Below are 576,716 nucleotides of genomic sequence, written 5' to 3'. Positions count from 1 at the left end.
CACTTGAGCCAAAGCAACACTTCCTGTTCTCTAGTGGTCTATCATCAAGTCACACAAACTATTCTGCCCAAGCTGACTTGTAACCAAGGTTCTCACATCTCAGCCTTCTGAGTACCTAGGATGAGAGTTGTGAGACACGCGTGGCTTCCTGCTTCAGCCACCTTCATATACACAGAGGAAACCCATGTCGTCAGGCCACAAACTTTTTGCAAACCTTCACTTCAGATTTTGATACCCAGCATCCAAATCTATCCTTCAATGTAGAAAATAAAGACACAACAATCTCACACCTGCACACCTTCACCCACTCCCTGCTTGTCACAGGACACGTCCTCTTGAAGCTGTGGCTTCAAACTGGAGCAAATTTGGGGAGTTCTTACAAATATCTGTACAGTGAGGCCAGCACTTGGTCTCCCAAACACAGCACCCTCCCCACACCCCCACACCTCCACCATCATTTGCAGGCAAAGATGTCTTACTTTCTTTCTTTTTTATGTTGTGGGGCTTGAACTCTGGGCCTGGGTGCTGTCGCTGAGCTTTTCAGCTTAAGGCAAGCACTCAATTGCTTGAGCCACAGCACAGCTTCTGGTTTTCTGGCAATTACTTTTAGGTAAGAGACACAGGGTCTTTCCTGACCAGGCTAGCTTTGACCCGTGATCCTCAGATCTCACCTCCTGAGTACCTAGGACAAATGCCATGAGCTACTGGCTCCCAGCCAAACAAACTTTTCAATTCCTGTCATCCTCTCCCCTCAGGAGACTGAAATCTGAGGACTGCAGTTGGATGCCCCTTAGCAGCAAAGCCCGTGAGAAGTCTTTATCTCCAATTAAACACCCCAAAAAGCTGGAAGTGGAGCTGTGATTCAAATGGTAGTGTGGTGTCTTGGAGCATAAAAGACAAGATCCACGCCCTAGTTTCAAGGTTTTTCTAGCATAGACCCACCCACAAAACGGAAGCAAGTGGGCACAAGGGAGCTCAAAGCTACACATAATATTCAGGACTCCCAGAACAGACCCCATCCAGCTTTGATTCTCTAGTCTGCCCTACATCATGGCAGACTTAGATGGGACTGAACATGCACCAAGTTGGGACATTCAAGTACAATCTCATACTGAAGAACCCCTGACCTTATCAAAGACTCAGGATCTCTCGCTGTCCTGCCTGAACACTGGGCACTGAGGTAAGGTCTAGTTATCCAACCACATGATATGGGAACCAAAGGGATTCCTGGTCAAGGGACTGAGACTGGGGGGATCTAGGCCCCTCTTGGGGAGGTGAAAAGGGCTGCTCTATCCCAGAAATGTTCCTATGTTGTGAGTATTATCAAAGAAACAACCATTCTCAGACCACAGTGCCCCTGATTTTCCCACCAGCCTCTACCCAGCTCTGCCCCACCTTCATCCTGCCCTTTCTGAATCCCAGATCTGCCACGTATACTAAAGAGTGAGCCAGCCAAGAGACACACTTCCTGCCCTCATTTCCAGGCTGTCCTTTGGCAGTGACATGCGTACCTCAGTCTTTGGAGAAGGAATGAACACCAGGAGTGGTATTGTCAGACTGAGCCCTGGAAAGTCCTAGATCCCAAGGATGTACTGCACAGGATTCCTGCAGTGAACCTCAGCCAGGTTGTCAATTAGGAATCCAAGGCACCAGGACTTATATTTGCAGTGTGGCTGGATCAAAGGCTGTTAGTCTATGTTGTCAGGCGAGGTCATGTCTCCAATATCTTGACACACGTGACCTAGGATCATTCTCCCTCTTCAAATTCCTATTTATACTTTGACCCCCCCCCCCCATGAAACTCTCTCACTCCAATACCTCCCTAGACCTTGGAAACTTTCTTCTTATCTGACTAGAAAATAAACTCGATGAGGCTGGGCATAATTGAAACCTGGTGACCCACTCTGAGCCCTAGGTTCTACCCGAGGCTGGTTCCCTCTGTAGTCGGTGACCACACAACTCCTGGATGGCATGAAGTTTCTGAGGGGTCAGTGGCTTGGTCCTACACACTAGCTTTAGGCTCTGAAACTGTCCTCACAGAGATTGTGAATAATTGGCTCCCTTTATCCTTGGACTCCAAACCAAGGCTTGCATGTTCTCCCTTTTTACTTCCTTCCTCTTTTTCTCCCTCTGTCCTTCTCTCCTCTCTCACTTTACTTTCTTTGCGTCAGTTCTGGGCCTTGTACTAGGCGCCTAGGTTCTGTCCCTAAGCCTTTTCACTCAAGGCTAGCAGTCTATGTCTTGAGCCACACATCCACTTCAGGTGGTATTTTTATTTTTTTTTTGGTCGTTAATTGAAGGCAAGAGTCTTACAGGCTTTCCTGCCCGGGCCAAAAGCCTCAATCCTCTCATCTCAGCCTCCTAAGTAACTAGGATGACAGGCTTGAAGCACTGGCATCCAGATCAATCCAAGGTTTCTTCATGGGCTGTGGAACCAGTCCTGGAACTTTTCGTTGTCTAGGACCCCCAAGAGCCTGGTGCACACTGTATTGGTTTGTTGGTTAAATAAATGACCATCTGTCTATGACAATACTACAGAAAATTCCCATCTGATCCAGGTAAGAATCCTCTGTGGGGGAGTGGGGACAAAGCCTGATGTAGCTCTCCAACAGTTCTCCCTCCTCCCTCTTACCCACTCCTGGTGCCACAACACTTAACTGTTTTGGCTCTGAGGGTGTGAGCCACTATGTACTCGCTACATTCCAGGGCCTCTGGGATGCCTATCTTCTCAAAGATCTCTGTCCAGCATTTGACCAGCTCTGTGGCACTCAATTCCCCATGGAGGTGTGAATGAGTTTGCTGTGAGCTGAATGCCTGACCCAAGGGGCCTCCTCTCCTCCCCCTGGGGCCAGCCAGGATCATCCACCACATCTGGCCCCAAAATTTCATGTTGGAGAGGAAGGATTCTTGAGGCAGCCTGGGTTCTCTGAATCTCCCAGAGTCCAGTACAGGTGCTGGGAATCATCTCTGGTTTTTGCTGGCATGCTGGGGATGACAAGGTCACAATCTCCTCGCCACAATGTCCTCGAGTGGGGTCATCACCCTAGAGAGATTCAACAGCTGCCAGGGAAAGGCAGTCAAGGCACAACGTTCAAAGCAGGAGACAATCTGGCTTGGGAACTCTGCCTGTGCCGCTTTGAACATCATTGTTTGATGGCTGAAATCATCCATCTACTTTGATCCATAATCCCAGGCATTAGTGGAAATTGCCAGCTTAAATTTAAAAAAACCTGGAAAATGTGGTATTTAATTTGTCCCAATCAAACTTAAAGGTTTCCAAAGTCAGTGGTCCCCTTTTCCTTCCACACAGCCTATAGCAGGTTACAGAAACTGGCATTCAGCGAGCCCTAGGTAACTGCCATCTCTTGATACTGAGCGGGCTCTAGCAGAGGGAATGGACTTGCCTACCACTGCCCAGCTGGAAACAGCCCAGGCGGGAACACAGATTGGATTCTGCAGGACTCCAGGGAGAACTGACACTGGCACTACCCCAGGAGGGTATCCTCACCACCAGTGAGGGCCTGCATCCCTGTGCCAGGATGCCCACAGAGACCGTTAATGCCCTAGATATGGTTCCCCTCATCCACTGTCATGGTGAACCATCTGCCATGTCACACCATACGCCAGTCCCCAAAACCTCATTGCCTCACAGCCACTGCCTTATCATTTCCCTCATCTCGTTCCCTAATTATGTTGGGCAAACACATTCGCAACCCTTGAATTACCTCCAACTAAACACACAAGAGCAGAGTGTCTGGCTGGAAGAATGTGGCTGTGATCTCATTCGCCTCACCAAACTTCTGGCAGGGGATAGAAGGACAGGCTTCCACTCAAGTCCAGGGTTCACACAGTTCTTCTAGGGGAGGCCCACTCAGGCTCAGCAGCTACTGTGGGCTACAGGAAAGGGCGAAGAGAGAGGTGAAACGGGGAGGAAAGTAATGTCTACTGAAATCTTCCATAAAGGAGCCATGGAACTGTGAAGGAGAAGACAAAAATTGTGGCTGGGCTTGTACTTGGTATTGATGAAGAAAAACAACAACAAATGCACACACACACACAGAGAGAAATAAAATGCTTTTGCTGTTTTTAGACATGGTGACTTATATATATTTTCATTGTTCTCATCTCCCTGCTCTCTCAACACACACACACACAGACACACACACACACAGACACACACACACACACACACACACACACCTCCAGAATGGTGACAGATGACTCTTCCATGTAGCACCTACAATTTGCCAACTCATCACTCACCTGAGGACAGTCAGACTGTACAAGGAGAAAGATTCTCTCTCTCTCTTTCTCTCTCTCTCTCTCTCTCTCTCTCACACACACACACACACACACACACAGAGTCATCACGCGTGGCTCCTGTCTGTCATCCTAGTTATTCAGGAGGTTGAAATCTGAGGATCAGTGTTCAAAGCCAGCCACTCAGGAAAGTTTGTGAGGCTCCTATCTACACTGAACCACCAAATAACCACAGGTGGAGCTGTGGCTCAAGTGTCAGAGCTCTAGCTTTGAGCAAGATATCTCAGGGACAGCATTTAGGCCTTGAGTTCAAGGCCCAGTTCTTCTACTTCCAAACACACACATATAAAGACACAGGCACACACACACACACACACACACACACACACACACACACACACACGGATAGCCCAAGGATTCAGCAGTCCCTGAGAACAGAAACATGAACTCCCTCAATTAGGATCACATCCCACCCCTGAGAAGGTGGCAGTACCAACATCAAACCCACGGTAGACAAAACATTGAGCCTCTCACATATCTGGAATGACTCATAGACCAGTATGGCATTTCCTACCATACACACTGCTATGCGGAAAACTTAATCACCTCTTTTTTTTGTTGTTGTTGGTTAAGGGGCTTGAACTCTGGGCTTTGGTGCTTGCCCTGAGCTCTTTAGCTTAATCAAGCACTCAATTGCTTGAGCCACAGAATTGCTTCTGGTTTTCTGGCAATTCCTCGGAGATAAGAGTCTCAAGGTCTTTCATAACCAGGCTGGCTTTGACCCATGATCCTCAGATCTCACCTACTGAGTACCTAGGATAAAAGCCATGAGGTACTGGCTCCCAGCCAAACAAACTTTTCCATTCCAGTCATCCTCTCCCCTCAGGAGACTGAAATCTGAGGACTGCAGTTGGATGCCACTTAGCAGCAAAGCCCGTGAGAACTCTTTATCTCCAATTAAACACCCCAAAACGCTGGAAGTGGAGCTGTGATTCAAATGGTAGAGTGCTATCTTGGAGCATAAAAGACAAGATCCACGCCCTAGTTTCAAGCTTTTTCTAGCATAGACCCAACCAAGAAAGGGAAGCAGGTTGTCATATGGGAGCTCAAAGTTAACACATAATACTCAGGACTCCCAGAACAGACCCCATCCAGCTCTGATTCTCTAGATTCTATGTCCTACATCATGGCAGACTTAGATGGGACTGACCATGCACCAAGTTGGGACATTCAAGTACAATCTCATACTGAAGATCCCCTGACCTTATCAAAGACTCAGGATCTCTCACTGTCCTGCCTGAACACTTGGCAGTGAGGTAAGGTCTAGTTATCCAACCACATGATATGGGAACTAAATGGATTCCTGGTCAAGGGATGGAGACTGGGGAGATCTAGGTCTCTCTTGGGGAGGTGAAAAGGGCTGCTCTATCCCAGAAATGTTCCTATGTTGTGAGTATGATCAAAGAAACCGCCCTGCTCAGTGCCCAGTGCCTCTGGTTTTCCCACCAGCCTCTACCCAGCTCTGCCCCACCTTCAGCCTGCCCTCTCTGAATCCCAGATCTGCCATCTAGACTAAAGACTGAGCCAGTCAAGAGATCCATTTCCTGCCCTCATTCCCAGGCTGTCCTGTGGCAGTGGCATGTTTACCTCAGTCTTTGGTGGAGGAATGAACACCGGGGGTGGTATCATCAGTTTGAGACCTGGACAGTCCTAGTCCCCAAGGATGTATTGCAGAGGCATCCTGCAGTGAACGACAGCCAGGTTGTCAATGATGAGACCAAGGTGCCAGGACATTTAATAGAAGCGTGTCTGGATCAAATGCTGGTAGTCTATGTTGTCAGGTGAGGTCATGGCTCCAATTCCCTGACACACCTGACCTGGGTCCATTCTCCCTCTTGAAATTCCTGCTTATCCTTGCCCCCCCACCCACGTTGAAACTCTCACCACCCTAGCCCTTGGAAACTTTCTTCTTATCTGACTAGAAAATAAACTCGATGAGGCTGGGCATAATTGAAACCTGGTGACCCACTCTGAGCCCTAGGTTCTACCCGAGGCTGGTTCCCTCAGTAGTTGGTGACCACACAGATCCTGGATGGCATGAAGGTGCTGAGGGGTCAGTGGCTTGGTCCTACAGTTCTGAAACTGTCCCCACAGAGATTGTGAATAGTTGGATCCCTTGACCCAGCGACTCCAAACCAAGGCTTGCATGTTCTCCCTTCTTCCTTTCTTTCCTCTTTTTCTCCTTGTCCTTCCCTCCTCTCTCTCTCTACTTTCTTTGTGTTAGTCCTGGGCCTTGTACTGGGAGCATATGTGCTGTCCCTAAGCCTTTTTATTCAAGACTAGCAGTGTACGGCTTGAGCCACACATCCACTTCTGACGTTTTGTTTTTGGTCATTAATTGAAGACAAGAGTCTTACAGGCTTTCCTGCCCGGGCCAAAAGCCTCAATCCTCTCATCTCAGCCTCCTAAATAGGATGACAGGCTTGAAGCGCTGGCATCCAGATCAATCCAAGGTTTCTTCATGGTCTGTGGAACCAGTCCTGGAACTTTTCATTGTCTGTGACCCCCCAGAGCCTGGTGCACACTGTAATGGTTTGTTGGATAAATAAATGAGCATCTGTCTATTACAATACTACAGAACAGTCCCATCTGATCCAGGTAAGAATCCTCTGTGGGGGAGTGGGGACAAAGCCTGATGTAACTCTCCAACAGTTCTCCCTCCTCCCTCTTACCCCCTCCTGGTTCCACCACACTTAACTGTTTTGGCTCTGAAGATGTGAGCCACCATGTATGTACTCACTACATTCCAGGGCCTCTGGGATGCCTATCTTCTCAAAGATCTCTGTCCAGCAGCTGACCAGCTCTGTGGCACTCAATTCCCCATGGAGGTGTGAATGAGGTTGCTGTTAGCTGAATGCCTGACCCAAGGGGCCTCCTCTCCTCCCCCTGGGGCCAGTCAGGATTACCACATCTGGCCCCCAAGTTTCATGTTACAGAGAAAATCTCCTCGAGGTATCCCGGGTTTCTGAATCTCCCAGAGTCCAGTGCAGGTGCTGGGAATCGTCTCTGCTCACAGCTGGCAGGCTAAGGATGGTGAGGTCACAATCTCTGCTCCCCACGACATTTTTGGCTGTGGTGGTCACCCTAGAGAGAGCTGGAGGAGAATCAACAACTGCCGAAGAACGTCTGTCAAGGCATGACATTCATTACAGGAGACCATCTGGCTTGGGAACTCTTCCTGTGCTGCTTTGAACGTCATTTTTTGGAGGCTGAAATCGTCTGTCTAATTTGACCCATCATCCCAGGCGTTAGTGGAAATTGCCAGCTTCAAGAAAAAAAACCTGGAAAACATTGCATTTCAGTTGTCCCAATCAAACTTGAAGGGTTCTAAATTCAGTGGTCTGCTTTTTCCTCTAGACAGCCTACAGCAGGTTATAGAAAGTGGCATTCATCAAATACAAGATCATGTCATCTGCAAACAGGGAGAGTTTTATTTCTTCTTTCCCTATTTGGATCCCCTTTATGTCTGCATCTTGTCTTATTGCTGTAGCTAGGCATTCTAATACTAGGTTGAAGAGAAGTGGGGAGAGTGGACATCGCCATGGTTTCCCTTATTTGCAATATCTAGTATATATATGAGTCAACCAGAAAAGGTCAGATAAGGTGATGTTAGGAAAATGAACCCTAAGATATGTATTTAAATGTTTTTTTTTCATTCATGCATTTGTTTCTAAAGCATTTATAAGATTATTTCTTTGTTGCTTTGTATGTCCCTCCCTCACAGTATAATCCCTGCTTTCACTATATTTGATGTCGGTATAATTTGTGGAGGGTAAGGGGAAAAACAAGTCGTTTAAATAAGGATATAGGTGGACCCGTTGCAACAATGAGAAGTACAAGTGGTCATGTTGAAAACGAACTTTACAACTTTGGTGGGGGGAGAGGATTAGGTGGGGGGGGGCGGGGGAGGCTGGGAAGGGATGCGAAGGGTAAACAAAGGAGGAGGCTACAATGCTTGATAAGAAATGTACTCGCTATCTTGCCAATGTAATTGTAACCCCTCTGTACAGTATTTTCACAATAAAAAAAAAAGAAAGTGGCATTCAGAGAGCCCAAGCTAACTGCCAGAGCAGTTAGCAAGCAGGCTCCAGCAGGGGGAGCACACTTGCTTACCACTGCCCAGCTGGAAATGGCCCAAGCCAGACACAGACTGGAGTCTGCAGGACTCCAAGGAGGACTGCCCACCAGTACATTGCCCCTGGAGGGAATCCATGCCACCAGAGGGGGCCTAGAATACCCTGCCCAGATGCCAATTGACCCAGTCAATGCCCTGGGTAAGTTTCCCTCTCAGTCTCAGTCGTGGTGAACCATCTAACATTTCACAACATTCACCACTTCCCATACCCTCCTAGCCTCACAGCCCCTGCCTTATTCTCCCCTCCCCCCAATCTGTTCCCTAATTACGTTTGGCAGACACATTTCCAACCCTTGAATTAGCTCCAACTATACACACTAGAGCAGACTGTCTGGCTGGAAGAGTACGGCTGTGGTCACAGTTGCCTCATGAGCCTTCTGGCTGAAGACAGAAGAACAGGTGTCCACTCTGGTCTGTAGTTCACACAGGCCTCCTAGGGAAGACCCATACAGGCCCAGCAGCTACTGTGGGCTACAGGAAAGGGAGAAGAAAGAAGTGAAAAAGAATGTGTACTGAAACCTTCCCCAAAGGAGCCATGAAACGGTGAAAGAGAAATCAAATTATCGCTAGACTCTTACTTGGCATTGATGAAAAAAGAACAACACACACACACACATACACACAAATAAAAGGCTTTTGCTCTTTGTAGACATGGTGCCTTAAATATATTTTCATTGTACTCATCTCCCTGTTCTCCCAACACACACACAGAAACACACACACACACACACACACACATACACACAAATAAAAGGCTTTTGCTCTTTGTAGACATGGTGCCTTAAATATATTTTCATTGTTCTCATCTCCCTGTTCTCCCAACACACACACAGAAACACACACACACACACACACACACACACACACACACAAATCCAGAACTGTGACAGAAGATTAGTCCATGCAGCACCTGTAATTTGCAAACAGATCACTCACCTGAGCACAGTCAGGCTGTATAAGGAGAAAGATGATCTGTCTGTCTGTCTGTCTGTCTGTCTGACTGTCTCTCTACCTCCCCCATCTCTCTCTCTCTCATGCTCCTTCTCTCTCTGTCATGCACACACACACTCACACACACAGACTCAGAGCAGTGACTCTCCTGAGTTTGTTGGTTCCTCCTTTTGGACAAGGTACAAGCTTGAGCACGGGGGTTGCCTGGTCAGAACAGGGGATCCAACCAAAGGGAGCACCACTCTAATAATGCAGAAAAACCCTGCCTATCCCTTTCTCCAGGGCCAGACACTTTCCCTTGGGAACAACCAGCCTTGACTCCCCATTCACAAAAACCCTAGGCCAGGACACTTGGTGAAGGTGTCCAGAGATAGGTGGCCTCTCAGAGCCTGGGGTGAAAACAAGCAGAGGGTCATGGTGCCCCAGATGGTTGTCTGACCTGTGTTTGGGACAGTGTTGGGGAAACGGATGGGGTCTTAAAGGATACATACATGGATGGACTCCCTACTTCCAGCCTAGATGCTTCTGGGTGACTTGGTGGATTCTTGGGGGAGACGAGGAGACCAGATGGAAAGGGAGCACCAGCAGATGCTGGGAGAGCTGGGAAATGTGATCACACTGTGAGTACTGTTGACAGCTGGGATGGGGGGTAGGGCAGACAGGCAGGGTGTATGTGAGTCGGAGTGGGTATATCCCTCTCAGATATTCATCTTCTGTATGACTCCAAGTGTCCTCACATACCTAGTGGGCTCTTCTGGGACCCTCTTCAGGTGAAAGGGTGACCGAGCACAGAAGACAAGGGCTCACACAGCAAGGAGGGCCTATCTTCTGCATCCAACACCCACCACCCCCAGAAAAAAGAAAAAGACTCAAAAAGGCAGGTGTGGAGATGCTATTCCCCACCTCTGATTAAAGCCACCAGGTTCCCACCAGAGAGAGGAAGGATGTAGATGTGTGGCTGTGTGGCTCCCACTGCTCCAGGCCAGGTGCTCTGTGGCACCCCTCCTCATCCATTCCTGCATCTCCCTGTTTCCTGGGACATGGCCACTAGGGATGGGGGTGGGATCCCCAGGTCAACACACACCCCTACTCCTGACCCCTGGGGCACGTTTGTGAGAAGGCCATGGCAGACTGTGGGGTGGGGGAGGGTGGACTCGAGGAGGAGGTGCAGGTCCGGGTCAGTGGTTGGTTGGCCGGAGTGTTTCCAGGCTGTGGGCCCTCAGAGCCACCACACATGTATACTAATGGGAGAAGCTGTAGGCGGTTGCTCCGGGTGCACATGGGCCCAGAGTCTTAGGACCAGGGGTGGCGACCAATTCAGGGACGCAAGCCGGCCATGGGTGTGTCATCTCCTCTGGGCGACTGTGAGAGGCAGCTGGTCGGAGTCGAAAGTGCCATGTTTAAAATGCAATGCTGCTGGGAGGGGGGAGGAGCATCTGCGGGCGCATGGCAGGACTGCATGTGGCCTCTGCTCCTCTTCTTCAGCCTACACCACACCCACCTCAGCCGCTCCTGTGCCCCCCTTGCGGGGATCTCAGTCTCAGGGCCACCATGGCCACCGTGCCTCCGCATGGCTGCCCGTGGCGATATGCCTGCTGCGCCAGCTCCATGTGCTCTGTGCTCCCCACCAGAACCTGCAATATGATCAGCGAGGCTGCCAGCTGATGAAGCCACTTGCCCTTGTGTATACTCGCTCTTCTCTCTGCTCTCTCTCTGCTCCCACTCCTCTCCTGGGCTGTGTTGCCCCCGCCAGGCATGCCCACTGAAAGATTAAAAATTAGAGATACATTTTACAATTGCTCACTGCTGATTTTGCTTTTGTAAACTTGCTCGCCCTAGCACTAAACCCCCTCCCTTCTGGAAATAAGGAATTGAGTAAACAGTCTTGGAGAACAGATGCCGGCCCCTGGACAAGATCTGTGGTCATAAATAAAGAACAAACAAGTAAATTCCCCAAGTGGTCAAATGGGACCTAAGAATGGGACCCAAGATAAGGACCCAAGATAAGGGCCCAAGATAAGGACCACCTGGCAAGTCCAGCAAACTAGGCCAAATGTTAATCAATCACAAGCCTGTAACTATGTAAACTCCCCCCCCCCAGGATGACCGCTCCCCCTAGACTTGCCCTGAGCCAACTGTTTTAAACTTCCCCACATAGTAAAAATGATTGCTGGAGTACATAGTGACTTTTAAACGGGCCAATCCTGGGGACACCTGGTGTTATATGCTAATCTTGTGGATTTTGCCTTTAAGAATGCCTGTAACCGCTTCTCCGGGCTCTCTCCTGTGCCGAGGCAGAGAGACATTTGCGCAAACACTGAATAAACTCATGCTTGTTGCATCTACTGGTTTGGAGTCTTGGTTTCTGGGGCGCCCTCCCATTGAAGAAAATATCCCAGGAGTCTGGGGTCTTTCATTTGGTGCATTGGCCAGGAAGCCGGTGCCCCCAGACCCCAAATTCCAGGACCGGTAGGAGGTAAGATAGAGCTTTTACGTTTTGCATCTTCTGTGTTTGTTATCTCTGTTCTGTATTCTGCACTCTGGGATCCAAAGAAAAGTGCCTATACAGGGTCTGTATTGAGGTCAGTGGGGGAGGCAGACGTGCCCTGAAACCCCTGGCCCGGCTCGGGCAAACATGCCCTTGAGGTTTGCTCGGGCAGACGTGCCCTTGAGGTTTGCTTGGGCCTACAGGCCCTTGAGGTTTGCTTGGGCCTACGGGCCCTTGAGATTTGCTCGGGCCTACGTGCCCTTGAGGTTTGGGGGGGAAGAGGGAACGTGGAGTCTCTCTCCTTCCTGTGTAGAAGGAGGGGACGTGGAGTCTCTCTCCTTCCCGTGAACTGGAGGAAGGGGGGAACGTGGAATCTCTCTCCTTCCTGGGGAGTTTAGCCGTGGTGGGCCACTCCCATCTGAAGTTGCTTTCTCTGTTTGCAGTCGTTCGACTGCCGCGTAGCACCTGTCTGGTTTCCTCTGTTTCTGTTTAGTGTTAATTGTCTCTGTTGTCTGTTTTGTTGTCCTTAAAGGGATGTGGCAGCAACTAACAATCCCCTTAAGTCTGACTTTAGGTCACTGGAAGGAAGTTACAGCCCAATCCCAGATTGTCAGGTTTTAGGAACTTGCTTGTTTGTCAATTATGAAATTGCCACTGACCACCTGCTAGTGGCCCCAGTTAGATCTCAGCCTCGGGCCTTGGCTTGGGGGGTCTGAGCATGGGGGAGAACCTGTCAGTCTGAGGGGACGGCCGCTGGGGACTTCTTTCCCTTGCCCCAAGATGGCTGGCAATTCTCCTCCACCTTGGAAGGCCCCTGGGTCAACGCTTGCAGGAATCTAAAAAAAAAGAAAGAAAGAAAGAAAAGAAAAAAATCCTCCGGAGGTGAGTAGGGGTGTTGAGTCCCCTGCTAAGTAAATGGTGGTGAGATGTCGTCCCATTCACTGAGACCTGATTTTGTCTTTGTGGCCACTTGTCTGTCTTGTTTACTTTGGTGTGTTTGTTTTATGTTTTCTGGGGTAGGGAAGTTCTGGGTGAGTGTGGCAGGCTCACTCAGCAGACTCTGGATTCAGCTTGCTGAGTGGGAGCAGCACAGAGTTCCGGTAGGGATAAACTGGGGCCCATTAGTCCAACTCAGCCTTCAGTTCTTGTCTAGTTCTGTTTTAGAATTGGTACCAGTTTAAATGTGGATCCTTGGTTTTTGTGTTTATCTGTGTTTTTGTTATTTATTTATTTTAACATGTCTGGGGGAATAAAAGTTCCAGCTGGGTTCAGTCACAGACCTGCTATGCCCACCCTCCCTGTGAGGCATGGAAGGTTACTGGGCTAGTTTGGTTCCCTTCAAGCCTCAGGCTGCATTTTCTCCTTGTGCAGGCTGCCAGCAGGGAGGGTGTAAAAGGCTGTGTGCCTGGTTTGGACTTTTTCAGCTAGTCCTGACAATGTAACAATTTGTAAAGTGCTCTTGTCTAAAATTGGATTAAAAAAATTCTGGCCAGTTTAGTTTTAGGTGACCCCCTCCCCCAGCCCTCCTCCAACAGAAAGGATTCAAAAGACTAATTAGTGACTTGCCTTGCTAGATAAGCAAGCTCTGGGAAAATAAAGCCCAACCTAGGTACCTATTTTAAAAAAAACACTATCTTAAATTTTTGTTTAAAAACTTTAGAAGGTGTACGTACGACTGATTTTGATTTTTGCGTGCTTTAAGATCTGTGTGAGTGTTTTGTGTGTGTCTGTGAACGTGTTCAAAGATAAGAATTGTCAGCATGCTGTAACAATTGGGTGAGTTTTAATTTAAAAATTCAAAAGGTTATGAGGTTTGGACATTACCAAAAATTTTAAAGAATCTTCACATTGTTTTAAATGGCTTTTTAAAGATTCTTTAACTTGCAAATTACAAAATCTGGTATTTTAAAATGCATAAGACTGTTTATACTGTAATCAAGTTATCTGGCTTAGCAAAAATGCATTGGCAGTTTGGGATTTAGTTCCCTTGGCTAAAATTTGGGGATAAATATTAGAAATTTAAATGTAAAGGTTAGTTTAACACTGTCAAAGACAGTACCTGTTTTGCTTAAAACTGTGTATTTCATTCAAGAACCAAGAGAAGAGATGGAGAAAAACTTAGAAGCCAAAAGAAGACCTATCTTTAGGGGTACGGGGTGAACAAGTCGAAGTGCAGTTCAGCTGGTCATGCATGGTGGGACAGGCCCTAGGAGGAATCCACGCATGGTGAAAGAGGGCAAGCTGGCACAAATGCAGTTCATCTAACCCTAGAGTCGGATTGGGTGTGTCCCCATTCCATAGAAGGGGCTGAGTGGCCCATCTTTGTTCTCTCTTTTCCCTGCAGACAGACACTGAAAACATGATGGTTAAAATGAGTGATGTGATGATCTGATTAGTATTGCTAAAACTTCCCCTTGGATGTGTTAACATTAAAATTAGAAAGGCCTTAAAAAGAGAGTTAAAAGGTTATTTGTATAATGTGACTTGTTTTTAATGTTTTACAATTAAGATGTTTTTAAAAGTCATAAAGATGCTAAGTCTAGCTTTTTGATTCAGTTATGATGATTGTTATTTGTGTGTCTGTTTTAAAACAAGCAGTCAAGAGGCAATGAGTGACACTTGGCCTCAAGATTTCAAGGGATCTTTTCAAAATGAAAATAAAAACTAAAGTATACAATATTAAAAAAAAGATTAATAGGAGACTAAAAAAATAGGGAATGGATTTTTGGATATAAAATTTAAAAGTAAAGTTGTTTTTAACATTGGCTTCAATGTGCACAGAGGAAAAATTAGGATTACCAAAATAATTGCTATTCCAGTTTGCTCTTATAGCTTGTTTCTTAAGTTTCCAGCAAGCCCAGAGCAAAGCACAGAGGATTCTTACAAGTTTGTCAGATGTAACTTTAATAAGTTTCAGGTAAGAGCATGCTTAAAAGCTACTTCTATGTTGACCACCTTGTTGCTTTTAATTGGAGTAAAATGGCCTTTTATAAGATTCATTGATCTGGAACTGGTTCAAAGCCAGCCCGGGCACAAAAAGGTCCCTGTGAGATTGTCACCTCTATTCAGCCAGCAGGGTACTAGCCCTGGACTAAAGAGTCAGGGGACAGTACTCAAGCCCCAAGCTCGAGACTCACAGTGGCAGAGTACTAGCCCTGGACTGAAGAGTTAGGGGACAGCATTCAAGCCCCGAGTCTGGGACTCAAAGTGGCAGAGTGCTAGCCTTGAGCTATAGAGCTGAGGGACAGTGCTCAGGCCCCGAGTTCAAGTCCAGCAACCAGCTAAAGGGAAATGCCAATGAGGCATTTATCCCAATGTGAAGAAGACACTCCTGGGACAAAAGCAATGGAGGAGCATCCAGAGGCAGTAAGCCACTGCTTGGATGGCAGAAATGTCAGATCCTAGAGTCATTTGTGTATGGCCCTTCAAAACTGGTCAGAGCCGGGAGGTCATAAAAAGAGTTTGTAAGCATGCCTAATGTCCATGACTATCTACCTTGTGAGGGACAGGAACTTGCCAGTCCTCTGTGATAGTAAAAAGCTAATGTTATAAAACGTGGGGGATAGTTTAAATCTCAACCCCTTTTTGTGCCAAAAGCTCTAATTGGCAGCTCTAATTGAGCTGACACTAGTTACATGAATTTCACCTGCTCAGGAAAAATACAGAGAATGTGTTTCTATTGATATCTGTCTCAGGCATTGTTGGGATCATTAGAGATCACATTCCTAAGCCATCTAGGAAGATGCTTTTGCAAACCAGAGTGAAAAACAAGCTATAATGCTGTAGCCGGAGAAAAGGTCTGTGCAGTTGTCAAAAGTTAAATATTGTTCTTAATGACATCTAACCCTGATGGCCTCTTTGTAAAATAGGCTAAGGTTATAGGTTCCTGGCTAGGTAGGATTAACGTCCCTGAAGTCAGCTTGAAAAAGTTACAGAAGATGGACTTTCGCCCTTCTACCCCCAATTTAAGATCAAGGGTCCAGAGTCAGTTTTGGAGAAATGAGGCAAAATAGATAAAATAATTTTAAAAAAAGGCATAAAGAATAGCGTTAACTGTTGTAGGTGTTCAAGGTGTGGAGACTGCATCTGTCAGAGATGGCTACAAGACTAAGCCTTCTGAGCCTTCTGTGTCTATTTACAAAATATCTGGTTAGTAAAAAGTTGTGATTTTGGTAAATTGTCCTGGGCTATTGTTTAAAGATCTTAAAAACCAGCAGGATCAAAGCCTGCCAAGCCTATGCAATGTATCCTTAACCAGTCTGTGTAGGAATTTACAGCCCAGCATGAGGTGACAGTCCCTTGGAGCCACTGAGAAACCCTGCTGCTGCTGCTGCTGCTGCTGCATTCAACTACGGCCTGAAAGCCACCTGGAGGAACTCCTGCCTGATTCCATCACCTGAGTCTGCTTCCTGGTTGACTGCTGCTAAATCTAAGATCTTGTGGGACATTCTTTTGGGTGATATCCAGAAACCCTCTCTTCCCACAGTGGATGTTGGGGACAAGGATACCGCTGGCTTGCTTGCCTTAGGTACTTCAGTGCATAGTGACTAGAAATCCTCTCCATGGTCACAGCCTAGTTTGGCTCTGGTATGGTAATAACCTGAGTGTGTTATCAATGGAGGTAATACTCTTAGCCTTAAAATCTAGCAAGCTTCTGCATCACAGTGGTGCCTTAAGGCTGTTCTAAGATAAAGGTTCCACAAGCCAAAGGAAAATTGGGCAGTTTTAAACTCCAGCCACAAAGATGCTCAAGGAATTTTCAAAAAAAAAGGGTAGTAAAGAAAGCCTTGGAAAAGGAATTGGGGAAATTTGAAAAGTAAGAATTGTCTTTAAGACAAACCTCAGAAAGTTTAAGTACGTAGCAGATGGTATGAGTATGTCTTAAAATTGGAGATTACAAGTAAAGCTAGTATAAAATTAAGTTAACTGTGATACACGGAGTCAGGACTGGTGGGAAAAAAAATGTAAGTGGCCCTGGTACTGTTAATTTTGTTACAATCGGACCTTGTATACTCAACAGACTGGTGTCTTTTGTAAAAGAAAAAGATCAGCGCAGTCCATTTATTAGTTCTGAGATCCAAATATCAAGCATTGAGAACAACTGACACCCCACAAGATAATATAGAGACACCCTAAATTTTAAGATTAAAGTTATCCCAAAGAAAAAGGAGGGAATGAAAGATTAAAAATTAGAGATACATTTTACAATTGCTCACTGCTGATTTTGCTTTTGTAAACGTGCTCGCCCTAGCACAAACCCCCCTCTCTTCTGGAAATAAGGAATTGAGTAAAGAGTCTTGGAGCCCAGATGCCTCTAACTGCTCCTCCGGGCTCTCTCCTGTGCCGAGGCAGAGAGACCGTTTGCGCAAATGCTGAATAAACTCTTTTTGCTTATTGCATCTACTGGTTTGGAGTCTTGGTTTCTGGGGCGCCCTCCCTTTGAAGAAAATATCCCAGGAGTCTGGGGTCTTTCACCCACCCTGTTGCCCTACCCTGAGCCATGCCCTTGGCCACTGCTGCCATGGGAGTGTGCCTTGGGCCCGGCTCCCTCCTCCTCGTGCCCCCTCCCCCTCTTCCCCTCAGGCCTGGCCCTCACCCCTGGCTGCAAGCCAAGCCCTGACTGGGACCAAAGGCTTCCAGGCCATGGAAATTATAGCCTCACCTCAGCTCATCACTCCCTCTCAACCCCAGTACCTGCCCAGGGTATCAAATCTCCCCTTAGCCCCACGGCTGGAGGAGACTCTCTTCCATGCCCCTCCAATCCACACACCAAAAAGGTGGTGCACGGTGACCCTTGTGTGTATGTTTGTGTATGTATGTTTGTTAGTGGTTATGTTTGTGTGTGTATGTTTGTTTGCGTGTGTTTGCATGTGTGTGATTATTGGGGATAACTACCTCTCAATGACTCAGAACATAGTACCCTTTTAGATGAGTCAGCACACAGTACACTTCAAAAAACAGCACAAAGCACCCTGTGTAAAGGACTCAGCACACAGCTCCCTTTGAAGGACTTAGCATATAGTAAGTACCCTGTGTAGAGTACTCAGCAAACAGCATCCTTTGAAGGAGGGAGTCCATAGCCCACAAGGTAATGGATTAAGTGCATGGCATGCTTTGAAAAACTCAACGCTACCATTCTTTCCCAGGGACTCAGTGCATAGCACCCTGTGTTGAGATCACACACAGCCCCCTTTGAAGGGCTGAGATGTAGCACACTGTGTAAAATAGTACACAGCACCCTTCAAAAAACTCAGCACATAGCACAATTTTGAAGGACTCAGCACATACTACCCTGTGGAAGGACTCAGCACATAGCACCATTTGAAGGACAGTACAGAGCACCCTGTGTAAAGGACTCGGCACAGAGCACTTGAAAAATTCACCTTATCCATCTCTTCTCAAGGGCTCAGCACACAGCAGTCCCCTTTGGGATGAATTAGTACACTGGATCTTTTGAAGGACTCAGCATACAGTAGCTGTGTAATGGACACAGCGCACAGCACCCTTTGAAAAAACCACCAGGGCCCACTCTTCTCAGGGATTCAGCACATAACACACTTTGGGATGACTCAGCAAACAGGACTTTTTGAGGACTCACACAAAACCCCCATGTGGAAGGACCCAGCAAACAGACCTTGTGAAGGACTCAGCACATAGCTGTATGTCACAAGTTCAGCTTTCATTAGGATTAGGATGCTTTCTTCAGTATCACCATTCTTCAGAAACACTTGACAAATCCTACTAGTTCATATTTAGCTAAACTGGGGGAGGGTCAGCTGAGGGTCTTGAACTAAAAGCTTGGGGGTCCTGTCCCTGAGCTCTTTGGTTCAATGCTAGAGCTCTAGCACTTGTAGGCACAGCTACAATTTTTTTTGTTTATTCTTTGACAGTTCTTACGGTGATTAGGAAGGCCAACTTGGGGTATCCGTGAAAAAAGGCTCTTAGCTCAGCCTGGAGCTGACCTCTCCCTTCCTTGTGCCTCTGGGAGCCGGGCCTCCTGGAGCTCTCTTGGCCTAGGGTGGAACATACCTGCTCTGGCATCAGCACTCAGGGTGAGCAAAAGTCAGCTTGGCCCTGGTCACTTCCCCCAATTGAATTCTAGAGGACGATGACACGGGGCTGCATGTCCCGCGTCTGGCCACGAGGAGGCAGGAGTCACCCACCATAGGGATTGTACCTGTGAGTTATGTTTACTCTTACTGCCCTGGGGCCCCCGTCGTGCTATGAAACCATCCTGGACAGGAAAATCCTTGAGACTCTTATATAAAATTAACCATCAAAAATCAAGTGGGGTTGTGACTCAAGTGGCAGAACACTAGATTGAGCAAGAAAACTCAGGGATAGAGCCTAGGCCCTGAGTTCACACACACACACACACACACACACACACACACACACACACACACACACACACACACACACACCACATGCATGCAAAATCAGAGATTTCTACAGTGCAATCTTTGGGTATTCTCCATGTTTTCCCCACTAAGCCTCACGGGGGTTGACCTAGGTGTTGGATGCATACAAAACCACCTGGCATATTTAATTTTGGGAAACAGTATGGCTAGAAGGTCAGCCTTCCCCATCCCAGCTACTTGATTGGGTTGTGGTCTATCCAGGCCCTTTGGGGCTCCTTATACAGACTCGCCAAGATTCCTTCAAAAGGCATCACATGCTGGGCACTCGTGGCTCATACCTGTCATCCTAGATACTCAGGAAGCTGAGATCTGGAGGATTATGGTGCCAAGCGAGCCTGGACAGGAAGGTGTGTGAGACTCTTATCCTCTATGAATTATCAGAAAAAAAGAAGTGTCGCTGTGGCTCAATTGGCAGAGTTCCAGCCTTGAGACAAATAGCTCAGGGACAGTGCTCACAACCAACAACAACAAGGAGAGGCATTGCATGTTGGCTTTGGGATTGATATGGGTCAAATATAATTGCAATTTTCAAGTGCTCCAAGACAAAGCAGTACCTCCTTTAGTCCTGTGTTACTCTATCTCATCTCACACTCTGGCCTTGGCCATGCTCTGGTTAGCATGACTCTGGCTTGACAGGAGGGCTCCAAGGAGGAAGATCTCAGAGCAATCATCCCCACCACATCCTTCGGTCCTGCTCGCTCTGTTGCTTCTGCTCTTTGCTACAGAGCATCTTCTTGGAATCCATACATGAGGTCATGGCCACCAACATTATGGTGAGTGTGAGTCTGGCCTAACTCAGAGCAGTCAGAGATGGAAGTTGGTCTGGGACTAGGAGCTTCTACCCTGTGTGTGGGCTGAGGCCAGGGCCTACATTTATTCATCCTGAGCATTGAAGAGGTGATGAGAAAGTGTAGAATCCACATTGAGTCAGTTAAGTTTGGAATCTAGAGGATCACTTGTGTGAGGTAGACTGTGGTGTCAGGGGGCCACTGTTCTTGGTACTCCTCTCTCGAGACTCCCCCGTCCCTCTCTCATCCCTCAATGGTAGAAGAGAAACTTCAACTAAGTGTGTCCAAGAGGGGGCAGGGGAGTATTTCTGTGTGAACCAGACTGTGCTTCATATTCATCCTAGCCCCTACTTCCTATTTATCTGAGGAATGGCCATATGGGTTTGGGAGGGGGGGGAGGAATTATCCTAACTGAGAATGTGGCTCACTGCTAGATGGTCGCCTAGCATGACTGACACCCTGAGTTCAATTCCATATAGAAAAAGCTGGAAGGGGAGGTGGGGTTCAACTGGTAGAGTGCCAGCCTTGACCAAAAGAGATCAGGGACAGTGGCTAGGCCCTGAGCTCAAGCCCCAGGACTGGAACAACAAATCTTTGTTGGAGGCTTTTCTTCCCTTTGAAAACAATTTATTCTTTGTGATAAGCATAACATGGGCCTCTTCTCTGGCCACCAATGGGCCATTAGATGTCCCTTGAATTTGGACCGCTTCCTGGCAGCCTCTGCCCTACCTGGCCCATAGTTTACCCCCATCTTGTGGCAGATGGAGGCCTGAGAGAAGGCCACCTGCCACCTAATTCTGGTGGCTGCCGAGGCTTTTGAGAGTCAGCATGTCACATAGAGAGTTATCATCCACATCAGTCTACAGAAGAAAGGGAAGGAGTGCTCCTTGCCTGAGACCTCAAGCTGTAGGCGGCTCTGGATGTGAGGCATCTGCCACAGGATGTGCTCCATGGGGGAGTCATCTATGGGGTTGGAACCCCGACCTCTCCTCTGGCAGTTTCCAAGCTGACTTGAAGTTGCAATTCTTCAAAACCTTTCTGCTCCTCCCTCATTTCGCCCACCCCAGAGCCTGAGGCATCTGAAGCAGTGGTGGTAGGGGCAGGAGCTCAGCCTGTGCTTGCTCCTGGAGCCGCTGTCCGTGCCTTCCCCTGCGAGGACCCACAGCAGTTCCTGCAGCTCTCTCTTCTTCTCCATCTTCTCCTGGGAGAGCCAGCACACATACTCGGCTTTCTCCTGACACAGCTCATCCAGGACGAACATCTGCTCTTTACATGCCATGAAGGACTCCTCGATGGTGCGGATGTGTGCCGACAGCTGGCTACATTGATGGTGGAGCTCATCCACTGGACTCTGGAAGTCCACCTCATCAGACAGGTCCTGGATGAAGCAGATTTTCTTCTCAGATGCACGTGTCCCACTTGCCATCCCCACGCCAGCTGTGATGGCAGCTCACAGTGCAGGGGGCCTGTGGCTCCAGCTCTGTCTGGCACTGAGCTGCAGGTGGGCTGGACACCTGCAGTAAGGCCACTGCCCCTGCAGCAGAAGATTTCCCCTGTGGATCTCAGCCTCTGAGAGGGCTCGCAGATCCATGTCCCTCTAGGTCTGGGGCATGTCTCAATCCTCTGGGATGGTCATGTCGGGGGGAGTAACCTCCTCTCCTTTTCTTCCCCAGGACTCACACTTTCCACTTCCCCAGGGAAAGCCAGGAAGCTCAGCTGGACTTGGAGGCGCTCCTCCTATGGTCTGGTCACTTCCAGGCACTTGAGAGTGTACCGCCACTTTGGGGGCACCACCTGGCCCCTCCAGTTGTTCGGGCCCTACACTTGCTTCAGCAGCTCCAGCAGCTGGGTCTGCCTCTGCAGGTGCTGCTTCAGGGCCTCCTTCTCAGAGTTCAGCCGCTCATTGGAGGCAATGTGCTGCTCACAGGTGTCTCTGAGCACCTGCAGCTGGGCCAGGGACTGCTCCTGCTGCTCCTGCAGCTCCCATGATGCTTGGCCCTGTCTCTCTCTCTCTCTCTCTCTCTCTCTCTCCCTCTTTCTCCCTCTCTCTCTCTCTCTCTCTCTCTCTCTCTCTCTCTCTCTCTCTCTCTCTCTCTCTTCTCTCTCCCTCTCTCAGCCACCTCTTTCCATTCCTCTATCTTCTCCTCTGAATGGTCTAGGTTTCCCACAGTTCTTTCTTCACCTGTTGCTCTGAGTCCAGGATGCTGGTGAGCGCCTCCTTCTCACCGCTCGCCTTGTGGAGAGTGTTCCACAGCAGGGCCAGCTCTTCCTCTGTCTATGGGTCACACACAAACACATGCACCTTGTGGGGTCTAGGGTATCTCCTGCAGATCCTTGGCCTTATCCTCCAGTCTCTGCAGTTGCTCCTGCTGCTCTGTGTTCTGGAGACAGAGCTTCTGGTTTTCCTGGACTTGGATGTGAAGTTGTTGCTCCAGTTTTTTCAACTCCATCTAGGCCTGGAACTGCAGCTCCACCTGAGATGGTCCTGCGGGGGGCCATGGCTCTGTCAGCTTCGTTCTCAGTTCCCCCAGCTCATTATCCAGCACCTGCCTCGTCCTTCTCTCCTCCTCTATCATTTGGTTCACCTGCTCGTTCAGCCACTGAATCGCCTCTTTCCATGCGGACCTCTCAATGCTCAGGTCCTCTGTGAACGTGTCTCTCACCAGAATTGCTGAGGTCACCATCCAGCTCAGGTTGTCCAGTAGTCTCTTCAGTAACTCATGCGCCACCAGCACTAGTTGGGACTTGCAGATTCTGTTCTTCTGGTGCTGTTCTCTGTCCAGAGCACTTCCAGCTTCTCCTGCAACTCTGTGTTCACTTGCTGCAGGTCATCGAAACTTCTGGTCTTTTCCTCAAGCTGAAGGGTCACATCATTCAGCTGTTCAAAGAACATTTCAGTCTCCTTCTATGCAGCAGTGTCCGTAGAAGCCACCATATGCAGCTCTGCTACACACCACTCTGCAGCCTGCAGGTGGCTGGTAAGAGCTTCGTGCTCCCATTATCTATCATTGGCCACCTGCTTCACTTGGGCTGGTGCAGATTGTAAATCTCTTTCTGGTGAAACCAACCTCTGTATGGGTGACTTGTGGATCTCTAGCTCTGTTTGTGGTGCTTTATGTAACTAGGCTATCTTCTCCCTTTCTTTCTCTAGTCGATCCTGCAGGTCTGTCTTCTCCTGCTTCAGTGGTGGAATCTTGGCACTGAGTGCCTGGTTTCTTCTTTTGCTGCAGTCCAGGGTGAGCACCACCCTATGTGTCACTATCACATCTGCAGATCCTTGATGGTATCAGGACCCTTGAAACTATGGCCCCTGGTGGCTGTGCCTGTGTCCAAAGGCAGGGGAGGCCCACGGTGTGCATCACCTTTGGCCAGACCCTCTGTTGAATCACGCTCCCCAGTGGTGTTTGTCTTGGGGATCCCTCCCTTTTCTGTGTTCTTTTTTTTCTCGAATGTTGCAGGTCTGATGGGAGGATTCCTTTGCTGCTGCTCTGGAAGTAGTTTGTTGCCTGTAGCTCTTTCATGGAGTCCTGTTGTTTCAGACATCTGACCACTGGGATGGGAAAGATGGGCTGGCCATGTTCCCAGGCTCTGGGAAATCCTCTATTCTCCCACTCACTGATTAGGATGTCAATTTTCTATTCTCCTCCAAAGTCTCCTCGAGTCTCCTGCTCACCACTCAGCCACCTCTACCTTCCTCAACTGCTGGTGGTAGTGTCAAACACCAAAGGGAATCCTGGTGCTGAGCATCATGGAATGTGGGTGTGGCTACCATTCTTGTATCCCATTGGACAGAAAGAAACGTGAAAGAATGGGGGTGTGGCCAGAATCCTGTGATGCAGGCAGCATGGATGGATTCAAGATGACAGCGGCTCCCCCAGCCCCTTTCCAAGGGAACTTTGTCCAATCCAATTGGGGACAAGAGGGTGACCTGTTTTAGCTGGATGGCTGCACATATTGTTTTGTATGTCTGTTTGTTGCCAGTCCTGAACCTGAATTCAGGATCTGGGCACAGTCCATGAGCTGCTTTTGCTTAAGGCTAGCCCTCTACCACTGTAGCCATATGGCTCTACTTCTGGCTTTGCTGGCACTGAAGGTGGAAAGGAGTCTCAAGGACTTTCCTGCCTAGGGTGACTTTGACTATGATCCTCCTATCACAGCCTTGTAAGTATCAAGGAGGACTGCTGAGAGACACTGGTGACTGCCTAATCACTGGTCTTGCTGATGTTCTTGGACAGACAGGTGAGTTCCCTATCCTCAGGTTTAAGTGGTGGGAGATGGAGCCTATAGTTCGAATCCTGGTCCTGCCATCTCCAAATGGGAGAAGATCCTAAATAACTCATTTGTATCCATATGAATACCAGTGGAATGTGATGTATGTCATGATTGAATGGGCCGTTCTTGAATGATTCTAGGATATAATTATACACAATTATATTATAAGACACTGATCAATTTTAATTAATACTTCATGAATCATTTAAACAATCACATTCATTAAATGGAGGCATAATGAAATACCTAAGAATTGGGCATCACATAGTATAGAAATGCCATTTTTCTGCCAAGACATTCTTTAGTTAATTGGTATATACCATTTTCTGAATGTAGTTTGGTATATGAAACTAGGATATATTATACCTGACCTGATAATCAATTATTCAGTTTTTATCAGAAATGCTTATATCCAAATGTAGAGGGTAATCCAAATTATGTATATTTGAAGACAATGCTTGGTTAGTCCTCTTCTCACATTACCCATTCCCTTCTTGAGAAAAATACACATTGTAAGGAAATGCTTAGAATGATTGGGAGAAATTGGTTGACTTCAAACCAGTGAGTTACTCTATGCTGAATTTTGTTTACTTTATATCCAGAAAAGCTGAATTCTTGCTTTATCATCTTCCTTAGGCTTTATACTCAGATTTAATCTCTGATAGGTGACAAATAAAGATATAAATATTTTTTAACAGTAGCAAAATTCAAGCTGAGGAATCTAGGTACAATGATACTCATGCAGATAGGCCTCATCAGTCATGAGACCATGATATCAAAATGTTAAACAATGCTTACTGGTGTCATGCTTATGAAATTTTGTGTATTATAAACAGTGGTTATTAGAATTTTTTGTAATCAACATCATTTCATGGGATAGGAACTGAAGTGAGACAATATACTCAGAACAAAATTTAACGAGGCATCCAAAATTAGTTACTAAGATATACATCATGTAACACAATGTTTTAAAAATGCAAGCTAAAGGAAATAATTAATGAAAAAAATAAACATTTACAATAAGTACAGAATCAGTAAGACTGATTTTACTTTTACCCCAGTTGCAATATGGCTTACATGATGATTTTTCTGGTTATATGTTTAGTTAGGTCTTGATATTTAGTTGGAGAAGTTCTTTCATATATTTATATGTCAGATCGAAGAGGAAATGAATTCCTTGCCAGAGTTAAAACCCATAATAATTTTACAGATGTAAACTGATACTTTGCCAAAGTTTCAAATCCGCACGAGTAACTTGGGATCTTTTTTGGATCTAAATAAATAGATATGCAATTTTGTCAGTACTAGAAAGATTTTGACCAACATTTATTAAACTACTATTTTCCAGAAACTACTTCTCTCTTTTCATGAGATTTTTAATTTCATTCATATCATGAGTTGATGTTTTCCTTTAGATAAGCTACATTCAGTCTTCTACAAAGTGTAATTTGGAGTAGTTTAAAATTATGTACACTCATGTAAAATACTCAGATTCTACTACTTGCATATTTTTTCTTGTTAAATTAGTAGAAATTAGTTCTCAATACGGATACTTTTGGAGTTATTCATTACATCTCTGAATTTTTTAAGTATGTCATGATTTTGTTATTTTATTCTTTTAAATATGTGCAGATCTCACTCTGCATACAGTCACAATTGTTTTATACAATTTGATCCATTCAAGGGATTTGCTATATTAAGTTCATCTAGATGAATTCAATTACAAATTAACACAACCGTATTTCTGAGACACAGTTATCTTTATGGCTCTACGCCATGTTAACATGTGTTTGAAGTTTTTGTGCTTAAAAAAAAAAAACTGGGCACAACATGCTTTTGTTCCTGGGGGAGTTCTACTTTGTTAGTTGTTTTTCCAGTTGTGACTTCAACATATGTGTGCATTTTATTTCAATTGTTTTGTGTCTATATTTTGTTTCGTATAGCAGAAAGTACAAAAAGAATCAATGATTTAGAACTTTTCCAAATAGAATTCTAAGATAGACACTTGAAATTTTGTGACAACTGAGAATAGGCAGGTCTTCATACAGAGACATTGTTTGACATGATTTGAATTCTTCGTCCTTGCCGGGCACTGGTGGCTCACGCCTGTAATCCTAGCTACTCAGGAAGATCAAGGAGATCTGAGGATCACGGTTCAAAGCCAGCTCAGGCAGCAAAATCTGTGAGGCGCTTATCTCCAAAAAACCACTAGAAAACCAAAAGTAGAGCTGGGGCTCAAGCGGTAGAGCACTCACCTTGAGCTGAAAAGCACAGGGACAGGGCTCTAGCCCAGAATTCAAGCCTCATGACTGACAAAAAAAATGATTGAATTCTTCCTCTTCTTGCCTCACTATTTCCAATAGTATTACTACAAAGTCATAAGTGGAAAGAAAATAATTTTCTCTGTATGAATTCAGAATTTTTGTTTCAATTGGGACACACTACACATTCATACTTCATTTTAACTTGAAAATCTTTCCTTCGTTTAAAATCACAGATGTGAATTTATAATGCTAAAATAGCACCTACTAATTTATCTGAAATGATCCAAGCTATTTTAACTTCATATTATATGTAATATAGAGTGTAATAATAATAGTAAGTAATGTAGTATGTAATAATTGACGTTGGGGAAAGTCAATAACTGTGGATTTTTGTGAGATACTGAGTAATAGTAAAATTATGTATGATTTGATTAAAAAATTCACAGTTTCATCTAAAAATAAATCATACTTATAAACTAATGCTGAAAAGGTAAGATTGTTTATTGGAAAAAGAGAGAAGTTTCAATAAGCTTACTTTTTAAAAATTTTCTTAGATCTGGACTTTGTTGGCTCGTGCCTGTAATCTCAGCTACCCAAAAGTCTGATATCTGGGGATAGTGGTTCAAATTCAGCCTGGGCAGAAAAGTCTGTGAGACTCTTATCTCCAATATATCTCTTGAAAACTAGAAACGGCACTGTAGCTGAAGAGATACAGTGGTATCTTTCAGCCGAAGAGAGGAGGGACAGTGCCCAGGCCCAGAGTTAGAGTCCTACGACTGACAAAACAAGATTGACATGAATTTTACTTTATTAGTTTATGATTTTTTATTGTGAAAATACAAACAGGGGGTTTACAATTACATGAACAAGGTAATGAGTACATTTCTTTTCAAGCATTTTTGCCTCCTTGTTTCTCCTTCCCATTCCTTCATATCTCCCCTTCTACCACCCCACCAACCCCTCCGCACCAAAATTGTAAAGTTCATTTTCTACATAATATCTTGTACATGTCATTGTGGTAATTAGTCCACCGGTATAACAATTTGTTTTCCCCTTGCCATCCCCAAATTATACCAACATCAAAAACAGTGAAAACAGGGATTATACCATGGGGGAGGGACATAAAAATCAACAAATAAATCATGTCATAAATATGGCAGAAACAATAGCAAGAACAGAAAACAATTTGAGTCCTTATCTTAGGGTTCATTTCTCCTAACATCAACTTCTCTGACAGTTTCTGTTTGTCTCAGACATATACTAGTTATTGCAAATAAGGGAAACCATGGCACTTATGTTTCTTTGGGCCTGGATTACTTCACTTAATATAATTTTTTCCAAGACTTTCCATTTCCTAACAAATGGGGCAATGTCATTCTTTCCGATGGACTCATAGAATTCCATTGTGTATATAAACCACATTTTCTTGGTCCATTCATCTACTGAGGAGCATCTGGGTAGGGACTGTATCTGAGCTATGGTAAATAATGCTGCAATAAACATAGTTTTGTTGGTAGCTTTAGTATGGTATTGTTTGTAATCATTTGGTTAAATGCCCAAAAGTGTGAGTGCTGGGTCATCGGGGAGCTCTATGTAGTCTTTTGAGGAAGCTCCATATTGCTTTCCAAAGTGGTTGAACAAGTATACAGTCCCACCAATATTCCCACCAGCTTCTGTTGTTATTAGAGTTCTTGATTATAGCCATTCTAACTAGGGTGAGGTGGTATCTCAATGCTGTTTTGATCTGCATTTCTTTTATGGCTAGGGAGTTTGAGCATTTCTTCGTGTGTCTATTCCTTATCCTTATTTCCTCTTCATGGAAGTTTCCCTGTAAGTCATTAGCCCACTTATTTATTGGGGAGTTCTTTCTTTGAGGATTTGTTGTTGGGGGATATAATTTTTTGAGTTCCAGGTATATTTTAGATATAAGACCCTTGTCTGTTGTATGGCTAGTGAAGATCCTCTCCGAATCTGTGGGCTTTCTATTGATCTTGCTAGCTTTATCCTTTGCCAGGCAGAAGCTCTGCAATTTCATGAAATCCCATTTGTCCAACCTTTCTTTGATTTTTGGTGTTTCTGGGTCTCTATTAAGAAAATTTCAGTCTGTGCCAAGGAGACCTAGGGTTTCTCATATTCCATCCTGTAATGTTTTCAGGGTGTCTGCTTTGACTCGAGGTCTTTGATCCATTTGGAGTTGATTCTGGTGCAGGGTGATATATAAGGATCTAGCTTTAGTATTCTACAAGTGATTAACCAATTTTGCCAGCACCATTTACTGAACAGGCTGTCTTTCTTCCATGCTGTTTGTTTTTTAGTTACCTTATCGAAGATTAGGTGGCTATAGGTCTGTAGGTTCATTTCTGTGTTTTCAATTCTATTTCATTGGTTCTGAGGTCTGTTCTTGTGCCAATACCAAGCTGTTTTGATTACTATGGCTTTGTAGTAGAGTTTGGAATTTGGTAGTGATATTCCTCCAGCACTGTTCTTTCTGTTAAGGATCATTTTTGCTATTCAGGGTCTTCTATTGTTCTGTATGAATTTTTGTATTGCCTCTTCTGTTTTCTTGAAGAATGAGTTTGGAATATTGATAGGTATCACATTGAATTGGTAGATAGCATTGGGAAGTATTGCAATTAGCACGATGTTGATGCTTCCAATCCAGGAGCATGGGAGGTTTTTCCACTTTTTAAGTTCCGTTTTGACTTCCTTTTTCAGGTTTTTAAAGTTTTCATCATAAAGGTCCTTCACTCCTTTGATTAAGTTAATTCCTAGGTATTTCATTTTTTGTGGGGCTATTATGAATGGAGTTGCTTTCCTGATTTCATCTACACTTCTCACTGTTGGCCTGCAGAAAAGCCATTGATTTTTGAGAGTTAATTTTATACTATGCTTCTTTGCCAAAGTTTTGAATCAGCATGAGTAATTTGGGAGTGGAGCCTCTGGGATTTTTTAAATACAAGACCATGTCTTCTGCAAAGAGGGAGTCTTTTACATCATCTTTCTGTATTTGGATCCCTTTTATGTTTGTATCGTGTCTTATTACTGTAGGTAGGCATTCTAATACTAAATTGAAGAGAAGTGGGGAGAGTGGACACCCTTGTCTCGTTCCTGAGTTAAGAGGAAATAGCTTTCGTTTTTCACCATTATAATGCTGGAAGTAGGTTTGTCATATACAGCCTTTATTGTATTGAGGTGTGTTCTCTGGGTTCATAGTTTTTCCAGAGTCTTCATCATAAAGGGGTGTTGGATCTTGTGAAATTCTTTTTCTGTATCTATTGATATATCCATGGGGTTCTCATCATTGCTCTTGATGATGTGATGAATTATATTAACTGATTTGCATATATTGAACCAGCTTTGCATCCTGTTTGATCATGGTGTGTGATTTTTTGAATGAATTGTTGAAGGCCAAAATTTTGTTGAGAAGATTTGCATCAATGTTAATCAAAGAAATGGGTCTATAGTTCTCTTTCTTTGATGAGTCCCTGCCTGGTTTGGGGTAACGGTTATGTTGGCATCATAGAATGAATTTGGTAGTGAACTTACTCTTTCAATTTTTTTGAATAGTTGGAGGAGGATTGGTGTGAGCCCTGCTTTGAATGCCTTGTACAATTCCACTGTAAATCCACCTGGTCCTGGGCTTTTCTTAGTTGCTGTTTCCATTTCTATGCTTGATATGGACATGTTAAGTTGATTTAAATCATTTTGGTTGAGTTTCAGCATGTCCATTTCTGCCAGGTCTCAAACTTATTAGCATAAAGTTTTGAGAAGTATTCCATTATAATGTTCTGATGGTGATGTTCCCATTCTCATCTCTGAGTTTGTTAATGTGGGTGTGTTCACTTCTTTTTCTGATAAGATTTGCTAAGGGTCTGTCAATTTTGCTAATTTTTTCGAAGAACCAACTCTTTGTTTTGTTGATTATTTTTATGGTGTTTTTGGATGATAATTTAGTTAATTCTAATTTAATTTTAATTATTTATTTCTGTCTACTGGATTGGGGTTTATTTTGCTGATCTTTCTGAAGGAGGTTCAGATGTCTTATTAAATTGTTGGTTTCAGATCTCTCTAACTTGTTGATGTAAGAATTCAGAGCTATAAACTTGCCTCGGAGTACTGCCTTTGCTGTGTCCCAGAGGAGCTGGTAATTTGTGTGTTCATTTTTGTTGAATATCATTAACATTTGCATTTCCTTTCTAATCTCTTCCATGACCCACTGGTGATTCAGCAGTGTGTTGTTCAGCTTCCATGTGTTACAGGACTGTCTTTGGGCGCTTTTCATGTTGAGTTCTAATTTTATTCGCTTAGATGCCATTTCTTGGCCATTGTCTTGTTAGTTTTCTATGTGTAGGATATCTTTAAGTACCTTTGTAGGTCTGGTTTTGTGGAGATATATTGTTCAATTTTTCTTTGCTATGAACAATTTTTATTTGATCTTCAGTTATGAAGGAGAGTTTAGCTGGGTACACTGTTCTTTGTTGTGGTTTTTCTTTAGGGCATGCCATACATCATTCCAGGCTCTTCTTGCTTTCATCATATCTGCTGAGAAATCTGAGGATATTCTAATTGGTTTCCCTGTATAGGTGATTGGTCTTTTCTCCTTGACAGCTTTAAGGATCCTTTCCTTGGTCTGAATTGATCTTGTGTGGATTATAATATGATGATGACATGTCCTATTCTGTTCTGGTCTATTTGGGCTTCTGAAAGCATCTTTTATCTGAATAGGCCATAGGCCTATCTTTTTGCATGTTTGGGAAGTTCTCTGCTAGGATTCTGTTAAATAAATTTTCTAGACCATTAACTTCTGTCTCTAGGTGCTCCTCTATATCCATTATCCTCAGATTAGGCCTTCTGATGGTGTCTTCCAAATATAGAATAGATCTATCATATTTCTTGGATTTATCTTGGATATTTGTATGTTATTTCTCTATAATATCTAGGCTGTCTTCAATCTCCGAGATTTGATCTTCTGCCTGGTCTAACCTACTGTCAAGACTTTCTATTTGTTTTTAATTTCTTTTCCTTCTACTTGGTCGGCTTTGATGGCTTCAAATTCTTTGTTGGAGCTTTGGTTTAGATCTTGTATGAGCTTTACTTCCTTAATTTGGTGTTCAGTGTTTATTCTCAGATCACTTAGCTGATTGGTTATGGTTTCCTTGGAGTCCCATTCCTTCTAGCAGGTTCTATTCTACATTCCCTTTATGGTCTCCCTGAATTGTTTCAGCTGTCTCTTTTCTCCTTATGGATTTTTTGAATGCCTCTATTTCTCTCTGTCTATTCTGATCACTCTCTCACAATTCCTGTATTACTCTTTGATTAGTTTCCTCAAATTAAAGCAATTCCTGTAATTCTCTATGACGGTTCTCAGCCTGCTTATGCAATTCTTGTATTAATCTTTAAGTAGCTTCCTAATGCTCACAGGATTCCTGTAATACTATTTGGATTGCCTCCTCTTGGTCCCTATCACGCTCACACTGAGACCTTTGCAAATTTTCAATCATTTCATTCACCATGTTTACCAGTAGTGTTTGTAGAGCTGTTGGCGGAACTATTAATTATTATTACTATCATTAACTATTATTATTATTATCATTAACTATTCTCTCACATGATTATCATTAGTGGAAGTTCAGATACCTGGACTTGCCATTTTTCTTGTGTTTTTCCAGCTTGTTCTGCCCATTTGGTATGAAAGTAACAGCAATTTTGTGCTTGAACACTATTTTAAGGTAAGCATCAGCTAGAGTCCTTCAGTTGCACAACCAAAATGGCTGCAGATACAATCTAGTTCAACAGATACAATCTATTCTAAATCAAACAACCATGGATTAATGAGTTAAGAACAACGAGGAAGGATTTGGCAAACCAGAAATTATTAGCTTCAGGGAGAAATGTGGGGAAAAATAGGACTAGAGGGATGTGAATAGGTAAAATGAGACTAAATGTAACCAATTCCTAATCTCTGAGAGGGAAATGGATTGGACAGAATCATAGGAGAGAAATTTTTTAAAAAAAGAAAAAAATGGAAAAATTAAATTTAAATTTAGGAAATGAAACACTTAAAAATTATGTAAGTTTAAAGAAATGATATTGAGAGAAGAAAAGGATAGAATGAGAGGAGGGGAGGGATAGAAATGAAACGTGAAAACTATAAAATAAAAATTTTAAAATTAGTTACTTGAAAATTATGTAGGTATAAAGAGATAATACTGCTATTATAGAAGTTACGCCTAACAGGTTGTGAACTGAATAATAAATTTCTGGCTTAAGTATGTACATAATGGGGGAGAAGGTCTACCAATTGATGACAGGTATGTATCTGGAGTTGAGCAGAACAGCAATTAAGTCATGCAAAAAATAAAGAAAGAGAAAAAATGAAAATAATAAAAAAGGACCAAAAGGTCAAAGAGATTAAACACACACACACACACACACACATACACACACACACACACACACACACATACACCAAAAATAAAAATGATGAGAAAATAAAGATCAACAGAAAACACTTAAAAAATAAAAATTTAAAAAATGTTTAAAAAAGAGTTCTTTGGTTTTGGGTGTTTTTTTTGGAGGGGGAATGGGAAGAGCCTGTATCTCCCCTGTATCTATAACCAGTGTCTTGGTGGAGTCTCTGGTCTGCTTGTGGTGTTTGGTTTTCCTATGGCTTGATTGGCTTCTTAAGTCAGTTTGGTCAGGCAGAAAATGCCCTGTGTTAGGCAGGATTTTGTGATCCTCCTCCCAGGCTAGTTCAGTGAGAGGGAGATCTTTGAGTATCACAAAAGTGGGAGATAGCTGTTTCCTCTAGTTTGGAGATGCAGTGATGAGGCTAGGTTCTGGGTAGGGTTGAAGCCTTTCATCAAACAGTAGCTTTTCCCTAAGGGGCTAGCTCCTGAGACACTCACAGAACCCAGCTTGGAGCCATTCTCAGGGTTTATGTTTACTTAATTTCAATTGTTGTCTAGGCATCTGTATGGTGGGGCAGCCTCTGGCTCTGTCTACCCAGTGAAGAAAGTCTCTTCTCCGAGGACAAATTTCACTCTGCCTGGGCAGAGTGACTTTCCCCTGGTGGAACTGAGCCTGGCAGGACACTTCTAGTTCCTGTGACCTGCAAAATGACTCTCTTGTTTTTCTCCAAGGCCTGAGTCGGAGTTATCTGCTCAACCGGACCTTTGTCACTATTAAAGATGGAGACCTCCAGTGGTGGTGAGGGGAGGGGCGGCCTTCCCACATCTGCTCCTTGAGAAGGAGTGAGGAAGTCAGGGTTCTACTCACACCAGATTCTTGGTTCCTGGACCCTCTCTGGTCTGAAAACTGCAGGACGAAGATATCTGTTCCTTCTCAGTTCTTGCTGGTGTTGAGTAGTATCTGCTAGTCTACTGTGTCTGGCTCCTTTGTCCTGGACTCTCTGTTGTAGGTATGGTGGCTATGGCCACCGCCACTGCCACCCCAGCCCTTGCAGCCATGGCTACTGGCAAGTGCTCAGATCTCTTTCCTTGCCTGGATTTTCCCTCTCTGGCCATCCTCTTTGTACGGTGATGGCACACTTTTGTGTGATTCTCTAGCCTAGGACTGTTCACAGGAACACTAAAACTGCTTTCTATGCGAGCACTTATTTTGAATCCAACCTCTCCTCAGCAATCTTCTTCTGAAATCCCTTAACACATTATTATGACATGATATTGTGACATAACATTGACATTGTGATATCACTGTGCCATTCTGTTTTCACAAACCTATTATGACATCAACATGTTAGAAAAGTCATGGGTTTTAGGACTTCTAGCTCCTTCCTTGAATTCTTGTCCTCATTGTAAACTAGTAGCAATTGAAATCAGACATGTGATTGTAATATTACAAACTAGTAGTGACATCACTATTCCATGGGTGACCTCATTACCAACGTGATATCACAAAGCTATTGCAGCATCACATTGCCATTGTGACATCACAATCACATTGTGACATTTCAATCGGTTATGACCTCTTAGCACTTTTGAAAAAGCATATGGCCTTTGTGACATCAAAGTTAAGTTGTTTACCCATATAATCATTGTGGTCTAACAATTAAGATCAATTATACCATTATATTACAAACCCTTGGAGGCAGGATCACCAGTGTGACATCATTAACCAGTCCTTTCCTCATAACTTTGACACGATGCCCTTGTGATACATAGGCCTTTGTGATCTCATAATGTTTTTGACTTCATATTTCAGGTATGATGTGTGATATTAGAAATGCACTCTACCATGAAAATTATGTCATCACTGTCAGATATCATGAGCATTGTGTTACATTGTGATATCACATACCTGTTGGGAGTTCATCACATTTGGGCCAATGCATGACTTTGTAGATCTCACATTCCCATTCTGAATTCATATTCTCATTGGGAGTTAATGAAAATTGAAGTCCAGCATGCCATTGTGACATCAACAACCCAATTGTGACATCATAAACCTATTATGACCTCATCACCATTATGGAATCACCAACTAATTATTACATCAAAATATTATTATGACTTGATATTGTGACATCATATTGCCATCACTGTCCCATTCAGATTTGCAAACTGATTATGAACTCATAAATTTTACAAATTTCATGGCCTTTGAGATTACTAACGTGAACTAGTATACGTATGATGCATAAAACACAAGACAATCCAATGAGGCACATTGAAAATAACTTTATTTACACTCGAAATGTGCCTTCATTTACCTTGTCCTGGGCTGTACACTCAGTGACAAGCCAACCCAAACACCAAATCTCAGACCTCCAATGGGCAGTCACTCATAGTTAATTGGTCTGCAAAGCACCAACTCCCCAAATTATCATCTCCAAAGTTCCAAACTTCAATAGGAAAGGCTTTGTCCTTTTGCCTTACTCCCTCCTTCTTTATAGACATTCCTTCATTTCCCTTTTTCCCTTGCATCACTTCCTTTTGCTCTTTAGGCCTCTCCACTATCCACAGGCCTACACTCCTCTGGCCTGGTGTCCAATTGGCATACTTTCCCTCCTATTCTCCCTTAAATTCCTCTTCTCCCAAATCTTTCCCCTCCTACTGTCTCACCACTTCCTTCTCTTGATTTTCTCCAATTCCATTTCTCTGACCATGCAGCGTATACATAGGTTGAACCCCTCCATCACTCCAGTGGGTCTCCTAACAGTATTCAACCATCACTTCACAAACTGCCCGTTCCCCAATCACTTCTTCACAGCTAATCATGTGAAGATGACATCCTACCCCTTCCAACAAGATACTCTGGCCCTTTGGTAGTATGTCCCATGCACTCCAGTGGGCCAGGATATGGGGCCTCATTGTGCTGCTGACTATTAGGGCCCCGCTGCTTTACACACCCCCCACTGGTTTTCATGTCCAATCAAATCCTTGATTCCTTCTTACCAGATCCTAAAAATTCCCTTCTCTCCACCCAATGAACAGGCTTAAAATGTAAATTTAATAGAAAACAAGTAAATTATAGAAACACACTAGTTAGTAGTAGTTAACAGTAAGTCTTATCCTTAAGGGATCATCTGGGTGTCTCTGAACAGTTCATCTTGCAGCCTTCTCTGTATATTGGTCCTAGCACGACCAAGTATGGTCCTTGCCACTTTGGTCCTAACTCAGGAGCATGATAAATTTTTACCCAACCAGCTGTCCAGGCAAGAAAGAGTGGGTGAAGTTTTTTTTTTTTTTTTTTTTTTTTTTTTGTATCTCCATTTCTTAGTTTACTTCACTTACTTGAGGTCTAGCTTTTGGAATTATTGCTGAAGGAGACTTGCTATAGAATAAACTACATTACTCTCGCCAAAGAAATTTGCCTTCCAATTGGATTTAATTTCTTATTTTATATTTGAACTTATCAGTTGCCATCCCTGTTTATTTTTTAAATTCCTTGTATTATTATTTTTAAGTAGTTGTAGAAAGAAGTTCCCATTCTACAAAACAGTATATGAATACAAGGTGTCTGACAACATTGTCACCCATCCCTCATAACCCTTCTCTTCTCACACTTTTTTGTCAAAATTGAAATAGGTGATTACATATATTTCACAATATTGTGGAATTGTGATACTTAAAGTCACAAAAACATTTTAACCTTGACAAGGCAAATTATCGTTATCATGGTCTAAAATTTGTTAATCCTATGAGCTTTGACAATCCAAATTATTTTTCCCAACTCAGGTGATGTTTACATTTTTTCCCTTTTGCTTAGTGTAAGCTATTCCCTCTTTCCCTCTCATTCCTCCCTTCCCATCATTGTGTTTGGGTTACTTAGATATTTTTCTTCTATGTCCAGTGCAGCTGATGGACTACTTTGTTGTATGTTGTTCCATTGCCCACTTTTTCTGTTCCTCCTCCTGGCTTCCCTCCATTGCGTGCATATTTCTACCATCTACATAATCAAGAACATGGAGTCATTAATGGTGATACAACAAAAAGAGTGTCTGTCCTTTGTTTCTCGATCCTGTTTACTTTGTCATACCTTTTTGCATTTTGGCTTTAGAATCCACATTTCAGGTAGATCCTGTGCCATTTGTCTCTTTGTTCTTGGCTTACCTCACTCAAATAAATTGGCCTAGTCCCATCCATTTCCCTACAAATGCCATCATTTTGTCCTGTCTAATGGCTGCATAGTATTCCATTGTATATAGGTACCACAATTTTTTGATCCACTTATCAGTAGTGACTCATCTGGGTTGTTTCCAAATTTTGGCTATTGTGAACAGTGCTGCAATAATCATAAAGGAGTGTGTGTCTTTGTATACTGGTTCCTGTTGTTCTGAGTAGATGCCTAGGAGTGGTAAGGCCAGTTCATAGGACAAGTCGATATTTAGCTTTCTGAGGTACCTCCATACTTCTTTCCAAGTGGTTGTATTAGTATACATTCCTACCAGCAATGCAGTAATGCTTCTCTTTCTTTGCATTCCTTCCAGCATTTGTCATTGGCTGAATTTAGGATGTGGGCCATTCTGACTGGGGTAAGGTGATATCTCAGAGTTGTTTTTATTTGCATTTCCTTTACAGCCAGGTATGATGGACATTTCCTCATGTGTTTCTTTGCCGTTTTTACCTCTTCTTCTGAGAAGTCTCTCTTTAGCTCCCTTGACCATTTAAAAATTGGTTTGTTAGGTTTGTAAAGGGTTAGTTTCTCGAGTTTACCGTATATAATTGATATTAGAGCCTTGTCTGATATATTGCTGGTAAATATTTTTCCCAATTATTTGGCTTTCTTTCTAGATTGGTTGCTACTATTTATTTGTGCAGAAACTTTATTTTAAGGTAGTCCCATTTATCGAGTCATTCTCCAATTTGTTGTGACCCTGGGAATCTGTTCTGGAAGTTCCTGCATTTGCCTATAGTTCCAAGTCTCTCTCATACTCGGTCCTGCAATAGTTTCAGAGTTTCAGGCTTGATGTTAAGATCTTTAATCCATTTTGAGTTTATGTTAGTGTATGGTGATAGGCTAGGGTCCACTTTTAGTTTTCTGCATGTGGCCAGTTTTCCCAGCACCAGTAGTTGAAGAGGTTATGATTCTTCCACCGTATGTCTTTGTCTCCTTTGTCAAATATCAACTAACTGTACCTATGTGGCTATATTTCTGGGTCCTCTAACCTGTCTCACTGATTTTTGGGTCTCTTTTTGTGCCGGTACCAAGCTGTCTGTGTGATTATGGCTCTATAATAGAGCTTGAAGTCCTGTATCATGATCCCTCCTGCATCCTTTCTTTTGCCTATAATTGTTTTGGCTGTGCTAGGTCTTTTGTTGTTTCATATGAACTTTTGGAATATTTTCTCTATTTCAGTAAATCAAGTCATTGGAATTTTAATGGGAATTGCATTGAATATGTTTATTAATTTTGGCAGTATGGCCATTTTCACCACATTAATTCTGCCTATCCAGGAACATGAGAAGTCTTTCCATTTCCTGGTATCCTCTAAGATTCCTTTTTTTAGGCTTTTATAGTTTTCATGAAATAGACCCTTTACATCTTTGGTTAGGTTACTTCCTAAATACTTTTTTTTGAGGTTATTGTGAATGAGGTTGTTCCCTTGATATACATTTCTATTTGTACTTTGTTGGTTTACAGAAAGCCGACTGATTTTTGTGGGTTAATTTTGAATCCTGGTATTTGCCAATTTGGTTTATAAGCTCTAAGTGTTTGGGGATGGAGCTTTAGGGATCGTTAACTTATAAAATAATGCCATCTGCAAAAAGAGAGAGTTTATATTCTTCATCTCCTATGTGGATCCCTTCAATGCATTTTTCTTGCCTTATTACTTTGGCTAAAAATTCCAGAACTATATTGAAGAGGAGTGGAGAGAGTGGGCATCCTTGCCTTGTTCCTGTTTTTAAGGGAATTGGTTGTAGTTTTTCCCTATAAAGCATAATATTGGCTTTTGATATGCCATGTAACGCTTTTATTGTCTTATGAAATGCTCCTTTTATTCCTATTTTTTCCAGAAATTTTAACATGAATGAGTGCTGAATTTTATCAAAATCCTTTTCCAAATCAATGGAGATAATCATGTGATTCTTGACCTTGGATCAATTTTACATTTTACAATGTAATCCAATTGATTGGATCAATTGGATTGATCTAAACCAATGGATTGATCAATATTACATTTATTGACTTACATATGTTAAATCATCCCTGCATCTCTGGGATGAAGCCTACTTGGTCATAATGTATGATTTTTTTTATATGTTTCTGGATTCTGTTGGCTGCAATTTTATTGAGGAGATTTGCATCTGTCTTAATAAAAGAGATTGGTGTGTAGTTCTTTCTTTGTTGGGTCTTTGCCTGGTTTGGGGATGAATGTGATATTGGCTTCATAAAATGAGTTTGGGATTATTTCCTCTGTTTCTATTTCTCTGAAGAGCTTGAGGAGTATGGGTATTAGCTCCTCTTTAAAGGCCTTATAGAATTCTGTAGTGAATCCATCAGGTCCTGGGCTTTTCCTGTTGGAAGATTTCTTATTACTTCTTCTATCTCATTGTAGGTTATTGACATTTGTAATTGATTTATTTCTTCTTGGTTCTGTTTGGACAATTTGCATTTCTTTTTTTTCAGGCAGTAAAAGAAGTTCATTTACCAAAAGGTTGTCCCCACCATGCATGGTGGAGAAGCATGACTGAAAAGGAAGGGTTGTTGACCCACCTCTGATCCAGGACTTATCTAGGTCAGGGACAGGAAGAGGTGTGGCCAGGTGCTGGAAAATTGTGGCCACACTGGATCTGGATGTGACCTCAGGGTCTAGAACCCTCCGAAGGTCAGATGGGAGGCTTGTGACCAGAGGTGGCCTAGGATGTGTCCTAGCATCAGAAGCAGAAGGTGATTGCTTCCCCGTCTGCCAGTTACCTATGTAACAGTTATTGGGTGGAAACTTAGCCAAGAGGGAGTGAGGTGTCCCTGTTCAGAACTTACATTCCAGCCATTTGATAATTATGAAAAAAGGTGAAGATTCTCTCTGGCTACTTCCTGTTTGCAAGCAGCATTGACATTAAGGGTAAAAGGCTGATATGTGGTCCCATCTGGGAGAAGGCAGAAGGCAACAGCTGTCACTTGGGCATTGAGTCCTTAGATAAAGTCTGGAGGAGGCAAGTCTCTTGGACGAAGTCTGGAGAAGTTTCATGACGCATTGAGGGACTGAAAAAAAATACTAGAGAGTAAATAAATGGCAAGAGGTAGGACATGGGGCTGAAAATGTTGGTAGAAATGTCCCTACCTTCTTCTGACACCTGGAGACTAGATAGAGAAGAAGTCAAATAACAAGTACAAGAATATGAATTCCTGTCCAGTTGAAAGGTAGACAGGTATGGACATTAGATGGGCAGTGTTCTTACTTCTATTGACCTCCCAGCTCTGGTTAATTTTGATAGGGCAGGCACAAAGTGGATGATGTGATATCATCTCCTCTTATTCTTCTCCATGTTCCTTTCTTCCCCAGACTGGTTGAGTCTAGGTGCTCGTTGCTGGGATGGTTAGTCCCAGTTTGCATTCAAGGAGGCTTGAACTCAAGGCCTGAGCACTGTCCCTGAGCACTTCTGCTCTACCACTTTGAATGATGGTACCACATATAGTGCTTGCTGGTTAGACATAAGAGGCTCAAGCCATGTTTCCAGCCTGGCTCTTTGCAGGTTAGTTGGGAGATGAAGTTTGATGGATTTTTCAGCCCAGGCTGGCTTGCACTACAATCTTTTCCACAAAAGCTCTTTGTTATTTCCAATTAAAGCAACAAGGAGATCAACTATAATGAGGAGAGCTTACCTGGTCCTTATCAAGAATTGACCAAATATTCTGCAATGACAAAACTCATTAGATGTGAGAATCTTAGCACATATATGCCCAATATGTTAGAATCACATAGTCAGTACTAGAGTACATAACACAAAACAAAAAAGGCAAAACTCAAAACTTAAAATTTTTGACAACAATATTTAGACATCTTTGCTAACAAAGCACATCAGATGGTTGGGCCTCAGTTACCAGGGTCTGTGAAAAGAACAACTTGTTAGCAATGCATATTAGAATAGATGGATGGAGGAGTAACAAGCTTCGTGGAAGTGTACGGGTTGGATGGGGCCAAACTCTTAACCCACCATGTGGCCAAAATGGTGAACTCAAGTTGGCGAATTTCTGAAAAAAATGCAAAGAAAGCCTGAACAAAAAATCAAGCCTAGTTTGGCTGGCCTTTTTGAGGGAACCTAGAGAGGTTCCCTGGGAACCAGCCCATGTTGCACTCTTCAGGGCACAATCCAAAAAGTTGTAGAGATATAGAAAGTTGGACATGAATAACAGAGAGCAAAGACAGCCTGATAGTAAAGAGACTTCTGAACATGTACCATTGCAGAGGCATAAATTGTCTAAATCTGTGAACAACAAAAAATATTAGGTCATCTGGCTATCCAAAGAGCACAGGAGGCATGTCAGCGGGGTTTCACAGCTCGGACATGACTCGCAGGACCCCATTAAATGTGTTAGAGAGTCAGTTTGGTGAGTGAAGGAGAGCTGACCAGGAAGAAGTGGTGTTCAGGCTTGACCCAGACCCCTATAGAGAGAAATGGCTAAGCCCCCCAAACCAGGCATTCTCGGCTTCAGAGATGACCATCCTTTCTGCTAAAGGCCGTAGGAGCTCTCTGGAATGGTGCCACATCTGAGCAGAGATTGAGTAACAGAGAGTCGTGGAGAGTAGTTTCATTCACCAGAGTAGAGAAGTGGTGTGGACGGTGGAGGTGTGAAGGCCAGCAATGGTATTAGTGAAAAGTCTCACGTGGTGTCTCAAGGCAGTTTGGTTTGCAGAAAAGGGGTGGTTAGAAAATTCTAGCATTTCCAATTCAAAAACCTCATCCCAGTCATGGCACCATTTGTAAGGTATATTAAATAGGTAGGTTTCATTAAGTAGCCCATGAAGAGAACAACACACACTATTCAGGCATGAAAAGAAGTTTATTTACTGAACTGCTGCCCCCACCATACATGGTAGAGAAGAATGGCTGAAAAGGAAAGGGGGGATAGCAATTTGTATTTCTGTAGAAATTCATCCCTCTCTACTAGGTTTTCCTTCCTTTGTGTTGGAATCTGGAATTATTTCTTTATGATTGTTTTGATGTCTTGGATGTTTGTTGTAATTTTTCCTGTGGTATCTCTGATATTATTGATTTGGGTCTCCTCTCTTATTTTGTTAGTTACTCTTGCCAGTGGTCCTTCAGTTTTAGTGACTTTTTTTAAGTAGCTTTTAAAAATTAATTTTATTTATAATTTTCATAATCTCTGTCTCTTAAATTTCAGCTCTTATTTCGGTTCTCTATCTAGCAACTTTAGGTTCAATTTTTTCTTGTTTCTCTAGCAGTTTTAGTTGCATCATAAGATCGTTTACTTGTTCTATGTTTTCTTGATGTGTGCACTGAGAGCAATGAATCTGTCCCTCAGGACTGCTTTCGCTGTATCCCATTGGTTTCTTTGTGATGTATCTTCATTTTCACTGAATTGTAGGAACTTTTTAATTTCTTCTGTGATCCATGTATTGTTCAACAGAGTGCTGTTTAATTTCCATGTTTTTTTCTACTTTATACCTTGTTATTGAGAACTAGTTAGATTCCACTATGCTCACATAGAATACAGAGTATTATGTTGATCCTCTTGTAGTTGCTTAAATTCCATGTATGAACTAAGAAATTATCTATTTTAGAAAAAGTTAGGGGGGTTGCAAGAGGAAGACCCTACTGGGGTGAATACCTTTAATTCTAGCTACTCAGGAGGCTCAGATCTGTGTATTCAGGTTCAAAGCCAGCCCAAGGAGTCTTTTCTGGGGTTGCTCAGCACCACACCCTGCCTCAAGTCTAGGGTTGTTCACCACATTTGCCACCATGGGCTGCTTATGCAAACCAGTATGGAGAGGTGCCACACCCCACTACGGGTCCAGAGTTGTTTGCTGCCGCTGTTGATGCCACTGCTGCTGCCACAGCTGCTGTCACTGCCACAGCTGCTGCCACTGCCCCAGGATCACCTGGGCCACTTATGCAAGCCAGGCACCCCACCACAAGTCAGGTGTTAACCACTGCTGCTGTCTCAGGATAGGCTGGGCCACTTATGGAGGCCAGTATGGAGAGGCACAAACTGCCATGGGTGTGGACTTGTTCACTGCAGCTGTCCCCACCTCAGCCACCGCTGCCGCCCCAGGCTGGTCTGGGCAAGTGCCAAGAGGCATTGTGCCCCAATTCTGGGCGGTTTGCCACCATTGCCAGCTGCTGCTGCTGCTGCTGCGGTTCCAGGTTAGGCTAGGCTATTTGCACCAGCAGGACAGAGGGGCCACCCTGAGAGACTAGGGTCGTTTGCCACTGTTGACAGCTGCTACTGCTCCTGACTGGACTGGACTACTTTTACCAGCCAGGCAAAGGCGCTGTTCCAGGGAGGGTGAGGGGAGTCTTTGTTCTAGCTCTGCCTTCTGAGATTTCTGTTTGTATATTCTGGGTTGGCCCAGCTCTTGGGAGTCTCCTGGGAGACTTGGGATGCTTGTGGATGTGTGGTCCTCAGAGGGTCCAGACCCGGGGCACTTAATCAGCTTGGCACAAAACCCCATCACTTAAGCTGCGCAACGTGGAGCCCCATCACCAACAAAGGGTGGGGGAAGGGTCTTCCCACTTTACTGTCTGTGTAGGTTTTTCCCTTTTCCTTTTGCACTTCCTTTATCTCTCTGAGTAATTGCCTTTTTTTGTGGGTCACTTGGAGAAACAGAGCATTGAAATCCAAACACTGTATTTGGTTGGAGAGAGCTGTGGTGTTTCCCTGCTGTTTCATCACCTTCTTGGTCCCTCCCCTTCAGGTGGAGTTTTTCTTATCCTCAGGTGGAGTTTTTCTTATCCGGCCGTTGGGCCTTGGTTAACAAAGGATAGGTACGTAAAAGAATATATTGTAAAGCCTGCAGATTGTAGTTAGAAATTTCTGTTAATATAGCCTTCCTAATTTTAGGAACCCAAGGGAGTGTTCTACACTAAAGTTTTTCAAGGCATTGAATCCTTTAGCATAAGGGCTACATCTTGCTCAAAGGAGAGTGAAGTGGAAGAGGCTTACCTAGCCATGGCTAGTCTCTGTATTTAATTTAGTTAAAGTTTCCTTTAAGGTCATATTCAATCTTTCTAGTGCTTGAACTCTGAGGCTTATAAATGGATTGTAACTTCCAATTTATTCCTCGGGCAATAGTTAATAATTGAGAATTTGGGCCATGAATGCAGGGCCATCTTTGGACCCTACAGCTAGGAGGAAACCAAATCAAGGTATTATTACATGCCTCAGCTCAGCCTGAAAAAATGTCCACTATTACTAACAGATACCAATAGCCATACTTTCCAGGCTTTGCCTCTGTGGAGTCCACTTTCCCAAATTCACCATCTGAGGTTCCTCACATATGAATTCTTTCCATGTGTTCCAGAGTTTCAGCATTTACCTGTTGGAAATTACCTACACACATTACAAAGTATTGTCAGGCTAAGGCTCCACCGGTTTTCAGAACAGTTTTAGGCAGTGTCCTTGGGCAATTTACCAGGTTGCAAATATCTACATGTAAACTCACAGAAAGCTTGAGCCTGTACGTATTTTTCAAAAGTTTAGTGTCAACATTTGCACACTTATTACCACTGTTTTTGCTTCTTCCTTTAACACTGATGACTAGGAGCTCTAGATAACCAACTTGTTTTAGACTGGTCTCCCAAACTACCTGATCAGCTCAGATGTTTCCCTGTTTCTTATGGTCTCTAGTTCCTTTAAATCCTGCAGAGTACTCTGAACCTTGAAGACTTCTTCCATTTTATTCTCCTGTTCTCTCAAGCTTGCTTTCATGATCCCACTCTCCTTCTCAATGTGCTCCTTAGCCTGCAAGTGCTTTGGCAGGGTCACATGAGAGTTCCCTTGACTGGGCAACTGCTGCTCCTTCTCACAACAACCTTGCTTGCTCTTCAGCTCCTCCCTTAAGTTCACAAAGGTGCTATTGAGAGGTATTTTTTCCCACCTCCACCTGTTCCACTGGGACACGATGCTTCTGCATTACATTCATGGTGAAGATCTCAGCAGTCTTTTGGGGCTTTTACTCTAGTAGTTTCTCTTTCTAGTTTTCAACTTCTGTGTATTTTTGTGACAGATCTTTCAACTGTTTGTTTAGCTCTTCTGTTTTTATTCCTAATGTTCTTTCTCTATCCATGGCATTCTCTATCAAAGCAAGTGGTCCTTTGACACTTTCTGAAGAGAAACAATCTTTTTCTTGAGCCTGATATTTTCCTGTTCTCTTTTCTTGGCCTCATCTTCTATGACACAGCGCTTCCCTGTCTTCTCTGCTAACTACTCTCCTTCCTTCTCTGTTGCTTTGAATTTCTGGTGACACTTTTCAAAGCTTATAATTGACATGTACTTCAACCTAATATATTCTTATATAAGATGCAGCTCCTTTTTCTTTTTCTTTCCTTTTTATTTTGGGTCCGGTCGTGGGACCTGAACTCTGGCCTGGACACTGTCCCTCAGCTCTTCAGCTCAAGGCTAGCGCTCTACCACTTGAGCCACATTGCCAATTCTGGCTTTTTTCTTTTTGCTTATGTGGTACTGAGGATTCAAACCCAGGGCCTCATGCATGCAAGGCAAGCACTCTACCACTGAGCCACCTTCCCAGCCCCCCAGCTCCTTTTTCATAGCCATAATTTCTTAATGGAATTCAGAGGTCCTTTGCATGTTTCTCCAAAGCTATGAACACACTTTCCATGTGGTTAATATGATTACTTAACCTGTCATTTACATTTTCCAGGTGGTTAATGTGCTTACTTAACCTGTCATTTTCTATCATTCTCCACCTTGGACATTCCTTTTCCTAATGTCCATTGTGCTTGCATTAAGCTCACTGATCTAGTCCTAAAGGTTCCCTACTGCCATTTTCAAATGAATTGTGCTGTCTTTGCCAAAGGTTTCTTGATCCTTTTTCTGGTGCTCCTACCAAAACTCAAACTCTCTTCTTAGACTCGTTTTTTTTTTTTTCAGAGTGTCTCTCTTATCCAACACCAACTGGGCAACCACTTTACCTCAAAACCTTCTAACTTTTCAAGCTTTCTTCTAATATCTGTGGCTGACTGCATAACAAAGGCCTTATTTAGGGCTCTTTGATTCTCCAGGACTTAAAGATCTATAGCCTGCTTTACAATGTTGGTGTGTGGGGGGAAGGATTGGGCGGGGGGGGAGGGGGAAGGCTGGGAAGGGAGGTGAAGGGCAAACAAAGGAGGAGGCTGCAATGCTTGGTAAGAAATGTATGCATTATCCTGCCCATGTAATTGTAACCCCTCTGTACAGTATGTTCTCAAATAAAATAAAATTAAATTTAAAAAAAAAGATCTATAGCCTATAGGTCCTATAGGCTTCTGGGAGAAGTTCAAGAAAAAGCATTAGGGTACTCACTGGGGAACAGTACCATCTCACTCACCTTAGATTGAAGACTTGGCTTTCTAGGCACTGCGATATCCCTGCTAGCTGAACCTGGAAATAATTGGTAAGCACCACCATACCTCAACTGCTGTTAGTCTCAGTTTGAGTAAGTCTCGGGAAAGACTTGCTCCAAATAATCTGGTTCAGTTGAGGGGCTACTGTCTGGTCCAAAGACCACCATCAAGTCACCAACAGTATTCACTCCCTTTTCTACCAGGTGAAAAGCACCTGTAAAATTTGCTGACAGTCATCCCAGATGTGCTTGTCTGTGAAAATTACTGTCTCTAATGAGGTAAGAGCCCCTGTTTTTTTCTGAAAAGGATGGATTTTTCTGTTTCCAGATATACAGGTTACTACTTGTGAAGGGAACATATATTAGAAATGGGTCCTGCCCACCATCTCCTCCATGTTCCTCTCTCAAGGGTAATAAGGGTAACATACCACATTGTACCACATCAGTCTGGTACAAGTAACCACTTTCGGTGTGGGAGGTCTTATTAGAGTTGCTGATGACAAAGAATAGGAGAGAGAGTACATCAATGCATCTTCCTCTGAGGGATTCTTTAAACCTGGGGGAGAATATTTTTTGGATATGACAACCTAAGGCCTTGTTCTACCATCCTAAGAAAAGGAGTAAACAGGTGCATACAGGACACAGATAGAACTATCAGCATACATACAAAGACCAAGATCCACAGACACTTAACCCACATGTCCCATACCTCTCAATGTTGACCTCTACAGGAGGTCCCAGATGACAGAGAGAACGTCCCAGATTGCCTCTTGAGGAGGCCACAGATGACCTTTGGAGGATGTCACATATGTCCTCCCTAGGAGGCCCTAGATGACCTCTCATGGAGGTTCCAAATGGATTCCCAAAGGAGTTTCCAGATGTCTTTTCAATGAGGCTGACATTACCTCTCAAGTAGCTCCCAGATGGCCACTCAAGGAGGCCACATATGAACTCCAGAGGAAGTTCCAGATAATCCTCTTGAGAAAGCAACAGATGACCTCCAGAGAAGGTCCTATATAGCTTCTCAAGGAAGTCCCAGATGATGTCCAAAGACGGTCATAGATTTCTCATCATGGTAGCCTGAGAACTCCCAGAGAAGCTCCAGATGACCTCAGGAGGTGGTTCTAGATTGCCTCTTAAGAAAGCCCCAATGATTACTTTTGAAGAAGTCTCAGGTGGCCTCCTGAGGAAGCCCCAGTTGACCTCTCGAGAAAGTCCAAGATGGCCCCTGGAGAAGGCCTCAGATGACCTCCAGCGTAGGTCTCAGATGGCTTCTCAAGGAAGTCGCAGATTTACTCTTGATGAGGTTCCAGATGCCTTCTCATGGAAGCCCTACATTATCTCTCAAGTAGGGTTCCAGATGGTGTCCCAAGGAAGCCACAAATAGATTCCAGAGAGTTCAAAACAAGCTGGCACCTCTAGAGGTACATAAATGACTTTTGTCCATGTTGGACTTCCAGAGACAAACACTCGAGATAGACTCTCAACCCTGAAGGCTGACACTCTCACCTATGGGGATTTTTCCCTGGGGCCAAGGCCTGATGCAATCCAAATGGATTATCTCGATGGAGTCTTCAAAAATAAGGACCTCTATAATTCAAGAAAATCCATCGAGACACATTTTATATAATAAATGTTCTTGGATTACATTTATTGGATTGATCGATGGATTGATCAATTGGATTGATCCAACCAATTACATTTTACAATGTAATCCAAACCACCAACCCCCAAAATTACAATATCCAAAGTTCCAAACATCAAAGGGAAAGCCTCTTTTCCTCTTCTCTTTATCTCTCCTTCGCTACACACCTATACTTCTTTTGAGGTCTTTTCCTTTTTCCCATCTACTAGTTCCTTTTTCTCTTTAGGACTCTCCACTCTCCACAGACCTGAACTGCTTTGCAAGGCTTGTCAGTTGCCATCCTTCACCTTCTGCCCTCCCTCAACTTCCTCTCCACCCAGGTCTTTCCCCTTAGGCTATCACACCACTTCTTCCTTCCAAGACTTTTTCCTTTTTCTCTCACCTTCTATTGCTCTGAACAAGCAGCCTATATAAAGTCTGTACCCCTTCTCTACCTCAACTGCCTGTTTTCAACTATCACATCCCAAACTTCCCACAGCCCAATCACTTCTTAACAGCTCAACACATGATGATTAATGCACCAGTCCCGCCCACAGGATGCCTCACCTTCTTTGGTGGCATTCTTTGTCCTCTCCAGCTGGCCAGGAGATGGGCCCATGCTGATGATCAGACCCTATAGATTATCGGGCCCTGCTGATTATTACAGTATCCTCCTTGTGAACTAGTAGCAATTGAAATTGTAAATTTGATTGTGATACCTCAAACCCATTTTGACATCATCACCGCCACGACATCACAAAGCCATTGTGACAACATTGTCATTGTTACATCATGATTCCATTGTGACATCTCATATCTATTATGACCACTTAGCTCTTTTGAAAATCACATGCCCTTTTCAACATCACAGTCCCTTTGTGTATCCATATCCTTGTTGTTAAGTAATGACAATTGAGATCAGACATGCCATTATAACATCAAAAAGTGTTTGTGACATCCTCAACAGTGTGACATCACATTTTCATTATGAGAACATCAGCTCATTGTGACATCACCAAACTCAATGACAGAATCGCATTATGACAATTCTCGTTTTGACATCATAGACACATTGTGAATGCCTATTCTGTGATTTCATTGTATTTCAAATGTGGCATGAGAGTTGATATCAGAAATACAATTTTGTACCTACAAAACATTTTGACATCATAATCACTTTGTGACATCACAGTACCATTGTGATATCACTAACACAATGTGACATCACAAAGCTCTCCTGTCCTCATAACTTTTGTGACTTGCTGACATTGTGATATCTTAGACCTTTTTGCCCTCATAATTTTTTCAATCTCATATTGCATGTATGACTTGAGATAACAGAAATCAACTGTGACATCATGACCATTGTGACATCACACTGACAGATATCATGATCATCATGTCACATTGTGACATCACAAAAGGTTTTGATGTCACAATTAATTGGTGATGCCATACGGTAAGGGGTCTATGATGTCACAATTGATTAGTGATATCCAAATGGCATAACATATCTCATTTGTCATGAAATCACAGAGAATATGAGTTCACAACAGACTGTGGTATCTCCAACGTCATGTTTTCACAAATGTTATGAAGTCCTAGGAGGATTGTGATGTCACAGTGTGACACAATGATGTCTGTCAGTGTGATGTCACAATGGTCATGTTGTCACAGTGGATTTCTGGTATCATATATCAAAACTGTAATATTATAAGGTTGAAAACAGATTACGAGCTGTAAAGGGCCTAAGACATCACAACTGCTGCACATCACAAGACATGAGGACAGGGCAGGTTTGTGATATCACAGTGTGTTAGTGATATCACCATGGCACAGTGTTGTCACAAAGTGATTGTGATGCCATATATTTATGAGATCACAATATATTTCTGACATCAACCCACATGCCACATTTGAAATAGAATGAAATAAGAGAATAGGCATTTACAATGTGTCTATGACATCACAATGACAATAAATGTCATAATGCTATGAGGTCATTGTAAATTGGTGATGTTGCAAGGAGGTAATTGTGTAATAATGAATATGTGTTGTCCCACTGGTGATGGGGTCACAAAGTGTTTGTGATGTTACTATGGCATATATAAATTCAATCGTCATGTATTCACAATGAGGATATGGGTACACAAAAGGACTATGATGTCACATACGCATGTGTGTTTTCAAAGGTACTTAGGGGTCATAATAGCTTTATGATACACAGTTGTGATGAGGTCACAATGGGTTTTTGATGTCACAATGATTTTGTAATATCTCAAACACAATTCCATTTTCAATTGTTACTATTTCACAATGTGCATACATGTTCACAGAATGAGCTGGAAGTACTAATGGACATGAATTTTTAAAAATGTTAGGAGGTCATTTTAGTTTTGTGAATGAACAATGGGACAGTGATATCACCATGACAATGTCAACTCATCACATCATGTCAAAATATTTTTTTGTTGTCACAATTGGTTGATGATTCCACATTGGTGGTGAGGTCACAAAATATTGGTGATGTGTTGGGCATGTCACAATGACATGATGACTATCATTTGTCCTAACTTACAATGAGTATATGAGTTCCCAAAGGGACTGTGGTTTCTCCAAAAGTATGTGTTGTCACACATATATTGAAATCCTAAAAGGTTTGTGATGTCAGAATTTGACACAATGGTTATGACATCTGGCAGTATGATGCCACCATGGTCATGATGTCAGTGGGAATTTGTGATATCAAATGTCATATGTGAAATCTAATGAGGTCAACAACAGATTATGAGGACAATAAGGCCTAAGGTATCAGAATTGCAGCATGTCACAAAAGTTATCATGAGGGGATAGGTTTGTGATATCATGGCAGGTTAGTAATATCACAATGGCAACATGATATACAAAGGGATTGTGATGTCACAATGATTATGAGTTCCTGATTTGTTTATGATATCAACTTACATGCCACATTTGAAATAGAATGAAATCACAGAAAAGGCATTCATAATGTGTCTATGATGTCACCATGACAATGTGAAGTTATAATTCTATCATATCATTTTAGTTTTGTGATTTCACAATGAGTAGATGGTATAAAAATGATAATGTGATGTCACAATTATGATGATCTCACAAACTGTTTTGGATGTCAAAATGTCATGTCTGATTCTCAATTGTCAATATTTCACAGTGGGGCTTTGGGTTCACAAAGAGACTCTGATATCACAAAGCTATGTGTTTTTTAAATGTTATAAGAGGTTATAATAGATTTGAAATGTCACAATGTGATCTTGGTATCAAAAACAACAATGTGAAGTCACAATAAGTTTGTGATGGCACAGTGGTGATGAGGTCACAATGGGTTAGGTCTGTCACTAGTTTGTAATATCACAATTGTTTGTCCAATTTCAATAACTACTAGTTGACCATGAGGACACTGTAATAAACAGCAGTGCCCCTATAATCCACGGGAACAGATAGTCATCATGGCCTCCTAGTCTGGACCAATTGAATGGGGGAGTGCATGACACTGGAGGGGGCAGGACATGCTGCTGAAGGAGATAGGATGTCAAGCCCTACGTGGTCAGCTGCCAAGAAGTGATTGGACATGGACATTTTGTAAGTGATCATTGAAAACTGGAAGGCAAGAAATTATTGCTGTTGGGGAAGGGTACAGCCTATATATAAACTGCATTTTCAGAGCAAGAGAAGGGGAGAGAAAAAGGTGAAAGGCCTGGATGGAAAGAAGTGATGAGACTGCTGGAGGGCAAAGACCTGGGAGGACCTGGGAGGAGAGGAAATTGAGAGAGAGCAGGAGGTGAAGGACGGCAACTGGCCACCTGGACAAGTCAGGGCAGTCCTGTCAAGAGCAGAGCAGCCTGAAAAGAATAATGGAATGGTGGAAGGAAAAAAATGAAAAGACCTGAAAGGTAGGACAGATCTGTAGAGAAGGAGAATGAAGAGAAAGGAAAAAGCCTTGTCTTTTGAAGTGTGGAGCTTTGGAGATCATTATTTTGGCGGTTGGTTGTTTGCAGACCAGTTAACAAATGGCTGAACTGCTCTTTGGAGGTCTGAGGGTTCATGGTTGAGACTGAATTTATCTCTCCGCATCCAGCCCAGCCAAGGTAGTCGCTTGTTACAAAATTTATGAGGACAAGACAGTTTTGTGATGTTACATTGCATTAATGATATCACAATGTCAATATGAGGTCAAAAAGGGATTGTAATGTCACAATGATGGTGTGGTCAAAATGGGTTTCTGAAATCAAGCTATATGCCATATTTGTGATACAATGAAATCACAGAATAGGCAATCGCATTGTCTCTAGGAATTCACAATGAAAATGTGATGTCATAATGCCATGATGTCATTGTCATTTTGGGATGTAACAATGGGCTGATGGTATTATAACAACAATGTGATCTCACTCTGGAGATGATGTCACAAAGCGTTTATCATGGTACACTGGCATGTCTGATGTCAGTTGTCTTTGTTCATAATGACAACATTGTTACCCAAAGGGACCATGATATCGCAAACACCACGTGCTTTTTCAAAGTTGCTAAGCGATCACAAGAGTTTTGGGATGTCACACGGTGATCATGATATCACTGTGGCAATATGATGTCACAATGGGTTTGTTATGTCAAGTGGTGATAAGGGCACACTTGGATAGTGATGTCACAATGAACGTGTAATATTACCATTACAGGTCCAATTTTATTCTACTAGCTCACAATGAAGATATGAGTTCACATAAGGAGGTAGAAGTCAGAAAGGCCATGAATTTTGTAAAATATCATGAGGACATAATAGGCTGGTGAAAATGCAATGAGACAGAGATATCCCATTGGCAATGTGATGCTACCATTACATGAGATAGTATTGTTTTCAAGTTACAAATGGTGATGCCATACAGGTGATGAGGTCACATAGGTTGGTGATTTCACAATGGGATGGTGATGTCACAATCTCATGCCAGATCTCTAATTGACAATGAATATATAAGTTCACAAGGGAAAATGATGTGTCCAAAGGCATATGTTGGCACAAGTGTAATGAGTCTTAACATGTTTGTGTTGTCCTCATGTGACTCAATGGTCAAGAAATCTGGCAGTGTGATGTCACAGTGGTCATGATACCACAGTGGATTTTTGATATCACATGTCATGCCTGAAGTATTATGAGTTAAACAATTTATGATCTCAGAGAGGCCAAAGAGATCACACTGGCAGCATGTCAAAAAATTTATGAGGATGTCTGTTTTGTGATGTCACAGTGCGTTAGTGATATCATAATGGCAATGTGGTGTCATCAAGGTATTGTGATATTATAATGCTTATGTGGTTACAATGTATTTCTGATATCAACCCACCAGCAATATTTGAAATAGAATGAGATAACAGAATAAGCATTCCAATGTATCTGTGACATCACAATTACATGTGATTTGAGATCATTGTTGTTTTATGATGTCATGATAGGCTGATGTTATCATAATGACAATGTGATGCTACACTGGTGATGATGTCACAAAGGTTTTGCGATGTTAAAATGGCATGTCTGATCTCAATTGTCATTAGCTCAACATGAGGATATTAGTACACAAAAAGCCTGTCATGTCACAAAGGCCATGCTTTCTTTCAAAACTTCTGAGTTCATAATAGTTTTTGGATTTCACAATGTGATCATGTTGGTACAATGGCAATGTGATAACACAATGAGTTTGTGATGTCTCTGAGGTGATGAAGTCACAAAGAGTTAAAGATGTCTCATCAAGTTTGTAATATAACAGTGACATATACAATTTCAATTTCTTCTAATTCACTATGAGGATACTACAGTAACCAGTGGGGCCAGAATTATCTGTGGGAGCCGATATTCATTGTAAATTCTTGGCTGGGCCCTCCGGAGAGTGTGGGGAATGCCGCCAAAGGTGGAGGTGTCAAGCCTCACATAGTGAGCTGTCAAGAAGTGATTGAGCATTGGGCAGTTTTGGAAGTGATGGCTGAAAACTGTTAAGCTTGAGATCCATTGGAGGGAGGACGGGTACAACCTAAATATAAGTTGCATTTTCAAGGCTTTGTAAGGCGAGATAAAAATGGGAGTTACCTGGATGGAAGAAAGTTGTGAGACAGCAGGAAAGTAAAAACCTGAGAAGGGAGGAAGCTGAGGGAGAGCAGAAGTTTGGCAATTGGTCACTGGGGCCAAGTAGGGCAGGCCTGTGGAGAGTAGAGAGGTTTGAAGAGAAGAAGGAAGTGGTGGAAGGGAAAAAGGGAAAGACCAGGAAGGAATGACAGGTCTGTAGAGAAGGAGGGAAGAATGGAAAAGTAAAAATCCTTGCCCATTGAGGTTTGGAGCTTTGGAAATCATAATTTTGTGGTTTGTGGTTTGCAGAACAATTAAGAAAGGGTGGGGTTGCCCATTGGAGGTCTGAGGTTTGGTGGTCAAGGCTGCTCTTGAACCTGGGTATCCAGTCCAGGATAAGTTAATCACAGTCCCCTTTCTAGTGAAAAATGGTTTATTATATTAAATGTGACTCGATGGTTTGTCTCCTTGCCTTAGAGGTCATATATACATGAGTACAGAGAAAGAGCTTGAAGTCTCAAAGTCCATGAATTTTCTAAGATCTGATGAGGCCATAACAGGTTTGTGAAAACACAATGGGAGAGTGATATCACAACAGCAATACCACAATATCATGTCAAAATAGTGATTTGATATAACAATTAGTTGTTGATGCCATTCTCGTGATGAGGTCACAATAAGTTTGTGATGTCACAATGGGTTCATGATGTCAGAGTGGCATGGGAGATCTCAACTCTCATTAATTGGCAATGAATATATGAGTTCAAAAAGGGACTGTAATGTCTCCAAAGGCATGTTTTGTTAGAAATGTGAGATCACAATGTGACAAAATGGTCATGACATCTGGCAGTTTGTTGTCAATGGGGATTTCTGATATCACCTGTCATACCAGAAATATCAGATTGAAAACAGATTATGAGCTCACAAAGGGCCTAATATATGGCAATGGCAGTATGTCACAAAACTTATAAGGACAGGACTGGTTTGTGATGGCACAGCAGGTTAATGATATCACAATGGCAATGTGATGTTACAAAGGGTTGTGATATCACAATTGTTATATGGTCAAAATGGGTTTCTGATATAGAATGAAATCACAGAATAGGCCTTCACACTGTTAAGTCTATGAATGTAACAATGTCACTGTGATTTATAATGCTATGATGCCATTGTCGTTTGGTTATGTCAAAATGAGCTGATGGTGTCATAATGACAATTTGATGTCATTGCTGATTTATGATGTTACAATGGTTATGAGGTCACATTATGTTTCAGATATTAACAGGCAGGTCAAATTTGAAATAGAATAAAAAAGCTGGGCGCCGGTGCCTCACACCTGTAATCCTTGCTACTCCAGAGGCTGAGATCTGAGGATCGCGGTTCAAAGCCAGCTCAGGCTGGAAAGTCTATGAGAATTTTATTCCCAATAAAAACCATTAGAAAACCGGAAGTGGCTCTGACTCAAGCGATAGAGCACTCGCCTAGAGCTGAAGAGCAGGGATACCACCCAAGCCCAGAGTTCAAGCCCCACAACTGACAAAAAAAATGTTAAAAACAGGCATTCACAATATAACATCACAATGACAATGTGATCTCATAATGCTATCTTGTCATTGTAGTTTTGTCATGTCAAAAGTAGTTGATGCTGTCATAATGACAATGTTATGACACTCTGGTGATGTCACAAAGGGTTCATGATGTTAAATTGGCATGTCTGATATCAATTGTCAGTTCATAATAAGGGTATAGTTCCACAAAGGGACTGTGTGTCACAAAGGGCATGTGTTTTTTCAGTGGTGATAAGAGGTCCTAATAGGTTTGCGATATCACAATGTGATAGTGATGTCAAATGGCAATGAAAGCACACAATGGTTTTGTGATGACACATTGGTGATAATATCAAATAGTTTTGTGAAGTCACATCTCATAATCGCATGTCCAATTTCACATGTCCAATGAGGATATGAGTTCACAGAAAAAGACAAGTATAAATGGCCATGAATTTTCGAAAATGCTATGAAGATATACTAGGTTTTTGAAAACACAATGGGACAGTGATATCACGATGGCAATGTGATGATGCAATATGATGACAATAATGTTTTGATATCATAATTTGTGATCCCACACTGATGAGTTCACAAGAAGTGTGTGATGTCACAATGGGTTGGTTATATCAAAATGACACATGTGATTTCAATTTTCATTAACTCACAATGAGTACATGAGCTCACAAAGGGACTCTGATGTATCCAAAGGCATGTATTTTCACAAAAGTGATGAAGTCCTAATGTGTTGTCAGAATGTGACAAAATGCTCATAACATCTATCAGTGTGATGTCACCATGATCTAGATGTCAAATTGGATTCGAGTATCACATTTCATACCTGGATTTGGTTTGAGAGGATTGGAATTTCACAGTGGGTTAGTGTTATCACTATGGAAATGTGGGGTCACAAAGGGATTGTGCTATCACAATGGCTATTAGATCACAATGTGTTTCTACTATAATAGGTTTGTGCTGTCACAATTGGTTGGAAATGTCACAATGGCATGCCAGATCTCAAATGTCATTAATTCACAATGAAGATATGAGTTCACAAAGGGACTGTGTTGTTTCTAAAATCATGTGTTTCACAAATATGATGAAGTCTTAACAGATGTTAGTTCATAATGTGCCACCACCGTCTTGATGTCTGTCAATGTGATGTCACAATGGTCATGATGTCACAATGTTCATGATGTCAGAGTCAATTTCTGACATCATATGTCCTACCTGAATTATGAGTTTCAGAACAGATTATAAGCTTACTAAAAGCCTAAAATATCCTAATGGCAGCATATCACAGAAGTTATCACTAAGTTATGACCTCCTCATCAGTATGGCATCACCAATTGTGACATCAGAACATTATTATAACATGATGTTGAGACACCACATCATCATTGTGAAATCACTGTCCTATTGGGTTTTCACATAGTATGACCTCACACTATGAAGCTTCTTCTATCAATTCGTAACCTCATAATGAATTATGAGTAATTGAAATTGGATATATCATTCTGATATTACAAACAAACTGTGACATCACAAAGCCATTGTGACCTCATCACCACTGTGACATCAAAAACCCAAAGGTATATCTCATTCCATTGTGACATTATGGATCATATTGTGCCAGTCCAAAACTATTATAACTTATAACCACTTTTGAAAACACACATGGCCTCTATGACATCACAGAACCTTTTTTGTATCCATAACCTCATGGGGAACTAATGACAACTGACATCAGACATACTAAGGAAACATAACAAATCCTTTCTGACATCATAATTGTGACATCATGTTGCCATTATGACACCATCAGCTCATTTTGACATGTAAAACTACAATGACATAATAGCATTGCAACATCACATTTTTATTCTGATGTCATAGACATTGCGTTTGCCTATTATGTTATTGATTCTATTTCTAATGAGGCATGTCGGTTGATATCAGAAACCCATTGTGTGTTCATGACCATTTTGATATCATGATGCCTTAGTTCCATCCCATTGCCATTGTGATGTCACATTGCCAAATTGATGTCACAAAGGGATTTTGATGTGACAATGGTTGTGAAATCAAAATGAGTTTCTGATATCAACACACATGCCACATTTCAAATGCAATGAAATCACAGATTAGGCATTCATAATGTGACTATGATATCACAATGACATAATGGCAAATATTATAATGTCAGTGCCATTTTGTGTTGACACCATAAGCTAAAGATGTCATAACAACAATGTGATGTTACACCAGTTATGACGTCACACAGGGTTTATAATGTTACAATGGTTATGAGGTCACAATGTGTTTCTGATATCAACTGACATGCCACATTTTAAATAGAATGAAATCACAGTATATACATTAACAATGTGTCTAACACCACAAAATGGCAATGCGATGTCATAATGCTATGAGGTCACTGTAGCTTGTTGATGTCATAATGTGCTGATGGTGTCATAATGATTGATATCACACTGGTGATGATGGCACAAATGGTTTGTGATGTCACAATGGTGTGTCAGATCTTAATTGCTATTAGTTTACAGTGAGGACATGAGAATGAATTCACCATGACCTATACAAATGAACTGTGATGACACAAACGCCATGTTTTTTGTAAAAAGTGCTTAAGTTCCTAACAGGTTTTGGTTGTCAAAATGTTAATGATATAAAAATGGGTTAATGATGTCAAAACTATTGCTACAAGTTCATGATGATACAAATTCACAGAAGGAGATTGATGTCCCAAAGGCCATGCATTTTCTAAGATGTGATTAGGTCATAATAGGTTTGTGAAAGCACGATGGTACAGTAATATCACAATTGCAATATGATGTCAAATTCTAATTAATTGGTGATGCCATAATAGTGACGAGTTCAAAATTGTTTTGTGATGTTGCAGTAGATTGATGATGTGACAATGGCATTCCAGACCTCAATTATCATTAACTCACAATGAGTATATAAATTTAGAATGGGCTTGTGAGGATTCCAAAGCATTTGTTGGCACAAATGTGATGAAGTCAGAACAGGTTTGTGATGTGACAATATGACACAATGGTCATTACATCTAGCAGTGTGATGTCACTATGCTCATGATGTCAATGTATATTTCTAATATTTCATGTCATTCCTGAAATAATATGAGGTCGAAAATAGATTGAGCTATCAATGGGCCTAACATAACACAGTGGCAACATGTCACAAAACTTTTGAGGACAGGACATGTTTGAGTTGTCACAGTTGTTTAGAGATATCACAATTTCAATGTTGCATCACAAACGGATTGTGATGTCACAATGGTTATGATCAAAATGTGTTTTTGATATGAACCCACATGCCACATTTGAAATGTAATGAAATCTCATAATAGTCATTCAGACTGTATATATGATGTCACAATGACTATGTGATGTCATAGTGGTATGATGTCATTACAGATTTGTGATGTCACAATGAGCTGATGTTGTCACAATGACATTGTGATGTCACACCCATGATTATATTGTAGATACTTTGTGATATTTCTTTGGCATATCTGATCTCAATTGACATTTCACAATCACAAAGGTCATGTGTTTTTTCAAAGGTGCTAAAGCTGTCATGGGAGGTCTCAAGGTGATTGTAATGTCACAACAGCAATGTGATATCACAATGGCTTTGTGATGTCACCTTGGTGCTGAGGTCAAAATGGACAGGACCAGTTTGTGATGACACAACAGGTTACTATCACAATGGCACTGTGATGTCACAAAGTGCTTTTCATGTCACAATGGCTTTGAGGTCACAATGGATTTCTGATATCCACCAATTTTGCTCACTTAAAATAGAATGAAATCACAGAATAGGCATTCACAATATGTCTATAATGTCACTATGACATATGATGTCATAATACTATGATATGTAAGTTTAGTGATGTTAAAATGGCATGTCTTATCTTATTAGTCATTAGATTACCATGAGGATCCCAAAGGTTGCTATGTGCTGAGTCCTTCAAAAGGCTCATTGTGCTGAGTCCATTACACAGGGTTCTTTGTACTAATTTTTTAAATTGTTCTGAGTCCTTGCGAGGTAGGTATCCCCAACAATCACACAAACACACATACACACACACACATACACACACGTAGAGGGACATCGTGCACCTGCTTGGTGTGTGGGGTGGATGGAGAATAGTCCCCCAGCATTTGGGCTGAGGGGAGATTCGATCCCCCCCCCGGGCAGCTGCTGGGGTTGGAGAGAAGCCCGGACCTGAGGTGAGGCTGCTTCTGCCATAGCCTGGTAGCCTTAGGGCAGAGTCAGGACAGCACAAAGCCAGGGATGGGGGCGTGGCTGAGGGAGGGAGGAGGCGTGACCCAGTGGAGGACAGGGTGTGGCTGAGGGGGTACATATCTGCTGCAGCCAGGGGCACATAGGGGCTAGAGCACTTGTGCAGCTGAGGCAGGGCAGCCCTGGAGAGAAGTCGGGGCAGAGAGAGCAGAGAGAAGAGCAGGCCGATGCACCAGGGATGGCGACCTCAAAGACTCTGCTGCTGTAGGAGCATTGGTCTGGGCCAGGAGCACAGAGCACAGAAAGCCAGCACATCAGGCACATCCCTCGCACCATTGCTGAACGCTGCACACAGAACCACAGCCTACAGATTCTACCAGAAGCACAAGTTAGTGGCTGCCCACAGGTCAACACCTTGCGACCTCCCCCTATCACTCCTGTGGAGAGCTGCAGGGGCCACAACCAAAGATGGCGCTGGCTTCCACCGTCCGCCTTCCCAATGGTGAGTGCTTTCTGTGAAAAACAACTCCTTATATGGCTATGGCTTGGCTACTGGCTTGCTTCCATGTTTGCGATCCTATTAGTATATGGACCCTATTAGTATAATGGTCCATTATATGGATGACATTTTGATAGCTCATAAGGAAGAGGCTGGGTTACAAAAGGCCTATGCAGAATTGGTTTTTGCCTTAAGGGAACAGGGTCTTTATCCGGCGCCAGAAAAAATACAAACAGGCAGAGTGGTGGAGTATCTGGGAGCCAAGATACATCCCAGGTCGATCATGCCCCAAAAATTGACCCTGAGAAAAGATAACTTAAAGACTTTAAATGATTTTCAAAAATTGTTGGGGGATATTAATTGGATAAGGGGGTATTTAAAATTGCCAAATTATGAATTAAAACCCTTATTTGATATGCTAAAAGGAGATATAGATTTAAACTCCCCACGAGACCTGACTGAGAGTGCCCGATTTGCTCTCAAAAGGGTGGAGGAGGCTTTAAGTGCCGCCTGTTTAAACAGGCTACAAGATGGGGAACCCTTTGATTTATGCATTCTTCCCACTGAGACCCAACCAACTGGGGTACTTTGGCAAAAGGGGCCGTTGATGTGGTTACATTCTCATGTTTCCCCCGGAAAGACGCTGGAGTATTACCCTGAGGCGGTAGCGGACTTAGCTCTGCAAGGAGTTCAACACAGTTTACAATTTTTTGGAGTTTATCCGCACTCCATCATTGTTCCCTACAGTGCCTACCAAGTTCAGACTTTATGTGCCACTATTGATAATTGGTCCATTTTGAGATGCATGTTTCCAGGAGATATTGTTAATCATTTGTCCAAAGACCCCCTACTAAGATTTGTAAAGGAACATCCAGTGATTTTCCAAAGGTAACTGCCCGAAAGCCTATTAGAGAGGCTATAAATATTTTTACGGATGGCTCCAAAACGGGATGCGGGGTATACGTTGCAGGTAACCAAGACCCCGTGCAGCATCAATTTGTCCCCGGTAACCCACAGATTGTTGAGTTGATGATTGTAATTGAAGTATTTAAAGCTTTCTCCTGTCCCTTTAATTTAATATCAGATTCAGCCTATGTAATAAATGCTTTAAAAATATTGGAAGCAGTTGGTACAATAAAGGCTACCAGTTCTGTTCTAGCTCGCTTTACCCTGCTACAGTCCCTTATATGGCAACGCAAGGAACTCTTTTTTCCAATGCATATTCGAGCACATATGGGCCTCCCAGGACCACTGACAAAGGGTAATGCCCTAGCTGATGCACACACTCGTGCTGAGTGGGCGCTCCATGCTTCTTCTGTTGACTTAGCAAAAGATTTTCATGCCAAATTTCATGTAAACGCCAGGACTTTACAAAGTCGCTTTATCACGTCAAGTGATAAAGGAGTGTCCCCGATGTATTATTTACCATAAGCCCCCTACGTTTGGAGTTAATCCACGAGGTTTAAGACCCTTACAAGTATGGCAGATGGATGTAACTCATGTACCTGAATTTGGCTTAAAATATCTACATGTTTCTGTTGACACCTTTTCGGGTGTTGTACTTGCCACCCCCCTGCCAGGGGAAAAGGTTACAGATGTAATATCTCACTGCTTGGAAGCGTGGGCGGCCTGGGGAATGCCAAAACAGCTAAAAACTGATAATGGTCCGGCCTATACTGGGCAGCGCTTTGTTTCCTTTTGCACTCAAATGGGTATTACCCTGGTGCATGGACTGCCCTATAACCCTCAAGGACAAGGAATTGTGGAAAGAGCTCATCGCACTATCAAGGAAATGTTACAAAAACAAAAAGTGGGAGCTGGACCCCTGATGGCTACAGCAAGACAAAGAATAGCCATGACACTTTTCACCCTAAATTTTTTGAATTTGGATAACGCTGGTCGCTCAGCGGCGGATAGGCATAACAGTTCCACTCCTTCGGCCTTAGGATCGGCTTTGTGGAAGGATGTGCTCACGGGGCTCTGGAACGGGCCTGACCCCGTGCTGGTATGGGCACGAGGATCTGTTTTTGTTTTTCCTCAGAATCGTTCGGATCCAGTGTGGGTGCCCGAACGACTTGTGCAGCGAGTCCAAGATGAACGGAACCTGGAAGAAACAAAAGATTGCGTTGCTGATCATACAGCTCCTGATGATCCAACAGGGGCAGCCGGTAGCGAGATGGGGAATACTGTCTGCATTCCCGAGGCCCATGCCTGTGAGACATGACGCCTCTCTTTTCCCTAGATTTTTCACCACAAATAAGACTCTTAACCTTCCCTTTTACCCAGAGGATAAAATAATGGCAGGGGTTGTTGAAGCTAGAAATATTAGCTTGATGGGCACGCTATGCTTTTGCTTAAGTGATGTGACCCTTAATGGTAGTTGCATAACCTTGACTCGTTCCCCGGCCGCTTATTTTAGATATTGGTATGGGAATCCGGGATCAACTGAGGTTTGGGCAAATGCTACTGGATTTGTTGGTACTGTTTTAGGCAGAGATTATGAAAGCTTAAAGTTAAGCATCGGCCCGTGGAGTGTAAAACAACCTAAATGGGCCCCTTTTTGCTTGCCTGACCATATGGGGAGGCTTGGCCTTGGACAGGTTGCCAATCACGACAAGTTGTTTCGGCTGATGAGTCTAAGCGTTTTTCTTTCTCCCCTAGTGTTTTGTCCAATGCTAGTTTACTATTTAGGGCTGGAATTAATCCCTTTAATAATTGGCTGTTATGTGGTCTTAATGGAAGTTGCTTGCAGGCCGAACCTATAGTTATGCTGCAAGGGGGTCACTTTTTTTATAGCAAACATGACTTGCAATTTGACTAGTACTGCCCGTACTGTGGGTGCCAATTGTCATTTTAGTAAAAATTATATGGTATTTAGCTTTCAGCCTACCCCCGTGTGTGTGGTTTCCCCTTTTGTGTTTTTGGTAATTAACAACACCTCTGTATGTTCAGATGATGTGTGTGCTTGTACTAATGAAACCTGCTATTATGCTACCTGCTGGAGTTCTCAGTATCCGTTAGCTATAGTTGCACGCACTCCGCGTTGGGTGCCTGTGCCAGTAGATGCTTCTCAAGCTGCAACCTTGTTTAGGCATAAGAGAGATTTTGGCATCACTGCGGCCATTGTAACTGCTATAGCTATGGCTGCCGCGGGTGCGACGGCTGCCGCTGTTGCCATTTCACATACTGTGCAGTCGGCTCAGACTTTAAATAACCTGTCGGCTACTACAGCCAGAGCTCTAGATTTACAACAAGTGACCAATGCACAATTAAAAGGAGGACTGATGCTGTTAAATCAAAGGATTGACCTTGTGCAGTAGCAGGTTGATATCCTGTGACAGTTGGCTCAGCTGGGATGTGTTAAAAAATATGAAGGGCTTTGTATTACCGCTGTTCAATATTATAACTATACCCAGGCAGCAAATTTGTCTAAACAACTGTCAAGTTATCTTTTAGGCAACTGGATGGGGGAATTCGACCAATTGATGTTACAGCTATGATTGGCCATTGTCGCAGTAAACTCCACCCAGATGGATGATGCCCTGTTACAAGATGTTTCCTCCTGGATTTTGACAGCTGTGGATCATTTGAAGGAGTGGGCGGGAATGGGCTCCCTTATCGGTATCCTGGCATTGGTGATCTTGCTGTGCCTGTGGTGCATATGCCGGATTAGGAGCTCACAGCACAGGAGTATGGCTATGGTGGTCCAGGCCTTCACTGCCATTGAGGCCGGACAGTCCCCCTACGCATGGCTTGCCACGTTAAAGGAATAGCACAGGGTGTAAGGCAAACGCACTGCACTTGGGAATCACTTCCCGGCATGAGCCCAAGAAGAGCATGTTGGGTTGCAAGTGGGTTGATGCCCAAGATCCCACCTCTGCAAAAAAGGCATCGGACAGGCCTGGTCGTCACTGGGGAAGGCGCCCCTCAGGCGAAGACCAGTGCAGGGTCTTCTCATTAATGTTTTAGACAGAGGCCCAACCTCTACTCTTACCTGTCGCGTAATAAATCAAAAAGGGGGAGTTGTGGAGAGCTGCAGGGGCCGCGACCAAAGATGGCGCTGGCTTCCGCCTTCCGCCTTCCGGATGGCGAGTGCTCTCTGTGAAAAACAGCTCCTTATATGGCTATGGCTTGGCTACTGGCTTACTTCCGTGTTTGCGACCCTATTAGTATATGCCGCGTGGCACCTCGGGATTGGCCATCCAGGAGGCTTATAACCGGAGCGCGGGTGCGGGGCGGGGAGAAGCTTGCAGACAAGGTTCCTGAATAAACTGCTTTGAGAAGAATCCCGGGTCTTGTCTTCCTTGCTGGTCAAGGTGGTCGCGACACACTCCCATTCCCCGCCCCTGCAAATCCCGCCTTCCTTCTTGTGTCCCAACCACGCCTCCCCAGCACCAGGCAGGCCACCCCTGACTCTTCCACAAATGCACCCCAGGAGTGGGGGGTTGGGGAGTCGGTGTTACTCTGGGAACTCACCCCCATCCGTAGTGGCCAGTATCCCTGGAAATGGGGAGATGCAGGAATGGGTGAGAAGGGGTCACCACTGAGCCCCTGGCTGGAGCAGTGGGAGTCACACAGTCTCACATCTGCACCCTTCCTCTCCCTGGTCGGACCTGGTGGCTTTAGTCAGAGGTGGGGAACATCACCTCTGCACCTGCCTTATTGGGTCTTTTCCTTTTTTTCTTGGAGTGGCGGATGTTGGAGGCAAAAGATAGGCCTCCTTTGCTGTGTGAGCCCTTGTCCTCTGTGCGCAGTCACCCTTTCATCTGAGGAGCATCCCAGAAAAGCCCACTAGGGAGGTGAGGGCACTGGGGGTCAGATAGTAGGTGAATATATGGGAGGAACACATGCCCTCAGACACACATATACCCGGCCTATCCCCCACCCCAGGTGTCAACAGTACTCACATGGTGATCACATTTCCCAGCTCTGCCAGCATCTGCGGGTGCTCCCTGTCCATCTGGACTCCTTGTCCTCCCCAAGAATCTTCCCAATTGCCCAGAAGCATCTAGGCTGAAAGTAGGAGTCTGTCCATGTATGTAGCCTTTAGGTCTCCATCCATTTCCTCAACACCGCCCCCACCTTGGGTCAGAAACCCCCCTTGGGAACCCATGACCCACTGCTTGTTTCAGTCCTGCTCTGAGGAGCCACCTGTCTGGGGATTCCTTCACCCAGCGTTCTGGCCTAGGGTTTTGGTGAATGGGGAGTTAAGGCTGGTTGTTCACAAGGGGAAGGGTCTGGCCCTGGAGAAGGGGAAAGGCAGGGTCGTGCTGTGTCATTAGAGTGGTGCTCCCCTTGTGTGGGAGCCCTTGGTTTGGACAAGGGAACGGAGAATGGGAACCCGTGTGCTCTGATGAGGAACCAACAAACTTAAGAGAGGTATTACTCTGAGTCTGTATGTGTGTGTGTGTGTGTGTGAGAGAGAGAGAGACAGAGAGAGAGACAGAGAGAGAGAGAGAGAGAGAGAATCTTTCTCCTTCTACAGCCTGACTATCCTCAGGTGAGTGATCAGGTGGCAAATTGCAGGTGCTGCATGGAAGAGTCATCTGTCACCATTCTGGAGGTGTGTGTGTGTGTGTGTGTGTGTGTGTGTGTGTGTGTGTGTGTGTGTGTTGGTAGAGCAGGGAGATGAGAACAATGAAAATATATTTAAGTCACCATGTCTAAAAACAGCAAAAGCATTATATTTCTCTGTCTCTCCGTGTGTGTGTGTGTATTTGTTGTTGTTTTTCTTCATCAATACCAAGCACAAGCCCACCCACAATTTTTGTTTTCTCCTTCAAAGGTCCATGTCTCCTTTATGGAAGATTTCAGTAGACATTACTTTCCACCTCTTTCTTCCCCCTTTCCTGTAGCCCACAGTAGCTGCTGGGCCTGAGTGGGCCTCCCCTAGAAGAACTGTGTGAACCCTGGACTGGAGTGGACGACCGTCCTTCTATTCCCAGCCAGAAGTTTGGTGAGGCGAATGAGATCACAGCCACATTCTTCCAGCCAGACACTCTGCTCTTGTGTGTTTAGTTGGAGGTAATTCAAGGGTTTCGAATGTGTTTGCCCAACATAATTAGGGAACGAGATGAGGGAAATGATAAGGCAGGGGCTGTGAAGCAATGAGGTTTTGGGGACTGGCGTATGGTGTGACATGGCAGATGGTTCATGATGACAATGGATGAGAGGGAAACCATATATAGGGCATTAATGGTCTCTGTGGGCATCCTGGCACAGGGCTGTAGGCCCCAACTGGTGGTGAGGATACCCTCCTGGGGTAGTGCCAGTGTCAGTCCTCCCTTGAGTCCTGCAGAATCCAATCTGTGTCCCACCTGGGCTGTTTCCAGCTGGGCAGTGGTAGGCAAGTCAATTCCCTCTGCTGGAGCCTGCTCGGTATCAGGGGGTGGCAGTTAGCTAGGGCTCGTTGAATGCCAGATTCTGTAACCTGCTATAGGCTGTGTGGAAGGAAAAGGGGACCACTGACTTTGGAAACCTTTAAGTTTGATTGGGACAAATTAAATACCACATTTTCCAGGTTCTTTTTAATTCAAACTGGCAATTTCCACTAATGCCTGGGATTATGGATCAAATTAGATGGATGATTTCAGCCATCAAACAATGATGTCCAAAGCGGCACAGGCAGAGTTCCCAAGCCAGATTGTCTCCTGCTTTGAACGTTGTGCCTTGACTGCCTTTCTTTGGCAGCTATTGCATCTCTCTAGGGTGACGACCCCACTCGAGGACATTGTGGGGAGCCATGATTGTGGCCTCCCATCCCCAGCATGCCAGCATTGAGCAGAGATGATTCCCAGCACCTGTACTGGACTCTGGGAGATTCAGAGAACCCAGGCTGCCTCAAGAATCCTTCCTCTCCAACATGAAATTTAGGGGCCAGATGTGGTGGACGATCCCGGCTGGCCCCAGAGGGAGGACAGCAGTCCTCTTGAGCCAGGCATTCAGCTCACAGCAAACTCATTCACACCTCCATGGGGAATTGAGTGCCACAGAGCTGGTCAAATGCTGGACAGAGATCTTTGAGAAGATAGGCATCCCAGAGGCCCTGGAATGTAGCGAGTACATAGTGGCTAACACCCTCAGAGCCAAAACAGTTAAGTGTTGTGGCACCAGGAGTGGGTAAGAGGGAGGAGGGAGAACTGTTGGAGAGCTACATCAGGCTTTGTCCCCACTCCTCGACAGAGGATTCTTACCTGAATCAGATGGGAATTTTCTGTAGTGTTGTCATAGACAGATGCTTATTTATTTAACCAACTAAACAATACAGTGTGCACCAGGCTCTTGGGGGTCCTAGACAACGAAAAGTTCCAGGACTGGTTCCACAGCCCATGAGGAAACCTTGGATTGATCTGGATGCCAGTGCTTCAAGCCTGTCATCCTACTTACTTAGGAGGCTGAGATCAGAGGATTGAGGCTTTGGCCTGGGCAGGAAAGCTTGTAAGACACTTGTCTTCAATTAACGACCAAAAAAAAAAAAACCACCAGAAGAGGATGTGTGGCTCAAGACATAGACTGCTAGCCTTGAGTGAAAAGGCTTAGGGACGGCACCTAGGCTTGCAGTACAAGGCCCAGAACTGACACAAAGAAAGTAAAGAGAGAAAGGAGGGAAGGACAGAGGGAGAACAAGAGGAAAGGAAAGAAGAAGGGAGAACATGCAAGCCTTGGTTTGGAGTCCCTGGATAAAGGGAGCCAATTATTCACAATCTCTGTGGGGACAGTTTCAGAGCCTAAAGCCAGTATGTAGGACCAAGCCACTGACCACTCAGTAACTTTATGCCATCCAGGAGCTGTGTGGTCACCAACTACAGAGGGAACCAGCCTCGGGTAGATCCTAAGGCTCAGAGTGGGTTACCAGGTTTCAATTATGCCCAGCCTCATCGAGTTTATTTTCTGATCCGATAAGAAGAAAGTTTCCAAGGGATAGGGAGGTATTGGAGTGAGAGAGTTTCAAGGGAGGGGGGGGTTCAAATATAAGTAGGAATTTGAAGAGAGAGAATGATCCTAGGTCACATGTGTCAAGACATTGGAGCCATGACCTCGCCTGACAACATAGACTAACAGCCTTTGATCCAGCCACACTGCTATTAAAAGTCCTGCCACCTTGGATTCATCATTGACAACCTGGCTGCCATTCACTGCAGGATGCCTGTGCAGTACATCCTTAGGGACTAGGACTTTCCAGGGCTCAATCTGACGATACCACTCCCGGTGTTCATTCCTTCACCAAAGACTGAGGTAAGCATGCCACTGCCACAGGACAGCCTGGGAATGAGGGCAAGAAGTGGGTCTCTTGGCTGGCTCACTCTTTATTATAGATGGCAGATCTGGGATTCAGAGAGGGCAGGCTGAAGGTGGGGGAGAGCTGGGTAGAGGCTGGTGGGAAAATCAGAGGCACTGTGGGCTGAGCAGGGTTGTTTCTTTGATAATACTCACAACATAGGAAAATTTCTGGGATAGAGCAGCCCTTTTCCCCTACCCAAGATGGAACTATATCCTCCCAGTCTCAGTCCCTTGACCAGGAATCCCTTTGGTTCCCATATCATGTGGTGGAAAACTAGACCTTACCTCACTGCCCAGTGTTCAGGCAGGACAACGAGAGACCTGAGTCTTTGATAAGGACAGGGGATCTTCAGTATGAGATTGTACTTCAATGTCCCAACTTGGTGCATGGTCAGTCCCATCTAAGTCTGCCATGATGTAGGACATAGAATCTAGATAATCAGAGCTGGATGGGGTCTGTTCTGGGAGTCCTGAGTATTATGTGTTAGCTTTGAGCTCCCGTGTGCCCACTTGCTTCCCTGTCTTCGTTGGGTCTATGCTAGAAAAACGTTGAAACTAGGACGTGGATCTTGTCTTTTATGCTCCAAGATAGCACTCTACCATTTGAATCACAGCTCCACTTCCAGCTTTTTGGGGTGTTTAATTGGAGATAAAGAGTTCTCACGAGCTTTGCTGCTAAGGGGCATCCAACTGCAGTCCTCAGATTTCCATCTCCTGAGGGGAGAGGATGACAGGAATGGAAAAGTTTGTTTGGCTGGGTGCCAGTAACTCATGGTATTTATCCTAGGTACTCAGGAGGTGAGATCTGAGGATCACGGGTCAAAGCTAGCCTGGTCAGGAAAGACCCTGTGTCTCTTACCTAAAAGTAATTGCCAGAAAACCAGAAGCTGTGCTGTTGCTCAAGCAATTGAGTGCTTGCCTTAAGCTGAAAAGCTCAGTGACAGCACCCAGGCACAGAGTTCAAGCCCCACAACATAAAAAAGAAAGAAAGTAAAACATCTTTGCCTGCAAATGATGGTGGAGGTGTGGGGGTGTAGGGAGGGTACTGTGTTTGGGAGACCAAGTGGTGGCCTCACTGTACAGATATTTGTAAGAACTCCCCAAATTTGCTCCAGTTTGAAGCCACAGCTTTAAGAGGAAGTGTCCTGTGACAAGCAGGGAGTGGGCGACGGGGTGCAGGTGTGATTGTTGTGTCTTTATTTTCTCCATTGAAGGATAGATTTGGATGCTGGGTATCAAAATCTGAAGTGAAGGTTTGCAAAAAGTTTGTGGCCTGACGACATGGGTTTCCTCTGTGTATATGAAGGTGGCTGAAGCAGGAAGCTACGCGTGGCTCACAACTCTCATCCTAGGTACTCAGAAGGCTGAGATGTGAGGACCATGGTTACAAGTCAGCTTGGGCAGAATAGTCTGTGAGATTTGATGATAGACCCCTTGAGAACAGGTAGTGTTGCTTTGGCTCAAGTGGGAGAGTGAACAACTTCAGCTGAATTGCTGTGGGACAGCACCTTGACCCTGAGTTCAAACCCCTTGAACAACAACAAAAAAAGAGTTGACTAAGTTTTCCACATAGCAGTGCGTATGATAGGAAATGCCATTATGGTCTATGAGACATTCCAGATATGTGTGATGCTCAATGTTTTGTCTACCGTGGGTCTGATGTCGGTACTGCCACCTTCTAGGGCGTGGAATCTGATCCTAATAGAGGGAGTTCATGTTTCTGTTCTCAAGGACTGCTGAATCCTTGGGCCATCATTTGTGTGTGTGTGTGTGTGTGTGTGTGTGTGTGTGTGACTGTATGTTAGTCGGACTGTCTGTGTCTGTGTCTGTGTGTGTTTGGAGGTAGAAGAACTGGGACTTGAACTCAAGGCCTAGGTGCTGTCCCTGAGATATCTTGCTCAAAGCTAGAGCTCTGACACTTGAACCATAGCTCCAACTGTGGCTATTTGGTGGTTCAGTGTAGATAGGAGCCTCACAAACTTTCCTGAGTGGCTGGCTTTGAACAATGATCCTCAGATCTCAGCCTCCTGAGTAACTAGGATGACAGACAGGAGCCACCCATGATGGCTCTGTGTGTGTGTGTGTGTGTGTGGGTGTGGGTGTGGGTGTGTGTGTGCGTGTGTATAGAAGTTGGTTGTTACAAGGAGTGCTGGACCCTTTGGTAACTTCTAAACACTGTCTTGGGGGGTGCATGGACTTTGTGTCTGAGGTCTGGGGGCTTGGAAGGGTGAGACGTTTGAAGGGGACTCAGCACCTTTAAATTATGAGAGCAAGGGATCTTTGTATACCCGGAACTGTCTACTAACTTGGACCTGGTTGGTGGCAGAGGGAGCACGGGAAGACCTGGGGGTGGGGCCCGAAGGAGTTGGCTCCCCAGGGGACAGAGAGTGTGGTCAGCACTTATTAAGGCTGTGGGCCCTGTTAATATGGACCTTATTGGCATGGGTCAGACTCTGGGTCATCTCATCATGACGTCTGATGGGCAAGGCCAACCCTACTTTAAATCTTGACCTGTGATCTTCAGATCTCAGCCTCCTGAGTAGGTAGGGTTATAGGCATGAGCCTCTGGCACCGGGCCTCAGATTCTTTTTGGTATATTAGGGTTTGAAATCAAGAGCTTAGACTTTCCAATCAGGTCTTCTTCCATGGGAGCCAAGCTTTTCTGTCTTGGGCATTTCTGAGATAGAGACTCCATATATGCTCAGGCTTGGCAGGATCATGGTCCTCCTGTGACAGCCAGGTGTCACCATGCCTGGTCCTCTGTAGTTGGGATCATAGATATGTAGCACCATGTTCAGTCATCAGTTTAGATTACTGTTCCAAACTCTTAGTCCACAGCAGCCGATTTTTGACCACAGTTGAAGCTCGGGGTTCGGCCTGGAACCATTGGTCCTCAGTCTCCTCACAGGACAGTTGTGAGGAAACAAGGGATCAATACAAGGGGAACTCTGGGGCAGAGCCAGGCATAGAGGCAACGATCATCAGATAAGTCTCTTGTCAATTCTGTGAGCATATAACAAGAAGATACCTGGAAAGGACTTAGAAGGGGCCTGTTATTTATCATGCCACAGGTATGGGATTATGAAACAAAACATGGTTCTCTTTCATCCTTACCCTATCCCCATGAGGAAGGGGATCCTTCACTGTTCAGCTTTGCAGCTGGGGAAAACGAAGCACGGAAAAGCTGGGTGACCTACTCATGATCCCCAGGTGACTGGAAGCTTGGCCTGACTTCTCGGCCATGCTCCCTAGGACAATGGGTGCTATTCAGTCCATTTCTTGTGGTAGGAAGTCCACTTATTGTCAGTCATGGGGCTTGAACTCTGGGCCTGGGCACTGTCCACAAGCTGCTCAGATCAAGTTTACAGCTCAACCAATTGAGCCATAACACCACTTCTGGTTTTCTGGTGGTTCTTTGGAGATAATCGTCTTACAGACATTCCTGCCTGGGCCAGCTATGAACCATGATCCTCATATCTCAATGCGTAGTTACCATTGTAGGCCTGTGCCACTGGAAGCCTGCTTAAGTGTAATTCTCTCTGTCACTCTCTCTGTCTCTCTCTCTCTGTCTCTCTCTCTGTCTCTGTCTCTGTCTCTATCTCAGTAACTTGTTGAATTTGTTGTGGAGGAGTTGGCTCAGTGTCCCCATGTGGCTGGGACCCAATGCAACCCTCTCATTCTGGAGGTAGGCTGTGTGTCAGGATCATTCTCGCTTGGACTGTGGAACTAGCTCCCTTTGGTAAGCCCGTCTGTGTCTGGGGTAGACCGTGATGGTTACTCATTGTCAGTCTGTCCGGTGAGTCCTTCCCCACTACCCTCTGCTAAGATAGTTAAAGGAAATTGGATGAGCAGGCATCTCATTGCCCAACTGCACAGCACTATCCCGAGCCTCTGATCCTCACTGCCACCTATCTGGCCAGACCCTAATTAGAAGAAACTGAATTCACTCTATGTCTACTTCATTATGCTGTAGTGTGTCGTTTTGGGGAATAGACTCAGTGTGCAGAGGAAAGACCCCAGGTCCAGGACCTCTTTGGGGTCATTTGTTCTGTGACAGCGCAAAGTCATTGCTCTGAATAAGGAGGAAGCCGGCATCAGACTGAGCCAAAACAATGCTCAAAGGTAGGTAGTCTGTTGAAGTACCAAACACACCCAGGTCTGCTTCCCACTCACAACAAGGAGGGTGCAATGCAGGTAGCCCAGCACTGGCCCTAGGGAGCTATCAATGGATGGTGATGGTCAGGTGCCAGTGGCTCTCACTTGTCATCCTGGCTAATTGGGAGGCTGAGTTCTGATGGTCGTAACTCAGAGCCAGCCCAAGTGGTAGAGTCTGTAAGATAATTTTTTTTTTGGTCCAGTCATGGGTCCTGAACTCTGGGCCTGGGCACTGTCCCTCAGCTCTTCAGCTCAAGGCTAGCACTGAGCCACAGCGCCACTTCTGGCTTTTTTTCTTTTTCCTTATGTGATGCTGAGGAATCGAACCTAGGGCCTCAGGCATTCAAGGCAAGCACTCTGCCACTGAGCTACCTTCCCAGCCACAAGTCTGAGATTCATATCTGCCATAAGCTAACTCCCACCCCCCCGAATAATGCAAGTTTTGCTGCTGTGGCTCAAGTGATAGAGCCTCAGCCTTGAGTAAAAGAAGCCCAGGGATGACACCGAGTCCCTGAATCCAAGACCTGGGACTCACAAAAAATAAAATAAATGAATAGTGGGCACTTGTTATCTTACTATCAAAAAGGATGGATACATTCTTCTTTCTGGTACTTGTAGCCAAAGGTAAGGGGCTTCCCTTGATGTTTCTCTCAAGCTCTCCTTCTCTCTATTATCACCCTGTCTTCAGTTGCAGGATAGAATTCAGATTATCCCACTTGCTGTACCCTCCTCTCCCAGCATTTTTTGGGGTGGGGATCCTGGATGTACTCACCACTGGGTGAAAGAAGCACCAGAGAGTTGGAGGTAGGTATCCCTGAAACTTATACTCACACACACACACACACACACACACACACACACACACACACACACACTCTCACCTAGGTCTACTCTGACTAGCGTTTTCCAAAGATATTTTATCTCCTTGGATTAACTGACCTAGGAGAGGAACTTGATCCCCTATAAATTACTATTTTAACTAGGGCTTGCTAGTTGGCACGAGATAAACAGAAGCTCAAAGGAAAGGTTCTGGAGCCTGTCTGGCTCAGGCTCACACTTGAAATCCTGGCTCCTCGGTAGGCAGAGATCTGAGGATCAAAGATCGAAGCCAGCCATAAGCTGGAAGGCTGATAAGACTCTTCTCTGCATGGAACCACCAAAAATCCAGACGTGGAGCTGTGGCTCAAATGGTAGAGTAGCAGCCTTGAGCATGAAAGAAAGACAGCTCCCAGATGATCAGTTCAATCCCACACAAGAACTATCACCATTTGTTGCCCCCAGACTGCCTGGCCTAAAGTGCCCTCTCACAGAGTGTGATAATGCACTGGTTCCTGGGTAGTGTATCAGAGCCTTCAGAAATTGGGTGGTGAAAGCCAGGCCTTCGTCTTTGTGCACTCTCAACCCACACCAGCTGGAAGGCAGAGCATGACAAGGCCAACATTCTGCAGATTAGAGAAGATCCGCCTCTGCCAGGGTGATTGGAGCGGGCTTCTTAGAGGCAGCAGTTGAAAGGAGATCTTGCTTAACAAGGAGGATATGACAGGAAGCATAAAGAGAAGAGATCCCATAGATAAAGGACAACATAGCGAAGCGTGTTCTTTTCTGGCCAGGGCTGCTGGTTAGAAACTCAGTAAAGCTGGGCAAGACTGTCCGAGACAGGCCCCAGGAGTCACAGAAGAACAGCTATCCAATGTTAGGATTTTGACTTAGCAGGAGTGGGCTCACCTAGCACACAGGAAACCCTGGGTTTGAGTCCTAGGTCCAACATACACAGAAAAAGCCAGAAGTGTTACTGTGGCTTGTGTGGAAGAGTGCTCACATCAAGCAAAAGAAGCTGAGGGATAGTGCCTGGATACCAAGTTCAAGCCCCAGCATTGTCAACGTAAAACTGCACTCCAAGGGACCTGGGTGACAGGTGGATGGCTGTGCCCTGTAGCTCTTAGTAGATCCATCCACGCTTTGTGTCTCCTTCTTTGACAAAGTGAATCTGGACACTCCTTCTGCCCTAGGCACCCCTGGTCCCAGTTATCAGCAACCTTCCAAGGTCTTCCACTGGGACATGGAGCAGCTTGCCCCAGAAATTCTCAGGTACCAGTTGGATGTGGTGGGGGATACAGCGCAGGCCTAAGAAGTCCTAGTGGGTCTGATATGCTCCAGACAACCAGGCCATCCAGAGGAAGCAGATGGGAGCTTAGAAAGGGGTAGTGATGTGAAGGGGGCCCTTTAATGCCCATGGCCCTCCCCTGATTCTGAGCCTCCCTTTGCTGTCCCTGAGGGAGGTAGAGGAGGGTCTAGGTGGTAGTGTCTAGAGGAAGACTAGTTGGAAATTGTAAAGAATGAGACACCATAGGCCATGCGCTGATGGCTCACGCCTGTCATCCTGGCTACTCGGGAGGCTCAAATCCAGAGGGTCTTGTTTCCCAGCACATCCAGGGGATTGTAGGTCTCTCCTGCCTCTGGTGGCGAGGGTGACTCATGCTCTGTCCTATCTTTTTCTCAGCTAGGACCCTGGCTGCATTACCCAGCATGCTGGTAGTGGTGTGGGGGAAGCGTGGTTGCCAGTGGCTCTGGCCAACTCGACCTTGATAGCTGACTGAAGGCTCCCCATAAAAGGATAATCTGGGACTACATGAGAGGTGAGTCCATGGTGGCTTGGATGTATTGTTCGGTGTCTAGGAAATGTCAACATACCTTATCGTAGGCAAATCTAACTTCTGGAAACAGCTGGGCCTCTCAGGTCCTTCTAGTCAATTCTGGATTCCCAGAATACAGAGGCATATACTTTAGATTCCAGACCCAGGGAACTGGGGGATGAGAGACTGGTATAGTACCTCAATGTTCTGGAGCAGTACTTTTGACCTGGATGAGCTGAGCTACAACTGGGGGGCAGTTCTGAGTCATAGTCAAAGTAAACTCTCAAGCCAGATCAAGTGGTTTCTCCCTAATTCCTTCTTGGGCTGAGGGGTTTGGGCCATGTCAGTAAGTTCCATGGAACCTGTCCCTCGATCTCAACATGGGGCTACAGGATCAAGGGAAGGACACTAGGGTTCCTCCTTGGTTGTCGGCCCATGATTGCAGACCTTCATCTGCCCCCCTTCCCCAAGCACTGGTGAGGAAAGCAGGGCACCAAGTCCTCGGACTCCTGGGATAGTGACTGCTACAAGCAGCAGCCAGTTGGCTGTGGATTCCTGAGCCTACAAAATTTTCATGAGCCCAACTCAACACCTGCCCAAGGTCTGACTGAAAATTTTGCACTCTTGTGATACTCGTGTGACTGGGCATTATCTGGTATGACATCTTACAGCTCCTGCCCCTCCTGGCCCAGAACTGTGGTCTGAGACAGTGACTTACTGCTCTGATCCACATTGCACCCATGACAGATGCCATTCTGATGAACTTCATGCCCCACTGCTTGATACTTCTCTGAATCTGTGGCCTGCTCTGTAGGCAATGGCCTCCAAACAGGCTTCTATCAAGACTTGTAGGACACCTAGACTTTAGGGGACCTTCAGGGGCCCACTGCAAAGAACTCTGCCTAGAGCTACAGAGTAAGGTCTAAGCAGGCCAGGTGTTGGTCATGGGGCTTGAACTCTGGGCCTGGGCTCTGTCCCCCAGCTCTTCACCTTACCACTTGAGCCACAGAGCTACTTCCGGTTTTCTGTAGGTTCCTTGGAGATCTGAGTCTCCCAGACTTTCCTGCCTTGGCTGGCTTTGAATAGTAATCCTCACATCTCAGCCTCCTGAGGAGCTAGGAGGACAGGCTGAGCCACCTGTGCCTCGATGATCTGGCCTTACACCACAGTGGACTAGGAGCTCCTGAAATCTTTTCTTTAATTTTCCTGTGCTAGTATTGGGGCTTGAACTCAGGGTCTGGGCTCTGGTCTCTAAACTTTTTCCTTCAAGGTTACCACTTTACCACTTGAGCCACAGCTCCATTTCTGGATTTTGGTAGTTAATTGGCAAGAAAAGTCTCATTAACTTTCCTCTCCTGAGCTGGCTTGACCCTCGATCTATATCTGAGTCTCCTTAGTAGCTAGGATTTACAGGGGTTGAGCCACTGGTGGCAGAGGGTCGGGAGTTGTGAAAACAGGTTTCAAGCCACAGGAAATGGCTTTGGGTCCCTGGCGAAAAGAAAAGCTAATCTTCCCCCTGGGCGCTATTCTGGGACCCCACCCTCTACCCTGTGACTCAAGTCAATGCTGACCCAGCCTTGAATATCCTGCCAGACTTTTCTGAAGCCATAAAACCTTCATACCATTCACACCACCTGCACTACAGCACACCTCAGGACCTTTGCCCATGCTATACTTTCTTCCAGAGGCTCTCTGTCTTGTACCCACATATGCGAACTACTGTGGAATTTTGGCACTGGGTATATCACTTCCTGGAGAAAGTCTTTCCTTCCCTTCTCCATCTTTATTTTTTTTTTTTTAATATTGAGTTGCTAGAAATGGAATTTGTGTAGGCTGACTGGCAAACGCTCTATATTGGTGTGTGTGTGTGTGTGTGTGTGTGTGTGTGTGTGCGTGCGCGCGAGTGTGTGTGTGTGTGTGTGTGTGTGTGTGTGTGCGCGCGCGAGTGTGTGTGTGTTTGCGTGTGTGTGTGTGTGTGTGTGTGTGTGTGTGTGTGCCAATCCTGGGGTTTGAATTCAGGGCATGGATGCTATCCTATCCCTGAGGTTTTGTGCTGCAGGCTAGCACTGTACTACTTGAACCACAGCTATTCTTCTGGCTTTTTGTGTGTTTAATTGGAGAAAAGTTTCTTAAATTGACTTTTCTGCTTGCAATTAGGAACCTTAGATCTCTTCCTCCTGAGTAGCTTACAGGGGTGAGCCACTAGCACTGCCCTCTACCCTATCTCTTACCTATAACCTTGGCACTCCTCTGAGTCCCAGAAGAATATGTCTCACCAGGCTCAATTTTTTTTGCCAGTCTTGGTGCTTGAACTCAAAGCTCATACTTGGGAGAGACTCTAAACATGTGAAGACTGTGACAAATGTTTCCATTTAATTATGTATCATGTTTCAACACTTAATATAATGTTAATGAAAAATGAGTCAATGTCCTAAATTATTGTGTATAATTTTATAATAGATGTGCAAAATATAATATTATGTGTATAATAATACTAAATACAATAATCAATAAATGAATCAAAGAAAAATAAAATACAAAATCAATAATAAAATTTATAATATGAAATCAACATACATATATAAGTATATATCATGTATTACACATTTTTAGAAATATTTCTTCAATTGCAGGGCCATCATTGAGGGCCTGGGCACTCTATCCTTAATTTCTTTTTTTTTTTTTAATTTAGTTTTATTTTTTTTTGTGAACATACTCTACAGAGGGGTTACAATTACATGGGCAGGATAATGCGTACATTTCTTATCAAGCATTGCAGCCTCCTCCTTTGTTTACACTTCACATCTCTTCCCAGCCTCCCCCCAGCCCCCCACCAATCCTCCCCCTTCCCCCCACCCCTCACCAACGTTGTAAAGCTCGTTTTCGACATGACAAATATGGAACCAACCCAGATGCCCCTCAGTAGATGAATGGATCAAGAAAATGTGGTGTATATACACAATGGAATTCTATGCCTCCATCAGAAAGAATGACATTACCCCATTTGTTAGGAATTTGAAAAACTTGGAAAAAATTATATTAAGTGAAGTAAGCCAGGCCCATAGAAACATAGGTCCCATGGTTTCCCTTATTTGCAATATCTAGTATATTTATAAGTCAAGTGAAAAATTCAGATAATGTGATGTTAGGAAAATGAACCCTTAGATATCTATTTTAATGCTTTTTTCTTTCATGCATTTGTTTCTAACGCATTTATAAGATTATCTCTTTGTTGCTTTGTATGTCCCTCCCCCACAGTATAACCCCTACTTTCAGTATATTTGATGTCAATATAAGTTGTGGAGGAGATGGGGAAAAACAAGTCCTTTAAGGATACAGGTGGATCTATCCTGAATTTCTTTTCCTCAAGGACAATGGTCTTCGCTTTCACCCATGGTACAAAAGAGTTACCTGGACGGTGAGCTCAAAAACTAGCAATGGCAGAAATACTGGCCCCAGTTCCTAGAAAGTGACTTAATTTTTTTGATGGAAGCAGTTATGATTATTCAGTTCTATACTGAACATTAAAAAAAGCAGTGTAGAATTTTGTACAGCTATTCAAACATCCTTCCCTTACTTCCAAAGTGCTTCTCTGAGAACCGCATTGTTTCTCTCTTTTTTTGTATGTTTTTTATTGTAAAAATGTTCTACAGAGGGGTTACAGTTCCAGGAGCAACGTAATGAGTACATTTCCTATTGAGCATTGTTTACTCCTCCTGTGTTTTCCCCCTACCATCCCTTCCCTCTCGTCTCCACAACTACCTCCCCCTGCTGAGGTCAGTGACATAGTTTTTCATTTTTGGTTGGCACGGGGTTTGAACTCAAGTAATGGCAACACTTCGCTCACATTGCTACAGATTTACCAAGACCCTGAGTTCAAATCCTAGGCTAGAAACGAAAACTTGCAGAAATTCCAAACCAGTGAGCTTTATTTTTTTTTTAATTTAGTTAAATAATTATACATTTATATATATATATTGATTTTGGCCAAGCATGGGGCTTGAACACAGGTCGTGGAAATTCTAATTCAGCTTGAATCTCCCTTTGCTGGGGTGTAGTCTCTGGACCCATAGCCGATCCTGGGATCCTGGGCCAAGAGGGCTTTAAGGAAGAAAAAACCGTTGGAAAGCACAAAAAGTGGTAAGCTGCAGAGAGCTGGGGTTTTACGATTTTTTCCTTTGGACAGTGACCATCCTGGGTCTGAATGACAAAGCTGCAATGTGGACCTGACCTGCCATTGCTGGTGGCTGGTGGGCTATCAGTGAAGCCATAGGCCAACCTGTCAACATAGGCCCGGGGTTGAAATCGCAGTTCGGACAGCAATCCCAGGAGATCAAAAGAGCCTCATTCCTATGCATAGGAATACTGATTGAAAGAGTAGTTTATACATGGGTCTACTCTAAAGTTGGATGCAGTAATCCTATAATGCTGATTGAGCTTAATGAATAGTTTATTAAGCATGAAAAGAACAATATTCCCTCAATGGCGGTTTAATAAATACCTAAGAGTTGGTAGGAACATAGTGGGTGTCATTCTGTCATCCATAGACGGCTATGGAATTCTTGTTTTTTTGTTTTTTTTGGTCCGGTCGTGGGGCCTGAGCTCTGGGCCTGGGCGCTGTCCCTCAGCTCTTCAGCTCAAGGCTAGCGCTCTACCACTTAAGCCACAGTGCCACTTCTGGCTTTTTTCTTCTTGTTTATGTGGTGTTGAGGAATCGAACCCAGGGCCTCATGCATGCAAGGCCAGCGCTCTACCACTGAGCCACCTTCCCAGCTCGGCTATGGAATTCTTTACAAATATGTATATTTATTTGTATACCTCCGTATGCCTATCCATGTATCGCTGTTTTGGCCACACCTGGGGGTCGATCTCAGAGCCTGGGAACCACCTGACATCTTCATTGGCTAGAGGCTGCCATGCTCAAACTTACCCAATCATGAATTGGGCCTGCTAGGCACTAAGTTCAGATTCTGGCACTGCCAGGCATTATGGAGAAGACATCTAATATCTAGATGTTATGTGACCGGATGTAAACAATGTAATAAATGGTATAGGTGTCATCAGAGTCAATAAAATAAATTTTAAATAAATGAATGACACAAGAAATAAAATAAATAATCACACCAAACACAATATGGACTGAACATCTGTAAGGAAGTAAAAATTCTATCTTTAAAATATATATAAGGAGGGCTGGGAAGGTGGCTCAGTGGTAGAGCTCTTGCCTTGCATGCATGAGGCCCTAAGCTCGATTCCTCAGTACCACATAAGCAGAAAAAAAAGCTGGCAGTGGCGCTGTGGCTCAAGTGGTAGAGCACTAACCTTGAGATGATGAGCTGAGGGCACCCAGGCCCATAGTTTAGGCCCACATGTGGACCCCCCCAAAAATAATATGAGAAGTATCTTTTCCAGGCCTGAGGCTTGAATTCAGTCCCCCTATGCAGAGGGAATGGTAGGAGATCCTGAGGTACTCTTTTCTGCCCTGGGAAGAGTCATGGAATGTTATTGATCTCATCCTTGAATGAGTAGTTTGTGCATGATGCAAGTAGGAAATGATAGGCAAGACTCATGGGTTATCGATTATTTGTAAAGAAGTTGATGAACCATGAAAATAATCATAACAGTCATGAAATGCAGGCATTAGGAAAGATCCAAGAATCAGTAGTAACGCAGATTGGATTCCACCACAGGTTTCCATATATCCTACTCTATACAAATGTGTACTTATTTGCATACTACCTTCAGCTTATGAATGGATGACTGTTGTGCTCCCCGCTCTCCCCCGAGGGGCAGGCCCAATAGCAGGTTCCAAAGGCTGGTGTGCTCATGTGGACCCATTCGCCACTTGTTCCTGCTAGGTCCTGAGTTCAGATTCCCCACCCTGCCAAAAGATTCATCTTGATGTCAGAAGTCAATTATTGCACCTGTTTTTTTTCCTGTGCAAGTCCTGGATCTCAGCTAGGATGGACAATGCTTGGTCCACCCTGTGGCCATGGGAATAAGTTGTTATCCATGTTATACCTGTCATCATATACTCAAGAAAATACACAATACATCCATGAATAGCATACAAAATAAAGAGAGTAACTACACTCAATGCACGATGCAGTCCACATACGGATGTGAATATACATCCCATGTTTCCATGATCATTGAGGACTATTTTGGCCTACCTGGGGCTCGATCTCAGTTCCTGGGAATGGCCCAGCTCCTTTAGTGGCTCACAGTCTGGTGTGATCACGTGGACCCATTGGGCAGTTGGGCCTCCTAGGCCCAAAGTTCGAATCCCAGCATTGCCAAAAATTCACCCTGATGTAAGAAGGCAGTCGTTGCACCCGTTTTCCTGTACTGTGCAAGTTCTGGGGCTCAGCTAGGAAGGAGAATGTATACGCAACTCTATACTCATGGGAATAGGTTGTCATCCAGTTCACCACAGTTATATCTCAAGGAAATACACAATACATCAATTAATAAAACACAAAACTAAGAGAATGACTACACCAAACGCAAGATGCCTCTCAGCCATGTTCGGAAATATATATCCACTGTTCACTTATGTATTTATGACTACATTGGCCCCCACCAGGGCTCCATCTCAGGTCCCAGGAATGGCCTTGTTCCTTAGTGCTCACCATTACCCATTCACCAATTGGGCCTGCTAGGCTTTGAATTCAAATTCCTGCACTACCAAAAGATTCATTCTGATGTGAGAAGCCTATGGTGACACAGGTTTTCCTGTCCTGCGAATGTCCTGGGTCTCATTGAGGATGGAGAATGCTATATAGGCAACTCTTAGCCATGGGAATAGGTTGCCATCCATGTCAGCAGTTATATCTGTCACCCCATATGCAATAAAATACACAATACATCCATGAATAAGACACAATATAGAACGAATAACTACACTGAATGCAAGATGCATACCACACCTGTAGGTAAAGAGAAATTCTATGTTTTAAAAAGGTGGTCTTGTTATTTTGTCCAGTGCTGGGGCTTCAAATCAGGCCCTGCACCAGTCCTGACATTCTACTCTTCAAAGATGGTGAGTTTCCCCTTTTCCCACAATGCAACAGAATTACCCAGACCTGAGCTAAAATCCCAACACTGACGAAAGATTCATCCTGATGTCAGAAGCCAGTCGTTGTACCTTTTATCCTCTCCTGTGAAAGTCCTGGGTCACAAATATGATGGAGAATGCATAGACAACACTGTAACCTTGGGAAATGGTTGTCATCCATGTCAGCACTGTTATACCTGTCACCATGCTTTTTAAAGTACACAATACCTCCATGAATTAGAGACAAAATAAGGAGAATAATTGCACTGAACACAAGATGCTGACCACACATGTATGTCAATATAGATCCTATGTATAAATTATGAATTTCTGACTATAGTTGACCACCCTGGGGATCAATGTCAGATTCTGGGATTGGCCACACTCCTTAGTTGTTCACAGGTTCGTATGATCACCTTGACTGATTGGCCAATTGGTTTTGCTCTGTCCTGAGTTCAGATCCCAACACTACCAACAAGTGGATTGTGGAGTAAGGAGAGTGTGAAACTTTTTTTCCTTTTCTCTGAGAATCCTGGGGGCCAGGCATCATGGAGAACATTTCTACAAATCTAGATGTTCTCTGATAGGTTGTCATCAATGTAATAAACAGAATGTGCAAATAAATGAATAAAACAAAAGATACAAGGAACAACCACACCAAACATGTATGGACTGAACATCTTTAGGTAAGTATAAATTCTATCTTTACAATATATAGATATAGTATGTTTTCCAGGGCTGGGTCTTGAATTCAGGACTAGTGAACAAGCCTGACTTTTTTTTATCTTCATGAAAGGTGAGCTTCCCCTTTATCCACATTGCTGCAGATTTACCCAGATCCTGAGTTCAAATCCAAAGCCTGTAAGAATAAACTGTGTGAATTGCAAGACAGGGAGCTAATGTTTTTCTCATCATGGGGCTTGAACTCAGGTCGTGGCAACTCTGCCTCAGCTTCGATCACCCTAGGATGGGGTGCAGCCACTGGACACACTGGTGCTTCTGGGATCCTAGACTCCCACGTGTTGCAGGGAAAACATGCACAGAAAAATTGTGGGCTTTTAGGTTTTCTTCCTTTGCATAGTGACCCTTCTGGGTCTGAATGACACTGTTGCAAAGGGTATTTCACCTTGCATTGCTGAAGGCTGGTAGACTATCAGGGAAGCCATAGGTCCACGTGGCAACATAGGCCCTCATTTTGAATCCCCATACTGACACCAACCAATGGCCGGAGGTACTAAGAAACTGGTTCCCATCCAAAGGAATAACACTGGAATTTTGTCAATGTCCCAGTTGAATGAGTTGATCATGAATGATGAGCCTATAAAATTAAACAGCAGCATTTCAGAAGGCTGATTGATTTTATTTAATATTTATGAAGCATTAAAAGAATATTATTACTTACAGGAACACAATAATTTCAGGACACTGAGTTCTTTCATTAATATTTTAAGGATGAAAACAATAACATTAATTACATGGACGCATAATAAATACCCAGGAATTGGTAGGAATATAGTCTAAATAACTGAATAATGTATAGACATTGCTGGCACTCTATAAACATATATATATATATATATATATATATATTAGCATACTGCCATCTGCATGTCAATCTGTTCTTCGGTTAAGTGCTGGGGCTCGTTCTCAGGTCCTGGGAACAACCTGTCACATCAATTTGCCCCAGGAAGGCATGTTTGCACTCATCCATTCATGAATTTGGCCTTGTAGGGCATGAGTTCAGATGTCAGTGCTCCCAAACAATGAATCGTGGAGTAAGAAGCTGATGGTGACACATGGTTTCCTTTACTGTGAATCTTCTGTGTGTCAGGTATGAAGAGGAATACATATGTAGACCTATATCCTATGTAGTTAATGTTCTATGTGCTATAATGGTCAATACAATAAATGGTCAATATATGAATAAAACAAAAAATAAAATAACTACACTGAACGCAATATGGAGTCAACGTATGTATAAAAATATAAAACATATATGTAAATTGTACATGAATAGGGTGTTTTCTAGTGCTGGTGATCGATTTCAGGCCTAAGGAACAGACTTGAATTTCTTGACTTTAAGGAGGCAAGCTTCCTCTTCCCACAGTGCAACAGAGTTACCCAGACTATGAGTTCCAATCCCAGTCCTGGTAGAAAAAAACGTCACCTTTATAGTAATTGAGGCCCAATTCTTAGGTATTTCATCATGCCTCCATTTGATGAATGCGATTGCTTAAATGCTTAATGAAATATTAACTAAAATTGATCAGTGTGGTGTAATATAATTGTGTATAATTTTATCCTAGAATCATTCAAGAACTGTTCATTCAATCATGACTTACATCACATTACATTTGTAATCATATGGATAGGAACAAGTTTCTTAGGATCTCCTACCATTTGGAGGTGGCACGACCAGGATTCGAATTGTGGGCTCCAGCTCCCACCACCTCAACCCGAGGATTGGGAACTCACCAGTCTGTCCAAGAACGTCAACAAGACCAATGATTAGGCAGGCACCAGTGGCTTTCTGCAGTCCTCCTTGATACTTACAAGGCTGTGATAGTAGGATCATGGTCAAAGTCACCCTAAGCAGGAAAATCCTTGAGACCCTTGTCAAACTTCAATGCCAACAAAGCCAAAAGCCTTGTGGCTCTAGTGTAGAGGACCAGCCTTGAGCAAAAGCAGCTCATGAACTGTGCCCAGACCCTGAGTTCAACGTCTGGGACTGGCAACATACAGAACTGCAAAACAATCTGGGTAGCCATCCAGTTAAAGCAGGTCACCCTCTTGTCTCCAACTGAATTGGAGAGAATTCCCTGGGAAAAGGGCTTGGAGAACTGCTGTCATCTTGACTCCGCCCATGCTGCTTGCTTCACAGGATTCTGGCCACAACCCTATTTTTTCATGCTTCTTTCTGACCAATGGGATACAAGAATGGTGGCCATGCCCACATTCCATGCTGCCAGGTAGCACTGGGATTCCCTCTGTTAGTTTACACCACTACCAGCAGTTGAGGAAGTTAGGGGTGGCTGAGAGGTGAGGAAGAGACTCAAGGTGACTTTGGAGTATAGTAGAAAATTGATGCTCCCACCCCCACCCGGCCACTCCCTTCCCTTCACACAGTGCCAGCTTTCAAACCTCAAGCAATGTCATGCTGCCAGCCCGGCCAAAAACCCTGACCTGGTCCCTGCCCCTATTCTTCTGCTCTGGGCCCACTTGTCCACAATGCTGCTTCCATCGTTGCTGCCCCAATTGGAGCATCTGCCAACAGCTTCTCCCAGCAGCACAGGTGAGTTTCCACCCCAACAACAACCTACCCTGGGTCAAACACCCGTCTGGGGGCAACAGGACCCCCCTGTTTGTTTCCTCTCCCTGGCTTTGATGAGCCAACTTTCTTTCTTGAGGATTTCTGAGATAGAAACTAAAAATATTCTCAGGCTGGGCTGGATCGCTGTCCTCCTGTGAAAGGTATGCTCCTCCAGGCCTGGTCCTCTGTGGTTGGGATGGTAGACATGTGGTGTCATGCTCAGTCATCAGTTAAGATGGATTATCCCAAACTCAGTCCATAGCAGCGGATTCTTGACCACACCTGAAGCTCTTGGTAGGGCTTCAACCATTGCACCTCAGTCTCCTCACAGGACAGTTGTGAGGAAACAAGGGATTTATTCAGACCGATCTCTGGAAAATGGCTAGACAGAGAGGGAGTGGCCTTCAGATAAGGTGTTGGCAATTCTGTGAGCATATGACAGGAAGATACAAGAAAGGGATCAGGTGGGGCCTGTTATTAATCATGCAACAGGTGTGGGATTATGAACCGAAACATGGCTCTCTTTCATTATTACCCTATCCCAATGAGGACGGAGATCCTTCACTTTGTTCAGTTTTGCAGCTGGGGAAACCGAGGGACAGATAAGCCAGGTGACCTACTTATGACCTCAAGTTCACAGGAAGCTCGGCCTGACTTCTCTACCATGCTCCCTAGGACAATGGGTGCTATTCAGTCCACTTCTTGTGGTGGGAAGTCCACTTCTTTCAGTCGTGGTTCTTGAATTCTAGGATCGGGCACTGCTCCTGAGCTCCTCAGCTCAAGGCTACCGCTTTATCACTTGAGCCCACAGTGCCCCTTCCACTTTTCTGGTGGTTCTTTGGAGATAAGATTCTCACAGTTATTCCTGCCTGGGCTGTCTATGAACCATGATCCTCATATCTCAGCCTCCAGTGTAGTTAGGATTAGAGTATTATGCCACTGGCACCCGATTTACGTGTAATTCTGATTCTCTGTCTCTGTCTCTGTCTCTGTCTCTCTCTCTCTCTCTCTCTCTCTCTCTCTCTCACTGTCGTTCTCAGGAACTGGTAGAATGGGTGCTGTAGGAGGGGGGCCAACGTCCCCAGGTGGCTGGAACCCAAGATGGCGCACTCATTCTGGAGGTGGGCTGTGGGTCAGGAGCTGTCTCATTCATCGTGTTGATACATCTCCATGAGGTAAGCCCTCTGTGCCCTTGCAAGACTGTGAGGGTTGTTCATTTTCCATCTAGTCTTACTGGATTTATTATATTGTATTCTTTTCTACATTATTTTCTAGCACCTGGCCAATATTATGGTACATATTTGCTGAATGAAAATGTAATGTCAACTTAAGAAAGTCATTTAGGGATCTGGGAATGTGGCTTCATGATATGGTGATTGCCTAGCATGCATGAAACACTGAATTCAATTCCTCAGTACCACATAAACATAAAAACACTGGAAATGGTGCTGTGCCTCAAGTGGTACAGTGATAGCCTTGAGAAAAACTCAAAAAAAAAAAACCCAAACCAAAACAAAACCAAAAAACATTTAGTTTGTAAATGCAAAATAAAGAACCCATACTTGGAATATATAATTGCTCCTGCCATACTGACACCTAACAATAGTCCCTAATTCATGTCCCTAATATATTTGGGTATTGTGTTGAAAAAAAGTTTTATTCTTTAGGTCACAGCAATTAATGTGTTGCATGTGCTTAGATGTCAGGTGAAGATTAATTCTGGAAATTCAAAGATTCCAGGTTTTTGAACGGTCTCTGCTAATCACAATGAGAAGTGTAGTCTAAGTGAGATTTGGAAATCTTTTTGGTTATTCATTGCACCAAAACGGCAGAGGCAAATTAACAGTTGTGACAGAAGAGAAGGAATAACTCCAGAGTTAAGTAATAAATGATAGTAACTAAGGTATACCAGAAACAGTTTTAGAGAACCATTTTTGGTTATTGAACAAATAGTTATCAACTAGTCTTATTCCTCATTACCTTTAACATTCTCAATCTTTTAGGCTACTTCTTAATCTCTGCATAATAAATGTATCTCCTTCTGTGCTGCTTTTTCTTACTTTAACTTCTTTCCTTTCTAAAAATCTCAGTCTTTCTATATTTCTCTATGAACATTTCCTGATACTAAATACACCTACACAGATGGCAGAGAATGCTAATGTAAGGGTCCCCTAGCTCATGAGTCATTAATGAAACAATGTGGAAAAGGAGGACATATTTATTGTTACTTCAAATTTTCTGAAAAGCTGCAATGCCATCATTTGATTCAAATTTCCATTATTTGTCTACATAGTGTCATTCAGTGCACATAAACGAAAATATGAGCTGGGTGCTGGTGGATCAGGAGACCAGAGGATTGTGGTTCAAAGCCAGCCTGGTCAGGAATGTCCATGAGACCCTTATCTTCAGTTAACCGCCAGAAACCCGGAAGTGATATTGTAGCTTAAGCGGTAGAGCTCTCGACTTGAGCTGAAGAGCTAAGGGAGTGTGCCCAGGATCAGAGTTCAATCCCCACAACCAACAAAAAGTGCAAATATTACCTTAAGTTTCCCCAAAAGGAAGGACAAGATCAATAATCTTCCCAAGCAGAAAAAATAATTTCAAAATGATTCAGTGCACCTACTTTTGCTGAGTTATTTAAGTTATGGCTTCTTTGCTAGACATATTCTCTTCCTTTATAAATTGTCAAATACTAGCTTTACAATAAACTTCATCTAATATTTTTTGTTTCAAAAGAGAAGTCTACACAGTTGATGTCACTTAGCTTTCTTACTATCTTAATTCAAAGCCAAATCAGGCAGGAGAGTCTGTCAAACTCTTATCGCAAATTGAACACCAAAAAACCAGAAGTGGAGTTTTGGCTCAAGCAGTAGAGTACTAGCTTTGGGGGCAGGTGGGCAGCAAAGACAACTGTTCAGGGACAGGATCCAGCCTCTGGGTTCAAGACCCAGAACCAGCACCAACTAAACAAACAAGCAAAGAAAAATCCCAGATATTTCTTTGGGACCTTCCTTAAAGGTGTACTGATCAGAGAAGAGGCTTCTTTTGCTGATCATATTGACTGGATCCTGATTTTTGGAATCCTTATTGCTCTGGAGATCTCAGGACCAGACCACAGGAATGGATAACTGACTCCTGCATCAAGAGAATCATCTCAGGGGTGAAATATCCACCCATAAGACACTTTAAAACCTCAATGTCTTTGTTCCTTTGCAGGAGAACACTTTTAAAACAACGTTATTTCCTTTTGTTCTATGCCGGCCTTCAAATGGTACATTATTTCTTTTTGTAACACTATGAACTAGAAATTTAGAGAAAAAATTTATATGAGTAAAGAACACACTCAAAAAAGCCAGGGATAGAGTTTCCTTCAAGGTTTGGGATACTTTTCTTGTACAGTAAAAAGGAAAGCACAAGATAACTTGGACTTTGTTTTTCCTCTATGTTCCATTCCTCTCCTGGGGTCAGTTTCTACATCCAGTAACAGTTACTTCCAGTAACAAACGATGGTGCTGTTTGAGGTGTAATGAATGTTTTCTGGCTTCATTGCAATAACACTATAACACCTATGGACCTGAGGTAACACGTGTTTCAGAGACATCTTATTAAAGAGAACATATGAAATTTATATTGCTTATAAATACATTATACACGAGTACATTGAGCTCAAACTTTATAAGTTCTCTGTAAATTAAGGCGAATTTTAAATGGGAATAAGGTTCTCAGAACATTCATTTTGTGAGTGTACGTGCTGTTCATTATTTCCCAAGTATACATGGGCTAACAGTAAGGGAAACAATAGCAATAATAGGAGAAAGAGAAGTTCTGTGTTAGAGTCTAAAGGTTCAATACAATATAGAAGACTACAAATTAGGCAACATTGAAACATTAAAGCCAAGTCCAGTATGTGGATTTATGGGAGTGACATATAGAAAGCAAGACTCCTACGTGGAACATGAAGTATGAGGCCACTCCCATTCTAAATCATGCTTGCTAATCATGCAACTTTGTAGAAAGTAGAATGGAAGAATAATTCTGTTTCCAATGCAAGTCAGATATAAGAGCATGGATTTAACTAGAAAAATGTCCATCTTGTGAGAGCAGGGATTGTGCTAGAAATGAACTGGAGGCTAAGATCACATTTCTTTTTTTTCTTTACACACACCCACACATACACACAGACACACACACACACAGACACACACCCACACACACACACACACACACACACACACACACATACACACACACACACACACACACACACACACACACATATATATATATATATATATATATATATATATATATATATATATATATTTGTTGGCGGTGGTCTTGGCACTTGATCTCTGGACCTGTGAGCTGTCTCTCTGCTATTCAGCTCAAGCTAATGCTCTACCACTTGATCCACAGTGCCATTTCCAATTTACTTTTAGTTAATTCGAGAAAAGAGTCTCTGGGCCTTTCCTACCTGGGCTGGCTTTGAACCTCAATCCTAATATATCACCATGACCCAGCTTATCATCACATTCCTAACAGTGTACACTCAAAATATGTAATGTGTGTGTTCATCTATCTTTATAAGAATTCTTTAGTGAGGGGCTGGGGAGGTGGCTCAGTGGTAGAGCGCTTGCTTTGCATGCATGAGGCCTTTGGTTCGATTCCTCAGCACCACTTAAGCAAAAATGAAAAAAGCCGAAATTGGCGCTGTGACTCAAGTGGTAGAGTGCTAGCCTTGAGCTGAAGACCTGAGGGACAGAGCCCAGGCCCAGAGTTCAGGCGCCATGACTGGACCCCCCACCAAAAAAAAAAAAGAAAGAATTCTTGAGTTAAAAATCTGGGAGACAGCTTAGACATTACCCTCAAAAAATGTTTGTAATTTAAAAGTTGATACTCCTGGAGAAACAAAACCTAAGAATGTAAAGGAGTATGGGAAGTTCAATTTGCATCCAGCCTGGGCAGAACAGTCGTTGCAACAGTATATAAAATTAAGCAGTCAAAATCTGGATTGGAACAATGACTCAAGTGATGGAATACCAGTCATGAGCAAGATTGCTGAATAAAAGCTTGATGCTTTTGCCTATATACATACAAACATATACATACACCCAGAGGCACTTATATGTGCACACACAAATATACAAATGAAACAACTCTCAGAATGTATAGAAAAGTTAGAAAACAATAAATATAGTGCTGAATAAGACTAGAATCAAGTGATAATCTTTAATATTAGAAAGTCCTCAAATGAACTTCTTTCAAATAAGTTTGAGAATATTACATTGGTAGGGATCAGAAATAGTAAGAGAGTCAATAATCATTATTAAAGGGATGGGATCCACGGAGGAATGAATCAGAGATCCGGCAGGTGCATCTGAAAACGTTCATATCCTGTATCAAATGTTAGAACATCTTTGAAAATAGTAGATATAGTCTAAGCAGTCACTCTGGTGTATAATATTACTGAAGAAGTTCAGAATTGGTAGTCTGTATCTAGATTAAATAAAACAAGAAACTATGACAGGGCAATGTCATACAAGCCTATAATTCTAGCACTGAGATTAAGACAGGAGATTAGAGAATGGAATTACATAGTGATACCTTCCCTGGACCAAGGTGTATAATTTTGTCTTAATAAAACAAAACAAACAAGAAAGGAATTTTGTCATTATGTTTTGAGAAGTCAAATTTCCTGTTGAAATACAACTCATACTTAATCCTTACTTGTGTTTTAAATTCTCTCCTCATTAAAGAACGCTCCTAGATGCAAAATGACTCATGATTCCCATCCAAAATTTGAAAAAGTAAGTTATCATCATTCTGTTGTATCCCAAAGAAATGATGAAGAATTACAAAAGCTTAAGCCAGGAAAAATAGCAAAGTTCGTCTAATGTAAGGTTTTGAAGATCTTGCTAAATTAGAATTTAGATTTAAAATAAATATTTTGGTTTTGTTTGTAATTTTATAGGTTTCTACAAAATTCTTTTTAAATGGAGGGTTTAATTGACATTCACAAACGATTTTGCATTCTATGTGCCTAGAATATTCTTTCAAGAGAGTTATAATTAGAACTTAGCTAATAGATAATTCCAACAGTTCATGTATAAAATGATAATGTGAATGCTGTAGACAGCTGCCAACAAATTGATGATATGAATTCATAAATTTAGAATAAGAGCAATTTTTGGAGTCTTTGGTATAAAATGGTATGAAGAGAATAATCGTGTGACATCTTTTTTCTTCTACATGTATGTAACACAGGAAGCAATTTCCTTAATTATTTGCTACTGTATACACTGAGAAAAATGTTAGGTTTGGGGTTTGTTTTTATTTTTGTTTTATTGGTTTATCCTAGGGCTTTTACTCTGGGCCTGGACACTGTCTCTGAGCCTGTTTATGCTCAAGGCTTTTGCCCTAACATTTCAACCTCAGTGCCACTTGCATCTGGCTTTTGCTGAGAAGTTTATTGGAGATAAGAATCTCGGGAATCTTCTTGCCTGGGTGGGCTTTCAACTGTAATCTTCTGATCTTAGCATCCAGAATTTATATGATAGCTAAAAAATTATAAATATAAATAATATTTGCAAGTGTTCCGATCTCAAGAATACCAGTGGGGAGGAAATGATGCAACCCAGTTTGTTGTGGTGTTCTTATCAGAACATGTATGGTATCACATTAGCAGAGTTGTATTTTTTCATGATAGAGATAAGCTATTCATGATATAAATTAAGGGAAGTTTGAGGTGCACCCTAAAAGTTGGAAAATTTTGTGCTAGGATGACTCTATATCATAAATATTGGTATTGGTGGTCATAAAAATAATAGCTTATTGTGATAAACAATTGCTTACTCTTGAAGAATTAATTATTACCGATGCTGCATAGTTTTATCCTCTACCAAAATGTGGTTATTTTTCTGTTGACTCTCAATCTGTAACACCCCATTGGAAAATGCATCTATTGCAGAATTAAATAACATGCAAGCCTGTATTGTTTTGAATCTCTCAGGTATGCAATCTTCCGCATTTGAAAATGAGTAGTTACTAGTCATTGGAATGTTGACGAACACATATATTCTGTCTTCTTAACAATTTTTTTACTTTTACAAGTTATTGGTTTCCATAGAATTAAACTGTTTTCGCTTTTAGTATGAGAAAGTACTATATTTATTCTTTTTTCAAAATATTGGTAACTATATTTTGAAAATATTGTCTAGTTGTATAGCATTCAAGTTGACGGTCCTCTGATTAAAAAGGGGTAATTAATTCAAATTAGACACCAAACAGTACGGATTTTTAAAAAGTTACTACATAAAGAATAATATGTACTATACCAATACAGTGAAATTGTATTTCATGCAGCTTATTTTTTAAATTTAATTTTATTGTCAAAGTGATGTACAGTGGGGTTACAGTAATTTTAAGGTAGAGAATACATAACTTTTCAAACTTGTTACCCCCTCCCTCATTTTCTTCACAGTTTTCCTTCACCCCAATATCCCTCACAAGTTGTAATGTACATTTCCAACATATTGTCTTGTGAGTATTGCTATTGCATTGGTTTGCCTTTGTCCTTTGTCCCACCATTTTGTTGTTCCTCTTCCCTTCCCTAATTAAGGTAAATATATACACAATACACATGTTATCAAAATCAAATACAGCAGGGAATAAAGCTTAGGGGAACACCCCAAAAGAAAATAGAAATCACATAATACATTTAAAAACAACAACTGCAAATAATACTCTCTATTTCCATATCTTGGAGTTCATTTTGCTTAGCATCAGCTTATAAGGTTATATATATGTACAACAAAGCCACTGGAAAATAATAGTTTCATGGACACTATATCATGAAAACAACATGTTAACTGTTTTTGATGACAAAGGTGGAGTTAGGATTGATGAATTCACGGTTCTAATAAAGGAATTTCAAAAGAGTTTTAAAATTATGACAGGTAGGGCTAGGAAGGTGGCTCAGTGGTCGAGCGCTTGCCTTGCATGCCTGAGGCCCTGGGTTCGATTCCTCAGCACCACATAAGCAAAAAGAAAAAAAAGCCGGAAGTGGCTCTGTGGCTCAGGTGGTAGAGCGCTAGCCTTGAGCTGAAGAGCTGAGGGACAGCACCCAGGCCCAGAGTTCAAGCCCCACGACTGGACCCCCCAAAAAATTATGACAGGTAAATTTTAATTTGTTCAAACTTTTTTTTAACAACTTAGCCTATTAAGAAAATTTAAAATTGCTTAGGAAAATAGGCTTTCATGCAAAGCAATCAATGGAGACTTAGCCGAGAGGGAGCAAAATGGGTGAAGATGGCTCATTTTCACACTAAACAAACAAACCTCAGAAACCTTGCTATAAATCCTGTAGGTTCCCTTGAGAATTGTCCTTACCCAGGAAATCTACTCACTATGTGAAACAAGGTTGTAGTGGAATGTAAATTCAACCTTCTTAAAAAAAGACAGCAAAATTTGTGAATTGATTTAAATTACCAAACAGTAATTCTCTGAAAAAGATAATTTGGGTCAAAATACTTAGGGAGAAAGTGCCCTCAACAATGAAAGTAGGTATTAGGTTTACACTTTTCTGTTTGTAATACTTTCTACAATGTCTTTGCATGTGAAGCACTGAACTACACAGATAAACCTGACTGGATACTTGAAACCAATGATTTCACATTTCTTAGTAGCTCAAAAATATAATATCCTTATTAACATGAGATAGTGAAGACTTCTCTTATTACATAAGCCAAAAAGTTTTGGGATCAGAAACGAATTGAGCAAATTGAAAAGGCAAGAAAACGCGTTCTTAGAAGCCCTAGCTAAGCCTATTGGCTTCAGCAGTGAAGGGAGGCCAAATTTTTTGATATATTGCCTTAATATTTTTGCTACCTAAAGTGATTTTTCTGAGCCTATTTAGCTCACTACAATTTAGAACGGATTGAATGAAGACATGAAAATAAATTCCACATTCAAATAAAAGAGTTTTTAAAAGGGAAACCATGAAGATGTAGCAGTGGGGAAGGACTTATAGTCCTTCACCTTCACTAGACTTGAAGCCAAGAATCTGTGATTAGTTGGAAATCAGGCAAGAGCTAAGAGGAGGACAGAGAAATAGGACATAGGAGCATTGTCCTTTTGTAAAAGACACTGTCATCCAAGGTATGGATGATTTAGCTCTATTCTTTTCCATACATCTTTCTGAACAAATGCAAGACCAAGAGAAAGATAATCTATTGAAATAATTTTGGAAAGAATAACTTCACTGATCCTGATATGGTATCTAAAGAGAGTCTTAAGAGAGAAGATAAAAGTGAAGTATTCTTCGGTTTCCTCTAAGCATCTTGTTAGCAAAGTATATCTTTGAGATTAGAAGTGATGGAACCAAAAAGTGGTGGAGTACCCATTTTTGAGGGCACTTTAGAGACAAGAAGACTTTCAAGGTAAAAGAAAAAAGAAAAAAAGTAAAGCTAAATATTTGTGATCACAGCTTCTTGGACTGGTATTTTGGAGACAAAGTTTTACATTAAAGATTGTCCTCATTAACATTGATGCTGGGTTTCCGTGGCAACCAAATGAAAGGGGGAAGTTTAATGGACTCACTTGGACAAGTAAACAGCATGATAGAAAAAAATGGCAAATAATATTTAGTAAATTACTTTGAACAATTACTTTGCCAGAACAAAGAAGGAAAAAATATAATTCAAAATCACTTGACTTAAAATTATGAATAAAAGTAGTCAAGAGAAATGAGAGAAAACATAGAGGACTGTTTTCTCTCCAGTGGAGTAATGGGTTCTTGATCTTGTTTCTTCCTTTTTATCTTCACAAGCTATCAAGTGTGGCTCAGGACTGGAGTATCCAGTTCAGGCCAAGAGAATTCGCAGAAGAAAATATTTGCAGCAGATGTAGGTGATTTATAACCTTAGACAATCTATTTAAATCTGTTAAAAATCCTCCTCTACCCTACACTGCTTACTTTAAACAGCTTTGTATGCTTTTCCCAAGATTGTCCTTCATTAACTATTTAAAATTTTCAGAGGTCATAATTATACTCTATAAAGTTTGCTGTGTGGTTGTGCTTTTTGTGTGTTTTTTTTGTTGTGTTTTTTTTTCACTGAATTTCAAAAGGTTGTGCAAATGTGTTACAATTAAATATGTCCTTCTAATTGTCCAATGATCCTTGATCAGAGTCACTCCTTCTATCATTCACAACCAACCCCTTCTACAAGATTTATTTCCGATTTACCACGTTCTTTGTCACATGTGTACATTGAGTATTCTAGCTGTATTTGCTTCTTGTTCCATTTTCATTAATTCTATGTCTTTACTATTATTCCTTTCTGGTTTCAACTTCCTGATAGTCATTCTGATAAACTTGTCTGCTTGTACTTTGAAAGGTTTATATACATTCCATGGAGTTTATATCCTGCATATACTTGAACTGATGTCAGCTTATATTTCCATAATTTATTTATCTGAAGTAACGATTTGTAAGAGTGGAGACATGAAGCACCTAGACATGGTTTTATTCCCCTCCATTTGGAAGATTAATCTGTAGTCAACAAGAAAGTTTAAAAATGGCTTAGAATGTATTCCTAACTACCAGTTTTATAAATGGTATTGTACAATGGTTTTTGATTATTTTATTTTACATGGGATAATATTTTCTATTACCTATAAGTTTTGGGAAAAGAAGAAAACTAAAATTTACTACTGTAGAGGAATATGATAGAAATAGAAGACAGATTTTATGTTTGTCAAATCTCTGATGAGTACCCATATTCAAGACTTAAAGTCATATTTCTTACTATGTTAGACAGATAGCGAAAACATAAAACACCATATGATAAGGCAACAATTCATGACTTTTTTAAATGTACTTATTATGTGATGAAATTTACTTTATTAGCTAATGTTTTGGTTTGAAATATGGGAGGCTGATCTATTTAACAAATTTTAGAAGGCACCTACTGAAAAACACAAATGGTGGGGGGTACTATTTCTACACTTTAATGAATGGTTGAACCTGTTTGGCATTAGTGCTGGGTAAATAAATCAACCCTATTGTAACTTGCTCCCTACACTTGAAAAACTTGTAACGTCACTAAATATTATCTACTTGTAAAGTGTTATTTTGTCAAATGTGGTTTTAAAAAGTTTATTTGAAAAAGAATACACTTTCAGGAGATTAAATGTAGGTTATCATTTGTTTGAGAATGACAACATTTTTATACTACAGAACCAAGGTTTACTGAAGTACCAGTGTTTTGAAGCACTAAGGATCTTCTCAATTAATGTTTTTCTGAATTATATTTGACCTCTATGTCAAGTTTTCCTAGCCTTGGTAGACCAATTATGGATCTATCGTTCCAGGAACTAGTTTTTGGCCTGATGATGCTGGACTGAAATCATTCATTAATCATTAGGAGAGGGGTATTACAAATAATCTTGTGACATTTGTGGTCTTGTTCACTTATATGGGATGGTCATCTGAAAATTGAAAGTTTGAATTACTGTACTTTCACATTTTGGGATTTCATCTTGCATTTTAAGTTGCCTTGCATTTCCCAATTGCTTACTGCTAATTCCTGCATTTCAAGGAATTGGGGCCCTGAAATATAGGAAATGATAAATTAAGATGGGTCTTCAATTACTTTCTGTTGGCATGTTGCATGGGCCCAGGTAAGAAATCTTGCCCTAGTTATCTGATGATGCAGATAACTGGGACCTGGGATCCTAGGACCCGTAGATCCTGTAGAAGAATAATACCTTTTAGATATCATATCAGCAATATTTGTGTATAATCAGTAGGAATGCTTCAGAAATATGGAGAAAAACAGTTTGGGATCAGTGAGTTAAAACAATGAACAGAGCAGCACAGTAAAATCCCTTATATATTAGAGGAAAACAACATTGTTTTATTTACCATGTGAATTCAGAAACCAAGAACACTTAGAAGGTATCACAGGTTTATACCGAAAACATTGTATTGATACTTTTTATATTTTAATATATATTCTAATCCTGATTGTTTATACTCCAATCTATTTATTGGAATAAATATCAAGTAATTTGTCAAATTATCAATTAATTCCAATAAGATTAACTGTGTGAAATATAAAATCAGCACATATAAATATAAAATATATAAGTATATATAATATAAGAAAATGTTTTACATTGTTCTGTTGTGTTTAGGGTAACAAAGGCAACTGTTTTAAAATATTATTCCATTACTTCTACCTCAATGTTTGGTAGAATTAGACCTAAAGCTTTACCATTCGGAGATGTACAGCCTAGAAGCAAGAGGAAACACTGTGATTAAAACATTACCAATTTAAGGCCTAATAACGAGGAGAAACATATGGACTTCTCCTGGAGCTATGGAATATATTTGGTGATAGAAAATCAGTGGTGTAAATTTCTGCCTGGTTGGATTGTAGACAGGCCAGGACAGTAGGTAATCATGCATATGAACAACTTTCACCTTTTTGGCTTTAGCTACTTTTGACATGGTAGGGATAATAAATAATTATATTTTGAAAAAATACGTTGTAGTCTGAACAGTTCTGTCTGAACTGTTCATCTCTCTATGATCCATTGTAACTAAGATTAGTTTTGCTCCAGTAAGACAAGCTATGCTATCAGGGTAAGATATTCTGGTTGGTCTGTTCCTACATAGAGCAAGGGTAATGGGTCAGGCAGACATTTGTGCCAGTAAGACCTCATTTGGGACATTTTGAGCTGGAGAAGTTTAGAAGTAGCTCTTAAGCAAGGCTTACTTTGAATCCACTAGCTCCACAAAGCTAAATCAGTTGATAAATAAGTACTTGAAAAGGCATCACCTTTGGACCTAGCTATAAAGGCTTCAAAGTATGATAAAATTTCAAATGAAAAAGACTTAAAATAGCTATTGACAAAAATTGTAAATGTGAGCAATTGAACAAACAATATGAGTTTTTTTCCACAAAAACAGAATTTTTACAGAAATAAGATGAATAGCAATTTAGGTAACAATAAGGTTTCCTTGTTACAAATAGGCAACCAAGGATATATGCCTGTCTTAAGATTGCATCATTAGGGGCTGGGAAGGTGGCTCAGTGATAGAGCGCTTGCCTTGCATGCATGAGGCCCTGGGTTCGATTCCTCAGCACCACATAAGCAAAAAGAAAAAAGCCGGAAGTGGCGCTGTGGCTCAAGTGGTAGAGTGCTAACCTTGAGCTGAAGAGCTGAGGGACAGCTCCCAGGCCCAGAGTTCAGGCCCCACGACCGGACCCAAAAAGAAAAAAAAAAAAGATTGCATCATTAATTATTTAAATTACAGGATAATACATGCTTCAGCAGCACGTCTACCCGAATTACAAGAGCTATGTTAATGATATGAAAATTTGTGAAGCATCCCATATTTTTCATTCTTCAGATGCAAGAAATGAAAAACAGTTATTAAAAAGTTGATTACAAATATACAAGTGTAATAATACATGTATTTCATAGAGAAAAAGTTAGTTTGACATCAGTGTATTCAATCTTCACCTTTTCAGAAAGGCCTTTACATAGTATAACCTTTATAAAACTTTTGAAATAAGATAACATTGTCATTTTATCCCAAAGAAATAAAATTCTATAAGAACCTAGGAATTAAAGGAATCTTAAACTGTTTCTATATGGAATGTTAGCTGAAAGGACATATTTATTAATGAACCTATATATTATAAAACAATGTCGAATTCAAAGTACTATATCTAGGGGAGAATGAAATAGATTATGGATATTATACAAACAGAATACTAAATATTTTAAAATATACTTTTTCTCAGACAAGCATCAGAAATATCTTTAGTTTCTGTACTACTCATTTCACCAGATAAGTTAAAATTATTTCTTATTAAAAAATCACAAACTCTACAGAAATCATTAGTATACAAATAACTTGAATATATTTTGACATCAAAGTCAGGCAATTCACTTGGAAGAATACCATGCAATCCATGAATTTTTAAAGTAAGATATTGCTGTTGCTTTGTATTGTGAAAATATTTTGTATGGACACATAGGATGGACTGGCAATTTTGAAATTTAAAAAACTTAACCAAACCATTAGGATTTTGGAGAACAATTTGTACAGCCTTCCACAACTTCAAAGAGGTAGTGATACATACTTATTCTTTTGGCAATATCAAATGCAGTTTCTTCCAAGTTGTGCTTCAGACCAGGTTTGATATAATGGTTCAACAGAAGGAGATCTAGCATAACTTTGCTATTTCCATTCCCAGCAGCAAGATGCAAGGGGGTCAAGAGGCCTTTAGTTTGGCCATTGATATCTGCATCATGATGAAATAAAGAAGCCACTCTGGTATTATTCCATGTATAAGTACTGTACAGGGGTGTCCAGCCATTCACAATTATTACATGAATATCTACCTGGAGCCACCAAGTCATGGACAATGTCTAAGTATCCACTGTAGGCTTCTCGATGAAGGGTATACACATTGTTATCCTTAGTATTCACATGAGTGGCCTTTTTGCAAAGTAGTCTCTGCACTGTAGTAAGGCAATTATTTTGGGCAGAACAAAGAAGAAATTTTCTTGAATGCTTCTCCATTTTTCTTGCAATTGATATCATTTCTCACTTTTTCATCTTGTTCCTCATCTTCATCAGAATTGTGTAGCCAGAGACTTTGAGTGCCTTTGAGAATGAGGTGTCCATGTATTTCCCCAATAGGTCACATTGGATGAACTGGTCAGAAAAATCCGGTGAATGTTCTGCATCTGTTTTTTTCACTATTATTTATTTTCTCTTTTATCATTTTTACTATTCTAAATTATTCTAACTGGAGAGTTAGGAATTGGCAGAGACCAGAGGAAAAATTTTCCTCCTTATTCAAAGGCACAGACTGAAAATGAGGACCAGTGGTGTCTTCATGTGCAGCTTACTCTAGGAATGAGAAAATAGGAAATAATACCTTCTATGTAAATCAGTTGGGAAATGGCAGAGCAGAAAGTGAAATCATGCAACCAAAAATATAAAAGCAAAATAAATTAGGATAATTATGGAGCAATCATATTACCTATGAGAACCATGAAAGGGAAAGAAGAAGAGAGAGACAGATGTGCAATGATCTAGCTAGCCACAAAATCCATCTCTCTGATCAATTTATAGAGCAAAAAATTTTATTTTTTAAAAGAGATGGAAATAGAATTTAAGATCAGTTGTCTCCATTGTTTTAATTATATTTTTATTATCATAAATACTTGGACAATGGAATTTCCATTCATCAAATCAGTTTTTTTAAGTATAATGGATCTTTATATAACTTTTCCACACCCTTCCAAAGCTCGCCCCACTTTAATTTTTCCTAGTTTCATACTATCTACATTGAATATTATACTTTCACTCTCTTCCTCCATAACTCTCTTTATTCCTTCCTTTTGACTTCCCCTCACATCTTCCAAGTGATAGTTTCCTGATATATATTTTGTTGGATTAAAAGTTCACTTTTATAAGAAATTACACCTTTGAAATACTCCTCCGCAAATAGCATGCTTTGGTTAATATTTTTGTGTAAACTTGTAATAAAGTTCTAGCTTCCAAATATGAGACAGAACATGGGTCCTTTGTGTGTCTGGCTCTGACTTAGTTCACTTAATATAGTTTTAGATCTATCCATTTCATTGCAAATAATGTAACAGTCCTCATAATGGATGGATGCAATCCAATTTTGTATATGTGCCACACTTTCTCCAACCATCTCTCCGCCAAAGGACATCTGGGCTAATTCCATAACTTGGCTACGGTGAATAGTGCAGCAGTGAACATGGTTATGAAAGTGATTTTACTGTAACTTTTTGGAAGAATTCATCACTACCTTTATGAGAGTAATCCTCTTGCCAGTTTTCCAGAATAAGCACATCCTTCCCTTCATTTCATGACAATGTATTGGAAGTCTTCAGAAACACAATTCCTCCTACAGGTCTCAATAAGCTAAAACCACACTGTGCCCATATTCTTTCAATACATTATTTCATAAATGTACATATAATTTAGTGAGAACCTTCTATATACTTTCCTAGTGTGGAAATGAGGGACATGATAGAGTAAAAGTAAGAAGTATGTAATTTAATTAGGTATTATCACATTTAAAATCATTTTCAGCTCTAATTCATAGCCTCACATAATATTATTTTAATCTTTATTTGATTACTTCAAATAACCCGTAAATTATAACAAGTGAGTTAAAAGCAAAGGCAAAAAGTGTGGTTTGATTTTGACACTCATGTGTGAGGTTGTACAATATGGGCAAATAGTTGGAATGGAAATAACACCTCGTATCCATTTTGTTAACGTAGAGATGGTTTGCCCAAACTGATTCTCACAATTCGTATTCCATTCAACAACAAGAAACGTGATAATTTCTGCTCCTTATTAACTTTTGTTTCCATTTTATTTTATAATGGATGATTTCATAAATCTACTGTAGATACAAAAATATGTTAAAATATTTCTATCCATATGCATTGATATATACATACATGCATATATTACACAGGTTATTATGATAATGAATAACTTCAGTAACTGTACAATTTACTAAATTATTAAAACTATCGGCGGCTATTGCCTGGCATCCTGGTTGCTCGGGAGACTGAGATCTGACAATCATGGTTTGAAGCCATCCTGGGCAGGAATGTCATGAGCCTCTTATCACCAAACAACCAAAGAAAATCAGAATTGGAACTGTGGCTCAAAGTAGTAGAGTGGTAGCCTTGAGAGAAAAATTTCAGGGACATCATCCAGGCTCTTAATTCAAGAAATACAACCTACCCAAATAAAATCTATGTAATTTACACCTGTGTAAGTAAAGTATTTCCATCACTCAAATGCACAACCATGCTCATTTGCAAGGTAACTCTGTTTTGTCTGAAGTACCACAAAACATTTTCGCTTAAGTTGAAAGCATTGCACCATGGGTTCATTCTATCTCTCTCATGCATTTTTCCACTCACATACTCAAATGTTACAATCATTCCAATTATTTAAAATCATAGCTTTTTACTTTAATACCCATAATATTAGAGTTTGAATTGAGTGTCTTGTGCCCCCTTAATGGGTGTTCTTACCACTTTGTAATGTCTCCAGCCCTAAATTATCCTGATTATTTTTCAGATACTTGTGTATGATCTTTGGCTCATTCCATGTTATGTTATTAGTCCTGGAATTTAGAATAACAGATGCATGGCATTGTGTACATATCTTTCTGTCCAGTCTGGGCTTTAACCTCTATCCTCACAAGAGTAGACTCCCATGTAGTCAGGATTGTCATAAGCTTGTCATAGCTGATGTTTTTTTAAGTCTTTGCATTTCCTGCAGGTTCTTGAGTACTGAATAAATTTGTTTTCTTGGGTTGTTTTGTTTCATTTGAATGTATGTGTTGAGTTGTTCCTCACTTTTCCTTTTGTTTCTTTCAATCAAGTTCTTACCTAAAGTTCTGAGAAACCAATTCTTATTTTTCATGATAGTCAATGTGAACACGATTCATTCCATAGCAATTTCAGTAGTATTTAAATACCTTCATATCTATGAATGGTATATAAATGATAAGTGCTGCAAAGGTTCTTTTTATTTTCACAGCAGTCTTTGTCATACACAGACAGATCATGAAATATATGAAGAAATAAAACTACAGATGCTAGCAAGGAGAAGAAAAACCTATTATTAATTGTTTGACAGAGGCTTCCCTTCTAGTGAAAGAAATACGTTGCTTGATGCAGGATTTCACAAAATTATATTGCTTGGAGGAAGCTAAACAATCATCTAATTCTACAGAATTGAGGGACACGAATCGACCTTCTGAATAATTTACATTTGGGTCAAATAAAAGCGTGCTTCCAAAAAGAGAGTTGACTTTAGAGAAACAAGATGAGTTGTATGTAAATAGGTGCTTAGCTGATTTTGTTAATTTGTAAACTAATACAGGGAAATAGATTACAGCAAGGTAAAAAAAGAACTTTGCATTGAAATACTCATTGGCGTGTGTGTGAGAGAGAGAGTGTGTAGAGAATGTGTGTGTGTGTGGGTGCGTGTGTACACATGCACGCATATATACACATGGGCATGTGCAAGTGCTCATTCATTCATTCATCATTCCTGAAGCTTGATAGTGCCTGGGGACTCTCCCGAAGCTTCTGTGACCAAGGATAGTGGTTTAACACTTGAGCCATTGTTCCACTTCTGTTTTTTTGGAGATAATCGCATTTATTTTCATGATTGGACTGGCTTTGGATAGTGGTCTTCATATCTCAGCCTCCTGAGTTGCTAGCTAAGCTTCTTCAGCCTCTAAGTAGCTAGTTAAAATTGGGCCTGTCCTCTGTGATTCACTGCTCTTTTATTCTTGTCCTGAGTTGTTCACATGCCTAAGTCATATATATGTCTAGTTTCTTTAAACAATACTCTTACTGCTTGGCACTAGGGGCTTCCATCTGAACTCTTTAACTATTGAGGAGGCTTGAGAACAGAACCCAGGCCAAAAGTTTAGTGGACTTCCTTCTCAATCTATACCTGGGTGCATTGTATTATTTCCACCATCCTGCACTATTTACAGGTTAAGATTGGAAGGGCTGCAGAATACAGGCCGGCCAAGGTAGGAATCTAGACAAGTTGGTGTGCAACTCTTATGCCGTCAGTAATGAGGTTAAAAAGACAGATCAGGTGCTTGTTCTTGTGGAAAGGGAACCCCTATCCTAAAATTAACCAGTCTAACAAAAACAATACCCCAAATTGAACACAATTTCCCACAACAAAAATAAGTATATACATTAACATACAGAACTTAGTACAATCTGCTCTTTTTTCTAATATCAGCTTCATCTGATTATCTTATGATGTGACAGAATAGTTTCTTCATTAAACTTATTATATATTTAAAACGACCTAGAAAATTCTTTCTCACTTATTAAGTGCAAACAAATGGCAAATTGCCTCATTTCTTATATATTTGACTACCACTATAAATTCATCTTGTGATTATTATTAATAGTAATATATTCTGATTTATTACTTTACTTTGTAACAGTTTTTAAACTTTTCACTTCTCTGCTGAAGTTGAAGTATATAAATAGTATCATCAAATTATATTACTTGGGTACTTAGGGCAGTTTTCTAAAAAGTTTTTAACCAATGGCTTCTAGTAATTCTGTTTTTTTTTGGGGGGGGGGTTCTGGTCCTGGAACCTGAACTCTGGGCCTGGGCGCTGTCCCTCAAGGCTAGCTCAAGGCTAGCACTCTACCACTTGAGCCACAGCGCCACTTCTGGCTTTTTTTTTCTGTTTATATGATGCTGAGGAATCGGACCCAGGGCCTCAAGCATGCAAAGCAAGCACTCTACCACTGAGCCACCTTCCTAGCTCTCTACAAATTCTTAATTGGTATATTATTTAGTTTACTTTTAATTTCAATTTAATTTTATGGTAAAGGTAATGTACAGAGGGGATACAGTTACTTAAATAAGGTAATGAGTACATTTATTATGGAAGGAACATTGTTATCTGTTCCATTGATTTTTTTGAACACAAAAAACCTACTGATGTTTTTCCTGTTGTTATTGACCAATGGGTATTTTCTTTCTTTGTTCATGCATTTTTTATTATAAAATTGATATACAGAGAGTTTACAATTCCTTAAGTCAACTAAAGAGTACACTTTATTATCTAAATTTCAAATTTTGAACTTATTTTGTTTTGTTTCTTTAGGGTAATTCTTTTTTCAGAGTTGTAGGATTAGTTAAGTTAGTTTTGCATAATTTTAACACATGTAAATTATTCAGACATATATTTTGCTTTCAAAATAGTTAACATGTGAATATGTAAAAAATTATTTTCTTAAATTTTATATGGTTGTGAATTTAAATAAATTTATTTTGTTATAGTCCTAAACATATTTGTCCATGTAACAAATACTGATTTTCAAGAAACACATACTTTATTTAAAAAGGATTTATTACCTGGTCACTTTTTAGAAATATTTGTACTTGAATTAAAAAAAAATGTTTGAGCTGGGCATAGTAACTTGTGGTTTCCATTTTCTAACAATGGTGAGAAGTGTAAATAGGGTTTGTAATTCGGGAGAAATGGAGAAATTATGAGACCTTATCATAAAATTTCCAGAGTGAAATGATTAGATATATAGCATCCCTAGCAAGATATAGAGCACTTGGTTATCATCTTCTAAATCTTGAGTTAAAACACCAGTAACATCAATCTTTTGTCAAACTAAAAGGACACTTGTTTCAAAATGTGTATTATTTAAAACTTGTTTGTAAAATTCTCATGTCTTTTATTTCTTAATTTTCAATTTACTCAATCTATAAGAATCCAAGTATCTTGTGACTATTTTATTTCTACTAAACTTTTAAATAGTATGAGCAATATTATGATTTCATATATTAAAATACTTTTACTATTTGTGATAATTTCCTCTGTTTAATATGATAATAACAATATTCCAAATGTGTGTATGTGGTATGTGTGTGTGTCCTTATGTGGGTTTTGTGTGTGTGTGCTTTGTGTTTACTTTGCAATGCTTGGGAGATCACACAATTGCTTCACATATGTTAGGCCAATGTTTTACCACTGAGCTATACTGTCTAGTTATAATATAAATTGTATTTTAAATTATGACTTTTAAATTTTCATTCCTAGTGTATTTTTTCAAAATTATATATGATAAAATGTGATCCATCTTCTATCCACGTTAGCAATTATTATTTTTATTCTTTCTCTTATTTCTTTGGAAATAAATTATATTCCTATTACAATATCTTAACATTGTAACAGCTCTATACAATGCTTTATTTTCTATTTTATTTTTCCCATGTTATCTGACTTTCAGTCCAAACTATCAGGTGGATTAAAAAGAAACTAGATTCAGGACACTTTATTTTTCTCCTTGTCTTCTCTGAAGTCTTTCTGTTTTTTAAAACAATACCAATGACATACAGCTCCTATGTGGTCCACCATTCTTCCTCCTCTCACTCTCTTCTGCAGTACAGCTCAAGTCATTATCATTCAGCTTCATTATGCTGTAACCTTATCTAAATCTTATCTTATTCCTAAATTAATTTTAGTTACATTGAGCAGTCTCTAAAGACATTTTCTATATATAATATCAGGGGTTTGTATTTTCACAAGGTGTGAAATATGAGTGACTATGAAATATTTAGATATCTCTGTAGAGTATTGGTCCACCTGCTCAATAATCTCGTATGTAAATTCAAGGAATACAGGTCAGTCAGAGCAATCTTGTAAAATGGTGTAGCTTGAGCCTTCATACAAATTTGAATAGTATTACCATGGTTAGTAGTGAAGACAACATAGTTCAACTATAAGAACAGACACATAGAATAAGGTAACAGATTTGTCAAAAATAAATTCTTAGTTTTATGGTCCACAGATTTTGAAAAGGATGCTATAATTTTATGAAATAAAAACAGAATCTTAAATGGTTGTATTGGCACTATTGCCTCACTAGATTTAAAGAATGATCTTAGACTACTGCCTCAATCTTTTGTTTGTTTGTTTGTATGTCTGCCATGGGGTTTGAACTCTTGGCTTTTGCGCTATCCATGTGCTCTTCAGCTCAAGGTGAGCACTCTACCGCTTGAGCAACAGCAAAACTTCCGGTTTTGTAGTGGTTTATTGGAGATAAGTGTCTCATGGACTTTCCTGCCCGGGCTGCCTTTAAACCACGATCCTCAGATCTCAGCCTCCTGAGTAGCTGGGATTAAAGGCATGAGCCACCGGCACCTGGCCTATCTCAAACCTTATAAAGAATGATTATCAAATTAAATGTGAGATGTAAAAATCTATAAAACATAAATGTAAAAATTCATGACATTGATCAGTAAAGGTTTCTAAAAATTTGACATGGAAAACATTACTGGCTAAAGAAAAGCAAGAACTGGATTATATCAGTGATAACCTTTCAAAATTCAAGGGACACTATAACAGAAATGAAAACATATCTAATAGAGGGCACACATTTGTTACTGCTCTAATGTTAATGCTACAATGATTCTGAAACTTAAGTATTTTTATATCTTCTAATTCTATATAAATTTTTTCCTGAATAGGATATTTCTTTAAATAACATATGTAAATTAATAGTTTATAGGAGGAGCATATGAAATAAGCTCCTCTTTAATGTCTAAGAAATAATAAAAAGAAAACTCACTAGTATGACCATAATATAAAAAGAGGACGCAAAATATAGTAATGCATTTGTGGAGAAATTGATATACTTCTCATAGAGATCAATTTGTAAAATACTGCAATCATTTTAGCAAACAAGTTTTAAAGTCTTCAAAAGGTGAAAGAGAATTGTATAGGATCCAGGCATTACACTTCTATGAATGTATTAAACAGAAGTAAAAAACTTCTTTGGACAGAGAATGTAGTTAATTGACAGTGAACTTGAATAGTATGTGTGAGACCGTGGAAATGATCCACAAAAACAAATTTTGAAAAGACACACTATAGAGGATATATGCTGGGCAAATTCCGGTAACTGAATTTTATATCTATTTAAATGTCTGTTCTAAAATTTACAGCATTTCTATTTGAAGAAATGCAAGTTTGTGAAAATTAGGCTTTGAAAACCTATGAAGTTACAATTCACTTCGAAAGCACTAAAATGTATACAATAAAAGGTGATAATATAGAGTTCCAGGAAGATGGCAGAGGAAAAGCTGGAATCTGAAGAAGCTCTCGCATAGAAAGTAGTTTTAGAGTTCCAGTGAACAGTCCTAAGCCAGAGAATCACACCAAGTGTGCAATCACAGGACAGAGAGTTAGGCCAGAGAGGGAAAACCCAGTCAAGGAGACACATCTGAGCACTTGCCAGCAGCCGCGTCAGCGGGGGCAGCGGGGGCGACGGAGACCACAGGGCAGCATACGTGAGCCACAGAGATCACGAGACAAAGGAGCCAGATGCAGCTGGCGAGCAGACTCTAATCAACACCAGCAAGGACCAATAGGGAGCAGACATCTTCATCCTGCAGTTCACAGACCAGAGACGACCCAGGAACCAAGACTCGGTGTGAGTAGAAGCTTGATGGCCTCGATCCTTCTCAGGGAGCAGAGGAGGGAAGGCCAACCCCCCCCCCCAGTCCGGAGATCTCCATCTTGGATACCGACAAAGCTCAATGGAGTTGCTAGCTCCAACTCAGGCCTTGGAATAAAACGAGTCATTTAGCAGGTCACAAGAACTTAACGGCAGCGTGACCTACCAGACTCAGCTCCACCCAGGGAAAAGTCACCCAGCTCAGGCACCAGCCCTAGGAGTGGCTTTCTTCACTGGGTAATCAGAGCGAGAGGCTGCCCCTCCCTCTAGCAGCATCAACAATAAATTGAAATTCAGTAAACAGAAACCCTGAGAATGGCTCCAGGCTGGGCTCTGTGAGTTTTTCACAAACTAGACCCAGGGAAAAGCTACTGCTTGTTGAAATGCCTCAACTCTACCCAGAACCTAGCCTCATCACTGCATCCCCCTCTTTTGTGATTCTCAAAGCAGATCAGCCTCCCATTAAACTAACCTGGAAGGAGGATCTCAAAATCCTGGGTAAAGCAGAGCATTTTTCTGCCTGTTCAAACAAACTGACTTAAGAAACCAATTAAGCCACAGGACCACAAGCAGACCAGAGACTCCAACAAGAGGCTGGTTACAGACACAAGGGAGATACAGGATTTTTCCCACCCCTCCCAAAAAAAATCAAAGAACATTTTTTTTTCTTCTTCTTCTTCTTCTACTTCTTCTTTTTCTTTTGGTACCATATATAAAAAAATTTTCTTTTCTTTTCTAAAACTTTTTATAGTCTTTAATTTTTGACTTTTTTGAAAAAATATTGTTTTCCAGTAACTTTTTTTTCCTCTTATAATTTTTATTTTAGGGATACGTGAATGTGCGTTTTTCTTTCTTTTTTTTTGTCTTCTTTCTCTTGTTTTTTCTTTTTTAATTATCTTTTTGTTTTTTGATTAGCTCTGCTGAACTTCTGATCTTCTTTTCTTCCTTTCTTATCCTTTTCACCTTTTCGTCTCTTTTGTTCTTCTTTATGTGACTTAACTCTTGTCGTGCACATCCTCAGATGAACCCGTAATTAATTAGTAGACCCTATACCCCATTGTGTGCACACTTAATCCACAAATTTATTACTCAATTCAAAACCTCTGAGACTTAAATTCCTTAATAGCAGTACTACTTCCTTATACCTATATAATATTATAAGCATTTTTATTTTTAAGTTTTCCACATCTCCTCTATGTCCCTCCTCTTCTCTCAATATTTTCACTTTACTCTCTAAATAGATTGTTATCGATTCTACATAATATTATTAATTTTTACTTTTCTATTTTTTCTCGTCTCTTTTCTTTTCCCATTCCCTTTCTTCTTTTTTTCTCTCTCTCTAATTTCATCCTACCCAACCTATTTCCTGCATTGAAATTAGGACTTAGTTAACTCTCCCTATGCCTCCCCACACCAATCTATTCCTATTTTTTACCCACATCTCTCCCTAACCCTAATAATTTCTGGTTTTCCAAATTCTTTGCTGTTCGAGGCCCTTTAATATATAGTTGTTAGATGTTGTATAGATGTACCTGTTGAACAAGATTGTATCTGTAGACTATTGACTGTACAAATTCAGACTTTGGTTGATGGTTGCCTTAAGAGAGTGTTTGAGCACAAATCTGTTGCTATTTACATCTCAAATGGGCAGAATAAGCCAGAAAAACACAAAAAAATGGCAAATCCGGGTATATCAACTCCCAAACTTGATAATTAGGGGACAGAACAGATAATGAATAATCCAGAGGAGAGTTCCCAAATAGCTCTACAAACACTGCTGGCAAACATGATAAATGAAAAGATGGAAAGCATACAAAGGACTCTTTATGAGCGTGATAGGGAGAGAGAGGAGGCAATACAAAAGTTTATACAGGAATATCATAAGTGTGAGGATGCTACTCAAAAACTGATACAGGATTTGTGTGAGCAGCTTGAGAATACTCAAAGAGAAAGGCAGGAATGGCGTGAGCAGGCTGAGAACACTCAAAGAGAACTGCAGGAATCCCACGAACAGGAGGAAGCTAATCAAAGAGTAATGCAGGAATCAAAAGAGCAGGAAGAGAATACACAAAGATCACTAAAGGCATTCATGGAATCCATTAACAAAGAGCTGAAGGAAGTCAGGGAGACCACAAAGGGAATGTTGAACCCATCAGAAGGAATGGGAGTCCAAGGAAACCATAATCAATCAACTAAGTGATTTGAGAATAAACAATGAACACCAAATTATGGAAGTAAAGTAATTCATACAAGAACTAAAACAGAGCTTCAACAAAGAATTTGAAGTCATCAAAGCTGACCAATTAGAAGGAAAAGAGATCAAAAACAATGTAGAAAGTCTTGACAGCAGGTTAGACCATGCAGAAGATCGAATCTCAGGGATTGAAGAGAGCCTAGATATAATAGAGCAAGAACATACAACCATCCAAGACAAGTCCAAGAAATATGATAGATCTATCCAAGACTTAGAAGACACCATCAGAAGGCCTAATCTAAGGATAATGGGTGTAGAGGAGCCCCTAGAAACAGAAATTAATGGCCTAGGAAATTTGTATAACAGGTCCTAGCAGAGAACTTCCCAAACATAAAAAAGATAGGCCTATTCAGATACAAGAAGCTTTTAGAACCCCAAATAGACCAGACCAGAATAGGACATCCCACTGTCACATTATAATCCCCACAGGATCAACTCAGACCAAGGGAACGATCCTTAAAGCTGTCAAGGAGAAAAGATTAATCACCTATAAAGGAAAACCAATTAGAATCACCTCAAATTTCTCAGCAGAGACAATCAAAGCAAGAAGAGCCTGCAGTGATGTATGCCATGCCCTAAAACAAACAACTATCAAAACCAAGAATACTGTACCCAGCTAAACTCTCCTTCATAACTGAATGCCAAATAAAACCTTCCATAGCAAAGAAAAATTGAAACAATACATCTCCACCAAACCAGTCCTACAAAAGAATCTTAAAGATGTCCTAAACATAGAAAACCAACAAGACTACAATAAAGGTCAAGAAACTGCACCCAAACTGAGAATACAAGAAACATAGGAAGAAGCCAGTTTGCGCAGCCACCACGAAGGTGGATGACATGGCAGGAACTCCCAAATACCTCTCAGTCCTTTCTCTTAACGTTAACGGAATGAACTCTCCAATTAAGCGACATAGACTGTCTAGTTGGATTAAAAAACAAGACCCTTCTATCTGCTGCCTTCAGGAGTCTCATCTTGCCCATAAAAACAAACACATTTTCAATGTTAAACTTGGATGAAAATCTACCAAGCAAACGGCCCCCATAAACAGGCGGGAGTTGCAATCCTAATACCAGATAAAATAGACTTCAAATTAAAAGTAGTGAGAAAACATAAAGAAGGTTGCCACATACTCATTAAGGGATCTATCCTTCAGGAGGATATTACAATTCTAAATATTTATTCACCAAACAATGGAGCACCCAAATTTATCCAAGAAACACTAATTTCCCTCAAATCCCATATAACTCCAAAGACATTAATTGTTGGGGATTTTAACACACCACTCTCCCCACTAGATAGATCAACTGGGCAAAAACCCAACAGAGAACCGCAGATCAAAACAGCTGTATAGATCAACTAGACTTAACAGACATCTACCGAACATTTCACCCAGCAGCATCAGAATACACATTTTCCTCAGGAGCACATGGAACATTTTCTAAAATAGACCACATTTTAGGCCACAAAGCAAACTTGTCCAAACATTGAAGTTATATCTTGCATTCTCTCTGACCACAAGGGAATAAAATTAGAACTCAACACCAAAAGCCACCCAAGAAAGTCCGGTTTCACATGGAGGCTGAACAACACACTGCTGAATCATGAATGGGTCATGGAAGAGATTAGAAAGGAAATTCAAATGTTCATGCTATTCAACAATAATGAACACACAAATAACCAGCTCCTCTGGGACACAGCAAAGGAAGTACTCAGAGGCAAGTTTATATCTCTGAACTCCTACATCAACATATTGGAGAGATCTGAAACCAACAATTTAATGACACATCTAAACCTCCTTGAAAAAGAGCAGCAAGATAAACCCCAATCCAATAGCCAGAAAGAAATAATTAAAATTAAATCAGATTTAAAGGAATTAGAATCCAAAAAAACTATAGAAAGAATAAACAAAACAAAGAGTTGGTTCTTCGAAAAAATTAACCAAATTGACAGACCATTAGCAAATCTTATCAGAAAAACAAGAGAACACACCCAAATTAATTAACTCAGAGATGAGAATGGAAACATCACCACGGAAACAACCAAGATTCAGAACATTGTAAGGGAATACTTCTCAAAACTTTATGCTAATAAGTTTGAGAACATGACAGAAATGGACCTTTTCCTGGCAAATATTGACCTGCCAATACTAAACCAAGATGAGTTAATCCATCTTAACAGGCCCATATCAAGCAATGAAATAGAAACAGCAATAAGAGATCTCCCAGCTAAGAAAAGCCCAGGACCAGATACAGCTGAATTTTACAAGGCCTTCAAAGCAGAGCTCACACCAATTCTCCTCCAACTCTTCAATGAAATTGAAAAAGAAAGTTCACTCCCGAACACATTCTATGAAGCCACCATAACCCTCATCCCAAAACCAGGAAGGTACTCAACAAAGAAAGAGAACTATAGACCCATTTCTTTGATGAACAGTGATGCAAAACTTCTCAAGAAAATTTTGGCCAATCGACTTCAACAATTCATCCAAAAAATCATACACCACGATCAAATAGGATTCATTTCAGTGATGCAATCTGGTAAAATATACGCAAATCAATTAATATTATCCATCATATCAACAGGAGCAAGAATAAGAACCACATGGTTATCTCAATAGATGGAGAAAAAGCATTCGACAAGATCCAACACCCCTTTAAGATGAAGGTTTTAGAAAAATTAGGAATCCATGGAACATTCCTCAATACAATAAAGGCTGTATATGACAAACCTACAGCCAGCATTATACTTAATGGTGAAAAACTAAAGCCATTTCCTCTTAACTCAGGAACAAGTCAAGGATGTTCACTCTCTCCACTTCTCTTCAACCTACTATTAGAATGCCTAGCTACAGCAAAAAGACACGATGCAGACATAAAGGGGATCCAAATAGGGAATGAAGAAATAAAACTCTCCCTCCTTGCAGACGACATGATCTTGTATTTAAAGAATCCCATAGACTCCACTCCCAAATTACTCAAGCTGATTCAAAACATTGGCAAAGTAGCAGGTTATAAAATTAACCCTCAAAAAGCAATGGCTTTTCTGTATGCCAACAATGAGAAAAGTGTGGCTGAAATTAGGAAAGCAACTCCATTTTTAATAGTCCCACAAAAAATAAAATACTTACGAATTAACTTAACAAAGGAGTGAAGGACCTCTATGATGAAAAGTTTAAAATCTTGAAAAAGGAAATCAACACAGAACTTAGAAAATGGCAAAACCTCCCATGATCCTAGATTGGAAAGATTAAAATCATGAAAATGGAAATACTTCCCCAGGCTATCTACAAATTCAAGATACCTATCAAAAATCCAACCTCATTCTTCAAGGAAATAGAAGAGGCAATCCAAAAATTCATATGGAACAATAAAAGACCCCGAATAGCAAAAACGCTCCTCAACGAAAAGAACACTGCTGGAGGAATATCAATACCAAATTTCAAACTTTACTATAAAGCCATAGTAATCAAAACAGCTTCGTATTGGCATAAGAACAGACCTCAGGAACAATGGAATAGAATTGAAAACACAGAAATGTACCTACAGACCTATAGCCATCTAATCCTCGATAAAGTAGCTAAAACAATAGAATGGAACAAAGACAGCCTCTTCAGTAGATGGTGCTGGCAAAATTGGTTAACTACTTGTAGAAAACTAAAGGTAGATCCTTATATACCACACTGCACCAGAATCAACTCCAAATGGATCAAAGACCTCGAAGTCAAAACAGATACTCTGAAAACATTACAGCATGGAATAGGAGAAACCCTAGGTCTCCTTGGCTCAGGCCCGAAATTTTCTGAAAAGAGACCCGGAAACAAACCATATCAAAGAAACCTTGGACAAATGTGATTGCATAGAGTTGCAGAGCCTCTGCATGGCAAAGGACATAGCTAGCAAGATCAATAGAAAGCCCACGGATTGGGAGAAGATCTTTACTAGCCATACAACGGACAAGGGTCTCATATCTAAAATATATTTGGAACTCAAAAAATTAAATCCCCCAACAACAAATCCTCAAAGAAACAACTGCCCAATAAATAAGTGGGCTAAAGACTTAAAGAGAAACTTCTCTGAAGAAGAAAGAAGGATTGCCTATAGACACATGAAGAAATGCTCAACATCCCTATCCATAAAAAAATGCAAATCAAAACAACATTGAGATACCACCTCACTCCAGTTAGAATGGCAAAAATCATGAACTCTAACAACAACAGATGATCGAGGGGATGTGGACAGAAGGGAACCTTACTTCATTGTTGGTGGGAATGTAAAGTTCAACCACTTTGGAAAGCAGTTTGGAGGTTCCTCAAAAGACTTCACATATAGGTTCCCTATGACCCAGCTATCCCACTTTTGGGCATTTACCCAAATGTTTAAAAACAAGACCACACTACAGCTACCAGCACAACTATGTTTATTGCAGCATTATTTACCATAGCTAAGATATGGAACCAACCCAGATGCCCTTCCGTAGATGAATGGATCAAGAAAATGTGGTATATATACACAATGGAATTCTATGCCTCCATCAGAAAGAATGACATTGCCCCATTTGTTAGGAAATGGAAAGACTTGGAAAAATTTATATTAAGTGAAGTAAGCCAGGCCCAAAGAAACACAGGTTCCATGGTTTCCCTTATTTGCAATATCTAGTATGTGTATGAGTCAAGCAGAAAAGGTCAGATAATGTGATGTTAGGAAAATGAACCCTTAGATATGTATTTTAATGTTTTTTTCTTTCATGCAAGTGTTTCTAACCCATTTATAAGATTATTTCTTTGTTGCTTAGTATGTCCCTCCCCCACAGTTTAACCCCCACTTTCAGTATATTTGATGCCAGTATAACTTGTGGAGGGGATGGGGAAAAACAAGTCGTTTAAGGATTCTGGTGGACCTGTGGCAACAATGAGAAGTACAAATTATGTCAAAAACGAGCTTAGCAATGGCGGTTGGGGGGAGAGGGAGGAAGCATTGGGTGGGGGGAAGGGGGAGGCTGGGAAGGGAGGTGAAGGGTAAACAAAGGAGGAGGCTGCAATGTTTGCTAAGAAATGTATTCATTATCCTGCCAATGTAATTGCAACCCCTCTTTACAGTAATTCACAAATAAAATAAAATAAAATAAAAAGCAGTAAAGGTCAGATAATGTGATATTAGGAAAATGAACCCTTAGATATGTATTTTAATGTTTTTTTCTTTCATGCATGTGTTTCTAACGCATTTATAATATTATTTCTTTGTTGCTTTGTATGTCTCTCCCCCAGAGTATAACTCCCACTTTCACTATATTTGATGTCAGTATAACTTGTGGAGGAGATGGGGAAAAATAAGTCGTTTAAGGATACAGGTGGACCTGTTGCAACAATGAGAAGTACAAGTTGTTATGTCCAAAACGAGCTTTACAAAGGCGGTGCGTGGCGGGGGGGTGGGAGGATTGGGGGGGGGGAGGGTGGAGGCTGGGAAGGGATGTGAATGGTAAACAAAGGAGGAGGCTGCAATGCTTGGTAAGAATTGTATGCATTATTCTGGTCATGTAATTGTAACCCCTCTGTACAGTATGTTCACAAATAAAACAAAATAAAATTAAATTTAAAAAAATAAAATAAAAAAAGGTGATAATATATGTAAGTGAATTGCATGTCAGGAAAAAAACACTATTGTTAAAACTTCTTCACACAAAATGCAGAATAGCTAAAAAGATGTTTTTGGTGTTGGCTAAAAATTCTTTGTAAACTACGGCTTTTAAAACAAAGATGTGGGACTGGTAAGGTTTCTCAGTGGTATAGCGCTTGCCTTGCATGCTCAAGGCCCTGGGTTCGATTCCTCAGTACCACATAAGCAAAAAGTAAAAAGCTGGAATTGGTGCTGTGGCTCAAGTGGTAGATCGCTAGCCTTGAGTAGAAGAGCTGAGGGACAGTGCCCAGGCCCAGAGTTCAGGCCCCAAGACCAGAACCCTCCATAAATAAAGAAAACAAAAACAAAAAACAAAGATGTGATTTCTGTTTATTTTGAGGGTATTTTGTCCATTTGAGTTTATGCAGAGAAAACTTAATCCAAAAGTATATGTGATAACTGGAATACCTATACCTAGGGATTATGCATCTCTTCTAAGTAATTTTTTATTATTTTTATTTTTTTATTGAGAAAATACTGTACAGAGGGGTTACAATTACATGGGCAAGATAATGAGTATATTTCTTATCAAGCATTGTAGTGTCTTCCTTTGCTTCCCCTTCCCATCCCTTCCCATCCTCCCCTGCCGCCCCACACAATCCTCCTCCCTACACCCCCTCACACCAAAGTTGTAAAGTTCATTTTTCGACATAAGGACTTGTACATCCTCATTGTTGCAATGGGTCCACCTGTATCCCTATTTCTTTCCCATGGTTTCCCTTATTTGCAATATCTAGTATATGTTTGAGTCAAGCAGAAAATTTCAGATAAGGTGATGTTAAGGAAATGAACCCTAAGATATATATTCAAATGTTTTTTTTTTCTTTCATGCGATTGTTTCTAACACATTTATAAGATTATTTCTTTGTTGCTTTGTATGTCCCTCCCCACAGTATAACCGCTGCTTTCACTGTATTTGATGTTGGTATAATTTGTGGAGGGAAAGGAGAAAAACTTCTAAGTAATTGAGAAACTTTTCTGGAAGAAACTTTTAGGAAATGACAGAAGACACAAATCTATGCATCTGCATTTTATGTGAGTCATATGTAACTTGCTCAATCCAATTGCTTATCTCTACCTTGCTAGGAAAAACGTATTCTCAAGATAAGAGCCAAAAGCAGTGAAAAGAACAAAATACACAATCATCTTGATTTATTTGTGAAAGTAACAATTGAAATAAAACAATTCCTCTTAAGGGACTCCTATATTAGTGTATGTGAAGATGTTCCTGAATGCCAATATCCATTACATTTTTGGAATTTTAATTTCTACTAACATGTGAAAACTAGAACAAGAAAACGTACATAGACTTAGAGTGAACCAGCCTTCAAATCATTTTCTTAATTGTTTTGAAATTACAAAAGAATTGATACTCCTTTGCTTTGGAAATAATTTAAAAATATTTATCACATGATAATTCAAATACCAAGCAAGAGTAATTTTATATAATCATTATAAGTATCATTTTATTACTATTGTAAAATAGAAGAAAAAAAAACCAGTCCCAATATATGACCTACCTATCATTATTCTTAACTTCTAATCATTACCTAAATATCTTAATCTAAATAGTCATGTCTTTAACATAGACGTAAATATTCTATACTTGTTTACTTAAAATTTTCCAGGGGTATGTATTCATGTTTCTAAGAACTGTTCAAAGCAGTTAAAAGATGCTTTTGTGAAATTAATGTGATACAACTTGTTGTTGTGGGTGTTGTTTGCAAGGCCTGGGCATTGTCCCTAAGCCTTTTTATTCTCAAAGAAAGCACTCTATAACTTGAGGAAAAGAGCTAATTCCTGTTTTTAGTGGTCAATTGGAGATAAGAATCTAACAAGTACTGTTCGGTCTGGGCTTGTTTTGAAAACAATTCTAAGATCTCAGCACCCAGAATAGCTTGTATTATAAGGGTGAGTTACCAGCACTTGGTTTCATGAAGTTTTTTTTTAATTTTAATTATGTTTTAAGATGTTTGTTTCACTATGATATATATCATGTATATATTTCTGATGACAAATAATCTCTAAAAATGTACCATTCTATACATAACATATATATATATATATATATATATATATATATATATACAGACTCCCTCTAAAAATTTTATGTTACTATTTTTACCTTTTTCATTTCAAAGATATACAGTCTATTTTTCTAAAAGTTTCCTAGAATAAAATAACTCATATTTCAATAGAAAGTAGAGTTTATTACTTTCAAGGGAATTTTAGATATACACATGATATTGTAGTAACATTTACAGTATATTACTTGAAAAGGTTCTGCCGAAACTCTTAAATATTTGTTTGTAGTTAAGGAGAGAGAGGAAGTTAATTAATACTGATTAGGAATTTGCAATGCTTCAAAAAATCTATTCCATAATTTGTTATAAGCACATAGTCAAGCTACCTGATATGGTTTAGTTTCTTTGTTTATTTGTTCAAAATTTCAATATGGATGCATGCACACTGGTAACATTAAAATTATTAATCAAAAGACAAATGATAGTAAAATCATAGACACATATCCGACGTTCAATAATTAGCACTTATGATGCTAATAATAATTTGGATGGAGAGGATGATGACCACAGTGTAGCCTGACAATGACGATGTTGTGATTGAAAAGGAAAAAAAAACAAACTTTAATTATCTTTGAAGCCATAGTTATAAACAGCGGCGGATTACATACAATAACAATAATAAGAGGAAGGCTGGGAAGGTGGCTCAGTGGCAGAGTGTTGGCCTTGCCTACATGAGGCTCTGGGTTTGATTCCTCAGCACCACATATGCAGAAAAAGCGGGAAGTGGCACTGTGGCTCAAGTGGTAGAGTGCATTGAGCTGAAGAGCTGAGGGACAGTGCCAGGCCCAGAGTCCAGGCCCCATGACGAACCAAAAAAAAAAAAAAAAAACAGAATAAAAAGAGGAGAGTTTCAATATCAAGAAATACAATCACAGAAACAGGTAGAGACAGTAAAAACCCTAATGTTATTCCAGCAGTCTTTCTAATGTATACTCACTGTTCTTGGTGATATTATTTTCTTATAAATAAAATCTTTTATTTCCGTATTTTGATCGACTAAGATGTAGGTTTCAACTTAGTGTGATTAGTTCAAATGACATTGTCATATAGATACTACTCAATAACCAATGTTTTCCAATGATATATTAAGAGCATGTTCTTGATTACAGCTGTAAATACATGACACAATTTACATAATACCACTTACTTATCTGCAGTTACCATAAAATGACACAAGCTGCAGGGCCAGGAGTTAAAATTTATTTTTATTTCTGCATGAAACTATTTCTGACTTTATACCAACAAACTGAATTTGACTCTTTCCTTATTTTTAAGCTAAGGTAGAAAATTTAAGGACTGTTTACTTTCTTTTTCCTTGCTCTAGAAGTCAACATTTATATTCTTCAATATTTCTAGTAGATTACATCCATTTACAGATGAGAAATGTAAGACCAACAGTCAATGTTGTGAGTAAATAATGGTACTAGAATTTTTGTCTGAGTTCTTCACTCTGTGTGCTTACAAGGAGAGCCATTTAGTGTTGGAGAGGACCAATATGAAAAGAGTATGGGGAAAAATGCATACTTTGTAAACAGTTGTTTTAGGACTGAGTGACTGGTGATGAGTATTTGCAATAGGCTGGTGTCAGGGGCATAAAAAGGAGTATATAGAAATTACATTAGTGACAGAAACTGAGAAAATCTTGGTCATTCATTTATCTAATGGATGGGGGTAGGGTAAGAGGAAATCTAAAGTGTTTCCACATCTCTGTCTCCTAACTATGTTAGTTACATTCTTGGTGATAAGGACTACATGTGGAGAAGATGGATTTAGAGGAAAAAACTCTCTGATAGTTCTAAGGTTTATGTAAACAGATGCAAAGATAGGTCTGTTTGAACATCATCAAAATATCCACCAACATGAATATGAAAAATAATAATAAAATCAGGGACATTATTAAAGGGAAAAGAAAAAATAATAATAAAATCAGGGACATTATTAAAGGGAAAAGGAAAAGGAAAGTTCTGACGAAAGTGAACAATGTGAGTATGAGTGTGGATAAGATTGGAGGAAAGATAAATAAGGAAACAAAAAAGTAATAAACACAGATTTACAGAAGAAAAGGAAGGAAAGAATTTTCAGGAAGATATTGAAGGAAATCTACCATTTGGATTTGAAAAGTAAAAGGACATAGACAAGTTCAATAAGAACAGTGTTTTGGTGAAAGTCATATTGATAAAATGTTGAGATATGAATGTGAAGACATAAAATTCTGGATCCATAAATTCAACATGTCCTGTTGATTCTAAATGTTGGGAACAAATGCTTTAATTCTGACCTTAGAAATACAGATATAACTCATGAACTTTTTTAGAGGTATTCTCTGAACATTTTTGAAAACTTTATTTAGTCAGGAGGTTATAGATTGAACTACAGCACAAACAAGCCTAATTTGTCCTACAGTTCCAATTAGTGACCCATCTATCCATATCAGTTTGGGATTTTATTGAAATATATTTAGATATGTTTGGATATCTTATCAGCCTACTCATTATAAATGTAGGAGAAGTAACACCAAGTATTAGGTTGAACATACAGCTTTACTGATGTGACTGAAGACTACTCGAATTGATTCTTGTTTAAAATAGAAAATAGAGACCAGTAATGATGTGTCAATGGCTATTGGACTCAACATCATTTTGCTCAACATCATTTTATGTGGTCATTTATACATAGCTATTGGGCCATTCTGTTCATCTGCTAGGACTATCCTAGATATTTCCTAGTTATTACAAATGAGGGAAAACATAGAATCTGTCTTTGTGTCTTGCTTATTTTTCTTAGTAGGATTTTTCCTCAATAGCCATTGACACATCATAACTGGACTCTCTTTAACTTGGAAATTATAGATTATGTCTTTTTATACTCTAACTTGGGACAATGATCTGCTCTCAGTTATTACCTTCTTTTACCCTTCTTTTGCCCTTCCACTTACATAATTATTCTTTAAAGAGACATAATTGAGCTTGCATTTCTAAATTCTTCAAAATTATCTGAAATACTTCATACTTCTGGTAGCCTCCTATATCTTTCTCAAGGGAAATATTTTGTCACTACCATTTTTATCCTATATGATAATGGATATCTTCCTGCCTAATTCAGTGCAAGATATACATTAGACTCATCCAGATATCTCAACACTTGTACCACCATAAAATACTATCTTACTTGGAAATCATGATATTAGTATATCTCTTGAGGTGGCATCTGTCATTTTTGAATGGCTTTAAGTGATACTTACATGCAATCATGTTTTAAACCAATATGCCACTCAGTAGATGAACGAATTGACAAAATGTGGTTTATATACGTACAGAGGAATTCTATGCTTCCAATTCATAAGGAAATGGAAAGACTTGGAAAAATCCTACTAAGAAAAATAAGCAAGACACAAAGACAGATTCTATGGTTTCCCTCATTTGTAATAACTAGGAAATATCTAGGATAGTCCTAGCAGATGAACAGAATGGCTCAATAGCTATGTATAAATGACCACATAAAATGATGTTGAGCAAAATAAACTCCTAGATATGGAAAGAGAGGTTTTTGTTTGTGGTGGTTGTTTTTAATGTACTATGTGATTTCTTTTGTCTTTTGTGTTTTCCTCTATGGTGTGTCCACTGTTGTATTTGATTTCAGCATCCTGTGTATTGTATATACATTTTTCTTCATTTGACAAGGGAAGAGGAACAATAAAATGTCGAGACAAAGGACAAAAGGCAAACCAATGCAATACACACAAGACAACATGTTAGAAATTTACATTATGATTTGTGAGGAGTATTGGGGTGAAGGAAAAGTGTGAGAAAAATGAGGGAGGGGTAAAAATTTTGACATGTTATGTATCCACTAACTTACAATTACTGCAACCCTTCTATATATCACCTTGACAATAAAATTAAGTTAAAAGTGAGCTGCATAAAATATAATTTCACTGTATTGTTATAGTAAATATTATTCTATGTGTATTACCTTTTAAAAATTGAATATTTTGGCGGCGAATTTGAATTACCTCTTTCTTTATCAGAGGGACATCAACGTGAATGTTATCAAACTTATTTTCAGAATATGCTTTTCATTATTTTGAAAAAAAACATTATTTTAGTATTATCTAATACTAAAACAGAAAACAGTCCAATTCTATGGAAACTCCTAAATTGAAAACTGACTAATTGTTAAGAGGACAGAATATATGTGTTCCTCAATATTCCTATGACTACTAACTACTCATTTTCAAATTCTGAGCATGCCATACCAGAGACAGGCTTGGCTTACTTCTCTTAATATAATTTTTTCCAAGTCTTTCCATTTCCTAACAAATGGGGAAATGTCATTCTTTCTGATGGAGGCATAGAATTCCATTTTGTACATATACCACATTTTCTTGATCCATTCATATACTGAGGGGCATCTGGGTTGGTTCCATATCTTAACTATAGTAAATAATGCTGCAATAAACATAGTTGTGTTGGTAGCTTTAGTGTGGTATTGTTTGTAAACATTTGGGTAAATGTCCAAAAGTGGGATTGCTGGGTCATATGTCAGCTCTATGTGGAGGCTTTTGAGGAACAACCATATTGCTTTCCAAAACGGTTGAACAAGTTCACACTGCCACCAACAGTGCAGTAAGGTTCTCTTCTGTCCACATCCCCTCCAGCATCTGTTGTTATTAGAGTTCTTGATTATAGCCATTCTAACTGGGGTAAGGTGGTATTTCAATGCTGTTTTGATTTTCATTTCTTTCATGGCTAGACAGGTTGAGCATTTCTTCATGTGTTTACTGGCCATCCTATCTTTCCTCTTCAGAGAAATTTCTCTTTAAGCCTTTAGCACACTTATTTATTGGGCAGTTGATTCTTTGAAGATTTTTGTTGAGGGATTTAATTTTTTGAGTTCCAGGTATATTTTAGATAAGAGACCCTTGTCTCTTCTCCCAATCCAATCCGTGAGCTTTCTAGTGATCTTGCTAGCTATGTCCTTTGCCATGCAGAAGCTCTGCAATTGCATGCAATCCTATTTGTCCAACCTTTTTTTAATTAATTTTTTTGTGTTTCTGGGTCTCTATTAAGAAAATTTCGTCCTGTGCCAAAGAGACCTAGGGTTTCTCCTATTACATCCTGCAGTATTTTCAGTGTCTGCTTTGACTCCGAGGTCTTTAATCCATTTGGAATTGATTCTGGTGCAGGGTGATAAATAAGGATCTAGCTTTAGTTTTCTACAAGTAGTTAATGAATTTTGCCAGCACCATTTACTGAAGAGGTTGTCTTTCTTCCATGCAATTTTTTAGCTCCCTTATTGAAAATTAGATGGCTATGGGACTGTAGGTTCATTTCTGTATTTTCAATTCTATTCCGTTGGTCATCTTTTATGTTTTACTTCATCTTTCCCTATTTGGAGTCCCTTTAAATTTGCATCTTGTCTTATTGTCCCAGCTAGCATTCTAATACTAAGTTGAAGAGGAGTGGAGAAAGCAGACATCCTTATCTCTTTCCTGAATTAATAAGAAATGGCTTTAACTTTTCACATTAAGTATAATGCTTGCTTTAGGTTCGTCAATTCTTAGTAGAAAGAAGAGCACTGGAGCAATATCAGTTCCAAATTTCAAACTATACTAAAAAGCTACATTAATAAGAACAGATTGGTACTGGCACAAGGACAGTTCTGAGGACCAATGGAATTGGACTGAAGACTCAGAAATAAACCCATTGACTTATAGCCACCTAATCTTTGACAAGGGAGCTAAAAACATAGAATGAAAGAAAGATAGCCTTTTCAGTAAATGGTGCTGGTAAAATTGGTTAAACACCTGTAGAAAACTAAAGCTAGATCCATATATATATATATATATATATATATATATATATATATATCTCATGCAGGGTGATATATATATATAGATATATATATCTTAAACAAACAAATCAAACAAAACAAATCAAAGAGAGGTTAGACAAATGGGATTGCATGAAACAACAGAGCTTCTGCAAGGTAAAGTTCATAGATAGCAAGATCAATAAAAAGCCCACTTACTGGGAGAAGTTCTTCATGAGTCATAAAACAGACAAAGTCTTATATCTAAAATATACTTAGGACTCAAAATCAAATCTCCGAACAACAAATCTTCAAAGGAATAACTGTCCAATATCTAAGTTGGCTGAAGACTTAAAGAGAGACTTCTTTGAAGAGGAAATAAAAAATGTCTATTAGACACATGAAGAATATATATATATATATATATATATATATATAATTTTGGGAGTGGAAGGGATATAGCAGAATGCTTAAATGGGGATTCAGGTTGACCATTGTGACAATGAGATGTACAGGGCACTGTGTCGAAAATGAATTTAAAATCTCATGCAGGGGTCAAGGAGGGAGGAGTTGGAGATGTGGGGAAGGAAAGGATGGTAGGGGAAAAACAAAGGAGGAGGTAACAATGCTGTATAGGAAATGTACTCATTACCTAGTCCTGTAATTCTGAGCCCTCTGTACAGTATTTTTACAATAAAAATATATTAAAAAAATCTCTGCCTCCTGTAGATTTCCAGTGCTGCTCTCGGAATTGCATTTTCTGCGTATTCTGGCTGTGGTTAGGTCCACCTTTCCAATGGATCAGTATTCTCAAAGCATCTTGGTCCTGCAGTGGGACTTGGATTATACAGTGGTGGTTGGAACCAGGCCAAGGACAGGACAAAACCACTTCCAGGACATGGCTTTGTCATTGCCCATGCAACTAGGATTGTAAGCAGAATTTCTCTGAATTTGGTTTCAGAAAACAGTGAACCAAAAGGCAAGTCCATCAAACACCTCACTCCTCCCCCCCATTTTCTCTTTTCTCCCTCCCTGGGAAAGTATAAAATAATTTTGCAGGTTTTGACATACACACAAAATGCCCACCATCTCCCCTGGTAAACTTGGTTTCAAGTCACTAAGTCCTGTCAAAGGATAATGCTGCATTCATTATTCTGGACAACATCTTCAGGTTCTTTGATGCTTTAATTTTTTGTTGTTGTTGTTGGTAGGGGGGGGGCTGAACTCTGGGTCTGGGTGCTGTCCCTGAGCTGTTCAGCTCAAGGCTAGCTCACTACCACTTTAGCCACAGTGCCACTTCCAGTTTTTTCTGCTTATGTGGTGCTGAGGAATTGAACCCAGGACCTCATGCATGCAAGACAGGCACTCTACCACTGAGTCTTCTTCTAGCCCTAATGATTTAATTCTTTAAAATTTCTTTTTGTCAGTCATGGGTCTTGAACTCAGGGCTTGGGTATTAACATATCCCAGAGTTCTTCAGCTCAAGGGGATCCCTCTCCCAATTGAGCCACAGTGCCACTTCCTGTTTGGAGATAAGTGACTCACAGACTTTCATGCCAGGATTTGCTTTGAACAGATGAATTTTTAAATTATATTTCTCCTAGGTATTTATTGGAACATTACAGTTTTTCTGGAATTTAAAGTTTTCTGTAAACCTTTGTCTTCAAGTAATCCATTTCGAAGCTATCCTTTAGCACATCCATTTTGAAATTATTATCTTAAAATGAAATTCTAATTCTTTGTAGAAACAACCCATTAAAGTCCAAATGGGAAATATGCTAATTTCAGCAGCCTTGACAATCCTTCCTCTTTTTTTTCTCTCCAGTATCTTTTCTTGTTTTGGAACAAGTGTCATGGATTGTCCAACCATTCAAAAGGAAGATTATTCCATTAATTTAATAGAAAAGGAATCCAGCCTACCTGCATCTCAAGGCAACTTTGAGTATAATGTTAATATAATAATTCATGTCAGTGGATTTTCAGTCATTTCGATAATTTTTTATTTAACCACTCATTAAAGAGGTTCCAAAAGGCAAGAATCAAAAATCATGTTCTGCTTTCTAAAAATGTTTAAAAAGCTAGTAATTCAACAAAGATTCCGTAGTGAAGAATTTCTCTTTTATCATAGCCCTTACCACTGATCCCTTCCCTTCAAACTTGTAGCTTTGTTCAGTTTTCTTGTTCCAGCTTTCATTTTGGTATTCGCCTCAGTAATATCCTTGTAGTATTTGACAATGAAATTCCATTTATTGTTAGAGAGCTCAATTCATATTGCCAAAGGCAGACTCATTATCATTTCATAAAACATAAACTATTAAGTATCATTAACATGGTCATATGCAAATATTCCATAAATTAATATAAGTACCACACAAATGTGCATCTTCATATACTTTTAAAAATGCAAAGTAGTTACATATCTATGTCATAAAATAATTCAGACCACTGGTAGAAGAGATTAAGCTAAAATTTTTATTTATATCATCCCCAATATTTTGTCAAATTTTCTTTTCTCATTAACTTTCACCTTAGGGCCTGCTTTTCCTAGCAACAAGTTATAACTTGATATCCTTGGATGTTAGTCCCCTCTGAGTAACCTCTTTTCTTTCCACCACTAGTTAGTCCCTTTTGTTAAATACCTGTGGAATAACGTCCCATTGTGCCTGCAAGAGAAGTACCCAAGTCGACTGTCTGTGACTACTCTTGCTTTGCTTTGTTTGGGAATGTGGTAGCTGAGACAGGGGTGGCAGGGATCAGGTGGCTGGAACCATGGTGTTAAGAATTATGGGTAGCAAAATGAGTAGCAGAGAATAGGATACCAGGGAAAGAGTAATTGTGACTGTAATTGCTGAGTTGCACTTGCAGGAAATTGGGTAGCAGCAACAGCTTTGCAGGGGTTGGGGTAGCTAATACAGGTATCCAGAACAATTTAGCAGTGACAAGGAAGCACAGACAAAGTGAAAGATAAAAGTTGTGAGACATTGTGGGAATTCTTTGACTACCCATTCTGAAAACATGAAGGAGGGTAATTTTAAACTAAAACTACAAAAGAAAATTTAAGTCTTGGTGCTAACAAATCTGTCCAGGTGTTATTACATTAAATAGAGAATTCAAAATGGTTTTTCTTCATGAATACAGAGATCAAAGATATTAAAATTCTTATTTCAAAATGCAAATTAAAGGGGAAAATTAGTCAGGAGGTAAAATTCATATTGAATGTTAATATTTAAGAGAAAAAGGAGATCCTAGATGGCAGACTACAGAAAAAGCAATATCAGAGCATTATATGTTCAATAATAATTAAGAAATTTTAATTGAAAAATTGAGCTAGAATGTTCACATCAGGCAAAGGCAAGCAATCAGAGTCTAACACCAACAAAGAAACACCATAATGTATATCTCAGAAAAAGGAACCAAGTTCCTTATCCTTGATTTCAATGATACACATAACCACCTTTACAAACACACACACACACACACACACACACACACACACACAAACACACACACACACACACACGAATTATGGAACAGCTCAAGCTACTCACATCCAATCAACATGAATCAAAGATCTTCTTGTAATACTTAAAACTTTAAATTTTGAAGTCTTACTCTGAAAACATTACAGGACAGAATAGGAGAAACCCGAGGTCTCCTTGGCACAGGCCGAAATTTTCTTAATAGAGATCCAGAAATACAAAAAATCAAAGACAAATGGAACAAATGGGATTTCATGAAATTGCAGAGCTTCTGCATGGCAAAGGACATAGCTAGCAAGATCATTAGAAAGCCCATTGATTGGGAGAACGTCTGCACTAGCCATACAACGGACAAGGGTCTCATATCTAAAATATACCTGGAACTCAAAAAATTAAATCCCTTAACAACAAATCTTCAAAGAAACAACTGCCCATTAAATAAGTAGGCTAAAGGCTTAAGGAGAAACTTGTCTGAAGAGGAAAGAAGGATGGCCAATAAACACAACCTCTCTAGCCATAAAAGAATTGCAAATAAAAACAACATTGAGGTACTACCTCACCCGAATTAGAATGGCTATAATCAAGTACTCTAATAAGAACAGATGCTGGAGGGGATGCGGACAGAAGGGAACCTTACTACATTGTTGGTGGGAGTGTAAACTTGTTCAACCACTTTGAAAAACGGTATGAAAGTTCATCAAAAGACTCCACATAGAGCTCCCCTATGACCCAGCAATCCCACTTTTGGGCATTTACCCACATGATCACAAACAAGACCATACTAAAGCTACCAGCACACCTATGTTTATTGTAGAATTATTTACCATAGCTATGATATGGAACCAAACCAGATGCCCCTCAGTTTATGAATGGATCAAGAAAATGTGGTATATATACACAATGGAATTCTATGCCTCCATCAGAAAGAATGACATTGCCCCATTTGTTAGGAAATAGAAAGTCTTGGAAAAATTATATTAAGTGAAGTAAGCCAGACCCAAAGAAACATAGGTCCCATGGCTTCACTTATTTGCAATAAATAGTATATGTGTGAGGCAAGCAGAAAAGTTCAGATAAATTGATGCTAGGGAAATGAACCCCAAGATAAGTATTCAATTTTTTTTCTTTCATGCATTTGTTTCTAACATATTTATAAGATGATTTCTATATTGCTTTTTATGTCTCTCCCCCTGCTTTCACTGTATTTGATGTTGGTACAAATTTGTGGAGGGGAAGGGCATAAACAAATAGTTTAACTAGGGGTACAGGTGGACACATTGCAATAATGAGATATACAAGTCATTATGTCGAAAAATGAACTTTACAATTTTGGCGGGGGGGAGGAAGTGTTTGGCCATCTATTTTCCAGCTGATCTATAGGTGTAGAAGCAAAACGTAATACAAAGCAATACAAACCAGTTCTTACTATAAATAATTTTTCTCTGAACATCTTAAAAATCAATTCTGACAACATGTAATAAAAAATCCCTAAGTTTAAAACATTCTTCTAGACAAGTTAAAGAAATACCGAGAACAAGTATTTTAAGAATAATTGCAGAGAGCTTGTACTCAGGGCCTGGGTTCTGTCTCTGAGATTTATTACTAAATACTAGTGATACTACATTGAGGCACAATGCCACAGTAAAGACTCACCAATTTTCCTCTCCATACTGGCTTTGAACTAGGATCTAGATGTTTCAACTCTCTGAGTAGCTAGGATTATAGTAATGAGCCCTTGCACCTGGGTAGAATAATTGCAGAGGCCAGTTAGTATTACATGTCAATCATGTTTAACTTTGTAACATAAAGTTAACTGAAATGCCTTCCAATAGAAATAAGGAATTAAATGTGTAGATGGGTTACAAAGTTCTTACCAAAAGCTACATATTTTCCTTTTTTTTTTCTTCCAAAATTGTTTGCTTTCCAGAATCATATCTTATCTATCCGTGCTGGTTTCTTTAGTTTATTTCATACATGCCCACAGCTCCTTCAACTATCAATTCTTTTGTGAAGACCTTGCAAATATCTATTTTCAGTCCAAACTCGTTTTATGCACCTCTCATCCATATATTCAACGGACATAATCACTTGTGAAACAGTAATCATCTCTTATCATTACTGGATATAAAGTATAAGTAAAATTTAAGAAAATAAAGAATAACATAAATAATTATAACATGATTTTAATAGTAATGCTAAACATAAATACAACATCGATTATTTTCTGGAGCAATTTAATAAAAAACTCAAGGAAAAGAAATCAACTTTTTTGAGTGCTGATATTATAGTTTAATCTTAAGACCTTACCTTGTCACTTAGGCTTTTTCCCTCAAGGGTGGTGCTCTGTATTTGAACGACAGCTCCCCTTCCAACTTTATTTGGGGGATTATATAGAGATAAGAATCTCATGGAATAAAAATTATTTGTGTCCCTATCATGGGGTTCATTTCACATAACATCCTCTTATATGGTACCATGTACAAGTTACTCCAAGTAAGATTAACCATGGGACCTGTGGTTATTTGAGCCTGGCTTATTCACTTAATATAATTGTTTCTGCGTCTTTCTATTTCCTAGCAAATGGGACGATGTCATTCTCTCTGATTGGAGGCATAGAATTCCATTGTGTGTGTGTGTGTGTGTGTGTGTGTGTGTGTGTATCACATTTTCTTGATCCATTCATCTACTGAGGGGTCTCTGGGTTGGTTCCATATTTTAGCTATGGTAAATAATGCTGCAATAAACATAGTTGTACCGGTAGCTTAGTATGGTCTTGTTTGTGATCATTTGAGTAAATGCCCAAAAATGGGGACTGCTGGATCATAGGGGAGCTCTAAGTGAGGTCTTAGAAAAAGTGAAGTAAGGCAAAACCAAAGAAACATTGGTCCTATGCTTTCCCTTATTTGCAATAACTATTATATGTCTGGGACAAGCATAAAAGTTCATAAGCTATGTCCATATGACCACATAACATGCTGCTAAGCGAAATGAACCCCAAGATAGGATTTATAATCTACCATGTGTTTTTTTTTTCTTTTTATGTTCCTTCCCCCCTTGTTTAACCCTTGTTTTTACTGTATTTAGTGTCGGTGCCCTGCATTTGTATACACCCTTCTCTAGCTTGGGGAGGGGAAGGGACAAAACAAAATAGATAAATAGTGATACAGGCTGACCCATTGTAACAATGAGATGCACAAGACACTATGTTGAAAAAGTATCATTACAATTTAGCGGGGAAGAGGATAAGGGAGTAGAGGGGAGTGTAGTTGTGGAGGTGGGAGGGAAGGGGAGGGGAAACACAAAGGAGGAGGTAACAATGCTTGATAGAAAATGTACTCATTAACTTGCTCATGTAACTATAACCCCTCTACAGAGCATTTTTACAATGAAAACCTCTTTTAAAAAATAGAAGGTGTGCCGGGCATCGGTGGCTCACGCTTGTAATCCTAGCTACTCAGGATGCTGAGATGTGAGGATAACAGTTCAAAGACAGCCCAAGAAAAAAATCCGTGACACTCTTATCTCCAATAAAACCACTAGAAAATCGATGCTGGTGCTGTGTCTCAAGCGGTAGAGCACTCCCCTTGAACTGAAGAGTGTAGGGACAATGCCCAAACCCAGAGTTCAAGCCCCAAGACAGACACACACACAAAAAAAAACAGAAGGTGTCATGTACACCAAGTATAGTAACCCATCTGTAATCCCAGCTGATTGGGAAGCAGAAATGACAAGGATCTTGGTCTCAGGCCAGGCCAAAGAAATAACTGCCCAGACAGCCATCTCAACAAATAAGCTGGCCATAGTGGTTCACATCTGTAATCCTAGATAATTGTGTGGGAGACATAAGAAGCAATCTAAGATCATTCAGTCAATCTAAGATTAGACCCGGGCAAAAAGTTCAAGACCTCAAGTAAATAAAATTGACCAGAAGTATGGCAAAAGTAATTGAGCTGCTTGTTGCTATACAACTAAAGTCCTATCTAGCAAGCAGAGAACACCTGAATAGAACCCTAGTAATACTCCTTTCTTCCACCAAAAAGCCTAAATAACTTTGTCCTATTTGAACATCTAATTTCAAGGCCACTGACAGATCAGAGATGGTGATATTATCTTAAAAATTAGATATTCAAAAGAGACAAAGTTCTTTGTGTTTTGAAAAAGTTGAAAAGGTAGGAAAATGCATGTGATTTTTGTTAGCTCCATAATTCTTGAAAACATAAAATGAACTCAAGTATTAAATATATATCCATATGTGTGCATATATCCATGTATGTATATATATGTGTGTATGTATATAATCATATATATATATATATATACATACATATATATGTATGGTTCATCTCTTTTCTGTGTAGCAAATGGTTCAAGTGAATCTGTACAATCAATACTCAAAGGCATGAATAGACAAAGAGAGTGAGCAGAGAACTTGTACTCCGGAATCTATGGTTAGCCCATAACCCCGAAAATCTTTTACATCAGTTTGCATGTGTCAGTTACTGCACTACAGGGACAATACGATGGCAATGAGATACCAGGCAGATGAAATGAGAAATGAGAGATACAACTGGTACAATATTCTTTCTGATGGGTAGAATTTCCAGTGTGTGTGTGTGTGTGTGTGTGTGTGTGTGTGTGTGTGTGTGTGTGTGTGTGTGTGTGTATTACATTTACTTGATTCATTTCTCTCTTGAGGGCTGATTCAGTAGACATGGTTGTGCTGAAACCATTACTATATCTTGGTTTGTAATCTTTCGGGTAAATGCCCAGGAGTAGAGTTGCTGGATCATATGGAAGTGGGTAGTCAAAAGAGGAGTGAAGTGGGAAAAGGTAGAAGATTGAATAGGAGAAAAGGGGGAAAATGCAGAGAAGAATCCAGTAAATATCCTACAAAATTAAGAAGAGTGAAGGAAGAGGTGTATAGGGGAGGGATGGATGAGAATGTTGAAAGGGTTGGCATTGATCAAGGTATATTGTACGCATAAACTGCTTTGTTTAATGATAACTGCTTTGCTATTTAAAATAATAATAATAAAAATCATGTCCCTAAATTGTTATGCAATTAAAAGCAAAGCATGAGAATCTGCTCAGATAATCTCTAGGGTCAATAAATCTTTTTTGATTAGGATAAGTTTTAGAACAACACTAATGATACATATCATCTGAAGAAAATTTAATGATTTCCAGCTATTTAAAATAATCATTTTTGAAGATATGGCTCAAGTGGCAGAGTGCTACTTAGTGAGCAAATCTGTCAGATAATGAATTCAAGTCTCAATCTCGAACAAAAGTAAAAACAATCAGTATAATTCAGGCACTTTCCTGGGCACTAGTAGCTCATGCATTAATCCTACCTTAAATGAGAAGGCAGAGATCTGGGGATCTCAGTTCAAAGTCAGCTTAGATAGGAAAGTCTGTGAGACTCTCATCTCCAATTCACTGTCAAAGAAAGCTAGAAGTGGACTCATGGCTCAAGTGGTAGAATGCTAGCCTACAGCAAAAAGCTCAGGGGCAGAACCCAAGCCTTGAGTTCAAGCCTTAGAATAGTGCATATACATACACAAAGAAAGTAAGTCACTAAATTTCTCAACCTTCCATTTCCCAAATCCTAACTCTAACAGAACCCTAAGAGTAATCTTGATGATAATAGTAACCCAATTCTAAAATTAATGGAAAATACTCGAGTTTAGACACATTCTAACAGATACTCATTGTCTTTGAAATGATTTGCAGTTTGTTCCAAATCCTACAGATTCCCTGACTTGGACTCTGAAATTGTTCCCTATTATGAATCATTAACCTCAAATCTTCATATCATGAAAACTATCACAGTTTCCACTGATCTTAACGTTTACTGAACTCCTATATCTCCAAAAAGAAGTTGCAGGTTTATTTAAAATATACTTTAGTATCTAACCCTAACTATATATAAATCTTACTAGAAACCTAACTCTTAATTTAATCCTATTCAACCTGGAAGAGGAAACTTAGTAAAACTCTGTAGTTTTTGTTAAATCTCAAACTTATTTTACTTGAAAATATTAGCAGAAAACTCATTTTTACCGTAAAGCTTACCCTTCCTTAAGCCTAAGTCTAACTTGAACTAGAACAGTAACCCTAACCCTAGAACTAATAGCCTTTGGATTCTAAAAGCCAGACAAATACATTAGTTTTTATTCATCCTAACTTTGATTCAACTCATCTTTCTAAAAATAGTTTGTAGTTTTATTCAGTATCTTGCCATTTTGTAACCCGAACCCTAACTGGAATATTGAGGTTAACCCTCACACTAATCATACCCTAATCTTAATATTATTAGCAGTTTCTTATTTCACATTCATCCTAATTCTAACTAGACTTGTTATTCGAAGATTTACTTTCAGTTTGACCCTAAACTTTCCATTTCCCTAAGGCTAGATCTAACTCCAGCTGGAACTAAAACCTAACTTTCACTCTGATAGTCCAATTCTAATGTTTAAGAAAAAGACTCTAGTTTTTAATCATTCTAATGGATACTCCAGTTTGCACTCTGAAAATGCATTTCAATTTGCCCTAATTCCCACAAATTTTCTGACTCTACCTCTGAAGTTATCTTGTTCCTTAACATGAAGTATTATATTATTTGTCCTCAAATTCTCTTATCAGGAAAAATATTGTAGTTTCCAATGATCCTTTGTTTTCCTGAACCCCTGTGCCCTAAAGCAATTTTAGATTTACTTACCATCTAATCCATTACTTAACACTAACTCTCAAGCTAAACCTGGCTGGAAAACTCTCATTAATCATTACAAGAATGATCACTGAGAAATAAATATAATGATAATGCTCTAGTTACTATTCAATCTCTCATTTTTGTTCCTACTTGTTAGTGAAAACTGAATATTTTTTGGTCAGGCATGGGGCTTGAACTCTGGGCTTGGGCACTATCCCTCAGCTCTTCAGCTCAATGCGAGCCCTCTACTGCTTGAGCCACACCTCCACTTCCAGGTTTTTTGGATGTTTAATTAGAGATAAAGAGTTCTCATGCACTATGCTTCCAAGGGTGGCATCCAACTGCAGTCCTCAGATCTCAGTCTCCTGAGAGGATAGGATGACAGGCATTGAAAAATATGTTCTGATGGGTGCCAGTAGCTCATGGCTGTCATCCTAAGTACTCAGGAGGTGAGATTTGAGGATCACGGTTCAAAGCCAGACTGGGCAGGAAGGACCCTGAGACCCTTATCTCCAACAAACCAGTGCTTGCTTTGAGCTGAAGAGCTCAGGGACAGCAACCAGGTCCAGTGTTCAAGCCCACAATCGAAAAAAAGAAAGAAAGTAAAACATCTTCGCTGCAAAGATGTAGAGGTGTGTGTGGGAGGGTGCTGTGATTGAGAGACCAGGTGCTGGCCTCACTTTACAGACATTTCTAAGAACTCCCCAAGTTTGCACCACTTTGAAGCCACAGTAGAATGCATGGTGCCTTACCAAGAACTCAAGTGGTCGAAGCCTATGGCAGGCAGGGAGTGGGCAAATGGGTGCATGGGTGGGATTGTTGTGTCAGTATTCTCCCTAATGAAGGATGGATTTGGATGCTCCATGTCAAAGTCTGAAGTAAAGAGTTGCAAGAAGTTTGTGGCCTGATGAATTTGGTTTCCTCTGGGTATATGAAGATGGATGAAGTCTGGCGCCTCTTGTGGCTCACAACTGTCATCCTAGCTACATATAAAGCTAAGATGTAAAGACCACGGTTCAAAGCCAGCTTGGGCAGGAAAGTCTGTGGGTCTTGATATCCAATGAGCCACCAGAGAGAGGCTCAATGCTATCTCTACAGTTAGTCTGAGTATGATAGTGCCATCTTCTCAAGGGGTTGGATGTGATCCTAATAGAGGGAGTTCATGATTTTGTTCTCAGGAACTGCTAAGGGCTTGGAATATCTGTGTGTGTTTGTGTGTGTGTGCGCACGCACTTGTGTGTGTAATCTTCCCTCGTCTTTTTCTGTCCCCTTCCTGGTTGCTGGTCTGCCTCTTTCTGGCCTCAGATGGTGCCCCTCCTTCACACCAACCTTGCCTTTAGCCCCCTATCAGGGTCTACAATGAGTCCTAAATTGCCACAGGCCTGTGTTCCAACTTTTCTCTGGGGCACAAGTCTGGCTGTCCCAATATTTGGCCGCCTCCAGGGGATTCTGGGTCAGCTGTAATAGGGTTTCCTCTGCATGAGAGGCAGAGCCTCAGTCATGCGATGTCCTATCTTTTTCCTCAGCTGGGCCTCGGACTGCACATCCTTCTCAGCAGGCTCGCAGTGGAGAGGGGAATGGGGGATTGCTGGTGGCTCTGGCCAAGTGGAGCTTGAGAGCTGCCTGAAGGCTGCCCAAGCAAGGAGGATCTAGGGCTACATGGGTTGTGAGGCCAAGGTGGCTTGGAAGTATAGGTCAGTGTCTAGGAAATGTAAATGTACTTTATCATAGGACAGTCTATCTTCTGGCCCCAACTGGGCCTCTCAGGTCCTTCTAGAAAATTCCAGATGCTCAGAATACAGAGGCACAGACTTTAGATTCCAGGACCAGGGAACTGGGGGATGAGAGACTGGTATGGCCAATACCTCATTGTTTTGGGGTATTAGTGTTGACCTGGCTATGCACATCCTTATGTACTTTCACTTCTTAACCCAGTGTTGGCCACACACCAGCCACTTGTGGCAGTACTGTGGAAGTGGCAGGAGTGGATGTGAGGTTTAGGATGACCAAAATTTATGGCCTTTGCGGTGGCAAAGGATGTCTTTAAAAAAAAAAAATCTTAGAGCTGGGACTCAGGGCCTAGGCAATGTCCCCGAGCTTCTTTTGCTCAAAGCTAACATTCTACCACTTGAACCAGAGCTCACCTTTCATCTTTTTTTAGTAGTTTAGTGGAGATAAGAGTCTTAGGGACTTTCCTGCCTGTTCTGGCTTCAAGCTGCCATCCTAAGATATCAGCCTATTGAGTTGCTAGGATTGCTGGTATAAGCCACTAGCACCTGTTAAGGATATTAGTGTGTGTGTGTGTGTGTGTGTGTGTGTGTGCGTGTGTGTGTGTGTGTGAGAGAGAGAGAGAGAGAGAGAGAGAGAGAGAGAGAGAGAGAGTGTGTGTGTGTGTGTGTGTGTTTACCGGGACTTGAACTCAAAGCCTAGGTGCTATCCTTTAGCTTATTTTCACAAGGTTGGTGCTGTACCACTTGAACTACAGTAGCTCTGCTTCCCAGCTTTTTGGTGATTCATTGGACATAAGAGTCTGCCCAGGATAGCTTTTAATTTTGACTGAGCCTCAGGTCTCAGGCTTGAGTACCTAGGATGACAGGCATGAGCCACCGGCACCCAGCTGATAATGGCCTTTCAACATAGTGGACTGGGATCTCCTGAAAACATTCTATTTTTTCTGTGCCAGTACCGGGGCTTGAACTCAGGGTCTGGGCTCTTGTCTCTTAAATTTTTCCCTCAAGGCTGGTACTCTACCACTTAAGCCACAGCTTGATTTCCAGATTTTGGTAGTTCATTGGCCAGAAGAGTATCACTAACTTTCCTCCACTAAGCTAGCTTTGACCAACGATCTCTGATCTCAGACTTCTTTTTTATTTCAGTTTTTTAAATTTTATTTATTTATATAATTTGTAATAGGTACAGCAAAAGGTTTTTTAAAAATGTATTATGAAGGTGATATGTAGAGAAGTTGCAGTTATGTAAGTCAGGTAATGAGTATATTTCTTTTACAACAGGGGTTTAATTCAGCATGTCAATTGATAAGTAAGAAGAATCTTGATCAATTTCACCCCTTCCATCATTCAACCCCAAACTATATATGCAGAATTAACTTGATAATAATGTTACTTCTTTCTGTATGATATTGCCTCCAAGAGACTTTACTTTTTTTTTATTTTATTTTATTGGTGAACATACTGTACAGAGGGGTTACAATTACATGGGCAGGATAATGCGTACATTTCTAACCAAACATTGCAGCCTCCTCCTTTGTTTACTCTTCACATCCCTTCCCAGCTTCCCCCCTCCACTCCCAGTCCCAATCCTTCTCCCCCCCACCCCCGCACCGACGTTGTAAAGCTCGTTTTGGACATGACAACTTCTACTCCTCATTGTTGCAACAGGTCCGCCTGTATCCTTAAACGACTTACTTTTGTCCATCTCCTACACAAGTTATACTGACATCAAATATAGTGAAAGCGGGAGTTATACTGTGGGGGAGAGACATACAAAGCAACAAAGAAATAATCTTATAAATGCGTAAGAAACACATGCATGAAAGAAAAAAAGCATTAAAATGCATATCTAAGGGTTCATTTTCCTAATATCACATTATCTGACCATTTCCGCTTGACTCATACATGTACTAGATATTGAAAATAAGGGAAACCATGGGGCCTATGTTTCTTTGGGCCTGGCTTACTTCACTTAATATAATTTTTTCCAAGTCTTTCCATTTCCTAACAAATGGGGCAATGTCATTCTTTCTGATGGAGGCATAGAATTCCATTGTGTATATAAACCACATTTTCTTAATCCATTCATCTACTGAGGGGTATCTGGGTTGGTTCCAGATCTTAGCTATGGTAAATAATGCTGCAATAAACATAGTTGTGTGGTCTTGTTTGTAAACATTTGGGTAAATGCCCAAAAGTGGGATTGCTGGGTCATAGGGGAGTTCTATGTGAAGTCTTTTGAGGAACCTCCATACTGCTTTCCAAAGTGGTTGAACAAGTTTACATTCCCACCAACAATGAAGTAAGGTTCCCTTCTGTCCACATCCTCTCCAGCATCTGTTGTTGTTAGAGTTCTTGATTTTTGCCATTCTAACTGGAGTGAGGTGGTATCGCAATGTTGTTTTGATTTGCATTTCTTTTATGGCTAGGGATGTTGAACATTTATTCATGTGTCTATTGGCCATCCTTCTTTCTTCTTAAGAGAAGTTTCTCTCTAAGTCTTTCGCCCACTTTTTTATTGGGCAGTTGTTTCTTTGAGGATTTGTTGTTGGGTGGTTTAATTTTTTGAGTTCCAAGTATATTTTAGATAGAGACCCTTGTCCATTGTATGGCTAGTAAAGATCTTCTCCCAATCCGTGGGCTTTCTATTGATCTTGGTAGCTATGTCCTTTGCCATGCAGAAGCTCTCCAACTTTATGCAATCCCATTTGTCCAACCTTTCTTTGATTTTTCGTGTTTCCGGGTCTCTATTCAGAAAATTTCGGCCTGAGCCAAGGAGACCTAGGGTTTCTCCTATTCCATTCTGTAAGGTTTTCAGAGTGTCTGCTTGACTCCGAGGTCTCCGAGGTGATTCTGGTGCAGGGTGATATATACGGATCTAGCTTTAGTTTTCTACAAGTAGTTAATGAATTTTGCTAGCACCATTTACTGAAGAGGCTGTCTTTGTTCCATTCTATTGTTTTAGCTTCCTTATCGAGGATTAGATGGCTATAGGTCTGTAGGTTCATTTCTGGGATTTCAATTCTATTCCATTGGTCCTGAGGTCTGTTCTTATACCAATACCAAGCTGTTTTGATTACTATGGCTTTATAGTAAAGTTTGAAATTTGGTATTGATATTCCTCCAGTTGTGTTCTTTCCGTTAAGGAGCGTTTTTGCTATTCCGGGTCCTTTATTGTTCCATATGAATTTTTGGATTGCCTCTTCTATTTCCTTGAAGAATGAGGTTGGAATTTTGATAGGTATCTTGAATTTGTAGATAGCCTTGGGAATTATTGCCATTTTCACAATGTTAATCTTTCCAATCCAGGAGCATGGGAGGTTTTGCCATTTTCTAAGTTCTGTGTTGATTTCCTTTTTCAAGATTTAAAAGTTTTCATCATAGAGGTCTTTCACTTCTTTGGTTAAATTAATTCCTAAGTATTTTATTTTTTGTGGGGCTATTACAAATGGAGTTGCTTTCCTAATTTCAGCCACACTTTTCTCATTGTTGGCATACAGAAAAGCCATTGATTTTGGGGGGTTAAGTTAATACCCTGCTCCTTTGTCAAAGTTTTGAATCAGCTTGAGTAATTTGGCAGTGGAGTCTATGGGATTCTTTAAATACAAGATCATGTCGTCTGCAAAGAGGGAGAGTTTTATTTCTTCTTTCCCTATTTGGATCCCCTTTATGTCTGCATCTTGTCTTATTACTGTAGCTAGAAATTCTAATACTAGGTTGAAGAGAACTGGAGAGAGTGGACATCCTTGTCTTGTTCCTGAGTTAAGAGGAAATGGCTTTAGTTTTTCACCATTAAGTATAATGCTGGCTGTAGGTTTGTCATATACAGCCTTTATTGTATTGAGGAATGTTCTATGGATTCCTAATTTTTCCAAATCCTTCATCATAAAGGGGTGTTAGATCAGGTCGAATGCTTTTTCTGCATCTATTCAGATAAATATGTGGTTCTTATTCTTGCTGCTGTTGATGTGATGAATAATATTAATTGATTTGCATATATTTAACCAGCTTTGCATCCCTGAAATGAATCCTGTTTGATCGTGGTGTATGATTTTCTGGATGAATTGTTGAAGTCGGTTGGCCAATATTTTGTTGAGATGTTTTGCATCAATGTTCATCAAAGAAATGGGTCTATAGTTCTCTTTCTTTGATGAGTCCCTGCCTGGTTTTGGGATGAGGGTTATGATGGCTTCATAGAATGTGTTCTGTGGTGAGCTTTCTCTTTAAATTTCATTGAAGAGTTGGAGTAGTATTGGTGTGAGCTCTGCTTTGAAGGCCTTATAGAATTCCGTTGTAAAACCCTCTGGTCCTGGACTTTTCTTAGCTAGAAAGTCTCTTATTGCTTTTTCTATTTCAATGCTTGATATGGGCCTGTTAAGCTGGTTTAACTCATCTTGGTTTTGTTTCGGCATGTCAATATTTGCTAGGAAGAGGTGCATTTCTGTCAAGTTCTCAAACTTATTAGCATAAAGTTTTGAGAAGTATTCCCTTATAATGTTCTGAATCTTGGTTGTTTCCCTGGTGATGTTTCCATTCTCATCTCTGAGTTTATTTATTTGGGTGTGTTCTCTTCTTTTTCTGATAAGATTTTCTAAGGGTCTGGAAATTTTGTTAATTTTTTCGAAGAACCAACTCTTTGTTTTGTTGATTCTTTCTATAGTTTTTTTGGATTCTAATTCATTTAATTCTGATATAATTTAAATTAGTTCTTTCCGTCTACTGGATTAGGGTTTATCTTGCTGGTCTTTTTTAAGGAGGTTTAGATGTGTCATTAAATTTTTGGTTTCAGATCTCTCCAATTTGTTGATGTAGGAGCTCAGAGCTATAAACTTGCCTCTGAGTACTGCTTTTGCTGTGACTCAGAGGAGCTGGTTATTTGTGTGTTCATTTTTGTTGAATAGCATGAACATTTGAATTTCCTTTCTAATCTCTTCCATGACCCACTCGTGATTCAGCAGTGTGTTTTTAAGCCTCCATGTGATACCGGATTTTCTTTGGTGGCTTTTGGTGTTGAGTTCTAATTTTATTCCCTTGTGGTCAGAGAGAATGCAAGATATAACTTCAATGTTTCTGAATTTACACAAGTTTACTTTCTGTCCTAAAATGTGGTCTATTTTAGAAAGTGTTCCATATGCTGCTGAGAAAAACGTGTATTTTGATGCTGCTGGGTGAAATGTTCAGTAGATATCTGTTAAATCTTGTTGATCTATGCAGCTGTTTAGATCTGCAGTTTCTCTGTTGAGTTTTTGCCCAGTTGATCTATCTAGTGGGGAGAGTGGTGTGTTAAAATCCCCAACAATTAATGTCTTTGGAGTTATATGGGATTTGAGGGAAAGTAGTGTTTCTTGGATAAATTTGGGTGCTCCATTGTTTGGCGAGTAGATATTTAGAATTGTAATATCCTCCTGAGGGAGAGATCCCTTAATTAGTATGTAGCGACCTTCTTTATCTCTTCTCACGAATTTTAATTTGAAGTCTATTTAATCCCGCCTGTTTATGGGGGCCGTTTGCTTGGTAGATTTTCTTCCAACTTTAACATTGAAAATGTGTTTGTTTTTACGGGCAAGATGTGACTCCTGAAGGCAGCAGATAGAAGGGTCTTGTTTTTTAATCCAACTAGACAGTCTATGTCGCTTAATTGGAGAGTTCATTCCGTTAACGTTAAGAGAAAGGACTGAGAGGTATTTGGGAGTTCCTGCCATGTCATCCACCTTCATGGTGGCTGCGCAAACTGGCTTCTTCCTATGTTTCTTGGATTCTCAGTTTGGGTGCAGTTTCTTGGCCTTTATTGCGGTCTTGTTGGTTTTCTATGTGTAGGACATCTTTAAGATTCTTTTGTAGGACTGGTTTGGTGGAGATGTATTGTTTCAATTTTTCTTTGCTATGGAAGGTTTTTATTTGGCCTTCAGTTGTGAAGGAGAGTTTAGCTGGGTACAGTATTCTTGGTTGATAGTTGTTTGTTTTTAGGGCATGGCATACATCATTGCAGGCTCTTCTTGCTTTGATTGTCTCTGCTGAGAAATTTGAGGTGATTCTAATTGGTTTCCCTTTATAGGTGATTAATCTTTTCTCCCTGACAGCTTTAAGGATCGTTTCCTTGGTCTGAGTTGATCCTGTGTGGATTATAATGTGACAGTGGGATGTCCTATTCTGGTCTGGTCTGTTTGGAGTTCTAAATGCTTCTTGTATCTGAATAGGCCTATCTTTTTGCATGTTTGGGAAGTTCTCTGCTAGGATCCTGTTAAACAAATTTCCTAGGCCATTAACTTCTGTTTCTAGGGGCTCCTCTACACCCATTATCCTTAGATTAGGCCTTCTGATGGTGTCTTCCAAGTGTTGGATAGATCTATCATATTTCTTGGACTTGTCTTGGATGGATGTATGTTCTTTATCTATAATATCTAGGCTGTCTTCAATCACTGAGATTCAATCTTCTGCATGGTCTAACATGCTGTCAAGACTTTCTACTTTGTTTTTGATCTCTTTTCCTTCTAATTGGTCAGCTTTGATGGCTTCAAGTTCTTTGTTGAAGCTTTGTTTTAGATTTTGTATGAACTTCTTTACTTCCTTAATTTGATGGTCAGTGTTTAGTCTCAGATCACTTAGTTGATTTGTTATGGTTTCCTTGGGCTCCCATTCCTTCTGTTGGGTTCCATTCAGCATTCCCTTTGTGGTCTCCCTGACTTCCTTCAGCTCTTTGTTAATGGATTCCATGAATGCCTTTAGTGATCTTTGTGTATTCTCCTCCTGCTCTCTCAATTCCTGTATTACTCTTTTTGCTTCCTCCCGTTCGTAGGATTCCTGTAGTTTTCTTTGAGTGTTCTCTGCCTGTTCACGCCATTCCTGCCTTTCTCTTTGAGTATTCTCAAACTGCTCATGCAAATCCTGTATCAGCTTTTGAGTAGCTTCCTCATGATTATGATATTCCTGTATAAACTTTTGGAATGCCTCCTCTCTCTCCCTATCATGCTCATACAGAGACCTTTGTATGCTTTCAATCTTTTGATTTATCATGTTTGCCAGCAGTGTTTGTAGAGCTATTTGGGAATTCTCCTCTGGATTATTCATGATCTGTTCTGTCCCCTGATATTGGGATTGAGAATTGAGATACCCGGATTTGCCATTTTTCTTGTGTTTTTCCGGCTGACTCTGCTCATTTGAGATGAAAATAGCACCAGTTTTGTGCTACAACACTCTCTTAAGGCAAGCATCAACCCAAGTCTGAATTTGCACAGTCAATAGTCTACAGATATGATCTAGTTCAACAGATACATCTATTCAACATCAAACAACTATACGTTAATTGGCTAAGAACAGCAAAGTATAATTTGAAAGACCAGTAATTATTAGGGTTAGGGAGAGATGTGGGTAAAAAAATAGGAATAGATTGATGTGGGCTGGCTTAGGGAGAGTTAACTAAGTCTTAATCTCAATACAGGAAATAGGTTGGGTAGGATGAAAGTAGAGAGAGAAAGAAAAAAAAAAGAAAGGGAACAGGAAATAAAAGAGACCAGAAAAAATAGAAAGGTAGAAATTAATAAAATTAACAATCTATTTAGATAAGAACGTGAATTTACTGAGAGAAGGGGAGGGATATGAAGGAGATGTGAAAAACTTAAAAATAAAAATGCTTAAAATATTATATCGGTATAAAGAGGTAGTACTGCTATTAAGGAATTTAAGTCTCAGCGGTTTTGACTTGAGTAATAAATTCGTGGATTAAGTGTGTACACAATGTGGGATAGGGTCTAATAGTCAACTACGGGTTTATCTGAGGATGTGCACGACAAGAATTAAGTCATATAAAGAAGAATGAAAGAGAGGAGAAAGGAAGAAGAAAAAGATGAGAAGTTCAGTAGAGGTAAACAAAAAACAAAAAGATAATTTAAAAAGAAAAAAAAAGAGAAAGAAAACCAAAAAAGAAAGCAAAAACGCACACTTCCGTATCCCCAAAATAAAAATTATAAGAGGAAAAAAAAGTTTCTGGAAAACAATTTTTTTATCAAAAAAGGTAAAGATTAAAGATTGAAAAAAGTTTTAGAAAAGAAAAATAAATTTTTATATAAGGTAGCAAAAATAAAAACTAAAAAAAAAAGAAGATGAAGATGAAGAGAAAAAAGAAAAAAACAAAACAACAAGAAAACTTCTTTGAATTTTTTTGGGAGGAGTGGGAAAAATCCTGTATCTCCCTTGTGTCCGTAACCAGCCTCTTGTTGGAGTCGCTGGTCTGCTTGTGGTCCTGTGACTTGGTTGGTTTCTTAAGCCAGTTTGTTCGAACAGACGTAAAATGCTCTGCTTTACCCAGGATTTGGTGATCCTCCTCTCAGGCTAGTTCACTGGGAGACAGATCTGCTTTGAGTATCACAAAAGAGGGGGATGCAGTGATGAGGCTAGGTTCTGGTAGCTTTTCCGGGCTGGTTTGTGAAAACCTCACAGAGCCCAGCCTGGAGCCATTCTCAGGGTTTCTGTTTACTGATTTTCAATTGCTTGGCGAGGCTGCTAGAGGGAGGGGCAGCCTCTGGCTCTGATTACCCAGTGAAGAAACCCACTCCTTGGGCTGGCTCCCGAGCTGGGTGACTTTTCCCTGGGTGGAGCTGAGTCTGGCAGGTCACGCCGCCGTTAAGTTCTTGTGACCTGCTAAATGACTCATTTTATTCCAAAGCCTGAGCTGGAGCTAGCAGCTCCTCTGAGCTTTGTCGGTATCCAAGATGGAGATCACTGGTGCTGGGGGTGGGGAGGGGTGGCCTTCCCTCCTGTGCTCCCTGAGAAGGAGTTAGGACGTCAGGCTTCTACTCACAACGAGTCTTATTTCCTGGGTCGTCTCTGGTCTGCGAACTGCAGGATGAAGATGTCTGCTCCTTGTTGGTTCTTGCTGGTGTTGAGTAGAATCCGCTCGCCTGCTGAGTCTGGCTCCTTCGTCCCGGACTCTCTGTTGCTCAGGTGTGGCGCCTGTGCTCTCCGCCACTGCCACAGCTGCCGCCGCCACCGCAGCTGCTGGCAAGGGCTCAGAAGTGTCTCCTTGCCTGGGTTTCCTTCTCTGGCCTAACTCTCTGTCCTGTGATGGTACACTTGGTATAATTCTCTGACTTAGGACTGTTCACTGGAACTCTAAAACTGCTTTCTATGTGAAAGCTTACTTAGACTCCAGCTTCTCCTCCGCCATCTTCCCAGACTCTCTGATCTCAGACTTCTTAATAGCTAGGATTTACAGGGGTTGAGCCACTGGAGGCATTGGGAAGAAGCTATTCTTGAGCAAGAGTTCTTCCCTGCATTTTCCCTGACTCCTCCATGCAAAGGGGGCCTGAAGGTCAGGAGCTGTGAAAAATAGTCTTCCAGAGACAAAATTGGCTGGGGTCTTTGGTAAAAAGTCAAGCTAATCTTCCTCTGAGCCCCATTCTGTGACGCCACCCTCTGCCCTACCTGTGACTCCAGTACAAACCTTGACCCAGCCTTCAGTGTTCTGCCAGACTTGTCTGAGGCCACAGAACCTTCATTACACCCACACCACCTGCTCTAGAACACCCCTCAGGCCCTTTACGCATGCTCTGCACCTTCTGCCCTAGGCCCTCTGTCCTGTTCCACATCTTAGAACTCATGTGGTATTTTGGCACTGGTTGTATCACCTTCTGGAGCAAGTCTTTCCTTCCTTTCTCTCACTTTTTTTTAATACTGAGTTGCTAGAGATCGAACTAGTGCAGGCTGACTGTCAAATGCTCTATCTTGGTGTGTGTGTGTGTATGTGTGTGTGTGTGTGTGTGCCAGTCCTGGGGTTTGAATTTATGGCCTGGATGTTATCCCTGAGTTTTTATGCTCAAGGCTAGCATTCTACTACTTGTACAACAGCTCTGGTTTTTGGTGCTTAATTGGAGAAAAGAGTCTCATATAGACTTTCCTGCCTGCACAGGCTTGCAGTTATAATCTTCAGATCTCAACTTCCTGAGTGCTATTGTTACAGGGGTGAGCCACCAGCACCTGCCCTCTACCTCTTACCTTCCTCGGCTTTCCTCTGAGTCTCAGAATTGTATGTCTCACCAAGCTCACATTTTTTTGCCAGTGTTGTGGCTTGAACTCAGGGTCAAGGCATGTGCCTGAGCTGCTTTTGCTCAAGGCTACATTCTATCACTTAAGCCACAGTGACACTTTTGGTTGATTCTGTTTATGTGATACTGAGGTATCCGACCCCGGGCTTCATGCTTGCATGTTAAGCACTCTACTACTTAGCCACATTCACAGCCCAAGGCTCACTTCTAACAGGAACTATGAGGGTGGGATTTATTGGCATACTCTTTTCAGCACAGAAATCACTGGGCATTTCAAATCTTTGCAGGATTTGGGACCAGAGTGAAACTCGGCAAGGAGGAATGATGAATGAGTGATAGCCACCAGGCCCCAGAGATCTAGGCTCACGTCCTATACAGGGATAGGGAATATTGAGCCAGAACCTTCCACAATACCTATAGCCTAGGAAAAGTGGTCTCCCTGGAGGCAGTGGCTGGCTGCTAGATGTCCCAATGGGACACCTCAGCCAGAACATAATGAACCCGTTGCATACACCAGCCAAGGCAATCCTTCTGGGCTTCAGTTATTAAATGGCAGAGAAGGATGCTTTGTTCAAGCTACTGGGTCAGACTTAGTACTCTCTGAGTGCTTTTCCCAGCTTTCACATGTTGGGGGTCTGGTCATGGGCAACCTGATGAATGCCCTTCATCCATACATCATCCGTAAATACACAGAGACATGGAGTTACTGCCTTCTTTTTTCTTTGGCAGGTCTCAGGTTGAAATATGAGCCTAGGCCCTATCCTTGATCTCCTCTTTCTCAAGACTAGAACTCTGCCCTTGAGCCACAGCCCCAACCCTTGGGGATATTTTCCTGTGATCTCTTAGAAATAAGAGTGTTGCAGACTTTCCTGCCCTGGCTGAATTCAAATTGGCATTCTCTACATCTCAGCCTCCTGAGGAGCTAGGATTACAAACAGGAGCCACTGACACCTGGCTTTCTTTGCTTCTTCTTGTTACTTTTTAATCATGACAATCTGAAATCTTCAGTGTCATTCCAATGGTTTGCATTCGAAGTAAACTTCCCAGGTCTGGAGTTCGAACCCCAGGACTGCCACACACAAATGGAGGCAGATCCTGACAAACTCATTCCTATTTACATGAATGCTAATGGAATGTTATAAAAGTATTTAAATTTGCAGTTAATTCATGATTCTATTTTAGAAAGCCACACATAAATCATTGGATTTATATCTTCCATTCTAGCACCATGTTATGATTTCCCTAATGGAAGGATATTGATTCATTTTTAATTAATGCTTTTATAAGTATTAAACCTTGATACTTCATTAAATGGAGACATAATTTAATAACTAATTGTTGGTAACTATATATCATTATATGGAGACCTAACTTACTAACTAATTATTGATAACTATATAAAATTTCATAATATCCTCACATTCTCTCTCTACATATATATATATATGTATATATATATATATATATATATAAAGCAATCTACACACAAACATATATATATATATATATATATATATATATATATATATATTATATGGCACTAGTGTGGCTTGATAACAGGTAACAGGTCGTCAGAACTTCCTGGCAGCTCAGTTTGCCAGAGGTTGGTGTGCTAAGACTTTGACGCCATTTATGGATTGGACATTGTAGGCCGTGAGTTGAAATCCCAGCATTGCCAAAAATTTATTCATGTAGTAAGAAGCCACTTTTGACACATTTTTTTTCCTGAAAAAAAGTCCTGGGGCTCAGTATGATGTATAATTCATATGCAAATGTATCCTGTATGATAGGATGTAATAAATGAAATGTTATATGTGTAATAATACTAAATGAATAAGGGTAATAAACATCATACTCACTAAACTCATGTGTGTATTTTTTCCAGTGCTGGGGCATCAATTCAGGCCCTGGGTACTGGTCTGAATTTCTTGTCTTCAAGTACGGTGAGCTTCCCCTTCACCCACAGTGCCACAGAGAAACCCAGATGCTGAGTTCAAATCCCAGGCCTGCCAGAAAAATGGTGCAAATTCCAAGACAGGGCCTTATTTTATTTTATTATTTTTTTTGCCAAGCATGGGGCTTGAACTCAGGTCTTGGCATCTCTGCCACAGCTAGCCCTGGGATTCTAGGATCCAAGTTCAAATCTTGGGGTTGGCAAGAAATAAAAAGGAAAAGGATAAAATGGAGAAATTCAAGAAGGTGGTTTTACATTTTTTCCCTTTGCATTGTGACCATCCTGCGTGTAAATGACAAAGCCCTGAAAGTGTACATGACATTGCATGCTGATGTTTGGCTGGCTATTAGGGAAGCCATAACCCAAAGCATAACTTAGGCTTGGAGGTTGAATCCCAGGGCTGCCACTAAGTATTGGCGAGAGATTCCAAGAAACCCATTTCCATGTACATCCATATGAATAGAATTTTATAAAAGTAACAAATTAGTAGTTAGTGTATGAGTATATTATAAAATTATACAACAATTTTATTACATTGATTAATTTTCAATTAATAATTTATTATGTATTCAACCATGACACTTAAAAGTGGAAAGAATAATTTGAATGTCAATAATGGGTAGTAATATACTATATGTAATTTCATAATATACAGACACATTTCTCTTGTCTTATACATATGTATATTGTCTTATATATATATACATATATATATACATATGTATATGCATATACATATATGCCTATCTACATATTTATCTGTTCATACGCTTGTCACTCCTGGGGCTCAGTGGTATAATGATAGCTAGTACATACAAAGCCCTGGATTCGATTCCTCACTACCACATGCACATAAAAATCCAGAAGTTGTGCTCTCGCTCAAGCAGTTGAGCATTAGCTTTGAGCATAAAAGCCTAGGGACTGTGTCTAGACTCTTACTCAGGTCCAGGATGGGCATGAAAAAATATTGAATGTTGTGACTGTAACTCTATAAGGATAGGACTTCAAATACCTCATCACAGAGCAAGCCGGGAGTCTGGTGCTGACAGCTCTCATCTAACCTGACTTAGTCAGAGGTATACGACTGCAACTCAGCCCCACAGAACCAGATGCTCCTGGCTTGCTCACTCCTGTCATCCAAGCTACTAGGAGGTTGAGATCTGACACTGGTGGATTTAAAACCCAGTCCTGGAGGGATGTCTGTGAAACTCTGAGCTGTGGATCAAAGTGATAGATCTCCAACCTTGAGCAAAAGATCTCAGGACAGTACACCCCAACATTTTAGTGCAATCCCTGTGGCTGACTCCCCCCCAAAAAATGCTCCTCTGAATCATTAGATGTGAACTTTGTGCAGTTTGTGATGTGTTTCTGAAAGAATGGTGATATTGATGAAAGCACCCTAATACTAATTAATGACAGCTTGTGGGATGCATCTATGTGATGATTCTTTCCTGGAGTTAGGGCCCTCACGGGGTGCTGTGTGCTGAGTCCTGCACAGGATGCTATGTGCTGAGTCCTTCACAGAGTGCAGTGTGCTGAGTCCTGCATTGGGTGCTGGGTGCTGATTCTTTCACAGGATGCTGTGTGCTGAGTCCTGTAAAGAGGGTTATTTGCGGCCAGGCACCAGTGGCTCACGCCTCTAATCCTAACTACTCTGGAGGCTGAGATTTGCGAATAGTGGTTCAAAGCCAGCCCAGGCAGGAAAGTCGCTGAAACTCTGATCTCCAATAAACCACCAGACAACTGGAAGTGTCACTGTAGCTCAAGTGGTAGAGCACTAGTCTTGAGCTGAAGAGCTGAAGGACAGTGTTCAGGCCCAGATTTCAAGCCCCATGACCGACAAAAAAAAAGTGTTATGTATTTTGTCCTTCAAAGGGTGCATACTTTCATCTTGTCCCTGTAAGTACTCCAACTGACATGACTATGCAGAAAAGAATATTGAGGCTCAGATGTGTCCCCATGGCAGGGACAAAATTATGTATTACTGAAGACTAGTGAGTTGTCTACAGTACACAATTGTTTTGTATTGTTTTTTCTAAGTCATGAACCTTGAACTCAGGGCTTAGGCACTGACCCATACCTCTTGGGCTCATGGCTAGCACTCACCACACAGAGCCAAGGACCTCCTTGCAGCAGGTGCCATGGCTTAGGGTTCTATAACCGAGGTCTGTCATCCTGCCTTCTCAAGAAGCTGAGATCTGGGTTCCAAACTATCCCTGACACAAAAGGTACCATGAGACTATTATATCCTATTCACCACTAAGAAACCTGAAGTGGAAGCTAGGTGCTTGCGTCTCATGCCGGTCATCCTAGCTACTCAGGAGGATGAGATCTGAGGATCATGGTTCAAAGCTAGCATGGACAGGAAAGTCCTTGAGACACTTAGATCCAATGAACCACCAGAAAACCGGTAGTGGCTCTGTGGCTCAAGTGGTAGAGCACAAGATTTGAGCTAAAGAGCTCAGAGACAGCACCCAGGCCCAGATTTCAACTCCTACAATGACAACAACAACAAAAAAGTCAGAAACATACTAACAAACTTGAAGTAGAGGGGTGGGAATGTGCCTTAGGAGTAGAGTGCTTTGCATATATGAAACCCTGAGCTTGATTTCTCAGAAACACATCACTAGGAAAAAGCTTGAAGGGGCTCTGTGGTTCAAGTGGGAGAGGGCAACCATTGTACAAGAGAAACTAGGTACGGTGCTCATGTCTTGAGTTCAAGCTCCAGGAATAGTGTATGCACACACACATGCATGTACACACACTCACACACAGAGAGAAAGCAGAAGTGAAGCTGTGACAAAGTAAAGTAAAGCAGTAGACTTCGGCTCTGAGCTCATGGTCAGCACCCAGGCCCTATGTTTAACCCCCAAACCTAGCCAGCCAGGGCCTAACTAGGAGAGGTCAAAGGTTTCAAAACCTGATGAGCTTCACCAGTCCTAGATGACAGGAAGCTTTGTGATATCCAACATGTGCTTGGATTTTCCAAGCTCCTGGAAACCTAGGAGAGGCAATATAGGCCCATCATTGCCGGCAATGAAACGTTTCATTATGTTGAGTGCCCTAGTTGTCTGCCTGAAGGATTCCTGAATTATATTGAGCACTGTATCTGAACACTGGAATGTAGTCTCATAAAGGCAGGATAAGAGCACAGAACTTGGCCTGCAATGGGAGTTGGCAAAAATGAAGGTCTCCTGTTAAAACAGAGCACTGGGAAGAGAGATAGCTAAGGTAAAAACAGACCTTCTTCTCCTGACCTTCAGAGCCTGCCCACACATCCTCACTAATTGGCCCAGATGGAGTTATTTGGTACACAGCTGTACAGGAGTGAGGTCTTTTGTGTTCCTGTCGAGACAATGAGGGAGACTTCCTCCAGCAGGCCTGGGATGAAGAGAAAACCTCAGGCTACATTGGGAGCAGTGAAGGGAGCCCTGGAACATGTAATACCATAAAAACAGTCTCTGTGTTATGAACTCATTGTATTGAATACAATTTTCTTGCTTGGTGCCATTCATCATAGCTACTCACGAGTTTCACCTAGAGGAATACATCCATACATACACAAAGAAATTGAGGTACAGGTTTTTTTTTTGAGGGGGCAGTCCTGGTGTTGAACTATGAGCCTAGGCCTGGCCCAAGAGCTCCTTTTGCTCAAGGGTACTGCATTAAGCTTGAGTCACAACCCCACTTCTGGGTTTTTCTGTGATCTCTTAGAAATAACATTGTCAAGGACTTTCTTACACTGGCTGGTCAAACTCAAATTCTCTACATCTCAGCCTCCTGAGGAGGTGGGATTACAGTCAGCAGACACTTTCACCTTCTTTCTTTTCTTCTTTGTTTTATAATCTGGACTGACTTCTTAATAAGGTCATCCCTATGGTTGGGACTTATAAGTAAACTACCCAATGTTTTTTTATAGCTGCTTTCTCTGAGAGTATTTTCTCTCTTCATCTTACCCTCTGGTCACAAGGTTGAAGCCAAAAGTGAGAAATGAGTGTTACAGGATTTAGGAGCAAAGGTCCACAGGACATGCCAGTTCTGTCACTTAGCATTGAGCTGCAGTGAATTTACTGTCTCAGGATATGAGGACCGAAAGCTGGAGTGATCCTCACACTATCTGCATTGCTCCTTTTGCCTATAAAATGATATAATGATTATGAGTGTTTTGTATCTCCAACCTTAATTATCTAGGACACACTAGAAGCATGTCCCTGTTTCCGTTTTTCTCTAGTACTTCTCGAGATTTAGACTAAAGGTTTGGGTAGAGCAGCTCCTAGGAGAATCCCTGAGGAAATCCACTTGAAGCTTCCTCAGGAGATCTCCATTCAAAGCCAGCCCTAGAAGGAAAGGTTTATTGTCTCCAATAAACCACCAGAAATCCAGAAGTGGAGCAGTGTCCTAGAGGGTAGAGCTCCAGCTTTGAGAGAGAACGCGACAAGCAGGCGATACAGGCCAGACCAGGCAGGAAAGCCTGGGAGGTGTTTATGTCCATTGAAAAACCAGATGGCTGGAAGTGGAGCTGTGGCAGTGGTAGAACCTCAGCCTTGTGAAAAACAGCTGAGGAATTCAGCGCATCCTCAGTTTAAGCCATGGGGTGGCCACAAAAGAAAATTCAAAAAGAGAAGGCCAAGTTTATGTATATTACTTCCCTAAGTGCAAAGAGGCTGTATGCAAAACTTCTGCTTTTATTTACAGATTTATGTTTTAGATATGCTCATTGTACATACTGCATCATTCTCTTCATTTCAGCCCCATTGATTTTCTCTTCCAGTATTCTAGGCCTGTTTCCTTATATGGTGCACACCGAAGCTCTCAACAGCCTTTATTTACATTTTATTATGAGGCCAATGCAGGAGCAGTCACAAATCAGGCAGGGGAAGAGAAGATCAGAGTTCATAGAAATAAGCAGTATTCAGAAAATTATACTTGGGGACGCAAAATGGTAGCATATATATGTAAAAACTACAATTAAGAAAAAGATGAGGGGGCTGGTAATGTGGATTAGTGGGAGAGTGCTTGCCTAGCATTCAAGAGGCCCTGGATTCGATTCCTCAGTAACACATACACAGAAAAATACAGAATTGGTGCTGTGGCTCAAGTAGCAGAGTGCTAGAGACAGTGCCCAGGCCTTGAGTTGAGCCCAAGAAATGTCAAAGAGATAACTAAGTATGTAGTTAGGTGGTTAGGTAGTTAGGTAGGTAAGTAGATAGGTAGGTAGGCAGGTAGGTAGGTTGGTACATACATAGATAGATAAAAAAGAAATAAAGGAAGAAAGGAAGGAAGGAAGAAAGAAAGAAAGAAAGAAAGAAAGAAAGAAAGAAAGAAAGAAAGAAAGAAAGAAAGAAAGAAAGAAAGAAAGAAAGAAAGAAAGAAAGAAAGAAAGAAAGAAAGAAAAGGTCAATAGATAGACAGACAAATAGATAGACAGACAGACAGACAGACAGACAGACAGACAGACAGACAGACAGACAGATAGACAGATAGACAGATAGACAGATAGACAGATAGACAGATAGACAGATAGATAGATAGATAGATAGATAGATAGATAGATAGATAGATAGATAGATAGATAGATAGATAGATAGATAGATAGATAGATAGATAGATAGATAGAAAAATGATAGCTGAATCTGGTCTTGGACTTCAGGAGGAAAGAAGGGAACAATTCCCAGTCATGAGGCTTCTGCAGTGTGCCAGGACACCAGCATCACCTTCACACAACCACAGAGCAGGAAAAATGTCTCTTTCCCACTTCTCAGGCAGCCGAATGCCCCAGAGTAAAGAGGGCAGAGCCAGGTTCTAACTCAGCTTCTTGGAGACAAAGAGAAATGACCCTGCCTCACCTTGGACTGGGGATTAGCATTAATGATGTGGAGAATGAAGGAAGGAGAAAAGACTGGCAGAGGTAGAAGAAGGGCCTTCAAATCTGATAGATGGAGAGTAAAAAACCCACTCCCTAAGACCAGTGAGCAGGGCTTTTCTACTTTGTTCCTCCCCTCTCCCTCACTAAACTGGCTCTCTATTGGTAACCTAAAGATAGCTTGAGGATCTCTTCACCTGAGGGAGGAAGGTTAGTCATTTTTTGTGGAAGCTGTGAAAAGCCTGACCCTGGTGTAACTCTAACAAATGTTTCAGGTTTCCCCCCATTGCTGGCTGTCCCTGGAATGAATGAAGTGGTTTTGCAGCTCACTTCCCTTTTGAGTGTGTATATTCTGCCTCCTTGTTCTCTTCACCTAGCCTGGCTTTTGAAACTGTTTTCTGTCCTTCAAATACAGTGTTACACTGGAGTTATTCCTGCTAACTCTGCCAGGGCTTGGATCCTGAGAACTTCATTTGAACCCAGGATGGGTCAATGGGTCAAGAACACTAAGAACATTTAGAGTAACTTCTCATCACCAAGGGAAAAACAAGAAGCTCTTCAACATCTGACCTTTCAGACGTGGAAGTCAGAGTGTCATAGACTTTCCTGCCCTGGCTGGCTTCAGTGTGATCCTGAGACCTCAGCCTCCTGAGCTAGAGTGATGGGCAAGAGCTACTGGTGCTCTGCTAGGTTCAGATGAGTAATGACATTGACAATACAAGTCAACTGCTTATCACAAAGGGTTTGGGGAGCATATTAAGCCTTTCAACATTGGACTTTTCAGAACCCTGTGGACACAAGGTTACAATGCTAGAGTCTGTGAGGTTGGGAATGTGTAGCTGCTACACTTAAGCATGGAGGTCTGACTCCAATTCTGGTGTATATCAGCGTTGATTTTCCAGAGAATGTTCTCGTAATTAGCAAATAGGAAAAGTACTTTGATTAACCCTCAATTTTTTCCAGTTGTGTGTCTTGTATCAACCCTGGGCACTGTCCCTGAGCAATTCAGTCAAGTCTAACTCTCTACCACTTGAGCCACAGCTCCACATGGGATTTTTTAGTGGTTCATTGGAGATAAGAGTCTAACAGGCTTTTCTTGCCTAGGCTGTCTTTGAACAGCCTCATGAGAAGGTAGTTTTCCAGGTGTGAGCCACCAGCATCTGGCCTATTGTTTTTGACAGTCCTGGGGATTGTTCTTCTCAAGGATAGCACTCTACCACTTGAGCCACTCCACTGTGTCTGGCTTTTTCTAAGTATGTGGCAATGAGGATTCAAACCCTGGTATTCATGCATGTTGAGTGAGCTCTTTAGCACAAAGCCACATTTCTAGCCTCTCCCTTACAATTTTATCCCACAACTTGCCTGTCCTCAGGAAAAGGCTTCTCAGTATAAATCATCTAAAAACATCCCTATAGGAAGGTGTCCAAAGATAAATAAGACAAAGCTCATTCTTGGGAGAGACTGTGACAAATGCCTCCATTTAATTATGTATCATGTTTCAACACAAAAAGTTTTAATGATAAATGAGTCAATGTCCTAAATTATTGTGTATAATTTTATAATAGATGTGCAAAATATATATGGGAATGAAAATATAAATAAAATAAACAATAAAAAATAAAACAAATACAAAATCAATCATGAAAATCATAACATGTAATAAACATACTTATGTAAGTATATATCATATATTACACATGTATAGAAATATTTTTTCCATTGCAGGGCCTTCATTCAGGCCATGGGAACTCTAGCCTGAATTTCTTTTCTTCAAGGACAGTAAATTTTTCCTTCACCCATGGTACAAAAGAGTTTACCTGGACAGTGAGATCAAATCCCAACAATTGTAGAAATACTGGCCCCAATTCCATTAATCTTTTAATGGAAGCAGTTAGGTTTATTCAGTTCCATACTGAACATTAAATAAAAAGCAGTGTAGAATTTTGTACATCTATTCAGACATCCTCCCCTACCCCCAAAGTGCTTCTCGGAATGCTACATGGTTTCTTGTTTGTATGTTTTTTATTGTAAAAATGTTGTACAGAATGGTCACAGTTACATGAGCAAGGTCATGAGTATATTTCCTATTGAGCATTGTTACCTTCTTCTTTGTTTTCCCCCTACCATCCTTTACCTCTCATATCCACAACTACTCCCCCTACCAAGCTCAGTGACTTAATTTTTTAGTTTTGGCTTGCCACGGGTTTGAACTCAAGTAGTAGCAAATCTGCACTTTCCCTCACATTGTTACAAGTTCCTGAGTTCAAATCCCAGTATAGGAAAGAAAACTGGCAGAAATTCCAAACCAGAGAGCTTTATTTTTTTTAATTTAGTTAAATAATCAATTTTTTTTCTTTTTTATGGCTTTTTTAAGGCTTGAACTCAGGTCGTGGCAACTCTGCCTCAGCTTCAATCACCCCAGGCTAGGTGCAGCCTCAGGACCCATATCCAATCCTGGAATCCTATGCCCAGAGGGCTTGCAGAAAGAAAAAAATGAGTGGGATAGCACAAAAAGTGGCAAGCTGCAGAGGGATGGAGGTTTATTTATTCTTTTTATCTTTGCACGGTGACCATCCTGGGTCTGAATGCCATGGGTGCAAAGTACACCTGACCTGCCATTGCTGAGGGCTGGCGGGCAAGCAGGGAAGCCATAGCCCAACCTATCAACATAGGCCCTGGGTTCAAATCCAGGTCCTGACAACTACCAATGGCAGGAGATCACAAGACACTCATTCCTATGCATAGGAATATCACTTGAAAGAGAAGTTTGTGCATTGGTCAAGCCTAAAATTGGATGCAATAACCCTAGGACACTGATTGATCTTAATTTCATGCTTTATCAAGCATGAAAAGAATAGCATTCCTTTAATTGTGGTATAATAAATATCTAAGAGTTAGTAGGAATGTAGTAATGTCATTCAATCATAGATAGGCGTCTATGGTGCTTTTTACCAATATATATTTATTTGTATACTATTGTCTGCCTATCCTTGTACCGCTGTTTTGGCCAATCCTGGGGTCACGATCTCAGCACCTAGGAACAACCTCACAGCTTCATTGGCTAGAGGCTGTTGTGCTCACACTCACCTATTCATGAATTGTACCTGCTAGGCCCTGAGTTCAGATCCCAGCAGTGCCAAAAATTTAATCTTGGAGTAAGAAGCCAAGTGCGAAACCGGTTTTCCTTTTCTGGGAGAGTTCTGGGAGTCAGGCATGATCGAGAACACATCTACAAATCTAGATGGTATGTGATAGGATGTAAACAATGTAATACATAGTTAGGATGCATCACAGTCAATAAAATAAATGGTAAATAAATGAAAAAAATAAAAAATATAATGTATAACCACACCAAACATAATATAGACTGAACATCTGTATGGAAGTTCAATCCTATATTTAAAATGTATATAAAGGAGTACGTTTTCCAGGTCTGGGGCTTGAATTCAGGCCTAGGGAATAGGCCTGACTTACTGGTCTTGAAGCAGGACGAGCTTCCCCTTCCCCGACAGTGCAATAGAGTTACCCAGACCCCGGGTTCAAATTCCAGGACTTGCAGACAAAAAATGGCACACATTCCAAGCCAGGGAGCTTCATTAGCATTTTTAATATTTTTAAGTTCACTTCACCTTTATTTGATACATATTGATTTTATAACATGAGAGTTTTTCAAAAAAGGGGTCTAAACTTTTACATTTCAGCATAGCACATTGGTGTTTCTATTTTGACCATCTGCCATGAAGAGTGAGAATGAAAATAAGGACATCATTTCTCCCTAGAAGGTCGGGACAGTTGAATTTATTTCTATTTAGAGTTATTTCTACAATTATAAACTCTCTGCATTTGCGTCCTATGAGTTTTCCTCAGTGCCTACCACGAAATACACTAGTGGAGGCCTCATAGCACAAAAGGTAGGGTTTCTGAATAAAACCTCATTTCTGTGAGGACAGTAGGTACTTCTAAGCATTTTGGGAATAAACTGGATTGTAAAATGAGAAACGAAAATAATGGGTCTGTGATGTACTCAGTAGTGGAGTACTTTCCTAATGAGCATAAGACCCTGGCAGAAAAGTTTCCTAAAGCTCAGAATGTTAGAATTTTACGATCTGCATGAACAAACTTCTTTTCTTTGGGGGGGGAGGTCCTGCGGCTTGAACTCAGGGGTTATCCCTGTGCTCTTCAGCTCAAGGTGAGCGATCTACTGCTTGAGTCACAGTGCCACTTCGGTTTTCTAGTGGTTTATTGGAGATAAGAGTCTCACGGACTTTTCTGCCTGGGCTGACTTTGAACCACCAAACTCAGATCACAGCCTCCTGAGTAGCTAGGATTATAGGCATGAGTCACTGGTGCCAGGCACATGAAAAAATTTCTTAAAGATTGATTCTGAGAAAAGAAACTTGGAAAACACTTTTAGTATAAATAATTTATAATGCCATGGTTAAGGCACTAATTCATTGGCTGGTTTCTTAGTTTATTTAAATATATATGCATTATTAATATATATGTATATATATTATTAACAACATAGCTCTGAAGTGTACCTAAGAGCATATGTGCTCATGTAAAGTTATACAAATGAAAAAGCTTCATTTTTCTTTTCATTTTGGTTGGTACCAAAAATTAGGTGGGATTTGTGTATTGTTTTGTTCTCTGTTTCCCCTACCTCCTCTCCTCACATTTGAACTCAGCTTGCTCTTACTTGGCTTCGTTGTTCATAGCTGATTTTCTACCACTTCAGCTATATCTGTAGCCTGGCATTTTGCCAGTTAATTGGAGATGATGTCTCTCAGGCTTTGCTGCTTTCATTGGCTTTGAAATTTCATCTTCCAGTTCTCAGCCTCCTGAGTAGCTAGGATTAAAGATGTGAGCCACTGGGGTGCCTAGGGATGCAGAAGATAGACCCCCCCCTGCTGTGTGAAACCTTGTCTTCTGTGCTTGGTCACCCTTTTCAACTGAAGAGGGTCCCAGAAAACCCAGTATGGAGGTGAGGATGCTGGGGGTCAGAATAGAAGGTGAATATCTGGGAAGACCCCCCCCCCATACACACACATACAATCGGCCTATCCCCCGCCCCCAACTGTCTATAGTTCTCACAAGTTGATCACATTTCCCAGCTCTACCAGCTTCTGCTGGTGCTCCCGGTCCATCTGGTCTCCAACAAACTCAGGAGATACACAGCTGTGTGTGTGTGTGTGTGTGTGTGTGTGTGTGTGTGAGAGAGAGAGAGAGAGAGAGAGAGAGAGAGAGAGAGACAGACAGACAGACAGACAGACAGAGACAGAGAGACAGAGACAGAGACAGAGAGACAGAGGCAGGGAGAAACAAAGAGAGACAGAGAGATCAGAGAGACAGAGAGACATACATAGAGAGACAGAGAGGGACAAGGAGAGGTCATCTTTCTCTTTGTACAGCCTGACTGTACTAAGGTGAGTGATCTGTTGGCCAATTGCAGGTGCTGCAAGGAAGAGTGTTCTGTCATCAGTCTGAATGTGTGTGTGTGTGTGTGTGTGTGTGTGTGTGTGTGTGTGTGTGTGTGTGTATGTAGAAGTAGGTTGTAACAAGGAGGCTGGATGCTTTTGGTAACTTCTACCTGCTATCTTTGGGGGTGCATGGGCTTCACAGCTGAGGTCTGGGGGCCTGGAAGGGTGAGAGGCTTGAAGGGGACTCAACATTGTTAAATTACAAGAACAAGGCATCTCTGTTCCCTGGAGCTGTGTACTCTCTTGGGCCTGGTTGGTGGCAGTGGGAGCTTGGGAGGACCTGGGAGTGTGGCTTCCCAGGGGGAAAGAGAGCATGGCCAACACTTAGTAAGGATATGAGCCCTGCTAGTATGGAGTACAACAGCAAAGCTCAGACTCCAGGTCTTCTCATCATGATGTCTGAAGGGTGAGGCCAACCCTACTTTATATCTTGAGCTGTGATCTTCAGATCTCAGCCTCCTCAGTAGCTAGGATTATAGGCATGAGCCTCAGGCACTGGGCCTCTGGTTATTTTTTGTATATTAGGGTTTGACCTCAAGGCCTTAGGCTTGCCAGTCAGGTCTTCTAATATTCGAGCCAAGTTTTATGTCTTGGGGATTTCTGAGATGGAGACTTAATATATGCTCAGGCTGGGCTGGATCATGATCCTCCTATCTGTAACAGGCATGCGCCACCAGGCCTTGTCCTCTGTAATTGGAATTGTAGACATGTGGTGCCATGCTCCGTCATTGGTTTGTCCCAAACTCAGTCCATGGCAGCCAATTCTTGACCACAGGTGAAGCTCTGGGTTGGGCCTCGACCATTGGACTTCAATTTCCTCATGTGACAGTTGTTAGGAAACAAGGGATTAATACAGAGGGATCTCTGGAGCAGAGCCAGGCACAAAGGGAGGGGCCTTAAGATATAGTTCTCAGCAATTCTGTGAGCATATGACAGGAAGATACCCAGAAAGAGATCAGATGGTGTGTGTTATTAATGGTGCGACAGGCATGGGATTATTAAACAAAACATGGCTTTCTTTCATTATTACCCTATCCCCATGAGGAAGGGGATCCTTCACTTTGTTCACTTTTGCAGCTGGGGAAAATGAGGCACAGAGTAGCCGAGTGACCTATTCATGACTCCCAGCTGAGAGGAAGCTCTGCCTGACTTCTCTGCCATGCTCCCTAGGACAATGGTTGCTATTCAGTCCACTTCTTGTGGTGGGAAGTCCACTTCTTGTCAGTCATGGGGCTTGAAGTCTGGGCCTGGGCACTGTCTCAGAGCTCCTCAGCTCAAGGCTAGGGCTCTACCACGTGAGTCACAGCACCACTTCCAGTTTTGTAGTGGTTCTTTGGAGATAACAGTCTCACAGTCATTCCTGCCCGGGTTTGCTATGAGCCATCATCTCATATTTCAGCCTCTTGTGTACTTAAGACTATGGGTATGAGCCACCTGCACCAGGTTTAAGTGTAATTCTGACATTCTTTCAATCTCTCTCTCTCACAGGAACTTGTTGAATGGGTGTTGGAGGAGGTGGCCCAGCATCCCCATGTGGCTGGAACCAAGGTGGCCCTCTCATCCTGGAGGTGTACTGGGTTCAGGAGATGTCTTGCTCAGTCTGTTGTACCACCTCCATGAGGTAAGCCCTTCTGTGCCTGGCTAGACCAAGATGGTTATTCATTGTCCATCTAGCCTTACTGGACTCAGTATTGTGTTCAATGTCCTTTTCTAGCAAAAAAATTCTGGCCAAAATTGATACATAGTTAAAGAATAAAAATGTAATGCCATCTTAAGAAAGTCATTTAGGGCTATGGGAAAGTGGTTTCATGGTATGGTGATTGCCTAGCATGCATGAAACCCTGGGTTCAATATCTCAGAACCACATAAACAGAAAAAGAAACACTGGAAATGGTGCTGTGCCTCAAGTGGTAGAGGATTGGCCTTGAGGGAAAAAAAAGCTGAGGAATAATTCCCTATCCCTGAGTTTATGCCCCAGGACTGGAAAAACAACAACAACAACAAACATTTAGTAAATGAAAATAAAGAACCCATACTAGGAATATATAATTGCTCATTCCATACTAATACCTGACAATAGTCCGTAATTCATGCACTTTAGCTATATTAGGATACTGAGTTGAAAAAAAAATGTTTTCTTCATAAGGTCATGGCAATTAATGCCAGGAATGTGCTTAGATGTCAGGTGAAGATTAATTCAGGAAATTCAAAGATTCCAGGCTTTTGAGTGTTCACTGCTAATCACAATGAGACGGGTAGTCTAAATGAGATGTGGAAACCTTTTTGGCCAGTCATGTCACCAAAATGGCAGAGGCTAATTAACAGTTGTGACAGAAGAGAAGAAATGACTCCAGATGGAAGGAATAAATGATAGTAACTAAGGTATAGCAGAAACCATTCTAGGGAAGCATTTTTGGTTATTGAAGAACTAGTTATCAAGTAGGCATATTCCTCATTGCCTTTAACATTCTAAATCTCTTAGGCTAGTTCTTAATCTCTGTGTGATAAATATATCTCTTTCTATGCTGTTCTTGCATACCTGGTCTCCTTTGCTTTCTTTTTTTTATTATTTTTTAATTGTGAAAATACAGTGCTTTCTAAACATATGTCTTTCTCTATTTCTCTATGAATATTTCCTGATAATAAATATACCTACACAGATTGAAGAGGCTGCTAATGTAAGGGTCCCATAACTCCTGAGTCATTAATGTAACAAAATGGCAAAGGAAGACATATTTATTGCTACCTCAATTATTCTAAAAACTGCAGTGTCACATCATTTGATTCAGATTTCCATTCTTATCTACTTAGTGTCATTAACTGCACTAAATACAAATAGTAGCCGGGTGCTGGTGGCTCATGCGTGTAATCCTACCTAGTCAAGAGGTTGAGACCAGAGGATTCTGGTTCAAAGCCAGCCTGGTCAGAGAAGTCCATGAAGCACTTATCTTCAATTAACCACCAGAAATCCGGAAGTGGTGCTGTAGCTAAAGTAGTAGAGCACTCGACTTCAGCTGAAGAGCTGAGGGACAGTGCCCAGGATCAAAGTTCAAGCCAAACGACCAACAGAAAAAGTGCAAAAATGACTTTAAGTTTCCCCAAAAGGAAAGACAAAGTCAATAGTAATCTTCCTAAGCAGAGAAAATAATTCCAAAATGATTCAGTGCACCTACTTTTGCTGAGTTACTTAAGTTATGGATTCTTTGCTGAACATATTCTCTTCTTTTAAAAATTGTCAAATATTAGCTTTATTATAAACTTCATCTAATATTTCTTGGTTCAAAAGAGAAGTCCAGAAGTTGACGTCACTTGGATTTATTACTATCTCAGTTCAAAGCCAACCCAGGCAACAGTGTTGATCAAACTCTTATCTGTAATTAAACACCATAAAAGGCAAAAGTGGAGTATTGGCTCAGTCAGTAGAGTACTAGCTTTGGGGGCAGGTGGGCAGGAAAGACAACTGTACAGGGACAGGGTCCAAACTCTGAGTTCAAGCCCCAGAACCAGCACAAACTAAACAAACAAGCAAACAAAAGAAACCTAGGGTATTTCTTTGGGACCCTCTTATAGGAGTACTGGTCTGAGAAGACTCTCCTTTTACTGATCATGCTCACTGGATTCTGCTCTTTTGAAATCCTTATTGCTATGGAAAACTCAGGACCAGACTAAAGGAATTCATAACTGACACCTGCAAAAGAGAATCATCTCAGGAGTGAAACATCCATCCATAAGACACTTTAAAACCTCCATGCCTTTCTTCCTTTGCAAGAGACCACTTTTAAAACGAAGTTATTTCCTTTGTCCTATGCTGGCCTTCAAATGGAATATTCTTTCCTTTTGTAATACCCTTAACTAGACTAGAAGTTTATAGACAAATTTTATATGAGTAAAGGACACAATCAAAAAATCAGGGGCAGAGTTTCTTTCAAGCCTTGGATTCTTTTCTTGTATTGTAAAAAGGAAAACAAAAAAAAAGTCCATTAGATTCTGATTTGCAAGAAACCAAAAAGCTATAACTGGAGCTGTGGTACAAGCAGTAAAATGATATCCTTGAGAAAACTAAAACAAAACAATAAATTCTGGGACAGAGACAGGCACCTGAGTTCAAGCCTTAGTATTAGCACCAAACAAATGATTGAACTAATTAGTTAATTAAGTAATTAAATATAAATTAAGTGGTCACATGTGGGTAGGGAGGTAAAATGTAACATCTGTGGTGACTGGATTGTGTATTATTTTGTAGTAAGGCAAATTATCATTTGTACTAATCATTAATTTTTTATTTGAACTTTTTTTGTACAATAAACCCTGAATTTAGCATGCATGTATCGGTGTGTGTACATGTGTGCATATGTGTGTATGAGTATATGTGTGCATGTGCTGTTGTAATGTTGCTTGCCAATGTGGACAGGGTGAGGCTGAAAAGAGCTAACTTTGTTGCAATGTTTTTATTTATCAGTATTCTGTCATGTTATTTCAGTTGGACCACCCTTTTGTACATTTTATTTGTCAAATAATATCATCAGAATAAAAGGATTTACAATATTAAGTTAGATAAAAGAGACTGCTTTCAGCTCTTATTATATGTTAGGTGAGAAGATTCAGACATATTTAGGTAGTAAATTAGTGCTGTAAGATGACTGTCGGTACAAAATATGTATTTGACCTCTTAAATTTGTTATACTTTTAACATACACTCATGGAGTGAGTTTGACCAACTGGACCAAATAGGTATTGCTCTCTAGTTATTCCCATGAAACACAAAGTGGATAAACTCTTTCTGGCTTTCTGTTGAAAATAACTTTCTTTGTAAGATCATATCTATTCACACTAAGAGGTAATCAACCAAATATTTATCAAGTTTGAACATCCCATCATATTGACTGAAAATCAGTATTGTTGATATGCTTGTTAGCTATTCCTTTCAAAAACAAACAAACAAAAAGCATGTGTCATCTCTAGATAGTGGATGTATCTGAAGTTGTTTTGTACATGCAAAGGCCTAATGGACCTTTTGTGGGAGTAACTGTCGCAACTTAACAAATAAGGCTTTTCGAATACCTTTTCCAATATAAATAACATCCCAGAGCAAGTCTTGCAATTTCTGAAAACCCTTTGAATATTTTAGTATTATTTCAGTTCATTGACTATAGAGCTAAAGACATTTCTGAAATAAATATTGTTAAGATCAGAAAATGTAAGTGGGTATCATAGGCTTTTGTGCATCATCTTATGAAAATCCAGTTTTTATGAAACTAAATGAAATAGAATAAAAGAATGTAAGTGAATTTGGTAAGCTAATTATTAGTTTAACTTTGTTTTCTATTAACATAGTCATTTGAATGTAGATGATGCAGTTAAATTACTTCCTTTGTGTTTCTGTACTTCAGTTATTTTTCGTATCATCGTAGTTATGGGAGTGAATTTGTAGTATAAATAAAGGTCCTTTAAAATGATTAGGATTAATCTTGTGCTTTGTGTCCTACTCCCAAGAAAATGAGTTATTTTCAAGTGTTAATAGTTTATAATTGAATCTTCATAAGAAAATTTTAAAAATGCAGTAGCATTGATGACTTTTTCAACCAATTGTATTGACAAGTTGGAGAGTCTTTAATTCATGCTTCGGTCTTGGTGTCTATGATTTTTAACCTCTTGTTCCTAACATTAATGATAGTTCAGATGGCATTTTGGGGTATATGACAGGTAAAATATTTATCTGGGGTCAAAGGTGATTTTTATATCAGTCTTGCTTTAATAACATTTTAAAGCAGTATATTTCTCTCAGAATGTTGGGTATAAAAAGCAATCAAAATACTTCTAATGGTAAACAACCTAGGTGAGCTACAATGTGGAAATGATTGGTCCATAACACCTGCAGTCTGTTTCCATAAGCAATTGGGCAGGACACTCTTTCGTTATGACTGTGTTAAACAGAAATGGGGTCCCCAGGCAGTACAGTGTTGAGTGTAGGAATAGAATATGATTTCTACTATTTGGAGCTAGAAATCAAGAATGTTATACATTAGCAGTTCCTTTCACCAGGGATGTATAAATTGATTATGAACTTGGAGTTTTCATATTACAGCTACCTATTTTCTAACAAAGATAAAGTCAAATATAATTAGAGTGTACACAATAATTCTGGGAAATTTTCATAGAATTAGTAGACTAAGTGCTGGTATTTTAGTCATAAAATAAAATGAGGTTATTTGATACAGTGGGAGATGGTCCTCAGGCTAGCACTTACCATGTGTGCAATGCTGTACTAGTAATTCCAATTCTGAAGATGTCAATAACATCATCTGAGAATTAAAAATGGAAGTAGTTCCACTTTATGGGATTATTGTGAGGATTAAGTTAGATACCATAGGTAAAGTACTTGGAAAAACTATCATTCAGCATTTGATACTTTCTATCTGTTATTTTATCATGTGATAAATTCTAACAATTTTACTGTGATTTTTATATTGTGTCTATTTACAATCTGCAATGTGATATATTGATATTTATTGCATTGGTCAGTTTTTTGACATTATGATGAAAATACCTGCAAAGAAAATTTCTGAGGAGGAAACTATTATATTGATTCATGGTTTAAGAGAATGCAGTTTACGATCAGATGTCTCCATTGTTTTTAATTATATTTTTATTAAATAGTTGTTCAAAAGAATTTCCATTCCCAAATCAGTTTATAAGTACAATGAATCTTTAATAACTTTCTTATACCCTTCCAAACCTCACCCCACTTTCATGTTTTCTAGTTTCATACTATCTGCATTGAATATCATGCCTTCACTCTCTTCCTCCACAACTCCCTTTATTCCTTCCCTTTGACTTCCGCTCACATCTTCCAAGTGATAAATTCCTGGTATTCATTTAGTTGGATTAAAATTCAATTTTATAAGAAATTACACCTTTTATATACTCCTCTGCAAATAGCATGCTTTGCTTAATACTGTCGTGTAATTGTAACCCCTCTGTATGGTATTTTTCACAATAAAACATCTCAGTTTTGTGGTCAATAGATTTTGAAAAGGATGCCATGACTTTATGAAATAAAAATAGAATCTTAAATGGGTGTAGTGGCACTATTGCCTCCCTCGATTTAAAAAAAATTTCTTAGACTACTACCTCAATCCTTATACAAAAATTTAAAATTTTTAAATCAAAGATGATTATCAAACTAAATGTGAGATGTAAAAACATATAAAACATAAACATAAAAATTCATGGTATTGGATCAGTAAATGTTTCTAACATATGACATGGAAAGCATTTAGTGGGTAAAGAAAAGCAAGAATAAACTGGATAATATCAACTTATAATCTTTCATAATTCAAAGGACAATATAACAGAAGTGAAAACATATCTAACAGATAGAAGACACATATTTGTTAATGATACAATGTTAATGCTGCAATGATTCTCAGTCTAAGTATTTTTATATCTTCTAATTCTATGTAACTTTTCCCAAAATAGGATATTTCTTTAAAGAACATATGTAAATATTAGGAGCATATGAAATAGGTTCCTCGTTAGTATACAAGAATGGAATGAAGGCAGTTTGGGCAGGAATGGTTAAGGAAATGGAATCTTCTCTTATTTAAGGGAATGGAATTATTGGAAGATACATAATAGTTCCAATTCCTTAACTTTTGGAATTCTATCTTACAAAAATGTGAAAAGAAGTTCACATATATTGTTTAAAATCCATTAATTGTGTGATTGTTATTCAACAATTTAAAATAATTTAGTTTTCAATAATAAAAATTTAGTATTGTGTAAACAATGCAAAAAGAACAGCCTAAACATAAAAGAAGAAAAAAATTAAACAGAATGATTTCTTATTTGACAAGTCTTAATTCAAGAAACCCTGCAAAGCTAGGTTAAAATTTCACGTTTTCTCCATTGATTTTTCTTTCTCAAGCAATAGCTCGTTTGACTACTGCCAGTAGATTATTTGGGACATGTTTACAATGTGAATTTCCAGGATATCCTTTTCTGAAATGATATTTGCTTTGCTACTATACCAGTGCTGCTTGGGATAAAAGAAATGTACAACCTTCTCTTTGTCATGAACATATGCTTTGGTCTACTTAGGAGGGATATGAAACAAAAACGAGGAATATCAAAGCCTATCAAATCTATCCAATTACTATCTAGTCAGCTCAAATAATGGGCTGTAGATACAAAAAGATGTAACTTTGAGATCAGCCAACAGCAGACCAAGCACTTCAGTTTATCCTAGATTAAGTCCCCAACCCACAGAACTTGGCATAAACCTGTTGTAACCAGTAATAATCAATCCTTGAAATTTGTACATATCAGTGATACACTAATATAAATATATTGCTATGGAAAACAGATTCTTTCATTAGAGATTTTAATACCTAGCATCCTAATGTGACTCCCAAGGCCAGTGTATTTGTTAACATGTACCACAAATTAGAACTGGAAATGCAAGTCAATATAAAGCAGAGATAACATTAGTATGGTAACGTTAGTATGGTAAGGCTCTGAGATATCAGCATCATTCCTTACAAACACATTATTCCATCTTTATGTTTAAACATACCCATACCAATTAGAACATCATTTGTTACAGAAGTAATATGATAAGATCAGCCAAAATTATTGCCAGCATATCTTACTATTTGTCAGGTATAATTATATAGGTTTCCTTCAGATACTTTTTTTAAAACTGTTTTCAAATGCGATGTGCATCAAGGCTATATTCACTTTCAAAATTGAAACACTAAAGCTCAAGTGGATTAAACAAAATTTTTCATGGCCAATGTTGCTGGGTAAAAATATTTATTACCAATTCACCTAATTTTTCTCAGAAAACAAAAGTAAATGGACATGTAAAACTGAGTTGGCTTCCAGTGTCTTTTATATCTGGTCATTACTATCATCATAATTTTTCAAATTATTATTGTAGCATTAATGTACTTACGTAAAGCCATGTTTCTTTCTCTCAACTTCTGGACGTCTCATGGAGCCATTGTGGTTTCTATTCAGTGAGCTGAGACACATTCATCTGTCAAATGCATGCATTTAGATTCTAACCTTAGTGTGTGAACTTACTTGGAAATACAGTCATTGTAAATTTTTTTAAGATACTACTGGGCACTTGTGATGCATGCCTGTAATCCTAATTTATCAAGAGTCTGAAATCTGAGAATCATGGTTTCACAGCAGGTTGGGCAGGAAAACCTGTCAGAGTCTTATCCCAATTAATTACTAAAGTCCAAGAAAATGCAGCTGTAGCTCAAGTGGTACAGCACTAAGAAAGGGACAATGACCTGACTCTTGAGTTAAAGTACTAGTAAGTTCAAACATAAAATAAATAAAATTATAGAATTTATCACTAAGTTTTAGGTCAAAGTGAAAAATGCCTTGTGAAAATAGAAAGGTTTGGATAGATTTGTCTATTTTTCATGGAAGGCAAAGGATTGCCTACCTTTTCAAACGAAGAAAGATGGGCCAGAGATTCTCATTGAAAGCCTCCAGATGTAAGCAACTTTACTAACACATTGGTTGCAGTCTCCCAGGCTTTACAATTATGAGAAGATAATAATTATTTGTTGTTGTAGTCTGCTCATCTTGTGGTATTTTGTTATAGGAGCTCAAGGGAACTAGAATGATTAACTTTGACCTAAAATTTACCTTGATCATTTATCAAAAACAAAAATAATGACATAAAATACTTTGACTAATCCTTGCATTTAGCCATATTGTTGGAAGTTTTTTTTTTTAATGCTTGAAACTTATCTAAGCCCTTCAATCATATCCTTCAATTTATGAGATTTAAAAGCTGTTTAATCCTCATAAATATTTTAATCTGGAAAGTCTCTTGCATACTTATTCTAATTCTCATATCTGGGTATGTATGTAACCGCTCAGCTTCCCGAGTTCATCTCTTCTTTATCATATTTTATCAGATTTACCCACTAGTAATTAACATGGTCTATGAAATATTTTTCTATATTGTTTTTCCCCAAAAAATTTAGGTCTGAATGGTCTTAAAGAGATATCATGCCTCCAAACTTATCAGACATCTTAGGTGTATGACTCTGCTAATTAAAAATGTTGAAAATGTTGTGCTTGGCACCTCATGCCTATAATTCTAGTTTCTTGGGAGACTGAGATGAGGAGGATGTTGGTTCAAAGGCAGCACAAGCAGAAAACTTCCTAAAACCCTTCGTTATCTAATAGCTGGGCACTATGGTGTATACATGTCAGGCGAAGCTCCCTCCTATCTGAGAATCTGAGATTGGGAGGATTCAGATCCTAGTCTTTCATGGCAGGAACGTTTGTGACAGTCATTCTCAACCTATTTCTGTATATGGTGACTTACATAAGTCATTGCAGCAATTGCTGGGAAGCCCAAAGTATAGCGATTATACTTTAGGAATGAGATTATGCATGAGCTCAGGCAGAAAGCAAGTCCTTCTCTCGAAAATAACCAAGGAAGAAGTGGAGCTGGTAATGTAATTCAAGAGGTAGAGTGTCAGCATGATAAATGTAAAGGCACTCAAGTTAAATCCCACTACCATCAAAGCAAAACAAAATGCTGAATAGTAAACATTTGCTTAGGCTTGGGATTAAGAAAAAGGAGAAAGTATTACAGGTAGCAAGTAATATATATTTTCATTTAAGTATGAACTTACATACACATCTGAATGACAAATATCCTATAAAAATTAAAAGACAAGAAAATTCACATCCCACCCAAAAACTCAATGAAACATTTACCTCTTACAAATCAGCACAAGATAAATTTATTTTGTGAAACAATGATGAGGTTCAAATTTAGTTTTTCTAAATAGTGTCCATTTTACTTTGAATGTTTGTTATAAGGATTCTACTTTCTTTTATGACAATATGACTTTCACAGCCAATAAGAAAAAAACACTGAGAATCTAATACTTTTTTTAAAATTTTAATTTTATTTTATTTGTGAACATAATGTACAGAGGGGTTACAATTACATGGGCAGGATAATGCGTACATTTCTTACCAAGCATTGCAGCCTCCTCCTTTGGTTTACCCTTCACATCCCTTCCCAGCCTCCCCCCTCCCCCCCAATCCCAATCCTTCTCCTCCCCTCCCCCCTACCCCCCTTCCCGCACCAACATTGTAAAGCTCCTTTTGGACATGTCAACTTGTACTTCTCATTGTTGCAACAGGTCCACCTGTATCCTTAAACAACTGGCTTTTTCCCATCTCCTCCACAAGTTATACTGACATCAAATATAGTGAAAGCAGGGGTTATACTGTGGGGGAGGGACATACAAAGCAACAAAGAGATAATCTTATAAATGCATTAGAAACACATGCATGAAAGAAAAAAACATTAAAATACATATCTAAGGGTTCATTTTCCTGACATCACATTATCTGACCTTTTCCGCTTGAATCATACATATACTAGATATTGCAAATAAGGGAAACCATGGGACCTATGTTTCTTTGGGCCTGGCTTACTTCACTTAATATAATTTTTTCCAAGTTTTTCCATTTCCTAACAAATGGGGCCATGTCATTCTTTCTGATGGAGGCATAGAATTCCATTGTGTATATATACCACATTTTCTTGATCCATTCATCTACTGAGGGGCATCTGGGTTGGTTCCATATCTTAGCTATGGTAAATAATGCTGCAATAAACATTGTTGTGCTGGTAGCTTTAGTGTGGTCTTGTTTGTAAACATTTGGGTAAATGCCCAAAAGTGGGATTGCTGGGTCATAGGGGAGTTCTATGTGAAGTCTTTTGAGGAACCTCCATACTGCTTTCCAAAGGTGTTGAACAAGTTTACATTCCCACCAACAATGAAGTAAGGTTCCTTTCTGTCCACATCCCCTCCAGCATCTGTTGTTGTTAGAGTTCTTGATTTTTGCCGTTCTAACTGGGGTGAGGTGATACCTCAATGTTGTTTTGATTTGCATTTCTTTTATGGCTAGGGATGTTGAACATTTCTTCATGTCTCTATTGGCCATCCTTCTTTCTTCTTCAGAGAAGTTTCTCTTTTGGCCTTTCACCCACTTATTTATTGGGCAGTTGTTTCTTTGAGGATTTGTTGTTGGGGGTTTAATTTTTTGAGTTCCAATTATATTTTAGATATGAGACCCTAGTCCGTTGTATGGCTAGTAAAGATCTTCTCCCAATCCGTGGGCTTTCTATTGATCTTGCTAGCTATGTCATTTGCCCTGCAGAAGCTCTGCAACTTTATGCAATCCCATTTGTCCAGCCTTTCTTTGATTTGTTGTGTTTCCGGGTCTCTATTCAAAAAATTTCGGGCTGAGCAAAGGAGACCTAGGGTTTCTCCTATTCCATCCTGTAATGTTTTCAGAGTGTCTGTTTTGACTTCAATGTCTTTGATCCATTTGGAATTGATTCTGGTGCAGGGTGATATATAAGGATCTAGCCTTAGTTTTCTACATGTAGTTAACCAATTTTGCCAGCACCATTTACTGAAGAGGCTGTCTGTCTTCCACTCTATTGTTTTAGCTCCCTTATCGAAGATTAGATGGCTATAGGTCTGTAGGTTCATTTCTGGGTTTTCAATTCTATTCCATTGGTCCTGAGGTCTGTTCTTATGCCAATACCAAGCTGTTTTGATTACTCTGGCTTTATAGTAGAGTTTGAAAATTGGTATTGATATTCCTCCAGCAGTGTTCTTTCCGTTGAGGAGCGTTTTTGCTATTCGGGCACTTTTATTGTTCCATTTGAATTTTTGGATTTCCTCTTCTATTTCCTTGAAGAATGAGGTTGGAATTTTGCTAGGTATTGCGTTGAATTTGTAGATAGCCTTGGGAAGTATTGCCGTTTTCACAATGTTAATCTTTCCAATCCAGGAGCATGGGAGGCTTTGCCATTTTTTTAGTTCTGTGTTGATTTCCTTTTTCAAGATTTTAAATTTTCATCATAGAGGTCCTTCACTTCTTTAGTTAAGTTAATTCCTAGGTATTTTATTTTTTGTGGGGCTATTACAAATGGAGTTGCTTTCCTAATTTCAGCCACACTTTTCTCATTGTTGGCATACAGAAAAGCCATTGATTTTTGGGGGTTAATTTTATAACCTGCTACCTTGCCAAAGTTTTGAATCAGCTTGAATAATTTGGGAGTGGAGTCTATGGGATTCTTTAAATACAAGATCATGTCATCTGCAAAGAGGGAGAGTTTTATTTCTTCTTTCCCTATTTGGATCCCCTTTATGTCTGCATCTTCTCTTATTGCTGTAGCTAGGCATTGTAATACTAGATTGAAGAGAAGTGGAGAGAGTGGGCATCCTTGTCTTGTTCCTGAGTTAAGAGGAAATGGCTTCAGTTTTTCACCATTGAGTATAATGCTGGCTGTAGGTTTGTCATATACAGCCTTTATTGTATTGAGGAATGTTCCATGGATTCCTAATTTTTCCAAAACCTTCATCATGAAGGGTTGTTGGATCATGTCGAATGCTTTTTCTGCATCTATTGAGATAACCATGTGGTTCTTATTCTTGCTCCTGTTGATGTGATGAATAATATTAATTGATTTCCATATATTGGACCAGCTTTGCATCCCTGAAATGAATCCTGTTTGATCGTGGTGTATGATTTTTTGGATGAATTGTTGAAGTCGATTGGCCAAAATTTTGTTGAGAAGTTTTGCATCAATATTCATCAAAGAAATAGGTCTATAGTTCTCTTTCTTTGATGAGTCCCTGTCTGGTTTTGGGATGAGGGTTATGATAGCGTCATAGAATGTGTTCGGTAGTGAGCTTTCTCTTTCAATTTCATTGAAGAGTTGGAGGAGTATTGGTGTGAGCTCAGCTTTGAAGGCCTTGTAAAATTCCGCTGTAAAACCATGTGGTCCTAGACTTTTCTTAGCTGGGAGGTCTCTTATTGCTGTTTCTATTTCAGTGCTTGATATGGGCCTGTTAAGATTGTTTAACTCATCTTGGTTTAGTTTTGGCATGTCAATATTTGCTAGGAAAAGGTCCATTTCTGTCAAGTTCTCAAACTTATTAGCATAAAGTTTTGAGAAGTATTCCCTTATAATGTTCTGAATCTTGGTTGTTTCTGTGGTGATGTTTCCATTCTCACCTCTGAGTTTATTAATTTGGGTGTGTTCTTTTCTTTTTCTGATAAGATTTGCTAAGGGTCTGTCAATTTTGTTAAGTTTTTCGAAGAACCAACTCTTTGTTTTGTTGATTCTTTCTATATTTTTTCTGGATTCTAATTCACTTAATTCTGATTTAATTTTGATGATTTCTTTCTGTCTACTGGAATGGGGTTTATCTTGCTGCTCTTTTTTAGGGAGGTTTAGATATGTCATTAAATTGTTAGTTTCAGATCTCTCCAATTTGTTGATGTAGGAGCTCAGAGCTATAAACTTGCCTCTGAGTACTGCCTTTACTGTGTCCCAGAAGAGCTTTTAATTTGTGTGTTCATTTTTGTTGAATAGCATGAACATTTGAATTTCCTTTCTAATCTCTTCCTTGATCCACTCCTGATTCAGCAGTGTGTTGTTCAGCCTCCATGTGATACTGGACTATCTTTGGTGTCTTTTGGTGTTGAGTTCTAATTTTATTCCCTTGTGGTCCGAGAGAATGCAAGGTATAACTTCAATGTTTCTGAATTTAGACAAGTTTTCTTTGCGGCCTAAAATGTGGTCTATTTCAGAAAATGTTCCATGTGCTGCTGAGAAAAACGTGTATTCTGATGCTGCTGGGTGAAATGTTCGGTACATGTCTGTTATGTCTAGATGATCTATGTAGCTGTTTAGATCTGCCGTTTCTCTGTTGAGTTTTTGCCGAGTTGATCTATCTAGTGGGGAGAGTGTTGTGTTAAAATCCCCAATAATTAATGTCTTTGGATCTATATGGGATTTGAAGGAAATTAGTGTTTCTTTGATAAATTTGGGTGCTCCATTGTTTGGCGAATAGATATTTAGAATTGTAATATCCTCCTGAAGGAGAGATCCTTTAATTAGTATGTAGCGACCTTCTTTATCTCTTCTCACGAATTTTAATTTGAAGTCTATTTTATCTGATATTAGGATTGCAACTCCCGCCTGTTTATGGGGGCCGTTTGGTTGGTAGATTTTGTTCCAGCCTTTAACATTGAAAATGTGTTTGTTTTTATGGGCAAGATGTGACTCCTGCAGGCAGCAGATAGAAGGGTCTGTTTTTTAATCCAACTAGACAGTCTATGTCGCTTAATTGGAGAGTTCAGTCCGTTAACTTTAAGAGATAGGACTGAGAGGTATTTGGGGGTTCCTGCCATGATATCCACCTTCTTGGGGGCTGTGAAAACTGTGTTCTTCCTATGGTTCATGGATTCTCAGTTTGGTTGCCATTTCTTGGCCTTTATTGTGGTCTTGTTGGTTTACTATGTGTAGGACATCTTTAAGAATCTTTTGTAGGGCTGGTTTGGTGAAGATGTATTGTTTCAATTTTTCTTTGCTATGGAAGGTTTTTATTTGGCCTTCAGTTGTGAAGGAGAGTTTAGCTGGGTACAGTATTCTTGGTTGATAGTTGTTTGTTTTTAGGGCATGGCATACATCATTCCAGGCTCTTCTTGCTTTGATTGTCTCTGCTGAGAAATCTGAGGTGATTCTAATTGGTTTCCCTTTATAGGTGATTACCCTTTTCTCCTTGACAGCTTTAAGGATCTTTTCCTTGTTCTGAGTTGATCCTGTGTGGATTATAATGTGACAGTGGGATGTCCTATTCTGGTCTGGTCTATTTGGGGTTCTAAAAGCTTCTTGTATCGAATAGGCCTATCTTTTTGCATGTTTGGGAAGTTCTCTGCTAGGATCCTATTAAACAAATTTCCTAGACCACTAACTTCTGTTTCTAGGTGGTCCTCTACACCCATTATCCTTAGATTAGGTCTTCTGATGGTGTCTTCCAGGTGTTGGATAGATCTATCATATTTCTTGGACTTATCTTGGATGGTTGTATGTTCTTTCTCTATAATATCTAGGCTGTCTTCAATTCCTGAGATTCGGTCTTCTGCATGGTCTAACCTGCTGTCAAGACTCTCTACTTTGTTTTTTATCTCTTTTCCTTCTAATTGGTCAGCTTTGATGGCTTCAAGTTCTTTGTTGAAGCTCTGTTTTAGGTCTTGTATGAATTTCTTTACTTCCTTAATTTGGTGTTCAGTGTTTGTTCTCAAATCACTTAGTTGATTGGTTATGGTTTCTGTGGACTCCCATTCCTTCTGTTGGGTTCCATTCAGCATTCCCTTTGTGGTCTCCCTGACTTCCTTCAGTTCTTTGTTAATGGATTCCATGAATGCCTTTAGTGATCTTTGTGTATTCTCTACCTGGTCTCTCAATTCCTGTATTACTCTTTGATTATCTTCTTCCTGCTCATGGGATTCCTGTAGTTCTGTTTCCTCTCGTTCGTGGGATTCCTGCAGTTCTCTTTGAGTGTTCTCAGCCTGCTCATGCCATTCCTCCCTTTCTCTTTGAGTATTCTCAAGTTGTTCATGCAAATCCTGTATCAGTTTTTGAGTAGCTTCCTCAGGCTTATGATATTCCTGTATAAGCTTCTGTGATGCCTCCTCTCTCTCCCTTTCACGCTCATACAGAGTCCTTTGTAATTTGTCAAACTTCTCATTTATCATGTTTGCCAGCAGTGTTTGTAGAGCTATTTGGGAACTCTCCTCTGGATTATTCATTATCTGTTCTGACCCCTAATTTTCAAGATTGGGAATTGAGATATCCGGATTTGCCGTTTTTCTTGTATTTTTCCTGCTTACTCTGCACATTTGAGATGAAAATAGCACCAGTTTTGTGCTAGAACACTATCTTAAGGCAACCATCAATCAAAGTTTGCATTTGCACAGTCAATAGTCTACAGATACAATCTAGTTCAACAGATACATCTGAGAATCTAATACTTAAGTTTTTAGATATGTGCAAATGTTTTGACAAAATTTATTGAATTTATATTATGTGTGTTTCCTTCATATATATGTAAATATTTATACAAACAGAAGAAGAAAAAGGGAAGGGTAAAGCGTTGAGAAAGAGAAAGGGAGAAAAAAGTCAGACAGAGTCAGAGGATGTACTTTATCCTAGCTCTGTGTGTGTGTGTGTGTGTGTGTGTGTATGTGTGTGTGTGTGTGCACATGCACACAAGTACATATTTATTGTATGCTTCTCAATGTGTTGGAAAAACTGGAGAATATAATCATTTATTTAGGAGAAAGATTAAGCATGCAAATTCAAGCACCTATATTCGCAGATATCTTGTCCCAAGGGCAGTTGGAACTGACTGCAGCACATGAGGATCACAGCTACGCATTTCATGCAGCATTTATGCGGAGTTATATTTATGAAGAGCAGATTGAACTATTGACTCAACATATTGAGTAAAAATCCACTAATTTCCCACATCTGCTCAAAGAAATTTGCATTGAGGTCACAGGCTGAAGCCAGCAGTCATCTTCCCATATTGTAATCATTTTCTGCTAGAATTTCTCCAACATCCGCAACCAAACCAAGCCATCCTCCTTCCGGCTCCTTCCACCCTTGCAGAAAATTCTACCTCTGCTCTCATTGCTGGGAATCTTGTAAGTGGCTTGCAAGAAAGTGACCAAGCCAAGCATTCACAAATGAAGCCAAAGCCAAAGAATGAGACTGACTCAGGCTTGGTGCCAGTGGCTTGCATCTGTAATTCTAGCTCTTTGAGATTCTGAGACCTCAACGATTTTGGTTTCGCAGGAGCTTGGCTAAAAATGCCTGTGAAACTCCATCTGAAATTATCCAGCAAAATGCTGAATTGGAGGTGGGGCTCAAGTGGTAGAGTAACAGCCATAAGTGAGCAAGCCCAGGTCCTGAGTTTAACTTACAGTACCTAGAGAAGGGGGGAGGGCAAAGGAGAGTGGGGGAAGGGAAAAAGGGAGAGAAAGAGAGAGGGAGAGGTGAGAGAGGAGAGAAAGAGACTTACATATGAGAAGTTTCCATAAGTTTTAGTAAAATTTTAAAAATATATATTAAATATGTGCTCTAAATACATATAATTCAATGAAAGCATTTAAAGGACTAGAACTCTATTGATTGAAGTGCAAGAATATGGAAAATTAGGTTTGTGCTGAATTTGATGTCACATTTAGTATAACAATAATACAAAACAGTAATGTCAGTTTTCCAGGACAGTTTTCCAGGATTATACTGAAATCACAGCTTATATCTAACTGAAAGCAAATAAAGACATTATTAAATATGTATAAATAAAAAATCTCAGTTTCAGATATTACTCATGTTGTCTGCTTGTATATTTACATATACCTCCTTGAAAGTAGGATGCTTTAAACAATGCATAACACTTTATTTCTATAATTAACATGTATGTGCTACATTTAACTATGGAATGAAGACATCATTAAATGAAAATTAGAACATTTATCTCATTTGACTCAGTAAATATTTCATAAGTTATACAATTACCTTGATACTTTGCTGAGGAAAGTTTATTTAAGGGCAATGGGTATAGTAAGAAATGACAGAGTTTGCAGATTTGGTATAGAATTATGCAACTGCATTATTAAAGATGGACTTTTTGTGTATATACACCACCACATTTTCTTGATCCATTCATCTACTGAGGGGCATCTGGGTTGGTTCCATATCTTAGCTATGGTAAATAATGCTGCAATACATATAGTTGTGCTGGTAGATTTAGTATGATCTTTTTTGTGATCATTTGGGTAAATGCCCAAAAGTGGGATTGCTGGGTTATAGGGAGCTCTATGTGGATTCTTTATGCACAATGGAATTCTATGCCTCCATCAGAAAGAATGGCATTGCCCCATTTGATAGGAAATGGAAAGACTTGGAAAAAATTATATTAAGTGGAGTAAGCCAGGCCCAAAGTAACATAGGTGCCATGGTTTCCCTTATTTGCAATAACTAGTATATGTCTGAGATGAGCAGAAACGGTCAGATAAGTTGATGTAAGGCGAAATGAACCCCAAGATAACGACTCAAATGTTTTTTTCTTGCTTGCTATTGTTTCTAACATATTTATAAGATGATTTCCTTGTTGCTTTGTATGTCCCTCCCCCACGGTATAACCCCTGTTTTCACTGTATTTGGTGTTGGTATAATTTGTGGAGCCGAATGGAAAAAACAAATTGTTTAAATATGGATACAGGTGGACCCATTGAAACAATGAGATGTACAAAATGTTATGTTGAAAACGAACTTTACAACTTTGGCGCCACGGGGTGGGGGTTGGGGGTTTTGTGGGGGGGAGATAGGAAGGGATGATAAGGGGAAACAAAGGAGGAGGCAACAATGCTTGATGAGAAATGTACTCATTACCTTGCTCATGTAATTGTAACCACTCTGGATGGCATTTTCACAATAAAAAAACAAATAAAAAAGATGGACTTTTTAAATTAGAAAGACAGATTAGTACCCAGTGGTGGGTATAGTAAGATGCTTTATATCTATAGTTGAAACATATTGTAATATCATCCTAATGAGAAATACTAAGTTGTGCGTTCTTGAGAGTTTTTGGAGGAATGGGTTGAGTAATCAAAGGAATTGGAAGGTCTGTGTTGAGGGTACGCCTGATTGAAGGAAGACCATTGGCAAAAGAAGAAAAAATGCCAAACACTTCAATGAAACTAACCTCTAAAAGAAAAGATGTTACATCAGAGAAAAAAATAAGATTTTGACTCAAATAATTTAATTTTAGACATTTCAAATAAAAATTAAACTGGGCCAAAATATCAATAAGCAATACTATAGATGTATTCCTTACTTTCTAGTTCTGAGATCTAAATGTCTGACACTAGCTTTTATACACAGATGAACTTGTTATGATAATTGATATATATATATATATATATATATATATATATATATATACATATATATATTGTTTAACCAGAGGGGAACATCAAGTGGTCAGAAATTTCGAGGTACAGTATCAACTTTTGAAACTTTAAGTGCTAAGCATGTTTTTCTAAGGCCATTACTTAGTCAGCTACTATTAAACATTTTTTAAATTAATGATTGGGGTGATGAACCGAAGTGTATCTTTATTAAATTTGCTGATGACACCAATTTGGTAGGACAATTAGCACATTTAAAAGCTGGATTGAAATTCAAAATGACCTTGATGAGTTGGAGAGGCGCCTGAATATAAACAAGATGAAACTGATTAAGTTCATGTGCTGTAATCATTCAGTCTATTTCTCATTCACAGTAGCCAAACCACTATGCAACTCTGATGTGAACTTTTAATGACAATGCTTTGAACCATCTGTTTTCATTGTACTGCAGTCACAGCAAAAGTGAAGTCAAGATTTTGGGGCATCCAACTGGCTTTAAACCAAAGTTGTTAGACTAATCGAAGTGATTTCACTGCTAAGCATCTGAAAGACTCCAGCACTCAGGTTTAAGATGGTAATATCCAGCCAAAATCGTATGGGTCAGGCCATTCTTTTTCCCCACCCTGGACTGGAAATATCAACCAAAAAATCTGTATGTTGAAGAAGCAAATGTCATGTCACTAGCCACTCATGTACAAAAAAGCAACAGGAAATAGGATTGAGGTTCAGCTCAGTGGGAGAGCCAATTGTCTAAGCCTTGGAAACTCATGGATTGGACCCTCAGCACCATCTAAATCTAAAAAAAAATAGTAACTCACAAAGAAATATTTAATTACAAAGTGACATTATGCTACATTAGAAACAGATTTGAGGGTTTTTTTTATAGTTGACTTATGGCTGACTTATTGCGCCAGTGTTTCACACCTACTAATTCTAGCTACTGAGATCTGAGGATCATGATTTAAAGCTGGCCCAGGCTGCATGGGGCATGAGACTCTCAACTCAAATTAACCACTCAAAAACTGGAAGTGGCTCTGTTCCTTAAAGTGATAGAGTGCTAGCCTTAGGCTCAAAGACATCTCCCAGGCCCTAAGTTCAAGCCTCACAACCTACAACAACAACAACAACAGAAGTAGCCATGAATAAAAGAAAATAAAAATTTACTGCAAAAGTAACAATGATGTTGACACTTTGTTATTTAAATTTTAAGGTCATGGTATATAATAAACATCTTACATAAAATTTAAATTATGAAGACATAAAATTTTAACAAATTTTCAGAAGTGTGTCAGTAGTCTGATACTCATCCATCTTTTATTTCTTCTAGCCAATTTATTTAAAGTTAAGAAGAAAAAAAATCTAAGAAAGGTAGGGTTGAGGGTGAGGGTCAGGGGTAAAACATGTATGAACTACAGGAAGAATGCAGGCTGGGTAATCAAGATCTGAGACTAAGCCCAGGGAAAATGTGTAAAATCCTATGGTAAAATAATTTCAAGACCAAGTGAGATGAAGGTGTCCTCAACTGGTAGAGTGTCTGCCTACTAAATACAAGGCCCAGAGTTCAAATGCAAGTACAATCCTCCTCTCCCAAATGTATGTGTGTGTGTGAGAGAGAGAGAGGGGGGAGAGGGGAAGAGAGAGAGAGAGAGAGAGAGAGAGAGAGAGAGAGAGAGAGAGAGAGAGAGAGAATGCTTTGTATAAAGAATACATACTGAATGAATTGTTGTTAATATATGTGTCTGCCTGTGGGGATGTCTGTGTGTGTGTTACTGGGGCTTAAACCCGTACCTTGCATATTCATGTAGTTTTTTTGAGGCACATCTCAACTTCTGGCTTTTATCTGGTTAATTGGATCCTCACTTCTCATATCCTAGCCTTCCTAGAGAGTAAGGATTATAGGTGTGAACCAAGGTCCCAAACGAATATTTTTTGGTTCATCAAATTATATGTTGAAAACAAAGTAACATGTTGAGGGGAAATCATGCGAAAACAAATCCAGAGGGGGGGAAATGGTTAATTAATAGTTAATTAAAATAGGCCCTACACAACTCTATTTTAAGTTTTCTGAAATATGCCCATTGTCACTATTTCTTTCCTATGTACTTGGCATGCAGGAAAACCTATGTTTGCATGCTAAAATATATCTGTATACATCCAGAAAAATCATAGCTTCCTCAGCCGCCATGTGTTAAATGTGTACAAATAAAGTACTTTTAACAATAAAACAATTAAGTTGATCAGATTTTGAGAAGTTATATGAACGTGGGGATGTGTTTTACAATGTCTGCCTTTCAGAAATGATACATTATTTGGGTAGTTTTGCTCCTCATAATTGCATCAAATGTTTAATTATATTATTTATACTTTCCTAAATCTAAAAGTATTAAAATGTACTGGGATACAATTTTTGAGCTATAAAAAATCTTCTAAAAGCCTAATGTACATTACTATAAATGATTTCTATCTTTTCTATCTTGTTTTACTGAGATTATAAATGATCTTCTTTCTCTTATTTTTCTCTCTTAATAATTGAAGATAGACAACATAATAAACTAGCACAGCTAGGAAAACAACAACAACTAAAAACAATAAATCAATGTGGGATGATATTACTAAAGTGTAACTCCTAAGTGTATAGAGTAAACATCACTGTTTTTAACACTATGAAAACAGGCAGTCATGTTTCCTTATCTCCTAATAATAAGTTTCATCAACATCCTGAAAGGGACATATTTTTTTTCTGCTTTGAGAAAGTTATTTTGTAATACTGTCATAAAAATCAAATTTCCTTCACAGTATCAGACTTTGTCACAAAATTTGAAGCACCATTTCCCATGAGACTAATGGAAATCCACTGTCAGGTTCTGTGTGTTTTCCTCCCGAGCTTTCTGTGATGCACTGACCCCAGGGAAATAGATCCACTTCACTCAAAAGATTTACTCTAAACTAATAAATACCATCCTAGAATGGTCAAACGGAAAGCGTTCTTTTATCCTTTTCCTGTTATTTTGTTTTTTCTCTCTACCTGATTCATAAAATCTATGATATACTTGATCATATTGGAATGATTTTAAAAAAACATTTTAAGATGAAATTGTGGGTTTCAAAAATGCAAATGTCTTACAATATCAGCTAAGATTATTTAAGTGATTAAAAGTTAGAATTTTATACAGATTTATCATTAAACCAAATTATTTTACTCCATATGAACCCAAAGTTTGCGTCAAATAGTTACTCATTTTGGAAATCTTTTCATAAAACATAATTTTACATCCACAAGTACTCCTTTGCTACAAAGTCCAAACTTCATTTTAATATCAAAGCTGAGATATTTGCTATGTACTTGCTCTTACATTTCATCTCCAGCATCATTCTTCTTCCCATTTAATGAGCTGCGAGCTCCAGGAATCAATGACAATCCTCCAAGCAACAAACAGGCTGTATCAAACCGGTGTTGCTTGGTTTGGAAGGCTTTTGATAGTACCTTCACCAAGCTGTCAATAACTTCAGATCGCTTCAGGATGATAGAGATATGTAAGTAGCCAATTTATGTAAGAATTATGCAAGCTGGGCACTGGTGGCTCACAACTGTAATTCTAGCTATTCAGGAGGCTCATGGTGTGAAGCCATCCGGGGCAGGAATGTCCATGAAACTCTTAGCTCCGGAAGTGGAGATGTGGCTCAAATGATAGAGCTCAGAAAGATTAAAAAAAAGAAGAAGAAGGAAGGAAAGAAGGAAGGGAGGGAGGGATGGAAGGAGGGAGAGAGAGAGAGGAAGGAAGGAAGGAAGGAAGGAAGGAAGGAAGGAAGGAAGGAAGGAAGGAAGGAAGGAAGGAAGGAAGGAAGGAAGGAAGGAAGGAAGGAAAGAAGGAAGGAAGGAAAGTAGATAGGTTAGAATTCAAATAATTTATAATTCTAAACATGTTTGTAATATACAGCTAGTACTTCAAAGCTTTCCTATTTACATTATGCAGGTCAATATGTTGTTAGAATATTCACATAATTTTTACTGTATCAACAAAAAGTAAACGTCAGACATTTTTATTGACCCCCCCCCAAAGAATTTCTTCTTGGAAATTTTTATCTGGAATGAATTACAATTCATTATTTTACATTAGTATATTCTGCAACCTTGTAGAACTTCCTGCTTTTAATGGATTGTTAATGACTCCCTTAAGTAACTTTATTAATAAGAACATGGTATTTGAAGGTAGAGATTATTTTACTTCTCCTTTCATTGGTGATGAGGTTACTTTGATGTTAAATTATCAACAGAAGCAATCAGCATGTGTAATTTTTCTTTATTTCTTTTTTTGCATGTTTCTTCATTTTTAAAATTTTTATTCATTTATTCATTTATTTTTATTTTTTAATTGGGAAAATATGGTACAGAGGGGTTACAATCACATGGGCAAGGTAATGAGTGCTTTTTTGTTTGTTTGTTTGTTTGTTTTTGTGAACATACTGTACAGAGGGGTTACAATTACATGGGCAAGATAATGAGTACATTTCTTATCAAGCATTGCAGCCTCTTCCTTTGTTTACCCTTCACATCCCTTAATGAGTGCATTTCTTATCAAGCTTTGTTGCCTCCTCCTTTGTTTCCCCTTGCCATCCCTTCCCTTCTCCTCCCTCTCCCCCAGCACCGCCTCCTGGCCAAAGTTGTATGTTAGGCCAAATGAACCCCAAGATAATGATTCAAATGTTTTTTTTTTTTTCTTTCTTGCAATTGTTTCTAATATATTTGTAAGATTATTCTTTTGTTCCTTTGTATGCCCCTCCCCCATGATATAACCCCTGTTTTGTTTTTTTTTTTTGTCAGTCGTGGGGCTTGAACTCTGGGCCTGGGCGCTGTCCCTCAGCTCTTCAACTCAAGGCGAGCCTCTACCACTTGAGCTACAGCGCCACTTCTGGTTTTCTGGTGGTTTATTGGAGATAGGAGTCTCAAGGTCTCTCCTGCCTGGGCTGGCTTTGAACCGCGATCCTCAGATCTCACCCTCCTGAGTAGCTAGGACTACAGTGGTGAGCCACCAGTGCCCAACTTATAACCCCTGTTTTCACTTTATTTGATGTTGGTATAATTTGTGGAGGGGAAGGGAAAAAAACAAATTGTTTACAATTTTTCTTTATTTCTAATTTTCAGGGAAAGTATTTGGTCTTTCAACATCAAGTATAATTTGTGTGTGTGTATGTGTGCATTTTCATTCTCTTCTAAAATTGCATCTCATCAACTGAGTTATATTGAATTTAAACCTATGAAATTTTTATCATAAAGGATTTTTAGATTTTTCCCAAATATTTTTTATTGAAAGAATAATGAATTGAATCCCTTTATTTTGTTGAAATAGTACATTACTGGTTAAATATCTAAAAATGTTTAACCAACTTCGCATTGCTACCATGAAGCATATTCCTGTAGGGCTGTATAACCTTTTATTTATAGATCAAGAGACATTTGTATGTTTATATCATTCAAGGGCCATACAAAATAATCAATAAATACAGACATAGTAGGTCATTAAGAAGAAGCATAGAAGAAACAAACATATTTTTATTAACAATTAAAGTGAACCACCTCAACATTTGTATAAAATAACTACTTTTCAGACTGTCCCTACTCTGCCAGTATCAGAATTCTGTTTCTTCACAGTCAATGTACACACATTCTTATGGAACAGTATTTGCACTCATGTGGTAGAAAGTACTTTGGGAATATATTTTTGGCCTCCATCAAAATGATGTGACATGTTTTACAGCTCCCTTTAAGTAAGAAATTTGACTGCTAGAAGAAATCCTGATTTTTAAATTTTGGTTACCTGTGTAAGTCCTACTCAGTCTACAAGTCATTTTGATTATCTATACATAACAAAGAACAAGTTAATAAGTCACATTAAAATTTTTAAGACTAAAATAATTAGATATATTTTAAATTATCTCACATTGGCTCAGATGGATGCTGGAAAATCTGTTTAATTATTTATATGTCATAAAGTATAAGTCTGTGAAGTTTACTTGCTTTTACAAATAGATCTTTTTCAGAAACTATTAAGTAGGTTGTTTGTCAGAGTAATATGGTAAACAAAATACTTAAGCATATATGAAACCAGTTGATTTTGTTTGGTAATTCTTTGAAATAAACATGACATAGGACAATGTACAACTTTTTGTAAAATAAATATCAAAACTTTCAATCATTCATGCCTTTTTGTATTGAAATAAAAAAAACAGAAGCCATTGCTTAGCTAGAGGATATTCTAATGTTTAACATGTGTTTTTGTCAGAAATGAAGGCAATTCACTAGACAATCAAACAGAGTACATTAACAAAGCAATTTTTATCATGATTGCATTAAAATTGAATTTTTATTACTTCATTTGTATAACAGGTCACAATCAGCCAGATTATTTGCTGAGTCATAACGCAGCTCATATTTCCAAGAATGCTATTATTTTTTAATCTTAAGCATTTTATACAATTAATCCTGAGGACAATATAGTTCACATTATGTTCCTCTTTTTCTTGCATTAAAAGTGGTTGAAGTGTTGATCCTCTTCATCTTCTGCAGGCAAATGCTATTTCATAAAGACATGATTAGCTGGTTCTAGGTGTCCAATTCCCACATATTGAACTTTGCCCACTGATTACTTCCCTGATTGCCTGAAACATAGGTCACAGGAAATGATTTCCAAGCTTTCATTCTAGCTTTTATTGACTCCAATGAAAAACTGCTCAGAACATGAAGTTGTCACAATACATTTCATTCTTACCATTCTGTTTGGTTAAAAAATTCTTGGAATCCTCAAATATATGTGTGTGTGTGGGGTGGATGTGGGTGTGTGTATAATGTGTATGTATATATTATGTATATATAATATGTCTATGTATATATACATGCACATACAAACAAATCACACACTATTTACTGTAAGAGATGGATAAGCTGAGACTTTAATTTCTAATAATAACTTTAATATACTCACAAATATTATCTATGCTGAAAATTGTATTTTAAATCACAACCATGCTACTTGTTTAAATGGTTGAAAACACATACTGTTAGTAAAACAAGGCTGTTACATGGAGGTTGAACTCCACTGATTTTAATAAGGAATATCACCTCATGGTTTTCAATAGATTCACATTCCTTGAGCTTCCTCTGCTCTTATAAGAAGTGGGTAAAATATTAACTAAGAAGGAAAACCCTCCAATCCATTGTACTCCTTAATATGACAAAGAAAAGAAAGCTTTAACAGGTATGTTCATGGACTACTGTCAGGGGTACTTGCTAAGAAATAGAAGAGTAATGCTTTATAGACTTTAGAAAGATAAAAGACTGGTGAATTACATATGGTGAGTTTGGGAATACATCTATAAAGTTAGTCTCAAAGTGAACTATGCAAAATTTGTAAAGTTACCACAAAATCATTTATTCTAAATGATTGTACAATTATTAACTTAAAGTTATTCATCATAATCTCAGCAAGAACGCCATGTGTTCAAACAGTTCCAAATCAACCTTAGCATCTGCTTTCATTTGTGATGTTGGCTTAGTTATTCATGAATTCTTTCACTCACTGAGATATGTGATTTAGGTAAAATAACTGTAAAGCATTTTACCGGTGAAGTGTTTGTACCAAACAAGGTAAAATTCCATCCAGCCTTTCTGACTTTCCAATCTAATTAGAAAAACCCACGAACTGATAATTGTTTAGATATATCAGGCAAACATTTTTTTTTTAATCTAACAACATAAAATGACTCTGGACATAGTCTAAGACAATGTTGTGTGAAGTAGAGAAAGTAGCATTAAAACCAGACTCAATTCAAAGTGCCCTTGACTACAAGAAAATGCATAAAGACTAACAAGGAATGGAAACTAGAGGGAGTATAAGAATATACCAGAATGACAGGAGTCTTTCTCAAAATTCTCAGAACAGAAAAAAAAATGGAGAAGTAGATATGAGCCAGTTAAGTCCTTATAGAACTAAGTAATTATTTTAGGCATGAACTTTGAAGCACAGTAAATTGCCTCAGGATTTTATAAGTGACATAAACTGTCAGACTTTTTTAAAGAACATTTTAAGTCTGTGTAGAAATTTAAGTGGTTTATCGTGTTATAATTATGCAAAACCCAGCTAGAAGAATAGAATAGCTACACCAACAAGAACTTTTACTGTCTTAGAAAAGTTGTCATTAAAGGAATATGCAACATGCAGTAAGGACAGGCTTCCTAGATGTTTAGATGTACCATTAAATGATAATTTAACAGTTGTAAGTGCTAAGTATTGGCATGGTAGATTTTCTGGTTGGTTGTAACACAGAATGCATGGAAACTACAGGATCATTCATTTAAGCAACTGAAAATGTGGCTATTAATTTGCTCAATATTGTAATCAGATGTTTGGTAAGTATTCTTATAGACTTATTTTTTGTTAATTCTTCTTGAGGCTAACTGATTATCTGATGCCTCTTGCAATAACCAATCTTTTTCTCCCACTGGATTTATTGGGTCTCCTTCATCCATAATCCAGCTTTCCCAATGGTAGATTTGAAACAAAAAGCAAAGCAAAAGACAAGATATATATGTGTGTGTGTGTGTGTGTGTGTGTGTGTGTGTGTGTGTGTTTGAATATTCAAATTTTGTAAGCTCAACTATTATGAATTGAAGGTAATCTATGAAAATGCAAGTAAGACTAGAAATAAATTCTCATATTATCTGGGCATCTTTGACTATCATGTACTGAAGCTCTCTATTTCAGTCAATGATTTGAATATTATATTTGCATACATATAGAAGCCATTTTAATAGCCTTTTGTTTTTATTTATTGTTAAAGATAAAATAGATTTTTAAATTGTTATTGTTATTATATTATAATATAATAAGTTTATATATTAGATATTCCAGTTACATAAGTCAAGTTCCTAATGCTCTCCCATTTTTTCTCTCCAATCCCCATCCAGAAGTTGTATAGTTCATTTCCAATGCAGGGTCTAGTGAGTACCCTTACTACATTTATTTACCATTGTCACTCCATTTCTGTGCCTCCTCTTACATTCCCAAAGACACATAAATGAACAATCTGAAAAAAAGAAAAGAAATCAAAAACAAAAGAGAAAAACTCATTTTGACATATTAATTCTTATCAATGAAGTGTAATTTCTTTAATCAATTGCTGGCAGTTTCATAATAGCACTTTTTTATATTCCTTCTCTATACTAAGTGGTGCATTAAAGTTAAAAGATACTGTTTTATACTTGTTATATAGCATCATCCTTGATATTGGCAAATCAATACTATTATAATGTAGTAAAAATATGTTGCACTTTAGCCTAGAATCTTGAAGTAATGATAAGAAGAAAAGGAACTGAAATTGCTCCTGTGAATGCAAAGTAGAGCATTCGTGGTGACAGGTCAGCATCTACCAGGATCTGGGTTGAATTCTTAACAGTCACACAGAGTCATTTCAAAAAATATGATGACATGCTCTTTCTTCTAAAGGACAAATAATGACAAAAATGAATAAGTGAATGATTGATACATCCCAATATTCAAATTAATGCATACTCCTTAAAATAGTAAAAAAAAAAAGTACTTATGATTTGTGGAGTTTATTTGCATGCTCCTAGGTAAGTTTATGCAAATATATGTATGAATATGTGTAATTGTGTTTAAACTACGCATTCCATATTTCTCTCAGATGACTCCATTTATTTTCTTTCAATTAAAATCACACCCATAAGAAGATAAAAATTTGATCTGTAACCACCAGCATTTGAGGTTGTAGAAACAGTATGGAGGCAATCCACAGTGCAACTGCTTTTACTTGTAGGAGAAAAGAATTCATCTGCCACTTCATTTATTTCCTCATAACTCATGGGTAATTAATTGGTCTGGAAGAACTCCTATTATACTTCTTTTGGTCATAAAAGAAATGATATTGATCTTGCTAGCTATGTCATTTGCCCTGCAGAAGCTCTGCAACCTTATACAATCCCATTTGTCCAGCCTTTCTTTGATTTGTTGTGTTTCCGGGTCTCTATTCAGAAAATTTCGGCCTGAGCCAAGGAGACCCAGGGTTTCTCCTATTCCATCCTGTAATGTTTTCAGAGTGTCTGCTTTGACTTCAAGGTCTTTGATCCATTTGGAGTTGATTCTGGTGCAGGGTGATATATAAGGATCTAGCTTTAGTTTTCTACATGTAGTTAACCAGTTTTGCCAGCACCATTTACTGAAGAGGCTGTCTGTCTTCCATTCTATTGTTTTAGCTCCCTTATCGAAGATTAGATGGCTATAGGTCTGTAGGTTCATTTCTGGGTTTTCAATTCTATTCCATTGGTCCTGAGGTCTGTTCTTATGCCAATACCAAGCTGTTTTGATTACTATGGCTTTATAGTAGAGTTTGAAATTTGGTATTGATATTCCTCCAGCAGTGTTCTTTCCATTCAGGAGCGTTTTTGCTATTCGGGGTCTTTTATTGTTCCATATGAATTTTTGGATTGCCTCTTCTATTTCCTTGAAGAATGAGGGTGGAATTTTGATAGGTATTGCGTTGAATTTGTAGATAGCCTTGGGAAGTATTGCCATTTTCACGATGTTAATCTTTCCAATCCAGGAGCATGGGAGGTTTTGCCATTTTTTAAGTTCTGTGTTGATTTCCTTTTTCAAGATTTTAAAGTTTTCATCATAGAGGTCCTTCACTTCTTTAGTTAAGTTAATTCCTAGGTATTTTATTTTTTGTGGGGCTATTACAAATGGAGTTGCTTTCCTAACTTCAGCCACACTTTTCTCATTGTTGGCATACAGAAAAGCCATTGATTTTTGGGGGTTAATTTTATAACCTGCTACTTTGCCAAAGTTTTGAATCAGCTTGAGTAATTTGGGAGTGGAGTCTATGGGATTCTTTAAATACAAGATCATGTCATCTGCAAAGAGGGAGAGTTTTATTTCTTCTTTCCCTATTTGGATCCCCTTTATGTCTGCATCTTGTCTTATTGCTGTAGCTAGGCATTCTAATACTAGATTGAAGAGAAGTGGAGAGAGTGGGCATCCTTGTCTTGTCCCTGAGTTAAGAGGAAATGGCTTTAGTTTTTCACCATTGAGTATAATGCTGGCTGTAGGTTTGTCATATACAGCCTTTATTGTATTGAGGAATGTTCCATGGATTCCTAATTTTTCCAAAACCTTCATCATAAAGGGGTGTTGGATCTTGTCGAATGCTTTTTCTGCGTCTATTGAGATAACCATGTGGTTCTTATTCTTGCTCCTGTTGATGTGATGAATAATATTAATTGATTTGCGTATATTGAACCAGCTTTGCATCCCTGAAATGAATCCTGTTTGATCGTGGTGTATGATTTTTTGGATGAATTGTTGAAGTCGGTTGGCCAAAATTTTGTTGAGAAGTTTTGCATCAATGTTCATCAAAGAAATGGGTCTATAGTTCTCTTTCTTTGATGAGTCCCTGCCTGGTTTTGGGATGAGGGTTATGCTGGCTTCATAGAATGTGTTCGGTAGTGAGCTTTCTCTTTCAATTTCATTGAAGAGTTGGAAGAGAATTGGTGTGAGCTCTACTTTGAAGGCCTTGTAAAATTCCGCTGTGAAACCATCTGGTCCTGGACTTTTCTTAGCTGGGAGGTCTCTTATTGCTGTTTCTATTTCAATGCTTGATATGGGCCTGTTAAGATAGTTTGCCTCATCTTGGTTTAGTTTTGGCATGTCAATATTTGCTAGGAAGAGGTCCATTTCTGTCAAGTTCTCAAACTTATTAGCATAAAGTTTTGAGAAGTATTCCCTTATAATGTTCTGAATCTTGCTTGTTTCCGTGGTGATGTTTCCATTCTCATCTCTGAGTTTATTAATTTGGGTGTGTTCTCTTCTTTTTCTGATAAGATTTGCTAAGGGTCTGTCAATTTTGTTAAGTTTTTCGAAGAACCAACTCTTTGTTTTGTTGATTCTTTCTATAGTTTTTTTGGATTCTAATTCATTTAATTCTGATTTAATTTTGATTATTTCTTTCCGTCTACTGGATTGGGGTTTATCTTGCTGCTCTTTTTCAAGGAGGTTTAGATGTGTCATTAAATTGTTAGTTTCAGATCTCTCCAATTTGTTGATGTAGGGAGAAGATCTTTACTAGCCATACAACGGACAAGGGTCTCATATCTAAAATATACTTGGAACTCAAAAAATTAAACCACCCAACAACAAATCCTCAAAGAAACAACTGCCCAATAAGTAAGTGGGCGAAAGACTTAAAGAGAAGCTTCTCTGAAGAAGAAAGAAGGATGGCCAATAGACACATGAAGAAATGTTCAACATCCCTAGCCATAAAAGAAATGCAAATCAAAACAACATTGAGATATCACCTCACTCCAGTTAGAACAGCAAAAATCAAGAACTCTAACAACAACAGATGCTGGAGGGGATGTGGACAGAAAGGAACCTTACTTCATTGTTGGTGGGAATGTAAACTTGTTCAACCACTTTGGAAAGCAGTATGGAGGTTCCTCAAAAGACTCCACATAGAGCTCCCCAATGACCCAGCAATCCCACTTTTGGGCATTTACCCAAATGATCACAAACAAGGCCACACTAAAGCTACCAGCACAACTATGTTTATTGCAGCATTATTTACCATAGCTAAGACATGGAACCAACCCAGATGCCCCTCAGTAGATGAATGGATCAAGAAGATGTGGTATATATACACAATGGAATTCTATGCCTCCATCAGAAAGAATGACATTTCCCCATGTGTTAGGAAATGGAAAGGCTTGGAAAAAATTATATTAAGTGAAGTAAGCCAGGCCCAAAGAAACATAGGTCCCATGGTTTCCCTTATTTGCAATATCTAGTATAGGTATGAGTCAAGCGGAAAAAGTCAGATAATGTGATGTTAGGAAAACGAAACCTCAAATATGTATTTTAATGTTTTTGCTTCTTTCATGCATGTATCTCTAACGCATTTATAAGATTATTTCTTTGTTGCTTTGTATGTCCCTCCCCCACAGTGTAACCCCCGCTTTCACTATATTTGATGTCAGTATAACATGTGGAGGAGATGGGGACAAACAAGTCGTTTAAGGATTCAGGTGGACCTGTTGCAACAATGAGAAGTACAAAATGTCATGTCAAAACCAGCTTTACAATGTCGGTGAGGGGGGGGGGTGGGGGGGTATGATTGGGTGGGAGGGAGGGGGGAGGCTGGGAAGGGAGGTGAAGGGTAAACAAAGGAGGAGGCTGCAATGCTTGGTAAGAAATGTATGCATTATCCTGCCCATGTAATTGTAACCCCTCTGTACAGTATGTTCTCAAATAAAATAAAATAAAATTAAAAAAAAAAAAAAAAAGAAATGATATTTCAAATCTTTCATTTCATATTGATCAGCTTTTTTCATAAAACAATATGGCCTCCTCAACACAATTGATCTAACCTTTAAAATGGATTTTGCATCTCCTTGTTTGATTCAAAATGTTTTGGTATTCCTTGTGAAAAGAACAAGTAAATAGGATATTCCAATCCTTCAAAATATTTTCTCAAATATTGTCCATATCTCTCCAAAATAGCTTTAGTTATTTTTAAAAAGAATATTTCTAGTTTGTTGAAGGCAAAATAAAATGTTTTGACACATTTTCTTCTCTCCTTAATGAGATAATCAAATCAATATTTGCAATGCACAATAAAATCAGTCTGCATATATTACAAAAGAGTAGTGTAATTATAATTTGGTTTTGTGAAAAGATAGCTAATTTTAGCTACAGCTCTCATCTCCACATCAATATAACACTTAGCTAGCCTGTAATTCAAGTAAGAACAAAGTAATTTCAGATGAACTTTTTCCAGTTTAAGGGATAAATTAAAATAGAAATGGCAAACATGAATAACTACCAGTAGTTTCTGATTATTACAAACAACACTATGTATTAGATATTATAACCAACTACAGAGGCAGCAAGGTAAATCTCGAAAGAAAGTGAGGAGAGTCCCAGTGTGTTCCTTTGTGGTCCTCTCTTCAGGAGTAAAGTTTTAGAAATTGATCAAAACTCACAGTAACAACAATCATAATGGGTTCAGTAAATTTGCAGTAATATATGTGTGTGTGTATGTGTGCGTGTGTGTGTGTGTGTGTGTGTGTGTGTGTTTGTGTCTGGTATTTTATTTCAATGATGTACAGTTTACATTTGATGTTTATTGTATGTCTCTCATAGATCATCAAACAAATCTGCTCGTGAAAACACTCAGGGTTGAGAGTTTTCACTCTGCACCGGAAGAATCTCTAATCTTCACTACGAACAATAAATGTGGAAAAATCACCAACTGCATTTCAAGAATTCGGTCCTTAAGGAAGTCATGTCATTGCTGATCATACCTAGTCAGTCAAAATGAGTCCAGAAAAATTCAGCCAAAGAAATTAAATGTATATAAATATTTGGGCAGTAATAGAGTTTGAACTCAGAACTTTACATCTTTTTGTTATTGTTATTGTGGTTTACTATTTAAGAGTTCTTGGCTATTTCAGAGTTTTTGTTTTATTTAGACTCATGGTTAGCTAGGGTTTATTGTTAGGATGGACAACTGTTCTACCTGCAGCCATCTACATTGTTGAGAGTCTGTAGGAGCAAATCACAAAGCACACTCACAGAGGTTCAGTCTTTTAAACTTACTGAAGCTGGCCTGGAACCATGATTGTCTAGATTTTTTTTACCTCCTGCACATATGGTTTGAAGAAATAAATGGCTTTGCTCTAGGTCAACATTTCTTCAAAAACTCCATTAAATTGTAACCATGTTGCTACTTTTTACAAAGGAAAATAAACAGACATCATAAAGATGATGCATCCAAATATAAAGAACTCAATCTATGGTTGCTGAAATTCAAATACCTATAAATCAAAAGGTAGAGTTCCTCACACAGCAAGTACAAGCTGATGAAACAGGAAGATTATACCTCCATGGAAAAAGAAGAGTACTGATGTCCCAGAGATTTTGGTTCACAGCAGTTTCATAAGGGAATGGTAATCACAGAGGTATTCACTCTCTGGTGGTGAGCAGGATACATTTTTGTTCAGAGGCCCAAAAGATCTGTTTGGAAGAGAGGTCTAAATCTACGACACTTTACTGTCAAAAATTCTACGTTTCCAATGTACCCATTGTCACAGATGAATTGGAAAGTGTTTACTTTCAACAAGTGAGCAATATTTGTACCTCACAACATCACTTGAAGGGTCATCTCCATTCTATGTATGGACAACTGCATTTTTATAGCTATAGAAACATAGTTGCTGTGTACCCAGATCCCCTGTTCTCCTGGTGGTTTACTTCTGTATATGCATGGCAAGATTTGTACTTTTTTTTCTTTTTAGGTATATGGAACTATAGTCTCATGGAACTTTTTTTTTCTTTTGTCGATCGTAGGACTTGAACTCTGGGCCCGGGCGCTTTCCCTACACTGTTCAGTTCAAGGTGAGCACTCTACTGCTTGAGCCATAGCACCACTTCTGAGTTTCTAGTGGTTTATTGGAGGTAAGAGCCTCACCGAGTTTCCTGCCTGGGCTGGCTTTGAACCATGATCCTCAGACCTCAGCCTCCTGAGTAGCTGGGATTACTGGCCTGAGCCACCAGCACCTGGTTGGCACAAATTTCTTGATGTGGTTGTTTGCACATTGTTTTTGTTTTTGCCCAAATGTTTCAATGGAGAATGTAAAAATAAAACCTCCTTTAATATCAAACCTTAACCAATTTTTTCAACCAATAAGTTTATTTGTGGACATTTATTTTTAAAAAGTTTGAGTTAAATAATTCCTAGTTATCAAAAGTATCTCTTCATTTTGTAGTTGAAAATAACTAATTCTCTGAATATTTAGACTTCGTTTATTAGTTAAAGTATGTTTGCTTCAAATTTCATCTATTTTTTTAATTTAGCAATCAACAAGGTAGTGACTTAAACAAATAGTATAAGAAAAGATGGCCTAGGACTGTGTGACTGAGTATAAACTGAAATCAAATCAGTTTTCCAAGTGGTCAACACTAAAGAAATGACAAATAACATGTGGGTGAATAAATACATGCACACAAACATATACATGCATGCACTATAAAAGTATGTCATTCATAGGAAAACATAGAACTAAGATCATTAGATTTTCAGTGATTTCCTGAAGCTCAAAAGCCAAGTTTCATGTATTTTTACTATTTATGAAATCTCTACCTAATCTAATAATGATAATGTTTATGATAATGCCATATAAGCATAAAAGATGTTTGTTTGTCGAGGGTGAATAACAATGAAGTATATTTTAGGCATGTGCATATACACATATTTATATGAACTCATATTTATTTGTAAATATATATACCTAAATATATAATTTATGTGTGTATAAATATGTATAGGAATAAATATTTATATATTCACATATATATGTATATAATATATGAAGTCAGAAAAATAAAATCCACCTAAACTCTGTTGGAGAAAGTAAATTGAAGAAGACAAGGGATATAATAGAAAAGGTAAGTTATTTCAAACCAGCTTGTGCACATTTATAAAATTATAACAATAGAACCCTTCATTAATACATGCTAATTCAAAATTGAATTTAAATATAAAAATAAACTACAAAAATCTAAAATCACTGAGAACAGATAATTGTAGGGTTATATGTTCAGTAAATTACAAGAAAAATGAAGACATTCTGCCTCTCTACATGATAGCAGTTATACTCAGAAGGGATGGATAGAAAAGCAATATTTAAAAAATTCAGAATTTAAATGCCATGAACTTGTGTAGAATAGGACTAACACCTGAGCTACTTGTTCTAGGAGTTCATAATTATGGTAATATACTAAGAACTGTAGAGCTGCAACTTTCTGCAAGCGTACACGTGTTTGTGTGCCAGTACCAAGGGCTGAACTCAGCCTCACATTCTTACTTATCGTTTTTTCTGCTATATTTAGAGTGGTTATTTTTATTGTTATTGTAAATATGTAACGTACAGAGGGAGGACAATCACATAGGCCAGTAATGAGTATATTTATTTTTGAACAGTGTCACTTCTTTCCTCATTTTCTCAGTTTTTTTTCTTAATTTACAACTCTACCATTTGCGCACTTTACTTTGGTTTTTGATTGGAATAAGGGTCTCTAGGATTTGTCTTCTCTATGCTGGCTTTCAATTGGGATCTTCAGATCAAAAACTCCAGTACATCTAGAACTGGTCATAAACGACCCCTGCCCAGGAACTGTACATTTTTATGTATCTCCCTTGATTAAAATTATCATCTAAGTACAGCAGACACAGAAAATAACTTTAAGTACACTGATTTGCAAAATAATTTACCTGCAGTGCTGAAAAAAATGTCTCAGTGGTAGAGTGCTTGCTTCGCATGCATGAGGCCCTGGGTTCAATTCCTCAGCACCACATAAGCAGAAAAAGCCAGAAGTGACACTGTGGCTCAAGTGGTAGAGCATTAGCCTTGAGCTGAAGGATTGAGGGACAACATCCTGGACCAGAGTTCAGGCCCCACTTGACAAAAACAAACAAATAAACCAAAAAGCCTGCTAAACCTATTCAGGTTGCTGAAAAACTATACTATTACAGAAAGGAGAAAACATAAATTTGTAGTGAGCCCTCAGGAATTTGGCTGAGTTTCCCAGCAATAGTATATAATACCTGGTTGAACTTGGCCAAGTTCAAAATCTATTTTGTCTTCCCAGTTGCACAAATAATTAGGGAATAATTTGAATTATACCAATTGTTTGATTGTTATGAAGAATCAATAATTAGAGATACAAAAATTTCCTTGATCTATGACTTAATATTGTAATTCAGATTATGTAGTTAATTAATACCTGAATTGTATGCTCTTGAGCTTTTTTCCCCTTTAAAATGCAACCACCATTTCTCTAATACAAACTCCTGTCAGCTTCCTCAAGGGCTTTGTGAAATTTAGTTATATTCTCAAAATCATAAATCATCTCTGTCAAGATTAGCATGTCTAGGCAAAAAATCTATTAAAAGAGATTAAATTTTAATTTTTAGGAGAATAAATACTATCCAAGAGGAAGAATGCCCTTGTTAAATGAAAATCCATCTATACATAGGCACTTATAACTGCATTTAGGACAAGATTTTACTTTTGAATGTAAAAAGATAAAGTGCCAAACAACAGAGATATGTTCAGTATTTTACAGAGGTATGTTCAGTATTTTCTTTGTATAGTGTCAATGTTTATGTTTATATGTAACTCTTACTATTTAATGAAAATAAAGTTTTAATTGCTTGACATCAGGAAATATTATGCTTTGCTCTAACTTAGGTTAAAAGTATCTTAAATGAAGGCAAATTATTATCAATTGGTTGTCTGTTTCTGAAGTTTTATGGCCTTATTATTCAGAGTATTAAACACATTGTGACACAATTGAATGCATAAAGCAATCAGAAACATATATCTGTTTAATTAAAATATATTTTATTTTATATTAAATTTCAGTCTATTAATTTAACATATTTTCTTCTGTGTAATCAGATGCTTACCAACATGCATATAACAACATAAACAAGCTAGTGTTTGGGGATAATGTAGTTAAAACTTAAAATGGCCAGCAGATGGCGATGCATCCCCTTACATGAGCTTACTAGACTTATTACAGTTTATCTCTTGAACAATACAAAATTAATTTTGATAGGGTGAATCATATTTGTTATTGAATATGTCAGCAGATAAAGGTTTTCGTCATTATTTTATTCTTTAAATGTCTCAATGCCCAATAAATATTTCAAAATATATTTTTATTAAATGCTTCAAAATATTTTCAAAAGTCAGGAAGCACTCATTTTATAATTTCTTTAGGAAAATGTACCTTTCAAAATATTAGTTATACATATAAAGGTCAGTTGAGGAAATTCGATTTAAATAGGAACAGTTCAGATAGTTTTAAAAGGTGCTTAATTCCCAAGAGCTCACACTACAGTGGAAAAAAGAAAAGAACATATTTATAATATAATTTGATAAGACATTGGAGCAGAGAGCTTTGAGCAGAGAACAAAAGTGTAGATGGATTGCAAAAAAACTGATAGAAAAATATCTTCATAGAAAATGTATTGGTTTAGTTGCATTAGAAATAAAGTCAATATTTTCCCAATTGTGAGATGGAGAAATGTTACTTAAGGGAAATCAGTGTAAGGAAAAATAAGTAAGGAATGTAAAAAATATTCTTGGATTTTAGGAAACTGATTATCTGCATGACCACAGTGTAAGAGTAACATCAGAGTGAAGAGAGAAAAAAGTGAAGCACATAGGTTTTGATTCATAAAGCCATGAGAATACAGACTTTTCTGAAGTTATTATAAGGTAAAATGAGAACTAGTGAATATTATAAAGCAATGAGAAATTAATTAGGACCAGGTGGAAATGGCTTGTGTTTATATTTCTAGCTACTCAAGAGGCTGAGAATCACAGGTCAAAACAGTGAGTAGTTGAATCCATGCACCTCTTATCTCCATGAAACCAGAAAAAGGATGTTAAGGGAAGTGTGGCTTAAATGATCCACCAAGTGAAGTAAGAGTGTGAGGTCCTGAGTTCAAGCCACAGTATTAACATTCAAAATATGGTTTACTAAACAGCTGTGCAATCAGAGGTCATTTCGGGAGCCTGGAAAACATCAATGAAAGCCTCAATCAAACTATAGGAGGGGTGCTGAAATGAAAGGAAGAGACAGAAACATATGTGCATGAATCCTTACCTCAGTGTGTTGTACTTTGAAGTATGAATGGAGATCAGACCTCCATATGTTCATATTTTTTTCAAATTAGTTCTAAAAAACTATGTGTCTTATTACACAGGAGCAACAAGAGCATTTCCTTTGTGGAGTACACAGAATCCTTGCTGACTATATGAACAACAACCACATGATTTAAATAAGAGAGAAGAATAAAGTATTTCTTTTTTTCAATTCAAGGTTTTCTGTTTTATTTTTTAATTAGTTTTTTATTGTAGAAATACTGTACAGAGGGGTTACAGTTGCATGAGCAAAGTCATGAGTACATTTCTTATCAAGCATTGTTGCCCCCTCTTTTGTTTTTCCCCTACCATCCCTTCCCTCTCACCTCCACAACTACACTTCCCCCACACATCTAAATTGTAAAGTTCGTTTTCAACCTAGTGTCTTGTACATCTCATTGTTACAATGGTTCAACCTGTATACCTATTTAAACATTTTGTTTTTTCCATTCCCCTCCCCAAATTATACCAACATCAAATACAGTGAAAACAGGATATACCATGAGGGAGGGACATACAAAGCAACAAAAAAAAATTCACATGGTACCTTATAAATACATTAGAAACAATAGCAAGCAAGCAAGAAACAAACAAAAACACTTGTGTCCCCGTCTTGGGGTTCATTTTGCTTAACTTCATCTCATATGTACATAGCTATTGACTTTTTCTACTTCTGAGACCTTTATATTTGATAGACTCAAAGCGCCTGTTACCCATGTACAGGTAAGACACTGAGACCTAAATAGGAGGTGAATAATTTTAAGTTGGATAAAGGGAGTAAATATACTTATTTGAGATTTGATGTAGTTACCTTCTGAAGGAGTGTTACATTTCCATAGGTACCTGAAGTCATGTGTACCAGACTGAAACTTAAAGATATGTAAGGTACAGAAAAGATTTGACACTCAAATTAAAAAGAAAAAAAGTAACTTTTTAGAATGAAATAAAAAGAGCCATAAAGAAAAAGAGCCATAAAGGAAGAAAATGTGTACATATACAGACATTCTTACACAGAATAATACAATATTACCAATAGCTAATATGTAGTAAGGGCTTATCTGGTATCAAATATTTGGTTAGATGCTTTGAATTCATTAGTTTTCTTTACTTTCCCAAACAATTTTAGAAAGCAGAACTAGAATGGGTGCCGGTGGCACACGCCTGTATTCCTAGCTACTCAGGAGGCTGAGATCTGAGGATGGCAGTTCAAAGCCAGCCTGGGCAGTTAAGTCCATGAGACTCTTATCTCCAATTAACCACCAGAAATCCGGAAGTGGCACTATGGCTCAAGTGGTAGAGCATTCTCCTTGAGCAGAAAAGCTGAAGGACAGTGCCCAGGACCAGAGTTCAAGACCCATGACCCGGAAAAAAAAGCATAACTGGGATGATCCCAATTTTATTTTATTTTTTAGTAAAATACACATAAACAAGTGACCAACTTAGTCATCCTTTAGTAATTGCCCAACCTTAGGAAGATGGGACAATGTCCAATCCTAAACTTGAATCATATGTATCTATTATTGGTTCTTTTCTTTCCCAGATTTTACTGTCTTGTAACATGGATGTCAAGATCTCCTTGAACTTGAGATTCTCCTGTCTCAGCCTCAGGAGAACTGGGTTATAGAAAATTATCAGTGCTCACATTTTTAATGTACATAGTTCAACACAGTAAACACTGGGAAAGGCAATCATAGTTCAACCACAATATTCTGTGTTTGGTCGTTGAAGTTATTCCAGGATGAGAGTCTCTTTATTCTGGGTTTAAATTAAAGCAAGAACTAATTAGTGGTGAGGGGTTGTCACTACATGTTGGGCAGGACCCCAGGACAATTTAGATATAGGAAGAAGCTTTGGAAAGCATAACAGGACCCTGATCTTGACCCTGGGCATCTTTCCACAACAAAATTAAGTTTTTAAAAATGAAAACTTTCAGCCAAAAAAGAGAAAATGTTGATGTATCTGGGCACTCCTCTATGTCACTCATTCAGGAAAAAAATATGTGAAGTAAATAACAGATGATGAGTGCTTCTCATGGAACGTGTAAAACAGTCTTCTTGAAACGCTAAGCTCTGCTTCTCAAGCTTTATGTAGCAAAGTTGTCACTAAAGGCAAAAAATACGCCAAATTTGGGATTGGAAAAAATGTCCTAGTCATGTCATTATCTTCTTGTATTTGGAAACCAAATAGTAATTGAACACATACATGAAACTTAAGGTCAGTATGTATATACTTAGTGACCAGGGAACAGCAAAGAAAATAAGGTGTACTTTATTTAAATGAATATGCCTAAAATACTCAGTTTTTTAAATTATTAACAATTTTTATTAAGAGTAAAGATGGCGACCAGTGATTATGGGTTAATCTTGCCTATGCACTTCAATACTGTGGCATCTAAGTATGTACTAATTAAATTTAAATTCACCTCTATTAACTACATTTAAACAAATTAAATGCACATTAGTTCAGACACAACAGTCACATCTCAAGGGTCCAAGGAAGGTAACAATTGCTGTACTTCCTACTTTAGTAAGAGAATCTCTTCCTTAACCTAGGCTGGCCTTACATTCTTCTCACCTCGATTAAACTTAAGACAGTTTTCTCCTCCTCTTTCTTTCCTTTAGGCTCTTCCTCTGCTTTATTAGAACATTAAAAAAATGTAATTGTAATTTTTTCCTCTTCCCCTTTGAGATATATGTAAATGTATTCCAGAACTTCTAGCCAGTTTTATAACCCAACAATGACTTCTTCAGTAAGCTTGGAGCCATCTTTTTGAAATGTAAATATTAAGAAAAATAGTCTTCTGTTCATACCTTTATAATTCTGTGGTAGGAGGTAGAAGCCTAACTTCATTGTGTACCTCCTTCCTATTACTGTAAAAATATAGGAAAGTTCCACTTTATAATTACGATGTACAATTATACATGTAATTATAAGTATAATGGTACTAATATAATCATGTATCATATAATATGTATATAATATACAATTATATATTTTTATATATGGGAAAAACAGGTTACTTAATATTTGACTGAAAATTTTAATTATTGCATAATAATTTTACACATTTATAAGGTACAGTGTGATATTTCACAAAATAATTTGAAGCTGGAAATGTTATTTACACTGCTTTGGTCAAAATTTATATGCATGTCTTGAACTGTCTGTGCTCTTCTTAAAACTTGATATTCAGACACTGACATTGACTTCCATTTTTTAAGCTCTGATATGTTGTTCATTTAATATCATTTCTAGAATTTGAAAGAGAATATAAAATATTTCTACATTCAGTCACTGATGTGTGAAAATATTTTGGAAAAAAAATTGTCTGTATGTAGTAGGTACAGACTTTTATTTATCATCATCCTCTGATTCATACAGTAGAGCAACTACCAAGATAGTTGTTGTTTGTGATATTATACATGAAATAAGCAATCTAGAAATTTATACTTTATTGCATTAGATAAAGAGATTATTAGATTACAGATATATGGCAATATCCATAAATATCTATAAATCTATCTATAGTTAGATATATGAAAATTATCTACTCATCTATAGAAGAGACTTGAGCATCCATGTGTTTTGGCTTTGGTGGAATCCAGAACCCATTGCTTGAAGGTGTCAAGGCAACACTATGTTTCATGACCAAGGTGAGATAATATTCATTAAAAAGAAGAAAGTTTAAACAAAGTTTAACTAAGGTTGGAAGGGTAGTGATGTGACTATAATTGTATGAGAGAGAATATTTCTCACATTTACTTTAAAGTAGACAATGCATCTTTCTCATGGTAAGTCATATTCCAGCAATTTTCCTATGATTTGTGTTGTCTACTAAAGCAATGTAGAAATTTGGACTGAACATCTAAATCACTGACCAGAGAAGTAAATGTTCCCTTACATTTTGTTTGGTGTCCTACAAATGAAACATACGCAAGCATAGACAAACATGTCAATATGACCAGGGAACTGTGTTTCCTTAGGCCAATGTAAAGTACATTTAAAGATTCTTGGTGTGAATCACACTCTAATTAAATGGTATTATGAGATAAACATCATGTAGATGTAAACAACTCTGCCATCTTTGCTGTTATATGAAAGGCATTTATCTCTGAAAGACAAGGATATGTTTATTGTGAGAAACAAATACAATGAAATGAATTGAGTATAATAAAATTACAATATGTCCAAATACTGTAATTCTTCAGGCATATATAATAATACAGATTTACTCTGATAAAAGGTTTCAAGCCATACTCTTTATTGTGATTGGATTTGAAGTGATTTTCTTTTTTTCTTATTTTTTTTAATGTTTTTTATTGTGAGAATACTATACAGAGGAGGGGTTACAGGTACACGAGCAAGGTAATGATTACATTTCTTATCAAGCTTTGTTGTCCCCTTCTTTTTTTTCCCTACCATCCCTTTCTTCCCATCTCCAACTCTACATTCCCCCTCCCTTCCCCCGCCCCCTACCTAAATTGTAAAGTTCGTTTTTTGACTTAGCATCGTGTATATCTCATTGTTGCAATGGGTCAACCTGTATCCTTGTTTAAACAATTTGTTTTTTCCTTTCCCTTCCCCAAATTATACCACCATCTAATACAGTGAAAACAGGGGTTATACTGTGGGAGAGGAACATACAAAGCAACAAAAAAAACTCAGGTGGTACCTTATAAATATGTTAGGAGCAATAGCAAGACAGAAAAAAATCACTGTGTCTTTATCTTGGGCCATTTCTTAGGAAATGGAAAGACTTGGAAAAAATTAAATTCAGTGAAGTAAGCCAGGCACAAAGAAACACAGGTCCCATGGTTTCTCTCATTTGCAATAACTAGTATATGTTTGAGACAAGCAGAAAAGGTCGGATAAGATGATGTTAAGCACAATAAACCCCAAGATAATGACACAAATGTTTGTTTTTGTTGTTTTGTTTTGTTTTAGTAGGCCTTGAACACTGGCCCTGGTCATTATTCCTGAGCTCTTCAGCCCAGGGTATGTGCTCTACCACTTGAACCACAGTATCACTTGGGGTTTTCTGGTGGTTAATTGAAGATAAGAGTCTCATGGACTTTCCTGCCCGGGCTGCCTTTGAACTGTGATCCTCAGACTCTTGCATAGCTAGGATTACAGGAGTGAGCCACTGGTGACCTGCTGAAGTGACTTTTTAACAACATAATTTTCAAATCCTTCAAGAATATAACAGTATTATTAATTCAGATAATGGTTTAAGAAAAGTATAAATGAATCCAAAATATTAGGCAAAATATATCTTGATGAAATCAACAAAGTAATTCAGAGCTACATCAAGAAGAAACTAGTAATTTTAATGTTCAATATGGACTTAAATGATTAAAATGAAATTGACTTAGGCACTAAGATTGAGTACAAAACCAGGCAACCAAGCTATCTTTAGAAAACCTATCTAGAAAACCTTCAGTTTTAGGAAGTAAAAACAATTTAAATGTGTGTAATTCATTTTGTTTGCAAACATAATTTTCTAGAATTCCACCAGAAGATATGTAAAAAGTATGCTAAGACTATAGCATTGACAATCTCTGTTTAGTGCACTAAGGTTTCAATTGAAAGGTAGTCCTAATTTGAATCAACATCTAAATACCTCATTTAATTACTCTGTGCCAGCGTAATTGATTTTCTAATTAGAAACTGAAAACTGCCTAAAATGGGGGAAAAACATAAAGTAATTTTAGTCTACCAAATTAGGAGTTTGGCAAAGACTTCATTTAAATTTGTAGGATATATCAAGTTACATATATACTATTAGAACTATTATTTCAGCATCACATTACAAGGTCATCTGAACACAAGTATAGTGAGATTTAGTCAAAGATGCTCATGGTGCTGACACAAATCCTGCAATAGAGAAGTATCCTGGTAGAAGCACACATAATATTTAGATGGTGATTTGTTTAAAAACATAAACTAGCCAGGCACTGATGGCTCACACCTGTAATCCTAGCTACTCAGGAGGCTGAGATCTGAGGACTGAGGTTCAAAGCTAGCCCAGGTAGGAAAGTCTGTGTGACTCTTATCTCCAATAAACCACTCAGAAAAGGGGGAAGTGATGTTATAGCTCAAGTGGTAGCTGAAGAGCTGAATGACAGCTCCCAGGCTCAAAGTTCAAGTCCCATGACCAACAAAAAATAAGAATAAAAATAAAAGCATAAACCACCATTACTAGAGAAACCGTTCATAATGAATTACATGGTGTATCTTTTCAGCAGAGTGAATTTTCAGCACAGACATATGTAATATGACCATAAAGAGACATGGAGGTAGTTGCATCTATTTTTTCTGCAATTAATCAAATTAGAATATACTCTCTTGTAATTCTTGGTTGTCTGCAGGTATCAACTACTTATCTGCTCAAATAAAAATTAATTCTTGCCAACCTCAACCCATGCTCAAATACTTTATATTAGCAGAGGATCATTTTGCTAGATTCCTTTGCTTCCCACAAATTCTCATGACATGGGCAAAGCCTCGTCTGTGCCATATTTTAAGGATACAACTTTCTCCTGTTAAAACTTGGAAACATGGTCAGGCATTGGTGGCTCATTCTTGTAATCTTAGCTATTCAGAACACTGAGATCTGTGAACTGTGGTTCAAAGACATCCTGGGTAGGTTAATCCTTGAAAATTATCTCCAATTAACTGCTAAGAATCAGAAAGTGGATTTGGGACTTAAATTGTTAAATGCGCGAACCTGGAGAGAAAAAAAATTTCCAGAGACTGTAACTAGAACCTAAATTCAAGTCCTGTTACTGGCAAAATAAATAAATAAATAAATAAATACTACTACTACTAAAACAAACAAAAAATCTTGGAATCATGAAGCATGAATTTCATGAATCTACAAAGTGAAGGCCAGTGTGAAAATATCCTTAGTTGCTAACATCAGGCTTCTTCTACACTATAATAAAAGAACATTATTTTTAAAAGAAAAATGGTTAAATTTGTTGTTGTTAAAATATTCCATCATGTTTAGAAAGTATACATTTATCCCCATCCTCTTACATGCATGCTTGTAGAGTAATTGGCAAAGGTGCATTGGTCCACATTTTATTTCCTTTGAATGAATGGCTTCAAGAAAATGTCATCTTTGACTCCTTAATATGTCAACAGCAAAAACAAAAAGCAAGCAAACAAACAAACATAAGGATAGGAGTTGTCATTCCTTACTGACTGGGCAGTGCTATATAGTACATATTCTCAACAGACTGATTAAATTTTGATCTACATTTTACCACTGTTAATTTGTTCATTAAAAATATATCTAAACACCATAAATTTTGTTCTGCAAAAACATTTTCAATGTTTTAAATAAAAATATATCTAGATTACCAAAAGATACAATTTAGTTGCAAAATTTTGTAATTTTTAGAAAGTGGCAAGGAGATAGTCATTACACACTGCACATTAAAAGCACCTTTATATAATAATATTTATATTTATATTATTAATCATATTCTAAAACTATAGTTATGTACTGATATTAGTTTGTTTCATTTTTGTGAATGCATTATAAGCATATCGTATTATACCATAGTTGTGAATACTGTGTACTGTTTTATTATTTGGCTAGATCATGGTTCTTGTGACTAATCTATTGGAAAATCAAACTAGATTCAAAGTTTGTTATCATTACTATTATTATTTGCAAGTAATCTTTTATAGGATGGCTAAAAACTCATCTATGATTTATGCATTTAATTCAATATTTTCTAAAATATAATTTGAATATACATATAAATCACACTTTTCAGTTCCATAATTATGTTCATTCAGCTTTATTCCTTGCTCTGGTTCATCTTCTGCCCTTTCTATATTTAAAACATCTGGCTGAAACATCTGGACTGACATTGAGTCAGCTGCACAATCAGTTATACACTCAGCCTTTTTCTAACGATTCACTATAAATGGGACCCAGCCTTTCCTGAATAACAATCCTGTAAAAACTTCTTTATAAATGATCATTCTTATGCTTAAGTATTTTTACAAAGTAGTTGCTAATCAGCAAAGCACTTTGTTGGTAAATATTGCCTATTTCAACATTCTCATCAATTCCTCCTGTACCCATCTTTTCATGCAAAAATTCCTCTTACCATTGGTGCTGCAGATGTCAGTATGTTTTCTCCTTACTTCTTTCTAACTGTTCTCTTTTCTTTTCCTTGGATGTTCCCTTCCTGTGGCAGTGGTCTCCCAATCCTTATTGCTCTGTTTTACTTTAGCTGGTGATATACTGCAATTATCACCCATACCCCTGGCAGAGTTCTTGCTCCTTTCTACAGCAATATAGATGGTATTTTCAATTATCTTTGCATTTAGGTCATTAACATTTGCCTTTCCAGTGTGCAGTCATTTGTGAAGAACTCAGAATGTAGAGTCTGATTTTCTGGTTCCAAAACCTATCTGCAACACAAGCATTGAATGTCTCTGTGGGTTATTTACCATCCCCTTGCCTCAATTCCCTTCTCTGTAGTATTGACAGATATTATATAGTACAGTTCTGAGGACTGCTTGAATTTTTATGTGTATAATTATATGTATGCATTTATTAGATTACCGTCTTTATGAAGTAGGCTTAGTGAAAGTGTTTAATTCCATTGTTAAGTTCAATTTTTTTTTATTTTTTAGTCCAGCTCAAAATAGATGTCATTCTTTGTTGCTAGTGGCAGTATTTTCAGGATCCTTAATCTCAGTTCCAATAATCTCATTCTTAATTTCTACAAACTTCTTTTCTTACTTTTTGCCTCAAGTGCCAAGTCCAGGATTTGTTGTCTACATGGATTTGCACATATTTGCTTCTACCTTATTGTTCGGCCATTCATTACATTCCCTGTCCTGCCTTCTCTGTCTACTTACTTGAAGTCCCTGGAGCATGCATTACAATCACACCAGTATGCATTGCCTCTTTTTCTATTGCTCTCTTACCTTCACAATTCGTGGTGCAATTCAAGCCATTATAAATACAATCTTCATTTTTTTTTACTTGTACATAGCTGAATATGAATTGGAAAAGCAAACAACCAAATATGATAGGCTTCATTTCAACTTCATGATTATTAACCTCATAGTGTTTTCTCTTTGTTGGTTACCACACTTTACCTATTTCTTTAGAAAACTCTCATTTTCTATCTTGTTTCAAACTTTCTCATCTTAAATACTTGCATCTCCATTCTGTTCTTACTGATTATTTCTAATATTTCTAATTTTGCATGACGTATTAGTAAAATGTAGAAAATCTTCACAGGATTATGATATTTCTACACAGGAACACTTACTTGCATCTCTCCTTAGACCAATTTTAATTCCTTCCTAACACCAGATAAAACTTTGTGTCTTTGGCTACCTGATGTAGGTGTTTATTATTTCATTCCAGCTCTCCTATTACTGGATCTTCTTTCAGTTATCTTCCTTCTTCTCTTGTTTCAAAGGTGCCCTCTCATTGAGTAGCCAAACATGTTCTTTTGTATCTTATTAACCTTCAGTAACAAATATTGTTCGAATGTGTAACTCAATGGCAGAGCCCTTTCCTAGCAAGGCCAAAGCCCTCCATTTGATCCCCAGTATGACAAAACTATTCTTGGATTAACATTTTTGATTAATGAACTTTCTGTGCTCCTCTGTCAAGAATGAAAAATCATTATTAATAGCAGCGATAATTCTGTCTTGATTCAGGGGTGAGCCAACAATGATCATAGACTCTGAATCTCTCATTCTCAAGATTTAGATAATAGCTTCCCAAAATACACTCCTGCAGAGCAAGGTGTCCATGTTAACTTGTAATTTCTTAGAATCTTAAGAATCACTAAAAAGGTTTTCAGAAGCAGACATCACTGTTCCTTTGTCATTTGGTGCTCAAAACCCATCTGGTCCTCAAGCTTAGTCACTAGTTGAAAGATCAAAGTTTCTCACACAGCTTCACAACACAGCCAGAGTCTGGTGTATTACAAATTTCTCCTCAATATAGTAGCTCCATTTTCTTTACTCAATATATACAATTCACAGCCTTGGCATCTGTTATAGTAGCATAGTTCCCATCAAAATGGTTGACTTCCCATCTGCCACATGAGACCAAGCACATTCTTCCTCCTGTTGAAGATGCCTCCCCTCCCCATTTCTTCAGAGTGCAACATGAAAATGAAGCCATTGGTTGATCATTTTATGGCAATTCTTCACCAACCCCAATTGGTATTATTTTCACATTTCTACTTTATTAAATTTTATTGTTATTACTATGATGAAATACAAAGGAGTTACAGTCTTTTTGGTCATGTCACCTTCCATTGCTCTTGCTTGATCCCTCTTTTTCCTCTCCCATCCCATTCATTTTACTTTCAACATAGTAAATACCACTGCTGCATTTGTTCCCTCTTTGTCTCTGCCTTGTGTTCCCCTTACTCTCCCAAAGACATATGAAGTGAGAAACAAGACAAAATAAAACAAAAAACAATAATAACAATCTCTTTTTTCTATTTTCTGGAGTATATTTTAATAAATATATTATATGATTTTATAAGGCATATAGACATTGAGAGTTTGTATTCATCCACTAAGAATATCCTCCTTTGATCTCACTGTGTGTTATTTTCACATTTTTTAACTTTTATACCATATGCTCAATATTTGACTATCTGTCTTGAATTGTAAAGGCCTCCTCCCAAATCCTAGGCAGCATCTATTCTAGCTGCAAGGCCTGGTTGGTCGCCACAAAAAAATATGTACCTTTAATGAAGGCTCTCTGACTCCGAGGTGAGATGGGAGACTTCAGAGGTAGAGCTGTGATGGGAGAGGAAAGACTCACACTTGTTCCAGCCATGTGAAAGTTAGCCATGCCCTCCCCAGCTGCCTGGCACCTTGATGAATCTCAGAAATGTTGCTCTGGGCATCCAGGATGAGATTTACTTCTGTTCTTTCCTGGTCCAGCTTAGAAAACTTTCCTGACAGAGGACTTCTAGGAGTACAGTCAGCAGAATCCTGTGTGACCTGATGCTCATTCATGCTGGAGGACATGGTGAGTGGGGCAGGGACAGCGCTGTGGGCATTAGTGACCATGAAGATGTAAGATTTGTCATGAGCACCACTGACTCATGAGGTGAGGTGGTTAAGTCTCCCATGAGTGGGGCTAATGAGGGCCAGCACATCATGGGGATACTGTGTTATCCCCCACTCTGGTTTCAGCTAGGGTTGGCACTGACCTGGGTGAAACTGGGTGTCACCCATCACAGGGAGAAAGCTGCGTCCAGTTGTGATGGCAGCCACAGAGTATAATCTGCCGTTATTCCTGAGAAGAGCTTTCTGTGAAACGCAGTCTCTTTGAGGAATTTCTGCCTCACCTGGCTTCTGGGACAGGCATGTGTGAGCTACAGCTGAGCTCCTTGTATCAGCCACTGCTATGGCCTCATGATTCTCATCCCAAATAAACATTCCAGGGACACCTTGGGCTGGAATACCTAGATTGTCTGGTGAGACATTATCAATATTCAGATACAGGGCATATCTGTGTGCCCGGAACTTGTGATCACCTGAATGTAGGTCTCAGGGCCTGTGTGGCTGGACTTGGACTTTCCTGGGTCAGTCAGGCTCTGCAGGGCATGACTCCTGTTTTCTTAGAATTCTTCAGTACACCAGTGTGGCTTAAGAGTCCACAGGATTGTTGGGTCACGGCAAAACATTGTCTACTGTCCTAGATAAAGCTCTGCACTGACTTGGTACTTCTCACGAGGACATGGATCCTAGCAGAAAGAAGATAAAGGCAGCATCTAAGGTACCCACTTAGTTACCCACTTATGGCTGTGACAAAATATCTGATATCAACCAAGCAGGAAAGGTTTCATTTGGATCATGATATTAGGGCTTTCCATGCTAGAAGGTTGTTCCAGAGCAAAGCCTCACACAATGGGAGATTTGCCTCAGGGCAGTCTGTACAGCCATCCTCTTGTTTATACACAGGCTTTTAATCAATAGAGATGAAGTCCCATAATCTTTATGCCCATCTTCAATCACAGATGTCCAAATCTGCACCTCCTGAGTAGAATTACAGGTGCAAGTGACCATGCCTGTGATAGCTGTAGTTGCTATTCACTGTCAAATAGAAGAGTGGAGACATACCCATGTGTTTCGCAAAGCATGTCTCTTTTTGTGTCTAAGAGGATCTCAAGACAGCATTAGTTCAGAAAAGGATCAAGACCTGTCCTGAATGTGTATAGTACCCTTCTATAGACTATAAGCCTGAGTGAAAGAAAAATGAAAGCAGGAGAAAGCAGGGACACACAGGTCCCTTTCATTCCCCCCCTACCTTTGTGAGTTCCACAATTTGAGCTGTTCCCCCTCTGTTAAATTCTCCCCACCATGATGGACTGAAATAGTCAGGCAAAATAACCTTTCTTTTTCAGTTGTCTGTGTCAGATACTTTGTGACAGCAACACACATCTGACCTGTGGAGTTGATGGTGGGAGATATTTGGAAATGTTTGGGACAGAGGATAGAGAAGGTCCCTGATGCTGTAAGCAGAGGTGAATGGGTAATTACTGTTTGGGCTTAAAAATGCCAGAATTATGTTTTGATTAGACAAGGCTTCTGCCTGTCGTGTATGGTCTTTGGCCTCCATCCCTGAAAGTTGTCTGGACGGTCCTTGGGTCTCTAAGGTCAGTGTGTGAAGCTGCACAGAATTTTGGCTTTACAGGAGTGGTTTTGTGCTCTTGTGTACCAAGGCTGGGACTCCATGTCCCAGCTCTTTTCCCTTTTGCTATTTTCTGAATGGAGACTCTGTGGATGCCTGGGTAATGGCTGGATGGGATGGCAGGTCTCTTCACAGTTTTCGCCTATCTGGGATGTCGGGTGTATACCAATGGTCCAAGCTTTTTATTATTGAGATGGTGTCTTGTCAACATCCCTTAGGCTCTCCTTGACTCCTTTCAGTCTCTTCCTGCCAAGTGCCTACGTAGGATTATAAGTGTGTGTCATCATGCTTGGCCCCTTTCCCCAATTCCTGACAAAAGAAAGTTCATCTGAAACCCTACTCTCACTGGCAAATAGATAGCTGTGATGACACATAGGAAAAAATCCTGTTCTGGAAAATGCTTCTTATTTTTATCTCTTGCATTCAAGCATCTAAAACAGAGGCTCAGAAACCACAGGCCAGGTTTGTGGTTGCCATAAAGCTCTGGACTAGCTTCTACTAGATGTGTGGCTCTGCCACTGCCCCGATTCTCACCTCCCCCAAAGACAGCCGAGATGGCTGTATTCTCAACCAACCCCTTCAAAGGAACACTGAAGAAACTCTACAAGAGCTATAACGTATTGATATTTTCTCTAAATACTACTCTCTTTAATTTGAGCATGATCCCATGGTCCCTTCTTGAAAGGTTATCTTCAGGCTGAGCTCAATATGTAGACACAAGGTCACTCCTGATATTGCCTTTTACTTTATCTGAGACTTTTTTAAACTAGAATATGTGAAGAATGAAAAGGGAGAAGAAGAAAAGAAGAAGCTAGAGGTTGAAAGATGATTTGAAGAAAAAAAAGGAAAGGTGAGTGGGCATGGTGGTGTGTGTCTGCAGTCCCAGCATTTGGCAAGCTGAGGCAGAAAGATCAGATGAACCTAGGACTTCAGGGGAAGCTTGGACAACACAGGGAAAACCATCTGTGAAACATTTCCTACAAAAACAAGACAATTTACTACAAAAATGTCCAACTGAAAGCAACGGAAAAAAGAAAAAAAGAACGTGTTCATGGGTCCAGAGGTCAACATTCAAATGAAAGGAAAAAGATAAAAAAAATGAAGTATGTGCTGATGGTCTTTCAACATCAAAGCAAGACCTTCCTGTGATGGGTAAAGGAGAAGTGAAGATGGAGAATGACAGAGGGCTGACATGGAGGTGACTAAAGCCTCAAAGATACTTTACAACATCCTTTGCATCAGCACTCACATTTTGTGGTTTCCTATCTGACCAGAGTTAGAGGCATGAGTCCCTCTGGACAGCCCTTCTTCTCCTTTGATGCTATTTTATTTTATTTTTGCCAGTCCTAGGGCTTGAACTCTGGGCCTGGGAGCTGTCACTGAGCTACTTTTGCTCAAGGCAAGCACTTGACCACTTGAGCCACAGCACCACTTCTGGCTTTTTTATGTAGCTTATTGCACATAAGAGTCTCCTAGAGTTTCCTGCCTGGGCTGGCTTCAAACTTTGATCCTCAAATCTCAGCCTCATGAGTAGCTAGGATGACAGGCATGAGCCACCGATGCCCTGCTCTTCATTCCTTTTACCCTTTGCTCTCCCCACCACAGCTATGGTGTCTACTTACCTGTGTTCTCCACCTTCCCCAACCCGTATATCTGACAGATGCTCTCCACCCACTTATTCATGTCCTCCTCTGTCCTGGCCAACAGGTAAAAAGTGTGCTTGTTGTTCTGAATGGCAAACACAAAGCCATCTGGCTACCTCTCATTCTAGAAGGTCACACCAGAATTTACAGTTTCACAGAGGCACAGGTCAAAACACCTCTGGGGCTTCTTAGAGAGGTCATTCTTGTAGTATACCACAGCACCTTCATCATTGCTTGTCTGGCCACTCCACAGGATAAACCAGCATTTCCTGCAGACCTAGATACCACCGGGCAAACATACAAGGGGAGTATAATAGGTGAAAGATGGTAGGTGTTGGGGCTGCAGCAGGCTGCATTGGAGCCTGTCTCATTTTTAGGATTTCTACACTGTGAGAAATGGAATAGAGATTTAGAATCTGCATTTGTGAAGCAACAATCTCTGGCAAAATTTCTTATCATATGTGGCACTGCATACTTCCAGCTAAGACATGGGATGATGACCCAACACCACAGAAAATGCATCCACCCAGACCTAACATCAGGGCAAGGACCCTGTACTTTCAGGTAGGATCCATCCTTTGAGGCCATGAGATCTCAGTCTGCAAACAGGGAGTCCCTTCCCATGAGGCATGGTGAGTGGAGCCACAATAAATCCTGGTTAAGCAGTAGATAAGGTTTCCCATCTTCAGTAGACTATGTTTTGAAACTGTGCATAGCTAACATTTGAGGTTTGCCAGTTTGAACTCAGCCCAGATAGGAAAGTTAATGAAACTCTCATTTCCAATTAACTACCAAGCAAAAGCCAAAGGTAAAGGTGAAGCTCAAGAGAGTTAGAGAGCCATCCAGTAGAGCAATCACTATGGGACAGAGCACTTGCACACACATCCCTAAAGAGTGAGTGGATACAACCTACAGCATCCACTCTATCGAGCCATTAAAACAATAAGGTGATTCAACCTCTTTACACTGGCAGTGGGCTACCACCTGAAGAGGCAGGCATTGGGAAAGACTCCTCTCCCTCCCTGCCTGTGCCCCAGCATGAGGGCAACATCTGGGTGACAACATCTCCCTTCCCTCCAAAACAACACTCCCCCCCCCTTTGGGATCCATGCTCTCTTGTTCTGACACCTGCGGTGGGAACCTCACTCTGAGGTGTCTGTGGTGAGTCACCCAACACTTGAGCACATGAAGCAGCCTGTGCCATAACCCCCACTTCCCCAGTCCCCCCAACATTCACATCCAGACCCCTCCCACAACCTCTTGTTCTGGGGAACCCTCCTGCCCCTTCCTGAACTCACACATAGTCCAGACTTTTTCTCCTAGGATGACTTCTTCAGCCAGCCAGAGCACACAATGTGCCCATGGTCCATGGCCAGTGCAGGGAACTGAGCCATAGGCCAAGCTCCTGATGCTGCGGTCCAGCACCAGCCATGGGGCCCACGTCCCCCCTATGCACACATGCACTCCCCAGCCCATGGATTTGCCCTCCCCAGCCCCACTGGGAACCCCAGCCGGCTTCAATTGATCTGGCTCTCGACCCCCTGGGCTGAGGTTGGGGATGGAGAAGGCCTTAGAACTCCAACAACAGGGGTTTCCCCAGAGCCAGGGAGAAGGCAGGGTAGTTCCAACTAAGATGTGGGAGAGCACTTCCACACACCATCCTTCCCTGATGGAAACAATGAAGAAACATCTGTGTAAGAATCAGGAGAAGAAGGTAGGACCCACACACGTTGCACCCAGCAAAGCTCCCATTGATGGAGAAGGATGGCACACAGACATTTTTTAAAACAAGAAGGAATTTAGGAAAGAAGCTAGAACTCTTTCAGGAAGAATGATCCAACTAATCGATGATAAAATACATGAATTGGTGACTAGAACCCTTTGTTTTCAGATGAGAGACAGTCTACAAAATCCAAGGACTAGAGAATGAAATCGAGGGAGGCTGAGGATCCAGACACGGGCATGGAGGTGGTTGACTGCGTAGGGTGGGGAGGGGCAAAGCCATGGGCTGGGAGGCACACAGGGCAAGAGCTGGGCCACTGCTTCTGGAGTTTGCCCTGTCGGTCGGGTGTCTGTGCTCACCATGGATGGTGTGCACATTGTGTGTTCTGGCTGGCTGAAGAAAGCTCCCAGGGAAGACAAGTGTGGACCCTTTGTGAGTATGAGAAGGGGTAGGCCCAAAGTTGCTGGGAGGGACATGGAGGGGGGCTGGTAAGGGTGAGGTAGGGACAGTGAGGGGAAGTTGGGGTAAAGGCACAGGCCAGGTGGCTCTGTAGGTGGGATGGGTGCCCCCTCCCCCTAAGCCTCCTACCTCCATGCAGACATGGCAGGGTGAGTGAGGTTCACACTGCATGTGTTACAGCATGAGAGTGCAGATCCACAAAAGGGGGGCCATCACCCCAATGCTGCCTGCTGGGGCACAGGTAGGGAGGGGCTCTTCCCCTGTGCCTGCCTCTCCATATGGCAGCCCACAGCCGGTGTAATCTGCTTGAATCACATTATTGTTTTTATGGCTAGATAGTGTGCATGCTGTAGAGTTTAACCATTCACTTATTAGTGTTGGGGGGTGTGGTGGGGTACATGTGTGTGCAGGTACTGGGGTTTCAACTCGGGGCCTGGGTGCTAGCCCAGAGCTTTTTTTACACAGGGCTAATAGACCTAGAGAGCTTGATCCACAGCTATGCTTCTGGCTATTTTCAACAGCTCGTTCCAGAGTCTGACAGACTTTTCTGCCCTTGCTGACTTTGAACCGCTATCCTCACATCTCAGCCTCCTGAGTAGCTAAAGACAGGCATGAGTCACTGGGACTGCAGAATGTTTTAAATTTTTGTTCTGCAATATTTAAGAGTTTTCTTGTTGTAGGATTGCTGTTGAAAAGGAAATATTCTTTGGAATTTCATATGGAAACAGAATCTCATTTGCAAATAAGAAAAGTGTAGCCAGGGGCCGGTGGCTCACACCTGTAATCCTAGCTACTCAGGAGGCTGAGATCTGAGGATCACAGTTCAAACCAGCCTGGGCAGAAAAGTCCATGAGACTTATCTCCAACAAACCACTAGGAAACCAGAAGTGTCACTGTGGCTCAAGCTGTGGAGTGCTCGCCTTGAGCTGAAGAGCTGAGGGACAGTGCCCAAATGCAGAGTTCAAGCCCCACGACTAACAAAAAAAAGAAAAAGAAAAAGAAAAGAAAAAAGTTTGTTTTTTTAAAAAAAAATATCGTTACCTTACTGCATTGTTGGTGGGAGTGTAAACTTGTTCAACCACTTTGGAAAGTAGTATGGAGGTTCCTCAAAAGACTCCACATAGAGCTCTCCTATGACCCAGCAATCCCACTCTTGGGCATTTACCCAAATGTTTACAAACAAGACCACACTATAGCTACCAGCACCACTATGTTTATTGCAGCATTATTTACTATAGCTAAGATATGGAACCAACCCAGATGCCCCTCAGTAGAAGAATGGATCAAGAAAATGTGGTATATATACACAATGGAATTCTATGCCTCCATCAGAAAGAATGACATTATCGCATTTGTTAGGAAATGGAAAGACTTGAAAAAAATTATATTAAGTTAAGTAAGCCAGGCTCAAAGAAACATAGGTCCCATTGTTTCCCTTATTTGCAATATCTAGTATATGTCAGAGTCAAGCAGAAAAGGTCAGATAAGGTGATGTTAGGGAAATGAACCCTAAGATATGTATTCAAATGTTTTTTTTTCTTTCATGCAATTGTTTCTAACACATTTATAAGATTATTTCTTTGTTGCTTTGTATGTCCCTCCCCCACAGTATAACCCTTGCTTTCACTGTATTTGATGTTGGTATAATTTGTGGAGAGAAAGGGGAAAAACAAATCGTTTAAATAGGGATACAGGTGGACCCATTTCAACCATGAGATGTACAAGTTGTTATGTCGAAACAAATTTCACAACCTTGGTGTGGGGGGGGGCGGGGAGCATTGGGTGAGAAGGTGGGGAGAGGATGGGGAGGAATGGGAAGGGGAAACAAAGGAGGAGGCTACAATGCTTGATAAGAAGTGTACTCATGGGCTGGGAAGGTGACTCAGTGGTAGAGCGCTTGCCTTACATGCCTGAGGCCCTGGGTTCGATTCCTCAACACCTCATAAGCAAAAAGAAAAAAGTCGGAAGGTGCACTGTGGCTCAACTGGTAGAGTACTAGCCTTGAGCTGAAGAGCTGAGGGACAGCGCCCAGACCCAGAGTTCAGGCCCCTAGTGAATATCATGGTTGCATTACTTGAGCTCTGCTTTTTCTTTGATTCCCTTTCCCTTCCATGGATCAGATAAACTCATATACAAGATAAAGGATACAGAAAACTGAAACAGAAAAAAATAGAAATTGTCTTTGTGTTCTGTTTCCTTTTCCCACCTCATAACCCTGTCTAGATGTTCCAGTATTTACTCATGTGAATTCCAAATTCATATCCTGTGGCTGACAATGGCAAAAACCAAAAGGGACTGCTTGGGACATGCAGGCCCAATACCTATCATGCTCATATTCAAAGCTTTGATATAAGTCGTGTGAATTCTACCTCCTCTGTGTTTCCTAGTGGTCTGAAAGAAACACTAGGTTGTCCTGTGGAGCAGCAAGGTATGGTGACCCAGATGTGTGAAATACTATAAGAACAACTGTAAAAGCCTGGCATTGGTGGCACACCTTTAATCCTAGCTACTCAGGAGTCTGAGATCTGAGGATCATGGTTCAAAGCCAGCCCGGACAGGAAAGCCCATGAGACTCTTATCTCCAATAAACCACTCAGAAAACTGGAAGTGGCACTGTAGCTCAAGTGGTAGAGAGCTAGCCTTGAGCTGAAGAGCTGAGGGACAACACCCAGGCCCAGAGTTCAAGCCCCATGACTGACAAAAAAAAAACAAACAATCATACCAAGAAGCCCCTGAGGAACATCGATTTGAGCTTCTGCCAGTGGGTAGGTACAGAGGCGAACTTCCACACCATGAGGCAGCCGAATGGCTTTGTGTTATTCATTGATACCACTGAGAGCCCTTTCTACTTGTTGGCTAAGATAGAGGAGGACATGACTAAGAGGGTGGACAGTATCTGTTGGATCTGTGGCTTTGTGGAGATCAACCAGAGAATAGATAGGTAGATGTTGTGATTCTGTAGTGAGGAGAACCATGGTATCACTGAGCCTTTCTCCTCGCCAGGGAAAATAGCCAAGGAGAAGAAGAGGCTGGCTGACTATCAAAGGGACTCCAGTCCCTGATGACTGGTGGATTGGCAATCAAGAAAAGTGGGTTGTGATGAAGCAAAAACATCTTGTAAAGTGTCTTTGTGGCTCTAGACACTGCTTCCTTGGCCATCTGCCATTCTTTTCTTCATTTTTCTTGTACACCAACCACTTGCTGGCCTAAAAAGCACCTAAAAGTACCTAAAAAGCATCAAGTCTTGGCTTCTGATCCCAGTTCTTAAAACAAACAAGTTCAAGATTAAGTGTTGCAGAGCAACAACATACATACATATTGAGCAACTAGTACAGTTTTCATTTTGCAAGTGCCTATTTGGCAAACAGACCTATTTTTTCTATCATGTGTATATTCTCTTCCATTACATTGAAATATAAAGCAAGAGGAAAGCTGGGCACAAGTGGCCCAGGACTGATATTTTACCTACTCAGGCCGCTGAGGTATGAGGATCACATTTAGAGGTCAGCCTAGGCAGGAAAGTCCAAGTAGGCCCCAGTCTCCCTTCAGAGCCCATGTTTCGGTGGTTAAGGCACAGGTGGCTATCCTAGAGGTGAGTACCTCTGCTCAGGGCAGAGTGAGGTTCCAATGGTGAGGGGAAGGAGGGGAAGAGGGGATCCTACCTGTAGGCAACCCCTCTGGATCACAGCCCACAGCCCTTGCAAAGAGGCTGAATCACATTATTTTTTTTATGGCTTGTTTGGATGCCATAGTATTTAAGCACTCACTAATTAGTGTTGGGAGTGAGAGGTGGGATGAGCTAGTGTTCACTCAGGTACTGGTACTGGGGTTGAAACTCAGGCCTGGGGACTATTTAGAGCTTTTTTGCTCAAGGTTGTTAGTCCTAGACCACTTGGGCCACAGCTCTGCTTCTGGCTTTTTTTTTTTTTTTTGCAGCTCATTGCAGGTAAGAGTCTCACAGACTTTCCTGTCTGGGCTGACTTGAACTGTGATTCTCATATTTCAGCTTCCTGAGTAGCTAGGATGAGAGGTGTGAGCAGACACTGGAATTGTGTATCTATTTTTTTTAAACTTGCTTCGGTAATATTCAAGAATTTGCTTGTTGTATGTGTGCTTTTGAAAGGGGAATATTTTTTGGAATTTTCAATGGAAACAGAATCTCATCTGCAAATAGGCAAAGTTTTATTTATTTATTTGTCTTTTCTCTTTTGGCACTGACATTGAACACAGGAATTTGTATTTTCTAGGCAAATGCTTTGCCACTGAGCTACATCCCAGCCCCAAGTTTTTTGTTTTGTTGTTGTTGTTGATCATGATGTTATTTTGCCAGTACTGGGGCTTGAACTGTTCTTGAACTCCATTTTACTCAAGGCCAGTACTTTCCCACTTGAGCCACTGTACCACTTACGTATTTTTCTGTTTATGTGGTACTGAGGAATTTATTGTTTTTGTGGGGGGGTCCGGTTGTGGGGCCTGAACTCTGAGTCTCGGCACTGTCCCTCAGCTCTTCAGTTCAAGACTATCACTCTACCACTTGAGCCACAGCGCCACTTCTGGCGTTTTTCGTTTTTCTTATGTGGTGCTGAAGAATCAAACCCAGGGCCTCATGCATGCAAGGCAAGCGCTCTACCACTGAGCCAACCTTCCCAGCCCCAGTACTGAGGAATTGAACCCAGGGCTTCTTGCATGTTAGGTAAGCACTCTACCACTGAGCCACATTCCCAGCCCTTGTTTGATTATTAATTAATTTGCCATTCTTGGGGCTTGAACTCAGACTTGGGCACTGTCCTTGAGCTTCTTTTTGCTCAAGACTGGCACTCTACCGCTTGAGCCACAGTGCCACTTCCAGCCTTTTCTATTTAATGTGGTACTGATGAGTTAAACTTGGTAGGCAATACTGTACCACTAAGACACATTCTCAGCCCTTCTCCTTACTTTATTTATTTATTTACTCATTTATTTATTTATTGGTTGGTTGTGGTGCTTGAACTCTGGGACTGGTGCTGACCCTCAGCTCTTCAGCTCAAGGATAGCACTCTACCACTTGAGCCACAGCGCCACTTCCAGGTTTCTGGTGGTTAATTGGAGATAAGCATCTCACAGACTTTCCTGCCCCAGCTGGCTTGCAACTTTGATCTTCAGATCTTTGCCTCCTGATTACCTAATATTACAGAAGTGAGCCACAAGTGCCCGGATTCTGCTTAATTTTTGACATATCATAGAGAAAAAAAGTCACTCACAGATCTGGGAGAAAAATCTGTCCGGATCTCCTAATCCCATTTTAGATTCTGTTCCATCTGCTCTCACAGGTGAGATGACTGGAGAGGGGGTGAGGAGAAAGTGGAAGGCCCTTGCTCTGGTTTTCCCATGCCGCCACCATTCATGTGTGGACTGGAAGGCTCAGCATGACAAAGCTGAAGGTACTGGCCTATGTTGCCCTGTGGGATGTGTCCCCTAGTTCCTGCTCTCATACCGGGAAGGCTACTGGGGAGGAATCCAAATGGCAAGGCTAACCTGGAGCAGCCCCTTACCAGATGCTCACTTATGCTGGGTGCTGACCTTGCCCCGTGGCCTATCTCAAGTTATGATGTGGGGGCCTCAGCCTGATTGGAGGGAGGCAGGGAGAGAGAGCTCACTGGATTCTCCCACAGAAGCAGCACCCTCCCCTATGCCTCCTCCCAGGACCTGGACCCCTGGCCAGGCCTGCTCATGGCATCCACAGCAGTTTGGATAATACCCCTGCTCTCCTCCTCCTCTCTTTCATCCTCACCGGGGTGGACTCAGGGTCACTGGGAGCCGTGAGGGATGGGGAGTGAGGGGGCCTCATGTTTACAAGGTCTTCATGTCACTATCTCATGTCCCACAACCACACAGCAGAGCGACTCCTCTGAGGTCCCAGGAGGTGATAGTCTGGGCAAAGATAGCACTGCCCCAGGTGGTGTGCAGCTGACATGGAGAGCTGCACCCATCTCCAGTGGAGGCCTCTTCTCGGGGAGCGAAACAGCTCATGACACTAAATGAATGGAAGGTCATATGTAGGGGGCTCACACCCTTCATCCTACCTCCTAAACGAGGCTGAGATGGGGAGGATTATGGTTCCCAGAGCTAGCCTTCGTGGCTGGAGCAGGCCTTGGAGTGCCCTCGGTGGTGGCTTGTAGGGAGGGGGAGACAGGTGGTTGGGCGGAGCATGATCAGAGATTGGCCAGGAGAATCAGTGATCAGTCCCTCCAAGGGGCAGGACCTGTCACCTGGCCTGAGAGAAAGGGGGACCCTGGAGCCTGTCATGATGGGGAGCAGGGTGCTGGCATAAGTGAACTGGGGGTATCTCAGTACTGGGTGCCAAGGATGGGCCCAGCAGGGGTCGCACCTGTTCCATCTCGGTGGTGACTGGTGAGGCCACTTGGGTGGTAAGTGGGGTGAATCAGTGTCCACACTACGGGGCCACATCCAGGATGCCATTCAGGGAAGGCCACAGTGCAGACAGAGGGATGGACATCCAAAAATGCCGAACTCATCTCCTGGGCCTGGAGCTGTCAGGGGCAGTGGGCATTTTGCTCTGAAAATCACTGGATTGCCTGGAGATAGAGGTTTTCTTCTGGGCATTTGTGGTGACTGAAGGTAGTGATGGGTGACTAAGCAAGGAGGTTTGAATGGGTGGTCTGCAAATTCCTCACAGGATGTGTCCTCACTTGACCCTAGAGACCCAGGGTAAGGTCATCCCCATGAGGAAAGGAGCTGGGCCCATTGCTAGCCAAACCCATGTCCACAGAGAATCTCTGCAGCTCTCTCACCTTGAGAATTCTCACCAGCAAATGGTGTTTCAGAATGTGTCTATTGTTTACTTGTGATCATCTCAGGCCAATGAATGTAACTCCTTAGCATCTTCCATCTGGGGATTGAGGTTCAAAGCCAGCCCCACAGACTGACTGAACACTACATTTTTTTTCTTTGAAGGAAATTTTATTTTTACTTGATAAATAATTGAATATATGTGTGTTATATAAAGTGCCACACACATTCTAGAATAATTCAGGTTAACTTGTATATCAGCTTAAACAGTTATCATCTCTTTGTGAATACAACATTTAAAATCATCTACCTATTTTGAAATAGATAAAATATTACTATTCACAATATCACCTTGCTTTAGTATTTCAGTCATGTTCACCCTTCATCACATTCTCCTTTTGCTCTCCCTCATTCTCCATTTCTGACACAATTATTTATATATTCATGGTGTGTGTGTGTGTGTGTGTGTGTGTGTGTGTGTTTGTAACTGCGCTGTATTAGAAACATTCCAAATATTCACAGTCAAATAAATGTGGTTGTTGACTAAAATTGTGCTATGTCTAACAATGGATTGCCACTCATCGATGAGAAAGGGAGGAACTGATATAGTTAAATTAAACATTTATATTAAGTTAAAGAAAAACCAGGGGAATAGAACTAGCACTGTGTTAGGTGCTGGCAGATCATCCTATAATGACATCTGCTCAGGAGACAATTGACAACTTGGTGATAGTGCTTTAAAGGCAACACAGGAAGAAAATCCTGAGATGCCCTATCTTCAGATAACTGGCAAAAATTGGAGGTGTGGATCAAGGGGTAGAGCACTGCCACAGAGTTAGAAAGCTGAAAAAGAGCACAAAGTCCTGAGTTCAACACTGTATGATTTCATCTATATGAAACTTTAGAGACAGGCACCAGTTGTTACTATTGCTAGCTATTGAGGAATTTGTGATCTAGAGGAAGCTGTGATTTGAAGCCAGTCAGCCCAGCTAAGAGAGTCTAAGACTCTTCTTTTTTTCATTTTCATTCTTATTATAAAAGTGGTGTACAGAGGAGTTACAGTCACATTAGTCAGATATCCAGCCCATTAATTTTTAAAACAATGTCCCCCTTTCCCTCACCCTCTACCAGATTTTCCCTGTCCCCGCCTACAAGTTGTATAGTTCATTTCCCATGTAGTGTTCAGTCAGTACACTGCTGCATCTGTTCACCCTGGGTTTTTGTTTTTTCTTTTATTTTTGAGATTGTATTTTTTCTGGCAACCTTCTTCCCCTGGAAGTGGCAAGTATTAGGCATATATAAGAAGAGAATTCTTTTCTGATTGATCATTTTCTGTGTATGTGTGCCAATATGGGGACTTGAACTTAGGTCCTGGGTGCTAAACTTTAATGTTTTTTTTTTCTCCTATTACTTGTGGGCCTTGAACTCAGGGCACTGTTCCCCAGTCCCGCCCTCCTTTCTCAGAAACAATCACCATCAGGGCGGGGAATGTGGCTTAGTGGTAGAATGCTTGCCTTGTATGCATGAAGCATGTACTGCATGAAAAGGAAAAGTCAGAAATGGCGCTGTGGCTCAACTGGTAGTACACTAGCCTTGACCAAAAGAAGCTGAGGCACAGTGCCCAGCCCCTAAGTTCAAGGCCTAGGATTGACAAGAAAGAAAAGAAAGGAAAAGAAAGAGAGACACACAGAGAGACAGACAGACACAGAGAGAGAGACAGAGAGAGAGAGAGACAGAGAGAGAAACAGAGAGAGAGAGTACACAAGAGCGAGAGCGAGAACCGGCACCATTTAAGCCACATTTAACCACTGATGGTGAACTCCATGTCCTCTATTATCTGCTCTGAGCCTTGCTTTCCTCAGAGGTTCCTGAGATATCCAGCTGCCTTCCCAGCACTTTGGGTTTGGTCTGGTTTCACTGGGCACCCACAGGTTGCAGCCCTGGCCTGCACGTCCACCAAGTGGGCGGAGAGAGCCCTTTGGTGGCTATGGTAGGTATGGCAAGAGTGCATTCTTAGTCCAGGGCAGAGAGGAGAGTGGAGCCTAGGCCAAGCCCAGGCTGCCTGTGCCTCACCAGGAGGAGGAGGCCTGGACCTTAGGGGCCGCCTGCGGATCACGAGGAGGAGATGCCAGCACCACAGCCATTAGACTTCTACCCTCTTCGGAAAATATGCTGGAATTGGCACATTCCACCCTCCCATCCATTCCCATTTCACTCACCTGTTTGGGAAGAATAGACACAGGATCTGGCAAGTGCATTTGCCATGTCTATTCTTTTGGTCTGAATATTTTTGTCTTCCTCATTTTTCATAATTCTCCATAAAATTATGGAGACCACCACCAATGTTGACCACGAATGTCTTTGATATTGCATCAATGTATCATGAACGAATAGTTATTTAGTGCAAGTATAAATAATAAAATAAAATAAAAAATATCATTTTAGTACAAGTATACATCATAACCCTAAATATTATTTTCTATTCATCAGAAATATACAGATGAAAGATAGATAATACCTATATTATGTACAATATACACAAATACCTGAAAAATCAGGTGGAGGGGTTGGCAATTAGAGCCAGTAAGGCTGCTGCATTTCATTCTGTGAGTTTATGTGAACATTGTGAGATTTGCTGGCATTGTGTTCTTAAACACATGATCTGTGAGCGGCGACGTGGTTGGTTCTTCATTCTCCATTCTTAGATCTCTCCTCTGTACCTCACTTGACTCTTCTAGCTGGTGTGCCAGTCCAAGGTATGCTTGCAGGTAAGGCGAGAGACACCACCGGTCACAAAAGGATCTTTTTCAATATCTCAGTAGAAAACACGACACTTACTTGTAGGGTTCCCTGGAGATTTTTGCACCCAATTTTTTTTTGCCATTTCATGTTCAAGCACCATGACTGACCAAAAAAAAAAAAAAAAAAAAGAGTCTCACAGACTTTCCTGCTCTGGCTAGCTTTGAGCTGGGATCCTCAGATCTCAGCCTCCCCAGTAGCTAGGTTTACAGGCATGAGCCACCAGTGGATCAGCTGTTGTCAATAATTTGTTTCCTCACTAGTTTATAGAACTCAGTCCTTAACAATGACTGTGTTTAATAAATTGGCTTTCAAGGGCCAACTATGTATTCCACAGGGGAGATGTGGCAGCATCAGGGATGAGTTCCACTCTCAGGAGTGTCTGGATTCCAAGCAATAGGGTTTTTAAAGTCTGGCTGAGCCTCTTCCCAATCTTCTAGAGTCTAGCTCTGGCCTAGGGAAGAAAGCTTCAGGGGGGCTGCAACCTTCACTGTGCCCTGGGACTTAAGATATGCAAATGAACTTCTGTGGAAGACATCAAAGGGACAGAGGTAGCCTGAGAGTTAGCAAGACATACCTGGAAGACATAGAAAGCAGACAAAAATGGAGCAAACCTAAATCAATTCACTACTCTTCAGAGGCATTCATAGACTCCCCAGCCTAGTCTACACAGAAGCCTGCAGTAGAACTTCCTGAGCAGCCTGTGGCCATTTCTGAGCCCAGTGGACCTGGAGATGCCCCAACCCATGTGCAACTTAACCTAGGACAGAGTGATGTAACAGGTGAACCTTCCTGAGACAGACATATGATGAAGTTGAAATAGGATTGTGTTAGGTGAGTGAAGTCTGACACCTAATGGATAGTAATGGAATAGGAATGCTAGAGGACATAAATACCTCCACTCACCCACATGATTATTGTGCTCCTTACACACACTAGCCATGTTGGTGGTCTCTTTTAAATCATGATGGGTTTATTTTGATCTAACCACATAATGAATGTAGGAACGTCAATATTCTATAATAGACGTTCTATATTCTATAATAAACGTTAAGGATCTGATTTCCGTGAGCAAAACTTTTCCCAGGGAAGTGACTTTCCTTCATAACTGTTAATAATCAATAATACTCTTTTTTGTTTTTTGGCAGGTGCTGGACTTGAATTCAGGGCCTGGCCACTGTCCTTGACTTTTTTAGCTGGAGGTGAGTGCCCTGCCACTTGAGCCACAGCTCTACTTCTGGCTTTTTGGTGATTCAATGGAAATAAGATTCTTATGGACTTTCCTTCCTGGGCTGGCTTTGAACTGTGATCTTCAGAATTAGCCTTTTGAGTAGGTGGGATTGCAGGCATAAGCCTCCAGTACTTTCACATTTTCATGTTTTTGACATATTGAATATTCTTGAATATTCTTGAATTCTTCCCTCCCCTCCCTTCCTTTTCCCTTCCCCTACCCCTCCCCTTCCTCTCTACTCCCTTCTCTTCTCCTCCCCTTCTTCTCCCTCTCCCTCTTGGTAATGGCCCTTGAATTCAGAGCCTGAACACTATCTCAGTTGTTTTTTGTTGTTGTTGTTGTTCAAGGCTGGCATTCAACCACTTGAGCCCCAGCTCTACGCTTAGCTTTTAGTGATTAATTAGCTACTCTTCTGAACATTTTTTGTTTTGCCCAAGGCTGGCTTTGAACTTTTACCTTCATACTCAGCCTCCTGAGTACCTAGCATTAGAGGACTAAGCTTCCAGTTCCCCAGCTTTGCTTTCTTAAATGAGTCCTAGAATCTCAGCCTAAGCAGAAAAGGCTAGCCTGAAAACAAGCCTAGGCAAGAAAGTCTGTGAGACTCATATCTCCAATTAACCATCAGGAAGCTGGAAAAAAATGGAGCTGTGGCTCAACTAGTAGAGTGTTATCCTTGAGCCAAAAAGCTCAGGGACATCACCCATGCCCTGAGTTCTAGCTCAAATACTATCATACAAGGCAACCAACCACAAAACTTGTATGGAGAAGGGAGAGTTATAGAGAAGATGAGATTTGAATACATTATAATCATGTGGAAATTTTAACAATGAAAAATTTCACTGTTTTATATAAGCTAATAATGCATAAAAATCTACATTACAGTCATCTCTGGATATAGTTAGCAGATCACTTCTCAAGCTATGTACCAGCCATTTGATGAGGTCTTATTGAACCTTGGTTTCCCCATCTGTCAGTGGGGCTCATGCTTCCTGCCTTGGGCTATTGTTATGAGCAAAGAAGTGAAATGATGAGTAGACAAAACGTTGCTCTATTGGAAACTCCCATAGAACCTGAAGAAATTGCTATTTCATTCATAGTGATCTTGGATAAAGGCATCCTTACTACTGATTTTTTTTTCCTAAATTACTCTATGAAAAATCCAGCTTACCACAGGCTCTAAAGAGAGCTGCAAAGTAATTTAAATGATGCTCCAGAAATCTACAGACTTGATATACATTTCTCTGTAATCCAGTAATTTGAAATGAAGTGTAGGAAGTGAGAATGGAGAAAACACTTGATACTTAAGAAAAAGGTATTTTTCAAAGAGCTGGTTTTCCAGACAGTTGTACCAGAATTACTAGAAAGCTAGGCTAATTAGCCAAGACACAGCAGTGACACATTAAAAAGATGAATAAACTTGTTTGGATGGCACATGCCCATAATTCCATGCTCAGGATGCTGAGGAAGGAGAATTGTTAATTTGATCAAATTTAACCTACATAATGAGTTCCAGGTCAGCCATGGGTACATAGTAAGACCCTATCTCAAGATAATAATAATAATGATAATGATAATGATAATGATAATAATAATAATAATAATTGTTGAGTGCTAAATGCATGCCAGGCATTTTGCATTGAATTCCCTCCTTAATCTTCACAGTGAAGTTTTTATTCTGATTAATATGCAAAGGGAAAAACGTGAGACAGAGAATGCTAAAGGCAGGCTGAAGATCAAGATCAACAGGGCTTGCTTGTTCCACTGCGCCCAGTTGAATCCCTCCCTCCCCCCCCTGCACTGCCTTTCTGCAGCCTGTCTCTGAGTACACATTCAGATCTTCTCTTCCTGCTTGTTGCCCTAGTGCTCCTGGTGAAGTCTGTCCCAGGCACTTGTTGCAGTGTCTTTCAGGGAAGCAGTACAAGTGATGCATGGCTGGCTGAACTGGAGTAGCCATTGCGATAGCTTCACCTCTTTGCTTGCACCTTCCCAGCCTGCCAAAGCATTCATGATCAGCTCACCTTACTTGTGGATTTTTTACATGCATTTTGACCAAGTGTGGCAAAAATAAAGAAATCAATCAAAAGAAATTTCAGAAATAAAAATGTTTTCCCAAGTTGGTTGGTGAAGCTCTCAAGGCATCCTGTGTTTTTGTCATTTGTGCTTAAATTAGGCAATCTCCTGAGTGTTTCCTTGCCCTTTACTTTGTGAAAATCAGCTTACCTCCACCCAAAAAGCCAATGGCAACCCCCCAAAAAGGTAAAAATTTAATATGCTTAATTTAAAGGACAGAGTAAACAAAATGAGATTCATTGAAAGATGTGACTATTGCAGTGGTAGGGGTGTGCTTGGTAGTGGTAGGGGAAAAATGAATCAAGAATCTGCAAGACTGCACTGAATTTTATGTATCCTGAGCATGCATTTTCCCCCTCAATATCTGTCTCCTTTTAACCATTTTCCTGTGGATACCTTGTCTCCCTGCAAAGTCACCAAGGTGTTGTTAGGTTCACCAGACACAGAGGGCAGGGTGATTTTAAGCAGCTGTTGTGTTGCCATCTGGTTCTATAATCTCTGATTCTCAATCTCTGTGGAACAAAAGCTCACATGTCCACTGCACAGTGTTTCCATGGTGATTAGAGAAGGACAAGATCTGTAAAGGACAAGATAGGACCAAAGTTAGATAAATGGTAGTTTCCTTCCCCGTCTTTCACTTCCTCGAGCAAGATCTAGAAATATATCCTGTAACCAAGTATAGCCATTCCTCTTTGTGGAAAACTCAGTCACATTTTCATGCTTCCTTCTCTCTCCATTCACAGGGTTCCCACATATACCAGTGTGGCAAACAACACTGACTTGGCTCTTTGTCTCTAGACAATGGAGAACAAGGCAGACTGCATGCCATGATCAGTGCTGAGAGATGGGACCAGGTATACCAAGAAATGGATTTAGCATCTAAGTAGGTGACAGCTCCCTGAATTGCTCTCTGCTTGATATCCTGCACCCAAAGTGAGTGGAACATCATCTCTTTTGGTAGCTAAAGAGTTTGCCAATGGCTCTGATTTGAGAATGAATGATTGAAACATGAAGTTCTGCTGGACAGACTCCCTCACACCCACCCCATTTCACAGAGATGTGTGTGATCAGATCCCCTTGGAATTTGGAGTTGATGTGGCAAACACACTGTAATGGCCCCAGAAAAGCCACTCTCCTTCCTATTTTCAGAGCACCACATGACCTGTGCATTTCATCTTTTTCTCTGGCCCCTATGGAAGTTCATGGCTCAATTTAAAGAACAGTTGTAGGCACCCTTGCAATCCTCACACTCCTTTTTCTATTCATGATAACTTTTTAAATCTATTACTTTAAATTTTTTAAATTATCTTTAAGCAGTTGTGCAAAGGAGTTCCCATTTAACAAAACAGTTTATAAATATATCTTAATCAGTGTCACCCCTTTCAACATTCTCACCCATCCCTCCTCTACTCAACTCTTCTTTCACACTTCTTCATTTTGTAGGATATACATTGGATTCTTGTCTGCATTTCCCCCTTTTTCTCTTCATTTGTCTATACCTTTCCTCTTGGCCCCCTCATCCCTTTCAAGTACTTGCTTCCTGGTGTTTTATTTTGCTGGACTTTGATTGGCTTTCTAAAGAATTACATTTTTGAGATCTCCCTTAAATAAATCTACTGTATTTTAGTTAATGCATTTGTATAACTTGCATACTACTCAATATATGTATTATGTGTTTCTAAGATGAATATAGATTCTACATATTAGGTAAACATGGCTCCTTTGTCTCTCTGGGCAGGTATTGCTTTTGTTGTAAACTTAGATCATACTGAGAGAAGAGACACATAAGAATTATCAAGATGACAAGGGAAGTAGATGCTCTTTGAACAGATAGTATGTGCCAGGCAATTTATATGCATCATCTGATTATCAATGAGGAAATTCCTAGAATGGTGACCATTTTACAGATGAGGAAATTGAGGCTTAAATTAGTGTCCTAATACCTCAAGTCAGAATGGATGTCATTTAGAAAACAAATGACAATAAATGTGAAGATGCAAAGGGAAAAGGAACTCTTATTCACTGATGGTAGTAACATAAATTAGAACAGCTAGTGTTGGAAGCAAGTATGTGATCAAGTTATAACACTTCTGGGTATATATGATAAAAGATTCAAGTCAGCTTGCTATAGAGATACATGGGTGCCAGTGTTTATTGTAGCACTATTCACAGGCAAATTATGGAATCAATCTAGGGTTGCATTGGTAGATGAACTGATAAAGAGAACATGGCATGCATATACAATGGAATATTTTTCAGCTATCAAGCATAATGAAATTATGTCATTTGAATGAAAATGGATAAAAAACAGAATTTGTTATTTCAAGTGAAATAAGTCCGTCCCACAAAGAGAAGCATTGTATGCATATTTTCTTTCATTTGTAAAACAAAGCATCCAAGGTCAGGACTACTAGGAATGTAGAAAAGGAAGGTAAATTAAGGAGGTCAAGAAGGGGGACAAGAAATACAGTGGCAGAGGCAAATTTGACAAAAATACATTATATGCACATATAGAAATACCATTATGAAACATTTTCTAATGTACAATTTAATACATAGTGATTTTAAAAAGTGTCATAATTCAGTTAAGACAAGATAACTGAGAAGCCGAGCAAGACTTTAAATCTAATTTAACCAGAACTGCGCCCTAGACCTCTTTGTGTGCTTTTGAAAGGCTTACTGTGGTGCTGATGGAGACTTTCTAGGAGAACAGTTCTGAAAATGATGCACAGCTCGAATTGCCTGCAGATTTCTAGAATGCAGGGAATTGAGTCTTATCCATAAAGTTCTACTTTCAGAAGGCCATTGTAGGGGCCCAAGAACTTGCATTTAAGCCAGCTCTGATGTAATGCTGGTGCTGCTAGCTCTTATCACTACCAGTAGGAGATTTCAAAACTGGTATTTCATGAAGGCAGTACTGAACAATGTTGGAAACGTCTTGTGATGCTCAAGTATTATGTAGAAATAAAGATACCAACTTGGCTTGACAAGGCAAAGTTTCCTTCTGCATGTTACTGATAGGGAGCCAAGTAAGCAAAAGCTCCAGGTGGGCATTTTGTCCAAACTTATTCCAAGCAAATTACTGCCATTGTTCTAATTGGTCAGAACTTTAGGTTCACAACTTGTAGAGTTGACTAGTTTGAAAGGGGTTAAAAGTTTATCTGAGAAATCAACCAAAACAGGACACCTGTGGCAAAAGCTGGAAAACAAGTCTTACTCATCTAGCATTCTACCACATTCTGAGTTATGACTGTAGCGACTAGAATGATAATTCTTACAACAGCTTAACTAAAATAGCTTCTTGTAAGATGGCAGTATTTATGTCAGGCAACCAGTTTTACAGCAAACATCCTGACTCCTAAATAGCACTGAAACATAAGTGATTTTGTTCAGGGACTAATAAAATAAGAACCAGGGAAAGATTACAGATCACATTCATTAGATATTTACTGAATTCCAGCCATTGTTCCTTCAGCAAATTTGTTAGAATTGTTGAGATTAACTGGACCACACATGCTGGGGAGAGGTTCAGCAACTAGTGCTTCTGCTTTTGTTACTTTGCCCATTCTAGGGCTTGAGCTCAGTGTTAGAGCGCTTGCCTTGCATGCCTGAGGCCCTGGGTTCGATTCCTCAGCACCACATAAGCAAAAAGAAAAAAGCCGAAGTGGCACTGTGGCTCAAGTGGTAGAGCACTAGCCTTGAGCTGAACAGCTGAGGGACAGCACCCAAGCCCAGCGTTCAGGCCCCACGACCGGACCCCCCCCCCAAATAAAAGGTGGCACAGATGGAAAGAGAGGATCAAGAATTTGAAACCAAGGACTCAGACTCTAAAATCCATGTTCTTACGCACTGGTTGGTGAAAGTCCACACCTGTTGGAGCTCAGTGACCACAATGCAGGAGTACAGACTTTCTCTTTGGTGATTTACAAAATGATTTTTCCCTGTTGCCTCTTTATTTTATGCAGTAATACTTCAGTTGACATTATTAATTTCATCTCCAGACTGGAGAGGAGAAAACCACACTGCTGGAGAAGCTCACCTCAAAGATGGCTGTCACCTAGGGCTTGGAACCTACACCCTCAGATCTCTTGTCCACAGGGGGGCAGGATAAGGATCTTGAGGTAAAGGTGTGTTTCATCATCTTCATTATTAAGCCCTCATTTTTCCCCATCTAAGTCTGAGAGTACAGTTCAACTATTACTGAAGTTTCTGGATTTAGGAAGTCATTCTATGTGTTTAGCTCCCTTCAGAGTACAAAAATAACACTGAATACAACTTTTGGAACTGGGGAAAGTTCATTTGAGAGCTTGATGCTTTAACCTCAGCTTCTTTTCTTGGGATACTGTAGTTCTAAAATTCAGGTGTGTGTGTGTGTGTGTGTGTGTGTGTGTGTGTGTGTGTGTGTGTGTGTGTGTGTGTGTGCATGTGCGCACATGCCCGTGCATGCATGTGCACACTCATGTGTGAGCTTGCTGTTCTGTAAGGTTTCATCTATCTCAGGGTCTGGATGCTAACCTTGAGCTATTTTACTCAAAACTAGCAGTCTACTACTTGAACTACTGCTCCATTTTGAGCAATTTTCGTGGTTCATTGCAGATAAAGGACATTGGATATTCCTGTCCAAGCTGTCTTTGAACTTCAATCCTCATATACTAGCCTCTTGAATAGCTTGGATTACAGACGTGAGCAGTGGTTCCCAGCTCCCTTCAGTTTTGAATATGGGCAACAGAGTGCCTATGATGTTGTCACTCAAAGAACCATCATTTTGGACCTGTTGCAACAATGAGAAGTACAAGTTGTCATGTCCAAAAGGAGCTTTACAACGTTGGTGCGGGGGGGGGGGGGGGGGGGGAAGGAGAAGGATTGGGATTAGGGGGGGAGGGGGGAGGCTGGGAAGGGATGTGAAGGATAAACAAAGGAGGAGGCTGCAATGCTTGGTAAGAAATGTACGCATTATCCTGCCCATGTAACTGTAACTCCTCTGTACAGTATGTTCACAAATTAAATTAAATTAAATTAAAAAAAAAAGAAAAAAAAAAAAAAAAGAAACATCACTTTATAGACCTTTCAAAAAAAACACTTGTATTTGCCATTACTTTGAAAGGATGAAGTTTTAAAACTACCAGTAGATTTTTATTAATCATGTATTAACAAATGAGCATATTTATTATTATTTTTCTCATTTTTATTTTGTTAAATACTACTGGTTATCAACTACAAGAGCTCTTGTTGACTCACCTCTATAAACCTAGCTACTCAGGCAGCTGAAATACAAGAATTGTGGTTCAAAGCCAGCCCTGGAAGAAAAGTCTGTGAGACATTTTATCTCCAGTTAACCAGAAACAAAAGATGGGAGGGACCTATTGCCCAAGTTGTAGAGCACCCAACTTGACAAGATAGTTAAGGGACAGTTTTCAGGTCCCGAGTTCAAGCCCTAGTACCAGAACAGGAAAAAAAAAAACCAAAAACAAAAACAAAGAATCTTTGTTTCCTTGTGTATGTTATTTTGGTTTTAAAGATATTTTATTATACAATGTATTTCTCTGTAAATGTTGGAAAAGATAAAAAGTAACATACTATAGTGTTCTTATATGTAAAGTGGTATAATATCATTTGAGTTTAGATTATGTTATTAAAATATATGTTCTAGCTAGGTACTAATGAATTATACCTGTAATCCTAACTTTCAGGAGACAGAGATCTAAGGATCTTGGTTTGAAGCCAGCTGAGGAGACTATGAGAATCTTATATTCAATAAATTATAAGAAAAGCCAGAAGTGGAGCTGTGACTCAAGTAGTAGTACAGTTATCTTAAGTTTAAAAGAAGCGCAGGGATAGTGCCAAGGCACTGAGTTCAAGCATCAGACTGGCACTGCCCCCCCACCCCACCCCATATATGAAAGTGTTATAAACTCCAAAGCAAACACTGGAAAAACTAAGAGTAGTGAGCTAATGAAGAAGATCAAAGGAAACATGAAAAAATGCACAATCCAAAGGAAGACAAGAAGAGGAAAGGGGAACAAAGATGACAATTGGAAGATAAAAAGCAAATAGACAAAGATAATGACATTAATTATATCAAAATTCACATTGAATGTAAGTGCTCTAATCTTTTTAGTTCGTAGTCTAGATTGACTGTTTAAGAAAGCAGGGTCCAACTCCATGCTGCCTGCAAGCAACCCAGTTTAAATATAAAAACACAAAGTAAAAAGTATAAAATATATGATAACACTAGTCAAAAAAACATGTCAGTGGCAACATTAATAGCAATCAAGGTAGATTTAAAAGCAGAGAATGATTATGCATACAGAAAGACATTTCATAAGAAAAATTCACTTCTGAAGAGATTACAACATTTTTTTCCTGTCATGGGGCCTGAACTCTGGGCCTGGGCACTGTCATCAGCTCAAGGTTAGTAGTGCTCTACCACTTGAGCCACGGCACTACTTTGGGCTTTTTCTGATTGTGTGGTACTGAGGAATCAAACTCAGAACCTCATGTATGCAAGGCAAGCACTCTACCATTGAGCCCATTTCCCAATCCTAATTACAACATTCTTAAATGTCTGCATACCTTGTGAGAGAGTTCCAAACAACGTGAAGCAAAACAGTATAGAAATGTGAGGAGAAATAGAACCACAATTAGTAGAGTACAAAATCTCTTTCTCAACCATTGATAGGACACACAGAGAATCAGCACAGAGATGGTAGACTTGAATGTCACTATTAACCAAAATATCCTAATTGATATTTATAGGACACTATCCAGTAACAGTTGAATGTGCATTATTTTTTAGTAAATATGGACTATTTACCAACGTAGAGAAAATATTAGGCCAGAATCAATTCTCCATCCATTTAAAGTTGTTGTTTTGTCTGGGCACCAGTGGTTCACACACTGAAAAATCTCAGCCACTTGAGATTGGCAGCCTGTATATACACATGATACCTCATCTCAACCAATAGCTGAACATGGGGGATACATGCTTGCTTTCTCATCTATGTGATAGGCTAAGATTGAGAGGATCATGGTTCCAGGACAGCCAAAACAGAAACATCCAAGAGACTCCCTTTCAGTGATGAAACTGAGTATGATTACAGACATTTCTCATAAGATAGAAAAGTTATAATAGGAATTTTGAGATTTGAGATTCAGCTCAGTGCAATAGCACTCGACTGTCAAGTGCAAAAGCCTTCAGTTCAGTTCTCATCTCTGCAAAATATAAAAATAATTATAAAAAATAGGAAGTTCACAGCTCAGGATTATGCCTTGATGGAAAGTGAGAATTTTCCTTAAGAAAAGAAAAGAAAACCCAAAAAGGAAAAAGAACTAGATGGATATCAGTGAAGAAGTGCCTGCCTATTAAAAGTGAATCCCTGAGTTCAAATCCAAGTATTGCCAGAAAAAGAATTGACCACATGTAGAAACTCAGCACCACCAGCTTGTCCCTGAGGCTGAGTAGAAGAAATAGCCAGGCAGCTGTCAGCATTGTTTGGCATCTGCTATCCTGGCTGTGACCTCCCAGCTCCCCCAGAACAAGGGAACATGGCACATGGCCCCCCTCAACTCATAGCAGCCCACATCCTAAGCATGACATGCTGCCCAGATGTTCACCAGATGACCAGGGACAAAACATTTATCTTAAAAAAAAAACATTTATCTCCCTCCAAGTCTGAGCCACAGGAAGACTCCAGGAATCCAAGATGGATACTGACCTTCCAGGCAAGGTCATCATCATTGGGGGATACTGCAAAGGGTGTCAGACATGACAGCCAGCAGGACTTCATGCTCACCCTAGGACCTTGATGCCCTAGGCCCTGTGCCCTAGGCAGACACCATTTCTGCAATTTAATGTTCCATTTCATTCATCCAACTCATCATTTATGCCTAAGGGCAATTTCTCCATCTGAAGTTTCAAGAACAAAATTATTTCCATTTAAAAGTTAACGAGATGAATCTAGACATTACTAAAGAGGTCTGGTCAGGTCACCCACACAAAGCATTCCATCATTCAAACTTATATTACATGACTTCTCTCCACCCACAGCCACTAACGAATGATAAAAATTTTTCATGTAAACTAGCAAGTGGTAGACACTCTGAAAAATAAATTAATATTTCTCTCTTCAGAAAGATCTCACTGAAGTAAGACATAGATTCAGTGATCCCAGAGGTAAAATACGATAGTGTTAATAAAAATGATTGAGTTGAAAGACATGTTAGACAAATCTAAGCTGATGAACACGTACCTGGTGAAGTATTTCTTGAATGGCTGGGAGCTGGGTTACCAGCATTATCCACTTCTCTTCAAACTGTGCTAAGAAAGCCCAAAGTGTGGCCATGTCTGCTGCTTTCAGGTAAAGATCTTGGTTTCCAGAACTCAGAGCTGCAGATTTCCAAGGAGAACTGTTGGTCCACGTCCTTGGAAAATTCCTAAAGAAAGGTTTCCAGGATCAGAGACTTATCAAATTTAAGTATAGTCAGAATAACTATGTAGAGTACTAAAAAATAAATAGAGCAACATTTTAATACAGGTACAAGGTACATTTACACACAACATACACACACATTTTTTATAAGTGTTAGGATTATTCCAGGTACCTAGTAGACACTAGAGAACAAGAAATTTGTTACCAGGTAGATTTCACTTTTGAAAAATATATAAGGCATTTCAATTTCCTCCTTTGTTTTGGTCCAAGACTAGGACTCAAAGCCAGTACCTGACACTTTTGCTCATTGGCTAGTACTCTATCAATTGAGCCATTCCTCTAACGCAGCCATTTCAATTTCAAATTTTATAAGGAAATATAAAACCCAACACAATTAACATAAAATTTTACTATAGTCTATTTCAGTCCTACAATAATTTATTACTAGAATAATTATATTATCAAAAGCATATTATCTTTTATTTTTTTCTTAATGGTATAGGTGATGATCCATTACATAAATAGGGAAATAGGTACATTACTTTTTAGACACTGTTAGCCGCTCCCGCATTTTCTCCTGCTTACCACTCCCCACTCTCCTCCCCGCCAGTTTGTAAAGTTCATTTCCAACATAGTGTCTAGTTAGTATCATTGTTGCATTAGTTCATCCTTTGTCCTCCTGCAATCTAAAATACTTAAGATAGGTTTTTCAAAACCTTATTAGAGTATAATATTTTATATTATGACTAAATCTGTACCATCACCACCACCACCACCACAATGGCTTTTCAAGCTCTTCTATTGTCCCTGAATATTCTGTTTTTAATTTACTAATTTACAATTTTTCTTTTAAAAAGTATGTTGCCGGATGCTGGTAGCTCACACCTGTAAACCTAGCTACTCAGGAGGCTGAGATCTGAAGATCGCGGTTTAAAGCCAGCCCAGGCAGGAAAGCCCATGAAACTCTTCTCTCCAATAAACCACCAGAAAACCAGAAGTGGCGCTGTGGCTCAAGTGGTAGCCTTGAGCCAAAGAGCTGAGGGACAGCATCTAGGCCCAGAGTTCAAGCCCCATGACCAACAAAAAAATATATATCATGTTATTAAAAATGTTTATTTAACATATTTGAAATTTTCCTGTGTGTAAATTTTTTCAGCTATATTTAAAAATTTAAATTTATTATCAAAGTGAGTTTCCATAGTTACAAACCATGAAAAATAAGAAACAAAAAACTAAGGGAGAAAGACCAAAAAAAGATTTCATACCTACATTTGTGTGTTTATTTCCTTAGGTGCATCATAGATAAAAACCAGGACTTCATGGATGGTAGGCAAACACTCAAACACTGAGTGCAGTCCCAAATTCCAAGTTCATTTTATACTACAAAAAGTATCTTTTTTTCTTTACTCTTTATTATTCATTCATTATTATTATTATTTTGTTTTTTGTAGTGGGGCTTGAACTTGAGCTCTTTTTGCTCCTAACATTCTACCACTATGAGCCATAGCTCCACTTTCCTGTTTTCTGGTGGTTAACTGGAGACAGAGTCTCACGGGCTGAGTAGTTAGGATTACAGGTGTAAAGGATCATTCTTTATTGTTATTATAAAGGTGATTTATACTGGTGTGGGCTGGCTGGCATGGAGGATGCTGCCTCCCTCCCACCCTACCTCCCTGCATCCCTGGCACTGGACTGCCTAGCCATGGTCGTTCATGGGTTCAGGGCCCTGCTTGCAGGCCATGAGGGAAGGAGGTACCAGGGGCAGGGAGACCCATGAGGTGCCACTGGCCCCTACGTGAGGTGCAGGGGCAGTGCTTGTGGCCTGGCCACAGCAACAAGGGCAGCAAGGGAATGGAGCGCTTTGCCATGGGCCTGGCAGGGCTGCAGGAGAAGGTGTTTGCTGGGCAGTCAAATATCTATTCCTACATGAGCCCCAACAAATGCTCTGGAATGTGTTCCCCTTCAGGAAGAGACCTCACACATCACAAAATCAAGTGCCAGGGAAAACCATTAGCTGGAATCTACAAAATGCAAGAAGAAAATAGCAATGCTGGAAACATGACAAGAAGCTGGCTTCCTGGCTACATGGAGATGGGGGAGGAGCTGCTGTACAACTACTGTGACCACAGCAAACCTCCATCGAGGCCTACCTGTGGCTCAAGCAATAACCACACTGCCCTCCTGCGCAAGACTATGTGCCTTCAAAAGGAAAAGATTATCTTTTACACATTTAATCTTAGAAGATTACTTCAGAATTTTTGAAGTATATTAAGATGTCTTCTTACTGTAATATTTAATATCTGTTACAGGTTCCTGAGCAGGCTTGAGCAGATGGCCTTATATTACCAAAACTTTTATATAGTACTTGCTTTTTACTTTTTTGCATACAAATGGAATATTTGTGCTTCCCATCCATGCAGTCCAGGACTCTACACAGTTTTAGAAAGAAGAGTCAGGCATGAACTAGGAAGCTGGCAAGTGTGCCCTACAGCTGTTGTGGAACATGCAAGGGTGCAATGTACCAACCTGGCCTGGACAGACGTCTCCAAGCTTTGACAGGCCCACATTGAAGTATGAATATGTTTTTTAAAAGATTTCCAGTAAGTTAGTCTACACTTCTGCTTTCTCAAGCTTAACGACCTGCACCAGCCAGCTTGCATGTAGGGACCCAGGTGCACTTCCCCAGAGGCAGCTGGTCCAGGCACCTCAAATTGGAACATGAGGTGGAGACCCCCTGGGGGAAAGGCACTGCTCCACATGCCTGGGAGGGCTTTCCTGAAATGGAGTTCCTTATAGAAATGTGAACACTGAGCTAATAATAATAATAATAATAATAAAATTTAAAAACTAAACTTTCAAAAACAAACAGAAAACAACTTACATGCATATAGGTCTGGCAAAGTATGCAGTTTTTGGTTTCATTTGGGGTTTGTTTTTTGTTTTGTTTTTGTAGAGGAGAATGAGGTGGTACTCTACTCTAATCAAAAATAAAGTTTTGTAGAGGACCAGAAATTACTTACCCAATGCCCCACCCACCAAGTTGTGCTGGGTTAGAGTTCCCAGCATGCTGTGGAGAACTTCTGCTTGTCAGAGCACAGCCTCAAGCTGAAGCAGGGTCCAAGGAGCCCTGCCCCAGTCACCACAGCTATCCATAGCCCTGGGTTAACAGTAAGTTCATTGAGTGTGATAGCAGAGGCAGAAGATGCCTCCTCCCTCGTCATTAGGGACCAGTTTTCTCAATGCTCATATCCAGGCCCCATCTCCTGCAAGCCCTGCACCCGGGTAAGTGTGAATAGAGACAGGTATGAGAAATGGCCTTTGTCCTCAATCCTCCACTCTGGACCTTACCATGGTGCTACCTAAGAAAGACTTCCCCCACAAGCCGCTAGCATGGTCAGTAGTCATCAGACTGGAGGAGGTTCTGACAAGGGTGTGTAAATGTGAGATGAAATGACTTAGTTGTAACTGTTTGTAGCTTTGTACTTAAGCAAACAAAAAAGGAAATAAAACTTGACACATTTATAAGATTATTTCTTTGTTGCTTTGTATGTACCTCCCCCACAGTATAACCCCTGCTTTCACTGTATTTGATGTCGGTATAATTTGTGGAGGGGAAGGGGAAAAACAAATCGTTTAAATAGGGATACAGGTGGACCCATTGCAACAATGAGATGTACAAGTCTTTATGTCAAAAACGAAATTCACAACTTTGGGGGGGTGAGGGGGGGAACGGGGAGGATTGGGTGGGGGTTCAGAGTGAGGATGGAAAGGGATGGGAAGGGGAAACAAAGGAGGAGGCTACAATGCTTGATAAGAAATGTACTCATTATCTTGCCCATGTAATTGTAACTCCTCTGTACAGTATTTTCACAATTAAAAAAAAACTTGAAAATTATTTATCATAAAAATGAGAAAAATTAAATTCTTTATTCTAGGACAAAAAAAGGTTATATATACAGGGGTTACAGTTACATAACTCAAGTAATGAGTACATTTCTTTTTAGACAATGTCACACCTTTCCCTCACTCACTCTCAGTTTTACTCTTTTTTTCCATGACAAGAAAATATTTTATTGTTTTTTGTTGATATATGTTAAATTTCCACTTACTTTCAATCATAAAATAAAATAACTTAATCATAAAAATTTGTTGTATACATTACTTTGTGGTGATCAAAAAATTCTTGATACTTTTCCCTTGATGGTTATTCCTGGCCAGTAATTATCTAACCATGTTCTATTGCAACTTATAAAAAAGAAACTTGTCTATGTTGCTCCTGATTGTACCCATGTCTAGAGATGCATTGAGGGACTGTTAGTTCCAGTAATTCAAAATCTGCTGAGTAGATTCCAAACACTTAGTTAATTCATCTGAATCTCTGATATAATTCACAGGAGCAAAGTGGGAATGAAATTAAATGAGAAGTGCACTCTGCTAATGGCAGATATACCAGCATCTCTCCTTCTGCTGTTCGTGTACATTTTGCTATCACAAATCAAGTATAGTGACAACAGGGGATATACCATAGAGGGAAGAACATACAAAGGAAACAAAAAAAATCACATAGTATATTCAAAACAATGACAACAAAGAAAAATTTCTTGTGTTCATATTTTGGGGTTCATTTCACTTAGCATTATCTTATATGGTCATATGTACATAATTTTTGAGCTTTTCCACTCATCTCATAAAATTATCCTAGATGTACACTAATTATTGCAAATGAGGGAAGCGATATTTATTTTGGTCTGGCTTACTTCACTTAATATTATTTTTTCCAAATTTTTCCATTTCCTAACAAATGTGGTAGTGACATTCTTTCTGATGGAAGCACAGAATTCCATTTTGTGTGTGTGTGTGTGTGTGTGTGTGTGTGTGTGTGTGTGTGTGTGTATCTCACATTTCCTTGATCCATCATCTATTGAGGGGCATCTGGATCAGGGTTGGTTCAATATCTTTGCTATGATGAATAATTCTGCAATAAACATAGTTGTGCTGGTTGCTTTAGTATGGCCTTGTTTGTGATCATTTGAGTAAATGCCCAACAACTTCGAAGTGGGAGTGATGGAGGTGGGGGAGGGAAGGGATAGTGGGAGAACAACCAGGGAAGGGGTAACAATGCTCAACAAGAAATGGACTCCAGGATTTGAACCAGAGGAATGTTCACAAGGACCAACAAACATGAAAGCAAAACTGCAAACTCAACTGCTGCTGGTAGAGAGGTGGCATTTCCTACCGAGTTTCTACTCCAAATATACCTGGTCTGCACATTAATGTCCACAGCACTACTTGAAAACTAAAGACAGATGAAAACTAAGCACTTACAGACATTTCTTTTAATACACACGTTAATATTTCATATCATGCAAGCCATTGGTCATTTTTCTAGTTATTCATTGTGTTTGAGAATTGAATAATACTGTAGGATAGTTGAATAAATAAGAAGGGAAGAGAAATAAATGTGTTAATTACCAATATGTTTGAAAAAATGGTGGAAAATATTTTCAAAGTGATCAAATACTCCTTTCTGCCTTTAATTCTGCTCTAGACCCCAATAATATAATTCACATGCAGCCCTCTGATGATTTGGCTTCACAGCTTTTGCACAGTAATCATGGGTGTGCTAAGGCACAGATCCAGCTGCTGACTTGACCTCACTTTGAGTGCATTATGACTCAATATCTTAGTCAGGCTATGTGGAGAGATCTTGACCTCTTACTTCAGCTGGGACCAATGGTCAAATTTCATCTCTATCTAAGAAAGCTCCTGTAGATTTAGAAAGGGTTTCCCGCATGCTGAGCTCTACAGCCCCTCACACACTCATTCCAATGCTGTAACATGTTTATCTGTGATGCTGTTTAGGGGTCTTACTAAGAATTAAGAGGCAGTGGAACAGTGAAATGTAGCAAAGCAACAAGCTTATATAAAGCTAAATTAGAGAGGAGTCTAAAAGCCTGGAATATATGAAATTCCTCAGGGAAGTGCTTCATTTATTCTTCTTTTCCCCTGGCACTTATTAAGTGAGTCAGCACCCCCTGTGAATTTGGGAGTTCCTCAATGGTGTCTGCCACTTGCAAGGGTAGTGGTAGTAAGTTGATTTGTCATGCCTAGTCATGCAGCAGGCACTATGTATCCACACATTTAGAGAATTGTAAGAACAAAAACATTTCAGTAGGAAGTTAAAGAAGCATTAGATTGGAAATCCAAATTGTTATGAGAAGCCTTGGTATGAGAACACACAACAATCCTCAAAAAATGGAGATGTGGCTCATGAGCTAGATCATGCCTTTTTTTTTGCCAGTCCTGGGGCTTGAACTCAGCTTCTTTTGCTCAAGGCTAATACTCTATACCACTTGAACTACAGTGCCACTTCCAGCTTTTTCTGTTTATGTGGTACTGAGGAATTGAACCCAAGGCTTCATGAATGCTAGGCAAGCATACTATCAGTAAGCCACATTCCCAGCTCATAGATCACCAGCTTTGAGAGAATACCACCAGGAATGGGTATGGAGCCCTGAATTCTAATCTCACTACTGGAGACCACACAAAAAAGTGAAAAGAAGGATAGTAGGAAATGAAGGAAAGAAAGAAGCAAAGTTTCAAAATATGGAAGGGAAGGGAAGGAAGGGGAGGGAGGAGGAAAGGGCTTAGTTGCACTAACAGTTTTTCTTTTCCTCAAGGTGACTTCACAGTCTGGGCATCTGCTAATGCTCACCAGGTCACTGTCAGTAGATGGCAATTGTCTAGGTGGGATGGTTGCCAACCTTACTCCTCTATAGTGGCTGGACTCTCAGAGCCAGATTTTCCATGCATAACAATGGAAACAAGGAAGAAATCTGTATCCAGGCAGGCAGAGGGATTCTGGCTGTTGGTCCCTCTACAGGAAAGATCAAAGATCATAGTATGCCCTACCTCCATCAGACTAACCTCCCCATGGCTACCGCTTCCACTCCCATCCTGAGGTGTCCAGTCAGCTCCACACCTCTAGTGTTGGCAGCACAGAGGATCCAAGGGATTCCTGGGCCATGTCTAGAAAGCCACCCCTGAAAATGAGCAGAGCATTGAAACACCTCCAAGTCTTCCTGGTATCATAGCTATCAAATATGCAGATTGGGGTTCTTTCCTGTAAGTCTGGGTCTTTTAGCAGATATTGTATGGGAAGAGCCAAAGTAGGCATGACTACTGATCCCTCATCCAATTCCTCATCCCCATGCAGAGAGGCCAGGTGAGTCTCTCGATTATACACTGTTGCAAACCTGTTCCCATAATCACTTCAAAGACTGGAGATGCTCACTCAGGGGAGAAGATAGAGTGTGGATGGAGTGTGCTAGGTGGTGGCAGAAAAGAGGGTACAGGGTAGCAGTACTGGAAGAGAAACCTCCTATCATCTTTCACGATTCTGGTTATAGCAAAGAGACTAGTTGGAAAGCATGTGTGTGCCAAGGCCATTTGCTCATGCCTGTAATCCTAATCAGGAAGCTAAGATGTGAGGATCAATGTTCAAAGATAGCTAAGCCATAAAAGTCTGAGAAACTCTTTCATTTAACCAGCACAGAGACAAACTGAAATAGGTATACACACACACACACACACACACACACACACACACACACACACACACACATTATGAAAATGTGTTATGTATGTGAATGCATTTTGTGTACAAGTGGAAGTTTGTTATAAATGTAGATCCTGTTGAAGATTTTATTTAGAATTTCCAATTCGTTCTAATGCCCAGAGTCTGATTTTTCTTACATTCATGGCTTTGTTTTACAGTGGTATTATTGAAATGACATACTTCGGAGAACAGCCAGAACCCAACTAGGCAGAATGTGATTCTCCCTGGCCTTTTATAGGCTCAGTTGAAAAATGCCATGTAGATGGGGTCTTGCACAGGAATGGATGTAGCAGTAACTGAAAGTTTTGTTGTATGGAGTTGTTGGGTATCAGCTATATTCTCAGGAAGTTTGTAAAATTACAACTTTTTCAGTCATGTTTTTAGTAATAGGTTTGAACACTTTCACGAGAATATTGTTATTTTATTTATTTTTGTGCCAGTACTATGCTCTTGCTCAGTTTCTAACTTCCCCATAGTTGGCATTGTACCTCTTGAGCCAAACCTCCACTTCTGGCTTGTTCCTTGTTAATTGAAGAAGAGTTTCATGGACTTTTCTAATTAAAATGTCTTCCAACTGCGAGTCTCAGAATCTGGTCTTCTAAGTACCTAAGTACCTTCGAAGCCTGAGAAAGGCATCCAGATATAAAGTTTTTAAGTGTAACACAACCACAATTTCAGTGATATTGTTTTACCTGATCTTCAAATACAATATTATATTCACTAACTTACACAAGTCTCTCTTGAGTTTTGGGTATCATCTATCTGAAATGTGATATTTGAAAAAAAAAGGACCACAAGAAGAAATTTTGGTATTATTTTTATTTTTGTTTTTCATTGTGTTGGTAAGTATTCAAGGCCAACAAAACACTTTTGGAAGCACTAAATATAATAGCTTAATGATTTCCTACATAATTTCTGAATTGTATTGCTCTGTCAAATAATAAGTATCATATTTTAATGTTATTCCTAAGGATATCCTTTTCAGTGATAGTCTTATACATTTTGGTCATCAAATTTATATTACTAATAGTTTCAAAGTTATTGATATTTGATCTGTTGGAATATGTGAAGCCTTGTCATTGACATTGAGTGAAAACTGGGTCACAAGGACTTGGATGTGTGTATATATTTGATTTCTACAAGTGTATGATAAAGTCATGGTCTGAGTTTTGGTGGTATTTTCAGCCTCATTGATGTTAAGTTTTTTGTATGATATTGCAGCATTGAGTGGCATTGGAAAGAAAGACAGTGAGAAGCAAAGGGAGGCTCACCATCAGCATGGTCTTTGTGTACCTCCTCAGGTTCCTTTCCCTAAAGGAGGTCTTGTTGTGTTCACAGCTTATATTTGTTCTCTCCTCTGTTCCTGGACTACCACCAGGGAAATTCCTCTTCAATAAGATTTTCAGCTTTGGAAGATTTTTTTTGGCAACAGTTTTCTCCATTTTGTTCCTTGTGATAGAATGAAAAGGTAGGTGCCACATTGTCAGGACCTCTGCAATCACTTGATATCCTTGTTTCCAACAACTTTCAGAACTCTTTCTACTCCCTAAAACTGCTAGTTGTGGTGTAAGGCAGAAGAGTGGACCATAAGGGAGTACTTGAAAGCAGGTAATTTAGGTTTAACCTAAAGGCTACATTTTATTGTTAGGTTAGATAGAGGTACACAAGAAAAGAAAAGCCTCCCCTACACTGTTTCCAATCCAAGGCAATGCATGAGGTCACGATGGATTTATATGCAAGGTATTCTAACAGTACCTGGCTGAACCATGTGGAATTGAGGACGAATGGGGAAAATTCTTGTGGGGTTGTGCACAGATTGATGGGACACCAGTGAAGACCTCCACCTCCCAAGTTAGTTCCTGAACAAAGTGACAGGTCACTCCAATGCAGATGCCCTAGATCTTCATGTGCTGATACCCCAGAAACCTTAGCCATACTTCAGGCCTGAGAACAAAGGTGAAGAGGAAGATGGCCAATAGTTCATTATATTCTAAAGATGTGCTGATGATCTCTTAATTGCTTACATACAATAAATTTCCTTTCTCTTCCTTCTCTGTGTGTCTTTATTTGATAAAAGGGGAAAGTGGCCAGATTGAAGTTGCCACTTCAAATCAATAAAAACCCACCCATAACAGCTCTAAAGTGTTGAAAGAATGAACTTGTTGCAAGGATTGCCTTGGAAAGACAGTCTTGCTGCTCTGTTTAGCCCAGGAGCCTGGGAAATGGTAGGGCTGAAATTCCTTTCTCATCTGGAATTTTGAAGGCTCGCAGAGGCTATTATAGCCACGGTTCAAACAGGAAGAGGCTTTAGTGTGAGGGCTAGTTGTGATAATGCCCTCATCAAGGGAAGTTGGCACACTGTTTCCTTTCATGTGTCCCTAAATATGTGTTATGAAAGAGCAGGCTGGAACAGTGATGTCCAAAGCAGTCACAATCAGTAAGTGTCATATGTAATTTCTAAATTCCTAATGCCTTACTTCAGTAACTTAAACAGAACCAGGAGATATTTATTTAAAATTGTTTTATTAAAACAAAATTATCCAACTTATATCATTGAACATGTGTCAATTCAAAAGACTATGGAATTTTATATCTTAATTGTGTATCACATTGTTATTTTTGGATTTAACTGAATATACTTGGTGTGTATTTTATCACTCTATTAAATCTTCATTTCACTACTTCATTCTATGTTTTTTTACATTTTCTGATTTAATAGTATGTTTTTGTAATAATTTTATTGTATTTTTATATGTTTGCTCATTATGGCATTAAATATACAAAGAATAAAATTTATTCTTACTAGGATAGGACTCAGTGTCTTCTGGAAAATACAGACTTAAGGATGTAAATCATGAAGTGTGCAACGATGTGAATCACTTTAAAATCACTTTCTAAAACAATTATTCAACAAAACTCTTTCTATCTTTCCCAGATTCCATTGCAAAAAACTTTTGCTTTTGTTGTAGCCCTTATCATGGACCCCTCCTTTCAATTGTGCAGCTTTAATCAATTTGCCATTGTTTAGCTTTTATTTTGGTATTCAATAAGGAATCTCACTGTATAATTTGAACACAAAGGGAAATTCCAGTTTTTGATAAAGAGTTCAATTTTCTGTGACAAAGGGAGACCCATGAGTAAACTGCCATAAAATACTCAATAATATTCATATAAAATATAAACTTATCCAACAAGTTTATATAATTACCACATAAATGTACTTCATAATATTTTTAAACCGCAATACAATTACATATCTATGTCATAAAATAATTTAGATCACAAGTATAGGATACTAATCTAAATCTATTGCATCATCCTCAATATATCCTTATAAAAATTTTTGTTTTTTCATTACCCTTCACCTTGGGCCCCTTTTTTCTCTTGCAAATAATGGTCTGGTGATGTCCCTAGAGTTTGGCCACCTCTCAATAGCCTCTTCCCTTTTCTGCCTCTAGGTAGTCACTCACTTATAAGACCTGAAGGAATGTTCTCAGTTGACTTGTCCCAATGTGTCTGTCCCAATGCCTCAATTTGACTGACTGTGCCCACTCTTGCTTCGGCTGGTTGGGGTCTGTGGTAATAGCAAAAAGGGTGACAGGGACAGGCTAGAACTGCGGTATTATGAATTAATGGTAGCAGAAGAGAGTAATTGAAACTAGACTACCAGGGAAAGGATATAGGTGACTGAGACACAGGATTGGAGGGGCATGGAATTGGGTGGCAGAATTATGTGCGCAGGGATTGGGGTAGCAAATAGAGGCATCTGGAGCAGTTTATCAAAGAAAGGGTAGCAGAGACAGAGTGGCAGAGAATAAGTTGTCAGGGATTAAGGTAGCACAATCAGGGTAGCAAGGACATGGGTGTGGGATCAGTGTAGCCAGTATTAGGGTACCAGTGATTGGCATGGCAGTGAATAGTGTGGTGCAGAGCTCTGGGCTTGCTCTCTAGTATTGGATGTTAGAACTTTTGAGACCTCCAACAGCTCATCATCAGCTCTTTGGAAGTGAGCATGTGCCATTTATCAATGCACATGCTAGGTGTTTCAGGTTCTTGGGAACCAGCTGTAGGATCTTGCCCTTATGTCCTTGAGAATCCAAACCCCACAATGCTGCAAAACAGGCTCCACATAGTGAGCTCTAATCACCTCTTGCAAGCCAATTATCATGGTTGCACTATGTGCCCTAAGATGTGCTCAGGGCACATAGTGCTCTGGGCAGCTACCAGCTTCTCACCCAAACATTCTGGGGCTCCCTGGCAAAGGACAACAACAGATCCTGCTACTTCTCCATTCTCTCACTGTGGTCCTGGACAAGCAGTCTGTGCTACTTTGATCTCCATATCCTCTTCAAGCCTCAGACCTTGCTCTGTATTCTCTCTTTCGGCACTCATTTGTTCAAACTGCCCCTCCTTTTCCTTCCAGGTGGTGCCCTCCATGTTCCCATCTTTGTTTTCGTCTTGCAATCTACCTGTGGCTTTTGCACCAAATCCTTGAAGTTCCTCAGCTCCCTCTCCAGTTGTGACTGATGCATGAAAAGCTTCATCTCCCTTTTATGTCTGTTTGTCAAGGTTTGTTCTGGAATCCAAGGCAGTACTAGGTAACTAAGAATGTGGGTGGAGCCTAAATACTCCCCTACTATTGGTTGTAGAGAAAGATGCAAATGAGGTATCATCAGTCTCACATACTCAACCCCTAGGTCAGCAGAATAAAGTGATGTCACAATGGAGACACCACCCAGCAGCTATAACAGTATGTGACCCAACCATAGATAATTTAGTTAGTAGAGAGTAGCCAAATCTAGTGGAGTACATGCACAGATTTATAGAACACTACTAAGGGCATCCATAAATCAAGTTAGTTTATAGGCAAAGTGGCAGGCCAATCTTAGGCTTTGCTCTACACCTTCCTGTTTGGCAGGACCCCTAGACACACCTCAGACCTAACGACATGGGTGAATAGAAAAGGAGGTGATATTGCTTAGTATTCTGAAGGTATGCTGAGGTGCTGTCTTGTCATGGCTGCCATCTAATAAATGTCCTTTCTCTGACCTGCATGATGTCGCTTTATTTGGCATAAGAGGAAAACTGGAAGATCTAACAAGAATACCTAGAATTTGGGCCAGGGGTTGTATACTACATTTTGAGATCATGATAATCCCACCACTTACTGAGCCAGGAAGTTGGGTTAGGAATTCACAAGCTGATAATTGACTCCAATTTCCCTACCTAAAAACATCCCTCATCACCCCTCATAATCCCACTTCCCAAATGTGTGGACAGCCTTAAACTCTGTTCTCCTGGAGAAGGATTTGAGTATGGGATATCATCAACTTCTCATGTGTGGCTGCCTTATAAATGCAGAGTTTCTCAGGCTCAAAACAACTTCAGTGGTGGGGATACTCTGTAACAGGTTATACAGAACTTGGTCAATGGTTCACACCCCTAGGTAGAACTGTCAAGTGCTAAGGACTACTGAGGGCTCACTTGCTGTCCATGGTATTGCACCAAGGACCTCACTGTCAATTTTGCCCACAGTGCCTAGGCCAATGCCTCTCAAAGACTCCAAGCCCACCCTGCCATGGCTGAGTCTGTGTGAGTTAATTATCATTGAACAACTATGTTTCACAGTCTGTGAGCCACTCACTTCTATAGGCATATGCATTTTAGGGCCTAAGTATAACTCTTTAGAACTCCTTTTACTTCCTCCTGTGTTCTGAGAGCAACAGTTAGTAGAGTGCATCTGTCTCCTAGGGGCTGTTTTTCTCTTCACAAATTTCTTAGAATAAACAATAGGTGGAAGCTGCCATTAAAGCAAACAAGTATGAAATAGCACACAATGCTTCCCCTGCATTCTTGGACCTAAGAAGTTCCCAATTCTGAGCACAAACTGTTCAGGTTTGAGTTCTAAAAACTTCACTGATTGGTGAACTTAAAAAACTTTTCACAAGGCAGGTATCATCCAGTACAATAGTTGCCACCTATAATCCTAGTTAGAATGGCTGAGATCTACTAGATCAATCAACTTACAGACAATGCAACACGGAAAATTCTAAGATGTTAGTCCCAAAAGAAGAAACTGAGACAAGGAGAGACAAGTGGAAATGGGGGAAGCCTTAACTAGGAGAATGTTTCTCTGAGCAGAGACATGGGAAGTTATTCCAACAAAGTTCTAGAGTTGTAGCTCATCAGTAGAGACTATAAGGTCAAGCCTGATTAAAGCCAATAATAAAACATATAAAAATAGAAACTTAGCTGGGTGCTCACACCTGTAATCCTAGATAATCAGGAGGCTGAGATCTGAGGATAACGCTATGACATCCTCTTTTAACACACTATGTGCTTTATCTAAGACTTAGTTAAGGTTCCTGTGTGCAAATCTCACTCTCACAAGTAAATGTTTGTCTGTCAAAAATAACAAAGTCTACAAAATCTACCTAATGTATCATCAGTAAGTTTACAATAAATATTTGTTAAGTGTGAGTGTTCAGGCATTAGACTAATTCTTTAAAAAATGATGTTGTCCTTCTTTCCACTTCAACAATTGAGTAGAAAATAGAGGCATCTCTGGATTCCTTTGGTTCTTTCTAAGTCTATATTTTCCAGATTGTTTTTCCATTGATGCAGAAAACTCCAAAACTGTTGTTACTATTATGTATTGTATTGCTAATATGTAGAGTAATTTTAAGCATTGAAAATGGATCAAAAGGATTTCAAACTTCATTTGTGTGAAAAACTTCCATTCATTATCTAAATTCAAAAAACAACAATTACTAAAGGAACTATTGCTTTGGTAAAAAGAAGAACATGCTAGTCAGAGATGGTCTCTTCCATGTAGGAATCTTGGAGGAGTTGAGTTTATAGTGTGCTGACTTTGAGAAGGAGGTTGCCATGATGTGTCTTTTTTAACACTTACTTTTTGTTTGGCAGTAGAGGCCTGGTGGAATAAACACATTTGTCTCTGATTGATTCTCTTTCAGAAAATCCATGGCTAAAATTGATTGCATAAGATAATAATTGTCCTCCTACCATTTCCTTCTTAGTAATTGTACTTATATTTGTGATTTTGGAACTTTTACCTGCTTATATGTAAGAGTCTTCTGTGGAGCGATTTAAAAAGATAAATGTCAGTATCTCTGTTATAAGGTAGTGATATAAGTGTTTCTTATACTTTACAATATAATGTCAGTAACAATGATTATTTTAACAAATCTAGTTTAATTATGTAATCATTATGGTCTGGGAAGGGGGCTCAGTGGTAGAGCACTTGCCTTGCATGCATGAGGCCCTGGGTTCAATTCCACAGCACCACATAAGCAAAAAAGAAAAAAGCCAGAAGTGGCGCTGAGGCTCAAGTGGTAGAGCTCTAGCCTTGAGCTGAAGAGCTGAAGGACAGCACCCAGGCCCAGAGTTCAGGCCCCACGACCTGACCCCCCCAAAAAATTATGTAATCATTAGACATTATGTTAATAGTGTCTGAGAAAATTCAAGGTCACTTTATTTTCAAGAGAAAGTCAAAGTAATCAGAATATTGATATTTTTGAAATGTATACAATGAGGCATGTATATTTCCAAAGGCAATGTTACCCACAAGACATTTCCAGAGTTTCTTATTTTGTCAGGTATCTCATATAATTTTACTTCTTGTCTAAATTAAAACTTACTATATATTTTTTCTGCTATTCATTTGTAATTATCATTAAATTGTATGCAAAGAAGTTTCAATTCAATGAGTTTGGTTATTAGTACAATAAATCTTGATTATTGTTGACTCTTCCATTGTTTTTCCCATCTTTCCCACTACTACCCATCCTCTCAAGTTATCTGCTTCCATTTTACATATGTACCATCAATGTAACGATTGTATTTGATATCCAGTCTTTTCATTAATCTGTCTCCTTTTTTCTTAAACGTCTTCCCCAGCCAAATATGATTTCCCTTTGTGCTATTTATTTTCTTCCACTCTTCATTTTTTGTTATTCAAAGAACGGCCATCACTGAAATACTCTCATGAGTATACCAAGTTTTGTGTTTTTTTAAATTTTGTATTTATTTCAACTTGTACACAGGAGCTGACATTCAATACATTAGTGCATGAGTATAGTGGATTTTGATCATTGTCATCTCTTTCATAATTTCCCCAACCTTCTCAATCCCACCTTTTCCTCAAGTTTCTTCATTTGGTAGAATATGCATTAAGTCATATAACTGCATTTTCTACCACTTTATTGCTTCATTTATCATTTTCTCCCCATCGTGATCCCAGCCCTACCTCTGAGTACCTGGTTCCTTGTGTTTATTTTGTTGGAATAGGAGTTAGCTTTTCTAAGGAATTATATCATTTGAATTCCTCCCCAAATCTACCACATTTCAGTCCATATCTATAGTATACTTGAAATCCACCCAAGTGTGTATGTTGTATCATTATAGATTATATCTAACTTCCTGGGCTTGACTTTCTTCTCTTAGTTCACTTAACATGATTTTTCCCCAGGTCCTTCCCTTTCTTTGCAAATGATAGAATATCATTCTAATGGATGAGTAAAATTCAACTGTGTGTATATATATAGATATGCATTTATATGCATATAGCTATCACATTTTCCTGATCTACCTGCCACTTGAGAGGAATAATCCATGTCTAAATGTGATTTCTTATAGTTACTGATGTAAAACAGTTGTTCACTGCAGCATTTAACTTTGTGCAGTTCTTGTCTCTTCTTACTTATAGCCATGTGTTTTATGTTTTGGTTTTGTTTTTATTTTAGTTGCCATTTGTGGGACTTAAATTTAGGGCCCTGTACTCTTGCTTGACTTTTATTCAATCAAGGCCAGCATTGTACCCCATGGACCACAGGTTGATTTCTAGAGTTTTGCTAATTAGTTGGAGATAAGTGTCTTATGAACTTTCTCTTCTTTTTTTTTCTTTGTGACAGTCGTGGGGCTTGAACCTTGGGCCTGGGTATTGTCCTTCAGCTCTTCAGCTCAAAGCTAGCACTCTACCACTTGAGCCACAGCACTGCTTCCTGTTTTCTGGTGGTTTATTGGAGATAAGAGTCTCATGGATTTTCCTGAGTGGGCTGGCTTTGAACTCTGATCCTCACATCTCAGCCTCTCCAGTAGCTAGGATTATAGGAATGAGCCACCAGTGCCCAGCCTTATGAACTTTCTGCTAGGCTGGAGTTGTACCTGGATCCTCACATGTCAACATCCAAAAATACCTTGGATTAGACACAAGTGCAACCAATACTTGACTACTTCTCATTATTTTATGCTTTTGTTTTCAATGTTTTAGGAACTAACAATATCATTTGTATAATCTTGTGGATACAGTCTATTTTCTAACAAAAATCATTCATTTTGTAGTCTGATACTTTACATTTTTATATATGTCGACTCCTATAAATCAAATAGTTTCATAATTGTATATGAATCTGTTTCTAACAGAAAGACTAAACATGTGCTTATATATATATATATTACACTTTGTAATATTTTAATATATAACTATATACATATATATACATATATAATTTATGTATAATATACTAAATATATATCTTTATACATTTATGTACCTATATATGTGTATATATGGTATATATGTGCTAGTATTAGGACTTAAACTCAGCGCCTATGTGCTTTTGCTTTTCTTTTTTGTTCAAGGCTGGCACTATTCCAATTGAGCCACAGTTCCACTTTTAGCTTTTTGGTTCTTAGTTTGAGATAAGAGCCTTATGGTCTATTCTACTTGGTCTAGCTTGAAACTATGATCCTCATCTTTCAGCCTCCTAAATAGCTAGGTTTAAAGGCATGAACTACTAGCACCAGTCCTATTATACTTGAATTGAAAAATAGATTTAAAGAACAAAGATTTGTAGTATTTTCAAATTAGTATCTTTTCATTTACACTAAAACACACTGCTTTCAAATTGATTTGTTTTTGTTATTCCAACTCACTTACCAAGGAAGGAAAGGAAATGGAAAAGGAAACATTAAAAACCAAGGAACCTCTGAATATACCAAGGCTCATGCCTGCTAGCTATTATTTCTTTGCTAGAAAATATAACAAGATGATACAGTCTACAGGTAAAGCAGAAGAACAAGCTCTCCACTGAGGCGGCAGAAAGGCTGATGAGGATGAGGCAAACAACTTTATCTAGGAAGTTTCACAAAGTGTTTGCTGTGGTAGGTTGAGTCTAGTAGGTAAATGTAGCCAATCTTAGAGGAAATTCATTGTAAAAGGCCATATAGAGATGAGGAGAATAACTGAAGGTGAACATGCGATTAGAGGGGCTTGCTTTCTTGAAGATAGATGTTTATAGAGTAGGTTTTATACTGTTGAAAATGAGACAGTTAAGGAAGGGATGCTTATTTATTTTTTTAGGTCCAGGAATTAGAAATATTATAACATTATCTTTGAAAATTGATAGTAAAGTAAGTGTATTTACAATTTCTATTGCAACATATGGTTTTACCCAATAAGTGGTTGTTTATTCTGAATGGGTTTAGAAATGAAACATCATAATGTATTTGAACACACAAAAATAATGACATACAACTTGCCGTGCATGGAATTAAAAAATATGTAACAAGGCTCATGTCTGAAATCGCAGCTGCTCAGGAGGCTGAGATCTGAGGATAGCTGTTTGAAGCCAGCCCACACAGAAAAAAATTGTGAGACTCACACTACCAATTAGCCTCCAAAAAAAGTAGGAGATTGATGTGTGTATCAAGTGGTAGAGTACAAGACCTGAGCTATGCAGCTCAAGGACAGCACCAGGGTCCTAGTTCAAGCCTCAGGACTCATACAAAACAATAAATTATGTGACTAAGGCATGTTGTGCATATTAGATAGAGTTCTCATTCCTTATGCCCTTCATAGTATACATAACACAAAATTCAGTTTTGTACATGTATTAATTATAGTTACTATAGTAGTACAAATTGTTATAAACATATTATACATATATTACTTATATATTACATAACATTAATGATATTATACATATATTATTCCTACATTATTTATAGTAATTATAGTAATATCAGTAATATAGATGTATGTTTTAAAAAAGGAATACATTTTCTTTGTTATAATGAGGAAGTAACAGTCACAAAAATTATTCCTTTTGGATTACATATATATGTATATATATAACTATTTCTTTTGCCTTCAAGATACTGAATGATAAAAGCATGTTCATATGCACTGGTGTCATTGGCATGGAGTTGTTCTCCTAAAGCATTTACTCCAGGCAGAATAAACAGTGGAAGCCTGAATAATTGTCATGCAGGAATTTCTTTAGAAAATTAACCAATCTTGTTTTGATTATTAACAAATTTGTGCCCAATAAATTCCAATTTTATTGCCATTATAACTATAATTAGAAAGATAATGTGGATTCATCTGCTCCATATCTCTTAAAAGGTAAAGTGACATTCACAGAATATCCTCAGATAAGCAAGATGGAAAACTGGATTGGAATTCTAGGTCTGCAACTGGTCAGTCTTAGGTACTTGGGAAATTTGGTTGGCCTTGCCTGCCTAGTTCTTTAGGTAGATAGATAGATAGATAGATAGATAGATAGATAGATAGATAGATAGATAGATAGATAGATAGATAGATATAATGAAGTACTAAATAAAAAGAACAGCATCTTTTCTCAAGTATGTATATTTACATTTTGAAAAGGTAATTTAAAAAGTGTAGCCATTATTGTGTATTTCTTTGAACAAATGAGTGCATTTCAGGAGTATTTTTATTTCAGCTTCTATAAGAAGATAGGAAATTGTATCTTTTGTATGTTTGCCAGTTGGTTTTGCATGTGTTTTCAAAAATACATACACATTTTAAATAATGGTATTTATTTCATAGGTCACAAACCAAATAATTGGAGTGGATGACCCTAATGTCTTATTTCAGTTGCCTGAATCAGACTCTCAAGAGTCTAAATTTCCTAGTTATGAACATTTCACCATGCAAACTTAACAACATAGAATGGAGTGTGAAGGTAAAGCCTTAACATACCTCTAAAGCTTTATATATATATTAGTCATATGCACCTACACTAGTCAGCATTCATGAAACACTGATATATTATAATTATGTTCATATCCGAAATATACTTTAACTTAAAGTAAAATGAGATGGGTTGTATACTCTTAATCAAAGAGCAATGATCTCCCACTGCAATTTTTCTCAGTGGGAAAACTCTCCCATGCATTTTACTGACTTAACTTCTATTTTGTGCTTTTCCATTATTGGAGAGGTCCCATTGTGTCTACATAACAATGCTGTAACAGCCTGAGCTGCCTTTCAATTGTACCTCCATTCTTGTGATCATGGTCAACTCTGCAGCTGTGATCACATATTTAGTGGACACTTGATCTTGTCAAGCCCTGATTTAAAATCCAGCTTTCACTTCTCATTGTCACAGTGTTAAAGATATCACTCCTCTAGATTTATTTTTTATCTTCTTGTATTTCAGACATTGCCTTGGATGTTAGATTTTGAAGTAGAATTTTTGTATGTTTTTATTGTAAAAATACTGTACAGAGGGGTTACAATTAAATGAGCAAGGTAATGAGTACATTTCCTATTGAGCATTGTTGCCTCCTCCTTTGTTTTTCCCCTACCATCTCTTCCCTCCCACCTCCACAACTACTTCCTCCTCCCCACCAGTTTTAAAGTTCATTTTCAATGTAGTGTCTTGTATATCTCATTGTTACAATGGGTCTACCTGTATCCCTATTTAAGCATTTACTTAACATCATCTTATATGGTCATATGTACATAGCTTTTGACCTTTTCTGCTTGTCCTAGAAAGAAGTAAAAATTTTACTTTGCATTTGCTCTGTTGAGGTGTTAGTGATACCTGATGAACTGCATATATAATAATGTTAATAAGGTGATGTTTGGGCATATATTTGTTTAATTTTTACAATTGAGGAAGTAAATACACATCACTTACAAAACTGTTTTCATGCACTTTGGTATTGTTTTATTGTGACCTTCCTAAATGCCAGGCATGGCAGCACATATTCAAAATGTCATCACTTCTGTGGCTGAGACAAGGCTGGAAAGTTCCAGGCCATCTGGGACTACAAAGCAAAAAGAACAAAAGAACCTTTCAAAGGATTTATTACATGCTTTTTACACTTAGCCATTATGACCACCATAATGGAACTCCACTTCTTCACTAATAACTCACAGGATGACTGCTGATGATTGGTATCTTGCTAGGTGCTCATATATGTTTGTGTGTCTTCTTTGATAAAGTGTGTTTCCATAGTTTGTATTGAGGAGTTCAGAATATCAGGTCTGTCCATAACCACAACTCTGGAACATCACAGATGATGGGATACCTGGCCAAAGAACTGAGAAATCATAGAGAGGGATAGGAAAGAGTGACCCCAGGGGACCCAAAGTTTCATCTCCAGTTTTTGGTGGTCCTGCTTAACAAGATTTTTATTCAATTAAATATAGGGGTGTGGCCAAAGGTATGTGCATAAACTAGGTCATCCATCTATCTTGTGGTTACAACCACTAACATGAGGTACACTTTGTATACATAGTGACAATTAACTCTCTTACTGTTTGGGAGCAGAAGGGAGGAATACATATTTTAGCCATAAAGTATCTCATCTCATCTCCAAGGTCTTACTATTTTACTGTCCTAACAGCTCTAACTTAAACACACTTAAGGTAGTAACTTATACCTCTATCTTGCATGATCGGTTGACCTTTCCAGAGTACATATCTCAGCCTTCTGAGTCCTGTTTGAGATGGCTTTCTAATCTTTTATCCCTTTCCAGATCTCACAGCTCAGCTCTAGAATCCTTCACAAGTACTCTTACAGTTGTATTTTTTTGGAAATGATATTTTTTTCGAGGACAGGCTTCACTTTTTAAACTCTTAATATTCCCTCTTTCTCTCCCTGTTCCTGTCTCTCCCCTTTGTGCTTGTGTTTGTGTGTAGGTTGTGTGTGTGTGTGTGGGGGGGTGTAGTAATGAGATTTGACTTCGAGCCTCGAATTCTTTCTTGGTGTTTTCACTCATGCTTGATGCTGTACCATGTGAGCCAATGTTTCACTATGCCTTTGAATGATCAATGGAACATCAATGTCTCATGGATCTGGCTACCCCAGCAAGCTGTGAGCCATGATCCTCCAATCTCAGCCTTCTGGGCATTTAGGAATAGGGATGAGCCACTGGCATCCAGATCTATTGCCAAGTGGTTTTTGGTTTGTTTTGTATTGTTGTTGTTGTTTGTGTTCATCCAAAATCTGTAAGGAAAACAAATCATTTATCATCAGGACTATTCACATAAAATGTGCAGTGTTGAAGGATTAATTATGTTTGTCATCCTGTATGAGTTTTATCCGTTTGCAACTAGAGTATGTAATTTGAATTTTTGAATTCTTTTGTTGGAAACAGTTGAGTCACATATAAAATTTGATTCTTCTTGACTTAGTTTTATAATGTGTTGTTTCAGAACAGAATGTATCAAGGTTTAATTTTTCATTTCTGAAACAAGACTTTTATGTTTATTCAATGTCTTGTAAATCATAAGTTCATCGTTTCTTGGCATCATGTGAGTGCTGGGTAGTTTCCTGTAATCTCTCCATGTGTTTTAGGCACAGTGTCAGACACTTTTCTGAACACATTTGAACTTACTGTTCTGACAAATATGCAAGGTTGTCCTTTGTAATTCTCCTGGTATTTTCACTCTACTTCTCTGAATTCTGCAGTGATAAGTCATGTGACAGTTATGTTGATTTTCTCCCATGTTACATTCGTCATTGCATCTTGGGAACTACTTATATGCACTATTGTACTTCATTCCATTCAGGCCTTGGCCCCTACCCCTCTCACAGCAGAGAGCCAGAGATTTGAAATATTCTCTTCACTGTTTATCTTGGACATCTGTCTTTACTTTCTAGCAATACATTAATTGAATTCACTCTCTAAAGCCTAATAATGCCTTGAAAATGATTACTGTATTTTCATGGCTTTTTTTTTCTTATTTGGCTTCAGGGAAGAACTTAGGTCAGCAACTGTAACTTAGGTTAAAGAAGATTGCAATCATGCCTCAATAAATGTTATTCATTAGATAATGATTACTTCATGGTCTGACTGTCTGCTTCCTTTTCATTTTTGATTTTTCAACATAGCATTTTCTTCTGGAAAATATTTCTGTGCCAATTGAATATCAATTCCTACTGTAAGCAGTAATTAATTTTATTCCAACATAAGTTCACAGTACCCTGTGAGTTTCTTCAGGGTATTCTTTTAGGGTACTTCACATTCTTGGCTATCTTTTAACCATCAATGTATCCAATGATAAAGGCATATTGCTTAAATCATCATTTTGATCACTGAAAAGGAAACCATACTGCAATCTCAGTATATGGCAAACAATTTTCTGGTTTTAAGTTATTTTAGATTAAAATTGATGCTGCAAGAATGAACATTCTGTGTATAATTTTATTATATTTTCCTATTTATTTTGTTTTAGTATAGGTTCCAATATAGAAGTATAAAGTTAAAGCATTACTATTACTTAGTTTAGATTAATATTTCCAAAAAGTTCAAGAAAAATTTCTATTTATTCACAATTTTCAGTCAATAGAGTGTCCATTATGACCAACGGAGAGAGTTTAAAATTTTTGTGTTCCTTAAAGCTGTTGCTGGGTAATCAAATCCAGTGCTTCATTTGTCAGTCTACTGTGTGCCTATGAGCCTGACGTGGCCTGTGGTTTTATTCTCACTCAATTAATACAAAGAAAAAGTTCAGTAGGAAGGAATTATTACTTGGTTACTTTAATATCTCTCTCATACATGTAGAAATTGAATTAATTATACACTGACTGAAAATGGTATTCTTGTATTACATTTATTAGTAGGAGCTATTTTTTATAGCCTCTCCCTTCACCCTCGAAGTCCTGCCTCTATCCTACCTCCTCTCACAAGCTCAACTTGACCCACTTCCAGTCAGCCTCCTCCTTCGAAACCCTGTCCTGCTCCACCTGAAATCTCACCCTCAACTAACCTACACTCTAGTAGCCCTGCTATAAACTTTCAAAGCCCTGCATGCAAACAGCCTCCTTCCTCAAATCCTTGCACTGCTACTTGGAAATCCCTCTTCCACTCCATCTCCTCCCTTCTCTGCCACACCAGAAACCTTTCTCCTCCCTCAATGCCCAACTTGCTCCACCCAGAACCTCACCTCCATTCAGCTCTTCCCTTGAATGCCCACTCTTATTCTCTGGATGCCCTGCCACTAACCCTCGAACCCCACCCTTCCCTCAACCAGTCTTCTCCCTCAAGCTCCCTAGAGGCTCCAGGGGAACATCCCCTCTTTCTTCTCCCCCCCATAACTAGCTACTCCTATAACCCAGCCAATCCTCTTAAAACTCTTCCCTGAACTAAACTCCTCCCATGAAGCCCTGTCCTGCTACATCAAAATCCATCCACCACCCTATACTTGCCCTTGAAGCCCGGCCTTGTTTCACTAGAAGCTACGCATACAGCCCACCTCCTCCCTGGAAAGCCTGCTGTGCTCCACAAGATACCTTCCCACCTCCCCATCCACTCACTCCACGTCCTGCCTTTCTCCCCCATTAACCCAACCCTCAGCTGGGCTCCTCATCCAACCCCTAGTTGGGCTCCTCTGGAGAATCCACACTCCATTCCATAGGATACCCTGCATATAATTATCCTAAACCCTTGTAGCCCTACCACCTTCTGAAAGCCCCACCTTAAACTAGCCTCTAGGCTCCAAGTCCTGTCCTTCTCCACCAGAAAAACCCATCATCCTTGCTCATCCTGGAAGCCCACATTGCTCCACTGGAAACCATTCCACCAGTTGGCCTCCTTGAAGCCTACCAGGCTCGACTGGACACCCATGTCCTTCCTTATTCCCTTCTTGGAAGGTTTGCCTTTTCCTACTGGAAACCCTGCCCACAGTAGGCTCCTTAAATATCCTGCCTCATAACTGAAATCCCCAATCAATTTTACTCCACCTTTCCAAGTCCTGGCTGGATTCACAGAAAACCTTGCTCTAACTAGTCTGGTCCTTTGGATCCTCACCCTGCTTTCTCAAAGCCCTGTACTGACAAGGCTCATTCATTCATTGCCGCCCCCTTCTGCTCTGTCAGAAACCCTTCCACTATACCAGATGCCAGAAAATACAGGGTTTTCCACCAGAAACCCTGCTCTTTACTAGCCCACTTCTTCATAACATGCCCTTCCCTCTCAAAGCCACACCCCTCAAAAACCTCCCCATCAGCCCAGCCTTCCTCCACCAGAAACCCTGCCTTCCATCAGCCTCTTCCCTCAAATTTCCCACTCTGCTAGACGGAAATCCCACCCTGCCTATCCCACAGCGCTCCACCAGTAAACCCTCCTCTATGTAACCTCTGTGATAGCTTGAGGGGCCAAGATGTCCTGCCCCACGCTGATGCCACCCTCATGTATGCCAGGCCACTTGGGGTAGCAGTGTCAAAGGGTGGCTTGGGGGACAGGCCACCGGATATAGGAAGAGGGGCTTCCAAGGGGATGGAAAGAAGGAGATGCCATAAGAGACACGTGACAAGAGACATGGCTCCTGGAGCAGAGCAGTGCCCGGCTCTCTTAAGGCTTGAGAAGAGCCCGGGATTGCCTGAGGAAGCTGGATCAAGGAGAGGTCTGGGAAATCCCAGGCTGCCAGAGAAGGCCAGAAAAGGTCCAGGCAGGCAGGGAGGCCTGGGGAAGCCCTAGCCACCTGAGAGGACTGGGCAGAGCTGAGAGGCCTGAGAGAAGCAGAGGCTTGAACAGAGGCCAGAAAGGCCTGCAGAGACCTCAGAGGCCTGTGAAGAGTGGAGAGGAGTTCAGCGAGCCCAGAGGCTTATGAAGAGGTGGAGAGGCCTGTGGCAAGGCAGGAGGCCTGAAAAGAGGTCAGTGGAGAGTGGAGAGGTGAGGCTTGCAAGAAGGAGGAAAAAGGAAAACAACTTGCCCCCTGGAGTTTGCAGTTTTACTAGTTTACTAATTTTAGTCCTAGTTTACTAATTTTAGTAAACTAGGACAAGGTTGCAGACATATTAGTAAAACACCATTGACACCTTTAGCTGTGCTTATGTGGATGCTCTCGCTCACAGGTCATTACACCTCCTCACTTGCAGCCCCATTCTTCTCTTAGCCAGGCCCTGCAAACAACATCTTCCTTTTAACCCTGCCGTTTTGCACTGGACACCGGGCTACCTGTCAGCCTCCTTCCTAAAGCCCTGTCCTGCTCCACCAGAAACTCAGCCCCTAACAAATCCATTACTTCCTACCCCCGCCCAAATGTCTCAAAGCCCTACCCAGACTGGCCTCCACTCTCAAAGCCCTACCCTGCTCCACCACAGAGGCTTGGCAGTACAAACTCCTTCCTAGAGAACCGAGAGAGCTTCACTGGAAACCCCACACCACCTCATCCACGAAGGTCTTACCTAGCAACTGTTTTATTCCAAATGTGATTTAAAATTGGTATACAATTCATACTACTCAACACGATAAAATAGTTTTCCAAAAAGGAAACATCCAAGTGTGATAGTTATTAGATGCCTTAGTTTAGTTTGGGGTTATAGTACCAGACAGATACATATTGTGTGAAGGTGTTATCTTATACTGTAAAGCATTCTTTGCAAGTATCAGTAATGTTTATTTCTAAAAAATTTATGCACATTTGTGCCCATTAACTTTAAGAATATTAGCTATTTTGGTTGAGGAAAGAGTATTAGTGTGCAAAAGTATAATTTTAGAGTTTCTTTTCATACATGTACTGGAGTTTTAATAACAGAAGTTCTCTAAGTACCAGAATGAACTTTCCATTTCCTTCTTCCACTAAGGTGCCCTTTGGAAAAAAATGAATTGAGATTATACAGGTAAAATGTTAGAAATAAAAAAAGTATAATCATATAATTACATAATTATATAATTATTGCATAATTATACAATTATTATTGGGTGAAGAACTCACCCAATGTGCTTTTCATTTTCCAACAAAAGGAACTTAGGAATATTTAACTGTAGACTTTCGGAGGGCTAGAAGACAAAAATATAAGAAATGCCCTGTGTATTTCTGAAAAAGAAAAACAAAGAAAGACAAAGACAAAAAACAAAGAAGGGAATCAGGAACTTTGTATGTGTGATATATAACTGGAGACTTTAAGAAATACAACGAATCAGGTAAAAATATCTTTGGTCAAAATATCATGTTGTTCAATCTATTTCATTGTAAATATTACTTTTGGTAACCTCTGACTGAATATTTGTTTCAACAGTGATATGCCCAGGGAACTATGTGGTTAGGCAATTTCATCATTGCAAGATCATTAGGTTCATGGACTTTACCATACCTGAAATAACACTAGATATGCAATCCTGTTGGTCCTGTAAGCCAGGCCTGTGTTTTACCAAAGCTCTGTATATGTATGCTGTTGTTTTATTTAGGCTTTATTTTTGTTTATTTGGATGTTTTCTGGTCCAGGAGGAGGCAGCAGTAACAGTTCGTGGATGGTGAACACATGCATGTATCCATGGCTGAAATCTGCTCTTGTTTTATCTAGGCTGCCTCTAGAAATAAATGATGACAATTATATCTAACATGGTATAGTGTCACTATTAACATCTAACACATGTTGACTATATGTTTTTTATATTTCTTTTTACCATTCTCTTTCCCTTTCTCCCTTCTTCCTTTCTTCTTTCCTTCCTTCCTTCCTTCCTAGCCTCCCTCCCTCCTTCCTTCTCACCTTCCTTTCTTCCTCTCTTTCTTTTAATTTTAATTTAATTTTAATTTGCATATTTTGTTTGCTAGACAGGTATTCTACAAATAAAGACACATCAACAATCTTTATATTTACTGACTTTGCCAATACATTATCAATTTTGTTGATGGTCAAACAAAGGCTAGGCTAAGCTCATTCTTACTTTGGTCTGCCAAGTAGCTGGGATCACGAATGCATTCCAACCTGCCTGGCTTTACGGTGATATGGAAATCTTATTATGTCCCTTCTCAAACTAATTCTGAACTGTGATCCTCTCAAATTCTACTTCTTCAGTTAATAATGTTAACTCCAATAGCCTGCCCTCAGTATAGGTGATCCAAAGGAATGATTAAAGGCAATAATAGTCTCTTTTTCCAGTCTTGGAGATTGAACTCTGGGTCTAGTCAGTGTTCCTAGTCTGCTTTGGCTTGACACTTGAGCCACAGTGACACTTCAGGTTTTTTCTGTGATTAATTTTGGAGATAAGAGTCACAAACTTTCCTTCCCAGGCTGGTTTTGAACCATGATCCTGGGGTCTCTGTCCCCCAAGTAATGAGGATTACAGGTGGAAGCCACAGTTGCATACCTGAAATTTGAGTTTAATCACTGGCATAAATATTAAAATAGGTTTTTTATGTTAAAATATAGGGTAAGATTGAAAATATAATTACAATAGTCAGATTTTTTTTATAAACTTTTTATTTGTGGGTCCGGTCGTGGGGCATGAACTCTGGGACTGGACGCTGTCCCTCAGCTCTTCAGCTCAAGGGTAGTGCTCTACCACTTGGGCCACAGCACCACTTCCGGCTTTTTGTTTCTTCTGCTTATGTGGTGCTGAGGAATCGAACCCAGGGCCTCATGCATGCAAGGCAAGCGCTCTACCACTGAGCCACCTTCTCCGCCCACAATAGTCAGATATTTTAAAAAGTAATTTTGTTTCACATTAGAAACTCATCTTTACCAGAATTAAGGGATTAATTTTCTGTTTGTCATCTTGTATTTCACTTGAGAAATTAAACTTCATGTCTTCCAAGTGGGATAAAGGACTTTGAATGGCCTTATGTGCCAGCTCACATCTATGATCACCGTCAGAAATCAGAGATCAAGAGTATCACACTTTGAACATAACCTAGACAAAACTTTACAAGACCCAATCTGCACAAATAAGTGAAGCATGGTGACTCATGCCATTAATCTCAGCAACACAAGAGGCATAGATACGAGTAACATGGTCCATGCATTTTCAACACAACAAAGAGAGTGAAAGAACTTAAAAGCACAAAAGGCGAGAGGTACAAAAAAACTAGAGTTATAAACAATAAATATATGTAAAATTAAATGCATATTTACAATAATTAATTTTAGTTGCAAATTTGATTTTATAGCGATTTCTCCACATTGTTTTTTTTGGTCAGGGGCCTGAAATCTCGGCCTAGGTGCTGTCCCTCAGCTCTCCAGCTCAAGGCTAGTGCTCTACCACTTGAGCCAAAGTGCTACTTTATCTTTTTTCTGCTTATATGGTGCTGAGGAATCGAACCCAGGGCCTCATGCATGCAAGGCAAGCACTCTACCACTGAGCCACCTTTTCAGCCCCTATTTCTTCACCTCTTCATTAATTTGCCTTTTTGCTCTTGATCTCACTCTCACCTATGATTACTTGATTCCTAGTGTTTATTTTGTTGGACTATAAGTTAGTTTTTCTAATAAATTATATCATTTAATTTCTAATATGAATCTATCATATTTCAGTCCTTACACTTATATACACCAAGTGTACCCAATTGTCTATTGTATATTTAGAGATTAATTCTATCTTCCTCAGGTGAGACAAAACACAAATTCTTCGTTTCTCTTGACTTGATCTAGTTTTTACCAGGTCCTACCATTTCCTTAAAATGATGCAGTATCATCCTTTCTAATGGATGAGAAAAATTCAATTGTGTATATACCACCTTATCCTGGTTTATTTTTCAATTGAGTGAAAATGTCATTTCTTGTATTTGGTGTGATCCATCTCTCAATGTAGCATTTAAGTTTGCATAACTTTTGTCTTTTTGTGTTTCCATGTGATTTATGTTTTGGTTTTGATTTTTATTCTTTATGCCATTTCTGGCATTTGCATGAAGGGACTTGCACTCTCCTTTGACATTTTATACTCAAAGCTGGCATTCTATTACTTGAGCCACAATTCCATTTCTGGATTGTTGCTGGTTAATTGGAGATGAGAGTTTTATGAACTTTCTGTCCAGCTTCGCTTCACACATCAATTTTCAGATATCCACATTCGAAATATCTAGGACTATACACAAGTGTCAGCCTCACCAGGGAAATTCTCTGTTTTATGTTATTCTTGTCAGTATGATAACAACTTGTTATCTTACTCATACTAGGTAAATGAAAGCAACCTGTTATCATTTACCTAATATTGTGTATGCAATCTATTCTACAACAAAAGGTGCCTTTATTTACTCCTTGGCCTGATGGCTTACATCTTTAAATATGTCGATATATAAATCATTAGTTCAGTATGATACACGAATCTACTTTAGGAGGAAGGAATAAACATTTGCTTGTATTTAGATGACCTTTTCTAATATATATACATATATATTGTTTTACCGTATATATTTCAAATATATTTAATTATCTTATATATGTAGTATACCATTACTTATTATATAATTGTGTATATCATATGATTAGTATATGTAATATATAATGTATTTATAATATAAATTTATAATATACTATAAAATATATAAAATACATAATAAAATATAATAAATATAATATAACCTAATGGAAAATATAATGAAAATAAATGATTATAAATCAAATAGATTAATTAATAATAAATATGTTTATAGAATTGTCACATTCATATACTTTTTATACAATATTATTTAGATGACAGTGCATAATATTTTATTTCTCTATAAATTTAATTAATTAATTTTTGCTAGCTTTGGGGTTTGAACCTGGGGTACAGCTGCTTTCCTCAACTTATTTTCTGAAAGCAGGCACTCTACAAATTGATCCATATCTCCACTTCTAGCTGTCTGGTGAAGAGTCTCACAGAATTCCCTGTCAATTCTAGCTTCCAACTGTAATGTTCAGATCTCAATGTCCTGAGCAGCTGGAATTAAAGGATTGAGACACTGTTAGCCCCCCTCTATTATAGTTGAATAGACAAATGAATTAAGAGAGTTGTAATTTTATCAAATTTGTATATTTTCAGTAGTACTAAATCACAGTGTTTTTTTTTCTATTTTTTTATTATTATGAAAATACCCTACAGAAGAGTTACAATTACATGGGCAAGATAATGAGTACATTTCTTATCAATCATTGTTGCTTCCTCCTTTGTTTCCCCTTCCTATCCCTTCCCATATCCTACCTCCTTACCCCCTCCCCCCGCCCACACTTATCTCCCCCTCCCCTTCCCTCCCACAACCCCTCCCCCTGCCAAAGTTGTAAAGTTCATTTTTCGACATAAGGACTTGTACATCTCATTGTTGCAATGGGTCCACCTGTATCCCTATTTAAGCAATTTGTTTTTTCCCTTCCCCTGCACGAATTATACCAACATCAAATACAGTGAAAGCAGGGGTTATATGGTGGGGGAGGGACATACAAAGCAACAAAGAAATCATCTTAAAATATGTTAGAAACAATCGTATGAAAGAAAAAAACATTTGAATAATTATCTTGGGGTTCATTTCACCTAACTTCAACATATCTGACCTTTTCTGCTTGTCTCAGACATATACTAGTTATTGCAAATAAGGGAAACCATGGGGCCTATGTTTCTTTGGGCCTGGCTTACTTCACTTAATATAATTTTTTCCAAGTCTTTCCAATTCCTAACAAATCCCAATTTTGGGCATTTGCCCAAATGATCATAAACAAGACCATACAAAACTACCAGCACAACTATGTTTATTGTAGCATTATTTACCATAGCTAAGATATGGAACCAACCCAGATGTCCCTCAATAGTTGATTAGCTCAAGAAAATGTGGTATATACACACAATAGAATTCTATGCCTCCATCAGAAAGAATGACACTGCCCCGTTTGTTAGGAAATGGAAAGACTTGGGTATTTTTTGTCACTTGTGGGACTTGAAACTGGGCCTGGGCACTGCCTTTCAGCTCTTCAGCACATGGCAAGTGCTCTACTATTTGGGCCACAGTGCCACTTCTGGCTTTTTTTTTCTTTTTGCTTATGTGGTGCTGAGGAACCGAACCCAGGGCCTCATGCATGCAAAGCAAGAGCTCTACCACTGAGCCACCTTCACAGCCCTATGGTTGTTCTTCTTATGGGCAGTGTTTGGATCAATTTTAGTGCTTAATGTGTCAAAGTCTATTCTGTGCCTTCCAAGCCTGACATGACCAGTGGGGTTATACATATTGATCAGGAATGAAAGTAATTAATCTAATTCCTCATGTATACAGAAATAAAATTATTTTAAACACATGCTGAAAGAGAACTTTTTTTGTATTATTGGTAAATGTTTTATTCCAAATTTTATATTGCTTATAGATTTCAACTAATTGCTAAGACAAATAGTGTTAGACAAAGGACATCCAAAAGTATGGTAGCAGTGGGGCAATTGAGGATTATGCCTGTAATCTTAGTTACTTAGCAGGATGAGATCTGAGGATAACAGTACAAAGTATGCCCAGGCAAGGAAAGTCCATGAGACTCTTATCTCCAATTGACCAAAGAAAACCAAAAATGGTGCTGTGGTTCAATTGGTAGAGCCTTTGCCTTTAGCTGAAGAGCTCAGGAACAGGGCCCAGGCCCAGAGTTCAAGCCCCATGACTGACAAAAAAAAGTATGGTAGCAGATACTAGGTTCCTTAGCCTAGTTTTGGGTTATGCTACTGGCAGATACATGTATGACATTGGGTGAAGGTGGTGCCTTACACTGCAAATAATTCTTGGAAAAATCTTGGATTATATTTTTAGACCATTTATGTGCATTTTTGCACATTAGCTTTAAAATGTTAATTATTTTAAATTCTTTGATTTACTTGAGGGAGGAGCATGAGTGGGTAGAAAGGTGACTTTCAAGACATCTTTCTTTTTTTATTTATTATTTTATTGTGAAAATACTGTACAGAGGGGTTACAATTACATGGGCAAGATAATGAGTACATTTCTTATCAAGCATTGTAGCCTCCTCCTTTGTTTCCCCTTCTCATCCCTTCCCAGCCTCCCCCCACACCCCCCACTAAATCCTCCCCCCGCACCAAAGTTGTAAAGTTCATTTTTGACATGACAACTTGTACTTCTCATTGTTGCAACGGGTCCACCTGTACCCTTATTTAAATGACTTGTTTTTCCTCTTCCCCTCCACAAATTATACCGACATCAAATACAGTGGAAGCAGGGGTTATACTGTGGGGGAGGGACATACAAAGCAACAAAGAAATAATCTTATAAATGTTAGAAACAAATCAGAAAGAATGACATGACCCCATTTGTTAGGAAATGGAAAGACTTGGAAAAAATTATATTAAGTGAAGTAAGCCAAGCCCAAAGAATCATAGGTCCCATGGTTTCCCTTATTTGCAATATCTATTATATGCATGAGTCAAGCAGAAAAGGTCAGATAAGGTGATGTTAGGAAAATGAACCCTCAGATATGTATTTAAATGTTTTGTTTCTTTCATGCATTTGTTTCTAATGCATTTATAAGACATATTTCTAATGAATAGTTTCAGAATTCCATTTCCATAAGACTTATTGAAGTGGCTAGTAACAGAAGCTCCCAAAATAACAGAATGATCCTTCCTTTTCTCCTTCCAATAAGGTACCATTAGAAAATATCTGTGAGATCTACAGATATAAGTCTAGAGCTGAAAATATACTTGAAATTATAAAACATATTTTGTTGACATATGAAGAGCCAGATTAGACAATGTCTTTTTCATTTTGTATTGAAAGGAAATTTACCTAAGTATGTTTAATGGAAGACATTTTGAAGAATAGAAGACAAGAAATACTCAGTGCTCAATGTAAAAAAAAGCTGAAGGGAATCAGCAAGCATATAAATGTGATATGGTGTTGGATACTTTAAGAAATGCATTGAAGCCGGGCGGCAGTGGCTCATGCCTGTAATCTAGCTACTCATGAGGCTGAGATCTGAGGATCACAGTTCAAAGCCAGCTTGGGCAAGAAAAGTCCGTGAGACTCTTATCTCCAATATTCCATTAGAAAACCAGAAGTGGAGCTGTGGCTCAAGTGGTAGAGCACTCGCCTGGAGCTGAAGAGTGCAGGGACAGTGCCCAAGCCCAGTGTTCAAGCCCCACAACTGACAAAAAAAAAAAAGGAAATGCATTGCTTCAGGTAAAAAGTTATGTGGAAAGGCATCTGTTACTGAATTTATTCATTGGAAAGGTTATTTTCACTTGTGAATCTATATGTATATATGTTCCAGCAGGATCTGCCCAGTGAACTGTATGGTTAGGCAATTTCATCATGACAAGTTCATCAGAAGGATGGACTTCCACAAACCTTAACACCCCAGCAATATGGTTCGCTGCACATTCAAATTTAAGTGGCCACCATTGTATGTCACACCTGTGTTTTACCAAAGCTTTGTATTTAGTCTGTTATTTTTCATGTAAGCTTGACACAAAATGTGTCTTCCCCTAGAAATAAATGATGGCATTTATAGCTAAAATAAGTATAAATCTTCACGTTTAACACATGGCTTAATATGGGCTTTCCTTTCCTTTCCTTATTTTATCTTCAGGACATTGATTTGAGTTTAGATGTTGTGTTTGCAAGACAGGCACTCTACATCATTTCTTATTTAAATTAGTTTGCTCATATATTAGCAATTTTTGCTGCCAGCTGTACAGAGGTTATACTCCTACTTACCTATGTCTGCCATGTAGCTGGGATCATGGTTGCATTCCAAAATCCCTACCTTATAGGGTGAAATGGCTGATAATTTCCTTCCTAGACTCTTTTTGAACTGAAATCCTCTCAAATTCTATCTCTTTAGTTAATGGTGTGAGCTCCAGTGGCCTGCCTGCCCCTAGTATATATGACTGAAATGAAATGATTGAAGGCAATTTGAGCTCAGTCACTGGCATAATATATGTGATTTGATATTAAAATATAGGGTAAGTTTGAAAATATAATTATAGTAGTCAGATATTCTGCTAAGTAATTTTGTTTCACATTAGAAACACATCTCTAAACATTTTGGGGTTTTTTTCCCCTTACCCTCCCCAAATTATACCAATATCAAATACAGTAAAAACAGGGGTTATACTACGGGGGAGGGACCCATTGCAACCATGAGATGTACAAGATGCTATGTCTAAAAATGAACTTTACAATTTAGGTGGGGGTGTGGCTGGGAAGGTGGCTCAGTGGTAGAGCACTTGTCTTGCATGCACAAGGCCCTGGGTTCGATTCCTCAGCACCACATAAGCAAAAAGAAAAAAGCCGGAAGTGGCGCTGTGGTTCAAGTGGTAGCGTGCTAGCCTTGAGCTGAAGAGCTGAGGGACCGCACCCAAGCCCAGAGTTTAGGCCCTATGACCAGACCCCCTCCCCCCAAAAAATATATAAAATAAAATAATAATAATAACTTGCTAAGAAAACCAAATTAGGTGGGGGTGATGGGTGGGGGGTGTAGTTGAGGAGGTGGGAGGGAAGTGATTGTAGGAGAAAAACAAAGGAGGAGGCAACAATGCTGTATAAGAAATGTATTCATTACCTTGCTCTTGTAACTGTAACTCCTCTGTACAGTATTTTCACAGTAAAAAACTTATTTTTAAAGAGAAAGAAACACATCTCTACTAGAATTAAGGGATTACTTTTGCTTCTGTTAACTTGTATGTCATCTGGGAAATTAAACTTCATGTCTTGCATGTAGGATCAAGGACTGAATGGCTGGATGTGGTGGCTCACTCTATAATCACTGTCAGTAATCAGAAATCAATAGGATCACAATTTGAACATAGCCTAACCAAAAATTAGGAAGTGCCAATCTCAACAAACAAGGGGATCCTGATGATCATTCCATTAATCTCAGCAACACAAAAGACATAGGTAGGAGTAACATGGTTCAAGCATTGCTTACCTAAAAGCACAACAGGGAAGAGGAGTGACAGAAGTGAGGCTATTTACCTATTAAGCTAGAAGGCTTGATCTTACTCTCTGTTACCAAGGAGGAAAAGGTTAAGCAGCCAGCGTTGCATGCACATCCGTAGCTGCACACTACTCAGCCCCAGAGCTGCACATGCACATGGGAGGTGCAAGGTGAGTCCACCTGACACCACAGCACTGACTGGAGAAGGAAGGCTGCCATGGCTCCTCTCCTGGCCTTGGCGCCGGCTTTCTTGGTTCCGCCGGTCCATAGCCGGTCATGGGACTGGGGCCGATGTCCTTGCCGCTCTGCCCAGCTGGTGCTGCACCCTAGGCGGCGACATGGCACCGGGCCTCTTCTGTGTCGCTGCCAGGGCATTCATGTTTTTGTTGTGCATGGGCCTGCATGCGGGACCTGCGGATGATGCACCAGGTAGCAGTAACTTCCGTGCTTAGAGGTAACCACGTCCTGCCTTGTAAGACTCAGCCCTCTGGTGCCCTCAGGACCACAGCAGCCCCTTCCCTTTCTTCCTTGGGTTGGGTCGCTAGGCTGAGGTCCTCTGTGCTAGTCCTAGGGCTGGGGTTCAACTAGGGATACAGCGCATGTGTTTCTGTAGAAAGCCCTGGGTTTGATCCACAGCAGCTCCCATCAACATAAAGAGCCATACCAATAACTCCTCCGATGTTGGCCTTTCTTTAGCAACATCTCCATGCTTCTCCCTTATTTTTTTCAGCAGTGACCCATGACTTGAATTTGAGTCGAAAGACATAAAATTTCTTCAGATGGTGAATATTGTTAATAAGTGACAAATTTTTAATTAAATTCAGAAAAATCAAATCATCCATGCCCCTTTGAATTATTTAGAACTCACAAGTTAGAATTAAATACATGAAAGTGGATGACTTTTCAACAAATATAGAGAAAATCCTTTAAAATATCTTGCTCCTAAACACCATTTTTTTTTGCTGTACCCATTTAAAAGAGATAAATAGTTCAAGTCCTTAATAATCTGAACTAAATCTGTTGTGTTGTCATTCTCCTCATTTATCATCAAGTGAAATATTTTTATTGCTTAGATTACATTGTGTTCTGTCCTTTCAAAGTTCATACACATTTTATTATTATCTTTCACATATTTTGTTACCTTAATGACAGCTATTTGCTCTCATCCTTTGATAAATGTGTTTACTATTTTACAATGAGGGTATGATATTGATTACAGTCCTCATTTTATGTGCAATTGTAAACAAAAGTACCGTCAGACCAAAGAGAGGAATATATAGCTAAATATATCGGTAACTTTGAACTTCTGATTTGGAGAAGTGCTAGTAGCATTAGCACAATTCAGAGATATGACTCTTTCATTTATAAGACCTTGCTAGCTATAGAGAACAGAAACCAATTTGAGGAAAAATAATGAATAATTTAATAATTAGAAGTTCGCAGGACATTTATTATACAAATCGACTTGTATTTTATCAACCAAAAGTAGCCATGTAACATTTGATTACTGACTTTCTTGGCCAATTTATTAATTATTTCATTGAAACAATTTAGGTAGGTTCTCAATCCATACAAAATAATATGCCCAGTAATGAATCTAAATTTGCATAAGAAATTTAAAAAACATAAAAAATACAAGCTATAGTTACTAATTCCAAATATCTAAAAACTCTGATCAGTCCAAGTTATTATGTCTAGGTTGTAATTGTTTTAGAGTAGTCATATAAAAGATGAAGTTTAGTTTCCAATTTATATTTTAAGTAACTGTATGGGAAATTTGCACTCAGTGTGGAACATATTTTCTGTAATATACAAAATCTATTTAGTTGATCATGGCTTATGTGAAAGAACAGTTTCACTTTTACTTGGGCAATAAAGAAAGATAATTTATAGGTGTCAAGTCCATTTGCACTGTATAGCATATTATGATGCTTACTGAAATGTTTGGTTGTGAATGTATTTTTTACCTAGAAGGATTATTATCACTTACATTTCAAAAAATATACTGTTGTATAGATGAACCATCCAGTAGCACAATAGGATGATCTGTAATGAAGCTGCAGACCCTGCCTCACATTCAAATTGCCATAGCTAATTTAGAGCCATTAATCCTTGTCTTTCCATGATTTCCTTTCTCTCTTAAATTTGCAGTTTTTTATTTTATTTCGTTTGAAGTATCACTATGTTATGGAGTGCCTTAGTGTCTAGAATAAGCTCAGAGAATACACTCCCTGTGAGGATACACCACATCTTGCCAAATACTCATTATAAGTGGAGATTAAGTACAGTGTTATAGTGAAAAAAACCACAATGCAGATTTCTACTTGAAAAATACTTAGGTTTGACTGGTGTGTGTGTGTGTGTGTGTGTGTGTGTGTGTGTGTGTGTGTGTGTGTGTGTGTGTTTGTGTATCCATTCATCTACTGAGGGACATCTTGGAACTATGCAGTAAGCATAGTTGCACTGGTAGCTTTAGTGTGGCCTTGTTTGTGATCGTTTGGGTCAATGCCTAAAAGTGGGATTGTTGGGTCATAAGGGAACTCTCTGTGTAATATTTTGAGGAATCTCTATAATACTTTCCAGTATGGCTGAAAAAGTTTACACTCCTACCAACAAGGTGGTAGGGTTCCCTTTTGGCCACATCCACTCCAGCATCTGTTATTAGATTTCTTGATTATAGTCATTTTAACTGGGATTAGGCGGAATCTCAATGTTGTTTTGATTTGGATTTCTTTAATGGCTAGAGAAGTTGAACATTTCTTCATGTGTATATTGGCCATTCTTATTTCCTCTTCAGAGACGTCTCTCTGTAAGTCTTTACTCAACTCTCTCCACAACTCTTCAATTTAGTATTAGAATGCCTAGCTAGAGCAAGAAGGCAAGATGCAAACATAAAGGGGATCCAAATAGGGAAAGAGGAAACAAAACTCTCCCTCTTTGCAGATGACATGATCTTGTATTTAAAGAACCCTATGGATTATCTTCCCAAGTTACTTGAACTGATCCAAAACTTTGGCAAATAGCAGGGTATAAAATTAAACCTCAAAAATTAGTAGCTTTCCTGTTTGCCAATAATGAGAAGAACGTGGCTGAAATCAGGAAAACAACTCCTTTTGTAATAACTCTACAAAAAATAAAACACCTAGGAGTTAACTAAAGTGAAGGACCTCCATGATGAAAACTTTAAATATGTGAAAAAGGAAACTTAAGCAGAACTAAGGAAGTAGAAAAACTTCTCATGATCCTGGATTGGGAGGATTCACATTGTGAAAATGATAATACTGCCAAAGGCTATCTATAAATTCAGTGTAATACCTATCAATATCCCACCCTCATTTTTCAATGAAATAGAAGAAGCGATCCAAAAATTCATATGAATTTACATTTTTTTTTGTTTTTTGTCCTTCGTGGGCCTTGAACTCTGGGTTGGACACTGTCCCTAAGCCCCTCGGCTCAAAGTGAGCACTCTACCTGTTGAGCCACAACACCACTTCTGGTTTTCTAGTAGTTTTTTTTGGAGATCAGAGTTGCATGGACTTTTCTGCCCTGGCTCGCTTTGAACCGTGATCCTCAGATCTCAGCCTCCTGAGTAGTTAGGCGTGAGCCACTGGCACCCAGCTTTGAATTTACATTTATAAACAGAAAAATTGTAAAAATCTGATGATTATTCCATTATTCTGTATAATACAAATGATGTCCTTCAAAATGTTTTTAATTGTAAAGTAATAGTTATCCATGAGTGTTTACCATTTTGTAATAAACTATTTTGTAAAAAAAAAAAAAAGAACTTTAAGAACTCAATAAAGCAAATGTTGTTGGTTTGATTGCTTATTGTACCAATCAAATATGCACCTTGGAAAAGAAGGAATATAACATAGCAAGAAGCAATATCATGTTCTGGTTGAAGAGATTGTTAATTCTCTTATTTTATTTTATTTTTCTATGAACATCTAGGGCTGGGAAGATGGCTCCGTGGTAGAGCACTTGCCTTGCATGCCTGAGGCCCTGGGTTCGATTCCTCAGCACCACATAAGCAAAAAGAAAAAAGCCGGAAGTGGCGCTGTGGCTCAAGTGGTAGAGCGCTAGCCTTGAGCTAAAGAGCTGAGGGACAGCACCCAGGCCCAGAGTTCAGGCCCCACGACCGGACTCAAAAAAAAAAAAAAAAAAAAAACATCTAAAGAAAAAAAATAGCAAATAGCATCAGCCATAGTTGTTTTGACAAGGACACTTTAATATGAAAGATGTTTTGATGAAACTCTTTCAATCATGTAAAATACCACATTTTTTACCCCAGAAATCAGTGCATCAGCAATGTCTTAAGAGCAATATTTAAGAGAAAAATGCTTTCTGAATTTTAATTAAAAAGTGTTACAAAATAGAATTGTAATACAAATGAGTAAGGGACCTAAAATTTCAGGAATATGTAGAAAAATACCTATGTATTAAGTTTTTAAAAAAATAAGTATATATAAGTTGTAAAAAATATGTGTTTATGTCTGTAGATAAATGAAAGATAAATATAGCTATAGAAAACCCCAAATTATTGACATAGCACCAAAGAGCATCAATTCATCAGAAATCCTTTATGAGCAATGGTTGCTTTTGTACTGTCCGGGGATGAAATGGGATTTAGCCTCTATCCACCAGTTTTCTTTGACTCCAATCAACTTTCAGGCCTGCCTGGACATAAATGTTCATGAGATGTCTTCATTGAAGGGGAGATGAATGTGATGGCACTCATTGTGGTTCTAGCCATGAGAGAAGCCTCAAATAGGTCCATCCTGAATCAGGCAATTCTCAGGATAGGAAGTGAGACTCTATCCTAAAGTATGGAACCAACCCAGATGCCCCTCAGTAGATGAATGGATCAAGAAAATGTGGTCTATATACACAATGGAATTCTATACCTCCTTCAGAAAGAATGACATTGCCCCATTAGTTAGGAAATGGAAAGACTTGGAAAAAATTATATTAAGTGAAGTAAGCCAAGCCCAAAGAAACGTAGGTCCCATGCTTTCCCTTATTTGCAATAAATACAATCTGTCAGACAAGCAGAAAAAGTCAGATAAGTTGAAGTTAGGTGAAATGCACCCCAATATAAGGGCTCAATGGTTTTTCTTTCTTGCGATTGTTTCTAACATATTTATAAGATTATTTTTGTGTTGCTTTGTATGTCCCTCCACCACGGTATAACCCTGTTTTCACTGTATTTGATGTTGGTATACTTTGTGAGGGGAAGGGCAAAAACAAATGGCTTAAAAAGGGATACAAGTGGACCCATTGTAACAATGAGATGTACAAGACATTATGTCGAAAAATGAACTTTACAACTTTGGCAGGGGGGAGAGGCGGGGAGGAAGGGGAGTAGGGAGGGAAGGAGTGCGAGGGACTCGGTGGGGGGGGGGGCGTGGGGACAGGGAAGGAGATGGGAAGGGATGGGAAGGGTAAACAAAAGAGGAGGAAACAATACTTGATAAGAAATGTACTCATTACCTTACTCATGTAATTGTAAACCCTCTGTACAATATTTTCACAATAATAAAAAAGAAAAAGAGTCAAGAAATGGACCTAAAACCTGAAAAAAAATACTAATGAAAAACAGGGCGAGTCATCCAGCATTGTCCCAGCCTAACAAGTATGAGGCATTGAGTCAAAACATAAATCTCAGAGGCTTAGAAAATGCCTTTATAAATCTAGCTTACTAGGCTACAGGTATGAAGGCATTTATTATTTAGAATTAGAAATGCTTGATTCAATAGATAAGCTATTTTCCCCCAAGTTATTTCAGTTTCTAGTTAGACAATTAAAATACCTCATATGTAAAAAAAGCAAATAAATGCTAGAAGCACAGCTGAATTTCCTCAGTTTGGTCATAAATTAGAAATTATTAATGAAGTAAAGGATAGGTATAAAAATATAGTCAATACGAAAATAAACAGAAAGCCAAGCACTCATGGCTCATGCCTATAATCCTAGCTGCTCAGCTCCTCAATCTGAGTATTGCTATTCAAAGCCAGCCTGAGCAGGAAAGTCAGTGAGACTCTCCTCTCCAATAAACTACTCAGAAAAAAAAACCAGAAGTGGTAATGTGGCTCAAGTAGTAGAGCGCTAGCTTTGAGCACAAAGAAACTCAGGGAAAGCACTGAGGCTCTGAGTTCTAATGGCAGGACCGTAAAGAAAGAAACAAAGAAAGGAAGGAAGGAAGGAATAGAGGAAGAGAGAGAGAGAGAAAGAGAGAGAGAGAGGGAGGGAAGGAGGGAGGGAAGGAAGGAAGGAAGGAAGCAAGGAAGGAAGGAAGGAAGACAGAAAGGGAGGGAGGGAGAGAAAGAAGGAAGGGATGGAGGAAGCAAGGAAGGAAGGAAGAAAGAAAGGAAGGAAAGAAGGAAGGAAGGAAAGGAGGAAAGAACAGAAAGGAAGGGAGGAGGGAGGAAGGAAGGAAGGAAAGAAGGAAGGAAGGAAGGAAGGAAGGAAAAAGGAGAGAGAAAATAAATAAACAGAAACTAGCAGACAGGAAATTAATACTGATGTACTAGGCAAGACTCATTAAAATTGATGTATACCATTTTAACCAGCTATTCGGATTTCACTTTAGTGGGTACAGTGTCCTATCTGCTATTCAATGTTACTGCCAATTCATAAAAATTACTGGAAAAAAGAGATCTAGAATAATTTTAGAGGTAGAGATAATCGTGGTGTAGGAAATTTGAATGGACACAACCGTAACAATTATCCACTGTGCTTTTCACCACAAAACCTCCAAATCAATCATCTCTGAAATAAGCATTTTGCCATCACTTGAATGATTCAAATTTCTCTGTCCCACCCATAGGATGAAACTGAACAATCATTTGGAGTACAAATAAGAAAATAATTTCATGTCTTGTTTTGATTCCCTCTTGGTGATAAAGCAAAAAAGAACTAATCATAATTTGCCAGTTAAGTGGAAAGGAAATTACAAATTACTCTGCATTTATTTTGCTTCCTTTTTCAAATACTGTACCTTGACACTTTGATATTACTAATTTACAAACAATTTCCTTATTTCATTTGCATTCTTTTATAACATACTATCATGTATTAATTGTACAAGGGTGTTGAATTGTGATACTTTATATATGGATGCAAATGCACGCCTTTATCTTGACACCTCGTCCTTCTCCCCATTTTACTTAAAACAATTTCAACAAGTTTCATTCTTTTGTTTTCATACATGTTGAAAGGTATTTTGACCAAATTTACCCTCTTTCATCTCCTATCATTCACAATTGTACCTTCCCCTAAGCAAACCTATTTTATATTCTTATTATTCCTTTCATTTTTAATGCATATCAATTAAGGGATTTCATGTGGTATTTCATATGCACTTATACATTAATCTTGTCAATGTATCCACTCTATCGTTCTCTCATTGTCCATCCTTTCCACTCTCCCATTATTTAACAGTTTCCAATAAGTATGCTACCTTCACACATATATTAAGGTAAACCAGTATCATTACTCACACTTGACTGTTCTCCCATTCACCTTTTTCCTCATTCCAGTACCATCCCATGTTTATATTCATCTTTTTTTATAAATCCATATGTAGTAAGAATAAAAATTCAAGTATTTAAATAAAGTCAGAAATGAAAGTGCATCTGAATTACTCCCCCATAAACTTGTATAAAAACAGCTCTCAGCTGGGTGCCAGTGGCTCTTGACTATAATCTTAGCTACTAAGGAGGCTGAGTTTTGATGATTGCAGTTGAAAGCCAACCCTGGAAGAAAACTCTGTGAAACTCTAATCTCCAATGGATGCCACCAAGCCAGAAGTCAAGTGGTTAACTGCCAGCCTGAGCAAAAAATAAATCTCAAGGACAACACCTACACCAAAAGTTCAAGCCCCAAGACCAGCACACACACACACACACGCACACACACACACACACACACACACACACACACACACACAAATAGTGTGTGTGGATACAGCCCAGAGGAACCCAAAAGGATGTGCTACAGAGACAAGAGGCTCTTCTACTAAATCCCTTTCACCTTGTCCATGGCCTTCTTATATTGCTTCTTCATTTTTTTTCCTCCAGAAACCCATGTATCTTGATGGTTCAATTAGTGAAGATACTCATGGAAATGTAGTGAAAACGAAAACACTGGTGAAATGGACTTTCAGCAAAAATGTGGTTTAGAAGGTGAGAATCTGCGGCATCTGTCTTTCTGTGTATGGTTTATTTTTGTTGGCATCATGAACTTTGGTTTCATTCATGTTTTTACAAGTAACAGGAATTTATTTTTCTTTATGGCTGAGTAAAGTTCTCTTATGTATACCTTGTGTATTATATTTATCCTTGAACCCTCTGAAGGGCACTGCACTTTATACCATGGCTTAGCTATTATGCAAAGGCCTTCAATAAATATGGCAGGCAAGTACTTTGTGAATATCATGACTTTCTGTTTTGAGTGAAAAATCAAATTTCACAGTAATGCAATTGCTAGATCATCTGGAAGTTGTATATTTAGGGTTTTTAAAATTTTTTTTTTCTTTTGGGTGCCATTCCTGGGGCTTGGATGATGTCCCTGAGATTTTTTTGCACCCAGCTAGCACTCTACCACTTAAGCCCTAGCTCTACTTTCAGCTTTTAGGTGCTTAATTATAGATAATGGATCAAGAAAATGTGATACACACACACACACACACACACACACACACACACGCATGCACATGCACATATATTGGAATTCTAGGCCTCCATCAAAAAGAAGGACATTGCCCCATTTTTTAATTTGGAAAGACTTGGAAAAAAATATATTACGTGAAGTAATCCAGACTCAAAGAAACATAGGTCCCATAGGTTTTTCTTATCTGCAATAACCAGTATATTCCTAGAACAAGCAGAAGAGGTCAGAAACTATGCACATATAACCATATAACCTGATGGTAAGTGAAATGAACCTCAAAATAGGGACACAAGTGGTGTTACCTTTGTTGGTGTTCTTCTTAATGTACTTATAATGTACTATGTGATGTTTTTGTTTCTTTTGTATGTTCCTCCCCCATGGTACAACCCCATTGTCACTGTATTTGATTCTGGTGCCCTGCATTGTGTATATACATTTTTTTTCTAATTTGGGGAGAGGAAAGGAAATAAAAAAATGCTGAAATAAAGATATAGGATGACCCATTGTAACAATGAGATGTACAAGATACTATGTTGAAAACAAACTACAACTTTTTTGGGGTAGAGGGAAGAGTTAGTGAGGTGGGGAGGAAAGGAATGGTAGGGGAAATAAAAAGGAGAGGGAACAATGCTCAATAGGAAATGGACTCTTTACCTTGCTCAGGTAACTGTAACGCCTCTGTACAGTATCTTTACAATAAAATATATAATAAAAAACAAAAATTAAATAACTTTTTTGGGGGGTCAAGTTGTGGGGCCTGAACTCTGGGCCTGGATACTGTCCCTCAGCTCTTCAGCTCAAGGCTAGTGATCTACCACTTGAGCCGCAGCACCACTTCCAGCTTTTTTCTTTTTGCTTATGTGGTACGGAGGAATCGAGCCCAGGGCTTCATGCATGCAAGGCAAGCATTCTACCACTGAGCCAACTTCCCCGCCCCAAATTAAATAATTTCTAATGAGAAAAAAAAAGATTCCTGGCCCTAGCTTTGAACCTGACCCTTAGATCTTAGCCTCTTGAGTCCTAGGATTACAGGACTAACCCACTGATATCTACCTGTATTTTTAGTTTGTTATAGGAATCTCCATGATACTTATTTTGGGGGGGAAGGTCCGGTCATGGGGCCAGAACTCTGGGCCTGGGCGCTGTCCCTCAGCTTTTCAGCTTAAGAATAGAACGCTACCACGTGAGCCATAGCACCACTTCCGGCTTTTTTTTCTGCTTATGTGGTGCTGAGGAATCAAACCCAGGGCCTCATGCATGCTAGGCAAGTGCTCTACCACTGAGCCACCTTCCCAGCCCTCCATGATACTTTTAATAATTCTTTTAATAATATATGATTCTATCATCATTAATAATAGTTTCTCTTTTTCCGCAATCTTTCAACACTTCTTTTTTCTTATTCAAGGAAGGCTGCTACTCCAAGTAGTGAGTTTTTTCTATTTTCTTAAACAAGGCTTGGGGGAAAATATCCTTTTAATTTAGTTGCTTTCTAGAGATGAGAAATCTAGTATAAATACCTAATTACTGTTGCATTAAAACTATGTGAACTCTCAAGTTGGAATTTTCCAACTGTGCTAATTGTTCTATATGAGTATGATTCTGAGAAGGAAAAAAAATTCTATTTTTTAGTTTTAATAATTTTATGCTATCTATGAAATGCAGTCTGCTTTGTACTACCACATCTATTAAGAAATAGAAATTGGATCAAAGAAAGTCATTAGGATAATATCAGAATCAAATTAAAATTTACTTCTGTTAGATATGAAGTTTCTGCTTAGATGGACACTAATCAGGCAGGAGTGTTCTAACTAGTGAAAACCATGCATTTATTTTTCTCTCATATGTGGCCCTTGAAATTATTACTCTTGCAAACATACTGTCATATAACTCATCTGAGTTACTAGAGTTTAAATAGTGAAAGGTACAGAAGAACTAAATGGCACTTTATAGTTGTTGTGTTGCTATGGTATGTCATCATTCTGTGTGTGTGTGTGTGTGTCTGTGTCTGTGTGTGTGTGTGTCTGTGTGTGTGTGTGTGTATGCTGATTGTGAGTCTCAAACTCAGTGCCTAAGTGCTCTTCCTTAGCATTTCACTCAAGTCTGGTGCTCTATGAGTTCAACCACAGTTCTCACTCAGTTTGCTGCTTAATTAGAGTTGAGTCTCCTGGGACTTTCCTGTCTGGGCTGGCTTTGCAATTCCTAAGTAACTAAGATTAGAAGTATGAGCCATTAAAACCTGACTCACAAAAAATTATTTCTACCTAGAAAAGTGTTAAAAGGGTTAATACATACACAGTATCTGTGGAAGCATATTCTGCCATGTCTACTCCGGTGGAGTCTGCTTAGCATGGAAGACCTGCTTTCAGACCTGAGAATGGGGGTTCACAGAGACCTATCTCTGAGAATGGGACTTCACCGAAGTCTACCTCAGAGAATGGGGCTTCAAAGAGACCTATCTCTGAGAATGGGACTTCACCGAAGTCTACCTCAGAGAATGGGGTTTCCAAGAGGCCTACCTCCTGGAAAGGTTGGCAAGCCCCTAGGAAAGATGTGTTTCTGTTCCTGTTTTTCTTTTCTTCACTGTATAGGAGTGCCTATTAATCTTTTACTGTTCCTGGTGCTCATTGTACTTACTCATGCTCAACGTTCCCTTATTCAAGGCTCTTTCTTAAGAGTGTTGACGACTCCAACATCTGATGAGTGTCTTAAAAATATGACTAACTCACCAGAGTTAAGTGCTACCCTGAAAGTCCCTCTTATGGAGGCTAGTAGACAAGTCATAAGTAAATATAAAAGTATTGGGGGTTTCCTAACGTCACTTCAGCAGAAGGAATTGTTTGTAAGAGATTTACAAGAAGCTGTAGGCGTGGCTAGAGCAGAAAGAGTGTATAACTACTAGGGACTTTCCTTTAATCCTAAAAACATATACAATAGATTCACATAGATATCCTGTAGATAAGAAAGATGTAGTGGGATATTTAGACCAAAAGCTAAATAAGATTCCTAAAAGGTTGGTAGATAAAAGATGACAATGGCTTATCAGTGGAAAATGGTGGGATCCTCCATTATCTAGTGGACCCCAGAGACTTCCCCTAAATCCATAGCCTTTTACAGGTGTGTATGATAAGGATGGCAATTGCTGGGAAAACTACTTAGGAGAAAGAACTTCCTGTTACTCTCTTTCATTTACTAAGAAACTTGCTAGACCTAGACCTCGTTGGTGCTTACTATTAAAGAAGGAACAAGAAAGATCTTATGGGACAGTTAAGGCCTCTATAGAAAAAAGTAAACGATTATGTGAAAGGGTTACAGAAAAGACACTATGAGCTTAAATTTGATATATGGCCAGATTTAACTAAGTATACTGAATATCATGATTTTGGGCCACAAATTGGGAACCCTCTAAGCACAATTGCTTAGAAAAGATTTAAAACATATAAAGTACAAAACTAAACAAAAGTAACTATGAAGTACTAGAGTTCATGCCTTTCTATTCAGCACCTTGCCCATATGCTCTGGTTAATGGTTAATTGGTGATAAATATCGAAACCCATTGTATTTCTTAAAAATAGAGGTAAAGCCAAAAACAAGTGCCTATCATCATAGCTCGTCATCAAAAAAAAAAAAAAAAAAACAAGATCAGGCAACCAGCTGGTGACCACCCAAGAACGAAGCCCTGCAGCAAGATTGTGTAAACTTTTGCCCTTTCTCATGGAGACTTTTGCTATAAAAGCTTGTTATCCTCTGCATTAAATCGCACTCAGCATCCACTCCTCTTGTGTGTGAGTTGTCTTTTTGCCATCTCCTCACCTATACCAATTCCTCCACTAGGTGTCCTCCGTTGTCCCAACAGAGCCAGTCCACAGCAATATTCATATTAAATATCATAAGTAGTAGTTTTCTACATATATTTTTCATTTACTTAATAGTATCTTTTTTTTGTTAAAATCTAGGTAAATAGAAACCATCCTGTTCTCTTTATCTTATTGATCAGCTTCATAGAATTATGAAATGATTATCATGGGAGTCAAGTGATAGTCTTAGCATGCTTAGAGGTAATTTAGAGTTATATGAATCTGTAATATACTCAAGGGATTTGTGCAAACTAAAAAGAAACTATACAAAAATATGTAAGCATATTTAGGAAGGTGCTAATGATTCTGATTTTACTTTTAGATCTATGACCTTCCCTCCTTTTCCTTCTTAACAGTAATTCTTACAGCAAGATTATTAGGCTCAGTGCTGGAAGTGACACTCTCAATACCTCCCATGGGCTCAGTAGAGCTTAATTTGTGAATTTCAGTGGTAGTAGTACCTTATATGACAAAAATATTAGTTGCTAAATTGATCCCTAGTGCATGGCAATGTTGCTACCTTTTCAAACTATGCACAGGAAGCCACATTAGTTATTCAGAGTAATTTTTTCTCAAATCAATGACCATGAGACCCAAAAAAGTTCTGTGTCAAGCCACAGTACCACTCAGCATAAGATCTATACACTCTCTCTATTCACACCTGTTGACTGAGCATCTGACAGAAATGACATTTCAGCTCTCATAGTATAAATGACACAAAAAGAAATTTCCTGCAGGTTGTAATCATTATCTTGAAAACAGCAATAGTAAAATGAGTGATTGTTGCCTGGTATTGTGGTACATACCTTTAATCCTAGTTACTCAGGTGGTAAGGTTTGAGTTTAAAACTCTGAGGCCACCCGGGCCAAAAATCATGAAATGGTGGCTCAGTCTTGTAATCAGAAGACAGAAATTAGGAATATCCCAGTTTGAGACCAAGTTGAGAAACAGTGACACTTTTCATTTCAACCTATATAATGAGAATTGTGGCATTCTAGCTATGCAAAGGGAATGCATAGCAATTTCCTCCAGTTTCATTATTTTTCCTACGGAGTTACTGTAAATTTAAAAACATTAACATCTTGGAACTGTGAGTAAATTGCTTTGGTTTCTATTGTTACAGAGAGTAATGGATATACACTAAGCTATTCAGGAGGCTGAGATCTGAGGATCACGGTTCAAAGCCAGCTTGGGCAGGAAAAGCCGTGAAACCCTTATCTCCAATTAACCACCAGAAAACCGGAAGTGGTGCTGTAGAGCACTAACCTTCAGCTGAAGAGCTGAGATACAGCACTCAGGCCCAGAGTTCAAGCCTCATGACAGAGAGAGAGAGAGAGACAGAGACAGAGACAGAGACAGAGAGACAGAGAGAGACACAGAGAGAGAGAGAGAGTCGAAGAAGAGAGGAAGAGAGGGAGGAAGGAAGGGAGGGAGGGAGAGGGAGGAAGGAAGGTAAGAAAGAAAGAAAGAAAGAAAGAAAGAAAGAAAGAAAGAAAGAAAGAAAGAAAGAAAGAAAGAAAGGAAGGAAGGAAGGAAGAAAGAAAGAAAAAGAGAGAGAGAGAGAGCATTCTGGAAGTGTGGCTCAAAGGACACCTGACACTAAATTCAGTTCCCAGCAATACACATAAATACACACACACACACACACACACACACACAAACACACACAGAGAGAGAGAGAGAGAGAGAGAGAGAGAGATTTACAAGAAAATCCCAGCAAAAATCCAACTCCAACACCAACCCCATTTCAACAGAAAAGGCTTATTGAGGCACCATGTATGTGTCATTCAAGGTACAACAAAAAGGGAGAATAGGATTAGGGTCCAGGCTGGATGACCCCGGCAAACAGCAAGATTGTGTCTCAAAATTATCAGAATAAAAACTGGAGTCATGCGCAAGAAGTCAAACACCCACCTAACAACTGCAAAGCCTCAACTTTAGAACTCTGGTTCTACCAATTAACAATGTTAAACTAGTTCTGTTTAAATTCTACAGTGAGATCCACATTGTTTACCCTTAGGTTAAAACAATGGAAATTAAAGAAAAATGGAAGATGGTAGAAATTGTCACACCTATGCCTCATTGGTTTTACAACACTAGCTATTACAAAGCTAAGTTTTCTAGGGACAGCTACTGGGCATTTAGAATTTCCATATGATATCATCTGACTAATGGCCAGGCATGCACGGACATATCCATCTGCTTTTTTTAAGTTATTATTGTTTCATTCAATGGTTTCTTGGCCTGACAGCTTCATTGTTTCCTTTCTGTACTCCTTTTTTTTTTGTCTGTCATGGGGCTTGAACTATGGGCCTGGGCACTTTCTCTGCACTCTTCAGCTCAAGGCAAGTGCTCTACCACTTGAGCCACAGCGCCACTTCCTCTGTACTCTTTTCTTAATATGAATCACAGAACAGAGATGCATTGCCAATATTCAACCAACATGTTGCTAGAGTTTTTAATCATTTTGAGATTGCTTCTAATACTAATAGAGAGACCAGCAGAGCCAATGCCAACATAACTATCATAAATTAATTGTTCTTCAGCTTATATCTGCAGGATCCTTCAATACCTTAGTGTATATTCATTACTCTCTGTAACAAAAGAAACCAGAGCAATTTACTCACAGTTCCAAGATGTTAATATGTTTTTAAATTTGCAGTAACTCCATAGGAAAAATAATGAAACTGGAGAAAATTGCTATTTTGATTTTAAAGAATATCAAAGGAGATAGTGTTTTTTTGAAACCATACAATGGTGCTGAAAAAGTCTATTAAAATAGCAGCAGGTTATAGAGCTAATATTTTATAGAATTATTATTTAAGTTACGAAGAAAGAAAACATCTATATGGTATCTATTATACTTGAGGCATTCTAAAATTGAAAATATAGCCAAAATATTAATTTTCACCAAAGCTAGCCTTATTATTACTTTGTCACTTACTGCATTAGTGTGTAATTGTATTTTTGTGGAAGAAAAAGAATGACTGCTAATATGGCAGGGGATTGAAAAAAGTAGAATTGGGATTTAACCTACTGATAATGCTACTAAATGTGCTTGAATATTAAGATTAATTTGTAAGACCTTTTTGCAAAATTTCAATCAGAAAATTATACAAAATCATTTATACAATTCCTTTCAACACATTTAATCAACAAAACTGCTCTCATGGAGGGCACTCTTAACTAGGCATCTGCCTGTGGATATAATATATATATATATTATATATATATTATATATATATAGATTATAATATATATGTATATATAAACAAAGAGAAATGGCTGAATAGAAAAGTTTTTCCCCCTTTTTTCTTATGTGTCTGTTTCTGTGTCAGTCCTGGGGCTTAAACTTCAGGCCTGGGAGCTGTCCCTGAGTTTTTGTGCTGAGGCTAATATTCTACCACTTGAACCACATCTCCACTTCCAGCTATTTAGTAAGTGTCTCAGAGACTTCTCTGCCTGGGTTGGCTTCAAATCACAATTCTCAGATCACAACCTCCTGAGTAGCTAGGATTACAGGTGTGAGCCATCAGGTCCCATTTATTTTTTCCTTTACTTTTCTTAGTTTCGATGTGTGAGGACATGCAAACAAAACTGACAAAAGATTAAGATGAGAAAGCCAAATATATGTAGCCCTCATGACCTCCTGGAGATGTAGCTCAAAGGACAATGAGATAATAGATTTGTAGGGTAACAAGTGGGGAATAAAAAAGACTGCTAGGGTTCCTGGTTAGGTATATTTGAATATATATAATATGTGTATCCATGCATATGTATATATGCATATGTATATATACACTTATAGATGGACAAAAGATTAATGAAGTCATCTTTCTTTGTGATGATCAGGATTATCTATCTTGGAAGAGGGGATTTTTGACAACCTTCATTAAGCTTCTGATTTCAGTCCAATAAAGGTTTCCTTTGCATCTGTTACATCTCATTTGGCTACAGATCAGCATAACAGGTATGTGAATTCCCATATTCTGTGGTGGCATGTGTGGATCTCAAGCACAATGCAATGTGCATCTATTTAAAAACCTTTAATCTGCCCTGCTCACCCACTGGCTCAGTACCTTCTTATCACTCACAAAATGCTTGCTCCCAAATGGAAAGCCAGTGCAGTTTGTCAGAGGCTGAGTTGTGACCTTACAAAAGTGAAATTCTTCTGAAGAACCAATGAACTTTTGACAAATATCAGGAAGCAGATATATGTTTGGGCAGAAGAGGGCAATAAGCATACAAATAGAGAAAGGAAGGGTGAACAAATACAGCCATTAGATTCAATGTATATTATGTAAAAATTGAACTACATGATCCGAGTATAGGAATGGAAACTAGGAAAGAGAGAATGACAGCAGAAGTGGCTTTGAGCAAGACGCATTGTAGACATAACTTGACCTATGGAACTGTAACATCTTTGTATAACGAATTTTTTTGAGTATAGATCACTTTAGAAGTAGAACATAAACATTATGGAAACTTTCTGGTGGTGGCACATGTTTGTATCCTAACTTACCCACCACCCAACATTTATTAGCATCAATTTGTACAAGAACCTTTCACTCTGACATGTCAAAATACATGCACAATGTATGTGCACCAGCCTCCTATCACTGGTTCCCTCCCTCATCTCTTTCTACCCTTTCCCCAAATCATTTCAATACATGCCATTGTTATTGGCTTTGTTTGTTCCTTTGTTTGGATGGGACTGGGAGCTCAGTGCCTCACATTTTCTTGTGTGATTTGTTAAGCTGGTGCTCTACTACTTGAGCCACATCTCCAGATAAGTTTTGGTACATTGTTTTGGAGATTGAAGCTCTCAGACTTTGAACCACAATCCTCAGATCTCAGCCTCCTGTGCAGGTAGATTACAGTCATGAGCAACAGGTGCCAGACAAAGCTTGTTTTCTTTACACTAACTGAGCTTTTAATTACAGGTTTTGAATAAGTGAGTGCTTAATGCCAAGGTGTCTCCATAGCATGATAAGATCAATGTGTCTCATTAATATTATGTTCTGGTCCCTAGGACATGAGTATTAGCACTTTTCTTGTTCATTGTCATTCCTGTCCCAGTTTTTATGGGATAACTTGTCTTTTTCATGTTATTCCAAGAAGAATTTCAATAGAAAGAAGTGTATTTCAATGGGAAAACTAGTGACCTCTTTGTTTTAAAAGGAATTCATAGAAAACATTCAATGACACTCTTGGAAACAACCTTGTTGATTGACATAGAATAGATGAATTAGAAAAAGAAAATGAAGAATATAGTCAAGACAGTAGATGTTCTGGTAAAAGATTAGCATGTACGTAAGGTTTGAAGTTCTTATTGCTTCCAGGTAGTGGCTATCAACAGAATGTTAAAATAAAATAAAACTCATGAAACAGGTTTGATATTTTTAGCAAAAACTATTTTGAATTTTTCTTTGGTTTCCTTTTAATTCATCATTCATTGAAGCATATCCATTTAAATTTATTAATATCAATCAAATATTTCTTACTTGAAATTTATCTATTTATCTTCACCACTGTACAGATACTCTTGTTTGAAAGAATTTAGCTTCTATATATTATGCTGTGTAAAAATATTTCCTGTAAATTCTGGCCTTTTTATTCTAGATTTTAATGGGTACAATTCTTCACAAAGTTCTGTAAATTATTAAAACTTCTTGGTTAATTAAGTTGAATGATTATTTGAAAATATCTGTAGATCTTCATCTTTGAAGAGAGATTTTTAAATGACTGGCAATTAGATGAAACATCATGTATACCTTTAATAGAATGTATTAAATTTGGGATATATATATCATGTTAAAGTCATAAAACTGTCATTTTGATAAGCTTTCTGTTGTATGCAGTTGTTAATTGTTTCAGTATTACATTATTTTATTGCAAAAAAAGAAAACAACAAAGCTCTAAACACAACTTTTCAACATTTTCACAGTTTTAATGTTTGTGACTATTAAAAGTAAGTATTTCTTTACAGAATTTTCCACAGACACTTGAGTTATTAAAGAAATCCTCCCCTTACCTCAGTAAAACATTTGTCTCTGGTTGTCTTACTCTTTTTTCCTTTAGTATTAGGAACAGATGGAGAATCTAATAGTGGTTCAAAAACATAAGCAATGCTCACTAAAATGATGCCACACACACTTTATTCTTTCTGAAAATATAATGTGTAATGCAATAAATAAATGCAATCATTTCCATAAATATTTGACAATGTTTGTTCATGTTTTATAATTGTAGATTTATAAGTGGTATTACCAATGGAGTAAAGATGAACTACTTTTTCTTAATTGACTTTAAGTTGAGATATTTATCATATTTGTAAACCGTAGGTACCAAGTCAATAGGGTTGAAAGTCCAAAATATGATTTCTTGGTTAACTTGTTGGTGGAATGAATGAGTCCCTGTTGTTGGTTTAGGTGTTGAGTGAAAGGCAGCACCTCTATTTTTGCTAACTACATTGTGTGTGTGTGTGTGTGTGTGTGTGTGTGTGTGTGTGTTGTTGTTGTTGTTGTTGTTTTATAAGTAGAATCATTGGGGAAACTAGGGCAGAAGATGAAATGAAATTTAAGTACAACTTTCCATTGTTGTACTAATCTTCTGAGACAAGGAAGAAAGATTTCTTTTGGCTTATAAGAGGCTTTTGCCCAAGATCTGTTTGGTTTCTTTTAGGCCTACAACTATGTTGAGGTAAGCAATGATTGTAATGACTATGGAAGAGAAGACTGATCACCTCGTGGCTGTCAGAAGGCAATGGAGTTACAGAAAGAGAAAAGAGAGACTTGCTATAACTCCCAAAGCCATGCTTTAAGGAGCCATTCTCTTTAAATAAATATACAACTCAAGTTCCCATCAACTCCTAATATGCCATCAGGTTAAAATTGACTATTAATTAATGCAACAATGAGGTCAAAATGCTCATGATCCAATAACTTCCCTAATGTGTCAGCTTTAAACATCGATGCATTGAGAATCAACTATTCAACATTGGATGCTTTAGTGAGCACTTAAACTTCTAAACTATCACATATATATGGTCTAACCTGATTAAATTCTGTTCAGATACAATGTCAAGATATTACGCCAGAGAAATCACACCAAGAAAATACATTATTTTTTTTTCTTAAAATGTCATTTTCTCCAAAGAAAGTCACAAACACCCTTTAAAAGTCACATTGGTAGTGAGAATCATCAAACTTAGATAACAATTATCCTAAGAGAAACAGAGCATAAAATTCACACAGAAATTAGAGAACAACTGAGTTTGACCACTTCATAAGCCATATCTACAATTCATTCAAGAGCTAACATTCTCCTTTTATAGGCCTTAGGTTTTTCACCAAGAAAATTTTATAGCGTTGTTGAATTAATTAAATGAGCCATGAGTTAAAGAAGTTAGTACTGAGCAAATAGAATCGGTATTCAGATAACACTTAAAAACACTTAAGAATTTTGTCAGAAAAGAAAATAACATATATTTACATTCTGGCCATAGTATCTTTATATTCAGAAAGAAAAAAAATGTGTGCACCAGCTTTGTTAAAGTTAAGCTTATCTTTATAGTGTATGTTTTCCTATTCATAATTGCCATATTCTTAAATCTCAATTGAAGTTCGTGACCAATTTGCTCTATATTTTCTATTTTTGTTGACTTTTTCTCTTTTTATGTAATTCTTACACTGAGGATTTATTCAGGAAAATAATTTTTAATGAGCCTGTTAGCCCATATTAAAAATAAAAGAACATTGCTTTAGTTATTATTTACCTTTGCTCTTGTAACTCTTATAATATAGGATCTTTCCACTTGGAAGTATTAATATGGCATGTTTTATGACTGGATTTTAAGTCTAGACTTTTAGTAGGCTTGGTACTGCTGTCTAGCAAGTACTAGAAAATAATATTTGTCCTCAATTGCTATCTTTACAATTTATGAACTGTACTGTAAAATTTACAACTATTTTATACATATTTTTATTATGAACAGTAAATTTACTTTATAGCAGGAAGTAAATGAAAAATGTTATGAAGATATAGTTATACTTATAAACTTTTGTTGATAACAGTCATAGTAATTGTACTGCTGAAGTATTTTATGCTCATTTCACCTCAACTTCACAAAGATATGTTTTAAATTAGAAATTCAGGTACCTACACAAATAACAGAGCAATGTCAATTCAAAATATATTCTATGCATTTCAGAAAATGTTGATAAATATTTTCTACTCAATATTATTTTCAAAATATCATAATACAAAAAATGTCAATGCCTTATTTTCTCTTACCTGGTATTCCATACCAATACAATATGATCTCCATTATAATAACCAACTTTATGAAGATTAAATGCTTTTGCAATTCAAACATGGCAAAATTGTCTTAAAGCAAAATCACACTAGCTTGCTGGTTCAGGATTTGAATAGTGCAATGAGAAATCTCTCTTATATTGCTATTGTGCGCTGGTCAGCTAAGAAGTAATTGCTTTTAATAAGACAAATTTGCTTTTACTTTTCTAAGGTAATGAAATGAACCTGAAACATTTTCTTGGAAATCAAAGTCACTATCCCTGAAATGTCACCAGACAAATTTCATCATATAGGTTCAGCAAGCACATAATGAGAATGTTGGGCTACGAGTTGATTGACAGTATTCTATTAGGAAGCCTTCTCACACATTCATCCATAATTATCTGTGTTGTAAATCAATATCTATTTGATTTCTTCATATTTCTGTACTGTTAACATGGAGAGGAAACCAAATCATATGTATTTCAAGGAGGAAAAAAAAAGTGCAAAAAATATGCAGCTGTGTTAAGATGCCTAAAATAAGATTCTTGACCTATTTTTAGGTAATCTATCCAGTACTATAGTTGTTTGAAAAACCTATTAGCAACAAGCATACATGTTTGCATAAACAGCATACACACATATATACATTCATATATATACATGTATATGTATATAATTTATATACATATATTATGGTGTGTAAAGAAAGGTTAATTCTATAGCACTAATATTGATATAGTGCTGCCACCAAAACATGTTACTTATCAAACAAATGTTCAGTTCACCTTGATTAAATTATCACTTTATAAGTCAGGCACCAGTTGTTCATGCCTGCAAATCCTATCTATTCAGGAGGGTAATATCTGAGGTTGGCAGAAAGTCAGCGAGACTTTGCCCTCCTAACCACCAAAAAGCCAGAAATGGAGCTGTGCCTTAAGTAGTAGAGTGCTAGCCTTGAGCAACAAAGCTTAGGGACGACACCTAGGCCCCAAGTTCAAGCCCCAAGATATGCACATGCGTGTGCATGTGCATGCGCACGTGCACACACACACACACACAGTTTGACTTGCTAAAAGTCAACTAATAGTTGAAAATATTCATATAGAAATTCTACAAATACATGATTTATGGTTTACAGAGATATTCACTGGGGTAGGAGTCTGAAATATGAATGTTAATAATAACAGGATAGCATTTGTGTGTTGAATATACCTAAATAAATGAGAGTTAAATGAAAAAAATTAGACATGCAATGCATCTAAATATTTCAATGCTATATTGTCTAGGTAGCATCTACTTGGGCTTTGGTACAAGTCATACATGCACTATGATATTTCCATTTCCCTCCTAGTTATACTTTCTCTAAAAGCAAGTTACTACATGAGTTGATTTTATGAGCAAGTTAGGAGCTTTCCCTTGGCAGTTTGCAAAGTTCCAGTCTTGTGAACTGTTTTATAAAAATATGGCATTCTTATGAAAGAAACTTGTGAACAGAATATAATAAATCACTATAACAGTAAAGGCAGTACAAAAGTATATAAGGCAATGCAAATTTATATTTAGTATCAAGCCATTTACTCCCATTACAGTTTGTGTCACTAATATTCTTTTTTTTTCTTTTTTTATTGTGAAAATACTATACAGAAGGGTTACAATTAAAAACTTGAAAAAGGAAATCAAAACAGAACTTAGAAAGTGGCAAAAACTCCCATGCTCCTGGATTGGAAAGATCAACATCGTGAAAATGGCAATACTTCCCAAGGCTATCTACAAATTCAATGCGATACCTCTCAAAATTCCAACCTCATTTTTCAAGGAAATAGAAGAGGCAATCCAAAAATTCACATGGAACAATAAAAGACCCCGAATAGCAAAAACGTTCCTCAACAGAAAGAGCAGTGCTGGAGGAATATCAATACCAAATTTCAAACTCTACTATAAGGCCATGGTAATCAAAAGAGCTTGGTACTGGCACAAGAACAGACCTCAGGACCAATGGAATAGAATTGAAAACCCAGAAATTTTATTCTGCCTGACTCAGGATGCCTTTGGGATTTAAAAAGTTGTGCCTTATTGTTTGAATTCACATCTTGAGATGCAAATAACCTCTTCTATTTTTGGCTGCCTCGAAACTAAATGTATTTCTCCCTCATTCATCTATCAATTAAGTGTATAATCCAATTATTTCCTTGCTGTATTTATTTCATATCAACTATTATACATATATGCAACAATAGCAGAAATAGTTCGTGCATATTAAGGATTGATTCCCAGGAAAATTTATCAAGCAGTTCCTTCAAACCTGATTGTACATAATTTTGTCTTATCTTCCTAATGTCAATTTTTTGAAGATAATTTAACTGGAATGAGAAGTTTTGTCGGAGAAAAACCCTGCTAGAAAGGTTGAAAGCTGGTGCTAGTGACTCTCGCTTGTAATCATAGCTACTCTGGAGGCTAGGAACAGAGAATCATGATTCCAAGTCAGTCTAATCAGAAACTCTTATCTTCAATTAACCAGCAAAGAAGCCAGTAGAGCTGTGGTTCAAGTGGTAGACTACATTTTCCAAAATAATTTTTTTACCTTCCTTGTATAGCTTTATTGGCTATAAGTATATAGTTCAAAAGTAACAGATACAATTGGAGTTCTTTTTGGTTTCTGAAGGGAGTGAAAATAAATAATCTGTAAGATACCTTGTAAATCATCTGTACTGATAATGTAAAATCTGATATCATGATAACATTTCAGCAAAAATGAGGTAATAATATTTAGTCTTAATTAATGGGAATTTTCATGACAATATCTGTTATTCATATAAAATCTATAGAAAGGTATAAGATTTTATTTTCCAGAATTTAATGCTCCTAAAATATGAAAAAGATGGCACCAAAATGGGTTATACTCACGAGTTGACATTGAATTTAAATTGTACGTTACTTAAACATAATAAAAATGAAAAAATATATAAAGCAATTGATGTTATATATAATCATAAATTACAAAAATAGAAAATGGTAAATAACAGACTCTCAAAACACGATGGTTTACCCTCAGAAACAAATTGGAAAGCAATTGCTAGACAGTCAGGAGTGTTTTCACCCCCCCTCATTTCAATTGCATTATTTAGCGGCTTGATTCCTATTAACAAAAGGGACACTCACACAACACGGGTTTAGGCCAGGCCACGTTCACATGCTTCGATTCTCACGTCCAGCACCCATGGCAGGGTGTTGGGGTAGGATATGGAGGGGAATCCATGGCACTGGGGTGCTGACCGAAGTGTGGGATACCTCTCAACTCAGCCCCTAAATCCAATAGCTAGAATGGGATCTTTTGGACAACCCCACTGATATTTAGCCCAGCCACGTTGTGCTGCTCAACCTCCAGATGAGGGCCATCCCAGGTCTGAGAGGAGCCCTGGAAATGTGAAGTCTCTGTTGGTGGAGAGCTAGTGAGCCCCATCAAGAAGGCAGATAGCAGCCAAGATTACAAATGCAAGAATGGCCTCTGTCTTCTGAAGCCTCAGAGGTCAGGAAGGAGACCTCTCTAAAGGCATAACAGATTTGGAGCTATGTCACCAATGAGCCATCATATGTATCACTGGCTGTTGTTTTAATAAAGAAAAAGAAAAGAACCAAGGATATCTGATTGGCGCAAACCACTCTCTCCACCCACCTCAGGGCAGCTGATAACTTTGTGTTTGAACCACAGTGATAGTGTTTGAGAAACACTTGATTTATGGATCAGTAGCGACAGAGACATAGGTACAAAGTACTAGGCTGCTGTGAGGGAGAGTATGGGAGCAGAGGCATGGAGCACAAGGAAAACTCATAGCCTGTGCCCAGTATCTATCTCCCCCACTCTCACACACACACATACACACACACGTTTGCATGCATAGCACATTTTCACACCCCAGAACCCAAGACTGACTTCCACTTCTCTCTGCCCAGTCCTCACCTTCGTGCCAGCGTTCAGGGCAGCAGGCCATTGGACCTAGAGAAAAATCCCAGCATTCCTTTGACCTCACCCCCAAAATAAAGCCACTCCTGCCTCTGGGAACAACTGGCACCCTGGCTCCCACTTCAGTTTCTTTTTCGTATTTAAAATTCTACTATGGGAACGGTATGATGGATATCCAGAGATCAAACAGCCCCAACTTTTGAGCCAGGCTCTGCTGAGATGGTGTTGATTGAGACAAGAATTTGCAGCTAAAATTTTCCTGTGATATGGAGTTTTTCTGCAAGGTTTTCTGCTGTCCTTCCCATGTACATAAATACAGTCTTTTCCAAAGTTCTGCCTGAACTTACTTTGTAATGCCGTTTTTGGGACTTAGAGATGAACAGAGCCAGATGAGAACTATAAACAATTATTAGACTGCCTTTACAAAAAAAGAAAATGTGCATTACAGTATAAGCAAATCAGCAAATGTACTTTAAAATTGGAGAAGGAAAAACTTTCTAATGAGGTTTCCACTGGCCCTTCACTTGTATACTCATTATAGAAACTATATCATTTAATCTTTAATTCTTAGTAGCATATGCTAGCTCCCTAGAAGGTTTATTTATATATATACATGTATCCATGCAATGAACTTCAGTTTCACAAGGTAGTGGTGTTGATTCATATCCTCAATCTATTTATAGTTTCTTGAGGAAACTACATATATTTCCATGAAATGACATCTCATGAATTGTGTATAAGTGTTCGCTTTACTTCATTTTGCTAGTATTTCTTATTTGTGCTCTTGATGATAGACATTCTCACTGGAATGTGATAAAATTCAACCTCTTTTGGCTTTACGTTTCCTTTGTGCCAAGGATGTTGAAAACCTATTTTTGTTTTTATGTTTTTGTTTTTTGTTTTTTTTTTTTGGTCGGTCGTGGGGTTTGAACTCTGGGCCTGGGCGCTGTCCCTCAGCTCTTCAGCTCAAGGAGAGTGCTCTACCACTTGAGCCACAGTGCCACTTCCGGTTTTCTGGTGGTTTATTGGAGAAAGGAGTCTCACGGTCTCTCCTGCCCGGGCTGGCTTTGAACTGCGATCCTCAGATCTCAGCCTCCTTAGTAGCTAAGATTACAGGCGTGAGCCACCAGCGCCCGGCTGAACACCTATTTTTGTATTTTCAGTAGCCCCTTTTACTTCTTGATTTGAGGAGCATCTTTACCTTTGCTTGAGGTATGGGCTTTGTCTACAGGAGGAAGAAGATACAGGATGGTGTGTTGTTTCTAAGCTCCATTTTAGCCCATGACTCAGAGATGAGCCCTTTCACAACCTATTCTCATGACAGTGAAAGGAGGGCATGGAACTTTCATACAAAGATAGAGCTGATGACTTCTTTTTATCCCTTAATTCCTCCTTGGATGTTATCCTTAGTACCTATTTGGGTTTCCTATAATGTCACTGCCAAGGCAGAAAAGGGACTTAGCTTTCGTTGTGCTAGTCTTTGAACTGATAGCAACGATCACTGATGCCAGCAACCATAGGGTGATGAGGGAGAATGAGTGGAATTTCAGGCCTTCTTTTGGGGTCAGGTTCTCTCCTATCTCCCTTAAGTGTCATCGGCTCCATCTTTGATGCATAGCTGGATTGACTACTCAGAGGCCTAACAATCCCCACAGTATACCTGCTCCAAAATCTCCTTACTCACCTGATATTCTATAAGCCTAGGTCAGACCTGAAATGCTGTGTCCATCTTCTACTAGTCCAGATGGAGTTCCAAGAGCCCTACAAAGCCAAGCATGATGGTTCAGATCCTGGAGCTGGCCAGGATATTTGGGCATGGATGATGCAGGGCACCACTAGAAAGAGGCTTCAACACTGGTGTTGATCCAGGAGTAACTAAGAGCCTGAAATCCAAAAGAGTGATTTTGAAGAGTTTTCTCTATGAAAGGTTGCAGATTGAGTATTATGAGCCTTTTCTTTGTCTTTTCAAAGACTCAGGAAATAGCCATAATGTTAGCACCATGTCACCTCATGTAGCCCTATCCACAACACAGTATACACACTCAATGCAAAGATAGAGCTGGATTTAGCTCCATCACTGACACTGACACTTATCCTAGTGGGAAAACCATGATCAATGACATCTTCACACTCATTTTGATGTCCAGTCAACTGAGGTATTCATATTCTCATGCAGACAAAAAGAAATTTGAGACTCTTCCTGGTGCAGCTAAAGCCAGAGCCAGCTATAGCACCTTGTCTTGGCTTACAGGCTGAAACTGTGCAATTAATGTAGTGCACTAATCATCCACAGTACCCGTTTGATAGCCAAAGCAGATTTTCTGACTTTATTTATTATCTGAAACCAATCCAACACCAGTTCTGTCAGAAGAAGCATATGGACTGAGTAAGGAGAAGCCTCATCATTTGTCTTGCTTTCCCTATCTAATATCACATATTAGTGTATATGGTGAAGGACAAGACAGGGAACGATGGGTCAAAGATTCCTCTTATTCTTGTGTCCTCTTACTTTGCCTAGGATGAGTTTCCTTTGAAAATGTTTTTAGTGATATTATAAAGGTGATTCACAGAGGTGTTACAAGTACACAAGTTAGGACAAATTCTGAAAGATTAAACATTAAAGTAGAGAGATGAGACCTTTTTCACTCCCAGTAGCTGTCAACAGTCAAGCAGAGGAACAGAGCCAGGCAACCACTCAGATTCATCTGCTGGGGGATTTTTCCAATCTCAGCATTGGTTGTGTCCCTGATATGTAGTGTAGCCCAGGGCACACACAAGGCTATCTGCTAATAATAGGAAATATGTACACAGACCAGGAGATCGACAAGTGCTTGATGGGCAAGGGCAGAAGTTTCTTCCATGGCCAAGAAGTCACATCTCCTCCCTGTGTTAGGATCGAGATTAGGGAATGAAAGTTTTGTTGTTCCTTTCCTATTTGCATTTCCTTCTGGGTACTCTTTTGCCGGGAACACTCTGTAGTTGAAATAATCTTGGCCAAGGAGGCACAGTGAGCATTGACAAAGGAGTCTTTATTGGAGTGCTAGTGGTGTGCATGTGGCCAATTACAAAGACCTGCAGCCATCAAATACACATAACTCAGGAAACAGACCAGGGGGAAACATAGGACAAAACAATACTAACAAACCCATTTAGCTCCAATGGAGAGCTGAATTGGGATGCCATGGTGACTGGAGAACAGACAGGAAACAGAAGACAGGAAATGAACATGGAGATACATGACATGGTGTAATGGCACCTGAGCTGGTCCATACCTAAATACAGTCAGGGGGCAGGGTCAAGAAAATTCCCAGTACCAGGCACTGGACTGACACAGAATTTCAAATTCTGCCATTACCAGTTTACTGTGTTATCAGTAAATTTTAGACATTCTTTGTATTTTCCTTGTTTATTAATGTGTGTTTCTTTTGGACTAAAAGACTTACTTCAGTTTTTTTTTTTCTTTGTCAGTTGTGGGGCTTGACTTCTGGGCCTTGGCGCTGCCCTTCAGCTCTTCAGCTGAAGGCTAGTGCTCTACTACTTGAGTCACAGCACCACTTCCAGTTTTCTGAGTGGTTTATTGGAGATAAGAGTCTCATGGACTTTCCTGCCCAGGCTGGCTTTGAACCATGATCTCAGCTTCCTGAATAGTTAGGATTACAAGCGTGAGCCACTGGCGCCAGGCTTACTTCAGTATTTTTTGTAGAATAGGTACAGTGAAGATGTATTCTCTTAACTGCACCTGTCTAGAAATATCTTTGTGTATTTGTCCTTTATCCTTCACTTGTGAAAGATATCTTTGCAAGGTAAAATAACTTTGGTGACTAGAATGCATTTTTTTCAAAAAGGACTCCCTGCCAACTGTTAGAGAAACAGAGGCACACCTAAGTGTTAGTTCCATTTCTTTTCTAGTCTAGAGAATCTTCCATACAAAATTCACTTTTGACAGTGATCATACATAGCTTGCTGTAGATGTGTAGATGTCATTGTCAAAAATTTGATTAACCTTTTATTTTTAAGTATCTTGGTATCATATTTTTTTATCCTTGTGTATGTAGGAATTTTAAATTCTGTCATTACTTACTAGAATAAACATCTTAACTAGTTGGCACCCTCAACCATTTACTGAATCCACAAAACACTAATACTCTTATATATACTTTGTGAGCTTTTGAAAAAAACTTTGTCACATGAGCTCATTCTTGCTTTTAATTTAGTCCTCCATATTTACATATTTGATTAGATTTTCTTCAAGGTACCTAATTTCTTCTGTTTAGAAGACATAACTAATCTGACAGGCATAAATTGAGAAAATTTAACTTTATATATACACTATATGTTGAAAAAGTTAATATTCTCATTTGAGTTTTCATGTTGCCTCTAATGTTTTCTTTGAACAATTCATTTTGACTTCCTTATATTAATTCCCTTAGAATGTACACACACACACACATACCTACCAATGCATGCATAAACATGACAGAAGAGAAAGAAATGTAATTTAATCCTCTCTACTCTTCTGTTTGCTTTCCTATGCACTTTCTCAAATTAAAAATATTGTGAAGATAATAATGATTACTACCTTTTATTATAGTGGCCTTGGAATTGGGATTTCAATGTAGAGTTTGCTCACAATTCTTTCCTCATCCCCTAGGTTGGATGTTCCTCTGTTCAGAATGAATTTCTTATGGTTGAATGTTTCCCTTTGTTTGTGTTACATGAATGAAAATAAAATTCCCTCACCTGATACTTGAGTTCTTGTTCTGGTTGATATTGCAGGAAATGTTGGTCACTATGTTGGGTCTGTGCACAGAGCTTGCTATAAAATCATCCTTAAATGATACTTTGCTTCTGAAAAAAATGCTCTTAAATTGAAAATTTGTTACTTAGCCTGAGCTCCCATATAACCACATAACCGAAACTGGGTGACTAAAACACATGCTTTTCTTTTCTTTACTTTTCTTTTCTTTTTCAATACCCTGGCTTGAACTCAGGGCCTGGGTGTTGTCCATGAGCCTCTTTGTATTCAAAGCTAGCTATCACTAGAAACACGGCATCACTTCTGGCTTGTGAGTGGTTAATTGAAGATTAATATCCCAGGGGACTTTCCTACTCCTCCTGAGTAGTAGAATTACAAGTGTGAAACAATGGTGCCAGGCAAAACAAATTTTTTTCACACAAATGGAAATTGTTACCCTGAAATAAAGAGAACTGAATACTTGATGTCTCAAGAAAGTCTCTTCCATATTTAAGAGACTGGTTTGTGCTGTGGTGCATAGGGAAATGGAGATAAAGCAAGCTCCCTCACAGCTTGAGTTTCTGAATCTCATTCATGACAAATTCCCTTCATGTTCTTACCTATTCCTATTTACAAACATAGGTACACTATTTGCATTCCATCCTTATTGGGGGTAATGTTTTAATATATTCATTGGCAGAGAAGTAAGCATTTAATCCATCAAAATCTTAAGTTTGAAATATTCCTAAATTTCAGTGCTCATTATGCAGGTTTATTTTCAAGAATTACAATTTGTTTTTGGCTTGGTTTTTGCTAGTCAAGAAATTAAAAATAAAGTATAATCTTTTACATAACTTGATTCTGGGATTTGATATCTATGAGGTTCAATATGGAAGTTGCACAGCATTTAAAGATTCCCTTCATTTGCCTCTTTAGGAAGTACAAGATCTCTAATTACTCTTGTATGGAAGAATGTAAGACTGTAGCATTATTTACAGGACTATCGGGATTAAAAGTTGCCCAGACTGGTATACTACTGGACCTCTACAAGTTTCCATAGGTGTAAGTGGGATGAGTGAAGTGATATTTTAAAATGTTATGGACCTCTACAAGTTTCCATAGGTGTAAGTGGGATGAGTGAAGTGATATTTTAAAATGTCTAACTTGGTGCCCTTTCAGGTGTTAGAAAAGAATGAAAGGAGGCTGAGAAAACAGCACTGCTATGGAGAGGCAGCACACATCACAGCCATTAAGCCTCAAAAGCGTGGCTTAAAACAATTTATTGGACGAGAGCCTCAACTCCTGGCCAGTTTCCTTGCCAGTGAACCATTCACGGGTGAGTGATACCTGAGCTCGACCACCTCCACAGCCCTCGCGGGCTGGACGCAGGGCTACAATGAGGATTACAAAAGGAAGAAGCTAGCAGCTGATCAGAATTATTCATTTTTCAGCAATAGTTGGATTTATCTAGGTGTACATGACCAAACAGTTCAGGTGGGCAGTCTATAATTACAGCTGGATTTGCTTTTTTGTGTTTGGTGACAATTCCTCCATGGCCCATCTATTGACAACATCCTCTCAAATGGTTATGTATTCAAGACTCAGGAACAGAAGACAAGAAAACAGAGGGCAGAAAAATTAAGAAGCATGCTAAAAATAATTGATTAGGGTTTTCATGACTCAATGCTTACTTTTGTTTTCTCTGAAGTGAGTTAAATTGCTATCACAACCAAATCATGAGCTTAAAACTCCCTATGCTCATAAAGTTTTCTTTATGTTTCAGAGGCATTTAGATCTAAGTCAGTTGTGTTTGACTTAGAAATTCTTTAGACCAGGCTGGGAAGATGGCTCAGTGGTATAGCATTTGCCTTGCATGCATGAGGCCCTGGGTTTGATTCCTCAGCACCACATAAGCAAAAAGAAAAAAGCCGGAAGTGGCGCTGTGGCTCTAAGTGCTAGCCTTGAGCTGAAAAGCTGAGGGACAGCACCCAGGCCCAGAGTTCAGGCCCCACGACCGGACCCAAAAAAAAAAAAAAAGAAAGAAAAGAAATTCTTTAGGCCAACTCTTCATTATCTTGTTATGAAATGGAAAACAAAAAACACAAGTATGTAATGTTTCTTCCAGGTATAAATAATAAATGCTGCATAAATGACAGCAAAATAAAGAAAAGAAAGGAAAAGGGTTTATTTAAAATCATTTCAAAGTCTGTGATATCAAAGAATATGAATTCAAAGATAATAAGATATCTATAATCTAATGGGCTTGGAAAACAAAATGGAAAAGTTACAGCATAGTACAGCAAATTATTTGGAGTTTTATGCCTTATCAATAATTTCCTTTAAAAATTGGGAAGTTGTAAATGACTTTGAAGTTTTTGATAATATGATGAACTGGATGGTTCATACGTGTTAATACTAGCTACTCAGGAGAATTATCTATAATTAACCAGCAAAATGCAGGAATAATCTATAGTTGAAGTGGTAAATTGCTAACCTTGAGGGAAAAGGCAAAAAAAGTGAATGAGGCTCTGAGTTTGAAACTTGAACTAACACACACACAGATACCCACACAAATACACATTCATGCTCATGTGCAAGGTATGTTGAATGAAGTAAGTCACTCTCAGAAAGACAAATGGAGTGTGTGTCATTTCATATGTATTATTAGCTCTAAGATATGAACATGAAATATGAAAAATTAAAACACATATCCATCTTCCTAAAGTATAGTTCACATGGTGGTAAAATTTTATGGTGTAACCTCTTTGAACAACTATCAAAATCAAATGTGAACAGTACAAAGATGAAGCATATCTTGTCTGAGCAGGGTGTTAAAGGAGATGTGGAAAGAGGTAAAGGAATAGGGAGTAAATGTCTAGGAAAATACAACGTAAGATTCAATGTGCATATGTGGAAATGAAACTAGGAAAGTAAGGGGATGGGTGCAGTTTTATAGATTAGAAGAGTTGATGGAAACTGTGACAAATTCTGAGAGGCATTGTACAAACCAATTGATACATTGTACAACTGTTTAAAAAATTATTCCAGGTGCCAGTAATCCTAGTTACTCAAGAGGCTGAGAACTGAGGATTGTGGTTTAAGGCAGCCATGGCAGAAAAGTTCATGAGACTCTTATCTCTAGCAAACTACTCAGAAAAGGCTGGAAATAGTGCTGTGGCTCAAGTTGTACAGGGCTAACCTTCAGCACAAAGAGGTTCTTGAAAAGCACTCAGATTTTGATTTGAAGTGCCAGGACAGGCACAAAAACAAAACAAAACAAAAGAAATAAAGAAACTCAAACCAAAAACAAAAAAAAATCTTAATTTTTACATTTTTGAAAATTACAAGAAAAACCTATGTTCCACCTACTTCAAATAGTTATATAATATACATTATGATTGTGATTATGATGGATGGAAATTTTCTCATTTATGTAGCCATCCAATATTCATTCCCTTTAGCTTATTTTGGAACTTTTTATCATGCCCTGAACAACAATAATATGTTTCCTGTTCTCTATCATATTGCTTAAAAGGACTCACCAATAGCCACTGCCCCGGTCTCATTATTGCGTCACTTCAGCTGGGTGGGACATTGTACAAGATGAGAATGGTTTGTGGATTCTTCCTGAATTGAAAGAAGAGGTGACTAAGAAATGAATTTTTATAACCTTTGAGATAGATAGAATTCCCAAACTCTGACATTTTATATATTTTCAAAATCATAGAATGTTGTAACTACATTAACATATCTTCATCAAATATCCACATCATATATGGGAATAATGAATTCCTGCAATATTTAATGGTGTGTTTTGAGCAATTTTTAATAAAATGCAAAGTTTGCATTATGAACTCACATTGGGATTTAACGATGAGAAGGAAGTATTTCATGCTAGGTTCATTGCATGTACTCATTTTTTTTTGCACCATCACCCAGATATTTCTGGATTCAGAGATTTTCTTAAGGCAGTTATTCCTTCCAAACAGAATTTTTTTTTTCCTTTCTGGGCTATGGTTTCTCTTCTGATTGTGCAGATTCTAAGCCTGACTGTTTAATGTTTGAGGAATGTCCTCCTGATAACTCCTTTGACATAACGATGTGTGGACACAGTTACAATATATACAATACTGTTCATGCTGTGGCCCAGGCTCTCCAGGAGATGATTCTTTATCAAACAGAGTGCAAACAATGGGAAACAGAAAAGGGAGCATTCCTTTCCCTGTAAATGTATGACCTTCTGTTGTGGATAGTACAAACTGACAGGAAAGTCATTTCCTAGAGAGGTATCTTAGTGTGTAAAATTAAAAAAACTTATGGTATTTTTCCAAAACCTAACAAATTATACTTATTTAAATTTCTCTGAGATACTCTAGATATGGGTTCATGTGCTCAAGTAAAAACAGAACTTTAACAAGGACAAAATGTATTCAACCTTTCCATAATTCCTTTTAGCTACAAATAAGCTCAACATGCCCATAGCTAATGTTTTGAAAAGTAGTAACTCACCCTTTCCCTATGAGTTTGATAAGTAAAAACCAAAGACAACCTGCTAAAACTAATTATCCATATTTTTTAAAAGTGATCTAGATTCGTTCTATTATATGTATTAAAATTTTACAAATCTCACACTGTAGACATACATAAAATAGTTATTGTGGAAAAGTACAGCTGTGAATGGTCTCATTCATGATTCTTTACATGGAATTGGCTTTTCTTGAAGAGAATCTTTTTACTTCTTGGCTGAGTGACCAGGAATTCAAAAGATTATTTTGATTATTCTCCCTAGAATTTCTTATTTTATTAATAAGTTTTTTATTGTGAAGTTACCATACAGAGAAGTTAACAATTACATGAGAAAGGAAAAGAGTATATTTCTTTTCAAGCATTGTTGCTTCCTCCTTTGTTCCCCTTACCATTCCTCCTGATCATCTTACCCCCCCACCAAAGTTTTAAAGTTCTTTTTTCTACATAATGTCTTGTACATTTCATTGTTACAATGGGTCCACTTGTATCCCTATTTAGACAATTTGTTTTTTCTCTTCCCCTCCACAAATTATACCAACATCAAATACAGTGAAAACAGGGGTTACACAGTGGGGGAGGGACATACAAAGCAACAAAGAAATTATCTCATAAGGGGAGCTTGGAAGGTGGCTCAGTGATAGAGTGCTAGCCTTGCATGCATGAGGCCTTGGGTTTAATTCCTCAGCACCACATAAGCAAAAAGAATAAAGCCGGAAGTGCCGCTGTGGCTCAAGTTGTAGAGTGCTAGCCTTGAGCAAAAGAGCTGAGGGACAGCGCCTAGGCCCAGAGTTTAGACCCCAAGACCAGACTTCCCCAAAAAAGAAACCATCTTATAAATATGTTAGAAACAATAGCAAGAAAGAAAAAACAACCCAGATGCCCCTCAGTAGATAAATGGATCAAGAAAATGTGGTATATATACACGATGGAATTCTATGCCTCCATCAGAAGAAATGACATTGCCCCATTTGTTAGGAAATGGAAAGACTTGGAAAAAATTATATTAAGTGAAGTAAGCCAGGCCCATAGAAACATAGGTCCCATGATTTCCCTTATTTTCAATAACTAGTATATGTCTGAGACAAGCAGAAATGGTCAGACAAGTTGATGTTAGGCGAAATGTACACCAAGATAAGGACTCCCTAGAATTTCTTTCTTTCTTTCTTTCTTTCTTTCTTTCTTTCTTTCTTTCTTTCTTTCTTTCTTTCTTTCTTTCTTTCTTTCTTTCTTTCTTTCTTTCTTTCTTTTGGGTCCGGTTGTGGGCCCTGAACTCTGGGCCTGGGCGCTGTCCCTCAGCTCTTCAGTTCAAGGCTAACACTCTACCACTTGAGCCACAGAGCTACTTCTGCCTTTTTTCTTTTTGCATATGTGGTGTTGAGGAATCGAACCCAGGGCCTCAGGCATGTAAGGCAAGCATTTTACCACTGAGCCACCTTCCCAGCCCTCCCTAGAATTTCTTACATGACAATTCATTAGAGATCTCTGCTATTTTCAAATTATGAATCTGAAATTAAACACAATCAGATTTTCTCTAGGGTACACTTCAATGTAAGATGGTATAACTCTTTTAGCTACACCCTTTCTGCTGAATATCCAATTTTACAATCCTGTGGGAGATCAAGAGATTTTTGCATGAGAAAAGTAAGTTAGAGGCAGAGTATGACATTGTGAACATTTGGATTTTTCCAGGTCTTCAACTTGAGGTGAAAGTAGGAAAGTTTTCTCTGTATGCACTACGTGGTCATGACCTGTCTTTATTTGAAGATACGAAAGAGTGGGCCATTGGAACTAGAGCATGTGTTGGATCTAACTATAATGACGCAAAATTCACCCTTAAAAATTATTCTTGGTTGGTTTCCAGTAAATTACTCCTGTAATACAAGCGATTTAGATCACTGAGATAGTAATATGATTTAAAATCATTAATAGCAGGGGAGCCTGTAAGATTCTTATTCCCCAATTAATCACCAGAAGCATGGAAATGGAACTGTGGATCAAGTTGTTCAGGTGGTGCTGCCTTGGACAGGACTCATAGCCTGGCCTGGACAGGAACAGGCGGTGCTGTCTTGGACAAGAATCTGTGAACCTGGCCTGTGCCGGTCCAAGTGGCACTGGATTGGACAGGGCTTGTGAAGCTGACCCCGGGCTGGTCAAGGAGGAGCTGGCTTGGACAGGGCTCTATGAGGTTGGCCTGGTCCAGACCAGGTGGCGCTTTCTTGGACAGGGCTCTGTGAGCCTGGCACAGGCCAATCGAAGAGGAGCTGGCTTGGATAGGGCTCTGTTAGCCTGGCTCCGGCCATACCAGGGGGTGCTGGCTTGGACAGAGTTCTGTGGGTCTGGCCCACACCGGTCTAGGTGCCACTGGCTTGGACAGGGCTCGTGAGGCTGGCTGGGGCCGGTCCAGGCAGCGCTGTCTTGGACAGGGTTCTGTGAGGCTAGTGCAGGCTGGTCCTGGTGGCACTGGTTTGGCTCACGCTCTGTGAGGCTGGCCAGGTCTGGTCTAGGAGGAGCTGGCTTGGACAGGGCTCTCTTAGCTGGCCCAGGCCGGTCCAGGTGGCCCTGGCTTGTACAGGACTCTGTGAGCCTGGTCCAGGCCAGTCCATATGGGGCTGCCTTAGACAGGGCCCTGTTAGACTGGTCCAGTCCGGTCCAGGAGGAGCTGGCTTAGACAAGTCTCTGTGAGGTTGGTCCATTCCAGTCTAGGAGGAGCTGGCTTGGACAGGGCTCTGTGATGGTGGCCCGGGCCAATCCAGGTGCCGCTGCCTTGGTCAGGACTCTGTTAGCTTGGCCCGGGCCAGACCAGGTGGTGCTGTCTTGGACAGGATTCTGTGAACCTGGCCCGTGCCGGTCCAAGTGATGCTGGCTTGGACAGGGCTTTTGCAGCTGGCCCTGGGCTGGTCCAGGAAGAGCTGGCTTCGACAGGGCTCTGTGAGGCTGGCTCGGCCAAGTCGAGGAGCAGCTGGCTTGGACAAGACTCTGTGAGGCTGGCCTGGCCCAGTCTAGGAGGAGCTGGCTTGGACAGGGATCTTTGAGGCTGGCCCTCATCTGTCCAGGCGGCTCTGGCTGGGACAGGGATTGAAAGGCTGCCCCCAGTCTGGTCCAGGCGGCCCTGGCTTGGACAGGGCTCTGTGAGACTGAACCACGCCGATCCAGGCAGTGCTGGCTTGGACAGGGCTCTGTGAGGCTGGTGCAGTCTGGTCTAGTTGACCCTGGCTTTGACAGGGCTCTGTGAGCCTGGCCCAGGCCGGTCAAGGAGCAGTTGGCTTGGACAAGACTCTGTGAGGTTGGCCCTGGCCAGTCTAGGAGGAGCTGGCTTGGACAGGTCATTGAGAGACTGTCCCGCGCCAGTCCAGGCAGTACTGACATGGACAGGGCTCTGTGAGCCTGCCCTGCGTCAGTCCAGTTGGTGCTGGCTCTGTGAGGCTGGTGCAGGCCGGTCCTGGTGGCGCTGGCTTGGACAGGGTTCTGTTAGGCTGCCCCAGTCTGGTCCAGGAGGAGCTGGCTTGGACAGGGCTCTGTGAGCCTGGCCTGGGCCGCTTCAGGCAGAGCTGGCTTGGACAGGGCTCTGTGAAGCTGGCCCTGGCCAGTCCAGATGGGGCTGCCGTGGACAGGGCCCTGTTAGGATGGTCTGGTCAGGTCCAGGAGCAGCTGGCTTAAACAAGTCTCTGTGAGGTTGGTCCATTCCAGTCTAGGAGAAGCTGGCTTAGACAGGGCTCTGTGAGTCTGGTGCAGGCTGGTCCAGGTATCACTGGATTTGACAGGGCTTGTGAGGCTGGCCTGGTCCGATAGAGGAGCAGCTGGCTTGAACAAGACTCTGTGAGGCTGGCCAGGCCCAGTCTAGGAAAAGCTGGCTTGGACAGGGATCTGTGAGGCTGATTGGGCCTGTCCAGGCAGCGCTGGATTGGGCAGGACTCTATGAGCCTGGCCTGAGCTGCTTCAGTTGGAGCTGGCTTGGACAAGGCTCTGTGAGTCTGGTGCAGGCTGGTCCAGGTGGCACTGTGTTGGACAGGGCTTGTGGGGCTGGCCCGGACCAGTCCCATAAGAGCTGGCTTGGACAAGACTCTGTGAGGCTGGCACGGCCCAGTCTAGTAGGAGCTGGCTTGGACAGGGCTCTTTGAGGCTGGCCTTCATCAGTCTAGGCAGTACTGGCTTGCACAGGGCTCAAAAAGCTGTCACCAGGCTGGTCCAGGCGGCCCTGGCTTGGACAGGACTCTGTGTGCCTGGCCCTCATTGGTCCATGCAGTGCTGGCTGGGACAGTGCTCAGTGAGTCTGGCCCAGTATGGTCCCGTTGACCCTGGCTTGGACAGTGCTCTGTGAGGCTGGCCTGGTCCGGTCGAGGAGGAGATGGCTTGGACAGGGCTCTGTGAGGTTGGCCCAGTCCAGTCCAGGCAGCGCTGGCTTGGACAGGGCTCTGTGAGCCTGCACAGGCCAGTCGAATAGGAGCTAGCTTGGACAGGGCTCTGTGAGCCTGGCACAGGCCAGTGCATGTGGCACTGGCTTGGACAAGGCTCTGTGAGGCTGGTCTGGTCTGGTCCAGGAGGAGCTGTCTTGGACAAGGCTCTGTGAACCTGGACCGGGCCAGGCTAGGAGGAGCTGGCTTTGATAGGGATCTGTGAGCCTGGCCCGGGCTGGTCCAGGTGGCGCTGGCTTGGACAGGGCTCTGTGAGTCTGGCACATGCCAGTCATGTAGGAGCTGGCTTGGACAGGGCTCTGTGAGCCTGGCCTGAGACAATCCAGGTGGTGCCGGCTTGGACCGGGCTCCTTGAGTCTGGTACAGGCTGGACCAGGTGGTGCTGGCTTGGACAGAGCTCTGTGAGGCTGGCCTGCTTGGTTCCAAGAGCAGCTGGGTTGGACAAGACTCTGTGAGTTTGGCCTGGGCCAGTCTAGGAGGAGCTGGCTTGGACAGGGCTTTTTGAGGCTGGCCCACATCGGTCCAGGTGGCGCTGGCTTGGACAGGGCTCAAGAAGCTGTCACGGGGCTGGTCCAGGTGACCCTGGCTTGGACAGGGCTCTGTGAGCCTGGCCCGTACCGGTCCAGGCAGTGCTGGCTTGGACAGAGGTCAGTGAGTCTGGCCCGGTAAGGTCCAGGTGATACTGGTTTTGACAGGGCTGGGTGAGCCTGGCCCAGGACGGTCTAGGTGGCACTGGCTTGGACAGGGTTCTGTGAGGCTGGCCCGTTCTAGTCCAGGAGGACCTGGCTTGGACAGGGCTCTGTGAGGCTGACCCAGGCCGGTCCAGGTTGTCCTGGCTTGTATAGGACTCTGTTAGTCTGCCCTGGGGCCTGTTCATGTGGTGCTGGCTTGGACAAGGCTCATGAGGCTGGCCCCGGGCTCATCCAGGGGGCTCTGTCTTGGACAGGGCTCTGCGAACCTGGCCCAGGCCAGTCCAGGTGGTGCTGCTTGGACAGGGCTCTGTGAGGTTGGTGGAGGCTGGTCCAGGTGGCGCTGGCTTGGACAAAGCTCTGTGAGGCTTTACCGGGCCAGTCTAGGAGGAGCTGCCTTGGACAAGGCTCTATGAGGCTAGACCGGGCCAGTCGTGGAGGAGCTGGCTTGGACAGGGCTCTGTGAGGGTGGTCCGGTCCGGTCTAGGAGGAGCTGGCTTTGACAAGTCTCTGTGAGCCTGGACCAGGCCAGTCTAGGAAGAGCTTGCTTCGACAGGGATCTGTGAGCCTGGCCCGGGCTGGTCCAGGCGGGGCTGTCTTGGACAGGGCTCCGAGAGCCTAGCCTGGTCCAGTCCAGGAGGAGCTAGCTTGGACAGGGCTCTGTGAGTCTGGCCACAGCTGGTCCAGGAGGAGCGGGCTTGGACAGGGCTCTGTGAAGCTGGCCCGTTCCAGTCCAGGAGGACCTGGCTTGGACAGGGCTCTATGAGGCTGGTGCAGTCTAGTACTGTTGGCGCTGGCTTGGACAGAGCTCTGTGAGGCTGCCTGGTCCAGTCCAGAGGAGCTGGCTTGGACAGGGCTCTTGAGGTTGGCCCAGGACTGGTCCAGGTGGTGCTGGCTTGGACAGGGCTCTGTGAGCCTGGCACAGGCCAGTCTAGGTGGTGCTGGCTTGGACAGGGCCCTGTTAGGCTGGCTGGTCCAGTCCAGGAGGAGCTGGGTTAGACAAGTCTCTGTGAGGCTGGACTGGGCCAGTGTAGGAGGAACTGGTTTGGACAAGGTTCTGTGAGCCTGGCCCACGCTGGTCCAGGTGGGGCTGTCTTGGACAGGGCTCCTGAGGCTGGCCCCAGGCTGGTCCAGGAGGAGCTGGCTTGGACAGGGCTCTGTGAGGCTGGCCCAGGCCAGGCCCATGTCGGTCCAGGCGGCGCTGTCTTGGTCAGGGCTCGTGAGGCTGGTCCCAGGTTGGTCCAGGCTGCCCTGTCTTGAACAAGGCTCTGTGAGCCTGGCCCGTGCCAGGCCAGGCAGTACTGGCTTAAGACAGGGCTCAGTGAGTCTGGCCTGGTGTGGTCCATATTTCACTGGCTTGGACAGGGCTCTGTGAGCCTGGCCAGGGCCAGTCTAAGAGGAGCTGGCTTGTACAGGGCTCTGTGAGGCTGGCCTGGTCCAGTCCAGGCGGCACTGGCTTGGACAGGGCTCTGTGAGCCTGGCACAGGCCAGTCCATATGGCGCTGGCTTGGACAGAGGTCTGTGAGGCTGGTCCGGTCCGGTCCAGGAGGAGCTGACTTGGACAAGGCTCTGTGAGGCTGGCCTTGGCCAGTTTAGGAGTAACTGGCTTGAAAAGGGACCTGTGAGGCTGGTCCAATTGGTTCAGGTGGCGTTGGCTTGGACATGATCCTGTTAGCCTGGCCCGTGCAGGTCCAGGGGGCACTGGCTTGGGAAGGGATCGTGACGCTGGCCACTGGCTGGTCCAGGAGGAGCTGGCTTGGACAGGGCGCTGTGAGCCTGGCCCCGGCCAGTCCAGGTGGCTCTAGCTTGGACAGGACTCTGTCAGCCTGTCCTTGGCCGGTCCAAGCGGTGCTGGTTTGGACAGGGCTCTGTGAGTCTGGCCATAGCCAGTCCAAGAGGAGCTGTCTTGGACAGGGCTCTGTGAGCCTGGCTTGCATTGGTCTAGGTGATGCTATCTTGGATGGGGCTCTGTGACCCTGGCCCAGGCAGCCCTAGCTTGGACACAGCTCTGTGAGGCTGGCCCAGAGCTGGTCCTGGTAGTGCTGGCTTGGATAGGGTTCTGTGAGCCTGGTGCAGGCCGGTCCAGGTGGCTCAGGCTTGGATAGGGCTCTGTTAGGCTGGCCCGGTCCAGTCTAGGAGTTGCTGGCTTGGAGAGGGCTCTGTGAGGCTGGCCCGGGCTGGTCCAGGCGGCGCTGTCTTGGACAGGACTCTCTGAGCCTGGCCCAGGCCTGTCCAGGTTGAACCACATATCGAGTTCTGCTTTTTGCTGGCTATTTTGGAGTGCAAGCCCTGTAGAGTTTTCTGCTCCAGCTTGCTTTGAACTGTGATCTTCTGGATCTCAGGCTTTTAAGTAGTTAGGATTCCAAACTGGTTGGATTTAGTTTATTTTAAAGAAAGGGCTCAGCCGGGCGCTGGTGGCTCATGCCTGTAATCCTAGCTACTCAGGAGGCTGAGATCTGAGGATCACAGTTCAAAGCCAGCCCGGGCAGGAAAGTCCTTGATACTCATCTCCAATAAACCACTAGAAAACCAGAAGTGGTGCTGTGGCTCAAGTGGTAGAGCACTGGCCTTGAGCTGAAGAGCACAGGGACAGCCTTGAGCTGAAGAGCACAGGGACAGCGCCCAAGCCCAGAGTTCAAGCGCCAGGACCGACCAAAAAAAAAAAAAGAAAGGGTTCTATTTTTTAGATTGAACATGGCCACAGTGTGTGTTGTAAGCACATGTTTGAGAATGATGGAGGCTGTCATTGCTCTAGGCTGCAAGCGTAAATCACAGATGTGACTTTGTGGTTAATAGCTTGAGTCCACGGAGACAGAAATACATAAACACAAATTAGAAAGCTCAGAACGGTCAAATTTACAGCCCTACCTTTGTTGAACAAATATCAATTAATATTTACGGTGCATTGTATGCATAAAATATATATAGGATATTTTTATTTATAAATATAGTAAACATGCTGAGTTCAACAAACATTCTTGGTATGTGGGTATTTTTTTTCCTCATGGGAATGAATTGTTCCTTGCTTCATTTTAGAAAAAGATGTTACCATCTTTGAGATTTTTATGAGCTCTTTTTACATGGATAAAATAGCTTTGGGTGGTTGGAGACATGGATGCTTTTGTGTATTGCTATCATTTATCAGGGGTATGTAGCTTGCCTATAAAAACATGTCTTGCCCAAAGGAAGCTTGATGCATGGACTTGGTTCCCAGGCAGTCTGCAAGCCCACGGGCCCTGCCACCTTCCTCCCTGTCTCCCAGAGCACAGCCCAGATCTGGGGTGAAGGCCTGGGCAAAGTGGCTTAGAGAGCAAGGGAGGGAGGGAAGAAGGGCTGATGGACAGTTGGGCCATGGAAGCACTGGTTCCTATCTGGAAGTTCTGTTGGGCCTGGCTGTCTGGCTGTCCCACTCGGCTGCTCCCTGCTCATATGGGGTCTTCTGCAAGGGGCTGACCCGCACGCTGCTCATCTTCTTCCACCTGGCTTGGTGACTGAGCATCAATTTCTGCTGCCTGTACATCATGGCTTCCATGATGCTCAACGTTGTGCCTGCAGGTTTATATTGAGATCCACTGAAACCCCCTCTGCCAGACTCTCAGGTGCCCCCACCCCAGGCTCTTTGCAGCAGAGAAAACAAACATGAACGATGGAAAAGGGACCCTGGACACCTGCCTGGCAGAAGCTCAGAGGCTGGGAGGGGATGACTTGGACACACTGTGGTGTAGCCTTAAGAATCAGACACAGAAAGGGAGCCCCTGCTCTGCACATGTGGGGGTAAAGCCACCTAGGTTTGATGGCAGTGGAAATTTCCAGGATGAGCAACAGACGTGAAGCGTGGTTGGAGCCAGCCTGGCCTCTTGCTTCACTGGGCCAGCAAAGTGTCCCTGGGTCTGAAGGAGCTGATAGGAAAAAGTTCAGCCCCAGCTGCTCTGAGCCAGGCCATGGGGCCATGTGATGCCGTGTGTGTGTGTGTGTGTGTGTGTGTGTGTGTGTGTGTGTGTGTGTGTGTGTGTGTGTCTCCACTATTCCTGCAGAAGATGTTTGCTAGGGAAGCTCTCAGGTGGGACTGGCCAAAAAGATGGCTTGGAGCCCCCAACAGCCACAGAGGATCGCACTGCAAGGGAGAGCTCTGGGTTTCAGGAAGGCCCTCCATGTGTGAAGCCGGAGGTTTTAAAGGGGAACCACGAAATGTTTTCCCCAGTGGGCTGGACCTACCTTTCCCCTTGTCCCAGCTATCTGCATGAAGGTCTCCCTGAGGGTGAAACCAGATGTGCTTCTCCTGTTTCCAGAGTGAACAATTGGGTACAAGAAAATTCTTCCAAGTGGCAAAAGTACATAAAGTGGTTTGCAGTCAGCATTGGGGATATTGGCACTATAGTTTTCAAATTACAAATCCCTTATGCCATAGTTAAGGTACAGTCATAACAGTAAAAATGCCAAATTTTAAGCATTGTCTTCGAATTAATTCTTTTGCATCAGTTTGGATAATGTATGCTGCTGCCTCATGAAACCAGACAAAGCAGGTTGGCAAGTTGACCCTCACTCCAAGCCATTCATCTAGGAAGAGGATTTGGAACATGTTTTAAATTTTGCTTGACAGACATTCAGACTTGGGGAAGTCTCTCAGCAGAGGATTACTCGATGGTAGCTTGTCTGATGCCAGCATGAAGTACCTTGGATTTCTGGATCTCCAGTGTCCAGCCTGCAGGCTTCAGTCCCAAGCTCCATCTGTTGTTACTTCAGCTTGTCCCTGATCACCTGATGGGAGTGGAAATGTGCCACATTGGCCCCTTTGCTCTGATGAAGACTTGCTGAGTCCATGGCAAACTGTGCATTTTGGAAAATTATTTTGACCTGCAACAAAATTTGATTTCCTTTCTCATACCCTCTCCCTTCAGTTTGAAATGCAGTTTGAAGAGAGGCCTGATGGTGAAAGTTGCAATATTAAATTAGCATAATCTTTTCAAATTAGGAACCTGAGCAGAAATGGAACTCTGACTCAAGTAGTAGAGAGCCAGTCTTGAACACAAGAGCTAAGATAACAGTACCCAGGCCCACTAAATGAAAGTCCAAATGGAGCATAATTTAAGCATTTAGGGAGTGAATGCATTCATAAGTCGGCATACATTTTTATTTATTATGATGCTCATGATTTTGGCAGTCTTTGGGGGTTTTACTCAGGGCCTTATGTTTATAAGACTGCCATGATCCCATAAACCCATAATTATAGCACTGTTCTTTGTTGGATAGTTTTACGGTCCTATTTTCTGCAAAATATGCACCTAAGCTGCCATTCACCTACTTCTAAGGTTTCTGTAATCTCTAGCTATTCACTACTGTGTCCAGCTTCCTTCTATAGAAAAAATCTCTGGACATTTTCTCTCTGGATTGGCTTAGCATTGAGATCTGCCCAATGTCAGCTTCTACATGGGAATGATAGGTGCACATCATTCTGTGTAGCTGTAGTTCAGTCCTTCAATTTTTAGCTTCCTAACTAGCAAGAATTACAAAAATGAATCACCAACACCTAGATTATAAACATTTTTAAACAGATTGCCTTCATTTGCTTTTTCATTGTATATCTTTCTCCCCTTGTAATATTACTTTGGTTCAAATGAAGTTTTTACCAGTATGCTGTAACATATGCAAGCCACACATCAAATAGAATCTGATCAAAATCAGAAGTGATAAATGATGGACACAAAGAGACCTGAGAATATTTGAATATTTGAATTTTTATGAAAGTTTATCTATCTTTTTGAATCCAAGTTTGCCCTACAGTAAAATTCCTTTGAAACAATTCCAAAAGCAAGGTCATTCATAGTAAAAATTTGGAAGTTACTTCAATATTCACATTATATATCTGTTAAATAAAGGTGCGTTATATATCACTTAGTATTTATAAATGTTTTGACATACTATTAAATGCAAAAAGCAAATCTGTATACAAATTATGATTGCAACCACAGACACACACACACACACACACACACACACAATATCTATTCAAAAATGTGGAAAGCTAAGCTGGGTGCCAGTGGCTCATGCCTATAATCCTAGCTACTCAGAAGGATGAGATCTGAGGATCATGGCTCAATGGCAGCCCGGGCAGAAAAGACCATGTGACTTTAATCTCCAATAAACTACTCAGAAAAAGCCAGAAATGGTGCTCAAGTAGTAGTGTGCTAACCTTGAGCACATAGAGGGTCAGGGACAGAGCCCAGGCCTTGAGTACAATCCCCATATCTGCCAAAAAAGAAAAAAAAAACTGAAAGGAAATGCTTATATACTTGATATGTGTGTTACTTTTTCTATATTAATTCATAATTAAAATAACATCTATATTACGTTAAAGTATATACTTTATTTATATATACTTAAAAGTATATATATAGTAATATATATTACTTTGAATATAGAATAAAATTACGTATATACATCATATTATAAAGTAACATATATATTAATTTAATTACAGAAAGAAATTTTATGACATTTAAGTGAAATTAAGCCCAGAAGATAACTTATATCTGAGCAAACCCTGGTGTTGAGTCATAGCTTTCTTTACCCATCTCTAGGTTATCACAGGCTTTTTCTCAATGCTCATATTAGTTTTCACTTATTTTTTGTGTGTTACTTAAAGCTTCCACGTGTTAATATAATTTGTGTGTGTGAAAAAGAGAGAGAGCAAGACCCCAACCACATGATAAGAGCAATGACCTATCTCTGGAACTCAGAATTCAGAACCATTCCCCAAGTGTCCCACAGGAGTAATTAAACATTTAGATATTCTTTTAAATTATTCTTTTACAATGTAATCAACATGTATAAGACAGCTACTGCATACTATTTTTCATATAAAATATCAGTGTATGAGACAAAAACTATTATGCCTTTTTATATATTAGAAAGTAGAGGTGGGTCTGGGAAGGTGGCTTAGTGGTAGAGTGTTTACCTTGAATGCATGAGGCCCTGGGTTCGATTCCTCAGCACCACATAAACAGAAAAGGCCAGAAGTGGTGCTGTGGCTCAAGTGGTAGAGTGCTAGCCTTGAGCTGAAGAGTTCAGAGACAGCGCCCAGCCCTACAGTTCAAGCCCCACTACTGACCAAAACAAAAAACAAAGACAGAAAAAAAAGAAACTAAGTAAGTAGAGGCACAGAATAAATAACTTCCAAGAGTGCAACAGCTAACTAGAGATGGAATGAGGATATGAACCCAAGCCTAGTTCACAAACTCTCTGAAGCTATGACTTGGGATTTTAGAACTGAGTTTGAACAGAAACTGCTGTTGTCTCCAAGATGCTTTTAGTGGCATTAGTTGAGAATGCAGATGATGGTGGCTCATAGAGAATCAGTTAGCAGTTTGGCATTGCTCGGGAGACACTTAAGTCAACTTCATTCTTGTTTACCTCACGATTAGCCCTTTCTCCAAGTATTTCCCATGTGCAGAATACTAGTTTCTACTCATCCTCCATTTACAAGCCCAACACTGTAGGAATATTTCTTCCTCTAACCAAACTTTTGTCCCTAAATTGCAGGTGGTCAAATAAAATAGCAGTAATAACTAGTTTTCCAAATGCAGACAGAAGTTATTAAGCTAAAAACATTGCAAAGTTTTTACCAAACATTCTTTGGGTTTTTAAAAAATAGTTAATAAAGTACCACATATAAAAACATGTAACAAATGGTATCATGAGCATCTGATACTCACCATTTAGTTTAAATATTAAGCAACCAGAATTTTTACAGTCTTTGAAGATATGCCTCTAATACCATCCTAACCCCAACAGCACCCAAACCCCAATCCAGAGATCATCCCTATCCTGAATTATGTTTCCCATTCCCTGGCTTTTCTTCATGTCTTTGGAGAGTTTATATAAATAGAATGAAACCAAATATGCTTTTCTGCAACTTGCTTTTATCACTAAACATTGTATAATTATGATTTACCAATAGTGATCTCAATGGCTAGAGATTATTTTCTCTGCTATGTAATATTCCACTGTCTAAGTATACGAATATACCATCATGTATTCATGCATCCTATTGTATATTTACCTCATTTACTGTTCTTTTATCCTTAGCAATAATGCAGCCACATTGCACATGTCTTCTTGTATACTTGTTAGGAAGATGGATCTAACATTTAAATGGTTGATTCAAAAGTATGCCCAACTTCAATTTTATTAGTCAATGCCGTTGCTGTTCTAAACAAGTATACATTTGTGACTCCCATTGCTGGAAAGCCCTTTCTGGAGTATGTATTGTTCAGTTTCTTCAGTCCAACAGGTGCTCTGATTTAATTTGAGATTCTCAGACAAGAAGAATAAGCTTATTTCTGTTTCCATGTTTCTGTTTCTTAAGTCTGTTTCTATGATAGGACTATTTAAATATATGTCCACTTTTCCACCAGAGTGATGGTTCTCTCCATAGAATGCTGTGATGAAGGATGAAGAATTACTCACGAAACAATATATTGCCCAGAAGAAATGAGTTTAATCAGCAGACATGTTCCAACTGGAGTCTTTTCCACCTCCACATTTTTTAGGGGCTAAAACACTTTCTTGGGAAAGGTCTTGGTTGCAGATCAAAAGTCTCATTCCAAAGGACTGTTAACAGGATATAGGATGTAGTCAGATAAGTACACTCAGCCATTTATCCTGTCTTTTGGCAGGATTATTGCAGAAAATCAAATAGGCAGCAGGAATCTTGAGTCTTTACTCACACACTGGATAAACATTCATACCAACAGTACTTTCCTGCTGGTATCGGGGACACTCCATGTGCACTCATACTTCCTGCTCCCAAGCATAGTTCTCATGAGGATAGAGGGTTACACATATCTCCTGTTATCCTTTTTAAAACAGCCATTTGTTGTTGTGAAGAAAGCAGTATGATCATCTTCATTCTATTCTGTTCTGTTCAGGATATAGCATCAAATATTACTTGAAAGACTGAAACAATAAGAACAATTATTCCCATAGCATATAACCCAAATATGTAAAGATTCAGTTCAGAAAAGAAATTTTAAAGGTTAGCCAATTAAGACGCTTTTGTGGTTCCTTGAGTACTGACTAATAAATATAGCTTTGAAGCTCATTTACTTTAGGTAATAAGGAATGTAACATTTCCATTTCCTGGTGGAGGGAATCAGAGAAAGCACCATGGAGATAATTTTTGTTTTTTTGATTAACAAATATTTTATTTAGCAATTTTGTATATAATTAGCTTCATACTTTTTAAGTATTTATATTGTGAAAATAATGTACAGAGGGGCTACAATTACATGGGCAAGGTAATGAGTACATTTCTTATCAAGCATTGATGCCTCCTCCTTTGTTTCTCCTTCCCATCTCCCACCTCCCCCCCCTCTTCCTTTGCCCCTCCCCCCCAAAGTTGTAAAGTTCATTTTTGGACATAACGTCTTGTACATCTCATTGTTGCAATGATTCCCCATGTATCCCTATTTAAACAATTTGTTTTTTCCCTTCCGCTCCCTAAATTATACCAACATCAAATATAATGAAAGCAGGGGTTATACCATGGGGGAGCGACATACAAAGCAGCAGAGAAATCATCTTATAAATATGTTAGAAACAATCGCAAGAAAGAAAAAAAAACATTTGAATACTTGTATTGGGGTTCATTTCACCTAGTATCAACTTACCTGACCTTTTCTGCTTGTTTCAGACATATAGTAGTTATTGCAAATAAGGGAAACCATGGGACCAATGTTTCTTTGGGCCTGGCTTACTTCACTTCATATAATTTTTTCCAAGTTTTTCCATTTCCTAACAAATGAGGAAATGTCATTCTTTATGATGGAGGCATAGAATTCCATTGTTTATATATACCACATTTTCTTGATCCATTCATCTACTAAGGGGCATCTGGGTTGGTTCCATATTTTAGCTATGGCAACAAATAATGCTGCAATAAACATAGTTGTGCTGGTAGCTTTAGTATGGTCTTGTTTGTGATCATTTGGGTAAATGCCCAAAAGTTGGATTGTCGGGTCATAGGGGAGCTCTATGTGGAGCCTTTTGAGGAACCTCCATACTACTTTGCAAAGTGGTTGAACAAGTTTACACTCCCACCTCCAATGCAGTAAGGTTCCCTTCTGTTCACATCCCTCCAGCATCTGTTGTTATTAGAGTTCTTGATTATAGCCATTTTAACTGGGGTAAAGGGTATCTCAATTTTGTTTCGATTTGCATTTATTTTATGGCTAGAGAGACCTCACATCTAAGAAAAGCCTAGGACCAGATTGATTTACTGCGGAATTCTACAAGGCCATCAAAGCAGAGCTCACACCAATACTCCTCCAACTCTTCATTGAAATTGAAAGAGAAAGTTCACTAGAAAACTCATTCTATGAAGCCATCATAATCCTCATCCTAAAACCAGGTAGGGACTCATCAAAGAAAGAGAACTACAGACCCATTATTTGATGAACATTGATGCAAAACTTCTTAACAAAATTTTGGCTAATCGACTTTAACAATTCACGGAGATGTTTTATCACTAGTTTCCAATCATGTTGGAAGGAATTATAAGGTAAAGGAGCCACACATTGTTTTTCAAAAACAGGATCATACTGAGTTGCTGTCTCTCAAATAGAGCCTGCTGCCATTCAATGACTTATACTAAAACATCTAGCCTTGTCAGAATTATTTCGTCTCTATGAGTTTCTCTTACTCCCTGAATTGAGTTATTATCAATAGTGGATAAGTAAGATAAAAACTGATTTTCAGGATTTCAGGGAGCTGAACTTGCTGGGTTCTTGCCAGGTCTACTTTCTATTTACGGCTGAGTTAAAGAATTGTTTTTTCCAGCTGTTGATAAATCTTGACACCGCTAGCGGGAACCACTACAGTCCTGTAGAAGAGAGAATACAAGCATATAATAATATGTACTAATCCTTATTATAAGGTCCTTACCAGAACCTGCTTTCTTGAAGGTCTTTTGCTAGGACTGTGGGTTCAAGTTACTTAAAAATGTATTTCAGCTGCTGCAAAACCATATTGGTTACAGTTAAAAATTTTTTAGGGTACATGAGATTTTAGTTAATTGATCTCCAGGGGATGTATCCTTTTTTCCTAGCAACTCTACCACTTGAGCCCTATCTCCACTTCTGTTTTGATTTTGGGTTGATTCAGGATAAGAATTCATGTTCTTCCCAGAGTGGCTTTGACCTGTGATCCTCAGATCCACAGCTCCCTAACTAGAGAGGATTACAAGCATGAGCCACTGCAGCCTGGTCATTAGTATATTTTAATTGTTGTGGAATTCCCATGTGACTAAAAATTTCTAAGAAGTGAAATCTGAAATGTTTAGTTGCTTCTCCACTTGATGGAATGGCATGGAATGAGAAATGAGAAAAGTATCAATGAAAACAAAAACATAACATTGTCTCCAAAGGAAGGGGACATGAGTAATATCAGTCTGCCAAATGGTATTGGAAAGTGCAGAGTTTACTAGATTTAATTCTAAGTGCTTTCTCTTTTTTTAAAGTTTACATGACATGCATTTTATATTTCTCCTGATATTTGGAAAGACAACTGACTATTAGTTATCAAATATTTGGTGTGACATCCATGCTTTTTTATCGGTTTATATGTTCATTGTTTTGTGCTTTTTGTATTTCTCTAATAACTGTATCATTGATAGTATATATCAATGATATAGTATATCATTGATATATATACAATTATATATATATAATTGATATATATACAATTGATATATATACAATGATAAAGTATATCATCTTATACTCTGGAATGATTGGCAAAATTATATTTTTAGGTTTTTCAAAAAAATTAACTTTTGAAGCTGGTCATGATAATATGCATTTGTAACCCCAGTGATTCAGGAGACAGAGATCAGAGAAATTGTGATTAAAGGCTAGCCTAGTAAAAAGTTAAGACACCATTTCAGAGAATGCACTGTGTGGCATGTCTTAATCCCAACTAAGTGGGAGGCCGAGATGAGAGTACTATGGATCATGGATAAAATCAGGAGACCCTATCCAGAAAATAACTAAATCACAAGAATTCTGGGAGTATTGATAGATGGAAGAGCACTTGCTTAGCTGAATCAAATACCAATGTTACAAAAAAAAAAATAAACCTTCTGACATCATAAACTTTTAGTATCATTATCTTCTATTTCATTTATTCATACACTCTATTCATCTTTTCATGAATTCTTTAGTTGGCTGCCTTGTCCATTGATTTTCAGGTTTTATTTTCTCATATAAGCATTTAAAGGTGTATATAATCAATCACACCCACCAGCTGTTCTATAATCATTTTCATATCATTCAGATCTAACACATCTTTTTTTTTTATTGTAAAGCTACTATACAGAGGGTTACAGTTACATGAGTGAGGTAATGAGTACACTTCCTCTTGAACATTGTTACCCCCTCCATTGTTTTCCCCCTACCATCCCCTCCCTCCCTCCCTTCCCCGAGGTTCTTTTTTTTTTTTTTTGATTGTGATTAAATGATTACATAATTTCAAAGTCACAAGTTCATTCTAACTTCCCTGGAGCAAATTGTCTACCACAGTCTGTAATATATAACAGTGTTCACATGTTATATACCATATTTGTGATCACCAGCATGGGGATATTTAGTAGTGGTTCAACCAGATGAGCGGGAGTTCTTTGTTTCTTAAGTTCTGTTAGTTTTGTCATATCCTCTAACCTTTTGGATTTAGCATCCACTTATCAGGGAGACCATGTACCGTTTGTCTCTTCATTCTTGGCTTACCTCGCTCAACATGATTCCTTCTAGCTCCATCCATTTCCCTGCAAATGCCATTATTTTGTCATTTCTAATGGCTGCATAATATTCCATTGTGTATAGATACCACAATTTTTGGATCCATTCATCTGTGGTGGGGCATCTAGGTTGTTTCCATATCCTAGCTATTGCGAACAGTGCTGCAATAAACATGGAGGTACACGTGTCCTTGTATATTGGTTCCTGTTGTTCAGGGTAGATGCCTAGAAGTGGTGTGACTGGGTCATAAGGGAGGTCAATCTTTAGCTTTCTAAGGACCCTCCAGACTGCTTCCCAAAGTGGTTGTATAAGTGTACATTCCCACCAGCAGTGTAATAGGGTTCCTCTTTCTCCACATCCCCTCCAGCATTTGTCGTTGGCTGATTTGTGGATGTGGGACATTCTGACTGGGGTAAGGTGGTATCTCAGGTTTGTCTTTATTTGCATTTCCTTCACCACCAGGGATGATGAACATTTCCTCATGTGTTTCTTTGCCATTTTTATTTCTTCATTTGAGAAGTCCCTCTTTAGTTCCCTTGCCCATTTAGTAATTGGTTTGTTAGGTTTGGGAGGGATTAGTTTCTTGATTTCGCTGTATATACAGGATGTTAACCCCTTGTCTGATATATTGCTGGTAAATATTTTTTCCCAATTAGTTGGTTGTCTTTCTAGCTTAGTTGCGATAGATTTAGCTGTGCAGAAGCTTTTTATTTTAAGGTAGTCCCATTTGTCGAGTCTCTCTCCAACTTGTTGTGACCCTGGGACTCTGTTCAGGAAGTTCCTTCCTGTGCCTATTAGTTCAAGTGTCTCTCCTACTCTGTCCTGCAGTAGTTTCAGAGATTCAGGTTTAATGTTAAGGTCTTTAATCCATTTTGAGTTGATGTTGGTGCATGGTGATAGGCTGGGGTCCACTTTTAGTTTTCTGCATGTGGCTGCCCAGTTTTCCCAGCACCAGCAGTTGAAGAGGCTGTGTTTCTTCCATTGTATGTCTTTGGCTCCTTTGTCGAATATCAGCTGGCTGTAGGCCTGTGGATTTATATCTGGATCTTCTATTCTGTTCCATTGGTCTTCGGGTCTGTTTTTGTGCCAGTACCATGCTGTCTTTGTGATTATAGCTCTGTAGTAGAGTTTGAAGTTCGGCATGGATAGCCCTCCCATATTGTCTTTATCCCCTAGAATTGTTTTGGCTATTCTAGGTCTTTTGTTGTTCCATATAAATTTTTGGACTGTTTTCTGTATTTCAGTGATGTACGTCATTGGGATTTTAATAGGAATTGCATTGAATTTGTATATTAGTTTTGGAAGTATCACCATCTTTACTATATTAAGTCAGCCTATCCAGGAGCATGGGAGGTCTTTCCATTTCCTAGTGTCAGATCTAACACATCTTAATGTCTACCAGACTATAAGTTATGATCCATGAGTTCCTTGTTTTTATTTCTGTATATAGTAACTTCATAGTTGCTTTTCTTATTTATTTCTACCATTATTACACTAGGCTACATAATGTTAATATAAGTTAACGTTTAGAAAGGCCCTTTAGGTTATAAAAATCCCTTACTTTTTTGAATGATTCACCTTATTTTCTATTTCTATCTTCATTTTTGAAGAAAAATTCTTATAAAAACTAACATGTTAATCCAGGCGCCAGTGTCTCACGCCTGTAATCCTAGCTACTCTGAGGATTGCAGTTCAAAGGCAGCCCAGGCAGGAAAGTCCCTGAGAATCTTATCTCACATAAACCACCAGAAAACCAGAAATGGTGCTGAGGCTCAAGTGGTACAGCCCTATCATGGAGCTAAAGAGCTGAGGGAAAGCACCAATGCCCAGAATTCAAGCCCAATTACCAACAAAAAATAAATAAATTAACATGTTAGTAGCTTACATAAAAATAAGAAATTAAAATATTAGACCACTGGGAAAATGTGTGATCTCAGAAACCAAAGGACAATGAAAGAAAAATAACTCCTGTTTCTGTTTTAGTAGCTTACATAAAAATAAGAAATTAAAATATTAGACCACTGGGAAAATGTGTGATCTCAGAAACCAAAGGACAATGAAAGAAAAATAACTCCTGTTTCTGTTTTTTTTAATGAGGTTTCTCTTACCTTTAATCATTTATCCATAATACATGTTTCTGGAAAGTCCATGGAAAAGTTGATAATAATAATGTGTTCATGGGCATAAGCCCTGTAACCATGCTATATACACTGTCATATGTTATCAAACTCAAAAATACTATGTTTATAAGGCAATGTGAAAAGAGTGAAGGGTAATTAAGCTAATCTGAATTGGATCTTAAAATATATAAATACCAGTTCAAGAAATATGTATGAAATCTGGAAGAAGATAAAAACACACATGCAATGGCATACAGGCCAAAAATGTGGAATGGTTTAGTGTGAAGAATGAAGAATTACATTCTTTCTTCAGTGCACCATTGACCTATGAGATGAGGGGTCCCCTGGGGCAAATATGTATTGTACCTGCCATCTGATTAGCTCTGAAGGCATTCACTAACCCACTGCCCAAAAGTTCACTCTCAGTAGATCTAACAGAAGAGCATTTTTATTTGAGGTCCTCAGTGCCTGAAAGTTTTGATTCCGCCCCTCCCCCTCCCCCCGAAATAGCAATAAATTTGCTGGTGGTGCAATCCAATGACTACTGATTGGAATAAAAAGCCAAAAGCTGTTCAAGCCATGGTTCCTGATTTATCTGATTTTAATTGACCATTAAGCCTCTATATGGACAGCTCACATCTATGCTTATCACTGCTATTTTCAGTCCAGAGGAAAACATTTTATGAGCATAATAGGTATAAGAGACTGATCTTACAAAGATAAATATGGTGACTCTAATTCTTGGGTAACTCAATGTTCACAAAAACACAAATGTTAAGTCTTACAAGCCAAGTGATTTCAGATACACATAATTCTTCACATCTAATTTGTATCTTCACAACTTCTCTTTCCTATACCTTATCTCTCTGACAGTGTCAGGACCCAAAATATGTTTCTCTTCTAGTATCCAACCTATTTTTGTTTCTATTTTTGTTTCATTGCATTGGAGGAATTTCACAATCAATTTATTTGCTTTCAGATATAAATCTTACTAAAGAAATAACCACATGGATACAAGTGATCTTTCTAAAGCACAAATATTTAGTCCTACAAACCTTGGACTTGATTAATCTATCCATAGGCAATTGGCCATCGTACTTATATCAACTTATGCCTCCAAAATCAACACTACCCTTGTACTTACATGTCAAAGGCATGAAACAATATACCTGCCATTGATGGCTTTTCTGTATGCCAACATTGAGTAGAGTGCAGCTGAAATCAGGAAAGCAACTCCATTCATAATAGCACCACACAAAAAAAAACTACCTAGAAATTAACTTAACCACCGAAGTGAAGGGCCTCTATGATGAAAACTTTTAAAACCTGAAAAAGGAAATAAAAACAGAACTTAGAAAGTGGAAAAAACCTTCCATGCTCCTGGATTGGAAGGATCAACATTGTGAAAATGGCAATACTTCCCAAGGCTATCTACAAATTCAATGTGATACCCATCAATATTCCAACCCCATTTTTCAAGGAAGTAGAAGAGGCAATCCAAAAATTCATATGGAACAATAAACGACCCTGAACAGTAAAAACGATCCTTAACAGAAAGAATAGTGCTGGAGGAATGCCAATACCAAATTTCAAACTCTAATACAAAGCCATAGTAATCAAAACAGCTTGATACTGGCACAAGAAGAGACCTCAGGACCAATGGAATAGAATTGAAAACCCAGAAATGATTCCACATATCTATAACAACCTAATGCTCGATAAGGGAGATAAAAAACTAGAATGGAAGAAAGACAGCCTATTCAGTAAATGGTACTGGCAACATTGGTTAATCACCTGTACAAAACGAAAGCTAGATCCTTATACATTACCCTGCATCAGAATCAACTCCAAATGGATCAAAGTCTTCAAAGTCAAAGTACATACCCTGAAATCATTATAGGAAGGGATAGAAGAAACTCTAGGGCTCCTTGGCACAGGCTGAAATTTCCTTAATAGAGACCCAGAAAAACAACAAATCAAAGAAAAGTTGGAAAAATGGGCTTCCATGAAGCTGCAGAGCTTCTGCATGGCAAAGGACATAGCTAGCAAGATCAATAGAAAGCCCAAGGATTGGGAGAAGATCTTCACTAGCCATACAATGGATAAGGGTCTCTTAAAATATACTTGGAACTCAAAAAATTAAATTCCCAACAACAAATCCTCAAAGAAACAATTGCCCAATAAATAAGTGGGCTATAGACTTACAGAGAAACTTCTCTGAAGAGGAAAGAAGGATGGCCAATAGACACATGAAAAATGCTCAACCTCTCTAACCATAAAAGAAATGCAAATCAAAATAACATTGTGATACCACCTCAACCTAGTTAGATTGGCTAAAATCAAGAACTCTTATAACAACAAATGCTGGAAGGGATATGGTCAGAAAGGAAACCTACTGCATTGTTGGTGTGAATATAAACTTGTTCAACCTCTTTGGAAAGTAGTATGGGTGTCCCTCAAAAGTCTCCCCACAGAGCTCCCCTATGATCCAGCAATCCCCCTTTTGGGCATTTACCCAAAGAATCACAAACAAGACCATAATAAAGCTACCAGCAAGACTATGTTTATTGCAGCATTATTTACCATAGCTAAGAAAGATATGGAACCAACCCAGATGCCCCTCAGTAGATGAATGGATTAAGAAAATGGTATATATACACAATGGAATTCTATGCTTCCATCAGAATGACATTGCCCCATTTGTTAGGAAATGGAAAGGCTTGGAAAAAATTATACTAAGTAAGCCAGATCCAAAAAACATAAGGTCCCATGGCTTCTCTTATTTGCAATAACTAGTATGTATCTGAGACAAGCAGAAAAAGTCAGATAAGATAATGTTAAGTGAAACGAACCCCAAGATAAGGACACAAGTGGTTTTTTCTTTCTTGCTATTGCTATTATAAGGTACCACATGTTTTCTTTGTTGCTTTTTATGTTCCTCCCTCATGGTATGACCACCTATTTTCACTGTATTTGACGTTGGCATAATTTGGGGAGCAGCAGGAAAAAAAACCACTTGTTTAAATAGGGAAACAGGTTGACCCATTGCAACAATGAGATGTACAAGATTCTATGTTGAAAAACGAACTTTACAATTTAGGCAGGAGGGTGGAGGAGAGTGTAGGTTTGGAGATGGGAGGGAAGGAATGGTAGGGAAAAAAACAAAGGAGGAGGCAACAATGCTTGATAAGAAATGTACTCATTACCTTGGTCATGTAACTGTAACCCCTTTGTACAGTATTTTCACAATAAAAAACTCAATTAAAAATATATCTGCCATTTATCCTACCAATGGACATACAATATTGTTATGTCCAATTTTCCTGAAGGCCTTTGTTTGCCAGTCATGTTGGTGACCTTATTAAACTTGTCTACGTACGAAATTGTAGTATGATTATTACAAACCTATCATAATACATATTTAGTTGGATTGTATAACTAGGAAGGCTCAAAATTGGAGACTCTCAACTCTTCCCTCATCCAGAGCCCCTCTATTTCAATAACAGCACCAGAGAAGAGACAAATTAAGCTTTTAGTAAAACCATGTTACATAACAAAATAAAAAGTGGTCAAGTAAAAACGTCACTGATTTTTCAAAATGCTGTTACCAATTTTCATTCAAAATCAATTACTATAACTGTGGATATACAAAACAAACAAGTCTTAGTTAATTAAAAAATTGACAAATATGTCAAATTGGTTATAATGTGAAATTCAAAAAAGAATTTCAATGATGTCAAAATATTAGCAAAACAGCAAATGACTCTAAAGATGATTTGAAAAAGTATACACTGAAAGACTCCTATAAGAAATAGTGTTAGTATATATTAGAAGAATATATTTACATACAAACTCATGAAAGATGTACCTATAAGCATATAACTGAGTCTCACTATGAAACTTAGCTTTAAAAAGAATTGAACCAAGGGCTGTGGACATGACCTCAATGCTATGCATAACGAAAAGGATATTCACTCACTTAGCAAGACATCATGTTTGCTTGACTCTGTGTCAAGAACATTATGTTCTTATTAAGAAGACTAAATTATGACATCTAGTTGAGGTATATGCTTTTTATTCTAGGACTAAGAAGGCTGAGGCTGGAGGATTATGAGTTCAAGACCAACCTACGCTACATTCTAAGACCCTCTCAGAAAAAAGAAAAACCTTAAATATGTTGCCAAATAAATTTGCAAATGAATTCATAAGTGATAGTTAGTTACCTATCTTAACCTGAAGTATTTTCTCCCTGTTGGATATATACCAAGGGAATCTAAATTTAAGTCATTGAGGGCCAGAGAGAAAATCTTCCTTGCACTTGTACATTTTTACATACACATTCTCATAAATAATTTAGCTGAGTCCTAAAATCAGATTTAAAGAAAAATTTCCAATGTTGGGCAAAATAAAATTGTACTATGTTGATTGCTTGGAGTGAAAATGAAACTTGGTTGAAAATGAAAATATTTTTGTTTATAATTATTGCAAAGACTTTAGTTATACTTGGATTTATCCTGTAAACTTAGTATAACACCAAAAGGATTTTGAGGATTCTACAAAAGGTTTTGAAGAAAATGTTCCTTGTGTCTATAGCAAATATATATGTATATGTGTTTGTATATGTACATATATATATATATAATATATGCATATATACATATAGTCATAAATTTGTAAATATGCATTAATTGTATGTATGTATATATGCATATATTATATATTCATATGTATTTTTAAATATGAATTATTTGTACTGACTTTTGTTCTGTTATTTCTCACACCACATACCCTACCCCTCACTCTTTTCAGGTAGCTTTATTAAAATATATAAATGAGGATTCAGGGGGTTCCGGGAAGATGGCGGAGGAGAAGCTGGAATCTGAACAAGCTCTTGCATAGAAAACAGTTTCAGAATTCCAGTGAACAGTCCCAAGCCAGAGAATCACACCAAGTGTGCCTTCACAGGACAGAGAGTTAGTCAAGAGAGGGGAAGACAAGCAGACACATCTGAGCGCCTGCCAGCAGCTGCCACTGCGGCGGCAGGGTCGTGGCGGCGACCACCTCCGCGGGGGCATACCTGAGACACAGTCCAGGATGAAGGAGCCAGACGCAGCGGATGAGCAGATTCTACTCAACACCAGCAAGAACTGACAAGCAGTGGACAACTTCATCCTGCACTTTGCAGACCAGAGACGACCCAGGATCCAAGACTCCGCATGAGTAGAAGACCGACTTCCTCACTCCTTCTCAGGGAGCAGAGGAGGGAAGGCCACCCCTCCCCCCCCAGCACCGGTGATCTCCATCTTGGATACCGACAAAGCTCGGAGGAGCGGCTAGCTCCAGCTCAGGCCTTGGAATAAAATGAGTCATTTAGCAGGTCACAAGAACTTAACGGCGAAGTGTCCTCACAGACTCAGTTCCATCCAGGGAAAAGTCACCCAGCTCAGGCACCAGCCATTGGAGTGGCTCTCCTCACCAGGTAACCAGAGCCAGAGGCTGCCCCTCCCTCTAGCAGCCACCACAATCATTTGAAAAACAGAAACCATGAGAATGGCTCCATGCTGGGTGCTGTGAGTTTTTTTCACAAAATAGCCCCAGGGAAAAGCTACTGTTTGTTGAAAGGCCTCAACTCTACCCAGAACCTAGCCTCATCACTGCATCCCCCTCTTTTGTGATTCTCAAAGCAGATCACCCTCCCAGTAAACTAACCTGGGAGGGGGATCTCAAAATCTTGGGTAAAGCAGAGCATTTTTCTGCCTGTTCCAACAAACTGACTTAAGAAACCAATCAAGCCACAGGACTTCAAGCCAACCAGAGACTCCAACCAGACTCTGGTTACAGACAAAAGGGAGATACAGGACACTTCCCACCCCTCCCAAAAAAAAAAAAAAAAAAAAAAAAAAGAACTTTTTTTTTCTTCTTCTTCTTTTCTTTTTTTCTTTTTTTTTGTTTTGTTTTTTTTTTCGTTTTTTGTTACCTTATATATATAAAAAAAAATTTCCTTTTCTAAAACTTTTATTAATCTTTAATTTTTGCCTCTTCTGAAAAAATAATTGTTTTCCAGTAACTTTTTTTTTTCTCCTCTTATAATTTTTATTTTAGGAATACGTGAATGTGTGTTTTCCTTTCTTTTCTTGTCTTCTTTCTCTTTTTCTTTCATTCTTAATTATCTTTTTGTTTTTTGTCTAGCTCTACTGAACTTCTGATCTTTTATTCTCACTTTCCTATCCTTTCCACCTTTTCCTCTTTTGTTCTTCTTTATGTGACTTAACTCTTGTCCTGCACATCCTCAGATAAACCCGTAGTTAACTAGTAGACCCTATCCCCCATTGTGTACACACTTAATCCACAAACTTATTACTCAATTCAAAACCTCTGAGAGTTAAATTCATTAATAGCTGTACTACCTCTTTATACCTATATAATATTTTAAGCATTTTTTTAAATTTTTCACATCTCCTCTATGTCCCTACCTTTCTCTCAACATATTCACATTCCTCTCTAAATAGATGGTCTTTTAATATCTATAATAACATTAATTTTTACGTTTCTATTTTTTTTCTGGTCTCTTTTCATTCCCCTTTCCCTTTCTTCTTTTTCTGTCTCTCTCTACTTGTATCCTACCCAACCTATTTCCTGCATTGTGATTAGGACATAGTTAACTCTCCCTGTGCCTCCCCACACCAATCTATTCCTATTTTTTACCCACATCTCTCCCTAACCCTAATAATTTCTGGTTTTCCAAATTCTTCCTTGCGGTTCAAAGTCCTTTAACATATAGTTGTTTGATGTCGAATAGATGTATCTGTTGAACTAGATTGTATCTGTAGACTATTGACTGTACAAATGCAAACTTTGGTTGATGGTTGCCTTAAGATAGTGTTCTAGCACAAAACTGGTGCTATCTTCATCTCAAATGGACAGAGTAAGCCGGAAAAACACAAGAAAAATGGCAAATTCGGGTATATCAATTCCCAATCTTGATAATCAGGGGTTAGAACAGATAATGAATAATGCAGAGGAGAGTTCCCAAATAGCTCTACAAACACTGCTGGCAAACATGATAAATGAGAAGTTTGACAACTTACAAAGGACTCTGTATGAGCGTGATAGGGAGAGAAAGGAGGCATCCCAGAAGTTTATACAGGAATATCATAAGCATGAGGAAGCTACTCAAAAACTGATACAGGATTTGCATGAACAACTTGAGAATACTCAAAGAGAAAGGGAGGAATGGCGTGAGCAGGCTGAGAACACTCAAAGACATCAGCAGGAATCCCACGACCGGGAGGAAGCTAATCAAAGAGTAATACAGGAATTGAGAGACAAGGTAGAGAACACACAAAGATCACTAAAGGCATTCATGGAATCCATTAACAAAGAGCTGAAGGAAGTCAGGGAGACCACAAAGGGAATGCTGAATGGAACCCAACAGAAGGAATGGGAGCCCAAAGAAACCATAACCAATCAACTAAGTGATTTGAGGACAAAAACTGAATACCAAATTAAGGGAGTAAAGAAATTCATACAAGACCTAAAACAGAGCTTCAACAAAGAACTTGAAGCCATCAAAGCTGACCAACTAGAAGGAAAAGAGATAAAAAACAAAGTAGAGAGTCTTGACAGCAGGTTAGACCATGCAGAAGATCGAATCTCAGGGATTGAAGACAGCCTAGATATTATAGAGAAAGAACATACAACCATCCAGGACAAGTCCAAGAAATATGATAGATCTATCCAACACCTGGAAGACACCATCAGAAGGCCTAATCTAAGGATAATGGGTGTAGAGGAGCACCTAGAAACAGAAGTTAATGGTCTAGGAAATTTGTTTAACAGGATCCTAACAGAGAACTTCCCAACCATGCAAAAAGATAGGCCTATTCAGATACAAGAAGCCTTTAGAACCCCAAATAGACCAGACCAGAATAGGACATCCCACCGCCACATTGTAATCCAGACAGGATCAACTCAGAACAAGGAAAAGACCCTTAAAGCTGTCAAGGAGAAAAGGGTAATCACCTATAAAGGGAAACCAATTAGAATCACCTCAGATTTCTCAGCAGAGACAATCAAAGCAAGAAGAGCCTGGAATGATGTATGCCATGCCCTAAAAACAAACAACTATCAACCAAGAATACTGTACCCAGCTAAAATCTCCTTCATAAATGAAGGCCAAATAAAAACCTTCCATAGCAAAGAAAAATTGAAACAATACATGTCCACCAAACCAGACCTACAAAAGATTCTTAAAGATGTCCTACACATAGAAAACCAACAAGACCGCAGTAAAGGCCAAGAAACTGCACCCAAACTGAGAATCCAAGATCCATAGGAAGAACCCAGTTTTCGCAGCCCCCAAGAAGGTAGATAACATGGCAGGAATTCCCAAATACTTCTCAGTCCTATCTCTTAATGTTAACTGACTGAACTCTCCAATTAAGCGACCTAGACTGTCTAGTTGGATTAAAAAACAAGACCCTTCTATCTGCTGCCTGCAGGAGTCACATCTTGCCCGTAAAAACAAACACATTTTCAAAGTTAAAGGCTGGAACAAAATCTACCAAGCAAACGGACCCCATAAACAGGCGGGAGTTGCAATACTAATATCAGATAAAATAGGCTTCAAATTAAAATTCGTGAGAAGAGATAAAGAAGGTCGCTACATACTAATTAAAGGATCTCTCCTTCAGGAGGATATTACAATTCTAAATATCTATTCGCCAAACAATGGAGCACCCAAATTTATCAAAGAAACACTACTTTCCCTTAAATCCCATACAGATCCAAAGACATTAATTGTTGGGGATTTTAACACACCACTCTCCCCATTAGATAGATCAACTCGGCAAAAACTCAACAGAGAAACCGCAGATCTAAACACTCTCCCCACTGGATAGATCAACCCGGCAAAAACTCAACAGAGAAACCGCAGATCTAAACAGCTGCATAGATCAACTAGACTTAACAGATATCTACCGAACATTTCACCCAGCAGCATCAGAATACACGTTTTTCTCAGCAGCACATGGAACGTTTTCTAAAATAGACCACATTTTAGGCCACAAAGTAAACTTGTCCAAATTCCGAAACATTGAAGTTATCCCTTGCATTCTCTCTGACCACAAGGGAATAAAATTAGAACTCAACACCAAAAGCCACCAAAGAAAGTCCGGTATCACATGGAGGCTGAACAACACACTGCTGAATCATGAGTGGGTCATGGAAGAGATTAGAAAGGAAATTCAAATGTTCATGCTATTCAACAAAAATGAACACACAAAATACCAGCTCCTCTGGGACACAGCAAAGGCAGTACTCAGAGGCATGTTTATAGCTCTGAGCTCCTACATCAACAAATTGGAGAGATCTGAAACTAACAAGTTAATGACACATCTAAACCTCCTTGAAAAAGAGCAGCAAGATAAACCCCAATCCAGTAGATGGAAAGAAATAATCAAAATTAAATCAGAATTAAATGAATTAGAATCCAAAAAAACTATACAAAGAATCAACAAAGAGTTGGTTCTTCGAAAAACTTAACAAAATTGACAGAACCTTAGCAAATCTTATCAGAAAAAGAAGAGAACACACCCAAATTAATAAACTCAGAGATGAGAATGGAAACATCATCACGGAAACAACCAAGATTCAGAACATTATAAGGGAATACTTCTCAAAACTTTATGTTAATAAGTTTGAGAACTTGACAGAAATGGACCTCTTCCTAGCAAATATTGACATGCCAAAACTAAACCAAGATGAGTTAAACTATCTTAACAGGCCCATATCAAGCATTGAAATAGAAACAGCAATAAGAGACCTCCCAGCTAAGAAAAGTCCAGGACCAGATGGTTTTATAGCGGAATTTTACAAGGCCTTCAAAGCAGAGCTCACACCAATTCTCCTCCAACTCTTCAATGAAATTGAAAGAGAAAGCTCACTACCGAACACATTCTATGAAGCCATCATAACCCTCATCCCAAAACCAGGCAAGGACTCATCAAAGAAAGAGAACTATAGACCCATTTCTTTGAAGAACATTGATGCAAAACTTCTCAACAAAATTTTGGCCAACCGACTTCAACAATTCATCCAAAAAATCATACACCACGATCAAACAGGATTCATTTCAGGGATGCAAAGCTGGTTCAATATACGCAAATCAATTAATATTATTCATCACATCAACAGGAGCAAGAATAAGAACCACATGGTTATCTCAATAGACACAGAAAAAGCATTCGACAAGATCCAACACCCCTTTATGATGAAGGTTTTGGAAAAATTAGGAATCCATGGAACATTCCTCAATACAATAAAGGCTGTATATGACAAACCTATAGCCAGCATTATACTCAATAGTGAAAAACTAAAGCCATTTCCTCTTAACTCAGGAACAAGACAAGGATGCCCACTCTCTCCACTTCTCTTCAATCTAGTATTAGAATGCCTAGCTACAGCAATAAGACAAGATGCAGACATAAAGGGGATCCAAATAGGGAAAGAAGAAATAAAACTCTCCCTCTTTGCAGATGACATGATCTTGTATTTAAAGAATCCCATAGACTCCACTCCCAAATTACTCAAGCTGATTCAAAACTTTGGCAAAGTAGTAGGTTATAAAATTAACCCCCCAAAATCAATGGCTTTTCTGTATGCCAACAATGAGAAAAGTGTGCCTGAAATTAGGAAAGCAACTCCATTTGTAATAGCCCCACAAAAAAAAAATACCTAGTAATTAACTTAACTAAAGAATTGAAGGACCTCTATGATGAAAACTTTAAAATCTTGAAAAAGGAAATCAACACAGAACTTAAAAAATGGCAAAACCTCCCATGCTCCTGGATTGGAAAGATTAACATCGTGAAAATGGCAATACTTCCCAAGGCTATCTACAAATTCAACGGAATACCTATCAAAATTCCACCCTCATTCTTCAAGGAAATAGAAGAGGCAATCAAAAAATTCATATGGAACAATAAAAGACCCCGAATAGCATAAACGCTCTTCAACGGAAAGAACACTGCTGGAGGAATATCAATACCAAATTTCAAACTCTACTATAAAGCCATAGTAATCAAAACAGCTTGGTATTGGCATAAGAACAGACCTCAGGACCAATGGAATAGAATTGAAAACCCAGAAATGAACCTAAAGACCTATAGCCATCTAATCTTCGATAAGGGAGCTAAAACAATAGAATGGAAGACAGACAGCCTCTTCAGTAAATGGTGCTGGCAAAACTGGTTAACTACATGTAGAAAACTAAAGCTAGATCCTTATATATCACCCTCCACCAGAATCAACTCCAAATGGATCAAAGACCTTGAACTCAAAGCAGACACTCTGAAAACATTACAGGATGGAATAGGAGAAATCCTGGGTATCCTTGGCTCAATCCGAAATTTTCTGAATAGAGACCCGGAAACACAACAAATCAAAGAAAGGTTGGACAAATGGGATTGCATAAGGTTGCAGAGCTTCTGCAGGGCAAATGACATAGCTAGCAAGATCAATAGAAAGCCCACGAACTGGGAGAAGATCTTTACTAGCCATACAACGGACAAGGGTCCCATATCTAAAATATACTTGGAACTCAAAAAATTAAACCACCCAACAACAAATCCTCAAAGAAACAACTGCCCAATAAGTGAGTGGGCGAAAGACTTAAAGAGAAGCTTCTCTGAAGAAGAAAGAAGGATGGCCAATAGACACATGAAGAAATGTTCAACATCCCTAGCCATAAAAGAAATGCAAATCAAAACAACATTGAGATATCACCTCACTCCAGTTAGAACAGCAAAAATCAAGAACTCTAACAACAACAGATGCTGGAGGGGATGTGGACAGAAAGGAACCTTACTTCATTGTTGGTGGGAATGTAAACTTGTTCAACCACTTTGGAAAGCAGTATGGAGGTTCCTCAAAAGACTTCACATAGAACTCCCCTATGACCCAGCAATCCTACTTTTTGGCATTTACCCTAATGTTTACAAAAAAGACCACACTAAAGCTACCAGCACAACTATTTTTATTGCAGCATTATTTACCATAGCTAAGATATGGAACCAACCCAGGTGCCCCTCAGTAGATGAATGGATCAAGAAAATGTGGTATGTATACACGATGGAATTCTATGCCTCCATCAGTAAGAATGACATTTCCCCATTTGTTAGGAAATGGAAAGGCTTGGAAAAAATTATATTAAGTGAAGTATGCCAGGCCCAAAGAAACGTAGGTCCCATGGTTTCCCTTATTTGCAATATCTAGTATAGGAATGAGTCAAGCGGAAAAAGTCAGATAATGTGATGTTAGGAAAACGAACCCTCAAATATGTATTTTAATGTTTTTGTTTCTTTCATGCATGTGTTTCTAACGCATTTATAAGATTATTTCTTTGTTGCTTTGTATGTCCCTCCCACACAGCGTAACCCCCGCTTTCACTATATTTGATGTCAGTATAACATGTGGAGGAGATGGGGACAAACAAGTCGTTTAAGGATTCAGGTGGACCTGTTGCAACAATGAGAAGTACAAAATGTCACGTCAAAACCAGCTTTACAATGTCGGTGTGGGGGGGGGGTGAGGGGGGGTATGATTGGGTGGGGGGGAGGGGGGATGCTGGGAAGGGAGTTGAAGGGTAAACAAAGGAGGAGGCTGCAATGCTTGGTAATTAATGTATGCATTATCCTGCCCATGTAATTGTAACCCCTCTGTACAGTATGTTCTCAAATAAAATAAAATAAAATTAAAAAATAAATAAATAAATAAATAAATGAGGAATCAACTAAAAACTGAAATACAAGCTAAGTAAGCCACCAGGTACAAATATTTCTATTACAAATGATTATGCTTAGAACTGAGCACCAAATAATGGCATCTTGCTTTTTCCACCTACTATTGAAGGTAACTGAGGGTAGAAGGGAAGATGCCAGGCGCTGGTGGCTCACGCCTGTAATCCTAGCTACTCAGGAGGCTGAGATCTGAGGATCGCGGTTCAAAGCCAGCCTCCGCAGGAGAGACCGTGAGACTCCTACCTCCAATAAACCACCAGAAAACCGGAAGTGGTGCTGTAGCTCAAGTGGTAGAGCACTCGCCTTGAGCTGAAGAGCTGAGGGACAGCGCCCAGGCCCAGAGTTCAAGCCCCACGACCGACAAAAAAAAAAAAATAAGGGACGATACCACTTGATTAACCCATTTACAGACTGTAACCCATTCAGACTTGAAACACACTTTTCCACAGCTTTTTAGTGGGCCATAGGAAGTTCAAAGGCAATTATAAAAGGACTATTTTTAAGTGTGTCACATAAAAGCAGTAACTTAAAAATTCACCCAAAAGATGTTCATCACCTACTGATTTCCTGGCTTTGTTTTATCTTACCATCAAATTAGTTGCTCTTCCAGTGAACTCAGTATACTAAGTTTGTAGGAAGCAAGTCAGGAATATATAACCACCTCTTCTCCTTACCTACAAAGCTCACCAAAAGTCCTCTCTTTCAAACATGAAAGTGAGAGAAAAATGGGACTTTGTCTCTCTCAAGCATTTCTTTAAACATCCAAGCTAAGCGCCAAGACATAAATCTAAACTACAATCTAAAATTTATCTCCTAAGGTTTTCTCTCTATATCCTTTTTTTCTATCTATTCTACCTTAAGCTCAGATCTAGCCCATATTATCCTCTCCTAAATCAACATGTCTTCCTATTGCTATCTCTGATGTACGTTTTCTCCCATTTTTAATGTACTAGCCACACAGCACCTACAGTGATCATTCTGTAACTCAGTTGTGATCCTGTCACTCCCTAGTTCTCATTAACTACAGGATAAAGGCCACATTCTATAGAATGATTTATGAAATACTTCAAACTTTTCCAAACCTACCTCTTCCTCCACAACACACTCTACCGATTATCATTAACATATTTTTATTGTAAAAATACTGTACAAAGGGGTTACAGTGACATGAGTAAGGTCATGAGTACATTTCCTATTGAGCATTGTTACCTCCTCCTTTGTTTTTCCTCTACCATCCCTTTCTTCCTCACCCCCAAAGTTGTAAAGTCCGTTTTCAACATAGTGTCTTGTACAACTCATTGTTACAATGGATCAACCTGTATTATTTAAGCATTTTTATAATGTGTGATATGATAAATTTTCAAGTCTCCATTCATGTGACTCTTCCTATTAAACTATCTTCAATTCTTCATCTCATTTTGTTAACTCTGAATCAACCTTGAAGAATTCCATTTAAGACAATATTCATCAAGGAAGCCTTGTCTAACATCAATCCAACTCAAGCTGGGATGCTACTTGCCTCCTGTAATCTCAGGAATCTTTAATTTAATTTCCCACTTTTTGTGGATATTTTTCTTCTATTGTTTTGGTGCAGGTACTGGAGCTTGAACTCTAGGCCTGGGTGCTGTCCCAGGGTTTCTTTGGTTTTCTTTTCACTTCTGGCTTTTTTTCTTGTTAACTGGAGATAGTTTCACAGATATTCCTACTTAGGATGACATCCTACTCAACACCCTGAGTAGCTAGGATTATAAATTTAAGCCACCAGAACACTGATATCTACTTTCTACCTTTTTTTAATTGGGCAGGGACCATAACCCCAACCATAAGAATTTATCAGAACTCTTCTTCTCCCAGATTATTAGTCCCTTTATTAACTCCATCAATTCAGTAATCACTAAGTGAACTCCATGGGTATAACTCACCTGCTCACCACTTACATTTTGCTAAGTAATATCTTGATTTACCAAAGGTCCATTGGCTATATAGAAATCAATCATTTTTTGCTCCTTTTTTTTAGCATTGGAGAATATGAAGACTATTTGTTAACTATTCTCAATTGCAAGTGTGTGGGTGTGTTTGTGCATTTGTGCACACACACACACTTGAACTGATGGCCATGCCCTGAGCACTGTCTTTGAGCTTTTATGCTCAAGGCTAGAGCTCTATCACCTGAGCTACAGTTCCACTTCTGGCATTTTAAATGTTTACTTTATTAAATGTTTTAGTAAATATCTACTCCTTTGTACAACTACCTAAATATATATTTAAAGTCTCACAGACTTTCCTGCCCAGGCTGACTTCAAACCACTACCCTAAGATTTCAGCCTCCTGAGTAGGTAGGATTATAGGTGTGAGCCACCAGTGCTAGTTGTGATTTGTTTTTAAATCACCCATTTAAATCATTTTATACTTTTTATTCTTGTGATGTATCTGGCTGATTATGCTTCATCTCTTTTGTGGCTATGGAGTAATATAAATGACTTGTGGGACAGCCTAATTCTCCAGGCCAATGTTCATTCTTTCCTGCTGTCCAACTGCAAGAAATGCAAATCTTAATGACAGTCATCATAGCTAAATACATGTTGGTTGATAATATTAGCAAAACAATAACATGTAATTATTTCATTTCACAGCAGGTATTTGAAGCTATTTGGCCTCAGCCTTGTCTTCCTACTTCAGCAGATTTCTTGCCTACTGTTCTTATCTTCTAATGGCATCAATTTATTTTCAAGTTTGTAAAGGATCAAGTTTAAAGAGCTTTTATATAAATCCTATATCCAAATAAAATCTCAAAATGTATTGCAGAAACTTAGAGGGTGAGTGATTGTCAGTCTATGGAAATCAAAAGCAGAAAAGGATAGGTAATCCAAGAACACTTTTCTTGGGAGCTGGAAAATATTTAAAATATGATTTTTATGCCTCTGATCATTGGCAATGAGTATGCAGTTGTGAATGAGGGGGAGGGGGGATAACCTGGCAGTTCTTGGGCCATAAAAATGTAACTAATTTAGATATGCACTGAGGCTAACATCTGTAATGCTAGCCAGTCAGGAGACTATCTTGGGCAGAAAGGTCTGTGAGACTCTTATCTCCAATTAACCAATAAATAACAATAAATGAAGATATGGCTCAAGTGCCAAATTTGAGAAAAACAACACAAGTGAAAGCTTACCACATTGAGTTCAACCTCACTATTGGCACAAAAAAACATAGAAAAAAAAAGATAATTTAGCTGTGATTCTCCACCTGCAATGGGGCTTTTTCCACTCATTGAAGAAAGAGTAAGATATACATAAGCTACCTCACAAGTAAACTCTAAACAATAACAATAAGCTAATTACCTAAGTTTGTACACTGGTAACCAAACTAATCAACAGTTTTCCCCAGAAACTTCTGTAGCTAAATATAGATCCAATCTCATATATTAATTTAACAATCACCCCATATTCTACCAGCCAATTAGAACAGAGTTTAAGGTGCCATAAGCACCAGAAAGTGCACTGGAGCACAAAACTACTTATATACAGGTGTGCAAACAATGAACATCTTGTTCATCGCCTACAAAGTTGAATGCTAGATTCTACTCATTTCTTCCTCCAAAAAATATGAGTAATTAGGAATAAAAATCTCAAAGAAAACTGATTGCTTTTTGTTTAAATCTGAAAAAAAATGACAAAGGGCTTTTCTATCCATTTTGGGGGCATTCATTTTTTTTTCCTCCTGTTTCCTACACACAAGGCCAGAAACATTTCCTCTACCAATGTCCTCATGTCCAAAAACATCCTTATCTAAGTAGAAATCAAGAGAGTGGACTTACCAGGCACTGGTGGTTCCTCTACTCAGGAGATTGAGATATGTGGATCAAGGTTTGAAGTCAGCCCTGGAAGAGTTCATAAGACTCTTATCTCCAATTAACCACCAAAAAGCTGGAAGCTTTTGGCTCAAGGGTCTAATGTCAGCTTTGAGCAATAAAGCTAAGGGGACAGTACAGGCCCTGAGTTGAAGCACACAAAAAAGAGAGATTAGACTTTTAACTTGATGACCAGTCTTTCTGGAATTCTTGAGTATTGCCTTCCAAATGCACACTTGTATACAACACTCTGAACAACCAACACAACACCCCAGAATTTCTCATGTTTTTATACTATCTTTTCCAATCCAATCCCTCATTACTAAGAATTAAGTGATATTCATTTTCTTGCCATTTTGTCTTTTAGAAATCCTTTGGAAAATGATAGTAGTGTTAAGATGTTATAACATGCATGACTACCCATTGCTCTCCATTCCATTTTCTAATAAAAAGACTTATTAAATACTTACATGTCAGTTATTCTTGGATAATTGACCTCTGCTGTCTTATGCAGCAATAGCTCATTGAAACATTAATTCAACTCTGTAGAAAACTGGGGATCAGAAATATTAAGGAACTTGTTATTGATACACAGACAGTAGATGGTAAAATTAGGACTCCAACCTCATTTATTCATCTTATCCTGGTGCTCCAAAACAAACAAACAAAAACAAAAGTATGGTTATAAATCTCAAGTCAATAGAGCCCAAAGCTATCATAAGCTTGAGACAAATATTAACCATAATAACTTCTATCTTTACTGAGGAAACATAAGGATTAAGTTAATAGATTCATAATATATGTTGCCATTTATTTGAATTCATGCTTAAGTAGATAAAATTCTAAAATCTATCCACCATAATCACCTTGATAAATGGTAAAACCAATAAATCCAAGGTATTATTTTCAGAGTAAAAGGGATGGCTTTCTCTAGAATTGGAAATAAGTAAAATTAATGGACTGTTAAGATATGAGCCCCAAGGTATAGACAGAATGGTAAGCTCCCATTCAGTTGGTGTGTTTATGTGTGGTTATGTGTGTGTGCTTACATGTGAGAGTATACATATATGTATGTGGGTATATAAGAATTCATATATTCATATGCTTTGGGAAGCAGTTGCCACCCATTGGGATTATACTTAGGCTGTTTTTAGAGAGTGCCTCTACATCTATCAGCCCTAGAAATGCAATGCCAGAAAATTTCCTGTAAGGGAAGAGTACGCTGATTAACAAATCTTCATGTAAGAGTCTATTGTTTTCAACTTCAGAAATGTCTAACAAAAAAATCAGGGATCAAGACCTCCTGGACAAAAGGAAAACAGTCACAGCACTTACAGCTGGAGAAGACCGGGCCTTTCTCTTGAAACTAGCCATGGTAGTTTGCTCCATCATGATGTACTTTCTATTGAGAATCACACTCCTAAGCTCATACAATGCAGAGGTAAGGTTGGTGGCTGGAACAGGAGGTGTCCCTATCCTCTCTCCACTTCCTTTGTTCTATCAACCCTAAGGTCATTTTTCTCACCTTCTTTCCTTTTTCCAAAAAGTTTCTGGTGTATGTGTACTTGGTGTTACCTAATAATAAAAGTAAGGATGATTTATGTTTAAAATGCCTATAATGTGCCAGAGACTTTTCATCTATGATTTGTTTTATTCTCATAGGCATTCCATAAAATATTTAAGTATTAATATAATCATAAAATGGCAAAACCAAGGTTCAAAAGAGAGATGTTATTTGATGAAACACAGCTCTGGATGTGGTAGACCTACCTAAGATTCAAACCCATATTCTACAAGTTCCAGAGTCACTATTCATGGCACATCATGCCTTTGTCTGCATTCCCCCTCATTCTTTTTCCACCCCAGCTCTCTCCTCTCCTTCATCACCCTTCAGGTCAGAAGTTCTCAATTTTTCATTCTCACTTCCTTGGGAACTTTGAAAATATTAACACCTAAGTCCTCCATTACTCACAATGGTCACATGAAGTTGATTAAAATAGCAATCCAGTCAGACATAGCTTTCAAAGTTTTCCAAATGATTCTAATATATTCTCAAGTTTGAAAAGCACTGTTAGGCATCAGACTTTAAAATACCAGATTTTGGAACCCTTTTGAATATTTGCTCTACATTTGCTGAATATATAGGGATGTAAACAATTAGGGATGTAAGCAATTTCCTACTGAATGAAATGTGTAAGTGCCAGCAGCATCTCTGGCTCTCTAATGGTCATAAATTTAACCCTTAGAGCACAGATGTATCTGGCATTTATTAAGTCTTACAGTTGTTCATCTTAAGGAAACCAGATCCTTTCACATAAAAAATTGAAGATTCAATCAAAAAGAAAACCAGTTTTCATGTCATTCATTTCACTATCAAATTAATACTTTCATTTGTGAAGCAGAATCTACCTGAAATACAGTAATTTGCTAAAATTAAGACCTCATCTTTTCACATTCCTGACTGCTCTGCTAATTTTCCACTAGCCTTCAGCTGTACACTTTCTCTATGAGAGCACTGATGCCTTTAGCTCATTCCAAAACCTCTTTCAGAGTCAAACATCCGCTTACAAACAAATAACACATTCTCATCTTTATATTAGTAAAATCGGATGAGATGACCCTGAAAAATACAATTTGCCACAACAAAGTGAGTTGGGTACAGGATGGCCTACTTGTGGCATAAAGCCTCACAAATATAATAGCCATCAATTCATGTTCATCAAAAGAGAGGGTATTAATCTGCACAAAATCTTCTTGGTTTCCAGCCTCTATGGTAATTAGTGTATATCCAGAAGCAAAACATTGATTACCTGTGATACTTCCTAATTAGAACTTTTCATCCTCATCAAAAAATTAAAGGTATCTTACAATGTACTTTTACCAGTGAACAGCAGGAATCCTCCAGTTGCGAGGCCCTAGGGGAATAGTAGTTTATTAGTCTAATATGAGGCTTTATTTCCCATTGCATTCCTGAGGAGTCATCACTCAATAGTAGAATGATCCAAAGCCTTACAGAAATACTGTATTGGAAGAAATCACAGTATCTTTCAGTGACCAGAAATACATTTTTGTATATGTTACCCCAAATCTCTCTCTCATTCTGAATCCACTCACCTTTGTAAACAATGAATATCCAGCTTGTTAAGAAGACTACATAAGATATGTTTGGTAAAACACCAGTTAGAGTTAAAATAGACATAATTATTGCTATTACTACAAAGTTTGGTGGTATTGAATAGTGTAGAAATACAGGTTAAGGACAAGTTATTTTAAAACATGGTTTGTGCTTTTCAGTGGATTTTATAAGTAAATAAAATTAGTCGAGCACGAGTAAATAGCATAATCTAATGATGTCATTGAGAAAATTCTCAGAAGCCCAAGTTTGTCTATGGTATGTTGAGTTTGCCTAAAGCTGCTCTTCTCTAGGATCTAAACTTTATACAAAATTGGAAAGGATTTCTCTGGTCCTGGAAATGAACAATGATTCCCTCCCCCATGACTACTCCCTTCCTTGTATGTAGCCCGTAGATTTGTGCTTATTCCCCTCTTTTCTCTATAGTGTGTGAACTGAAGAGTCTCAATGCACCTTGCTAAATATGTCCATTACAGAAACCTTTAATTGCTCTTTCAACTGTGGTCCACACTGTTGGAAATTGTCTCAGTACCCTTGCCTCCAAGTATATGTGAACCTGACTTCCTTTGTGAAAAACTCCTCCTCGACCCTACTGAAGAGACAATGAAAATGAATCAGAAGGTAGGAGTGCATTCTAGTCATCCCTATAACGCTCTATGCCAACTCCTCTCTCCTTTCCACTACCCCACCAAGTTCCTTTTGTCAGCATTTCAAAGAAAATGCCACCAGGAAGCAGATTCAGCCTGTTCTATTCATAAAACTTGTTCATTGCTTCTAGGAAATTTTTATTTCCTGTAAAAGCTGTAAGTCATTCCAGTATTTGTGGTAGAGTAGATTTGGTTCTAACTTGCATTTGTGAAGATAACATTTACTTATTTATACACAAATAGATTGATTCTTCAAAGAAACACCTGAGCTTAAAGATGGATGTACATGCCCACACCTGATATTTCAGCAAGGCATAGAATAAATTTCTATTTTACTATTTACAGTTAGTTCTTTTTTTGGGGGGGGTCCAGTCATGGGGCCTGAACTCTGGGCCTGGGCACTGTCCCTCAGCTCTTCATCTCAAGGCTAGCGCTCTACCACTTGAGCCACAGTGCCACTTCCGGCTTTTTTCTTTTTGCTTATGTGGTGCTGAGGAATCGAACCCAGGGCCTCTGGCATGCAAGGCAAACACTCTACCACTGAGCCACCTTCCCAGCCCTTACAGTTAGTTCTTAAACTTTGGGCATGTATCTTAACCTTTCTACAAAAAGATAAAAACAAATGCCTCTTTGCAGGTCATTAATAAGAATTAGAGAAGGGTATGTAGTACTTGGCACAGAAGGGAACAGCAACCTATGGCCACAGTGTGTGTGTGTTTGTATGTGTGTATATGTCTGTGTGTTTCTTAATGTATACTACATTCATAAATCCTAAATTCCCCAGCACTGATATATTTGTCAACATGGTTGAGGTTAACACATATATACTGTGCTAACACTATACCTAAAATTTACCAGACTTATTACCAGATTTACCAGACTTATGACTTATTACCAGATTTACCATTTATAAATTTGAAAGCTTCTATTAAGTTTTAAATGAACAATAATTGCAAAATGTATAAGGTTTAGGATAATCAGTAGTGTTTCATTCAACCTGCCATTATCAATTAATTATCAATTAAGTTAATCAAGTTTAAGTATATTGAGCTTTGGATTTATAGTAGCAATTTATATATCCATAATGCTGTGTAAGATCAAGGCAATGTGATACCAATCTGTTATCCCTAGGAAATAATCTTTATAAACCCTAGTATTAAAAATCAGTGGTGGCTCAGTCTGTAATTGTAGCTTTTCATAAGGCTGACATCTGAGGATTACAGTTTGAAGCAAGCCAGGGCAGGAAACTCCAAGAGACTCTTAAAACTACTGAAAAAGAAGTGATGCTGTAGATCAAGTGTAGAGCACTAGGTCATGAGCAAAAAGAAGCTCAGAACAATGACCAGGCCCTGGGTTCAAATGCCAGAACTGGCAACAAACAAACCTTTCATTACAATTGCCAGCACTTAAAAGATGTTACTTACTGAAGGAAAATATGGTAGTTTAGCACTATACTAGAATATAGGGTGTGAGAAGATTTGTTTTGGATACACTGACACCAGGAACAAAACTCATCTTTCACATTCATTACAATAACTTGAAAGACTTATTGGAAATATATCTGAAGACTCACCTTAATGAATATTTTAGAAAGTGTTATTTGAAATCATTTTGTTCCAAATTTCTTTTATTTTTACTAGGCATAAACAAGTGTCCTACTTCTGTGATGGATACTTATAAAGCATGGTTCCTTTACAAAGTGTTTAGTTTTCAAAAGCGCTTCCCTCAAGGCAGAGTTTTAAGTCAAAGCCTTCTGATAACAATGAATGTCTTATACAAATATGAACTCTCCAAGGAACTGAAAAGTTGCTACAGTTAAGTAGGCCTTCAAAATATTTGATCACTATAGCCCTGTGAATGTATTATTTAAGCTGTGAGCAGTTTATTAAACTTAACAGTTGAACACTTATTAACTGTAGTTAGCTATTAACACTTAACAGTTTACTTATTTAAGCTATATACCAAGTTAAATGTTTAGGACAAGTGTCTTGTCCTAGGTCACCATATGGTTTTGTCCCACTATCTTTTCTGTAAATATAACCTATAGCACACATATAGGAACATACACACAATGAAAAAGTTTAGATCAAGCATATATTATAAAGAAAATTTCCCATGTAGTCACTACAAAGTAAAACATTTCTTATAAGTAAAAGACATATCATGCCTACTTTTTAAAAATGTAGGCTATGCCCCTTGCCAAAAATGATTATTCACCTAACTATTATGACAACATTTTCTCATTTTCTTTTCTACTTTTGTCACTTATACATACATATTTGCATTTTTTGCCAATACTGGGATTTTAACACAGGCCCTAACTACTATTCCTTACCTTTTTCATACAAGGCTGGTGTTCTGTCACTTGAGCCACAGATTACTTCTGAAATTTTGGTTGTTAATTGAGGTAAGAGTCTCATCGACTTTCTTACACAGGCTAGCTTTGAACATCAATCCTAAAATCTCAGCTTCCTGAGTAGCTGGAATTACAGTCTCAAGCCACCAGCACCCAACCTCTTAAGCACACACTTTTAAGAACTGTATTTTAGTTTTGTCTCATTAAAAATTACATAAATGGAATCACATAGGATGTTTTTGCTTATCTGGCTTATTCCATGCAACATGTTTATCAGACCTCATCCATTTGGTTGTAGTTCACTTGTGCACATTACTGTACCATATTTTATTGTATGGGCCTATTATTGACAAGCATTTTGTGCATTATCTTTACTTTGGAGAGATATTCTTGTGTATTTCTCTTGGTACATAAGCATACACATTTCTGTCAGGTATAAACCTGAAAATAAATTACCTGAATCATAGGATATGCCTATATTAATACAATTCCAAATGTTTTTCCAAGTGCCTATACCATTTACTTTCCCACCAGCCCTGTGAGTTCTTACTGCTCTGAATATTCAGCACTGCATATGTCTATAATGAAACCAGTTTATTATGTATGGCATACATATATGCTTTTATATATGATTATATAAATATATATACCTTTGAATTACATTTTTACTCTCGATCAAAATTTTAATGAAACCACATCTTGTCAGGAGGATTGTGAATTCAACACCAATTCAATCTAAATACTAAAGCCATCTTTCAAAAAAACAAAAAGATTTTCAAGTGTTACCAAACAAATGCAAGATTTAGATTAATCTAGGTATTGACTAATACCAAGAAATCTGTATAGTTTCTATCTTGTTAGTGGATTACCCTCTCCCAGTCCTTTAAACTTCTTTTCCGACAGAAATAGCACATATGTAAACAAATATAGAGACAGCAAACTCTTCCTTAAAAGAACTTCATCACATTACTGAGAGAAATGTTCATATATAGATTATAAATTGCTTTCCTTTTCACAATCATTGTTTAAGACCTGGCTTACACAAATTAAGCAAACACCAATGCAAACTAAAGAAATCTGAATTAAATTTGAGAGTATTTACCATTTTTAAAGTGATAAAAACATGAAAACTATGTCCCAATTTATTTTCCCAATTATACCGCCCATCATTAATTTAAAGAATATTATAAATGTAATGTATACAAAGTATTCACATTAACCCAAGGTATGCATTGTTTATTTCTACAGTCTTTTGGCATAGATATGTTTTATTTTCTAACACAGAAAATGAAATCTGGCCTATTGTATATACTTAATATGTGATTATATAGTCACTCTTCAAAATGCTAGAAAATGTTTTGTCTGCTTTTGGGACAAAGAATGTTTCATATTGGCAATTTTACTTGTTTGGCTCTTGGATATTGTAGATTAAGAGAGACTGTGTAATGGGGAGGTTTTAAAGTAATTGTAATTATTCATTGATCATACAGGCTTTGCTAAAATGCTTTGGAGACTTACTATGCCATCTTATTACTTTAACTCAAACTTGGTTTGTTTTTTTATATGGCTCACTTTCTTGTATTGGTTATGTTTTAATTCAAAGACTTGTGCCTGCCAAGCAGGCAGTCTAACACTTGAGCCAGAACTCAGTGCTTTTGTTCTTTAAACTTTCGGATAAGGTCTCATGCCTTCACCCAAGTGACCTGAAATTGCAATCCTGAATGGCTGGGTTAAGAGGTCTACCATATTTGGCTTGTTCTTGGTGTACCATATTGTGTACCATATTTGGCTTGTTAATGAGAAAGAATCTCACTAAATTTTTATGGCCAGAATAGCCCCAAATCACAATTCTTCTATTTCCAACTCATAAGAACCTGGGATTTCAGGTCTGTACTTAGTTATGGTTTTTGACATCTCCATCCAGTATGCTAGCTGGCATAATGACACAATATTTTTTGGCATACAGTAAATACTTAGCTTTTATTAAACTTCTAACCTCTTCCTCATGAGAGACTACCTTTTTTTTTTTTTTACAAAAGAATAAAATGAAGAACAAACTCCACCTTTGAAAGGGTCCTGAGCAGCCAATAGCTCATTTCTCACTATCAAAAGAAAGAAAGAGGCTGTCAGTAAGGTTCTTCAACCAGATCCTGCTCCCACTGCTACCTGCTCTCCCTACATCTTTAATTTGTAGGATGAAGGCTTGTCACTCTGCTTCACACATGACTAGTGGGTGAAGCATGTCTAAGAAAACCCCAACAGGTATTTTCTCAAAATTTCCTGTCCATCATGAAAGTAAAAATAACTCAATCTTACAGGTTTTGTAAGTAAGGCTAAAAGAAGAAATAGTAGTCACATTCCAGAGAATTGGAGAGAAAGTGTAATCGATGTATCTTCATTGACGATGTTAAAAAAAATATTCAAGAAATGCTAAGGAGCCACATTTCTACAGCTGGGATATAAAAGTCATGCAGTTTTAAATACTAAATAGAAGTTTCTTTCCTTCAACTGTTTAAAGGCTGAGAAAAGAGCAAAGTCTACTAACAAAACTGAAGATTTAGAAAGTTGTAACTTTTTACATTTTTGGTACCATAATTGTTTCTAAGAAAGAGTATAGTGACTTTTTCATCATATATTCTTTATTAAAATATCTCAATTCTTAATATTCCAAATGCAATTCTACTGTAAAACTTCCATCAATGGGGAAAATTCAGTCATAAAATTCAATGTATATACAAAATTAAGAAAACAGAAGGGATGGGATTGGGAAGGATGGGGAGAATGATGACAGGGGTAATACTGATCAAGATGCAATGTATTCAACATCTTTGTTGAATAGCATCTCCTTTGTACACTACTTAAAGATGATTTAAAAATGTTTCCATGCACTTGTGGCTTATGCTTATGACCCACTTACTCAGGAGGCTAAGATCTGAGGATTTCAGTTCCAAGGAAGCCTGGGCAGGAAAGTTCATGAGACTCTTATCTCCAATAAACCAACCCCCCAAGAGCTGGAAATGGAGCTGTGGCTTATGTGGTACAGCACTAGCCTTGAGGTAAAGAAGGTCAAGGACAATGCCCACGCTTTGAGTTTTAGCCCAACACTGGGGCTTAATGTCTCATGATGGAAAAAAAGTTTTAAAAATGAACAATAATTTTTAGTGTTTTTTAAAATTTTTACATCATGGATAGGAGAACAAAAATATTGTCTAGACTTTGTAAAGTAAACAACTATCCTGAAATATGAGTGAGATGAGAGAGAAAGACAAAGAGAAGAGAGACAGAGAGAGAATGACAGAGAGTAGTTTAAATCTTATGCTGAACATCTATCTACATCAATAGTTTGGTTAACAGTAACCAAAAAATAATTCCTTGCAAGCATAATACCTATCAATTAAATTTGACTGGTACCTAAATATATTTTGTTTATAAAATAAAACTAATATATCCCTTACAACACCAGATCTACAAATCTAAAACTTAAGTGTTAGCTAGGTATGGTAATCTCATTAATTGGGGGCTGATAAAGGAGGGAGATGAGTAAAAGGCCAGCCTGGGCTATGTAGAGAAACTCTGCTTCAATAAATAAATAAATAAATAAATACTAAATCTAATACCATACCTCCCACTAAATTAAAATTTATCTAAAAATGCTGTTATTTTTAGCTCTCCAGTTACACTACATTTTTTCAACTAAGTATAGATCAAGTCATATAATTTCATTTGTTGAAATTTGTGGTGTGTGTGTGTGTGTGTGTGTGTGTGTGTGTGTGTGTGTGTGTGTGTGTGTGTGCATGTGTGTGCACGCCATGTGCTTGAACTTAGCAGCTAGTTCCTCCCCCCGAGTTTCTTTTGCTTAAGGCTAGGCTGGCTGCTAACTGCAATCCTCAGATCTCAGCATGAGTATTTTATGTAGCTAGTTTTACAGTCATGAGCCCCCAGCACCCAATTTGAAACACATCTCACATCTCTCTCTCTTTTCTTTTTGTCCATCTTGGAGCTTGAACTCAGGGCTTGGCTGCTGTCCGTAAGGTCTTTTGATTAAGGCTAGTGCTTTACCACTTTGAACCACTTTCAACTCTACTTCAGGTTATCTGGTAGTTAATGAGATAAAGTCTGTAGACTTTATTGCCCAGGTTAGGATTACAGGCATAACTCATTAGCACTCAGCTTGAAACACATTTTTGACATTCAAAACCAATCATAAAATTATTCATTAAACACATGATAAAATCATAAAACAACTATATCTTCATTTTAAATTCACACCAGTCTCAGAAACATTTCCATAGCTACAATTTGAGCCAAAGAAAAAGCAGAATCCTAATGTGGAATTCAGCACTGAATGCAAATCTAGCTAAATAGATACAAGAGTGTAAGTTATCAGAAACCTTTTATCATGAAGCTGACAAATGATTTGGCTGTGGAGGAACAGGGAAAAAGTGTAAACAAATAGAGTCTTATAATCGATGTGAAGTAAGTAAAAGACTGAACTATGTCACCTGAGAGTATGGATGGGTAGGGAAACATAAGGGAGAACAATGAAATGGGTGGGATTGATCAATACGCATTATACTCATAATTTTTTGTGAAGATACGTTGCTGCCTTTTTTGTGGTTTTGAACCAGTAACTTTCTGGTGATCTGTCACAGAAGCAACAGGAACTAACATTCCTATCCACATAATCATGTATAAGAAATAATTACAAAAATATTTCTCATTGGAAAGAACCATTGTTTTGTGTATCTAGTTTTCCATATGTGCAGCTTTAGTTCTGTATGGTTCTATAAGATTAGACACATTTAAAAATAGCTTAATTTCCTGACTTCTTTGAAAGGCATTTGGCTCAGAAAATGGATTGACCTCTGATACACTCCACTTTTTACCAGAAGTGAAAAGACACAAAGTTTACTTCTTTTTCTACTGAAAGTAGAAAGCCTCATTCAAGAAGCTTATGTCTCTCAAACTTCATGCAAATTATAGTACGTGAACTCAGTAAAGATGCAGTAGATATACCTTACAATATCTACTGTTCCTAGCTATCCATTCCTTGTCTTTGGCCAGTATTATTATTTAGCTCATTACCAGTCTGGACTTCATAGTTCAGCTCTGCTCTCCTGAAGTCCTCCTCCTTTTTTGTCACTTGTGGGGCTTGAACTCTGGGCCTGGGAGTTGTCCTTCAGCTTGTCAGCTCAAGCCAAGCACTCTACCACTTGAGCCTGACACGCTTTCCTTGCCCAGGCTGACTTTGAACAGCAATCTTCAGATCTCAGCCTCCTGAATAGCTAGGACTACCACAAGTAGTAGGAACCACCAGTGCCTGGCTGGACCTCTTTTCTTTTCTTTTTTATTTTTCTTTTTTTGGTCGGTCCTAGTCTTTATTAAGTTCTTAAATCATGTTTCGTTCCGCCAACATCTATATTAAGTTAAAATTGGAATGTAATAAATACAGGCCTCCACTTCTAGTAACATACTTATTGTTATGATTCTTGTGATTCATGAACTATGCAAATACCTCCAATTTCAGCTTTTTAGGTTTTGCTGGTTAATCAGAGATGAGTGTTGCACATGTTTTTCAACACAGGGTATAATCTTATAGCCCAAGGCCCCTGCCACTTCCACCTCACTTCACCCAATCCCCACACTCCTGGACCCTTCTTCAGTAGACCCTCACTCCTGAACTTTGTTGTTGGTCTCAACTCATGGAAGCCTCCTGCAGCCATATCTGTACCTTTTCTCTGACTAAGAAGCTTTATCAATGAGCATAGGAACCCTAAAATTAAACTGCTATCAGTATGGACCACAGAGTTTGCTATTTAACTGAATCTCTGCTCATAAACTAAGTTTCCATAACAGGTACGTTCCTAAATATTCCTACAATTCCAATTCTTTCAGCACACAAATTTTCTTCTGTATTTTCACTTGAAACAATCATCAAGAAATTACTTCAACTTCCTTATACTCTTCCTGAAAAAGCACACTGATGAACACTTTCTGTTTCATCATTCACCACTATTTTTTTTCCTTTTGCAACCATGTTTCATTTTATGCCTACAATAATTAGCCTGTATCAACCTTTTCCTATTTTTCATTCATTCTTTTCCTCCACTAAAAATGTCATATTAAATTAAAATCAAAAAAGTAATACATATATCACCCCCAATTTATTTTCCCATTAATAATTATTGTTGCATTTTTATGTGCTTTGTGAAGGCCATTTTCTTCCTCTCTTGTTATTTTCTTATTATTCTTTCATTCTGTTCTCTCATCTCTTCTCTCTTCTACCTCTGTCTTCTCTTCTCTCTACTCTTTCCTACATCTTCTATCTTCTCTCTCTTCCCTTCTCCCATCTCTCTCTCTTATCACTTCCAAGGTATACTTGAAGCTCTCAAATTCTCTTATTGCTTTTTGAGCTAGAACTAAAACACAAACTATACCACCAGTCAAGTTCCTTTTTTGTTCTTCCTTAGTTTTTAGATAATTGGAGATAGATTCTTATGCATTTTTCTGAACAGGCCTGCTTTGAGTTCTGTTCCTCCAGTCTCCATCTCAAGACCTCCTAGAATGACAGACATCATTTACCAGGGCCCAGCTTGTGCTAATTATCTACCACAACCTCTTATGGGCTGATACGATTTTTCTGTTCTGTTCACACACTGAGCATTGAAGGGTATTCATAAATGCTTCATTCCAAAATCTAGTGGATTTTGTGAGGTTCTCACTGGAATGGTCCTTTGGCCATTACTGAATTCACAAATGCTGCCCTGAACAATTTCTACATTCTCTAACTTCTCTCATTTTCACCTTCACTTATAACCCTTCTGATTTTATCTGTTCTTAAGTTTTCCTTACAATGATTCTAGGAAGTATGAATGACAGAAGTTTCCAGTAGGGTATACTTTACTGTGCTTACTAAAAATAGAAAGAAGAAAGTTAAGACTATCTTGTGAAAATTTTAAAAACTCAAAATCTTATGTTGGCATAAAAGAAAATTCTTGACCTTCTGAAAAAGTTATCTTTCTCCATAAGAAGAATGCTTCTAAAGAAAGACATCATGAAGCAAGGTGATGATGGCTCATGTCTGTAAACCTAGCTGGCATTCAAGAATCTTAGATCTGAAGATTATAGTTCACAGTCAGCCCAGAGTAGAAAGACTGTAACCATCAAAAATCTGGAAGTGCAATGTGGTTTTAAGTAGTAGAAGTGGTAAGGCACTTGACTTGAGCAAAAGAGCTCATAGAGACAACAGTGAGTCAAGACTAGGCACAGGCTTAAAGCTACTTACAAACACTAGAATAACTAAGAGAAGGCCCATCCTTTTCAAGTGGAAACAAGAAGAATCCAGGAAGGATTCCAGAATCAGGAACAGATACCTGAATATGGTCACACTATAATTTTATCTCATTAGCAATCTATTATGCTTTAATTCTGTAAGTTCTTTTATTGTATTTTTTTATTGTGAAAATACTGTACATAGGGGTTACAATTACATGGGGAAAATAATGAGTACATTTCTTATCAAGTGTTGTAGCCTCCTCCTTTGTTTCCCTTCCCATCCTTTCCCATCCTCCCCTCGCCCCCCAATCCTCCCCACTCCTCCGCCCACCTGCACCAAAATTGTAAAGTTCATTTTTCGACATAACGACTTGTACATCTCATTGTTGCAATGACTCCACCTGTATCCCTATTTAAACGATTTGTTTTTCCCCTTCCCCTCCACAAATTATACGGACATCAAATACAGTGGAAGCAGGGGTTATACTGTGGGGGAGGGACATACAAACCAACAAAGAAATAATCTTATAAATGTGTTAGAAACGAACACATGAAAGAAAAAAATCATTTGAATACATATCTTAGGGTTCAATTCTGTAGGGTTTTTTTTGTTTGTTTTTTGTTTTTTGGGTCCGGTCATGGGGCCTGAACTAGTCTGGGTGCTGTCCCTCAGTTCTTCAGCTCAAGGCTAGGGCTCTACTATTTGTGAGCCACAGTGCCATTTTCAGCTTTTTTTTTTCCTGCTTATGTGGTGCTGAGGAATCGAACTCAGGGCCTCATTCATGTAAGGCAAGCGCTCTACCACTGAGCCACCTTCCCAGCCCCAATTCTGTAAGTTTTAAGAAGATAATTTTCCTTTTTTTCAATCCTCTCTTCTCTCTCCTCTCTTTCTCATACCTTCTCTTCCCCTACTCTAATCCTCCCCTTCACCTCATCCCACACACAATGCTCCATGTGAACGATTTCAGGGTTGTCTTTTAAACTCCCAGAAAAAAAAATCCTTATTTTACTGATCTTTTCAGTAAAAGAACATATGGCACAACAAGGAATTAAACCGTAGATAATAATGCTTGCCTGGCTTGCACATTACAAAATAAGGGTAACTCAGAGCAAGATGGTAAATACATAAATGGTATGTTAAATTTTAATTTTTTTGTAAAAACATTTAAAAATTACAAATTTGTTTCCATTATTACCAGACACATTGAGTTCAGGGGAATAAATTTCTGGGTAACAAAGATTGAAACATATGAGCCTGTGAGTTAACTACATTAAGTGCAATGTGCTTTCCTTGGTTCCCAATATCTCTTGGCCATTTCATATCACAAACTGTATTTCATACACACTTCCAAATTTACCAAAATTTCATTTGTTTTATCATTGTTAAAATTAACACCAAAGCCTTTAACAGACTTTTGTAGTTTCCAAATCTCCCTAGACTATGAATACAGTGGCCTCTAAGTGTTTGGGCAGGTACAACCAGAAAAATACTGCTGAAGATAGTCTTCTAGAGCAATTTCCAATACAATCCTTCTTCCATCTGAAACGTGTCCATATTTCTATCTGTAGGCTGATTTCCTTCAATCCCAACAGATTTGCCCATTAATCTCTGCTGACATTATTTTAGTGCATCTCTAGCCAGCATCTCAAAACTATTCAAAATACTTTCTGTAAAACAATTCCAAAGACTTCTCAACTACATCATCAAGAATCAGTACAAAAACAACTATATTTTGGACACCAACTTCCTTCATTAACTACTTCTCTATTCACTGTCACAAAACGCATCATAAAACCACTTAAGAAACAAACTATATTGGCATCCAATTTTAGTTTAACATCTATGGAAAGGAATGGTAAAGTAAAGCAATTCATACCACAGTGGCCAGGAATCAAAGAAAAGGGAATACAAAAATGGGTTAGGCATAGTATACCTTAAGAAGATATTTCTTGGTGAACTACTTCTAGCTATGACCCACAAGCAACAATTTTGAGGGAGAGAAAAACCTGTTAGTTAAAAGTTGTTTTAAAAGTTGTGAATTAACATGGTAGGAGATAACATGTGTGCTCTCCCATGTTTCCTGATGGCTACCTATGGGGCCCCTTGAAACAAAGATTTCCAGAGCATAAAATAAAAATCTTTTGTACTTAAGGTTGGCCACATATCCCCTGGAGGAAAAAAACAAACCACTAGTAGGACTTTCTTGCCTGAAAATAATATTGTGGTTGTCGTCCTCCTCACCCTCCTCTTCCCGCTCCTCTTCCCCCTCCTCCTCCTCCCTTCTCCTCTCTCCTCTTCCTTCCTCCTTCTTCTTCTGAAGCAGAACACTGTTAATTTCATTGTTGGGGCAAAAGCTCAGACACCTTGAATGCAGTGGTTTAATGAGCACATAAGGAACCAACATCCCTGTCTCCTTCAAAAACTCCTTTTTTAAAATGTTGTTAGCCAGAAGCTTGTAGCTTACTCCTGTAATCCTAGCTACTTGGGAGGCTGAGATCTGAGGCTCGAGGTTCAATGCCAGCCTGGGCAGAAAAGTTCGTGAGACTCTTATATCCAATAAACCACTAGAAAACCGGAAATAGTGCTGTGACTCAGTGGTAGTGCACTTGCCTTGATCTGAAGAGTACAGGGACAGCACCCAACCCGAGTTCAAACTGACTAATAAATAAATAAGTAAACAAGTAAGTAAGTAAGTAAGTGAATAAATGTTATTGTAAAGATGATGTACAGAGGAGTTACAGTTACTCAAGTAATGTGCACATGTTCTTTTGAATTGTGTTACCCCCCTCCTTCATTCTGTTCTGAAAAACCAAGGCCTAAGCCAGAGTATACTTCCCTTCCTACCCGAGGAAACAATGTCTAAATGAAGAAAAGAATCCTATTTCAGTGTACCACATACTCTCTGTCATTAAAAAAATCAGAAAATGATCATAATCTTTCCCTAGAGATATTTTCTACATGGTTAAGTGTCCACAGAGGCCATGTATCCATCTTTCTGAGAAATTAATCATGTTCTATTGCTCTAACTCTGGACAGACTTTGTGGTTCCATGGATTGACAAAAGTTAAAGCACAGGCAAATCAGTCATATCTTGGGTATTCAACAAGCTAATTCTCCCTAATTCCAAAGAACCCTTTCTCTAAAGAATAGTCCTTTATCTTCCATGCTAAGGCCTAAATTTTTTAAAAAATAGTAATCATCTTTTGATGACCAAAAGGTCTATCTAATAATACCCTCAATTAATATTTACATGTATTATTCTTGTACACTGGTCAATCAGGCAGTAACTGTGAAAAAGGCCTTCTTTGCCACCAGAATTATAGAAAGCAATTGACTAGTTGTTATGGACAGCTCCAATTTGGAGCTCAACATTTATGCATGCTTAATGCAGTTAAACCCACACTTACTATGCACACTTATATTTTAATATGAAATGGCCTGATCATAAAGGTCATTATCAATTTAAAGGTTGGACACCATATCTCAATCTGGTCTAATAAAAATACTGACCTTTTAAAACTAACTCTGGGCACTGGTTGCTCACACCTATTATCCTAATTATTCAGGAGGCTGAGATCTGAAGATCACAGTTCGAAGCTAGCCTGGGCTAGAAAGTCCCCATAACTCTTATTTCCAATTAACCACCAGAAAACCAGAAGTGGTGCTGTGGCTCAAAGTGGTAGAGTGCTAGCCTTGAGCAAAAGAGCTCAGAGACAGCGCCCTGCCCCTGTATTCAAGCCAAACAACTCAAAACAACAACAACAACAACAACAAAACACAAGTCTGGCCAAACCAAGGAGAAAATAGGGGACAATTTTAAGTTCAAGTATCAAACAAAATTTTGAGATTTGGTTAGTGATAGCTTATGGATTTTGATAAATATGTTTTCTAACTTTTACAATAAACATACCAGTAATATTGCTTTTTGTTCTAGATATAGGGTTATTTTATTTTCTCTAAAACTGTCATCTGAGCCAGGCGCCAGTGGCTCACGCCTGTAATACTAGCTACTCAGGAGGCTGAGATCTGAGGATCGCAGTTCAAATCCATCCTGAGTACAAAAGTTTCTGAAACTCTTATCTCCAATAAACCACCAGAAAACCGGAAGTGTCACTGTAGCTCAAGTGGTATAGTGCTCGCTTTGAGCTGAAGAGCTGAGAGACAGCACTCAGGCCCAGAGTTCAAGCCCTATGACCGACAAAAAATAAAACAAAACAAAAACTAAAAAACTGTCATCTGAGTTCAAAAGTTTTAAAATACAAGCTTTACAAAGTATAAAGTTTTAGGAATATAAACTAAAGAAAGAAAAAGATCGTGAAGAGGAGATGAAGACATATGATGGAGAACATTTTTGGAAAAGGTTTCATGATTTTGTATAAGAAAAAAATCCTGGGAAGTGGCACTGTGCTCAAGTGGTGGAGTGTGCGCCTGGAGCTGAAGAGCTGAGGGACAGTGCCCAGGCCCACAGTTCAGGCCCCATGACTGACAAAAAGAAAAAAGAAAAAAATCCCGAAAGAGTAAGGTTACTAAAAGAATTAAGACAAATCTCAGAAAGTTCAAGGAGATAATAAAGGGTAGGCGAGTATGTTTTCAAATATAGGTAAATAGATAGAACTTACAAAATAATTACATGTGATTAGATTGGCTATAATTCAAATAATTGTCCACGGGTCTTACTTAGGTCATATTACTATGAAGCAAATGAGTTCTTAAAAATATTCCAAAGTGACTTAGAAAATATTATCAAAGTAATTTCTTGTGTACTATTGAGTAATATCAATCTTTTGACTACTTGAAAAACTGTATCCTAAGTCAATATTCAATCAAGTGACATCTATCTCACGATCTTTTAATGATCATCATACAACTAAGTATGTAAAAACTGTTGTTATGGGGCTGGGAAGGTGGCTCAGTGGTAGAGCACTTGCCTTGCATGCTCGAGGCCCTGGGTTCAATTCCTCAGCACCACAAAAGCAAAAAGAAAAAAAGCCGGAAGGGGCGCTGTGGCTCAAGTGATAGAGAGCTAGCGTTGAGTTGAAGAGCTGAGAGACAGTGCCCAGGCCCAGAGTTCAGGCCCCGTGACTGGACCAAAAAACAAAACAAAACCAAAAATGTTAATTGTTGCTGTCTTTATATTTTAGTTCCTCTATATGAACCCATTGTAGGATACCAAGCTGACAAAGATAGGATTCCAAGCAGGTACCCTTAAATTAATTATACCACACCAATCAAGCTTTTGTCCATGAGTCCCTATTGCAGTGATAGCTTTTCAAACTTAATGGGTTCAAGGTAATCCCTGCTTGGGAGTCATTTCTATTTATCATACTGTTGCTGCAATTTGGCCAGTTTTATTGACAAATTCCCTCCTTCCTGGCCTCTTAGTATTCTGACTGAAATGTAGAATATTACATGAACTGAGATATCTCATCACAGCACTGAACAAAATCACTTTCTGGATACTTTCTCAGCAACAAGAAAGATCAAAGTTTATCATGGGACAAAGTTTATCAAGGGAACAAAGTTTATCAAAGGACCACACAGAACCACTTGAAAGAAATAACTGCTCAGATAAGAAGTGATACTCCAAGTGAAGTCACTTGTGCTTGTAAATTCAAAATTAACTAAAGGTCAAGAAAAATATTTATAAGCATGGTACCTGATGCTTATGCTTTTCTACTCCCCAACAAGATGGGAATTTGTACCCTTGCCTTTCTTTTTTTTTTGTATGTAATATATTTTTATTGTGAAAACACTGTACAGAGGGGTTACAATTACATGGGCAAGATAATGAGTACATTTCTTATCAAGCATTATAGCCTCCTCCTTTGTTTCCCCTTCCTATTCCTTCCCATCCTCCCCCCCATCCAAGCCTCCCCACTCCCACCCCTTGCACCAAAGTTGTAAAGTTCGTTTTCAACATAACGACTTGCACATCTCCTTGTTGCAATGGGTCTACCTGTATCGCTATTTAAACGAATTGTTTTTCCCCTTCCCCTCCACAAATTATACCAACATCAAATACAGTAAAAGCAGGGGTTATACTGTGGGGGAGAGACATACAAAGCAACAAAGAAATAATCTTATAAACGCGTTAGAAACAATCGCATGAAAGAAAAAAAATGAATATATATCTTAGGGTTCATTTACCTAACATCACATATCTAATCTTTTCTGCTTGACTCACACATATATTAAATATTGCAAATAAGGGAAACCATGGGACCTATGTTTCTTTGGGCCTGGCTTACTTAATATAATTTTTTCCAAGCCTTTCCATTTCCTAACAAGTGGGGCAATGTCATTCTTTCTGATGGAGGCATAGAATTCCTTGCCTTTCTGTCACCGGCTATTAATACAGCTCCAGAAAAAAAAAAAAACTGAGATATTCCTTTCCATATACGGTGCTAACAACTTGAAATACCATGAAGCCTAGATTAAGAAATAGAAGACATTTTTCATGTGATCTAGTCAACAATAATTTGTTGCTAGAATAATAGCTAATGACTTAGTCCAAATGTTTATAAATCTCCAGTAACAAACTGACTTCCTAGCAGCTATGATTTCATTTTAAAAAATTCTCAAATACAGATAAGTGGATACAGGCAAAGGGCATGTCAAAGGGTTGTCAGAACAAATCTAGTTCAAACTAACATCTAGAATAATCCACACAACACACATCAACTTAGACAGTAAGATACTCAACATGGGTCTCAGGAGAGATACCTGGTTTGGGTTGCCTTGACTATTACCTTTCCTGAGACCTCTATCTAATACAATAATTAAGGTATTTGGCCCCTCTAGTTTCAACCTGATTGTTAAGCTTGAGATTGGAGCCTATCAAGCTACAAATTTCCATTAAAAGAAACTTAATATAAACTGGCCTTTGCAGTTTTAATGTATCCCAAAAGGACAACACACAAACTATATGCTATCTGCCTAAAAGACCCTTCCTTCTAAGAGGATGACAAACAAACTTGCTGCACTCTCCTCTCAGCAAAAGTGGCCTGGAGAAATCATTGCCAAGAGAGGCAGCATTACAGGGCAGGTCTCTAACAATCTGAATCTAATGGTTAACAAAAATAACAGCTTCCAAGATTTTTCCAAACTTCAGTTTACCTGCACAAAAATAACAGCTTTAAAATTTCCCAAACTTCATTTTTATCCTGTGGAACTTTATCCACATGAACATCTTAGCAATACAATGCAGTTCCAAAAGAGCCACAACACTTACTCTCCACCAGAGGAAATACACTCATCCAAGCCCAACTATAGAATGAATCCTGTCACTGAAGTACAGATTATATAAAACAAAGAATTTAGCCAACCTACAAAAGCCCGAAGAAGACAGAGCACACCAAAAGATAAGAAAAAGGCACATCTTGTTGAAAAGAGATTCACTATGTCACATATTATTTAACAAAGAAAAAAAGCTACAGTTGCAGATTGAGAAAACACTATCCAATGTCTGCAGGCTTGGGAATACCTGCCTGAGAGGAAAGACCAGAGGGCTGTGAATCTTTATCACTATGGCACTCTAGGAAATCTGTGTCTATGAGAAAAACAGATCAAATAAATCAAAGAAATGGAATCATTTGAATGAAAATGAAGCTGGTTTCTGCTAGCCAAACAGGCTTTGATTCTCCCTGCTGAATCAAAGAATAGACACATAGCACCAGCCAGCAGCAAAATCTCAAAGGTCCTTTCCTCCACCTAATGTTTCAATTAAAGGTTATAATACACACAGAGGTCAATATTGCCAGAACCAAAACATCAAAATTTCTGTGTTTTATTTATTGACTCATTTGTTCAACTCTGGTTTTTCCAAATTGTAATTTATAATAAGGCCATTTAACTTCACCAATCATTTAATCCATTTAATATTTGATTTCTCTCTTCTTTAGTCTCTATTTTGTTTATTTTTAAACTGAAGCTATCATATCTTAATCACATCCTAACAATCCTTTCTTTGAAATATATTTCCATCCCTTCATTGCCACTTCTCCTCATCTATACTACCCATACCTCATCATCCAAGATATAAACAAATTCAGAGAGGATGGATGAAAAAAGATCTTACAAACAAACTCATCAGGAATTAAGGAGTAACTATACTTATAACGAAATCAATTGCAGGTCAAAATCAGTAAGAAGAGACTAAAATATTATCACCTCATATAAAAAATGGAATGAATGTTCCATGAAGAAAAAATTATGGGGTCAACATGTATGCACTTAATAGAGTAACACCAATTCAACAAACAATCCTGGACTTACCAGTACTGACAAAACCCAAAATAAATAAAAATTAAATAATAAAACCCATTTTGTTTTATTATTATTCACATCTAAGGTGAATCTCTTCTTTAGTTAACTGGTTTTTTGATGAGAGTGAAATATGAATGTGAATCTAAGTAACTTGGATGCCATCTTGGCATCTTGCTATTAATTATAGATGGGGACTTTCCAAACTCTAGAGGTTATGGAGGACACTCTTTGGACTGTAATAATCGTCATGAGCTCCAGGAAACTACCACTTCATCTAGGTAACTGGGGTCCTGATTGTCCTTTATTGTCCCTATGAATCATCACTTTATTAAAGATAAGTATACCCACCTAATCATTTAACCTATATATTATCACTTTGTTAGAGTTAACTATCCCCACCTATTTTGCCTATGTATAACCATTTTATTAAGAATAAGTATATTCACTTTGCCTTTGTATAACCACTATTATTAGGAATAATATCCTCATTTAGCTTGTTTTGTTTTATGTATGACACTTTTGTTAGATTGTTAAGATTTCGTCTTCACCTCAAGTACGCATCCTTGTCTTTAGAAACTATGTGCTAGCTCTGTTCTGGGCTTCTGGTCTTTCAGACAGGAGTCCACCATGCAGTCGCAGGCTTTTTAATAAATACTCCAAATTCGACCTTCTAAATTGTGGCATCTCTGAATCCCGATAATTGAGAGTACCTTACAACAAGAGTACATAAAGTCTTCCATTAACAAACACATTTTACAAATATATATATACATATAGATATACCTATATATCTATATGTATATATACTTATATATCTGAATGTGTGTGTATATATATATATATATATATATATACATATATATATATATATATTTCCTCTAAAATCAGGAACAAGACAGGATATTCATTTTCTCTACTAATTTCCAATAAAGTGCTGAAATTCCTAACCACAGCAATAAAAGGAAATGATACAAAAGGAACCCAAAGAGGGAAAGAAGTAAGGAAACTATCCTCATAAACAGATAAAAACTTACTTCTAAAGTACCTAGATAAACCCCTCATTCCCAGTTGCTGAAGCTAATGAATACTTACAGCAAATGAGCAGGAAAAGAAAGGAAAAGTAAAGGAAGGAAAGAGAAAAAAAATCTATTCCTTCCCATATATGAAAAAAAAAATGAAGTTGAGGATTAAATTGGGAAAGAAATGCTGTTTGTAATAGTCTGAAAAAAGTAAATTAAAATACCAAGTAATCTATCTATCTATCTATCTATCTATCTATCAATCTATCTATCTATCTATCTATCTATCTATCTATCTATCTATCTATCTATCTATCTATCTATCTATCTATCTATCTATCTATCTATCTATTAACAGCTGAAGGACCACTACAACTAAAACTATTAAATATTGAAGAAATAAACTGAAGAAATAATTAGGAGTGAAAATAACTCCAAGTTCTCAGACTTGCAAAATTAGTATTGTGAAAATGTACATACTGCCAAAGGAAATCTACAAATTCAGTACAACATACATAAAAATCCCAATGTCATTGTTGCCTGAGATAAAGACAATATAAGAATTCTAATGAAAGTTCTAGAACAACAGAAGGAATTTTGAGTAAATTAGCAATAATGAACGAAGGTATGACATTCCACAACTTTACCTTTACTACGAGCTACAGTAGCAAGTAAGATTGGTACTGGCACAAAAATAGGTTTGAAGACCAGTAGTATAAACTAGAAGTCCCATTAATAAACCCATATACTTGTATGCATCTGGTATTTGATAAAGTAGTAAAAAGTACATGTTGGAAAAAATGGCAATCTTTAACCAATGTTGTTAGGAAAATTGGATATCTGAATATGGCTGGCACCTTATTGGTTACAAGGTTGGGTGGCAGGACCTAGCATCTTGTCTTCTTGCTGAGGGAAGGAAATGCCCCCACCCATCACCTACCTCCCAGGTGATGGGCATGCCTGGAACCATGGAGGCTGTAGCCAGCACTTGGCTGAGAGGTTAATGAATCTGTCAGTCCATTGTCTGGGACTGGGAATTTCCTGTGGCCCTGCCCTGGGCTTGGGCCCTATTTAGGTCCAGACCAGCCTAGCTGCCTCTACCATCATGTCTCCATGATCCTGTCCTGTGTCATGTCTTCTGGCTTGTCTCTGGTCATCATGGCATCCCAAATTTTGTTCTCCATCAGAGCTGAATTAGCTTCTTTGTATTGTTTTTGTTCTTTTCTTCCTCTCTCGCGTTTTTCCTAATTCTGTTTTGTGTAGTTGAGTGCTGCAGGCCTTTGTAACCACGATCTGCCTGTAGCCTGCTAATTGTATAATAAAGACTCCAATATTTTATATTCGAAAATGTGGCTTCTGGGATGACTCACCTTATAACACATCCATATGTAAAAAAACCAAAGCTGGATCTCTTGACTATCACACTGTCTACTCAAAATGGAACAAACACTTCAATTTAAGACCTAAAATCTTGAAACAAATACAAGACTGGCTAGGAGGAACACTAAAACTACTGGCATATTAGGAAGGAACTTTCTGAATACAGACCAGGGGTTCAGCTTATTGATAATTGAGAAATCATTTTGTAACAAGGCAAAAAGTGTCCGTACAGCAAAGTTTGTATTTAATCAAGAAAAAAAAAACCAGTGTACTGATAGCCAAAGTACAGCCATTCTGGATTTTTGAAGGCCTTTAAAGAAAGTATCCATTGTGAAGGCCTTTATTGAAAGTATCCATTGTAAGGACTTTTACTGAAAGTATGAACTCAGGTTCCTGGAAAAACTGCAAAATGTCCTAATAACATTCTGCCCTAGCTAGAGCCTAGCAATAGCCATCAGTGGATGACAGGAAGGTACCTAAAGCTCCAGATGTTTCTTAAGATAACATAGTTAACATAGTTTGCTGCTTAACCACTTAGCTCATGCACGCCAGCCAATAAGATTGTTACAAGATTCACTCACTAAATGTCAACCAATCATTTAACCCTTAAGTTGGAATCCGCCTACCCTTGCTAAACTGGGAAGTCAGGGCTCTCAACTCTGACTCGCTCCACAGGTGCCCGTTGTGAGTCCAGGCTGGAGCTTGCAATAAATGACTCTCTGGGGCTTGCATCAGAATCAGTGCCTTGTTGGTATTTGGGGATCCTTATCTGGGCATAAGATCTCAAAGTGAAACAACTTTATCAGCTATACATCTGACAAGGACATAATATTCATAATAGACAAGGCACTCCCAAACTAAGCTGTCCTAAGTTTAGTAAACCAATGAGTGGACAAAGAAACCACAGAATTTCTCACAAAAAGAAGAAAGAATTACCAATAAAGACATGAGGAAATGCTCAAAATTCTCATTTTATATGAATCAAAGTAATATTGCGATTTCATCTTACCCCTGCAAAAGCATCCTATATCAAGTATACAAACAATAAATGTTGATTGTGAGTTGAGGAAAAAGGAGCTTTATTATACTGTTAGTGGGAATGAATGTAGTGTAATATTCAGGAAGACAGATTAAATATTCCTAAAAACTCAACATACAACTACCTTGTGATCAAGCAATACCATTTTTGGTCATCTATCCTGAATATTACAAGTCAGTTTGCAGTAAAGACTCTTGAACATCTATGTTTCTTGCTTCACAGTTTTCTATAACCAAGGAAATCAAACCGCCCAATGCTTTATGAGCGGATAATGAAAATGTGTATTATATATATATATATATATATATATATATATATATATATATATATATATAAACACTTTTAAATCAAATGTATAATGTATAGCATAAATTATTACTCCTTTTAAATTCTTTAATAACTGATTAATAAGAAAGGTCAAAGGAATAAAATTGTTCTCTTGCTTTCCCTTATCTAGTTTTCCTGAATCATGTCTCTCTACTTTGTGTGATCACCTCCAACAATAGCCTACAGAGAATTACTAAACCTGGAAACTTGCTACTCTCTTCTTGAAAGGTTCTTCAATTGTTCTACTCAGTATGAGTATATCATCTTCTGCCATCAAAATAAATATAACACAATGGCTACCACTCAGAGTGCTATTTGTTCATTCATTAGTTAACAGATTTAGCTGAGAGTAAAGCACTGGGTAACCGTATTCATACATACACCTGTTCTCCTATGTCAGTTGAGGCCTCATTATCAACCAAAATAAAACCTTAAGTTCTATGACAAACAGCTGCTTGTCTCAAAACATGGCAATTGATTCTGAGAAAGCAAATATTTTTAAGAGGTCCACTTAAGAGGACTTCTTAGGGTAACAAAACTAAACATGTTGCAATGTACAGAGAAGACATTATAAAATCAACTAAGACTTCACAATTGCTGTATGAAAGACAATCAGTCATTGACACTTTATTGGTTCAAACGTACTGGGTGGTCTATTTGTTCGTTGCCAGCTAACAGACTTATCAATCACACCAATCAACCATCTATGTATTTTTCTTGACTTCCATATTGCACCCTCCCTCTCTGTTTTCTTTCTAAAATGGAAACCATCACATCTGAACCATAGTTTCTACAAGTTAATCCTCTTTCAAATTGGGCTATAGATCCCAACTGTGTAAAATGTTAAGGGATCCCAGAAACCTAGAGAGGAGAATGGGCAGCCATCTTACAACAGCCTGAAAAGACCACTGACAGCGACTACTATAGGAAAAAGTATTTTGGAGAACGACAGTACACTATCTTCCAGAGTCTGGTTTAACAAGGAAAGCTATAGCTAAAGATTCTTAAAATTACTCTTTGTAAGCCTATTAGCTATTAATCTGTATAAGATTATCTCTGGTTTCTCCAAGTTGTAAATCAGAAGGAGGTGATTCACCTTTCAATCTTACCACACTTTTCCCCATTTTTTCTTCCTTGCTCTTCTTAAGGGAAATGATTGTATCTGAAATATATTTGCCACCAATGATTCCTTTCTTCCTTTCTTTTTCTTTCTTTCTTTCTTTTTGCAGTCACAGGGTTTAAACTCTGGGCTTCGGCACTGTCTCTGACCTCTTTTGTTCATGGATGATGCTCTACTACTTCGAGCCACAGCTCCACTTCTGGTTTTCTGGTGGTTTCAGAGATAAGAATCTTACCAATCAACCTTCTCCATTTAATTCTTGAGCTTCATATCACCACACTTTCCCCCCTTTTTTTCTTTCTCACACTTCTTTAATGGAAATCATCTTATCAGAACCATATTTCCCAACAATTATTGCTATCATATCTGAGTTTCAATCCCTGTATACAGCAATATATATTACTCATGTATCTCCCACCTCCATTCCCTAATTTTTATCAATAACAAACCACCTCCTAATAATCTGCTCAAATAATGATCATTTGTTTTGTTTTTCTGTTCTATTTCCTTTGCTGTGTTTTTTTATTTCAGCCTACTATTTCCTGCTTCTGAATGTCCTATTGGCTAATGTACTTCTTTCTCTACTTCTATTATCCTTTCTCTTTTTTCCTTGTCATTCCTCAGACTCCCTATTTCTGAAGTTTGCACCTAAACATCTGTGTATGCATTTATTCTTTTCTCCACACTTTCATAATACGGGGTCAATAGAACATTAGATACCTTTCCCCTCCCCTGAATAACCCATTTCATCTCCCCACTAACCTGTCCTGTAAATACCAACTCTCAATACTTCCCAACCTATATCGTAAAATACTTCCAATTATTCCAACAGAACTTCCCCTTCATCTCTGAACTACTCCTACTCTGGTGAATTATAACCTTCCAGAACAGAGTCTCTCAGGAAAATTCATATATTTATACTAATTACTTATTTTTTTTCAAAAGTCAAGGGTACAGGATAGATTCTGTCAGTGTTACAGGGTACAGGAGAAATCATGAACAAATTTCATGTACTTGAGTTAAAGTAAATTGAATATTGAGTGATGTAATGACAATAAAAGTAAGAAGAGTTGTACATATATTTAAGAGATGATCCATGACACACACACAGAAAATGAATTCAAACAACACTGAAGTTCTAAAAATGTCATACCCTGTATTTTAAAAAGTCCTTGATTCCAACACAATAGTATGATATGTACAAAAATTGGTAAATAAGTACACAACAAGCATGAAAATAAAAAAATACAAATAAGAAACCACTATGCATGGTGACAAATGCTTCTTATTTTCAACATGCTGGGGGCTAAGGCAGAACAATTGAGTGTTTACGGATAGCCTGTGCTAAAATAATAAAATTCTGTGGGAAAACAAAACCAAACAAACATAAGAGTAAAAAAGTTTGTATGTGATCAACTTAAAGAAAAAATAAAAGTAACAACTCAGGGACACATAACATAGCAACAGATTCTCAAGGGGAATAAGGGAAGATTAAATTTGGCATATAACCAAGAAAGCACACAGAAGAAAGTCAAAGTAGAAAAGTACATAGAGGAGGAAGAATGCTAACAGTTCTCTGGACCAGGAGAGGGAATAAGAAGTCAGCAAGTCTTTTGATTTTTATCAATTTTTACCAAGTTATCCCACCTAGGGATCCCTAAACTCAGTGGTAGGAAAAATAAACCAAAATAAAGAGAAAAAAGTGAAATGAGGCAAAGCCCTCAATCAAATTTCCTGTTTTTTAAAATATGTGGTTTCAACTAGAGAGAAAATAATGGTAATAACAATACCTAACTGCTAGCCAGCTACTGGAGGTTCACACATGCAATCCTAATAACTCAGGAGACAGAGATATGAGGATCGCAGTTCAAAGACAGCCAGATGGTCAATCAGACCCCTTTACTCCAATTGAACAGCAAAAAACTGAAGTTGTGATGCAAGTGGTAGAACTCCAGATTTGAACAAAGAAGCTGAGGAAATGAGATCCTGAATTGAGCTCCAGTTCTAACATAAAGCACACACCAACAAATAACTAGTATGTTGCTGGCAATAATAGGAAAGGTACTACATTTAAATCTGTATTTCATAGCTAAAATATAAATAAATTCATATATAGTTTAAATGAAGTCATGAAAGTATTTGAAGAAAACAGACATCAAGTTTTCTAACTATGGTGTCAGGGAAAAATCTAAAAGCAAAACACAAAAATAAAAAGTAAGAAAACACCAAAAAAATATTTGAAAAAATCATTTTTATATGTGTGGGGCACATGGGCGGCAAAGATGGCGCTGAGAGGGAGTGGGCAGAGCCAGAGGTGTTTACGTTAAAATCTGATAGGATATCACGATCAGGTGAAGTGACATCAGTGTGTGAACAGCTCGTGGACAGCAGGGAAAGTACAGAAAGCTTAGGCGCATGATAGAGTGACCTCTACAGTGATTGGTTAGTTCCTTTTCCTCCCCTGTTATGCTATGCAGTTTTTTTGCTTTAAAAATGCTTGCTGTGTGATAATAAATTCCTGCTTGACTTGACTCCCTACTGCATCTGTCTGTCTCTGAGGCTAAGGGAGGCTGGGGAATGGGCAAGTGGCCCACTTACCTTTCCTCGGACCCTGTCCATCTTCCGTGGGATGGACAAAACCCCAACAGATATGTTTATGTTTTATAAAAATTAATTTGCAATACATTTGATAGTTAATATCATAAACTTTTAAAAAGGTTTTAAAGCCTGCAGATACAAGTCTGCAGGCAGCAAAATGAATACTACAACTTTTTTTAGTTGTTTTTCAAAACTCACTAAAATGAAATCTTTCTATTCTACGGTAGTGGCTCACACTTTTAATCATAGCATCTCAGAAGGCTGAGGGTCTTAACTCAAAGACAGCCCAAGCAAGAATGTCCTTAAGACTCTCATTTCTAATTATACACCAAAAAGCTACAAGTAGAGGCTATAGCTCAAGTTGTAGAGGACAATAAGCTACAAAGCACCAGTAAGGCCCTGAGTTTCCTCCCCAGTACTGGCACAAAAGACAAAATAAAACATATTTGCAATCAAATGAAATAAATTCATGTATTACTGAGAGTAATATAAATTGTCACAAATTTTCTAGAAGTCCCATTGAAAATATGTATAAAAAGCTCTAAATGCACAAATGTTCTTTAATCAGTTGGCCTTTTACTCAGTGTAGCAAACAATAAAATTAAGGCAGCTTGGTAAGATAAAGTAATACTTAACTTAAAAGTACTATTAGAAGATATTAAAAGTTGCCACCAGTATTTCTCATTCTCAGTTCTTGCTTCCTACCTCAACATATAAGATAAATAAACTAATATTATTAAATAACCAATATTATCTACTGGTTAGCAAGAACTTATCCAGCGACTGAAGGAAAATAAACTCCTCCAACAGCTCACTCAAAAAGTTCACTTCATCTTCTACCACACAGTACATCTATTCACTTTCAATTCACCTATTGCCTTTATAAATATAATCCCTTTCCTGCTTCTAGTGACTAAAAATCCAAATGTTCATCTTTTTCATAAACAACCTCAGTAAAGATATAACACAATTACATCCTTGGACTCACATGACTTAACCAAAAGAAAACTTCAAGTAAAGCGGTAGCAAGACATTTGTGAATGGAATATATAAATTAATCTATTCCATTACCATTTGCTCTATACCTGTTGCATGAAAGCAGGACACATTTTCTAGAGCTAGGATTAGAACTCAGAAATCAAGACTCAAGTTCAGGAATAAATATAACAAGCGCTTTGGAAAAACGAGGAGTGGAAGGGTATCAATTCGTTATCATCACAGTGATTGAGAATTGTAACCTCCCTTCCCTCCCTGAGTCTCACTGAAGATTATGTGAGCAGGGAATTTGTTCTTTGCAAAGAGCACAGAGTTCATTTTTGAGATTCCAGCCAACAACATTTTCTGGATTATGAGGGAGATAGGTAGCTTAGGTGCTACCTATCATCTGTACCTAGATACTGAATCCCCTTAGATAAAATCCTCTGTATTTATTCAACATTTTCAATGGCATGCTAATTTCTTTTATTGTTTCTTTTTTCATTTTTTTGGTTTTTGATTGTAAAAATACTGAACAGAAGAGTTACAGTTACATGAATATGGTAATGAATACATTTCATATCAAGCATTATTAGCTGCTATTTTTTTAATATCTTATATTTCTTAATTATTTTTTTCGTGCCTTAAGAGGACTAGTATGGAAAAAATAACATTTTTCCACCATGAGCTCATATTTACTCTAAGATACCAGAACTGCTTATAATTGTATATATTTCTCCAAACTCATTTTTCTGCTATGGCTCCATGGACTGTATATCTTTATATGCCAATTAAATTTCGTATGCCACATATGCAATAACTGACCTATGGTATGAGGTTGCCATGTTTCTATTTCTCACTGTATATGTATAAACGTATGTATGTTTATACAGAAGCCAACTTCTTTTCATTCGAATTTATATGAATTGGACTTTTGTCCAATTTCGTCCAAGTTTTCTGGTGTCAAGTAATTTTTTCTACTTTGAACACATTGTGAATCACATGTCATACACTCAACTTTTATGCAGAAATTTTTGCCAACTGTGATGTGGTATATATACCAGATTCCATCCATGTGGGAACCATATGGCACAGGTGCTTTCTATCTATGTTACATTTCGTTTTGTTAGTCACTGAAGAGTTAGTGACTGCATTTTAGGTACAGGTTCAATAGTAACAGTGGGGCAATAACGATGCCTTAGAGAATAAGACTATTAACATGTGATAGTTATACTGGCATAAATTTGTGTGCATATGACATCACAAGTCTGATAGCTCATCACAATTTTATCACAGCTTAGTGTTCAGACAAACATGAATGCTAGAGTTGTACTAAAAACTGCAGATGCTAATCTTACTGAATTCTGTTCAGGATGTGACACTGCTACTTGCAACTACAGTAATCCAGAGGGCAGTGGATTTCTGTATGGCCAAAGATTACTTCACTTGTGAATCTAGTCATTTGGGCTGAAATCATTGACTATTTTTGTTTTAATGCTCATTTTGATAATGCTGCTCCATAGCTATTTTTACCTCTTGGACCACCAAGACTTACTGTGAGTTAATCTATTTGCTTTGACAAGCACCATATAAGGTACTGTATTATTTTGTTTCTGATTATTTCTATTTATTCATTTATTTAAAAAGCTGCCAGAAAGAAAGTTTCCACTAAAGGAAAAGGGTGAAGACATATTTTTATTTTTTTATTATTTTATTTTATTTGTGAACATACTGTACAGAGGGGTTACAATTACATGTGCAGGATAATGCATACCTTTCTTAACAAGCATTGCAGCCTCCTCCTTTGTTTACCCTTCACTTCCCTTCCCAGCCTCCCCCCTCCCCCAATCCTTCCCCCCTCCCCCCCTCCATTGTGTATGTATACCACATTTTCTTGATCCAGTCATCTACTGAAGATCATTTGGGTTGGTTCCATATCTTAGCTATGGTAAATAATGCTGCAATAAACATAGTTGTGCTGGTAGCTTTAGTGTGGTCTTGTTTGTAAACATTTGAGTAAATGCATCTCCACCAGACCAGAAAAGGGCTATATATGGACTCATGTTGGACCTACTCCTGCAATAATGATTAGGAGACAGTTACCAAACACTTGTAGTTACAACTAAAACCGAGGTTGGGAAACTCAGTAATATATCCCTTACCCAGCATGCCTAAGACCCTGGGTTCAAAACAAACAGAGAAACCCAAAAGTGGATTTTTCATTTTCTTATATTTATACAACTCTGAAGAAGATAACTTCTTCCACGAATTGCTTTTTTTGGTTGGTCGTGGGGCTTGAACATGAGGCCTAGGTGCTATCTCTGAGTTCTTTTTGCTCAAGGCTAGTACTCTACCACTTTGAGCCACAGCTCCACTTCCAGTTTTCTAGTGGTTAATTGGAGATAAGAATCTCATGGACTTTCTTCCCTGGTGTGGCTTTGAACCATGATCCTCAGCTGCTAAGTAGCTAGGATTACAGGAGCCACCAGAGTTCAGCCCATAAAATTCTTATATGGGAAACTAAAAAGTGTGTTCCCAATGACCTAGTAATTGTTAACAAATTCTGCCAAGTCTCACTTGGGGCAGATTCAGCTCAACCAGTCATGATGGAGGTTCTTTGATCAGGCAGGACCCCATTTCCCTGTTTTGGGTGGATATGTTTTGCCCTCAGAACAATTTCCAGCAAGTCTCTCTCCATTTTCTGTATCTTCTCTATGAGGAGCCTGATTGGCCCTTTCAAGCTAGCATCCCGTCTTTGTGTCTACATTTCTTTGTCAGTACATGGGCTTGAACCTCACACTTGGCATTGTACTGCTTGATTCATGCCTCAATAAGTCATGACTTAGAGAAAACAAAATGAATTTGAAGGTTAATGTTAGCTTTCTGTTTGTGTATCTTCCCAGGCAAAGGATGCAACTTCTGAGAGACCATTAGGAGTAGGCATGATCTGTTTTTCTTCATAATTTACTTCCAGAAACTCAAAAAATGGATTATATTTTTATATAACTACAAAATATTCAGTTTTAGACTTCTCCTCAAAGGTTTAATCAAATAAAATGTTGCCTTGATCAACAATAAAAAAAAAGTAGTGTGGGCTTCCTTTAATGATTATTTCTAATTCAGATTAAAATAGGCCTGAAGAAAGTTTATTTGTAAAGCTGGAAATTCTGATAATTACTCTAATACCCTTATAAATAAAATATTAACGCTTTCTATACATGTTCCTAATAATTAAATGTACCTGATTTGTATGTAAAGTTCTTCTTTTGAAATTTTATTCTATACGTTTTCTATATATAAAATACATATTTTATATCTATTATACTATTTTATTATTGAATTAGATGTGTACACCTATTATGTTATGTTTTTTTATGACTTTATTTTATTTAAATTTCAATTTTATCAGTAAGGTTTTGTCTTCCTCACATCCTTACTTCTGATCTTATGCCAGCTACTCTTCTTATTCTTACTGTCCTCCACAGGTGCTCATACGTACTATGTATAGTTGAAATCTCCTATGATGTGGTCTTACCTTATGGTCCTTATTCATTGTCCCTTTGCTTTCTTTCCTTTGTATTTTAATACTTGGAAGCTTAGGAATTTTACTTGTGCCATCTTCCCCTTTTTGTGTGTTCTAGATGAAAGTGTACATCTGTGAGTATTTGTGTCACTGTAGGTTTTAATATTTGGCTCTCTACCTTAATATTTTGTGTTAATATACCTAACTGGCTGCTGTAGTTATTTTCTTAATTATACATTTGTTAGGCCAATTTGAATATGATCATTATGCTACATATTGTGAGCTTCTTCTAATTCTAAATTCTTCTAATTCTAAAGATCTTTGCCACTGATTTCATAAACATTATGTGTCCATTTGTGTGATCACAAGGCTTCACCATCTGTGACAGCCTGTAAATACATATCGCCTGTTGCTCAATTACAGACTGAGTGCAAGTACCACAGCAATGATTTCTGCACGTCGTGCAGACAGTGAGGTGCCTTACTCCATGAGGCATGTGCCTTCCTGAGGTTTGGGGCATGCTGCTATTCTTGGGCCACGGGGGCTAACCCTTCTCAACCAGGGATTAGGGAGGTTATTTGACCAGGCAGGACACCATTTCCCAGTTTAGGGGTGGATATGTTCTGCCCTCAGAACGAATTCTGGCAAGTGTCACTCCCGACTGATACAGCTCAATCAGCCATGATGGGGGATCTTTGACCAGGCAGGACCCCATTTCCCAGTTTTGGGGTGGATATGTTCTGCCCTTGGAACAATTTCCGGCAAGTCTCTCTCCATCTTGTGTATCTTCTCCTCTATGAGGAGCCCTGGCTGGCCCTTTCAAGCTAGCATCCCATCTTTGTGTCCACCATTTCCAGGCAGACACTTCTTTGTCAGTATATGAGCTTGAACTCACACTTGGCATTGTACCACTTGAATCATGCCTTTACTTTTGACATTTTGCTGGTAAATTGGAGATAAGAGTCTCTGGGATTTGTCTGCCCATGTTGGCTTCAAACCAAGATTCTCAGATCTCAGCCTCCTCAGTAGCTAGGATTACAAGCATGAGCCACCAGTGCCCAGCTTTTTAGCTAACCAGGTTTTGATCAATCTGGATACCAGCGAACTCTTCAGGACACAGCTCTATGTACTGGAGCAAAGGTGCCATACATCATATGGTAATAAGTCTCACTCGTTTTTATCTTGATCAGCATGGGGTTTCAGCTCAGGGCATGGGCACTATCCTTGAGCATTTTCCAAGGCTAGGGTTCTACCACATTGAGCCACAGCTACACTTCCAGTTTTCAGGCTATTAATTGCAGATACATGTCTAATGGTCTTTCCTGCCCTGAGCTGGCTTTGAACCTAAATCCTCAAATCTCATCAACTTGAGTTGCTAAGACTATAAGCATGAGGCATCAACACTCAGCATCCATATTGTTTAATAACTCAAAGCTAGCCAAATACATTTTTCAAAAATATGTACTTTTTGATGTATGTGGAAATTCTCTTCTGTGTAACCCTTCTGGAAGAAATTATTTTCTTGGTCCTTAATGACCTGGGGCCATAATCTTGTGCCATCATGATATCTAATTTCAATTGAGCCATAAGTGTTGCATAATGTAGAGTTCTGTTTGGAAGGAAAAGATATATGTTCTTACTGCATATTGTTATTTTGCTCTCCCTGTGAAGTACTGTGACTTCTTTGCAGTTTTATATGTAGTAGTTTGTCTGGCTTTTGTTTCCTTGTTAGATATAGTGCCTCTATTGCCATAGTTTTGTCAGTCACTGTCTTTGGTGTATCTCTGAAATATGATGACCATGTAACTACTAAAAATTTGCAAGTGGTATCTTGTCTGATTTTCATTCCCTCAATAATTCACATTCACTTTCTAAATTCCTCAATAACTTGCATTTTTATGCTGCTAATATTTCCCTGTCTTGCTCATTATTATATTATCTATATATGATAAGATGAATTAGTTTATGAAGAATACTATTGAATACGCTATTGTGAAATAGCTAGTGGGAGTATTATAAGTAATATTGTTTATCATATGGAAATTTAATTCACTATAAGTATTACAAAGCACTTCCCAATTTTTTGACAATTGTTGAATTAAACTTATTGTACAATAAGATGGAATTCTAATTATACCAATCTATCCAGAACAAACCATGTGAGAAGCATTGATGGATCTTTCTACAATGTCAGTGTTAAGTATTACTTCCTAGCATTTAAAAAAAATTATGAATGAATTATTCTATATGAAGAAAGACACATGGGAGTTTACTGCCTTGTTTAGTTTTCTCCACTGTACTGTTAATCTCTATCATCTATTAGTTTGCAAAACTGTTTTTAATGTGTTACACTTCCAGGTATTTATTTTTTCAAGGGCTCCCATAATCTATATATAAATAATTCCACAGGAGTAGGAAATGTGATAGGTACTATATTTTTGCTAATCTACATTAAACAATTTTACATATTTTATTGGCCATCTTTTTTAATACTATTAGTACAAATTTAATGTTGAGAATATTTCTACCTTCGATGATATTGGGTCATTATTACAGCAAGTTTTTTTTGCTCTGATTCTGGTGTCTGCAGTTATTTTGACACCAAATTTTCCTATTTTTGTGGGACTATGGATTTTCTTAGTGATACTATGGCTTTTATCAGTGATACTGTACACTAAAAATATGTGTGTGCTTATTTTTTCTTCTGAATTTCTATTGCTAATTATATGTCAGGCCTATTATTCACTGAAATTATGAAGCTATTTCTGATCTGTATCTCATTTAGCTTTTGAAATTTTTTCATGTTTCTATTGCTCTCATTTTGCATATTTCTTTGTTGGTTACTCTAAGAAAGGAACTTTTTCTCTGAGAATTATCTCTATTTTCCTGAATTTGATTTCATATGTAGTTATTTAAGGTCGAGTTTGCCTTGGTTTTAGGTTGTGCCTCATAGTGTTTTCTCTGTTGAGACTTAGTAGTAAATGTGAAGAGTATAGGACCCTGATTTGGGTGTAAGTTTCTCCTAATTATGATCTGGTGTTGTGTAGAGAGTTGTGATAATAATTTAAAGGCTTGTAATATATCATAAATCATCTGGCATGTCCAATTGTTTTAAATTTTTTTTGAACAGTTGAATTAATTCTACATGGATAGAACTCTGAGTTCACCAATCTATTCTGAGCAAATGATGTCAGAAACATCAATGGCTCTTTCCACAATATTAGAACCTATCAGGTAACAAACATATTCAAAAGCTGTATCAGGGGCTGGGAAGGTGGTTCAGTTGTAGAGTACTTGCCTTGCATGCATGAGGCCCTGGGTTTGATTCCACAGTACCACAGAAAATGCTGGAAGTGGGGCTGGGAAGGTGGCTCAGTGGTAGAGCACTTGCCTTGCATGCCTGAGGCCCTGGGTTCAATTCCTCAGCACCACATAAGCAAAAAGAAAAAAGCCGGAAGTGGCGGTGTGGCTGAAGTTGCAGAGAGCTAGCCTTGAGCTAAAGAGCTGAGGGACAGCGCCCAGGCCCAGAGTTCAGGCCCCACGACTGGAACCAAAAATAAAAATTCTGGAAGTGGCATTGTGGTTCAAGTGGTAGAGTGCTAGCCTTGAGTTGAAGAGCTGAGGGACACTGCTCAGGCCTGCGTTCAGGCCCCACGATTGACAAAAAAAAAAGCTACATCCATTAACATTGGAATAACTTAAATTTCCAAGCATGACTGAGGTTACATGATAGCCAAGATATTGCCAATACAAAGCTCTTATTTCCCCAACCTTAATTGCTAATATTAACTCTCAGATCATACAGTAGAATTCACCTTTATATGGTCACTACTATAATTTTAGCAAACTGTTATATTGTTCTTTCATAATTCTTAAAAATATAATTTTCCTCTTTATCTCCCTGTCCCATCCTTCATATGAAAGAATTCAAGATTGTCTTTAAAACTCCCATAAAACTCCTTATATTCCTGAACTTGGAAGTAAAAGAACACTTGGTACAACAAGGAATTAAACTATAAAGATTGTTTAGCCTTCATATCACAAAACAAGGTCACTCTGATCAAAATTACACATAAATAAACATGTTAATAATGAAGTTTGTTGTACAAATATGTGAGGATTGAAATTAATGTGAAATGATCAATAAAATTTTAAAACGTTCACAAAAGTAAAAAGGATATTCTATTTTAGAAATGTCCTTTAACTCCCAACCCACTAGACTGTGCTTGGGGACAGCCCATGGGTCCACATTTTGCTTGGAAAAAATTAGTAAACATTTATTTCTTTATTTATGTAACCCAGATCTCATTACTAGTACAATTTTGTTGAGTTAGGGGGACTGAATTTCAGGGTTTCAAAACTCTTAACATATGAGTATGTGATTAACCATTTATATTCATTGTAATACACTACCCCAAAATTTTGCTCCCAAAATCTGTTGGCCATTTCACATACCAAACTGTATTTCATCCACACTTTCAAAGTTTCCCAGAATCTCATCAATTTGATTATTGTTAAAATTAACACCAAGGTTTTTAGCATAGTCTTATAGTGTCCAGATCTGCCTAACTATCAATATAGTAGGTAGTAAGTGTTGGGACAGGTGGAAAAAGGAAACTATTGTTTAAGATGATGTTAAAATACAATTTCTAATAGTTTCCTTTTTACATATGAAACAAATGACTTTTTACTATCCATATATCTATCTGTAGTCTGATTTGTTTAGATTCCAACAGATTTACCCACTAAGTTTGGCTGGCAGCAATATAAAGGAGACTCTAGCTAACCACTCAAAACTATTTAAAATACCTTTTGCAAAACAATTCCAAAGATTTCTGAAGCACATCATCAGTTAGACCTGCAGCAACAACCCCACTTTTGCTACCAATTTTCTATATTAACTACTTGTCTCTTCACTGTGACCAAATGCATCATACAATCACTTAAGATGGAAAAATATTATATTAGTTCCTAATTTTGGAGATGTTAATTAATCAACCAGGGAAATAAATGGTAAGTTAAAGGAGTTCACATCACAGTGGCCAGGAATCACAGAAAAGTGAACACAGGAATTGGGTCAGGCAAGATATACCTTAAGAAGATATCCCTTGGTCAATTGCTTCTTCTAATTATGACACAATACCAAAAATTTTGAGAGAAGGAAAAACATTTGCTAGGCAAATAAAGAAAAAAAGAAGCAAATATTACATGAAACACTGGGAAAGTTAAGCTCTCCAGAGCATAAAATAAAACCTTTTGCTGAGGATTGGCCATAATATCCCTTAAAGCCTGAAAAAATTAAAACAAGACCCCCCAGAAGGAAGGTCCTGGCAGCAATGGCCTTCTTGCTTTGAAAAATAATCACTTCTTAAAGGCCATGGCCTAAGTTAGAATATACTTCCCTTCCAACCCTGAGGAAACAAAGTCTGAATGAGCACAAAAATCAGATTTGAGTATACCACATACTCTCTTTACAAGATCTTAGGCAGATTAATGCTCACCTAGAGAATGCTCAAAGAACAATTTAATATGCTAATATAAAGGCTCAGTTCTCTATCAAATCAGTCCTTTTAATAATATTCATGGTTAACAGCATTTGTTTTTAGGATTTCTCTCAGAGGTACATATGACCTTTTTCCAGACGATGTACAAAGATGTCTATCTCTTTTCTGATCCTTTATGGTGTAAAATATAGTTTCTTGTCCTTTGTCCTTTTAGCACAGGACATGTGGTTTCTCTCATCCACCTTATGGTACTAGCCTGTCAATCAAAAATCAAAAAGTGACTTAAAATCTTTTCCTAGAGAGAGGTTTTTGATGGTTAAGTCTCCAGTGGATCCTCTTTTTTAAAAAATTAACCATGTTTTCTTTCACTAACTCTGGACAAACTTTGTAGTTCAATGTTCCCAGAAAGGTATTCACTCCATCTTTGTGATACTAGTTAAAGCACAAACAAATCTGTCTAATCTTGTTCCTCAAAAGGCATTTTCTCTCTAATTTTAGAGAGGCTCTTATCTTGATTCCATTCTCAGACCTTAATTTTTTAAATAGTCATTATTTTATGATTAAAAAGTTTTTCTAATAATACCCTAAACTAATATTTACACATATTTATTTTTGTGTATTCACCAATCAAGCAGTGTGTAAAGCCTTTGTCACTAGAATTAATAGAAAACAAATACTTTGACCGTTTTTCATTTTTGAGCCAAATATTTATGCATAACTAAAGTCCACATGTAGGCAAGCATTTTTAAATGGCTTATTTTTTAACACATAATGCTATTAGAAGAGTTGGACATCATATCTTAATCAGGTTTAATCAAAATACAGTCTTTCAGAAATTAATTATGGGAAGATAGGGGATAAAGGGTACAGTTTTAAACTCAAGTGTCAAACAAGGTTTTGAGATTTGGTTTTTGACAGTGTGTAGAAATTTTAACAATAACTTTTGCATTAAAAATACCAGTATAAGATTACTTTTCTTTCAGGATACAGAGCATTTTATTTTCTTTAAAAACAATATAGTATTTAATTCAAAGGTTGTTTCAAAGACATCTTAAACTACTAACATGACAATGACAGTGAAGAGTACATATAGAGGATATGCTTTTAAAAGGACTGCTAATTTTGTATAAGGAAAAAACTTGAAAAGAGAGAAATTTATCTTAACTAGTTATCTAACAAAATTAAAAGATATATCCAAATGTTAATAATAATAAAAGGTCTGATAATAATAGATAATAATAGAAGGTCTGAGTATGTTTCCAAATAGAGATTAGATAGAACTTACAAAATTTTTGCATTTGATTAGATTGGTTGTAATTTAAATGATTATGTATAAATCAAGGTTAATATAATGAAGCTAAACTAGCCACCAATTCTTGTCTATAATGGTGGTATGTCTTAAGAATATTGTAAAACTGACAGAAAATATTACTTATCAAAGTAATTCCCTCTGTACTATTAATTAGTGTGTCAAGCTATTGACCCTCTGAAAACTGTCTTATGTAAAATTCAATCAAGTGTCTGTCTACCTTAAGGCCTTTTAGTGGTCAGCTTACAACTAAGTATATAAAACTATAATGTTAATTGTTGCTGTCTGTATATTTCAGTTCTCCAAGTAGGAAACTTTTGTAGGATACAAAACTGACAAAGACAGGATACCAAGCAGATACCCTTTAAATTATACCACACAAATCAAACTTTGTGCATGTATCCCTAATTGTACTCAAAAAATTTACTGGCAACTAAAATGATGTCAATCGGAATGAATATTCTAAAATACTATATACAATGAAAATAATTAAACTGTGTATTCTGTTGCTCTTTTAAATTTTAGCCATAGCTACTCTTTTATCTTTTGCTATTGCAGATTAAGTCTTATTCATATTTGCAGTCAGGACTACATAGGGATGTTCCTTACAAGGAATTATTTGTCAAAATTAGCTTTTCAAACTTAATGGGTTCAAGGTAATCTTGGCTTGAAAGTTAATTCTATTAACTCACTGTTATTGAAATTTGGCCAATTTTCTTGACACAGACTCCTTCGCAATTGACCTGTGTGAATCCTTGCTCCAACAATGGATTATACTAACTGGAATATCTCATCAAAACAATGAACAAGAACACTAACTGGGACAGTACCTCAGAAACAAAAAGGACCAGTTATAATAAAACTTGTCCTGGTATATACCGACCACACAGAGTCAGCTGAAAACACAACTGTTCAGGTAAGAAGGGATGCTCTAAGATTTTACATGGAGTCACTTGTAATAGCCCTTTCAGAGTTAACTAATGTTGATTGGTCAAGAACAAGAATTCATAAACACTGCCACCTGATCTGTATGCTTATCTATGCTCCTAAGAGAGGGAACTTGTGCCCTCGCCTTTCTGTTACTTACTATTTCTACAGCTCCAGGAAAAACCTAGATTCTCCTTGCCCTATATAGGCTTTCAACTTGAAATAACATCAAACCTCTAGTAAAAAAAAAAAAAGAATTTTTTTCCTTTGGCTCAAGCCTACAATGTGTTGCTAGAATAGCCAATGACTTATTCCAAACCATTATAAATCTACAGGAACAGATTGACTCCCTAGCAGCTGTGATTCACAAAACAAAGAAGTTTTTAAATATAGAAAGGGGAACACAGGGGAAAGGCTTGGGATGACAGAACTGATGGAGTTCAAACCAATAAACACAATAATTCACAAAGCCTGTCAACTTAAATAAGCTGCATAAGGATGGCTCTCAGTGGAGATTCCTGGTACAGGTTGTCTTGAATACTACCTTTCCTGACATCCTCGCTTTGTTCAGTAATTCTGACAATATTTGGCAACTCTATTACCTATCTGATTGTCAAATTTGATTCTTCTAGATCAGAAGTCCACCAAGTGGCAAATTGTCATAAAAAAGTAGCTTCATAGAAACTGTCCTTCACAATTTTACTGTAGTCCATAGGAACAACACATATACTGCATGCTATATCCCTAAAAGGCCCTTCTTCCTGGAAGGTCTCAGACTGCCTTACTCCACTCTCCCCTCACAACAGAAAATAGCCTGGAACAGTCATTGTCCCTATTCCTTAAGAGCAAGTTAAGTTTTCCATCAGAGAGGGAGGATTAGGGACCAAGGGAAACAGGAATTTAAGGATAAAAGGTGAAGAGTGTAACATAGTGGCAGGTAATGCATCCCGTTATGGTACTTCTTATTCCCATAGTATTTCTTTTTTCCATAATACTGTGAGCTCCTGCTTAAATGCTTCTCATAATGCCCTGGGTGAACACTCAACCAGTGACAAAGTAGGGACAGGCTATCTACAAGCCTTCAACAAATCTGTACAAAGCTAAGAAGAGGAAATAAAAGAGGAACCCAATAATATAAAATCCGCTCTCTGAGAGGGCTCCACTGGACTCCTCTGAGTCCCCTCTTTAGATGAAAAGGCTCTATTTTCCATTCATACCTTTGCTTTCATTTTCAAATAAATTTACTCAGTCTATCTTTATCTCAATTCTATAATATGTGGAGGGGAATAATCTGTTCCCTTAGATAACATCTCAAAATAATGCTACCAGATAAGAACCTATCTCTGGTAGACATTTTGTAGTAAAACTATAACACTATGTTTAAAGCTAGTGAACTGAATCCACAGCTCCCAATTTGTTATTTTTATTGTCTTCTCTTAAATGCTTACTCCAATATAATAATTTGTCTTCTATTGCATGATTAAATCTTGTTTCTTCATTCTAAATCTTCTAACATTTCCAACAATGCATTCTACCTTTTTCTAAATCACAATGGCCTCTCATATTCTGATTTTTATAACTATCTATGGAAGGATGTTGAACCTCAAGACATAGGCTATGTATGTGTATGAATCTTTTTGGTTTGCTATCTTTTGTGTTGCCTAGCATTTATTCCTATTTTTCTCCCCATGTGAAGTTATTTATTTGTAATTTTATATGTAAATGTTGATATATTAAAATAAAGAATGTGATCTGTCTGGTAAGTAATTCTATATTTTTGTTGACTAGTGTCAATCATTTGACCACTTAAAAAATTGAGGATTAATTAAATCAGGACTCATCTAAGTTTCTATTTCAAGGTCTTTAAATGGTCATTATATAACTAAGTATGTAAAACTATAATGCTAATTGTGACTGTCCATATATTTCTGTTCTGCAAAAGACTTCTAAGATACAATGCTGAAGAAGACAGTATACCAAGCTGGTACTCCCTAATTTAATGATACTACAGCAAGCAAACATGTACCCATGCATTCCTAATTGTAATGACATAAGCTTAGCAGCACCTACAGTGATATCAGTCTTAATATACTAAAATGCTGTATGCAATAGAAATAACTTGATAGTTTAGTCTGTTGCTGCTTTCAAATTTTAACCATGGTTACTCAAGTTATTTCCCATGGAAGATTTAATCCTCTGATGCATTTTCAGTCAGTACCACAGAGGGATGGCTCTTCCTGTAGTAGCAAAAGAAGGACTACATGACAGGGAGCAACTCTCTCTTTTTGCTACTTTTGTGCAAGCACAGTCCATAGAGGGCTTCACCTACAACCGTACTAACTATTCACTATGCTCCCACAATAGTCAAAATACCTGTTTCAACCCTAACTACCAACCTCAAGAACAATGATTAAATGTCCATAGGTTTTTTTAGTGACCCAAACAAGCCTGGGTATAATATCTAAAAACATTGCTGTTTGGGACTTCTCACATGCCTAACCTGAAAAATTACCTATAAGCTAGATGAAAATATATGTATAAAGAGCATACTAGTTCTTACCTTGGCTGTGCATACTATGAAGGTATCTTCTGCCCATACTAAAATTATAGGAAATGGACAAATTAGCAGGGAAAACAAAACTACTGCCCTTGACCAGAAAAAAAAGGAACTTCTGACTGCACACTAAGCACGTGAAAATTTCACCCAAGCAGGGGACAGGAAACTCAATTAGCATTCAAACTGATTTTTTTAAGGGAGGGGGGTACAGTCCTAATATGAGGAGCCTGCAGCTCAGGTGTGTAATCACAGCTACTCAGAAGGCTGAGATCCTCAGATCTGAAGTCAAAGTCAATGTGGGCTTTGAGAGTCCTTGAGACTCATCTCCAATTAACCGCCAAAAAAATGCTGGCAATAGAACTGTGGCTCAACAGGTAGAGTGCTAGCCTTGAGAGCTCAGGGGCAGTGCCCAGTCCCTGAGTTCCAGCCTCAGGACCAGCGCACACACATACACACACACACACACACACACACACACACACACACACACACGTAAAGGTACAATGACCTTACTATATTTCAAACTTCTCACAATCACCCATGTGAATTCCTAATACAAAATCTTTCTGTCATTATATGAAAAATTGTGGTGTGAGTTTCTTATCTGTATAAAGGTTAAAGACCTGTTCTTCTAACTAGCTAAGTCTATAACCAGACTGAAGGTCACTATCTGCTATTTTTGTGAGGATACCAACCTGGGAGTCTATTGGCCATGGACAGAGAAAGAGCTGGATCATAGCACTCCTTTAATAATCACTTGCCCCAACCAGGAAAAAGTGTCTGATTTAAAAACTTCTATTATCAGAAATTATTGTACCTCTTCCGCAAAAGGCCAGTTCACTAATTCAGTGGGAGGTTTAACTTGGGTAAGACAAAAGTTTTATAACACTGCCCAAAAGACTCAATTATGGAGAATTCCAAATCACACAGAAAACCCCAATCTCACCCTCTAGTCAATTTCCCCAACCTCCAGGTAGCACCCAGGTGAACACCCAAGGGATGCACTCTTACATACTGTGACTCAGCAGCTGATTTCTTGCATACTATTCACAATCAGGCTGTCCTTCTACTTGATTCCCTCAGACAGTGTAAGAAGTTGGAAGTTCTCATATATAAACAAAGAGTAAAAGAAAAAAAGTGGGGTTCCCATAAAATTAAAAACAAAATATAATGAGCAAGTCGTTCAGTATTATGGTTCTGCCTCTTGGGCAGAACAGTTGTGGGACTATTATGCCCTGATTTGTATGCTGAATCACATTATTTGGCTCCACATGGAAACTGTGATTATAACTACAAGCCCATAACACATAGGCAAAAAATAGTAAAACAAAGCAGGCAAGGTGGTATACCAAAACCCCTTAGCATTATACTATTTACTTGCCTCTGAGGAGGTGTAGGTAAGAAATTCAACTGAAGTAACTATTATTTACAAATTAGTAATAAGGTAAATGTTATAAAAAAATCACAGACAGGATGATGAAGACTGCCCATGAATACATCCCAATTCAGAAAGTATGAAATCCAAATTATCTGCATAGATGGTAGTTCTCTGCCTTGGGTAGATTAAATAACCTGATACAGGCAATGATCCTTGTCTTGGGAGCAGGTATATTATTACCCTGCTCAGTTCTCTTGATAGTGTGATCTATCAAAAACCATTATGAAGGTCATTATAAAAAGACAATAACCCATGTAATGAAGCTACGAAAATACAAGCCTCTAAATCAGGATGATGATCTTTGATACTGGTTAGGTTGAGGCACGAAGAAAGAAATGTAATAGGGTAGAGAAAGTCTAAGGGACAGGGAACAAGTTTTACCTTGTCAAGACTAGCCACTATTATAAATTGTCTTTTGTCCTGCTAGAGGTACCCACCACTTAACACCACCAACTCATTCCTTCAGGACTTATTTGCTGCATTTGTGAGTTAGAAATTTTCCATTGCTAGCCATTCTGTTCTTTGATAATCACAATAGATAATGCTGTCTTTCTTCAGTAACTGGCTTACAAAAGCATTTAATTAAGCCAAGTATCCTTTGTTCCAAGCCTCAGCATTTGGACACAAGTCAGCTTGGGCCTCTGGAACACCAATAAAACTTGCTTCTAGAAAAGCCCTGGTATCCTATTTCTCTTTTTGGGTTTCCCACAATATCACAAGTACTTGTCAAAACTTAACTTTTTTTAACTTAAAGTGTATTAGGTAAGATCTGCTTGGATGCTATTTCTATTGATACCTCCTTTGCTTAAATTTGATGAAAATAAATTTTTGGCAAACTCTCTCTCATTTGACCTGTCAGTCTCTCACATCCAACATGGGATCACATCAGCTGGGATATTTTATCTCAGCAATATAAAAAACAATAACTGGAACATTACACCAGCAAAAAGGACAGATCTACTAAGACAAAGTTTATCTTATTTTAGAAGGGACCGTACAAAGACATTATGGGAAAAAAATGCTCAAATGAGAATGGATGCTGTTAATTTCCAAATTGAGTCAAGCTTACTTGCCTCTTTGAAACTACTAAACTCAAGAGGTGAAAAAAAAGTTCCAGGCACTGGCTTGTCCTTGCTCTTTAATAAAATGCATGCTAGCTGAGAGCTTGTGGCTCACACCTGTAATCCTAGCTACCTAGGAGGCTGAGATCTGAAGATTGCAGTTCAAAGCCAGCCTGGAAAGGAATATCCTTGAGACTCTTTCTCCAGTAAACCACCAGAAAACTGGAAGTGGCACTGTGGCTCACATGGTAGAATGCTTGCCTTGAGCTGAAGATCTCAAGAGTTTCAAGCTCCATGACCAAAAAAAAAAAAAGTCACTAAGCATTATTACCTGATGCTAAAGCCTGTCAATCCCCCAACTGACTGGAAATACACACTTTTACATTTATGTCACTTCCTATTTCCTTTTTTTTATTTTGTCGGTTGTGGGGCCTGAACTCTAGGCCTGGGGACTGTCCCTCAGCATTTCAGTTCAAGGCTAGTTCTCTACCACTTGAGCCACAGTGCCACTTCTGGTTTCTTCTGCTTATATGGTGCTTAGGAATCTAACCCAGGGCCTCATGCATGCAAGGCAAGCACTCTACCACAGAGCCACCTTCCCAACCCCTCACCTTCTATTTCTAAAGCTAGGTTTCAGTACAAACCTAGATATCTCTTCCCATGTAGGAACATGTGCACCATTTTAGAAGAAGGATATCTAATTTGAAATACATCGGGCCTAGTTCCAGAATCATAGCCCAAATGTTTGTAAACCTATAAGGACAGATTGACTCCCTAATAACTGTGATTTCACAAAATAGAATACCTTTAATATATTCAATGGGGAAAAGGTTTATTCCATGCTAAAGGAACACTTTTGTTAAAGAGTAAGAGATTGTTACAGGTCTAATCTAATATCCACATTAATTCAAGAGGCATCTCAAATTAGAGAGTAAACTATTAATGATGGCATATTTGAGAACACACCTGATTTCGATTCTCTCCATTGCTGTCTTCCCTAGGATCCCTACTTAGTATAAAAATTCTGCTAGGATTTTGTCCCTATATTCTTTACCTACTTCATGGGTTTGTTTCATCTAGATTGGAGTCCGTCAACCTACAAGTGGCCATTAAAAATAGTTAAATATAAACTGGTCTAGCAGTTTTACTGTGGTCCATTTGAAGAGCACACAAACCACAGGCTGTCTACCTAAAAGACACTTCTTGGAAGATCCTAGACTACCTTAACCCCTCTGACATCTCTCAGCAGAAAGTCATTGTCCCTGTTTCCTAATGACACTTACGGGTTCCCATCAAAGAAGGACTGAGAAAGGAAGGTAAGTATAGAAAGTAAGGGCCATAACATAGTTACAGATACCATGTGTCCCAGCATGGAGTTTTATTCCCCTAGTTCTACCAGCTCCTGATAAAATACTTATTCCCATAAAAGCTGTGAGTAACTGCTCAAATGCTGTGTTCCCACTAAACTAGTGCAGACACACAAAGCAAATGTATAAGCCATTAACCAATCTACCCAAATACAGAGAGTGGAGAAAAGGGAGGAGCTCAATATTATAAAAACCACTCTGCAAAAAAAAATCAATATATATCCTAAAAAATTAAAAGTGAGGAAGTGATGGTTGAAAGAGGTGGCACTGATCAAGACATACTATATTCACAAAATGCTTTGCTGATTGACAACTTCTTTGTACAACTATTTAGGACACAACAAAATTTTTTTTAAAAAGAATCCAATGTATATTCTACACAATTAAGAAAAGTGAAGGATAGGGTGGATAGGGGAGTAATGGATGAGAATGTTGAAAGGGATAACTGAGGAAGATATATTATATCCATAAACTGCTATGTTAAATGGCAAGTCGTTTGTACAATTACTTAAAGATAATAAAAGGAAAAAGTAGAGAAAAAAAAGTCCTCTGATAGGACTTTACTACAATCTCCCCTACAGACAGATAATCTCCTTACTTTCATTTCATGCCTTTCCTTGTACTGTCAAATAAATTTACTCTGTTTACCTTAAATTATGTCTTGCCTTTTAATTCTTTAATAGGTGGAGAAAACAAATCCATTCCCCTATACAGCATCAGTTTCTGCATCTCCCAAAATACACTATGAGATGGGTACCTAAGGCTGTGATGATGGTTTCACTTATAACACATTGTTTATAGCCAGTAAACTGAATACACACCTCCTCCAAACTTGTGTATCCTCTTGATGTTCTTCAATTTATTTTATTCTTATATTATAATCTTTCATTATATGATAAAACATGTCTCTTTTCTCAGTCAATATCTTGTCTAACCTCCACAATAACAATCCAGTATTTTATCTTTCTTTTAAATTTTCTTTCACCCTCATAGTCATGTAGGTTTCAACTGAAGGAAAAGCTTCCAAAAGTCATAGTCTATGTAACACTAATATTGAGGGTGAAATACGAAATATAAAAATTTTTGAAATAATCAATTAAGGAAGAAAATAGGAATTTCCTTAAAACAAGAGGAGGTACAGAAATTTAGCAGGGAAGTTCAGTTTAACCCAAGATTCCATACAAAGGATAAACAGAGTCTAGTAGACATCAAATATTGAATTTTATGCTTCCAAAAAGTGGAGAATAAAACCATCCAAGTAAAACTCTTTATACAAACAGATACTGACATGGTTAGAGTTCTGCTGCACCTGCATAAATCCAGGTGTGTTTTTTGTTTTGTTTTGTTTTTTTGGGGGGTGTTTTTTTTCTTTTAAATCTCCTGGTGTGTCCCACACATCTTCCACATTTGAAAAAGCAAACAAAAACAGCAAAACAGCATTTGGAGGTATGAGAAAATCCATGGCACAGACAGTAACAGCCATTCACTGAGAACAACAGAAGAGCAGTAAATAAAAGAACTGTATACTGTACCCAAGGAGAATCTCCATGCTACAGATATATCCAAGAAAAAAGCCATGCTAATATTCAAGGCAAGTGAGTCACACTCCCCTACCCAACCCGCAGCACTCACTAAGATCTACAGAGCCAGAGACAGGGCTGCTAAAAATTCACAGAACACAAAACTGCACTGACTTAGTGGGTCCCAGAAGTTATCACTGCCATATAAAGTTATAACCCAGTTCCCCACATAACATATCACACATGCAGTGCAACTGGTCAAATCCAGAAGAGAGTATAAAATTTTGGTAGATGCCTATATGCATAGGCCTGCAAGGCAGAGGTGGCAGATTATTGGGTGAGCCTCCTTTTTTAGGGAGGGAGTTCCGGTCATGGGCCTGAACTCTGGGCCTGGGCACTGTCCCTCAGCTCTTCAGGTCAAGGCTAGCGCTCTACCACTTGAGCCACAGAGCCACTTCCGGCTTTTTTTTCTGCTTATGTGGTGCTGAGGAATCGAACCCAGGGCCTCATGCATGCAAGGCAAGCGCTCTACCACTGAGCCACCTTCCCAGTCCTAGGGTGAGCCTCTTATAGCCTAGGGCTGACTGGAAACAAAACAGCACCAGTAGTTTTTGCAGCACACAAATGGCAACTTTAGAGATTTGCTGTAATTCACTTCATTCTAGAGCACTGCAAAGTCATACATAAAATCCTGAAAGAGTGAAGTTTCATAAGCAACACAGCACTTCCTCCTTTACTGAGGGGATTACACTAATTCAAGCTAGGTAACTGAGGATTTTGGGACTGGAAGTGATCATCTTAAAAAGAGAATTTAGTGGGCAACAAATTATACGCTAACCTGAACAAAGACTGAATATGAAAACTTTGGGGATTTTTTTTCTTTGCACTGGTCATAGGGCTTGAACTCTTGGCCTGGGATCCTTTTGCTCAAAGATAGTGCTCTACCACTTGAGCCACAGTGCCACGTCCATTTTTTTCTGTAATTAATTGGAGATAGAGTCTCATGAATGTTCTTGCCAGGACTGGCTTTGAACTGTGATTCTCAGATCTCAGCCTACTAAGTAGCTAGGATCATAGATATGACCCACTAGCATGCAATGGGACTTTTTGTCTTTAGTATATTGTGTCTATCAGGGATTTGGTTTGACATGGTTCGAGTTTTTCTTTTTAAAATTTTGTTCTTTTTAAATTTTGGGTTGTTTGCAAGGTATTTGCTATATTCCTGTTTCTTTTTATTCCTTTCTTTTGTAATTATTTTTCTATTTTTGGATCTAGACTTCTTTTCTTGGAAACCAATCCCAATTCACATGTACCTTATCCTAGAACCCTCCTCTTTCACACATATATCTAATGCCTGATATCACCACTTCTCTCTCAAGTGAACATTATACCTACATGGAACATATTTGGATCTATATGACACTATTATACTCATTCAATATTTCTTTCATCACACCTTTTACCTGAAATAGCTTAGATCTAAAACTTACATTATCATACAAAAACCCAGCTCCACTACCTACAATAAGACTGGGTGTACAGATAAAGCTATCAAAGGTCTTACTCTACCAAAATATTTAACTCAATTTTTATTTGCCAATATATGAAAGTTAAGATATTCTCCATATGCAGTGGTGGGAAATACTGCACAAACCACTGAACACCTAGTTCACTGACAATACTGAGACTTCAGCCTCTAAAAGCCCTTAATATGACCGTATAAGATGATGTTAAGTTAAATGAATCCCAAGATAGGGGCACAAGTGGGTTTTTTTCTTTCTTGCTATTGTTTTTAACATATTTATAATGTACTATGTGATTTTCTTTTGTTTCTTTGGTATGTTCTTCCCCCATGGTATAACCCCTGTTTTCACTGTATTTGTTTCCGGTTCTCAGCATCTTGTATATACATTTTTCTAATTTGGGGAGGGGAAGGGAAATAATTAAATGCTGAAATAAGGACACAGGTCGATGCATTGTAACAATGAGATGTACAAGGCACTATGTTGAAAACAAACTTTACAACTTCGGCGGGGCAAGGGTTGGATGGAGAAGCAGTGGGGGAGGAGTTGGGGAGGTAGGAGGGAAGGGATGGTAGGGGAAAAACAAAGGAGGAGGTAACAATGATAGGAAATGTACTCATGACCTTACTCATGGGACTGTAACCCCTCTGTACAGTCTTTTAACAATTAAAAAAAGAAAACATTTTAAAAAGACCTAACAAAGAAATACAAGAAATATGAGAAAGCTGGAAATACAAAGAGAGAAATAAAGAATTCCAGTGAGAAAGCAGATAAACTGCTAAAGGAAATCCAAGTGAGTACAAAGAAGTGAGTTCAAAGGGAATGGGACCATGCAACTAAAATAAATTTTTAAAAGCCACAGCTAAACTAAGTTAAGAAGTCATTATGGGACATTAAACATAATCCTGAAAAGCAATCAAACTGAAGACAGACAGAGGAAAACATGTAGAATATTTCTCCAGCAGAACAGATGATATTAAAGACCAAACTTCCTGAGCTTGACTATTGAGTAGATATAAAAGAGAGAGAGATAGTAAACATACACACCTACACACACACACTCACACACACACCAATCCAAGAATTGTGAAAAAATGATTGCAAGAACTTTAGGACTGAATTCAAAGACCAAAACTCCTAATCAATTTTAAGGAAGGAGAAGAACAGATAAATAAAGGCATAGTAAATATATTTAAGTTTCTTCTCAAAAAATGAGAAATAGAAGCTCATGAACTTCAAGAAAATTTTAAAACACCCAGAAGACCAAATCAAAAAAATAATCTTTCCAGAGATAAAGAATACTCAAATACATACTAGTAACTAGAATATGAGCACAATATTTTTTTGTTGTTTTATGCTGCTTATAGGTGATATATTTTTTGTTCTTTATGCTGTTTGCCCTATTAGAGCGTTTACCTGTTTCTTTTATATGGTGCTATTTTTTTTGCTTTTCATAACTTCTATTGCCTTGAACATTAGTATAACACGGCCCGAATTTATCTGTGTGCACAAACATTACTTTCTTTCCACTGTTTGGTGATTATAATTAACATCTCACCATCCAAGATAACCACAAATTCAGAGTGAAAGGGCAGACAAAGACCTTCAAAGCAAACTCATCCTGTGAAAAGGCAAGAGTAATCATACTTTTTATTTTGTCAGTCCTGGGAGCTGAACACTGGGCCTGGGCACCGTCCCTCAGCTCTTTAGCTCAAGGCTAGTGCTCTACCACTTGAACCGCAGCACCACTTCTGGCTTTTTTCTGCTTATGTGGTGCTAAAGAATCAAACTCAGGGCCTTATGCATTCGAGGCAAGCACTCTACCACTTAATATCAGTAAGTTGCCTCTTATTAGTAAAAGGATTGATCCATGAAAGAAGTAATTTTAGTGGTCTACATATATGCATGTAACAGTGGCACACCCAAATTCATTAAACACTCACTCATGGACTTACAAGTGCTGATAGATAACACATAATAAAGAGAATTTCATGCTGCACTCTTTATAAAAGATGCGTTAACCAAATAAAACTTAAGCAAGGAAATCTCAGAATTAAATGTTTGTATAACTTTTAATACATGAAACATTTCTTTTAGTAACTCCCAAAATACATATTGGACTTTTTCCAAAAGATATATCCTAGGACATTCAGTAAGCTAAAAAATTCTGGCTCTTTGAAAAAAATAAGATTAGCAACTTTAATCTAGTATGACTATAAAAAATTAGAGACCCAAATAAACAAAATGAGATATTAAAAAAGAAATGACAACAACTATCAAAGAAATACTAAAGACTATATAAGTATTAGAGTTTTCAAAACCCTATACTCAAATAAATTGGAAAAACTTATAAGAAATGCATAAATTTCACAAGGCATACACACTGAACTAAAGACAAGAATCACATGATTATCGCAATATTTGCCAAAAAAGTCTTTAACAAAATCCAATACATCTCTTTATGATAAAAGCTCTGTTGAAGCTAGAAAAAGAAAATACATACCTGAACATAAAAACGTCTGTCTGTGACAACCTACAGCCAACATTATACTAAATAGTGAAAATATAAAACCATTTTTTCTAAAAATAAGAAAAAAAGGATGTCCACTTTATATGATCAAAGCACTGCAAAAGCTATGAATAGGAGTAATAAACCTGAACACAGAGCAAGCTATCTATGACAAAACTACCATGAACATTATACTAAATGGTACAAAACTAAAACCATTTTCTCTAAAATTGAGAACAAAACAAGAATGTTCATTCTCTCAATTCCTTTTCAGTACATGAATGGAATTCCTATCCAGAGACATGGGTTCGATTCCTCAGCACCACCTACGCAAAAAAGAAAAAAACCAAAAGTGGCACTGTGGCTCAAGTGGTAGAGCACTAGCCTTGAGTTGAAGAGTTGAGGGACAGTGCATAGGCCCAGAGTTCAGGCCCCATGACTGGACCCCCCCAAAAAATTTGTATGCATAAAAATCTTCAATATATAATTAATTTTTTAAAAAGTTTTTAAGTCCTCCTAAAAACTTCTAGACCCAATATTCTTTTCACTGAAGAATTCTGTCAGATGACTTTGACACAGTGAATAATTTTACAATAAATGATGTCCTAAGAGTTGGAATATATAGTTTTAAAAAGTGGCTTGGGAAAATTGGGAGGGAGCAAAGGAAGGGGTGACATTGTCCAAAAGAAATGGACTCATTAATTGCCTCATGAAACAGTAACCATGCTGTAAATCTTAATTATAATAATATTTTTTAAATATGCCAAGTTTAAAAAAAACCTCATAGATCTAAACATTACTCACAAAGCACAACACTTTAAATGAAAGCACATGAAACTTCATGTATTTGTGTGGCTTTGAAAATGACTTCTGTGTACACTTAGTGGGTTTTTTTGTTTGTGGTTTTAGTTTTGTCTTTGGATTGTTGTTGGTCTTTGTCATTGATGTCATGAAGCTTGGACTCAGCCATGCCGCTGTCAATGAGCTCTTTAGTTCGAGGATAGTGGTCTACCACTTTGAGCCACATCTCTACTTCCAGGTTTTGAGGACTTTTCATGAGTACACCACTAGTGCCCGGCTACACTTCAGATTTTATTTTTTTTTGTTGGTCATGGGGCTTGAAGTCTGGGCTTGGGCATTGTCTCCTCAACACTCTACCACTTGAGCCACAGTGCCACTTCCGGTCTTCCAGAGATAAGAGTCTCAGGGACTTTCCTGCTTGGGCTGGCTTTGAACCATGATCCTCAGATTTTAGCCTCCTGAGTAGCTAGGATTATAGGTGTGAGCCACCAGCACCTGGCCACTTCAGTTTTTTATTAGGAGATAATATACAAAATTTATTTTTTTAGTAAAGGTTTGCCAAACAGTCAAGAAGCAGATGTATCTCAAGTGATGCAAGTTCATGTGTGAACTCTATGAAGATGCAATAAATAACCTAAATAACCATTACTTCTGCTATATCTATTCCTTAGTCTCTTTGAACATATTTCTTTTGGGACATTATTTGTATCAGTTCTAACCTGGGCTACAATGTCACTCATTAAGCTCTGCTCTCCTGGACCCCTCTTCTCTAGACCCTCGTTCCTGAATCAACGTTATTGGCCTCAATTCACAAAGCCTCCTTGCAGCGATATCTGTAACTTTTCTCTGACCAAAGAGCTGTTTCAATGAGCATGTGGACACACATCTACCCTGTACTGAACTGTTATCAGTCTGTCCCATGGAACCTGGCTGTTTATAATTGGCTTCCTGCTTAATGGAAATTCCAATTTCTAAAGACTCATTCCATCCCAATTCCTTCAGCAAATAAGTACCTCTGAATATTTACTCTGAACAACAATCTAGAAAGTGATGGAATACTCTTCTTGAAAAAGCAAACTGGTAAACACCCTCTTTCTTTCATCATTAACCACTCTTTCTCTTCTTGCAAACATATGGCCCTTTCTACTTACAATATTACCTTATATCGAATATTTTCTTTTCTTCACCCACTTCTTTCTCTTCAAGACATTACACATACATACATGGATATATATATATATATATATATATATGTATATATATATCCATGTACATGGATACATACATACATGGAGATATATATATATATATATATATATATCTCCATGTATGTATGTGTGTGTGTGTATACATGTATATTAACCACCTCCAACTTCTTTTGTCAAAACACTGCTTTATGAGTTTCTTAACTTCTTTCATTCTTTTTTCCTCTCCTTTCTTTTACCTTTCTCTCTTATCTTCTATCTCCTCTGTTTCTCTCTCCCTTACTCTTGTTGTCACTACCAAAGCTTTAAGGGAAGTTTCAAGTTCTCACTTGGCTTTTGTTTTTTTCCTAAAAATAGCACTCAAACACATGAGCTACCCCTCCAAGCAAGTTTTGTTTATCTACTTATTTTGCTTATTTCTTTTTTCCTAGTTATTTCTAGTTAATTGGAGATAGATTCTCAACAAACTGTTCAGAAAGGCTGGCTTTGAGCTGTGAGCCTCAGAATGCATGTGTTCCTAAGATTACAGACATGAGCTACCAGGGCCCAGTTTGTGCTGTCTATATGCTTTATAACATTTACATCCTCCTGAAATGGTAAATGTTATTAGTTCTTCTGTATATATAAGGAAAGTGTTGCAGATCTATTTTTCAGAACCAAAGTTAATAAATATTAAAATGTGGATTTAGGCATAGGTTATCTAACTAAAAATACTATACAATAGATAAGCTGGACCTGTCCCTCACAGAGTGTCCCTCCCCTCCTCAAACTCTTATGGACTGACATCAGTCTGCTGTTTTACTTGCTCTGCTGAAACTGTTCCTTGAATTCAGGCCATTTGTAAATGCTTGATTCCAAAATTCAGTGATTTTTTTTTTCCAGGTCTTTACTTCTCAATTGAGAAAAGAAGTCCTCCACAATTTTTCCCTTCTCTGATTTTTCCCACTTTCACCTCTTCTTCATCCCCTTCTTGATCATATCAGTTTCACCTCTTCTTCATCCCCTTCTTGATCATATCAGTTCTTGATTTTCTTATTTTTGATTCTTATAAAGTAAGAAAAATTAGCCATATATTTTGGACATTTTTAGTAACTCAGTAATCATTTTTTGAGGCTCTCATCTTCTGCACTTGGATAAAATTGGCCAGCTATTCCCTGGTGAAATTTGTACACCAAATGCATTGGAGAAGCTTTAAAGATATTTAAGAAAAGGATGCAAAACACCATCTCTAGAAATGGCTTACATTTACATTTTCATTCTAAGAAGGCACCCTCTAAAACTTCCTTCCTATTCATAATGTCCAAGTAATGCTATCAACAGATAGCAGCAGCACATAAATAGTCTGCAATATGACACAAAAACAGCAAAAATGTAAGCCATGAAGTATTATATAAAGAACTGAAAATATTCAAAGAAGACCAAGAAAAATGATCCCATTTATACTATGTATCTCCTATAAGCTTACTTATAATGCAAAATTATATGGGCCAACCTTGTCTATATGCTTGTTTTCTTGATTTGTATAGAACTTAAATATGGTACACTTGTAGAGGTTCTACCAAGTTAAAGACTATTTCTGGGAAATGTTTACAATACATGATGTATAAAGAAAAGCTGTAATGAGATGATGTTTGGTTATTAAATTGGTGAGCAGTTATGCTTTAAATTTTTAATATGCTTTAAATTTTTAAAGGCTTAAACTCCAATTTGGTTTAGGAACAAAGCAACATATTTGACTGCGACATAGATAGGGAAAAATTCTTTGTCTTTAATCAACTTATCATGAAAAAATGTCCAGGACTTTTTTATTACCTAGAGAAATCTCTGGTTGTCATTAATGATTTCTCAAAAACACAGTATTAGTATTGGCCAGCAAAAGGAAAGTGAAGTGAAGTAGTATACACGTGCAAAAAACAAATTCCTTCCCTTCTATAAGTTATCCCTGTCTCCACTGGTAAGTTTATCTATTATCCTTCACTTTCTGTATTTAGTAACATAATTTTCCCAAAAAATGACTGACCTCAACTTTGTTACCAATTCTGTTTTTCTTACGTTCTAATACAATCTAAAGTTCAAAAAAAATTAATACTTTCTCAATAACAAGAATACTTCTAAAGAAAGACATCATGAAACAAGGCACTGGTGGTTCAAGCATACAAATTTAGCTTTTCAGGAAACTGAGATGTGAGGACCACGGTTCAAACTCAACCTACGTTAGAAAGTCTGTGAAAGTCTTATTTCCATTTCACTACCAAAAACCTGGAATTGTAGCTGTGGCTCAAATGTTAGTACACTAGTCAAGCAAATAAAAGTTCAAAAACCTCAAGGATAGTGTACAGGCACTGAGTTCACACCTCAGAACTTGTTCTCTCCCTCAAACAAAAAGAAAAATGACTAGAAAAGATAAACATCATAATCTAGCAGGAAACCACTGGCCCAGAATACCAATTTGAGGCATATAAATCCAGTACTAGCTCAGAACAGGAAAATTGCTAAAGCATAACATAACCATTACAATACTTGAGAGGAAGGTAGTAAAATGATCATTTTTTGTTCTTTAGGTAATATCTGAGAAAATTATCAATTGCAATATGACTCCAACTGACAAATTCTCAAACAATTCATCTGCCTGCTTATCAAGAAAATTTTTTGTTATTAATATTGTTTCCCAAATATAGCAAACCCAAGAATGTATGCACCTTTAATGGAGCCATAAAATCCTTCCTATCTACAAAAATAAATGACCTTCATGGTATAGTAATAAGTTACCATTTTGGTTCACTCATTAGTTTCCTACTACTGTGATTTTGTCCACGTTTGTGGAGGAATTGGTGAAAGCCCAGATTCTGAAGTTTAAAGATTCAAGCTTCACTTTGAAGTCACTTATTTTCTCCACTGTCCCCTCTCTAGTTCCCATGGCATGTGCTTTATTCTTTCAAATATAAACCAAGATCCTTCCAATCATAAAACACATTAATAAGCAAGTTGAGAAAATGGGTAATACTTAGTAAATGTTAAAAAAAATCTATTGTTTATTTATATTGAGAGTATGTAGGTAGCTCTAAAATAAGGTAAAATTCTCTTTCTATATAGCAAAATGAAAAACATATATATGTGAGTGTGTGTGTGTGTGTGTGTATATATATATATATATATATATATATATATATATATATATATATATATATATAAAACATACCCAAATGCTATAAAATATATTACTAACTAGAAGACCACATTCCAAATGAAAAGATGTGAAACTAATTTTTTCTGTATAATGAAATTTCTATCAAATTTATAAAAGTAGAAGAAAATTGACAAAAGTTTTTAATCTTTACTGAGAGTAAATTTATCTGAGAGAGTTTTGAATTGAAGATTTAAACAAAAAAAACCGCCTTACCACATAAGGGGACAGAAATTATTCAACCTAGTACTACTGCCAAAATCAGAGAAAACAAATGAAATAGTACAAAACCCAGAATCACATCTACTGTTTGACAAACATGGGCTTTTCAAGTAAAGGAAAAATAATGTTTATAATATGTAGCTGCTAGGCGAAAACTGGTGTCTCCCAACTTTAGCCCCAAGTACCCAGGAAGCTGTGGTCACAGGATCTCAGAAAAGAAAAGACGATCTCATGGCAGAAAAGTTCATGAGAACCTCATCGCCAATTAGGTAGAAAACAGCCACAAGTGAAGGTGTGACACAAGAGGTAGACCTCAAGCCTTTAACAAAAAGCCAAGTAAGAAAAGCAAGGTCCTGAGTTCAAACCCCAGTACTAGCACAAAAAAATAAAACAATTATTATCTCAATGATAATAATAGGAAAGGTAGTGCCATTACATCAGTATTTCAGAGCTTAAATATAAATAAATTGATATATACATAAAATTAAGAATGTATATGGAGGAAACAGAGATTATGTTTTTTTTTTAATTTTATTTTATTTTATTTGAGAACATACTGTACAGAGGGGTTACAATTACATAGGTAGGATAATGCATACATTTCTTACCAAGCATTGCAGCCTCCTCCTTTGTTTACCCTTCACCTCCCTTCCCAGCCTCCCCCCTCCGCCCCAACCAATGATACCCCCCCACACACACCGACCTTGTAAAGCTGGTTTTGACATGACATTTTGTACTTCTCATTGTTGCAACAGGTCCACCTGAATCCTTAAACGACTTGTTTGTCCCCATCTCCTCCACATGTTATACTGACATCAAATATAGTGAAAGCGGGAGTTACACTGTCGGGGAGGGACATACTAAGCAACAAAGAAATAATCTTATAAATACGTTAGAAACACATGCATGAAAGAAACATAAACATTAAAATACATATTTGAGGGTTCGTTTTCCTAACATCACATTATCTGACTTTTTCCGCTTGACTCATACCTATACTAGATACTGCAAATAAGGGAAACCATGGGATCTATGTTTCTTTGGGCCTGGCTTACTTCACTTAATATAATTTTTTCCAAGCCTTTCCATTTCCTAACAAATGGGGCAGTGTCATTATTTCTGATGGAGGCATAGAATTCCATTCTGTATATATACCACATTTTCTTGATCCATTCATCTACAGAGGGGCACCTGGGTTGGTTCCATATCTTAGCTATGGTAAATAATGCTGCAATAAAAATAGTTGTGCTGGTAGCTTTAGTGTGGTCTTTTTTGTAAACATTAGGGTATATGCCCAAAAATGGGATTGCTGGGTCATAGGTGAGTTCTATGTGAAGTCTTTTGAGGAACCTCCATACTGCTTTCCAAAGTGGTTGAACAAGTTTACATTCCCACCAACAATGAAGTAAGGTTCCTTTCTGTCCACATCCCCTCCAGCATCTGTTGTTGTTAGAGTTCTTGATTTTTGCTGTTCTAACTGGAGTGAGGTGATATCTCAATGTTGTTTTGATTTGCATTTCTTTTATGGCTAAGGATATTGAACATTTCTTCATGTGTCTATTGGCCATCCTTCTTTCTTCTTCAGAGAAGCTTCTCTTTAACTCTTTTGCCCACTTAATTATTGGGCAGTTGTTTCTTTGAGGATTTGTTGTTGGGTGGTTTAATTTTTTGAGTTCCAAGTATATTTTAGATATGAGACCCTTGTCCGTTGTATGGCTAGTAAAGATCTTCTCCCAATCTGTGGGCTTTCTATTGATCTTGCTAGCTATGTCATTTGCCCTGCAGAAGCTCTGCAACCTTATGCAATCCCATTTGTCCAACCTTTCTTTGATTTGTTGTGTTTCCGGGTCTCTATTCAGAAAATTTCGGCCTGAGCCAAGGAGACCTAGGGTTTCTCCTATTCCATCCTGTAATGTTTTCAGAGTGTCTGCTTTGAGTTCAAAGTCTTTGATCTATTTGGAGTTGATTCTGGTGCAGGGTGATTTATAAGAATCTAGCTTTAGTTTTCTACATGTAGTTAACCAATTTTGCCAGCACAATTTACTGAAGAGGCTGTCTGTCTTCCATTCTATTGTTTTAGCTCCCTTATCGAAGATTAGATGGCTATAGGTCTTTAGGTTCATTTCTGGGTTTTCAATTCTATTCCATTGGTCCTGAGGTCTGTTCTTATGCCAATACCAAGCTGTTTTGATTACTATGGCTTTATAATAGAGTTTGAAATTTGGTATTGATATTCCTCCAGCAGTGTTCTTTCCATTGAGGAGCGTTTTGGCTATTCAGGGTCTTTTATTGTTCCATTGATTTTGGGGGATTAATATTATATCCTGCTACTTTGACAAATTTTGAATCAGCTTGAGTAATTTGGGAGTGGAGTCTATGGGATTCTTTAAATACAAGATCATGTCATCTGCAAAGAGGGAGAGTTTTATTTCTTCTTTCCCTATTTGGATCCCCTTTATGTCTGCATCTTGTCTTATTGCTGTAGCTAGGCATTCTAATACTAGATTGAAGAGAAGTGGAGAGAGTGGGCATCCTTTTCTTGTTCCTGAGTTAAGAGGAAATGGCTTTAGTTTTTCACCATTGAGTATAATGCTGGCTGTAGGTTTGTCATATACAGCCTTTATTGTATTGAGGAATGTTCCGTGGATTCCTAATTTTTCCAAAACCTTCATCATAAAGGGGTGTTGGATCTTGTCGCATGCTTTTTCTGCATCTATTGAGATAACCATGTGGTTCTTATTCTTGCTCCTGTTGATGTGATGAATAATATTAATTGATTTGCGTATATTGAACCAGCTTTGCATCCCTGAAATGAAACCTGTTTGATCGTGGTGTATGATTTTTTGGATGAATTGTTGAAGTCGGTTGGCCAAAATTTTGTTGAGAAGTTTTGCATCAATGTTCATCAAAGAAATGGGTCTATAGTTCTCTTTCTTTGATGAGTCCCTGCCTGGTTTTGGGATGAGGGTTATGATGGCTTCATAGAATGTGTTCGGTAGTGAGCTTTCTCTTTCAATTTCATTGAAGAGTTGGAGGAGAATTGGTGTGAGCTCTGCTTTGAAGGCCTTGTAAAATCCCACTGTAAAACCATCTGGTCCTCTTCTTAGCTGGGAGGTCTCTTATTGCTGTTTCTATTTCAATGCTTGATATGGGCTTGTTAAGATAGTTTAACTCATCTTGGTTTAGTTTTGGCATGTCAATATTTGCTAGGAAGAGGTCCATTTCTGTCAAGTTCTCAAACTTATTAGCATAAAGTTTTGAGAAGTATTCCCTTATAATATTCTGAATCTTGGTTGTTTCCATGGTGATGTCTCCATTCTCATCTCTGAGTTTATTAATTTGGGTGTGTTCTCTTCTTTTTCTGATAAGATTTGTTAAGAGTCTGTCAATTTTGTTAAGTTTTTCAAAGAACCAACTCTTTGTTTTGTTGATTCTTTCTATAGTTTTTTTGGATTGTAATTCATTTAATTCTGATTTAATTTTGATTATTTCTTTCCATCTACTGGATTGGGGTTTATCTTGCTGCTCTTTTTCAAGGAGGTTTAGATGTGTCATTAAATTGTTATTTTCAGATCTCTCCAATTTGTTGATGTAGGAGCTCAGAGCTATAAACTTGCCTCTGAGTACTGCCTTTGCTGTGTCCCAGAGGAGCTGGTAATTTGTGTGTTCATTTTTGTTGAATAGCATGAACATTTGAATTTCCTTTCTAATCTCTTCCATGACCCACTCATGAATTAGCAGTGTGTTGTTCAGCCTCCATGTGATACCGGACTTTCTTTGGTGGCTTTTGGTGTTGAGTTCTAATTTTATTCCTTTGTGGTCAGAGAGAATGCAAGGTATAACTTCAATGTTTCTGAATTTAGACAAGTTTGCTTTGTGGCCTAAAATGTGGTCTATTTTAGAAAACGTTCCATGTGCTGCTGAGAAAACGTGTATTCTGATGCTGCTGGGTGAAATGTTCGGTAGATATCTGTTAAGTCTAGTTGATCTATGCAGCTGTTTCGATCTACGGTTTCTCTGTTGAGTTTTTGCCGAGTTGATCTATCTAGTGGGGAGAGTGGTGTGTTAAAATCCCCAAAAATTAATGTCTTTGGATCTATATGGGATTTGATAAATTTGGGTGCTCCATTGTTTGGCGAATAGATATTTAGAATTGTAATATCCTCCTGAAGGAGAGATCCTTTAATTAGTATGTAGCGACCTTCTTTATCTCTTCTCACGAATTTTAATTTGAAGCCTATTTTATCTGATATTAGTATTGCAACTCCCGCCTGTTTATGGGGTCCGTTTGCTTGGTAGATTTTGTTCCAGCCTTTAACTTTGAAAATGTGTTTGTTTTTACGGGCAAGATGTGACTCCTGCAGGCAGCAGATAGAAGGGTCTTGTTTTTTAATCCAACTAGACAGTCTAGGTCGCTTAATTGGAGAGTTCAGTCAGTTAACATTAAGAGATAGGACTGAGAAGTATTTGGGAATTCCTGCCATGTTATCTACCTTCTTGGGGGCTGCGAAAACTGGGTTCTTCCTATGGTTCTTGGATTCTCAGTTTGGGTGCAGTTTCTTGGCCTTTACTGCGGTCTTGTTGGTTTTCTATGTGTAGGACATCTTTAAGAATCTTTTGTAGGTCTGGTTTGGTGGACATGTATTGTTTCAATTTTTCTTTGCTATGGAAGGTTTTTATTTGGCCTTCAGTTATGAAGGAGAGTTTAGCTGGGTACAGTATTCTTGGTTGATAGTTGTTTGTTTTTAGGGCATGGCATATATCATTCCAGGCTCTTCTTGCTTTGATTGTCTCTGCTGAGAAATCTGAGGTGATTCTAATTGGCTTCCCTTTATAGATGATTACCCCATCTCTCCTTGACAGCTTTAAGGATCTTTTCCTTGTTCTGAGTTGATCCTGTCTGGATTACAATGAGGCGGTGGGATGTCCTATTCTGGTCTGGTCTATTTGGGGTTCTAAAGGCTTCTTGTATCAGAATAGGCCTATTATTTTGCATGTTTGGGATGTTCTCTGCTAGGATTCTGTTAAACAAATTTCCTAGACCATTAACTTCTGTTTCTAGGTGCTCCTCTACACCCATTATCCTTAGATTAGGTCTTCTGATGGTGTCTTCCAGGTGTTGGATAGATGTATCATATTTCTTGGACTTGTCTTGGATGGTTGTGTGTTCTTTATAATATCTAGGCTGTCTTCAATCCCTGAGATTCGATCTTCTGCATGGTCTAACCTGCTGTCAAGACCCTCTATTTTGTTTTTTATCTCTTTTCCTTCTAATTGGTCAGCTTTGATGGCTTCAAGTTCTTTGTTGAAGCTCTGTTTTAGGTCTTGTATGAATTTCTTTACTTCCTGAATTTGGTGTTCAGTGTTTGTCCTCAAATCACTTAGTTGATTGGTTATGGTTTCTTTGGACTCCCATTCCTTCTGTTGGGTTCCATTCAGCATTCCCTTTGTGGTCTCCCTGACTTCCTTCAGCTCTTTGTTAATGGATTCCATGAATGCCTTTAGTGATCTTTGTGTATTCTCTACCTGGTCTCTCAATTCCTGTATTACTCTTTGATTAGATTCCTCCAGTTCGTGGGATTCCTGCAGTTCTCTTTGAGTGTTCTCACCCTGCTCACGACATTCCTCCCTTTCTCTTTGAGTATTCTCAAGTTGTTCACACAAATCCTGTATCAGTTTTTGAGTAGCTTCCTCATGCTTATGATATTCCTGTATAAACTTCTGGGATGCCTCCTCTCTCTCCCTATCACGCTCATACAGAGTCCTTTGTACGTTGTCAAACTTCTCATTTATCATGTTTGCCAGCAGTGTTTGTAGAGCTATTTGGGAACTCTCCTCTGCATTATTCATTATCTGTTCTAACCCCTGATTATCAAGATTGGGAATTGATATACCCGAATTTGCCATTTTTCTTGTGTTTTTCTGGCTTACTCTGCCCATTTGAGATGAAGATAGCACCAGTTTTGTGATAGAACACTATCTTAAGGCAACCATCAACGAAGGTTTGCATTTGTACAGTCAACAGTCTACAGATACAATCTAGTTCAACAGATACATCTATTCGACATCAAACAACTATATGTTAAAGGACTTCGAACCGCAGAGAAGAATTTGGAAAACCAGAAATTATTAGTGTTAGGGAGGGATGTGGGTAAAAAATAGGAATAGATTGTTGTGGGTAGGCACAGGGAGAGTTAACTATGTCCTAATCACAATGCAGGAAATAGGTTGGGTAGGATGCAAGTAGAGAGAGAGAGAAAAAGAAGAAAGGGAAAGGGGAATGAAAAGATTCCAGAAAAAAAATAGAGACGGAAAAATTAATGTTATTATAGAGATTAAAATACCATCTATTTAGAGAGGAATGTGAATATATTGAGAGAAAGGGAGGGACATAGAGGAGATGTGAAAGACTTTAAAAAATGCTTAAAATATTATATAGGTATAAAGAGGTAGTACTGCTATTAATGAATTTAACTCTCAGAGGTTTTGAATTGAGTAATAAGTTTGTGGATTAAGTGTGTACACAATGGCGGATAGGGTCTACTAGTTAACTACCAGTTTATCTGAGGATGTGCAGGACAAGAGTTAAGTCACATAAAGAAGAACAAAAGAGAGGAAAAGGTGGAAAGGATAGGAAAGTGAGAAGAAAAGATCAGAAGTTCAGTAGAGCTAGACAAAAAAACAAAAAGATAATTAAGAATGAAAGAAAAAGAGAAAGGAGACTAGAAAAGAAAGGAAAACACACATTCACGTATTCCTAAAATAAAAATTATAAGAGGAGGATAAAAAAAGTTACTTGAAAACAATTATTTTTTCAGAAGAGGCAAAAATTAAAGATTAATAAAAGTTTTAGAAAAGGAAAAAATTTTTTTATATATATAAGGTAACAAAAAACAAAAAAAAGTTCTTTGATTTTCTTTTTTTTTTTTGGGAGGGGTGGGAAGAATCCTGTATCTCCCTTTTGTCTGTAACCAGAGTCTTGTTGGAGTCTCTGGTCATCTTGAGGTCCTGTGGCTTGATTGGTTTCTTAAGTCAGTTTGTTGGAACAGGCAGAAAAATGCTCTGCTTTACCCAAGATTTTGAGATTCCCCCTCCCAGGTTAGTTTACTGGGAGGATAATCTGCTTTGAGACTCACAAAAGAGGGGGATGCAGTGATGATGCTAGGTTCTGGGCAGAGTTGAGGCCTTTCAACAAACAGTAGCTTTTCCCTGGGGCTATTTTGTGAAAAAAACTCACAGCACCCAGCCTGGAGCCATTCTCAGGGTTTCTGTTTTTCAATTGATTGTGGTGGCTGCTAGAGGGAGGGGCAGCCTCTGGCTCTGGTTACCAGGTGAGGAGAGCCACTCCAATGGCTGGCGCCTGAGCTGGGTGACTTTTCCCTGGATGGAACTGAGTCTGTGAGGTCACTTCGCCGTTAAGTTCTTGTGACCTGCTAAATGACTCGTTTTATTCCAAGGCCTGAGCTGGAGCTAGCAGCTCCTCTGAGCTTTGTCGGTATCCAAGATGGAGATCACCGGTCCTGGGGCGGGAGGGGTGGCCTTCCCTCCTCTGCTCCCTGAGAAGGAGTGAGGATGTCAGGCTTCTACTCACTCCGATTCTTGGATCCTGGGTCGTCTCTGGTCTGCAAAGTGTAGGATGAAGATGTCCGCTCCTTGTCGGTTCTTGCTGGTGTTTTGTAGAATCCGCTCGTCCCCTGCGTCTGGCTCCTTCGTCCTGGACTGTGTCTCAGGTATGACCCCGCGGCAGTGGTCGCCGCTGTGACCCTGCCGCCGCAGCGGCAGCTGCTGGAAAGTGCTCAGATGTGTCTGCTTGGCTTCCCCTCTCTTGACTAACTCTCTGTCCTGTGATGGCACACTTGGTGTGATTCTCTGGCTTGGAACTGTTCACTGGAACTCTGAAACTGCTTTCTATGCAAGAGCTTGTTCAGATTCCAGCTTCTCCTCCGCCATCTTCCCGGAACTCCAGAGATTATGTTTTCTAATTGTTGAGTCAGGGAGGAAATTTAAAGCAAAATGTAAATATCAGAAACAAGAACAAAAACGATGGACTAAATTTGGCATAAAATAGTATATATCACCAACAAAAACTAGGAGAACTTATTTATAAAAAATAATATGCAACACATTTGATAGGTAATAGAAGTTGTAAAGATATTTTTAAGCTTTCATATGCCGAGTTGTAGCCCAACAAAATGAAGCTCCCAATTGAAATATAAGAGGGGAAAGTAAAGGGGAGGAGTGTAAATGAATGAAGAGTGGATGGTAATGGCAGTATGCAGTCATAATATTCAATGCATATCCTATGAAACGAGGAAAGTTGAAGAAATGGCTTGGGTTGGTGGGAGGGAGGTGGTAGAATGATGATAGGATTGATATTGAGCAAGATACTTTGTACTTATAAACTGGTATATTGACAGATAAATCCTTTGTACAACTACTTGAAGATAATAAAAATATAATAAAAAACAAAAAAAATTATCTGGGTGCCAGTGGCTACAACTGTAACCCTGGCTACTTAGGAGGATTTGAGTACTGAAGCCAGCCTGGGCAGGAAAGTCCATGAGATTTTCATCTCTAATTAATCACCAACATGTCAGAAATAAGAGTTCTGGCTCAAGTGGTAGAGCACTAACCCGAAGCAAAAAGAGCTCAAGAATAGTGCCCAGACCCCTTAGGGACCAACACACACACATGCACACGCACACACACACACACCTTTCAAAATTCACTAAAAAGAAATCTTCCTAGGCCGGTAGTAGTGACTCACACCTCTAATCCGAACTACTCAGCTTGATATCTGAGGCACTTGGTTCAAAGACAATCCAAGCAAGAAGATCCTTAAACCTTATATGAAAATAAATAATAAAAAGCCAGAAGAGGAGCTGTGGCAATACAGAATACAGGCACAAAAAGCAAAACAAAACTTGTTTCAGTCTTATAACAACATATATTATACTGAGAGTAATATAAATTGTCAAAAAGAACTTTTGAAAATATATACAAAAAGCACTAAAAGTACAAGTACACTTTAATCCACTAGCTGTAACAAAACAATAAAAGAGGGGCAACTTGATAAGCTAAGCTGATGTTTACCATGCTAATTCATAACTTTAACAGTGAAGAAACATATAAACTAGCTAGCAAGTTACTGAATAACACAATACTTTTTATTCTGACATTCAGACATCACAATGATAGTGTACGTATATATTGATGTAGATAGATGAAAAATATCTAGATAGGTAGATATATAAGTAGAAATATATTTGCTGCTAATTATTCAATATTAAAAGCCTTCACAAGAATTTATATATTTCTATTCTAAGCTCTTGTCTCCTGCCTCAACATAAAGGAAAATAAACATCCATAACTAGCATTTTACTTTTACAGGAACTCAGCACAAGCTCCTCAAAAGCTCACTCCATCTTTCACCACACAGTCAAGCCCTCTACTTTTTAAATTTACATATCTCCTTTTTAAATTTGAGCCTAGAATTCTTACCTTTCTCTCTATCCCCCATCCCTCTCTCTCTCTCTCTCTCTCCTCTCTCTCTCTCTCTGTCTCCTGACAACTAAAAGTCTAAATGGTCATGATCTTTTTTAAATACTCTCATTGAAGCCAGGACCCAATCACATTCTTAGTCTTACTTTATTTCCATTCTTTTTGTTGTTGTTGTTGGTTGTGGGGCTTGAACTCTGGTCCTGAATGCTATCCCTCAGCTCTTCAGCTCAAGGTTAGCACTCTACCACTTGAGCCACAGTGCCACTTCCAGTTTTCTGAGTGGTTTATTGGAGATAAGGGTCTCATGGCCTTTCCTGCCTGGGTTGGCTTTGAACCGTGATCCTCAGATCTCAGCCTCCTGAGTAACTAGGATTACAGGTGTGAGCCACCAGTGCCCAGCCTCACTTTATTTCCAAAAGAAAGCTTCCAGCTCTCAAAGCAGAGCATTATACAAAGCATGTACCAAATAAATTTATTCCATTAACATTTTCTATATACCTACTGCATAACAGCAGGACAATATGATGCTGAGTTTGGATCTCAAAGATCATGAAATATGTTCATGTATAAATATGACAAGAGCTTGGGAAAATTGGGATGTGGAGTAGAAGTATCAATAGGTTATTGATATATTATTATCCTCACAATAGTATGTATATTAGCTCGAATTCCCAAAAATAGCACACTGAATAATGTCTTCTGCATGTTTTAAATATTTGAAAACAATATGTATCTATATAAATATATAAAGTATCAATAGATATTTGGGAATAAGAGAAGTAAGATAGAGAAAAAAGGCTTTGATTAACCTAGATAAACAATAAACAAGTACTACTATTCTGAAGCTTATATCTTGAGAAGGTGGAGATTACCACTGTCAAATTCAGGTTCACCATACATTTTCCAAATTTACAATTCTCAAGTTATACAAGCAAAAGTTATGGTTATAGTTTGGAAAGAATCCAATGATAGATTTGAAGTTTGTCTCATGAAAGGGTAATTTGTCTTCCTTTCTTAGGGAAAGAGAAAAGTAAGAGTAAATATCAAAACATTCCCAACACAACAGTTGATTTCCTCCTGGTATCATTTAGTGCATTTTTAATCTAACTTGATTCATTTTCTAAATTGTTACAGTTCCTCAAACTATGGTGCAGAATAACAATATGAAAAGAATGCAAATGCAGTGAGACAAGGTAATCTCTATAAATGAGTTGATTTAAACATGCTTGCCATTTTCTCATTCATAAACACTACATTGATGCATTTCACTTACAGTGGATTTCACTCACAGTATTCTTTTGCTTGCTTGCATTTTGACTTCTGCTGCCTAATTTGTTAGCATATGGGTTGAGTAAAGGTAGTTCATGCTGTAAAACAAGAAAAAAATAATGTCTGTAATCTTTTTTGGGGGGGGTGAGGGGATCCAGTCGTGGGGCCTGAACCCTGGGCCTGGGCACTGTCCCTCAGCTCTTCAGCTCAAGGCTAGCGCTCTACCACTTGAGCCACAGCGCCATTTCCGGCTTTTTTCTTTTTGCTTATGTGGTGATGAGGAATCAAATCCAGGGCCTTGAGCATGCAAGAAAGCACTCTACCACTGAGCCAACTTCCCAGCCCAATGTCTGTTATCTTAATGCAAATTGTTGTCATCTATTGTTAGAGGAAATGAGGTGGAAATTTCAAAACCTAAATGAGTAAGATGAATCAGTAACTGAATAGAATTGGTCACATATCGTTTCCAATGGGAATAATAAAACAATACAATCCATCAAAGCATTTTTAAAAAGAAAAGGTAGGCATGGTGATTCATATCTGCAGTCCCTACTCACTCGACTAAGAAAGAGCATCGTTCAAGGTCAATGTGAGACAGAACTTTACAAGACCCTATTCTCAACCAAAAAGTGTGTAAAGGTGCACACCTATCATCTCAGCTAGGGCACACAGACACACACACACACACACACACACACACACACACACACACACACACACACACATGAAGAACAGGAGGATTACAGTCTATACTGGCTCATACCAAAAGCAGAGATTATTATCTCAAAACTCACAAGCACTTCTGTGCTCATGAGAGAGTAACTAACTACCAAGTCAAAGACTTGAGTTCAAATCCTAGTATTTCCAGAAAAAAAGAGAAGAGAAAAAATACATTAAATGATGAAAATATAGCCACTTTCAATTGACTTTCCTTTGAAAAGGGGGATTTAAAGATAGATATTTGAGGCATCAGAACACTGGTTTTAAGGTGAAAGGTTCCAAGACTTGGCTGGGAAGGAATTCTGGACATTGGTTCTCTGCAGTTTTTCAGTGCATGAAAAGAGCATGGCAAGGGCACTGAAAACCAGTGAAATAGAAGTCTCCCTTGTATTTTACTGCAAATCTGCAGAAATACAAGAGAAGCCTCATTGGTCTAAAGACTAACAAGAATATTGTTTCATTAGGAGATAATTGTGTTTTTCAGCCACTGTCTTCTAATACATGGAACAGATTTTTAGTAAATAATGTGCAATTGATTCCGTACAACTTAAAATTTTGAGGCAGGGAGTAAAACCAGATCTTTGGAATCAAGAATCAAAAATGGAGCAGTATAACTGGGCAGAGTTAAAGGGGGAATAAGAAACAAAGGAAGTAAGCAAGAAAGAATAAAGGAAGGGCTAATAAAAGATTATAAGTAAAAGAATCAACACATTAAAAACTGAAGCTAATCAAAATACATCACAGTATCCTACTGACTTGGTCAATCCTTCTAGCTTTAATTCTATCCTGGTTATTATGGCTACTCAGTCTCTGAAGATTCAGATCTACAATGTTTAGAATTAAGAAGCAAACTGATACAATATCAAAAATAGGAAAGTAGCACATATTTTTTATTTGTAACATTTTCACATCCTTCAAATTTAAAATACATCATGGGAAATTACAGATAAATAATTACCTGGTAGAGCCCATAACATTTGACTAAGTTTGGGGGAAAAGATTAAGGTGGTTATGTATTTAGAATTTCTTACAATGAGATGTACAAGGCATTATGTCGAAAAATGAATTTTACAACTTTAGCAGGGGTGGGGGGGCATGGGATGGGAGGTCAGGGATGGTAAGGAGGAGGCAACAATGCTTAGTAAGAAATGTACTCATTACCTTGCTCATGTAATTGTAACCCCTCTGTATGGTATTTTCACAATAATAAAAACTTATTAATAGTAAGTTTTAGCAATGTTTATCTTACATATCTAATTTTGATGATCATCAAAAGAAGGCTGACTCTTTTTCATTGTGAAAATACTGTCGACTTCATACTTTGTAAGTCCTTGTTCTGGTGATAGGTCAACATGTGCCACTGTGTTAGGAGCCCCTCCATTTATACAATTCAGGTGAGGGTGTTTTGTCAAGTTTGGAGTGGTATCTTTGATTAACTTATGTCTGGTATTTCTAATATGATTTTATGTATTTGCTTATGTATTGTCTATTGACACAAATAAAAAATTAGTTTGTGCCTCATGGTATACTGCCACAAACACTGCACAATTGTTCATGTTTTGACACTGATACTTACTTAAAAATATTTTACTGTGAAGTTATAACATTGAATACTCTCTAGATATGTCTTTAAAAATAAATTTTAAATACCTCTGATTATATTGAACATATCTGAAAAGAATGCATATAACATTGGTTTCACCTGACTTTAATAAGTAGGCACCCAAATTCTTTGAGGAAAAAAAAATAAAATCTCCTTGAAGTTCAAATACATACATAAAAATGCTTCAAGTTTATTAGAAAAAGACAATTGATCAAAAGATTAAGTTTGATTAGAAAGTCTTAGTGGTTCTGAAAGATAATGAAATTAAAATACTATTTAACTGAAATTGTTTCTTTTATTATTATTAGCACACTAAGCTTAGAAATGGATCTATTATTTCCTAGGTATAGGTCAAATGGCTTTATTTTCATAAGTTTTTTTAAAATGTGACTTGAAAGTAGTAGGTAGGCCAAAAGGAATAAAATTGCTGTCTTGCTTACCCTTCATTAGATCCTCCTTTGTTCATGTCACTCTTCTTGGTGTGATCACCTCAAGAGCAAACTGCATTCAGAAATCAATGATCCCAGAAAATCTTTGACTACCCACTTATCCTGATAGGTTCTCTTCAATTTTCCCATTTTCCCAGGGTATTCATATTTTACTGCTAAAATAATAAACAAAACAAGCCTGTCATGCTTAGAGTGCTAGCCATTTATTCTTCATTGATAAAATAGACATTGATGAGTTTCCTAGTATATATCCTCTGTGTCAAAGGCTAAAGATATGATAATAAAATAACAGAGGATTTTTCTATTGTAGGGAAAAGATACAGTAGATAATGGACAATTATCACACAAACCAAGTGATGAACAGTATTTATACCACAAAGAGGAAAAAAAGGTACTCACCTATTCAGGTCCATAATCTAAAGAAAAGTTGATGGAAAAATGCCTCCAGGAGACTAAAAAGGCCAACAGGGATCCCAAGAAGCTTATTATCAGCAACGTCCTGTGGGAAGTAATAATTAACACTAGCACCTTTTCCTGCTTCTTATGAAGGATGCTGTTGGCCTATTACAAAAAAGCTAACTACACTGAACTTTATCACTGAGATGTCAGTATGTCACAAAAGAAAGGTTTAGCCATAGTTTCCACTGTGTTCCAGCAGTGACATCAAATATGCTGAGTATTCCACCATGACATTATTTGGTAAGGAATGTGTTCTTCAGTGGTCTTGGGAAGCTGGGAGGCAGTTGATACTATTCTCACAGGTGTACACCAAATCCAGAACATTTCTCCTCACTTCCTGTTAGCAAGAAAACATTTCCTTGATATGCTTCACTTGTTGACCTCTCTAGGCGGGTCCCAACTTTGCCTATTCACAAGAAGATGAAGGGTTCAATCTTCTAAAATGAATTTATAATGCTTCTGTACTATTCATTTCAGTTTGACAGAAGCTCTAAAATCTGACGTTCTTATTTATCTAATGAAACTTTAATTTACAAATCAAACTAATAAACAGGGGTAAATTTGGGTCAAATTACACATTATTGACTAAAACTATGCAAAAATTCCAGGGTTGTTATACTGTTGAACATACCTGATAAGAATGTAGTTGAAGTTATTTTACCTGATTTTTAACTAGGCAACAGATCTCCATGAGGGAGAAATGTAATCTCTCTTGGGAGCTCAATGTGTATGTATAATATGTTTCAAGATTATTAGACAAAGACAAGAGGCCTAAAAATAAATTTTAGCTAAAAATCTTGCCCTGAAAAACAATTAGTCGTAGGAAAATATTGAGGGGGAAAATACTAATAACTAAAACTGCCTCTGGAACTTTATAAAATTATTATCAAACACAAAAAGGAGTTGATTTTTTTAAATCAAAGGCATATGATAAATGGTTATTACTTTTCATGAAGTTTTTTAAATGACTGGTAGACAGGACAGACAAATTGATGTCTTGCTTTCCCTTCATCTGGCTCACCTAATTCCATTTTGGACATTTTGAAGTGTGCTGTCACCTCAACCCAAGGCTACATTCAGAAATCACTAATCATGGAAGTTATTTTGCTACTCTTATTCTGAATGATTCATCAATTATTTCACTGAATATCAATGTAAGTTATGATATGCCACTTTCAAAATAAAAAAAAACATAAAACAATTATCACTCATACAATGCTATTCATTCATTAATCATTTAACAAATATATTTTGAACAGTTTTGTGGGTTGGAGGACATGGGTATATCTGCAGTCCTGGAGCTTGAATTCCAGGTCTGGGTGCTGTCCCTGAGCTATTTTGCTTAAAGCTAAAGCTCTACTATTTGAGCCACTTCTGATTTTTTACATAACTTTATTGGATATAAGGTTCTCCCAGGCTTTCCTGCCCAGTCTGGCTTTTAATTGCAATTCTCAGATCTGCCTCCTGAGTGGCTAGGATTGCAGGAGTGAACTATTGTGCCCAGCTGAGAGCTAGAGATATAGTGATGAGCAAAACACAGATTATATCTAGTCTTATAAACTGTAAGTCTTCTGCGGAAAAGGGTCATTAGACAATTCCACACAAAACGTGAAGAATAGCATTAATTCCACAAGGAGCAAAGCAATTGTACTCACCCTATTCAAGTCCACAATCGAAGGGCAAGTTGATGAAAAAGTTTTCCCAACAGACAAGGAAGGCTGACAGGAACCCGGGAAGCCCGTGAAGAGCAACTTCCTGTAGATAGGCACAGTTAAATATCAGCACTTTCCTGTTTCCTCTAAAGATGCTTTTGGTCTAAACCCTTTATCCCTAAGGAGTTAGATGAGTCACAAAGGAATGGATTGGTCACAGAGAGCCTTGTTTCCTAGTAGTGATCAAGAACCCTGAGTATCCAATGTTATGACCTCAGGTGAGGAATGTCTTTTTTATACTGTCCTTGAGCAGCTGGAGGTTATAGACATAATGACATGAGACTATATTCAGTAAGCTAGAAGACACATCTGCACTTGCTGTTAGCAAGGAAGCTTCTCCCCAGTGTTTTCAAAGGTCTAGCCTCTCTAGAGTAGGTTCAGTTTTGGACAAATGGGTGGAGGAGCCATGAGGCAAGAGAATCAGCAGGAATTTTGCCAAAAAGAAATTGCCCATTCACTTCAGGGTGAAAAATATGTTTTAGTACAGACTTAGAAGAGTGTGGCTTCTCATCAGTGGCATAAGCTCAGCAGCATCATGGGATAAGCCACTGATACATGCTGTACTGCAGGAACTCCAAAACATGACAAGAAATGTTACATATGCTAACATACACCATATCCTTTTTGTAATGTGTACAGAAAAGTTATATGCATATATAGAACCGGTAAGTAGTCTCTCTTGGGGCCAAGTATCAGAATGGGGTTTGCCACATTGAGCCCAAGATACTCAAAAAATGATGAATGTGTCATAATTGCATGGGGCATGGCATGGTAGGGTGTTTCTGTTTTCTAGGCTACTAAAAAATTAGAGGCAGAAAGAATTACTCAAACCCAGGAACATAAGCCTAGCCAAACATAATATAAGCTAGACAAATAGCAAACAAAAAAGCATTAGTAGCTCCTCTACTGGTAGGGTAAAGAGGCTTCATAGAGGCCGTACAGGTAGCAGTCCTTGTCTTTAATTGTTCCAGCCCAAGGACCACACATGAGAGTAGTCAAGCCTTTAGATCTGTGAAGATTTGGCCTGAGTTATCACAGCATGTAGCACCTAGCATCCATGACCAGTACTAAAACTGCACCATAATATACATCTAATTCAGATGAGCTTTCAGAGAGCAAAAAATATTTTTAAAAATACAGAAAAGAAATTCAAATAAACAAATGTTTCACTTTTGTATTCTTATTTATTATCCTAGTAGCAAGTTCATAAATAGATGAGGTTGCCATCTGTGGTAGAAATGATAAAGGAATGAAATAGAAGGAAAAAGTTGTTTTTTCTGAGTACCTTGCCTTATATTTAGTCGTGAAAGATCTGACCAGGCTATATACTCTCTTTCAGAAGTTCGTATACAGAACTTTCTATAGAGGAGAAAGAAGATCAACTGACTTGTCTGGATGGGATTGTTATAGATCACATTTTTCCTAAGCTGGGGGTCTTATAAGTCTACTGATGTCTTTTGCACTGCATATGGAAAAGTCAGACCCATAAAAATACAAACTTATTTCTATTTTTTTTTTTTACAAAAACTTCCATACATTTATTGCTCAGCTCATTCTTAGGGCAAAGAAAAAGAAAAAGGGAAATCAGACTTTTAATTTAAACTACAAATCTTTCTAGGTAGTATTAAATTTTTCAGTCTGAATTAAATAGAACATAAATATTTATGAATTATCTTGATTCTCCTCCAGTGGAGGAGTTGTACATGATTTTGTTGTGAGTTTTGTATTTTTTTCCCCAAAACCATTAGAAAATGGGCCACTTTTGCTTTTGTATCTTGACCGACTAGACTCACTTCATCCTGAAAATTTTGTAAAAAGACCTGGTAAACAGCTCTTCTAAATACAGACATCACGTTGAAGGCATAGAAAAACATATCTACTGAAAGTTAAAAATCTGTTGTTGTTCTATGTTAAGCAAATCAAACAACTTTGCCACACAATACCCAGTCTTTTTATATTGGTTTTAAATTGATACCTAAAAAAAATCTAGTGATTGTTTATATGGTGAGTTTGTCTAAGTTGTCAAATCCCTTTGATTTATTTTAATTTTATGTCCGAGACCGGAACTCTAACTCAGTATCCTTCTGCTTTTGCTCATTGGCTCTACCAACTGAGCCAAGCTTCCAACCCCAATTAAATCCCCTTTAAAATAAGAATAACTGATTTAGGACTAACTTTTTTTGCTTACTTCTGTTTTTTTCTATACTGTTAAATAATTTTTGATGCAGTTAAATCATATTTCCTTTGTTACAAATGTTTTACGGTGTTTTTACATTACATAATCCTTGTACTTGGTTTTCTAGAATGATTTTTAAATCTCTAGTCATTTTAGTTGGACAGAAAGCTCTACAAACTGACATTTTTAACATATATCTAGTATGACTCTATAATCCACAATCAAACTAATAGATTGGAAGCCAATAAGAGTCAAATTGTTGGTTACTAAGAACTTGGAAAAATCACCAGGGTTGTTATGATGTTGAAAAGATTAGATGATAAAAATGTATTTCAAGTTGTTTAGCATGATTTGTCTAGGCACCAGAGTACTGTGAGGGGAAAAAAAATGAAATCTCTGTTGAAGTTCACATAGATATCTAAAATGTGCTTCAAGTTTATTAGGCATAAAGCCAATAGGCCCCCAAATAAAGTTCAATTATAAAGCCATGCTGGATGTGAAAAACAATGAGGTAAAGTAGAAAGTTCTTCAAGGAAAATTAATATATAACTGAAATGGTTTCTGGAGCTTTTTAAAAATTATAACTAGCAGACTAAACTTAGAAATCAATCATCTTATAAATATGTTAGAAACAATAGCAAGAAAGAAAAACAATTTGAGTCCTTATCTTGAGGTAAATGCTTGATGAGAAATGTACTCATCACCTTGTTCATGTAATTGTAACCCACCTGTATGGTATTTTCACAGTAAAAAAATAACTTATTAATAAAAAATCAATCAATTGCCTTTAAATCAAAGATTGGATGATTATTCTTCATCAGAAGTTCTTAACATATGACTGGTGCATACATTAGAAGTCATTAAATTGTTGCTTTGCTGTTATCTGGCCCTTCTGAAACCATTAGGGATACTGTATTACTCTTTGTGTAATCACCTCAAATCCAGACTTCTTTAGAATTACTCAACTTTGCTATACGCATATCCTGACACAATCTTTAACTATTCTATACTTGAGTATTGATATAGTGAACAATATTCGTGTCAAAATAATAAAACAAATAAGCTACCACTAATTGAGGGCTATTCATTCACAATTCAATTAACAAATTATTTTAGGCAGTTTTATGTACATAGCCTCTGCTAAGAGCTAAATATACAATGATGAGCAAGACAAAGGTTATTTCTAGTCTTGTGAACTGTAAAGTTTTGTATGGAAAAGAGACACTATGCTGGTAGCTCATGCCTATGGTCCTAGCTACTCAAGAGCCTCATGTGGTAGAGAACTAGCCATCACATACACACACACAAACAACCTCGAGGACACCGTTCCAATCCTTAGTTCAAGCCCCCATAATGGTAATAAATAAAAGAATTAAGAGGTACAAGACAATTATCACACAAACCACATGACTGACAGTGTTACACAGCAAGGAAAGAAAAGAAGGTACACACCTATTCAGATCCACAGTCTAAGAACAAGTTGGTGAAAAAATGTTCCCAGAAGACCAAACAGGAGCATAGGGGACCCAAAAAACTTCCCAATAGCAACCTCTTATGGGTAGGCACAGTTAAGTATCACATCTTCCTTCTTGCTCTGAAGAATGCTATGACCAATTACAGAAAACCTAATGGGTTAGGTGACTCATAAAGGAATGGAATGTTCATAGATACCTTCTATATTTTTTCAGTAGTGTTATCAAGTATGTTGAATAGGTCTGGGAAGTTGACTCAGTGGTAGAGTGCTTGCCTTGCATGCATGAGTCCCTGGGTTCAATTCATCAGCACCACATAAGCAGAAAAAAGCTGGAAGTGGTGCTGTGGCTCAAGTCGCTAGCCATAAGCTGAAAAGCTGAGGGACAGCACCCAGGCCCAGAGTTCAGGCCCCACAACCAACAACAACAAAAAAGAAAGAAACTTGAGTAGTCCAATGTGATAGTTTAAGATCAGAAATGTCTTTTTTTCAGTTATCCCCAACACTGAACAACTCTACACCCAGGGAATGTGTAGAGGCTGAGCAGGCAGTATTTGAAGGAGGAAGGACCATCCCTCCTGCATCTTTTACAGCAATCATATTCAAAACAATAAAACTTCAGTAACAAAAAAAGAAATACCTTTTCTCATGATACTTGCATAGGGGGAGGACCACTACACAAAGTCCAACACAAAACCTTTCTTCTCAGTTATAGTAAGTAAGAAATCCTTTCCTCACTATCCAGGCTTCTCTAAGGTGAACTCAGTTTTGCCTATTCCCCAGAGGATAGAGAAGCCATGAATCAGGAGCATGGGCACAACTTTTGCCAGAAAAAGAACTGCCAGTTTCCTTTAAGGAGAGAGGACAAAACAGATCACGGGAAAAGTGTGTTAAGAAATAAGGTAAAGACTGTGGTTCCTCATCAGTGGAATGTGCTTACACCCATGAAGGATAAGCCATGTATTAAATGCTGTGATATGGAGGAACCAATAGACAGCTGTCTATTTGCCTATGTGCAAATGGGGATTGGCTACACTGAACATAAGATCACGTTATAGAATTACTAAAAAAAATTTTATTAATAAGTTTTTTTTGTGAAAATACTGTACAGAGGGGTTACAATTACATAAGCAAGGTAAAGGTAATGAGTACATTTCTTATCAAGCATTGTTGCCTCCTCCTTTGTTTCCCCTTACCATCCCGGCCCTCCCACTCCCCTGCTCCAACCCCACCCTGCCCCCCCTCCCACCAATCCCCCTATACACACGCCAAAGGGAACCAGGCACCAGTAGTTCAAACTTGTAATCTTAGCTACTTAGGAGACTAAAATCTAAGGATCAAGATTATAAACCAACCCATTCTGTAAGAAACTTATCTCCAATTAACCATCAAATAGCTGGATGTAGAGCTATGATTCAAGTGGTAGAGCACTAGTCTTGAGCAAAATAGTTGAGGGACTGCCCAAGGCCTGAGATTAATCTCTAATACCAACACACACACACACACACACACACCACAAAACTCGGTTGAGCCTAACATGGTAGGGGTGTGCCTATAGTCCCAGGTGCACAAAAAGCTGAGAAAGTAGAAATCAATTGAGACCTTATACTATAAGGAACAGCAAACAAAAGGCATTAGTCATTTCCCACCTCAGGCTGGAGGGCCCCTATAGCAATAGTTTAGATAAAAGCATGATCTCTATCTAGTTCAGCTCAGATACTACACTGTGAATAAATAAGTCTTTAGATGGTTAAACATAGGACCTTCAGCAATCACACAGTGTGTATCAGCCAGCATTAGTGACCCAGAACCTCAAATGTACCATTATGTACATCTACGCTGAGAAAACTTTCAGAGGATGTAGCCCAGAAAATATCTGATAGCCATTGTCTAGAAACTCACCAAAGTATCATATCATACCTGTTTTGAATTTCTGATTCATAAAGTTATGAGCAAATAGTTGTTTTAAGGTGCTAGGATTTGAGTAATTTGTACATAGCAGAAACCAGGTGAAGGGAAGTGATTGGGTAGAGAGAAAGGTTAGCCAAGAGTTAAATCCTTAAAAAAAAAAAAAGAGTTAAGCCCTCAAGTTAGCTGAGAGATGAAGTTCATTATACTACTTCACTACTTCTGTGAATATCTCAATTTTGGCTTTGTAAAACCCACTGACATAACCATATTATATACAGCATATTACAATATAGGAAAAATTATAATCACCCTATTTTGATTATAATCAAAAACAATCAGCTTATTTTAGAATATTGCAAATTCTACCAACATTTCACAGATTTCTTCAACAAGTAAAGATTTAAAAGGGGGAGATTGTCCCCCAACAACAAATCTTCAAGAAACAACTGACTGTATTCATGATTTCAATAATACATGTACACTCCCCTAAACACACACACAAACACACACACACACGAATGTATGCAACAGCTCAACCTACTCACAAACATCCACTCAACAAGAATCAAGGATCTTCCTGTAATAGTTGAACTTTTAAATTTTTCAAGTGTTGTAAATAATTGATAACAGTTATATAAGCAATTATTTTCTGATCAGCACTGTGCTATGGAAATGAGAGTTCACTATTATTATTACTTAAAATATCTCTGAATCTCAAAAGAATTAAATAAGAGAATCTGAATTTGGGGGCTGTATTTCTACCAGCTATCCTACAAAGGCTTAATGAGATGATACTTATAAGATCCAAAAATTAAGCACTAAATTAATACAATGAAATGTATACATGAGTAAGTGAAGTGAAAGCCACTGGTCAGAGAGACCTATGCTGTCTCCATCTCTCAGCCGGCGGCACACTGTGGCAATTTTGATGCTGCCTGGGCCATGGAGTTGTCTTCACCAGAGCAGTAGCCATGCTGGCGTTGGAACTGGGGGTGGTGGGGAGGGGAGAGAAGGCCACTGGGGTGGCCACCCTGGGGATGGGGAAGGGGCAGTGGGGAGGGAGAGGAGGCCCTGGCAAAGGCTGGTGAGTGGAGGAAGTAGGCTGCAGGCCAGTGGCACAGGCAGCAGCAGCCCAGCTGCTAGTTCTGGTGGCTAGGCTCTGGGGATGGTGGGGATTGATCCCCTGGGGCTTGGCAGCCTCCTAAGCAGTGGACAATGAGAAATGAGATAAATAAGCAGGCTAAAGACGTAAAGAGAAACTTCTCTAAAGAGGAAAAAAGGATGGCCAATATACACATGAAGAAATGCTCAATGTCCCTAGCCATAAAAGAAATGCAAATCAAAACAACATTGAGATAGCACCTCACTCTAGTTAGAACAGCAAAAATCAAGAACTCTAACAACAACAAATGCTGGAGGGGATGTGGACAGAAAGGAACCTTACTTCATTGTTGGTGGGAATGTAAACTTGTTCAACCACTTTGGAAAGCAGTATGGAAGTTCCTCAAAAGACTTCACATAGAACTCCCCTATGACCCAGCAATCCCACTTTTGGGCATTTACCCTAACGTTTACAAAAAAGACCACACTAAAGCTACCAGCACAACTATGTTTATTGCAGCATTATTTACCATAGCTAAGATATGGAACCAACCCAGATGCCCCTCAGTAGATGAATGGATCAAGAAAATGTGGTATATATACAGAATGGAATTCTATGCCTCCATCAGAAAGAATGACACTGCCCCATTTGTTAGGAAATGGAAAACCTTGGAAAAAATTATATTAAGTGAAGTAAGCCAGGCCCAAAGAAACATAGGTCCCATGGTTTTCCTTATTTGCAGTATCTAGTATAGGTATGAGTCAAGTGGAAAAGGTCAGATAATGTGATTTTAGGAAAACGAACCCTTAACTATGTATTTTAATGTTTTCGTTTCTTTCATGCATGTGTTTCTAACGCATTTATAAGATTATTTCTTTGTTGTTTTGTATGTCCCTCCCCCACAGTGTAACGCCCGCTTTCACTATATTTGATGTCAGTATAACATGTGGAGGAGATGGGGACAAACAAGTCGTTTAAGGATTCAGGTGGACCTGTTGCAACAATGAGAAGTACAAAATGTCATTTCAAAACCAGCTTTACCAGGTCGGTGTGTGGGGGGGGTATGATTGGGTGTGGGGGAGGGGGGAGGCTGGGAAGGGAGGTGAAGGGTAAACAAAGGAGGAGGCTGCAATGCTTGGTAAGAAATGTATGCATTATCCTGCCCATGTAATTGTAACCCCTCTGTACAGTATGTTCTCAAATAAAATAAAATTAAATTAAAAAAAAAAGAGTCCTGCCTCCCTTTCTTCTATAAGCCACAAGCAGATGATGCATTTGATATCATCACCATCTAAAGACCTGGCAGCCACTGCCTAGACACGTCGACTCCTGTCCTCTTGCAGGACATGGCAGTTGGGTGGCATTTTCTCGGTTCTTGTTACTACGTGCAATGGGAAAGGTAACAGTAACAGAGCAGCCAATCCTGAGAGATGGCCAATCATTAGGAAAGTATATTGGTTGCTAGTGAAGGGTCCCAGGTGATGTTTTTTACAATGACTAAATTCTTTCCATGAATGAAAAAGATGGGTAGTGATGGCATAGTTTTCACTTAGCATATTGTCTTAGTGATACTTTATAAGTCACTTCTCTATTAACGTTCTGGTGTTTGTGATACATTCTTATGCTGATTTATGGCATACTTTTCATAATTCTTTAATATTTTTGAGGAGAAAATTTGTGTTTTTTCCCCTCAACTGAGTTATTTCATCATTTAACCTTGTATGTTGTGCATTAACGCATTTTAAATAATGTGCACCAGTAACAAATTCTTTTTTTAAATTTTAATCCGACATAATGCTAGTACATTGAGATGAAAAAAAATAGTACAAACTGTTAAAATGAAAATGTTTTTAAACCTGACAACTTGGAAAAAAGAATTAGTGATATCAGGATAAATGGAGGATTCCTGTAGTAGAAAAAATACAAGAATGTGCTGAAGTATAATGCAGAATAATAACACACAATTGTAGAATGTGTATAATGAGAATGCCAAATATCTCAATTTTTCACTTAGGAATTGTTCAATTCGCATATTCAGTGAATTAAATAAAGTATTAAAATTAATTTAATCTCTTTGTGTGTGTGTGCATGTGTGCTGGTCTATAGGCTTGACCTTGTGTACTGTTCCTGGGCTTATTTTGCATCCCTGTGGCTTTTTAGTGGATAGAGGTAAGAGCGTCAATGACTGTCCTATCAGGTCTGGCTTCTATTGCAGCCTTCAGATATTAACCTCCTGAGTAGCTAGGGCTACTATTGATAGCCCGTGGTACCTATTTCTGTCTGTCTGTCTGTGTCTCTGTGTCTGTGTCTGCGTCTAATACATTTTAAGTTCTTAAAGTCATTTGGTAGTATTTGCCTTTTTTGGAAGCTTGGTCGAAAGCGCAATTCATGTTAGAAATATAGATAGTAGAAAACCTGGAGGGAAATTTGGGGCTCTACTGCAGGACACTGTCCCTGGCAAAGCCTGCATCTTCTTTAGACCTGGGGAGCTTGCCTGCAGGTGGTGCATGGCAGACCCTTCCTACTTGTGCCAACTAAAAGAATCTAGACAAAGGCAATATATGTGTTCTCCCGATCCCTAACAAACTTATCATTGATTTAAAACACTCCTTCTGCCATGATCTTCATGTCAGAAGGGAACCCTACTGCATTGTTGGTGGAGTGTAAACTTGTTCAACCACTTTGGAAAGCAGTATGGAGGTTCCTCAAAAGAAACCACACATAGAGCTCCCCTATGACCCAGCAATACCACTTTTGGGCATTTACCCAAATGTTCACAAACAAGACCACACTAAAGCTACCAGTACAACTATGTTTATTGCAGCATTATTTACCATAGCTAAGATATGGAACCAACCCAGATGCCCCTCAGTAGATGAATGGATCAAGAAAATGTGGTATATACACAAATGGAATTCTATGCCTCCATCAGAAAGAATGTCATTGCCCCATTTGTTAGGAAATGGAAAGACTTGGAAACAATTATATGAAGTGAAGTAAGCCAGGCCCAAATTAACATAGGTCCCATGGTTTCCCTTATTTTCAATATCTAGTATATGTCTGAGTCAAGCAGAAAAGGTCAGAGAAGTTGATGTTAGGGAAATAAACCCTAAGATATCAATTCAAATTCTTTCAGGTGATTGTTTCTAACACATTTATAAGATTATTTCTTTGTTGCTTTGTATGTCCCTCCCCCATGGTATAACCCCTGCTTTCACTGTACTTGATGTCAGTATAATTTGTGGAGGGAAGGGGAAAAACGAATCATTTAAATAGGGATACAAGCGGATCCATTACAACAATGAGATATACAAGTTGTTATGTCGAAAACGAACTTTACAACTTTGGTTGGGGGGTAGGATTGGGTGAGGGGCGGGAGGGGGTTGGAGGGAAGAATGGGAAGGGATGGAAAGGGGAAACAAAGGAGGAGGCTACAATGCTTGATAAGAAATGTACTCATTATCTTGCCCATGTAATTGTAACCCTTCTGTACAGTATTTTCACAATAAAAAAAGGGATTGTTATGAGGAATCTGGGCTAACTAGGATTCAAATGTACTTGTGGACCTGGGATGGTTTATCTTGAAGAATAAAGTTAGATAATAATAAAAATAAAAATAAAAATGATAATAATTATAATAATAATAAGTTGATGTTAAGGTGGAGCCATAGCACAGTGGTAATCATTGCCTAACACACAAGACTCTGCAGTACCACAGTATATGTGGGTGTCTGTGTGTGTGTGTTTCTGTGTGTGTTTGTGTGTGTGTGTGTTTGTGTGTATTTCATAACTTGTTGAAACTTGTTCAAACTAGGTGAAAGCTTTAGACCACTTCGGATTACATTTTCATTTCCTTACATTTACATTATTCATAAATGTATAAAGATACTAAAAATAAAACATTTTAAATTATAAAAAGAAAAATATTAGATAATTTTCCATTGTGCTATATGATCTAAAAATACAAGATTACTTGAGAAATGTGTAACAGAGATTTCTTCACTTTCAAGGATCCAAATATTCACAGAAAGAAGTAATATTCAGCAAAATGTTAATCTGTAAACTAGGAATTAAAAAGGAGGTAACTAAATGATGATAGGAAGGAAGATTAAGAGAAGAAACAGGAACTAAGTGATATATGGTAGATTGTATTAGTTTATAGAAAATGCAAAGTGAGAACTTGACAAGAACAGAGGAAAGCATTTCCATCAAGATATATCTTTGTTAGCTGGAGATTTGACAGGTTCATCATAATTGGAACTGAAAAAAATCACAGTAATAAGAAGACCAGTTATATATTTACCTATCTAAACCAGGTCAGCACAGAATACACACAGGAACTCAGAGTAGCCTATATCATAAGACAGTGAAAAAGCTATTTACTAGAGTTTGGGGAGGTACCTGTATCTCTTTTATGTTATTCTAGTAATGGCTTAATATTTTAGCTTTGTATAAAAGATTTAAAACTGCCTTTTGAATGACCATCTATTTCACAAGGATTCCAGAGTTTAAACCTTTCATCTCTGGCTGCACAGAATAAATCAATAGTACCTGAAATTTACTAACTACTTAAAAACTAGGTATGTGGAATAAAAGGATACAGAATATAATGCGACACAGGCAGGTTTTCACAGCTCAGGGTGACATTTAGCCAGTGATGCAAATGAAACAGCTAGGTGACATGGAAAGACCTAAACTAATCTAGCAAGGTGCTTATTCCTAAACAAAAGAGAAGGAAGTTTAACAGGTGAATGAACACAGAAGGACTGTTATTTCAGAGGTCACATGACTTGCTGTCAAAGCACCAGCTATGCCTGTACTTTCTAACATGCTTAATGCATGATACACACCACTATTTGCACAAGTACACACACATACCCGCACACACATTGAACAACCAGTTGTTTTCATTCTAGGAATTTTTATCTTTAGATGTTCTCTCACACTTATTCAGAGTATTCTGAACTGTAAGAGACCTGAAAGCTATTATATTATATAACAGAAGGAGGAAGAAAACTAAATTCCCATATCTTGATTCTTTCACTGTATACTCAGAAGGGGATTGTGAGATATATATATATATATATATATATATATATGTATATATATATATATATATATAATGTATATACACGTATATATACATATATATTACATATACATGTATACATATATGTGTGTAAACACACACATATATGTATACACGCACATGCATGTGTATGTATATACACGTGTATATATATACACAAACATATATACATAAATACATATATATATACATACATCTATATCCTCTTCTCCTGAAGTTTTTTATTCAAAACAAAAATTTTTAGACTTCAAAGATTGCAGAGGAGTAGCTGGGAGCTAACTGAGATCTCATGAAGAAACCAGTTTTAGTGTTCCAGTGAAAAATCCAAGGCTGAAGAGTCACCCAAGTGAACCATCATAGTACAGTGAGTTTGGTCAGAGAAGAAAAATTCAGGCGTGGCTGCCAACATAGCAGTAGACCAAGCCTGAGAAAAAGGTGCCAGAAACAGAGTGCAAGCACTTTCTACTCACCACCAGTGTGAACTGACAGGGAGCAAAAATCTTCATCCTGCTGACCACAGATGGACGCAGATCACAGATGGCCTGAAAAACCAAGGGAACGTGTGAGTACCCAAAAAGACATTCCCACTCCTCCTCACAGAACAGCATTTGGAAGGTAGCTCTTCTCCTATCACCCCAGAAGAATGTCATCTTTCATACTGTCAAAGACCGGGCCAGGGCAGCCAGTAGATACCTCAGGCCTTAGAATTAGACACTGCTGAGCCATTCTTCAACAGGCCAAAGCAACCCAACCAGTGGGACTCAGCTCCATCCTGAGGAAACTTGACCTTTCCAGATTGGGGAAGGATCACCCAAGGCAGGGCAACTTTCTTCACAGAGTAAACAACCAGAAGAGGCCCCACCCGTCTGCAGCATGGCAGCAGCAGCTCTCCATGCTGTGGGAGGTTAAAAATAAATAAATTCAAAACTGAAGAGTAAGAGAAAATCCCAGGACTAGATGCATTCACAGCTGAAATCTACAAGGCCTTTGAAGCATAACTCAATGGATACTCCCCCAACTCTTCAATGAAAATGAAAGTCCACTACCAATCTCATTCTAGGAAGCCTCCAAAACCCTCATCCTCAAAACAGACAGGGAATCATCAAAGAAACAGAACTCTAGACCCATTTCTCAGATGACCATCAGTGCAAAACTACAAAATCCTGGCCAATCAACTTCAACAATTCATCAAAAAATCATGCACTACCATCAAACAGGATTCATTCCATGGATGCAAAGCTGGTTTAATATATGCAAATCAATAAATGTAATAAATCACATCAACAGGAGCAAGGACAAGAATCACATGGTAATCTCAATACATGCAGAAAAAAGATTTGACAAGATCTAACACCACTTTATGATGAAAGCTCTGCAGAAACTAGGAATCCATAGAATGAACATTCCTCGATATAAGAAAAGCTGTCTATGACAAACTTACATTACAACTTATATTATAACTAGCATTATACTTAATGGCAAAAAGCTAAAGCCATTTCCTCTAATTTCAGGAACAAGACAGACTGTCCATCTCTCCACTCCTCCTAGTATTAGATTGCCTAGCTACAGCAATAAAACAAGATGCAAACTTTAAGGAGATCCAAATGGGGAAAGATGAAGTAAAACTCTCCCTCTTAGTAGGTGACATGATCTTGTATTTAAAGAATCCCCTAGACTTCACCCCCAAGTTATTCGAGCTGATCTGAAACTTTGGCAAAGTAGAAAGGTATATAAAATTAACCCTCAAAAGTCAGTAGCTTTTCTGTATGCCAACAATCAGAGTACCTCTATCTCCTCAAATAGTTATGCTTTCTTTCTGTTAAAGCATTCAAACTCCTCTCATTGCCCTTTTGGAAACATGCAGTATATATTTTCATAGTCACTCTGCCATAAACACTACAAGTTAATTCTACTGAATCATAACTCTGTACATACTGGCCATCTCTCCATTCCCATTCCTAACTTCTATCTCTTATAAAATCACTGTTCTATTCTCAATTTTTGAGAATTTAAGTCCTAGCATGAGTGAAATTATGCAGTATTTGCTTTTTTGTGCTGGCTTACCCCACTTAACATGATCTCCAAAGGCCACAGTAACGTCAGCATCAAAGGCCAACACTGTTCCAACCACAATAGAAACCAGTTCTATTCAAAGTTCTAAGTAGGTGAGTGTCCCTCCATAGAAAGCAGTCACAGCTTCCCTCTGTTTCTAAACCCTTTGAAAGACAACTGTACATTAGCCAGAGAATAGCGAAGAATTAAGCAGTTAATAAATTTTAAAAACCCAACCTAAATACTAAGTATCATATTAACCTCTGATTCCTAATTAGAAAATGCATAGTTTGTAATAAAAGTATTTGCTATTAATGAATGTAAATTAATGCAACCAGTTTAATAAATGTTGAACTATTGAAACTAATATTGAAGCATTTGTTTGCCCTCTTTCTTCACAAGTTAATAAAAAATAAACAAGTAAATTAGAGCACTGTGACATATCTCAATTGAAGAAAGAAAATCCTTCCTTTTAGAATGACTGATTAATGAAACTTGAATTAAAAATCAACCTCAAAGATATTATGAGTGAAGGGGCTGGGAAGATGGCTCCGTCGTAGAGCGCTTGCCTTGCATGCATGAGGCCCTGGGTTCAATTCCTCAGCACCACATAAGCAAAAAGAAAAAAGCCAGAAGTGGCGCTGTGGCTCAAGTAGTAGAGTGCTAGCCTTGAGCTGAAGACCTGAGGGACAGCACCCAGGCCCAGAGTTCAGGCCCACAACCAGACCCCCCCCCCCCAAAAAAAAAACTTATGAGTGAAAACTATTGTCTACACTACTCTAGAAGACAAAGCCAATTTCAGTGTAGAAATTTTCTGGTATACAACAAATGCTTACAGTCTCATTGAATTATTTCACTACTATAATATCCTAGGTGTTATATATAGAAGGCACATAGGATGCCTACACAAATGAGAGATGGTGTTAACAGTCCTATAGTTAAGACTTTTCTTCATGTATCCCAGTTAAAACACATCTATCCTCAAAACCTTACCCATGGCTGCACATTGGTGGATATCCATAAACTAAGCAAATAGCTCTCAAGAAAATTCCACAGCAAAGTCAGACCATGCTCAAGAAAACTCTTAAACCTCGTCTTAATGATATTTTTGTTTCATTTCTCCTCAGTACTATTTCCAACCCTTGTCCTTTGATTGTCACGTAATTAAAACTATTAGTTAATGCACCTAATTCTAGCCTTAAGAGCCTATAATAATAAATTTAGAAGAGATGTTATAGATGTTCAATACATTTTTCTAAAATCAAACTAAACACTATGGAAGCAATAATATCAGGGAAGTCTCCAATCTTTTTCCAACCTAATTACTTCCAAAATTTTCTTGTGTCAGACTATTTTGAAAAAGCTATATAATCTATTCCCTGAGAGCTTCTACCTACCGATTGAACCTTACCATTTGAAGCAATATACCTTAAAGCGGATATAGTGTTCCATAACTTTGTTTTCCTAAAGTTTCAGAAAACATAAAATTTTAGCTTCTTTTCCTATAGCACAATTGGAAATCCCTTCCTATCTTGGTTTCATTCCTCTGAATATTCTGAGACAGCCTTATATTTCTTCACTAAAAGCTATTGTTGGGTTGAACCTGATGCCATCCCTTTCACCTATTAGATTCATTTTTGTAAATCGAGTACACATTTACTCAATGGATAAGCCCAGGATATTTTTGATACTAGGTGCTAAGTAAAATTATTCTGCTCCACAGTGAGTGAGATAGTTAACAGTTCTAAGTGGAGAATATAACATTTACTCTACAAAATTTAGTCATTTCAGCCTGTTCAAATTTCGCGAAATTCAAATTCCGTAATCCAGCATTAAAAATAAAAGTAAGTCACTGTTGAAACTTACTGAGTTGGATTTGCATAAATAGGTAAAACGTCCATCCGTGTGTGTGTGTGTGTGTGTGTGTGTGTGTGTGTGTGTGTGTATGTGTGTGTGTGTGTGTGTGTGTGTGTGTGTGTGTGTGTGTGTGTTAGGAAACATGTTTTCTGTGTTTTTTGTCTTTTCTAAAAATCCATTATATATGTCTAAAAATATTATTTTTAAAAATACAATAATAAGTAGCTTTTAACTGCTATGGATCTTAATAATAAGACTCTATTAGCCTTTGAAATTCTAAATTAAAATTGTCACATTTTGTTAATTTTGTTAAACAAAAAAATGTACACTTTCTTTTGAATTAATCTATGAATTAGCAGAGTAAGTCAGAGTAAGTCATATATAGCAATAAAATTAGTTCTATGCTTAACTTCATCATGTAAATAATATTAATGATTACAATGTCATGTGCAACTTCAGAAGACACATATAATTTTTGGTAAGGCTCTAGAAGTCGTTGATAAATACTCAACAACAAGTCTTCCTGCTCTGTGCCAAACAAGTAAGGTCTAGTTTAAGTGTGATGGGAAGAGTCAGAGTACAATATATCCTGAAGCCACCCGCAGCAATTCAGAGCCAGTAAGTCCCTCAAGAATACTCATTTGGGGGGGTGGTCCAGTCGGGGGGCCTGAACTCTGGGCCTGGGCACTGTCCCTCAGCTCTAAAGCTCAAGGCTAGCACTCTACCACTTGAGCCACAGTGCCACTTCCAGCTTTTTTCTTTTTGCTTATGTGGTGCTGAGGAAATGAACCCAGGGCCTCAGGCATGCAAGGCAAGCCCTCTACCACTAAGCCACTTTCCCAGCCCAAGAATATTCATTTTTTATGTCTCAAAAATAACCTGAATTTCAATGGCTTTGCAGTATCCCACTGCATTTAGTTTCAACTAGAATTTATTCCTGTTAAAACATTTTAGTTTTATGTACTCAAACATTTTCTTAGTGCTCTATATGAGGAGCATCTCGTCCTCTGACCTACTCCATGAAAAACATTGTGTGATCAAATAAGCAGAAAATCTATTCCTTTTGGGTATCTATAATCCTCTTTATCTATAATCTTCATTAGCTTTCTGTTTAAGTTGGGTACAGCATTCCCTAACTCACCTAACCATATAATTTTTCCACATACTAGCCTGAACATTCATTAACATTTCACTGACCTACAGAACACGTGGGGAAATTTTTACTTCTTTAGTTATACATTTATCCCAGTACTATTACATAGAGCTTTGTATTCATATGTTAAATTTGTCCAGATTTGTGAAGAAATCCCTCCTATTCCTTTAAGATCCTCTAAACGCTAGATGCACATACTTTTTCTAAAAGAAGCTGGCAATATAGGTGGGAAAAAGAAAGTTTAGTGATAATCCTTATCATCTGAGACACTGAAGATCTTTAATTACTTGGATCTTTCTAACATATTCAGAGAATCTCAGAAAAGACATCACAGCAAAGAGGAGTCACCAGTACTTTCTGGAGGTCCCTTAAAAGCACTGAAACCCTCATTTCTGTTTGGCTAAGAAAAATTCCCTTTCTCATTACCTAAAATGCTTGACCAATCTTACCTCTCTGAAATGAGGGTTTTTCCTTTTTATTAAAAAAAGAGTCTCTGTTACAGATTATTTTATTATTTGTAGTTTTTTCCTAGCTGTTCTGAAAAAAAAAAAGAATGTCTAAAACCATAGATAGCTAATGCTATTTTTTCAGAAGTACACAGCAAATAAGAATGAGTTTATAAATAAAGAAAATGTTTATACAGGAAATGTGACTTCAAATTCCAGACTTGTTTAGAGCTTGTACAAAGTTTTTGATAGACTGATAGACTCAAACACTGAGTTAGACCAAAAGATGGTAAAATTCTTTCTTTAATTTTTTGAGGGACAGCTGGGCGCTGTCCCTCAGCTCTTCAGCTCAAGGCTAGCGCTCTACCAATTGAGCCACAGTGCCACTGGCTTATTTCTTTTTGCTTATGTGGTACTGAGGACTCGAACCCAGGGCCTCAGGCATGCAAGGCAAGCACTCTACCACTGAGCCACCTTCCCAGCCCCAAGATGGTGAAATTCTTTAAATTACTCTATGTGTGAAAGACAGATCTACTTGAGCACAATAATCATAGGTTAGCTGAAGAGGGAGGGAAGGAGCAAACATCCAGAGTTCTTTTGGACTTTACCCTGAAGCAAAACAAGTAAAATTAAATGTTTAATGAAATCTGTCTAAATCCAACCAACACATGCAGAAAAATGCCAAGAGGTCACTCACCCAGGGATACTACTAATGGTGGGACAAGTAAAGCAAAGGATGGACCTAATTCTGGGGTGATTTGAATCATAACCACAATTAAAGCTTCAGTACCATGTCAAATACACTTCAACACTTTAAAATCCTTTGCTTGCATGAAGGTTTTCATGTCGACTAATGACTAATGACTACATGGAACAAAAGCAATGTATGAGAATTGCAACTATCACCACAACAAAGGAAAGGAAGCATAGTTGATATTAATGGCCCACTGTATAAAACTCACATTAATTTCTCTCCATGAGTAAATGAAATAACTTCTTAAATGTGACTCCTGGTCGACATTCAAGCTCAATGCAATCGATCATTCACACTATAACCAGAGGAACCTTACAAACCTGATCATAGTCATTTCCCTATATAATGTCACTAGCATCCTGCTTCCCCAGAACTAAACTACAAATCACTGGTTCAACCTGAAAGTCCTTCCCAGTTTCCCTTTGTACCACCCCTCTTCAGCTACATCATATGCCCTAACTTCTCCATCCTCACCCCATTTCCACAATTCATCCAGAGCCCCACACATAATACACTTCTTAATTTTTTCATACCTGAACCATTTCATCAGCTTTCTCTCTTTTTGGATTGCCTTCCCTTCAATGCATCCCTTAGGAAATGATCTGTTGATCAAAATTATGTTCAAAGATCATTATCTCTTTGAAGGTCTTCTTTGCTCCGCTAGGTCAAATTAATGTTGCTCTTCCTGTGCCCACAGGAACCTCCTACAGTAGATAATAAATTGTAACACATTAACATTATTAAGAAGTGATTTTCTAGACATAGTTTTACTCAATTTAACCCTAACAATAACCTCATGAGGCTGCTACTATGATTATTATCACCAATTTTCAAGTAAGACAGTCTGAGACATACATACACTGAGTGTCCTATATGAGGTCATTCAAGTATTCACTGACAAACACAAATTTGGAATACAGTTGGTCTGTCCCCATATTCACTCTTAAAGATTATCCCAAAGTTCCATTGCTTGAGGGTCCCCTGGGATCAAGCTAAAAAGAGAAGCCAGGGCTTTGTTTGGCTAGGGGTTCCACGACGCAGGAGTCAACTTCCATAGGAAACCTTGAAATCAGGGGAAAAAAAGCAGATCCATGATCTAAAATGGGCGATTAAGTCAAGCAAACCAAAGAGGTAAGATTTCACAAGCCCTCAAATAAAAAGCAAATACAAATGTCAGAAACTGAGCTCTGAAATAAAGAAAAAGTGAGAATAAGTCTGGTTCCATAAGCAGGGTAATTTCTAACTCCTTATGTCCTGAAAAATGAGCTAAGAGAAGTTCTCCCTTAGAGGAAGTAGAAATAAATATATCCATGTACTTACAAGTGTCAGAAAAGTATAAACTCCCCTTTCAAAGCTTCTTCACTTCCCTGTTCAGGATAGAGGAGTTCAAATTTTGAACAGCTCCTCACTGGCCTGGGCAAGGTTCTCTCCCATGTGAACAGCACATTTCCCATATTGCAAAACAAGGACCACAGTCATTAATTTATAAATCATAGACTGCTCAATTGTATTTTTTGTGTGAGTGATGCTGGGATTAACCTCTTGTAATTGCTAAACAAGCACTCAATACTTAGCCAGTCCCTACTTAGCCCTCATTTGTAATTTTTATCAGCTTGCTATTTGTCTTAATTGGCACTGCATTTCAGGTCAAAATTCACCAAATTTCTTTAGCAATAGCCTTGTTCCCTCTGGCACCCTATTCGGCAAATTACATTTTTCTTCACAGATTTAGTGAAAAAGGAGCACATTTTTAGGACCCTACTCAAATGCATTTTTCTTCATGAAGTGTTACTTTTTCAACTTTATGAAAAGTAAGCTGATTCTCTCAAATTCCTATACACGTTCTTTGTACCAATTAAAGGTATTCTCTGTATTTTTATGTCAATAGCCTTGACTGATGATTCTATTCCCAGTGCAACTACCACTAATACTAGTAGATATCTCTTTTTTTTCCTGTGCTAGAACTGAGCTTCAACTCATGGCTTAGAATTCTGAAGGTCTCAGTTGACCATACCTTCACTTCCAAATTTTTCTGATTAGTTGAAGGTAAGAATCTCACTGTTTTTTCTATTCCAAACCCCATGATTCTTAGACTGAACCACTTGAGTAGCTAAGCTTATACATGTGAGCCACCAGCACCTGGGTTCACTTCTTAACAATATGCTATGGGGGCTGGGATGGTGGCTCAGTGGTAGGGTGCTCACCTTGCATGCATGAGGCCCTGGGTTCGATTAGTCAGCACCACATAAGCAAAAAGAAAAAAGCCAGAAGAGGTGCTGTGGCCCAAGTGGTAGAGCGCTAGCCTTGAGCTGAAGAACTGAGGGACAGCACCCAGGCGCAGAGGTCAGACCTCACGATCAGATCCCCTGTCCCCCCCCAAAAAAGAATATGCTATGGGCCTTTACATATAGTCACTTATTCAACAACCTGAAATGCACCTGTTTCATGTCAGTAAATAAGAATCACTTTTAAAAACTATGAAATAATCTTTTGTAAAAAGACATATTCTTATCATTATTTTATAAACATGAAAGCTAAGGTACTAAATCATTGACAATCTTGTCAAGTTCACACACCAGTTAGCCATAGAGATGTGAAAGGACTCCAGGCCTTATTTCTACATACAGTTGTCCTTACGATCTTTGTGCTGACTCAGTTTTCCTGTTTCCATGTAATAAGGGTGATATCATGTGAACATGGACTGAAAGCAGAACAAATTATAAGCAATAGAAAATGTGTCTCTCTTCTGAGCTGAGGCATTTTAGAATACAACCCTGGATGCTACAAGAGAGCCTGGATCTAAAAATCACATTACACAATGCAGAGGTGTTACGCATCAAATCTTCAGAAAGCAAAAGACAAACCAGTGATGATCCCTTAGTTCTCTAATTTGTTTTTGTTGTTATCAATGCTGCTATAATAAAGACTCTCAAACCTAGTTTCTCAAACTTAACTCTCCTCCAAATTCTGATTCAACATTTCAGAGTATTTTTCAGCTAACACAGGCAGAAGAAAGAAGAGAAGGAAATGAAAAAGTAAAGGCTACTAGCTTCTTCACATGGAAATAAAACAACAATGAGTCAATCAGATACAATATGTGAGGAACTCACAGAGAACCTCACAAATCCTGATAGTACCTCAGGTGTAATCTCAGATTCCACAAGATCATCTCAGAATAAGAGAAGAGGACTGAATGTAAACAAGTTATGCAGTTATCCTACTCCAACAAAAAATTTTCTTGTCTTTCTACCTACACTACATTTACATATTAGTTTCATTTCCTGTGTATCAGGAAATCTTGTCTGACATTGGAATTCAGTAGTCAGAATAGCTTTTAGAAACAGCAAAAATTCAATCACTTATTTCAGGTAATTTTCACTTATCATGAAAGAGGATCATGAACTTCTTCATTTCAGTTTCTATAATGGTAGGCACTATCCTCTCTACTGCCTTTCTTGTTCATTGACCATAATAGGTACACTCTTTCAAATACTATTAAATTTAGAAATATTAAATGTGTTTGCCTCCCTCCAAGCAAATTCACCATAGTAATTTACACTACTCACAAAAACCCAAACATACACACATTAGTTAAGGGCAGTATTTCTCACAATGGTGAAAACTAGAAACCTCAGTGTTCTACACTAGTTATATTATAGTATTTTCTATAAAAGATTATTTCATAGCGTTTTTAAAGTGATTCTTATTTATTGACATGAGACAATCACATTTCAGGCTTGTGAGAAAAATTGTAAATTACAAAAATCTGTATTTTGATTCCATTTATATGTGTGTTTGTATCTATGTCTGAGGACTATTTTGTTTCTTGAAATAAAGAAGGCATAAAAATCTGCTTCAGAATTTTAACAGTTCTTTCTTGGTAGGTTTTGAGATGCACTTCACTTTTATACTCTTCTGTGTTGCTTCTGTTTTAAATGTTCATATATCTATATCTATATATCTATATATAAATAAAGGATTAGAGATATAGCTTAATGACAATGCTTATCTAGCATGCTTAAGATACCAGTTTCAATATCCACTAGCACAAAAATCACAAATGTAATACAGATTCATATTGGAAAAATGTTTAAGCTGTATCTTAGCTGCCACTTTCCAGCACAACAAAATTTCATTCAATGGAAACACAAAGTGACAAAAACTAAGGTTAGCAATCTAGTTTATAGACATCACTTCTACCTAGTTTCTATAATCAGAATGTTGCCTGTTATTACTCAATCTATAATGAAAATAATGAGATTTCAAAAGTACCCTCATAGTTAATTCTTTCATTTCAGATTTCAACATTAAACCATAAAGGCAGATTCTACATATAGACCATAATTCCAATGAAACCTTGGGTGAAAATCTTGTTGCAGAATGAGTTCCTAAGTCATAATGTTTTTCTCTTTCGGACCACATTTCCAATTTATGAAGTCATAGATGTAACAGTACCAGAAAATTTACTGGCTGTCAAATAAAGAAAAAATAAGAGAGTCATAGATGTAACAGTACCAGAAAATTTACTGGCTGTCAAATAAAGAAAAAATAAGAGAGGCTCTAAACTATATTTGTTAACACACCCAGTAGTATATCAGACAAGAAATTGTGAAATAAGTTCTATACTTCAAGCCTCTTTTACCTGTTAAAGGATTTTTTCAAATAAGAAAGTAATAGACAAAATACACCATGAAGTTTTCTAAGTTAAAATCTAACCACCAGAATTTACCAACTAAGATTGCAAAATAGGAGAGTAAACAAGAAAAGATTCTAAAATTCTATTGGAACAATAACCCATGATATCACGCGTTAATCCAAGCAGAGTGTAAATGAAGTTTGATTTTAGGGCTAGCCCATCCATTAAACAGATGCTACATTAAACATAAAATTGCTTAATACAAAGTATTTGTGTCACTGGCTATTCTGGTTAAACACACACTATATTCATCATGGTTAAAATAAAGATTAATTTGTACTTTAAGTCATAGTTCAGTTGGTTACATAGCTATTCAGGAAAGCTCTCATTCATCTAAATGGTGACTTACAGAGACAAGATTCTTCATTATTGCAGTTTAACATTTGGAATATGTAGTTTCCAACTTCGCCACAGAACAGATGCTGGGGAATAAAATAAGAGGATTTTATGGATTGAGCTGGAAATAGCATATACCATTTACACCTATGTGCCTTTGTCTAGAAATTAACCATATTATTTTACCTAGCTCCAAGAAAGGACTGAAAATATAGTTCGGTACCTAGGAAGACAAAATGGATTTGTGAACATGATGAATGCTGCTGTAGTTTGATGTTAACTGTTCTTTTTATCTTTGTAGAACATATTCGATACTATGGTAATTTCTTTCCTTTTCTGTATGCCTCAAACTCATGTGGCAAAGGAAGACTCACTCCTCTAAAGTATAGACCTAAAAGTTATTTCCAGCTTCTCCCTTTCTTCAGTGCTCCCACAGTCATCAACATTCCTGTGGCTCATTTTTTTCAGCCTATGCCTTTATCACCCCCACCATCAGCCAGGTGTTCAACTACCCTCTCCTGGAAAGAAATCTCTGCCTCCACTCTGACCTCAACCACAATTTTCCCACCCCATCCATTGTCACCTCCACCAATACAGAAACAATAACAAATCTTTATTATCCTAAGACATAGTATCACTTCTCCTTACCTTTACACCTCAGTAGGTTTACTTCAGGCTCTGTTAAATATCTCACAATATCTCCTACAACTACAAAACTGCTCTGCACACTAAATGAGTTCCTTACATATGGACTAAGGAGACAAACAATAATCTCTTAGGAGCTATTAAAGTATATATAGGCATTTCTTTATATTCTAAGTGGTCCCAGACTTCTAGAAATTGAGAGTTTGGCTCTAAATATTTGATTGTTCCTTTTCTTGCCATATAGCCATACATTTGGAATATTTTAAAATATGGAATGCTCCAGCAATTTGTTTGTCATCCTTATACAGGAGACATGCTAATCTCTGCATCATTTCAATCTTAGTATACAGTATATGTTGCTGTAGCAAGTACTTGATATTGCTTTCTATTGCCTTCAGCATGTTGATGCTCTAGCCAGCCCTTCTTTACTGTTTCTACAATATGCAGCAATGGATTCTACAACAAATATAATCAAATAAATATAATCTCTAACAACTGTAATTATTCCATATTATATATTACGTTGTTATATATTAATGTAATTACTAATATATATTTGATTATAGTTTACAAGAGAATAAGTAACAGCAAAACTGTTCAGGCTGTGGCCCATGGGAGCAGTTGTTCACTTTGCAGATGCCCATCCCTAAAATAATATAAACTAGTCTTCTTTCCTCTCTTCCCACCATTACTATGTGTTCACTGATGATTATTTAATAAATGAAGTCACCTAAGAATTCTAACCAAATCTACAATTTTATCAGCAATTCACCTTTATATTATCCCAATAAACCAAGACAGGAAGAGATGAAGAAGAAATTAGAGAGATAAAAAAGTCTTAAAAGTGTGGTGGATATTAAAGCAGATAGTTGTGACAGAGCTGGTGATATTGTGACACAATCCTCTGGTGATATTGTGACACAATCCTGCCAAAGTAGGACAGGCAGGGAGGGAGAGGAGGAGGAGGAAGAGCATCATAATGATCCTTCTCAACACTTCTCTGGAACAAACTTGAATTGGTTTCTTCAAGGTGGGGGTGATGGGCTTGAGAGGGGGACCCTTTCTCTGAAGTCTGACAAGGAATCAGGAAATATTGCAGTCCCTCAGGCAGCCCAAGTAAGCACAGGAACAAGATAAGAATTCCTCACCTTGAGCACTCACACTGAGCTTTTTTTGAAAGTTCTCAAACCTTCATGATAGAAACAGTTTTGATCCTCACAGCAAGATCTGTGAGGCAGGAAGGATGGGGAGTCTGATCTTTAGTGAGGTAAACTGAGTCAGAAAGGAGCAATTGTAGGTCATCCAACACCAAAGCCAATGCCTGAGTTTCTTTTTTTTTATTTTTTGTGAACATACTGTACAGAGGGGTTACAATTACATGGGCAAGATACTCATCCAGCATGTATTTATTGATCACCTATTATGTGGCAGAGCCTGTGTCAAGCGAAGGTAATCTACACAGCACTTGCTCTGAACTTAGAGAACTGTACATTTGAAGAAAAGACCGATAAATCATTAACATAATAACAGGTTTTAGTTAATATCATAATTTCTGATTATGTTACCATAACATGGGAAATTATAGGGCAATATTGTTAGAGCAATGATATAAATATACCAGCAGGAAGATTTCAGGATCAAGGAATCAGAAAGGGAAATTCTGAGTTAAAGGTAGTGAAAGCAGTGAAATTCCTGAAGGAGCCAGGTGCTGGTGACTCACACCTGTAATCCTAGTTACTCAGGAGGCTGAGATCTGAGTCTATGTGATATCCTACCAGTCTAGCTAGCCTGCAGTAAGCATTGCATTAGATTGGTTTAGCTAGCGTCTTCCTCACCCCTAGTGTCTTCTAAATACCAGCTCCATGGCTAATAAAGTTCTACTTGTGGCCAGGCCCTGGTGACTCATGCCTGTAATTCTAGCTACTCAGTAGGATGAGATCTGAGGATTGCAATTCATAGCCAACCCTGGGCAGGAAAGTCCATGAGCCTCTTATCTCCAATGAACCATCAAAAAAGTTGCAAGTGGAGCTGTGGCTCAAAGTGATACAGTACTAGCTTTGAGCAAAAAAGCTAAATTAAACATTTTGTACATCAAAGGAAAATGAGCAAATATGAGTGAGGCAGGAAAAAAAGAATCACAAGGACCCAGAGAAACAAAGGATACATGTTTCCTTTCTAAGTGGAAGCTAGATAGTTGATACATTCATAAGTAAATACATTGGTTGGTGTGCAGGTATATGCAGGTACATTCACTGAAATACAGTAAACTCAAATGTCATCTCAAATATTGTGTAATTCCTTAGAAAGGCAAAGTTCAACAAAATAAAAATAAACAACAGGAATCAGGTACTCAAAAACAATAGAGTAGGGTCAAGGAGAAATGAGTAAATGAATGAAGAAAAGGAGAAAACAGTCAAGAATCATATGTATTTCTTACAAAATGAAAATGAATGAGGGGAGGAGAGGAATAAGTGAGAATTTTGAAAGGAGTAACATGGACTAAGACATATTGAATTCATCAACTGCTTTGTTACATGACAACTCCATTATACTTAAAGACAATTCCAGCCAGGCACTGGTGGCTCATGCCTGTCATCCTAGCTACTCAGGAGGCTGAGATCTGAGGATTGCAGTTCAAAGCCAGCCCAGGAAGGAAAGTCCGTGAAACTCTTATCTCCATTGAACCACCAGAAAACCAAAAGTGGCACTGTGGCTCAAGTAGTAGAGCACTGGCCTTGAACTGAAGAGCTTAGGGACATCGCCCAGGCCCAGAGTCTAAGCCCCATGACTGACCAAAAAATAAAAAAGAGACAATTCCAAAACATTCAGAACAAATATAGTGAAAGAAGCAAGGCAGAAGTAAAAAAAAAATATTACAAGGAAAGAACTGAATTCGAGGACTTACATTTCAATCACTGGGGTGCCATGATTCTGTGTCAGTGGCATACGTTGCTGGCTCCTAGAGCCTCAGTTTCCCTCCTCTGGTGAGAGAAGGATCTGGGTCCCAGAGGGTGCCCTTCTAAATCTGAGGTTCTCTGCAGTTCTACATTGCTATTCTTGTTCCTCCAGAGAAAGACAGAAAGAAAGACAGAGAGACAGACAGATTGTGCCACGTGAGCCACTGCCATGCCATGGGGCCTGGTGCAGGATAATTTATAGTGCCACATTGCAAACGGAATATATTCGCCAACCACAATCTTGAGAGTCATCATTATTGGCCTCGTGGGAGAAGTTTATTTCTTCCCTGCCCTTCAAATGTTAGCACAAGGTGAAAAGACTGGCTGTACTTTTCCTGGGCTTTGCAAGACGTAAGTCTGTAAACACGGAGACAAATCCATTTCAATGTCTGGCTTCAGGAGGAGGGGAAGGGGCCATCTAGAGCTACCATTCCAGCAGGGTGCAGTTCATTCCCACAAATATGATTGGAGAACCTACCAGGTACCGCATTTCCCCCCTCAGAGATCATTCTCTGCTTTAGTTCCATCTGTCATCTGTTCTTTATTAACCTCATGAACATCTTATAGTGCCAGGTACCAGTGGCTCATGCCTGTAATCCTAGCTATTAAAGAGGCTGAGATCTGAGGATCATGGTTCAAAGCCAACCCAGGTAGGAAAGTCTGTGACACTCTTATCTGCAATGAACCACCAGAAAACCAAAAGTGGAGCTGTGGGTCAAAGTGGTAGAATGCTAGTCGAGCAAAAATGATCAAGGACAGTATGCAGACCCTGAGTTCCAGCCCCAGGACAAGCACAAAATAACACCACATATGCACACACACACACACACACACACACACACACACACACACCACATGCGCACACACGTATCTGAATACATAAAGCTTCCTTATAGATAACATCTTTCCTGTGAATTCTCCCAATATGCCCACCAAACTAATGGTAACCCTTTCAAGCATTTGCCCAACATTAATACCGCACTTCATACCTGATCAGCAATAGTTCAAACCCTAGTATCATCAAAAAAAAAAAAAAAGAACAAAAGAAAAAATGAAAGAAAGGGCTGGCTGGTAGTTCCTGTCATCCTAGCTCTTCAGGAGGCCAAGATCTGAGAATAATGGTTCAAAGCCAACCTGAGCAAGACAAAAACAGTCTATGAGACTCTTATTTCCAACAAGTGGTAGAGTGCCAGCCTTGAGCAAAAATCTTCAGGGAACTGAAGGATCTCTATGATGAAAACATTTAAAACCTGAAAAAGGAAATCAAAACAGAACTAAGAAAGTGGGAAAACCTCCCATGTGCCTGGATTGAAAGGATCAACATTGTGAAAATGGCAATACTTCCCAAGGCTATCTACAAATTCAATGTGATACTTATCAATATTCCAACCTCATTCTTCAAGGAAATAGAAGAGGCAATCCAAAATTTCATATGGAACAATGGAAGTCCCCGAATAGAAAGAAAGAACAGTGCTGGAGGAATATCAATACCAAATTTCAAACTCAACTACAAAGCCATAGTAATCAAAACAGCTTGGTACTGGCACAAGAACAGACATCAGGACCAATGGAATCGAATTGAAAACCCAGAAATGAACCCACAGACCATACTATAGTCATCTAATCTTCGATAAGAGAGCTAAAATAATAGAATGGAAGTACAGCTTCCTCAGTAAATGGTGCTGGCAAAATTGGTTAATCACTTGTAGAAAACTAAAGCTAGATCCTTCTATATCACACTGCACCAGAATCAACTCCAAATGGATCAAAGACCACGAAGTCAAAGCAGACACTCTGAAAACATTACAGGACGGAATAGGAGAAACCGTAGGTCTCCTTGGCACAGGCAGAAAATTTCTTAATAGAGACACAGAAACACAACAAATCAAAGAAAGGTTGTACAAATGCTATTGCATGAAATTGCAGAGCTTCTGTTTGGCAAAGGACATAGCTAGCAAGATCAATAGAAAGACCACTGATTGGGAGAAGATCTTTACTAGCCATACAATTGACAAGGGTCTCATATCTAAAATATATCTGGAACTCAAAAAATTAAATCCCCCAACAACAAATCCTTAAAGAAACAACTGTCCAATAAATAAGTGGGCTAAAGACTTAAAGAGAAATTTCTCTGAAGAGGAAAGAAGGATGGCCAATACACACATGAAGAAATGCTCAACTTCCATAGCCATAAAAGAGATGCAAATCGAAACAACATTGAGATACCACCTCACTCCAGTTAGAATGGCTATAATCAAGAACTCTAATAACAACAGATGCTGGAGGGGATGTGGACAGAAGGGTACCCTACTGCATTGTTGGTGGGAGTGTAAACTTGTTCAACCACTTTGGAAAGTAGTATGGAGGTTCCTCAAAAGACTCCACATAGAGCTACCCTATGATCCAGCAATCCCACTTTTGTGCATTTATACAAATGATCCCAAACAAGACCATACTAAAGCTATCAGCACAACTATGAATATGGAACCAACCTAGATGCCCCTCAGTAAATGAATGGATCAAGAAAATGTTGTATATACACAATGAAATTCTATGCCTCCACCAAAAAGAATGACATCTCCCCTTTTGTTAGGAAATGGGAAGACTTGGAAACATATTAAATGAAGTAAGCCAGGTCCAAAGAAACATAGGTTCCATGGTTTCCCTTATTTGCAATAACTAGTATATGTCTGAGACAAGCAGTAATGGTCAGATAAGTTGATGTTAAGCAAAATGAACCCAAAGATAATGACTCAAGTGGTTTTTCTTTCTTGCTATTGTTTCTAACATATTTATAAGATGATTTCTTTGTTGCTTTGTATGTCCCTCCCCCCACAGTATAACCCCTCTTTTCACTGTATTTGATATTGGTATAATTTGAGGAGGGGAAGGAAAAAAAACAAATTGTTTAATTAGGGATAAGGCTGACCCATTGCAACAATGAGATGTACAAGATGTTATGTTGAAAAATGAACTTTACAACTTTGGCTGGAGAAGGGGCGGGCAGGGAGAGAAGAAGGGAGGGCAGGGATGGTATGGGGAAACAAAGGAGGAGGCAGCAATGCTTGGTAAGAAATGTACTCATTACCTTGCTCTTGTAATTGTATCCCCTCTGTGTGGTATCTTCACAATAAAAAATTTATTAACAATAATAAAAAATGCTCAGGGACAGTGCTCAGGCCCTGAGTGTAAGCCCTAGAACTGGCACCAAAAAAGAAAGAGAAAGGAAGGAAGGAAGGAAGGAGGGGAGGGAGGGAGAGAGGGCGGGCAATTTGAATGTCTCATTTAGTAAGCCAATGGCTACTGTTGGCTAATGTTTTGGAGTGAATTCTTGTTTAATAACGCACTATGAAGGTTCTCGCTATTCTAAGCCTGTCAATATCAACCTGAGACCTATACTTTCAGATTTGATTCTGTTTTTTGTTGTTATGTTGTTGTTGTTTTGGTTTTATTTTTTTTGATGGCTGTGGGACTTGAACTCAGGGCCTGGGAGTTGTCCCTGAGCTCTTTTGCTCAAGGCTAGTGCTCTACCTCTTTGAGCCATAGCTCCACTTCTGGTTTTTGAGTAGTTAATTGGAGAGAAGAGTCTCACAGGGATTTTTCTGTGTGGGCTGGCTTTGAATCATGACCCTCATATCTCAATCTCCTATTCAGGATTACAAGCCTGAGCTACCAGCCCCCAGCTCAGGTTTACATCTTTATCTGTGAATTATATGCCAAGCTACAGCATCCTCTGTCATGAAGATGTCTAAAACCATTGCAAATGGACTAAGTAGCAGGAGTAGCAGGCTCAGAGACAAGACCCTGGGCAGGGCATCAGGGCCACCTAAGCCAGGATGAACAACTAATGACCCAGGTTTGGCAGAAGATAGAATGCTGAGGTATCCACTTCTCCTGCACCTACAATATGGGAAGAAATAGCCTGGCCTGGCCCTTTCCATTCATATGAGGTGGGGGAAAAGTACCAAGGAGCTAATTGATCCATAATATTTATGAGAAACTGTAGAAATAAACTCCTCATGCAATTGGTATATAAATCATTTCAGCAATGAATAATGATACCAAGACAGGTAATTTATTTTAAATATGAGACACTTCTGAAAGCCTGGGCTTGGTGATTATGCTTAAAGTACTCTCTAAGCTGGTGTGCTGGTATTTGATGCCCAGAATCCTAGCTACTCAGGAGGCTGAGATCTGAGGATCATGGTTCAAAGGCAGCCAGGGTACAAACAAATCTGAAGGATTGTTTTTTGCTGGTCCTGGGGGCTTGAACTCAGGGCCTGGGCTCTGTCCCTGAGCGCCTCTGTGCACAAGGCCAGTGCTCTACCACTTGAGCCACAGTGCCACTTCCAGCTTTTTCTGTGTACGTGGTAGTAGGGAATCAAATCCAGGGCTCCATGCATGTTAGGCAAGCACTCTACCACTAAGCCACATTCCTAACCCTGAGGGATTCTTATCTCCAGTTCATCTCAGTAATAAAGCAGGAAGTGGAGTGGAAATAGCTAAGCAAGAGTGTGAGGCTTTGAGTTCAAACCTCACTACCAGCACAAGAACAAAGATAAATCTACAATAGTACATCTACAATGTACTATTCTGGGCAAAAATGAGCTCCTGGAGCCCAGAGGTATGCAACCTAAGATTAGTTGGCCATACAGGTGTTATATGAGGAGAAAAGCTTAGCAGATCAAGGTTGGGCTGGATGTATTTCAAGGACCATGGGCCAATGACACCAAAAGGGACAATGAAGCCAGTCCCAGTGGTTCACACCCTGTCATCCAAGCGACTCAGGAGGCTGAGATCTGAGGATCGAGCTTCTAAGCCAGCCTGGGCAGGAAAGTCTGTGAGACTGATCTCCAATGAATCACCAAACTCTCCATCCACTCACGCAACTCTAAAACATCTCTATTGAAGAGTCATATGCATATATACACACACACGTATTAACTGAAGTATGGCTGGGGTGGAGGGAGGATTTGGACAACTTACAAAAATGAATACCAGCAAGCCAGAAATTGAGATATTAATGTTGGGATGATGAGATCTAGGATGAGGGGGCAGGCAAATGAAGAGAGGAAGGGTACACAAATGCAATCATAATAGTCAATGTATATGTGTGTAAATGGAACTAGGAAAATTGAGGGGAAGGAGAGGAAGGATAGAAAAGTTGGGTTTGATCAAGATGCATTGTACTCATAGACATGTTGAATTGAAACCCTCTTTGTTCAGCTACCTAAAGATAACAGTTTTTTGTAATGTGTGTGTGTGTGTGTGTGTGTGTATGTGTGTTAAATGAGTAAATGGTTGTTGAAGTGATAAGACATTCCAAAATCTCCAAGGCTAAAGCTTCTGCAGCTAGGCTGCAGTTATGCTTTTGTAGCTTATGCTAGGACAGATAAATCAATTCTACCAGAGCTACAAAGCCCCACCTGGTACAAAGGAGAGATGTGATGGTGGGAATCGGTGATGAGACTGATTAGTCATGTCTGCCCTACATGATCAGAAATGGCTGCAAGAACAATGCCTTCTTGTCAGGTATACTTCATGCTTGCCCTACATGTTGTGAAATAGACTTTTCACTGCTATCTCTCTCTCTCTCTCTCTCTCTCTCACACACACACACACACACACACATACACACACACACACACACACACACACACACACACACACACACACACACACAGGGCCAGGGAGAAGGATAGACTGGAATAAAGGTGTTCATTGAAGTGGGCTATAATCTAATGAAGAAGATGGCTCTCAGTCCCCACGGAGCCATCTCTGATTCCTAGGCTGAGGGTTTTGTAAGGGGGACTCCAGGGCTTCTCTATCAGCAGGTGACCTCCACTCTTTAGCCTCCTTGCTAGAGCCTCCTGACTCCTTGCTAGAGGACATCATGCATATTATCTCATCTCATCTTTTGTTGTTGTTCTGGTCCTGGGGCTTGAACTCAACACCTAGGTGCTGTCCCTTAGCTTTTCACTCAAGCTAATGTTCTACCACTTGAACAGTTCCATTCTGGCTATTTGGTGGTGAATTGGAGATAAAAAAAATCTCATGGACTTTTGCCAGGGTTGGCTTCAAAGTTATAACTGTGAGATTCCTATGCCCAGCGGGCAAATTATTTCTAAAGCAAAATAGGCTAGTGGTTTATGCCTGTAATCCTAGCTATTCAGAATGCTGATAATATGAGAATCAGGGTTTGGAGCCAGTCTAGGCAGCCAAATCCTTGAGACATTTATCTCTAATTAACCAGCAGAAAAGCTGGAAGTGGAGGTGAGACTCAAGTGGTTGAGCACTAGCTTAGAAAGAAAAAGCCAAGCAAGATTACGAAGCCCTGAGCTCAAGCCCCAGTATTAGCACAGAAAAAAAGGAAAGGAAGGAAGAAAGGTAGGAAGGAAGGAAAAAAGGAAGGAAGGAAGGAAGGAAGGAAGGAAGGAAGGAAGACAGAGAGAGAAGAAAGAAGGAGGGAGGGAGGGAGGGAGGGAGAAGGAAGGAATATAAGGAGAAAGAAATGGAGAAAGTGAAAGAAAAAAGAAGAGAAAGAAAGGGAGGAAGAGAAAGGAAAGACAAAAAGTAAAAAGAAAAAGAAAGGCAGCCAGGAAGACAGGCAGGCAGGCAAAGTCATAACATTGAATGCAAATCCTGGCCTTGCTATATTATCTTTTTATATAAGCCTTATCATATAATTGGGCCTCACACACACAAAATTATGCGACCTAATCAAATTATCTCTCTTTCTAGCTCTATTCCTATATAGTCAATAGCATGGTTAAAATCACTGCAGTCTCTCTTAGCAGGGTCAGAAACTGCCTGGTAGATGAATGACTTTGATTGAAGTCATGTTCCATGCTCTCTCTCTCTCTCTCTCTTTCCATTCTTCATGGCTAGCCCCTGAGAAGCAAGCAACTGCTACCAAACACCATCAAATCACACCTTCCCATCCCCTATATACACAGACAGTGTTCCGAGTGGTCCTTCTGAGATGATTACCATCCCTCATCCCCGCCCCCGCCCCCACACAGCACAGACCTCCTGATCGTGGCTCAGAGCCCCATCCTAGGCACTGTAACCTTCTGACTACACTGAGCAATTCTTCTCTCCATGCAGCGGTGGGTGCTAAGCTTCAGAGAGCAACATAAATTTCCATCAAGTCCACACTCTGCCCACCAATGTCAATGCCAATGTCAATGCCACTTTGGTCATGTGGGAACAACCTGGGGGAAACATCTTTGGCTCATTCAGCCTTACTTCCAGATGCAAGCAACACCTGCCAGACTTCATTCTTCTCCCTTCCTGCTCCCTTCCTGGCCCTGCCGTGGCTTTCACAAGGCACTTGCCCTTGGGAGCAGAGGCTCCTGTGGGTATATAGAAATATTATCTGCATAACTTATCACTCCCCATACAGTCATCTTCCCCCAACTAATGGAGAATCAGAGAGAGTTTTTTAAACTACCAGATTTGTGTGTGTGTGTGTGTGTGTGTGTGTGTGTGTGTGTGTGTGTGTGCATAAATATCTAGCCACCCAGTGAAGGAACATATTGCTTTTATGATTCTGTGTCATTCTTCAAGCTAGTTCCTTTATAAGAGTGCTTCATGTGGGCACGAATTCATTACTCCTTCCAGACCATCTCCAGTTTCTTTTTTATATTACTTGTGTGTATATGAGTGTGTGTGGGTGTGTCTGTGAATGAGTGTGTGTGTGTGTGTGTGTGTGTGTGTGTGTGTGTGTGTGTGTGTGTGTGTATGAATGTGTGTCCTGTTCCTGGGGCTTGACTCAGGACTGGGGCATTGCTCCTGAGCTTTTTCCACTTAAGGCTGATACTCTAGCCCTTGAACCAAAGCTCCACATACGGCTTTTTGCTGGTTAATGAGAGGTAAAATTGTTACAGACTTTCCTGTCAGTTTTCAGATCTCAGCGTCCTGATTAGCTAGGATTACCGGTGTGAGCCACCAGCAACCCAACCTAACTTCGGTTTCTAGAATAGTTACCTGATCCATGCTCAGCCAGTCAGAATTTCCCCAGTTATTGCCATACGATATGTAGATTTTCCAAGCAACAAGAATGGGGATTAGCATTGTGAAGTGATTCTCTTTCACTGACAGGCCATAATAGCAGAGAATAAGCCTTCCCTGAAGTGACTTCCTCTATGCCACATCGTGAGATCTGATGAAGCCAATAGAGGGGAACAGAGAACGGAGAAGCTAACACTCTTGATGACATTATTTATTTTTTAAAAGTGATCTTTAAGTCGTTGTACAAAGAAACTTCTATCCTGATGGGCTTTTTGTTGTTGTTGTTACCAGTCCTGGGGCTTGAACTCAGGGCCTGGGTACTCTCCCTGAGCTCTTTCACTCAAGGCTAGCACTCTACCAGTTTGGGCCACAGCTCTACTTCCAGTTTGGGGTGGTTAATTGGAGATAAGAGTCTCACAGCTTTTCCTGCCCAGGCTGACTTTGAACTGCAAACCTCAGATCTCAGCTTCCTGAGTTGCTAGGATGATAGGTGTGAGCCACCTTCAAATAACCACTAGAAGTGGAGGTGTGGTTCAAGTGGTAGAGTGCTGACCGTGAGAAATATAAAGCCCAGTGAGTGTGCAGGCCCTCAGTTCCAGTGGGAGTGCTGGCACAAATTGAAAAGAAAATTTAAAAAAGGAAAAAAAGAAGATAGAAAGGGAGGGAGGAGAAGGAAAAGAAGAAGGGGAAGGAGTTAAAAGAGAAGAGAATTGAGGAGAAGAGAGAAGATGTGTATGCCAAGCACTGGTGACTCATGTTGTAATCCTAGCTCCTCAGGAGGCTAAGATCTGAGGATCCTGAATAGAAGCCAGCCTGGGCAGTCTATGAGACTCTTATCTTCAAATAACCACCAAAAGTGGTGGTATGGATTAAGTAGTAAAGCAACAGTCTTGTGTGACAAAACTAAGCAAGAGCCTAAAGTCCTGAATTCAAACTCCACTCCAAGTGTGTGTGCACAGGACCATACAACACACACACACACACACACACACACACACACACACACACACACACACACACACACACATTGATGTAGCTGTTGTCAGGAGGCCTCAATCACTCAGCTCCAGGGCCTTTCTGCAGAACTGCTTGAGCATCCTTACATCATGGCGCCTAGATTTCCTCAGAGGAAGACAAGACACCCTAGGCCATAGCATGAGTACTTTTATGGTTTAAAGGCAGTCACCCTACAGTTTAAGGAGGAATGATTAGCATCTCCACACCTCACCTTGAAGGAAAGGGTTTCTAGACAATTGTCCATTGCAATGCATAGTTTCTCTTCTGAGCCACAGGAAAATGCCTTCTCATTTCACTACAAGGAATCTTCACCATTTTTTTGTCAGACATGGGGCTTGAACTCAGGGTCCAGGTGCTATCCTTGAGCTCCTTTTGCTCAAGGCTAGTGCTCTTCCAGTTGACCCACAGCTTCATTTATGGTTTTCTAGTGATTCATTGGAGATAAGACTCTCATGAACTTTCTTGATGGGGCTAGTTTTGAACTCTGATCCTCATATCCCAGCCTCCTCATTACAGGTGTGAGACACCAAGGCCTGGCTTCCTCACCCTGTTTTTTAGGAGTTTGTTTTGATCTCCTTGTGTGCTACAAATTTGGGAATAACTGACCTTGTTTTACTCTATGCTCCTTGGAAACAAAGACTTATAGCCCACGTCCATGAACAGTAAAATATTTCACTGCAAATATTTTACACACTACCATCATCTCTAAATTTTCCTGATCTCCTTTCTAACTTTTTTCTTGCCTTGTTTTCTCCCATTTATTTTGTGGTGCTCTCTAAGCTTTGCATTTTAATGAGCTGCCTTAAATCCTTTTCAGGACAAGGCAAGATATAAATAAATAAGTAAAGCATATGAATGTACACATATGTACCTAAAATAGCTCTCTTGATTTACAACTACGGATCCTGTGTGTCAGAGCCCCAAATCATTTGAGCAAATTCAGGTCACTGTATCTGACAGATGCTGTGATAAGGAGACTATCAACAGCACTTACAGAATCTTCCAGAATCCATTTCTTATTCATGTTGCATGCCAAGCAATAACCCAACCCTCCTTTAACTTCACAACAGCCTCCAGAGGTAGGTAGGCACTGTCAGGTCCCTATGTTACCAATTAAGCTTAAAGGGGTGATACAACTTTTCCCAAGATTACATTTGAAAGCCAGGCACTGATGGCTCATGCCTGTAATCCTAGCTACTCAGGAGACTGAGATCTGAGGATCACAGTTCAAAGCCACCCTGAGCAGGAAAATCCCTGAGACTCTTACCTCTTAATGAATCACCAGAAAACTGGAAGAGGAACTATGACTCAAAGTGGTAGAATGCTACCCTTGAGCAAAAAAGCTCAGGGTCATGACCCAGGCCCTGAGTTCAAATCCCATGACTGACCAAAAAAAATCAATTTATAGAAAGTAGCAGAGCCACAACACAAACACAAGCTGGGTGAGTGCTGGAGTTGAAGTTCTATAATGTTTTGGGGCATATTGTAAGATGTTATTAATAAGATCAAAACTCCATGGAGATAAACCAAAAATCTTCAAGTAGTTGCTTACCATTCTTGGGTCAACTCCAGGTTTGCCGTGGGTGGTGCGCAGTTCCCCAAAAAAGGAGAAGAAAATACACCATAGAGGATTCCACAGCACAAGCAAGAAGCTATGGCTGACATATGTGAAGCATGGAGAGCAGAATTTCTATGACTTGAGACAAACAGGACACAGGAGACATATTACAGATGCTCAAAGAACCCCAAACTTCATTCCCTAAGAAGGTTCTAGGGGTGATGAGATTTGAGCTGCACCTTGAGAGACAGAATACAACTGGATATAAAGAAATACTAAAACCAAGCACCAGTGGCTCCTATAATCCTAGCTACTCAGCAGCTAAGATCTAAGGATCAAGGTTCAAAACCAGCCTGAACAAGAAAGCCTATGAGACTCTTATCTCCAATAAATGACTAAATGAACAAAGCCAGAAGTGGAGCTCAAGTGGTAGAGCACTAGCCTTGCCCCAAAAAGCTTGAGAACAGCAACATGGCCCTAAGTTTAAGCCACAGGATTGGTACAAAAGAAGGAAGAGGAGAAGGAGAAAGAGAAGATTCTAGTAGACTGGAAGGAAATACAAAGTTGAAATTTTCCAGGTATCCACACTGCATAATTAATTGGCCCTTCAAAAACTTAGATTAGCCAGCTAAGACTAAGCAGGTATCAGGTGGTCAGTCACTGCAATCGCACATGTGTAGACCCTAGAAGAGAAAAGCACAGATGCTATACCCCGGACTCTCAGAAAAGAGAAAACTCAGAAAGAACCTGGAATCTACCCATCCCTCATCTCTGTAGCAACAAGATGAATGAAAAACCAGGAAAAGGTGTGTGTGTGGGACTGTGACCCATACACCACTGCTTCATTGAGGGCAGAGAAGGTAGGAATCCTGAGGTCTGGACACTCATCCACGAAATGGGGCTAAATGTATTTCCCCCCTAGGGAGATCAAATTAGATAATCCACTTAGAAAGCATTCTACCCAATAAAACAGAATAATATGAACATTCCCAGGACTGGACAACATCCTTCTATACAAGTGTATGTGTTCTATTTTGGACCAACCTAAATTAAACTAAAAGCTGTTTCTTGATCCTTGCAATGAACTTTTTTTTTAAAAATGTGTCTATATTCATGTGTGTGTGCACACACATACACACACACACATACACACCACACATACACATGCATACTGGAATTATGCTAGAACTCAGGGCCTGGACACTGTCCCTTAGTTTTAAATTTTTTTAATTTTTTCTTAACCACTTGAGCCACAGCTCTACTTCTAGCTTTCTGTAGGTTAACTGGAGATGAGTCTCACAGACTTTCCTACCTGGGGTGGCTACAAAACACTTTCTTCAGATCTCAGCCTCTTGAGTAGCTGGGATTATAGGTGTGAGCCACCAGTTCCCAGTTTTGCACTGGCTCTGGTTTTATCTTCTGGGCTGCACATAAAAATATCTATTCTATTTTCATATCTTAGTTCTCCAAGTATTTACAGCCAATAGTTACCACCATTGCCCTTCTCCCAACCAAAGTTCTAGACTATTCAAAACAATTCTTTGCCAGCTGCCAGCGGCTCACAACTGTCACCATAGCTACTCAATAGGCTGAATAGTGGTAAGATTGTGGTTCAAAGTCAGCCCAAGCAGGAAAGCCTCTGAGATTCTCATCTCCAATTAACTACCAAGAAAAAAAGGCAGAAATGGAGCCGTGGCTTAAGTGGTAGAGTGCCAGCCTTGAGCAAAAAAAAAATAAAAAATCTCAGACACTGCATCTAGGCCCAGAGTTCAAACCCTAGGTCTGTTCACATATGCACACATGCGCGCGCACGCACACACACACACACACACACACACACACACACACACACACACACACATGTAGTCCATCTCCTTCTGAGGCTTTTCACAGTTTCACACAAAAACAGCGTGCCACTTTCTGCTGACACTTTCTAGAGTTTTCCATATGATGACCAGTAAAAAACACGAGTTCTAAATATATCTATACCTAGAAGCTAGTTGATCCTCCTACCATCCATGCTTCTGAACTACCTTGCTTTCCTTCTGTAGCCAATCAAATTCTTGCTGGCTAGCTCAACATTCAGCCCACATCCTTGAATAAATAAAGCTTTTTCTGATGAAAGGTCTGCTCTAACTCTTGAGTTACAGAACCATTTCTGGCAATTTCTGAGTAGTTTATTGGAGATCAGAGTCTCATGGACTTTTCTGCTTTGAACTTTTCTAACTTTTCTGTTTTGAACTGCAATCTTCAAATCTCAGCCTCCTGAGTAGCTAAGATTACAGTCATGAACCACTGGTACCTGGCATCAGTCTTTTTTCTTTGCTCCAGAATTCCTCTCATGTTGATCCTCATGCACTAAAAGACAATTCAATGTTACTGTTAACATGATGGCTTTTAAAATCAAATTTCCCTGCATACAGGCTAGACCCTTCTGTATCACAAGCCACTAACAAGTTATCTGAGATCTGATCATCAACACAAGGCAGGTGACACTAGTAATTTTTAGGAGCATTGTCCTGAGGATTAAAGAAGTAGTAAGGTGGGTGCTAGCGGCTTGTGTCTGTAATCCTATCTATTCAAGAGACTAAGATTGTGAGGATTGTAGTTTGAGGCCTGACTGGGTAAAAATGTCTGCAAAAATCTATCACCAAAATAACCAATAAAAAGCAAGGCTGGAGGAATATTTCATATAGTAGAGCACCTAGCTATAAGCAGCAAAGTCAAGCCTAGATACTGCTTTAAAAAAAAGAATAATTTTACTCTTCACTGTACACTTGAACCACTCAAATGCATATCCCTGGAGAGCCTATTTTTAAATGGTTTTCCTAGAAAATTAATATATAGACGGGGATGAGAGCTCCATAGCAAAGATCTTGATAGTTGAAAGGATTTTTTTTTTAATACATCATTGTTGTGCTATATTTTAAATAAGAATAGATTATCAAAACTGGTTAATCAGTAAGGTCTAGCTTTCACTGTCAACTATGTGTAGTTATTTCATTTGTCATAATCCATGAGCTGGATAGCATTTGGCAGCGTCTTTATATTTCAATTTATATACTTTCAGTATTTCACTGTTCTGAGAAACATTATGTATGGGCTTGTGCATGTAAATATATTTATAGCCACTCAACTATTTACCTAGGATAAATTCTGAGATGAGGAATTACTGACTTGAAGGGTAATACACACTTTTTTGGGGGGTGGGGGTGGTCCAGTCATGGGGCCTCAACTCTGGGCCTGGGCACTGTCCCTCAGCTCTTCAGCTCAAGGCTAGCGCTCTACCACTTGAGACACAGCACCACTTCCGGCTTTTTTCTTTTTGCTTATGTGGTGCTGAGGAATTGAACCCAGGGCCTCAAGCATGCAAGGCAAGGGCTCTACCACTGAGCCACCTTCCAAGCCCCCGTAATACAGTTTTAAGACTTTTGAACATGTCAAATTGCTATCCTTAAAGGAATGGTCAATAGCATGGGATGCATTAGAGCTACAAATAAGAAAAAAGGGGGCTGAGAATGAGGCTCAGTGATAGAGTGCTTGCCTTGCATGCATGAGGCCCTGGGTTCGATTCCTCAGCACCACATAAGCAAAAAGACAAAAAAGCAGGAAGTGGCGCTGTGGCTCAAGTGGTAGAGTGCTAGCCTTGAGCTGAAGAGCTGAGGGACAGCGCCCAGGCCCAGAATTCAGGCCCCACGACCAGACCACCCCCTCCTAAAAAAAGAAAAAAGAACAGTTCAAATTGATTTAAACAATAAAGGGGATTTATGGGATCATAGAACTGGCAAGTATAGCATTTAAGTGAATTTCAAGGCTAGTAGGATTCTGCATTTTAATAATATCATCAGGGATCTGTCTATATCATCTCATCTCTCCCCTTAGCCCTGTGCGGTACCAGACTTTTTTCAGTTAAAATAGCTTTTTCTGTAGCCAGCAATTGCAAATGCCTATATAGGGAGAAAAGGAAGCTCTCTAGAAATGAATGGGCCTGGGGAAAATTATAGTTGTTTTTGTTTCTGTTGGTTGGGGGGTTTGAACTTGGGGCCTGAATGCTGTCCTTGAGCTTTTTCTGCTCAAGGCTAGCCTTTGAGCCATAGTGACATTTCCAGTTTTCTGGTGGTTCATTGGAGATAAGAGTCTCATGGACCTTCCTGCCTAGGCTGGCTTTGGACCATGATCCTCAGATCACAGCCTCCTAATTAGCTAGGGTTACAGGTGTGAGCCACTGGTGTCTGGCTAAAAAGTTATGTTAAAGGAAGTAACTCATGTCCAGAAAGACAAAAGATCACATGTTGTTTCTCATAGATGGAAAACAGACCTAATTTATAAATATATATAAGCACACACTGGGTCATTTGCATATATATATATATATATATATATATATGTACATACACACATACATAGATACATACTACAAATGTATTAACTAAAGTATATGGTATATCATTAACTGAAATATGTGGTATATGCAGGAGAGATTTCTTTGAACAATTAACAGAGTCTAACAAAATGGATAACAAGAAGCAAGAACATGAGGTGGGGGGGCAGGTAGATGAGGTGGTAGGATATGGATGGATGGAGACAGGAAGGGTGGGGGAATGCAATCATCATATTCAATGTACACTGTGAAAATGGAAATATGTAACTTGGGTGCTGTTGGGAGAGAAGGGAAGAATGATGGAAGGAATGGCGTGGATCAAGATGCAGTGTACAGTTGATAGATTGTGGCTGTTGCCCATAATGCTAGCTACTCAGGAGGCTGAGATTTGAAGATGAAGGTTCCAAACTGGCCTGGGTAGGAAATTCCATGAGATTATCTCCAAATAACTACAAGAAAACCAGTAGGGGAGCTGTAGCTCAAAGTGGCAGATGGCTAGCCTTGAGCAAAGAAGCTCAGGGACATCGACTAGGCTTTGAGTTCAAACCCAAAAACCAAATTTTTTAAAAAAGATGCCCTGTGCTCCTAAACTGATGTGTTGCATTGAAACCTCTTTGTACAACTACTTAAAGATAGATAAATAAATAAATCAGGAGTAAGGCTCTTTCTTCCACATTAGGCCTCACCTGGAATTGATTGATCAGAGATGGGATCATTCTAATTCACATATCCCAAATATAAAGGAGCAGCCAGCTGCTCCTTCCAGACCTTATAGCTTGCAGGAGTGACGTTCAGATGTACTGGAGACAGGAGAAGGTGACTAGAGGAGGCACCTACAAAGCCCGTACTGAATGAGAAACATGTGAGAAAATAAAAACTTAGTGCTGCTTACACATTTGAAAAAAGAAGGGAAGAAAATGGATTTGTGAGAAATGGGCCTAACATTCAATCACAAAAGTCTACCATAGGCAGTTTGAAGCTATTTCCACAGGTAGTAAATCCATTAGCAGGCCTTATGCCCAGGAATAGAAAGGCATAGACTGTAGTGTATGTAGTATATTACACTCACACAAGTGCTGTGGATGTAAAGAACTGTAGTATTGGGAGCTGGTACGCCTGTAATCCTAACTACTCAGGAAATTGAGATCTAAGGATCAATGCTCGAAGCCAGGTCAGTTCAGTGAGACTCTTATCTCCATTTAACCACCAGAAAACTGGAAGTGGTGCTTTTCTCTAAGTGGTAGAGGACTCATCTGGAGCAAAAGAACTCAAGGACAACTCTGAGGCCCTGAGTTCTAGCCCCAGGACTGACAAAAAAAAACAAAAAGAAAAAGGAAAAACGAAAGATGTCTTGGAATAGGTAGATTAGTCAGGCAGAAGAAATCAGGAATAAGCCTGAAAGATTTCTCTTAAAAAAATAGAAAAATAAGACTGGGAAGGTGGCTCAATGGTAAAGTGCTTGCCTTGCATGCAAGAGACCCTGGGTTCGATTCCTCAATACCCATAAGCAGAAAATGCCAGAAGTGGCGCTGTGGCTCAAGTGGTAGTGTGCTACCCTTGAGCTGAAGATCTGAGGGACAGCACCCAGGCCCAGAGTTAGGCCCCACAACCAACAAAAAAATAAATAAGTAAAAAGGAGAGAGAGAGAGAAAGAGAGAGAGTAGATGATCTGAGAAAACTTCCCAAGCATTCTAACTTCCTTTTGACCCAGATAGGTTGGATAAAATGAAGGTAGGATAGTCCTAAATGTCTTCAGGTAATTCCATGCCCAATAGCTAAAAGGGAATGATCAATGAAAAATATCACGGGTCGTGACCAATGAGCAAGTCACCTTCCAAGCATCTCATTAGCATAAAAGTTAACTGACATCTAAACAGATTAAAAGAAAAAACCCACCAGTTAGTTGGCAAACCCCTATCATGACCCCTCTCACCCAGCAAGAACATTTTCTCTTCTCACATGCATAAATTGAATACTTTTAAAACTCACTCCTTGCTGTCTGTGGATTTCATTCCTTGAGTTCTCCAGGCAGTGACACAGTAAGATAAGGATCTGCTGCAGCTCTAGTGGTGGCCATTGTCTGTTGCTGGGCTGAAGGTGGTGACATAATTGGGCCTCTGTGCCTATGAAGGAAACAGCAGGCAAGAAAAGTCAGTGTTCTAGGCTGTCAATATTCACGTGGCTAGCTTTAAGTCTAAGGTTAACAAACATCTATGAGAACTTCTTGATGTTTATGGTACCATGCATATTTCCCTCTTGAAATAGCAATGGCTCTTACTTTGAGTTTATCACGTGTCAGAATTTTCTAGAAACATACCCATTGGGCCCACCTGTAATTCTATCCCCTGTTCCCAGGCAAGGTTGTTTAGGCTGTTATTGCCTCCCTTTGAGAAAAGTTGTCACTGTGTATAGTCTTTTTTCTAGTCCTGGGGCTTGAAATCAGGACCTGGGCCCTGTCCCTAAGCTTCGTCAGGCTCAAGGCTAGTGCTCTGCCACTTGAGCCACAGCACAATTCCTGGATTTTTCTGAGCAATTTATTGGAGGTAAGAGTCTTAAGGACTTTCCTGTGCAAGCTGGCTTTGATCCGCAGATCTCAGCCTTCAGAATAGGTAGGATTACAGGCATGAGCCACCAAACACCTGACCTATAGTCCTTTTATGACTTCATAGAATAGCTTTGGGTCCAGCTAGCTGCTTATCAGCTCTGAAACTGCTGCAGGGAACAAAGCATTTACTTTTCCTGTCCCATTTCAAGGGCCCTTGAACAGGTCACTATTAGGTCATTTACATGGTTCAAATACAGCAAAACTCTTTTGTTACAGCCCTTCCCCATCCCTCCCTTCCTTGCTCAGGGCTACTTTCCTATCATGCATCATTAGGTCACATATCATTCAAACACAACAAAGCTCCTTTCTCTCTTTTTTCTCCCTCCCTCCTTTCCCACTCTCCTTCTTTTTCCAATCCTTCTCTCGCTTTCTTTTCTTTTCTTTTTTGCTGGTACTGAGATTTAACTCAGGGCCAGGTGCTATCTCTTATCATTTATTCTCAAGGCTAGAGCTCTGTCACTTGAGCCACTTCCAGCTCTTTCCTGGTTGATTGGAGATAGGAACATCACAGATTTCCCTGCTGCGGCTGGCTTTGAACCATGATCCTTAGAACTCAGCCTCCTGATTAGCTAGGATGACAGGAATGAGCCACTGAAGGATTGCTATTCTTTGAAGAACCCTCAGTTCAGTTTCATTAGTACAATTTGAATAATATCCATCTTTGCACCATAGTGTGGGGTTCATAAGGGATCTTTTTAAACTACTATGTCTTCAGTGTCCTTAACATTGTACTAACACCTGCTTTACTTATATCTTTAAATAAAATAACATTTAACTAAAAAAGCAACATATGTTCTTGAATTTGATTTTCATTACAACTGTTTATCATTTGCAATCATGCTTAAACATGTTTTTTGAAGTTAGCGAATACAGGGTTTTACAATTGCATGTATGAAATTCACTCCCAAATGGTAATAGCTCCTCTAATTGCCATGAATATTTGATTACAGATGCTGTCAACTCACTCGCAGAGATAACCAGGTTCACTGGTTCCCACTGATGGACAGGTAGACTTAGGAAGGCACTCCCAATTGAGGAACATGTGTTTCTATCAGCTCTCAGATGGAAGCCAGTGTGGAGACCCCATTTAAAGAAACATGGCAGACAGAGAAATCACAATAGCCAGGAGAAAATGACCAGGTGCACCAAGAGCAAGAAATGGGCTAAGTGGAGTAAGGATGCTCCCAAGATATTCCTAATGCATGCAACTTTCCAACCATGGTCTGTAAGAGAGACAACCAATCAACAGGGTCCATGAAAAGGAAGACAGCTAATCAGCAAAATCCCACTCCACCATATTGGCTCAGTAGCTAGAGCAACAGAACAGAACATAACAGAACAGCAGCAGCAGCAGCAGCAGCAGCAGCAACAGCAGCAGAGTATTAACAAAAGTAGCTCTTCTGATTTATTGTCCATTTGTTTTTGGTATATATTTTTTTAATGGTATCCTGATGCGGATGCTCAGTTCTCCCATTGTCCTATCTGAGTACATGCTTTTCCCAACCTGGGACGCCAAAAAGAAACAGAAAAAGCCACATGTCTGTCTCTGTTGGACGTTGGGCATCGGGATCAGGAAAAGACCATAGGCTGGTTTGCTTTGAAAACCTTGAGTTACGTGTGGCCAGTTTCTAATTGAATTCCATCCTATCAGGAACAAGATCTTCATTTCTTCTCAGGGTGCCCTTAACTAGCAATTCCTTCTGCTAACATTGCAGTCTGCTACAGTTCTTTCAAACCCCGGGCCCAGAGGAGTCTGGGATGTGAAAGTATTAACATTTAGATTAATATATCATGGCAGTTGAGTTACTGGATTTCTCTCTCTTGCCAACTCACTTTAAGTGGCTCTAACTACTGAGGTCTCCAGTGAACCTCAAAGTAGAAATGATGTTTGCAGAGAAGGACTGCATCCATTCCATCTACCCTCAGAGCTCCTCCACAGATCCTTTCTCTTCAGCAGAATGGAAACGCATTTGTAAAGGTGTAAGCCTTTACATTCCCAGGACCTTTAAAGAGTATTAACTTCCTCCAGGTCTCTGAATGAAGCAATTACTTGGCTAGAGATAGAACCATAGTGATACATATGAGACAAGGTTTTCTTCCCTCCTTCTCTCCCTCCAACCCCTTCTTCTCTCCCTCCAACCCCCTCTTCTTTCCTCCCTCCCTTTTTCTTTTTCCTTCTTCCTTCCTCCCTCTTCATTACTTCCTCCCTCTTCTTTACTTCCTCCCTCTTTTTTTTTTTTGGTCCGGTCGTGGGGCCTGACTCTGGGCCTGGGCGCTATCCCTCAGCTCTTCAGCTGAAGGTTAGCGCTCTACCACTTGAGCCACAGTGCCACTCCAGCTTTTTTTTTGCTTATGTGGTGCTGGGAAATCGAACCTAGGACCTCATGCATGCAAGGCAAGCGCTCTACCACTGAGCCACCTTCCCAGCCCCGTCCTCCCTCTTCTTTACTTCCTCCCTTCCTCCCTGACCTTTCCTCCTTCTCTTTTTATTCTAGTACAGGACTGAACTCCAAGGTCTGGCTGTCCCTTAGTTTTTTTTGCTCCAAGGCTAGCATTTTACCACTTGAATAAACTCTACTTTTAGCTTTTTGCTCATTAGTTGGAGATAAGAATCCCATAGACTTTTCTATCTGGGCTGGCTTCAAACCAGTATACTTAGACCTCAGCCTTCTGAGTAGCTAGGATTGCAGGTGGGAGCCATTGCCTTTCTGATCACATCAAATATGCATGGAACTGTTTCCAATCAAGGACTCTGAAGGGAGAATTGGGAGAAGAAATCTGGGGGTTTGCAGTATGGCTATCAGATGGATGATTCTGAACTACAGAGTAGAGACTGGTTTGTGTGTAATCAATATGGATTTGGTTTCCCATCTTTAAGTGTAAGAAATAACCAAGAAGTTCATTGCTCTGTAGCCAACTAAATGCAGTTCTGAGTCTCAATTTCTAGTTGCCAAGTGTTGGTCCCGGGTAGCAGAGTATCCTATGTGACTCTGGAAGCATGGGTAATAATATCCACAAAGTGCAGCTGATGATGGGGCTCCCTATTCAAGCTTTAGAGTCCATCAGAAGAAGGCCATGGTGTGTCTGTGGACTGAGTGCAGGTCTGGCCACCCCTGGGGAAGTCATGAAATCGCTCACAGGAGAACAGGCTCTTTTTCTGAGTGTACCTAATGCTACTGATTCTCAATTGTGTTGGCTGAGTTGAGCATACAGTGACAAGCAGATGCCAAAACACACTCAAGAGTTACAATACAAGTGCAGCACACGTGGCTCACACTTGTAAATCTAGCTACTCAAAAGGCTGAGATCTGAGGACTGTGGTTCAAAGCCAGACTGGACAGTAAAGTCTGTGAGATTTATCATCTCCAATTAACCATCAGAAAACCTGAAACAAAGAGGTAGAGTGCTACCCTTGAGCAAAAAAAGCTCAAGGGACAGCACTCAGGCTGTGAGTTCAAGCCCCATGACTGACAATAACAACAACAACTACAAACAAAAGAGACCTTGTTAGGGGAAATTATAAGGAAGTCACCATAGAACCTTCTTGAAAAGGCTAGAGGCAAGACAGGCCATAGCCATGTCATCCTGTTTAGCCCCAGGAAAGTTTTGCTACAAAAAATGCTCACCCCTGATTGTTCTCCTATATGGTTAGCTTGTGCTGAGCTTCTTCTCCACCTACAACATGTGGTTTTTGACTTTAAAAGCTTTGTGCAAGCTCTGTTCTGGGCTGCAGGTCTTTGGGACAGGAGTCTACCTGCAGTTGCCTGCATTTTACTAAAGACTCCCAGCCAAATGCTAGTGGCTCACACCTATAATCCTAGTTACTAAGGAGGCTGAGATCTGAGGATCACAGTTCAAAGCTAGCCCAGGCAGGAAAGTCTGTGACACTGTCACTGTGGCTCAAGTGGTAGAGCACTCATCTTAAGCTGAAGAGCTGAGGGACAGCGCCCAAGCCCAGAGTTCAAGCCCCACAACTGACTAAAAGAAAAAAAAAAGACTCCCAATTCGACCTCTCAAGATGTGGCTTCTCTCTATCTTGCAAACAATTCCCATATAACAGAATCCAGTGACTTCCATCTCTTCCTCGTTCCCTCCTACCCCATCCACTTTTACCCATTTGTCTTCCAGGAAATTTAACTGGTCATGCATGCCACTACAGCAATCTCCACCGACAGAACCTGCAAAAGAAAATTCAAAACAATCTTCCATTCAGAAACCTGAAGTTTGACATATGTGGTTGTCCCTCAAGTATATCATTCAAGTTACAGCCTGATGGTAGAAAGAATTGCTGGTGTGCTACTGCATAGGAGACGCTACGTCCAATCTCCAGCTATTCCACATACCAGCCCCAGCCTATTGCCCCATAAGACAAATAAAGAGACATAGTGAAGGTTAAAGAAAGGAGATTTATTACCTGGCAGCCAGGGGAAGACAGCACATCAGCTCATCTTCAGCCATTTTCAGAGATATAAACAGGATCGGGGAAAGGGGTATCAGAAGTACAATCTTTAGCGTAGGTGCTGGTAGCTCCCACCTGCAATCCTAGCTACTCAGGAGGCTGAGCTCTGAGTGTTGTAACCCAATCAGTAACAAAACAAAAGATGCCACAATTAATAAGCCAAATGATAGGAGTCTTTATTGTCACCTCTGCAGCCAACAGATGCACAAGGGTATATGCTTTCTGAAATTGTGCAGTCCCCAGACAGCTGAGAGTTAAGTCTTTCAAAGAGAAAAACCACATCCTTTATGACAAGCACTGCATAGGGTTATTTTTTTTGTTTTATTTTGCAAAGCATATACAGACACAAAACTCAGCATTATCAGTAAATTTAGACTTACTTCCCAAATATGGGGTGGCTGGTATACTTTCAGGGAAGGGGGGGATGGGAAGGGGTGGAGGAAAGGGGAGAAGAGGAAGAAAGAAGGGAGAGAGAAAGGAAAGAAGAGAAGGAAGGAAGGGAGTGAGGGAAGAAGGAAAGAAGAGAAGGAAAGGAAAGGACAAAGGAAAAGAGTGAGGAGGAGGAAGAGAAGGAAGAGGAGGAGGAGGAGGAGGAGGAGGAGGAGGAGGAGGAGGAGGAGGAGGAGGAGGAGAAGAAGAAGAAGAAGAAGAAGAAGAAGAAGAAGAAGAAGAAGAAGAAGAAGAAGAAGAAGAAGAAGAAGAAGAAGAAAAAGAAGAAGAAGAAGAAGAAGAAGAGGAAGAGGAGGAGGAGGAGGAGGAGGAGGGAGCGGCGGCAGAGGAGGAGGAGGAAGCGGCGGCAGAGGAGGAGGAGGAGGAGGAAATAATCTTAGTCTTACATGTATCTTTATGGTTCTATCTCTGACCTGGCCAAACAATTGCCTCATTCAGAGACCTGGAGAAACTGAATGTTCTTTTAAGGTCCTGGGAATTTAAAGGCTTACACCTTTACAAATGCATTGCCATTCTGTACAGAGAAAAGGTCTATGCAGGAGTTCTGAGTGAAGATGGAATGGATGCAATCCTTCACTACAAACATTTCTACTTCTGAGGTTCACAGGAGACCTCAGTACTTACAGTCATTTAAAGTGAGCTGGCTAGAGAGAGAAATCCAATAGCACAATTGCCTTGAGAAATTAATCTAAATGTTACTATTTCCACATCCAAGAGAAAGAATGTACAGATCAACACCCCTGTCCTAGTCATGGCTACATAACACCTTGAGCTCTTCCTCTTCCCCAGCTCCTCCCATGCCACTTCATTTGTGGTCAGGGAGTAGTTACAATTCTAGGCCAGTTCTAAGGGAAACTGAGGTATGTCTGTAGTGGAACCCCTTGTGCCTTTAGCTTGACCTTTGGACAATAAACTCCTACTAAGGCCTAATGCACACAGGTCGCATCTCATTCATATATTTACATTATGGTATGCCAATCTTACACGTGCGCAGATCCCTTCTAAAAAAAAATCTTCCCAGTCATGATCCCCTCCTCTGGTATAGTTACTAAGAATTCCTCACACACTCCCTGGATGGTAGAAAGCAGAAAGTCCTCCTTGTATTTCCTACTCTGTGTCAGTAGCAGATAATTCCCCTATGGTCCTTTTTCAAATTGGAAAAAGAAAACATTTTATCTATTTAAATTTGAATTGTAACTACATGTTAGTTCCCAGAGTTTGCTGGTCCTGGAGCACTATTTATTTCACTTAAAGGTAGATTTTCTTTCTCTATTAAATTCCCTGCTTTGCTACATTATCTTGTGGTATGCCCTCTGTGCAATTCCTCCCTTGAGGGTGCCAAGAATCTTGGATCTTCACCTCTGAGAGCACCTGTCAAAACTTCCTGTTATCATAGAGCATGGGTGGCTCATGCCTGGCATTCTACCTACTCAAGAGTTTGAGATCTGATGATTGCAGTTCAAAGCCAGCCCAGACAGGAAAGTCCATGGGACTTTTATCTTCAATTAACTAGCAAAAAAAAAAAGAAACCCATGGAGGAGAAAGAGAAGGAGGAGGAGGAGGACGACGAGAGGGGGGGAGGAGGAGGCTGTGGCGAAAGTGCTAGAGTGCTATCTGTGAGCACAAAAAAACCTCAGGGGCAATGCCCCAGGCCCTGATTCCTAAGCCTCACGACTAGCACCAACAACAAACAAAAATTCGATTATATATTGTTATGTATAGTCATTAAGGAAAAGATGCATCTGTATTGAATGTAGATTGCCTGTGTCTACTCTGTAAATAATACAGTACCCAATTAATTAGGCACATTTAGCTTTTCTTAGATAATTGTGAAGTACATGCTAATATATTCTTAGTCCATAAGCAAATACTGAGCTGTTTTACTTATGGGATTCTAACATCTGAAAAACTGGAATCCATTCTTCCCCGGATACACTATGTCACTGGGTCTTGAGTGAGAGCAAGTTTCTTGCCCCTACAAAGCTGGCAGGATTCTCCTAGTCCTCCTTGGGTTTTCTACTGTTTCAGAAGCAGATAGCTTTCCATAGCAGATAGTTCCTCTATGTTCCTTTTCAAATGAGAAAAAAGAAAACATTTTATCCTTTGAAATTTGAATTGTAAACATTTAAATAACACACATGGGAGGTGTTATGCCAAAGTAGACTTTCCTACAACCCTGGATGGAATACTAGAAGGTCCAATTGCCTTAGAGGGGGAAGTTACATATTAATTTAGGGAAAATTACATATTGGGTTTTCTCAATCATCTCAGCCCTAAGAATCTGTACCTAAACACTGAAGCAAGTATTGAACAGCACATGGAGAATGTTTTTTAGTGTACTGTTTTGATGAAAGAAAAAAATAACTGAACCATCTGTTAAGGAATAGAAATATGGTTCGATAAATTATACACAGACACGTGCATGCACACACAGAAACACACACAGAGTGCCATGTAGTGGGGGGGGGGGGTTGGGAGAGATGGGGAAAAATGGAAGGGGTGACATTGATCAAGATGAACTGTACTCATTAACATGTTGAATTGAAAACCCTTTGTGTGTCTACATAAAGAAAATTAAAGATTACACATATGTTTATATATATATATATATATATATATATAAAGTTATATATATATATATATATATATATATATAAAGTTTAGGAAGTTGCCAGGTGCTGATGGCTCTCACCTCTAATTCTAGCTACTCAGGAGCCTGAGACCTGAGGATCACAGTTTGAAGCCAGCCCAGGAATGGAAAGTCCAAGAGACTTTCCAACTAACCATCAAAAAGCCAAAAGTAGCACTATGGTTCAATTTGTTGAGCACTAGCCTTGAGCAAAAAGTTTAGGGACAATGCCCAGACCTGGAGTTCAATCCCAAGGACCAAGATATAGAAAGGCCTGCACACGCACACAGGCATACATGCATACATACACACACACACACACACACACACACACACACACACACACACCCCACCACCAAAAACTAAGTAACAAGGATAGATACAAAAATTTTAACAAAGATCTCAAAGAGTTGGAATTGAGAGTCATATTTTTCTTTTCTAATCATAGTCTAAGCCAGTTGGGGCAGAAAAGTCCCTATGAGATGCTTATCTCCAGTATACCACCAGAAAACTGGAAGTGGCACTGTGGCTCAAAGTGGTAGAGCATTAGCCTTAAGCAAAACAGCTCAGGGACAGCCCCTAGGTTCTGAGTTCAAGCCCCACCAACAACAGGAAAAAAAAAGTTGAGGGAGTGAAAGAAGATATTTGCATACAAATACGTGAGAATTAGCTGATGCTGGTCAGCTACAACATTGAATTTTATTTGTTGAATTGGTGAGCTCTGTGGCCCAGTGCATTAGCCATGTACTAGTGTAGATTCACTGTGGAAATAATTAACAGGTACTATATATTATACTATCTATATGATATAGTGTATGTATGGATAATAGAGTACATAGTATATACATAGCATATGGGGCTGGGGGTTTAGCCCAGCGGAAGGGTGCCCGCTGGGCGCGCACAAGGCTCTGGGTTCAGTCCTCAGCCCTGGAAAAAAAAAAGCTACAAAAAGACCATAGCATATAACACCAGATGTATACTATATATATGACATATGCTACATATGATATAAGTATTTATTTGGTATTATATGCTCTATATATGCTATATTTATACACTATAAATAGCATGCTACTATATATACTACACATAATGTACACTATATATTATCATATACTATAATACATAATATCATGCATATATATGTATATCATGCATATAATTACAAATTATTATATATTATACTGTATTATCTTACATAGTATATTATATACTATATTGTATTATATATTACATATTATATGTTTAAAATATACACATAAATGTATAAGGTATGTTGGTATAGAGTATATGAAATATACACTATGTAGGTACTATATATAGTATGTAATTGTATATAGTATAAATAGTAAGTATAACTATATACAGTAATATAAAAATTACTTAATATGTACTGTAATATATACTCAATGTAGTATATAGTATACATACATAAATACTGTTTATACTATAGTGTATATATAATATATGGTACACATATGCTATGTATATTTTATATGGTATATAGTGCTTATATGATATATAGAATCTAAATGACATTGTATGTACTATGTATTATATATTATATATGCATGCAAAATATTTGCATATATTTACATGTTAAAGCTATTTATATATGCTGATTACATTCACCTCATTACCATCCCTACTGCTACCTTTTCTCTGTCCTAACCTTTGTGTTTTTCTCTAATAGTCTCCTTCTTCATTCATATCTCATCTTTCTGTTTGCCCCAGATGCCACATATGTGAGTGTAACCACATCTGTTGCATTTGCATACCATTTGGGCCCTCTCCAGATGATGCAAGGCAACGTCACAGCCAGTGGGCATCTTCACAGTTTCCTGCATTAAGATCTTAGACTCTTCGACTTTGACTTGTGGGTGTTTCATAAGATTATCCACTTTATTTGGAGGATGATGGAATTTGGCATAAGTAGACTTGGTTAGATATAACAATAAAATCTTCAACCATTCAATGACTCACTAAATCATAGATTTGAAATTATGGAAATAAAATCAGAAAAGACTTTTAGGGTATGATTACCATCTAAGAGGCAGTTGAGGAAATTCTGAGTTTATAGCTTTATTTTCCATCAAATCAATCACCATTTATGAGAAGGGAGTTATTTCACTGAGCTGGAATTTTACCTCAGCCATTACAAGCAATCTTCTGTCTTGGGAGTGAAGGCAATTATAACCACAATACCAAAGGATCACCTTCTAAACAGTCAACATCATCATTCTAATTATTCAGTCTACAAAAACAAAAGGAACACTTTCACGTTGGGCTTTTTACAGAGATTATTGCACATTTTACAAATATTATTAAATATGATTCCCAAAAGGACAAATTCATAGAAGAAGGAACAATGCATTCTGTTAAAACAACAATAATTTGTTGACATATTCTGCACGCAAATGAGGTACATTATGCAAACTAATTTGGCTTTGCTGTTAGCAAAAGATTTTTGTAAAATGGGAGAATTTTTTTTCCTGTAATAGACTTTGAACTCAGGGTCTTGTATTTCCTAGGCTGGCATGGTCCTACCCAGCCTGCCTGCCCAGATTTCCCACTGGTTGCTATTAAGCCTTGGGTTTCTTTCTACCCTGGCATGTACCCTGGAAAGATCTGCCTACTTTTAGCTATCCTCAGGTGTGTGCCACCCCATCCAGCTTCCTTTCCATGGAATTAATGTCCACAGTACTTTACTGCCCAAGTTGTCCTCAAATCACAGTTCTCCCATACTCAGCCTCCCGCATAGAGAACTTTTTTCGCCCCATAGATATTAAAATATTAAAAGACATAATTCATTTCTTACAGTTCCTAAAAGGTGATTACATGCCAATTAGATTTTAATTTCTGTAACATTATACTTCAGTCCTCTAGCAAAGCTTCTTTTCTTAGCAATAAATAAATAAATAAATAAAATCGTTTCTTATCATCCAAGCCTATTATGTCCACTAAGACAGCCAATAGTCACATGCAGCTGGAGACATTTAACATGTGACTGAATTTTATTTTATTTTCTGTTGACTTCCCTTAAAATTATTAAACAGGTGGTAGCCAGTTTCTCATACCTATTAGTAATCTTAGTTACTCAGGAGGCTGAGATTGAGGATTGTAGTTCACAGCCAGTCTGAACAGGAAAGTCATGCAACTCTTATCCCCAATTAACCAGAAAATCAGAAGTGGAGTTGTATTTCAAAGTGATAGAACATTAGCCTTGAGCGAAAGAGCTAAGGGACCGTACCTAGGCCCTGAGTTGAAGCCCAACTAAAATAGAAGCAATACAAAGATTTTTACTGAACTTAGCTATGGTTTTCATAGTACATTATTTCTTTTAAACTGTTTAAGATTTAGTACCTAAATTAGGCTGCTGAAAATCCATTATCCGTACTGCAGGTTTAATGTAAAAATAATGAAAAGTATCTTAATGTTGTACTGGTGATTTGTAGGAATAGTAACACTTGCAATCAGTTGAGTTGAAGAAAATAAGACTACTGAAATTATTTTTCTATGTATCTTTTCAAATATACAAAGAGGTGCTAGAAGGTTTAGATTTTATGTCTGTGTCTCAGAGACATGGTATCTGTAAGCCATTATTTCTGTTTAGTTCAACTCATCTTACAACTTAGGAATATCACTTGAGTGATGTTCTAACCTTTATAATAAGATTCTAAGAAATTTACCCTTCCTACAGACAGTATTTAAACACTGAACCAAATAGAGGACAAAAAATTTTCATTTTTGTTCCAGTACCTGGGCTTGAACTCAGGATCTGGGCACTGTCTCTTAGTTTTTCACTCAAGATTGGCGCTCTACCACAGCTCCATTTCTAGCTTTTTGGTGGTTAACTGGAGAAAAATGTCTGATAATCTTTTCTGCCTGGGTTGGCTTTGAGTCAAGATCCTTAGGCCTCAGCCTTCTGAGTAGCTAGGATTATAGGTGTGAGCCACCAGCACTCAGCCACAAATGACTTATGAAGACCTTGAATTGCCAAAATGATTTTTTTTTAAAGAGCGAAGTAGTTGGGCTACGGGAGAAGGAACTTTTCTGGATATAACCCTACCCAAGGCATTGCTTAAGCTGCAAGACTCTGACTCGACAGAGCTCATACAGAAAGTCCCAGGCAGGAAACCTCAAAGAATAAGGCTAGTGGGGGGGAGAGGTCATGGGGTGGTGGGGTGGGGGTCGGGGGAGAGCCTGACTGAGCTGCTGGAACATACAGGAAGCTGCAGGAAAGGGGGGCCTTCCCTCTGCATGTGAATGTCACACAGTGGGAAGCCCCAGGATTCACAGATTAAAACATTTGAAGACACTAAGCAGAGATCTTACTGTCTGGGCACTAGAAGAGACAGTTACATACTAATAAATCTAAAGACAAAATCTTGAACTGGCTTCAATGTATATGTGTGGGTATTTGTTGTTGTTGAACTGGGTGCTATCCCTGAGCTTCTTTTTGCTTAAGGTTAGCTCTCTACTACTTTGAGTCGCACATCACCACTTCTGAAAATATTGAACATTTTTGTGTGTGCCTGCCAATCCTAGGGCTAGAACTCAGGGCCTGGGTGCTGTCCCTAAGCTTTCTTGATCAAGGTTAATGATCTACCATTTGAACCACAGCAAAAGCAAAGTCATTTCTGGCTTTTCTGATGGTTAATTGGAGATAAGAGTCTCATGGACTTTTCTGCCCTGGCTGGATTTGAATCATGATCCTCAGATCTCAGCCTCCTGAGTAGCTAGGATTACAGTTGTGTGCCACTGGTTTCTAGCCTAAACTAAAAAACAAAAACAAGCAAAAAAAAACAACAACACACACTCATTCCATTTTAATATTAGATACTGATGATAGAAAAGTTAGAAACATTCAAGATCTGTGTCATTGTAAGAAGTTCATGTCAATGAACTGACTCTCATGTGGTTTGGACCAAAGAAAACATCCCCTGCCCAGCCAGGATGCTAGAATAATGCCCATGGAACATCTGATATGGAAGAGGAACATAAGCCAGCCTTTATCATGAAAGATTACACTTAGACATGGATGGAATTCGAATTCATATTACACAATCTCAATCTTAATCATGCTTGCCCTCTATTTCCCTAGATAATAACAAAAACTTGTTTGAATATCCCCCACTCAATAAGGCCATCTAGCTTCCCACTTGGGGAGACTTTCATAAGTTTGTTGTTGCCTGTAACTACTGTATAAATATGAACCACATTTTAAATAGACTTAGTTCAAAATGATGCAAAGCAGCAATGAGCAATTAGTGGAGCAAAAATTAGGATCTAGTTCTGATAAGCTCTCTACAGGATCTCACAATTTTGTCCTGGTAATTTCTGCATTAGGAAACTCAACGCTGCCCTCTAGTGACATAAAAGTCATTACAATACAGAACATTCCTGAATGGCTATGGGTAATTATCATTGGTGATTCAATTTTACTCTCCTTCCTTCTTTCCTCCTTTGCTTAACTCCCTTTCTCCTCCCTCATTCCCTTCTTCTCTTCCTTTATTTTGTCAGTATTATGACTTCAACTCAGGGCCTCATACTCTCCCTTAGTTTTTCTACTCAAGGCTGTCCCTCTACTACTTAAGCCACAGCTCCACTTCTGGCTTTGTAGTGGTTAATTGGAAATAAAACTCTCAAAAATTTTCCACAGATTTTCCTGCTTAGGCTGGCTTTGAACCACAGTCCCTCTTAATAATCAGTCTCCTGAGTAGCTGGGATTGCAGGCTGAGCTCCTGGTTCAGAAATCTCATTAATTGGCTTTCTAGAAATTAACAACACTGACTTTCCTTGTTACACATAAATTCAAGTGATTCTTTTCACACATCATGAGCCGTGAGGACCATTAAGAGAACTTCTAGTATCACTCTTTCTTCTCTTTCTTAACTTCCCACTACTGAGAGAGAAATCCTTTCTAGCTACCTTACCATCTGATTGCTTTGGGAATATACCCCACTTTAAGTGAGCCTTAAAGTGAGATTCTTGTTTGACTGAAGTCTTGGATTACATAAAATGAATTCTTTAGGGAAAAAGGGATTATCCAATATGATGGCTTTGATAATTTGAGATTTCTTCCGGCTGCTCATGGAGTATAGAGGTGAGCTGTCTATGATAGCAGCCCTATGATTATTCTATGTGGTTTGGTTTGGTTTTTCATGCCAGTCCTGGGGATTGAACTTAGGGCCTGGGCTTTGTCCTGGAACTTTTTTACTTAAGGCTAATGCTCTACCACTTGAACCACAGCTCCACAGTCAGGACTTCTCTTAGAGATGTCTCATAGCTTTTCCTCCTCAGTCTGGCTTTGAACTTATATCCTCAAATCTCTGCCTTCTGAATAGCTAGGTTTGCCGACATGAGCCACCAGCACCCAGCTTGGTTCATTATATGTTGGAACCATAGTCTAAGAAAGACCTGGAATGTCCAAAAAAGTTTTTCCTCCACATAATTCCTATTAATGAGCCCATAGCTTCTTGTACGCTTTTATATATATGTTAATGTTTCTCTATATATACATATCTATATACATGTATGTATATAGATATATGTATGCACATGTATACATATGTGTATACATATATACACATATACATGTAGTATATATACACAATTAGCCAGTTCTGGGGCTTGAACTCTGGGCCTGGGCGCTGTCTCTGAGCTTCTTTTACTGAAGGTGAGTACTCTACCCCTTGAGGTATAGTGCCACTTCCAGTTTCTTAGTGGTTAATTGGAGATAAGAATCTCATGGGGACTTTGCTGCCCAGGCTAGCTTCAAATGGCTATCCTCAGATCTTAGCCTCCTGAGTAGCTAGGGTGACAGGCATGAGTCACTGGCACCTGGCCTTACATGCTTCTTTATAGCTTCCCAATCATTTGACTTAAGTAAAATAACTGTTTAGACTGTAGAGGGACATTTCATAAAAAAATATTGATCAAATATTAGCATCCTCACACTAGATAATCTGGAATGGATGAGGACTCAGTAAAGATCAAATTTTTAACTCTTGTTACCACACCTCAGGCTCTTCACCATTGTTTTGCTATCTCTTCCTTGACCACACATAAAAGGAACACTGTCCATCTTTTCTCCTGCAGGTACTGTGTCAGCAGTCCATCACATCCTTCCTGAATTATCCCAGTAAATCCTCATTGGTGTTCTCCCAGCTCCAGCCTTCCCTCTAACAACTTCTTCCCTCAAAGATACACACAGAGTTTGTACCACATCAGGGAAATGTGTTCTGTGAAAATATAGTGCTACTGACTTGTCCAGTGGCCCTATATACCTCCCTCAGAGACGCCTACCATTCCTACTGGAATCAAGACAAGATGGAAGGTTGGAGAAAGCAGTTTATGGAAGGGATGGAGATGCCACATACTTGTGGGTCCATTCCTACCATTGCCTGAGGAACACCTCACACAATGTTTCATTGGATCCATGCAAATTCTTTCTAATAAGACAAAGGTGAACTGCAGATGGATTTGGTCAGCTCCATGAACATAAGACATATCTATTATATAGCTAAGTCCCAAAGTAGAGTTTTCATGGATGATCTGTACAAAAAGATGCTATTTAAGAACGCAAGAGGAAGTGTTGTAAGGCAAATAAAGCAGAAAATGATGCTCTTCCCTATAGATGTAAACTTGGAGATGTACCAGGCATGGTGGCATATTGACAATTCAGAAAAGTCCAGCAATAGAAAAAGAATGTCACTTTGCCTGACATGAGTCTCAGCACTTCCTGAGAAACTGATCAAAGAACCACATTTCCCCTTTTATCTCTTCATAGACTACTCCCCAGGAGTTCACAACTGGATGTGGACAGACTGAGAGATGACATCAGGATGACAAGGGAGCATTATCACTGCATGGACACCACCACCTGGATTTTGTCCCCATGAGACTTGTCCCCTTTCCTGCCAGAGCTTCAGCTGTCTCATCTACAGAATAAAAGGTCAGAATCACTGGACATCCATGCAGCTTTCTTTGCAAGACTGGTTTACGGGAGTCTGTGTTTCTGTCATTCCTCAAGAGAGAGTGACTATGGATGAAGTTGTCAACTCTGTCTAAATAACAGTTTTGTAATACAGCTTCAGCCCACTTTATCTCTCAGACCCAATCATGCCTTGCTCTCTTATGCCCTGTGAGCATTTTAAAAAATATTTTCACTTGCAAAGAAGGCAGTTAATAATAGGATTGGCATGGTGGCTAACCCAAGTCTGACTCCCACAGGAGAGAGGTTGCAGACCATGCAGGTGGGTCAGAGATGGATGGGACTCACTCACATGTTACTAGGCAACTGTGCAAATGGCATGGAAGTGATATTGATACCTAGGACTATGCCTTGCAAGTTCATTTGCTTCAAATCTCCAAGGTTACACTTCTCTTTTGCAACAATAAATAAGTAAAAAGGGTTGAGAGAACATTCTCGTGATTTCCAAAACAATTCTGGGCCAATGAAAACACGAGCCATGTTTCCACACGCTGAAGACTGCATTTAGGTTTATCTACTGCCCCTCTTTCTCATTCAATATAGGGGCCATCAACCTCTCTATTTCCCAAGGTCTTGAATATTTTCAAGCCCTACCTTTGGGAATTACGAGCAAGCTTGAGGAATGGATGGAAGAAAAGAAGAAAATTAGGGGCCTGGTAGAAGCAATGGGGGCTAAAAGGCCATGGAAGAATGAAGTTGGAGTGAGGATGAGAATGAGAAAGAGTAAGAGAAAGACTGATGAAGAAATATGCTTAATTTGGAGGTAGAGAGATGGAATGAAGACTCATTTTTCCACCAATGTTTACTGCTGTTAGTCTGAAGAGACATTGGGGAGTTAAGGCCAATCTGCCACTCTCTCTGCCCCTTGTTTCCTAATATGGTAGCTACTTAAGAGGAGATTTTTCTCTTAGGTAGCTTTGCACCTGAGCATCCCTCCATGTTCTTTCATAAAGGAGTTAGGCCTGCTTGGCTAGGTAAAAGATAACAGCAAGGACCAGCTCCAATGTGGCAGAGAGAGGACTCAACAAGATGCCTGAGGGGCAGGACCCAGCAAGATGATGCATGCAAATCTCAGTGTAGTAATGACTCAGTAGAGACAGAGAAACAAAGGAGACTTCCTGCAGCACATATCCAAACTTAGACCCACCAATTGGACCAGGCCATGCCTCAGAGGGAGGAATCAAGACTGTATACATACTGGACTAGTATGGGCAGGATGGACAGGAGACATAAAACTCCTGGACCCATTCTTGTACAAGGAGTCTGTTTGGATGTTTCTTTCACTGTTCGTATTGCTGTTTCTTTTTTATCTGATTTGGGGAAGGGAAGGGGAAAACAAAACAAAATGCTGAAAGAAGGACAAAGGATGACCCATTACAACAATAGTACTCACAACACACAATGTTGGAAATCAACTTTATAACTTTCAGAGTAGGGGGTGAAGTGCAGGAGGGAAGAGATAGTGGGAGAACAACAAAGGAGTGGGTAACAATGTTCCACAAGAAATGTAGTCATTACCTTACTCATGTAACTGTCACCCTTCTGTATAGCATCTTTACAATAAAATAAAAACTTAGAAAAAGAATCACAGTGAACAGATTTTATGTTTTTAATACTTTTGATTCCACGATTCTGCACCTTCACAACAAATTTTAAACTAGTTAATAATACTGGCTAGACATCAGCAGCTCTTGTCTGATGTCATAGCTACTTGGGAGGCTTGAACTTGAGGCCAGGATGCTGTCCCTGAGCTCTTTAGCTCAAGGTTAGTACTCAACTACTTCGAGCCACAGCTCCATTCCCACCTATTTGGTGGTTTACTGAAGAGAAAGTCTCATGCAATTTCCTACCAAGGCAAGATTCTATGAGCCATCAGACTCCAGTGACAGAATACTTATTTTGTTTTGGGTTTCCTTTTTGCCTGCATGCATGTTCCATCTACGGTAGCACCACTCACAATAAAGATAGGGCATCTTTCAAGTGTCCATCATTGGACCAATAAAAACATAGTATATACACTCAGTTGTATGTTATTCAGCTTTAAGAAAACAAAAACAAAAACAAAAACAGCCAGGTTTGGAGGTTCACACTGTAATCCTACCAATTCAGGAGGCTGAGATCTGAAGATCAAAGTTCAAAGTCAGCCTGGGAAGAAAAGTCCATGAGACTCTTTTCTCTAACTCCAGAAAACCAGAAACAGATATGTGGTTCAAAATGGTAGAGTGCTAGCCTTGAACAAAAGAGTTAAGAGACAGTGCCCTAGACTATGTTCAAGCAAACAAAAAGAAAACAATTTCAACAATATAGATTGCACAGTAGATCAGTAAGCTTCAAGATATAATGCAGGCACAGAAACACCAATATCAGACATACCCTTTCATATGTGAAGGCTAAGAAATGTGGCTTTAGAGCAGACAGGAGAACCACATAGTCCTCCTCATGCTCATAGTCCTCCTTTGGTGAAGTGCAGAGCCTGTGCTGCCCAGAGGCTCCTGTGCCTTCTCTGGTTCTGCCTCTCCCCACTTAGCCCAGGCTTCATCACTGAGCTACACTGGCATTTGCGCTGTTCCACAGCAGCCCAGGACAACCAGGCCACTGCTATTCCTACTGCCTGGAATGCTCTTCCCCAGACACCCAGCTATTCACTTCCCCATTCTTCTCCCTTGCCAAAGAGGTCTACTGTATGATACCCTGCTCAAAAATGCAACCTTGTGCAAGTATGCATGCACACACATGCATGAAAACACACACACACACACACACACACACACACACACACACACAGAGTATTCCCACCACTCATCCTACTTTCTGCCTTACATCTTCCTTCTGATGTATTCTCTGTAGTACTTTTGTAGTCTGGGTACTGTCATTCTCCATGCTTGAGTGTAAACTCACAAGGAGGGATATTTTTGTGCTGTTCCAGCAATGTATCAACCTTTAACATGATGTCTCTCACCTCGTGGTCACTCAGTAAATGTCCACAGCATGAAGGCCTTCCCATTCACTCACACACTTATCAACAAGTATTCTACCACACATGGTCAAAGCTCTTTCCCACTGCTTTCCCATGACTCATCTCCACAGCCCCTCTCACCTTTGCCTCTTTCTCTCCCTTCCTGTGTTTCCATGCCCTTTACCTGAAGCCTTATGTATGCATCTCGATCTCACACATGGGGATGGTGTGCACACACCAGCTCACCTGCTCCTCCTCTTGGAAGCCTTTCCATCCCACATTGGCTCCTCGCTCTTCAGTTCTTCCAGGTCTTTCCTCCAGCTCTTATCCCGTATCCTGGCTGGCTAGAATCCTAGGTAATGGTCTGTGTGACATTCCAGCTAAGCTGTGGGAGCCTTATTCTCTGACCCAACTATTGGTCCTGTCCCTTTCACCTGCTGGGAAAAACACTCCAGCTGTTCTCAAAGGTTTAGGAGTGTTCTAGCACACATGTGCATTAGACTGTCAATTGAAAAGTCAAAAGTAGACCTGCATTTTGGAAAATGAGCTCATCTGGTCCCTTGAGACAAGACTGGCATGGAATCATAAAATCACTTGCCTCCTGCTTGGCACACAGCTCTGTCTACAGCCCCAAGGGGCCATGCTGCTCCTCCCCCATGTCTCCATAAGGCAACCCAACACTGAAATCCCACCCAGTACAGCAGCTATGAAGCACCCTCTCTACTGCCCTAGGACTACAAGCGAAACCCACTGATATGAATTGAAGCCCACTCCCTTACTCTAAGCTGCAGCTGCAGCTCTCAAGGCAGCAAGGCCATGTCTCCTGGTAGTCTTTGTCTCACTGGGAAGAGACCATTTCTGACCCATCTTGCTCTGCATTGAGAGCTGAAATGGAAGGAAAAAAAGAGCACATTTTGCTTCCTAATTCCCTCTCAACATGCACATCATGTTGGGTTTGCAGAAGGCTGATTTCCAGAGGAATTCCTGCGTAGCCATCTGCTTGTGTGCTTCTGAGACATCTTGGTAAAGAGAGAAGGAAGCTGCTAATCCATCATGCAAAGGGAGTTGCTTGCTCTTTCACTAGGAAATGGGGGTGTACATATTCTTGAGTGTACATATGTTCTGACATTCTAAGGCTGTTGATACACTTGCACTATAGATGTTCTTTTCTCCCTGTGCATTTTGCACACCAGACTAACAACACCTCCCTTCTACACCCATTTTTAATGTGTCACTGACATAGCTGTCCTTCAGATAAGCACAGTAATCCCTTCATAACAACAGAGAAACCAACCTGTTCCTCACAAGATTAGCAAAGTGAAGTGTACTGCCTGATGCTGGAGGCTCTTCCCTGTAATCCTTACTATCCCAGAAGCTGACACCTGGATTGCAGTTACAGCCAATCTGGAAAGACTCCATCTTGAATTAATTAGAAAAATGCAGACCTGGAGGTGTGACTCAAGTGGTAGAGCACCAGGCATGAACATGCAAACTCAAAGAGAAGAGAAAGAAAAAGGAAGACACAGAGACACAGAGAAAGGAGAGACAGAGAAATGGACAGAGTTAGAGACAGATTCAAGAACAGGAAGAGAGAGAGTTAATGGAAGACAGATGAAAAGAAGATGAACCAAAGAAAGTAGACTAGGAGACAGTATGGGGTAGAGGAAGAGGAGGGAAGAGAGATGGTAGATGGGCAGAAAGATGGGAAAAGGTGAAAGAGAAAAGTGAAGGAAAAGGAAACAGAAAGAGAATAAGAAAAAAGCACTGAGATGAAGCCTTGGTACCAGCACACACTCTCACAAATATGTACACACAACAAAAAGGAAAAAAATAAAAGGCATAAAAACATCATGGAAGTTAACAGTACTTCCCTCCCCACCCACCCTCTTCACTGAACACTGGACCATGAGGAGTTCAGGATTCCTCAGCTCCCTTCATGACTTTCCTCCTCTAAGTTCTCATTCAGCATCGTATCAACCCTATCATTCACCAGGTGCCTATCCTTTACCCTCTTTAGCCCTCATTGCTTCTCTCACCAGAATGCCACCTCATTCTTTGAGGGGAGATCTCTTCCCAAATAACCCTAAACTGCACCACTTGTCCACCAGGAGACCCAGCCCTCCTCTTGCTACAAATCTCATCTGTCTGCTCTGCAGCCTCAACTTCCTGACCCCAATGCACACAGAGCAAATTTCAGCTATGCCCAACTCCTCCCCATCACACACTTGTCACCCAAGACAGCATCAGACCTCTGTGTGGAAATCTAATGGTCCTGGATGAACCAACACAAATAGCCCAGTGGTGGAGGGTCACATCCAAGCTTACTGAATCTCCACTCATGTCTAGAGGTAGTCATCCCAGGCAGGGTCCATCCTCAGACAAAGTCCACAGAGGCCTGGTCCATCCACAGGCACCACTATACCTCCATGGTCTCTCAGGTCTCCTGCTAATTCAGATGTTTCTCCATCTCTCACTGAAAGGAAGAGAAAATATTTTAATTCCTCTGCATCATATTTGAAACTCAGCACTCACAGCACTATGTTTACCTGAGGAGAAAAATTGGGCTAACAGAGGAAGTTGTAATAACGACTTCAGGGTGTATGTATTAGGGTCTTTCAAATATATGCTTTATCTTTTACCACTTTGAGCAAATAAATGTGAAATCAGGTACTCCTGGATGATGGTTTATGATGGGATAACAATGAGTCGAGGATTATAGAGAAAACGCACACACAAGAAACGGCATTGAAATGGAGGAAAGTGGGGCAGACCCCATTGACATGGTGCATGGAGACAGTTCCCTCTTATTTCCCAGTGAAGACTTGTCCTTATGCTCCAACCCAGCGAGTGTTACTAGTGTGCTCAGGAGTTGGACCCAGTCTTCTAAAGACCACTGAAGGAGAAGCAGAGTCCAGGATGCCTTCTGACTATCAGATCTATGGGCTTCAGCTCAAACGTAAATAAAACAAATAAGTATATAAGCAGATAGGAAACATATATAGAAGGTAAGATGATTACCTGCTGTAGCATTTGGGACAAAAATACCTGAAAGGACAAAGGTGAAGGGCTGTCAGTGTAGTATATAATCAGGCTGCAACCCCCACCACCCCTGAAGGTAAAGACATCTTGAGGCCTCCTTTCCACTTAGCTTTCAGCCATCTCAGTGTCAGATGTGTTTTGACCCAAATCCCAGCTGTAGAATCCCATAGCACCAGGCACTCGGCCTGGCTGTGCTACAGAGGACTCTGCCAGGCCTGCTGGGTGCACAGAAGCTCACAGTGCTAGTTATGCCTCCTGAAATGAGTGAACTAGTGTGTAAGGGACTGGTAAATGGTCCAAGAATCCAATCTCTGTGAGAGCTTGGGGGACTCTACTACTCTTCCATAAGGCCTAGAGGACCATTACCGGACACTAGGCACATGGGAAGACGCTGCTACAGCTACCATGGCAGCCATGTGGGAACCACAAGGATACTGGCCAGTGAGAGAGACAGAGAGACAGAGACAGACAGGGTTGATCAGGCAGGTTTGAATCCCTTGGCAAATTTTACAGACATGACAAAATATAGTGAAACCAAAAAGATAATTAGGAGTGAATCCAAAAATATTGTCCCTATTAAAACTGATTTTTTAAAATGGTCTTACTGTAGTCCAGGCTTGCCTTGAACTCAAGACCCTTCTGCATTAGACTTCTAACTGCTGGGATTACAGTCCATCTTTAAAAGATCATCTCCCAACCTGAAGCTACCCAGGAGTACATCAAGGGTTACACCTCTTAAAATAAAACATGCTCTGGCTAGCCTTGAGCTGAAGAGCTGAGGGACAGCACCCAGGCCCAGAGTTCAGGCCCCACGACTGGACCCCCCAAAAAATAATAACAAATAAAATAAAAATAAAATATGCTCTGTAATAGGAAATTACAAAGGATTTCGTAGTTCTGGGTAGATGCTATTAAAACTCAGGAAATTACTAAGGTCTTACTAGTACTGATTGAAGAACCAGGGTCAATGACCAAATAGTAGAACAAAAGATACTCCTACCACCTCCTTACTCAGGAAGGCATGAGAGTTTTTGGATTTCTATGTCAGAAACCACGGGGAAAATGTCAGATATATTATTTTACAACATCACAGGCAATCACAGGAGATTGTTTACAAATAGAATGAATGACTCAGTAAGTAATCCTATCAAGGGCAATAATAAGTAATGGGTTTCTTAGCAGTTACAAATATGGAAAAGGAAAAAAAAACTGGAAGAACTAGTTGGGGTGAGACAGCATTTGGAGGTATCAGAGTGAACTCATGACTGCGAATATACATATATATATATATATATATGTATATATATATATATATATATCCATCTATGTATGTACATAGATTGGTACACAAATATCTAATCAGAAGTTGAGAAATTCAGGAGGCTAAGAGCTTGGACACTACAGTTTGAGTCCAGTCCAGGCAGGAAAGTTTATTAGATTTCACCTCCAAAATAACCAGCAAAAAGCAGGGCTTAAAGGGGGGCCTCAATTAGTTGGACACTAGCCAAGCAAGAAAGAGGCTCTGAGATTACATTTCTGTACTACTAAAGGAAATGAATATAAATTTAAGTGTGTGTATGTGTAAATATACATATATGGAGTTGTATATACTAATGCACACCCATATACATGCATATATATTTTGTATATGCGTTACATGTAGTCTCCAGTTCTCTTCACCAAAAGGGTCTAGAAACGGTCATGTCTCAAAAGCAAAGAACATACCTAATTCTCAGATGTTGGTTTCTAAATGCCATTCAGCTACAGCTCCTAGGATAATAGTTGATTCAAAAGCCAGAGGATGGAAGGAACTAAAAAAAGATATATTTTAATAAATCTATGAGTGAACAACAAAAGCACTAAGGAGGGCTTAGGGATAGAGTGCTTGCCTAGCATGCATGACACCCTTGGTTCGATTTTTCAGTGCCACATAAAGAGAAAAAGCTGGAAGTAGCACTGTGCTCAAGAGGTAAAGTGCTAGCCGTAAGCAAAAGAAGCTCAGGGACAGTGCCCAGGTCCTGAGTTCAAGCCCCAGGACTGGCAAGTACTAATAAAAGTCTGTTAGAAGGGGCTCCCACTGGCCAAGTCTGGAACCATTTGCACATCAAAACCATGACAGGAGTGGAATTACAACCCAATGAATACAACAGGAATCCCTTAGCCCATTCAGGCATGAATAAATATGTAAATACATAAGTAAACTGTCAGTGGTATGAGGAATGGGATATTTCCACAGCCTCATGTATTTTTCCACACATCACTCAGTCACAAAGGGAGAGAATTTTACAGTAGATAAACTGGCAAATTTGGTCATCCTCAAGTGATCTAAATTACCTGGTGGGATGCAGTGGGAGGCACACAGTGTCACAGTCCTGCCTCTTTACAATAAAATAAAAGTTAAAAAAAAAGTTAAGTTCAAACCGCAATACTGACACACAAACACACACACACACACACACACACACACACACACACACACACACACACACACAAAACCCTGGTGCACATATACAAAAAAAACATAGAGGTTATTCTACCTCTGAGACAGTGCTCAGGCCATGAGTTCCACTACCAGGACAAAGAAGAAGAAAGAAGAATGAAAGAAGAAGAAAGAAGAAAGCAGAAGGAAGAAGAAGAAAAAGAAGAAGACGCAGCAGCAGAAGAGTAGGAGAAGGAGGAGGAAGTAGAGAAGAAGAAGAGGAAGGGGAAGAAGAGCAAGAAGAGGAAGAAGGAAGAGGAGAAGGAGAGGAGGAAGAAAACAAAGAGGAAAAAGAGGAGGAAGCGGAGAAGGAGGAAGAGGAAGAAGAGGAAAGAGAAGAAGAAGAAGAAGAAGGAGGAGGAGAAGGAGGAGGAGGAGGAGGAGGAGGAGGAGGAGGAGGAGGAGAAGAAGAAGAAGAAGAAGAAGAAGAAGAAGAAGAAGAAGAAGAAGAAGAAGAAGAAGAAGAAGAAGAAGAAGGAAAAGGAGAAGGAGAAGGAGGAGGAGGAGGAGGAGGAAGAGAAAAAGAGGAAGAAGAACCAGAAGCAGAGGAGAGGAAGTGGAAGAAGAAGAGGATGAGGAAGAAGAGCAGGAAGAGGAAGAGGAGGAGGAAGAGGAACAAAAAGAAGAAGAGGAGGAAGAAGAAGAAGAAGGAGGAGGAAGAAGAAGAAGAAGAAGGAGAAGAAGAAAGAAGAAGAAGGAGAAGGAGAAGAAGAAGGAGAAGAAGAAGGAGAAGAAGAAGGAGAAGGAGAAGAAGAAGAAGAAGAAGAAGAAGAAGAAGAAGAAGAAGAAGAAGAAGAAGAAGAAGAAGAAGAAGAAGGAGGAGGAGGAGAAGGAGGAGGAGGAGGAGGAGGAGGAGGAGAAGGAGAAGGAGGAGAAGGAGAAGGAGAAGGAGAAGGAGAAGAAGTAGTAGTGGAGGAGTAGGAGGAGGTAGTAGCATAGCAAAGCAGCCTGTACCATTCATTCTGAAAGAACTGCTTTTGTGAAAGAGTGATGTAGTTTTCTACTAAAGCATAATAATCCTTTATTTAGTAATTCTAGTTATTCTTTAATAATCACAGTGGAAATATTCACTATGCTGATTAACTTACCCACATACTCACAAGTCCAAGCTTTCTAACTTCAATTAAAATTTTACTGAATGAATCTTCTAAAAACAGGATTGCTTTGACTTTCATAGTCTTCCTTCTTTTTTTTTCACATTCATTAATCTGTAGAATATAATAAGTTCAACATTATTGAGCATCCAAATTTAATGTACGAATTCTAGCCTGGAGCTAAGTGTGTGGATCATGTCTATAATCCTAGCTACTCAAGACACTGAGATCTGAGGATCACAACTCAAAGCCAGCCTGAGTAGGAAAGTCCTTGAGACTTTTTATCTCCCATTAGTAACCAAAAAGTCAGACATAAAGCTGTGGCTCAAGTGGTAGACTGCCTTGAGTGAAAAAGCTAGGGGACAGTCCTAAGACCCTGCGTTCAGGTACAACTACAAGCAGGAGAAAAAAAAAAAAGCATGGTGCCAGTGGCTCACACTTGTCATCCTAGCTACTCAGGCAGATGATATCTGGGGATCATGGTTCAAACCAGGCTAGCCAAGAAAGTCCAGGAGACTCTTATCTCCAATTAACCACTCAAAAACCAGAAGTGGTGCTATGGCTCAAATGGTAGAGTGCTAGCTATGGGAACATAGAAGCTCAGGGACAGTACCCAGGATCTGAGTTCAAGCCCTGCAATCGACAAGGGGACAAAAAAGACATTTCTGATTGGACACAGTAGCTCATACATGTAATCACTCCTATATAGGGAAGAAGCAGAGTTCTGAAGAATTGTGGTTCAAGGCCAACCCCTGCTAAAAATTCACATAACAAAGGCAGTAAAAGAAAACGACTTAGTATGAAATAAATAATAATTTAGGAACTAAAAACAATCTAACATTATGAGTTAAAGAATCAAGTCTGAGATAACAGACAACTCATCAGCATTTGAAAAGTCAGAACTGACATCCTTTCTTTCAGATATATCATATTTCACCTGAAACAAAGTCCATTTTATTACCTTCTTTGAATGTAAATGTTTATTACATTTCGGGGAGAATTATGGAAGAGGTGATATTGATCAAGATGCATAGTACTTACAAACTGATGTGTTAAATTGAAACTCCTTTGTACAACTGCTTAACTATAGAAAAAAATAGAATTTAAAAATGCCTATCACAGCATTATTCATATCAACCAAAAAAGTCCAGCTAACAACTGGATATGATAAAAATGATGCATCATCAGCAATGAACAGGGAAGAAGTGGTGATTCCGTCACTGCATAAACTTTAAAAGACATTATTCTGAGCAAAGGAATCGGACCAAGAACATTTCTTTACGCAATTCTTTTAAGATCTGATTTCCTCATAGTCTAACTGTAAACACTGTCTTTGGTGAATAAAGACTAAAAAGATAGCTGTAAACAAACCCGATGTAAACATGACCCAAGGTCATCCCAAGCTCTGAACTTGCAGAGGCCTCACAGCTGTGCTTCCTCTGGAAGCTTCACCCAGCACAGGGCTGCAGGACCGGTCCCTGCAGCACCTGCCGACCTGCTTCTCTGCATGCGCACTCACAGGCCAAAAGGTCACCGGGCCCGGACTGCGGGGGCTGCCAAAAACCCATGCACCTTCACCTTCCCGCCCCTCCCAGCGCCCTTCCTAGTGCAACCAGGCCCAGCCCAGCTGGTCAAACCCCCAGGTCCGGGGCTTTTCCTGCACAAGCCCTGGGAATCCGGGCTCCCCACCTTCACCCCGGGTGGGACAGGAGCTCCGGATCCTCCTCCTCTTCCTCAGGAGTCCCAGGATTACAGGTGGGGCTAGGCCACAGACTGGTATGTTCTGCTCTCTGCGGGCCCGGCCCATGCACAGCCCCCGTACCCCTTGGCCCGCGCGCAGGGTCGGATCCAAAGCATTGGAAATTCCGGCCCAGAAAAAGCTCACTATGGTAGGGGGGGGGGGGGGGGGGGGGGGGCGGGACAGGAAGGGGAAGCCAGGGAGAGATGCTATGACTATCACGTGAGGTGGGGAGGGGACGTGTCCCCACGAAGCCCCGCCCCTAGCTTTCTTTCTCTGGGCCTGGTGCTGGGGTGGGGGTGGGGGCAAACTCTGGAGTGAGCTGTGATGTGAGGCATCTGGGGCGTGTCCTTGTGAGTGCCCGCCCACTCTCCCTGCTGAGAGCTCCCATGCCCTTCCCACCCAATGCGCCCCTCCCACCTGCCCGGCCTAGGGGAGCTTCTTCCTGGAGTTGAAATCTAGCATCTTGCTAGCCGTCCTGGCTGCTCTCCTCCCCCTCCCATCCTGGTGCCTCTGGCCTCAGCTAGATGGCCTGTCCCCCAAATACTAATATTGATCTGATAACAAGGATACTTTTTCTTTTTTGGACAGGACTGGGATTTGAACTAAGGGCCTTGCACTTATTAGCCAACAAGTTGAGCCATGTACCCAGTCTCTTTTGCTTTAGTTACTTTTCAGGAAGACCTTATGGCTGGCCTGTACCATGATAATTCTACTAATGCTTTTCTCAAAGATGGGAGGTTTTTTGTTGATATGGGGTCTTGCTAGCTTCTTTTAAAAATTATTTTTATTTTTATTTTTTGGCAAGATTGACCTTGAATCATGCATATCCTCCTGATCTCCATCTACTACTATTGTATTGCAGGTATGAGCCACCACGTGCACTTAAAAAAAAAGAAAGTTTGGCTTAAAAAAATATTTTTATTGTAAAGATACTGTATAGAGGGGTTTACACTAAGGTAATGACTACATTTTCTATGGAGCATTTTTACCCCCTCGTTTATTTTTCTCCTACCATCCCTTCCTACCCCACTTCTTTCCTCCCCACCACCCAAGTTGTAAAGTTCATTTTCAATATAGTGTCTTATACATATTTATCCTTATTTCAGCATTTTGTTATTTCCCTTCCCCACACCAAATTAGAAAAATGTATATACAAGATGCAGGACATCGGAATCAAATACAGTGAAAACAGGGGTTATACTGTGGGGGAAGAACATACAAATGAAACAAAAAAATCATGTAGTCTATTATAAGTACATTAAAAACAACAACAAAGATAAAAACATTTTGTGTCCCTCTCTTTCACATAGAATCATCTTATATGGTTATATGTATAGTTTTTGACCTTTTCTGCTTGTCCTAGATATACACTAGTTATTGCAAATAAGGGAAACAATGGGACCTATGTTTCTTTGGGCCTGGCTTACTTCACTTAATATTCTTTCCAAGTCTTTCCATTCCTAACAAATGGGGTAATGTCATTCTTTCTGACAGAGGCACAGAATACCACCACATTTTCTTGATCCATTCATCTATTGATGGGCATCTGGGTTGGTTCCATATTTAGTTATAGTGAATAATGCTGCAATAAACACAGTTGTGCTAGTAGACTTAGTATGGCCGTGTTTGTTCTCCTTTGGGAAAATGCCTAAAAGTGGGATTGTTGGGCCACAGGGGAGCTCTATGTGAAGTCTTTTGAGGAACTTCCATACTGCTTTCCAAAGTGGTTGAACAAGTTTACACTCCCACCAACAATGCAGTAGGGTTCCCTTCTGGCCACATCCCCTCCAGCATCTGTTTTTATTAGAGTTCTTGATTATAGCCATTCTAACTGGGGTAAGGTGGAATCTCAATGTTGTAATGATTTGCATTTCTTTTATAGCTAGAGAAGTTGAACATTTCTTCATGTGTTTATTGGCCTTTTTATTTTCTCTTCAGATAATTTTTAAGTCTTATTTCTTCAGGTCTGGAGAAGTGTGGCTTTCTGCACTGTTTACTAGTTTGTTTTGTTTGTTTGTTTCTTTTATTTGGTCAGTCCTGGGGCTTGAACTCTGGGCCTGGGTTGCTGTTCTTGAGCCCTTTAGCTCTAGGCTAGTACTCTACCACTTGAGCCACAGTACCACTTCTGTCTTTTTCTGAGTAGTTTATTGGAGATAAGAGTTTCACAGACTTTCCTGCCCAGGCTGCTTTTCAACTTCAATCCAAGGATCTGAGCCCCCTGACTAGCTAGGGTAACATGCCTGAACCACTGGCACCTGGCTTTGGATTTTACTACTTTTGTGATTGAGTCTCATAACCTGTCTGTAATGCACTGGAATGAGTGATTTTTTTTCTGGTCCTGGGCCTTGAACTCTTGGGCCTGGGCCCAGTACCCGAGGTTCTTTTGCTCAAGAGTAGCACTCTACCACTTGAGCCACAGTACCACTTCTGGTTTTTTTCTGAGTAGTTAATTGGAGATAAGAGTTTCACAGCCTGGGCTGGCTTTAAACCACCATCCTAAGATCTAGGTCTATTGAATAGCCAGGATTGCAAGTGTAGTAAGGCCCTGGTGCCCAGCTGAACCTCCCTATTTTAAGCCTCATATTGTAGCTTCTTAGACAGTAGGTATATGCCCCAAGAGCCAACATCTCCCAATTTTCTGCCAGTGCTGGCCTGGAACCCTGATCCTGACAATCTGAGCCTCCCAAGTAGCTAGGATTAGGGGCTGGGAAGGTGGCTCAGTGGTAGAGCACTTACCTTACATGCTCAAGGCCCTGGGTTTGATTCCTCAGCACCACATAAGATAAAAACCAGAAGTGGCACTGTGCTTAAGTGGTAGAGTGCTAGCCTTGAACTGAAGAGCTGAGGGACAGAACCCAGGCCCAGAGTTCAGGCCCCACGACTGGACCCCAAAAAAAAAAGAAGAATCTGACACCACCAAGTAGCTAGGATTATAGGTGTGAGCTACCAGTGTCTTAGATTCAAGGTCTGATATAACTGTTTAGAGTCCTCCTTGTCTTCTTACATAGGACAGTATTTCAGTAACAACTATCCTTTTCTCCCACTTCTGCACAATAAAGGAGGGATTGTAATAAAACTCAAGTGTATTTTTCCCCCAACTGCTTTCCTGTGGTGTTGGCAGACTTGTATATTCACCATAAGGTGAGACTTCTGATAGAATGCCTGGAAAGGAAAGTACCACCTCTAGGAAATTTTCAGGGATGTTCCAGTGGCAGTTTAGGCTGTGATCAGATTCTAGAAAAATTGAGATTCAATCTCAAGCTTTCTATCACCAAGTAGAATGATATTTTCATTCATTCAGTACAGTGTTTAGGATAACCAAATTGCTAGATATTTTATCAAGAAATACCAAAGCCACTTAGACTCAAAGCTTTTACTTTCTAGCAAATGACTACATTAAAGGGGATGCTAGTGAATGGGAATGCTAGCTAGTGCTTTGGAATATTGAGAGAGCACCTAATGATTAGATTTAGATGACTTTGGAGAAAGGTGCAAAGAGGAATATGGGAATGTTGCACAAGAGATAGAGGAATGTGGAATGTTGAATGGAGGTATGACAGAAAAGCACTTCTCTGTTACAGTTCATGTGCAGGAGGTCAGGATTGAATGAAAAGTTCACCTCTAGCTGAGTTCTGGTGGCTCACATCTGAAATCCTAGCTACTCAGGAGGATGAGCTCTGAGGACCTGGTTCAAAGCCAGCCCTGGCAGGAAAGTGAGACAGGTCTAATTAACCATCAGAAAACCAAGTGACACTGTGGCTCTAAGTAGTGGAGTTCTAGCCTTGTGTGAACAGTCTTAGAGAAATTCAAGAACAGGAAGAGAGAGAAAGGTAATGGAAGGGAGAGAGGAGAGGAAGATGAGGGGAAGAGGAAGTAGAGGAGGAGATGGTATAGGTTAGAAGAGGAAGTAAGAGAGATGATGGGGGGAAAGGAGGAAAAAAGGGTGAGAGTAAAGTGAAAGAAACAGAGAATAAGAAAAAATGCACAGACCTCAAGCCCCAGCTCTAGCACGCACTCACATACACACACACAACTAAAGAAAAAAGGGAAAAATCTGATAAATAGTGATATCAACAGTACTTCCCTCCCACCCATCCTCTTCACTAAACACTGGTCCATATGGAATTCAGGATTCTTCAGCTCCCTTCATTTCTACCGTCATTTCTCCTTTAGTATTACTGTGTACCCTGCCATTCACCATCTACCCATCTTTGCCATCTTGTGACTCTCATTGCTTCTCTCACTAGAATCCCATCCATTCTTTGAGGGAATCACTGCTACTCAAATATCCCTGAGCTGGACCAATGAAGCCCCAGTCTTCCTCCTGCTGAAAATCTCATCAGTCTGCTCTGCAGGCTCAGCCTCCTATTCCCAGTGCACACGTAGCAAAGGCCAAGTCTGCCCACCTCCTCCCCATCACATGCTTGTCAGGTAAAGGCAGAATCAGCCCTCCGCATAGCCTCTCTGTGCAAAGCTAATGTCCTGGCTGAACCAACACAAATATGGCAGTGGTGAAGGCTCATATCTAATCTTCCTGAATTTCTGTTCATGTAGGAATGCAGTCAGCCCAGGCAGGATATGTCTACAGGCAGAGTCCATCCAGGCCCCATCCATCCACAAGTACCACTATATCTCTTGGCTTCTCAGGTCTCCTGTTCCTTCATATATTTCACCAGGTTTAGCTGAACCAAAGGGAGTATATTTTAATGTATACACTTTGTGATTCCAAAAATGGACTCTTGGTGTTCAGAATGATTGACTATTGAACATCAGCTCCCTCATCAGCACGCTGGTTCTTCCAGCAGAAAAATTAGGGTCTACTCTTCCATGAGGCCAATAGTCTTTCCCTGTGAACTGCCAAGGTAAAGCACCATGCCCAAAGCCTGGTGCTCTTGGGAAGGGGTGTCAGCTGGTGGCCTCTCTGGGGACTCACTGGTTCTCTACCAATATAAGCTAACACGCAGTGCTGACCCTCTTGTACAGTGCACATGTCCCTCCCTCTCTCCCTATCAATTTGTATACCAGCCCACCACCCCCTTTCTCCCACAACCATTTATAAGGTGTCCCTCACACAGCTGTGCCTCACATATAAGTACACAAATCCCTTTCATAACAACACAGAAACCAAACTATGCCACAGCAGACTAACAAAGCCAAATTCACTGCCTGATGCTGGAGGCTCTGCCTGTCATCCTAACTATCCCAGTCGCCTGTATGGGAACTGGAACACTCCATCTTCACTTAACTAGAAAAATGCAGGCCTGGAGCTATCGTGTAGTGGTAGTGTAATAAAAAGCAGTTTCAAAGGCCTCTGCCTCCCCCCACATGCTGAGCTCATTGTTCCCCTGTGCCTAGATGTAGCAGGAGGTAGGGGGGTGGGGTCAAGAAGGGATGGGACAGTGAGCTTGGTGGGGGCAGGGCATGAGTGGAGGTTGAAACTGTTAGAGCTGTTGGAATGGGGGATGGGCCCAGCCTATATATATGCTGTCTGTGCTGAGGAGCAGGGGCTGGGGAGAGACAGACAGCAAGAGGCTCCTATCAGAACAGAGCAGAGCAGGGCTGGCCTGTGAAGAGGCCTGAGGCCTGTGGACAGGACACTGGAGAGGCAGATACAGGAGGAGGAAGGAATAAAAAGGAAAAGCTTTCCCCTTTGGAGGTTTGCAGACTGACTATTTGGAGGTTTGCAAGTCTGGAGGTGTGACTCAAGTGATAGTGAACCAGCCATGACCATGCAAGCTGAAAAAGAGAAAGTGTGAGAGAGGGAGGGGAAACCAGAGAGAGTCAGAGTCAGATTCAAGAGCAGGAAGAGAAGGAGAGAGAGTGGAAGTGTGTGTGAAGGGAACAAGAAGTGGGATAGGGGAAGCAGAATAGGTGAAGTTATGGGGAGAAAGAAAACAAGGGAAGAGAGATGGTAGAGGAGGGAATGTGGGGAAAGGGAAGAGAGGAAGGAGAAAGAAAAGGAAACAGAATAAGAAAAAAGCACTGAGGTCAAGCCCCCCAGTACCAGCACAAGGATACACACAAAAACAAAAAGGTAAAAAAGGCATGGAGGCATCATGGAAATCAACTGTACTTCCTTCCACCCACCCTCTTCACTGAACACTGGTCCATGTGGAATTCAGGAGTCCTCAGCTCCCTTCATAACCTGGCTCCTGTCATTTCTCCTTTAGATTTAGTGTGCATCCTGTCATTTACCAGGTACCCATCTTTGTCCTCTTGTGGCCCTCAGTGTTTCTCTCACCAGAATCCCATCTCATTCTGTTTGCTGAGCTCTGCACCCCAAATAGCCCTGACCTGGACTCCTCATCCACCAGGAGCCCCAAGCCCATCTCTTGCTGCAAATCTCAAGTCTTCTCTGCAGGCCCAGCCTCCTGATTCCAGTGTACACATAGCAAAGCCCTAACTCCTCCATTATACACTTGTCACCAAAGGCAGCATCAGCCCTCAGCAACTGCCTTTGTGTGCAGACCTAATGTCCCTGGCTGAATCAACACTAATAACCCAGAGGTGGAGGATCACATCCAATCTTACCTATCTTCTGCTCATGTCCAGATGCAGTCATCCCAGGCAGGATCCATCCTATATCTTCATGCTTTCTTAGGCTTCTTGCTCCTTCACAGATTTCTCCACCTCTAGCTGAGAGGAAGGAAAACTATTTTAATTCATACATTTCTGTGATTCAAAAATGAGCTCTGGATGTTCAGAATGCTGCTCCCCAGCACTCTGATACCCCAAGAACAAAAACAGGACTCTGCTATTCTTCCATGAGGCTTAGAGTCTTCTCATGGCAACTGAAGGGGAGAGAAAGCACCATGCCCAATGTCTGAGGAAAGGGGTGTTAGCTGGGAGACTCTGGGAACTCACAGAATCTCTACCCAGATAGGACATCACTCAGTGTTCACAACCTTCAATTGTGCACGTCCTTCTCATCCTGTGCATTCGGCACAGCAGCCCACCACACCTTTCCTTCACCAACCATTTTCAAGGTGTCCCTCACACCCCTCAGATAACTACACAAATCACTTTTGTCACATCAGAGAAGCCATCCTGTGCTACGCCAGTTTAACAAGATCAAAGTGTTGCTGATGGTGGTGGATCATGCCTCTAATCCTAACTCCTCCAGAAGCTAACACCTAGAGATCACGGTTAAAGCCAACCTGAGCAGACTTCATCTTAAATTAACTAGAAAAATCCTGGCTTGGAGGTGTGACTCAAGTGGTACAGCACCGGTTATGAACATGCAAACTCAAAGAGAAAGATCTAGAGAGGCAGGAGAGAAAAAGACAGCTTCATGAGGACAGAGGAAGGTAGAAGGGAAGAGAAGGAAAAGAGAAGAGGAACGAGAAGAGGAAAAGTAGAAGAGGAGCAGCAGATGAATGGTCTGGAGGGAAGTTAGATGGAAAAGGGGAGAAAGGAAATGGGGAGAAAGAAGAGCTTTGACACAGAGAGAAAATCACTCAGTTCAAGTGCCGGGACCAGCACACACTCACAAATATATACCCACAACAAACAAAAAGAAAGAAAAGGAAAGGACTGAGAAAATATGGAAATTAACACGATTTCCCTTCCCACCCACTCTCTTCAGTGGACACTGGTCCATGTGGAATTCAGGAGTCCTTAGCTTCCTCCTCTCAACTCTCCTTCTGCATCAGTGTCAACCTTGCCTATCAGGAAGATGCCCATCCTTTGCCCTCTTTTGGTCCGCACTGCTTCTTTTCAATGGAATACAATCTCATCCTGTTAGCTGTGCTCTGTTCCCCAAATAACCCTGAGCTGGATCATTGATCCAACAGGAGTCATAGACCACCTGCTGTTGCAAATCTCATCAGTCTGCTTTGCAGGCTCAGCCTCCTGACCCCTGGGCACACATAGCAAAGTTCAGGTGTGCCCAACTCTTCCCCATTACATACTTGTCAGCCGAAGCAGCATCAGACCAAAGCACTTGCTATGTGGAAATCTAATGCCCCTGGCAAAGCGAACACAAATAATCCAGTGATGGATCATATCCAAACATACCGAATTTCTGCTCATGTCCTGATGCAGTCATATCAAGCAGGGTAAATCCACAGGCACCAATATATCTCCATATTCTCTCATGTATCTTGCTGCTCTTTCCAAGGATTCTCCACCTGGAGCTGAAAGGAAGGGAAATGTTTTAATTCATATAGTTTGTGGAGCTAAAAATGGGCTCTGGATGTTCAGAAGGGTCTAATATTTTAGACTCAGGTCTACCAGTAGTCTTGTTCCCCTAGGGGAACAAAATGTACTTTGGTATTTATCATGAGTCTTAGAGACTTCAGCAGAGAAAAGCCAGGAAAAAGGAAGCACCATGTTGAAGCATGGTGCCCTGGAGTAGGGGTGACACCTGGGGGCCTCTGAGGGGACTCCTAGAATCTCTACCAAGATATCCCAACACTCAGTGCAGGCACTTTTGAACAGTATACATGCCTTGCCTCCCTGTCAATTCTACACACCATCCTACCACGCCCTTCCTTCAACAACCATTTATAAGTTGTCCCTCACACAGCTGTCCCCCAGATAAGTACACAAATCCCTTTTTCCACATTAGAAAAACCAACCTGTGTCACACCAGATGAACAAGGTCAAAAGTCCTGCCAGGTATGCATGGCTCTAGACTGAAATCCTAACTATTCCAGAACTTCACACCCAGAACAGTGCACTTAAAGCCAGCAAGAACAGACCATAGAAATGCAGGCTTGGAGGCTGGAATCAAGTGGTAGAGAAACTGTGATGTACATGCAAACTGAAAGAGAAAGAGAGGAGATACAGAGGCAGAGGCAGAGAGACAGATTCATTCAAATTTCTGCTCATGTGCAGACACAGTCATCCCAGGCATGGTCCATCCACAGACACCACTATATCTCCATGCTTTTTCAGGTCTCTTGTTTCTTCACAGGTTTGTCCACCTCTAACTGAAAGGAAAGAAAATTAGCTTAATTCATACACTTTTCCAGTGTAACCAGGGACTCTGTTTGCTCAGAATGTTCTCAAATTTGAAACTCAGCTCCCTCAGCACTCTGATTCCCCTTAGAGAAATGTGGACTCCCAGGGCAGTTGCAATTGTAAGTAATCTGTATAGGAAATAGGGTCTTTAAAATTTACTGTTTTTATTTTACTGTAAGTCTGAAATAAGAGACTTTTGGATGATGGCATTATGTTAGAATGGCAATTAGGTTTAGAGAGAACACACAAGAAACTGCATTAAAATGGAGGAAAGTTGGGGCAGAAACTACTGACATTGTGCATGGAGACAGGTCCCTCTCTTTTCCCAGTGAAAATGAGCCCTTGAGCTTCGACCCAGCCAGTGTAAATAGTTGTACACAGTCACCTAGAGACTGCCCAAGGAGAAGCGAGGCCAGGATGCCACCTTCCTCCCAGATCCCCCTGTTCCTATACCAAGAAGCCCAAGGGCCTCACTTTAAACCTAAGTAAACAAACTAGGCAAGTAAGTAGGAAAACATGCAACATATCTGGAAGGTGAGATGATGACCTGCTGCAGCATGTGGGACAAAAACACCTTAGTGTTCAGGGAACAAATGGAAAAAGTTACTTAATAAAGTGACATTACTTGAAAGTAACGGATCGCGGTGGATCCACCAAACTCAGAAGGTACAGACAGCTTGAGGCCACCTTTCAGCTTACTTTTCAACATTTGAAAGTCAGCTCCCTGTCAGCTGTCCTCTCACTGGAAGGAATGCTAGCTGGGGAATCCCCTAGCACTTGTCACTCAGCCTGGCTATGCTGGACTGAGACCTCTGCTGGGGATACTGGGCACACAGCAGTGTGAACTTCCTGCACGACTTCCTCCCTTCCTGCAGCTCTTCAATTCCACACCTCTCTGCTTTTCCACACCTTAGTGCTGTGGCTGAGTTCTGCACCTCTTTCTCTGGAACAGCTTTGTTCTTAAGCTGTGGACATTAATTTGGGGGCCTTCAAACAGTAGCAGAGTTTGTGAAAAATTGTGACTATCCTGTGAGCCACGCTCTTCCAGCCCCATCACTTATTCCAGCTGGAGGCTATGGCCTCCCCCTGTGCCTGCCCAGAGGGAAGGGCATTTTCCACCAAGTGCCAACTCTCTAGTCTGCTCAGTCACCTAAAAGAATCCTGGACCCAGGTTAAGCTAGTACTGGAGCTGTGTGGGGAGCAGAGGGGAAGGACAGGCAGACTGGCACTTTGGCCTCTCTTCAGAGGCAACTGTTTGTCATCATCTTGCAATTGAAATTCTGAGGACAAACTGAATGTGTTAAGTTGTGCAGCTAAGCTGACTCTCCTTCGTGGAGAGAGGGCTGGTGGAAAGTTCCTGAGGAGTTGTGGTACAGTGGAATAGCCAAAGTCATCATTTTCCACTCTACACTTCTGGCACTCTCTTTTGAGTTTTCTTGGATGACCAGATAGGTACCCATGGCTTCATTGAACGCTCTGTCCTGGATTGCCTTTTCAATGTCAGCAATGTTGTACCCCATGTCCCATGGGACTGTGACACTAATGGGGTCCAGCTTTCTGAGCAGTGGCTCATCAAGAAGCAGGCCAAACCCCACACCTACAGCCAGCCATGGGTTTCTGATTGACATCCACAGTCAGCAGTTTGGAAAGGAGATCATGTCTCTTTGCAGATAGATAAAGGGGAGCTGTGTACCTGGCCTCAAGGATGTGTACCCATGTCTGCCATCTTCCTCCCCTCAAATGGCAACTTTCCTGTTGTCCTCACATACAGAAGCATCGCTAGGATCCAAATGTCCTCTTTATAGCAATCATACATTTTGTATAGGAACATTTCAAGAGGTCTGAATATCAAGGCTCCACAAAACCCCTTTAGCAATTGCCCCAGCAACACCCAAATCGCTGACTTTGGCATTGCATTTGCCATCCACAGGATGTTCCTGTGTGTGAATCCATTCTTGTGAAGGTAGTGCACAGCACTCACCATCTCCTTGAACAGCCTCCTGGCTTCATACTTGACTAGGTGGTCCTATACTGGCTGTTGTTACACATTTTGTCATGACTCAATTTCAAGGCCTTTTGAGTCAGGGTGAGGTGGATATCCTGCCTCTTGTCTCCTGAAGTGTTAGTCATTTGGTTAGGAATTTAAATGACATCAATTTGAAATTATTTACATTGTTTCAAAACCAAACAAATTGATGTTCACATGTTTTTTGGTCATGTGTGGGGCTTGAACTCAGAGGCTGGGCAGTATCCCTGAGCTCTAATGCTCAACCACTTTGAGCCACAATGCCACTTACAGTTTCCGGTGGTTAACTGAAGATAAGTGTATCATGGGCTTTCTACTCAGGGTGGCTTTGAACCTAGAACCTCAGATCTCAGTCCCTTAAGGAACTAGCATTACAGATGTGAGCCACCAGTACCTAGCACAAATAGGATTTTAAAAAGATGCCAAGTTTTAACCTTAGACGAGACCATGAGGTCTGAAGGGCTGAGACCTTACCAAAACTGCTGCTTGGTAGTTCAAGTTCCTGTCTGCCATTGCTCTGTGAAGGACTCTATGCGTTTCTGAATTAGCCCACAGCAATCTTTTTATTTCGTATTTTATTTCATTTTTAAAAGGTTTCAGTGACATTATTTTCCAAATATGTTTATGGAACAGCCACCATTGTCAATGGCTGGAAGTGGAACACTTCCCAGAGTGTTATTTTTAATAAGTCATTACTAACCATTATGATGCAGCATGGAACTCTTAATGGCTCTTGAAGGAAGGTGGAATCTTTCCTAATTAGGTTTTTATTATCTATAAGTAATTGTACAGGACTGGGAATGTGGGTTAGTGGTAGAGTGCTCACGTAGCATGCAAAAAGCTCTGGATTTGATTCCTCAGTTTCATATACATAGAAAAGCCAGAAGTGGAGCTGTGGCTCAAGTGGTAGAGTGCCTCAAGCAAAAGAAGCTCAGAGACAGTGCCAAGGCCAAGTTCAAGACCCAGGACTGGCAAAAAACAGGCAGGGATAAATGATCTGAATAGAAATTTCCAAAAATAAGAAATGCAAATAGCCAAAAATATATGAAAAAATGTCCAGTGTCTTTAGCCATCCTGGAAAACTTTTTGAAAAATCAAAACGATAGAAAGATAACATATGTTGGCTAGGATGTAGAGAGACAGATTGTAAATTGATACAAGCATTATGGTAAACAATTTGAAGGTCTCTAAATAAATACATGAGCTCAAGTACAATTATACTGTGTCTATTTCAAGATTATTTATACCAGCTCGGGTATAGAATCAGTCTAAATGGCTATCAATGGAGAAATTGGTAATGATCTTTCTCTTTCACACACATATATACATGCACACACACACACACAACGGAGAATTTTCCAGGCATAACAGTGATTGGAAAGCTATCATTTGGAGCACAATGGAGGCAAGGATTAAGTAAAGTTATCGAGACAAATGGCCCAGGGTCGTTCAGATATGTAGAGAACAATGTTGACCATGGACTAGTGCTGACCAGAGGTTGGGAAGGAGGAATGAAAAGGGGAAAGGTGAGGTTTGTTTGATCAGTGTGTCATGTCCTGTGTATGATTACTACTTGCTTATAAAAAGTATCAATATTAAGATAGTCGTCTTCCATGACCAGAAGAGAACCGTTTTCTCTTGCCTAGATGACACCACTGCAGCCTAGGCCCCTGACCCTGACCCTAGCTGGTCTTCCCATTTGCCCTACCATGTCCCTCCCAAAATCATCCTTGTAAACACAACCCACAGCATACTATTCTCTGTGTGTCTGTGAGTGTGTGTGGGTGCAAGCACAGGCCAATATGTGTACTTGAACAAGCCAATATGTGTACTTGAACTTCTTGTTCAGTGTGAGTGTTCTACTCCTTAAGCCACAGCTCCACTTCCAAGTTTTCTGGGATCATGCAATTTCCTACCCAGAATAGATTTGAATAATGACCTGTCAGCAGCCAGCCCTAGAATACTTTATCTGCATGCATGTTCTGTTTACTATAGCACCATTCACAATAATATAGGGAATCATTCAAGTGTCCATCACTGGACCAATAAAAAGACAGTACATGCATATTGTAGTACATTATTCAGCCTAAAAAAATAAAAATACATCTGCCTGGTACAGGTGGCTCCTGCCTGTCATCCTACCTACACAGGAGATAGGAGGATTGAAGTCAAAGCCAGCCCAGGCAGGATAGTCCATGAGAATCTTACGTCAAATATCCATCAGAAAACCAGGAACGGAGCTGTGCCTCAAAGTGGTAAAGTGCTAGTCTGGAGCTAAATGCTCAGGGACCACTTACTGGCCCTAATTCAAGCACCAAAAAGGAACCAGAAAAAAGAAACCAACACTCAGACACTATGGATGGATCTGGAGGACACTCAGTTTCATGAAGTAATACAGGCAGAGGAACACCAATATCACACACACCCTTTCATATTTGAAGAAATATGGCTTTAGAGTAGATAGGAGAACCACAGGACATTGTTGAAGCATGGTGGGTCACCCCTCTGCTCACAGCCTCCTTTGGTGAAGTGGAGAGCCTCTGCTATCCAGAGGCTCCTGTGACTTCTCTGATCCTGTTTCTCTCCACTGAGCCCAGGCTTCCTTGCTGCAGCCACACTGGCATTTGCACTGTAGGAGCTGGGGGCCACTGCTACTCCAACTGCCTGGAATGCTTTTCCCGACACCCAGCTGCTCACTCCCCTATCCTTCCCCAAAACCCCCTTGCCAAACAGGTCTACTCTGATACTTAAAAATACAACCTTGTGTACATGTGTACACAACACACATCTGCAAACACACAAAAACACAGAGTATTTCCAACACTCATCCTGATTCTTTCTGCCTTAATCTTCCTTTTAATATATACTATGTAGTACTTTTGTAAGTTTGGGTATTCTCACTCTCCATGCTTGAGTGTAAACCCACAGAGATATTTTTATGTTGTTCTCAGCAATCTGTCAGTCTTCAGCATGATGTCACTCATCCTGTAGGCACTCAGTAAATGTCCATTGAATGAAAGCCTACCCATTCCCTCACACATTTATTCAACAAGTATACTGCCATACATGGTCAAAGCTCTTTCCCACTATTTTCCCATGACTCCTCTCCACAGCCCCTGTCACCCTTGCCTCGTGGTCTCCCCACCTGTGTTCCCAAGCCCTTTGCCTAAAGCTTTGTGCCCCTCAATCTTACATATGGAGATGGTGTGCACACACCAAATAACCTGTTCCTCCTCTGGGAAGCCTTTCCATACCACCTGAACTCCTTACTGGAGTTCTTCCAAGTCTCTCTGTAAGCCATGAACCCGTCCTAGGTAATGGTCTGTGTGACATTGTGGCTAACCTGTGGAACCCTCATCCTCAGGCCAACTTTTCATCTTCTCTCCAAGTGCTGAGCCAAATGCACTCCAGCTGTTCCACAAAGGTTTAGGAGTGTTCGAGCATGCACATGCATCATACTGTCAATTGAAAAGTCAAAGGAAGACCTGAGTTTTTGACAGTGAGCTCATCTGGCCCCAAAAGACTGGCATGAAATCATAAAATGACTTGCCTCCTGCTTGGCACAAGGCCCTGCCACAGCCCCAAGGGTCCACAATGCCCCTTTCCCACATCTCCATAATGCAACCCAACACTGAAATCCCACCCAGTGCAGCAGTGATGAGGCACCCTCTCTACTGCCCTGGGACTACTAGAAACTAGCCTCAAGCCAAACCCACTGCCGGGAACTGAAACCTACTCCCTCATTTCAGGACCCCTGAGACAAAGAAAAAGAACTTAGAAACCATGGAAATTCACAGTACGTCCCTCCCCATCCACCCATTTCACTGACCAATGATCCTTTCGGAATTCAGAAGTCCCTAGTTTCCTCCTCTCAGCTCTCCTTCAGCATCAGGGTCAACCCTGTCTATCAGCAAGGTGCCCATTTTTTGTATATTTTTGGCTCTCAGTGCTTCTGTCACAAAAATCCTATCTTATTCTCTGGGAAGAGCTCTGTTCCCTAAATACCCCAGAGATATACCACTGTTTCACTGGGAGCCTCAGCCTTCTTCTTCTGCAAATCTCTTCTGCCTTGCACGCTCAGGCTCTTGACTCCAGTGAACATACAACAGAGGTCCAATGTGTCCAACTCCTCCCCATCACACACCTGTCTTCCAAAGGCAGAATCACTCTCAGTACTTCCTCTGTGTAGAAATCTAATGCCCTGCTGAACGAATATCACAGTGGTGGAGGTTCATATCCAATTTTACTGAATTTCTGCTCATGTCCACATGTACTCATCTCCATCCACATGCTCCTATATTTTCATGCTTTCTTAGGTCTCTTGCTAATTCCAAGGTTTCTCCACCTCTAGTTGATAGGAAGGAAAAGTATTGTATTTCCTACATTTTTTGGTTCAAAAATGGGCTCTGGAGACTTATAGTGTGGTAATATTTGAAACTCAGCTTCCTCCACACTATGTGCCCTAGGACAATAATCAGGCCCTACTCTTCTTCCATGAGACCTAGAGGCTTCCCCTGGGAACTGCCAGGGAAAAGGAAGCACCATGCCCAAGCCTGTTGCTCTGGGGAAGGGGGTGTCAACTGGAAGCATCTTTGGGGACTCAAAGGGTCTCTCCTAAGAATCTGACAAGTCCCAGTGCTGAAACCCTTGTATTATGGAAATGTAATTCTCTATCTGTTCATTTTCCACATGCAGCCCAACCCAATACCCTTTCCTTCCGCAAACGTTTCTAAGTTGTCTCTCATACAAGTACACAATTTCCTTTTGTAATAACAGAGAAACCAACCTGTGCTGTACCAGATTCACAAAGTCTAGGTGCTGGAGGCTCACCTGTATAATCCTAACTACTGCACACACTGACACTGAGAAGACAGTAGATAAAGCCAGCCTGAGCAGACTCCATGTCCAACTCAGTAGAAAATCAGGCCTAGAAGAGTGACTCCACTGGTAGAACATCAGCCAGAAACACACCCACACTTAAGAGAGAGAAAGGGAAAGAGGGGACCTGAGGGGGAGAAGGAAAATGGACAGAGAGAAAAACAGAGGGACATGCATACATACGTAAAGACAGAGAGACAAAGAGACAAATTCAGGAGAAAGGATTGAGTGAGAAGGAATGGGATAGGGAGAAAATGATTAGAGAGAAGAGAAGAGGAGAAGAAGAATGGGGGTGTAAAAAAGAGAGATTAGAGACAGTAAAGGGGAGGAGGGTCCAAGGAAAGGCCACAGAGGAAAAGGAGACTGAGAAAGAGAAAAGAACAGAGTTCAAGCCAGCACACTCCCAAATGCATACACACAACAAACAAAAAGAATAAAAAAGCATTGAGAAATCATGGAAATTAATAGTACTTTCCTCCCCAAATGTCCTATTCACTGAACACTGTTCCATGAGGAGTTCAGCATTCCTTACTTTCCTCCTCAGCTTTCTTTCAGTATCAGTATCAACCCTGTCTTAAACCAGTTATGCATCATTTGCCTATTTGGACTCTTATTGCTTCTCTCACCAGAAACCTATCTCATACTTTGAGAATAGCTTTGCTCCCCAAATACCCTTGACCATTACCACTGATCCACCAGGAGCCCCAGCGCTCCTCTTGCCTCTAATCTCATCAGTCTACTCTTCAGGTTCAGCCTCCAGACCCAGTGTACATATAGAAAACGCCAGGTTTGCCCAACTCCTCCCCATCACACACTTGTCACCCAAAGGCAGCATCAATCCTCAGCACTTCCTCTGTGTGCAATTCTACTGCCCTGGGTGAACCAATACAAATAATCTAGTGTGAAGGGTCATACCTAATCTTACTGAACTTTTGTTCTTGTGGGAAGGCAGTCATCCCAGGCAGGGTCCATCCACGCGTGTGGTCCATATACAACCAAAGTCCGTCCAGGCTATGTCCTTCCACAGATCCCAGTTTATATCCATGATTCCTGAGGTCTCCTGTTCCTTGACCACCTCTAGCTGAAAGGAAGGGAATATATTTTAATTTATACACTTTGTGGTTCCAAAAATGGCCTCTTGATGTTAAGAATGTTCAAATATTTAAAACTTGGCTCCGATAGCATTCTTTATTCCCCAAGAAGAAAAATTGGGCTCTGCTATTCTTCCATGAGGCCTAAAGTCTTTACTGGGAAATGGAAGCACCATGCCCAAGCTGGGTGCTCTGGGAAAGGGGGCCTCTCTGGGGACTCATACAGTCTCTACTAAGAATCTGACACCTCTCAGTGCACTTGTACAGTGCACATGTCATCCTTCCCTGTACATTTACACCAACCCATTACCCCCTTCCTTCCACAACCAATTGTAAGGTGACTCTTACACAACTGTCCCTCATGTAAATACATAAATCCCCTTTCAAAATAGAGAAACCAACCTTTGCCACACCAGATTAACAAAGCCAATTGCATTCCCTGATGCTGTAGGCTATTGTCTGTAATCCTACCTATCTCCCAAGTTGACACCTTGAAGATTGCATTTACAGCAAGTCTGGGAAGACTCCATCTTCAAGTAACTAGAGAAACGCAAGCCTGCAAGTGTAACTCAAGCAGGAGAGAACCAGACATATCCATGAAAAAAGAGAGAGAGAGAAAAGAGAAAGACAGAGAGGGAGAAAGGCAAAGAAGAAAAAAGAGAGAAGTGTAGAGAGAGAGTAGGAGTGAGGGAGGTGGGGAGAGAAAGACAGATTCAAGAGCGGGAAGAGAGGGAAAGGGAATGGTAGAGGGTAGTAGAACAGCAAGAAGAAGAACAGGAGAATTAGAATAGGAGTAGTTAAGGGAGGAGTGAAAACAGAGGAAGAGAAATGGTGGGCGGGAGCAAGGAGAAGGTGAGAAAAGTGGAGAGAGAACAGAGAAGGCAAAGGATACAGAGCATAAGAAACAAAAGCACTGAGGTGTAGCAGCACACACAAGCACATACACACAACAAACAAAAGGAAAAAAATAAAAGAATAGCGACTGAGAAATCTTACAAATCAACAGTTAATTCCTTCCCAATCACTTTCTTCACTGAAGAATGGCACATGTGGAATTCAGGATTCCTCAGCTCCCTTCTTAACTTGCCTCCTGTCTTCTCCTTTACATTTAGTGTCCACCCTGTCATTTACTTTGTACCCATCTTTTCCCTCTTGTAGCTCTTATTGGGACTCTTACCAGAATCCCATTTTGTTCTTTCAGGGGAGATCTGCTCCCGAATAGCTCTGAGCTGGACCACTGATCCCACCTCCTGCAGAAAATCTCATCAGTCTGCTCTGCAGGCTTAGCCTCCTGATATCAGTGCACACATAGCAAAAGCCAGGTGTTGGGGTTGGGAAGGTGGCTCAGTAGTAGAGTGCTTGCCTTGCATGCATGAGTCCCTGGGTTTGATTCCTCAGCATCGCATAAGCAGGAAAAAAAAAGGTGAAAGCGGCACTGTGGCTGAAGTGGTAGAGCACTAGCCTTGAGCTGAAGAGCTGAGGGACAGTGCCCAGGTCCAGAGTTCAGGCCCCATGACAGGACCCCCTTACCCCAAGAAAAAAAAGTGTCAGGTGTGCCCAATTTCTGCCCATCACACACTTGTCACCCAAGAGCAGACAGCATCATCCTGCACCACTCCCTCTCTGTGGAAATCTCATGGCCCTGGCTAAACCAACACAAATAACCCAGTGGTAGAGGTCATATTCAATCTTACCGAATTTTCACTCCTGTCCAGATGCAGTCATCCCAGCAGGGTCCATCCACAGGCACCACTGTATCTTTATGCTTTCTTAGGTCTCGTGCTCATTCACAGGTTTCTCTGATAGGGAGAAAATGTATTTAATCCATACATTTTCTTTCATTCAATAATGAGCTCTGGATGTTCAGAATGTTCTCAGATTTGAAACTCTGCTCCCCTGGCAATCTGATTTACTAACCAGAAAACTTGGGCTCTGCTCTTCTTCCATGAGGCCTAAAGTCTTCACCTGGTGACTGCTAGGGGAAAGGATGCACCCTGCCCAAATCCTGGTGTTTTGGGGAAGCGGTGTCAGTAGGGGGACTCCCTGTGGATGAACAGGTTCTCTACAATACCTCTCACTCTTTTCTGTGCTGACATACTGGCACTGTGCACAGGTTCTTTCCTCCCTGTCCATTCTGCACAACCACCCACCACATGTTTCCCTCCTCAAACAGTTCCAAGATGTGTCTCACATAACTGTCCCTCAGATAAGTACACAAATCCCTGTGCTACACCACATTAACAAGGTCAGAAACATTGCTGATGGTGGTGGATCATGCTTGTAATCATAGTTCTTCCAGAAGGTGACACCAGAAGATCAGAATTTAAACCAGCCAGGGCACACTCCATCTTCAATTAAGTAGAAAAATGCTGGCTTAGAGGTGTGACTTAAGTGATAGAACAAGAGCTATGAACATGCCAACTCAAAGAGAAAGATCTAGAGAGGCAAGAGAGAAAAAGACAGATTTATGAGTACAGTGGAAGGGAGAGAGAATAGAAGAGGAAGAGAAGAGGAGAGAGAAGAGGGAAAGGGGAAGAAGAGAGGGAGAGGAATGGCTTGGAGGGAAGTGAGCTGGAAAGGGGAAGAGACAGGAAATAGGCAGAAAGAAGAAACAGAAAAGGAGACAGAGAAAGAGAAAATCACTCAGTTCAAGTGCCAGTACCAGCACACACTCACAAACACATGCACACAACCACAAAAAAAAAACAAAGAAAATAAAATCAAAAGAGTGACACAACATGGAAATCAACCGTACTTCCCTGCCCACCCGACTTCACTACAGATGGTTCCATGTAGAATTCAAGAGACCTTAGCTTCCTCCTCTCAGCTCTCCTTCAGCATCAGTGTCAACCATGTCTATCAGCAAGGTGCCTATTATTTGCCCAATTTTGGCCCTCATTGCTTCACTCACCAGATTCCTCTCTCATTCTTTCAGCTGAGTTCTGTTCCCCAAATGCCCCTGAGCCAGCCCACCTCCTGCTGCAAATCTCATCAGTTTGTCCTGCAGCTTCAATCTCCTGGTCCCAGTGCACATATAGCAAAGGTCAGGTGCTCCCCACCACTCATCACCTAAAAGCAGCACCAGCCCTCAGCATTGCCTCTGTGTGGATTTCTAATATCCTAGCTGAACCAACACACATAACCCAGTGGTGGAGGATAATATCCTATCTTACCAAATTTCTTTTCATGTGGGAACCAGTCTACCCAGGCAGGGTCCATCTTCAGGTAAAGCCCATCCAGGCCCTGACCATCGCAACTTCTTATAAGCAGAAGGGCACAAGCAACTACTATTCTCCACACTTTCTCAGGTCTCTTGCTCCTTCAGAGATCACTCTCACTCTGGTGAATGGAAAGAAAAAATGCTTTAATTCATATACTTTGTAATACCAGAAATGGACTCTGGATGTTAAAAATGTTCTAATATTTGAAACTCAGCTTCCTTCCCTCCATGGTTCCCATAGGAAAAAATCAGGCCTTCCTATTCTACCATGAGACCTGGATTCTTCCCTTGGGAACTTCCAGGGAAAACACCATGCCCAAAGTCTATGCTCTGGGGAAGCAGGTTCAGCTGGGGCCTCTTTAGGGAGTCTCACAAGGTCTCTACTAAGAACCGGACACCTCTCAGTGTTGACACCCTTGCACTGTGGAAATGTAATTCTCTATCTATTCTCATCCTACACACTAGCCCACCATACCCTTCCTTTCTAAACACTTGTGAGGTGTCCCTTACACAGCTATCCCTCACATAAGCATACCAATCCCTTTTGAAACAACAGACTAACCAAACTGTGCTCTACCAGATTCAAAACGTCCAAAGAACTGCCAGCTCCTGGAGGCTCATGTGTGTAATCCAAACTATTCTACTAGTTGACATTGGGAAGTCTGCAGACAAAGCAGGTCTGTGTAGACTCCACTTATTGCAACCAGAAAAATTCAGGGTTAGAGGTGTGACTACAGAGGTAGATCACCAGCCAGAAACATGTAAACTGAAAGAGAAAATGAGAGCGAGAGACTGAGAGAGAGAAAGAGAGAGAGAGAGAGAGAGAGAGAGAGAGACAGACAGACAGACAGACAGACAGACAGACAGACAGACAGACAAACAGACAGACAGAATCGGTGGAAAGAGACAGAGACAGATTCAGGAGGAAGAAAAGAGTGAGATGGAATGGGAAAGGGAGAAGAGGGGAAACATCAGAAGGGAAGGAGAAGAGGAAAATGTGAGGGAGTAGGAATGAAGAGAAATGGTAGAGGGGGGAGAGCAAAGAAAGTCCAGGAGGAAAAGGAGACTCGGAGAGAAAACCAGACAAGTATAGAGTTCAAGCCATTATACCACCACACGCTCACAAATGGATCCAATAATAAAGAAAAAAGAAAGACAATAGAGAAAAAGCATGGAGACTTCATGGAAATTCACAGTTCTTCCCTCCACACCCACCCTCTTCAGTGAACTCTGGTCCATGTGGAGTTCAGGACTGTTAGCTTCCTCCTCTCACCTCTCCTTCAGCATCAGTTTCAACACTGTCCATCACCAAGATGCCTGTCCTATGTCCACTTTGGCCCTCACTGCTTCTCTCACCAGAAACTCATTCTTTGAGAAGAGCTCTGCTCCCTAAATACACCTGAGCTGCACCACTGATCCCACAGGAGCCCCAGCCCACCTCTTGCTGCAAATCTCATCATTATGCAGTGCAGGCTCAGCCCTCTGAGCCCAGCCCCCCTCATAGCAAAGGCCAGCTGTGCCCAACTCTCCCCATCCCACACTTGTTACTCAAGGGCAGCATCAGCCCTCAGCACTGCCTCTGTGTGAATCTAATGACCTGGCTGAATCAAAACAAATTTCACAGTGGAGAAGGCTCACATCCAATCTCACTGGATTTCTGTGGAAATGCAGTAAGCCCAGGCAGGGTCTATCCACAGGCACCATTATATAGCCATGCTTTCTCGGGTCTCCTGTTCCTTCACATAATTCACCACCTGTAGCTGAAAGCAAGGGAATATATTTTAACTCGTACACTTTGTGATTCCAAAAACGGACTCTTGCTGGTTCTCCCTGCAGAAAATAAGGGTTTACTTTTCCATGAGTCCTACAGATTTTCCCAGGAAACTGCCAGGGGAAAGGAAGCATCATGCCCAAAGCCTGGTGCTCTCGGGAAGGGGTGTCAGCTGGGGGCTTCCCAGGAAACTACCAGAATCTCTAGAAAGATATGACAACACTGAGCCCTGACCCTTTGTGCAGTACACATGTTCCTCCCTCCCCGTCCATTTGCACACCCCTTCCTTCAACACCATTTGTAAGGTGTCCCTCACACAGCTGTCCCTTACAGAAGTACACAAAACCCATTCAAATAACAGAGAAGGCAACCTGTGCTACACCAGACTAACAAAGTCTAATGTGTTGCCTGATGCTGGAGGCTCTTGCCTGTAATCCTAGATATCCCACAAGTTTACCTGCAACATTACACATACAGCACTTTGGGAAATTCCTTCCTCAATTAACTAGAGAAATGAAAGCCTGGAGGTATGACTCAAGTGGGAGGGAACTAGTTATGACCATGTAAACTGAAAGAGATGAAGAGAGAGATAGGAGAGACAGAGAAAAAGACATTGTGAGAGACTGATTCAAGAGCAGGGAGAGAGGAAGACAGAATGGAACAGGAAGATTCATGAGGAGGGAATAGGAAGAGAAGAAAATGGAGAAGAACGAAAGGGGAAGAATAGGAGGAATGTAAGAGGGAGACAGAAAATTAAGGAAGGTAGTTGGGATGGGGTGGAGAGGTGAGAAGGGGAGGATGAGAAGAGAGTGTAATGGAGACAGAAAGAGAGAAAAGCAGAGTTCAAGCTCCAGTACCAGTACACATGCAAAACACGTACACACAACGAACCAACACGAGATAAAAGAAAAAGCATGGAGAAATCAAGGAAAGTCAGAGAACTTCCCTCCCCACCCACCCTCTTCACTAAATACTGGTCCATGTGGAGTTCAGGATTCCTCAGCTCCTTTCCTGACCATCCTGAGTTGTCATACAGCATCAGTGTCAGTCCTTTCTTTCAATAAGGTGCCCATCCTTTACCCTCTTTTGGCCTTCCTTGTTTCTCTCACCACAATCCCATCTCATTCTTTGAGGGGAGATTTGCTTCCCAAATGGCCCTGAGTTTGATCTGATTCACCCAGAGCTCCAGGCCACTTCCTTCCACAGTATACTCTGAAGGCTCAGCTTCTTGACCCAGAGCACAAATAGCAAAGGCCATGTGGACCCAACTCCTCCCCATCACTCCCTTGTCACTCCCCAAAGCTGAACCAAAACATATGACCCAGTGGTGGAGGGTCACATCCAATGATACCAAGTCTCTGCTCATATTCAGAAACAGTCAGCCCAGTCAGGTCCATCCACAGACAAAGTCCACCCAGCATCCATCCATAGGCACACCACTGTATCTCCATAGTTTCGCAGGAATTGTGATCCTTCACACATTTCTCTACCTCTCCCTTCAAGGAAGGGATATTATTCTACTTCATATCCTTGGCCAGTCTAAACAGTGTCTCTGGTTGGTCAGACTCTACTCTTATTTGAAACTCAGCTAACCCAACCTTCTGCTTCCCCTTAGAGAAAATGGGGGCTCGCAGGAGGAGTTGCAATTCAAAACAACCTGTCTAGGTAATACGGTCTCTTTGATAGTGAGCAAATAAACAACTCTGAAAAAAGAGATTCTTGGATGATGGTTTTATGTTGGGATAATGATGAGATTTAGGGAGAAATCACACAGGCAGGAAAGTGCATTGAAATGGAGGAAAGTAAGGGGAGAAAACATTGAAAGTGCACTGGGTGAATGGAGACAGGTACCTCTCCATTCCCAGTGAAGATTTGCTTATATGCTCCAACCCAGCCAGGGTAACTAGTGTGCTCAGTAGTTGTACCTAGTCACCTAGAGACTGCGGAAGGAGAAGCAGAGTCCAGGATGCTTCCTGCCCCTCATATGCATGGATTCCTATACCAACAAGCTCAAAGGCCTCACCTTGAACCGAAATAAAGAAATCAATAAACTAGCAAGTAGGGACATAAGCAACCTACCTGGAAGGTGAGATGATGACCTGCTGCAGAATTTGGGACAAAAACACCTTAGTGTTCAGGGCACAAATGGGAAAGGTTGCTCAAGGAAGTGACAATACTCTTAAGTAAGGGATCGATGTGGAAATGTCCAGCTCAGAAGGTACAGGCAGCTTGAGGCCACCTTTCAGCTTACCTTTCAGCATTTTAAAGCCTTGGTGATGTCAGCTGTCCTTTCTCCAGAAGAAATCCCTGCTGGTGAATCACACAACCTGGCCATGCTGGCCTGAGATGTCCGCAGGGTGAACTTCCTGCACGACTCCTTCCCCACTTGCAGCTCTTCAATTTCACACCTCTCTGCTTTTCCACACCCCAGATAGTCACCCCGAAGGTCTGAGTCTGGTGGGTGGTTTTTTAATTTTGCTGTTTCAGAGTTCTGTACCCCTTTCTCTGGGCCGGCTTTACTCTCAATCTGTGGACATTACTTTGGGGCATTCCCCACTTGCAGCTCTTCAATTGCACACCTCTCTGCTTTTCCACACCCCAGTTAGAGTCACCCCAAAGGTCTGAGTGTGGTGGGTATCTTTCAATTTTGCTGTTTCAGGGTTCTGTACCTCTTTCTCTGGGACAGCTTTACTCTCAATCTGTGGACATTACTTTGGGGCATTCATGACTTGCAGTTCTTCAATTCCACACCTCGCTGCTTTGGCACACCCCAGTTAGAGTTACCCCAAAGGTCTGAGTCTGGTGGGTGGTTTTCAATTCTGCTGTTTCAGATTCCTGTACCTCTTTCTCTCGGACAGCTTTACTCTCAATTTGTGGACATTAATCTGGGGCCTTCACACAGCATCAGATACTTTGAAAAATAGTCACTATCCTGTTAGCCACCCTCCTCCAGCCCGTCTAATGTTCCACCTGGGGCCTATCACCTCCCCCTGAGGCTGCGCAGTGGGAAGAGCATTTTCCACTGAGCAGGAACTGTCTAGTGTGCCCGAGCAGCTAAAATAATCCGGGCCCCAAATGAAGCTGGAACTGGAGATCTGCAGGGTGTATAGCGGAAAAACAGGCAGACTGGCACTTCGGGTTCTCTTCAGAGGTAACTGAAATTCTGAGGACAAGCTCAAGGCCATAGGTGCAGAAAAGGTTGCTCTTTTTCATGCAGGGAGAGGGCTGGTGGGATTGTCCTCAGGAGTTGGGCATGGTGGACCAGCCAAAGGCATCGTTTTTGGTTCTACACTGCTGGCATTCTCCTTGAAGTGTTCCTGCATGAGCAGGTAGGTGCCCATGGCTTCATTGAATTCTCGGCCCTGGATTGCCTTTTCAATGCCAGCTACGCTGTACCCCATGTCACACATAACTGTGACAATAATGGGGTCCAGCTTTTTGGGACGTGGCTCATCAGGAAGCAGGCCAAATCCCATACCTAGAGACAACCATGGGTGCTGCATTATTTTCTTAATAGCAGGCCTCAGATTGAGGTCCACAGTCAGCAGTTTAGAAAGGAGATCACGGCCCATTGCAGATAGGTAAAGGGGACCGGTGTACCTGGCCTCTACGATTTGTTTCTCTATCTGAGTCATCTTATACCCCTCAAATGGGAACTTTCCTGTTGTCATCATATATAACAGGATGCCCAAGTCCCAAATGTCCACCTTGTACGCATCGAACATGTTGTATAGGAACACTTCAGGAGGGTGGAATATCAAGGCTCCACAAACCCCCTTTACCAACTGCCCTGGGGTCACCCTGATGCTAAGGCCAAAATCACTGACCTTGGCATTGTGATTGGTGTCCAACAGCAAGTTGTCAGGCTTCAGGTCTAGTTGTGCAATACCGTTCTCAGCTCTTTCTTGGGGAGAATTTTGACTGCCACTGTGGTGTCTGTGAGGCAGTGATGGGCCAGTTTTACATAGCCAAAGCTGCCGTAACCAATGACCTCTCAAGTTGTACTGTCCAATGACAGTGATCTCCTCCTCCCTGGGGGAGGAACTAAAGTTGTACACTAACATCTTGCAGCTGGGATGGCAAGTGATCAAGATTAAGAATTATCTAAGATAATCTAAATAGAGTTAGTAACTTATAAATCTTAAAAGGAAACTACCAACGAACAAGTAAGTACAACCCCCGCCCCTGACAAGTAAATGAAATCCCCAAACCCAAACAACAAAACCACCCCCCCACACACAAAGAAAGCAGCCAAGTAGTTCGTAGTCCATCCAGCGGGTCAGCAAGTAAAAGCTCCCAGCGCTGTAACTGACAAAGCTGGAGAGCAGCTGCTTCTTATATACCCTGCTGGGAATGCCTTACAATGCCCTGTGATGTCAGGGACAGATGGACCAATCACAAGTCAGGCCATTGACATAAGTGAGGAAGTGGACCAATCAGAGCCCAGGGCACACCCACTGGCAGTTAGGTACTTGGACCAGGAAGACCCTGGTTGCCAAGGACAAAGGGCACATGGCAGGATGCTCTTCCTGCTACCATGGCAGCCACGTGGGAACCATGAGTACATTGACCAGTGACCCTCATCTTTCTTGGGGATTGAGCATCCTAGGATGGCCCCTGGGAGGGAATCACCCACGGGGCTCTTGATGAGACAATCCAGAGAGTGAGACAATCCTTGCAGGCACCGTAAGAAGTGAACAAAACAAGTTTATTTACACTATTAACACCAGAAAGGTCTCTTGAGACTACCTTGTCCTGGGCTAGATACCCAGAACCAAGAGCAGCCTCAGCCACCAAACCTCCAAACCTCCAATAGGCAGTTCTGACCCTCCAACGTTTATTAGTTGGTCTGCAAACCACCAATTAGTCAGTCTGCAAACCTCCAAACCTCACACCTCCAAAGCTCCAAAGCTCCAACCTTCCAAAGGGGAAGGCTTTACCCTTTCTTCCCTTCCTCCCCAACATGCAGGCCTCTCCACTGTCCACAGACCTCATGGAGGGGGGTCCCAAATGGCCATTCATGCTCCTCCCCAAAGCTGCCCAAGTACAATCCCAATTGGCAGCTTGCTATATGCATGCCTCTAGAAGCATGCCCTGCCCCCTTGTGGTGGCATGTCCCTCCAGTGCCCCTTGGGGTGGTGACACCTTGAAGATTGCATTTACAGCAAGTCTGGGAAGACTCCATCTTCAAGTAACTAGAGAAATGCAAGCCTGGAAGTATAACTCAAGCAGGAGAGAACCAGACATATGCATGAAAACTGAGAGAGAGAGAAAAGAGAAAGAGAGAGGGAGAAAGGGAAAGAGGAAAAAAGGGAGAAGTGTAGAGAGAGAGGAGGAGTGAGGGAGGTGGGGAGAGAGAGACAGATTCAAGAGCGGGAAGGGAGGGAGAGGAATGGTAGAGGGTAGTAGGACAGCAAGAAGAGGAACAGGAGAATTAGAATAGGAGTAGTTGTGAGAGGAGTGAAAAAAAAGAAGAGAAATGGTGGGCGGGAGCAGGGAGAAGGTGAGAAAAGTGGAGAGAGAACAGAAGGCAAAGGATACAGAGCATAAGAAAAAAAGCACTGAGGTGTAGCAGCACACACAAACACATACACACAACAAACAAAAGGAAAAAAATAAAAGAATAGCGATTGAGAAATCTTACAAATCAACAGTTAATTCCTTCCCAATCACTATCTTCACTAAAGAATGACACATGTGGAATTCAGGATTCCTCAGCTCCCTTCTTAACTTGCCTCCTGTCTTCTCCTTTACATTTAGTGTCCACTCTATCATTTACTTTGTACCCATCTTTTCCCTCTTGTAGCTCTTATTGGGACTCTTACCAGAATCCCATTTTGTTCTTTCAGGGGAGATTTGCTCCCGAATAGCTCTGACCTGGACCACTGATCCCACCTCCTGCAGAAAATCTCATCAGTCTGCTCTGCAGGCTTAGCCTCCCAACATCAGTGCACACATAGCAAAAGCTAGGTGTGCCCAAATCTTCTCTATAACACAAGTGTCACTCAAGGGCAGACAGAATCAGCCTGCATCAAAACCTGTCTGTGGAAATCTCATGGCCCTGGCTAAACCAACACAAATAACCCAGTGGTAGAGGTCATATCCCAACCTACCGAATTTTTGCTCCTGTCCAGATTCAGTCATCCCAGGCAGGGTCCATCCAGAGGCACCACTGTATCTCCATATTTTCTCAGGAATCCTGCTCCTTCACAGGTTTCTCCACCTCTCCCTTCAAGGAAGGAATATTCTACTTCATATCCTTGGCCAGTCTAAACAGTGGCTCTGGTTGGTCAGACTGTTCTCTTACTTGAAACTCAGCTAACCCAGCCTTCTGGTTCCCCTTAGAGAAAATGGGAGCTCATGGAAGGAGTTGCAATTCAGAACAATCTGTCTAGGTAATAGGGTCTCTTTGATTGTGAGCAAATAAACAACTCTGAAAGAAGAGATTCTTGGATGATGGTTTTATGTTGGGATAATGATGAGATTTAGAGAGAAATCAGAGAAATCACACAGGCAGGAACATGCATTGAAAGGGAGGAAAGTAAGGGCAGAAACCATTGACAGTGCACTGGGTGAATGGAGACAGGTACCTCTCCATTCTCAGTGAGGATTTGTCTTTATGCTCCAACCAAGCCAGGGTAACTACTGTGCTCAGTAGTTGTACCCAGTCACCTAGAGACTGCGGGAGGAGAAGCAGAGTCCAGGAAGTGTCCTGCCCCTCAGATCCATGGATTACTATACCACCAACTCAAGGCCCTCACTTTAAACCTAAATAAATATTTTTGCATTATTTACCATAGCTAACATAGGGAACCAACCCAGATGCCCCTCAGTAGATGAATGGATCAAAAAAATATGCTATATATACACAATGGAATTCTATGCTTCCAGCAGAAAGAATGACATTGCCCCATTTGTTAGGAAATGGAAAGACTTGGAAAAAATTATATTAAGTGAAGTAAGCCAAGCCCAAAGAAACATAGGTCCCATGGTTTCCCTTATTTGCAATAACCAGCGTATGTCTTGTGTCAAGCAGAAAAAGTCAGATAAGGTGAAGTTAGGGAAATGAACCCTAAGATATCTATTCAAAGATTTTTTTCCTTTCATGTGATTGTTTCTAACACATAAGACTATTTCTTTGTTGTTTGTATGTCCCTCCCCCACAGTATAACCCCTGCTTTCACTGTATTTGATGTCGGTATAATTTGTGGAGGGGAAGGGGAAAAACAAGTCGTTTAAATAAGGATACAGGTGGACCCGTTGCAGCAATGAGAAGTACAAGTTGTCATGTAGAAAACGAACTTTACAACTTTGGTCTGGTGGGGGGAGGATTCGGTTGGGGGGCAGGGGGAGGCTGTGAAGGGATGTGAAGGGTAAACAAAGAGGAGGCTACAATGCTTGATAGGAAATGTACTCATTATCTTGCCCATGTAATTGTAACCCCTCTGTAAAGTATGTTCAAAATAAAAAAAAAAAAAACTAAATAAATGAACTAGCAAGTGGGGACACAAGCAACCTACCTAGAAGGTGAGATGACCTGAAGCATTTGGGACAAAAACACCTTAGTGTTCAGGGCACAAATGGGAAAGGTTGTTCAATAAAGTGACAATACTCTTAAGTAAGGGATCGATGTGGAAATGCCCAGCTCAGAAAGTACAGCAGCTTGAGGCCACCTTTCAGCTTACCTTTCAGCATCGGAAAGCCTTGGTGATGTCAGCTGTCCTTTCTCCAGAAGAAATCCCTGCTGGTGAATCACACAACCTGGCCATGCTGGCCTGAGACCTCCACAGTATGAACTTCCTGCACGACTCCTTTCCCACCTGCAGCTCTTCAGTTCCACATCTGCTTTTCCATACCCCAGTTAGAGTCACCCGGACGGTCTGAGTCTGGTGGCTTTCAATACCAGCTATGGTGTACCCCATGTTCCACATGATTTTGACAATAATGGGGTCCAGCTTGCTGGGCAGTGGCTCATCAGGAAGCAGGCCAAATCCCACACCTAGAGTCAGCCATGGGTGCTCCATTATCTCCTCAATAGCAGGCCTCAGATTGAAGCCCACAGTCAGCAGTTTAGGAAGGAGATCAAGGCCCATTGAAGTTGGTAAAGGGGACTGGTGTACCTGGCCTCTAGAGAGCAGCTTCCTCATATGTACCCTGTTGGGCACGCCTCACAATGCCCTGTGATGTCAGGGGGAAATGGGTCAATCACAAGTCAGACCATTGACATCAGTGAGGAAGTGGACCAATCACAGCCCAGTGCACACCCGCTGGCAGTTAGGTACTTGGGCCAGGAAGTCTGTTGCCAATGACACTGGGCACGACCGGACCCTCCCCCTTGAATAGCTCCTTAAGAAGCCCCAAAGGACCTCTCAAGGAGGTCCCAAATGGCCCCTCAAGAAGCCCCAAATGGCCTCACAAGTCTTGCCCTGTCCTCCACAGGCCTGCCCTACCCTACTGTGGCAGGCTTTTCCCTCTTGCCATCTCTCCCCATCCACTCCCACTCCTCTCCTTCCTCCACACTCAATTCCTGCCTCAGGACTCCTGGTCTTTCCCTTACTCTCCTCTCTTCAGGACCCCTGGTCTCCTCCTGACTCCTCTCTCCACAGGAGTCCAGGTGTCCTCAGGACTCCTCCCTCCTCCCTCCCAATCTGTTTTCCCCCTAACCTCCCCACTAGCCTTGGAGCATGCAGCCTATATATACCCAGATAGGCTGCACCCCTGCCCCACTAATGGTTTCAAACTGATATGATCCTCCCCCAAGCAGCCCAAGTCCAATCCCAATAGGCAGCTCCCTATGTGCATGTCTCAGGAGCATGCCCCGCCCCTTTTTGTGGCATGCTCCTCCGGTTTCCATGGCTTGCCCCAGCCATGGCAAGTCACTCCAATGCCCCTTGGGGTGGTGACATCAGCCTCTCGATGCCCTGCTCTGTCCAGTGACCGGATCTGTGGAGTTGTGAGGCTTGACTCTTGTTGCTCCTCCCCCTCCAGCAGCCAGACCATGGGGCCACACTATTGGGCCCCGCTGATTAACGGGGCCCCACAGGTTATTACAGAGACTATCCTTGTACAGAAATTATAACACTGTCCTTTTCACATAGCCCAGTCTACATCTAATTTCAAGAGAGCCTGAGATATGGAAACTTTATAATGATTCAACTCAAAAATTTCTTTCCACTTGAGAAGAGAGACCAGACATCCAAGATGAAGTCATAGTTTTGTCCACATCTGCCATTCTCATTTCTGATTCCAGTTTGTATGGGTTCCTGTGCTGCTTTGTACCTCTTTTTACTGTTTTTGATTTGCTTACTCATTTTTTTTAATCTTTATTTAACCCGCACAGGTTAGAAATAAAGTATCTTGCTTTTATATCTTTTAGTACCGTTGTCTCAAATTTTAATATATCTATAATTGTTCTAATAAAAACCATACACAAAATATGTCTATCTCAGAAGCAGACTTCTATTTTATGGACCTGAAGTTTATTCTACTTGAGAGGTCTTTTATTCTTTATTTCATTTATTTATTCATTTATTTTTGGCCATGGAGCTTGAACTCTGGACCTGGGTGCTGTCCTTCAGTTCTTCAGTTAAAGCCTAGCACTCTACCACTTGAGCCACAGTGGCACTTCTGGTTTTCTGGTAGTTTATTGGAGATAACAGTCACATTGACTTTCCTACCTTGGCAGGCTTTCAACTGCTATCCTCACATCTCAGCCTCTTGAGTAGCTAGGATTGTAGGCATGAGCCACCACTACCCAGCAACTTGACAGGTCTTTTTAAGGGAAAAGAATTATTGATGTGTCAGGCACTGGTTGCTCTCACCTGTAATTCTACCTACTCAGGAGGCTGAGATCTGAGGATCTCGGTTTGAATCCAGACTGGGCAGAAAAGTCCATGAGACTCTTCTTGACAATGACCAGATAACCTCAACTGTCTCTATGCCTCAAAGTGGTTGAGAGCTAGCCTTAAGCAAAAAAGCTCAGGGACAGCACCCAGGCCCTATGTTCCAGTCCCAGGACTGGCAACAACAGCATTAAAAAGGAGGTGGGTGTAATAAAGCCATATTCACAAACACTGAATGCAGAAGCAGAGGCAGGAAGTTCAGAGATTGAGGCCATCTTGGCCTTCATAGTTAGTTACAGTCCAACCTGGGCTACATAGCAAGACCTAGTTCCAAAAAAAACCCTCTTACCCTAAAACACCCAGGAAGTTCACTTACAGATGAATCTCAGAGAGCTGTTCCTCCATAACCCTATTTCATTTGGTCAAATATTGTCACCTACTACTTTATTTTTTTAAAAAGTCTCCCTAAGTAGTTGCTGCCATTTAACATTGTTGGGTCACACATGAGGGTTATTTAGACATCCCAATATATACTTTTCCCCTATTCTTGGTTCTTCAAATTCTCTCCCTCCTTTCTTTCCTGTTTACCCTTCCTTTTCTTTACTAGTTCCTCCTTTTCTCTTCATTTGCTTGTTAGCACTTTTTCCTCGCTTTTCTCTGTCCCTCCCTTCCTTTCTGAAATAGAATTGGGTGACGTAGCCCAAGCTATTCTGATATTTATGTTCTTCCCCCCTCTCACTGCCAGTACTACAAGAGTACACTGGCATTACTGGAAAACTCCCAATGGAGAGAATACTGGACCATTATCTTTTTCCATAAAGTTCTCCCTAAATTCCCTAGACTCTTCACACGCATTAGGCTGTTTCATGTCTTCTATGTCTCAAGCTTTTTTTCTGAATTTTCTTTTTTTTCCTGTAACATTCAGTGGCCTTTAGCCTCAGGGTGTTTCTAACCAGTGCCAGGCACACCTAACCTTCTCTGAGACCAGGTAGGTACCTTGGGCACAGACTCATTCAGGCACTGAATATGACAGAGCATAGATGAGGTGTAGATTGTCCCTTCATTTCAGGATCCATGAGCCACTAGCTGAGCAGGTCCCCTTAAGGGAACACACTCTGAAAGGAAGTTCCAGCTCAAACCATACCAGTCCTGACAATCGCCTGCAATATTTCATTTTTCAGATATGGCCATGTCTAGTTATCATTTCTAGTGAATAGAATGTGGCAGAAATGAGAGATATCATTTCTCAGATTGCAATATAAATAGCTGTTCCTCTCACAGAACCATCTCTCTCTCTCTCTCTTGCTCTCTCTTGCTGTCTCCTGCTCTCTCTCATTTTCCTATACCCTTTGCTCTGGGTGAAACAAATGCATGTGTGAGCAGTCTATGGAGAAGGCCCCATGACAAGGTGCTGCAGCTTCTAGATGACAGCTGGAAGACATGAGTGGGAAGTAATCAAGCCTGGAAATGACTGACTTAAGTCCAGGTTTTGAATATATTTCTTTTGGTTTCTGAATAATAATCAGCTGGGCACAACTTCCCCAATGAGAAAATAATACCCAAGGGCAGCAGATGGCCATTCCTACAGACTATGCAGAAACCATGCCCCAAATGGCAAAAAGTAGGCTTTTTTCCAAGTCTGATTGCTTAGCAGACAGTCTCCTCCAGCAGAGACTCTCATTCCTATCATGCAATAGAACCAGGCTGCTGCATCTTTCCACTGCAGATCAGTGCCCTGCAGTGATTGAAACAATGACCAGAAAGAGGATGAGACCACCTTGGTAAAATGCATCCAGCTGTAACAATGTGAGCAGCAGGGGATGGTACATTCTGAACTTGCTTTACTGCATGCAGGACCAGAGACTGTGGTTCCAAATAGTATGGGCTTTTGCTTTGTGAGACAGAAATCTTAACTTCCATCCAGAAGGATGCGTGAAGAAAAAGAGGTCCTTGGCTAGGTTTCTTATGACAGAGTAGTTTGAGACCAGATGAGGCCAAGACTCACAGGTACTATATCTCTGCAGAAACCTGTCCCCAAAGAAGAGTGATGGATGGAAGTCAGCTCAGAGAGTGAGTGAGTTTCAAAGTGGCGCTGACTAGCATCTGGGGATGACCCCTGGCTTCTGGCTTGATTAACCATCTCTGCTAAGTGTGTCTGAAGATGTATAAGCACAGGCTTTCTAAATCATAGAGATAAATGATATACACAAACAAAAACTCCCATAGAGCAGGCAATCTGTCAACCTTGTCCATTCCAAGTCGATTGACCTGATTCAACAGTTCAAGTACTTCAGTGTTTATAAAAGTGTCTATGAGCCAGGTGCCAGTGGCTCATGTCTGTAATCCTAGCTACTCAGGAGGCTGAGACCTGAGGATGGTCGTTCAAAGTCAGCCTGGACAGGAAAGGCCATGACAGTGGTATCTCCAATAAGTCACTCAGAATTCTGGAAGTGTCATGGTTGCTCAACTGGTAGAGTGCTTGCCTTGAGCTGAAGAGCTGAGGGACAGCTCCCAGGCCCAGAGTTCAAGCACTATGACTGACAAAAACAAACAAAAAAAGTTCCTATGAATCAATTCTTACATATTGTTTTTCCCATATAGAAAATCTGTAAGAACACATCAGTAATGCTTTTTGAATGCAAAAAAATGATACCTGTTGTTGCAAAGAATAATTACACATGTTTGAAATCTCCAAATCTTGGTTTTCTATAGTGTAAGGATCATCCAAATCTATCTACATTGGTTCATTTTATTCTTAATAATCATCCTAAGAATTGTCTTTTATTTATTATTATTCAAACACACAAACACACACACACAGGATTGAAGCTTAAAATTACAAGTCAGGTATTTAAGTGTGGAATCTAGAATTGGAACCTAGATCCAACCACACTCATGTCCAATACTCTATGAAAAGGAATGCAAGCAAGCAATTTCTTGATGATGTTGTTTTTGTTTTAATTTTGCTCTACCACTTGAATAACAGCTCCACTTCTGGCCTTTTGGTGTTTAATTAGCAGTAAGAGTCTTAATAGTCTTTCCTACTTGAGTTCACTTCCAACTGTGATCTTCAGATCTCAGCCTCTTGAGTAGCTCTGCTTTAGCTGCTTTGCTTTCCCTGAAAGCCAAAATAAATTTATAGGTCTAAGAGAGGATGGGGGTCGGGGGAGGATGTATCTCATTTGTTAGTTAAGCTCCAAGAGTCAAGTATCACATTTTTTACCCATCTAGACTTAGAAAGATATGCATATCTAGGTATAAACATTTTTATAGACATGACTAGATAACATGATTTAAATGTGGAACTATATTGGAATGAAAGGGAGAGAGAATGATAGGGAATAAATAAGATTAAGATACATTATGACTAGGTAAGAAAATGGTGTAAGGAGACACACTGAAAGCTACTGAATGTGGTGGTAGAAGGATATGGAAACAAAGTATAATAAAAGAGGTGAATCGGACTAAATTATAATATATGTACTGGAAAAGGCATATAGAAACCTCACTGTTGCCCTAAGTTACACTAAAAAATGAAAAGAAAATGAATGATAGGAAAGTAAAATATGAGGGAAGGCCAAGAGGGAAGCTGAATGAGGGTGAATATGATACAAATGCTTTATGAGTGTATTAAAAAAGGACAATGAAACCTGTTGAGTTTGGGAGAGAGAGAGGAGCGAGAGAGGGAAGCCTTGACCTTAGGATCCAGCAGACGCTGTTCCTGAGCTATTATGCTCAAAGCTATTGTTCTATCCCTTGATCCACAGGTCTACTTCTGGCTTCTCGTTAATTCATTGGAGATAAGTGTCTCACATACTTTTCTGTCCCAGTTGGCTTTGATTCAAGATCCTCCAGTCTCAAGCTTCTGAGTATCTAAGGTTACAGGTATGAACCACCAGTGCCTGCCTACATTTGTTTCAAGAAGGGAACAAAAGAAAGTGATGGAGAGAGTGTTTAATCGAGATGCATTGCATGGATGTATGGAACTACCATGAGACCTTTCCTTAGACAACTAATTACATGCTAATAAGAATGGTCTTTAAAAAAATTTTGTTTTGGGAGCTTGTAACTCACTCCTATAATCCTCGCTATTCAAGAACATCAGTTTGAAGTGATCTTAGCCAGAAAAGATCATTAAGACTCTTATTGCCAATTAATCACAAAAAGGCCTGAAGTGGAGCTGTTATTCAAGTGGTACAATGCTAGCTTTAAGCAAAATAAAACCAAACAACATCATCAAAAAAAAAAAAAAAAGCTCAAACACAGCTTCCTCCTAATGAAATGCATAAGCTACTTTGGAGAAGTCCAGGAAACCTGGAAACAATATCTACTATATAGTGAAGTACAGTAAACAGAAAAGAAACAATCCATTCATTCATCCCACATACTGGCTTTCTAGGGTTAAGAATATGAAATGTGTGTCTCATACCCTTTATCTTAGCTATTCCAGAGGCTGAAACATGGAGGATCACAATTCAAAACATCCTGGGCAGCAAAGTTTATGACATTCAATCACTAATCACCAAAATGCTGGACTAGATGCATGGCTCCATTGGGAAAACACCAGGGCTGATCCAAAGAACTGAGCAAGAACACACACTCTTGGGTTCTAGTCCAGAAACTAGGCCCACTGATGTTTATTTCTTCAATTTTGTATATCCAAAAATAGAGTGTTTATAAGAGGATATAGACACTCCATACACTGGCGGACAGTTTGCTGCATTCCTAGCTCAACCTTCTCATACTTTGGACATCAACAGAGGGATGAGCATGCTGTTTGTTTGGCCAGGACCACTGCTGAATGTTGCACAGATATTGTATATTTCAAGCCCACAGAGTACCATGCACATTCCCACTCACTTCTACTTGTTCAAGTGTCATGGTGACTTCCTGGTGCACTCCATCATCAAGTGAATAAAGTCCAAATAGAAAGAAAAGAAAAGAAAATATTGGGTGATAGTAGGGATTTGATTTGCCTTGGAAACAAAAAGAAACAGGGAAACTTCTCTGGGAGCTGTCATTAATGAGGGCTTAAAAGTCCCAAGGTAGGAGATAAAAATGAGGAGGTATCCCAGAATCATAAGACTGATCCTTTCTTGCTTTCTCCCCCAGGTTTTAGCACATGAACTTGGTTCAACTCGACAGACTTCTTTCTGCTCTTCTAACCAAGCAGCCAAGCATCTCTTGGAAAATTCATTTTACTGGGAAATCTGGAGTCTCTACAATTCCAGGAGAGGAAGCTGGTAATTTCTCTGTTTTTGTTGTTTTCTTTGTATTCTGCCAGTCCTGGGACTTGAACTCAGGGTTTGGGCACTATTCTTGAGTTTCTTTATCTCCTCAAGATTAGTGCTCCACCACTTAAGCCACAGTTCCACTACTAGCTTTTACTATTTATGTGGTACTGAGGAATCAAACCCAGAGTTTCATCCATGGTAGTAAGTAAGCGCTTTACCATTAAGCCACATTCCCAGTCCAAGAAGCTCATAATTTCTTAATATGATCTTCATACTTTTTTCATGCCCATTCTTCCTGGTAAGTTTGCAAACTTTTACCCTTTTATTCAAGCTCAGTATTTAGTCCTCATTTCGCTCCCTTAGTTTATGGTCTCTCTTTTTTTTTAAATTAAATATAGCTAAGTAGCTAGCATTACAGGTGGGAGCCACCGTCTCCAGGCTTTGTCATTTAACATGTAGAAATTCAAGACAGTGTATAATTCTCTCCACAGACCTCTCAACTCTGCTGGTGGGATTTTGAAATGCTCAGCACTTGTACCCCAATTTTCTGTCTGACACTTCTTCCCCCAATTATCATTCTCGGTGAGAATCTTCTAGGATATCACCTTCTCCAGGAAGACTTCCCAAGCACTGTTGCTACCAGATCATGTGAAAGAATCATCCCCAAGTAGCCACTCTTTGGTGTTCTCAGACATGTCATCATGGTTTCTATTTTGTTTCCTCTACTCCAATCCAGCTTTTAAGCAACTGGTACACTGTAGCCAGTAAACCAAATGCATCCTTCCACCTTCTTGAGTAAACCAAGATCCCTAGAAGTTTGTCGGGCCCATTCATGTACCTACCATGAGCTTTCCCATCATGATAGCAAACCAGAGGGACTGTGACAGAGACCAACCACGGAGTTTCATATCCAGCCCTATGCTGAAATGTTCATGCCCTCTCTCTTAAGAGAAAAGGAATTGGACAATTCATAATTGTATTCACACCCCCTTCTTCCGACATTGGCATAATCTACAAGCATAGTTAAGTACTGGATTAATGAAGGTAATACAGAAATTACTTGACCTCATTCTTTTCAAATTGATCAAAATAAAATTGATCAAAAGTAAGAATTGTTCAAGATTATATTCCTTAGATGGAAGCACTTCATGTAACTTTTAGGGCAAAATTCCATATACAGGCTCTTGAGCAGCATCCTCATAAAAACACATAGTTAAAAGTCACATAGTTAAGAGAGTTCCTCCAAGATAAATACCTCCTTGTTCTTTTTCTTTAGTCACATTTTTCATGACCTAATAATACTGTGTGTGTGTGTGTGTGTGTGAGAGAGAGAGAGAGAGAGAGAGAGAGAGAAAGAGAGAGAGAGAGAGAGTTTGTATACACTAGGGCTTAAACTCAGGACCTAGGAGGAGCTGTCCTTTAGCATTTTCCCTCAAGACTAGTGCTCTAAAACTTGAACCACACATGCCAACATTTCGCCTTTTTATTGATTAATTACAGATGAGTCTCAAGGATTTTCCTGCTTATGTTGGCTTCACACTGTGATCCTCAGATCTCAGACTCCTCAGCAACAAAGTGAGAGTCACCTGCACTTGGCAATAAACACGTTATTTTCAATGACCTCTTTTCCCTAGCCAAACTGATGCTTCTTAAGGACTCAATTTGTTTTCTACAGCGATTCCACATTGGTGATCAATGTGTCATGGATAACTAAAGACCCACAGAGTGCTCCACACTGGTGGTTCATGCCTGTAATCCTAGCTACTCAGAAGGCTGAGTTTTGAGGCTCATGGTTAGAAACCAGCCTGGGGGGGCTGGGAAGATGGCTCAGTGGTAGAGTGCTTGCCTTACATGCATGAGGCCCTGGCACTACATAAGCAGAAAAATCCAGAATTGGCACTGTGGCTCAAGTGGTATAGCACTAGCCTTGAGTTGAAGAGCTGAGCGACAACATCCAGGAACAGAGTTCAGGCTCCAAGACTGACAAAAAAAAGATAGCTACAAGGGGTTGGGAAGATGGCTCAGAGGTAGAGTGCTTGCCTTGCATGCCTGAGGCCCTGGGTTTGATTCTTCAGCACCACATAAGCAAAAAAAAAAAAGCCAGACGTGGCATTGTGACTCAAGTGGCAGAGCACTAGCCTCGAGTTGAAGAGCTGAGGGACAGTGCCCAGGCCCAGAGTTCAGGCCCCACAACCGGACTCCCCCACCAAAAAAAAAAAAAAAGAAACCAGCCTGGGCAGACAAATCCATGAGACTCTTTATCCCCAAGTAGACCACAAGAAAAACGAAAGTAGAGAATGATCAGGTAGAAGAGTGCTGTCTTGACCAAAAAAGCAAATGAGAATGTGAGGCTCTCAGTTTAACCATACAAAAATAAAATAAAAAGACCCATCAAATAATCTTTCTCAATTGAATGTGTAGGTTATTTCTCCAAACATCCAACTTTACCCTCGGAACTCTGAAGACCTAACAAACATTTAATGCAAATTTCTATTTTAAGATACAGCTGTTTACTGACTTAACACTAAAAAGACATGCTAAGAAACTGAAATGTTTATGCACAAATCAATGTGGAATCAAAGTTGTGACATTAAATACATGTAAAGGTATTGAGTTTTATAAGACCTATGCTGATATTTTTGTTTGGGTTTTTGTTGTTGTTGCTGTTGTTCTTTTTGTATATCTTTTTTTTATGAACCCCAAGAGGAGGACTCAACTGTTTTTCTCTTTCTTGCTATTGTTTCTAACATATATATATAAGATTTTCTCTGTTGCTTTGTATGTCCGTCCCCCACGGTATAACCCCTGTTTTCACTGTATTTGATGTTGTTCTTTTTGTCAGTCATGGGGCTTGAACTCTGGACCTAAGCACTGCCCCTCAACTCTTCAGTTCAAAGTTGTAGGTTAGTCTACTTTATACAAGTCCATTAATTTTATGAGTGGATGCATAAAAACCTATAGGCAAACTACACTGAGATGTTTTTCCATTTATCACACAATAAGCAAATGCATTATTACCTTGAAATTAGATTTCTACAAGTATTTCCTTGACTGAGAGCAGCAAGGTAGATGGTTCTGATATTTTTTAAAGGGAATAAAACAAGCAAATAACAGGTGTTATTTACTTAAGTTGTTACCTGGATATGTCAAACATTGGGACAGTTGCTTGTGAAGAATTCAAAGAAAGAAAATACTGATCTGTAAACTAGGCATGGTACTAAATGCCTGTAATCCCAGCACTTGAAAAGATGGAGATACAGGAGGATCATGTGCTTTAGGCAAACATAGGTCAACAGGGTGCTATACTGTCTGACAAGAAAGAAAGAAATGAAAAGAGAGAGAAGAGATACTGACACGTATTTCGTTTTAGCCTTGAGGCAGTCCTGTGAAAAAGCACTATTAGCACATTTTTCTCCACAGAATATTGATACTTAGAGAGGTGAGGTCTCAGAGCTCGTGTCATATAGAACTGAGACTAAAATCAATTCTCCTAACTACATAGTTGACACTTTTACTTCTCCACCATAATTAAAGGTCTTTTTACATCTCAAATCAACCCTACCGATCAAGGATTACATTGGGATTGTAAATTCATCAACCATAATTTGAATCTGGCTACACTATATTTATCTAAGCCCATTCTTGCCACCAATTTTAAGGAAACCAGTGCACATCTACATTAAAAATAATAATAATGTGATTCCTGAGGCCTGGAAAAAAAGTAATTCCTAATACATGAAGCCTGGTACTGTTCCTAGGCCAGCCAGGAGCCTTCCATGCATAGATGGGTTTGACCCAAATGGAGTCTTAAAGAGGAATCTGTAAAGCAGGTCTTCCTACATGGTGCATGATGTCAGTTTCAGCTCTATTAAACTGAACTCAATTCTCAACCTCCTTGTTTAAATATTCAGCAAGAACAAGAATACAATTAGTTTTCCATGCAGTACTTAGAAAGGAATCTCATTCCGTACTCATAAGCACCATAAAGACATCACCAAGGAATAAGACCACGCAAAGGCTGTCAGATGGCATTGGACAGAATGAATTCAGCTCTAGGCTTGAGATACCATACACTGCCACCTGGTGGTCATAGGTAGGCAACAACGGACTACCCGGAGGACCTGAGACAGTGCCTGGCACAGGGCTTTTGGTGTGACCTATGGTGCTGATTTATGAAGCCCTTTTCTCCCTGCTCACCCAGCAATTGCAGCAGCTTTCAGTCCTAAGTTGATTTGGCAAAGACATAGGTCTCAATACACATATGCTCCCATTAAGACATGTACAATTTCTCCTGTGTTAAAGCATTCACTTAGTTATCATAAAAACATCTATTTAGCTGACAAATATTTTTAGATTGTCAACTAAGTGTGCAGATTTTTTTCTGGTCACTGGAGGATTGTCTACAGCAAAGACAGATATAATCTTTGTTTCATGTTGTTTATTTTGGGAGTAGTGAGAACATCTCTGTTAGTAATTAGGGCCAGAGTTTACCAGTGGCATGCAATTATCCCCATAGATGTGAAAAGGAACGCCACTCCAAATAAGATGCTATCTGTGTTGGAAGGGTTACAAAGGCCATGGAATCAAGGACTCCCTTTGCAGAGGTGACAGAAGGGGGCTCCCGGGTCAGGGTGACCCTCTATCTCTATGATCTATACAAGTCATTTAATCTTTCTGAGTCTTTTTGGTCCTCCTAATGGACATTGTAAAACTAGATGTGATCCAGGTGCTGACAGCTCATCCCTGGAATCACAGCCTCTCATGAGTCAGAAATCCAAAGGACTATGGCTCAAAGCCAACCTGGGAAGATAAGTCCCAGAGACTTAATCTCCAAAGCAACCAGCAAAAAGCAAAACAGGAGATATGTCTCAATTGGTAGAGCATCAGTCAAGTGAGCAAACCTGATAAGCATTTGTGAGGCTATGAGTTCAGAGCCCAGTACTACCCCCCCCCCAAAAAAAAAGAACTCTGTGGATTTGCATGTGGCTTGGCAGGCTTGTTGCAAGTTGGCAAGGGAAGGTGGGAATTATTCAGAGGTGGCACGAGGTGTTGCTCCATAAACCACTGCTCCTTTTCCCTCTGCTTCTCATTTTTATCTAGAGGAGTTAAAATGTGATCTTCACACTGCTACAGAACAAACAGAACTGTGACTTTGCTTTCCGGTTGTTCTTTTGTGTTCTTTTGGAAGACTTGGCACATTCCACATTGCCACCTTTCCCTCTCCTTTAGCACAGCAAGGAATAAGCTAAGATGTTATTGTCATGCTAAGTCACTGGGAGGGGCATGTGAAGACCCCTGCAACCTGAGTGATAAGGCATGACTGTATCTAAGAAACATTAGTTGTTCATTCAAACATTACTGTTCATCCTTCACTATTACTTCTGATGATTGATTCATGCCTACTGATTAATCACATAATTACAAGTATGATTACTACTACTTTGTGTGCATTTGCCCTCAGGCAAAAAAACCCTAAAACTCATGAGCTTAGTTTACCATGAATCATATCCAGGTTATTTTGGATACTGTTTTGAAACTGGTCCTATTTGGAGTCAGGACATGCAATGCAAGTAAAGTGCCCCGGGATACTATGAGTGACTGAGTGAGGGTTCTGGCACTCTGCTCTTTCTTCTCTCTCCCTCAACAGTACTGTTGTTTGGTATGCCAGTACTATGACTTGAACTCAGAGCCTCAAACTCTCACTTGACTTTTCTCCTCAAAGCTGGCACTCTACCACTTGAACCAGACCTCCTTTTCTATGTCAGGCTTTTCACAGGTGAATTCAAGAGTTACTTGGGATTTGCCTGCCTGGGCTAGCTTTGAACCATGATCCTCAGATCTCAACCTACTAAAATAGCTATGATTGGCCATGAGTGGCTGGTGTCATCACATCTCTTCTGTGCCTCAAAGGCAGGAGATGTTATGAGGATGGAAGGAAGAGGCATCAAATCCCAGGAGCAGAGAGTAAAGAAAGGTGAAGGTCATGGATCTCATTCATGAGCCAGGCAGAGAAGACATATGAATGAGCAAGTATACCATGGAACTGATAGAGATCAGCCCTGAGAGGACAACCACAAATCACAGCCCGTTATTTTTTAGTGGACTACACACATGCTAGGACCACCACCAATCACAGTCAGACACTTTTTAGGGCAATACCCACAGGACTACACACATGCTAGGACCACCACCAATCACAGTCAGACACTTTTTAGGGCAATACCCACATGCTGGAGAAGCCAAAAGTTGACAACTCATACAACACTTCCCATCTCTCCAGCCACACTTTGTAGACACAAAGCAGGTAAACTAAGACTGTTCAGCCACAGATTTCCTGTTTGACACTCTGATCTAATTAATTATCCAATTGTTTAATAAATTGTCCCTTTTAAAATAAAATAAAAAGGAACATTGAATTTCATAAGGAAAATGACAGTCAATCAGTTGATAAAGCAGGCTGAAGAACAAGATGCATATTAAATCACAGAAGTGTTAGGTATTTATTTTTCATGTACCAGTTTTTTATTCTCATACAGCTTGCTATAAAGCTGGTATTTGTGCATAGCCTCAACCACAGTGGCGGGGCAGAAAACATTTCACATATGATTAACCTCTATAGTTTTCCAGAAAGCAAGTGACAATGTCAGAAACAAACAACAGAAATAAAACCACAGCAACAACACAACCCTGATGGATCAAAAGGCACTGTGGAGGGGCTGGGAATGTGGCTTAGTGGTAGAGTGCTTGTCTCCCATTCATGAAGGCCTGGGTTCAATTCCTCAGCACCAAATAGACACAAAAAGCCAGAAATGGTGCTGTAGCTCAAGTGGTAGAGCCCAGAGAATAGCTTTGATCACAGAGAGGCTCAAGGACAGTCGCCTAGGCCCTGAGTTCAAGCTCTAGGACCAACAACAATAATATAAAAGCACTGTGGAAAAAAACAAAAGATATATTTCAGCTGCATTATTATTAGTAGTATCAGTAGTAGTGGAGATTCTACAAGGAACTTACAGATGGAAGTTATGCTGTTAATGTAATGAGATTTGGGGCCATAATTATCTTTAAGTAGGAGAAAGGAATTCTGGAGGCGCTTAATTACCAATCTAAAACTCCTGCTGGGAGTGAGGAAGTTTGCATTCTAGCCCCATCTTTAAAGCTAGCCCATGACCTGGAAAAGTTACTTTGTCTCTAACTTTTCCTGGTTGCTTAATCTCTCCTTACTTCTCAACTCCAAAAGCAGCAGGTTGTTTGTTTGGTGATTGTTTTTCTAATAATTAAAACAAATAGCTAGCAAATCTAGCATGTAGAATAAACAAGGAAAAGACTCAGTGTGACACTAAAGAAAGCCAGGAAGGAAGTGACATTCTGCCCCCTGCCTTCCATCTTGGGTATTGGAGTCCTTTGTAACTGCTTTCAAGAAATTGTCCAGGGACTGAAGGCCTGAGGCCAGAGGCCCGAGACAGGAGGCCAGGGACTGGAGCCTGTTTTCCTAGCCTGTGTTTGCACTTGAGGAGCTCATGTGGAGAGAAAGGGACAACTCCCATGAGAAGCTGTGCATTCATACTTACCATCCCATTTAAACTTTTCTTATCATCATGATCATTTTTCAGTACTACAGATGGGATTCAAGGTCTCTTCTACATTTCTACTTTAAGCTATGTCCCACAGACCCTTCTGTTTTCAAGAACCTTGCTATTTCTATGTAGGAGGGCATCAAACTTGTGATTGTGCTCTCTCTGCCTGCTGAGTAACAGTAATAACAAGCATGAACATTTATTTATTTTATGCTTACTGGGGCATAAACTCAGGGGTTCATGCCTAGCTTTGTCTGCCAGGTCTAACCCTGATCCTTTGAACCATGATCCTTTCTGGCTCACAGCTAACACTCTACCATTGAATCAGTTCTCCAGCCCTATGTTTTGCTCGTTAATGGGAAATTGAATATGGATGATTTTTCGGGTTGATTCTGAATCTCAATCCTCTAGGTATCAACCTCCTGATAGGTAGGATTATAGGTGTAAGTTGACAGTCTGCTTGGCTAATTTAATTTTTGGTGCCAGTGGCAGGACTTGAACTCAGGGCCTAGGCATGGTCCATGAGCTTATTTTGCTCAAGGCTAGCACTTTAGCACTTCAACCACAGTTCTACTTCTGGCTTTTTTTCATCGTTTACTGGAGATAAGATTCTCACAGACTTGCCTGCCCTGCTGACTTTGTATTGCAATCTTCAGATCTCAGCCTCCTGAGTAGTGAAGATTACAGACATGAGTCACTGGCACCTGGCTGTAAACATACTATTTTTTTAAAGAAGTCTGTATCCTCTTGATTTCTGGGTCCTAGGTCTCCAAGCCAGTTCATCACTACCTTTGAAAGGAACCATTTTGCAGACACAGAATGATGCTTTCTTTGCCTTCTAAGTAGTGTCACATAGAATTTTCCCCTCAGATAAGAGCAACATAGCCCTGGGAACTGGAAGAGGTGAAGACACAGACACACTAAGCAACATACCCCAATCATGGAGCTAGGCAGATGGCTGCCACAGCCTGGCTGTGACACCAACACCACACCCAGCTGCTCCCTGTCCAAGAGCAGAACCTCCCCTCCATGTCCCTGAGATCAAAGGGGCTTTGGTGGCATTGCTTTAATTTCTCATGGGCCACCTTTCACCCTACTGCATGGGTCGGTTTAGGATAAGAAGGAAAGAAAGAAAAAATGTCACTTTGCAGCTGGTGGAAAGGAAGAGGAATGAGAGAAAGGTTTAATTGCCTCCTAGCTTTCAATCCTGTAATTATATTCAGTTTGTGGATTCCAGCCTTCCTTTGATGATGTGAAACAAATCACCAAATACAGCCAAACTTCTGCTGCATGCTGCTTTTGTGTCAAAAAATAAAGTGGCCTCGACACAGCCTGGGCTACACAGCATCTTCTTGGCTAGTGGCCAACTGTAACTAAGTTTCTCATTGCTGGGGTTAGACTGCTTGCCTCGGTGTTCTAAAAGAAAGTGAATGGGGCTGTGCAATGGGGCCATTAGAGTGATCTCAGCCCGCACTGCAGGAATCAGAATGAGGTTAAGTCTAGCAAACCCACGGAGTCATGAGAAATAGTACTTGATGTTCTAAGAGGCTAAGTGCTGAGAGAGTTTATTGCAAAAGAGGCAAAGATGGCCATTCAAGGCCATGCATGCTCACCCACTTCTCCAGGCTACTTGCATAAGGTGGTGCCTGCACACGTGACTCAAGCCAAATCCCAGTGTGGGGGAAATATAGGCCCCAAACCCCTCCAGAAGCTGTGGTGAGACAGCCTGGCTTTCTCCACTTACTCTACAGGTGGCAAGAAATATCTAGTAATCAGAGACCAAACAAAAGATCACTAAGCCAACACTGTCCACACAAGGACCTGCCACTCCTACGAATAAGAATATATTTGAGGTTTTCTTCCCTCCTGGTTATGGCCATATTCCATTTCCTTGTCCACACTCTGGAATGGTTTCCAAAGTCCTTTATTTCACTTCAGAACTTCCCACACGGTGTTGTCCTGACTTCTTTTTTTTGTTGTTGTTGTTTAATAAGCTTTTTTCGTGTGAAAGCACTGTACAGAGGGGTTACAGTTACAAGAGCAAGGTAATGAGTACATTTCTTATCAAGTATTGTTGCCTCCTCCTTTGTTTCCCCTTCCCATACCTTCCCATCCACCCCCACCTTCCCCCCCCGCACCAAAGTTGTAAAGTTTGTATTTTTGACACAACGTCTTGTACATCTCATTGTTGCAATGGGTCAATCTGTATTATTATTTAAACATTTCGTTTTTTCATTTCCCCTCCCCAAATTATATCAACATCAACTACAATGAAAACAGGGGTTATACCATGGGGGAGGAACATACAAAGCAACCAAAAAATCACATGATACCTTATACTATGTTAGAAACAATAGCAAGAAAGAAAAAAACCACTTATGTGTCTATATTGGGGTTCATTTCACTTAACTTCATCTTATCTGGTCATATGTACATAGCTTTTGACCTTTTCTACTTGTCCTAGACATATACTAGTTATTATAAATAAGGGAAACCATGGGACCTATGTTTCTTTGGGCATAGTTTACTTCACTTAATATAATTTTTACCAAGACTTTCCATTTCCTAACAAATGGGGTGATGTCATTCTTTCTGATGGAGGCATAGAATTCCATTATATACATATTATATTATATATATATATAATGTATATAATATATATCACATTTTCTTGATCCATTCATCTATTGAGTGGCATCTGGATTGGTTCTTGACTTCATGTACTATTTTCCCCTTAGGCTACTTGTTCTTCCCTCATGATTATGACATTCCATTTCCTTGCTCACACTCTGGACTGGTTTCCAAACTCTCCCTTATTTTGCTCCAGAACTTCTCACAAGGTATTGCCCTGACTTCTTCCACTATTTACTCCTAAGGCTACTTGTTCCCAGTTACTAATGTCTTTTCATCATTTATGTCTGTATCCTGGCAGCTCATTCTAGTTAATCTTCCCTCGTTTCTCAGTCTGGTGTAGATGCCTCTGCTATGAGCTCTGGGGTGTCCTAAATTATTCTGTTTCTGTTCTGTGCTATCTGTTCTCTCAGGCTCTCTGCATAACTCTACCAGTCTCTTCGCAAGCACATGTGCACATGTGCGCGTGTCCACACCTGGAAGTGAGCATCTCTTGAGGTGGATGAAGCAGCATGCTGTAGAGTTGGAAGTGCCCCATTCCTCAGCCCCAGCTTCTCTCTGTGTATGTGTGTGTGTGTGTGTGTGTGTGTGTGTGTGTGTGTGTGTGTGTGTGTGTGTCTCATACTAAAAGTCAGTATCAATTCTTCACATGGCCAAATGAGTAACTTAAGTGGGTTCACTACCTCCACCTGTGTTCTTCTTCAACTGATTCTCAATGGCTGAATGTCAGGATGCTTGTTAAGAGCGGTCATGTCACCACTCTGCTCAAGGCTCAATGGTGTTTTAGTTCATTAGCAGTAATGTCCTCAGGGTACCCTAGTCCTCCAGGATCCATCATAGCATCCTCATCTCTTCCACTACTCAGCCCTCGCATCCCTTCCATCCCTTGCCCCTCAAGGTCACAGGCTTTGTCCTGTTTTCATAAACCCTTCTTCCCTGGTTATACCTGGTAGACACTCTCTCTGATCCAATGGTCACATGACTCATGCCCTTCTTTTTCATCTATGATGTGCCTCTCTCAAGAAGTACTACTGATATCTGGCACCAGTGCCTCATGTACCTAATCCTAGCTACTCTGGAATCAGAGATCTGAGGGCCCCATTTCAAAACCAACCTAGGGAGAAAAGCTCCAGAGAGGAGAGTATCATCTCCAATTAGCCAACCAAATGCTGGAAGTGAACATGTTGCTCAAATGCTATACTATCAAACTTGAGTAAAAAACCTAAGGGACAGCACATGTCCTAGTCTTCAAGCCCCAGCACTAGCACTAAAATAAAATTAAAATAGAAAGCCAGGCACCAGTGGCTCATGCCTGATATCCTAGCTACTCAGGAGATATCTGAGGATCATGATTTGGAGGCAGCCGAGACAGGAAAAAATGCCCATGAGACGCTTATCTTCAATCACCCTCCAAAAAGCCAGAGCATATCCTCTAAGGAGGATCCAACTCTAAGGCAGAGGACAAGGAGAAAGTTGAAGACGAGAAGGAAAGGCAGCTGGGCACCAGTTGCTCATGCCTTTCATCCTTATCCCACAGGAGTCAAAGATTTAAGGTTGACAGTTTGAAGGCCGGCTGGGCAAGAAAGCCCATGAAACTCTTATCCAAATTAACCATGAAAAGCTGAAAATCCTGCTGTAGCTCAAGTGGTAGAGCCGCAACCTTAAGCATTGAAGGCTAAGGGACAGCACCTAAGCATGAGTTCAAGCTCCAGTATTAGCATGAAAGAAAAAGAAATACAAGGACAGGAAAAAAATACTGTAAAGAATTCCATTGTGTGGTCAGCTCTGTGCACACATCATCCACTGTCCCAGGGCAGCAGAGGTGGTTTCAGATTCTCTGTGAGAAAGAGACAGATGAGCTGGACACTGGTGTCTCACACCTGTAATCCTAGGAACTCAGGAGGCTGAGATCTGAGGATCATGGTTCAAAGTCAGCCTGTGCAATAAAGTCCATAAGACTCTCCAATTAACCACCAGAAAATCAGAAGTGGGGCTGAGGCTCAAGTGGTAGAGTGCTTGCCTTGAGCCGAAGAGCTGAGGAACACCACCCAGGCCCAGTGTTCAAACCCCCCCCCCCAGTGACACAACAACAAGAACACCAACAAAAGAAGCAGATAAGGCCCCATGCTACCTCTCTCTGAGACTATTTCAGGGCTATGCAATGATCAGATGCTTGTGGAAAGTTTGAAAGAACTGTTGGCATTACAGTGATCTCACAAAACACTCTGGGGATAGCAATGCAGTCTCTTGTAGACACCAGAAAAATACACATCATTCACAGAGAATAAATGTGCCGGACTAGTGCTGGAGTGGTCAAGATGGAAAGGGTAAGCAGTCCTTCCATCAGCATTAGTCATTACAGAGTAATAAACAGCAACTCTGTCACACACAGTGCCATTGCACAAGGAAGCAAAAGATATTTTACACTTTCACCTTCATTTTAAACATGACTTTCCTGGATCTGAACCCAAACTAACATGCTGAGATTCTACAGACAAATACACACTCACACACACACACAAACACAAACACATGTTCAAAAATACACATTAGGAATTCAAGTTTTTGACCACTTCTAAATTGATGAAGCCAACAAAAGTGACAACCGAAAAACAAAGCTCTCTGCCTCCAGCCCCAACCTGAGCAACCCAAACTGCAAAAGTCCTGGTGTCACCACCAAACATAGCATGTGTGAAGTCTGCATGCCTACCCTCTTAGACAACAACTCCACAAGAGGTGTCATATTTAAAAAGTCAAATTATTTTATTTTATTTTTTGTCAGTTGTGGGTGCTGAACTCTGGGCCTGGATGCTGTCCCTCAGTTCTTCATCTAGAGGCCAGTGCCCTATCACTTGAGCCACAGTGCCACATTAGGCTTTTTTCTGCTTATATGGTGCTGAGCAATCGAACTCAGAGGCTCATGCATGCAAGGCAAGCACCCTACCACTTAGCCAACTTCCCAGCCCAAGTCAAGTTATTTTTAAGGTGATATGTCAGCAGTTTTCTTTCAAAAGCTTTCAATAAATAAACATTCTGGGACTTTCATCAGTTAGCTTTATTTTCTAGTAAGGTGTGTGTATATACACACATATGTATATATTTTCATATGTGTATATGTTTACATATATGCATATATTTACACAAGAACAATTGCCTATGGTTAAGTAAATCCATGTACATATATGAAAAACTAACTGCATATATACAAGCATGTAATCTTATATATATGTGAGTTTATATATGCGTATATAAATAGACACACATATGAAGAGAATAATATACATACCAAGTGAATATTTTTCTTTCAGTTTTCATCATTTATAATTGATTATTGTGGTATATATAAACATCTATTAATTATTATTATTACTCTTTTAGGGGGGTGGTCATGGAGCCTGAACTCTGGGCCTTGGCACTGCCCCTCAGCTCTTCAGCTCAAGGCTACCACTCTACCACTTGAGCCACAGCACCACTTCCAGCTTTTTCTGCTTATGTGGTGCTGAGGAATCCAACCCAGGGTCTCATGCATGCAAGGCAAGCACTCTACCACTGAGCCACCTTCCCAGCCACTTATTACTCATTTTGCTCAACTTTCTTTTCCTTTTTCCTTTTCATTGCCAGTCCTGGAACTTGAACTCAGGTCCAGGCACTGTCTCTGAGCCTCTGTTCCCAAGGCTAGGGCTCTACCACTTGTGCCACAGCGCCACTTCCAGCTTTTTCTGAATAGTTTATTGCAGATCAGACTCTTGTGGACTTTTTTGCCTGGACTGGCTTCAAACTGTGATCCTCAGATCTCAGCCTCCTGAGTACTTCGGATTATAAGCATGAGACACTGCACTTGTCTCTTTTGTTTTTGAATTTTGTGCCCGTATTGGGGCTTGAACTCAGAGCCTCATTCTCTCTCTTGGCCTTTTTGCTCAAAGCTGACTTTTACCATTTTATCACCTGGACCATGTCTGCTGAAGACATTTTTGCTTGTAAATTGGAAATAAGATTTTCACAAACTTTCTTACACAGACTGGCTTTGAACTGCAATTCTCAGATCAATTGTAGCGTCCTGAGTTGTTGGATTACAGGTGTGAGCCACCAGCATCCAGTTTCAGCATTTTGTAAGTATCAATGTTTTCTAGTCAAGGGTGCTAGAAAACACTTGCAATCCAAGCTACTCAGGAGGCTGAGATCTGTGGATGTGATTCAAAGCCAGTCTGGGTAGGGAAGTCTGTGAGACTCTTACCTCCAATTAACCACCAGACAACCAAAAGTGGCAATGTGGCTCAAAGAGTTCAGGGAGAGTGCCCAGGCTGAATTCAAGCCTCATGACCAACAACAACACAACAAAAATGTCTAGCTGAAGATTTTGCTCCATGGTAGACATTGATAAATGATGAATCAAATAAATGATGAATCATAAAATAGAGCTGGCAGGTGGGTGTATATAGATGGCAGTTTTTATGTTGCTTTATTGGTCTCTCTCTATGGGAAAAGGTTGATGAAGAGATGATCAGTGCAATTTTCAGCACAGGGCTTCTTGTGGTGGGCAAGGAGGAGGAGGAGGCCTGGCTTCTTAACCATGTGGCTTTGAGTCCTCTTCAAACTTCCCCCATCCACTGCTCTTTAGTAGTTTTGCATGCATGCCAATTCATTTTCCTTTTGGGATACTGACTTTCTTTTCCCTCTCTTTCATGAAACTTTCCCTGAAACTGCCTTTCTCTTTGTTCATATTGCAGCTTAAATTATGTCCAATAATTTAAAACTCCATTTATTTACTTGGAAGTACCTAAGATCATTCACAATTATTTCTTCTAAACATTGTTGGTTAGACTAGGCCTGTGATACTGAGATGGACCTTGGCCTTCCCAAAGAATGACCCAGACTAGGCCTTTATTATGGGCTTCCTCTTCCTTCTCACTGTCTCCACCTACCTGCTCTGCCTTTAAAACACATGCCTATGAAAAACTCCTTTGTTTACTAAAGCTATTTGGACTTGAGTTTCTGTTGCTTGCCACCAATTCAGTCCTAAGTTACAGTTAAACCTACTTTGAAAAGTGTCAGGAGAAGACTCCAATCCAACAGTCTCCTAACTTAAAATCTGAGTGTCCCTTCCACTGAATTAGAATCAGTGGCTCTAACTTGGAAGAATAGAGACCTACGTGATGGAATAATTTAGAGGCAATTTAAAACAACAACAACAAATTATATATATATATATATATATATATGTATATGTATATATGCTCAGAAGTCATCTGTCACAGTCAGACACTGGTGGCTCATGCTGTAATCCCAGCTACTCAGAAGACTGAGATCTGAGGATCATGTTTCAAAGCCAGCCTGGGAAGGGAAGTCTATGAGATTCTATCTCCAATTAACCAACAGAAAGCTGTTGAGTTGTAGCTTAAATGGTAGACCTCCACACTCAAGATAAAAGCTAAGAAATGGTGCCCAGGCTCTGAGTTCAAGCCTTAGTTCTAGCACCAAAAAATAAAAAAGGAAGTTAAGAGCTGGAGGTTAAAAAAAATGGAGCTTAGACAAGAAGTAAATGTATTCTGAAAAAGCTCCCTTAAGAGAGTAACACATCCTGGAGAGAAGGGAACCTTACTGCATTGTTGGTGGGAGTGTAAACTTGTTCAACCACTTTGGAAAGCTGTATGGAGGTTCCTCAAGGAATACACATAGAGCTCCCCTATGACCCAACAATCCCACTTTTGGGCATTTACTCAAATGTTTACAAACAGGACCACACTAAAGCTACCAGCAAAACTATGTTTATTGCAGCATTATTTACTACAGCTAAGATATGGAACCAACCCAGATGCCCCTCAGTAGATGAATGGATCAAGAAAATGTGGTATATATACACAATGGAATACTATGGCATTGCCCCATTTGTTAGGAACTGGACAGGATTGGAAAAAAATATATTAAGTGAAGTAAGCCAAGCCCAAAGAAACATAGGTCCCATGGTTTCCCTTATTTGCAATATCTAATATATGTCTGAATCAAGCAGAAAGGTCAGATAAGGTGATGTTAGGGAAATGAACCCTAAGATATGTATTCAAATGTGTTTTTTTTCTTTCATGCGATTGTTTCTAATGCATTTATAAGATTATTTTTTTGTTGTTTTATATATCCCTCCCCCACAGTATAACCCCTGCTTTCACTGTATTTGATGTCGATATAATTTGTGGAGGAAAAGGGGGAAAACAAGTCGTTTAAATAAGGACACAGGTGGACCTGTTGCAACAATGAGAAGTACAAGTCGTTATGTCGAAAACAAACTTTACAACTTTGGTGGGGGGAGTTAGGAGGATTGGGTGGGGAGACAGGGGGAGGATGGGAAGGGATGGGAAGGAGAAACAAAGGAGGAGGCTACAATGCTATTTACTTCCATCTAATATAGGTCATGGTGGGTGATGATTTATGACTTTTACTCTTAGGGAAGATAGATTTTTGCATTCACATGCCAGTACTAGGGCTTGAACTGAGAGCCTGGGTGCTGTCCATTAGCTTTTTGTTTAAGGCCAGCACTTTAACATTTGAGCCACAGCTCACTTCTAGCTTTTTGCTGGTTAAATGGAATGAGTCTTATAGACTTTCTGGTTCTGGTTGCCTTCCAGCTGCAGTTCTTTGATCTCAGCCTCTTGATTACTTAAGATCACAGATGGTATGAGTCATTAGTGACTTTAAACTTCTTAGATATTCCAGCTTCTCCCAACCCTTGGCTCTGCACTCAGGTACTACTGATTTGAGCTTCAGTGTCTTCATCTATAACCTGGAGAGACTTATTAGCTCTGATAACACTCCATTGGAATAATGTATGTTAAAAAATGCGTTGGAAATTGAGAAGTACTATAAAGATGAAAAACTTCTGAAGGACTTGCTAAATAAAGAGATCACTCAATTACGGAGTCCCAAAGCAACATCTATTTCACTTATAATTAAGTGAACTCAATTGTGCCATAGAAAGATGAAAATTCATCCAGGCACCAGTGGCTCATGCCTGTAATCCTAGCTACTCAGGAGGCTGAGACCTGAGGATCACGGTTCAAAGTCAGCCCAGGCAGGAAAAACGGTGAGCCTCTTATCTACAATAAACCACTAGAAAACTGGAAGTGGCACTGTGGCTCAAGTGGTAGAGTGCTAGCCTTGAGCTAAAGTGCACAGGGACAGCACCCAAGCCCAGAGTTCAAGCCCCATGACCGAACAAAAAAAAAAAAAAAGGAAAGATGAAAACTCAGGTCAGCTTTGCACCTTGACTTGCATAATGCCTTTAGCTTGACTATATGCATGGGCTTATCGAACCACTGTATGAGCCTCTGAGAGCACTCTTACTGAGTCTTCTTATACTCTTTCTTTTATAAAAATGTTCTTAGCTGAGCATCAGTAGCTCATGGTTATCTCAACAGATGCAGAAAAGCAGTTGACAAATCCAACACCCTTTTATGATGAAGGTTCTGGAAAAACTAGGAATCCAGGCAACATTTCTCAATACAATAATGGCTGTATATGACAAACCTACAGCCAGCATTAATGGTAAAAAACTAAGCAATTTCCTTTTAACTCCTGAACGAGAAAAGGATGTCCACTCTCTCCACTTCTCTTCAATTTAGTATTAGAATGCCTAGCTACAACAATAAGACAAGATGCAAACATAAAAGGGATCCAAATAGGGAAAGAAGAAGTAAAACTTTCCCTCTTTGCAGATGACATGATCTTGTATTTAAAGAAGCCCATGGACTCCGCTCCCAAATTACTCAAGGTGATTCAAAACTTTGGCAAAGTAGCAGGGTAAAAAATTAACCCTCAAAAATAAATGGCTTTTCTGTAAGCCAACAATGAGAAAAGCGTGGCTGAGATCAGGAAAGCAATTCCATTTGTAATAGCCCCACAAAAAAATAGCTAGGAATTAACCAAAGAAGTGAAGGACCCCTATGATGCAAACTTTAAAAACCTGAAAAAGGAAATCAAAACAGAATTTAGAATGTGAAAAACCTCCCATGCTCCTGGATTAGAAGGACCAACATCGTCATCATGAAAATGGCAATACTTCCCAAGGCTATCTACAAATTCAATGTGATACCTATCAAAATTCCAACGTTATTCTTCAAAGAAACAAAAGAGGCAATCCAAAAATTCCTATGGAACAATGAAAGACCCCGAAGAGCCAAAATGATCCTTAACAGAAGGAACAATGCTGGAGGAATATCAATACCAAGTTTCCTTCTCTACTACAAAGCCCTAGTAATCAAAACAGCTTGGTCCTGGCACAAGAACAGATCTCAGGGCCAATGAAATAGAATTGAAAACCCAGAAATGAACCTACAGACCTATAGATATCTAATCTTCGATAAGGGAGTTAAAAAAAAATAGAATGGAAGAAAGACAGCTTCTTTAGTAAACGGTACTGGCAAAATTGGTTAATCATTTCTAGAAAACTAAAGCTAGATCCTTATATATCACCCTGCACCACAATCAACTCCAAATGGATCAAAGACCTAGGAGTCAAGGCAGATACCCTGAAAACATTATAGGATGGAATAGGAGAAACCCTAGGTCTCCTTAGCACAGACCAAATTTCTTTTATAGAGACCCAGAAATACAACAAATCAAAGAAATGTTGGACAAATGAGATTGCATGAAATTGCAGAGCTTCTGTATGGCAAAGGTCAGAGCTAGTAAGAGCAATAGAAAGTCCACAGATTGGGAAAAGATCTTCACTAGCCATACAATGGACAAGGGTCTCCTATCTAAAATATACCTGGGACTCAAAAAATTAAATCTCCCAGCAACAAATCTTCAAAGAAACAACTGTCCAATAAATAAGTGGGCTAAAGACTTACAGAGAGGGGCTGGGAAGGCGGCTCAGTGGTAGAGTGCTTGCCTTGCATGCGTGAGGCTTTGGGTTTGATTCCTCAGCACCACATAAGCAAAAAGAAAAAAAGCCAGAAGTGGCACTGTGGCTCAAGTGGTAGAACGCTAGCATTGAGCTGAAGAGCTGAGGGACAGTGCCCAGGCCAAGAGTTCAGGCCCCATGATCGGAACCCCCCCCCCCAAAACAAAGACTTACAGAAAAACTTCTCTGAAGAGGAAAGAAGAATGGCCAGTAGTCATGTGAAGAAATGCTCAACCTCCCTAGCCATAAAAGAAATGCAAATCAAAACAACACTGAGATACCACCTCACCCCAGTTAGAATGGCTATAATCAAGAACTCTAATAAAACAGCAGATGCAGGAGGGGATGTGGACAGAAGGGAACCCTCCTGTATTGTTGGTGGGAGTGTAAACTTGTTCAGCCACTTTGGAAGTAGTATGGAGCTTCCTCAAAAGACATCACATAGAGTTCCCCTATAACCCAGCAATCCCATTTTTGGGCATTTACCTGAATGATCACAAACAAGATGATATTAAAGCTACCAGCACAACTATGTTTATTGCAGCATTATTTATCATAGCTAGGATATGGAACCAACTCAGATGCCCCTCAGTAGATGAATGGATTAAGATGAATGGAATTCTATTCCTCCATCAGAAAGAATGACATTGCTCCATTTGTTAGGAAGTGGAAAGACCTGGAAACAATTATATAAAGTGAAGTAAGCCAGGCACAAAGAAATATAGATCCCATGGTTTTCCTTATTTGCAATAACTCGTATATGTCTGAGACAAACAGAAACTGTCAGACAAGTTGATGTTAGGCGAATGAACCCCAAGATAAGGATTCAAATGTTTTTTTTTTCTTTCTTGTGATTGTTTCCAACATATCTATAAGATGATTTCATTGTTGCTTTGTATGTACCTCCCCCAGGGTATAAGCCCTGCTTTCACTGTATTTGATGTTGATATAATTTGTGGAGGGGAAGTGAAACAACAAACTGTTTAAACAGGGATACAGGTGAACCCATTGCAACAATGAGATGTACAGGTGGTTATGTTGAAAAACGAACTTTACAACTTTGGTGGGGGGGAGGACTGGGTGGGGGAGTGAGGGAGGACGGGAAGGCATGGGAAGGGAAAACAAAGAAGGAGGCTACAATGCTTGATAAGAAATGTACTCATTATCTTGCCCATGTAATTGTAACCCCTCTGTACAGTATTTTCACAATAAAAAATACAATAAAAAATAAAAAATTCTATAAAAAAAGCAAACAACAAAAAATGAAAAAGGAACTTTACAACTTTGGCAGGGGGGCATAGGGGGGTAGAGGGCTAGGGGAGTGGGGGACTGGGGTGAGGAGGTGGGGGGTAGAGAGGGAAAGGGATGATATGGGGAAACAAAGGAGGAAGAAACAATGCTTGATAAGAAATGTCCTCACTATCTTGCCCATGTAATTGTAACCCCACTATATAGTATTTTCACACTAAAATTTAAAAAAAAAATAGAATACTCCTCAAGCCCTAGCTATGCCATTAGAGGAGGCCTCATGCCTTAGTTACACTATTAGAGTAGGCCTTCTAACTAGGAATAGGAATACAGATGATGTGAGAAAGAAGAGTTCTGCAAACTAAGAACAGCATATTGTATTCAGGGACACCAAAGAAACAAGTAACTACAAGAATAAAAGACAAAATGGAGCTTCATGCCAGGGGGGAACATGACAGAGCTACTCAATTTCCAAGAGACAGAAAGAGGACTGAGAAGAAGTGTGTGCTCACTCAAAGATCACTTAATACAGCACTTCCGTGCTACACCTCCTTCAAAGACACACCTTCAGTAATCTGCTTCTTGGAGTTCATCCCCACACTCAACTCCTTTCTCCAAGTCTCCATCTTTTCTTGTATCAACAGGAATGATGGACCTGCCTTCACCATCGCTTCCCTGTGGGAAGAGGGGAGAGAGGAGGGGGCACTTCCTGGCAATGAGGGAGTCCCTGTGATGGCACCCACAACAAGACACATGCAGACCAGGTAAATGGAGTTCCACCCGGCCAAGCCACATCACTGTAGCAGATGCAGTGCCGGTTTGGGAAAGGCGGCAGTGAATTTGGCTCCAGCTCCATGACCACCGGAGGACACAGTGGAACTGACCAACCCCGGGACCATACTGGGGAGAGGTAGCAAGAAGGCCTCTGTGGCACGCCTCCCCCATTCTCCGTAGGGGTCTAAGGTGCCATGCATCCAGGTTTCTGTAGCTCTCCAAGTGTGCTCAGGTTTCCCCTCACCCAGCTTCCCATGCTTTCACATATGTTTCCGGTCCCTTGGCCCCCGCTTCTGGTCCCATGAGTGTGTGTGTGTGTGTGTGTGTGTGTGTGTGTGTGTGTGTGTGTGTGTGTGTGTGTGAAGTGGCCCACTTACCTTGAACCAGCCGAAGCCTGGAAAGGCATCAAATACATGTGTGGTCACAGACTCACATGGTCTATGATGATGGAGATCCATGCAGCCAGGCCAAAGACACCCATGGGTTTCCTATCGCAGGGGCGGGGGAGGACAGCAGTGAACACAAACTGGGTCCTGACACTGTCTGTGGATGCAGTGGAACCAAGCAACTTCAGGCAGGAGCCAAGGGAGGATGCAGGGCAGACTCTGAGCCTCCTGCTTCCTTCTTGGGTGGCCGCTGTGGTTGTGTGTGTTCAGGCACATCCGGGTCTGCCTGAGTGTGTGTGTGTGTGCATGCATGTCCCTCACCAGCGTGCATGCTTATATGCATTACACATACATACTCTCACCTTCGTGTGCACATGTGCCCCTCCCTCACATTTCCGAGCTGGGTTTCTTAATCTCCCAAGACACTGGAGATTAACAAAAGGGTTGTGAATGTCGATTAGTGGTACAGTGCTTGCCTAGCATATGCATGAAACCCTGGATTCGATTCCTCAGTGCCACATAAACAGCAAAAAGCTGGAAGTGGCACTATGGCTCAGGTGGTAGAGCGTTGGTCTTGAGCACAGAGAGGCTCAGGGGCAGTGCCCAGGCCCTGTGTTCAAGTCCCAGGATTGAAAAAAAAAAAAAAAAAAAAAAGCAAAAACAAAACAAAAAAAAAAAAACAGCAACAACAAAGTTCACTGGAAAACAGGTACAAAAACTATTTTATAGATAGTGCTCCAACTCAGCAGGATGCCATGCTAGACGCCCCCCCCCTCCCCATTGGACGCTGTCCAGCAGAAACTGGTAAAGTCTCACCTCAGGTCTGGGTTACAGTGATCGTGGGTCCTCCAGCCTCTCAGGAGATACAGAAGCCCAGCCTGGAAGTGTGAAAGAGGGGCTCGCACACATGGTGAGAGTATGCACGTCCGATGCGAATGAGCACGCATGCTGGTGTGGGACACTCATGCACACACTCATGCAGACCCGGATGAGCATGGAAGTGCACGACCACAGAGCCCATCTAAGAAAGAAGCTGGAAGCTCAGAGTCTGCCCTGCATCCTCTCCCGGCTCCATCTGAGGCTGCTTGGTTCCACTGCATCCACCGACAGTCTCAGGACCCAGGCTGTTTAAACTGCCATCCTCGCCCAACTGGTGCTGAACCTGCCGGTGCTCCAAGAAACCCAGGGATCTCTTTGCCTTGGCTGCATGGATCTGCTTCTTCACAGTCCGTGTGGATGTGTGGCCGCGCATGCCTTTGGTGCCCTCCTGGACTAGGGCTGGTTCAAGGTACGTGGGCCACTTCACCGCACCCCACCCCACCCCCCCTACTCCTCCACGGTGGAATTGACCACCCTGGGGCCATACCAGGGAGGGAAGGAAGCCAGGCCTTTGAGACCCTCACCTTCATTCTCTGTGGGCGGTTAGTGCATCGCACGTCCAGGTCTGGAAGTACGCACACGTGACCCCTCACCCAGCTTCCGGTCATTTCCCGCGTGCTTCCTGTCAGCAGCTGGGGTAGGGGGTGAAGTGGCCCACTTACCTCGAACCATCTCGAACCAGGAAGGGCATCACACCATGTGTAGTCACATGTCCACACAGACCACGAGGATGGAGATCCACGCAGCCAGGCCGGAGACACCCATGGGTTTCCATCACAGAGGCAGGTGCAGCGCCAGTTGGGGGAGGATGGCAGCAAACACTGCCTGAGGCCTGAGACTGTAGTGGGAAGCATTGGAACCCAGCAGCCTCAGGCCGGAGCTGAAAGAAGATGCAGCGCAGACCCCTGGGTGGCCGTGTGTTCTCCCGAGTCCAAGTTCATCTGGATCTGCGTGCTTGTATGTGCGCATGCGCGCATGTGTGTCCCTCATCAGCGTGTATACACATGCTTGCACAGGCCTACCTCTCACCGTTATGCACATGCGGCATGCCCAGCCCTCACGATTTTGGGCTGGGCTTCTTAATCTGAGAGGCTAGAGGTTAAGGGTTGCAAATGTGGTTTAGTGGTACAGGGCTTGCCTAACACATGCATGAAACCCTGGGCTCGATTTCTCAGTATCACATAAACAGCAAAAAGCTGGAAGTGGCACTATAGCTCAGGTGGTAGAGTGCTGGCCTTGAGCACAGAGAGCCTCAGGGACAGGACCCAGACCATGAGTTCAAGCCCCAGAACTGGCAAAAAAAAAAAGAATAAAGCTCGCTGGAAAATGGGATATAAAACTATTTTATAGATAGTGCTCCAACCCAGCAGGGTGCCATGCCAGACTCTCCATTGGATGCTTTCCAGTAGAAACTGGGAAAGTCTCACCTCTGGTCTGGGTTCCAGTGATTGTGGGTCCTCCAGCCTCTCCAGAGATTGAGATTAAGAAGCCCAGCTGGGCAGTGTGAGGGAGGGGTGTGACCTTGCACACTGACAGTGAGTAGCCACCTGCAATGCGCATGAGCATGCACGCTGCTCACACACGCTGCACACGCACAAGCACGCAAACCTGGATGAGCCTGGATGCGGGCACAACCACAGTGGCCACCCAAGAAGGAAGCAAGAGGCTCCGAGTCTGCCTGGCATCCTCTCCCGGCTCCTGCCTGAGGCTACTTGGTTACATTGCCTCCACTCTCTCAGGACCCAGGCCGTGTTCATGGCCATCCTCCTCCAACTGGTGCTGCACTTGCTGCTGCTAGACGAAACCTAGGAATCTCTTTGCCTTGAATGTGTGGATCTCCATCCTCATAGTCCATGTGGGCATGTGACTGTACATGTGTGTGATGCCCTCTCAGACTGTGGCTGCTTCCAGGTAAGTGGGCAGTGTGAACCCTGCTAGCAAAGCCATCTCTCTGGACCACCCCTATCCATGGTAAGTGAGACACCCATACTCATACTCCCCTTCCTTCCTCTCTTCATCTTCTTCTCTGTCCTTCTGCAGGAGCCACCTCTGTCCCATGGCCATAGCATTCCCTGTGCTCTTCCCCATGTGTTGGTTTAAGGATGGGTGAGAGGATATATGTGTGTTCAGGGGGACATATTAGTTGTAGTAGTCAGCAGAGAAGGAAGGTAGGGGCTCATGGTGCACCCGCTTCCCTCCTGGCTATGGTCTGTGTGATCCGGGGCTCTCCATTTCCCCATATCCACTGGTGGAGCTATGGATATACCTACCTCCCCCAACATCTGCAGCCCATGTTGCGTGGTGTTGGTTCCTGAGGTCCTCTTCAGCTTCACCACAGGCAGATATCATTTGTGGGTCCAGCTGCAGTAACCATCTTTAGACAACCCAGATTCAATGTAAGTGAGGACCCTTCCTTACCGCTCTTCATTTACCTCTTCTCCATTCTCAACTCTGTCCTAACATTTCCAAAATGGTGCAGAATGTCAATAGAGAATAAATACAAAGTATGAAATGAATACAAAAAATAAAGTCAAGAAAAACAAATGTCTGAAAAGATTTTGACAAATAACAAAGTTATAAAATAAAAATATAAAATAAAAATAAAGTTATTTTTTCTGTGGATTGGATTTCAAATACTTTAAGAGGATAAAATGGCAATGATAAAAATCTTAGACATGATTAAAATATTGGAAAACAGTAGCAATTGTTAGAACAATCTGGATATTTCCATTTCATACAGCATTTTAGGATATTAATTATACTTGACAACATTATATTAATATTGTCAAGTTCTTTATATTTAGAAACACAGGAACCTAAACTAAGCCTTATTAGAAATAGCTCAAGATGTTAGGGTGTCCCATAGGAATAAAGACACTCACTCAAAAGGAAGTCAACAAGACAAAATTTATTTCTGCAGAAGGGTGGCCATCAGCCAAAATTCTGATGCAAGCACACAGAGCAGACAGGCTGCTCCCTTTCTATCCCTAACCCAGCAGTCCTTGTCCCTCTGCCAGCACTGGCTGAGCTCAGGTTCACAATGTGAAAAAGGGTGTGGGCTTAATTAACAGAATATAATTAAACTTCAAGGAGCTTCTAACTTGTGTCTTAATTAAAGTGCTCAGATAAAGGATATTTGTAACTAAAATGTAATTAACAATGTCCAAACCACCTGGCTAAAGCAGGAACTCTCCAGGAAAACCATTTTCTCAAGAAAGGAAGCAAATAATTTTGACAGAAAAGACCCTTTCTAACAATGTACAAAATGGTACCAGTATTGAGTACATTGAATCTGTAAAGTGGTTTTGCTAATTTATTTTAGTAGGCTTATACATTTGAGAAAAACAAATGTATTTAACAACAATCAGAATCACAGGTACAAACAAATTATATATTAAGGTAGTTTTCCATTTGGAGTAAAAATTTAAAACTTTAGAGCTCCTACAAGTTAAGTATATAGCGCCAATGATTCCAGATAGATGTATTTCCTAATGTATAAGAACATCTTAAATACAATAACATTTATTTAGTCTAGGCAGATAAATGTAGATCATATTTTAAGTAGCAAGACTGTCTAAACGATGAGAGTTTTTCCGTGTCCATTATACTGATTATAAACAGCAGAAATATCAAAAGTTTTGTATATAATATAGAACATTTAAATGGAATGTACTTTTGATAAACTAGGACATCAGTTGGTCAGTTCATATTTACTAAACCTATGTGTTTTTAACTCTGCAAATGTTTACACAATACTTAATGTTATAAACCCTCATTTATGTAGTGTCTTGGAATTAATAAATAAACTATATTTAGGCTTCTCAAACTGATGTATACATTAAGACATATGAAATCAGCAGGGAACAACGGTTTAGTCTCATACAATTTTAACCCAGTTTTATTATTGTTGTTGTTGTTTTAGTGCCAGTTCTGGTGCTTGAACTCAGGACCTGGGCATTGATCCTGAACTTTTTTGCTCAAGGCTAGTGCTCTCCCACTTGAGACATAGCTCCACTTCCAATTTTTTGGGTGCTTAATTGGAGATAAGAGTCTTGCAGACTTTATTTCTCAGGCTGACTCTGAACTGCAATCCTCAGATCACAGTCTCTTGAGTAGCTATGATTCTAGGCATGAGCCATCAGGAGTTGGTGCAGATTTGTGGGTTGGTTCTTTTGCTTTGTTTTGTTTCATGGGATTCTTTGTAGTTTATGACCAATAATTTAACATTTTACATATATGCATATTCATATTGTAAATAAATAATATGAGCTAGAAAAATAAAATGAACATACACCAAAGTCATTGCATATTCAAACATAGCTTTTGACCTCTTCCTCCTTGTGTCTAGTGTCCTATTTTTGTAGCCAAGTGAGAAATTCATTGTATTTAGTGTGATACCTGATTTTAAATGGTGATAAGTGACTCAAGAAGTTTCTAAAAATTTTGTGGAGCCATGCCATGTCCACTGCTACAAAATGAACAGGTACTTAGTGGGAGGTGGTAGAGTATGAGAAAGAAACAAAGTCACAAACATGATCTCAGGAATCACAATGGGGAAGCCAAGGGGCCCTGTAACTTAGAGATCAAAGGACCCTAGTTCATCTCCCAGGCAGTTTTTTTTAAATTGTGATAATACCGTACAGAAGGGTTACAATTACATGGGCAAGATAACGAGTACATTTCTTTTTTTAATTTTAATTTTTTTGTGAAAATAGTGTACAGAGGGATTACAATTACATGGGCAAGATAATGAGTACACTTCTTATCAAGCATTGTAGCCTCCTCCTTTGTTTCCCCTTCCCATCCATTCTGCATGGCAAAGGACATAGCTAGCAAGATCAATAGAAAGCCCACGGATTGGGATAAGATCTTCACTAGTCATACAATGGACAAGGGTCTCATATCTAAAATATACCTTGAACTCAAAAAATTAAATTCCCCAACAACAAAACTTCAAAGAAACAACTGCCCAATAAACAAGTGGGCTAAAGACTTAAAGAGAAACTTCTCTGAAGAGGAGGATGGGAAAGAGTACATTTCTTATCAAGCATTGTTGCCTCCTCCTTTGTTTCCCCTTCCCATCCCTTCCCATCGGCCCTCGCTACCGGATCCTCCCCCCCCCCCACACTAAAGTCGTAAATTTCGTTTTTCGACATAACGACTTGTACATCTCATTGTTGCAATGGGTCCACCTGTATCCCTATTTAAATGATTTGTTTTTTGCCTTCCCCTCCCCAAATTATACCAACATCAAATACAGTGAAAGGAGGGGTTATACCGTGGGGGAGGGACATATAAAGCAACAAAGAAATCATCTTATAAATATGTTAGAAACAATTGCATGAAAGAAAAAAATATTTGAATACTTATCTTGGGGTTCATTTCCCTAATATCTAGCATGATGTAGTAGGAAAGGCAGTAAACATTTACACAACCACTGATGAACAAACAAGTTTCTTTTTTCACACAAAGCAGACATCATTCTGTCAGAACAGTAACCCTGAGCTAAACAAGCTCTTCAGTTAACACCCTTGAGTAACCTATTTTCTTATCGTCGTGTGGGAGAAGGGTTAGGGAGCTAGCCAAGCATCAACTTTTAAGCTAACATTCTTGAGTCAACTAGCTATCTTCTTATGTTGGTTTGGGAGAAGGGTCAGGGGTAGGGACCAAGGCCACTCTTTTGTGTATGCCTCTGTACTCTGCCTCTAAGTGACCCTTGCTATTTAGGCATCCCTAGCATGGTGTCTTTGCATGTAGGCATGGGTGTCTTCAACCTTGCTTAGGGACATCAGTGATCCCCAACAGAGCCAGAGAACATAAAAATTCTCATTTTTGAACATCTGTTGTAACATGTGAGGACAAATATTTTGTATAACAGAAAGTAGATACCAATGATGGTCTGGACTTGGTTACCATGACAGCTGTCATTCTGGCCCTAACCCCTTTTTGGTTTCACAGGAGATAAAACTGGATATTTTAAAGGTGCAGCAAGAGACTGGCCAGGCTGGACACATCCCCACTCTAAATATTTCCATTCATAGGCAGTATGCAAATGAGAACAAGTTGTCTAAATAGCATTTAAAATTCACAATTTTGAAACAAAACATAATTTGAGAAACAGCTTATATGTCTTCTGCTTGTATGTAATAGTGTTCACTTGAGTATAGAAAGAAGTCCTGATTCAAATACTTCATTCTTCCTAACTGTTCAAGAATTACATATTTTTAAGAAAAACTGGAATATAGTTGTATTAAAAGTAGATAAAAACATTCTATGTAATCATCACTGCATAAACATATATATTTTTTCTACAAAATTCCAATTGGTTAATAGAATTTGATAATTTTTCCACCTTAGTAAAATGATACAAGTATAAATAATACGCTTTGTTCACAAGCATTTTACAAGTGATTTTTACATGTGCTTTATATTTTTTCTCAATATAAACACCAAAGGAGACACACATGTCTAATAGGTAGTGTGTCTAGACATTGTATGTGAATTGCCCTATGGTCTCCCTGCAAATCCCACCTGTGCCCACAGCCCTGCTTCTCTCCTGGGTCTCTTGCTATAGCTGAGGGTTATGTAAGGTGCTTGCAGGCTCCCCTCTCACTGTGGGCTCTGTGCATGTGCAGAAATACACAGCTGAATCCTCCAGCCTGTGCCTGTGATGGTGAGTTTGATTAATCTGGATAACTTCTGGAAGTTCAGGAAATAACAACCCTCTGTTGCATTTTGTTTACCATAAGAGTTCTGATGAATAAGAAAACCAATTCCCTGCTAGAGGGCTGTTTGTAAGAAAAGATGCAGTATGAAGATTCCTTAGTCTCATATAAACAGTCTAGGGTTAAAGCCTCCTTTTCTACCACTAAAATTACAGGCTGAGCTTGAGTTACCTTCTGGGCCATGTTGGTTCCTGAAATAAAGAGAACAGAGTCAAATTGACCTTTTCTTTATAATCAAGGCATTTAAAAGATGAAGGGACCATGTTTTTCCTTATTTGCAATAACTAGTACATGTGTGGGACAAGCAGAAAAGTTCAGATAAGATGATGTTAAGCGAAATAAACCTCAAGATAGGGACACAAGTGGAATTTTTCTTTCTTGTTATTGTTTCTAACATATTTATAAGGTACCATGTGATTATTTTGTTCCTTTGTATGTCCCTCCCCCATGGTATAACCCTCGTTTTCACTGTATTTGATGTTGATAATTAGGGGAGGGGAAGGGAAAAAACAAATTGTTTAAATAGGGATACAGGTGGACCCATTACAACAATGAGATATATAAGACGCTATGTTGAAAAACGAACTTTACAATTTAGGTAAGGGTGAGGGGGTGGGGGGAGGGGAGAGGAGCCTGAGTGTAGTTGAGGAGGTGAGAGGGAAGGATGGTAGGGGAAAAACAAAGGAAGAGGCAACAACGCTTGATAAGAAATGAACTCATTACTGTATTCATGTAATTGTAAATCCTCTGTACAGTATTTTCACAATTAAAATTATTTTAGAAAAGATGAAGGGACTTAGGACTCAGATCTGAATGCCTCCTATTAAGCCTTATTAGAGAATGAAGCTGGGCTGGGAAGGTGGCTCAGTGGTAGAGTGCTTACCTTGCATACATGAGGCCCAGGGTTCGATTCCTCAGCACCACATAAGCAGAAAAAGCTGAAAGTGGTGCTGGGGCTCACGTGGTAGAGTGCTAGCCTTACAGGCCCTGAGTGCAGGCCCTATGACTGACAAAAATAAATAAATAAATAAATAAATAAAACAAAGCTCCTTTCGTCATCATTTTCATGACTGAGAACAGTCTGAGCCCTGGGTTTGTGGACATCCTTTCCAAGACACATTGAATGGCTGCTCCCAGCAGGCTGGCTATCAGCATAGTAGTGGCTCTTCCCATGATAGGGATGAGATTATACCTCAAAGCCAATTGTTAATCTGTAACATGTGTTCCTTAGAATCAAGAAAGATAGTCTGCTCTATGATTTGCCACCCAACAGGAAATGCAGCTAGCAGACCAGAGGCAGGCTTGCCTGTGTCCTGTCACAGGCTTCCTTTACAGGGGCAGATGTTGTGTTGCCTTAGCCCCTGACGTGTTTCATAACTTTCTGGCCTGGAAATAATCCTAGGTAAATTTAATTATATTCAGCTCACTGTGGGGTGCATGGATAATGCAGAACTCACTATTATCAACTGCATTAGTGAATATATTAGGTCATATTCTCATGTAACTCTTTTGTGATGAGTAGTACTCAGGTATGAATTCTAATTTGCACTTGCTAGCAATGTACTTTAGCATTTGAACTACAACTCTAGCTCCTTTGGTTTTGGTTATTTTTCAGGTGGGATCTCATATTTTTGCCTATATCAGCCTTGGATTGTGATCTTCCTTCTATGTCTCCCACATAACAGGGTGACAATATCACTTCACTTGGTATTTTTGCTGAGGTGGTGGTCCCATTAATGTTTTGCCCATGTTGGCTTCAAACCACCATGCCCCTAATCACCTCCATATAGCTGGAAATTCAGGTGTAAGCCACTGCACCAGTCTCTCAGGGAACTTTGTCTCCTACATCTGTCTTCTATTCTCAACACAACCAAACAGGCAGGCAGACACACACACAGACACACACAGACACACACAGACACACACACACACACACACACACACACACACACACACACAGATGTATTGGAATTGAGACAAGATTGTCATGAGTACAAGTATTAGGTAGGGCTGAAAGTCCTGAGGGAGTACATTTTTTATATTTATATATTTTTATTGTAAAGATACTGTACAGAGGTGTTACAGTTATACGAGCATGGTAATGAGTCCATTTCCTATTAAGCATTGTTATCCCCTCCTTTGCTTTTTCCCTACCATCCCTTTCCTCCCAACCTTTCTAATTCCTCCCCACCCAAAGTTGTAAACTTCATTTTCAGCATAGTGTCTTGTCCATCTCAATGTTATAATGGGTCATCCTGTAACCTTATTTCAACATTTTATTTCCCTTCCCCTCCCCAATTTAGAAAAATGTATATACAAGACACAAGACACCAGAATCAAATACAGTGACAACAGGGGTTATACCATGGGGGATGAACATACAAAAGAAACAAAAAATGTACATTATAAGTACATTAAAAAGAACAGCAAGAAAGATAAAATCTCTTGTGTCCCTATCTTGGGGTTCAATTAGCTTAGCATTAGCTTATATGGTCAGATGTACATAGGTTTTGACATATTCTGCTTGTCCTAGACATATACTGCAGATAAGGGGAAAGCATGGGACATATGTTAATTTTAAATGTTATTTTTATTATAAAGATGCTGTACAAAGGGGTTTCAGTTACATGAGTAAGGTAATAAGTACATTTTTTGTAGAACATCGAAGGAGTCCTTTTTCTAAACAAATCATTTCACTCCTGGTCTTAACACTTTCAATCCTGGGCATTCATTCACAAACCTACAAGTTCAGACTGCAAAACTGTCCTAGATTTATGCATGAATGTTCCTTGCTTTCATTTCATTGGACAGTAGCAGCCAGCCCTAGGCTGGTTCCACAGTCTTGGCTGTCATGTTCCCATTTCACTGCACCTTGGTAGCTAGCTGCCTGTTTCCCACAGCTGTAGGTGACTGGCAAGGATCCATGGAAGCCACCTCCCTTTAGGACTCCATAGCTTCACCCAACTGGCCAGGCCTTTTCTTCCAATGTCTTCTCTGCTGCTACTTGTGCCACTGAGAAAATATCTCCCTTCTGTAATGATGAAGGAAATACTTAAGTGGAGAAAATTGAATCCAGAACTGTCAGCAATAAGCTGCTGAAAAGTTCTTGCAACATGGGGAAAAGGTTTTGAAATTATTTATTTTTAAATTGTAAAAATTGTACAATCCAAGTGATTTAACCCAGGGCTTCATGCTTGCTAGGTAAGGCATGTCTCTGCTGCTCATGCTACTCTGTTATGCCTCCAGCCATGGAAGACAAAAAGTAGTTTCCATTTGAACTCAGAAAACCATGTAGATTTTCGTTTATGAAGAAGGGATCTGGCTGGGTGCTAGTGTCTCACAGCAGTAATCCTAGCTACTCAGGAGATTGAGATTTGAGACTTTTAGTTCAAAGCCGGCTTGGCAGGAAAGTCTTATTAACCAATAAGTAAAAACCAAGAACTGGAGCTGTGGCTTCATTGGTAGACTAGCCAAGAGCAAAGAAACTAAAGGACAACATGCAGGAGGATGTGGAGACATCAAAACAGAACAACTTGATGCTCTGGCCAGGCCAAGCCATGGCTTTCAAATCACTCAGAGCTTAACAAATTTTTCCAGCCCAAGGGTCAGATCCTGCAAAGTGGTGAAGGAGGGAGACAGGACCTGAGTCCCAGTCTTCAGAGGGTTTAGCTCTGGCCAAATAGGCTGTGTGGCTGGAAGCTGACCTGTGGAAGCTTCTAGAAGCTCCCTACCTCACAGTATCTCTGCTGGCCAGAATCTTCTCCCCAAAATCCCTGGTATCAGGAGCAGTTCCTCCATACTGCAAAGCTACAGAATGTGTCAGAGAGAGTTTAGATAACTTTATCCAAACTGATGCATGTATCTTATACACATTTTTATTAATCAAGAAAGAAATATCATTGGGATTCTGTCCTTTATAGTGCTGATATTTCCATGGTTTGTAATTTATGAGTTTTCCTTTTTGTTTTTGTTGTTTTGTTTTGCATTAGGGCCTGGGTGCTCTCTCTTAGCTTTTTAGCTCAAAGCTAGCACTGTACCACTTGAGTCACAGTTCCAGTTCTGGATTTTTATTGGTTAATTGGACATAAGACGCTCATAGGCTTTCTTTGTGCTAGCTGGCGTCAAACCATGATCTTCAAGTCTCAGCTTCTTGATTAGTTAGGATTTCAGGCACGAGCCATCAGTGCCTAGCTTATATTATGCTTTTCATCATAGTTTTCTTAAAAGAGGTCCAAAGGATGTATTTATTGGCATATGTTTTGTTCTTAATATCAAAAACTGAGGTCTTTTTTAATTCTTTGCTGAGGATCTTAACTTAGGGTCTGTCACTTGCCAGCCAAGTACTCTTCCATTTAGCTAAATCCTCAACTATAACAGTAAGATTTCTAACTCTGAAAAAAAAAAGAAAGAAACAAGATCTAACAACTCATTCGAAAGGTGCTAGGAAGTTGGCTCAGTGGTAGAGTGCTTGCCTTGCATGCATGAGGCCCTGGGTTTGATTCTTCAGCACCACATAAGCAGGAAAAAAGCCAGAAGTGGCGCTGTGGCTCAAGTGGTAGAGCGCTAGCCTTGAGCTGAAGACCTGAGGGACAGTGCCTAAGGCCCAGAGTTCAGACCCCATGACCAGACCCCCCCCCATAAAAAACACACATTGGAAAGTAGATTACTGAATAGAATGAAAAGATAAATCACCAGATGAAAGCTGTGCAGGTGAAAATGTAGGCCTAGATAAATCCCCTTCCCTCTTCTCTCAGATTCCCGTCTTCAGTTTTTGTTTTTGAGACAAGATTTCCTTCTTTAGCTCAGGCTTGTCTATGTCCCTTGTTTTTATCATTAATTTCCTGAGGAAGAATATGCAACTCACAGCTTGTGCCAATGTTGTCTGCCACCTATTTGCTTCTTGGTGTAGGCCATCAAGTTGAGTAATGTACAAGTTGTCAGGTATCTAAAGTTATGCATACTCACATTGGGTAGAATATTTGTACTGGTGGAAACCTTTATGAAAAGAAAGAAACATCTTTAGTGACAGTGTGAGCAGTAACAATGTCATAGCCTGGGGCTTCTGAGATACCTCTTCAGTGTTTTGATCTTTCTGGTTTTTGTCTGTTGGCCATGGGTCTTGAATTCTGGACCTGGGAGCTGTCACTCACCTCTTCAGTTCACGGTGAGCACTCTACTACTTAAGCCACAATGCCACTGCCAGTTTTCTGGTCATTTATTGGAGATGAAAGTCTCATGGACTTTCCTGCCTGGGATGGCTTTGAACCGTAATCCTCAGATCTCAGCCTCTTTAGTAGCTAGGAATACAGGCATGAGCTACTGGTGCCTGGCCATGTTTTGATCTTAGGAACAAAACATACACTCTGGAAGTGAGATCTGAGGATTGATGTTTGAATGCAGCCGGGGCAAGAAAGTCCATGATATCCATCTCCAATTAACCACCAAAAAAATTGGAAGTGGAGCTGTGGTAGAGCATTAGCTTTGAGAGAAAAAGGTAAAGGACAGTGCCAAGGCCCTGAGTTTAACCTCCAATATCAACACACACATGCACACACACGAAATCAAAGGAAAGAAAAGAACCATACTAGGCTAAGTTTAACACACCCGAGGGAATAGGAAACAGCTGAAGATTCAATATTAACATGAGGAGAAAAACTACAATTTGAAGAATGAAGTAAAACCACTAATCTCTCAATGCATACATATGCATGTTTTCAGGTTAGGTATTACATACTAGATCTAGTCCATTGGCATTCATTTAATATGGACAACTTGCAGGTTAAAATACAAGTCAAAGCTAGGGATAGAGATGTATCTTGACTTATTGAAAAACCAAATAAGCTCTGAAAATAACTCATGATCTCTGAGCACTGCATCACCGCTGCAGCAGGTGTAGCACCCATTTTAGGACAGTGGCAGCCAAGAAGACTCTAGCCATGAGTCAATCCAGTAACCCCAGCTACAAGGGCTGAAGCCAGGAGGGGAGGAAGGAAAGACCCCGGAGTCCTGCCTTCCTTCTCGATGGACTCTACTGCATGGCCAGACCCATCTAGCACTGGAGTGCACACTTGTATCCCCTGACCCCAATGGGGTCAGAAGGTGAGAACATTACTTCGAAATGGGGGCATCCGTAATGGCACCCACACCCGGGCCCACATGGACCAGGAGGAAGACAGAGGTCCTCAGGGCAAAGCCAAAGAGGCCCTGGGAACTGCCTGGTTGCAGCAGGTGCAGTGCGCCTCCAGGCTCCTCTGCTGCTGTTGTGGACATTCATGTGTGTCCCCTCACCTGCACTTCTGCTCCCACTGCGGGTGCAGAGAGCACTTCCTTCCATGTGTGGGCCACCCAGGGATGGCACCGCAACTGGCCCATGCAGACCAGTAAAGTGGAGGTCTGGGGTGATGCTGAAGGGGCTCCAGGGTTCTATCTCTTCAGTGATCTGTGTCAGTTGTGACCCCATCATCCCTGCACAAGCCCCATGGTCACTGACAGATAGAGCAAAGAGAAGCAATCCCAGCTACCCAGATAGGCAGAAAGGCAGAGGGACTTCATGGGAATCCGAGTCCATGCCTTCCTTGTAGGGTGACCACTACAGCTGGCCCGTGCACATGCTTCCCCTCACCCTCTATTAGAGTATTTGTGGGGGGAGGGAGAAGTTACATCAAAATAGGGGAGTCCCGAGACTGCAGCTGCCCAATCCCATATGGACCTGCACACAGGTACACTGGAAAGCTAATCACAACCAGTTATTATTACTGCATGTAGGAATCTTAGTGTCAATTAGATTTTCAGGACTTACTCATTGAGAATCACTGAAACTTTGCTTCCTTTGACCTATAGCTGCCCATCTTCCAAACCGCTACCCCTATCTTCCTTTTTGTTTCCTAGAGTTCAGTTGTTGTTAGTTAGTTGAGACCCAGTCATAATTTTTGCTGACTCCTTTCTCCTTCGATTAACTATAGTATTCATTAATAAAGTTCTCTCAAATTCCTTTGAGGAATGAGTAATATCTGTGTATAATATGTTACACACAGTTTTACTTATGAATCTACTCTTGCAAAAAATCAATATGAAAAATCAGAGGTTTCAACTATCAGTATTTATTTATAAATATATTTCTACAAATAACATGTATGAAAAGATAACTTCTTCAGAATCCAGGGCTGGAATAATGTTTCATGCCTGACAACTAACACACCCTTCTCAACGGAGTTGTAGTCTAGGTGCACATGACTTCCATGGAAAAGTCTGGTGATCTGCAGGACTCAAAAGCAATAGTAACAACACTAACTAGGAATCAGCAGCAAGAGACAAACCCTGATTATTCTGAAAGTTGGAAGCATTAGGAAATGAACTGAGAAGTAGATCTGAAATAAGAAAAGATGAATAATTTCTGTAAATGTAGGGAGGACTGATTTACTGGAAAATAAAGTCAAGTCATTCAGAAAGAAAATCATTTCTAGGTAAAGAAAATATCTAAAGTTTTTCAAAGTTGTTTTTTTTTTTTTTTTGGTCTGGTCGTGGGGCCTGAACTCTGGGCCTGGGCACTATGCCTCAGCTCAAGGCTCAAGGCTCAAGGCTAGCGCTCTACCACTTGAGCCACAGTGCCACTTCCGGCTTTTTTCTTTTTGCTTATGTGGTGCTGAGGAATCAAACCTAGGGCCTCAGGCATGCAAGGCAAGTGCTCTACCACTGAGCCACCTTCTCAGCCCCAAGTTTTTCAAAGTTTTTGATGATCAGTACCATTTTAGGGGAAAGATGACAGGTCTAGATAATATGGTAGAGGCTAGTTCCTTCTAAGGCAGGCCTCACACATTGGAGCAACAACCAGGAACAGGAGAAGGAGAAGGCCTAGTGGAAAGGTGATGAGAGAGAAAGCTGATGGTAAAGAATGGGGGACATCTTTGTGAGTATTATACAGACATATCAGAAAGAAGCTCTGTTAGGATGCAAAACCATTGCTGAATCTTGCACACCTAAAAAGGCTTGTAAACAAATTTCATAAAAAAGTGAGCACTAGAAGAAAATTGCTGTTGTTTCTATACAAAGGTACTGTGATAGAAAACAGAATAAGGACAAAGTGATATCCCTGATGACATGAAAACAGTCAATCTTGATAATTATCTACAGGACAAGATACTTTATTTTTTTTTGTCGGCCACGGGGCTTGAACTCCGTGCCTGGGCACTGTCCCTCAGCTCTTCAGCTCAAGGCTAGGGTCCCCACATCGGTTTTCTAAGTGGTTTATTGAAGATAAGAGTCTTCTAGACTTTCCTACCAGCTGGCTTTGCACCTCAATCCTCAGATCTCAGCTTCCTGAGTTGCTAAGATTACAGGTGTGAGCCAGAGGCATGGCCAGGACAAGGTACACTCTTGAAAATGAGAAAAAAAAAAAAAGAAAAAGTTACCAAGCATGGATGAGTCCAAAAATGTGAAAGAAAGAGAGAATGAGGGGATTCTAGTCAGGAGATAATAAATGACACTGACAAATCATTTCAGCCAGGAAATGCAAAGAAATGAAATACAGTGAAGAACTCTGACACTGAAAAGAAGAGAAAAGGGAAAGAAATAATTTTAAAAGGCATTTGGAACTGAGAGACAAGTGCTCATGCTCATTATCTTACTCATTTCAGGGGCTAAGCTCTGTGGATCACACTTTGATATTAGGCCAAGCACAAAAGTTTGAGAAACCAATTCTCGAAATAACTGGCAAACAAAACTGTACTGTGTAGTTCAAGCAGTAAAGCTTGGAGAGAAAATGTCAAGTGAGTATGTTGTAGGCCCTGATGAAGAGACCCAGTCTCAATACCAGAACAACAATAAAGACAGAAGAAAAAAACATTTAGTAAGAGGTGTTAAAGTTGTGTGTGGGGCAAGGAAAAGTAGGAGAAAAATGTGGGAAGGGGCAACAAGTTTGATGAGAAATGTACTTATTACCTTACTTATGTAATTGTAACCCTTCTGTATATAGCCTTGAAAATAAAAAAAGGTGGTAATGATCTGAGAGAAATGCACAGCAATGATAGTAACTATACAACTCTAGATGAACAAACAAATGAGGAGCTTGAAAAAGAAACATCTCAGCACAAAAGAACTAATAAAACTTCATCTCAAATTACCAGACTATAACACCAGCACTTAGAAGATTGAGGAAGGAAGATCCCTAGCCAAGACCTGCACTTCAATGAAACACCCTATGTTATACTCCCCACAAAAATTCAAATAATGTTTCCATCAAAATCTTATGCTTCTAATTTGTTTTTTAGAAATAGGAAAATACAAAGTTTCTCGATACAGAGATTAGATGCTAAGCATATCAAAGCTCCTAGATTTGATCCCTGACAATCAAATGGACAGTGTGTGTGCGTGAGAGAGACAAGACACATAAAAAGGCAGAGACAGAGGGCTGGGAAGGTGGCTCAGTGGTAGAGCGATTGCTTTGCATTCATGAGGCCCTGGGTTTGATTCCTCAACACCACATAGGCAGAAAAAAAGCCAGAAGTGGCACTGTGGCTCAAGTGGTAGAGTGCTAGCCTTGAGCTGAAGAGCTGAGGGGCAGCGGCCTGGCCCAAAGTTCAGGCCCATGACCGGACCCCCCCCCCAAAAAAAGAGGCAGAGACAGAAAGAGAAGTAGGAAGAGAGAGAAAGAGACAGAGAGAGAAAGACAGAGAGAGATAGAGAAAGAGAGAGACCAATAGAAGTAAGAAAATACAAATGGCCTGAAGACAGAGATTAGATGCATACCTTCCTAAGCCTGTAGAGTTCATAGATTTTATTCCTAACCATCAAATGGATAGGGAAAGACAGGAAGAAAATGAGAGAAAGAGAGATGAAGAGAAAGGGAGAAACAGAGAGAGACAGAGAGAGATAATGCACACATGAGAATGTTCTGGACTCAAAAATGGATTTGAATGTCGAAAAATATTGAAGAAAAACGTCTTTCTGGAACCACAAAAGTAGAATATCTACAGCTTTTAAGGATGAGATGTTCTTTGCCTGAGGGAAATAGAGTGGCATTTTGAAGATTGTGAGATAGAGGCATGGGAAACATGCATTTGCTTGTAGCAGAGGATGAGGATGTTACGTAAAAGCCCTGACATCTAAGTCATTCTGGAAGACCTCAGGTAATATTGTTCTCGTGGTCACACCAATGGGAGGAACAAAGAGGATTCTGAGTTATCTTGAATTTAAATGATGAAATAGGAAAGGAATTAAAGTGGGAACAGTCATTAGAGTGAGTTTTGTACTTCATGTGGTTCCTCTTCAGTTTAGGGTGTTTTCCTAACAGATTTTTCCATTAAAATGGAAAAAAAAAGTCAAGCAACTACTTTTAAGGACCGAATTAATAACATTTAATGGAAATTATTTAAACTAATGCTTAACTTTAGAATAGAACACTAATATGTATGTGGAATAGGTCAAAGGTAGCTATGTTCAATACTATACTAAACAAAATACATGGTATTGCTTCATACAATATACAATACTGATGCAATACCTAACATAAGTGAATTAGCTAAAGCAAGCACAAAATTAACAAAATTTCAGGATGTGCAGAGATGTACAAGGTCAAATTAAAGGTCAAATTGAAGAGGGTACTCGTGATTTAGTCTCAACCCTTTCCTCCCAGGGACCAACACAGAGCCTTGTGTTAAATATGGACAGCTGCCTGGAGTTCTGCTCCACTCTCCTTCAAATTGTAGAACATTCTTCTTAAACCTACCCCCAAACTGTCCTATTGCTTCTTAATTTAAACCAATAATTTGTTCTTTGACTTGCTTCCTCACTTTAGAAAATCATAGTATTCAAAGAGTTTCAGAAGGCAATGTTTTCTAAATCAAGTAAAATCAGTTATATTTGTATCACTGAAGAAAAACTTCATGAAAGAATTAGAAGAATTTATAAAACTTATGATTCAATGTCTTTTAGTTTCTCTCCAAGAGCACTGCATTGCCCTTGGGTGTGATCCTGTTTTATAATTCTATACAAAAAACATACAAGCCAGGCTAATGCCTGTAATCCTAGCTACTCAGGAAGCTGAGATCTGAGGATCATGGTTCACAGCCAGCCTGGGCAGGAAAACTCCATGAGACTCTTATGTCCAAAAATACACTCAGAAAACCAGAAGTGGCGCTGTGCCTCAGTGGTAGAGCATTTAGCCTTGAGCTGAAGAGATGAGGCTCTGTGCCCAGGCCCAGAGTTCAAGCCTCATGACAGACAAAAACAAAAAACAAAAACAAAAACAAAAAAACCTACACTCAGGTGGAGCTCTGATGCTTGCAAATCTCAGGTAGTAAAATGGTGTCCTCAGATGACTCCAGGTTCCCAGAGTGCTCCAAAGCTGCTGGAAACAGAGGTTGGGCAACTATGAACCAGTCTTGGATCCTGTAATATCCTCACTGAAGACCAGAACCTGCTGAATGCTCACAGGGAGGCAGAGTTGGCTGGGTGGGCTGGAGAAGGATTCCATTCCTCTCTGCACATAAAGGTTCCAGGGCTGCTTCTCTCAATGCTGTGGTTCCCTGGGTGCCCTAAATGAAAATGGCAGAACTACTTCCTAATGTTTCACATATCTAGGGAATCTCTGGTCATGCCACTGTTGACTTTGGTGAGGTGGGAAGGCAGGGCAGTTCTTCCTGAGTGAGAGCTGAACCACACCCTTGGTAGCTCCCCACAGGGTCTCCTTGTAATTCCACTGGCTGAAGGGCCAGGCACTCAGCAGGGCAGGAAAGCAGAAGGCAGAGAATGGTCTTCTCATCCTGGGCATTCTTGACTGTGTGTGTGTGCAGATTGTTACTTCTCCTATTTCTATGTGTGGTCACACACACACACACACACACACATACACACACACACACACACACACACACACACACACACACACATACACACAAGCTGCCAGTCTGGGTTTTACTTAGTTTTATTGTATTCCTTCAGCGTGTGAAATGGTAGGAGTGGAAGATTATGTGCCTGTCCTGCAGCTTAAACTCAGCACCTGAGCATTGACCCTGAACCTTTTTGCTCAAGACTAGCGCTCTACCAGTTTAGTCACTAGCTTTTTATTTTTATTTTTGTAGTTAATTAAGATAAGTCTCCTGAGTGCTGGGAAGGTGGCTCAGTGGTAAAACGCTTGCCTTGCATGCATGAGGCCGTGGGTTCTATTCCTCAGCACCACCTGAGCAGAAAAAGCTGGAGTGGTGCTGTGGCTTGACTGGTAGAGTGCTAGCCTTGAGCTGAAGAGCTGAGGGACAGTGCCCAGACCCAAAGTTCAGGCTCCACAACTGACAAAAAAAAGTCTCCTAAATATTCTTGACCCAGCTGGCTTCAGAGCACAATCCTTATATTTCTGCTTCCTCAGTAGCTAGGATCACAGATGAGTCACCAGCACCTAGCAGCTGTTATACTTCTTGATGTACCCAAAAAAATACACAAAGGAAACTATGCAAACCATCTTATATCCTTACATTCTGTCTACTATGGCCCACTAAACTCACCATTTTCCTCCTGTTCCTCGTCACTGAAGATGTCAATCTTCCAAAGGAATCCAGAGAAGTGAGAATATGCTGACACCTGGAAGATACAGAAACACTTTCCATGTCTAGATACTCCTAAATATTTCTGAGTAAGCTACCCTCAGCAGAACCTGATTTCCTTTGAGCCCCCTCTAGCAGATGAGACTCTGCCCATCTCACCTCTGCCTGTGGAGAATGAAAGTTTGCTCAGTTCTATTCATTAGTGCATTCTGGGAGCAGAAAACAGACAAATTCTTAATAATAGGTGGGCAGGAAATATTTTATAGTTATTGTAGACATAATTATGTTGAAGTGTCACACACGATGTTTGTGCAATATTGGATAACAAGGACATAATAAATAAGTCTGTGTGTCCCAGTGAAGTCTTGACTAGCTCTATCTGTTAAAAACATTGTATAGGATTTGCACAGTAAGAAAAATCATCTGAGGACCCATTTGTCAGGATTTGTCCCATCCTTCTCTGTCATGAGATGGTTTGACAACTGCCTGCACAGAACAGGTCTTCTGAGAGGGGAATTATCCAAAACTGGGGAAAAGGGAAAGGAAGTGTTAACAAGAATTCAAGGGGATGAGCAGGAAATGAAAATGCCAGGCAGAACAAGTTTACACTCCCACCAACAATGCAGTAAGGTTCCCTTCTGTCCACATCCCCTCCAGCATCTGTTGTTATTAGAGTTCTTGATTTTAGCCATTCTAACTGGGGTGAGGTGGTATTACACTTGTTCAAGCACTTTGGAAAGTAATATGGAGGTTCCTCAAAGACTCCACATAGAGCCCCCCTATAACCCAGCAATCCCACTTTTGGGCATTTACCCAAATCTTTACAAACAAGACCACACTAAAGCTACCAGCACCATTATGTTTATTGCAGCACTATTTACTAGAGCTAAGATATGGAACCAACCCAGATTCCCCTCAGTAGATGAATGGATCAAGAAAATGTGCTATATATACACAATGGAATTCTATGCTTCCATCAGAAAGAATGATATTGCCCCATTTGTTAGGAAATGGAAAGACTTGGAAAAAATTATATTAAGTGAAGTAAGCCAGGCCCAAAGAAACATAGGTCCCATGGTTTCCCTTATTTGCAATATCTAGTATATGTCTGAGTCAAACAGAACAGGTCAGATAAGATGATGTTAGGGAAATGAACCCTAAGACATGTATTCAAAAGTTTTTTTTTCTTTCATGTGATTGTTTCTAACACATTTATAAGATTATTTCTTTGTTGCTTTGTATGTCCCTCCCCACACAGTATAACCGCTGCTTTCACTGTATTTGATGTCGGTATAATTTGTGGAGGGGAAGGGGAAAAACAAATGGTTTAAATAGGGATACAGGTGGACCCATTTCAACAATGAGATGTACAAGTTGTTATGTCAAAAACGAACTTTACAACTTTGGTGCGGGGGGGGGGGTAGAGGGGGAACGGGAGGATTGGGTGGGGGGGCAGGGGGAGGATGGGAAGGGATGGGAAGGGGAAAAAAAGGAGGAGGCTACAATGCTTGATAAGAAATGTACTCCTTATCTTGCCCATGTAATTGTAACCCCTCTGTACACTATTTTCACAATAAAAAAAAGAAAATGCCAGGCAGGATGGTTCACAGGAGTAATCTCAGCTATTAATGAGGCTGAGAGGTTAATCAAAGTTGGAGTGTAAAGTTAGAGAACCCCAGCACATAATAGACCCATAGTGGGGATGTCACCTATGGTCACAGCTACTCTGGAGGCAAAAATGTTATTGTAAATCTGCACTAGACAAAAACAAGAGACACTCCTTAAGTATCTGAAACACAGGATTAGGTTCCTGGCTCAATTAAGAGAGAACTTTCCTAGCAATTAGGATATCCTGACTTCAATTCCCTGTAGTAAGAAATGAAAAGAAATGAAGTGAAAGGGGAAATGAATTAAACTCACAATGCTGTTTCCTTCTTTGCTGCTGCTGAAGTCATCTGTTGAGTAACCAGGAAAAGTAGCAGTGACAGATTTCCAAAAGAAAAGGAGAGAGTTGGTTTTGAAATGGGAATTCAGAACCATGCTGCTCCTAGAACTTTGTCACCCCACATCAGCACCCACACTTGCCTATCCCTACAATCTCTTTCTCAAGCCTGATCAAGGATCCGTGCTTATGTCATTTTCTTCTTACAAGAGGTCATCATTGTCTCCATAATATTCTGTTTGTGACAGTGACTTCTCTTTCTGTCCACCCTCACACTGCCTGCCTCTTTGTCCTGCCAGAGCTGTTCTGTCTCCAGGTCAAGTTTTTGAGTGAAAATTCTATCCCACCAGAAGTCTCAGCAAGAACATCTTCACGAAACCCAGGGTTGCCACTTTGAATTTCCCCCTGCCTAGCATTTAGAGGGCTGAGAAAGAAATATTCCTTCTTTGTATGTAGCTCACCCTTTCATCTTTCATGTCAACAAGATAAATGTCCTAAGACAGTAACAAGTTCAAAACAGAAGAATCGTTTGGCCTTCTTTCACAAAAGCTTTCAAATAACAAAAGCTAACCCTTTCATATTGACTGTGACAAAGGGAGAAAATAGGTGCTCTTCTAGTTCCTGTGCAAATACCATGGTGAGAATAGGACTTACACCACAGCATAAACAAAGTTGAAAAATACAAAGCCTATTGCTACTGTCATTAAGTCAGAGGAAGAAGTCAGTGTTTTATTCTATGCCTTTCCTTTGACTTCCTTATTCTTTTGTTGTCCTTTCCTCTGCTTTCCTTTGTTCTGCTCCATTCACACTCTTTCCCTTTGTTTTCCTTTTCCCCTTTCCAGTACTTACTCATGCCTGACTCCAAAGCAGCACATATAATCCAAAAGTTCCCCAAATGGCTTCACTTGGATAACCCTGGTGTTTTGCTACTCACCTGAAAGGTTGTCCTCTGAAATTGAGATGTTGAATTTCTTCATTAAATTGGCTTGAAAAACATGAATAGTGGAATATCACAAGGTGGCACTCCCTTCCTAACTATGGCAGTTGAGATTAAACTGGCTCACACTTTTTTCTGATCTTTTCTCACTCCACACCCCTCTCTGTAAGCTCTGTGTAATCCAAGGCTTTCAGTAAAACATTGCAGTCTCTTGAAACCTTAAATAAAAGAGAACTGAAGAAGGAATTATCTTTCAGCACATCATTTCCACCACTGTATCACGGCTCCAATTTCCAACTGTTAAGCTGAGTTTGCAACTTTGATGTGAACACAGGGAGGCACCTGCGACCATTGTTAGACACCAGGGCAGGCTTAGAGCTACGGCCCATAAGAACATGGGGATGTTCTGTATGTGTCATAAACACATGTGCTGGCAAAAAGGAATATGGATATTGGGATAATCTTTAAAGATAAGCATTAAAAGAAAAATAACACTTGCATTTTGGAAGGCAAAGTCCTACAGTCTGAAGATGAGAGATTTACCCTGTTGTGTGTGGGTGTTCTTAGGCACAGTGTTTACTACAGTGATCTGATCATTCATATTAAAACAGTTCTGAAATTCATGCACAGGGACCAGGCCATCTGTGATGCCATGAAGAAATCAATACAAGGTCGTCTATTCAGGCCCAGATGGAGACCTGCTTGGTCCAACTCACTCCATACAGAATGAGCAATAACAGTAGAACCAAAAGGCGTGAAAAACACTATTCTCTAAGATAAGCTCAGGACCTAACATGCATTGGGCACAACAGGGAGGATAAATTGAATATAGAAAGCCTTGACAGCTGAGAGAGATTCTTGCCTAATGCTTAGGCATCAGTTGGTAATCTCAAGTAACATAGGTTTGAGCTCTTGCATGGATGACAAGCAATGAGGATAACAAAGACTTGCCACTTCAGTGCCCAGCCAGGGCCAGGATCCCACCCTGTGTACTGGAATGATGTCATGTTTAGGACTGGCCTTAGTGAGATATAGGAGACACTCACTGAAACTGATGGCATCTGGGTCATTCAAAGGGCCATCAAAGAACATCCATATCAATCCCTATCACTGGCTATCAGAATTTTCCAGAAGCAGATGAAAAGCAGAAAATAGTTAATTTCCCAGGCCTGTATATCCTCTATAATGGAGCTAATGATATCTTCTGTCTTTACAAATATATGTCCGCCTGTCTACAAGAGGCTTGGTAGCAGACTCCTGCTTTCTGTCAGCAACTTCAGTTGTCATCACACAGGAAAATGAAATCATAATATGAAAGGTACTTGTTCCCTTTAAGATTTTAGAAAGAGACACAGACAGCACTTCTGGCAGAAATTAGGACCCCAGATCCTACTCATTTCTAGTTAGTAGGTGCTACATGAGATTGTGTCACTCAGGTGAAGTAGGGAAGCTGATTCTCCTGACCACAACCATGATATCCATCATGACCTACCATGGCATAGATGGGATTTATGTTTTCTACTACCAATAGAAATACTGTCCCTCTTTGTGCACTCAAGATTCTTTTCTGCAAGATAGAGGGGGCTATCACAGCATGTCTCCATCAGAACTACTGGGAAACTATGACCTACAAATACAACATGTCTAGGTTACTGATGCTTCAAGTATAGCATTTATGAAATAATTGACCTTTAAATCTAGCTCTTTTTCATGTTTTATAGTAAAATTGGTCATAGCTACAACAAAATAGAATTTCAGAATATAATAGTCTCTACATAAATAGTGGATAAGTTACTAAAGTCATCACTTCATATTTTGTTTATTTATCTTGATGGAACTGAGCTACCATGATATCCATTGATGCATAGACCTACCCAAGTAATCACAACTACTTTAACTGGTAGGTATAGGTATAGTTACCTTATGGATTTTCTGCTATCATAAGACTCCATTTGCTTCTCTGGAAAGTGTAAAATTTTACCTTTGTCCTAGACACAAGTCACATGATCACTTTATCCCTTAGAGATATCTATTGCTTCTCTTCACATTACCACGTTTCTCCCCAGAACACAAAGAGTATGGCCAGGCTCAAAGAAGGAAGGCAAATTTTGTACATGGTCATGGTGCTTCCTTCCTCTGGTTACATTATCTGAAGGTCAAAGACCTATCTCCCCATAATTGCCTCCTGTATCAATTGTAATTTCATTAATTCACCCACATTTATAATATTGTAATAATAATCATGATTGATTATTGAAAATACTGACCTTTACAACTAGTTTTACAGATAGCTAACAAAACACTAACACACAAAGGCACAAAACACAATCACATTCAAACCACTTGAATGCACACATAGGCTAGGCACCAAACATGCACAATAACACATCATCAAAATGGAAATGCCTGATTCCAGATGCTACAGAGAATGTCTAATTTTTATTACCTAGATTATGAATTTCTAGAACCATACCCCTATCCCATATTGAAAGCAAAATCCTGAAAACTCAATAAAAACCATGACTCTCCCACCTTTCCATCATCTAGTAGATTCATTTTTTGAGAGATTCCATATTACATACCATATACTTTATCTTCATTTTCCACCTGTAATTACAAAGAAGGAATCCATATGAGAATCTGATTGTGCCATGTCCTGGAGCATAGGGCTTATTGTCACTTGGTAAAAGTGGGAAGTAGATGGAAAACTGTAGTCAACTCTATAGAAGAGAAAGATTAGAAGAGAGCAACTTACTCCTGCTAAAACACACAGGGTATCAAAGGGGACTGGATGTCCTAAAATTACTTTGGCAATAATAAAAAATGTGCAACGAGCACTTTTTATTTCTCTTTCTCATCTTTAGACAGTTGTAATTCTTTGTTATTGTAAAGATGCTGTACAGAGAGGTTATATTTACATTACTAAGTTAATGAGTTATTACTTGTCCATCATTGTTACCTCTTCCCTTGTTGTTGTCCCACTATCCCTTGCCCCCTACCTCCCACAATCCTTCCCCAATCCCCCTCCCCAAACCCCTGCCTAAAGTTGTAAAGTTCGATTCCAATATACTGTCCTGTGGGTTTCCTTGTTGCATTGGGTCATCCTATGTCCTTGTTTCAGCATTTTGTTGTTCCCCTTCCCCACCTCAGATTAGAGAAATGTATATACAAGATGCAGGGTACCAAAATCAAGTACAGTGACCACAGGGGATATACCATAGGGGGAAAAACATTCAAAGGAAACAACAACAACAACAACAACAGCAACAAATAAAATCAAATGGTACATTTAAATCAATAACAATAAAGACAGACCTCTTGTGTCTATATCTTGGAAAAAATCATATTAAGTGAAGTAACCCAGTCCCAAAGAAATTTAGGTTCCATGGTTTCCCTTATTTGCAATAATTAGCATACATTAGGATATTCTTATTAGATGAGCTGAAAAGTTCAAAAGTCATGTACATATTACCATATAAGATGATGCTAAGTGAAATGAACCCCAAGATATAATGAGCTTTTATAAGCCCTTCTTGAGGACAGAGAGACACAGGTGAAGAAACACATGCTATCATCAGTAAGGATGCACCAATTTGTTTATGTTGCCTTCGAGCATGTCTCATTTGAAGAAACTTCCCTTACCCATAAAATTATGCACACAATTCACATTCAGACTTTTGTCCTTTAAGTCAGTTGACTTAAAGGCAACAACTATAGTGTTTCAGAAGTTAAGTGAGCTTACCTGATCTTCTTCATCCTCATTTTGAGACAGAATCTCTAGTAAATCCTTGAAGAGAACTATAAAGACACAGAATGACAGTCTGCAAGATCATAAGGGTGCTCATGAATCAACCAGGATTATTATCTGAGGGAGACATATGGACAGATGTTAAAGCAAATGAGAGGAGCAGGATAGAGAGAGTTTTATGTAAAGTACACTGGGTTTTAAATAACGGCACCCAAGATGTGTGAAATGACCAGTCTAAGAGGAGGATAAATCCTGAAATGCTTGCTATGTTTTAATACCAGAATCCCATGATTCTTTCTTCTTATTCACAATCCACCTAAATTGCCCCTGATCTCCCTCCAAGAACCTATCTTCTCACAAGATCTCCTAGCTATTCATATTGTCTCTGTCTGTGGACTTGGACATTGATTTAAAAAAATCTTTGTTGAGAGTCTTTATTCCATTCTTGACAAAATGTTCTACTATCTTTATTTTCTCATCCTTTTAAAGTTAGTAATTTCTTTGCACAGAAAATATGAATACAGAAATCTTACTACTTAAAATACGAAGTACTCATCCTGTGATAGCCTTACATCCTTTTTGTTCTAGATTTTATGCTTGTATCTGTGTAGTCATAGTGTTTCATGCTCACACTATCTCTATGAGAGTGGCACATCATCTGGGAGATCTAAGGGTACATGCACATATTTTTTAACCCAGATGTACTGTAGATGTATAACACCATAGTAGGAAAAAGGTTAATAGACAATCACTTCCAGTTCTACTGTCATTCTATTTTGGATATGAGTGCTTAGAAATTTAAGAAATGTTTGGATGATTGGGAGCACATCATTAAATATGATTAAATTACTTCTGCATTCTGAAAGACTGAGATTGAAGGGCTGAGGAAGAGTTATAGCACTTGTACATGTTCCCCTACACTCTTCTAGCCATATGACTCATACCTTTGTAAATCTATGACGTGCCTAGTACCATGTAGACTATGTGTGATTTGGTTTCTTAACTATATTGAACAGAACATTCAAATGTGTTTATTGCCACCTCAAATTGTGTGACCCTGTGGTCACCTTATACTGCTGGAGAATTTTTGGAATTTGTGCAGGCCTTAAAAATCTCAAAAGTCCATCTACATGCTGGAAGATGCAGCATAATCACCAGTTTTCCCATTGCTCATTAATAAATAGTAATCCACACCTCAGATTATGAACATTAGGGCCCAAACCTAGGTTTTATTTTCATCCTTCCATGTGCAAGATCAAATCCTGTGTCTTTCATCTATGATCACCTCCACTAAAGGAGTAATTATATTAAACCAATCTCCAAATTGGGCTGCTGCGAAGATTCAAACTGATTTATAAAAGAAGGATAATCTTGTGGGACTTTTTAAAATAGTAAAATGACACCTAATGCAGTTTATATGTAGAAACATACTTCCTTGAAAAATACATAACTAGAATCACTACATACAGAGTCACATTTATCATTCCATTTTTTGTTGTTGTCAGTCAAGGGGCTTGAACTCTGGGCCTGAGCACTGTCCCCAGCTCTTCAGCTCTTCAGCTAGCACCCTCTCACTTGAGCCACATTGCCAAGTCTGATTTTCTGGTGGTTTGTTGGAGATTAGAGTCTCATGGAGTTTCCTGCCCAGGCTGGCTTTGAACTGCTGGCTACTCAGCCTCCTGAGTAGCTATGATTACAGGCATGAGACACCGGTGCCCAGCTCCAAATTTTTTTTTTTTGTCGGTCGTGGGGCTTGAATTCTGGGCCGGCTCCAAATTTTATAAACAAAAATCCACCTCCCCAAAATGATATTCTGCTCTCTGGGATTGTACTAGATGGTATCAATTTTCAT

The 576,716-nt window shown here is 39.7% G+C and overlaps 1 pseudogene; it reads right to left on the bottom strand.

Moving 5' to 3' along the window:
* Window positions 1–442,457: 442,457 nt before the first annotated feature.
* Window positions 442,458–442,555, bottom strand: LOC122111710 (annotated as a pseudogene).
* Window positions 442,556–576,716: the final 134,161 nt, after the last annotated feature.

This window comes from Dipodomys spectabilis, unplaced genomic scaffold, assembly GCF_019054845.1.
Source record: "Dipodomys spectabilis isolate Male_0828 unplaced genomic scaffold, ASM1905484v1 ptg000086l, whole genome shotgun sequence".
In the NCBI taxonomy this organism is placed as follows: Eukaryota; Metazoa; Chordata; class Mammalia; order Rodentia; family Heteromyidae; genus Dipodomys; species Dipodomys spectabilis.
The sequence above is the reverse complement of the archived record's forward strand: the minus strand, read 5'-3'. Positions and strand labels throughout refer to the sequence as shown.